Genomic DNA, 554,876 nt, shown 5'->3' on the forward strand with positions numbered 1-554,876 from the left:
TGTGTTCTTCTATCACGGTTTGGTTTGGGGCCGCCACAAAAAAGGACAAAATCCGACTTCAACGGACAGTTAGGACGGCGGAAAAAATCGTTGGCACCGCCCTACCCACTCTTGAGGACTTGCACACTGCAATAATCAAGACAAGGGCACGGAAAATCCTCCTGGATCCCCCGCACCCTGCCCACCACCTTTTCCAGCTACTCCCCTCAGGCAGACGCTACAGATCCATGCGCACCAAATCCAGTAGACACTTAAACAGCTTCTTCCCTCTAGCCATTAACTCCTTAAACAGTCACTGACGTAGTCACTCTTCTTGTACTACAAATACTGCTACTGGTTACTCTAAAATGGTTCAATGATTTGTTGTTTACGATGATACTAATGCAGCGTGTTATACCGGAGACAAATTCCTTGTGTGTTCTACATACTTGGCCAATAAAGATGATTCTGATTCTGATGATTCTGATTCTGATTCTGATTCTGATTTGCTGTTGTGTGTACGGGTGTCGGAATCGGAATACAAAAGAGGCCTTTTTTTTTTGCAATTCCAAGTCATTTCAAAAAACGCCAGGCTGTGGCCGCCAGCTATTAAATGCAGACATAATTAAGGATCAATTATTTCATATCTGGTAAGTTATTGTCTCCATTTGATTTAACTGAGCCTCTATGTCTCCAAATGTTGAGTAAAGAGTCAAGAATTGCGGAATACTGGCAAGGTTTTTGCTACTCGTGCTAGCTAGTAACTCGTAGCTAACTCATTCATTGTGACGAGCTTCGGTGAACGCGAGCCCCACGTAACTCAGGCTCTTAATTCTTTAGCATGATTGTGTGTCATGTTTACCTTAGCCGCCGAATCAGACCATTGCCCCGGCACAAAAATGACGATGTGCCCGTTTTTACGGCTAGCATAGAATACTTTATTTTGTGAGGCGTAACACGATCCAAACACATTCAACTGGCACAAAAACAAAGCTGTGCCCGTTTTATTTTTTTGTTTTGTTTTGCTGAACTCTTGGGCGCCAGTCTCCCAAATTAGGGCCCTAGAAGTCAACGCCAACATTATTGCAATTTTTTCTGTTCATCTGGCGGGGGGGTTCTCCTTATATTTTAATATTCCTTCATGTTGATGCATACTTGTTTAAAATTCATCATATTTTAAAGAAAATATTGTGTGCGTTTGCGTGAGTTGGTATGGCACTGGATGCCAGTCAAGCGAGGCCCGCCGCTGATTGCGAGGCAGACGTGCTCAGCACACGCTGCAACATTTTGCCCCCATGCTGACGGCATCATATAAAAATGCAACACAAATTGATTTCAGGTTTAAAGAAAAAACAATGTTATATTGGAAAAAAATTCAAGCCATCCTATTTGTACTCACAAAAGACAATGGGAGAAAACTCATTTGTCATTAATTAAAAACAGCCTGTTATAAACAATGCAATGCCTACCGCCCCCGACACAGCACATCTCAAACGAAAACAAAACAGGAAATGGTAAGTTGCTGCAACACAGTGCAAAATAAGCCATTTGATCATGAATTTACAGTAACAGGACAAACTACAATGTGCTCGAGTACACCCGCATGGAAACCGACCTCCTGCAAATTTGCAAATCATGTTACCAAACACGGATCAAAGTCATTTTTGACATTCAACAAGTGACAAAGAAACACAGAACCTGCAGCGTTTAAATACAAAGGTAAATAATTTGGGTCCGAGTCTCTATTTTTCCTCTTTGTTTGTTTTACAACTTGGTCTGTGTGGATTCTTCCTCCTCATCTGAGCTGGAATCGGACCACTTTTCTTCATTGCGGCGCTCAACTCTGTCCTTTCCGTCCATGTTCTTGCGCTTCTCGTTGGACTCCATCTCTCGGAAGTGAGCTTCGATCTTGCTCGGGTCGGTGTATGTGTAGAAATAGGCCATGATGGCAAAGCTGATGCACACCCCCACCAGCAAAGACGCAAAGAGAATGTACTCGGCCCACTGAGGAATACAATTATCACGATGATCAGTATTATAGTTATCGTCACAATTATTTCTCTTTCGTCGTTTACTTTCGAAAAGCACCCACCTGATCTTCAAGTGTCGCTGCCTCGGCAACAATGAGCACGATGATATTTCCGACAGCAACTGTTAACAGCCAACCGGCCTGCAGGACTGATTTCATGTTGCTGGGTGCCTGGGAAGAAGTTACAGTTTGGACATGCACTAACTTATTGGAACAATAAAGATACAGTGGTATCTCTACTTACGAACGTCTCTTCATACGACATTTTCAAGTTACGAAACGTCTCAACAGGAAAATATTGCCTCTTGTTACGAAAGAAATTTCAAGATACGAAAGGTAAAAATACAGTCTGGGCTGCTACTCGCAGCTCCGAGTTTCCTGAACGCAACATACTTATAGCTGCTCTGCCATTGGCTATTACCGAGCATCTTCCTGGAATCCCATTGGCTAAGAGGAACCTCTACCTTACGTGTTGTTGTGTGTAGCTCGATAGATATGTGTCGATGCAGCGTCCCCGTCATTCACCCTTCGGGCCATGAGGCGCTCCGATAATTTTACGTATCGTGCAATAATCTAATTCTAACACAATTTTGTTACATATTTTGGTTTCTTTTTTGCTTCATAAAACATTTATTCAGATTTTTTTGGGGGGACGGGGGCTTGGAACGGATTAGGGCATTTACATGGAAAACACGTCTCTACTTACAAAATTTTGTAGTTAAGAAATTTCTTCCAGAACACATTAATTTCGTAAGTAGAGGTACCACTGTACACAATCACCAATCCGTATAAAAGGTTGATTTAAAAAAAAAAAGTATATACTGCATATATATATATATATATATATATATATATACAGTATATATATATATATGTAATATAAATTACATGAGTACATTGTGAAACACTTCAATAAAATACAACCGAATTCAGTTTTGCTCCCGCTGCCGTATTTTTTTTAAGCTAGCGTACGTTTTACCGATAATGCGTCTGTTTGAGAGTGCTCTATAAATACAGTTGAGTTGAGTTGTGCATGTTTAATACAGAATCAGCACTCGTAACAAACACCACGCCTTTTAATACGGTGCGCCATAAAATGCGGCATTTAAAATCCAAAAGAATTGGAGATTGCCCGCTGTCGAATGCGTGCAAAGAATACCTGCGAGTAGGAGAATTCCAGGCCCGTCACAGAAAAGACCACTTCTCCTGCCGTGATGAGGAAGTACTGAGGTACCTGCCAGGCCATGTGGACCGAGTTTGGTCGGATGTCATTGACTTGACGGATATCCAGGTGACACTGGAGGAAACCGACAAATCACTATGATTGCACAGCCTCGGTGGAGAAGGGAGCGCTCCCGAGCGCACACGTGTCAGTAAACGTCTTCTTACATTTGGTCCAAATGTGAAAGTGGGCGGGATGACCAAGGTGTAAGAGCTGCCGAAGCCAAGTTGCTGGTTGTAGATGCACTGGCCTCCTGTGTTGTTCTCGATCAGGAACTGTGCACTGAATGTGTCAAGAATGCAAGAGTCAGAGCGTTTCTTGGTGGTGCTTATGAGCAGAAAAGAACGGAAGATAAAACTCGTCACGTACTTCCCGTGCGGTACTGCCAAATACTTTGACATGTTGAAAGCACCCACACCATTGAAGTCCAGATTACCAATTGTTATGTTCAAAGTCGAGCCGAGGCCGTTGAAAAATCTGCAGGAGAACAAATTAGTTACAACAAGACGATTACCGTATTTTCTGCACGATAAGGCACAATTAAAAACCTTAGATTTTCCCAAAAGCCGACAGTGCGCCCTATAATCCGAAGCGCCTTATATAGGATGTTAGTTACAGTCTCTTTATAGTCCCCCCATTGAGTTGTTCCCCTGTTAGCGTTCCTATGCCATCGAGTGGTGATTATTAGCAGGAACCAATTGTAACCTAAAAGGGTTTTGCCCGACAATAACTGGCATGTGCAGTCGCCAACGCACACTGCTACTTTGCGAGCTCTGTGCCGCAATTATGAAACGAAGACAACACTAAAAGGAAAGTTAACTATTGACTTAACGAAGGAAGAAGGAGACAAGCAAGACTTCTGAGGATATTTAGCCCTTTGCGGATGTGAGCCCATGAGGTTGGTGTGCCTTTTTGTTGAATCAGTTGTCTGCATAACTTTTGTCTTTCATTCATTGTTCTGTAATGCCATTTTTATGTTTCATGTCCATGTTTGTGACCAGTTCTCATGGTTTTGTTCCAGTTGCAGCGGTTCTGAAGGCTCTATATCAATAAAGCTGCATTGTATTGTATTCCCTTTAGCGTCGCTCTATCTAGTGGCTGCGTAGCGCAACTGCAGCCACTATTGTAGCTTCTATTCTATGCGCCCTATATAGGAAAACAGTTTTAAAATAGGCCATTCATTGAAGGTGCGCCTTAAAATCCGAAGTGCCTTATAGTGTATAAAAATACGGAATATTAATACTTCTAAATTGAAATGTTGAACTTACCTTATTGCATTGGCACCCTGTTCTGGCTTGGCTGTGATGTCATCAAACTGTAGTGGGAGAATTTTCAAGTTTGAGTTTCAAGTTCTAGATATGCTTCCTTGACCTCATCTGCTAGCCTTCCTTACCCCTACTGGTCTGGGCAAAGGCCCATCCTGAAGGATCACCAGAGTATTCCGAGACGCGTCACTCAAAGTGATGGGATAAACTGCGTCGGGGCCCAGTTCCAGAGAAAATGAGTCATCGAATGTCAGGTAGTCATTGTTGGCCTGTTGAAAGAAAATGAATCGGTCGGTCAGGTGACTCGCATTGAGTGGATCGTGTCGTCCGGGCTGCTGAATTACCGTGAAAGCATCCAACTTAAATGAGTGCGACCCAGCCGTGATGTCTAATGGCTTGTCGAGCATGTTGAGAACCTTCACTTGGCTCTGCGTGCTTAACGGAAAGGTGGGCAGGGTTTGCTGAAAGGAGAGTCAAACGAGGTGTGAAAAACGTCACAGCCTTCCTGTGTGTGCGAGCGAGTCACACTCACATCAATCTGGAGCTGAACCAGGCCTGCGGCAACAAACGCCAGAGCGGCGAGGAACATCCCCGTGGTCATCCTCTTCAACGGGCTGCAATACAGCATGCGTGCGCAAATGAATTGCATCCACTTTTCCTGTTCGTGGCCAACTGTTAATCAACTCGTGGGCCTACTTTGACACCATTTTTTTTGTGTCGTTGAGGTTTAAGAGTCACTGAGTTGATTTTAGTCCCTCTGCAAATATAAGGGGGCCCGCGGTTTATGAGAGTACCGCTACACAACGTTTCGAGGTTACAAATTGTGCACAGTGAACTGTGCTGCATTCAGATTAATATTGACTGTCAAAATAACTTTGCTACAGCCGTAGCGTCGATTAGTGACGGACAATTTTGGGCTACGTTATCGCTGTCTGAAAGGAATTCCTCTGTTCACCAAGGACCCCTCGGAGACTGCATTTGTCATCAAGGGGGACAGGAAAAAAGTGGAAGCCGTATGGCATCGGACATGACCGACTGCAACACTCACCTGAAGTTCAACTTGCACTTGGAGATGAGCGGGTAGACCAGACTATCCACAATCGGCACCAGAATCAGGATCAAGATGGGGTTGACCGTCTGGCGGGAAGCGATGTGACTTGCTCAGTTGGTCCCAAAAGATCCCGACCGTGATTATTTACAGAAGAGCTCACCTGCATCTGGTCGGGCTGGATTATGAGGATTCCCTGTTGAAAACAGAAGCGATTGTCAGCGTCGGTTTCTGGGAACTTTGCAGCAGGGATTCTGATCACTCACGACTTACAAAGTCACCGTCCATGGTCGTCGCCTGGAGGGTCCATCTTGATCCCTGTGGAGGAGACACAACTTTTCTTAAGGCAAAACTGCATTGGCTATGTTTGCTCCCTTAATACACGAAGAAAGAGAAGAAGATCATGAGGTGGGTTCGGTGGGCATTGGCGACTCACCTGCTGGTCAAAGAGAGCCCAGAACATTGGCAGGGGGATGTAGAGGAAGAGCACCTTGACCACCATCTTCACCTGGGCAATCAAAAGTTTCTACAACAACAAGCGGGAGAAATAATGTTATTCTTGCATGTCATGATATTAAAAAAAAAAAAAAAAAAAACAAGTCCGTGATAAACATTTTACAGTGAGCGCGATCATCGCCGCAGAAGCCCAAGCATGAATTAGTCAACCTGTTCGAGTCAGCTGATTTATTTTTTCCATCCAGTCAGATGGTAAATGGGCTCTTGAGTACAGTGCAGTGGTGCCTTGAGATGAGATTTCGATTCATTTCGTGAACATGCTCCTTAGAACTCATAAAATTTGTATCTCAAATCATCTTTGGCCACAGAAATGAACGTATAATTCCATTTATTTGCTGTTCCGTAATGATGGGAAAACGAAGCTTCATGAGGCACCTGTGATGATACTTTTTGACACCTTTAGATGGTGCTCTTGGTTTAAATATAAAGGTTAGTGCAATGGAAATGTCTTAAAATTCCACTGCATCTTTGAACCAAGATTGCCCTCTAGAGGACTCAAAAACTTACACAAGTGCTTCACGAAGCTTCACTTGTCCACCACCACTGTTCCGGCCTCCCCCAAAAAATTGCCAACAAAAACTGGTGAAAACATGTTTTTTTAAATAAATAAAAGATAGTAATCAATCAATAATGCTGTGCTTTATAAAAACATACAGTCATGACATCATCAAAATAAAAGAATTCAATAACTAACCAATAAAGAATGTCCCTCACTAGGTTTGTGGGTGAGCTGGAGCCTATCCCAGCTGACTTTTGGCGAGAGGTGGAGTCCCCCCACAACTTGTCATCACCCAAACACAGGGCACACGTAGACAGTTGTGAGTGTTCAATTCACCTACAGACTTACGGATATACATTTCTTCCGTAGGATGAAATGATACAAATTGGTCTTTGCCGAGGATAAAGACTATATACCTGTGGGTATCGTCTATTGCTTGTCTCCATATGTTGCTCCACAGTTTGCGTTCAAATATCAGCGGCTCGAGGGTTACGACACCGAAGACAGTGACGCTAACTTTTGTTAGCATCAAGCCAAGCAGACTTTGCAAAGGCGAAGCTGTTTATTTGGGAGTGACATTAAAAAGCGTGAAAGCCTCTTTTTGGGGGGAAAATTGCTCATTATCTGCCAAACTGCTGCTTTTGCATCATATCAAGATTATAAAGAGATTGCTACAATACATTTCCCCAGGAAAATAAAAAAATAAAAGCATGACTTGTAGTTTTTTGGGATAATGCAAGTTGGAACAACTTTAAAATATAATTTTTTTTTTTTAATGGACAACATTAGCACAGCACCACTTTCCGAGGATGAGCAGATCAGAGAATGGATGGAGGATTATCTTGACTTGGCTTTCAGAGACAATTTTGTCACAGTTTTGTGATTTCAGGTGTTTTGCGCGTGAATATTCTGAACTTACGTCATATCTTTCTTCAGCCCAGTCCATCCAGTGCTCTCTTTTCGGGTATGCCGGATGACGATGCCTGAAGCGGTTGCTGATTGCAAACTGCAGCAGAGGAAAACAATTACATGTCCATTTCAGATGAGATACATTTTTTTTTTTTCGTTGAACCACAGAAGTCAAAAGTGATGGCTGTAGGTGCACGTACCCCGATGCATTTGCAGACTTTCACCATGATGTTTCCCTGAGGAGCAGTCTTGTTGTACATTTGACTTCCCACAATGAACACAACTGCATATAGACACACACACACACACACACACAGAAATAAAAGAAACAAAAGAATTGGCGCCGAGTTACGCCTGAAAAGGTTTTACACAAAGTTTTTCTCCTATTGTGTCGGAAATTGTTCTACGGGTTCAACAAGGTCGAATGAAATATTTGCAGTTTGGAGGAGAAAATAAGTTGGAAATTGTCAGGTTGCCTTAACGCGGTTGGTAAACTAACTCAAGCAGAGCAAACGGGCGGGATTCTTACTCAGAGCGACCACCATGAGGGCTGCGGGGACACCAAAAGCCAGCGGGTAACATTTCTGCTGACTGTGGATCCCACACTCCTGGGCTGGAAGGCAACACACGCACCAAACACATGATTGCAGCTCGTCCTTCATTTGAACACGTCCTTTTTGATGCGGATGTCGAGGCATATACCTCTGAGGATGGGGGTGATGACGGTGGACAGCAGACTGCCTGCGTTGATGGACAGGTAGAAAATGGAAAAAAAAGTGCTCCTCTGCTTCTCCTATCGGAGACGAGATGTCGAAAAAATATGTCAAGAAGCCTTCTTATGCAACCCGCAGTAATCTTTGTACTTGGCCTTGGACAATGCTCTTGGGTGAAAATTGCTGAGAAGCATCAGATAAGTGTGTTCAGCAGATAATAGTCATACCTTGCCTTGGTCAAAACATGTGTACACGGCAGGAAATCTGTCATAGTTATGGTAACACGTGGCTGACTATTATTTTGCACTTGTTATCATTCGCGCTGCCTCATCTGAGGCCCCACTTCCAGAATGAAGAAAAACAGCCACGATGCAAAGGCCCCGTGCTTCACAGCAGGCACGTTGTTCTTTTTTGGTGATGAGCAGGCTTGTGTTTGTGCCAAATCTACATTTTTTGGAACAATGGCCAAAAATGTCAACCTTGGTTTTATCAGACCTGTAATAGGGTTCCCGCCGGTCCTTAAAGTTCATAAAAATCCATTTTATAAAAAGTAAAATTATGTTCTTAATTTTCAGGGAAAGCTTCTAAAATCAATAAAAATCCTTAAAAATATTTTTTTATTCGAAAATAAATGGACGTTTTATATTTTCTACATTTAAATTTTTCTTAGTGTATTTTATTTGAGAATGAATTCAAGTTTTACAATATATCAAATAAAGGGTTAGCTGATTGCCCCTAAAAATCAAGATTGGATTGGATAAACTTTATTGTCAAATGTACTGCATGTGTAACATACAGCACAGATGAAATTTCTTCCCTCTCAACATAAATCAAGAGGAGCCGCTGCGGGTGTCTGCGCCAAAAAGTTAACAAAAAAATTACAAAATAATACAAATACAAAAAAAATACAAATACAAAAAGATGTGCCCTTCCTTTGGCAGCAATGATTTGAACACCAGCTCAATGATATGTGGCTTTCTGTTCAGCCCGCGTATTGCCGAGCAGGCAATAAATCCACCGTGAATGGAGAAAAAGTCCTTAAAAATGGCTAAATTCGCCCTCAAAAGTCCTTAAAAGATCCATAAATAAAAAGCAAGTGGAAGAGTGGGAACCCTGTGTAACACATTTTCCCATTTGCGCTCGGGGGATTTCAAGTGTGGTTTTGCAAAATGTTGATCATTGACTTTTTTTTTAAATAAATGCCTATAAAATACATTAATTTACTTGATACAAAATAAGATAAAATTTCCTAAGCTAGCTTTACCTGAATTAATTGATTGGTTTCAACATGTTAAATGGTTGAGTGGTGAAGAGTCACGTCAAAGGCACCCTTGCATCCTTTGACTTTATGTAGAAAACCAATCACGTGTTCCAGCCTACCTGATGGTCTTCAAACTGGTCTCCACCAAAGGCCGCAACACAAGGTTTGATGCCTCCTGTTCCCAGGGCGATAAGAAGCAAACCCACCATGGACAGAGCTCTGCGGGAAGAAGGCTGCCAGTCAAGTTTCACAACTCGCGCAAGCTCGGCGCCTGAGCGCTTACACGTGGAAAACCATGTTGTCCGGGGTTCCGTCACGGTCGTTGTCTGTGATGTCATGAATGGCGCTGACTGCTAAGACCACCTGCCCCAAAGCGTACACAATGGACAGGTAAACGATAGTCCTGCACGGAGGGGAAAGAGCGAAGACGTTGATGGACGCGTGTGCTCCGACTGCGATCGGACAAAGTGAGTCGGTGCCGCGAGACCCACTTGAACTTGCCCAGCCAAGAGTCGGCCACGATGGCACCCAGGATCGGGGTCAGGTAGCAGAGGGCAACAAAGGTATGGTAGATGGTGGTGGCAAAATCATCGTCCCATCGCAGGAAGTACTTAAAGTAAAGCACCAGCACAGCTGCGAGGGAAAGGAGAGAAGGTTCAAAATGACGAGTCAGATCCGCAATTCGCAAGCTGCCGTCTGATCGTTCCTTGGACGGTGACGTTTGACTCAAATTAAGATTCATTCTCTGCGAGCAAGGGCACTCACCTCGCATGCCATAGTAGGAGAAGCGCTCGCAGAACTCGTTGACCACAATAAAAAAGATGCTAATTGGGTAGCCGCACACCAAAGCCTGGAAGACATTTTTATTCCTATTAGTCATTTGTACGGATGGTATACAAAACAAGTACTTGTTTGTCCTGTTGAGTAGAACAGATGAAGAATGTGCATTACCGGTCTGCATATTTTCACAATGTATCTTTTGTACATTTGGGGAAAAAAAAATACACACGGTACTTACACTTTTTGACTTGGGCTTGCCCAGTTCATCTTTTCCTGTCGACAATCATAATAAAGGTGGAAAAAACAGTTTTCAAGCAAAACATCAATGAGGATATTAATGGTACTCATTTAAAAACACTGATGATACACCTATGAGTATACATTTGAATTATTCATTGACTTACGAGGCGACCATCTAAATCAGACTCACCTGCCATGGCTGAATGTGTCCGCTGAGATCGTTTAGCCCGTCGCTGCTCAAGACCCTTAATAAGTCAAGTCTCAACTGGAATCGAGCAAGGTGAGCTTTTATAACCTCCCATCTGCCGATGCCCGGTACGCGAGTCACAGACTGAAAATGCACGTGGATGAGCCGTGTATGCTCGTTATCAAGGCTAAATGTGCAGATAAGGTCGGTTATATACTGGCCGATCATTCACAGTATAATTGTGCAAGGGCGTCATGTCTGCATATGTGGAAGCGTGCGCGGTCAATCAAATGGCGAGGAAGGGACTTTTACGATGACAAAGCAACATCATTTGGATTGTGAATGTCAGACGTAGAGTTTGTGGAAAGACAACGGGGATGCCGGTGCCCCGATGAAAGAATCCTTGAAAAAGAGCGGCAGCCGGACGCCAAGCCTTGCCCGGATGACCAAGCTTTTCATTCTCTCAAAAAGATACGCCGTGAAGAAAACTTATTTGTAGCTGTGATTTTTTTTGGGGGGGGGGGGGGGGGGGTCGTGACGCACAATTTCGTGAAATCAAGTTTCACCTTTGGGCTCAGACCAATTTAGTCTGCATTCATGCAGACCTGACAGTCTTCACTCTCTCAGTCATCAACAAGAGCGAAGGAGGCTTGCATTCTTCCAACTGGGGCAAAATCGTAACCCCGATCTGGAGAGGGCACCTCACCCTTTTTTAACTCGGGACCATAGTCTCCGATTTGGGAGGTGTTGATTGTCCGAGCCATCTGCTTCACACTCGGCTGTGAAGCGCTCCAATGAGAGTTGGAGTCGGGGCGCTAACGGTTGATCGCGGAAGGTTGCTTGGCTTGAAAAGGAGATCTTCGAGTGGGAACCCTTGGTCTCGATAAAAAGATAGCATGTAAATGGGGATTCAAACGAGAGAAGAGATCCTCTGGGTCTGGGACGGGAAGCGGGGGATTCTGGGGTCATGATGGGAAATGTATTTTTCGTAAACATCAAGAGGTAAAGGTCAAAAGAATCAGGCGCACAATTTCAGTATCACTGTCCCACCTGGACTGGATTTTTGCTTATTTTCAGTATGCTCTCATTATTAGGTCCACCGGTGGCTTGCCAGTCCTCGTGCATCTGCTCCTATTAAAGCCTTCAAATGAATTGAATCGTATTCACTTGAAAAACACTTTATTGGAAAATGCATTTTTCCCCCCCACATCATTTCACATATCATTAAAACTAAAGATATGTACATATGCCAAACATTTCTTGTTTGTCTGACACATATTATAAACGACATCATCAGCTCGATAGAAACTAACCTGCCCATGACAAGCTGCCACACTCAAAAAAAGTTCAATACGCAAAACAGGATATAGCGGCAGCTTGAGATACAAGTTTAATTTGTTCCGTGACCACATTGTACCTTAAAACGTTGACTGTTTTTTTTCTTTTCCTTTTTACAATTTTTGCTTGCTTTCACTTTGTCAATTTATTGATGTATTGTGTTTTATATGTTCAATAAAATAAACAAACAAACAAACAAAACACCAGTGCGATATGCTTTTGATCAGAAAAATAGCACGCTCTAATATTGTACCTTCAGTCCAGAATAAATTGTTTTGCGCCTGCTGCTGTGCCCACCTGGGGGCAGTGTAATACAGACATACGGATATAAGGGGAGACCGTCAAGAAGTAAATCGAGATAATATTAGTCGCAGAGGATAAAGAATATATGACTTTAAGTTAGTTTTATAATTGGTCTACTCGTTGCTCGCAAGTCAAAGCAAAAAAAAAAAAGCAGAAAAATGGATTCGATTTAAAAAAAAGAAAGAAAAAAGAAAAAAAGTCATTCGTATCTCAAGGCCTCACTGTATTTGTGTAGCTTGTGATCATTTCCTCAGCATTCGTCGAACACCGAGTAATAATTCTTTGAGGCTGGAAAAAGGCTGCAGTTGTTCCGTGCCAGACAGAGACAGCTCGGATATATACGCGAGATGAATACAGGCAAGAGGCTTCTGAAATGTGCGCTGTACACGATGATCTAGAATGAATGACACGAGGCTAAACTCTATGGCGGGCAGATGAAAGTTTCAAAACGCGAATGTCAATACCCATTCACTGCTGTCTCCAAGGGAAACAAGACAAGCAGCGACTGATCACAGCAGGCGAGTGCAATGGATAGAAATAAGAGCGGATGCTGGCTGAATGCGCCGGCCACTTGTTTAGCGACGTGAGTGGAGAGGTGGCCGAATGGCAACTGACAAAGATGTCAAAACCTTGGAGTTGAATGTGAAAAGATCCATGTTAGAATGTGGGAGCATTGTTGGGTGTGCCACTAATGGCATTGAAGATGCCCATTGAGTCGGACAAAGAGCCGCTGATGCCATCATTCACGGGGTTGATCTGGAAGAAATATTCAAGAGGAGGAAATGAGTTGGTTTATTTTTTTCAAGATGACTTCTATAGTTTCATTCGTTCCATGACCACACTGGTGCTGTTTTGGAGAATACAAGACTGGACACCAATATGGGAACACCAGATATTTGCTTAGTTTCCCGAAACATCAATGCCTCGAAATGGGCCGTCAGGAGATGCACTTTAACCATCGACCTTTTTTCAGTTGGCACAGACCGGCGAATCGTATGGCATTTTTCTGGATATGTTTGTCATGTGGACTTGAGAAGCACAAGAAGGTAAACTATTTAAGGAAAACATATGAGACAACAGGGGCGGCCCGGTAGTCCAGTGGTTAGCACGTCGGCTTCACAGTGCAAAGGTACCGGGTTCGATTCCAGCTCCGGCCTCCCTGTGTGGAGTTTGCATGTTCTCCCCGGGCCTGCGTGGGTTTTCTCCGGGTGCTCCGGTTTCCTCCCACATTCCAAAAACATGCATGGCAGGCTGATTGGACGCTCTAAATTGTCCCTAGGTGTGAGTGTGGGCGTGAATGGTTGTTCGTCTCTGTGTGCCCTGCGATTGGCTGGCAACTGATTCAGGGTGTCCCCCGCCTACTGCCCGGAGGCGGCTGGGATAGGCTCCAGCTCCCCCCGCGACCCTAGTGAGGATCAAGCGGTTCGGAAAATGGATGGATGAGACAACAAACAATGGAGCAGTCGAGGCTCGGGAGGTCGAGCGGGTCATCCAGTGACTGCCGGCGCCGCTGTTCGAACCTCGTTCTGTCCGCGGTTACACATCTTAGTGTACGGCCACCAGAGTTTGAGTGTGGCTCAGAAAAGCGGCAAAACCGAAATATGATGCATTATTATTATTATTATTATTGACTCATTCAGTACCAGCCAATTCTGGACCAAGTCTGAAAAGACGTTCAAAAACGTCTTTGGGAGTGAATGAGTTAAGATAAGATAAACTTTATTTGTCCCACACTGGGGAAATTTGCAGTTGCAGCAGCAAAATTGGGGGTGAGGGGGGAAGAAAAAAACAAAGTGTTTCGTTGCACAAAATAAATGTTTCAGAAAAGAACTCTACACAGTTCAATATAAGTGCAATATAAAATATAGCATTAGCAATATATTTGTAGAATAAATTAGCAATAGCATAGAAAACACAGCATAAGGTGGCTGTGCTATTTACAATGGTTACAGGTATTCACTACAGGTTTTTATTATTACCAAACAGGTTTATTTTCCAAACTGGTGTGTACTCTAGAAATACAACCACGCAGTTACCCTACTGTCATGTACTGTATATGATTTCAAAATACTGTGCGTACCGTGAAAATAAATAACAGTCGGTGCATTGTAAAATAAGACAAAATTACTGGCATCCCTGCGGCCAGTAATCGCCTGTTATTCTACCGACAGATTCTTGACGCTGTGCACTTCCTGTACTTCTTTGTTTTATGTTCACTTGGGTCGCTTGCACCGCGAGGCATCACAGTGCGGCATTGAGCATATTGACGTGAAGATCCAGCCCTACGCTGATGCGGAATAATTTTCAGGCAGTATCTATTGCGCTGTAAATAAATTAAAAGAACATGGCGTGGCATCACGTTATCGAAATGACTTTCCCCCGCCATTAGCATCCCGATTACCTGCTCGTGCATGATGTTTGACAGCTCCCGAGTCAGATCGCGGTAGTTGGCCTTCATTTCATCATGATACTCCTGCTGATCCTCTTTAATCAAGCGCTCGTTTACAGCAAGTGCCTGGCCGCAGGCCTCCGCGAAATGCCTGCCAAAGCACAGCCTCCGTTTTTAGTGCCGCAGTAAATCTATTCACAATGAAAAGACATAAAAGAAGGTCACGGCATATGGGAATGACGCCGCTTCTGTACTCACCTGAAGACCTCTTTGAGTTGCTTGACCTTATTGTCCGGGTATTTCTTGGCACTGGTGTCATCTAAGAAGGCTCTGGCATAAGCGAGAGGACCGGCGTTGACCTGGGGATGACGATTTGTTGATCAGCACATGACAATCATTTTTATGACTAAATTTCTGCTGATGATGTCAAGATATATTGACATCCCCCACACACCCCACAAGCACGCTTAGTCTTAGAAACGATGTTCTTTAACCCCTGCATACAGTTTGGGTCAAATTTGACCCATTTTGAGCCATATTATTTTTCACCCTGAAATTAGATGACGTTTCCAAAAGTGACCCAAAATAAATATATATTTTTTAAAAAAATAACTCCAGTGAAGTTGACACGTACTGTAAAAATATAAATAAAAACAGAATACAATGATTTGTAAATCATGTTCAACCTCTACTTAATTGAAATCACTACAAAGATACGAAAAGCGCTTTCAAATAAAATGTATTATAATAATTATTATTTCATGTTCAAACTGATAAATTTGTTGATGGTAAATAATCATTAACTCAATTTTATGACTGCAACACGTTCCAAACAAGCTGGGATAGGGTCACGTTTACCAGCTTGTTACATCACCCGTTCTTTTAACAACACTCAATAAATGTTTGTGAGCTGTGGACACTAATTGTTGGAAGCTTTGCAGGTGAAATCCTTTCCCATTCTTGCTTGATGGACAGCTTCATTGTTGTATTTCATGCTTCATAATGCGCCGCGTATATTCAATGGAAGGCAGGTCTGGACTGCAGGCAGGCCATTCAAGTACCCGCACTCTTCTACTGTGAAGCCACACTGTTGTAAAACGTGCCGGATGTGCTTTGGCATTTTTTTTGCTGAAATAAGCAAGGGTGTTCATGAAAAAGACGTTGCTTGGACGGCAGCATGTTTCTTCAAAACCTGTATGCACCTTCTGGCATGAATGAACAGCCCTGTACCATCAAGATGTTGACTTTTGAACTTTGCGTCCGTCACAGTCTGGATGGTTCTTTTGCTCTTTGGACATGACGTCCACAGTTTCCACATGCAATTTGAAATGTGGACTCGTCAGACCACAGAACACATTTCTCACTTTGCATCAGTCCATCTTAGATGAGCTCGGGCCGAGAGAAGCTGGCAGCGTTTCTGGGTGTTGTTGATGAATGGCTTTTGCTTTGCAAAGTGGGTTTTAAGTTGCACCTTAGGGATGCAGCGCCAAACTGCATCTACTGACATTGGTTTTCTGAAGTGTTCCTGAGCCCATGTGGTGAAATACTTTTGGCATTGATGTTGGGTTTTGATGCAGCGCCGCATTTGGACATCGAAGGTCACGGGCAATCAATGCCGGTTTTCAGCCTTGACGCTGACATCCGGTGATTTCTCCAGATTCTTTGGACATTGAGAACCGTTTTCCTTCCACAGTTTGGCTATTATTTCCTGCAGTTGTTCACAAAGAGGTGAACCTCACCCCATCCGGGCTTGTGAATAACTGCGCAATTCAGGGAAGCTGTTTTTATAAATCAATCGTGCCACCCACCTGTTCCCATTTAGCCCGTTCACCCGTGGGATGTTCCAAACATGTGTTTGATGTGCATTCCTCAACTGCAACAGCTTTTTGGAACGTGTTGTATCCATAACATTCTAGTTAATGATCATTTGCTAAAAACAACAGGGTTTATCAGTTAGAACATGGAATAGCTTGGCTTCCATCTCCTAAATATCACTCAAATGAAACCCTCTAGTGTCCAGTGTCGAAATGGTTAAAATTACTTTTGTATACTTGCGTCGCTTGTAAATGGGGGCAAGGGAAAGTACACGAAGTGTCGACTTCATGTTTTCTGCCAAAGGGATTGGGACTTGGAAAATCTTGACCAATATGTTCACTAATAATAGATTTGGTTTCCACCAAATCCTTTCATTATATTCAGTAAATTTAATCGGTCCAGTAAAACTCCTCTACAATGAAACCTACATGTGTGAAAATACCCCCTAGTGTGAAAAAATCTTCATGCATTAAAGCCATTCCGTCTTTTCTGCTTCCCCCTACAACGAAAAGCCCCCCTGTTGCGTAATACGAAATCCTTTTCTCCACCCTTGCCTCGCAATGAGGTTCACTACAACGAAAACAAGCCTTCCGCAAAAGTCTCATCCAACCCCAGCCTGCCACAGCGACTGCTACTGCTTCGTTAGGAAACGGCAACAGCAACCACCACACTGGTTTACACATGCGCAAGAGTACAGGGGGTATTTGTTATTGTTGGCACGTGGTGAGAAATGTCACTCGTAGTTTCCGACACAGCACAAACGTTGCATTGCTTGGTATAAAATGGTTACAAAACTGACCTTTGCAGATCAAGGATTTTTTTTTTTGACAAAATCACTGAGGGGAGGGGGTCCCCCAATGGAGAGAACATCAATCACAAATACAGTCTAGACTGAGCTTTTCTTTTGAACTGTGCTTTAATTTCAAAACTAAGGACACCAATAAGAGACCTCCAAATGATTATAACGTTGTGTTCTCATTCAAAACGTGAAATTGTCCTGGTGAGCACAAACAACAAAAATCAAATGCAAAACGAATTGCGCCTCCAAAAATCAATTTTTAAGATGGCGAGGTAATCGCCGCATGGATGCACGCACCTGAACACAGACGCTGCCTTGCAGTTTAAGCTGCAGCCGGATCATGTCCACCTCGGAGGCCGAGCACAGCAGTTGCAGTTCGGCCACTTTTGTGCTCATCTCGTCGATGGCGACCTCGATGGGGCTGAGGTCACTCTGATGTTGATACATGACGGCGATGCGCTTCTTCACGTAGGGGAAACAGTGGGTGGCTAAGAGGGAAAACAACAAAATCAGGTTAAATTCAATATGTATGGTGGGTTTAAACTTTTATTTTATTTATTTTTTCTTTCCGATCTATAGTGCTATTTTTCTGTTCCACGTAAAAGCCTCGCGGTGCATGTGAATCCATACTAAAGCAAACAGGACAATCATCAAGCGGCATGTGTTATCATGATTGAGTCAGAACTTCGGGATGAAGTCAACAGGGAGGGACTTTTTGATTTACTCCCTGGTAGTGACTGAAGGTGAATAGATGGCGCTCATTTTGACACATCAACACAAAGCCTTCTTTGTCCGTGGTTGTGTGCGGAGGCCCGTAGCGCTCAACCTACTGGTGAGAATGGTCCGTCGTTTACACTGCTCCTCCACGCCACCCTGCTTCTTGCCCGACACCGTAAAGGGCGTCTCAAACACAAAACGACGGATGTTGTGGCTTTGCTCAAAGTCAGTCTTCCTCTCCTCCGACTCCTTGTCATCGAGGTATGGCACGACGTGCGTCACTTGGACGTAGGCGTACTTGGAGTCCAGGTCCTTTGGGTTCACCTGCGGGTTTGGAATACTGTAGTAGTTAAGACTGACCAAAGTAAGAACCGAAGATTTTGGAACATCGGATTTGCCATACACTGAAGCTGGACCTGAGACAGGGCCTGGTTGATGGGCTTAAGATCTCCTCAATGATTCAAGCCCAAACTCATCAAGCCGTGCCTTTATGGGCTTTCCTATTTGCGCAAGGGTGCACTGGATCACAAAGGCCCCTTCCCAAAACGTTCCCCACAAAGTTGTAAGTGTGGAATTGTGTTTAAGGACAAACGCTTTTGTCCGTGAGTGTGCTTAACAGACACGGTGTCAGAACCTTACAACGGACCATGCGCTGCAATGCACTCGAACAGAAATCTTCAGCCAAAGTGACGAGCGCTAGGGCAACAACTATCATGGCAAGTCAACTCAAAGTCGCAAATGAATACGGGCTGAATTCCACCATACGCTCGCCAGAGACGATGACATGGCAGTAAGTAAGGCTCAGCTGTTTATTTGTGCAGCTCTGCAAATGTGTTCCCACCCTTCCTGACTCCTGGATGATCTTGACATTCTCTTGACCGAACTTGTACGAGTAGAGCTTCAAAAGCCTCTGCGAAATCTCAGCCAGGGGGGTGAACTTGGGCTCCTTGTAGATGTATTCTTTGCCATCTTCGTCCTCGAAAAAGCCCTACACACGAAAGTGAAAGGCGGTCAGAAAACGTTGGTTTTACAATTCCGTTTCGTGCCATTCAATTGTAAGCGTGCTGAATTGTCATACAAAAGACGTGACGCGCATGCCGACAAGCGCTGCAGGTTTCGAACAGAGTTGGAGCACCCCAGTGCCCTCGGTGCAGCGCATTACCTGTCCAAAAAAGGCCACTCTGAAGTATGTGCCCAGCAGACGTTTGCCGGTATGCATCACCTCCAAAACTTTCGTGTAGGCGCGGTGGAGCGTATCATACACGTGCGTCAGTTTCTGCAGCACCAAAACACAAACATCGAATTGCTTTAGTGTTGACATTCGCAGTACAGGTACACATTTTGGTCCTTTGGTGGTTCACATCATTTTGACTATTTTGAAATCTTTGGGTTAGCTTAATGAAGAGACTGCCGACTGGCAGTAATCAGACTTAGCTGAGCTGTCAAGAGCAGCAGCCATTTTTAAGACTGGTTTAAAATTCAGAGCTGGCAAGTACAACTTTGACTACCTCAGATATCTTACAATGGAGCTATCCATCGATTCTCTAGCTCACTTATTCTGTCCTGGGTAATAGACGAGTTGGGAGTGTGTCGCGACTGACCCTGGATTTATCATCAATCAATCACAGCGCTAACACACACACAGACGGACATCAGAGAGCAAGTACTAAACTGTACAAGGGATTATAACAAGTCCACACACCTCTGTTCAAATGCCAGGATTTTGACAAACCACTTCAAAAAAATGTCCACCTTTAACGTGACCTATAACTTGTACGACTCAATTGTGGGGGGGAGAAAAAAAAACTTGGCAAAAATTAACCAATCACAGTCAAACTCACACTGTTTATCACCAAAGGAACACGAGCTGTGGATGTTTGCTTAGCTCCCATTTTGAATGACTTTGAATGTGATTCGTTAATTCAGAACACAGCCACATCTTAGTTGAAAGGGTGTGCACACTTATGCATTTTTTTTTTTGTAGATTATTTACTTGACGCATTTTCTCAAAATTAAATTTAACTGTCCAGGTTAAAGCCCATGTTAATTGTGGGGGAAAAAAGTAATTTGAAATGATTCCTCTTGGACTTGATTTTTTTTCCTATCACAAACACTCATCTTTTAGTCAGTGTTGTGTAGATGTTAGAGGTGCAACGATTAATCGACAACTAATCCATTCATCCATCCATTTTCTGCTCCGCTGATCCTCACGAAGGTCGCAGGCCATCACACCTCGACACAATACGGAGGGTTCAATTAAGCTACCGGATACCGATTTTAGGATCTAACCACTCCTTCGGGTGTCATACTACATCCGTGGATAGTCGCTACTGAACAGTAATTCTTGACAGATATCGGGGGCTTTTGAGACTATTTCCTCCATGAAGGAGACTGCTGACCGGCAGAGTGCAACTCCTTTGTTGGCTCTTCATCGGGCTGAGGATCCTGACGTGATATTTGGAAATACATCTGTTTTTTTGAACTGTCCAAAATTGGGGGAGAGTAACAGTCCATGTATGTCCCTCCATGTACAATAGGGGTAAAATGACGATACCTCAAAGTCTCTACGTTTTTCATGAATGGGAATGATGAGCCTGTAGACATCAGCGATGAGCTCATAGCGCTCTGCATTCCAAAGACCATCGGCGCACTCCTCCAACAGCTCCATCAGTACCTCCTGTACAAACAGAATCATTGCAGGGACGTTTTATTGCCTTTTGATTTTCATCCACACACAAACACAAAATTGTTTTGTTTTTTGTTATTGTAAAGTGTCCTTGGGTGTCTTGAAAGGCGCTTATATATAAAATGTATTATTATTATTATTATTATTCTCATTCTTTGTCCGACTCGTCCGTCGATGGGTGGTTCATTGACACGGCGCCAGAAGTGTGCGCGGCAAAATATGGACCGCGCCCCGTGCCAAAGTCTGTTTTGAGTTCCCAGTAATAATTTCACAGAACAATTAACACTCTCGACAGAGATAAGGGCAATGGTACGCAGGCATTAGGTGACACGTGAGATAATGAAAAAGAAAAAAATGCTGCATCGGGGCTTTGGAGTGACATGGAATGGACGGACCTCGTTAAAATGCACATCCTGCATCCCGACGTCCTCCATCATGGCTGCTTCTTCATCAATGTTTGGAGTGATGACGCGAAAGGCCGAGCAGCCGTGGCTGAACATTCCTTCCAAATAAAGAGAGGGAAGCCAAACGTGAGGCCTGTTCCTTTCTGCGCTTGTGTAATCTACAGTCGTGTGGGATCATAAAAAACTGTTGGGAGCCAAGAGGCAACGGTGCGCTCACCTTTCCTCCACAAGTACTCAGCAACCAGAGCTGCGACGTGCACGTAGCAAATGGCTGCCTGCAAGTAAAGCAGATAAGATCCAGATTAAATCCAAAATGATGTTCTTAAGAACAGAAGCGTCAGTATGTGTTGTTTTTTGTCAAAGCACCTCTGAAAGGTCGCCATTCTTGTTGTGGATCCGGGCCATGCTGTCCAACCAGGTCTTGCGGAGCTCTGGCGTGCTGGTGTACGACTTGGCTAAACTGTACTGGAGGTCCACCAACATCTCCGGGTCATTCTCGTGCTCCTTCATTTGCTCGGTGGCCATGAGCACCGTTCGGATTCGTTTGGTCAGGTCCTTCACATCTGAGGGAAACGCAGTGTGCTGCAAAAACGCAGCGGTGCGCACTCAATTTACAGTCACGTGACCTTAAGCCTAACTTCAGGTCAGGAGCACAAGACACTTTTGTCCACTGAAGCGTCGGAAAAGTTCCGTTGAATCCATCGTGGAGTGAACGCAAGATAAGTGAAGCACACCAAACAATCTGAACTGAATGCAGTAAACTACCTTTAGGTGAACTGAAATGACCCGCATAGCGTGACGTCAGCTCATGTGAATTTAAGTTGTGTCAAGTGAGATGTGACACGCATGCATCTAAAGCCAATCGCGGGGTTTATGGCAATTCATGATGTGGAAAAAAAAAAGCCTGACGACCGTTGCGTTTAGGCACCAGGAGGGCTGTACAGCATGTACTTGATTAACCATTTGTTTTTATCCGCTGTTTGAATTGGTTGCTTTGTAAAGCCATAAAAAAAAAAAAAAAAAAAAAAAAAAACGAAGCTGATTTCATTTCAGTGTCAGACATCACTAACCCACTGCTGACCTTGATGCTTTGATCGCCGTTTGCACAGTTGTTAATGATAGACAGAGACTGCTGGAAACGCGTGCTCCCGATGCCGATCACATCGGCAATCAGTTGACTGACGGCGATGACCACCTGAGCGGAATGCAGAGCGAACCAATCTGAGAGACAAACACCGCGCGGAAAAAAACAAGAATCCTTTTCATCACAAAGAGGTACCTGCAGATGGGTTCTGACAAACGATTTGCGTCCGGTGTAGTCGAAGTTGCTCTTCATGAGGAGGTAAAGGAGATGGGCGGCGGCATTGCGGAGGGAGCTCAGCTTGGAGTTGCAACACTTCAAGATCTCGTAGCATAAGGAGGCGCACATGTCGGCCCGGCCGTCGAAGAACGTACAGGGGAACTGGAGGATACGTGGGCGAGAAAATCTGATTTCCCAGGACCCCGCAAAATACGGCGTGTCTCCGAAAAGTTCAATCTTTCATGGCACCAGTCCTGGAACCTTTCTGACACACTTTGTACAGACCTTCTAAATACAGGATAAGAAAAAAGGGCATACATGTGGGGACAGCAGGCCAACTACGGCAAGCTATTTTTCTATCTCCATCATAGTTCATCCCAAAAGTGTTTGAGATGCTTTAGGTCAAGGCTTTCAAGTTCTTTCCCACTAAATGAATTCAAGCACGCCTGTTATTGACCTTGCTTGACAGGGAAGTAAGAGGCCTGGCCCAAACAACGATTGATGTGCCAATCATTCATCCATTCATGAACGATGTATTTATGTCCACATACGCCACAGTGAGATATCAACAGGCGTCCTCATCAAGACGGGTTCACCTTGAAGATAAAAGTCCTCAGTGAGATGAAGACCTGCCTGAGAGCAGCCTCAGACTGAGGGATCTGCAGAAAACACAGATGCAGCTCAAATACTTTCTTCATCAGCGGGTTGTGGCCAAGATCTGAGATCAGCTGGCTCTGAGGGAGGAAGCGGTGCGTGTCAACATATTGGATGTGGAGTTCAGAAGGATTGCGCAATGCATAAGACAACAATGGTAATATAGTGTCACTGGTACAGCCATACCCTCTGATGTTGCTCTCAGGGGGTTACTTGAAGTGGAGGTTTGTTCCCCTCCCACAAAAGATGATTTATCTTCATTTTTTTTGTTTGTTTTAAAAGTCCCTTTAACTCATTCAGTACCAGCCAATTCTCGACCAAGTCTGAAAAGACGTTTAGAAACGTCTTTGGGAGTGAATGAGTTAAGGGGATGCTGAATGTCGATACCCATTCTTGTCAGGAAAAAGTGCATATTTTGTCTATAATGAACTTGATAACTTCATTATTTTTTGTGTGCAATTAACACCTTCCAAAAAAAAGGCATTTGGCCACTTGCTGTCGACTGAAAATGACATCACGCGTGCCAAGGGGTCAGGTAACAACCAGTCACGGCTCCTGTGATGATCGCAATGAGTACATGTGATGTCATTTTCAGTCGACAGCAAAATATTTTTGGTATCCCTTTGAAGAACTTGCATTCATTCAAATCATCGCTGGAAAAATCCCGTACCTTAAATCCCGTGATGAAAATGCTCAGTGTGTCGAGCACGGTCAGACACACCTCTGTGGACACGTTGGCCTCCAGCAAACATTGGCTGGTCACATCCGATTCTGTATGGGAGTAAACTGGCGGCAACAAAACATGGTCTGTGTCGATTTATGATAGCCACATCTCCGATACTTCCGGCGACATTGCTTGATTAATAAATGTTGCTTGGAGGAAGATAAGTGGTGTTATTGTCATTATTGCTAGCTACCATTGTTATTTTGATATCTTGTTTGATGAGAGAAATAACACAGGGTAAACGAGGCTCCAAATAAATGGTTTTGCATCGCAGTTTGGAAGTCAAAATTCGCATTTTGCGCCTCAATAAAGCATATTAAAATGAAAAACTGCAAATTTGTGTTTACGTGGGAAAACAAAGCTGCCAAATGTTGCGGAAATGTTGCACCCATAACACGTCATCATTATTCCAAATATTAAAAAAAATAAATAAAAAGGCAGCCGCTTTAGATTCCTGGAGGCGGGAAGCCCAAAACCCCCAATGGCTCCTCCTCGAAACCCATCAGGGAAAAGAGTCTCATTCGTTATGAGCCCGTCTTTGTTCCAAACTGAAGCACATGATCACGACGTATGTATTTGTCTGTTTGTTTTGTTTTCAGCTCCAACTGGAGTGAAGGGCGTTTCCCTCCACCAGGCGCACCCGTTCCGTGTTTCAATCAAGTCCGCCTTGTATTTAAGGACTGCCGAGCTGCCTTGTCTCTTGTACGATTATTGACCTCGCCGGAGTGCTTCAAGTGTTGTTTTCTAGACCTTCTCGATACTCCCCATTGTCGCTCTCGTTAGTATTTTTTTTTTTTATTGCTCTTGATCTTTGCCTTATTGGCTTCTTGACATTTCGTTCCTTGCCTTTTGCAAGCGCTTTTCTTGATACACTATTTCTCCTGGCTCCTTGTGACCAGCGATTTCTGTTTTTACTTTGTCGGTGCGCTTTTCTGTAAATAAATATTTTTGTTATCGCATTGAGCCTGCATTTCTGGAATCCAAAAACATTCAAATGTTCAGTTCATCAGCTAGCTCTGCAGAAGCCTGATAACAATCCTTATCATTTAAATCGGATGTGTTTAGATGAGGGAGTCATCGAAAACATGCAGGACCGGAGCTGGTGTCCCCTGTAAGAATCACGCTGTGGGTAGTGATGGGAAAACAAAGACATTTTTTGACTCCTCCAGATGGTGCTCTTGGTTTAAATATAAAGGTTAGTGCAAATTTCACTTCATCTTTAAACCAAGAGTGCCATCTAGAGGAGTCAAAAACTATCACAAGTGCTTCATGAAGCTTCATTTGCCCATCACTAGCTGTGGGTATGTCAGCTGTCTTGTGACATCACAGCTCAGGGCAGGGCCATCGTTAGTCAAAGCAAACAACAGCATTGCCCTCCATCGTCCCCCTCCCCCTCCCCAATTGTTAAAAGACTGTAGAATCTTACTGTTGTTGAGCGTATGCGAATTGTCCAATGTCCCGAGCTGTTGTAAGCGGGCGTGCAGGATCCCCGCCCTGTTACGAGACACAGGCAGAGTCAAGGACTTTCTGTCTGGACCCAGAGGCATTGCCACTTCATGACTCCTGTTGGCAGCAAAACAAATAGACGTCCCAAGTCAGTTTTGCTTTCACTGAAACCAGATGTGTAGTAGTAGAAAGAAATTATGTAATTTAAAAAAAAAAAAAGCGAGCTAAGTTAGTGGACTCTTACCGATGAAGGAGAGCGGTTAGGGGCCATAACATTCACTGTATCAAATAATTCGCCCAGCAGCAATTATGATGGCAGAGCAAGCAAAAAGGATTAAAGGACTCGAAGAAATCAAAAAAAAAAAAAAGCCGACATTTTAATTTCAAAAGCTATTGAAAGCAACATTTACTCCACCTGACAATGACTCGCTTCCCCATGTATCGGAACTGATGAAGGCAGACTCTGCAGATTGGACAAAATGAAATAAAAGTGAGCTCTGGGTAACCACTTGTACACAGTAATTGGATGCAATATCGCCACACTTACTCCAGCAGTGTAAAAAAGTCCCTTAGCTCTGAGGACGATGCTTTGCGCCAGTATGCATAAAGGGCATCTGAGGGTCATAAAAGTGAGCCGTTATATTCTTTCCGCTCTCTGTGCGTGAACGCTGAGACGGCCGTCCATTTGTGAACCTGCGGCTCCAAATCACAGAAGTGGCCGAACCCTATCGCCGACTTGGGGGGGATTACACTCTGAAGTGGTTGCCAATCGGTCACAATGTGGTTGTGATTGTATCAACGAAATGAAAATTAGATCTACAGTTTGAAACGATCTCACTGGCCGCGATGATTCATACGTAATGCTCCTGTTTACACCAATGGTTCTCAAACGGGGGTACACATATCCCTGGGGAGACATGAAGGCACTTCTGGAGACCCCCCAGCTACCAAGAATGGCCAACAAAGATCCTCAATGAAGCACAAGCCCAAACGTCTCACTAAAATGTCACACTCAATGCAAAACAAACAAACAAACAAAAAACCTCAGTTCAGGGCAACAACGCAAAATTTAGAGTTCATGATGGGTCATATTATTCCTTTTCGCTTTATGTTGCTATGTTATGTGTACAAATCTTTCTTTATGATTCATTATTTCTTTTTTTTTTCTTGGTTATATTTTCGAGGTAGCACAACAAATGGCGTTGCAAAGTTGCGTAAATCAAACACGGATGGCACAGCATGCAGTTTTCAAAAATGTGTGACACGTGAGAAGGAGCTGCGCGTGCAAATTTCATGTTGGGGACAGAAAATGTCCTCCGATTCTGGAATAACCCAAATGCCGCAACGCCGCCATTGGTTTCTGAGAGTTAAAATCTCAATAAAAATACAGTTCAAATGCTGTCGGTATGTCATCACACCAGTTATTTTTTTGTTGTTGATGTTTTTTTGTTTTTTTTTGTTTTGATCTCTGTGCACTGTTGCGATGTTACACGGCAAATTGCCCTTAAGGTCCAGTTATTGCTCGGCCATCTAGAGAGTGCTCAAAGCCCCGAGATGAGACACTATAAATCCAGCAGCTTCAGTTTCTTTCTTTCTTCAGCTCAGCAACAGCATTCACACACGATACCCTCCAAAATAGTATGCGGATGTTTTTAGTAAATGGTGATACGATCACACTACAAAGAAACGTACATACCTTCTGACATGCTTTTGAGGATATGCAGAAAGCACGTGAGCAGGTTTTTGCTCTCATCTCGGTCCATTTTGTCACAACGCAGCACAGCGCCGCGCAGATTAGAAGCACAGTGGTCCTAATACAAAAGAGAGTGAGAAACTCAAGTTAAACTCGTCGACAGTTTTGAGAAGGCGAGAAAATAGACTCTTAAAAATACAGTTTTACTCGAAAACGTACAAGCAATTGCTGGTGGTTGAACCAGAAGTGGTCAGAATATTTTTATGACCTCCACATGATTTCCAACCACCTGCAGCTTTAATGCTAATCTGGCCGTCGCACCGCTAATAGAAGGAGAAGAGAATTGAGAACTCCATGATGAAACATTTCAGTTGCCCTTAAAAGTAGAAACGAGTGTAACTCGAAACCTCTGTAACATGGCCACGCTATGAACACGGTGCTTAACTGTAGTAACATAAAAACGTACCTAAATATTGATGCAATTACTGTACAATGTTATTGCACGTAAAAGTTGAATAAAAAAAAAAAAAGAATCTGACTTTGGGCGAGAGGCGGGGTACACCCTGGATTGGTCACCAGCCTATTGCAGGGTGACAGAGTGCCTCCTCCTAAATGGCTCATTGTGGTGGCAAGACGTTGGAGAGAAAAGGCTACAGAGGCTTTATGTGCAAGGTGTATGGTAGTCAGACGTTATAATATATTTTGACCAAAAAAAGTAAAAAAATAAAAGCAATGTGGAATTCAGGTAATTGTCTACCTTCTCCAGGGCCTGTGCTCTGTCGCAATTCTTTTCCAGCAGGCTGCTCTCAGAGTCGGTGGAGACCAGCGAGCCTCGGGAGTCCGCAAGGCGAACTGAACCAACGTTGAGAGTGGAACTGTGAGGGGAGGCTGCAGTGACGGATCAGGGTTAGTGCACAACTTCATTAAAATCTGGATCAAGAATGATTGACACTCCCCACATGTCACATGGTGAAAAAGTTGTTTGACGGTATTTGGTGCTGAGCTGTAAGAGGGAACCTCCGAGGCAGCCCAGTAACCAAACATTGTGGCCTCAAAGACTGGAGATGTACTATTGTCTGTGAGTGTAATTATAAGAAGTAAAACAGGAGTCCAGTCGTTTTGTCTGAGGAAACTTCTCTAAAAGAACCTGGAACATAAATTTCGAAATACTAACAATAATAATAATTATTATAATACGAATATTTTTTATTTACAACACACTTTAAATTCAAGTCTCAAAGTGCGCTGATACTGTAGAGAGATAATGTAACTGGTTTCACCACTTAAGTTTTTCACATGTATTTTTTTTTGGGGGGGGGGCAGCAGGGGGGCTGTTCAGTAGCTGGTGGCAATAGTTGGTCGATGTCTGATCTTTGGTGATTTTGAGGCCTTATTTTATACACTTATACACCGATACACTTTATACACAAGGAGTAGTATGAGTTGAACGTCCTTCGGGGCAGCCATACCCAGGAGAAAATTAACCTTTGGTGAAATGCTGTTGAAGGAACTCACTTGCTGCAAGACCATCTTTGTGAAGAGCACCGTCAATGTACATGCTCTGCTTTTGGGGGGTCACCAGAGAGTTCAACGCCAGTGAGTCCTCTCGTGCTTTCTGGCAGCAAGACACAGCAAAATAGGGAAAACATTTTCAAAACATTCTGGGAAATATATTTGAAGAGCTCTTTTCCTAAATAGGATAAAAGCCAAATTTTGAAATGGTCACTCCGGCCTTTTCTTTACAAATTCCACGAACAGGCTCTATTAGAACTTTTGTTGCTTTAACAGGTTGATGAGCTTTTTTTCATGTATAGTTTGATGTAAATAAATGTCATTTTCCATAGGCGACGGGCTGGCAATTTATCCAGGGTGCACTTCTCGCTCAAAGTCAACTAGGGTAAGCTAAAGACCATTTGCGACCCAAGTGAGGACAAGCAGTGTGGAAAACGGCATGGATAATAAAAACGGATTGAGATCGGGGGTTTTTTTTGGGGGGGGGGGGGGGGGGGAGCTTTTTTTGCTCGCTGTCCTTCTAATTGCTGCAATTCTCTCTGATACCACCAGATGTCAGACTTACATTGTGCTGGTTTGGAAGAACAAATTCCTTGCTTTCAAGCCTGTGGGCGTTTTCTTGTAGTAGGCCAAACAAGGGCAGGTAGAGAGTGGCAAGTCTGGCCTGGTGGCTCTGGAATGGAGATTATCAGATGGGTCATTCCAGCGTTGGAGGACGGATTTTATCTCTGCCGTTATATTTGGAATAATCCATGCAAAAAATACAGAAACATGCACTTGTGGTGTCAATTATAACTGTCCTCAGACAAAATGGAGCTGCAGCTGGCGTAAAAGTGATTAGAAAATATTATTTAGAATACAGGTACCAAGAAGCTCTTGAGCACCACCTACTACAACGATGTTTTTCACCGCTTGTTGACCAATGTATTTATTAAATTCAACAGATCTTTTAGATCAGCTTTTTTTATGTTGATTATGTTGACCCCTTCCTAGAGATTGTTCAAACATTTTGTTTTAGAACAAACATATTTCAAATAGTAGCAACCATGCCCTGAAGTCTCTCAACATCCACGCAACCCTGTGACCAACATCTTTTTCGCCATATTGTATTGTACTGTATCGAAAGGAAGACTCGATCAGTTAGCATCGCGGCTAACATAGCTGGCTTGGACTGTTGAGCAAATATTCGAACATTAGCATTGATTTGCATCGCCATTACTAACCTACATGAAAAGCGTGTGAACGCATAGCATTGGTGATGGAAGTGGAACGTAACAAATAATCTGATGGTTTAGAACGTGCTTTTCTTTCTACTACATTTGAATAACATCCAAGACGGACACTCACTTTGGCGGCATAGCGATCATCAAATGCGTGTTTGACCATCAGTCGCTTCAGCACCTGGATGGCGATCTGCTGAATTTCTCGGATCTCCCATAAGGCGCTGCCCACCTCCCTCAGCAGCAGACCCACCAAGAAGTGGTTTCGACAGAAGTCATCAGTCAGTGAATAGTCCAGTTGAAGCTCTATGGACCGAAGTTCACGCAAACGAACTAAATAACAAAAACTACAAAATAAAAGCGAGGTGTCCCCCGCCTACTGCCCGATGACAGCTGGGATAGGCTCCGGCACCCCCCGCGACCCTCGTGAGGATAAAGCGGTTCGGATGATGATTGAATGAATGAATGTACCGCCATATAGAAGAAGGAAGGTCCAACAGTCGTTTGGGAATTGTAGTTGACTTTACCTTCATACAATACTTATTTTGGCTTTTTTTTTAATCTGGCACTCGACAAATACTTAATATATTTACAACAAAAGCAACAACAACAAAAAACAACCTAAAAGTAATCAAATCAAAAACAAAAAGCAATTTTCTAGAATTAAAAACTAATAAACCCGCTCTCAAAGCTAGTTAAAACGAATTTTAAAAAAACTCAAAACAAAATAAAAACAAACTTCAATGAAAAACTTCAAACTATTAAAACTGCTATGAACAACAATGGAACTCAACAGTGCTTGAGCACATCTGGATCTCGAGACTGACAATGAATCAAAATTACGGTACCTTGGAATCTGTGTATGCGTCCTTTTCCAAACGGCATGGGAAGATTGAGAGGAATGTAATGCTCGTGGTTGCACACGATCCTCAGGAACTCAAATTTAAACTCATACAAAGTCTGGAAGAAAAATATGAGACATTTTGCACCGTGTGGTTTGAAAGGGAGCTTATCACACAAAAATGTGAAAGAGCTATATTTCAAAACCTTGGAGTCGCCAGGTATAAAGCAATTCATGTAATTATTGATCTGCTTGAACACAAATCCACGGTCCATGAAGGTGAAGCAGCGCTGATGGGAGAATAGAAATAACAAAGACAATGTTGTCAACGATGAAACATTGACCCCAATGCAGTTGAGAATATCGAACAAGGGAGATACTGTAAATGGTTTAATGCCGATTCCAGCTGCAGACCAACCTTAATGAAAACCGCCAGGCTGTGATTAGCATTGCGCGCCGCATCCAGGTTGTCCTTGTATTTCTGGGTGATGTGAGGCATCAGCGTGTTGACCAAGATCTCAACAGCATGGTAGAAGGAGGCGGAAAAATGTTGGTTTCTTGACAGCTGTACCAAGGCAAGAAATGGAAGAAATAAGAGTTTAAATTTGAGATAAGGGTAATGGGGGCGGTGCTGTGACAACACGTGAAAAAATACTTACCTTGACTTGACCACTCTCTGTGAGATAATGAGCCATTGATTTGACCAACGCTTCAAAGAAGTACCAAGAATGCTGCAACGCAAAGTCAAATATGTTAAAAAAAAAAAGAACATCCCTGGAAAAAGCAAGCAAAAAAAAAACAAAAACAAACAAACAACCACAAACAGAGTAGCTAAACACATCAGCTCGGTTAATTTGCTTGTATTTGTATTCTACTATTTATTCATATTTACTTCAGTGACTTAAAAGTGAATACAGTCCACACCTGTAGAGAGAGCATATGCAGAATTAAGCATTTTTTTCCCCCAAAACACCGAATGTAAAAAATCTTAATGGAGCTTAATGTGAGAAAACTACAAGCAAACATGATCAAAATTCACATGCTCTACCTGTGCCCACTTCAACCTCTGAAAACGTCCAACCTAACGGCCATATATTTTGGCCGTTAAGTGTTTTCCTCTTCATTAATTTAAATTTTTTTTAAAAAAGGGAATGTGGTTTAATGTTAGAAAACAAAGTAATCACCATCCAAATTCATGTGCCAACAGGTGGTCGTAGTTTTCGAACATTGCGCCACATCAAGCTTTTTTTCCTCTTTCGTGAATGTCTACGTGCCCAACTCTTCGTGCCGATGAAATATTTTCAGAGGTTGAAGCTGGCGTAGGTGGAGAGGTTGAGTTTGAATTCCGGCGGCGACTGATCATGGTTTTCTAACATTGAAAAGAGATTATAAAAAGAATTCATGCCCTTTAAGCATTTTAAACTGTCCCCTTTAAAGTTGTCCATATAAATACCATTGTGTCTTTATCATTACATTCAATTTGGTTTCAGAACGTCAGAAACCTCACTTAACTTTTCGACGAAAATCCTCAGGAACGTATTGGTCAATCATACAATTGTTTTCCCACTTCCACATGTTTTAAGGATTTTACATTAGTTATTTTGACCCGTGGGAGTCTTACTGTCGACTTTTAAAAACAGTGCGAGCCACGAGCGCGGTTTACCTTTAGCAGCTTGTTGCTTGTTAGGAAATCAGTGGATGGCTTCAGAATTGCTGTCATGGCTTTTGTCAGCTCCTCATGAATGTTGCTTTCACCGTTGACGGAATAAGGCTCTGGTTTAAAGACAAACTGTGCAAAGGAAAAAAATATTTCCCGCTTTTTTATTGGGAAAAATAAGGAGCCATTGTTTATATTATATCCACGATACACATTGCAAACCTTGACATAAGACCTCAGGTAATGCTCAAGCCCCTCTTCGTGGCATTGCGCTACAATGTGCACCATTACCCTAAAGAGAAAGAGATAGCCATATCGTTCAAGAGGAAACAGAAGTGGAGTATAATAACCCATAGCGGCAGTAATTGTGGCCTCGCCTTGTCACATTGACAGCGACATCTTCATGCGAGGCCCCGGTGAGGACACAAAACAGCTGGTTGAGGATGGTGGGAAGAAAGTTCACCATGACGTGGCCTTCCATGGCGTGGAGACTCTGGCAAGGAAGGGAGTAGAAGGCATTCGGTAGGACGTGAACGCATGGCAAGTAGGGGGTTTTCCTTTAAAACATGAAATATGTCACCTTCAGGAATTTCACCAGCCCGCCCTCTGACGGTTGTTCTGACGCTTGGATGCTTTCACAATGGTGAAAGAAATTGTGCAAGTGTTGATCCTAAATGAATGAGGAATGATGATGTCAGAAACGGATCTCACAACCAGAGTGCAATTTCAGTGGAAATCGCCCGTGAATGGTGAAGAGCTGACGCCGGACTGAAATGTGACAGAATTAATTGAATTGTTGAAATGTAGAATGTGAGGCTGGGAGGATTTGAAACGGTCAAGAAATGAAATATCTCTCATGTGGGGATACAGAGAATGGCTGGTTGGATGGACAAAATGTGGCAATTTGGGCTCTTCAGCATTCACACAATTATATTGCACGGTGTAACGAGAGGTCCCCATGTGTTTATTTCAATGATACCTGAGTGTAAATTGTGGAAACGAGATGCGTTGAGACTTTGAACAGCGGCTTTCCTCCGTCAACCCACTTGATGTCCGAGCCAGATTGCTGTCATGACAAATGGTGGATTGCCATACATGACTTCTGTCAACACTCTAATTCCAATCCCAATGGGATCTTTCAAACAGAAATGTTCATCATAACAAATTTCCTTCACAAATGAGCTGCCGTTATCATTTTATTTTTACCTTCGTGACAGCATCTTGGCAACTGAGGTAGCCCGTGGGCAAATGAGCAGCCACGGGTAGCTGCTGCTCACTCATGTTGACCCGACCATCTCTTAGCAGAGGCCACCATGCTGAGCCCACTGTCGGAACACAGCACACATTTTTACCAGTCCCGGGTGACGGCTACCATGAAAGTAGAAGCACGGTAGCCACAAAGTGTGAAGAAAACATCACCTAACCCGGGTAATTTGTAGACAACTTATTCACTTTGATAGGAGGCTAATTTCGCTAACATAGATACAAATAACGTGTTGCCTTCAAAGTAGGGCTTTATAATTTTTTGCGGCTCCAGACATATTTGGTTTTTGTTTTCTTGGTCCAACATTTTGGGTTGCCGACCCCTGACCAGTTAACTATCTAGCAATGTACCATTGCTATTAACTTTCATTAATAGCAATGGTACAAGTTTATTGTCCTGGGCTATATTTTCATCAATATAGCACATTGTGCTCTAAGAGCAGCCTACCTGGGGTCTCCACCACATCTTTCTTTTTCTTGTTGTTGTCACAGCTAATGTGATAGAAGGTAAAAAGCAGGTGGTGCTTTTGGTGCAGTTGAGTTGGCAGTTCTATCTTTATCTGGGTTGCGGGAGAGATAAGAGATTCCTTCATGGTGGCTCCCATCATAGTGAAGAGTAGATTAGTAGCACTATTTTGTCACATGACCACAAAGATTATGAGAGGGATCAATTGTGGTGAGACGAAATGTAACCTCGTCGTAGAATTCAGGGTTCTGGTGGTGGTGCAAAACAGCTGCGTAAACTTGCTTGATGAATAGGGAACTTCCAGGATGGCCATAGATGCACTGCGGTTAATTTTTAAAAAGAAAAACAGAAAATAAACAGAACATGCTGGAATAAATAAAACCTCAAACTTAAACAAAAAAGGCAAAACTATTCACGTCGTCGATGATGAATAATGCAGCGAGATCCACTCATTTTTAATCTATCTCAGGGGGCGTCCATTTTGCCACTTGCGGTCAGCTGAAAATGACATCACAGTTGCTCAGGTAACAACAAATTAGGGCTCATCTTGTGAATATCACGTGACCAAACGCAGAAAACTCAGGTGAGCCTTGGTTGCTCGCCCCTGAGCAACTGTGATGTCATTTTCAGTTGACAGCATGCGAACTGAGAGCCCCCTGAGATGGATTCTAAAAAAATGTTTTTACCGGTAATTAAAATATCCAAGAGGTACACTGTTAATAAGAATGCTGTATTTAGACAAGCGGGGGTGCACAGATTTCTTTCTATTGTTTTGAAAATTTTTGAGTTATCTTCCTCTTTCTGTGTTTGCCGTGTGTTAATAATATACTGTTATGTTGCAACAACGTGAGATTGTATGACTTCACGTGGGATGATGCGACACTAACTTTAAACCAAGTAATGACTTGGCTTCGATTCAAGTCAGTTTTTTAGCAGTTGAGCAGGGACTCGACTTGCTAAATGTTTGCCACAGTAATTCGAGTCCTGCTTGAAACGAAGGTTACGACTGGGAAATCACCGGTGCTTATGACTTGCACGTACTAACTGGCTTACTCCTACCTCTGCTTAAAATACTTTTCCATGAAGTGTGTACATTTACCAGATCCCTAACGTATCCAACTGTGTCAAATGACTTCAAATTCTGAACTCGCACGTACGATATGCTGATGAATTCTCTTGATGCTTTTCTCTGACAACGACTGACCTGGCAGGCATATTACATCCGAAAAAAAACACATCGGAACATACCCTTAGTGGTTGAGCGCCCCCTTTGTCAGAATCCTTGAATTCAATGCAAACTGCAATATTTCTGGCCTGAGGAGACAAGAAGTACATTGGGGAAGGATGACTTCAACCCCCCCCCCCCCAATGAAAAAAAAAAACACATTCTACTCATACTGTGACATTGCAGAATCCTGTTGACAGCTAAAATAAACGGAAACAGATACTTCTAAGACAAGTGAAGGGAAAATATTTGGGAGACTGGAGGGGTGGGGGGGGGGGGGGGGAGGACACAGATGCACTGCTGCGTGCTTCAGTAAAAACAGGGCAACTAAGAAGGTACATGGACGGATGGAGAAAATGTGGCTCTTTGTAACAGGCTAACATTGTGAAAATGCAATTCATGACAAGCCCTGCCCAGTTTCTTAGCCGACGGGGCTGCCAGTTGATTTGCAACCTTAAAAGGAGTACAGGTGAATATCATCTAAAATATTTCCGATCAGGCAAATCATGCCGTTATACTGCACATACCTTAGCAAACGATTTCTGACCGTCATATTTGAGGTGCTTTGGATAGACATAAAGATGGTTTTTATAGACGGTGAAGGGTTGGGAGCACTTGGCAATGGAGGGTACAAATTCCTCCACCTCCAGAGCGGCGCCGCTTGATCCATTTACTTCAAAGTTCCTCAAAGGGATGTAGGAGGATGTGAGGCAATCTGCAGTAACGGGGACACAAGATGCTTTCACATTAATTTGCTTTTGGTTATTTTCTTTTGTGTGTCAATATCGAGGAGATTTACTGGTCACGTCCGGGGCCACGCAATCAAGAGTTACATCCAGATTCCCTAACAGCACAGGAAGTTTCGCCATTTTCTCTGGTCTGTTGGGAGGACAGAATAATGAATGGAAAACAGCTGGAAGAACAACTCGCAGGCTGATGAGAACCAAGGAAGGACGGGGTGGGGGGATTTACTTTCGAAAGTCAGTGAGAAGTTTGAACATGTCCTCATCGGACAACTTGCCGCTGTCCTGACGGTAAAGCGCGGGAAAGTGAGCATTTTTGTCCAAAGTTCCCGATGCATCTTTGAACACGGGCCTGTGGGAAAAAATAATGCCGCAGTGAAAATCACATTTCAATTTGGCATTACGGGTTTCACCATCAAGTATTTGGCTCCTCTTACATGCAAAAATTAAGTCAGCCAGATATTGTGAATCAATGTACAGTAATTGCGTTGATCTGATCAAGACGACCCTTGGCGCACACAAATTACATAATAATAATAATGAAAGAGCATGTTTGCAAGACAACAGCCTGATGTGTTAATACGGTCTACTTATAAGGAGTAAAGAATATTGGGATTTTGGACGAAACTTCAAGATGAACCTAAAATGCAAGACAATCTTCACAGGTAAACCAAAATTGGCCTTCTTTAACTTTTAACCCAGGGGTGCCCATTAGGTCGATCCTGATCTACCGGTAGATCTAAGACAGGTCCCAAGTAGATCCGAGGAGTGTCGAGGAGAAAAAAAACAAACAACCATTTGTGTGTCTTTGTACATGTCACTAATATATTTTTTTTGTGTTAATGTACGCTGCACCCTAATCATCCTATCAGTCTAATTTTCACAAAAAAAATATTTTAAAAATAAAATAAAGCAGGTAAATCTTGAATTTACGATGGCGCGTGATTACGTCACCGGAAGTTGTTCGCGCTCAGCAGTCTGCAATTGCAGCTTTTGATCAGAGCTGATGCGCTCTATCTTTTATCGTCATTATTCTCATTCAGAGTTTGCTTCGTGTACAATTCACAGAGGGCACGGTCAAAGAATAGGAATCTAGGAAGGTCCAGGGAAGCACTTTAAAACGGTACGTGTGAGCTACGATAGTTAACAGGCTGCAAAAGTGCATTGCATGCCTCAGTTTCAGGCTGTTTCTCATCATGGCGTGCGTGTGTGTGTGTGTGTGTGTGTGTGTGTGTGTGTGTGTGTGTGTGTGTGTGTGTGTGTGTGTGTGTGTGTGTGTGTGTGCGCGCGCGCGCGCGTGTCGGTAAGGGTAGATCCCGGGAGGTTAATTGATCGAAAAGTAGATCTTCGGTCCAAAAAGTGTGGGCACCCCTGTTTTAACCCTTTCAGGGACAGTCATACCTGTCAACTCATACGGTTTAGCCATAGTTCATACGGATTTTGTGGTGAATCTTACGTATATGGCCGTATCGCACAAATCATACGGATTCTGAAAATTTCCGGTTTTTGTTCCCCCCCCCCAACAGGTAGTTCCGTTTGCTTTTGCCCAGAATGGTGCTCGTCTACTCGAATGCTTTCATTTCCGGAATACAACTCTGAACACAGTAATGCCACTAAGTAGAATGATGATTAGACATTAACCAGACATTGTATTATGGAGATCTACAATAAATATCGTTGAAAATTTCGTGGGTTTTTTTCTGTGCCGTTATTTTGACATATAAAATGCTTTGGTATGTTATAAGGATTTTTTTGGTAGTTTATACAGGTTGGCGCTCCGAAAAGTTGACAGGTATGCAGGGACAGTGGTCACTACACTACAAGTTACAGGTTATCATTATTGGTGCATGAAAGGGTGAAATGCCCATGTGCAACCGCTCCATGTTCCATTTTTTTTTTTATTGTACAACTTACTGTTCTCTGATAAGAAAACCTTGAACAAACCCCGACGAGAACACATTGTCGCTGTCTTTGAAAACAGCTCGCCGCTCAAAGAAGTGCGAGGCTTTGGTTCGATCAGAATCAATGTTTAAACAGTCTCCTTCCTCATGCTGTTTACATTTGGATATCATGAGGAAAAGATGACAGCAGAACATTTGAGGTCTGTGACTATTGAATATTTTTTTAGAATAGAGCACGCAACTGATTATCCTTTGAATTAGTACTTTCAGGAACAACGGTTACTACATTGGACAGCTTATCATGCGATCAGGTTACAGGGTGCATGAAAGGGTTAAATGAGTGATTGGATAGAAAATAATTTTTTTCAGAAATCTCCTGGGAAGTGGCCACTGAGCTTCGGTTGTCACAGAGTGTTTACTCCGCAGGTTGCAAAAAGAATACCAAAAGCCGTAGATGTGGATGTCTTTTGAACTTTTGATGGATTAAACACCAATGGTGAATTTAGGTCCTTAGAAAAGAGCGAACTGTGGAAAAAAATAAATACTGAAACCGAAAAAAAAAAAATAGAGACGGTTGTAGCGCATGACACGTTCATGCAGAAATTTCTTCTGGCATCCGGATATCCCGAGTTTTATGGAGTAGTGTTAAGTAAAAGTGTTCAGAGCTCAGTGGGGGAAATAAAACACCTTGCAGACCAGGCGAACGGCATCCGGTACCGGCCCAATCTGCTGCAGGCCATCTTTGCGTTCTTCAGCACCCTTTGAGCCATCTAATCAGGATAGGAGAGCTTTTTTCAGAAACAGAATCAACAAAATTGACGACACAGTGTAGAGAACATGCTGCCATTGCCATGCCGGCACCTTTGTGGAGTCTGAGCTCTTCATGTAGGGTTCAGTACAATGAGTGATGCCCCCTTGGAGCACCTTTTCAATCCTCGCCACCAGGAAGATCTCAGGATGGGGGCAGGTGACTGAAAACACCCCCTGCGTGGGGTACTGGAGCGCTGTTTCTGGAAAACCGCTGGCCAGCCTTCGGCTACCAAAGGGACCCTCGCCCTTGCGATCGTTCTCGTGCAAGTCGTGGCCACAAGCAGAGCCCGGTGTCATTTGTCGGACCAAAGGGTGGTTGAGGTCCACGTGGAAATCCGCTGATATTTTCCTGCTGTTCTGAACGTCAAAGAGGGACAGAACCACATAGAAGGGTTCCACCTTTTCACGAAGGAGAGAAAGATGAATTTGAAAATGGACAGGAGCCTACAATGGACAAAAGGCTGATTTGTGACCTCGATAAGAGCACGTACGTTGGTTGTTGGGCCTTCTCCATCCTCCGCGATGCAGCACTGCAGGTTGAACAGCAAGTCGTGACAGCTGACCAAGAGCCTCTTGCCAAATTTCTCCTCAAACTGACGCACGTTTGGCTCATTGCGAGTGAAATCCAGTTTCTGTGAACGGAGGCACGTTTGCCGTAAAAGCTTGACAAGAACGGATCGTTTCGATTTGACATTACCTGGACATCAGGGTCCAGTGAAAACAACTTCAGCCTGGCTTCGCTCCTCGTTTTAAACTCCGCCCTCTAGAAAAAAAGCAAAAACACAGAGCTGGCCCAAAATTCAAATGCAAATAGCAGAAAAAAATGTGCGCGCTTCACTCATTTTGGTGCTTCCCTTTTCATTAGCATTGCTTCACTATTCTTGCAACGAGCATTTTTGGTTATCTTTCTAAATTGTTCTACCAAATAAGGTTGGTGTGCCTGGGGGAAGGTCTGAAGACGGCGTTGACAATAATTGCTTAAAGAAAAACTATCCACCTGAAAACTGTCCTGAAATGTTTCAGAGGAGAGGTCGGCTTTTCGGTCATCCTCATCTGTGGAAAAGATCAAGTTGAGTCTTTTGGTTGACGATATGATTTAAAACAGCGCGACTCAGCGAGTATTACAAGACAAACCACGTGATGAGATATTGAACTCATTGTTGGACATTGATGGCAGAGGTGGAATTCTTTTTGGATGGATGGATGGCATCATAATGATTTGTAGTCATATTGAACACAATTTCCGACAAATGTGCCAAAAAAAAAAAAACATACCATCTTGTAAGTCCTTGTGATGTTTCTCCTGTCCGGCCTGCTCGAAGTTGCTATGGAGGATTTTGTTGAGCGTACTGACCCATTCCTCCATCTCCAGTTCACTCTCTGCAGCCAGCAAGAAGGTGCTCTTTTCTTGCATCTTCAGCTCAAAGCCAAACCTCCTGACTTTATTGTTCTGCAAAGCCAAGACATGAACGAACAAACGGGGAGTTTTAAACTTTCCCCCCCAAAAAATAAGCAAACAGTTTTGTCATACAGTATGTGTGAAAACGGTCGTTGGGACTTGGCCGTGATAAATATGATCTGTGGAAAAAACAAGAAGCTGTTTTTGGGACCAATTATTTGTTGCACACTCGTAAGAACACTGATCTACCACACGGACAACACAAAAATGTGTCTTGTCGTAGCACCCGGTTGGGAATAAGCTGCTTTTCTCGGGTAAGAAGGTAACAGGTCCCCACAAGGCCTCAGGGGTGGGCCAACAAAGAGTGTGCCGGCCAGTGCGCAACAAACGATTGACACCTCACAAGTCAGGCCTTTTGTCTGTGATTGGTTGTTTTTCCACAGGCGCAGTGGTTTCTTGTACGTCGTTTCTCATTTAGGTTCCAGAAACACCGCCGGGGTAGAAGTAGTGACCATATACAGTACACTATGTATTCTATAATTTATGTATATTTGAAAGCTTCATGCATAATACCACGACAAAATGAGTGCATGTGAGGCTTGTTGTTATTGTTGTCCACTTGGGGCCGCCATTCTCACATTCTACACTGTAGTATCTGTGACTTTGAATGTGTGTGACTTTAAAAGGCGCAGCCTAGCTTGTTGAGCGACATGGCAGTAAGCGAATGAGAGTGTAGAGTTGCACCAGTATTTTTTTGTTGACCAAAACAGGGTTTTGTTTTCTATTTTGTTGTTTTTCTGGTTGCATAAGTGTGACGTTGGCCAAAATGCAGTCTTCACAAAATAGTTCAGTTTTGCTTGACGCCGTCGGAGTGGTATTTCCTGAACAATGTTTTCATGATGGTGATTTTAGTTTTTAGCTGTCTGTGCCACTGCACTGCATTATAGTGAGAAGTGTTTCCAATATTTTGTTCCTCTCATGCATCCTAATGAGGTTCCGAAAATATTACAGACAGGCAGCTCGGTCTTCAATTCTACACTTGTGCAAACTACATTGAAATCACGACAATAAATGTTGTTAATTTAGGTGTGGTTTTACTTTCACCTCTCACCTGAACAACCCCCATGCACGAATCAAGGAAGATGGTTCCCTTGGGTTCCTTGGAGGTGTTTTCGTCCTTGTAGAAATTGAGATTGTATGATCCATCTCCAAGCTGAGCCAGATGGAAGTATCTCCTTTTGAAGGACTATAGAATGACAATTAATGAGGCAGCTGGAAGAAAAGTCAAACAAATGCCCAAAAAAAAAACCCCCAACCTCGGCCTCATTAAGGAAAGTTAGCAATCTGAAAGCTACTATTCGTGTTGAGACAAACCCTTTCAAGCAAAGTTGCAGGCCAGGAAAAATATAAACAGCAGTTTTAAGAAGATGAAAAGAAAAGAACTGCCTGCACAGATTTTTAAGACCTGAATACCGACCATTGACCGACTCTGGAATGGGGCGTACAGAAGATAACAACGCTTGGGGTGGTTGTTTTGGTACTCACTCGCATCGTAACACTGATTGCGCTGTTGACGTTGCCCTTGTACAGCCAGCCGTGTTTCGACACTCCTCCCTTGTGAGATCCAAACGAGTCGGTGTCCTGCGGGAGAGAGTGGCGAGAAAACGCATGAAGGCAAAAAAAAAAAGGCCCAAAATATTGAGAAAACAATTCAAAGCAATAACGTATTCCATATTCTGTTTTGGAACGTAACACCCCCCCCCCCCCCACCCCCTGATAAACGAGGGATTACTGCATGTTCTCATTTTAAAAACGTCCAATTGCAAGTTTCAACGGGTGGTTCAAAAGGGGGGAGCATGATAAGTTTGTTACCTCGTCTTTTTCCACATCTTCATCCACCTCAAACAGATGAGTGACCAGCTTCTCAGGCCTTAACACCTTACTGCAGAGAAGAGGACATTTGACAATGGCAAGGCCATCTCAAGATTTGAAGACAAATAGAAGTATCTCAAAAGAAACTCTAAAATATACCAGGACCCAGTGAAGAGAAGCTAGAATTGGCGTTATGTGCTCCCTCTTACGAACTCCAGTCAGGAGGCCAGGAGCAGCTTTTTGGACCATCTGAAGACGCTTGAGGGAGGACTGTCTGACTCCAAAATAAAGTGCGTTACAGTAATCTAGCCGGGATGTAATTATTACTTTAATTAAGTGCTGGTGAGAAAGGATGTATCCGCAAGGGCTCCTGGGAGCCAACACCATAACATCCACTCTTTGACTTCCTCTCGACAGGACAAAAGTGGTCTCAAGTAGAACGCATCCTTTTTTTTTGCTCAGCGCGACATAGAGCTGACTGTCATCCGCATAAGTAGTGGAAGGAAATAGCGTCTTTTCTGAGGATGGAAGCTAAGGGCAGCGAATCCAGTGAAAGTTAGCCTCAGACTCACTTGGGAAGCTGTCGGAAGTCCCCAGAATATTCCTCATACTTGTAATTGACCACATGCCAGTCTGATTGATATGTTTTCATGCACTGCGGAGAGACAAAGTACAAATATGCATTGTCAAAGAAATACATCAATGCCAAAAAGGCCACTTCAAGAAAAAAGACTTTGATATCCATTCTGTTAATTCATAACATGTGGAGTGAGGCAAAACGTCTGGAATCTGGAATCGTTCCCGTTCGTCTCCTGCATCCCAGGTCATGATGTCATTTCTGGCACAAACTCAGGCAGAATGTGCTATACGCTTACAATCGGGCCGCACCCAAAGCAACTCTGGCACGCTTTGCTAAAACACGTGTAACATCAAAGACGACACCCAGATGCTGTGTATTTCATCGAGACTGGAAAAGTTCAATCTGGAGCTAACGTTTGCAAACATTTTCTGCATTGCCAAGGTTTTCTCTGATCCAGTCGACTCTTCTTCAGCCTTTGAAACCAAAATCAACGCCTTGGCAGAGTTCGTGTGGTGGTTTTACCTCTTGGACAAACAGCGAGCGTGCTTCTTGTTCTGCATTTTCTGGCACAGTGGAGAACACAGTCCGGCCCTGGCGCCTCAGAGTGCTGATCTGATGGGACGGGCACAAAATCAAACAGCCGAAATTAAGATCTTTCCTGGACAATTTTGCTCGGAATAAAAGGTATGGTCAATGTTTGAATGTAATGTAATATATGCCTGGTCCGTGGTTCAGGTGCTGTAGTCCCGCCTACTGATTTTGAGTAATTGTATGATTGAAAACCATCAACAGTATGTTTATTCCCTGCTATTTCACGGAATTTTTTTGGAACTGTACTTTTCTGAAGAGCTGTAAATGCATCACTTTGCTGTGAAGCGCATTGTAAGTCATCGCCACAGGGTTGCCCCATACTTGATCTCTAATATCAGATTTGCTTGAAGTGACCCGTGTGCTGATATAAAAGAACCACCTGCACAAAGTTTCAAGAAATCACATACAACTTGTACGGTTCACTGTCAATGGGTGGACAGGACTACCGGGATGGCATTTTAATTGTAGATTGGTGGAGAAATTCCTGTGATTCTCTGTTTTTCATTCGGATCATCAGTTCCGCCTCTGTTACGCCACCTGGTGCTAGATCAGCATCGCCATTAACTGATCAGCTTGACCAGCCAATCAACAAACAACTTCTCAACACTGAAACTAGTGCAAGTGGACTGCTCTAGTTGTCTTAGGGCACGGGTGTCAAACTCCGGTCCTCGGGGGCGGCTATCCTGCATTTTTTTAGATGTTTCTCTCTTCCAACACACCTGATTCAAATGATGAGGATCGTGATCCGGTTCCTGCAGGGCTGAGGAGCTGATCTGATTCTAAGAAAACCACAACAGTCTAGTCGCGAACGATTCAATGCCCCGAGAATGAAATCACCTGGCTGAATGCGGATATTCACAACTATATTCTCCACTCGTGCTTTTCATGCTCAGCGCTAGTATTACGAAACAGAATTACAGTATTAAAATGATGACTGTTCATGCTGGACTTGTTCCAAAAGGCATGGATGCGTGCGGGGATTGAAGCGTAAAAGAGGCGCATGATTTTGTGGCATCTTGTACAGCAGAACGAAGCAATGAATTCCACAGTCCGGCCACGATCTCTTGTATATACACTTCGTGCGCTCACATGCACTTGCGTGAGGGCGGAATGTGCGCGTGCAAACTCCACTGAAACTGCCAAGCTCACACCCCCTTCCTTCCCCTCTCCTCCTCTCCAGGGTGAGTGATGGAAAACATGTCGCAGGTTTAGACAGCAGAGCGAAATTGAATGTTATTTTTGGTGTTTTGGTCCACTTGCACTTGTGAGCACCAGCTCACCTGCCGGCACCAGCTCACCAGTGACCCGAATGAGGACAAATAAGTTGGATGGATACGTCTGACTTTCAGCAACCTCCGTAAGCCACTTAAATATTTGCCCCTGTCTCAACTTGCCTAATGGATGCCGAATGCTGCAGGATTTTTTCTTTTTACAATCAAAGGAACACTCATTCTCAGTCATGCTAGAATTGGTATGTCCCTTGACTTTGCACATGTAGAAAAAGGTGTCGGGGGCATTAGCGCTGTGCCCCATTGTGGAATGACTCCCGGCCAGTCATAGGGATCCCCTAATTTCCATTAAAGTCAGGGCGGTCTAAGCTGACACAGGGCTTGACGTTGCAGAAGCATATATAGACTCCCTGCGGTCCATGCATGACACTGGCAAACGTAAAGTGCGTTTACACAGGTAAACATTTTACATTGTATTTTCTTATTGTCTGTACAGTGTCCTTGGGTGGCATGAAAGGCGCTTTTAAATAAAATGCATTATTATATTATTATTATTATTAAACTGCAAGATCTCCCCTTGCGGTTGATGTGGTCGGGCACGCCTATGACATATTGTTATTGTAAAGAAAATTTTGGGGTTGAATTCACCTTTAGCAAAGCGTGTTTAAAAACAAATTTGGGTGTCTGGGTGGAGGGCCTGGAACGGATTATCACCCTTTCCATTCATTTCACTGGCAAAAGATGATTTGAGACGTGAGGGTTTTTAAAAAAACAAGCATGGTCAGGGAATGAATTAAATTGATATCTCAAGGCACCACTGTATCTCCCACTCATATGTAAAATATATATTTTTTTAAATCACTGACTAGGTAACATCCTTTGAAAAAATCAATCCGACAGGCATCTCATTTCCCCTCTCTTCTTGTATGACCACTCTGGTCAATTCCTTGATGAAGGTCACATTTCATCAACGGACGTTCCACAAATACACTTTTACCTGAAAGTCATCCAAAGGGAACTGCAGCATGTCCCGCAGACCATCGCTAATTATCTGCATTTTGCTTTGTGTGATCACACTCTCATAATCCAGAGGCTCGATGACCTTGGGCTTGACCTAGAAAAGCAAACGACAGCACGGCATCAAAATGGGACAAAAAAAAACTTGGGACCGGTAACTGTAAAACGTATCAGAGAACTTGTTGTCAAGAGGAGGGGGGGGGGGGGGGTGTTCAAACTGCGTGGACAAGTTGCCATTGTTCTTTGACAAGTGGTCATTAGTTGGAGCAGCTCGATAAGCGAAGGGAGCGATGGAGGGATGAGCGTGATGTGTGTGAGCGTGTGTATCACTGTACCAGTCACTATGTCATGACTTCAAATGCATAACTGGAATGACGTCGCGGTGATCAGTGGAGTCTTCTGCTCTTAATTATCCCCACTATAGTGATGGGAAATATAGTAGGCTCCAAATACTCAATTTCTGTACTTAAGTCAAGTTTACAGGTTTCTGCACTTAACTTGTGTCATTATTTTTCAGACAACTTTGTACTTGTACGCCCTAAATTTGCAAATAGTTCTGCTTTGTCGTCCTTACTTGGCTAAAAAAGATTTACGGTGCACATTCTGGCTCCTACTTGAGTAAAGGAATTGAATCACGACTTCTACTTTTATCAGTCTTTTTTTTTTTTTTTTTGCATAAGTATCATGAGCGAGGACTTTTTGCCATCTCTGCAATGGTCCCCCTTAAAAATCATCACTGTCTAATTTGTCTAAATTTAATTGTAATTCATCAGTTCTCGCTCGGTCAATGAACAACATAACGTGACTTGTTTACATTCTTGTGTTTTTTTTTCCACTTGAATTTGATGGACTGAATGTAATCTGTCCATCCGTGTCCTCTCTCGTATCAGCTACAGTGTATCCCAGGTGGCTTTCGGTGAGAGTGGGGTACACCTAAAAACAATTTGGAGTGATCAATTCACCGAACCTATATGTTTTTGGAGTGTGCGAAGAAGGCGGAGAACACGGCAAGAATCCACGTAGGCGTAGGCGGAATATCTAACCCCAAACTTCAAAAATGTGAAGTAGACATGGTAATCACGCGGTTATCCGGCTGCTCTGATTCTCTCACGGGGAAGTACAATTTTACACTGCGCTGTGTATTATTCAGAGAACTAGCATACGCGTGACACATACATGACAAGCAGAAGCAACGATAGATAAGTGAAGTTGCAAGTGAGGAGGTTTAGTGATTTGCTCAAAGGTACCTCGACAGTTGTCAGGAAGTACACTAACAACTTGCAAATAGCTACAGCGGTTGCCGTTGTGTATTTTTAATGGACCAACCAGTTGAACAGAACTTGTCAAGGTTTTACTGCATCTCTAAGTGTTCTATTTGTCCATTGTATGTGAACAACAAAATAAAACCTCCTAAATTTGCCAGGCGGAACGCCGCCAGCCATGATCTGGGTGATCACGCTCCTTTGCGCCGAAAAGCGATCATCGCTGTCCCAGATACTGGCGCCGACAATGCCGTGAGTCAATTTTTCTGGCAAAGCGACATCAGTGAGATCCGTCTGAAAGTGCGGGCAAATAAATGCCGGCTCAACAGATGAGCCAAATTTACCAAGAAGGCATTGAGCGAGTGGCCTGACTGCGATTTGCAATCTGTTGTCCAAAACTGGGCTGCGGATGGAGCTTTGCAACACATTGTTTCATCATCATCAGCACTGATACCTCCATGCAAGAACATTGTCAATGCAGCTCATCATTCGAGACACGTATCTGATGGTCGGTGAGTGTAGGCTGAATATTCTGATATTTCTGGCTTTTGTGTGTGTCCAAAACCTGTGTCAAATTTTCAAACTTCCAGAATGGGTGGCAGTGAAAGACTGAAGGAGCAAAGGGAACTCTCGTGCCTAAAAATAAGTATCAACATTCAACCCCCTTGGGAGGTAAACCCTGGAGCTGCTATTTCCCGTTTCCGTCCGGTCGCTTTTAAAAGGCATCTTCAAAGCTGCTCTTCAAATCCAACTGAGAAAGTAGCAGCGCATTTTAAAGAATCTGATCCGATCGCTTCTATTAATGATGGTATGATGGACTGACGCGGGTAACTTACCAATGTCACCTGTGAACCAGCTTCCACCTCTGCTTCAATCTCAGCCAAGCACTTGTACTTCTGTGGTGACTCTATCACCATCCCCCGTTTGGGGACTTTTCCTGCCCGGCCCTGCATGGCGCTCAGTGCCCGGTACTGCCAGCCTGTGATCGATCAGGTGTGAGCTTCACTGCGCTGTGAACGCTGTCATGTCGTTCAAGTGGACTGCAACAGCTCCGATGAACTTTCCCCTCCGTGCTAAATTACAACGGCTGCCTCTCGATCTCTCAGCAGAGGGCCCCTCCTACCTTTTCAGCTGGGATTGTGTGTGTGTGTGTGTGTTTGTGTGTGTGTGTGTGTGTGTGTGTGTGTGTGTGTGTGTGTGTGCGTGTGTGTGTGTGTGTGTGTGCGTGTGTGTGTGTGTGTGTGCGTGTGTGTGTAAGTAGGAGGGGCTGAAAAAAAACATGTCTTTCTTTCCTTCATTAAAACATGTTTATGGGCCAGCTCCACCGACGTACCTGACATATGATGAACTTTTACTTCAACAAAAAATTTGACTGCTTGCCGATTGGCTGGCAACCGGTTCAGGGTGTCCCCCGCCGACTGCTCGAAAACAGCTGGGTCAAGCTCCAGGACACCCGTGACCCTCGTGAAGAGAAGCGGTTTAGAAAATGGATGGATGGATGGATGGATGGATGGATGGATGGATGGATGGATGGGAAAAAAATGGACTTTTTCCTGCGAATGTTAAAGTCAATGGCCATAACATCCTTCGGACCTCAAGTGTTGTTTATTATACTGCTCACAGCCTCTGGCTCTTCGGACATATTTCCATGGTATCTGGGGAGAGATTTGATGCCCGGCGGCACAAAATAAAAGTGGATTTTTCTTTTTTCTACCCAGACCCCGGATGACTACTCTTGCATCATTGTCATATATACAACATGGACAAGTCTTATAAAAACTGGGTTGGTGTAAAGTTGTAATGACAATAAATTGTGTTTTCTGTTGAATATGATGCATCTTAAAATCGCAATTTTTTTCAACAGTAGAATAAAATAAAAGATAGTACAGTAATCCCTTGTTTATCGCGGTTAATGGGGACCAAAACCACCCGCGATAAACAAAAATCCGCGAAGTAGCGACCAATTAACATATATATAAAAAAATTGCCCCACGTGGGCCTTTGCGCTTGAGCAGAGCGCACTAACACACACACACACACACACACACACACACAGGCCAGCGATCTCGTGGGCGTGCAGCAGACGTGTTTATGATTAGTCAATTAAGGTTGCTTAAATAATTAAGGATGGAGAGACCTGTTTTTGTTCTTCTAAGTCTCTCTCTCTCTCTCTCTCTTTCTCTCAGCAACACACATACACTCACTTGCCTGCCCATGCGCGCACGCACACACACGTGCCCCACGTGGACCTTCCTCGCTTGAGCAGAGTGTGCACACACTAGCACGCATAGTAAACAACACTTAGACAGATTTTTGCGGACTTAAAAAAATAAATAAATAAAATTTATGAATGTTTGAAAAAATCCGCGATGCACCGAAGCTGCGATAAATACAGTACATACTGCTCGTTAACTACTGAAAAACAAATTAAATCAGAGCAGATTTCAGAAACCGACTCAAATAGTCGCTATTTAAAAACACTGACGTAAATAAATAAAATTGAGCTGAGAACTTTGAACCAACGACTCCTTCATCATCCTGACTGCTCGGTGTTGTTTTCTTTTTGCCAGATAGCAAATGATGTATGAGTCCAGTCTTGTCGAGCCTCAGTGATGGCATTGCCAGTTCTGCACGAGAAAACACTCTTGTCAAAAGGCCTCTGCTGCATGTCGTCACCCCTGCTACGTTCATCAACAGCTGCGCAGCACTATGAAACCTCCAAATATCATTGGTGCTCCTGTCACATGCAATTGCATATGCGAGCAGATAAGAAAGTGGAGTTTACATTCCTTCCGACAATGACGAGTCTTCCTTGGAAAAGCGGAGAAAGCAGGAAGTGGAGGGAGACGATCTCCATTAATTTAATTTTATTTTTTTGCGCAACTTGAAACCATTAGAAGTGTTAACTTTCCACACCCTTCCCAAGAGACTGTCTCGCTCACTCTCACGTGCAATGATGATGTTAAAGCTCGACACAGACAAACATGCACACGCCAACCTTATATGCTAGGTTGACGAAATGTTTGGGGAAACCGACCATCACGCCGATAGAAGAAACTACCAAGGTCTTGCCTGAGAAGTAATCAAAACTTCCTTCTTTGACTGCTGTACTTCCACGGTCAGAAATTCTGTCACAGCGGGTAGTGCACGACAAACATGTCGGACACGGTCAATGAAGTCATTTGAGAGGAGTGTTCCCGGCGTCTCGGTGATGTCGGCAGTCACAGTGGTGCTAACGTCCTTGATTTAGTGCCGCTTAAGAAAATGAAGAGCTGAGATTGATTCAACAAAATATTACAAAAAACACAGGCGTCCATTTCTACTTATGTGCGTAGAGCAGGGGTGTCAAACTCATTTTTGTCGCGGGCCACATTGTAGTTACGGTTTGCCTTGGAGGGCCGTTATGAATTTTGGGAAACCATATAAATGTTTAATCACCTCCCCATATAATCACATACACAGCATACAACAAATTGATGAATATCCAGTTTTAAAATCTGAAGTCAAGAATAATGACTGTCATTGTGGATTACATATGACAGTTTGAAATTTTGGTTCAGACTTTAGCAAGCATCATGGAACTCGACATGCTTGATTTGCTTTTGCGGGCCACATAAAATGATGTGGGGGCCAGATGTGGCCCCCGGGCCTTGACTTTGACACCTGTAGCGTAGAGTACGTTTTTTTTTTTTTTTTGCCACCCACTTTTTGTTGCCGTTAGCCATCCATCAAAAAAGGAATTGTGAAGAGGTGGGGCATATAGGAAAAGGAAAATTCTAAATTGCTCCACGATTTGTTTCCACTTGAGAGTCAGAAGGTTGTGGCAAGACAGAAACGCAAAAATCCGGGTGGAAGGCAGTTTCCAAGTGCCCACTTCACAGCTCCGTGCTCTCCCTGGCCAACTTTCCATCATCCACTCGTGGAGGTTTGCCTGCAGTTGCTTAGAGACGCACTTTGTATCATCTGTTTCGCCTTCCGTCCTGTCAAGGACTCTCGTGGACTCTCCCTCTCGTGACGCAATATTAAAGGGAGTGACGGCAACCACTTCAATTGGTGGCGAATAAATTCGGCAATATCAACACACTGACACGAAACGCCTGTTTTTAACTGTGCCAAGGCGTATGCGCTGGGTAAAATAACAACACGTGGTCCAGCCTGCCTCTGCGTAGATTTACACTGCGCTTCATGCTCGGCACTGGGCACGAAAATAAAGCCCTTTGAGATTTATGTGACAAGAATGATCATCTCCACTTTGGATGCTGCACAGGGGACACATTCTTTGAGTGAATGTGGGATTTATATACATTGAGGAAGAGGCCCTTATCCTCCGTGAGGTTTTTGAGAAGCTCCCTGCAGGCTGAGCGATTGCCCCTTTCATCAAAGCGCAGTTCCTCTGAAGGAAAGACTGCAGCCCCTCCAACAGATCTGCACTAGTAGTGCAGCCCAATGGGGCCAGCAAACACTGGCTGCCATCATGCAGGACAAGTATTCGAGCTGTCTGACTCCAGTGGTCTTTTAAAACCTATTCACAGGTTGAATGACTTGTCTGAAGGTCAGCGGCTGTTGCCTAGCACTTGGGACCATGAAAGATGTTGAAAGCCCCGGCGATGCCAGGCATTTGACTCAAATTGATAGTCATACTCCTGTGGGAATGGAGGCAAGATTGCCAGGACTGGAAATGCTGCGCTACTGAGCTGGGTGTTAACTTCCTTCTTCGTCCCATTCTCTGCTAGCGAGAGGGAGAGTGAGGATGCTACTTCATGCTCACGCGGTCACCGGCTTGTTTCTACTTTGCCATTCCTGGACTTTGCGGTGCCTTGTCAACAGCTGTCACACTCTCCTGAGAATAACAAAGGACGATGTACAATACATGCAGTGAATGGCGTCAAAATGAATACTTTCATTTTCCGTGGCGGTGAGTCCTAGGACAATCGAGGCATGAACAGGCTTTCCATCCTCAGAAAAGGAAATGGCTCCCCAATGGTGATGTTTGAGTCGTGAGTGACAAGCATTCATAGTCATTCCGAATGTCCAAAATACAATACCAAAAAAAAAAAACTGACCACTGACTATTACTACATAAACTATTTTTGTTTTGGTTTCAGATGCAGATACTCTAACCCTAAACACACACACACACACACACACACACACACACACACACACACACACACACACACATAGCTGTGTTGCGGCCAGGGGGATACTTTTACAAATATAATAAAGATGATAATAATATTGATGCATTGGGTTTGCCACACACTGTTGTCACTTATGAATGAAGTCCGGTGACATATCCACCCCACATATTAGCGGAGCTCAGAATCTGCCTGCCCAAACCTCAATCAGATCGACCAAAATCGCAATACTCTTACACCACAACTTAGACCTGCTTTTAGCTCATCTAAAGATGAGTCTACTTTCTGCCACCAAATTGTCCGGTGCACCAGAGGCATGTAAAAGTAAACGCCATTGGTCAGCCGGAACGAGCATGGTGCAGTGAGGTCGACCAAATTCCCAAACATGCAAAAGGAGACGCTCACCTGCACGGAAATTAAATACAGCCATTTTTACATCTGGGCGTAAATAGAGCCCTGAGTGTGTTTATGACAGTGTGGAGGCAGTAATGACGTAGGATGACTTACACACATTAGATTTTAATACAAGTCTGTGACATCGGTTATCTATGATCCTGTCTAATGACCCAGATACGCTGTGGCGTACTAATACTAAAATCTGCAAATCTGCAGATTATTCCTTCCAGTTATTTTATGCTCTGAGTAGGCCAAATCCTCTAGAGTGGAGCTATATTAGGATTTTGGGGCTGTTGCAAGTGGGAATTAAATAGAGGAAATGTGTGGGTATGGGTGGCATGTGATTGGGAGTATTGGCAGTCGGGAGGGATATGATCAAAAATATCAATCTAAAGAAAGGAAAACATCTACATTCTCAATCAAGGAGAATAGTTGAGAAAGTCAGTCAACAACAAGCGCAAAGTATTATGCTTATCACTGTCTTTAATCAATGATTACAATATTATGTAAACTTATACAACCTAATAAGATAAAGTTCTGGCGCTTTATCTAAAGATCTGCCCAGAGATTAGATACAGTTTTGGTTGACATTGTCAAAGAGGTTTGAAATTGAAAATCCAGTTAGAGTGGCGAATTATTTAGGACTGTAATATTGCACTGCGGGCGGCCCGGTGGTCCAGTGGTTAGCGCGTCAAACTCACTGTGCAGAGGTACCGGGTTCAATTCCAGTTCCGGCCTCCCTGTGTGGAGTTTGCATGTTCTCCCCAGGCCTGTGTGGGTTTTCTCCGGGTACTCCGGTTTCCTCCCACATTCCAAAAAACATGCATGGCAGGCTGGTTGAACACTCTAAATTGTCCCTAGGTGTGAGTGTGAGCGCGGAGTGGATGGTTGTTTGTCTCTGTGTGCCCTACAAGTGGCTGGCAACCGGTTCAGGGTGTCCCCCGCCTACTGCCCGGAGACAGCCGGGATAGGCTCCAGCACCCCCCGCAACCCTTGTGAGGATAAGCGGATCGGGAAATTGATGGATGGATGGATGGATATTGCACTGCATCATCCTAAAAGGTGTTGTCAAAAATGTCTCTCTTTTATGTACTGCAGCTAAATCCAGTGCGGTTGTGCACGTGTACCTCATAGAGGGCCCATTATATTTGTAGATGAGTTATTGGCTGGTTGCAAGTATTCATAATTCATGCACCCAGGAGCGCTTATAGTGTAACACCCAATGAAACGGAGCGCAGGTTTATAATAGCCTGAACACCTACCATGAATTTACCCATGATTGAATCTGACCCTGAGATATAATCCCACATGAATTGTGTCACTCAACACTTGCCCACTTGCACACATACTCGTGCTGTGTGGCGAAAACATAGCACTTTTGTTTTGTTTTTTGTTTTTTTTACTTGGCCACTTTTTCAATGTCGTTCATGCTTGGAGCCGTGAATATCACAGTGATACGAAGCAACAAAAATGTAGTGTTTGCATATTCACTATAAATAAGGTCACAAAAACACTAAAACAGCAAATGTTTACGGGTAGTAATGCATCCATATTCAAACAAAACTGTAAATTACTTGACAGATTTTATGAATGCATTCATGTCTTGAGTTGGTGATTGAGGTGCCTTATCTGAAGCTGGCATGTGCTCAATTCCTGCTCAATTTTCCAATTCACAATCACCATGCATGTACCCGAACAGACACAATTTGGATTCAAATCTGCTGCGTGCATTGTTTCATGCAGCTATCGTGCCTCTTGATTTCGACATCGGTTCCACCACCATTGACAGCAGACTACTGCTCCATTTGTGCATTACAATCTTACATTGCCACCTGCTGGAATATTTACATGGGTACCACATGGAGCCCCCAAACTTCAAAGTTTAAAGTGTAAACACTGAACATACCGTATACAAAATACACACACACACACAGGAAATGACTGTCAACACTGAGAGAGATAGAGAGACAGAGACAGATATATATATATATATATATATATAGAGAGAGAGAGAGAGAGAGAGAGAGAGAGAGAGAGAGAGAGAGAGAGAGAGAGAGAGAGAGAGAGGGTGTGTGTCACACATTGATGTTGGAAAATAAAACCAGGTTCCCCCTCTCATTCATCAGAAAGGTGTTCAGGACTCTGTTCAGGGCAAGACCAATAAGTTTATCCATGCCAAACTCGCATCCATTCAAACTGGTCCAGGAAGAACTGCTCTTACAAAGTTGGGAGCATGCAATTGTCCAAAATAGTGTCCCCTTAGCTCGGGGGTCGGCAATACGCGGCTCTTTAGCGACATCTAGTGGCTCCCTGGACTTTATAAAAAATGTTTGAAAATGGAAAAAGATTTTGATAGTAGGCTAGTATAGCTCAAATAGATATAGATACATGTTGCAGCTCCGAAAAAGGAGAGCTGTGGTGTTGTTGTTTTTTTTTAAACGTACACTTTATTTATGCTTTTAACAGTCTCGACAAACAGAGGCACATCTGCGTCCGACTCCGTGCCTTCTCTCTTCTCGTTCAACTCGAGAGGCGTTCAAAGCCAGCCTCCGTAAAACAGAAATTCATGATCACTTCACTGGCACTAAGAAAAGCGAAAATAATGCACCAAAACAAAAAAAAAAAATCAAGCGAGGAAATCACAAAATAAATTCTATGGGGGCGTTTGTGAACACACAACAAAGGAATGAATAACAAACAATTCTGAGACAGTCCAGTCTCCTACATTCATACAGCTTGTGTTTCCTTCATTGTAAGTGATAATTTAGGAGTTTTGGAGAACATTAAATTGTGTCAGGGAAGGTAACTGTAACCACCTGTGACTGGCCAATTGCATCTCTGACCTGATTGGCTAGCAGCTCAGGCGAATTCCTTTTAAAAAGGGATTGAGGAAGTAACTCAGGCCGGACAGCATTAATGCATGTGTACTCTAAACCTGGTTTTAGCTGTGTCCTACTGGAAAAACAAAACAAAACAAAACAAAAAAAAAAACCGGGAAAATCTCCTTCCTGGCAGAAGTGTTTTTTATTCTTTTTCCACACGGCCTGCTTTTTCGCCACATAATAGCTCCAATGAAAGGAACTCTGAATGGTTCCGTCATGCCAAAAGATTTTGGATACTGTAATTCCATGCTGCCAACTTTGTGGGAACAGCATTGGGACAGCCCCTCCATGTTCAAACAAGGTTGTTGTCAACCCTTTAGTCGGGAATTTCGTGGAGCTGTGGGGTCTGTAACGTTCCTTTCCCTTCCAGGGTGTTGTGCTCACCGTCTGCGGCACAGTGGCGCTGCGGTACCCGTGTTTGGCTCTCTCCGACTGCACTGTACTCCCCCCCCCCCCCCCCGCGCCCCCCCAGACGCCTACCCACAGCAACCCGATACCGGAGACGAGCGGTCCAAACAAGCCTGCAAATAAATGAGGCGTTCCCATCCGCCCACCCTGTCTGTCTGTCTGTCTGTCTGTCTGTCTGTCTGCCTAACGGAGCTCCAAAGCGTCTAGGACGAGCCCAGTCGACCGCCCCGAGGAAGATCAGCTCCAGAGATATACGTTGCCTCCCCCACCCGCCTGCTTGCAAGCTCCCGAGTGTTTTTTTCTCTCTCTCTCTCTCTCTCTCTCTCGTGTGCGGAAAGGCGGAAAACTCACTGCGTTTGGAAGCATTCCTCTCTTTAAGACCGAGAAATAAGCTGGGACGCCGAAGGGGAGGACGAACTCGCTAGCATTTGGCTAACGTCGGCGAGCTTCCATAGCGTTTAGCCATCTAGCCAAGCTAATTGGCTAACGTGTAATTACATGGGAACGTCCTGTTTGTAGAGTCGATGGGCACCCGAGAATGGTGTATGGATAATTCCGTGGAGTATGTGTCGTTTTAAGCGACATTTTTCGTCTTTAGACAAGTTTTTTCAGCGGGAGACTGGCGTCCGGCGGATAGCATGTCAGCTTGTAGAGATGGCTTGTTTCTGCAATCGCGCTTTATATACGCCAAACAACTTCATCGCATAGGTTTCATGCGGGAATCAAACACGGGACGGCGTTAACTTGTTTACTCCCCCTTGACGGTACAGCGAGCACCAAATGTATAGCTATGTGCGAGGAGGAGCATTTCGACTAATTGTGCTGAACCGAGGACCGAGGCAAGAAACATTTATGTGGTAACTGCAAAAAAAGGCGAGGACCCGAAAGTACATCAAGTGTGTGGATTAGCTCCAAGTGAAAGACCAAAGTCGATCTATACGATCATGCCCGTGGGCCGAACTACAACCATGCAGTGTCTAGCAAAATTTGGCTTTTGCCTGGCTCTTCTCCTTACTCCAGTGGCTGGTAAGTGGCTAAGTTGCGTATAGATTGTCTTGTAAATATTTAATGTATGTACTGTAGTGTGCACCAAACACCTCACTCGATATCACTTAAGTGTTGTTCCGGTTCTAAGTCTTCACGGTGGTGATTTTCTCAAATGCAGTATCCTCAAAACATCATCTTTTGCCCGCCCCCTTCGCTGTGCTCTATGGAGCTCATCTCATTGTTGTCCAGTAGCCTTCACAGATAACTCATCTTGAGCGCTCGAGCAAATACCCACACTGGCTCCTTTTTAATCATTCTGTGTACAAAGGCCTGGAAAAACACTGCCAAACATACTGCAGGCCTTGTCTGCCAAGTTGTGCCCCAACCCCCCCTTTTCCAGACTCTCTGTTGAGGCCAGGCTTCCGTGAGACCTTGAGCATGATAAGATACTCGCTTGGGCTGCGCTGAGATGGAGGAACAGTGAATGCAGGGAATGTTTGGGAAGATGGGAACAATATCTATATTTTTAACGACAGAGTCATTCCATGGCTTGGGCATTGGGGGGGGGGGCTGGAAACTAGGAGACATTCAGAAGTTTGCGCTGCCATTCCTGCATTTGTTACAGTAGAATAGAATAAAATCTGCCCTGTTGTAATTAATATCCACATGGTTTTGCCTGATGCACTTTAGCAGGTACGTGGTTATTCTCGCCAATAGAAATTAAAAGTAGTGTTTAAATATTTGTACAAGTGCCAGGATTCATTGTTGATTATCAAATGAATCGATAATTGTTATTGAGAACTGATTCATCCTTTTGCTAGATTTTTTTCTTAATTATCCAATTGCTTGGAACTTCAGCATCTCAACAGTACATATGAACTGATTTCTATAATTCTTCATGAAATCAGGCTGAATATCATTGTGTTGCATCAAAATAAAACATTTGCTTTTACTTTGGAAAACGATCAACATTTTTGCCTATTTTCTGACATGTGACAGACCCAACCAGGAACTGAATCACAATTAGTGTTTGTGCATTTTCTGCACTGCACTGTCAATTTGAAGTCATTATTTAACATAACAGCACAGTTACGTACAATATGAATTTGATTATTTTTAATTTATTGCTGACTTTTTTGTGTTGATGGCTGTCAGTAAGTTCTAAAAAAACAAAACACTAGACTTTCAACATCCTGTTGGATTGATATTTATTTTTTCCTTTTAACCCTGGAGAACCCACTGGGTCAAATTTGGCCCCTATAAATTCTGCTACTCAAATGCTACCCTTAAATCCCAAAGGGTCAAATTTGGCCCGAATCCTAAATTAGGATTAAAGCATTAAATATTTGAAAAAATATATATTTTGGTGTTCAGTGAACATATAGCAGTCATTTAATGTAAAATTCATCATTTTCCAAAGAAGAAACGGGTTCTTGGGTTCTCCAGGGTTAAACCAAATGCATATTTTCCCTGAACCCCAAGTAAGAACGTTATCAAGATATCTGTCAAAAATATTGTGATATTACATTTTGGCCACATTGCACAGCCCTACCAAGTACCAATACTTGATAATGCCATTATGTTTTGCAATTCTGATGAAAATGTATCTTATTGCAGTCGAATCAAATCAAAAACGCATCCTTTTCTTGAACATGGCATATTTTTCAGAGTGACATCTTATCATTACAACTTCACAACACTGCCCGAATAAATCCCGTGTGACCAAACAATCCATCCATCCATTTTCCGAACCGCTTGATCCTCACTAGGGTCGCGGGGGGTGCTGGAGCCTATCCCAGCCATCTTCGGGCAGTAGGCGGGGGACACCCTGAATCAGTTGCCAGCCAATCGCAGGGCTGACCAAACAATGTCGCCAAAATTAATCATTACAATGTACAGTGTATTATCCAAAACGTTCCAATACAAATGTGAATTACCCTCGTATTCTGCTTTATAATGATACACAAAAAGAAATGAACAAATTCCCTTTTGTTTACCTGAACGCAGCTCACACCACAGCTGCTATGTGACTTCCAGTGTCGACACAATGACACGAAACAGCAAGCCAGCATTAATTAGATAACAACTGTTGGGGGGGGGGGGACAAAATACAGCTAAAGTCAAACACATGTTTTGAGTTGGTTGCCAGCCAATCGTAGGGCACATAGAGACAAACAACCCATTCGCACTCAAAATCACACCTGCGGACCATTTAGAGCATTCAATCAACCTGCCTTGCATGTTTTTTGGAATGTGGGAGGAAACCGGAGTACCCGGAGAAAACCCACCCAGGCACTGGCAGAACATGCAAACTCCACACAGGAAAGCCGGGTTCGGATTCAAACTCACGACCTCTGCACTGTGAGGCGGATGTGCTACCGTGCCGCTTTCCTGCAAGTTTTAAATGTCTCCCTCCTCCAACAGACCTCAATTAAGTTATTAGCTCATCAGCAAGCTCTCCGGAAGCCCGATAAGGATCCTGTTCATCTGAATCAAGTGTGTTGGAGGAGGGAGACATCTAAAACATACAGGAAAGAAGCCTTCTAGGACAAGGTGGCAAAAACAGAACCCTTATGAATCTGCCAAAATGGGACCTTTAAAAAAGTCAGAGCTCACTTCCTGTACATCTCGGCATATGGCTGGAATGGACATTTTTGCACATTTGGGGATGCTGCACTTGCCTCCCAATTTTTGTAGCACTCAAACTCAACTGTATTTCGAGAGCACTTTAAAACAACCGCCGCTGTACATGGAGCAAAAATAATTCATACTACAACAAATTAATAACAAAGACAGTAGCAAGCAGAAAAACAGTAATACTAAAAATCAAGCCTCACGCGGAGTCAAAAGCCAAACAATAAAAATGAGTTTTAAGATTGAGTTTCAAAGATGGGCAGCGGTCAGTGGGAGGTCATTCCAAAGAGAGGCAGCGGCAACGGAAAAGTCTGATTCTCTCTGAGCCTCGCCTAGTGCTCGGTACCTCTTATAGCGTCTGGTCCACAGACCTGAGGCACCTGCCAGGTGCATATAGGGGCGGAAGAGCTCAGAGAAGTAAGATGCGGCCGGGCCTTTTCAAGATTTGAAAATAAATAATAGAATCTTCAAAAGAAATCTAAAATATGTCGCACTAGGCAATTTTCCCTTTTATCAAAGTAGAACACATTGAATAGGGTCGGCCTACCCTAGGTCACATGTACCGTGATTGGATTTTTTTCCCACTGTAGGTGGCGCTCTAGAGCAGAGGTCCCCATACCGGTCCGCGGGTTGGGGATCTCAGTATGGATGGGCCGACTTCACGTCGATACCGGTGCAGTTCGAGGATGAAGTCTGTGCTGTTGCACACGAGAGGGACCTGTTCATGTCTGTGTTGGCCGTTGCCATGTCAACATTATTGGCTGTTATCTGCTCGATATTTTCAGGGTCTGGTTAAAGTGTGTCGGTCAAAATCTGTTGAATTCATGAATACGTTTTGTGGTGTCTGTGGATGTAAGAAATAAAAATGTGATTGCATGTTGAAGTTGTGAACGGGTTGTCTTACATCGATGTCTGGTTGAACTCAGAGTGAATCATAAGCAGCATTCTTACCTATCCACTCCAGAGACTGCCAATCGGATTTGCTGTTTAAAAAACGACACGTGTACCCACTCAATTTACAGGTGGAACGGTGAGAAAGTCATTGACGTGTCTGCTGCTGAGAGGAAAAACAGTTTTGCTGGAAAAGAACTATTGTTTCGTCATCCTTATCGGATTATTGTTTTTTTTTTTTTTTTGCTCCCAAAAAATTCTCAATCGTTCGTATCATCGTTCAAACAATGAGTAAAATCGTTTCAAATTGGAATTATCGCTAATACCACATCTCTGAATTATATTCAGAAGACAGCTCTTATTTTATTTTATTTTTTGTGGTACAGCCTGTGATAGCTGTGCCGAGAGCGCCTGTCGCTCATCTTTCAGGGCTTTGCAAGTGGAGGGTCACGAGTCGTGCTGCGGACAAAAATCAAAACGATATCATCCAGTTGTTAGCAAGTCTGGTTAGCATTTTCCTACATACTCAGTATTTGCTGCCTCAACGCATTTGTCCTTGGCGTGTGTGTAAACTCATCTTGGTTGTTGCTGTTTCCTCGCTAATTATTTCATTTGAATTAATTCATGCTATTGCATCCGTCCATGCATTGTTTTTCATTCCAACAAAATCTTGCACATATTTATATTTTCCCTTGGCAGTATTGCGATAATATTGGATTGATAAAACCATGACATGAGCCATGCCCGCATCGAAAAGTCGTTGTTTTTAGATTCAATATTTGGGTTATATCAGCCAGCATGTTTTGGCTAAGCTTCTGTTTCCCCTCCAAGGGTTGTTTCATGCCAAATCAGCCAGCGGGTTGAACCAAGCAGATTTGGATTTTAATGAAACTTGGTGTAAGTTGTTGATAGTGATGGCAGAACAACTGGGGGCCTCTTGGAAAAGTCACATCTCCGAAACTTTATGCCACCTTTGCTTCACCTTTGTCGCGTGACGTCATCTGAGATTGACTTCAAGTTTGAGATTTAGTGTTGTGATGATGACGGGTGATATATATTTGCTCTCTTCCACCAAGTTGCAAAGCATGAAAATGATCACTACACTGTGAAGTGTAACAAACACTTTTTTGCTTTTGTTTTTTTACATTTTACATCGTAAAATGTATGGCGAAAGAGTTCGAACTGCAAAATGAAATGTTCAGGTGTACATCAAATCAAATATGAACCAAAAATGGATTAAAATCAGTCAAAAGTCAGCTCTCAAACAAATGACAGCGATGGAGTGCAATTACAGGCTCACCGGAAAATATCAAACAGTGCAAATAGCAATGAAAACAAAAATACATGTCAAAGGTCACGTCCCGTTATTTTGATGGAGTAAAGTTTTGAGGTAGACAGTTTTAATCCAGAGCAAGTCATATTTTGAGGCTCATCTCTTTCTTTTCTCGGGATGTACAAGTATGTACATTTCCGAGTACTCATTGATGCGAATTTGTGGCATTCGTGATGAAAAATCATGTTTTGTCTTCATCAAATACTGTATTGTTCGGAAACATAAAAACCTTTCCTGGACATGGCATTGCTTTCACTTCCTCTTTCGTGTTTTCTCATCTGTGTTTGCGTTGGAGCTACGTTAGTATTGTAGCCGTACTCAAAAGTCCACCGGCCCGGAAGCTATACAGTAAATGATTCTGGAGAAGTGGTACCAGCGCTGTTGTATTTTGCGAATACAAGTACAAGATGCAAAGCATGCTTCTTTTCAACGACAATAACTATTGGAGTGTCATCACGGGTTTTCCTCCTGCGGACAAGGCTTACAAAGAAATCTGCCCTTGCATAAATGGCACCTGATACAAATCTATGCGGGGGTGTCTGAACCAATTTTGCACGGGTATTTATTTTCTTACGACGGTATAGCATCTCTCAAATGAAGCGCTCCAGCGCATCGGAGTGTATTTCTATTTTCAAAGCCCCATAATCAACGTATCAATTGCTGTTGAATGTTTGGCATTTCAACGCCACGAGAGAACAAAATAGGGAAGGCGCTTTTACCACCCTCCTCTGCTGTGACGATTCTCACGATTTTTTGGACTTTTCCACACGCGCATGGTCGTCAATGTTACTAATTTGACCAGAAAAGCTCGACAGCGGCACCAAACGCAACATGTCACTGGATGCTGTCAGAGAGGGCCGCTCGGATTCAAACCGCCGTGCGACGAGAGAAGAGAGAGTGTGCTGTTAAACAAGTCGGCCGTTTGAACGGAAAGTTACCCAAGCAAAGGGGGAAGCGTATTGATATGCTTTGCCGTGACGACTTCCCGTTGCACGGCAAGTTAGAACGCCGCCGTCGTTGAGCAAAGGCAAAGCGAAGCGTGTAAGTTGTCAAAAGATGGCCGTGCTTTGAAAAGAGCCGACACCGTGTCAACAAAACTCATTTCAATCTGTACCCTGCGTCGAGATTAATTAGTCTACAGAAGACACAGACTCAGAAATTGCATTATTAATCAGCAAAATAAATGTACAACACAAATATTAAATATTTTGTGTGCGCCTATCGTACCGTATTTTGCGGACTATAAGGCGCACCTAAAAGCATTTCTCAAAAGCCGAGAGTGCGATTTATAATCCGATGCGCTTTACGCTAAGCAACGGAGGGGAATCCCGCGCCTTACATTTTGCTCATAAGCAAGTTCGTGGCGGCAGTTAGCTTCCCACAGTTCATTGTAACGAAGGCCTATTTTGTGGGGACACGAAATACGGGAAATCGGGACATTGAAATGTGGACGTTATAGGGGTGAAAACGTTGAAAAGAGTTTCAACTGGAGTAGTCTGTGCCCACAAAGTAGTTCCTCACGTGTACATAATAGTTATGTGTGCACAAATGATACATTTATTTTTATTGTCGTGTCATGTCCGGCGTTCTGTACAACCATGCAAGGCAAACTGATCTGTGAAATTTAGTGGAGAAAACGTTTGGCTTGTGCCGCCAAAGACGTGCTCACGAATCTTTTGTTGTAAAACACAGTAGGCACCAAACTGTCGGGGAGATCCCTTTACCATGCGGCAAGCTAATGACCCAAAACATAACTGCTGAAACAACAACGGACTTTGTCAGGCCAAGAAGTGGAAGGTTTTTGGTTGGCCAAATCAATCTTCTATCGTGCATGTCTTTTTTATTTATTTTTGCTTGCCCAAGCGGAGATTGAAGTGAAGTCACCACCTCAAAGTTAATCCCATCACATTGAGATTTCTAAAATGAGGCAAAATGATTTCAGGCTTGATCAGACATTTTGTCTTTCAAAGATGTTTTCATTTCAGCGGCATGTGGCAGTCATGTGCACTTGATGAGAGAGGTTACAAAACCGTGGCTCTCTCCCGTTAGCCTGACGACGCTTAACTTGGTTCATATTGAAACGTGATTACTGATACCGTATCACAAGATGGACCCAAGGCAGATTTTCAACAGCTGGCTTTTGAAGAATAGCATATTAGTCACGGCATGGATTGCGGTTGGAGACGTATAGCTCAGTTGTAAATGCACCGTGTTCACACTTAATTTGATTTGTCTGCTTCAAATAAAGCAGAACATGTCTGGGGTTACATGTGCCGTGCTGAATGTGTGTTTTGCGGCGCTCTTTTTCACCGTCAGCTCGCACTCGATACGAAACGACATTTGAGTGCCTTTACCAAGTACAATTTTTGTGTTTGTACGCGGTTTGTTTTTGTGTTCACTTTGCACGCCCGCGACCCTCGTGAGGTGAAGCGGTTCGGGTAATGGATGGATTTGCATTGTCCCGTATTGTGGCTTTACGTAACCGAATGTGAACAAACTGTAAATAGATCAGTTCAGTCATGCCAGATGAGTTTCGTTTTATTTAGTCAGTTGAGCCCAGTATTAACTTGAGCTTCGGTTTAGGCTTCATCAGAGAATTGCAACTTATCAATGTTACTGTTACTGCTGTTGACATATCCATTATTATTCATATTTTCCAACCAAAAATGATCAGGCTGAAGTGAGATGAACAAAAATAATTTGCTTTTTTGCGTCTACGCCGCCCATTGCGAATTTTTCCATTGTGAGACAAATAAAGGTTTTCTTATCTTATCTCTACTTACGAACGCCTCTTCATACAAAATTTTCAAGTTACGAAACGTCACAACAGGAAAATGTTGCCTCTTGTTACGAAAGAAATTTCAAATACGAAAGGTAAAAATACAGCGTGGGCTGCTACTCGCAGCTCCGAGTTTCCTGAATGCAACATACTTAGAGCTGTGCTGCCATTGGCTATTACCGAACATCATCCTGGCATCCCATTGGCTAAGAGGGACCTCTACCGTTGTCTATTTGAGTATGTAGATAGTTATGTGTTGAGGCAGCGTCCTCGTCATTCGCCCCTCGGGCCATGAGGCGTTCCGACAGTTTTACGTAAATGTGAATCACCCAGAGAAAGTGTTCACGAGTCGGGCGATCGCTCCCTATGATGATGTTTGCCTTGGACATTTTCGAGTGATTGTTAAATTACATATTTTGATGCATTTTTACGCTTTAGGAGACATTTCTGTCTGAATTTTGGAGGAGTTTGGAACGGATTAGGGCATTTACATGGAAAATTCATTCATTCATTCATTCATTTTCCGAACCGCTTGATCCTCACTAGGGTCGCGGGGGGTGCTGGAGCCAATCCCAGCTGTCTCCGGGCAGTAGGCGGGGGACACCCTGAACCGGTTGCCAGCCAATCGCAGGGTACATGGAAAATGTGTGTCTAATTACAAAATTTTCTAGTTCAGAAATTTCTTCCAGATCCAATTAATTTCGTAAGTCGAGGTACCACTGTAGTGCGGAAAATACACTATTCTAATCATGCTCATTCAAGGCGCCGAGTGCAGTGAGGCTCTATTAATCTGCAATTTGGGGATTATTTGTAGTACTAGTCCGATTCCGCCTCCTCCTCTTCTCTGCTTCGCCTAATTGCACAAGCATTGGCGGTGTCCGCAGTCTCGCTCACTTGCAGTCAGATGACCGCCACCAGAAAAAGTAGTCGCATGACACACAGTCGGGGGAGGCTTCACGCAAAAAATGTATCTTTGATCCAAGATTACATTTTAAAATGTTCTTTGCGAAACAAATCAAGACATACACGCGGCTCTCGCTTCATGCCACAACCTCACCTTATCACGCTCTGACCGCCTTCAAAGTTCTCGATATATTTTAAACCAAAGTCCCGCGACCATCAGTACAGTATAAGACTGGTGCACAACGTCAGCATCCCACTTTTGCTTCCTTCTGCCATGCAGGAGTTGCAGCTCATAAATACAAAAAATAAAGTTCTTCAAATAATTTTGAAAAGGTTCCAACGTAAGGATTTAGTTGTCCATTTTTTCCCCCCGATATATGCTTTGAAAGCAGCTAAAAATCAAGTTAAGTTAATGACTAAATGTTTGACATTCAAATCTCGTCTTTTTCCTGCAAGAGTGTTTGAAAATACTCGTATTGATGCTCAGTAAAAAGGAGCCGCGCATACTGCAACCTGCTGAGTGACAACAGATGTAAACGAGCCACAGGCTTTAATCTTTGTTTAGAATGTGAATGGTCATTAATATCCATTGCATATAAAATACAATTTCTTTTGAATAAAATCATAAAAAAATAAATACAATAAATAAACACATTATTTAAATAGACGTATTGCTGCATTTTGTGGCGGGATTGGTGACCGTTTTTTATTTTTATTTTTTTAACTGATCAGTTGATCATCCCCAAAAATCCTGATCCTGTAAATACGATGGATTTGTCATCTGTTTCTGTACCAGTCCTTCAAACTATGTCTTCACATAGTGGCACTAAAATGTCTGGGGAATGTTATTTTAAGTTAATAATAATCATCATCAACCTTGTGCTTTTGCATTGTTGGAATGTCAGTGTTTTAAGAGTTTTGTTAGGGACTTTTTCTTGAAGCACCAATTTTGGTATCTGATTCTGTGGTTTGGTGGAATAAAATTCGAAAACCGATTCCTTGAAAAAAAAAATATCGCTGGTGCCCTATTTTACAAAACCTTTTCCTTCGGTACTTGTTTAACTTGATATCCGAGAGAAAAACGTGCAAAAATCAACAGATATCTTTTTGTGGGGGCTGGGTTGAATGTCATTAACTTTGTCCTTATGCTGTCATGTGCGCGTGTTAAAATAAATAAATATACAAATCTGCATATTTTTGCCCATTTAAAAAAAATGTTAATTTTGTTCAACACACCATCCACCCCAAAAACTACAATCGAATATGGCTCACTCAACAACCCTTTATTTTGGGATAGACCATGCGCTTTGTTCATAAATCATTAGAGATTATCCCCAGGCCCCCTTGTTGTGTAACAGCGCTACATCACAGCACCTCATTCATCTGTTTTCATCACATATTTGGGAAAGTAAGGGTACGCAGGATGGCTGGGGAAGGGGGGTGGTGAGGGGGGGCTGGTAGAAGCCAGGTTGTGGTACAAAAGCATTGTGGTCAGTCGTTGTGGCTCTCTGATTTTAGGGCAGTGTCAACTCTGGGATTAGCATCACTCTGCCAGACCCAGACAGACAGACAGACTGAGTCGCGCTGGTGCTTTTAGGGGGTGGGCGTCGTTACGCAACAGATGGCACAGATTAAGAACGGACCTGCCCCCGCCTCGTCCCTCCCATCCTTACACAGGCTGGCAATATTGGGGGTGTCAGCAAAGGCCCCTGAATCCAACCCATCCCACCTCAGCAACGAGAATGCACCCAAACAACAGCTGTAGCAGGTAGATTAGGTTTGATAAATAGCTTGACTTTCCGCATTAATGGAAACTTCAGTCCTAAGTGGGGAGAGGAATAACCTTGTACAGTATTTCTCAACTCAACTGTATTTATAGAGCACTTTAAAACAACCACCGCTGTATACAAAGTGCTGCACATGGAGCAAATATCGCAAGGACTACCAGTTTCTTACCTTTTGATGTTATTATGAATTATATTCATTCATGTGAAGACATCAATCACGTGAAGAATTTCTCGCCATAATTACAGTCAAACCTTGCTTTTCGAACGTCTCGTCTCTGTTATCAGAAAATTTGAGATTTTTACGCCTCGGATTACCACCGAAAACCGTTTTTTTGACCAAACTGAGCAAACCCAAATACGCCACTCGACTCCTCTCGGCTTCCTTACACGAGGAAGTGACGCTTCGTCGTGTAACGTTCATTGTGAGCAGACGTGTTTGTTGCGATTTTCGCAAATCTGACTGGTTTTATGTTATTTCTGCATCGTGTATTATTAGCCCCTAATCACGGGCTAATCAAATAGTTTCGGATTTCGAACAAATCGCTTTTCGTACAGCCTTCTGGAACAGATTATGGTCGAAAATTGAGGTATGACTGTACAAAAAAAAACCTCTGAACCCTTTCACGCACAAATAATGATAACCTGATAAGCTGTCCACTGTAGTAACCGCTTACAAGATTCTGATAAAATCACAATGTCCCATGACTGTTGAGCCCTTTGTATAGCAGGCTCATGGGCTACTCACATGGACCTTGGGGGCTACCCGATGCCTTCGAGCACCATGTTAGTGACCCCTGGTGTAGGCGGTACCACAACGTGCATAACAGACGCAACCACGGGTTTGCATTTCTTCTCTAATTCTCACTGGCTTCCCGTCATCAGTGTAGAGTTTCCAACAACAACAAAAAATCTTTGATGGGTGACCACAACCCCATCAGTTTATTGAGTGGGAAGCTTCACAAATTCCTTCGATGTGATTTCCGACATTTGCGATGCCACGTTTGTTGGCGTTTTTGCAAGATTGATGTGAATGCGATACAATAAGTCCACATTGCCATCATTTGCCTGTGTGGAGTCTTCCAACTGCAGCGTCTTGCATGTCTCCGGTGGGCCGTGGCAATCGAGTCAGATTAGATCGGTTGTTTTTCAGCAACGAGGCTGAGCGGAAGGGGGTTGTTTGAGGGGGAGGGCGGGGGCACCGAGGGCCAGTTCTGGGGAGGCGGGTTACTGGGCTGGAGTCGGGGATAGATGGTGGAGCGGATGGAGGGGGGGGGGGGGGTATTAACAAATATCTGGGCCATGGGTAACCCACTAAGTGCCAGCCATCGTCCAATGAGCAAGCTTGCAAAGAGAGCTCGACCCGAGCCTTTCTCTCTCATGTGTCACGCTTCACCGGGTTTGCCCGCACACTCTAACCCACTATCCAGGACAGCGGACGGAGGCAGAGCTCAAGCTCTGCAAAACGGAACCAGGAGCAGGAGCAGAGTCGGCCACGGCCAATCGCAGTTGGCATCCGACCAGAAATGTTCCTAAGAGATTGAAAGAATTTAGTTTTAAAGAATCAACTTCGCTCAAGCAAAGCTTGAGGAAAAACACCGACACCCAGCTTTTTAGAAGTGCTCTCGTCGTTGAAATTGCATAGACGTAAAGCCTCGTTGCAGCCATGGGTTGAGCCCTGTTTATTCCCTCCGTGTTTTATTTAAGCCTGGCTTAAGGGCTTCATTTTTACTTTTGGTTTTTACATGCGCGTTACATGCATGCATGGACTTGCTGACTGCCATGGTACCGAGTGGCTATCCAGATCTGCCCAACAAATGCTGAGTGGGCTCTTCAGTTGGCTGTATTTAGATTGTTTCTTCAAAGGAGATAATAAAAGTTGGAAATAACGCCCCCTGCCTCCTTTGTTTCCTTGTTTAGCAAAGTAAAAGCATCTACCGGAATTGGCCCTAAAATGCAAAGGAAACTCCATCTTGTGCTCTCTTAGCCAAGATCAGCCATTGCGACACCCCACCGACTTGTAGTGAAACTGCAGCACATTTTCAAAACAATGCGCGGGTATCAAGGCAAAACTACGCGCGGCATTGCCACACTGACATACATCCTTTATACTTTATACTGCATGCAGAATGAAGTGTCAAGGAACTTTTAGTGTTCTCGGATTTCCATAATATTAGGCAGCCCATATGCAGCATTGTGAATTTTGACTCGTAAACCGCGATGCCAAGCCGCTTATTTCAAGCCTTGGATAACGGTACTGTACAGGAGAGTAGATTATGACTGCTGCGAGCTTCCAATTATGGCTGGACAGCCGATTCTTTTTTTTGGACATTGAAGTAAAGACAGGGGAAAGATAGTTGATACTTACGGATTCCTGTCTAACCATCAGCAGCCAACAAGGTTAGTCGGTTTGTTTTACCGTGTCGGGTGTTGTCACTGGTCACTGGCTGCGCACTTCCTTCTATTGTCCCAATATATTTCCTCCATTGCAGCATGTATCCTGATGTCCGCCGCCCCTCCCTCCAGCAGGACAATTCCAGTCATTTTCAAGCGTAGTCAGGGAAATGTATTCCTGGAAGAAAGCATTTTTGTCAAAGTTGTCGTACAAGGACTTGAGGCTTATAAGAAAGTGTCTGGACGTTATCAGTCGTTTGGGAATAAAGCTTCAGGCAGTTTTGAGTCGTAAATGAAACAAAAGATGAATTGTGGTAAATATAGACAGTGGTTAAAGTGATTTGTGGCATGACAATGACACTGTCAGAAAAGATGGCAATCAAGCCAATGAACGTAGGTGCAAAATACAGACCTGCATGACAACCTCTCTGAAAAAGAGATGATTTTAGTGTGCCGTCACTTATGTCATGACGTTGGATGTTCGATAAAAGCAGTGCTGTTTTTCATAGTACGGTGGACCCCTGGATTCACATGTTCAGATTTTTTTACGTCATTTTTTTCCCTCTTTAATATTGAGGGTTCGCTTTAATCGGGAGTTTTCGCCGCATTTTCCTTCTGTTTTTCGTGGAAAACATTTATTGAATGTTTATCAGCATTTTGAAAATGTTTACGTTTGTTAAATAAATAAATCCCCGTGCAACTCAATGGCCATCACTTTTATCAGTCGTAGTTGTTAGTATGGTGGAAAAAAAATCCCATAGAAAATTATGGAGATTTAAATTTGTCTTTTGCGTGGAACTTTTGCCGTCATAAAGTCTGATATAAGGCATCTCCCTGCAGTGTTTTCATCTTATTTAAATGGATTTTATATCATTGTAACCTACGTGGTTGTACAGTACAATATTGTGTCAAATGTAGGTCACTCGGCATCCATTGCATCCTGGTCATCCTGGAAGGGGGATTCTCCCATCTGCGGCCCCTTCTCAAGGTTTCTCATTTTTCCCCAGATGGGTGTTTTTGAGTCCCCCAGTCCCCACTCCCCACCCATTCTCCCGTCAGGGGATGTCGTGAATACTTGTCAACAGTGGGCATGTGAAGCCCTTTGAGACTTGTTTGTGATTAAGGGCTAAATAAATAATTGTGACTTGACCTAACGTTTCTCAATGGCGCCTACAAAAAAAAAAAAAAAAAAACACTAAACAGAGGTCGACTTTGGCCAATTTAGTGTCTTTACATGTGGATGGGATATGAGAGAAAAGTCTGTCTACCACTCTGCCAGCTACACACTCAGGCTAGCTTGACCTTGGGCGGAACACTTCCACCCTCGACGCCATATCAAGCGTCAGCCCCCCCAAACAGGAAAGGGAGGATCTGTTTATAGGACATACAATATAGTATATCGTGTTTCTTATCTCAGATTATCCGCGTACTGTACGCAAAGCCACACACTGACTTTGGCTCAAGCGCTTCCCCTCGGCCATCCATCACTTTGGCTCTGCTAAAAATGTGAACCGTTTTCTTTTGGGCACACTGTAGATATCGGAGCAGTGTTTGGATGGGCTGCACTAGGAGTGGGTCAAATGGGCACAAGTTAACCCTCAAAAACAAAGAAGCAAACAAAAAAAGAATGCTAATTTGTCAATATTCTTACCCCCCCCAAAAACTCCTGTCAATGTGGACTTGCTACACTAAACAATTATGGCAAGACAACATCTCTTGTTTATATTTTAAATTGCTTTATACAACGACATTCTACGGCAATATCTACCAGTAAAGAACTGCAAATGATGTCCAGGCTATTTAGGGAGTTTTCACGATTTTTGTGAATGTCAATTCAATTACTCTATCATGACAGATCTGATCACATTTAGTGCGGCAGTAAATACCTCTGCCAACTACTAGAGTGATCAGAATGTGAAAAGGTGGTTAAATCGATTTAGTGATCGGTGAATATTGCTGACAATTTATTGCAACCGGTTTCGCCATAATGACACAAATCTGCAAGGTTTGATGTGGAGTATGCAAAGGTCTACTATTTCCGGGTACGACAGCAGTCAGAATGGGGAAAAAAATTGTATGCTTTATATATCGTCGCAAATGTAGCTCTGATGTGGAGCATGAGCTTTTAAGAACGGAATCTTCCACGAATGCAAACTTTTAGCCGCTTTCATAAAGCAGTGAATGTGACGGCGGTGTTATCGTGGTTTCTCGCCAATGTTTACTTGCTTTTGTTCACGGTTACAGTGCATTTGCTCAACTTCATCTGTTCATCTGTAAATTATCGCTCACAAGCGCACTGGACTGTGATGTCCCTTCTGTCCGAGCCCTTTTGGATGGGTTCTGACCTTTTGGCTAGAATTCGACATTTTTATTAAGGTTTGGCTGAAAAGAGACAAGCATTGTTCCATTTTCAGGGGGCTGTGAGTCAAGCAAAAGCCAAGTAAAATGTCATTTTAAATAAATGAGTAACATTTATACATTGTTTCGTAACCCTGAAGACATGTATTTTTGTCTCATGGAAACAACTGTTTCCAGTATACTGACAAACTGATGCTAACATTTTAAAGGGTTCGAATAAAACTTGTTCTGGACTGAATGTGTTTTGCGGCGCTCACGGTGTTGTTTATTTTTGTCAACGAAAACGCAGAGGTGTGGGCGAAAGGTCGCAACACACCTCTGACTATTAGATGTTCGGCAAAAGCAGCACACTTTCGGATACGATGAATACTCAAGACCGCATCCTCTGTCTCTGTGTAGCGGCACAGGGCGAAGAGCGAGAGTGTGCCTTCACAGACCAGGAGCAGCAGTCGGAGGTGGAGCGAGTGGTGGGGGGCGAGGGCCGAGTCTCGCCAGAGAATACCACCATCCGATGTGCCAAGGGCAGCAACTGCTTCGGCTTGTGGGAGAAAAGTCCACCAGGCGAAGTCCGTCTGGTCAAACAAGGTAGGACACTGCACGCAAGTCTCAACGTCTAAATGCCACAATTGTAATCCCAAGCAACACACCCACTGGAAATGAAAACGACAGCCCATTCAAAGCTCTGAGCTATGCATGCCATGAAATTGGGCAAATGAGTAATAACAACATATTCATATTTTTGAACCTACCGTATTTTCCACACTAAAAGGCGCACTGGATTATGAGGCGCACCTTCAATGAATGGCCCATTTTGTAATTTTTTTTCATACGTTGGGCGCACCGCATTATAGGACACAATCTACAATGCATCCACTCGATGGAGCTATGCTCAAGGAAATGCCAACAGAACGATCAGATGTCAGTAAAACTTATTGAACAAAGCAGCGACACAGTTCACTTAACCAACAGCAAGTTAAAACATTGACTCGTTAACGTTGAACTCTCTTGCCGCTGCTCTATTTCCGTGTTCAACTGCGAAACCGATCGCCTTAAGTTTGAAATCTGCGTTCTAAGCATGTCTCTAGCAAGGAGCCATTTTGGCGTCAAAATATTACCGTAATGACCATACACAAGGCGCATCGAATTTTAAGGCGCGCTGTGAGCTTTTAAGAAAATGGAAGGCTTTTCGGTGCGCCTTTTAGTGCGGAAAATACGGTACTGGAATGTATTGTTATGTTTAATGAAATGTTTCTAATGCGTTGTTTAAAAAGCCGGAAAATGCATTTGACTACAGGGGGATTACTTTGAAGGGAAATTTTGTAGTTTATGGTTGGGGTATAAAATATTTATTTCGAGGCTCAAAAAAAGCCGTTTTGTGAGTCAAAATCTGCATTATACGCTTCAGCAAAACACGGTGATTAGCAAAACTCAGAAACAGATTTTGTGCTTTTGACGATAATTGACCCACCGAGATTGTCCTGAAAAGCTTCACTGGGCTGGTTGCCTTTGCGTTAAACGTGGAGCAACGCGTTCAAGTCACCTCCACGCGGAGAGTCGGGAAGTCGAGGCAAGCCCGGTGCTACAGTACTTACACCGCACAAGCTAGCTAGCTAGCAATGAGCGTCAGGCCGGTGAGCTAATGGTGCTAAACATGTGCGGAGTCGCTCCCAAGTCAGTAGAATGATCCCTCGCTTATCGCGGTTAATGGGGACCAGAACCCCCCCCCCGCGAAAGAGGAAAATCCGCGAAGTAGGTGATGTACAGGATTATGTACATGTGTATGAGTATACATAAAGGTTTTAAAGGTGGGCCGTCGTGGTGTTATAGATTCATGAAACGGAAAAGCCTGTCTATTTGGGCACGCACGACGTTGTGTCAGCAGCTCCCTCCCAATTACGAGGACAAAAAGGACAGATGAAATAATAAATATGGACGAAGACCCTCTGACATTTGATTTGCCTCTCACTCGGACTGTAATTAAAAAAGGTGACACCCCCCCGTCATACTGAAAACAAGCGACCACGAGAGAACACATTTTACCTGTGTTTTGAGCCGCGCAGCATCGGGCCTAAAGCTGCCAACGATGATAATTTTTAAGCGGCTGACTATAGAAATAATTTTATACATCTTTTCCCATTTATATGATTTGCATTATTCTATTTAAAGCCTAGTGGGCTGCAGTATTTCTCCTCGTAATTACACAAATGCGCATCAACATCTCTCTTTGTCTGGCCTCTTATTATGTGTTTCAGCGGAATTTTGTTGTGCAAATGCATTTATCATGCTCATAAAAATATGGAGATTATTTTAACCTTAAGAAATTTTGCATTTTTTTTCTGCGGGTGTTCAGCGGGGGACTGCGTCAGCCGCCTCACCCGGAGGCGCTCCACGGCGGCAGGGACGCAGAAGCAAACCCCCGCCTACTCATTGGCCAGCGGTTTATAGTACGGTGCGGCGCATATAATTACAAAATGGATTTTTCTTCATAAATCTGAGCATGCGGCTCTTAATCAGGTGCGGTCTGTAGCCCGGAATTTACGGTATATATTTTATATAATGAATATCTTTGAAAAATCTGCGATGCAATTAAACCGCGATAAGTGAACCGCGAAGTAGCGAGGAATCACTGTAATCGGTCATAGAGTTTGCTGCAATGAACAATGTCAAATTAAGAAATAAAAATAGCTGATTGAACTTAAAGGAAAAACCATGGTTCATTTGTATCGTCGGATTTGTGTTGTTGTCAACCCCATCCAGGTTGTTGGACCTACCCTAGCGACTACCAAAAATGTCGCGATGACCGCTGCGTGGTGAACAACCTGTCGCCTCAGACCCAGAACGGGACGTACCACTTCTGCTGTTGCGGAAGTGACATGTGCAATGTCAATTTCACAGAGGACTTCTCGCCTCCCAGCCCCGCCACTGCACAGCCCATCTGTATGTGCGCGCGCACACACACACACACCCACACACACACTGTACATGTACACTATGGCATCTAACTGGAATAAGCCCCACCCCAAATTCGTTTCACAAAATTTCGGGTCAATTTGGTAAGGGAGCCATGTATTACCCAGAACTTTTCTAGTTTCTGGTACATTCTTTCCTGGGACATCTTAAACGCCCTGGTTATGACCGACCCGGTTCTAGACCAGCTCCTCGTCCTTCGTGTTCGTGGTCCTGCCAAGTCAGACCCGGAGGGGTGCCCTTGTCTTAAGTTACTGTTACAAAGATTCGCCTTGCTGCTCACTTGCTTCCGTTCAGTCATCAACCGTGTTTCTTCGGGATTTTATCACATATGATTTTTGTGTGATAAATCTAGACCAGGGGTGTCAAACTCATTTCACATTGTGGGCCACATACAGACTCAGTAGATGTCAAGTGGGCCAGACCATTAACATTATACCATACTCTGCTATAAATAACCAAAATATCATGTCTTTCCTTTGTTTTGGTATAAAGAAGCATTGGCGCATTGATACCGTCTACTGTGTTGGGTCTGTCTTAGTGACAGATTGAGACTGCTGTTTTCTTCTCTGATCAAAACGGTTTCCCCCTAGCGGACAATCCACGAATTGCGTTTTATTAAAAATATTCATTTTGTGTCTTTAATGCATTTTTTCATGATTAAATTATCCTGCGGGCCAAATTGAACATCCTTGGGGGCCGGTTCCGGCCCGCGGGCCGTATGTTTGACACCCCTGATCTAGCCAAATATGCACTTAGCAGTTAACTGTCAGCAAATGATTTACACTTAAAGGGGAAGTCAACCAATAAATGTTCTTTGCTATGCAGCCCACCTCGTCTAAATGTTGATTGATATTGTGTATGCGGAACATGACTTAAGCAGCAAAATCCGCCCACTTTTGTCCATCTCAGGGGCCATTTTGCCACCTTCTGCCAACGGAAAACCAACCAATCATGGTCCAGCTCGAGACAATAGATTGGCCATAACTGGTCATTACCTGGCCCCTGAGCATTTTCATTTTCAGTTGACAGAACATGGAAAAATGGCCACCAACAGAGCTGAACAAAAAGAGGTGGATTTTGCTGCTTAACTCGTATTCCACAAGTGCAATATTACTCAAAATGCTGTGTTTAGACTAGTGGAGGCGCGAAGAGCGTATTACTGTGACAAATTTGGGGATGTTGAATTCCCCTTTCGCACACGTTGAAATGAATACGCGTTTTCAATAATGTGCCTTGCGCGGGCAAGAACAGTATTTTAGGATCGGCTTCGACAGCTCAGAAGTTGTCATCCGCGTCACACTTTGGAACGTCGTCAAGCAAAGCAAGCGCATCTACTGTCAATTGTTCTTTCCTCAAGGTTTAGCAGTGAATAAAATGCACTGAGTGTGTGTGTGTGTTCTCGGTGTCAGGGCGGGTGGCAGAACGCGCGCACACACACACACACTCACACACACTACCATTCATGTTGCCACTCCACATTCCTCGGAATGCAAGGCGTCTGTGTTATCAGTCTGCCTGCGGGTGGGTTGGTGACTGTTCTGCTTAGCCGCCAGGTGTCAAGACAAACGCGAGAGGAAGTCAGAAAGAAAGAAATAATGGTTTCAGTACGTTGGATGAAATGTGACATCTTGGAGTTATATTCTAATTTGTAGCCCGTTGCTTGTGCTCGCTTTCACTTGTCGATCGCCGACCTGTCTGGCAGCTCTCTTGCCACCATTGAGGTGACGGGTCCATTGTCTAAGTGGGAGTTGTCTGGGGCCAAAAGCATTCATGACATCAAATTCAGTTAGTTGTGGGAGCGTATTGAAACATGGCAAATGGATTGATTACACTGGTCAGCATAAGAAAAAATGAGCTGACAAAATTTCCTTGGGACATTTTGGATGTACACCAAATATCTCGTTTGTTTTTCTCAATACGCTCCTATTTGATGGTATACAGATTACAGACACCATCTCAAAGACATTGTCATACTGCGTGAGTGGGCCCATTGGTTCATCTTGGTCCCCGGGGTCGATTTCAAAACAGGCTTTATACGATTGTTTTCCGCTCAAGGTGATTTTGCGTCTTTGTTTAGGTACTGGATACTTTCCGAATGTATCGCAAAAGCAATCAGGGTGATGCTTGCTAGACTTTGTCATCCTGTACTTTGATCTGCAACAGCAAATAGCCGAGTATTTTGTCAAAACAGAGCTGGGAAAAAAAAAGATCACATGCCAGTAGCTGCATTCTGAAACCACGAATGTTTCTCATTTAAAACATGCCTTAAAATGACCGACTAAAACCTCAGAAACTCTCAGAGGTGTATAACAGATTGTACACTGAGCTTTGTTGAGGCTACAACCAGTAGAGGATAAGCTTACCTTTAGCTGGTCCTTGAAAGCTCCTGATAAACGTTCACCTGTTTCAATCCACTGGCTGTGACAAAAAGTGATTCTACCCCCCCACCAAAAAATCGACAAATTCCTTTGCAGCAAAGTGAGAGGAAATCTCAAAACAGTCAAGACAAAGTGTGCCGCTCTGTATTTCAGCCACAGGTCACGGTTCCTCCCAACAGGATAGTTAAACAAAGAAAACAAAGAGTTGAAAAGACATGAATTGCTGAAGAACAAATTCTCAGTGCTATTTGGTGGCTGACTATGAACCCTGATCTGAAAATCGCCTGTAAGAGCTGACGCATGTCGGCCGCAGAAGGCATTCTTCAAATCTGAGAGTCGGTCTCATTGCAGCATACCGAAATCGTTTTAGTGCATCAAGAATAACGACAACATTAATGGCACCATCTTTTTTATCCAGGCCATTTTAGTCGGATTGCTTTGAGTACCTTGAAGGTAGAAAAGTGCAATAATAGCAAAGGCCAATTTACCGTTTTACAATTATCTTCCCAGAAAACATAACCATCATCCGATAGGAATCACTAGTCGAAACGTAATTAATATTTCAGAAGTTCCTGGTATATTTCTTAAATTGTGTATGCCAATCACTTAGGTTGAGACCATTTGCCCTCGTATTTATTTGCTACATGCACATGTTTATTCTTTTTCATCTGTCATGCCTGCAGACCCTCACACTCTGCGCTATGAAGAGACAATAATCATCGCCCTGGCAACCGTCTCTGTGCTGGCCGTCATCGCGGTAGCTGCTTTCTTTGGTTACCGCATGATGCGTGGTGAGTTTCCATGGCGCCGCGCTGAGAGCAAAAACAGACCACATTCACTCATTGAGTTTGTTAAATGTTTTGATGGGGTCGTAATCAATGGGATCAGAGAGGATCTTCTTTCAATTATTTTAAATTCCTTTTTTTTTCTTTTTTTTTACAGGAGACAGTAAGCAAGGTCTTCACAATCTGAACATGATGGAAGCTGCTGGCTCTGAGAGCTCTTTGGACCTGGATAATCTCAAACTGCTCGAGGTCTGCTCCTGAAATAAGACCTTTTTTTTTGTTTGTTTGTTTATTTGTTTTTTTTTTCCTCCAGAGAAACTATACCACTTCTTCTTCTGCATCACACTCTAACCAAGTGGGACAACATGCAAGGCCGTTCACTTCCATTACTCAACCCCAAAAAGACAGAGGAACGCTGAAATTCAGCCTGTCTGATTTCAGGACAAGGCTAACCCAAATAAATAACAAAATGAATCAAGCTAATCAATGATCATCAAACTACAGCCAAAGATAGTGAACACATTTTAAGTCATGTATTAAAAAGTTGGATTCATATTGAAGATTTTTTTTTGTGGGGGGATAAAAGGCTTTGGTCAAAGTTTGCACTTTAGTCCTTTTCCATGAAAATCACCTGATCACAATCGGTTGCCGATCGATCGGCGCACCGTCACGTAGTACAGTTGCAATTGTTGTTTCAGTGTGACTTTCATCATCCACGTCGCGACAGCACACATGATACTCTGAGTGTTCCAAGGAATCGATTTCAGAACATGAAATTTTCTAGAAGCATGTCTGTTTCGGGTGTTTTTTTGCATTTTAATTCTCTTGAACTACAACCACCACCTTGAATGATAAAAACGCTTCCAAAACGGAAACTAGGACTCAATATTCAAGTGTCGCCATGCTGGTTAGCAAACTGATGAAAACGCAGCTGCGCAGTTTTTGTTGGCTTTCCTCATGGTTTATTTTTTTTAATTTATTTTATTTTTTTATGTTCTTCTGCTTCCATTTTTTTCTACTGGAAGCATTCCTGTCAGTATTTCTCTTAAACTTTCAATTGATTTTCTATCTTTATGATATTTGATGAATGTGCACTAGAAACACGGAATTACAAATATTGTATTCTTCCTAAATACGTACATGTAAGCACAAAGTTTAGCTTGAGTTTCTTTTCAGAATCACTATTTTCTATCGCCTATTATACCCAAATGTGTGCCAATGACATTTGGCAATGTGTACATGCAAGTCTTTTTTTCCCCCAAAACTGAAAATCTCGCAAAACTGACCAAGCACCAATATGTCGAGCCAATTTTAGATTTCAATAATGTAAAAATTCACCCATCAGAATTCCGAGAATTATTCTTGTGTTCACTTCACAAATGGACAATTTGCTTCTATTTGTACCCATTTATATTCTGTGAACTGAGTGAGAATTTTTTTTTTTCTGCTCTCCTACCATTTCCCTCTCCTTGTAGCTGATTGGCCGGGGTCGATACGGCGCCGTCTATTGCGGCTCCCTCGACGAGCGACCTGTCGCCGTCAAGGTTTTCACCGCCAGCAACCGCCAGAACTTCCTCAATGAATGCTCGATCTACCGGCTGCCACTACTGGAGCACGACAACATCGCCTGCTTTGTGGCTGCTGATGAGCGGACGGGCCCGGAGGGGCGTACCGAGTACCTGCTGGTCATGGATTACTACCCCCACGTTAGTTGAAGTGACTCCTTTTGGCAATTGGTGCGACATGCGCATCCAATGTTCCTTATTTTCCACACTTTAAGGCACACCTAAAAGCATTCAATTTTCTCTAAAGCCGACCGTGTGCTTTATAATCCGATGCACCTTATATATATACATATATATATATATATATGTATATATCGCATCTATCGACCCCCAAACTAGATGAGTGGTTGCAACAGATCCCGGGAACAACATCGGACATCTCAGTCCAGAAATGTGCAGTGCTGGGAACAGCAAGGATACTGCGCAGAACCCTCAAGCTTCCTGGCCTCTGGTAGAGGACCCGAGCTGAATGAGGGACGGACACCACCCGAGGGGGGGTGAGACGAGGAATTATATATATATATATATATATATATATATATGGATCAATAACAATATATATGGATCAATATTCTGACTTCTTGGACGTTCTGGTTCTGTAAAGCGCTTTGTTACAGCTGCAGCAGTTGCGAAAGCTGTATCTAAATGAAGCTATATCGTCTTGTATTGTATTCCTTTTGCAGATCTCCATCTAGTGGATGCATAACGCAATTGCAGCCACTATTGTAGCTTCTATTTTATGCGCTTTATAATGTGGTTTGTCCTACATATGAAAACAGTTATGAAATAGGCCATTCATTGAAGGTGCGCCTTATATTCCCACGCGCCTTATAGTGCTGAAAATACGCCAATTGAATATTTGCCTTTTGCTATGAAGACAGAGCAAAGTTACATCTTATACCTGGATGCGGTGCATGTGACCCAGTGAAATCAGCATCTCACTTGCCCTTTGTCAAGCAGTGGTGTGACGTGACAAAGACTCAGCATTTTTTCCCCCTCCCTCCACACACATCACTTCTCATTTTGTCAGACCCCAAGAGCGATGCTGACGATTGATTTGACTTTGCCGCCTCATCACCTTCACATCTCACGACGGTGCCTCTCTTTCTTGCCTCCTGTCTCAAACCCTAGGGCTCTCTGAGTCGCTACCTGAGCGTTCAGACCAACGACTGGGTCAACAGCTGTCGGCTTGCTCATTCTGTCACTCGGGGATTGGCGTACCTGCACACTGAACTCTTCAAAGGAGGTGAGCTGGCAAAAAATCACACGCATGTGTTTTTTTGGGGCCATGGAGCCTTCTTGGGCAAGAAAATTTGTTTTGTTTTTTGTTTGTTTTGTTTTAGTTAGTTTTGTTGGAATTATTTGGAATCCCTGTCTTCCAGCCAAGTGCTTTAGCTGCACTACAGCCAGCACAGTAGAACTCCGTGTGGGTCTTGGAGCACTTTGCGTCACTGCATTTGGACAAACCCACACTTGGGCCAGGCCTATTTATAGAGTGGCGTCTCGCCTGCATCCAAGTCATACAGAATTGGAAGGAAGGATGAAGTGAGCCGATCTGAATATTCCCGAGGCTTAGTGAAGTCATTCTTCTTAGGCAGAACTGACAGCTAAACAGAGCTGCAACTCCTTTGGCCCTCCTCATTCTTCTCAATCAGCAGGGGGACTCGTCACAGGAGTCAGCGAGGCTGACAAACAGGGTGGAAGAAAATGAAAGGCAGGTGAACAAGCGAGTGACAGGCGAAGAAGAGTCAAAAGGGAAAGAGGAGTGGCCTGCGGTACACGGAGCTACGATCAGGCGGATCTTTCTGGATTCGGTGGTTCTGGTCAGTCAGACTGCACAGGCAGAGGATATGAGGCCATTTGGTTATAATCTTATTTTTGGAGATTTGATAGCGGGGACAGAGTTTAGCAACCTGGTAATGGCGCATCCTGTTTTGGCAGAATGTCAAGAGGAGAACATGAAGCGGTGCAAGTGGATTTGCTTGATGTTGAATGATTCAGTACCAATATACAGTGCAATCTTGATTTACACATTGAATTTGTTCCGTGACTAACGGGTTGTATCTTTATTTCTTCCGACAGTGCACCCCCACTGTAGTTACAGGGGATAGGTACTGACCGGGCTGGCCCGCCAATACCAAAAATCTGCATATCATTGCAGGGTTCTCAAAGGTCCTCTAAAACAGTCACATTTCCTGGAAAATATATTTTTTCCTACCTCTGTGGGTGCACGCAAATGAATGAAACACATTTATGTGGGCAACATTGAGCTGTAATGCTTGTCAGCATCATCTCTGCTTCTAGCGCTTCACGTGAAGCTACTAACCAACCAAATTACATATTTCCTTAAAACGTTCTGCTGCCCAGTGTTTCCATATGCCTTTTTTTTTTTGCTAGATTTACTGACTTTTCAGAACCAAGTATGGATTTATCGTATTTTCCACACTAAAAGGTGCACCTAAAAGCCTTCCATTTTCATAAAAGCTCACAAGCGCGCCTTAAAATCCGATGCGCCTTGTATATGGTCATTACGGTAATATTCCGACCCCAAAATGGCTCCTTGCTCGAGACATGCTGACAACGCAGAGTTCAAATTTAAGGCGATCGGTTCCACAGTTGAACACGGAAATGGAGCAGTGGTAAGAGTTCAATATTAACGAGTCAGTGTTATAACTTGCTGTTGGTTAAGTGAACTGCGTCGCTGCTTCATTAAATACGTGTTTCAGACATCTGATTGTCCTGTTGGCATTTCCTGAGCGTAGCTCCATCTCGTGGAGGCATTGTAGATTGCGTCATATAATGCGGTGCCCCAATGTATGAAAAAAATGACAAAATAGGCCATTCATTGAAGGTGCGCCTCATAATCCGGTGCGCCTTTTAGTGTGGAAAATCCGGTATTTTCTCCAACCTCGCACCAAAAATGATGAAATACATCTGTGGTTTCGGCCGAGCCACAGCGACAAATCACAACGACTTTGAGATAACGACCGGTAACCGTCGTGTTACCGGGCCACGTTTCACGCCGTTTTTCACAGTTGCTCCATTGTCCTCCTTTTCGTTCCTTTCAAAGACATGTACAAGCCAGCGGTCTCCCACAGGGACCTGAACAGTCGGAATATTCTCGTCAAGGCCGATGGCACTTGTGTCATCATCGATTTCGGCCTGTCCATGAAGCTGACGGGCAACAGGCCGGCGCGCCACGGGGAGGAGGAAAATGCTGCTATCAGTGAGGTGAGAGCAGACCCTGAGTAACGGGTACCCGGAGGAGAACGTCGTCATCGGGATGCAGTCGTACCATGGCAATAAATATTCAAAATGTCATTTCATTTCCTGCCATGCTTTAACCTCTTTTGTAGGTGGGCACCATCCGCTACATGGCGCCAGAGGTGTTGGAGGGAGCCGTGAATCTGAGGGACTGTGAGTCGGCGCTGAAACAGGTGGACATGTATGCTCTGGGCCTGGTCTACTGGGAGACCTTCATGAGATGTACCGACCTTTTCCCCGGTAAGACTTCACTCATACACACACACACACACACACACACGTTTCTTTTTTTTAGAGTGAGCAGAAAAATACTGTCGTCCCGATTCAATTTCCCATTTCTCCTCCTCACTTGCGACCTGTAGGCGAATCCGTGCCAGAGTACCAGATGGCCTTCCAGGCGGAGGCCGGGAACCACCCGACGTTCGAGGACATGCAAGTGCTGGTGTCGAGGGAGAAACAGCGGCCCAAATTCCCAGAGGCCTGGAAAGAGAACAGCTTGGTACGTGTGTGGGGGAGGACGGAGTCAGAAGGGGAGCAACAGCAAGGCCCGAATGACAACATTTCTCGGAAATAAAATGCAAACGTTTGATGTCAGCGGGACACTGGTTTGATGCTTATGGAATGTTATTCGCAATCTATTTCAGCCTGTTTTGCTGCAGTTGTTCACTAAACGTGATGTTCCGTTATCAATATTAATACCGTATTGGCCCGAATATAAGACGGTGTTTTTTGCATTGAAATAAGACTAAAAAAGTGGGGGTCGTCTTATATTTGGGGTCTAGACATTATACCCATTTACGACGCTAGATGGCGTCAGATATCATTGAAGTGAGTGCGCGCATTTGAAAGCAAGGTGTTGGTAAGGGTAGAAGAGCACTTTGCATTTACTTGGCATAAAATCACGAAGATAACGGATCACTTTGATACGTGATGAAAGGGTGCACATGGACATTTACTCGCAATTTTTCACTGGTTTTCATGCACTTCATACATATGTGTAATATATATCCACGAATGCTCAGAAAGCAAGTAACAACGTCAACTACTACTGGAAATCTCATAATGTGTAAGAGAAAAAGTGGAGCATACGCGGCAAAATAAATGCCGCCGCTGTCCTCAGCGGGAAAAACTGATCTAGAGAATACGCATGTCATTCTTGTAATGAACACGCACACAGTCACTCATTGACCATATCAGCAAATCATATTATGGGCGCTTGTCTGTCATATCCGGAGCAATTTTTTTTTCTTTTTTTAAATTAAATCATCTGTCAGACATTTATTTTAACGGTAAGGTTGTAGGATGACTTGGAAGCTTTGGAGCACGCTTTGCGGCATATTTAGAGTTTTAAACTATTAATTGGGCAATTCTCGACATTTTAGGGAGGATGTCATTTACCCCAGTTTTTTTTTTTCTTTTCCACTCTTGGCGGCAGGGCTCGGTCCCGATACCCCGCAAATACGATATTTGCAAAATTTTCTGCGACCCCTCAAAAGATGGCTCCCCAGTTTGAGAACGGTGGCTGTCGATACGGCCGTTAACGACGCGTCTCTTATCCGGCAGGCGGTTCGCTCTCTAAAGGAGACAATGGAGGACTGCTGGGACCAGGATGCGGAGGCCCGCCTGACAGCCCAGTGCGCCGAGGAACGGCAGGCCGAGCTGCTCCTCATTTGGGACCGCTCCAAATCAGTCAGCCCCACGCTCAACCCCATGTCGACCACTCTGCACAACGAGAGGTAAAAAAAAAAAAAAAAAAACTTCACGTGGTTCTTCACTCGCTGAAATGCCCGCCTGCTTTTTCAAACCGGGAATACAGTAATCCCTCGTTTATCGAGGTTAATGGGGACCAAAACCACCCGCGATAAACAAAAATCCGCGAGGGAAATAGCGAGGGATCACTGTACTCTGCCCTGCTCTTTACCCTCAGAAACCGGGTGACCCCCAAGTCTGGCCCGTACGCTGAGCATTCCTCCACTTATATCGAAGAGCACGAGGGCATGGCCAAAAACACGCAGTCCGACACCACCAGCTCCGCAGGTGGCCGATTGGGGGCCGGGACCGGAGAGAGGAACAGGAACTCCATCAACCAAGAGCGCCAGCAGCAAGCGAACGCCCGGATGCCCAGCCCGGAGGGGAGCAGCACCAGCGGGGCTTGCTTGGGTCTCAGAGGGAGCCCCTCGGCCTCGACCACAACCACCACTATCATTTCGGAGTCCGAGGGGCCATTGGGCAGCGCCACGGTCCCCGTCTGCCTCCACCTAACCCAAGAAGACCTGGAGACCACCAAGCTGGACCCCAAAGAGGTGGACAAGAACCTGAAAGAGAGCTCAGACGAGAACCTGATGGAACACTCGCAAAAGCAGTTCTGCTCGCCAGACCCGCTGAGCCCTGGGAGCTCCAGCTTGCTGTACCCCCTCATCAAGATGGCGAGCGAAGCCTCGGGCGCCTCCGAACCGGCCCCCTCCATTCCTGCCGCTGTCTTTCCTCTGCCCAAGCAGCAGAACCTGCCCAAAAGGCCGTCGAGCTTGTCCCTGCGTAGCAAGCCGGCCAAGAAGGAGTCGTCGTCCTCTTCGCTCAGGTTCAAGTTCGGACGATCGGGGAAGTCCAACCTGCGGCAGGTGGAGGGAACCAAGATCAACGGCGGCGCGGTAACGGGCCCGAACGTGGATGCGGAAGCTCACCGAGGCGCGGGTATCAACAACATACCGGCCCAACGAGAGGCGCACGCCAACGGCCCCGTCAACGGTCACAACATCGGCACGGTCGCTTCCGCGCCCGTCGGCGGCGCGTCCGGCGTCATTGCCAATGGAAACGGAGCGTTGCGGTCCGACGACGGTCGCCTCAGCCTCGGCGTCATCACGGCCAGCCCGGACGAACACGAGCCACTGCTGAGCCGCGAGCCGCCGGATCCCGGGGACGCGTCTTCGAGCGTGGCGGCGCTGCGCTCGGCCCGACCCAACACCAACAACAACAACAGCAACACGGGCCGCGGCCGAGGCGACGGCGAGAGCGGAGGCGAGAGCGGAGGCGAGAGCGAAGGAGGCGGCGACAAGGATACGGGTACGGAAGGAGTTGGCGGGGCTACGACGGGGCCCCCGGGAGAAAGCGCCGGTGCCTCACACTCTCCGGTGACCGTCACCATGCGAGACGAGTCCCTGCTCAGGCAGCCCCGAGTCCGCAGACCAGAGAGACCAAACTCCTTGGACCTGTCCTTCACCACACAAGACTTGGCCTCGTTAGGTGAGACACCGGCCGACAATTCCAGTTTTTAGGCCGCGGTACCCTTAACTCATTCACTCCCAAAGACGTTTTTAGACGTCTTTTCAGACTTGGTCTAGAATTGGCTGGTACTGAATGAGTTAACAGCCTGACCGGTGCCTCGAGTTAAAGAGCTTTTCAAGTTACAAACCCGCGCTCTCAATTGTATTTCTTTATTCATTTATTTCTCCTGGCTTCATGTCGTGAGCGTTTATGAACCATCGAGGCACAAAGCGTCGAATTTCCGGCTGCAGCAATCGTACTTAAGTATCCGACTGCAAATTCGGTCAAATAATTGAGCATTCATAAAGATGGGTTGAAGATAAGATAAGATAAGAAATCCTTTATTAGTCTCGCAATGGAGGAATTCCCAATTCACAGCAGCAAGTTTTCGCTTGGTTCAGGAAACAAGTATGAATGCACAAAAGAACAGACCACATTTCACTTCATGAACGACCAATTGTTTTTGTCTTTTAAATAATCAAGATTTTTTTTTTCTTAAATTGAAAACGTGAATTTTCCTGTCCAGAAACATTTAGCAGACACCACCTACTTCACATCCAATGCCATCTTTTCATCGCAAACTCAATAATTAAGCCTCCAACAAATAAACCAACACCTTTTGGCATTTTGGTGCCTCTACCACCATTCTTACGACTGAATGAAATATTACCGACTGAGTTTTTTATTTTTTAAAAATTTAATTTTAAACAAGCATGGACAACAAAAGACAAGGACAATAAATCCTTACAATAAAAAGAAAAAACCCCCACTGCTATAATACACAAAACAATCGACATTACATATGTCGTTTACAAATGGCTCATTCAAGATCCGGGATCTTCATATTAGTGTTAATCTGGACCCAAACATTTATTTAGAACCTCCCATTTTCTTGACTAATGTCCAAATATTAAATATTTTTCCTTGCGGACATCCACAGCGACATTATGGATGAAGTCAAAAATCCTGTCCCAGGGTCACGGCCAATCAATCAAACACGTCATCCCATCTCCGGCATGCGTCAAGCCGGATTTTGTGTGATTCATTTTCAATCTATGAATCATTTTGATTCTCTTATTGGTGGATGGTAAACTAAAAATGTAGTTGTACCGTGGTCAATTTTCAGTTTCCAGTCTCCTCCTGAATGGTTTGAACAAACCGGGCCATATACGGCTCATACATTCAATCTAATCTTCTTTTGCCATTTTCACTCACGACGTCATTCATAAATGAGGGAGTTCCCACCCGAGCGACCCTCGTCTGCCAACAAAGACCTTTCTCCAATGCGTCTTCTCCACTGTTGCTTTGCATTGCAAAGGCGGGACACCATTTGCGGTCTGGACTTTCCTCCGATAATTTGGTTTCCGTGCCAACACTCAAGTTGCCGAAGCATGCTCAGATGACAGGCGAAACATCGTTCTAAGACAACCGAAATAATAATAATAATAATAATAATAATAATAATAATAATACATTTTATTTATAAGCGCCTTTCAAGACCCCCAAGGACACTTTACAATAACAAAAAACACAAAACAATACGGGTTGAATCAATCCAGTTGCAAACGAGTCAGTGCACCATTGAACAAAATGACCTGAATGAATGAAAATATTCATCGACGTGAGTAAATTTGTGGTCGTGGTGTTAGCTAGCATTCTGCGCGGGGATTCGCCTAATGTTGACTATATATATTTCTGGTGGATATGACCCAAGCCCCGCCGCGATAACTCACAAATAATTGACACCCGTGCGCTCGCTGGTATTTGAAATAGCTCATACGTAGATGCCGCAAAACTGCGAAAACCCACTTAGGACAGAGAAGATCATAAAGCATTAACACCATTCATCGAGCATGAACATAGTCATCAGCCCATGGTACATAAATACTGTAATTGCTATTCAGTCGTGAAATTATTCAACACCAACAAATCACCTTCACATGAGGCAAGTATAACCACCGTGAATTGCCGTTTGCAGGCGACAGCTTGGGGCACCCAGACAGCGCTTTGGGCACCGGCGATAAGATCAAGAAACGAGTCAAGACGCCATATTCGCTGAAGAAATGGCGGCCGACCACGTGGGTCATCTCAACAGATGCCAGGGGGCTCGAGGTCAACAACAATAACAACAGCGGGTCAGGCCGGGGCCAAGGCCGCAGCCACAACCGGCCCAAGTCCACTTCGGCCATCTACCTGCGGGGCGGAGACTTGGTCGGCGAGCGCGGCGACACGCATGTGTGAGCTTTCCCCGCACAAGAACTCAATTAGCCCACTGAGCTGTTTTTTGTTTGTTTTGTTTTTTGGGTGGGGGCTCAGCTCAGAATCAGCAAGAGGAAGCTATGGGGAATCGTGGCCTAAGAGTCGAATCCGATGTACAGTCCACTAATTAAGGTCTCCCTGCTGTCTGTCTTTTCTGATGACATAATTTGCTTTCGATGCAATCCAAGCTATGCAGCGTTCCCTCCCGCTCGTCCATTTCTTATTCTCTGTCCCTTTACGTTCGTTCCCCATAAAGCATCCACGTGTGAATTGTTTGGTTTTTTTTTTTTCTACGTGCACTTTGAGCCGATGAGATCGGCGTTTGGTCCCGCCCTGCCCGTCGTGACCACGGCGCCGCACGGATTTCAATCATGCGCTCTTGTTTGTTTTCATTCAAGCACACGACCCTGTTGAAAAGAAGAAACGGTCTTAAAAGATAGAACAAACTTTTTATTTGATTTTTGTATGCAAGAACTGTCGTTGTGGACTATCCATGTTTGGACTATCCATCATCACCTGAGTTTTAATTGTGCAATAGGATGTAGCTTTCAGATGCTTTTCATGTTTAATTGTTTCGACTTTGTTTTGTTGTTGTTTTTAACCTTCAATCATATTTTGAATATGTCAATCAATCTCCTTTGCACTTATGATTAATCACAATCTTCAACCTTGCCCCCCAACCCCAGCCTGAAGCGGAAAAACAAATGACAATCCTTCAGTTTCCGTCTCTGGGGAATCATCTTGAGTGGGGCACGAACAATCGAGCTCATCTGAGTGGTTGAAAATATTGCGACCCCCCCTTCACCTCCCCATCCTCTTTCCACACAATCGCACCATGAATTGTTTTTAAACTCAATCTAAGGCTCTTGTCTCAGTGTCACCTGACTTCATGTTTGACTTTATGTATATGACTGAATTATAACCAGAAGATGATGAAAAGGAAAAAAAAGTCCCATTTGTGCTTCTTGGAACTGCGCTGGAAATGAGAAGAAGAAAAAGAAAAAAAAGAAAATAAAGACAGACAGACACAAATAATACCAAACCCCCTTCCAAGGCACGCTGAATATTATTTGTGCTTCTACTGGTCGCATCGCTTAATGTTTGGATGGCTGGTTTGACAAGATGTTGGTTTGTTTGAAGTAAATTTTGTTTTGCTGGAGTCCAGCGCTGTACAGTCTCTGTATGTCGTACTCATTCTGTAGTCTCAGCGCCACTTCAGGATCGACGAAAAGAGATCTCATTTTATTATGTTTTTGTAATCTGTAATTTGTATTCAAGAAAAAAAAAGAAAACACTATTATTGCATTTATTTGTATATTTTTAATGGGATCCTGTGTTGCATTCAATGGACATGGAGGACCTTTGATTCCATCGCTTCACGTTTGCTTGATACAATTTCCCGAAACCTTTTCAAGACACTATGGAAGAAAAAAATCTCAATAAATGTATGAAAACTTGGCTTGTGTCTGTTTAGGTCCCTGGGGGCGAATGTCAGGTTTGACGTGTACTACTACAAATTGTATTTGATTATATTACACAGGTAGCCTGGTTGTTCGTCTCTTGTGTGCCCTGCGATTGGCCGTTCAGGCTGTCCCCCCGCCTACTGTCCGAAGATGGCTGGGATAGGCTCCAGCACGCCCCCGCGACCCTTGTGAGGATAAAGCGAATCGGAAAATGGATGGATGTTTTAGCAAATAATTTTTGGTGAACCACCGGGGTTTTGCTGTAGACGGTCCCTGTAAGCCAACGGTGGTTAAACTGCGGCCCGGGTGCTATTTGTGCCCCGCTCACCGTTTTTTAGAAGCTAGCAGCATGCTCTAAAAGTAACATTTGACACTGCAATTTAAAATAGGGGTTGGTTGCGTGGGCAGTGTGAGAAGTGGGGGCGATTTGAGTGAATGGGACTACCACTACTCGGGTCATTCCATAATTGGAGGAGGACAATTTACGTCCGCACATAAATTTTAATCAAACCGCATACAGAATACTAAAACATGTAGTTTCTATGTAAAGAACGCTTGAAGAAAATTTTTTTGAATACCAAATGGTTCTGGAGTACCAAATGTCAACGTCTCAATTACAGTACTCGTCATGTGCCCTTGAGCATCAATCACAGCTTGACGGCGACGTCTCACGCTGTTCACAAGTCGACTTGTTGTCTGCTGTGGACTGTGCCCGTGCAGGTCGTCCATAGCACGCAGACCACACTGCAGCAGTTAACAGCTAGCTAAAAAGCCAGCTAGCTTCTCCTCCTGAGAGAAAGCTAACATTCGTCCGCATTTGGAACCTGCAACCCTGTCACTGATTGCAGTGACACGAAATAAATGATGTCATAAAAATTATACTATTGATCCATGCTGAGCTAAACAAGCCTTTGATAATTTATCACCTATTATTGATAAATGTGTCGCAGAAAATCAGAAAAGTGAACGTTTATTTTTGTCATTTATTTTTGGGAATTCTGTCTTGATCCATCCACGATTCGTGGAATAATCATGAAGGTGGCCCCACGAGGGCGACATTTTCTTCGAACCCCACCCCCACCTCGATTTAAAAAAAAAAATGTTTTCGTCTCTGCTCTCTGCTCCTTCGCCCTAGCAACTGCAGCATCAGCACGAGCGACGAGCGTCGGTAAGCTACGTCAGCTCTCCATAGTCGCCATCAAAGTCACACACCTTCTGCTCACACGAACCGGAAACACATTTTCCCCCTTCAGAGTATCATTGACTAACCCAATGAGACAACTATATGCCAGCCACTGCAATTAAATGTGACCATCCGATCACCAGATGAATGTTGACTCACATTTAGTATTTTCTTTTAGAACGTTTGCTGTGTTAACTTGGGACAATCTGGAATTGGAGGAGAAATTAAGCATCAACATTTTTGACAACAGACTGTTTTATAATTACGTGTTATGATGTCAGGGGGAGAAAAAAAACGGGTAGACTGATGACCATGTAATTTGATTCATCCGGCTCAACCATCATTGCACACAGTTTTATGAGATGATTTGCCATATTGTAACGTAATAGCTACAGTATGCATAATGGAATTGTTTTTCTTACTCTCTTCCTCGCTGTGCAATGTTGTGTCCAGCAGTAACTTGCACACGTTGCATGTGGTTGGACTCCACGTGGACGTCACATACCCATCCATCCATTTTCCGAACCGCTTGATCCTCACTAGGGTCGCGGGGGGTGCTGGAGCCTATCCCAGCCGTCTTCGGGCAGTAGGCGGGGGACACCCTGAATCAGTTGCCAGCCAATCGCAGGGCACACAGAGACGAACAACCATCCACGCCCACACTCACACCTAGGGACAATTTAGAGCGTCCAATCAGCCTGCCATGGATGTTTTTGGAATGTGGGAGGTAACCGGAGCACCCGGAGAAAACCCACGCAGGCCCGGGGAGAACATGCAAACTCCACACAGGGAGGCCGAAGCTGGAATCGAACCCGGTACCTCTGCACTGTGCAGTCGACGTACTAACCACTGGACTACCGGGCCGCCCGACGTCACATACCCGTGTGTTAAAAATGCTGCCCTAAAAGTGAAATATATCAATATAGAAGTGTATTTTTCAGCTCTCTGTGTGTGTGAAACCCCATACCGGAAGTCGCGTGTAAATTCATGTAACTTCGCACTGGTCCTCCTCCCGTCGTGCCAAGCGAAGCTAGTTGAGCATCACCGCCTTCTTTCTATCCCTTGCCTTTTCTGTCTCTCCGTTGCATTTCTGCTTTTTCCTCCCCTCCCATACCTTCCGGGTTCCACTTGATGCTAAGATCGCCTTTCTTCCATTTCCCATAATTTCCTTTCGAGCGCAAAGCGTTTTAGTCTCTATTTTTGGGGGTTTTCTTAGCCGCCCGTAGCGCGACCAAAAAAAAAAAAAAAAACGTCCACCAAGCGTCGTCCATTGACACCATATGTGTCGCCAATTTCACCCACGTTCGCCTTCTACGTGTGCGTTGATGTCGGCGAATGCCGCCGTCGTTTTGTGTCTACCCTCGGTAGCATTTTAGGACGCGGCGAGCATCAGTCGGGTTGGACGACGAGCTCCCATGCTGCTTTGCGCACCGCGGGACAACAACTCACCTTTGCAGGTAAGTCGCGCACAGCAGCGTCGAAACGAAGCAGCACAAGGGTGTCGAACCGACAAAAGCAAACTTCAAGGTCCGTGTACCAGTGCGCTCTTCTAATAGGACACATGTATGCCGCTCGTACTACTCGTGTCGAGTTCTACTCGACCTGGTAGCACGCAGATGTCAACCAATGCACATTTTTGCTTCATGTTGTCCTACTATGTAGAATTGTGACACAATAGTGGAAGGCAGTAGTTGGGAAAAAAACGTTACTACTAAGACAAGAGTCGTGTACTTGTGTGCTGAAATGTCCTTACAAGTGTGGATAAATAACGAAACAATATATGATTTTCGACGACTTGTTTCCTCGTCATTTTACGAATGTTTTTGACTTGTCTTAAGAGTGTGGATAAAGAGAATACTACGAGTACGTGGACCTTAAGATGGATATCAAGACGATTTAAGTATACACGTAAGATAGAAGCGCGCTATATATTATAGTATATTATAATGACTGTTTCTTAGTTGTAATGTTTCGTTTGTTTGCTTTTAAGCGGGTTGATTCTATTGGAATCATTGGGATTACGCTTTGACTCGATCTGGCTCGGCTCAGTTTGAGAGGGTTTGATGCAGTGAGTTTTGTTTTCATTTTACCGTACCTACCAAGACAAAAATTGACAATAGAGTTGTATCCAATCCAATCCAAGATTAATTAACGTGTCAATGATGTCAATGTTGACACTTCCATATGTGTTTTAAATGGCATCAATTCATTTTGGTCTATTTCAATGCACTCTTGCATATTTTGAATCAAAACCAATACACACACATGTGTGTGTGTGTGTGTGTGTAATTGTTGATAGATCGTGATCGAGGCAGAAATTGTGTTTGGCCTTGTTCCCTAGCAACAGTTGCTGTACCGGTCAAAGACTCCGGCCAAATTTAGATGCAGAATCGGAACATGTGCTAGACGGATTTCTGCCGTTTTAAATGTTGATGCTAAAAGAGGGCGTCAGCAGTCCCCTATCGGGGTCAGCCGGGAATCATTTGCCCTGCTGTGTCTCCCCACTACTTACTCCCCCACCTTAAAATGTGTCAATGCCGGTCGGGATTAACATCAATCCTGTACCATGACACACAAGCCGACGTGCGAAACGGACTCATCCTGTCTTTTTTCCGTGTTGACATGTTTACATTTCCAGGACGGCCTTCCTATTCCTACTCTCCTTCCGCCTCCTCCTCAGAAAGTATCAGTGGCCTTAAACTGAATCACGCGTCGTCCCCTTCGGCCGCCCTCGGAGCCTCCCTCATTCTCCTGTCCGTCCCCCACCATCTCGCCCAGCTGTGGCCCTCGCAGTGCGCGACCGCTGGCACTCACCTGGAAGGTCCTTGGCCTCAGGACGACTGCCAGCAGCAGCACCTTTCCTACATGAGGGACAAGGCCACACAAGTAAGCCTTCCAGATAAAACTTGTAAGTCAAGGTCCCACTGTACTTGAGTGCCGACTGTGTTTTTGTGCGTCAGACCCCCAGGGCCTGGGCAGATGAGAGGAGGCGAGGCTCTCACAAGCGCTCGGCTTCCTGTGGGAGCACCGACCAGCTCAAGGAGGTTGTTACAGAAAAAAAAAAGTGTTTTATAAACTGTGGCATTAATTCTTTCTAGTGAAAAAGAAAACTAACTGTCTAGTTTATTTTCTAACGCACCACAAACACATTTTTAATTGAAAAAGAGTATTAAATTCAAAAACAGCCCACATGATTGAATTTTATTCAAGTATGCACCGATACTTTTCGTCTCCATCGTGCTTGTCATGTTGCGTGACGGTAGTGGAACCAAAATGTGTGTACTGAACATAATTTATGAACAAAAAACACTTCCAGGGGAACACTGGAAAACTTAAAGCCAAAACACAAAGGCCTGAAAATGCCAAGAAACCAAGACAGCCACAAAAAAAAAAAACCTTGACAGTAAAACAAAACAACGTGACAGAAACACAAACAAAACATGACAGTAGCACAAACAAAAAAATCCATGGCCGTAACACAACGATCCGACAACGACTGCTAGAAACCAAGGAACTAAATACAAGCAAACTGACGAGACAACACGGAACGCCTGGTCAAGAAACAAAAGATTGTGGGAGCTGATTGGTTGACACAAGGGAAACAAAACCTGAGAGGAAGATTTTTAAAAAAAAATGCAGATGAGGAAACAAAATCAAATGTAATCTAAACAAAAACAGAATCATCACCGTTCTGATACTATGCGACCATCTGTGGGCTCGAAAAATGCTCTGATACTATAAACACCGATACCACTTCACCAGTTTGACAGACCTTCCGGATGGAGCCGCATTAGCCATGTGAAGACAAGCATGACCGCAAGACGCAACTGACGACAAATCATGTTCTTCAAAACGAATAATAAATACCGCTCAGACAATAATGGAGGCAACAGCTCTCCTGCCAATTTCATTTTCAAACTAAAGCGCCTTGTGTTTCGACGCTACATTTAAGGTGAAACGTGTGGCAAGAATGGAAATCGTACAGACAAACGGCGCGCTCACATATGAAGTTACAAATGGCAAAATCGTCACTTTTGGTCATTGCCGATTGAAAATGGAACGAAGGAAGGTTCAACGGTTTAAAAAACACGCATGTGTCCAACATCTTTTCAGATCGCCAAGCTGCGGCAGCAACTCCAGCGCAGCAAGCGGAGCAGCCGTCATCGGAGGGACAAAGAGCGCAAGTCGCCCTTCAATGGCAGCCATGCCATCATGCAGTCGCAGGTGATCTATGTTGTAAAAATGAGTTTGAAACGCTATTAAGGTTTATAAGAATTAGGGTTGGGCAAATACCGATAGTGGCTCCGCCCTTATTTCAAGGTATCGGGTGGAGATGCCGATACCGGTCAGCGATACCCCCCAAAAAATCTGACGAGTCGGTTTTCCTCGGCAGTCGTTGACGTTATACTGCGGCAGTTTGTTTACATCGGCAAGCCTTCATTTTCATCATTGTATGAATTAAAATGGTATATCTCAAAAGTACTACAGGTATCGGTGAATATTCATACTGGTATCGCTCTGAAAAAAGTTGGTCTCAAAACATCCCTAATTAGGATCATAGCTTGAGCTGACTTCAGTTGAAACAATAATTTGAAAGATCGGTTGATCAAATTTTTTTTTGAAATATCCCCCGCAAACTTCCTTTCCGAAATGTCTTGTCCTTTCCGAAATGTTGCGCAGGTGGCCATGCCCAAGACCATCCTGATCCCCATCCCCATATCCAAGTCATCCGCTCCTCGTTTCCGCAACAGTGTGGAGGGTCTCAACCAGGAGATCGAACGCATCATCATCCGAGACACGCCCGAGAAGGATGAGACCATTGTGGTGGGTGACGACATCAGGATTCATAGCCAGGCCCCCCTTTTTTTTCCCCAAATTTTTCGAAAAAAAGGAAATATACTCGCTGAAATAACGGGAGCTCATTCAAAATATTTCTTGGACCCATTGAAAAGATGAAGAAAGATCCCAAATATTAATTTCAGAAAAAAAAAGCAAAATACTATTAAGACACTGGTGTCAAACTCAAGGCCCGGGGTTCATATCCGGCCTGTCAGGTCATTTTATGTGGCCCACGAAAGCAAATCATGTGTGACGACTTGCTAAAATCTGTACCGAAATATAAAATTGTCACGTGTAATAAATAACGTTGAGATTTTTTGCAATAATTTTGTTACCCAGTTCACATTCACTTGAACAATAATTGAACAAACTATTATAATTGACTTGACTGGTTTCAAAACTAATAATCTATTAATGCGAGCCGCATATTACTTCCGCACCGACGTAATGGAAGTTACGTCGTGAGCCTAAGTTTCCTCGCGCGACCGTTCTGGACACTGTGCCTTGTTTGCATTTTGCCCGACAGCCCCAAGACGTTCCCGACGGGCACCGGGCACCGCCGCCCGTCCCCCCGCAACGCAGCAGCAGCACCCGCAGCATCGACACGCAGACCCCGTCGGGGGGCGGCCTGAGCGGAAGCCACAGCCACAGCAACAACGGCAGCCGCCCCGACTCCATCTCGCCGTCCTACCTCACCGTCCTCAACGACGCGGTCGGCGGCAGCCCCTTTGACGACAAAGGTGATGACGCGCAGATGCAAAAGTACTCACACTTTGTGTACTTTAGTCGAAGTACAGGTACTTGTGTAAAAAGTCGCAGTAAAAGTACTCATTCAATTCCGGTACTGAAGTCACAGTAAAAGTTCCCATCATTCCCTTTTTCAGCTTGAGCCTTCTTAAATGTGTCTGTATGTCTTCAGAGCTGGGTCCCTGCTCGCCGCTGCCAAAATACGCCGCCTCTCCGCGGCCCAACAACAGTTATACGTTCAAGAGAGAACCTCCGGAGGGCTGCGAGAAAGTCAAAGTGTCTGAGGAGTCCATGTATGTACAAAACCTTTTTTTTTCTTCCCCTTTTATATTTCTGAGAGAGAGAGAACATGACATGGAGAAAAAAATGCAATTATGAACCCAATACATAATGTGGGTACACATTTCGTGGCCATGTAGCACAGTAGCTATAATGTATGTATCAAATAAAAATTGTGTCGTTCCTGGACAGTTGGGTAAACCTAGCACACATTCTCGAGAAATGCTAAGGTGGTATTTCCCTAACCTTTATCAAACAAAGACACTATTTAGAAAAATCTCACGGCCACCACCTAAAATAAAATAAATTTTTTTAAAGCCATTTTGGCTCAGCTAGCTTCATTCCAACACACAAAACGCTCTACTTGTGCGAACAATTAGCATCAATAGTCACGGCATGAAAACAATGGATATTTGAACACAAATGGTGGAGCAGCACGTATCGGCAGACATTACCCGCAGTCATGTATTCTTTATCATTTTGTGAATAACGACCTAAATAATTAATCCTGGTTCGTTGATTGGCTGGCGGGTTTAAATGGACGATAGTTCTTTTAAAATTGGCCTACAATTTTTTTTTCCCGTATCAACATAAGACGCAGATAATGACATTCAAACATCCCCTCCCAAAGAATGAGCCGATCTTTCTCTCTGCGAAGTTAAACAAATATATATGTATATATTTTTTTATTATTAATTGCCTGATGAATCAGTTCTCTGTATTTGATTCTGTCATATTCTGAAATCGGTCTAAAAAAAAACCATTGGGTCATAATAATTATTGCACCCTCGCCATATAAAGTGATTTGTAGTATTAAATCAAGATGCTGAAACAGATATATATTTTTTTTTGGAACAGCCTATTCATTTTTGTTATCACGATTTGTTTTTATCACTCTATTTCATGTCTGTGGTTATGTTTTTGTTTTTTTACTGACAAACATGCAATGAATCACGTGTACCTGAATGCGTGTTTGTTGCAGGCCCAAAAGCCTGCAGGAGGTGCCCCCATTCCTGTGTCCCGACCGCAACAAGGTCAACTTCATCCCCAACAGCGGTTCGGCCTTCTGCCTCGTCAGCATCCTCAAGCCCCTGCTCCCGGCCCCGGACCTTAACTTTCGCCCCGGGGTGGGCCTGCGCAGTCTGTCCCCGTCGCTGGTGCCTCTGTCCACCCAGCCCTGCCTCCTGGAGGAGCCGGAGAGCTTCTGACGAGCACCTTAAACACCTTCAAGCTCGAGAAAGGAGGAGAAGAAGAAGAAGAAGAAAGGGGGGAGAGAAAAAAAAAGGCCTTCAGCATGCTCGCTCTCTGATGTCTTTGTTCAAAAGACGCTTCCCACTGCCTCACCTTCTCATTGCTGTCTTTTTGTTTTGAAAGGAAAAGGGCAGAACCATTTTTTTTTTCACCGTGTGATACCATGACGCCTTTCCACAGACATATCTTTTTTTGTATCTCTCGTTCTTTCTATATGATATGCCTTCCACTACAAAAGGCCACGGTGCTGCCAGATTGTAGCAAAACTTGAAGGGGTAAAAGTTTAAAAAAAAACGGACAAAAAAAACACGCCTGATATTTTCGAGGACAATACTCCATTTCCCAAAACTGATGTAGCGCCTCCACCTTTTCCTTTCAAGAGACGAGGGGGTGCTGCCAAACAAATTTGTACATTTGTATTTAAAGGCCAAAGGTAACTCAAAGCTGTGCAACCCCTTCCTTATTTCACGTTTCTGGCTTGACAGTGGATGTAAAAAGTCGAGATACACACTGCTCAAAAGTAACAGTGACCCATAAGCCCATTCATTTGACCTATAACCTGTGCAACTCAATAGATTTTTTTTTTCTTCCCAAAGGCGGATTAAAAATAAAACTGAGACAATGTGGGTTGCAAAAGTGTGCACACCCCCATAACTGAAATATGGTTGTGTGTAGAATTGACCAATCGCGTTGGAGTCACTGCTCACTTCCCATCATTTCAAGTGCCTCTGATGAACCCCAAACAAATTACAGCTGTTCTAGTTGTAGAATAACCCTGACTGCTATTTTAAACCATACGCAAAAAAATATGTTTGGCTTACGCACATCATTGCTCATCACTAAAAGGACAGCACATTCACTGTGAAGAATCGCCATCATGCTTTGGACTATTTTTCTTCAGCTGGGAGTGTTAGCACAGAACCTCCAGGTGGCTCATAGAAAGCCAACTAGAACAGCTTCACTGTATTTGCGACACTTCAAATGCCGACGTGTGTGTTGACTCCCAATGAACAGGCATTTTAATGTTTTGAGTTGATTCTGAAATCAACTACATCCCCAGTTAGGACATGAGTTATTATACACTTGTGCAAACACATTTTAACTTGAAATTACACTCCCCAAAAATATTTTGATATCAATTGAGTTGTACAAGTTAAGGGGAGGTGGGTGGGGTTCCAAAATGGTTCTTTGTGATCTAATTTTGAACATCACCGAACGCTGGGTTTTGAACAGGGGTGTGTAGACTTTTGCTATAACTCTACTTTCCCTGCCTACCTCCAGCCCATTTCTCTCTGCTCGTGACATCCGAGTCCAAAGAGTCCACCCACACTGCATGATGGCAGTGGTTACCATGGCAACGACTCAATGAAATGATATTGACAGGATGTCTCCTGGGACGGTTGGCCATCATCAGCAAATGGCTGCAGCCCCCCCCCCCCCAAAAAAAAACCCCCGGCACAACACACAAAGAACCCAATATCCGATGATCTTACGATGCTATTTATAATGTTCCGAGAGCACCTGAGCCCTCCACGTGCCATCGGAATGAACCGGGATGTAAATATATGCCGCATTGTATGAGCTGACAAAGGACATGTATCAGACTGGAGTGAACAATTGTAAACGGCCACTCAAGACACAGATACAAATTCAACGCCGCTCGATATCTTAATTGCGCCACAGAGTACTGTGAATTACATGTTATCATTATGGTGAAGAGTAATGTATTTATTTATCAAACGGGGGTCAGATTAAGAATAGGCAATGTCATCGTCCATCTCAGGTTGTCGTGAACAGAAAGCGCGCCAAGCAACCAACCGCAACGCGTGCAGCCTTGCCGTCAACACTCAATGATGAGAACGAGTAGCGGACGAACTGTACCAAATGTTGAGCGACCTGATTTGGATTTTGTTTTTGTTTTTGCTGTTATTTTTTTTTTTTTAAATCAACCAAGAAATAAATTGTCTTGTTCCAAAAATGTTGAATGTTTCAGGGGGGGTTTTTCCCCACAACACTCATGTTTGGCCTCTTTTGACCAAAATATTATTGTTGCGATTAAATTAAGAGAAATTGGTGCCCATGACAATAATTTGACCATGAACAGTGTAAAAAAAAACCCAAAAACTGTCGTTACATGGTTACTTTGTAATTTAACAAGGAGGGGCAATTACTTTTGCACACGGGGGCAGGTGGATTGATTTTTTTTTGTGCCTTCATAAATTGAATTGTCATTTATAAACTGAATTTTGCATTTCCGCGGGCCGATGGACAAGTGGTTAGCACGTCGACTTCACAGTGCAGAGGTACCGGGTTCAATTCCAGCTCCGACCTCCCTGTGTGGAGTTTGCACGTTCTCCCCCGGGCCCGTGTGGGTTTTCTCCGGGTACTCCGGTTTCCTACCACATTCCAAAAAACATGCACGGCAGGTTCATGGAACACTCCAAAATTGTCTCGCGGTGTGATTGTGAGTGCGAATGGTTGTTCGTCTGTGTGTGTGCCCTGCGATTGGCTGGCAACCAGTTCAGGGTGTCCCCCGCTGACTGCCCAAAGACGGCTGGGATAGGCTCCGGCATCCCCCGTGACCCTTATGAGGATAAGCGAATCGGAAAATGGATGGATGGATGAATTTTGCATTTCCTTGAGTAGTCTGTGTGATGTTAAAATTGGTTTGATGAGCTGAAACCTTTACCGAAATCAGGGACGGGGCAAAAAAAAATTTCACAGCACACCAGTATATATAGATATATCTATACAGGTATATGCATAGGGCGGCCCGGTAGGCCAGTGGTTAGCACGTCGGCTTCACAGTGCAGAGGTACCGGGTTCGATTCCAGCTCTGGCCTCCCTGTGTGGGTTTTCTCCGGGTGCTCCGGTTTCCTCCCACAGGCTGATTGGATGCTCTCAATTGTCCCTAGGTGTGAGTGTGGGCGTGGATGGTTGTTCGTCTCTGTGTGCCCTGCAATTGGCTGGCAACTGATTCAGGGTGTCCCCCGCCTACTGCCCGGAGACGGCTGGGATAGGCTCCAGCACCCCCCGCGACCCTAGTGAGGATCAAGCGGTTCGGAAAATGGATGGATGGATGGTATATGCATAGTCGACAGGCCGGTGACCACACAGCAAGTTTTCGCACGACGGTTCGTATGATTGCCCGAAATAAACATAGTACGGCATGGCCGCCACGTTGCATGTGGCAAAAGGTAAAGGCAACACTTCCAATGACCAAAATCGTCAACTTCTTATCACAGAAGCACAAACTTTTTTGCTCCTCTTTATTGGTAACCCGATTCCGTTTGTAAATCCTTAAGTTAAATAAAATAAACGAAATGAAGCAATTGTGGTTCGATAAATACATTCTTCAAGAGTAAACGGTAGACAGCAAGTGACAGAGTAAATACTAAGTACGACTGTCAGTAAATAACTTTGAAACTCTTTAAAGCTCAAGATAAATAGAGTAAAAAGTAAAGTCCATGTATCACGCGAAAATTAATCAAAATACAGAAGTAACAACAGCAATTATAATAGACTACCGTATAAGACCCTTCACAACAGATGCACTCAGTCAGGAATACACATCTCAAAATAACTTTGCTGTCATATTTTTCCCTCCAAATTTTAAATTGTAATCTTGCCTGATTTTGTTTCTAATTTTGGAAAAAACATGTACAATATGCAAATGTTCTTTTACCACAATACAGTTCTATCACATCAGAATCTCAGCATTCAGAAAGTTCAGAAAGACAGCCGTTTTCATTCCATTCATTTCCATCTGCATTCAAAAAAAAAAAGAAAGGTTCAGTCCAAAGAAGTGGATTGCGGCTGTAGTGTGATGGCAAACCCTTCAAGCAAATCATCAAAGAAAAGGGTATAATCAGTACAGGAAAATATTCATGAAGCTATACATAGCGAAACATCTATTTTTGGCGCTCCTGGTGTCAACAACACTGGCCTGGAGTCCATGACCCACTGGCGCTAAATATTTTTGATTTATGTCAATCATTGGTTCAATGTTTAGCAGCAAGGATGATTCATTGAAAACGGCCATTAGTGGAGAACCATTAAAACCATATAAGGAGTCCACTTCCCGCTGGTTATTTTCTGGTTGGTGCAGAGTCGGATCAAATTTCTTCTGTTCTTATCAGTTTGTTACGAATCAATGGTGTGTTTTTAAACACACTCGGTCAATAAAGATGATTTTGAGATGCATTTCACATGATCCTGTGATGCAGATGCAGACTTGTATGGAGCTCCCAGCGGCTCTGGGAATGTGATCACCGACACATACTGTACATCCATTAAGCATACAACAAACAGAACAATGCACACATTGTTTGATGTAATAAAGTAACAAAGTCCTTCTTTGGAATGTGATAAAGCCCAAAATGCATCCAAGATGAAAGCAGCGCCCTGCAGACATCAGATGAAGAATGAATACTGAAACAAACACAACAGTGTCTGTGACATTAGCCCGGTTTACTATATATACTGTATAGATATATTTGGTCAATCCGAGTGAAATCATTCCTAAAGAATATTTCTAGTCTCCTGGTTCCATGAGACATGATTTTTCCCCATCAGCCGTTTACATGCTCTGCTCAGTTAAATCAGATCAGCCGCGTGACACGCGGAGAAGGATGTCAACGACGCGTGAGTTATCAAGACGGGGTTATTTCGTCTTTTTAGTCTAGTCGTCGTTTTTGGTTTTAACACTTTTAATCCAAGCAACATCTTGATTAAAAACAAGTTCTCATGACATTTGGTCATTTGGATACATTCTGATAGGATTACTGAATTCCATCGTTGGTCGCGGTGGTTACGTTCCAAAAAGAACGTGTGATAAGTGAAATCCGTCAAGTAGTCATCTTTATTTTTTACACTGCAGAACGTTTTGTGGGTTTTGTCATGGAGAAAATTTGGCAAGCTGTACAGCGATGAGGCTGTTGACATCGGCCTACGGTCCCTCAGGATGCAAAACACACTGCGCTGTTAAAAAAATAATAATAATAAAAAATGCACGAAAACATCCATGAACCAGCAGAGCCGTGAAAGATAAACCGTGTTATAGCGACGGATTACTGTACATGGCTCCATGTCAATTTGGCTATGATGTGCAGTGTGAGGGTGCAAAATTGCCCCCACCCCCCCCCCTCAAAAAAGAAAGAAATTAAAATCAGGAGTCTACAAACTCCAAGACTGTCTCTTCAATGGGAATTTAAATACAGTATATACCCAAGCAAAAACTGGAGTAAATCCACTAGATTTCATGCAAGTCGACGGGGTAACATCAGTTCAAAGTTTTCCAAGTTGTGAGTGATCGGAAACAAGTAGAACGATAATGCATGGATGATGGATTGTGGGAAAGCAAAATCCTTGATTATGACACATTTCCATGAAACTACCCCCAATTCCCATTAACGCTAATAATTCCCATGGCAGATTTAAAATATTCCCCAAACTCCCCACATTCATTTCTCGTGTACAATTACGAGACTTCCCAGAAATTGACTGGACGTTTTCCGCACCTCTGCAACTCCAGCGCGGTGTTGACAGTGTGTGTGTGTGTGTGTGTGTGTGTATATCGATGTTCTCGATATCATCCTACACAGTTTCAGGCGTTGAGGAGCTCGTCTGCGGAGCGTCCGATGGCGTCGGGGTTGGAGAGCGGGTCCAGGTCCGCGAACAGGTTGAACCAAGCAGACATATTTCTGGATCCACCTGCGGTAGCTACGGCCACGTTTACATTTGAAGAACAACTGACGAGTAGTACAAGAACAATAGGAATTACTCAAGTTTGCGGTTTACCATTGCCGCCAAAAGTCGGAGCCGGCGGGGCGGATTGGTTCTGTGTACGAGGCGGCTGAAGGGGCGGCGCTTGAAACATTGGCGGTGTAGACCATCCTGACGGACAAAACGCACGGCGATGAGGAGGAGGAGGAGCTGTTGGCCTTTCACCGGCAGGGAGAGACGCGGCTCACCTGCGGAACTCAGACTGTGATCCAGGAGCTGAGAAGGCAGGAAGCCGGTCGGGCTGGGGGAGGCGCACTGTGGCAGCGGGGCGACGTGGCCCGCCGGTGGCGCCGGCTCGGTTGTGGCGGCCGCGGCGGTGGGAGCGTCAAAGAGCCCGAAAGCGTCCTGCCACTCTCTGCTGAAGTCGTCAGTCACCCCCGGGCTGGGGCTGAGCAGGTCTTTGAGGAAGGCCATGTCACCCTGTTCCCCGTCTTCATCCTCCGGTGCCGATCCCGTGCCAGCGGGTTCCGGCAAAACACCTTTGAGAAGAAGCAGAAGTCGAGAAGTGGCGGCCGATGGCCACAACTAACAACGAGTCGCTCGACAGCCAGACTGGCAAGCGGCTTAGCCAGTTCACAGTCAGCCAACTCGACATTCTCATCCAATTTTGTGTTGTCGTGAACACGTAAAACTGCGAGGGAAAGCGTTGAGCACGTTAACAGCTCGAATTGAAGTCGATAAATTTTCATAATAATTCATGATTCCTCCAATGACAAACCCAAGGCCTGGGGGCCAAATTTGGCCCGCCACATCATTTCATGTGGCCCGCGAAAGCCAATGCAGCAGGTCAACTTCCATGATCCTTCCTAAAATCTGTAGCAAAATTCCAAATGATCATATGCAATAAATGAGAGCTGTTGTCAGCATTTTCTTGATACCAAACCCCTTATCACAGTCACTTCAATACTTATTATTCTTGACTTTTTTTATATGGTTTCACAGCCATAATGGCCCTCCAAGGGAAACGGCAACTAAAATGTGGCCCGCGACAGAAAATGAGTTTGACACTCCAATATTAGCCAAAGCCCAACCTAAGACCAACACATTTATGTGTAATACAGTGAATCTGAAGAGATTTCTTTCAAAATGCATTAATTTAAGATGTGTTGAGGAAAAAAATACGTGGGAGGAGGAGCTGGGAAAAAAAATATTACATTTTTAATTGCAATAGTCCCCCCTAGTAGTCATTTCAACAAATGTACTGAGCGATGGCATATTACAGAAACTGAATTAAGTTTACGTGGAGAGCGACAAGTGGATCTTAAGTGTGTTGCAATTCATGCTCTTCCGTACCTGTGTCCGCCGCACTTCCCGTTGCCTCGTCATCCAAGCACACCAGACTAGGGAGGAATAAACCAAAGGCTACTTTGAATAATAATCATGTCTTTTGGAACAACCAAAGTACAGAAACTTATCAGCAACTCCGAAAGAGATTTTTGCACGGTCGGCTGAAATATTTCTCATGTGAGATGCTTCTCAAACTGTAGTAAGCACAGATGGAAATGTGTCTTTTCGCTGCGACGGTCACGACTTTGTGCGCATCCGGCACAGTGAGATATGTTCAATATATTGAGATGTGCTCATAATGCTGAATCCTTGACCGCGACGAGAATAGCTTTCAGTGGATCAAAGACCCCCCCCCCCCCCCAAGGCTGTCAACAAATGTGGAGCACAGTATTTTGGATTGTGAGCCAGCTAGGCCTTATTACAAATTTGAGGAAATTTGCATCTTCCGCGCCATGCTGTTTCAAATTATGAAAATTGACGGGGGAAGGGTGTGAGGAATTCCGCAATCTGTACTGGCTATACCAGATTTGACTCATTTGAACTGCACACCGACCCACTCGAAGGTTTTGCTGAAATTGAATTTTCATTCCTGAAAGACATTTAATTTTCCTCACGCAACCGAACAAAACATCCATACGCCTATCTATTCACCGATAAATCTAACTCGAACCACTCGACTTGAGCGATTTGTGCTTGAGTCGAGTCATTTGGTTTCGCCCACCTGCCAGTGTTACCCTGTAGAACCTTGTCATCTGGCGCTCCTTGCTGCGCTGCGGTTATTTGCTCCAATGGGTCGCGCAGGTCCTGCCGGGGATTGGATAGGTCATAAAAAGACAGAGCTGAAAATCTTTGGCAGAGCATCGTCTACCCACCTTGAGTGTGGTGAACTGGTACGGCACGTGTCCCTGGAAGGCATCATGGATGCCAGACAAGGCTTGGGCCGTCTTTTCCCAGAAGTGAAGCAGGGTGGTCTGCGGGGACGGGGGAAGGTGCGTGAAATGCAGAAGAATGAAGCCCTGATTTTTATTGGACCTGCACTGTGAGGTTGACGCGTTAACCACCGGCGCAACTCTCGATCACTTGTTTTGGTGAATTGTGCACGAGATACTCTGCAAAAAGATTTCGCGGTAGGGCCAACCTGATAGTTGCAAAGTGAGTGTGACAGCATGTTGCAGCGGCTGGCACCTAGCATGTCCACCTTCTGGCACACATCGTTCTTTAACTTCTCAAACTGGCTCTTTGTCGCCCTCACCTGGCCTTGAACCTATCAAGAGATCGCATCGATCAGTGCAACCAAACCCCCCCGCCCCCTCCCACGGGAGTGGGCGACGTTAACCCTTGCCTTTCGGAACTTTTCCAGTTGTTTGTAAGTGTCCGGGTCGAGTTCTTGAGAGACGTCTTTCATCCAGAGCAAAGCTCCTCTGTACTCTGTGCGAGCCTTCTCCATGCGGCCGACAGTCAAGAGCGTGTCTGCGATGGCACGTCGTCGGAAAGTCTCGACTTCCTGGTGCAAACGTTTCAGCGGCGCACAGAGCGCCATCCTGCGAAGAGAAATCGAAATTCATTTCAACGTCGAGCGCCGGTGCGCCCTCAACCGCGCTGCCTCGTGCCTCTTCTTGGCAGAGGCGCAAAGGGCCTTGCTGGTGGCATCCATCATGTTGCCGGCCTTGGTGCGGTCGTGTTCCGCTTGGAAGCGGAGAAACAGGCCCAGCTCGTTCTCCTCTTGCGACAAACCTGCCGAGGACAAACAGTTTGGCAGCCTTTGCTGTGGTTAAATTTGGACGGGACTCACGTTTTGCCCACGGAGGGACTCTCGACTCACGTGTAATCCTATGCTGGTACTTCTCCATCACCTTGAGCAACTCGGTGCAGGTCGACTGGACTGAGCGGAAGAACTGCAGGAACCAAACAAGCAAGATGGCTGACGTGTGATAGTTTATGACTGCCGGCAAGTAGGTTAGCATTTTAATTGCCGTCAGCTAGACTGTTATACAGAAATGACTTGGCATTTTTGCTCCATGGTGCCATTCTGTCTATTCTGCCTGCTAATATAGCAGAACGGGAAGGCACCAAATGTTATAAATTCTATTATCAAGTTGGGTATGTTGTCGAATGGCAATGTTGACTTCATGTTGGGTTCCAAAAGGAACTACAAATGATTCAAATTTGTTGCACAAAGGAGTAAACCGACTGCGCAATAAAGGCCAATTATTTGCCATTCCCTCCCTCGTCATTCCTCATTCAAGCGCACACACGATTGAGGACACAAACTCTCGCCGCCCACTCTGTTTGATCCCACCAAAATAACGTGGATTTTTTTTTGTTTTGTTTTGTTTGACCGTGGCGGGTATTTTATTGGGGCGGCGCAGCGGTCGACTACTTAGCGCGGCCGTCTCACAGCGCAGAGGTCATGGGTTCGAATCCGGGCCACGGCCTTCCTGTGTGGAGTTTGTATGTTCTCCCCGTGCCAGTGTGGGTTTTCTCCGGGTATTCCGGTTTCCTCCCACATTCCCAAAACCTACGGTAGGTTAAGTGAACACTGTCAATTGTCCGTAGATGTGAGTGTGAGCGCGGATGGTTGTTTGTCGATGTGTGTCCTATGATTGTCTGGCAACCAGTTCAGCATGTACCTCGCCTACTGCCCGAAGACAGCTGGGATAAGATCCAGCACGTCCGCGGCACTCGTGAGGACAACAGCAACGGAACGCCGCCTGAGCACTCGCAATGCAGCAGGCGGTACTTAAGTCATAATAAAAGCATGAAACACACTTCTAGTCACTAAAATGTAAACATTCAAATGAAAACCAGTGATGACGGCAACTGGTTGTGCCTTCTTTTGCATCTCCAAATCTAAGAGGAGCTTTGCATCAATGTGTCAATTGTCGCAACGTTGCGAACCACTTTTATTGAAGTGAAGAAAGATTTATCGATTTTTTTTAAAAAAATATAGCCTGTGAAGACGCATGCAGACTGTCTCATATTTTGAAAGACCGTTTCAAATGAGTTTGACGTATTGCCAAAAGCATATGTCTAGCCATGAGTTGGAAATGCATTCCATGTGTCTACAGAGTAAATTACTGGCTAGACGAGAAGGAAGTAACTCTTTTTTTTATTGGTCGCTTTCCGAATATGTTACATGTGGTACACGTCTGTGCTGCATCAGGGAAGGGAGAAAAAAAAATCTGAATAGGAATACAACTCACGTCTTTACTACGGTTGCTGTCCGCGACCCACCCACCAGTTGAGAATCACCGTTTTACCGCCTATATTAAAATAGTGAATTACAACAACAGAATGGCCTCAATGTACCTCAAGCTTTGCATCCAGGTCGGCGTCAGAAGCCACCACATACTCGTCCTCCTTCTTGCCTGTGGCCTTGATGAGCACCTGCTTGGTCTTCCAGAACTTCTTCTGCATGCGTGCCACTACGGAGCTGTCTTCACCCAGCAGATCCCCAACAAACCTTCAGCGGGGGGAAAAAATGTCACTTATGATACGCTGTTGATGACTAAGTTGACTGTAGATGATGCATACATACCCGTCCATGATTGGGGATCGAGACTTTTCCACTCTGCAAGTACAAGAGGTATGACAGTTCATTAATTCAGTCTAATCAAGTCTCCTCGTGGTTTTGAAGTCGATGGAATCACAAAATAGTTAGCTATTCCTTTCTCTGTCCAATCACTTTCAGATTCTGAGAAGTGTTCTTGTAATAATTCATAGAGAGATTCGGCAATTCATTTTCCTCCATTTTCATGGTCACGGGTAAGTTACAGCTTCTCCCCTGCCAATCAGTCTCAGGTATGACAGTGAGGGAAAACCATTCATATTTTCACCTTCCTGGGAATTGATCCAATGTTCGAAAACAGCCTCAACTACATTGTGTACCATTGTAGTCCTAGTTTATGATTCGGCAAAGAAACCCGCCGTAGTCTCACTACAGCTCGTTATCTTCATCTCTCTTTAAACCGTACACACCAACATCAATAGCGTCAACAGTTTCCACTAATTTTGAGCTAATCTGTAGCATCTGCTACTCGGGCGCTGACAACAGCTGTCTGTCAAGGCAGGTGTTCACTTCCCAGACTCCGCGGTCGGGGACAACGTCGCCTTCCCGTCGTCTGTCGTTCGAGCACAATAAGGAGAGCCACGTCGACGGTTAATGATCGAAATTTAGTTCTCGACGCCTGCCCAAAAATCAAAAGAGATGGTGCGCTAATACGACGCCTAGCTGGTTAGCTACTATGCTGGTGTGTTACGTTCAGAAAACTTTGTTAACTTACGATGAACGCAGTCAAAAAAGAAAAAAAAACTAAACAAAAAACAAGTCTCCGTCCCTTATATATGAGTCATCGGTTTGCCGAGGCGATATGAAAGGTTACTCTAATGTTGAATTTGTCCTTTAGTGGCAGCATCTGATAGTAGCTCGCCTATAAGGTCCTCTCGCGATATGCATCATTGTGTGAGTCAGAGAAACAGGATATGCAAAGTAGCCGTGACGTGACGTGTTCAAATCTATGGCGTACCGCCGCAAGTGGACGCTAATTGTAAATTTGACACTTTCTGTCACCGAACGAATGGGAGTCTTTCGCTGTTCTGCCTGTTACTGAACGTCACGGACACAAATAGAGGAACAAAGATATATTTGTCATAGTGTTTTTTTTTTTCAGACAAACGAAATTCGACAGCCTCTCATGGCAAATATTGCACACCTGATATCGGACCAGAGTAATTGGGAAAAACAAGTCTCACAAAATGTATATCAATAGGAAATGGATCACAAAAGATGGATGCCAAACACAAACTTCCTTGTTCTTCAATGTGTGCCAGAAAAGCAGCAAAAAGATCCTCCAGCGTTTGCGTTGCTCAATGCGCGAGAAGAGGCGAAAGTTGTGGCAGTAAAATGCACCTATGCCAGGGTTATAATAGTTTAGTTTTTAATTTGTTTGAGTTTTGTTTTTTAATTTTTTTAGTTTGAATTAGTTTCTTAAAGCCAGTTTGTTAGTTTTTGTTTTCAAAACTGCTTGGTTTTAGCTAGTTACGAATTTGATTTTTGTATATGAAATATTTGTCAAATGCGAGGTTTAAAAAAAAAAAGGTCCTGAAGTGTTGTGTAGTAAAGACAAAAACTAAGGACATTTAAATGTAAACATAAAAGGTCATTTGTTGGTTTTCACACTCGTGTTTTTAATTTTTTCTGTTAATGAAAACTTCTTTTCTCCTCAATTTTAGTTGGTTATTTTCTCAATTTTCATTAACTGTAATAACCTTGATCTATGAAAAGAAGAGACAACATTTGGGAGATCAATTTATTTTTCAGGGAAGTTACATGGCAACAATCCCATTGGAAATGTGTAAAAAAAAATGAGACAAGAGTCACAAAAAGGATTTTGAACAGGATAAGATTCCATCGACACAATCTCTGTTGTGACTATGCTCCAGCGTCAGTCGGACAAGATGAATACTTGTAGGTGTACAATTTGTTATCAGCTCCCCCACTTAACATCAGCTGAAAGGAGAAACACACAAGTGGATCAAAACATAAAAATAATTAGCGGTACATTTTTCTCTCAATATACTGTACACATCATCAATCTTACCCCACTTTCTGTCCAGTCCACACAGAACACTTTATCTTTGTGCGCCGCTAGGTCATACAGAGGCGCTTTGCAGCTACAAGATAAAGTGGAAAGTTAAATCCACACGTGAATTCACCCTACACAGTATACAACCACATCTTCCAATGTCTTAAGTGTTTCATAAAAGAGAGGTTGGAATAACAACGCTAAATATGTAAAACACACCCAGTCTTTTTATTTTGTCCTGCCGCACACTAGCCAATGCGACTGAACGAGACTCAAGTGAACCAGCACCAAAAAAACAAAACAAAAAAACAATAACCTCAGAAAGTGCATATTCTTTGCGCACCACACAACTGAGCATTGTACATCTTCCGACGCACATTGGAAACTGCAGCCGTGTACCGGGCTTTGAGGCTTTGCAGACGTTATACTGCACTGTACATTAGTCAAAAGCTCATTTTAATAAGCGATTGCTTGATCGCTTGATCATCTTTATTAGCCAAGTGGAGAGAGAGAGAGATAGAGAGACTTTTTTAACCCCCCAAATAATCTAATAATAATAATTCCACTAATACAGACCTTCTGGTGTCCCACAGTTTGACCAGGTTGTCCAGGGATCCGGAAACCAACTGGTGCTCGTGCGACGGGGCCCACTTGACAGCGGTGACCCAGCCAGTGTGGGAGGTCAGCGACAGGAGCACCAGTGAGCCATCTGAAGGAGGCAAAGCGCAGAGGGAAGAGTTTCTACAGGATGTGGAGATTCTACTAACTTCCAACAAAAGGTGGGAATGAATACCTTTGGTGCGTGGGTCCCACAGCCTGATGTGTCTGTCAGTGCTGCCGGACGCCAGCCGACGACACAAAGGCGAGTAGGAAATGCTGTTGAACACTTTACTCCCCGTCTGTGAATTACGTCATTTCATTTCAAGGTTGTCTTAAAAATCGACTTCAATCGAAGGCGCAATAAAATCAAGCAGTACCTTTAACTTACAATGGGAAATTCCCCATTGAGAATTACAAGAAATACTACATGATAACATTTGACTTGTTTGGAGTTTAACATCTCAAATGTATTTTTTACCAGGGTTGTCTTCATCTCTCCCGTCTCCACGTCCCAGAAACGGATCGTGTGGTCCCATGATGCACTGCAAGCCTCGTCGTTGTCACACCACAGCACCGAAGAGATCGCCTCATTGTGCCCAGATAACGTCATAAGAGGAGTCTGCGCGCGAACGGGGAAATGTGTGAGGGCCACGTCGGCTTATGCAAAACAATGAGTCTCACCAAATTTTGATAATTTGCTACTTACCCTAGTAAGGCCCATCTGCTGGGTCTTCTGTTTCTTCCTCGGCCTGTCGGCGGGCTCCTCAACTTCATCTCCCTCATCAGAGGGAACTGGAAAAGCAAGCAAATCTTGCAGCATGAAATCTCTTTTCTGCGCCACTCAAGGTGATTTAGTCATCACTCTCGAGAGTAACAAACCTGCTGACCATATCTTCAACATTTTGTCCCAGGAGCCACTACAGAACTGAAAGAAAGAAGTATGAATTTTAAAACCCGCTTCTGCTTTTTCACACTCTTCTCGCAACCTGAGGCGTACCTTTGAACCGGTGGGTTCTGTAGCGACCGTGTCGACGCTCCCCGTGTGTCCCCGGCAACAGTGCCTGGCCACCACGTTGTTCTTCTCGGAGTTCCATTCCCACAAGAAGATGGTTTGGTCAAGCGAGGCGGTCAAAAGCAAAGAAGTCAGGCCGTCTGGCACAAACATTTTTTTCTCACTTAGCATGGACATTTGAAGACATGGAAACTTTATCAACAAAGCAACTGTTCTAAAGTGTTTCGCGTGAGTTTAATAAGGTAGACACCGGTAATACTTAAGTAAAAATATTTCGTTATTCCAACATGCCTGTTCATGAAATACAAAACAAATGGAAGCATTGGGGCCTGAGCCCTTGAGCTCCAGCATCCGCGAGTTTGCCCCCAAAAAATAAAAGCCAGCCTACTGATTCTTGTTCGAAATCAAAAATCTGAATCACGTGCTCCAAAATAACAAAAATAAGGTAATGCATACACATTGTGTGTGTGTGTGTATTTTGTGACTGTTCAATAAAGTCATTAAAAGTGCATTCATTGGTGGTTACGTCTATTTGTGGCAACTTGTGAGGGCATTAAAATAAATTCTACCTAGCGGTAATAGGCTACAATGTATTAGCTAACAATGTTTACGCTACCTTGTGTCGGCCATCGAGATGTGGTGTTGTCCAAGTTCTGCTTTACAGTCGACAAATTGCACACTATCTTTTCAAATGTGAAATTATTTCAAACGTTGGACATTCTTTGTCTTTTACAGACCGTTTCCTCCTGGCTTTCCACCACTGTGCAGTCCGCGTGAAAAAAAACGATCCCTGAAGCCTCAAGGAACAGAAGTCGCTATGACTTCAGTAATCGGAATTTGAATGAATTTTGAATCGTGAATTTCTCCATTGCGAGACTAATAAATGTTTTCTTATCTTATCTTAATTCGATTAATGGTTTCAGCCCTAAAATGATGTAGTAAGCCAATGCACGAGTCTCAAGAGAAAAATTCTACCCTCCTCACCCCTAGAGAAAAATTCTACCCTCCTCACCCCTCTTAACCCAGGCGACATCTTTGACCACATCTGTGTGTCCAACCACTTTTGTCATAGCTTTGCCCTCCAAGGACCAGATACTGGCGGTCTTGTCATAAGATCCGGTCAGGATCCTGCCAAAACAGAAGGCGAAACAAATCATTCTTTTACAGCGTTGTTGAAAAGCTGGGACTTGACCGCATCCATCATCTTACCACTCGGCATCTGCATCGACAGAACTAATCCAGTCATCGTGCATCATACACTCCTCGGGTTGTGGCGCTGTGATCCGCTCCACATACTCGATCTCCACAACTTCTTCCTGTAACACACACACACAGCTAAACATTAAGCCTTGACCTCAATGAATGACGTCCATATTAAGCACTGAGGCTGAGCCATACCGTTGAGATGCCTTCTGTTTCCATGTGATTGAGCAATGGCATTCGAAGGAATTGACCCCTGACCAGGAAGTCAAAGTCCACCTTGGTATGAGATGCTGTGGCGGAGACAACCAACATACAAATTTAAAACAATTGCAAAATATGCTACTGGGTAAGTATCACGAAAAACCTTTGCTCCCTACATCGGAATCACTCAGTCATCATGAAAATGGAGCAGAACAATTAAATTCCGAGGTGGTGTTATGAGGAGCCAACAGTCACACTTATATATTCGCGTGAAAAGGAGAGGTCCTTATGGCGAGACTTACGCTGCTGTTTAAATGACAAATGCAATCATGTATACCATCAAGAATTATCAAACCATGCTTGGCCTCCAGTAGCTTGTTGATGACATTGCTGAGATCATGGACCTCCGAACTGGCTGGAATGGAGAATGGCACATCATCTATTGTATACCTACAACGAGACATTTTGTTAGACCCAAAACAATAAAATAAAGCAGCAAGAGAAGCAGAAGCCGGGTGTTGTGGCGTTCGTACGGATTCCCCACCAATTTATTCATTTACTGGATTACATTACTGTAAGCTATACACATTTAGCTATCAAGCTAGACACGAGATTTGAATCGTATGTTTTGGTTTGTCCTCTTACCTTGGGTTTTCTGTGTAAAACCTCGCTTGTAACTGCGACATTATTATGACTTATGTGTATGGAACCCACTTAACGAACATAAACTAAAAAGACAAGACACCAAACGTGTTCGTCAATAACATTTTCCGGACCGAACGTGTCGCAGTCGTGCCATGTGGTAGCGACAAGGAAAAGCAACAGATCTCAGAGCTCCACCGGATTGCGCATCTACGTATGCGGTGGCCTCGAAATGCGTTGTGGGAAATTACAAGAGACCGGACACAAGTGATAAACGTCAGTCGGTAACATTTTTTGTCATGAAAAATACGTTTAATGTTTTAAAGTAATACATTTGATCATAGATTATAGTCTTCCTTGAACAACATGAACGTCTAGAAGCCCCCCCCCCTCGCAGTAATTAACATTTTTCTTTAATAGGGCCGATTTTCATTCTCAGGGAAACAATTTGCATTTCAAATGTTAATGAATACAAATACACCATTGTTGTTTGGACTGAATATAAGTACATTCAAATATATATATGGTTTTTATTTCGTTTTTTGTTTTTTAATGTGTCCCAAACACCCCACTCACTATAAAGTCTTGTTATGATATAGACCTGAATTGTGCTTTCTGCGACTCCCATTCTGAGACTGTGTCATATCTGGGGCACATCCTAGTTGTGGTTTCCTTCGGAGGGCTGTGGACCCCAACAAATCATCTTGTATCACACATGCACAACAAATTAATGTATAACTACCCTGAAAAAAGTTTTTGTTGAATTTACTCAATTGTATTTTGTCAAGTGGTTGTACATAAAATCTGGATCAAGACACCTATTTTTGAGGAGACAATACATTAACTTTAAAACGTACCGTATCTTGATTCAGATCAACCACGTCAAATAAAATTGAGTAAATACAACACATTTTTCACGTAGTTTTGAAATTATAGGCGAGGAAAAACTGCTTGTTCAAAAGTAATTACTTTAAAATGGGATCCGTAATAAATGGAGTAACAAAAATGCTTGCAATATCTGAACATTTTAAACATTTGAAATTTTGTAGTTTGTAGCATGAATTATAAATTGAGGCACAATCCACATAAAATGGTATGGTGGGCCAGATGTGACTCCCAGGTCTTGAGTTTGAGACCTATGTCAAGTGTGGCAAGACATTTGCTGCTTTATCTTGGACAACTTCTTCTGTATCCTTGAGCTTTAAAATTACAGAATACTTTTTTTGTTGCTGTTGTTGACACCTCACTTGAAAAATACCATTTAATCTGTGTGTTTTGATATCTGCTTTCTATTGTCTGGTGCATACAAAAACATTGTTTTTTTCCCCCCTCCGGTGTACATATGTAGATAGAATGTGACAGACTTATGCACATTACCTTGAACACAATAAACACTGTGAAACATTGCAGCATCAGATTGTGAGAAATGCTTTTCTTTCTACAGTAGAGACAGGAAAGCTGTGGTGTCCAATAACATAGCGTGACCATTTCTCACAACATTCATTTCCATGCATTGCACTAAAACGGAAGAAAACATGGCCATACTGCAATATATTTATTGCTTCTGCAGTCTTCAAGTTTGTGTCTTAGTCTGCACCGGAGCAGATTTGATACAGATGTTCAAATACTAACTTAAATCGTGGTCATTAAAAAGGTTCACATTTTACTTTTTCAGTCCGGGTAAACCTCTGTCAGAAAAACCATTTGAAGAAGTAGAAAAACTATAAATGAGACACAATGTTAACATTTGACCCCTTAGAGCATGGGTGTCAAACTCAGGTCCTGGAGGGCCACTGCCCTGCATGTTTTCCCAAGTCTCCCTGTTCCAACACACCTGATTCAAATGATCGGATCATCAGCAAGCTCTGCGGAAGCCTGACATTGAACCTGTTCATTTGAATCAGGTGTGTTGCAACAGGGAGACTTGGAAAACATGCAGGGCAGCGGCCCTCCAGGACCTGAGTTTGACACCTATGCCTTAGAGAAAAAGAAAACCGCATGACTGCAAAAAGACAAAACCAAAAAATATACATTGTTCTTTTCAGTCTTCCGCCTCCTTCTTTTTCTTCTTTTTCTTTTTCTCTGTTGGCTAGAGATAAAAAAAAAAGTCAGCATTACTAAACATCCATGCAAACAAATAAAAAAAAGCTGTGGTGCAAACAAGTTGTACCTCAGTCACCACAACACTCTCTTCCTCCACTTTTGGCACCTCAGCACCACTATCTTTCTTCTTTTTCTTCTTTTTCTTGGGGGTCTCTTCAGTGGCAGCAGCAGACGTTTCGTCTTCTTCCTCTGTTACACACAAGTGAAATTCAGATTTTAAAAAAACGTATTCAATCACACTACATTTAGCTCTTACACCACCCACCTGCTGCTGCTCTTTGTTCCTTTTTGGCCTTTTTGGCTTTCACCGGAGGCGTTGAAGCCTCTTCTTCCTCCTCCTCCTTAATCTCTTCAAACTTCCTCTTTTTTGAAGTGGAGGGGATCAAAGAATCCCCAGACGGGTCATATAGTCTCACTTCACTGTTTTATTATTTTTTGGAGGGGGGGGGGGGGGGGGGGTCAGAGGTTAATGCTGTTTATGGTCATATCATATGGAGAAAATGAGAAAAGTGTTGTTGACGATGACAGAATTTACCTCTTGTGCATATATTTGTCTGCCTGGGCCATGGCTTTGCCGGTTCCACTGATCCTTCGAATCTATAAAGAAGAACAGAGCCGTCGAAACATACCTTATATACGACATCAAAATTATGCGTCAAGGCTTAAACGTTTGGCACCAAGTCATTCACATCTGTTTTATCCCTACCCAAAATATATTCCATATCAGAGGGAACAAAATACAATAAGGTGCCCTGGAAACATAACAAGGACTAGATCTGATTGGATTTAAACAAGCTTATGTATAAAACATACTTTTACATTACACCTCAATGTAATTTAAAAAAAAAAGTTTTCATAAAATGCAAGAGCCGCAATTCTCAAAGTGTGATATCATTCATGTTAGAAGAATCACTGTTTGCAGTGAGTGCAGTACAAACCTTTTGTACTTAAAATTTTACTATATTTCCTATTAATCTTTATAAAGTGTTTTTAAATGTTAATGTGCGAATGAGGTAACATTATTTAACGTTGCTGCAGTCCATTTGAATTGAAAGATGATTTAAGCATTTTTTTCCCCGGTATGTGTTAATGGATAAACTGTGGATAATGTGACAGTGGTTTACATTGTGCTTTTTTCTCCACAAAGATGATGCTACAGTATTTTAACGTTAGTCACGAGGAGAGCAAAATATTTGTTAGGTGTTACTTGGTGTGAAAAGTTTGAGAACCTCTATTTCGGGGGATGCAAACAAAATAACTGAAAAAGCCGGACCTACAGAAACTAATGTTTCAACTTACTCCTTTCTCCTCTAAAAGCCGTAACCTGGCCTCCAGTTTGGCTCGGTTCTCCACACCCATTTCTGCATTTGTGTCCTCCCCGAGGGCATCATAGCGGATGGCAAGGGATGTTTTGGCCGCTAACATTCTGGAGATCTGGACGGGGGGGGATAATAAAATAAACATCACACTTGTTCCAAGCCGAAATAGTTCAATGGTCCTGGCTGGGAGTTCACTTGGACTGTACCTTGCCCTTGTTCTTGGCAGTGGTCTGGCCGACAAGAGAGGCGTGGTAGATGAGACCGTACTTTGGCGTGTCCTTGTGGGTCTTGAGTGCTCGGAAGAGTGCCTTTTCTGCCCCCAGAATCTGAACTGTGGAGGCTGGGTGCTTTGCCAGATTTAATAGCGAACCTGGGTCACAAAAAGAGGAAGTGAGCGAGCCGCCGGCCTCTTGGGTCGAACCTCTCAAGTCGGATCATCTTTGAAAGCTCAGAAGAGGTAGTGACTTAAAAACATCAGACATGTTTCAGTTCAAATCGACAAGAGTGTCGTGATCTTCAGCGCCCGAGCTTGCTACAGTGCCGAAATTCCGACATGACTCACCGGCATGCGAGATGAGACGGGCGCCAACCAACTCGCCCACCATCACCGTCAGATTGGGGGCGATCGCCATCATCCGGTTCTTCAGGTAGTCGTATAGCTGAGCGCGGTACTCCGAAATTTCTATCACCTGCACAAAAAGGGAGCCTTTCTCTTAGGAAAAGAAACTGGGAAGTGGCTGTCAAGAAGAGAGCCGAGGGACCGTTCAGATGAGGTAGTGACTGAAAAAAAACCCACATCATTGTTTCTGGAGGAAGACATTTGTCGTCATCATCACCAAGGTCACCGACACCTTTCCAACGAAACAATATTGCCGCGGAACACATACCTGCTCGCACAGGTGCCGAATGTTATTGATGTCCTGCTCAGAGACTTCGGTTCCCATGGAGATCTCAGCTGCCAGCTTCACTTCGGCCTCGGTTTCCTCAGGGAGCAGCTCCGACAGGTCGCTGCCGGCCACGTTGGTGCGGTCGCCAATTTTTAAGACCGTCTTGCAGTAGGCCAAGTTGTCGGTGATGACCTTCCCTATCTCGGGGAAGTGCCAGCCATACCACTCTCTGCAGCGCATGATGTAATTGTTCAACTCCTTGTCCAGGTCGTCCAACAGCGCTGCAGAGCAAAACAACATGACAACTTGTTGCCTCTAAAAGTCTGTTTCCACAGCAGTACATTTCAGTTCAAGCAATCCTATTACAAAGCTACCACTACATATTGCGTAACCTCAAAAGTGGAGCGTTCTTGGGATCATGCAATTTGGAATTTGCCAACTAAAATAACCAAAACAGCATCATGTAACCACACTTACATATAGCCTGCACGATCATGGTGTCCACTTTGTCAGGGCTGAACTTGAGCTTGTAACGGGACAGACTGGTGAAAACATACGCAAACAAACACATATAAATACCGGGGAGGGACACAGTACATGCCAAAACATAACTTTTGGATTTCCCATGAGGGAGACTGCCGCCTCAGTGGTAGTGACGAACGCTGAGGAAAATCTACAGGGCGTTTCAGACAGCAACGTGTAATCATAGACAGCGGTTCATCAGATGACGCAAAAAGCACATCGACGTTTACCTATGAGCCAAGCCGAGCGACATGGCGCTCATCTCCCGGGGTGGAAGTCCCGAGATGAGGCCCTCCATCTGGCTCCTGATGCACCTCATGAGTTCGGCGACAGCAGGGCTATGGATGCAACTAAGGTCCAGCTTTTCCTAAAAAAAAAAGAGGGAAATTTGATTCTTACCAACAATGCCGCAATTAAGGACGGGCATCAACACGGTGGTCGAGTCACCTACTTTGAGGACGCCACCGAGTTTTGCATCACTGATGGCCAGCTGTTCGTGAGCCTCCTTAGCCACCATCTTCTTCAGCACCTTCTTCAAACTTTTACTAATTTTACCCTCGACAAGGGCAGTGGCAGCTGAGTTGAGGAAGCAAACAAAACCGCATTAATGAAAAGAAGTAACAGGGTCTGGAAAATACACAACCAGTCTTATTGACGATACTCAGTGACATCACATGAAAAATGCCGTTTGTGGTCTCAGGGGTAGTGACGAGTACAATATACTTCACCATTAAGTCAGAAACATTAAATGCATCATAGACCATAAACCTGTATGTGACATGCTTTGGCTCTGGAGAACAGGGTGTGTCAATTACCTGCCAAAGCCTCAGTCGTGTCCTGGAACTTCTCAAAGTGCTTTAGTTTCACACTGAAAAACAATAACGGACTGTCAACAAAATGTTCATCTTAACCATGAAAAACAATAACTGATATAAAGTTTCCTAAAATAAGCTGTATTTCATTAGCCGAGTGATTCCCAACCACTGTGCAGCAGCAAATGAGTGTGCCATGAGAGATGATCAGGCGCGCTATAGGAATTTATACAATTTAACTTAAATAGAGCGATGGTGACCTACAAACTCAATTCAAACGAAGTTGGGAAGTTGTTTTAATCTATATAAAAGACGAATACAATGATTTGCAATTCATGTTCAAACTATATGTATTTGGATATACGTCAAAGACAAGGTATTTAATGGGGAAACGGACAAGAGTTTATCAAATTGTATCATGCCTGTGAGGTGTATTCAATCAAATATTGAACATGACTTGTAAATCATTGTTATCTGCTTTTATTTATGCTTAACATAATGGTGGAATTGGGTTTGGACTTACAACAACAAATGTATCTGTGCAACATGGAGAGCAATTAAATTCTCTTCCATTAGACGTCAGAAGGTACAAATATATAGTGACAGTGGTAGCTTGACTTATGAATCACCTGACTTTTGAGTTGCAAGCCCTCACTAAATAATTTTTTCACTCATTTTTATTTGGCGATGTGCCGTGAAATTTTAATGGATTATGTGCCTTGATTTAACAATGATTGGGAAACATTGCATTCGACTGGCCCAGCTAGCCCGTGCGGCATGTTTACTCACATTTTATTTGCCTTTTCAGGAGTCTCAAACTCCTTGTACAGACTGTCGATCTGCTGCAGTTTGGATTCATCAAGAACCTAGAGGGGAAAAAAGCTAACTTAACTCACACACGTGGTTGCAAGGCCGATCGACAGCATGTTGGAAACTTTTAACAAAACATATGTCATATATTAAAATACAGAAGGTGGATTGCAGTTGCACACTCTCCTACATTGGACTAAATATCGTATATCATCCTTCACATAGGGGTCCGTCGAAGGTACAAAGTATCTCGGCAGCTAGCAAATTTGCTAATGTAAGCTAACCCACGTTGCGACACTCCTGAAAATAGAAAAGACGGTTTTGATGACGTACTTTAAAAATGGCAAAACCTGCAGCGGTCTCAAACAAGACGAGCATTTTCGCAGCAGGCGTGGGTCGCTCCTTGTTGTTGTTTTTTTAACCTGGGTTATCTTTACGTTGTGCTCATCCGAGTTTAGTGTAGTTCCACACTAGCGGTCCTTCACTGTGAAACGCACACCACGCTTTGCTGCTTCTTCTTTGGGGGGAAAAAGACTGCACGCGTGGGGGAAATTCACTATGTTACTGCCCTCTATAGAACAATAATGTAACTGCATGACGTCAAAACCGTGTACGTTTGCCAACTCTGCTCTCGTAAAAATAGTTACAAGGCGTGTATAGTTACCACGACTGTTGCGATTTGTATAATAATAATAATAACAATAAAATTAATAAAATTAATAATAATAATAATAATAATAATTTGGTATCCCGAAGACAGCTGGGATAGGCTCCGGCACCCCTCCGCGACCCTTGTGAAGATAAAGTGGGTCGGAAAATGGATGGATGGATGGTATTACGGAAATACAAAATTGTCAGTGTTTCCAAATACTGTATTCCGAAAGAAATACTGTACGGTTTTGCAAAATAGGCAACCCTTCAAGTATTCCGTTTTTAAGCGCTAGGTGACGGTAGTGAAACTCAAAGCTTTTTGCAAACCCACACACACCAAGCAAAGGAGATTGAAGCAGCAAAAACAAGCACATGTGAGCGCTGGGCAAGACGTGGCCAGATACATCTTTTTCTTTTACTTCTGTCACTAAGACTTTGGGTGTGCAGTATGAATAATCTTGGCTCCTATCCTCCACCCAACTTTGACTGTCCTCCGAACACCATCCAACTGTCGCGACCTCAGCCGCCCAGCTCAAGAAGCAGCTTCCACGCCAGCATGTGGACTTGGAACGAGTCACCTACGGAACCTCAGCCCAACTGGGCTTACGGCGGCCAAGCGAACTGCAACTACCGACCAGTACCAGGAGCTGCTTCCCACTCAACAAACTATGGATCTCAATATTCATACGGTGAGCGCCGACGTTTATGAGCTGCTTTTCAGATGATAAAAACGTGTACGTTCGTGAAGAGGAACGGTGTTCTTCGTGCTCAAAAGACCCAACCATTCGGTGCATTTGAGACCGCTCAATTTCTCCTACTTTTTCCATAGAGTCCAGTAGACGCTGTTTGAAATAATTGCATATTGGTCAAGTTCCTAATCCCTCTCCCAACAAGCAAATGTGCAAATGATTCGCCGTGTATAATAAGACCTCATGGTTTATTTATTGTCTTACGTTTTCATGATGACTGAGTGATTGTCTCTCAAATTGGTCAGGCCGTGAATGGTATCACACTGGACAACAAAATTGGAGCAATTACGGACCAGGAGCCAACCGTGGGAAAAAGGTAAGTGTGATCGTCTTGTTTTTTTAATCCTTTGTCACTTTTTGTGGGGTCCAGTTACCCTTTCGAGTGGAGACAATTTTTCAAGGTCTCCTTGATAATCCAATTGCAAAATTCCATCTGCATGCTTGTTGCGAATCACTATATGGTCCTACAAAGTGCAGTATTTACAACATATTTTTTCCCCAAACCCATACTGTGTCCCTCCATTTCCAGGAGCATAGTTTGGGACTTGTTTTTTCTGCACTCCCTTCCTTTTGTTTCTTTTCTTCATCTCAGAAAATTTGACACCATCTGTCTTATTACAATTGCAACCCCAATGTGGACATGCTATCCACTGATCTGGGGACTCCAGCTTTCTGAAACTGCTTTATGCTAACCGGGCGCTGCCTTATATCTTTTAGCGTCAAAACAAGAAGGACCCCGATTTTATTCATTTTTGTGACACATGTGACCGAGGATTCAAGAACCAGGAGAAGTACGACGAGCATGTTGCTCAACATGTTAAGGTAATATTTTTATTTCAGTCCCAGATTTTGACTGCTTCAAACCAGCAGAATCCTGACTCTCCTACCCTATAGTGTTCCGTCCCAGACTGCAGCTTCGTAGCGCATGAAAAAATAGTCAGCATTCACTGGAAAAATGTAAGACACCAGAACACTTTATCCTCTGTTATGCTGTGCCATTTGCTAATAATATAGCTTGCTGTTTTGCAGACCCACGCACCCGGAATGAAGAGAATTAAGTTGGACACCGCAGAAGAGATTGCTAAATGGAGAGAGGAGAGGCGCAGGTCTGTATATCCCAAATGGATGCTGGCCAATCTTGAGGTGGTAGTCAACGACGTGAGCTTTGACTCCTCTTTCCAGGAACTATCCAACTTTACAGAATATTGAGAAAAAGAGAAAACTGATGCAGGAACGGGAGAAGACGGGAGCGGTTCTGGAGACGGCTCAGTTCGGGTAGGTTACTTGAAAACATCTTAACCAATTTCCGCATATTGCAACTCTGTGGGGGGAGGACATGGGCCAGTAAGTCCCCGGTTCAGTTTGCACTTGGAATTTAATGAAGATTGTGTGGCAGGGAATTTTTCAACAAATGAAAGGAGGTGGGTAACCTCTGGCCCTTTTCCACTGCGTTCGTCCTAGTACTAGTACTGGGCCAGTGTCCAGGTTAGCACCACTTCTTTCTTTTTTCATCCATACATCGATCCATCCATCCATTTTGTGATCCGCTTTATCCTCACAAGGGGCGCGGGGCATGCAGGAGCCTATCCCAGCTGTCTACCAGCAGTAGGCGGGGGACATCCTGAAACGGTTGCCAGCCAATCGCAGGGCACACTGAGACGAACAACCATTCGCGCTCACAATCACACCGCGGGACAATTTTGAGTGTTCAATCAGCCTGCCATGCATGTTTTTGGAATGAGGGAGGAAACCGGAATACCCGAAGAAAACCCACAGAGGCCCGGTGAGAACATGCAAACTCCACACAGGGAGTCCGCAGCCGGAATCAAACACACGACCTCTGCACTGTGAGGTCAACGTGCTAACTATTCGATCACCGGGTCGCTGATTGACTATTACGTAAAACTGTTGAGCGGTGAACTCCGGCACAATTGTGTCCCTCCATAAGAGCGATGGCGGATGTGCCCGGCTAGCATGCGATCTCCAACTCGCAACCAGCCTAATAATCTACAATGATTAAGAAAGATATAAGCGTTATTGCATTATTATTATTACTATTAATAGCACAGGCGCTCTTGGGCAAACGTCAACGTAAGCTGTGCCGTTTGGACGCTTTATGACGTAATGCCGTCGCTCCTACTTGGCTCTTTGCCGGTGGAAAACCAAACCGGTTCTTCGTAAGAACTTGTTAAGCACCAACTAAGCGCAGCACGGGGGGGATACTGTATATAGATATATTTTTTGGGGGGGTCAAAAAGAGGTATATGAAGCATTGTTTGCCTTTGGCTTAGTTATAAATGGCATGAGTCATTGTTGTTGACGGAGTTAAATTATTTGGGGGTTTTGAACATCTTTTATGCCATGTTGTATAGACGCATGAGAGGCAGAGGACGGCGTGGGAGAGGTCGTCAAAGGTTCCACGGGCCACGTCCTCAAGGTGTGCATCCATCTGACGCTGCCGCCGGAGCAGGGAGACCGCCACCCCTCACCCAGCCTGGCCAGAATGGTGATCCGCTGGGAGCGTTGGCCAAAAGTGACATTGGTGAGTGAGAGCAGGAATGCCACAAGATGTCTCAAACTGACTCTGCGTCTCGGGCTGAATAATGAAGCAGATTCAAATCCACATTGTAGTGTAGTAAAATGCAGTTTTCAAAGGCTGCAATCGATTTATTGTTTTGTTTAAAAAAACAAATACACGGGAAGATCTTGAAAAAAAATGATTGCATGTTAAATCACAATTGTAATATTGAGGGGGGCGGGGGAATCACAAGTTGCTTATTTTTCAAACTTGTTCTGACTTAAGTTATTTGATTTTTCCCACACCTTCCCGTTAAGAGTCCGATAAAGATGATGCGGACGCTGACTCCATGGCCGCTGGCCCTATTGTGGCGCCGAAACAGATGAGCGCCGCATTTGGGTCTCTTGTAGCCAATTATGGCTCCATGAGCGAGAGTGAAACTGATGAAGGAGCACAGGGTGGGCTTCACCTTTTGTCCTTTTTTTCTGCATTAGCATGATTTTGGTGTGCTTTCCTATTCAGTGTGATAATTTTATCATCCTTTGACATTTCAGACTCTACTATACAAAGAGCCAAAAAAATACTCCAAGAAAACCAGGATTTACTTGACCACAACAACAGACCTGTCACGGATGCCAAAACCTCCACACAGAACAGGCAAGCTTCCAACGGGTCATGTCCTTGGTCTGCCCCGAACACATCAAGCAACAAACAAAGAGGGCAAGGGAGACGAGGAGGAAGGCGTGGTCGGCGCGCATATCAAGATATGCCGCAGAAACGGCGGGCCACTCTGCTCGAGATGGTGAGGATTTGAGATCGATTGAACTGTTTGATATCTCTCCAGCCACAAGAGCGGGGGAATACTGTACATAGACTAGTGTGGTTGTAATGCAATGACTGAATTAAACATGTATAGTGACAGCGGCTTAAATAAGATTTTAATCTAGTACAGTACATTTGTGAAGTACAGTTCGTTTGTATTTCACTCTAAGTGCAACAGTTCGTTTGTATTTCACTCTAAGTGCAACACATTTGCATTTAGACTGGAGAAAAAAAACGCACAGTATGATATTTAGTTTTGGGAGAATGCTGAGCCTGATTTTGTTTGTTGTTTTGTTCAGCTACTTGCCCCCGATATCCGGCATGAGAGAAACATCCTCCTCCAGTGTGTTCGCTACGTGGTCCGAAATGACTTTTTTGGACTGGAGAGTAAAACCCAACTCCAGCTGGGGATCGAACGGACGCAAGCTGCTGGAAGTTCAGATCAGGAAGTCAGGAACGGATGCAGGACTTTGTCTGATTCTCTTTTTGGTCGCAAGAGATATTCTTTCGAGGGTGGGACTTCAACTCCCGAAGTCGCCATCAAGCCAGAGACACGCAAGGAGGAAAACGTGGACATTGGTCCAGCTAACGGGACAGTCAAGACCACAGTTGATCACTGCTCGACACAGAATAATAGTCTGGACCAGGGACCACTTGTTGACCAAGCTGGTTCCGGACAACTTGATGATAAAGCTCTACTTGGTTCATCAGACAACCAATCTGCTACAGCATCTGACCAAGCAAGATGCGGTTTATCATGTCCAGGAGCCGCCTGTCAAACAGCAGCTGATCAAGGTGTTGAGGCTATGCCACCAACTGATCACCTCAGTACACAAAAATCCAACAATGCCCATGTGGATTCTCTTGCTAATACAGAGCAGATTGTGGAGGATAAGGAAGAACCAGCAACCACTTACCACCGCCATGATTCAGTGGCACCTTGTGAAAGTAAATCTACTAATAACATTTATGATGATGAAATATGGGAAATGTCACATTGATTTTACATTGTTTAGAAAATCTCCATATTTTTCTTTTATTCTTGCTAAATTGATGTGATGGTACAACACAATTGCCCAGTACCTTGATCAAATATACTTTTCCTCTTGCAATAATGTTCAAAACGTTTTTTTCCTTCTGTTTTATATCTACTTTAAGTACACAAAGTATTTGTGCTTCCTTATTTCTCCAACATTGACTGCCTTTGATTTTGGTATAAATTTATGAAGTAACAACCACTGCTGTCTGCATTTCATTTCAGAAGTATCAAGTGGCAAAAAATTTGTACTTGGCCATTTCCCACCAACGGCTTCCTTTGGTTTTGGTGAATACTGTATAGGATATATTATTTGTTATCATACAATGCAGTAACATACCTGTCAACTTTTCGGAGCGCCAACCTGTATAAACTACCAAAAAAATCCTTATAAAGAGCAAAAAATCCTTATCCAAAGCATTTTATATGTCAAAATAACGGCAGGAAAAAAACCCACGAAATTTTCAATGATATTTATTGTAGATCTCCATAATACAATGTCTGGTTAATGTCTAATCATCATTCTACTTAGTGGCATTACTGTGTTCAGAGTTGTATTCCTGCGTTACTTTTTTCACCAACTCCAAATCATTTGGAGTTGGTGAAAAAAAACCCCGGAAATCTTCAGAATCCGTATGATTTGTGCGATACGGCCATATACGTAAGATTCACCATAAAATCCGTATGAACTATGGCTAAACCGTATGAGTTGACAGGTATGCAGTAAAAACATGTATTTATGGACAGTAATTAAGTGTTTGTACTTAGTACTTTACTTCCCATCACTGGTTGCCTTCAATTTTGGTACAAATGAACAAAAATGATCTACTCAAGTAGTGATGGGAATTCCGGCTCCTTTTCGAGAGCCGGCTCTTTTGGCCGGCTCCCTAAAAAGAGCTGTCTCTTTCGGCTCCCAAATGGCTCCTCAGTTTTTTTGTTGCTTAAATTAATTTACTACCAAAAATAACGTAATATTATGCATAAAATGAATTAGTAATGCAAAAAATAGACAGTATATCAAATATTATTTATATGGCTTTATGTATATTCTTCTGAACATACTCAACATGGAGTACAACATGGAGTGCTACAAAAATAAAAACAAAGTACAAAGACCCATCTCAAAACAAGGTCAACAAAAAGTTCCAATCTCTGAATGTGTATATTTATAAGCTTTTAACTATTTACAGTAAAACAACATAAATAAGCTTTGAATACCACACAACAAATTATAAGTTAAAATTTGTAAAACAAAAAGAAGAAAGCAGCACCCAGGTAAAAGTTTTAACTTGTCTTTCGCGAAGATTGGCATGAAGAAAAACCAAGTGCCTCAGCTTTGAGGGGTTGATTGTGTTTCTCCTCTCTGTTAATATTTGCCCTGTTTTGGAGAAGATTCTCTCAGATGTTGCGACAACACACAGCCAACACAAAATGGCTGAAAATCACTTGCAATAATTTTACCCAGTTCCTCGTCAATTGTGTTCTGTTTTGCTGGTTTATAGCTTTTTGCATAAAGTGGCTCATAGAGCTCTGGGTTGTACATCTAGGCAGTTGTGACATTGCAGCAGCAGCAACAGTTGCAGACACACTAGCACCTTCATTAATAGCTGGTTCCCTTGCTTGTCTTTTCTCTTCAAATTGTACTGATGGGTGGACTTTTCTGATGTGCCTGTGCAGGTTATTTGTGGAGCCTGATCGATGGGATATTTTAACCTTGCACAGTCTACACGCTGCCTTTGAACTATCAATTAAATTGAAATGAGTCCAAATTTCACTGCGTTTCCTATCCATTTTCTCACCTTTCCGCTTTCCACCGTGTTGTTTTTTTCGCTAACTAACTCTCGTCTCCTCGTTTGGCTTGTTTGCGTGCTGCTCAGTGTGCTGCTGTGTGTCTCTTCTCTAACCCCCCCCCCCCCTTCTCTAAACTGCAGCGTGTGCGTGTGTGTGTGTGTGTGTGTTGTAAAACCCTCCCCTTCCTCTTCTACCACGGATCTTGACCAATCACGTGCGGCTTTAACCGAAGGGGGGAAAAACAGGAGAGAAAAAAAAGTCGGCTCCTATTCGGACCGGCTCCCAATGAGGAGCCGGCTCCCATCGTTCACTTCAAAGAGCCGGCTCGTTCGCGAACGACACATCACTATACTCAAGTATATTATCGAAGTAATAACTAATAATTACTTCCTACCACGAGTTGTCTATTCATTGTGAAACAACGCGCCGTGTTTTATTGTACTGAAGCCGAGGGTTGCAAAATGTCGGCGAGTCGTTTCCACGGAAACAAGCGTAGCGTCGGACCTCTGTCAAGGTAACGACGACTTGGAAGATGCGTAAAGGAATGAAGCCGTATGCCAGTATGAGTTGAACATTTCGAGGCAACAATTTTTACTCACAACGAAACATTAAATTCCCATTTCAGAGACATCTTACACGTCACGCGCTTTACGTTGCCGCCGCGTACCAACATATTTAGTTGTCGATCAACGCGTGTACTATTTGATCATTTTTACGCGATTGATGTTACCTTAGCAATGGATACGTTGGACGGCGCCCCGACAAAAACACAAATAGAGAGTCGATATCTCGAAAAACACGAGTAACGTACAATAATTATCTTGGGCGCTTTAGAGAAGTAGTTAATAATGGCCAAGAATTGCATTCATGTTGACCCGCCGTTCGTCGAATTCAAGGACGTGCAACTGGGAAAGCTCTACAAGACTGTCATCACAGCCACCAATGTTGGCAGAATCACGAGGGAAATATTCTTTGAAAACCCCAAATTAAAGGTAAAGTACATCGCCATTTTCTAAAATCTCAGACTGTCTCAATTAACAGTTATCAATGCATTGCCATCATTAGCTTCCATTAGCACAAGCTATCAGTTTTCTTACCAATAACAAACTTCAGTTTGTCATGTGAAAAATTGTGCCTCAACACTCAGTTTTCTTAGCAATAACAAACTTCAAACTAACAATTCTGCAATAAGGCTATTGAGAGCCTTCTTTGGCAGAAGTAACGTCAACCACCTGGACTTCTGCTGCACTACAGTCAGGAGGAATTTTGTATCGTTAATCTCCCAACCATTTTAAGAGCAGCAATATTTTTCTTGAGGTCATGCCACAACATCTCAATCAAGTTATTGTCAGGAGGCCGACTGGGCCACTCCGAAGAGGCATTTTCTTTTTGTCCTTGAGTCTGTCCTGTTGCATCGCCCATTCTGGGCAACTCCATATGGGCAACCAACCTTCCATGAATGTTTTTGAAATGTGGGAGGAAACCGGAGTACCCTGAGAAAACCCACGCAGGCACGGGGAGAACATTCAAACTCCACGCAAACCCACGCAGGCACGGGGAGAACATGCAGCTGGAATCGAACCCTGCACCCTTGCACTGTGAAGCCGACACTCAAAGTCTTTGATGGGCAGCCCTCTTTAGGGGATGGAGAATCCTAGGGAGAGTAGCAGCAGTGACGAATATCAAGGTTTGAAGAGATACTTTGGCGACCTTTCCAGCTTCATGCAAGTTCAGTTTTTAATTGCAAATATTCGGAGAGTTCTTTTGTTGAAGAAATGGTTCTCATCGGGAAACGCCTACTCCTTCTTTTGAATAGAAAGCCATTTTTAAAGGGTTCTAATACCTTTTCTTTCAACTCTGTGTGATTGGGTGAACGGATTTTTATTTTCTCTTTTTTTTCCCTCCTCTCACAGGTGTTTAAATTCTCAGCACCCAGAATTGCTAAGAACGTGGCGCCTGGTTTGTCTGTGAGTGGCTTACTGGAGTTCATCCCAGAGGAAGAGGAGGCGCTCACAGACTACATTTATGTTCATGTAGATGCAGCGGAAGCCATTGAAGTCCCACTGCAGATGTATGAAGCGTTAAAATAGGAAGAAACACCTTTTTTCGTCAGGTTTAGTTGAGGTGTCTGACGATGTTGTGTTTGTTTAATTCCCTTTTGTGAATGTGTGAATGTAGTTCTCCTCGAGGTTGCTCACTATCCATGGACTCCGAATTGGACTTTGGCTTTATTCCTGCCAGCAGTCAGATCATCAGCAGATGTATTCCTATCACCAATCACGGATCAGCGTCAGGTAAGTCACGTTCATCAATGTCACTTCAGGGGTTTATTGCAGAACCTCTTTTATTTTTTATCTCTTGTTCGTGCGTGGTGTTTGAAGGTGTGTTCCAGGTGCTGCACATTGGAGATTCCTTGGTCCGACTTTCTCCTTCCAGTGGAGTTGTAGCGGCTGGCGCCACCAGACGGTTGACAGTTGAACTGCACGCTGACAAACCCAGAAAAGTTGATGAAAAGGCCATGTAAGCTTGTTTTCATTTGATTTTGAAACCGCATGCTATTGAAACTTGAACATATTTCTTTCTTTGGATCTGCACTGAAACCTTTAATGCAATTAATAGTATTCCGGAAATTTGTGTTGTAGTTTTTGCATTGTCTTGATGACTAAAAAGCAGTGATGGGAAAACAACCTCGGTAGAAGTAAAACATTTGACTAATTCCGCTTTGTGCATGTCTTGACTGCCTTCCAAGGGTCAGGCTTCAGAGTTGCTCCACTGTGGTTCTCCGGATCAGAGCTCACGTGGTTGAACAGCATCTTGAGATCTTGGACTTACAGGTAGTGCAGCCAATTACTGTCACCTATGTCCTACCCAACTCAATGTCTTGAAATGCTAATCATGTAAATATAAATTTGTGTGTAACCCTATTATCTTATCCAGGGGGCCCCCGTGTCCCGTCTGTGCTTCGGACCTGTCTACTTTGGGACATCCCGTGTGGAGCGTGTGGTCTTAACAAACAATGGGCCCCAAGCATGCGACTGGGTCTACTTACTTGAAGGTTCTGCTGCCGGGACCGAAAGTGTAAGTGATGCCCTTTGGAAATGACTGGATAACTGGAATCAATATTGCAATGAATGTTATGAAAATGATGCTGCTGTGTTAGGGAGCAAACCTCGACAACAGCACAGATGTCGCTGTGCTGGCCAAAATGCAGCGGTGCAGCCCAGCCCCCCGCTGCCCATGTCCGGTAGTGGAGTGCATTCCGAACCAAGGCCGACTGGGACCATATAAGAAAACTACTGTCGCAGTACGTTTCAGCCCTATTTTCCATAGGTAACCATCAAATTTTCATCCGTTCATCCAGTTTCTAATCCGCTTATTCTCACAAAGGTCGCGAGCATGTTGGAGCCTATCCCAGTGGACTTCTGTGTTAAAATTTATTTCGGGAGAAATATTAAAGCACAAATAGTGGAGCAACACATGTGCACAGATAATATAACAATGCAGGCCTAAATTGTTTTTCCTCCACAAAGACTGACTAATAGCACTCCAGTTTACTGCGCAATTGTGACCAACCATTTCATGTATAATTGGATGTTTGTGTTATACTGCCACCAGGTGGCCAATTTGCATACACCAGACGGGACACACAATGTCCATTGAACTGAGACCCCCAAAAAAATGGCAAAAACTGTTTATGTATTGACATTAAATTTAATTATGTCACAACTCTGTTTTTATAAAGTACAATTTAGCAGAGTGCTACTGCTGTTATTAAAATTAACTTAAAAAAAAGTTTTTGGGAGCTGAAACAGATTAACGGCATTGTCATTGATTGCAATGAGGAACGATGATTTGAGATACAATTGATTTTGCGCTACAAGCGTGTTCACGGAACAAATTAAATTTGTATCTCGAGGCACCGGTGTATTGTAACTCACAGAAATGGCTAAATTGTCACCCTCAGATTACAAGTGAAACCTCGATGCCAAGCCACTCGGCAGGACTATTGTCTTTTTCTGCACCTGGACTCAGTGAGAAGCAAACATGGCTTCACTCATCGAAATGGTATTCACAAGCACACATACTTTTTCCCTACATTTTCCTTAATTTCTGAGTGACAAAATTGCAGGCACCACTCGCAGTTGCAGACTGTAATTTATACAGATTCAAAGTTTGTTTTAAATCATTCTATTTTGTAATTGCTTGTGTCCAGAAAAGTATGTCATCATATTACCTAAACAGGAAAAAAAAATCATATTTGTATGATAAAAGAAAACACTTGTTTATTTCGTTAACATATTTTTAAGATTTTGTTTTAGTTTTTTTCTATGCCACAATTTTTGAGAGGTGGTATGGTGGAGAATGGTTCGCAGTGTGGCCTCATAGTTTTGAAGTTCCCGTTCAAATCTCTGTTATGGTTTTCTTCCCGTCCTTGTGTTGGTTGAAAATTAGGCTGAGATGAGTGAAATACTTCATAAATACAGGAATATTCGAATCACTTGTCTCTTTCCAGGCACGAGCACTGTCGAGTTGGCTGTTACGGGCACCGGCTTGCCTGTGGCTCTGCTTCCAAGTCCCTCCAATAGATTTGACTTTTCCACCTGTGATGTGGGTCAGCGTGGGGAACACCTTTGCGTGCTGCAGAATCTCTGTCCGCATCTTCCTATCCACTTCCGCTTCCGGAAGTTGGCACATTTTGGTGCTCAGCCCTCCTCCGGAACAATCGCCCCTGGACTGTGTCAGGTACGTACTCATTGTATTCAGTGTTTCCCAAACTTGAGATACCTTTTTCATAATGTTTGTAAATTATAGGCAGCGGGGTACTTTTACTCTTACGCTACACCACCAAAGCGGAAAATGTCACAATCGGTATATATGCTGAAATAATGACGTTCTTGTTTCAAATCACTCACAAATTGACTTAGTGTGAATTCAGGGCCGGTTTATTTGAACACAAAGTGGATACATAGACGTATTCTGTTATATTTGGCAACAAGTGGATAAACGGATTCATGCTGTGTATACTGCCATGTAGTGGAAGAGCCTTTCAATGTTCTTCCTGTCACTACAAGTCACGTGCATAAATAGAAGAAGAAAGATGCATCCATCCATCCATTATCTGATCTGCATAACATCACGAGAATCGCGGGCGTACCGAAGCCTATTGCAGCTGTTTTCAGGCAGTAGGCGGGGAACACCCTCAACAGGTTGCCAACCAATTGCCGGGCACACATAGACAAACAACTTTCATGTTCACAACCACGCCAAGGGACAACATAGAGTGTTCAATTAACCGACCATGCATGTTTTTGCAATGTGGGATGAAACCAGAGTGCCTGGTGAAAACTCACACAGGCACGGGGAGAACATGCAAACTCTCTGAGGCGGACGTGCTATCTGGTCATCCGCCGAGCCGCCTACAAAGATGCATTAGTTAAAAAAACAAAAAAACAAACAATTCTGAACAATTTTGTAAAATGTAACAATTTCCCTGTACATTGAAGCCCAGCAGTGCAATGCATTTGGACAATTGTGTTTTGTTTCAGGACGTAGTTTTGTATTTCAACGCACGGCAGCAGGGGAAGTTCCAAATGTGCCAGAAACTTGATGTTTTGGGCTACGTTGCTCGCCATAGGGCTAATAACACCACCGAGGATGACGCTGAACTAAGGCTCGGCAGCTTTTACACCATTTCACTACACCTCTCAGCCATCTGCAAAATTGAGATGACACCTCCTTCGCCGAAATTAAATCCTGGTAAATATCACCAACTCCTCGAATGCTTTGGATAAAGAGTTAATTTGAAAAAGGAAACAAGAGCATTCAGTGCAGTCCTTCGCTAAACCCAGAAATTTGCTGTGATAAGACAGTAGTTTTCAAACTAGGATCCATGACCCGCAACTTGAGAGATCATCAATAAATTATTATCCATCTAGCCACTGCAGCCATTTATTGTTTTATTTATTGTTATTGTTATTTATTCATATATTGGAGAGTTGTACATGAGAGGCAAAGCCACCTCAGCAAAATATTTGTGGCTTGGAAGTACATACCTCAGATTGAAAGTTTCCAACCTGAGGATAAATCATTGCTTCTGCAATTTCACTACAATTCACTCCCTGAGGGTCTTTTACGGTGTTCCTTTTTTGCCATACACAAAACAGTGTGATAATGATTCCTCTCGTGTGGTCTGTTTCAGATAAGGAATTAAACCAGCCGGTTTACTGTTTCAAAAAATCATTGCAATAGAGCTAGAAAAGTTGTTCTATATTGCGGGCAAATTGCTAAGTTGACATCACTGACTGCAAACCAGCTTTTCTCTCTTCGCAGCCATGTAAGCCAAATGAATTTGGTTGAGTTCCTTTCTATTAAGCAGGCCATGAGTACTTAGGGTGAAAAATTAAATAAATGTGATAGTTTTGATCAGAGCATCTAAACAAGTTTGGATTTTCTGTTTTCCAAGCAATCAATGCCAAATCAAATGATTACACTTGTTAACCTTCTCTTTGCAAACTTTGTCATTTGGCATTAATGTTTTTTTTTTCTTTCAGTCGAGTCCATTATAAATTCTATGGATCGTTTTCAGAATTTCACCATATTCACCAGAACTGTCAATAAAAACATAACCTCGGCACTTGGACTACCAGTCATTTGAGAAACTCACCTGCCAAAATCCCCCCAAAACAAAACATATTTGTATTTTATTTTATTTTTTTAGGTATTACACCAACAGTGAGCAATGCGACGGGCTTACGTCCTCACGTCGCATCCGGCCAGTTGGCCTGCTGCTATGGAATGGTGCGTGCGGCTGTAGTCAGCGCTCGTAAGACAACCTTCCACATGCATGACAGGAAGAATGGGCAAAGTTTAGCTGGTGAGGAATTTCTGGCTTTGCCGAATGACCGAGTCACCAGCGTCAGACCGGCCTCACGACACATGCAGTTTCGGTAAGGGTTGAAAGAAATTGAACAAACATCCCCCCCAAAAAGATGACAAGATGACCCGTGTTGACTTTTCTCAGGACCATCTTTACCGGAGTACAGCGATACACTTATGTGGATCCTGATTATGGCTTCACCAGGAAGGAGGCGGAGCACAGACGTCTACACAGACAAAGTTACACCGACTTCATCAGGCAGCTCAGAGAAACACGGCTGGAGAAAATCAAGACAAAGTATAAGAAAAATATCCTTACTCCTGGCAAGATTAAAATATTGGATGAAAAGGAATCTCTAATCTTTGCATCCTAGACTTGAAGCGCAAGGGGACAACTTTGGGATTATACCCGCTCAAGGCCTCGAGCCGCCTAAACTTGTCCTCCGTGACTCGAAGGCCAACCAGTCAAGCAGCAGGCGGTGCTATGCTTCCTGTGCCCCGCCCAAGGGTAAAGCCCCCAGTGCCAGGCAGGTCAGCGTGATCCACCAACCAGTCAATCAATGCCATACTGTCAACCTATGTTTAATTGAATACACGACAAAGACAAGATGTTTAAACGTTGAAAGTGATCAACTTTATTGCTTTCAGCAAATAATCATTCATTTAGAGTTTAAAAGCAGAATATGCAAACCACACGGGCTCAGGAACACTTCAGAAAAACACCCACCTCATTTTCAACACCGCTTAACCTGAACAGGATTGCGGGGAGTTGCTGGAGCCTATCCCAGCTGAGAAGGCGGACTACACCCTCAACTGGTTGCCAGTCAGTCGCAGGGCATAGTTCAGAAAAACAATGTCAATAAATACAGATCGGCGCCATATCCGTAAGTGCAACATAAAACTCTCCGATGCAAAGCAAAAGCCATCAACAACGCGCCAAGCTCATCAAAGATGCACTGATGCAAAATGGAAAATTGTTTTGTGGTCTGACGAGTCCACATTTCAAATAGATTTTGGAAATTGTGGACGTCATGTCCTTTGGGCCAAAGAGGAGAAGAGCCTTCCGGAATGTTATTGACGCAAAGTTCAAAAGCCAGCATCTGTGATGGTATGGGGCGGCGTTAGTGCCAACAGGATTGGTCACTTCCACATCTGTAAAGGCACCATTAATGCTGAAAGGTACAAACAGGTTTGGGAGAAACATGCGCTGCCATCCAAGCAACGTGTTTTTCATGTACGCCCTTGCTTATTTCAGCAAGACAATGCCAAACCACGTTCTGCCTGACTGCAGTCCAGACCTGTCTCCTTCTGAAAATGCGCGGCGCATTTTAAAGCATAAAATAGAACAATGAAGCCGTACATCAAGCAAGAATGGGAAAGAATTCTACCTACAAAGCTTCAATAATTAGTCTCCTCATTTCCCATTTACATTTATGGAATGTTGCTCAAAGAAAAGGTGATGTAACGCAGTGCTAAACATGACCCTCTCGCACATTTTTTTCTGGACAGTGTAGCAGTCACAAACTTCAGGATTATTTGCTACAAACAAAGTATCAATTTGAAGATTAAATATCTTGCCTTTGTAGAGTATTCAATTAAATATGGGTTGAATATGATTTGCAGTCGTCGTATTCTGTTGTTATTTATGTTTAACGCGATGGTTTAACACCATGTTCCAAATTCATTGGAATTCACTTTGTATTTTTACGCTAGGGCTCAGTGGAGTCGCATGCAGTTCCAACGACTCGCCAGGAGATGACAGACTGTGACAAGACTTTGACACCTAAGGAGCTTTATCAAGTTATCATCGGTCAGTTTTTCAATATACTGGTTGTCCATCTGTATTTCAATATTGATAGCAAATGCAGAAGATTTGATGCTTTGCCGGTTTGCCCAAAAGCCCCATCGTTCGTGGATTTTGGTGAGGTGTGTTTCCACTCGGTGTGCGAGCAGAAGGTGGATCTGATCAATCCCCTGCCAACGTTTGTGCGGGTGCAGTTTGAGGTGGACTGCTTTGAGCTGCAGGGCTCATCTCCCCTGTCTCACGTGCTGCCACCAGTTTCCCACAATTCGGTAAACCTGACCTTTCAAAGCAACAAGCTGGGTCAATTCTACAGGTTGGTTCAATTCTACACGTTGTATGTACTTTACTTCGAGCCACACCGGTCTGGTTTAAATCAATTTTTTTGATCCCCAGACCTGTGTCTTACACAGTGAATCAGCAGCATCCCGGACAGATTCTGGTCAAGGCTCAAGTTGTCCGAAATTACCTGGAATTGTCCACCCACGTGTTGATTCTTGGTCCCAATGCAAACCTGCTTGCCGCATCAGGCTACCGAAACTCAGTTACTCTTCGCAACCCGCGTAATCAGCCAGCAGAATTCACATGGCGGCCTATTGTTCCAGAGAGTGGCATCCTCTTCTCAATTCGACCAGCTACAGGTTCTGAGAGTGTCCAGATTGCAGTGGTCGTCTGTATTTTTGGTCCTAAGGCCTTTAGTGGCGTCATATCTGACTTGATCCACCTTGTTTTTGTTTTTTATCTTTTAATGCCAAGTGGCATGTCGCACTTGTAGAAACCAATACAAAAATATAACCAACTGCAGCTGTGCCACACACATCATTTGGAGAGGTTAAGAATTAAATAAATGTGCACAGTGTGCTGTAATCAAGTCTCTCTTCTGGGCTCAGCAGTATTCATGACACATTATGGAATGACTAAAGAAGACTTGGGAATACAATTTCATGGAACACATATCAGAATTTAGAATACAGTTGTAGGTCATTGCTTCTGATCGTGTTGACTCCATCAGAAAAGGCCTTGCTGGCCCTGACCGTTCAGCACTGTCATATTGGCTTCATGCAAATGTTTTGGGGATGATATTCCGTTGTTTTAAGTGGACTGGGTCCAATGTGTTCCTCTCCCTCAGGCACAGTGGAGCCATACAGCGAACTGGATTGTGAGGTGGTGTGGCATGCGTCTTTCTCATCCCCTCAAGAAGGAGACTTTGACCTCTATTGCTTTGATGGCAACATAGAACGCCTACACTGCATTGCTAAGGTGTCACATGACTACAATTGTGGTGTCTGTGGTGACGATCCTGCTTAAACTCAATGAAATGAAGACTTTTACTCAACTTCCAAGATATTTAACGAATTCTCTTTTGAATGCTACTCCGAAGTACAGTATAGCAGTTCTTTCTTTTCTTGTTGTAATGACACAATAATGCAAACACTCTATATTCTGAAATATACGTCAGTGGCTAGTACAAAAAAAAAATCCTGTTGGTAATTTCAATTTTAAGTTCTGAATGTCATTTGAAAAATCGCCCAAGTAATAGGAATTTAAGTGCAGTGCATTGGTGTCTTGAGACAAGGACTGACCCGATGTACTGATTTTTGGAACACGAGACATCGTTCGTTATTGCCAGCACTTTGTGGTCATCTCACCTAGCTTATTAACAAGCAGTTTGGCCAATAATGAACAATTCTTCAAAAAAAAAAAACAAGCCTACAAGCAATCCCAGGTGAAGTTTATTGTCAAACTAAACATAAAATTGTTTGTCAAACTAAACATAAAACATTAAATGCACAACTATAAGTTGTGCATATAAAACAAGCACATAACTTTGGCTTAAAGTCTGCACCCCAGAAACAGCTGCAATCAATTCATCATGATGAACAAAGTGTATTTTTTGCACTCAATTAAATTATGGTACTACAATCGATAAACAACCTCAACATGTGACATCATCCCAGTTGGAATGCTGTAAAATTGACCTTCGTTGTTTATGTCCCCTCAGGTTGGCTCCACTTGCATCCGACTAGCAGAGAACCGGCTGATGTTTGAGTCTGTGCCTCTCAACATGCCCTCTGTCAGAACTATAATATTACACAATAATGGCCAGAACCACGCTTACTATCGAGTAAACCCACCGTCATAGGTTTTGGCGTAGGTTACCGATCACACATTGAGAGAAGTAAATGATGTGTCTCCTTCAGGTGCTTGATGTATGCCCTCTGCCATGCATGGTGGTCATCCCGTGCGAGGGAGTGGTGCCCAGCCGAGGAAAGTCTGTCCTAAAGATCCACTTCAACCCTGACTCTGTCATGAAGTTTGACACCAGAGTTGCGGTAAGATGAAATCCGAGTGGTGAGCGGGACAAAACTGATGATTTGGTTGAAGTAAATAAGTGTTTAGCGGCCCGGTAGTCCAGTGGTTAGCACGTCGACCTCACAGTGCAGAGGTACTGGATTCAATTCCAGCTCCGGCCTCCCTGTGTGGAGTGTGCATGTTCTCCCCGGCGGGCCTGCGTGGGTTTTCTCCAGGTACTCCAGTTTCCTCCCACATTCCAAAAACATGCATGGCAGGCTGATTGAACACTCTAAATTGGTGGGTCCCAAGGTGGGTGTGAGTGGTGGCGTGGGTGGTTGTTCGTCTCTGCGATTGGCTGGCAACCGATTCAGGGTGTCCCCTGCATACTGCCCGAAGACAGCTGGGATAGGCTACCCACCCCGACCCTAGTGAGGACAAAACGGTTCGTAAAAAATGAATGAATAAATAAGTGTTTATTACAGATAGCTGTGAAGAACATGAAGCCCATCGAGGTTCGAGTCGGTGGATCGGTGGAGCCTCCTAACATTGATATCAGTGTGGTGAGTGTAGGGATGAGTTGAAGAAAATTCACTCTATGCATTAGTATGTTTGTAATGCTAGTCTCATTTCTGGAAGAAAAAGTTCAACAGTTGGTCGGAAAATTCACAAAACTTCGGCAAAACTTCGCCAAATGACTCCAGATGAAAGTCGTAGCTCCTGCTTGCTATACGTCGCTTGCACATAAAATAAAAGGACAATTTTCAAATCTCGCAATCTTTGAAAGGGAATGCAAAACTTTGCGAGGGAACGCAAAGTTGTTGTTTTTTTCTTGGAGAGACTGTAGGGCGGTACATGGATATTGTAGCCCTGTTAAAATAACAAATCTAATTGTTCCGAATCACTTTTGCATGGTATGGTACTGTATTGTGTGGCTTGAATAGTGTGTACCTTGGTTGACTCACTTCCCTCTGCTCAGTCCCACTTCCATTTCTGCGGCGTCCATATTGGTTCTGAGAGACTGGTACCCTTTGCAGTGATCAACCGCTCACCAGCTGCAGCTCGTCTCACCTTCAACCTGTCACAATATCCAAACTTCTCTCTGCAGCTTCCTCAGCCTGCTGCAAGTATACTAGCATCCACATGATTATATAATGGGTCATTATGTACATTTTTTCCCTCAATGTATTTACCAGTCTTTTATTTAATTTTTTATAAGAAGAGAATTATCCAGTTGTGAGGGTACTGGAGGTGCAGGGACACCAGACAGTCAACTGCTCTCTTGTCTTCTCCCCAACCGAGGTAAAAAGCTCAGAAAATGAACACCACAGTGGTGCCTTGAGATAAGAGTGAAAATGAACTGCACAGTGGTGCCTTGAGATATGAGTAATACATCATATGGCTGATTATTTAGGTACCGGTATTTATTTTACTTCGAGTTGCAAATGTAAACTTTCAGATATGATGGCACTATGCTAGCAGTGAACTCAAATCACATGACAACAAGCAGAGGTTTGGCAAAAAGAATTAGTGAGCAATTCTTCAAAAAAATAGGTTTCAAACTGTTTATTTCCATTCACAATTGAAGTTTACTGTACCACAAAACATAAAACAAAGAGAATTACATTTGTCAACCATTTAGCTGGATGGATTAAGGTGCCACCCAGCGGCCAAGGCAAGCACACCAAAAGTTCTAACATAATGTCTATTGAAATGAAGCAAAAAGTGTGACAAAAATGATTTAATTCTTTCTTTTCGATTATGGAATTACTGTATGTTTTTTTAAAGCACAATAATATGAAGTGTTATTTTTACTCATTGGAATACACATTACATTTTTGTGTTTTTAGGGGGCAGACTGGAAAAGATTAATGGCATTTTCATTCATTTCAATGAGGAAGGATAATTTGACATTCGGATATTTTGAGTCGTGCGCATTGATCATGCAACAAATTCAACTTGTATCTCAAAACACCACTTCATGCTATATGCTACATTTAGACAGGAAGACTTGTAATAAACCAGCGGAAGAAAATGTCTCTCTGCAGTCAGCCGACTACGTCTTTGACCTGCCGTTGATGGTTAACGGAATGAGATGGCCCGTTGCTTCTCCACCGCCCTCCCGCTCATCTAGCTCGCCCTTCTTTTCATCTGACAGCAAGTGTGTTATCAAAATGATTCCCTGGTCTATCAACATGGCAATGCAACAACCGCACGTACAAGCCACAGGTGGGCTCCCTCATGCAGCGATGATGAAGATGATGATGATGTCTTCGCACACACCTAATCAACTGCCTTTGCTGAAACAGTGCTGTGTGCCCCACTGGAAATGTCCCCACCAAGCCTACAGTTCCATGTAGAAGCTTTTGCACAACCTTCTCAGTCCTACACAAAGGTAATTTATTTCCCAGCTATTTTCATTGTCCTCGAGAAGGTAACATTTTCATTCCTAAACGGGCATGGGGCATTCATTTTATTTAATTTAACAACTCAACTCAACTGTATTTACAGAGCACTTTCAGACAGCCATCGCTGCATACAAAGTGCTGTACATGGAGCAACTAACATATACAACAACAAGCACCCCCCGCCCCCACCCACACACCCACACAAATGGTTGATAAACATTTCCCATGAAAAACAGGCAGTGGGGAAATATAATGTTGTTTAAACATTTTTTTTTTAATCTGTCAATATGCATACCCGCGAGTGGCAAACTGCAAAAATGTGGATATCAACTGAATTTATATACCGGTGTGTGTGTGTGTGTGTGTGTGTGTGTGTATATATATATTTGCTGTATATAACCTTGGATTACAGTACCTACTGTATTTATTAATGTATAGTTCACCATTCATAGACGCTTACGTAGTATTTATCGCCAAAGTACTGAAGTCAGCTACAATTCTGCTCATCGATTTTGAATGATGTTGTAAATATATAGAGTACTTTTTACATGCTCTCTCTCACGTCTATAAATGCTTACGGCGGTTCATCGTGATGACTTGTTTCCTTATTTACATCAGACACTGGAGCTCAAAGCAGCATGCGAGCAGAGCGTCTGCTGGCACGGCATCCGAGGGAAGAGCGTGCGCTGGCGGTTCAAGCGCAACGACACGACAGCGCCAGAGGGTAGAGGAGGGGGCGAGCTACATTTGTCTGTGTCTCCATCCTCCGGTTGTCTGGGGCCTGGTCAGTCCATCTGCTTGGCAATCAGCATCATGCCAGAGGCATTTGCAACTTGTGAGAAATGACAGGAAACACACATTCATCTCTAACAGGCAACCTGTTCTCGATTTTTATTGATTTATTTTTCCCCTATTCATTTTTCTTCCCAGTAGACACGGTGACCAGACTTTCCCTCTCGCTTTACCTGGGCGACAAAGAAGGGGGCAAGATGGGGCAGCCGTACAAAAAGCTGCCCATCACGGTTATCCACCAAGTGCCCGGCATAAGCATCAGCCCGCCTCATTTGCTCCTGACGCCAGTTGCCTTGGAAAGCAGCATAACAGCCAAACTTACCCTGCAGGCCTCAGGATACGCCAGGTTGGCTCACAAGCAGTTAGTGATAGGTGGATATTTATATCATGTTACAAGCCAGTACAGTGGATATATAAATCTACACGGGTTGAGTGAACGCTGGCGCGTTTTGGCTGCCGCTGCTCAACCCGTATTGTTTTGTGTTTTTTGTTATTGTAAAGTGTCCTTGGGTGTCTTGAAAGGCGCTTATAAATAAAATATATTATTATTATTATTACACCGCCCTGTTCAAATGCCAGGTTTTTGTGATATCAAAAAACGATATTGCGGAAAACCATTTCAAAAACATCTTAACCAAAGATAAACAACTGAAATAATGTGGTTGCACAAGTGTTCACATCCTCTTATAACTGGGCTGTGGCTAATAAGAAATGGACTAATCTCATTCGAATTGACAATAAATGGAAGACAGCACACACCTGCCGCCGTTTACAGCGGCCTGAACGGTTTTGTGCTAACAATGACGGCTAGATGGAATAGTTCGTAATTCCTTTCACTTTTGTAAGTTCCAGCTGAAGAAAAACAGCCTTGAAAATTCCTGTTGCCACCGTCATGCTTCACTGTAGGGTCTGACGAATTTCTGGTCATGAACAGTGTTGCGTTGGCACCAAACATACTTTCTCGCAATAGGGCCAAAAACGTCAACCTTGGTTTCTTCAGACTGTAAACACGTTTTCCCCATATATGTTTGATATGGGCCATGAAAAACTTCTGATCACAGCCGCATCTCGATTGTGCATACCTACCCTACCACATTATTTCAGTGTATTCTTTGCTTACCCTCTTGAAAAGAAAGGAAAACAATGGATTGCGGTGTGTACAGGTTATAGGTATCATTCCTGGTGGAAAAAGTTTTAAATTCATTTGACTTGGTTTTATTTTTTTTACATCACAAAAACCTTCCATTTGAACAGCGGTGTGTATAGAGTACTTTTTATATCCACTTTTTATATTGTGTCAGTGCATTGACGAACTGCACATTTCTCTTCATGATTATTGGGATCATGATGAGGACTCGTGTACAGCGTCTTTGCATAAATTTGGCACTACCCATTTGGATGCTATATACGCAATCATTACAATAATGTTAATTGATTGTTATGTTTTTATGGTTATGGTAATTTACCAGATGTACGGAGTTATTTGAATTTCAGAAACACACACACACACACACACACACACACACAGTTAGTCCTATTTTTATTTGTCGTAGACTTACTCATACATTCAAAGCATGAACCATTCCTTCTACTTTGCATGATAACACTGAGGCAAAATTAAAAGTCAGGCAAATAATTCCAAAACAATTTACACAACAATATAAAGTGGCAAGAACTGGCCAGTCCCGGATGCACTCCATCTTGCGCCTCAAAGTGAGCTCGGATAGGCTCTAGCTTACCCGTGAACCTAATGAGGATAAGCACTTTCATGGATGGAAAAATAACATTGTTTTAAAAACATTTCTTTGACACATGTGAAGTACAATGTTAATTTCCGCTCATGGCGACTTCATCAATGCTGTGCTGACATTTTTATTTTCTTCGCAGAGGAACCAGTTTAACAGCTGAGGTAGATGAGGTAGATTTGGACGATGGAACCAAAGTGCAGCCAATCTGTGTCACCTTCCCCGAGGGGAACACCATTCCCGCCCAAAATCAGGTAAGGTTTCGACTGATCACAAAGGACATTTTACACACTCTCCCTTCACTCCAGTCTGTCACACTTGAAATAATCAACTTGTTATTCATCCAAACCAGGCGGCCGGTGTGAACTCACTGATCTGCCGCGTGTCCTTTTTCTCCATGGTGACTCTGTCCATTCGCACAAGCATCACTTTCACTGACCACCTAAATAACAGGTAACACCAAAGTGAACATACCCTTCACATTTTTGTGAATATCACATCTTTCATGGGACAACACTGGACAAAAAACACTTCTGTTACAATGGTACATAAGTCAGTGTACAGCTTGTTAAACAAACTCTCTCATCAATATATCTCAACACACTGCCATGATATCCAAATTCCTGGAAGCGAAAACGAAGATACTCTGAAGTGAAAATGTCCAAATTGGGCACAAGGTGTCAATATTTTGTATGGCCACCATTGTTTTTTCTACGACTGCCTTAGCCCCTTGTAGCAAAGTGGCATTTCTTCTGTGTTGTCCCATGAAGATATGAGAATATTTTTTGAAAAATGAAGGATACACTACACTAACTTGTGAGATCCTCTTAACTGCCAATGCACGGTCAAAGTGATTTGAGATGACTGTCTACTTAGGTGGTTTGAAGACAATTTGGTAAATCAAAGAAAAACAAAAAAACATGTATTTGTTCGCGATCAAAAAGGTTCCGCGAAAGGAGGAGATGCCTTGTTGCCATAGCAACAACAGAAATGATATTTTGCTGAATCCAACCCAAGTCACAGTAAAAAAATCATTTTGGGCCTGTTATCTTGTGCTCAATTTACAATATTTTTTTTTGGGGGGGCGGGGGCTGTTGCAGATTTAAGGTCAGGATGTGTGCCACAAGTGACAACTGTTTGTTGACGGTGTGGCCCCAAATGGCTCTTGAACGCTCGAAGCAGCAAATAGTTCTCAGGGCTGGTACTGTATAACAGAGACACACTCACACAAACGCGCACGTTGAAATTCGTGAGTGGGTGCGCCATGCGTCGACTCACCCGAACTAATGCTATTTCTTTTTTTCTTTTTTGTATTTAGGGGCCACAGTTATTGAAACTATCACACATCACACACCAAGTCTTGCATCCGACCAAACGTCCTCCCCCTCCTTGTTTGAACCCATCAGCTCGACACCCAAGAACTCCTCATCAGGTCAGGGAAAACCCCGGTTAACTTCATGTTGTAAGTGTTGTTGTTGTTGATTGTCTTAACTCGGCAAGAATATTCGTGTTCAGACTCCTTTGCGCAAAGTGAGAGCGGGAGTCAGACCAGCAGCCAAAGTTTTCGCACCATCGACACCCCACAGACTGATATCGGCGTGCCGCTATTCCCCACTGCAACGTCAGTGGAAGGCCAATATTACCAGAGTGTTTTATTAGCATTGGAGAGGTGGTTCAGCTTCTTTGGATGGCTGACTGGGCCACACCCCATTACGATACCACACACGCTCAGAAGGTACGTTTGATATGGTCACACACACTTATTTTCTTTGAACTGCTGGTCAATTAAATACCTTGTTTCCTCCTTTAGGATTATTTCTGAAGATGCAGTAAACAATCCCAAGGGACAGGCACAGGGAGTCAGCCAAAAAAAAGACCCCAGGTGTGCAACCATGCACATTGATGCAAATGAATCAGGCTGAAGAATGCTTTGCCTGGTTGCGGATTTCAAACTTGTGTTTGTTTTTTTCCCCTTCCCTCTTTATTATTATTTTATTGTCTAGATCTGCAGTGGAGATGATTCATCATCTGGCGGGCAGACGGATTCCCAACATTTCTCACTGTCAGACCTTTTCCACAGATGTACACCAGCGGACGCTGCAGCTGCTCCAACAACATGAGGCCATTTTTGCTTTTCTCAGGTAAGCTCGTGTCACAACACTAGTTCTGCTAACATCACTGTACCACGTTCTCTACATTGTATCTTCAGACATGCTAGCCGTACAACTTTAAAGTGGGAAAACGTTCATGATTCAGTTCAAAGAAAATAAATTACTTCGGTATAAGGCATTGCTTTCTTGCCTTGAGGGATTCTTGGGTCTCTGGCCAAGCAGGAGCCTTAGCTGGTACCAAAGGTCAAAAACAGCACTTGTTTAAAAACCACAACTGTGACTTTATTTAATATTATTATGAAAATATTTATGGCAGTTGATTAAGGTATTATGGCATTTGGGTAAACCCTCAAGATGGCTCACGATTGAATGCACCAAGTTTTGTTTGGGAATCATTTGGGCCTTCATTTTTAATTCTGTGCTCAGAGTACAGGGAGCTTGTTTGAGTCACATCCGAGCCGAGTACCTCCTAGATGTGCTGGAGTTCAACCACTGGTGCACCCTGCAGGTATACTATAAACACCCTCACCCAACAATTTGCTCGTGCTGTGTCACTGAAAATAAACTCCTTGGATTACTTCAAAAAACATTGAAATTAAAAGTTATTAATTACGGGCGGCACGGTGAGGGACTGGTTAGCACGTCCGCCTCACAGTGCAGAGGTCCGGGGTTCGATTCTGGCTCCGACCTTCCTGTGTGGAGTCTGCATGTCCTCCCCATGCCTCCGGCTTTTCTCCGGGTATTCCTGTTTCCTCCCACATTCCAAAAACATGCATGGTAGGATCACTCCAAATTGTCCGCGGGTGTGATTGTGAGCGCGAATGGTTGTTCGTCTCTGTGTGCCCTGCGACTGGCTGGCAACCAGTTCAGGGTGTCCCCCGCCTACTGCCCGAAGACAGCTGGGATAGCCTCCAACATGCCCGCGACCCTCGTGAAGAGAAGCAGTTCAGACAATGGATGCGTGGATGGATGGATAAATACTTTTTGTTTGTGTGTGCGTGTGTGTGTGTGTGTGTTTTTCAGTCTGATGAGAACGATCCAGAAGTGGACTACAACAATGTCGACTACGAGTCCCTGAGCAAACGATGCTGGACTGATTTTCTCCTGCAAATATATAAGGTGGAAATGTTTTTCATATGCTTTCCATTTTGTTGACTTGTCAAGGTCAAGGGTCAAGGTCATCTTTATTGTCAAATATGCTTACATATGACATGCAGCATAGATTAAATCTCTCAATCCTCAGTGCAAATATGCATGCAAACATGTGCATTAAACACACAGCTAAGAAGATAGCAGCTGCACTGTATAAAAAGACATAATATGTATGTTGTCAAATATTTATAATTGTAAGATTTTTTTAGGAATACACACTATGTTCCAAATTATTCTGCATGATGAATTTTAATAAAATAAACATTTACAATATGATACAATACATCCTGATTTATATAGCGCTTTCACAACAACTCTAGCTGTTGTTGTTTACAAAACAGTTACCATAAAAAGATAAACACGACACATAACATCTCAAACGGACAACGTTTGAGATGTTGTTTTTCCGTAGAACATTTACCTTATGGTGCTTCTTCCATCTGATTAAATCATTTTCTGTACATCTCAGACAGGTTTTATCATTAGTTTAAGGGGAAAGTCATTTTGCAGTTTATTTCACCACATTAAGTTACATTTTTTATGCATATTGGCCAAAACGAAGGCTCTTTATGATGACTGTATATTAGGTGATGGTGGATATGGGACATAATACTGTCATACATCTTTATTTCCTAAAGATGCAAATTACACAATGTTAAAATGCAGTCAAATGTTCTCCAAAAGTTGTGTGAAGACAAAAATAGAATGCTGTCCTTCATGTGCCCTTAAAGTATGCTTTCACAAGGTAGTTACTTTTATGGGGCACAAGTGAGTTAAAAAAAAAAAGTCACCATTTCGCTTATCTTCATCCCCTGCTGCAGCCGAGTGAGTGTGGGCGGGGGAGAAGTGTGCTGCACCTTGCCAGTTTGTGTGTTTGTGCGTGAGGAGAGGGAGCCAGGCACTTTGGCAAGGACAATCTCCATGCAGCAAAAAAAAAAAAAGGGTCATACATCGGTTTCGTATTGATAGATATCCATTGGTCAGGCTCAAGACTGTAAGTCACATGGACTATTGTGAAAAATTAACAAAAATAGTCTCTTTGAACGTGATAGAAACCAGTTAGTGTCTCAAAAGTACTGACTGACTGATTTTTTGTCTTATTTTTTTCCTTTTTCTTTTTTGCATTTACCATAACCAGCGGGATTCTTCTTTTTCGAAGCATAACCACAATTTTGTTTTCCACACAGGTCTTGGTGTTGTCTCGCGTGTCAGAGTACAGTCCCAACCTAACTCGTGACAGATGTCAGGAAGATGAAGATGGAATCCTCAACATTCATTCACTGCCCAGTAACCTCTACTCTTGCCATGAGCTCCAGCTTCTCTCCTGGCTTAATTCACATTATCATCACATGAGGGAAACAGTGTGGGCTTCGGGTATTCAATGTCCTCACGGATTGATCGCATTTTTTGTCTGGATATGTTTTTATTGATCTTTGAGTTTCTTCTGATGTCAGGCACTGTCCCGCCGGTCCGTTGGATTGTCAATTTTGATTTGGATTTGATTGACGGACTAGTGCTGGCTGCATTGCTCGCTACCTATTGCCCATACCTGGTCAGTGTGTGTTGGTGTAATTATTATTATTATTTTTTAAGGCAGGAATGCCATATTGAGCGAAATTATTGACGGTTTATGTCACAGCTGCCCTAATGTAACAGAATTCAAAATTTCTAAAATATTCTTTTTGTGTTATTTATAATGCATTTAGGTCTCCAGCCATTTTCAGAGGATGTACACCACAACTCCCAGCCTGGAGCAGATTCTACACAACAACATCATTATTGTCCAGGCCTTAACCATACTTTCTCTCAATATGGACCTCCAGGTACAATTACCGAACTACGGCTCTTCCTCTTTGCTGTAATATCTAATCTCAAGAAGTGCTTCATACTGTACATTACAAGTGATAAATTTATTCTACATTTCACATGCCGTGGATATAAAAAATATACACACCCCTGTTCAAATGGCAAGTTCTTGTGATATATTATTTAAAAAAAAAAAAGGGAAGCAAAAATAAACAATGAGATGTTGTGCTTGCATAAATGTGCACATGCTCTTGGAGATGCTTCCACCCTCCACCACTGAAAGTGCCTCTGATTAACCCCAAGTAAAGTTTAGATGTTCTAGTAGGCTTTTCGCGAGATCTTCCCGGCAGATGTCTAGTTTTGGTGCTGACTTGTATTTGGAACAAAATTTCCTTTTACCTTGACTAGGGGCCCAGTTCGAGCTGAAGAAAAGCTGTACTGTAGATTATGGTGTTCTTTCGGTGAGGAACAGTGTTTAGTTAGCCCCAAACATATCTTTTGTAATTATGGCCCAAAAGAGTTTTCTTGGTTTCCTCGGATCGTAAAACAATTTAGACATTCTACCCCATTGTACAGATACATGAAAAATGCGGGAGATTGTTGTCCCTTCAAAACCCCTGCAGACTTGTTTTCCCCTCGTCTTTTCATCAACAGTAATGTCACTGCTGTGCCATATTTTCTTCACCGAATGATGACTGTCTTCACTGTTACCTGTCCACATAGCTTTGAACAATGAGATCCCTCGAATGCCATGAAAGCTCTCTGCTGACCGTGGCTGGTGCTGGTGGGTGTGAAAACAAAAATGACAGAAAAAGTAAAGAAGAGAACGTCTGAACTTTTACTTGGGGTTAATCATGGTACTTTAAATGGTGCCAGGCATGTACTGGTGCCCGATACACATGAGTTAGAATTTGATTGGTTGAGCCACATCCCCAGTCAGATGGTGTGCGCACACTTCAGTTTTATTTTTACTTCCACTCTTTAAAAACTTGTTTGTTTGTTTTTTTTAGTGCTGTCAAACGATTAAAATATTTAATTGCACTTAACTGTATAAATGACATAGTTAACTCATGATTAATTGCAATTAATCACACAGCTTTATTCTAAAATAATACATTAATCTCTCGATAAAAAAAAATCCTGTTAAAATTTATTTCAATTAATGCCGATAATAACCCGTTAAAGTGACAGCACTAGTTTTTTAAATCAGTTCTACCCGTTGTGGGTTACATCACTGGTTTTAAAGTGGTTTATCTATGTCTCTTTCTTTCTTTTTTTTTTTTTTTTTTCAATTACACAAACGGGGGTGTGCATGGCCCAACATGTAAGATCCGATATTATGTTCTAAGTTTGTGTATGCAGCCCACAGACTTGTCAGATCCCAACCCGGTGCAAATGTTGATGCTGTGTGTTCATTTATACGAGAGGCTTCCTCAGTACCAGCCCATAAACACCATCACTCTCTCTGGAAGCCTGCACAGAACTTTGAGCAAGCAGGTAACACACAATAATATGATACAGTAGCTGCTCGTTAAATTCTAGTACTGCGCAGTAATGCAAATGATTTGCTCAACAACTAGACACTAGTTAGTAGAGGGTACAAAAGTGGAACAGAAATGTCAAGGAAAGAAACGGATTTACTTGCTGAGGAGGAACAGCATGGCCAGCATTTCTGTGTGTGTCTTGTTTGTGTATTTCAGGTGCATTTGAAAAACCCATCCACTTGCCTCGTCAAATACCGGACCGTCCTTCTCGGACGGGATGCCTCTCTGTTCTCCCTGCCCGATGGCTCTGCTGTCACCATTCCTCCAACGTAAATACGAATCCAAAAGAATTCGGCGGTCGTAGCGCGAAACAATATTGATCTGTTGTCTTTTCCTGTGTCTAATTTTAAATTGTAAACTTCATCTTAACAACTATAACGTGCCATTCAAATTGTGTGTGAATGCTCAGCGATATCATAATAACACTGTATTACAAATTGTCTGACATACAGTATCCCGTTGTTGTTCCTTTAAATCACAGGGCTTGTTATCCGAGCGCTTTTTTTGTCTTCACAGAGCAAGCACTGATCTGACGGTGCAGTATTGCTGCTCATTCCTGCAGCCGAAGGAAGCTATCCTCCTGCTCATCTCTACTTCAGCTTCTGGCCTGCATGGCACCACTTTGACTTTCAAAGTGGACACCTGTGTTAGTCAGATCACACCCACAGTGAGTCGACCATCTCTGTTCGTGTAACTATACTGGCTCTATCCGGCCGTCTGGTTTTAGTTCAGACGCTCGATAATCAGTGTTTCTCAAGCTGGGGTCCAGTAGCTCAGGGGTACCTACAGATGTTTTTTTTTGTTTTTTTCGAGAAGAATTGGTACTTGTCCAAATATGTCTATCTCAACAATAACACATTTTACATGCTGTGGATATTAAAAAAAAAAAGAGTCTACACACCCCTGTTCAAATGGCAAGTTTTTGTGATATATAAAATGAGACCACCAGAAATCAACTATCGCTGTGACAGCTCAGCTAATGCAAAACACGTGGCATGACAAATACGTGGCAGGAAGGAGGGACGTCATTAGCAAGGCGAATAATCCAACATTGGGTTGTCGGCTTGGAAGTCCTTGAAAAGTCTGATGTTTGTGATGCGTGACAGGTGCGCCGCTGGAGGGACTGCCCTACAGTCTAGCTGGAACTGAGACACAAAACAGAACATGACAATAACGTCTTTGGAATTCACTTTACAGGCTCTTTAATAATAATAATAATAATAATAATAATGAAGCCATATTGTGTCTTTCATGAGGCTTATCAAATGTTTCACACATGACTCAGTCATGAAACACGGAGACCGCTGTGCCTTACTCGGGTATCCACCTCTCTTCTCAGAAAAGTGTCAAGTGCAAGACTCCATGCTATGTGCTAAAAGTGATTAAACTTCCAGTAACAAACACATTCAACGTGGAATCTAACTTCAGGTACGTGGTAGGGCTTCAGGAATCGGAATAAATTTGTCTCCCTGACGAATTCCTGCTGATTGTTGACCCAAGTGACAATGTCTGCCTATTCAGGGTGATCCTGGTCGAGTCGACAGTCAACCCGTTGGAATCAGAAAAGGAAACTGACAGCCTCATTCAGCAGGCATCCTTCAAGATCAAGTAATACCAGCACAATATTAATGCACACACTTCGGCTACGTTCACAGTGCAGGGCATAATGCCCAATTCCATTTTTTTTTTTGTTAAATCCAATTTTAAATACGGTAATAACCTCTGGAGGTCACAGTGTTGAGGTAATGTAAACTAAATAAAAATAAAACCTATTTCCATTTGAATTTTTTTTCCCCAGGAATGAAAAGAAGACTTCAGACAGGAGCTGTCACGAGGCGATGGCAGGAAAGGACTTGGATCATAGTTTGCTGTCACATAAAACAAAGAAGCGCACAAATACGCGTGAGTCCTTAAATGTGATGCATGTTTGTGTGTCTTTTGCAGACGGTGATGGCGGCGAGTTCATCAGCCCAGTGAGCAGTGTTAGTCTGAAGCCCGGCCAGTGCGACATACTCAACCTCCAATTCCTTCCCTTCTGTCCAGGAGCCAAGTATTGTGCTGTGTTGCTCATATGTCCCCAGGTCAGTGTTGTATTTATATATTGTCTGTCTCAACCGAAACTCCTCGATCTCATGTGATCCAAGTGTTGAAGGAGGGCAAAATTATGCAACTTTCCCAAAAGAACCTTGCCTTCACTAGCTCAACTCACACAATACACTAGCATGAGCTGCAACGGGTATAACGGGATAAATTGTCATGTGGTGGACACTATTTGACCTCAACCCTATTGAGAACCTGTGGAGTGTCCTAAAAAAGGAAGTTCTATGGGGGTTGACAGCAGTATACTTTTGATACAGCAGCAGGAAATTTGATATCCTCAAATGAGATGCTATAGAGAGAGTAACTAACTAACCAAGCTATTATAATTTCAAAGGATGAGAGAGTTGTTAATGACACAGTTCGGGAATGAAGTGAATGGCGATCGGATCCCTCAAACGAAAGTCCATACAAAAGTATTTATGTAATACAAAAAAACGCACCGATAAAGTGTGAACAGAAATCGCTGGTCAAAAGAACCAGAAGAATTAACAGGAAGCGCTTCCGAAGGCAAGAAACTTAGATATTAACGAAATGACAAATGTCCAATTTCAAAAACATAAATACTTACAAAAGCGATGGGCTCGAGCGCAAAAACGACTGCAATGAGATCGAGAGGTCAACAAAAGCAACACTTGAGCAAGAGCAGCAACAAGGTCAATAATCCGACAAGAGACATGATCTCTTGTCCACTGCCACCTGCTGGAGAAACACAAGAACAGGATCATGACAGTTAAGGTCATGCCCAAGCAGGACTTTTATTTGAACAAAACAATATATTCCCCATAGAGTGTATCGACTCTTGAGAAAAATGAGATGGGAGATTATTTTATTCATGAAATCTGCTCTGCTCAAAATGGATTTCCAGGTGGCAGGCAAGACAGGCAAATGTGTTGACAACAAGTGTATGTCTTTTTCCAGGTCGGCGATATGGTCTACATGGTGAAGGCAATTGCAGACTTGCCGCTACCTTCACCTTTCAGAGTTCGGCACAGCTCAAACATATTCACCATCCCCAGGAACGCTGGTAAAACACAGGAGAACTTTTCTGCTTGTGTTATCATTTTTGAAATTCCACAAACTAATTGAGCCACATTGTCTATTGATCGGTGCCAATTTGGAGCTTCTGAATGATGTAAGGGTTGACTTGAAGCCAGTTACCAGTAGGAGTCAAGCCATTTCACCAAAGAAAATACGGCATCAGCTGTTTTCCTTGCGACTGGGTTACAAGACTCGAATTCTTTTTGTTTTGTTTGAGGAGCAATTCCAGGATTTAGGTTGCCCAAGGTCAAAGGTCTAAGGCAGAGGTTCGTAACCTTGTTCGAGGTACTGAACCCAAACAGTTCATGTGCACATTCATCGAACCATTCATTCGTGAAAAATAAAAATGTTTTTTAAAAATAAATTCAACACATAAAAACATTTATTAAAAACTGAAAAAATAAAAATACAATTTCAAGACGTAAGTATACGTTTTTTAAATTGTGCATAAAATGAACCATGCATGACGTACTATCACGACAGTGGGGTCGAGTCGGGTGTGACTTAACCTCCGTGGCGGAGGCTCCGTCGAACCCCTGAGACCGATTCACCGAACCCCTCGGGGTTGATTGAACCCAGGTTAAGAACCACTGGTCTAAGGTCTAAGTCTACTTACTATCACCAAACTGTCAGGTGCACCCCCGCGCGGCATGTAATAAAAACGCTTGTGGCAACGCGTTCGGCATGGCGTTGCGCATCTACCATATTCCCAAAAAATGCAAAACTCACCTTGCCCTGGCATGAAAATCAAGATGCGCCAGTTTTTACTCCAAACACACCTTTGCCTGTGGACAAAAATGGAGTCCAATATAACGTTAATTGTTATGGTAAATCCCAGTGAAGTAAATCTTCCCTGTGACATAGTAAGAGCTGTTTTATTTTCACAGTGAGATAATCTCATCAGCGTGTTTCCCTCACCAGTGGGTTTGGGTGGCTGTGTGTCAGCGCTGCGCCTGCGCTGCACCGTCGGACAGACCTGCGAGGAGCTCATCCGCCTTCCCCTGATCAACTCGTCTTGGGAAAGCGCCCTTGCCATGTGGGCACAACACAGAATGACCGCCATTGAACTCCAGAGGCGGATGCTGACTTACACTTTGAATAGCAGCAGTGTGAGAGCAAGCATGGCGGCATGCATGCTTTCCAAAAAGCAGGTATACACGCGTAACCGTATTTACCCTTGAACAGTGGCGGGGCTTCAGTGGGCTCCTGACTTATACACCTTTAAATGCCAACTTTATCATCTTGCATTCATAGAACAAAATACTAAAGCAGTCCTAAGCAAAAAGGCAATATAACATCCCGCAAGTGTGCCACGTGCTTCACCTGCAGCAGTTCAGAATCAATTATTTGTGTTTGACAGGGGATGATGCAAGTTGACAGTATCGTACAATTTAGAAATCAGTTGAAGAAATGTCCTCAAACAAAACTGACAAAATGCGGAATGCCGTTTGTATCAGAACTGGGTTATTTATCACGCTATTTACTGGAGCAGGGTTCCCACGGGTCCTTAAAGTTCATAAAAATCCATAAAAAAGAAGTTTTAAAATTATGTGCTTAATTGTCCTTAATTTTTAGGAATTTTATTTATTTAAGATAAGATAAGATAAGAAAACCTTTATTAGTCTCGCAATGGAGAAATTCCCAATTCACAGCAGCAAAGTTATGAAAGGAAGAAGTAGAACAACAAAATATAGGAGCTGCTGGAAAGGCAGCCACTCTCGCGGCGCCATTTTGAAATAAAAAAAACAAAAATAACACAACACAACACGTAGGACACAGACAGTCGTGCAATCTCCACCAATTTTCTGCATACACTTTGTTGTCTGAAGCAGTTCTAGATGAAAGAGGAGAGGATCAAAGTGTCCTTTCACCAGTGGGTCAGAGACGTCATGCTGAAAATGTGCAGACGTCTGCTACAAGCTAGGTTTTGAAAGCAAACACGAAGCTGTAGCGTCCATTGACGAAAAGAGATTAGTTCACTTCTCCTGTCCCACATAATCCGCTTCAAACTCCAAGCCGCGACTCCCACTTCCAAATCCGCATCAACGCTCCACGCTAACGCTCCTTTCTTTTCATCGTCGGCTGCTCAAGCCTTACATCCATCCAGCTGCAGACCGTTCAACAGCACCGATCTCTTCGCTGAACAAAGCGGGGCTGTGAAAAATGCTGCCCATTACAGGCGCAAGACACAAGCGCCCCGGGACTGTCCAGCAACGACAGTCAAATGGCGCCGACATTCCTCCCAGTCAAAACAGTGCTGGTATACCCATGCTGCCGAGAAGGCGCAACCACCAAGCACAGAGTCTCCTCCTTGATGAATGTCGTGGCCAAAAAATGCTGAAAAAAGTCCACATCAGGTCCGCACGACGTAACAACAAACACAAAGTGACAAAACAAACACAAAAAAAGCAAGGCTCATGAGAGCACTTGCCGACGGCTGCCTACTCGGGCGCCATCTTGACTTCAAAGATTCAAAGAAAATTTATTTATTAGTTTTCTATTTTCTAAATTTACATTTTTCTTAGTGTCCTTTATTTGAAAATGAATTCAAGTTTTTTTCATTTTCCGACCTGTAATACAATACAATACTTTGTCAGCAACGATTTGAACATTAGCTCAGGGAGATGTGGCTTTCTGTTCAGCCCGCATATTGCCGAGCGGGCATTAAATCCACCGTGAATCCCATGCTGAATGGAGAAAAAGTCCTTAAAATGGCTAAATTAGCCCTCAACAGTCCTTAAGAGGTTCATAAATAAAAAGCAAGTGGAAGAGTGGGAACCCAGTGGAGGATGATGAAATATGATTGACAGGGCTATTATTTGCTTCTTGAGGTGCAGGGGAACCGTTTCACTCTACTGAATATCCGCCCGCTATCCTGATTAACCTCATGTCTAGAGCCAAATGAGAGGTGTTGACTACAAAAACGGGGTCGAGTACAGCGTGGAGGTTTCGTTGCCTCGATATTTTGCTGTACCCAGCACTGTGACGATGCCTCTAAAGAAAGACACCAACATATGGAAGAATCCTGCAGGTACGCACATTGCGCATACGGTGGATTGAACTGTGATCCTATCTGTTAGTTAACACCACTATGTAGTTGTTATTTTACACAGACATTTGATTTAAAACTTCCCTTGTCATAGTTGGGTTGAAAGATATATTTGTTTGAATAGATCACGATTGTGTGGAAATCCCCTTGCGGTTCACGGCGGACTCCGTGGGACAGTTCTCGTGTCAAATTATTCTGAGGTCCTGCTTTGATACCAGAGTCTACTTGATGGAGGCCCTGGTCACCTCACTGGTACGCACTGACGTAATCGGGGGCTGATGCAAATGTGTGAAAAGCATTGACATTTTAATGCTCTACTGTAGTATGACCAAGAACCCCCCCCCCCCCCCACCCCCCAAATAGCGAAAATCACGCTTGTCACCCTTGCAAAAAATGTTTCTAATTGCCAATACTAATAGTTTAAACCACAGGTGTCAAAGTCAAGGCCCGGGGGCCAGATTTGGCCCACCACGTCATTTTATGTGGCCCACCAGAACAAATCATCTGTTTCAACATCAATGATCCTTGCTTAAATCTGTACCGAAATCTCAAATTGCCATACATAAAAAATAACGGTGACATTTTGCAATCATTTTGTGAGTTTGTTCATACTTACTAAAATAATTGAACAAATAGTTAACAAATAGTTGACTAGTAATACAAAACTAGTAATCTGCCTTTTTTTTTAAAATTTGTGCAAGTAATAATACGATGTGATGATTAAACATTTATTCGGTTTCACTGTCGTAACGGCCCTCTGAGGGAAGACGTAACTCCAGAGTGGCCTGTGACAAAAATTTGTTTGACACCCTTGGTTTAAATCATAAATATACCCCCAAAACAGTGTCATTCCAAACTCATATTACCCTTTAAAAGGAACTGCTTACAGATTATTTGATTGCAGACAAATGCGCCAGAATTGCATGTGGACACACCCATGTGGCAAAGACTGTTTTACTGCCACTAACAACCCAGGCTCAGTTGACCTCCTCCCCGAGACATACAAAGCTTTTCATTCAGTCAAGATGCATCACTCCATCATAGTTCCTGAACACCAAATCCTTTTAAAGAAGTCCTTGGGGGCATCTTGTGGCACCTTAGAGCAATTCAGACCAAACAAAAAGCACACACAAAACGCAAGGAGGTGAGCGTTTCAGCAAATAGCTGGGGAAAGCTTCCAAAGATAGTTGAGCGATGACTGTACTTTAATTTTGATACAAGTTAATTGAAAAAAAAACATGTTTTATTTGTAATATTGGTTAGGGAGGATCTGTTCATTTGGACTTTAGTTCACCCGCTCAGCATTCTGTCACACAAGATATACCTCTGGTGAGTTGTTTATCCAGCACTCCTTTATTAAATCTTCATAATTGCAATGTATAATTCCAAGAAGAGAAAAAGTATGTTCCCATTTCTTGCAGCAAAATGAGACCCATCAAGACTGGACCTTGAAGGCTGAGTTGTGTGGCGACGGCTTCTATGGCCCGACCGTTTTGAATGTACCAGCCGGGACGAGAGCTTGTTACCCTCTCACTTTCCATCCCACTTCACAATGCGTTGTCATGGTTTGTCTTCTTATTTTTACCTCCCTCTTTGTGTACTTCAATATAAATATGTAAGCTTTTCACCATTTTGCACACTTTCCCATTAAGTATGAAAAGTTGTCTGTATGTGTTTGTGCCCTCTGATTGAGTGGCAACCAGGCTTAAGGCAGCGATTCCCAGAAATGCTCCAGGAAATAATCCAGTTCCACCTAGTGGGTCTGAAAATGCTGATATTTTTTATGATAAAGCATATTTGTTTTTCTATCTATGCTGGCGACATATAGTGACTGGTAGAAAAATAAAACTTGTTCCAAAACATGGCGCAGGTGACAAATCCACGTCCAGAGAGTAAACAAGCTCATTTACCTGCTGGTGGCATGCGTTGAAGCACCTGTGGCTGAAGCCAAACTGTGGCAGGGTTTTTACTTTCTGGAACACCTCTGGAAGAAAGTACATTCAACCTGCGTGTCCACCTTTTGCCATTCATATATCTTTCATAAACAAGCTCAGATTTAGTGAGTCATATAAAATTGTGCGTAAAAAGAAATACCTTTTTTAGTGTGATGTATATACTTTTTTCTGCCATTCTTTTTTTTTGTTGGTTTGGTTGTGCGCCGTAAAATATGGGACTTGACTCAGAATGCGACGTAGCAAATCACTTTCCATTTTAAAGGTGCATTTTCTTTGAATTGCCGATATGGATCACAGGACTTGTCCTAATGGCTACTCCTGACAGGGGAAGCTGTCTTTGCATAACAGCTACAATGGGGTAGAGCATGTCTTTACCATCCGAGGGGTGGGTGAGCGCCCCCTGCCTGTGGAGCATCTCGTACTACGCTGTCCCGTGGGCAAGACCACTAGCAGACAGCTGAATGTCCCGAACTACACTCAGAAGAACATCTCTCTTCAGGTTGGTTTGAATTCCACTCGTTCAATGCATTTCCAATAAGATGCTGCAGATTTTGAAATAAGGGCGCTTCATTCATTTCTGAACGTGTGTGTGTGTGTGCGTGTGTGTGTGTGTGTGTGTGTGTGTGCGTGTGTGTGTGTGTGTTCGTGTGTGTGCGTGTGTGTATTAAGGTGATGACTGACCTATCCATTATGAGCGGCAATTCATCCTTAAAAGTTCAACCCGGTCAAAGCGCTCTGTACACCCTGGCTGTGTTGCCACGGAAACGTGGGGAGCTATCAGGTGACTTTTACCTCGGCTACTTTTTCATGCAATTTGAATCGAAGTAGTTAAGGCGAGGGTGCAATGAATATTAAAATGTTTCTCACAGGTTATCTGTCATTTGATGAGACTGATCAGAGAGATGAGAGATGTGTTGACAAAGGTAATTTTTTTATTTACACACAGCAAAGTCGACTTCAGCACAAAGTGTGAATGAGTACTTTTGCCCCCTCTGAACTTCCCTTTCAGGTAATATTGTTGGATGCTACCAAGTGTTCTACACTCTGGAGATAATATGTGAACCAGGATCACCTGTGAACACCTTGAATGTGCAGTGCGCCGTTCAGGTAAGCTCAACAACGCTCTGTTCCAACACCTGAGTATTCGGGAAAAAAAATACGAATCAGGTTTCGTCTTTGCAATGTCTCCAGAGCTCCGTCGCCATCGAGATCCCCGTCAGTAATCCGGGAGGGGAGCTCCTCCTGCTCTACGTGGACCTGGAAGGGGATGACTTGTGTGGAGCGGACTGGGTTTTAATCCCCCCGCAGGAAACACTTACCTACAAGGTCACATTTTCTCCGGGAAAAATGGGGAAGAGCAGAGGCAGGTTAGAGCAGTCCTCTTTTGTTTTTCACACCTGTGCACTTGATCATTCACATACAACGCTGGAAAAAATTAAGGGACAATATGAGAAGGATTCGTGCACTGTGTGGTATGTTAATTAACCACTCCCAGCTATTGTCAAACCAAACATAAAACAAATAGAAGTGACATGTTTTGTATCCCAAACAGTATTTTAACAATTTATTTGGTGCCTTAATGCTTACAACAATACAGTCAGAACATGTGACTGTTTTACAAGATTTTGTCCTTGAGTAAATGTTTAACTTTGCAAAAATCAGCTGATCGTTTATTTTTTTTTTTTAGATGCGATGTTTGAATCTTTTTCTTACGTTTGTAATGAGTGTGGTCACGGAACAAATTAAATTTATATCTCAAGGCACCGCTGCATTGTCATTTCTTTTTGGTCTTGTGATTTTTTTTCCCTTTGCAGTTCAGTCGCACATGTTTACTGATTTATTTTATTTTATTTTTTTTCTGTCCCAGCGTGGTGTTCCAGTCTGAACGAGTCGGAGAGTTTTGGTACCAGCTGGAGCTTTATGCCATTCCCTCCGCTGTTGTGACACTACCACAGGCGTGCTGTCCATTGGGCAAGTAGGTAGCAACACAAGGAGCCACAATCGGTTATTGCAAAGTACGCAAAACTGTTCCCCATACTTCTGTCAATCTTACGAGCGATCGTGCATGAGAAAATTGTTTATCCTCCTCCCCCCAAAAAATGCCACTGAACCATTTAATTATTGCTCCACACTTTTTTTTTGTGGGGGGGGGGGGGGGGGGTGAAGAAAACACTGTCATGACGTGTACAGTCCCTAAAAATAAAACTTCCCGACCATGGGTTCAGATTGGCCCTATTCTACTCAAGTACGCAGTGCTGTAGTTTGCCATGATGTATGAATCAGTTTTACTGCCCTCACTCAATGATTTGGGGGGGGGGGGGTATTGAGGACTTTGCGTTAAAAAATGCAGTTGTAAAGGGTATTGTGGTTTTTGTATTCTCTGTGTTTTTTGTTTGTCTCAGGTGGACGAGACAGTCTATTGCAGTGGTCAACCCAACGGCAGATAGAGTGAAGGTGACCGTGTCCAACAGTAACCCCAGAAACTACACGCTGGAACTGGCTTCAGAAAGCACTGTTAGTATTTGTTTTTTCTTGACTAAATTCTGTGCCTATTGCTCACAATTCGCATTAGACAAAGTTGTAAGGATCGGGTCGTATTCACTTTGCGGATTCTCAGATTCAGCATGGGAAGATTATTGTTCTTGATATGGCTGTTATTTGTGCCCATTGTTGTGTCGTCCTTCCTCCGGCTGCTCAACCTCTCTATCTAACCTCTGTTCCTCTACTCTAAACTTAACTTAAACTCAACCCAAATAGCCAAGGCAGACATTCGCCCCATAGAGAATGGATTCTGTTTGAGGTTTCTTCGTATATGGGGAGTTTTGTTTGATCATGTGGGGTTGATCCTGCCTGGAGGAAATCAAGACCTCGGTGGCGCAAAATTTTTTGAACTTTAATGAAAACAAGACAAAAGTGATGGTGTTTGGTCCTAGTGGCGCCTGTACATCCCGTCCTGCGGACGTGGGCCCCCCGGCTCCTTATCTTAAGCTAACAGTCTCGGATTTGGGTCTTAAACTGGACAGTGATTTTAAATCGGACCGCAAATTGGTGCCACTTTTAAATCCAGCTTCTTTCATATTAGGCAGCTGGCTAAAATAAAGCCTCTCCTTTCTCAAATGAACTTTGAAACAGTCGTTCATGCCTTCTTCACATTCGTGTGCGTGTGTGTGTGTTTCAGTTTACTGTAGAGCCCCACTCCGCCACCCAACTGGGGGTCATCTTCACCCCATCATCTATTGGAGAGTGCAACCACGGAGCAAAAATCACTTTCACCTGCCCTCAGGTGACACACCCTTAAAACTTATGGATTGCTCCCTATTTTAAATACATTTCGCCTTCACTAATTTGGTTCAAGCAGTTGCCTTTTTTTTTTTTTTTGCTGTTTTAACCTTTTTTCCTCATTGTAGTTGCAACAATGGTGTGTGTTGTTGTTCGGGCGGGGTCTCATGCCCGGACGGGAGGAACCTTTAAGCATCTCCTGTGCAGTCGGCGCCAGCGAGTCCTTCATCATTCGCTTCAAAAATCCCACCGAGCACCCAGCCACACTTGGGCTCGCACTTACAGGTCACAGGGCAAATGTTGTCCTTTCATGACATTCATGTCCACACACACACGTACCGTACATAAAAATCTGACACCATCATCAGTTGTTTATTTTTATTTTTATTTTTTATATGTTTGTGTAACAGATAAAGATCCAAGTGCTGGCCCTAGCTTGGTTCCAATGACTCCTGACAAGGACGTGTTCTCTCTGTCTCTGAGCCAGTCGGAAGGTGTGTTTACTTATTCCATTATGCAGAGAAACAGTTTTTTGTTTTTTTTTTCAAACGAGCACGTTGAGAATGCAAGACGTCCATTTAGCATAGTGCTAACAAAAAATGCAAAACGCCACGGACGGGGTGTTCCTTCTAAACTTCAACTGGCTCGTTGTCTTTATGCTCCCAAGAGCATGAAGGAACGGTACATCGAATTGCGAGTCAAAATATAACAGGTTTAATGCCAAAAAATGCCGTGGAGACTTATCGGCCCTCCTGGGTGGAGAAGAAAGTCTGAACTCATTCCCTGTTCATATGCACTCTTAGTCAACAACCACACAGGGGGTGACACCACCAAACAAGGTCTCTAAGCTTGGTCTTAACTGGTTTTGACTGGTCTAAACTAAATGCGAGGAAGGGTGCAGAAGATAGCGAAGTGCAGCGCGTCAGCAAATAAAAGGTTACAGGAATAAATAACTGTAGCTCAAGTCCCACGATGTATTCTAACAAGGGTAACAAATAGCGTCACTGTTGCAGCGTTATAACCCGACAAGCAATGCCTATATCAACACAAACGGTGCAGCAACACATCCAAACAGACACTCTAAAAAGATTCTCAGGCAAATGAGATATCATTAAAAAGACAAATTTAACTGCAGCATACCAAGGGCCGTCTCCATGTATATGTCACTTTGTTTGTATCATACTGCTGCCAGGTGGCCAAAGCGCAAACGCCTGTAGACGCAGCCCATTGTCCATTGAATTGAAGCAAATACTGTGGCAGAAATATCTCAAGTACCGTATTTTCACGACTATAAGGCGCCATTAAAAGTCTAAAATTTTCTCCAAAATGGACAGGACGCCTTATGATGCGGAGCGTCTTGTCTATGCGCTGAGTTCCAAAACCTGACTGACAGCCGACACGCTGTTTATATAGAGAAAAGGCGGAAGTGACTGTGGACAGGCATGCGGCAAAGAAGTCGGCCAATCAGTGAAGGGTGGGCGTGTATATATACACATATGGAGAGCGAGAGAGAGAAAAGGCAGATGTGAGTGAGGACAGGCATGCGGGGAAGAAGTCCGCCAATGGGTGAAGGGTGGGCGTGTAAGTGGACGCTAAAGGTACGCCCCAAGCAGGTACCAACACCTGTATAGAGTGTGGCTATGTGCATTGTTGCAAAACAACTTCGGTTTTGGTTTCTAAGAACCCCCGAAAATAAATTCTACAAAGAGACACGCCTACGAAGCTCAGTTCAAACTTCAAGCCATCGGTTATGCTTTTGGCATGCGTGCCCATCTCACTGCAGCGGTGAAAAACCAAGTCAAGCAAATGAACTCTGAGCTTGCCGTTATTCCCGGAGGCTTGACTAAAGAACTCCAACCGCTGGACATCGGCATCAACCGGGCGTTCAAAGTAAAGTTGCGAGCGGCATGGGAACAATGAATGATCGATGGCAAACACAACTTTACAAAGAGTGAGAGGCAGCGCCGGGCGAGTTGCGCCACAATTTGCGAATGGATTGTGGCTGCTTGGACGAACGTGTCTGCTTGCACTGTTGTTCGAGTTTTTGGCAAAGCCGGCATCATTTCTGTGGAGCCACATGGCAATGAGAGTGACTGACAACGAGAGGGAACACGGCGTTTTTGATGGATTACCGGTACTTGCACAATTGTTCAGTTCTGATACAGAGGATGAGGACTTTGATGGATTTCTGGGTGATGATTGATCGAAAAACGTGAGTACATTGTACGATGGCTAAATAAAATACAACGGAACTCAGTTTTCCGTTGCCTTTTTAAAAACGTGTTTTTAGCTTGTATCTGTATGTCTTGGCATGCTACCGTATGCTTCAAGCTAACGTGTTTTTAGCGTGCGCGCATGCATGCCGTATGTTTAAGCTGGCGTATGTTTTACCACTTTAAAATTGCGCCCAATAATACAGTGCGTTTTGTCTATGTGTAAAATACAGAAATAGCACCCATTAATGAGACTGCGCCCAACCATACGGTGCGTCGAATGGTCGTGAAAATATGGTAATTAAATTCTATTGATTTATTCATTAACTGTATATGTTTTTTTTAAACTACAATTTATGGCACGTGTCAAAGTACAAAGTCCCGGGGTCCAGATCTGGCCCGCCACATCATTTTATGCGGCCCGCGAAAGCAAATCACGCATGTCAAGTTCCATGATGCTTGCTAGAGTCTGAAATCAAAATTTGAAATTGTCATATGTAATCCACAACCACAGTCATTATTCTTGACTTCTGATTTTAAAAGTAGTTATTCATCTATTTGTTGTATGCTGTGTATGTAATATGTGGAGGGGATTAAACATTTACTGTATATGGTTTCCCAAAATTCATAGCGGCCCTCCTGGGGAAACCGTAACTACAATGAGGCCCACGACAAAAATGAGTTTGACACCCCTGATTTATAGAGTGCTCTTTTTTTTTCTTAAAAACGCATTGCACATTTTTTTTGCGTTTATAGTTGTCACAAAATAAATTCAACTTGTATTTCAAGGCTCCCCTGGATTCATGGTGAGCACTCTCAGCACAGTTAATTTAGAGATGCAATCTGATCTGATATGAATTTGCATGTAAATGGGCAGCAAGAAGGTTCAAATAACAGCTTCTGTCCCTTTGGACACGTTGTCATTAAATATCAATGTCAAAGAGATTCAAATGAAATGTTTCTTCTTTTAATTAAGTTACAGCTCCTGTGCCGTTCTTCCTTCCCCCAGAGTTTTTTTCTCAGTCCTGTAATTTAATAGTGGCGTCAGCGTCCTTTGTTGATTGCTGCAGTGACTTTTCTGCGCAAATTGGAGCATTTCCAGTGTCTTTTTTCAATTAAACAAAATTATAGACCACAGTTTTGCTCTTGTCAATTTTGTGGAAGCCAACACACCAAATCTATTATAGTCTACATTAAACCTTTCAGGGACAGCGGCTACTACAGTGGACAGCAGCTCATGTTATCCGGTTACATGGTGCACGAAAGGGTTAAAAGTAGAACTGATCAATTGTTTGGCCGTAGTTAATAATGGAAAAATGATCTATTCTCGGGTTTCTGCTGCAGGTATACAGATAAACGAGGGTGGCAATTTGGATGTGCCGGTGGTGTTTGCACCCAGGTCTATGGACCCACAGCAGGCTTGGCTGTGCATCTCGATGAAGCCACTCAACACCGCCACGAGTGGAAAAAGGTGCGTCGTATTTTCATTCCAACAGAATTCTGCTCTGGGTGTAACGCATCACACAACAATAAAAATTCTCCAACTTGATATTTCAAGTGACAACATGATCGGAGCAATTAATAATTTTTCACACTTGATATTCAGTACAATAAGGTGAATAAGTTAAGAGTACTTAATAATATTTGAGAAATAAGTGAACACACATCATTTCAAATTACGCCATGCTTTTTGACCTTTTGTGCCCACTCAAAGGTTTTTATTATTTTATTTTATAAACTAGTCCCGATTGAACGAAACAAGCTATGAAAACGTTTTTCTTTTTAGTTGAAAATGGCTTACCTTAACTAGAATCCTGTGTCGCATTGAGGTCCAGAAGTAGAAGAATCTACTTTTTGTTGATTATTGCGCCTTTTAGGGCTGTAAATCCCTGTTGTGGCCCAATGAAGCCACATGGTTAACTAGCTAGGGCTGGGTATTGATTCCGATTTCCAAAATCGATTCAATTCACAATTCATTGATTCGATTCACGATGGCTCGATTCACGATCCACTTTGATTGTGTTTTCGATTCAGTTCAGGACTTCACAGAGTACCTATTTCATTTGATAAAAGACGTTCTCAGACGAAGCAATGCTGAAGCTAGCAGAAAGTTCTTGCTGGTGCAGCCGTAAAAAAATATGAATATTTACATGAAGAATTGAACCCAGGTCAGTAACATGCATCATGTATGTTTTCCTGAACATGTCCTGATTTAAACAATAAATAATCATTTCAATGAATTCCAACCACAGGGCAGGCTGTGTCAATAAAGTGGCCTATGGGCTCATGATTTGCTTCAATGGAGATGACTCTAGCGGTGGTTAAAGGCGCAGGCGGTACTTGTCGGTTTCAGAATTATTTCCTACGAGTTTGTTTGGTTTTGCGGTGTTCAGTAATGCAAAACCCAACAAGGCATGACGGGCAGTCTGCCAGTCGCCGTGGCTTTATTTTGGTCTCAATGCAGCTTGCCGGCTCGTGCGCTTGGACTCCTCTTATTATTTTTTACCTGCGACTCATGACAAATTGTGAAGCGTTCAGCATGCTCGACGTTCATAATTAAACAGGGCCAGGAAGAAGCTGTCGACCATCTGTTGGATCTACCCTCTCTGCGGGATTCCCCTGAGAGCGCCTGTTGATAATTCACCGCTCTGCCTGGTCCAGTGTGAAGCGGGCTGCCAGCTGGAGAAGAGACTTGATGTCCTGCTCACTGGATTTGTGCCAGGAGCTGAAATTAAACATGAAGGTGTGGCTTGCATGCATCGTTACCTTTTTTTTTTTTTTGTAATGGCGGAGTGCCTTGCTTACTCCCCGAAGACAGCTGGGATAGGCTCCAGCATGGCTGCGATGGGCGGATGGATGGATGGAGTGTCAGCGTGGTGCAAATTCATGTTTATGTTGTACTTAGACCAAGGAGGTAATTTTGTGATTGACGTCCGCAAATTCATGTTTATGTTGTACTTAGACCAAGGAGGTAATTTTGTGATTGACGTCCACTTTCAAATGATGGAGTCTCTTCAAGGTCAAACGAGCAGAACAGAATGCTGATTATGCGCTGAAAGTCAAACGACAATTTGCAACATATCGCATCATACAGTATCTTTAGAGTCTCGATAAAGGCTTTGCCGATCTTTCATTATTTTGACAACCAATTCTCAAAGGGTGACGCTACGGTGAAAAAGTGGCAAGCCAGGTTGAGATTTATTCGCATTTTGATATACTGTATCAACCTTCCTTTTTGGCACGTACATATTCATTCAATAATGTTCGCATCAAAAATGCATTGACTGAAATTTGCGTTGTGCATCTATCGTGAAGAAGCCGAGTAGATCCGGCCGGATTGCTTTTGGGGAGCTGTTTTTGCACCTCTATCCTTCTGCGGGTGTGCAGACCCGCTCAATCTGTCTCCGAATTTACTCTTCCAGTTCCCCACGTGTTTGTGGAAGACTTCCAATGTGAGGTGTGTTTCGAAAGTGAAACCGAGGACTGCCTCACTGCCTCCATCGAAGCCGGGAGGAGAGACCCCGAGACCGGCGTTGTGATGCTCACCATCAATCTGCTCCTCAGTCCGGTCAAGCAATGCAGGTGCCGTCACAAAAATCTCTGGGGTGTAAATAAAAGCTTGATGCACATTGACAGGAGCCATCCAAGCGCACATTTGATTGATGCAGACACGCACAAACTTGCAGTCTCATATTTCCTCACAGCTTGACATATTAGCGCTCATTTTCATATGGATCAACACCTCCCAATATGTGAAGAAAAATGTCAGATATTGCACCCCCGCTGTGAGCAAGCAAATATGAAGTCATAAAAAGACTGTCACGATCCAGACGCTCAACAGGGGGGGAGAGCGTTCAATCACTCTGTCCTGTTGCTCTGTGAATAACAGATGACATGCTGAGTAAACACTGCATTATTTTTGGGGGGGGGGGGGTTATCCCCCCCCCCCCCCATCTTTCTCGTCTGCATTAATTTGTAACAGCCTGCATGCGCTAAGCCTTGCATGGGTTCACTCTGGATCCTCCTGCTTCTTCCCACTATGGGAAATTATGAATTAGGCTTTATTGAAGACCCTCCTGATGCGTCTTTGGTCGCTAAGCTTAAAAAAATACAAAGCTTTTATTTTGGCCACAAGACACAACACCATAACAGTTCATTTGTGGCTTTAACTTATTTCATCCAAAATGCATTTATTGACCAAATAAACTTTTTTTTTCCAATTCTTTTCAGTGGGCCAGGCACTGAGGTTTAGCTTCTTCCATCATGTTATTCGCATCATATTCTGATGCACATAATTTATTGATGAGTCAAGAATTCAGGTGCGCTGAAAAGGTTTTGCATCGTGTCAACTCAGTTTAATTGAAAAAAGACTTTCAAAACAAGTGCAAAGCACAAGACAATTGAACATATTATTTATAATCAATGAAATAGGTAAGAAAGTTCAAAACACTCAAAACAAATAAGACACTAAAATAAGGGCTCTAGTCTCGTGCTGTGTTGAACGCCAAGGAATAAAACTGGGTTTTATAAATGGGCCGCACGGAGGTTAATTTGCACCGGGAGTTCATTCAATAGTTTGAAACCAGCGACAGGGAAAAGTTTGCACTTTCTTGCCCTTGCTTTTGCAATCTTGAAAACACAACCTTAAATTTCAAACATTGTTCTCAGGAACCAGCGGGTATCCCATCAGCGCATACTCAAAATCGTCTGTACGACGACGAGTTTTAAAGCAAAGGGTGTCTTCCACTGTAAACCCTTTCCGCATTTAACTGCAAATAACACTTTTACTGCCACAAATGTCCAATTCTTATTTGTCGGGTACATTGCATAAGGCTTCCTGTTGAGAGAATCGTTCGACATGCTCAGTTTAAAATCCGGGTGTCCGTCACTGTCAGCCTATGGTAAATCGATGGACCTTTGGACTTCTTTAGCCGTCAATGGCAGTGAATGCGTTAATGTGCCTGGCAGAGTTGCTGCCTTGCAGAGTTAGCACTCTCTGTGAGAAAAAGATGTGGCGGGGTGGGGGGGTCCACCACTGCCACCCACACACTAGCATCCTACAATTTCCAATGAACTTGAGATGAGCAGCTGAAGCATCATAAGCTGAAAGCCTTGAAAATTAAATTCAATTATCAATGGAAGATGTACGTGTGTGTGTGTGTGTGTGTTTGTGCGTGTGTGTGTGTGCGTGCGTGCGTAGGTGCTCAGCAATTCTAGTGGTGCAGCATGTGTCGGGACAAATCTGGGAGTTTCCACTGGATGTCATCGCCACGGAGGCCCAGGTCGATGATGTCATTGACACAGATGTCACAGAGTTTGGTCAAACATCCGCGCTGGGCTTCTGCTTGACCAGCACCACTCGGTGTGTATGTTTGCTTGATTGCATGTCGCTTGAAAGAAATGTTTGCCATCTCTGTTTTCAATTGCAGCTTTTTCAGTCACGTTGGTAGGGGGTGACGGAGAAAGGTGGGCATACTCGAGGGCAAACGGAAGCAGACTGAAGCGTCTCTCCAAACAGCGCGTTGCCATTTTTTTTTTTTGTCCACAGTGAGAGCCCGAATCCTTACCGGTGATCCAAGTCAAACTTTCCTTTTCCCCGTTTTCATTGCTTTGCCTGTCCAGTATTTGAACAAACCCACATGACCAATCAGTACAGCACATTAAGAAAGCAAATAATCACTTTTCAGGACCAGAGATACTGGAGATGCCCTTTCAGCTGTCCGCTACTTGAAGATTTTACAATCAGTGATCATTTATAACTCATTCATTCATTCATTTTCCGAACCGCTTTATCCTCACAAGGGTCGCGGGGGGCGCTGGAGCTTATCCCAGCTGTCTTCGGGCAGTAGGCGGGGGACACCCTGAACCGGTTGCCAGCCAATCGCAGGGCACACAGAAACGAACAACCATCCGCGCTCACTGCTAACCACTCGACTACCGGGCCGCCCCATTTTGACTTTGACTTTTGTTATTGTAGAATTCCAATAAGGGCGCACTCTTACACTCTACACAGATGAGATGAAAATAAATAGTCACTATTGTAATGATAATATTTCCTCATATTTCCTGCAATATTTCCAGGTATAAAAATAAGACAAAAAACACCAAAGCCAATGTCACCAAACCTTTGAGCTGTGATACTCTTGAAAATGACTTTTTCCCTGTTCCTTCTCGTGTTTAGCTTTTGTTTCTCTCGCCCATTTAGTCGAGGCCCATATTCTTCAAACGACACGATTTTTTATTTATTTTTATTTTTTGTAACTGCCCAAAAGAAATGCCAACTTTTTCGTGGTAGTTGTTCAAGAGTGGAGCAGGGGGTTACCAACATGGGGCCTACAAAAATCCCCAAGGATCACATGAGTAGCCCGTTGGGATGTTCTAAAAAATTCCTTCTTGGTGAGAGGTGATTTCCTGCGATTGTTGCAAAAGTGATCATTTGAACGATTTGAATATCTCTTTCACACCGCATTAAATCATGGTTGAGAATTATTGACGTGATCGGTGTGGGAATGTCATTTATTAGGAATATATTTTCGTCAAGGGTGGTCCAGTGGTTAGCGCGTTGACCTCACAGTGAAGAGGTCGTCGGTTCGATCCTGGCTCCGGCTTCCCTGTGTGGAGTTTGCATGTTCTGCGTGGGTTTTCTCCGGGTGCTGCGGTTTACTCCCACATTCCAAAAACATGTGTGGCAGGTGTGAGTGTGGCTGGTTGTTTGTCTCTGTGTGCCCTGCGATTGGCTGGCAACGCGTTCAGGGTGTCCCCCGTCTACTGCCCGAGGACAGCTGGGATAGGTTCCAGCATGCCCATGACCCTCCCGAGGATAAGCTGATTAGAAAATGGATGGATATTTTTTGTCATCAAAGTTAATTTGGGCAAATTTGTTCTTTCAGAAGCGCGTATGAAAGCGGTAGCCCAAGGTAAGCAAAGGTTGTTGATGCCTTATGGGAAGGAGGACCCCTGAGGTTCGGATGTACGATGCACCAAATGATACACCTTTTTTCACAAGTCGCTCCACGGTTCCACGCTGAGCTTGAAGCCTAGCCCAGCTAATCTCGGAAGAATAACCAGGTCCACTTGTTGGCGGCACATTTACAGGCAGAAGCTGGCAAGGCTCCCCAATTTGTCTTGTCCATCCGTCTAATTTCAAGGAATTCTATTTCAATTCTCAGGAGGCCGGAGCCTTTCACCGCAACTTTCCAACCGGGCAGCAGCAATGAGTTTGCCGTCAGTCCAGCTTCTGGAATGTTGCCCCCCGTCGATTCCAGCGGCGCCCTCATCAATGTGTTTTTCACCCCCACCGCCAAAAATCAGAGGCACAACGCAAGACTTACCATCAAGGTATTGCCCAAGCACGATATATTGAAGTTGCACGATGAACAGCCGGCCCCGATCCTTCCCGCAGGCGTCGGGCATGCAGTGGATTTATGACGTCAGAGGCGTAACCGGTCCTCTGTCTGCACCGTCGCCCAGCCACGGCGCCGCGCTCCTCGCCAGTGAACAGCAGCCCAACTTTGTCACGAGGAACCGGCGCATCCCAGCCCTGGCAAATTCAGCGCCGCTGAAATTCCGCAAATGACTCTTCATCTCTCTCTGTCGATTTCATGCAGAGGTGTCTCACACACACGCGCGACTAAATGGCCCTCCGGGACAGAGGCAGCCCAAGTGTGGCGGCCTCGGCGGGATTTTGATGGCGACACCCGCCATCAAAATCTCGCCGCTACACGACTGATGCGGCCACAACGGATGCTTCACACTGGATTTACTTTCTGTCGTTCTACCCTTCGATCTTTCTCTCTTTCTGTCCTTTGATCTTTCTTTTATTTACTTTCTCTACTTTCTTTCTGTCTTTCTCTCTTTCATTTTGCGTCCTGTTTTTCATTTTTAAGCCTTAGTTTGTGCTCGGCAATTTAGGTCTCCTTTCCTCCTTTCTTTACTTTCTTTTTACAACTTTCTTTTATTTACTTTGTGTCTCTTTCTTTCATTTTGCGTCTTCTTTTTCATTTTGTCTTTACTTTGTGCTCGACAGTTTAGGATTCCTTTTCTCCTTCCTTTCTTTTCTCTCTTTACTTTCTTTTTCTTTCATTTTGCCTCCTGTTTTTCATTTTATTCTTCCTCAACGCTCGGCGGTATAGGTTATTTTGTCGAATTAACAAAGTTCTGCAGGATCTCACGAATACATTTGCTCGTCGCCCAACAGAGCGAAGGAACAAATCATCCAAAGGAGAAGGGGGAAAGGGGGAGGGGGACTTAATTGGAATTTTCATTTGTGATCATTAAAATTGGGCCTTGGTTTAAGTTGTTTGAATATGCTACCCAACCCCCCCCCCCCCCCCCCTCATTTTAGTACTAATAGTAATAACTCGTTTTAATAGAATCACAGTCAGGTCCGTTTCGTAGGCATTTTAGCAATGAAACGTACGTGCTGCGTCTGAAACTAACAATAACAAATACTTCCTGGACTACTGCACATGTGTGAACCAGTGTGGTGGTTGCTGTTGCCGTTTCCGAACGAAGCAGCAGAGGTCGCTGTGGCATGCTGAGGTTGCATTAGACTTTTGCGGAAGGCTTGTGTTCGTTGTTGTGAATCTCGTTACGAGGCAAGAGCAGAGAAAAAGATTTTGTATAACGGAACAGGGGGACTTTTCGTTGTACGGGGAGCAGAAAAGTGGGAATGGCTTTCATGCATGAACATTTTTTCACACTAGGGGGTATTTTCGCCCATGTAGGTTTCATTGTCGAGGAGTTTCACTGTATTGCTGAGGTTAGGAGGTTCAAACCTGAGAAAATTGTGTAGCGATTGAGTTTAGCCACAAAGAACTTCGTCAGGTGCAATCTGATTTGGCATACGTATAACCTTTAAAAAATATTTTTTTAAAGTTTTTTTCTTATACTCAGCAGGTGATCAATTTCTCATCCAATTGAAATCATTCTCACTTAGTTTGTGTGGTTCAAAGTCAATTTTGAGTTTTATTATGGACTTATAGAAAATAAAAGCTCTGTTCTAATGACCTCTTAAAGCATAGGTGTCAAACTCAGGTCCTGGAGGGCTTTTCCAAGTCTCCCTGTTGCAACACAGCTGATTCAAATGAACAAGTTCAGTGTCAGGCTTCCGCAGAGCTTGCTGATGATCTGATCATTTGAATCAGGTGTGTTGCAACAGGGAGACTTGGAAAACATGCAGGACAGCAGCCCTCCAGGACCTGAGTTTGACACCCCTGTCTTAAAGTTTTGTGCTGCAGTGAAACAAAGGGGAAAAAACGCCAACTTGCTGTCATTTATATGCTACGATTTGACTGGTGCGGCTCACTTGACATCAAATTAGCCTGCGGCCCCTCAACTACACTCAGTTTGACACCCCTGCTTTTTTTGGAGCCCAGATTTCCACCTTGCACTTGTGTCATTTTGGTTCTGTCTTCTTCACTTTAACCTACCTTCAGATTAATCCCTTTATTAAGATTGCACCTAATTAGTAGCCATTTCAGGTTTTGCACAATCTGCCACGACGGACAGGGAATCAAAGAAATGACCAAGCAATGCCAGTTACTGCATTCGTTCAAATCAAATGTAACATCTTTTATTCTTTCTTTGTTAGGTAATAACAGAGTCATGGAGTTAACTTGCGTCATAAATCACGTCCCTTCAATTGAGGGCTTTTAAATTATATCCAGGACAATCTTGAGAAAGATTGAGACTGCGCTCTGAAAACATGTCTTCCATTAAATAAATCATCCTAGTTTTGTGTGTGTCTGTGTGCGTGTGCGTGTGTGTGTGTGTGTGTGTGTGTGAGAGAGAGAGAGAGAGAGGGGGTCGGGGGAATATTGCAGTGTGGCACCAATGGCTGAAGATGGACATTGTGACGTGCGCGCACTGGTTTCACCTCAGCTCTCTCGAGCCCTGAAAAAAATGTGTGATGTTCAATCCTCCTTAGTTGCGTTTAATGTTTTAGTCTTTTATCACTGGTGGGAAAACGGAAAAAGGAACGGCAACTTTCACCTCTGCCACCTTTCATCTTGTCTGTCGGGTGGGAGTGATACTATTAACTCTTTAATTCCAGAAGACAGGCCCCACCTACCAAGGACGTACTTGTACGTCTCAGTCTTCTTTTTGTGTCATAGAGAGGAGGAGGGTCTGATGCAATCTGTGAATGAGAATAAGCCGTTTGCATTGTAAATCATGTTAAAAAGCGACCAGTAGGTGGCAGTGGTGTCTCACGTGCTTGAAATGCATGCTTTTACGAAAAAGCTCCTTTTCTCCGTTTTTTTTGCCCAGGAATCGCCATTTTCATGAAACTGTCACGTTTCGGACGAACCGAATAATGTTTTGGATCCCAAAAATTGTAGACTCCAGACAAGGACTCCGTAACACAAATATTTAATATACAAAAATCGCACCAACAAAGTATTAACATAAAGTGCTGGTCAAAACAAGGATCAGGAAACACAAAAACTAAACGATAACCAAAAGCGCTTGCACAAAAAGCAAGGAAGGAAAACAAACCCGATACTACAAACGAAATGCAATTTATCCAATTCCTGCAAGCAAAACAAATTTTATTTTCTGCTGAAAGAAGAGAGTCCAAACTTTATTTTGGTTCCATGTTTTTATAGAATTAGAACTAAAATATTCTATGGGCCTTGCAGTATCCGTCAAAACCCAGTAAAACGCTGGGATTGAGGGGGTTGCTCCAGTGAAAATGGCTGCGATTGAATGAGTTAAAATACAGTAAAGCCACTACCTGAAAAAATACTCAAGTCTTGTACTGCATTACTGAGTTCACAATTACTTTCAAATGTAGACAGTAAAAGTAAAGAGTCGTCGGGGGGGAAATACTGAAGTAAAACGTGTACGTGTACCTGAAAAACGTAGGGACGTATTTGTACGTCGTTATCTCCCACCCGTAGGGAGGAGTGACGTCAGCGGCTCCAGGTTAGCCTATCAAGCCCCGTCGCTCGGCTCCAGCGATGCCCTCAAGGCACACGTCCCGTCCGGCGCGCGGGATCCACCCACGTAAAACAAGCGACTTCTCTTCTGCGGGGTTCTTTCCTTCGCACCACCCGCCTCCTGCTCGGATCCACGGCGCCCCCCCGCCATGTCGTCGGCTATCACCGAGACGGAGGAGTCGGCGCGAAGCTCCCCGCTCACACCGCTCAAGCTGGTCGGGCTGGTGTGCGTCTTCCTGGCGCTGTGCCTGGACGTGGGCGCCGTGATGAGCCCCGCGTGGGTGACGGCTGACGACCAGTATTACCTGTCCCTGTGGGAGTCCTGCTGGAAGCCGACGAGCATCGACAAGTGGCAGTGCAACACCACGTTGAGCTCAGGTGAGAGGAGGGCGTCCCCGCGGACGCTTCATTAGGCACACCGGGGATGTGCAGAGGGAGGGGGGGGGGGGGGGCATTGGTGCCGAGACACAAGCCGACGTTATCATTTTCTATTTATTGAAAAAACTGCATGGTTGTGTAGTTCTAAACTTCCTACGTCTTGCAGGCCAGCGCGCTGGTCTCAGGAAGGTTAGCGTTGGATGGAGCCAGTGGTGAATTGTTTTCCCGAGAGGCGGGATATACTGTACCCTGGATTGGTTGCCAGTCAATTACAATTTAGTCTTCACTGACCTGACCTGCGACCCGGTGGTCCAGTGGTTAGCGCGTCAACCACACAGTGCAGAGGTCGTGGGTTCGATTCCGGCCTCCCTGTGTGGAGTTTGCATGTTCTCCCTGGGCCAGCGTGGGTTTTCCATGGGTACTCCGGTTTCCTCCCACATTCCAAAAACAGGCTGATTGAATATTCTAAATTGCCCCTAGGCCTGAGCGCGGATGATTGTTCGTCTCTGTGTGCCCTGCCATTGACTGGCAACCGGTTCAGGGTGTCCCCCGCCTACTGCCCGAAGACGGCTCGGATAGGCTCCGGCAACCCCCCGACCCTTGTGAGGATAAAGCAGATGGAAAATGGATGGATGGATGAATGAACTTAATGTGCAGGGTTTGGGGGATTGTGGGAGTAAGTTTCGAGTACCCTGAAAACAAATTTTGAAAATATATTGAACATTCAATATTTATCTAATTTGTAGCCAAATTGTCCTTAGGCGTGATTGTGAGCGTTCATCTATGAGTGTCCTGTGATTGGCTTGCAACCAGTTCAAGGTGTACCCCACCTATTGCCTGAGGTTAGCTGGGTGGATGGATGTCTATGTAAGATGACCTGCACTGCTTCCACTAACAACATAGCGGCAAACACGAGGGTGTTTTCAAAAGCAGTGTTGCCACTCTTGTACTTCTGTTGCTATATTTCGCAGCTTTTCTGATCTCTCATTACCATTGTTCTTTTTAAAGGCAACTAATGAGTGTTATTCTTATGGCCTTGTTAAACTACACTTTTTTTTTTTGTCGTCCATGACAGTTGTGCTGTCAGACAACTAAATAAATCACCGATCCAGACCATGCCCAATCGTTGCGTCCGTCAGATCAATCCATCGGCACAGTTCCGTTGGGGAGGCGAGACAACAACTGTCAAGGTCACGTTGATGGAGGCGTTATGCGCATGTACATTTGGGGTTTTCTTTTGCTTAACTCATTCAGTACCAGCCAATTCTAGACCAAGTCTGAAAAGACGTTTAAAAACGTCTTTGGGAGTGAATGAGTTAATAAAAGGCAAAAAAAAAAAAAAAAAAAAAAAAGAAAGAAAAAGTTGAGACCTGTTCCTGGATGGTGGGGAGAGGTCCACATGGGCTATCTATTCTCTAAAAAGAACTTAAGGTAGCAAATTGGTTAAATGACACTGCGTTTGCTAATTGGCTACTAGCTTTGCAGCTAGCAAACGTAGCATGAGGTGAAATGCTATGTCTACTTTCCAATATTTCTCCTTTTGTTCAAGAGGGACGTATTCCTTCCGGACTATAAATTTGTATCTTGTAACGAACAAGGTAGGTTGTCTGATTTCTGATGTGTTGCCGTTGAGGCCTTGTTGCAAAATACGTCATGTCGTGTTACTTCGACTGCCGCTGCGTCTGCGTTCATAAACACAACATTCTGCGCGTGGTTGTGACTGACTTTGAGGGAGCGCTTGTTTGCTGTCAATCACGCACATACAAAAACTGCGTTTTGGTTGTTAACACACGACTTTGCTGACCTATTGCCTCCGTAATCCGTCGTTATTTGATGCTACAATATGTTCGCTACAGAAAAACAAAACGGCAAATAAATATATCTATAAATAAACAACACATCGACTATTGACTATTGTCAACAACTTTGATCATGGATCGTTGTCATGACTAGTCGACTAATCCTGGCATTTCTCCACTACACACAGAATGGAATTCAGCGCTTCAGTTTCAGTATTTTTGCGTACAAGCTAAGCAGAGTTAAGCATCTCAGGAATTTCTGTTACATTCAAAAAAAACCCCACCAAAATCGATTTGTGTTGAAATTAGCCGGGAATCATTTAGTTGACCTAAGGGCATACTTGCCTAAGTCATTTTTAACTTACTGTTTCAGTATTTTTTCCCAGAAAAAATAAGAAATCTTGCCGCGCCTATGCTAACGATTTCCCCATTGTATGTTTCATGAATCTCAACATGATGAGTTTGACTTTTTGTCTCCCTCATCCGAAATCAATCAACTTTTCGACAGGATTCGACTTTGTCATTTATTGCAATGCGCCTGTTTCATAAACATGACAGGTGTGGAGTTTGCGAGCCTTTTTTTTTAATTCGACAGAGCCGTCGATTTAAAATAACTCCACCAAGTTGGAGCCAACTGGTGCTAATTGAAAGAACGCCGGCATAAGGCTGCACACGACTCGACAGTTATTCTCCTTGGAGACGGCATTGATGTGCATTGTCTGCTTCTGGGATTGTGTGTGTGCGTGTGCGTGCGTGTGTGTGTGTGTGTGTGTGTGTGTGTGTGTGTGTGTGTGTGTGTGTGTGTGTGTGTGTGTGCGCGCGCTCAAGCCAATATTAGGCAACCATATTGAGCTAACCTATTTGTGGACAGCCTCCTGTGAGGGCGATGCTGAATATTTCATGTCACATTTTTGATTTCTCTGTCGGTGCAACCCCGCACCTCCTTTTCCTTTTGCAAGACTTCTTTCACATGTCGATTTTATTGAAGTTTCTCGCTGCCATTTGCCATCTCCCTCGGCGACTTAGCTGCCAGACAGTCTCTGCTCATTCTTTAATTGGCGCTGAGGGTATATTTTCTCGAGCTGCTACGCACGACAACGAAGTACCGTTGTTGGAGCAATCTCGGAAAAAAATTAAAAGCAGTCTTCTATTCCACTTCGGGTAACAGGAGACTTTCCCAGACGATTTTTGGGCGGGGGCAAGAAGCAATATATGTCCTCAACTGATTGCTCGGAGCTCAACAACTTCAGATTTAAATGAATGCTGTGATGATAGCCAAGTGAACAAAGAGTTATTGATTTTTTTTTTGTATCAACTTTGATATGTGCACCAATTAAATAAAAAAGAGAGATTTTGATTCAATTCGACTTTGGAAACACCCCTGCAGATTTCAAGTTCGTCGTTTGTGAATTTGTGTGTGTGTGTGTGTGTGGGGGGGGGTTGGGAACATACACACCTTTTTTTCATAAAAAACATGCTTTTTTTTTAACCAATTCACTGCATGTCTGGGGGCGGCCCGGTAGTCCAGTGGTTAGCACGTCGACTTCACAGTGCAGAGGTACCGGGTTCGATTCCAGCTCCGGCCTCCCTGTGTGGGGTTTGCATGTTCTCCCCGGGCCTGCGTGGGTTTTCTCCGGGTACTCCGGTTTCCTCCCACATTCCAAAAACATGCATGGCAGGCTGATTGAACGCTCTAAATTGTCCCTAGGTGTGAATGTGAGTGTGGATGGTTGTTCGTCTCTGTGTGCCCTGCGATTGGCTGGCAACCGATTCAGGGTGTCCCCGGCCTACTGCCCGAAGACAGCTGGGATAGGCTCCAGCACCCCCCGCGACCCTAGTGAGGATCAAGCGGTTCGGAAAATGGATGGATGGATGCATGTCTGTTTTTTTTAACCTGATCCCTGCCTTTACATCTTTTTTATTTTTTAAAGGATAAGCGATTCGGAAAATGAATGAATGGGAAAAAAAATAGTCACGATAAGTCACAAGTCACTCAACATACAGACTGGCTAATGGCCAGCCATTTTCAACAAATCTACACTCTCATTCTCCTGACGCCCACATCACTCACTGGGCCACGCCCAAGCTTTTAAAAGCCACACACTCAAAGTCACAGATACTGGACTAGGACGTTAGGCTGGCAACCACGAGTGGACAAAAATACTGCCTAATAATGGCCAGTAATGCGTTTTTATCGGATTATTTGATTCAAAGATGGGAGAATCAGTAGAATACGTAATTTAAAAAATATGAGATAGCTTCAGCCGTAATCGATTGCAATCTGCCTGTTTCTGAAAAGGAGCATCCGTTCTAAATTTCCACACCGCTGTCAGGTGATAGTTTGTCTGACTTGCATGAGATGCTAATTTCAGGAAGACAGAAAAAAAAATAATATATATACAGTATATATATATATATATATATATATGTGTACGTGTGTAGTGGAAAAAAATGCACCCTTTAAGGACTTTAGATCGTGACAAAAATACGGACAATTATAAGTGTCCATTCTCTGCAGAAAAATCTTGAAAAGGCGGAGAAATCCTGCGGCTGACTTCATTCCAAAGAAATGGAACTGTGGAGAAAAAAATGTTTGTTTTTTTATTCCCTTTTCCAAAGTCGCTTTTTTGCTTCTCTCCGGCTCGATAAAAGATGAAGGGCGCGGCGCAAACCGGAGCTTGACGCTGGCATGTGGAACAAGGTCTCGATGCTATTTAAGTGCACGTCAAGCTACCGCGCCCACTATATATAAATACGGCTCGAAAAGATTTTCCAGCGCAGGCTTTTTGTCAGCTTAAGTGAACTAAGTGCTCGCTCTCTTCATTACCTTTTTCCTTGTCTCCTTCCTCCACTCGTCGGCTCCTCCCGCCGTCTCTTTTCACGCTGCCCTCTCTCTGTCCTTGTCATGGCACCCCGCTTGTTTACCCCCCCCCCCCCCCCCCCCCCCCCATAGCTGCTACCTCCCCCCAAGCGCTTCATAGCCTCTCGTTTGTGCACATTTCTCTATTCAGGTGAATTCTGTCAAGGGCAGCCCGGTGGTCCAGTGGTTAGCGCGTCGACCTCGCAGTGCAGAGGTCGTGGGTTCCATCCCCATTCAGGCCTTCCTGTGTGGAGTTTGCATGTTCTCCCCGTGCCTGCGTGGGTTTTCTCCGGGTGTTCCGGTTTCCTCCCACATTCACAAAACATGCATGGCAGGCTGATTGGACACTCAAAATTGTCCTTTGGTGTGAATGCGAGCGCGGATGGTTGGTTTGTCCGTCTGTGTGTGCCCTGCGATTGGCTGACGACCGGTTCAGGGTGTCCCCCGCCTACTGCCCGAAGACGGCTGGGATAGTCCAGCACCCCCCGCGACCCTTGTGAGGATAAAGTGGATCAGAAAATGGATGGATGTTTCTTCCCAGCCTCTGGCTTTTTCTTCCTTTCCTTTTTTTCCTGTCCCTGCATCCGTCCCTCTTTTCCATCCAATCATCCCTTCCCTTGTCGAGCTTCCTCCTCTTCGCCCTCAAATAATTCTCGATTCCTTTTGTTCTGCCGCTCTTTCCTATCGTTTCCCCGCCTCCGTGTGCGCGTCTCGTCTTTTCCTGATGTGTTTCTGAACCTCCTGTCAAGACGAAAATAATTATAGCGGCTGATTTATCAAGAAACTGCAAAAGGCAGCATCAGCTCATCTTTTATTTCGTTGGCGGTTGGGTTCTTTCAGAGGCTAGACGGAGCCACCCACCGTCAATCGTACGGCCGACCTCGTTCTGACATCAGGTGTTAATACTGAACTCTGCACAGTATCCTCCCCAACCCCCACCCACCCACCCAATTTTTTTTTTTTATCTGACAACTTGTGACCTTCCTACATTCTCCAAAACTGTCAAATCAGACACTGGTACACCATAAGCAGGATTGAGGTCGAAAGTACAGTATGTCCTTGTTCATATCTCGGGCCAGTTACGCACTGCAAGAAATTAGTGGAGGCAAATTTGCCAATATTTTTGAGGACAGCACACGAATATTAACCCCCCCCCCCCACCCACTAAGAGGATATGATCATACTTATTGTGATGATGATACATGATTTTGGCAAGAAGATTAAAAAAGTGAGACAAAAAGCCCTTCTTGGTTTTGGGAGCTTCGTAAATGACTGCAACACGACACAGGGACGCACCGGCCGACTTCAAAGAGTGTGACTTCAAAAGCGGATGATCACAAATGGCTGCATTTGATTTACATTTTTGAATTTTAACAAAGCTTCTTGGTTGCATGGCGGTGAGACTTTCGAAGCCGCCACGGATCTTTTCCGGGAGCGCTATGTGATTCCGATTGAGAAATACATTTCATTGGACTTGACTTGTCTTTGATCTGCATCCACGGTGGCAATCTTTGCTTTTTTTTAAAAAAAATTATTCAATTCATGGTTATTCAAAAATCTTGTTTTGAATCTTCGTTCTTCTGTCTCCATCCTCCTTGCACCCCTTTTTGCAGACTGGCAGGTTGCCACACTGGCGCTGTTGCTAGGAGGCGGAGCCCTGGTGCTGACGTCATTCCTGGTGGCTCTGGTGGCCGTGTGCATCGGCACCAGACGGCGATTCTCCAGGCCTGTCGCTTTCATGCTTTTCGCTACAGGTGGGTTGGCACACATCCCAGCGACGAGGTCAAAGGTGGCCACGAGCCATCTGCGCCAGTTGACCAGGACAACCCGTCTCGACATAATTTTTGGTTACATGCAAAATTTGTGGAGACATTTCTCCCCCTGCATCTTAGTTGTCTGTCCTTCGTAGAAGCAAGCTATTAATTTGACATAGGACCGTGCTTCATGACTGACGTGGTGTGTATTTCATTACCGTGTCATATTTGGGATGGCATTATTTTATATTATCATTTGTAGAAATTGGCAAGGTTATAAAATTTGGGGATTTTTTTAATTAAAATGAGGTTTTCTTTCGTTTTGACCTTTTTGGGGCCTGTTGTAATTCTTTATTACAGCAGGTCTATGCGGGGTTTTTTTTTTAATGCTTTGTTTTTGTTTTTTAGTTTTAGTTTTTTGGGGGGGAATAATGCAGTATTTGTCAAGCGCAAGATTTTATTGTGTAATAAAGTGAACTGCAATTTCCAAACCCAGCTGTAGAGTAATACCAAAATAAACATATTTAAAAATAAACTCCTGCATGTTCATGCATGAAATGAAATAACAAAGATGAAAACAAAGGACATTTTTGCTAACTAATTAATTAACTAGCTAACTAATTAATCGTTAGTTTTAGTTCATTTTATGAACTTCAGTTTAATTTCAGGTGGTTAAAGATTTTTTTCAAGCACTCACATTTTTATTTCAATTCGTTCCATTATCGCTAATAAACTTGGTAATTGGGCATTGATTTACATTCAAATCGATTTGAGCTCTGGTTCAATGAATATCACATTTTTTCTCAATTTTCCCGATGGGTTACCGGCAGGCTCTGATTCCTCGTTTGATTGATCATTTCGACAGCTCTCATATCGTCTTTTTTTCTTTGTATCCCCCTCACTTTCTTTTCGCGCGTTTCTTTCCGTCTTATCCTTGCAGTATTTCCAGTTTTTCCGACCTTCTTTGATCCATTTTAATCTTGCGGTGATTTTATCTTCCTTCCCTTCTTTCTCCATACTTGCATCCTTCTCTCATCTTTCATTCTTTCCTCCGTCCGTTGTTTCTGTCCCTCCCGGCAGCCCACATCGATCGATGCTAATGACAAACGAAGATGTACCGCGCATTCTTATGAAACTGAACATTGACTAACATGTTTATTTTGTCCGCTCTAAATCCCTCCCGCGGGCCCCGGCCGCCATGACTTTGAAGGAACAATGAGCATCTCTTTTCTAGTGGTCCTGCAGGCCTGCTGTTTGGTGCTCTACCCCATCAAGTTCATCGAGAGCATCAACCTGAAGATTTACCACGAGTTCAACTGGGGCTACGGCCTGGCCTGGGGCGGGACCATCTTCGCTTTCGGCGGGGGCATCCTCTACTGCCTCAACCCCAAGAGCTACGAGGCGTACTACTAGCCCCCTCTCCCCCCTTCAGCCTTTTGAGAGAGGCCTTCAGGAGAGCGGGAGATGCAATGGGGGGGGGGGCATACGACTCACTCATTTGCCAAAAGCTCTTAGGGATTGTTGTGCACAAGTTTACACTGTAGCCTCCATTCTATCATGACATAAAAGTACGGTCGTGATGGCGCCGGTGGAGAGCCGAGCCTTCGGAAGGATGATAAGCACGCAACTTATCCTCCAACAAATCCTCTCGCTGACCTGGAATATAATCAACATCAGAAAAGGTCATACATAATTAATAATAATAATAATTAATACTCATCACTACATTCTCATCCTCGTCATCGTCATAAATGGACTCAAGACTTGCAGGAGATTCCTCTCGGCCAATCTGTTATCTCAACGATTGACTGGCGGTGCAGTCACTGGAGCGACCCTCTAGGCGAGGGGTGTCAAACAAATTTTTGTCGCGGGCCACTTTGGAATGACGTCTTCCTTCAGAGGGCCGGCAGTGAAACCACAAAAATGTCTCACTGCATTATTACTTGTACACAACAAATTGAATGGATTACTAGTTGTGAAATCATTCAACTATAATAGCTAGTCAATTATTGTTCAAGTGAGTGGAAACAGGGTAACACAATTATTGCAAAATCTCATCATTTATTATACATGACAATTAGACATTTTGGTACAGATTTTAACAAGGATCATGCAAGTTGACACACATGATTTTCTTTTGTGGGGGAGGCCACATTAAATGACGTGGCGGGCCGGATCTAGCCCCCGGGCCTCGACTTTGATCCCGTGCTTTCGGTTACCCCGCCAGAGTCGCTCTGAATGATTCGATGCCATCTTTGACGTGAGAGCGGACGCGCGCTCAACTTCCGCAGGGTCTGTCAGATTTCAAATTTGTCACCTTGTCGCCAAGCTGCAGTCCGAATGAGATCAGTAGCTGATGATAAAAATGCGTTTGTGTGTGTTCGAAAGCTGGTTTGCATTGATTCATTAGAGGCGTAATAAATGCAGGACTGGTACAAAATATGAAAGATAATCCTGCGGTTGACTGGCAACCAGTCCAAAGTGGACCTCGCGTCTTGCCCAAAGTCACCAAAGACAAGCCGTTGTGATTCTCAAATTGTGGCACAAGTACTGCAAATGATGCGTTTGCGCCCTCTGGTGGTTCGCAAAAGAATCAAGTAAATCCTTCAACACTGCATCATGTTACAGTGGCTTCAACTAAACAACCCCCCCAAAAAACATTTTTTTTGTTATGTATAGTTCAATTTTATTTAAGTTAAACATATTTTAGGTGCACTTTCTATGAAACTTTATATGAATTTTAACTTATTTAAGTGGAGCTTGGAGTTTTGAAACGACAATGAACATCATCGGTGTGATTTTTATTTTGTTTTGTTTTGTTTTGTTTTGTTTTGTTTTATGCAGCTGCTCAAGATGACAGTCATCCTCCATAAGTCATAGCTCATAGCATCACATTGTCCTCCTCATCTTAGCTTCATTATTTTCGAGAGATTCCACAGCTCAGTGGGTCACGGACAAAGAGGGGTACAGAATCACCTGACGTGAGGTGCCATTCCTGCCGCCGCTTGCGATACTCTTTGGCTACCTACGAACATTTCTTGTTTGTGCTTAGTGGTGCGCTAGACCAGGGGTCCCCAACCGCCGGGCCGCGGACCGGTACCGGTTCTCGGGGCATTTGGTACCGGGCCGCACAATAAGAACTTACATTAATTCCGTCGTATTTATTTTGGAATACGAAAGATATTTTATTTTGAAAAATTACCGGATTCTCCATTATATCCTCCGGCTGTGTCACTTGACACACGCCAAACCACGCTTCTCCGTCACGTGACTGATTACGCTAAAAACAAAACACCTGAGCTTGCTAAATGAGTAAAATAAACTGCTGGCGATCGCAAATGACGGCGGCCTCAAAAGTACGGTTCGAGACAACAACTCTGCCGGTGTTCTGGATTCAAGTTATGGCTGAACACTCTGAGATCGCCACAATAGCACTGTTGCCATTTCCGACATGCTACCTGTGTGAGGCGGGGGTTTTGTGCAGCAACGGCGACTAAAACAAAATGACGAAGTAAACTCGACATGAAGCACACACTTCAGGTGTCATTGTCTCCTATTACCCCGAGATGGGACCGCCCGCTTGCAGAAAATCAAGGTCGGCGCTCGCACTGATTCAGCATTGTGGTGAGTTGAGATTTTCATGCACTTTGAATTTGTGTTATATCGTATTTTGAAGGCATTAATCCGTAGCGATCAGAGTGTTGCGGCCAAATTGGACGCTCCTCGTGTTTATCTCGAAACCCCCCCAGTGTTCATGCAGCTCTTAGCATATTATTTTGTAGTATTTATCCGCCACACCTTAAATGCCGGTCCGTGAAAATATTGTCTGACATAAACCGGTCCGTGGGGCAAAAAAGGTCGGGGACCCCTGCGCTAGACCAGTCATCGATTCTTGCTCCAGTCTGTAGGGTCAGACACACGAGAACGGCTCCTGGATTTTCATGTGAAAACAGGACAATGGCATGTTGGTGTACAAAAAGAAGCTTGGCGGATGACTGACGTGTCTGTGTTACATCTCTGTCTGGAAATAAACCTTTGCAGAAATTTGGTTGTCGGACCTCTCTGTACACATCAACGTTGTCCAAAGGGTGTGGAAGTATATAATCCCGATACAAACCAAAAGTTGTAAAAATATCACGGTTAAGGGTAAAGTATGAGCCTTAATGGAGACTTCTTTCTTCTTACTTTTTTCCTTTCTGATTGATATAAAAATGATTTATTAGATACAATCACATAACGGGGTAGGACTAGATAAGTTTTTTACTTCTCCTACTCCCTTGAACATAATAACTGTTGAATGAAGATTGATTTCTTTCTTTTACTTTTTTTTATCTACCTTATTTTCTGTCAAATTATTACTGTATATATGTTTTATGTTCAATAAACAAACAAACAAAACAAATATCACTGGCGAGGCTGATCTTCTAATAGCAGTCGTCAAGGGCAAATTTTAATCAGAAATGTATCTCTAAATGTATGTTTAGAATTCTAACACATCAGGTTTTGGAGATTATAGATGATATTATAGTATTGTTATTTGATAATAGGAATGATTAATATTATTAAAACCTAATGTGCTTGAGAAAAAGTAAGGGACGATTTGGACTCGGCGCCCAAAATTGTACTGAGTCGCATTTAATGTGCAAGTATCTTTAAATATACTTAAAAAAATAACCAACAGCAGGATTAATGTACAGTAATTCGTTCAACTGTACTTCATCCTGCGGCTATGCTGCCGACTGCTGGATCGATTGAGCAAGTGCAATGGAACCCCCTTATTTCCCATAATTCAACGCAACAAAGCGGTTTTGACATTTTTATTAATTTTTAAAAATATTTTAGAGACATTTTTAACCTACCTAAATGCAATTGTGGGATAAGAATTCAATATTCACTCAAAAGTGAGCATGATGTACGGTATGCTGCCTGAATCGGATGGATGGTCTTAAATAATCTCTTCCAGTGTCAAATTTGCCATCATGAAATCTTTTTTATGATACGGGCAAACATTTTAATTTTGTTAATTGACGTGTAAGTGTAAAAATAAGATCATTCCTTTATGTTAAGATAATTCACCCTCAACTTGAATGGTAGATAAAGAATGGTGCAGTGCTCAACATGGAGAGGAGAATCTTCATGCTTGTGAAATGGGTCTCATGTAAGAATTTATGGATAGGAAGAAAAGCAGCATGGTGTTGGTGTTGAAGTGGTTTGAATATCTGCTTCATTGCCATGCATTCTGGCTTCAAAAGACATGCTTATTTTATTTTTTGGGGGGGAGGGGTGTGATTTGTCATTTTTCCCCCTCTGAATCTTGATCTGATCTTTCCCTAGCTGTAATTTAAGACCTATAAAAGTGTTTGACTGGGAGCTTAATATAAACATTACCTCAGTCGGCATGTAGACTATTCCTCTCTCGCTCTGACTCAAGTTTCAGTTGAAGTATCTTCCTGTCAGTTTAGTGTACCGTTCATTGTTTCAACCAACACCTTAGTGACAGACTACGGTGTTGCATGAAATGCATACATGCAAGTATTAAAATAGTAATAGAATGCATGCTCAGCTACTGCCAGCCCTTCTCTACAGTCAGTTCATGAATGCATCCATTATCTGAACTGTTTTCCATCCATTATCTGAGCTAAGGGTCACGCGCATGCTGGAGCCTCTCTCAGCTGTCTTTGGGCGCGAGGCAGGGTACACCCTGAACTGGTCGCCAGCCAATTGCAGGGCATAAATATATTTATGTACTGTATACACAAACACCATTCATGCTCATGTTGACGGCTATGGACAATTTTAGAATGTTCAATCATCTACCATGCATGTTTTTGGAATGTGGGAGGAAACTGGAGTACCTGGAGAAAAGCCACACAGGCATGGGGCAAACATGCAAACTCCACACAGGAAGGCCGGGGGCCTGCATACGAACCCACGACCTCCGAAGTATGAGACGCCCTGAACCGCTTTTCTTTCTTCTTTTTTTTTAAATGCATTTAATTTTTTAGGATTTTTGAGGTGGTCTGGTAAACCCGTTTTCTTTATGTGGCAGTATTTGTTTGTATGGTTTTTAGATTTTAAGGTTTAAAAAAAAATCTTTATGCATTTCAATGGGCGTCAATAATACAGACGTGGATTTTCAATATTTGTGGGCCGGTCCGGTCCCTATCCTCCGCGAATACCGGGGGTCCATTGCAAATGTTAATTAGAATTTTTTGTGTGTGTAATTTTTCGAAAAGAAATGTATGACATGGCACTGTTGTTAGAATGCTTCGAGCTTTTTCCACCCGGAAGTACCCGAGACTTCATAATGGAGACAAAAAAATGTCTACCGGATAATGTTTGGAATGTCAGTGAAATAATATTTTTATCAGCAAGTACCGCGTGGTGTCGGTTTTTACGCATGGCGTCTGCGAACGAAAACCGCCAGACAACGGACTATTTCGAGATGAGAATGTCGCGGCGACGACCCCACGCCACCCCACTCCCGAGTCCGCACACCTGCTTGGATCCATCTCGCTGGGCGAGACACATCTCAGCCGTCGTCGTCCCCTCTTGGCTGGAGTTTGGCTCCCGCGTCCAGTCTGTGGCTGCCGCTTCTGGAGACTTTGCTCCATCCAGCTCCCCTTTGGATTATCCGATCCTTTGACCCATAAGGTAGATTTTAGACCCGGTTTCCCAGTGGACACATGGCGGAGGCTGTTCGACCCGAGGACTATTGCGACGAGGCGCTGGAGGACGAATTTGGAGAAATCATCAAGTGTCGATCTGGTAGGACAAGATAACTTCGTGCGCGTCCGAGGGAAAATGCAAATCAAGTTTACCAGTTCACCCCCACAAAAAAACATACATTTCACATAATTTTTTTTGATATACCATTTTAATAAAATAACCAAAAGGGGAATGCTCATATGTGGGTTCCACCTGAGAGAAATCAGTGGTGGCTAAAGTTTTCCCACATTGCAGTTCGGCAGATGTACAGAAAACACTGCGGTCGAAGTAGAAGTGCTTATTCAACTTTTGCTGTAATTCGTAGTCAATAATAATAAAATAAATACAGACACTTTACTGAAGTACAAAGGTAAAAAAAAATACAATTTCATGTCAATTATAACCAAGTTTTGATCTCTTTATAATATGTCCTATGCGGCCCCACTCGTGTAAAACTTAAAAAAAAATGTTTATGGAATAAGAAGTAAGCAGCAAAATCCACCCTATTTTATCCATCTGGATTCTTGGGGGGGAGCTATTTTGCCACTTGCTGTCGACTGAAAATGACATCACAGCCTCAAGCACGGCATGTCAAAGTCACGTGACCAAACCCAGAAAAAAAAAACGGGCGACCCGTGATTGGTCGTTACAAGAGGTGGGCATTCCCTCAGTACCAACAGAAAGTCCGTCACTCCGTCACTGATGGTCGAGCCTTTTTCTCACGACAGAAATTTTGACCGCCGGTTGTGTCGAGGATTTATTTTGACCCAAAGTGTACCAAAATTGCAGATGTAATATCCTGCATGTACGGCGCTTGTTATCATTCCTTCGCCTTACTTTGTTCCCGTGTACAGTTGGTTGTGATGCGTTTTGAAAAAAAAAAACTGTTGATTTTGGTCAACTGAAGGAAGCTAGCAGCTTTCGACTGGTGCAATCGGGTTCTTTCGTCAAGACAGCATGACAGGCTGAGTTTACATTCATGTCTCCCCAGTGTTTGTACTCATTTGTAAACAAATCATTTTTGCGATATATTTAGCATCTAACCGCCACACAAGTCGGCCGCTCTGCGCCTTGGCGTCGGCAAAAGCTCCATTCAGCGGATGCTTTGGACTAGTGATCAAGCTTTGCATGTATTGACCGAAGGTTGCTTTGCCTCACGAGCTTCCGCTTGAAGGATGCGAACAACCTGAAGTCAGTCAATGTAAAGCTTTATCAAGCTTCGGAACATCTGCTTCATCGATTGTTTACTGGTTGCGAGTACAAGTGCATTCTTCCGGATCGACTCTCCCTGGCTTTTCATGGAGTTTGGTGTTTTCGTCGCTTGTGTCGCTAACGCCCAGCTGCTACGTGGTTTGTCATGAACAGATTCTGTTTCGAGAAACTTGCCTCGGATTGCGTGAATAGTACTACGCGCCGGAGAAGTGCGACAGTCATAAAGCTTCGCAAGCTGGCACCGAAGTGACTTCTTACCAGGCGGCAATTTTACAACGCTGATCCAATTGCTGCTCCATTGGCGCGTCGCGGGCAAGAGAACGAATATGCTCTCAAATACCGCACAGCCGAAGCCGTCACATGCTGAAGGTCTCAATTCTGCCTGAATGACACCTGAAACTAAACCAGGGGTGTCAAATCTACGGCCCGCGGGCCAGAACCGTCCCCCACAGAGGTTCGATCAGGCCCGCATGATCATTTAAAAGTAAAAACATGCATAAAAGACACGGAATGAATAGTTTTTATATGGTGCAATTCATGGATTATCCGCTAGGGGACACACTGTTTTGATCAGAGAAGAAGACAACAGCAGTCTCAGTCTGTCACTGAGACAGACCTAACACAGGAGACACTATCAAGGACATGTGAATACTTTCTTCTTTACACATTTAATAGCACTCTCCTTAGTTTGTAAAGTGTAGGCAGGGATTACGTTTAGATTTTATACGCACATGTGTAAAAGGTTTAAAAATTCCTTTCTTTATAAATCTCGTTAAATCCTAAAATGAATGACTATCTTTTTCAATACAATTTACTACGTTGCAATGCATGTATGTGAAGGTGTTTCATGAAATGTTAGGTAAATGATATGTTCATTAAATTTCAACATTTTCCCAATGTTCTCATGCTTCCTTAGACCAAAACAAAGGAAATACATATTATTTTGGTTCTTTCTAGCAGAGTATGGTATCATTTTAATGGTCGGGCCCACTTGACATCTACCAAGGCCGTATGTAGCCCACAATGTGAAATGAGTTTGACACCCCTGAACTAAACCGAAAAAAAAAAGTAAAATGAGTTTTCACACATTCTGTTTTGATCAACAATTGTTGCTTGGTTTTTGTAACCACTCCGAATTAGGCAAAAATCTCCACAAAATGGACTGGCTCCAAAACTTTGGCGGCGGCTGTGTAAGCAGAAGCCACGAACGGGAAAATTCTGGTGCAGATTCGGAGAAAGATCAGTTCGGACCAAAGAATTAATTTCTCGTACAGGACACTTTTCACTGGAGCCAAGTTGGGGGAAATGTCCCATCACATCCAGCTGATGGCGCTGTGTTTAGAAAAAAAAATTGCTTTGCGTGGAAGTTTGTCATGAGTTTCGGAACAGTATCATGTCATCATCAATCCAACGAGTCGCACGGACAGTATTTGGCGAATGTCTGCGCCACACCGACCCCCATTCACTTTTTTTTTTTCTAGAATAGCATTTCATTTGTTGTATATTGTTAAAAAAAAAACTTTTGTTAAGCAGATCAACTGGTGTGGGGATGTTTGAGTGGACACCGAATCCATCACATAGTGATGAGATGAGGCTTGAGGTCCTCTTTTAGAGCGTGTAAATACCGAATGTCCTTGAATGGTGTACTGATGGGCCAGCTCCAGGAAAGTCGACAGACTTTTTCTCTCTCTCTTTCCTTCTCACCCCCCCCTCCCCCCCGCCCCCCGTCAACCTCTACTTCCCAAGCTACAGCTGGCGGGTCATCTCATGCTGGAAATAGCAGTCAGCTGGCTTGTTGGACTGCCGGTGTGGGTGTCAGATATCTTCTTGGGCGGTTACCATGTTCTCTCTCTCTTCCCCTTTTTCAAGTCCCCAACTATCATCTTATTGACATTTCCAGTGCATCCCATTTCCTGCTCGCGATGGTTAGGTGGCTAATTGCCCATTGGCGATGAGAGAAGAAATCCAATGTCATTCTTTGCGTTGTTGCCTGCTCCTCCCCGATTCATCTTCGCCTGCCCGAGTGGGCACTCGGTTTGGATGGCAAGTTGTCCCTGCACTTGGCAAAGCCCAGTCCCGGGCAAGCTAGAACATTCCACATCGTGTGAGCTATCCAAAGTCAAATTGTTCTTTTGATGAATTGTAAATTGGATTTTTCATCAACTTTGTATTTTTAGCTTTGTCTCTGTTAAAACGGTGCACGTGATGTGTAATTTGACGACTACAAACACAACTGTCTTTGGTTTGACCTTATCCAAAGCACATGACTTGTTGGTTGGGCAAAATATCGTTATAGTGATTTATTGGCATGTGGTACTGATCAAGGTTGTAAGAGTTAATGAATACTAACGACATACCGTAACTAAAACAAAAATAAAAAAAATTAAAAATTCCAAATAAAATGAAAGGGAAAAAAAACCTGAAACTGCATCATACATTTAAAAAACTAAACTGACCTACAATTACAGTGAACATCTTGCTCTTTGTCTTTCATTGTCATGAATTTTCAGGGTTAATTTTGAGCCAGCAGATGGCAGCACAGTCCTTTGGCCAGCAACCACTGTCTTTTGTATGTGTTCCGAAGAAAAGTTTGAAAAGAATCCTGTAAATGCAGACAAACTTACAGATGGACCTAACCATACGTAGAGGTAAAACCTCAAAACGACAAAAAAACAAAACAAAAAACATTAGCTTGTGGGCGGCCCGCTGGTCCAGTGGTTAGCGCGTCGACCTCACAGTGGCGAGGTCGTGGGTTTCACCCCGGCTCCGGCCTTCCTGTGTGAAGTTTGCATGTTCTCCCCAGGCCTGCGTGGGTTTTCTACGGGTACTCCAGTTTCCTCCCACATTCCAAAAATATGCATGGCAGGCTGATTGAACACTCTAAATTGTCCCTCGGTGAAGTGTGAGCGCGGATCGTTTGGTGTCAGCCGCATTCGTTTCACGTGGCGAGTTCAAGTGACTTCATTTTCCGAACATTCATTTGCTACTCCTCCTCACCCTTCACTCATCTCGTGCCTCGGCCTCGCTTGCTTTCATATCAATTTGTATGTTTTATTGCTTCGAGCTCCTGCCCAGTTGTCCCGTTTTCATTCAGCTCTGCACGATCATCCGCATTGTGCTACCCAAACATTGTCAGCAAATGCTCGTTCCACTTAGAATGTGCGTCTCAATGCTGAAGAAAAAAAACCAGGCATGGAAGAGGAGCAATGGGTCCTAAGATGCAATTAAAGCGAGGGAAAGGTGGGATTGACGGAACGATTCTGAGAAATGAGACAGATGGCTGGTGGGGGGGGGGGCAGATGGAGGTGGAAGTTTGGAATGGCTGACGTGGAGACGGGGATGTTGTACTCGGCAAAAAGAACGAGCGGCTCACAGGGTTTTCTTCTCCAAGAAAAACTGGGCGGAGTGTCAGGTTTGACAATCATGGGGGCGGGGGAGGGGGTACTTAATAAACTGGACAGATTCGGAGCTACTTTCAGAGGCTTGTGTTTACATTTTATAAAATAGTCTATCAGTCCCTCCGCACCCCCTCTACCCTCTCCCGTCCTGAAAGTCCAAACACGAGCCAGTTTTAAAAGTCATCAATACAGGAACAAATGAAAGGGGCTGTCACAAAGATGACAGAGTCAGGGCTGAAAGACACAGAGGTGGGGTTGGGGTGGGGCTGGGGGGTGCTGGGTAAAGGGACAGGCTCAGATTGCAGTTAATTGCTGTTCACATGAAGTGGCAAGTCAAATGGTAATCACTCTCCAGCTCCAGTCTTCTCCTTCTCCCGCCGGCCTCTGGGTTTTTCGTTTTTGAGCTCAGAGGAGCGGCATTTAGCCCGACATTATAATTAGCATGTAGATTACATTTTCGGGCACAACCACTGCCGGCCGGCCTCCACAACTCCAATTTAGACGGGGACCCTCCTCGAGACAAGAAACCAGGACAAAAGATGACACCTTTTTTAAAAATAACTTTTCCAACTCTTTGGCGAGATTTTCCTGTTAAAAGAGGCATCTGGAGGTTGTCGGCGTGGCACGGGACTAAGGGGGACTTCTTCATCTTCTGTCTTGTCACGAACCTGACCTGATACTGCCAGAAATTGGGCTACAGCAAAAGTCCATTTTTGGTCCCTCAATAGGAAATATTGTCAGCGCGAGAAAAGAGCCCCCCCGTCAGGCTATTCGCAGTCTTCATTTTCCAATCAAAGTGGATGAAGCCACGAAGGAGGACAACTGCGATACGATGAAGTTGATGATTTTTACACTTTTGAAAACGAAGATGAAAACAATCACAATGCTTGATTTGCCCCCAAGGGAAAATTTATTTCTACCCTGGCATTCAAACTTCACTGAAACCTTTACAAACTGATGGGATTGCTTTCTCAGACGATTGTTACGGCAATTACACGTTACGCACTCTGCGACGAAACAAGGTGCCGCTTAACAGCCTATTAACTCTACATTCTTATTCGCTGGCACCCACATCACTCACCAGTCACACACACCCAAAGTCACAAATACAACAGTAGAACGTGAAGACAGTGACACCAAGTGGACAAAAACAATACCTCACATTCTCATGTTATTTGATTAAATCACGATAACAAAAAAAATATTATTTTTATATCCAATGACTCGATTCATCGATAGAATTCTCAATCTTCAAAATAATCAATCGCTGCAGCCCGAAAGCTTCCGCATAACTCAAACGCTGGGAATTGTTCACGCGCATCCGTATGCATCTGTATGCAGCCAATGTGTCTGCTGGTATCTGCCAAATAAGTTGGAGCAGACGAAAGCACCCAGTGATTCACGTCTGGTGGTTGTTACTTAATTAGATTTCATTTCACCCAGGCAAAGGTGTAACTCAATTAAAGCCAATTTTAATTAGCCGCCCCGGCTCCGCGCACTTTTCCTGTCACGTGGGCGAGAGTCGCCTTTTTGATGGCTTCTTTGTATGCCCCGAAGCAGAAATTAAATTAATGACGGCTCACATATCAATTGGCACCTCTGACAGTAAAAACGCAGGACGGTAGTTTTCCAAAGTTCTTCTTTCTGTAAAAATGGCTGCGGTGAAGGGTCGGGCGTAGTCAAAGTAACCAATTAACATCATCTGTTCTGCAACAGATTTTCAATCTGAGAACCTCTGGGTACACATGCTGTGTTTCTGATATATTTCACTTCTTTATATTTATTTATTGGTTTGTTTTGTCAGATGAATGCTCCTGTTTCGTCTTTCACTCAATGCTTTGTGTTATACCCGGACCTTAAGCGGTCCAAACCACTGCCCAGAAAGCTCAATATTTTACCTTACACAGTCTAAGATGATCAAAAAATTCAAGTGAAAAATTGTCTGTAACAGCCTGTCATTTCAAGTCATTTTCGAATGCGGGTGGGTGTGTCAGATGAACGCACTGAAACGGTGTCTGCTCTGTTGCCAGCTGCCAATCAAATACCAGTGCTACGACCTGAAAAAAAAAAAAATGCATGATACTTTGTCAAGTTGCCGTCTAATGCCACGTTTGAGGCACATATACTTAAAAGCACCGTGACGCATCCGTATGCCCGACCGGCAACGAAGCGCTCTAAAGTGGTCACGCCACCCCGACTATCTGAAGGGAAAATGTACGGGGTGTTGCTAGCTAGCTAGCTAAATGTCGATCAAATGCTGACAAACTATTTTTCAATTTATCTCCACGGTTGTGAACTACATCCTCCTCTGTGATGACATTTTTGGCAACATCTACAAACATTTCACATATTCAGAAACAAATCTCTGAATTGACTAGACAGACTCTGAAAAGCAACCGTAGGCCCCCCTGACTAATGTAAGTGACTTTTATGCCACTGCAGTGCTTACCAATTTCAAAATGTGGAGTTGTTCAAACACCACCTGTCATCGACTCTACGTACACTGTTCATCCAGTGTCTTCTCCTTTTGTCTAATTTTAAATGAGTCACACATCTTCACCTCTCAGTCATATTCCCACTGGTGGATGTTTTCATGTTTTTTTCTTGTTTTTGTATTTTTTTTAAGCATATTTTTAGATGAGTAGACATCTCCCAGTGTTCCCCAGGGTGTCTGTCATTGCTTTATTTTCAAATCACTCCACCGAGAGCCGGATCATTCCCCACGGGCAATGTGCTTTAACCACACGATAAAGATGGCTGAGCAACTTGAGCCAGGAATCAAGCTCAAGGTCCCCCGGCAACCTAGATAGCTCGCCCTAAAATGTCTGTTTTTACACATTAAAATACATTTAGCAATACTTTGGCAAATACAAATCCGATTTCCCAAAAAAATGCCTATATTGTATCATTATTTATTGAGCGGGCAAGGCCTGATTGATCATCAACAGACCCATCAGCCACGAATATCAAATAAGCTCCGTTTTATAATTTTTGCTCATTAAGAGCTGAGCCTCACCCTTTGATGTGACTCAATCAGTCGGCAGTTCAGTTCGGTTCAACTTTGTTTGATGCGCGATTGATGGCTGAATAAATCAAGGACCCGAAAGGGTAAACACCGTTGCCAAAGAATACTTTTCTAGCACACAAGTTCAAGCAGACATTGCTAGCATGAATCAGACGTTGCACGACAGCACGAATGAAGTGCGGACTAAAAGATTGTTTGCTGACCGTATTTTCTGCACTATAAGGCGCTTCGGATTATAAGGCACATCTTCAATGAATGGACTATTTTAAAATCGTTTTCATGTATAGGGCACACTGCATTATAAGGTGCATTGAATAGAAGAGAAGCTACAATAGTGGCTGCAGTTGCGCAATGCAGCCACTAGATAGAGCGATGCTAACGGGAATACAATACAACACAATACTGTACAGCTTTATTCATACCGAGTCTTCCCAAGTGCTACAGCTGTAACAAAGCACTTTACAGAGCTTTTATTAAAAAAAAAAAAAAAAGAATATTGATCCATATGCAGCTCCCTCAGGATGTAGCATGAAGCACGAAACAAAGTCCATAAAAATACAGTTGTTGTTGTTTTTTTTCATTGGCAAGCCGTGAGAACCGGTCACCTACACGGAGATGAAACATATAAATACAAATGGCATTACAAAACAATAAATGAAAGACAAACGTTCTGAAGACAATTGATTCAACAGAAAGGCACACAAACCTCGTGGGCTCACATTCGACTGCTCTCAGGCTGCTGAATAAACATCCTTGAAAACCTGCAAGCGTTGTAAATAGCACAGCCACCTTATGCTGTGTGTTCTATGCTATTTGCTAATTTATTATATTTATTCTACAAATATATTGCTCATGCTATATTTTATATTGCACTTATATTGAACTGTGTACAGTTTTTTTCTGAAACATTTATTTTGTGCAATGAAACACTTTTTTCTTCCCCCTCCACCCCCAGTTTTGCTGCTGTAGACTGCAAATTTCCCCAGGTTATCTTATCTTATCTTATCTTATTCACAAGGGGCTAAATATCCTCAGAAGTCTTACTTGTCTTCTTCTTCCTTCGTTAAGTCAATAGTTAACTGTGCTTTTGGTGTGATCTTCATTTCATAATGGCTGCGCAGCGCTTATAAAGTAGTTGTCCGTGTTGGTGAATGCACATGTTAGGTTACAATTGGTACAATTATAATCATCACTCGATGGCATAGGAACACTAACGGGGAAACAACTCACTGGGGACTATAGAGAGAGTTCGTCTCGTTATATTAGGCGCATCGGCTTGTAGGGCGCACTGTCGGCTTTTGAGGAAATTGAATGCTTTTAGGGCCTTATAGTACGGAAAATACGGTACTTAAGCTGTCACTCAATTGCGAATGGGGCGTGCAAAAGACTTTGCAGTGTGCGAACCACTCTGGTCAGCTTCTTTTTATGTGAAGTATCCATCCACCAAATTTCGACTGCATAGCCCAGTCGGGGAACCTCGCAGTTGCTTTTGGGCAAGAGGCGGCGTTCCGCCTGGACTGTTGCCAGTCAATAGCAGGGCGCATATACGTAATCCTTCACATGCACATTCATCCTGCTTGGCAATTTATAGTAATCAAAAAAACATCAATTCATCCTGCACACGCACGCGTGCCCACACACACACACACACACACACACACTTATAGGGACCCCATAGAAAACTGTCTCCTTAATGTCTGAGCTCCTGAGTCCCCAACTGTGATAAGTGAAGTTTAATTAAGGGAATATTGAGAATTGGAATAATTTATTGTAACGGCCTGAAAATTGCTTCGGTTTTCCATGGCAAGAACGGACGGGTAAGAGAGAGTGAACCAAAGCACGAGTGCGCGTGTGTGTGCGTGTCAAAGAAAAGGATAGTGTTTGTGCTGCAGTTGGCGTGTGATGCACGATTCTATTAGCGGCATATTTTCCTGTTTGCACTGAAGTAGCTTTAGTAGGCAGACGCTTGGTGTAAAAATTGCCGCCTCTTGAGTTTCACACACGGGGCAAGTCTAGTTGACCATATTTGGGAATTTGTCCAACTGCGCTGCGTCCTGCTCGGCGAGAGAGGGCGTTTTCTTTTACGGTTCCGCTCTATACGTTTTAATCAACACAACTAATAAAATTGCCACTGAGCATTATTATCTTTTCAAATCCCGAGCCTTTGTATTGAATCTCAGTCGTGTGCATGTGTACCGTATTTTCCACCCTATAAGGCGCACCGGATTATGAGGCGCACCTTCAATGAATGGCCTATTTTGTCTTTTTTTTTTCATATATTGGACGCACCGCATTATAAGACGCAATTTACAATGCATCCACTAGATGGAGCTACGTTCAAGGAAATGCCAACAGAGCAATCAGATGTCAGTAAAACAGATTGAATAAAGCAGCGACACAGTTCACTTAACCAACAGCAAGTTATAACATTGACTCGTGAACGTTGAACTCTCTTGCCGCTGCTGTATTTCCGTGTTCAACTGCGAAACCGATCGCTTTCACTTTGAACTCTGCGTTGTAAGCGTGTCTCGAACAAGGAGCCATTTTGGGGTCGACATATTACCATAATGACCATACACAATACACAACGAATTTTAGGGCGCGCTGTGAGCTTTTAAGAAAATGCAAGGCTTTTAGGTGCGACTTTTAGTGCGGAAAATTACGGTACGTTTCAATCAACACAACTAATAATATTGCAACTGAGCATTATTAACGTTTTAAATCACGAGCCTTTGTATTGAATCTTAATCGTGTGCACGTGTTGCTAATGAAGTGGCGTATCGTTGCTATTGCAATTTTTAAATATAAATGAAAAAGATGGCCTCTGTGTGTGTCAAGACCTTCTCATGAACACACATGAATGCGCGGGGAAAGGAAGCAATTCCAACTTCACAATGGTGGTCCCGGCATCTCAAAGCCAAAAAAGCGGGCAGGAAACCTTGGCGTTTCCAGCCCTTTGCTGACAAATAGAGGCTCTTTAACGACACTTGTGATCGCAGTGAATAATGACTTATGGTGCCTGGTGCCCGACGAGGCCAAGTGTGTCGTGCCAAAGTGAGGTTTACTCGGCTGCTGGGTATGACGGACCGGGCAGTGGCTTGTTGTTCTGCTTGCCTTGGCAAACAGGAAGTTGACGCAAGCACTTCCGAAGCAGTGTATAATCATAATGCACTAATGTCTCTGGAGGGGTCATTACGGCATATTAAAGCCCGAAAGACGGCTGCGCACTCAGGCTTGAGAGACTAAAGATTTTTTGATCATTGTTGTTGTTGTTTTTTTTTTTTTTTAATGGAGCTTGCCTTTGTGGCGCTGCCTTCTTTCCGAGCCACCACTCCTGTGCAATTGCCAGTGTGAATATTTTAAGTCCAAGCAGTCAACAACGCGCCCAGCCCCCTCAACCTATGAACTGCTTCTGCCATCGTAACAGAAATCAAGCGTTTGCGATAATTGCTGACGAGTCTTCGTTCAGAGGTTTGCCATTAATGTTCCAAGTTGTCGCCCTGCCGCATAACCAAGGAGAGCTCGAGTTTGAGGACACAAACTGATGGCGCAGACGTCGGCCCGCAAGATTTTCTGGACGACAGTCGCATTGATTGCGCCATTCATCACGGCAATGTCCGATCTTTGTGTTTACAGATAACCGATGCGTATCAGGAAGGAGACTACTTTCAGTCTGTGGACATACGATTCCATTTGTGTTTACCACCCCCCTCCCTACCCCTCGCTTTAAGACGTTATGACCCATATCCGTATGATTGAGCCACTTCAGAGCAAAAAAAAAACAAAAAAAACCACACACACACACAATTGGAATTGTGTCACCTCAAGCATGCAGTGTGAATCCATTGGATTGCATTATTGAACCTCTGAACTGATTTGAAAAGAATCCAATTCTGGTCTGGGTTTGGATGTAAGCGCACTGCAATCTAACTGCATCAGTCTGTAACAGGAAGAGCAAAAGGAGTCTTAAATGCCCGTTAAGTGCTTCTCCTTCCTGCTACTCCGATGGATGTTTGCCGACCGGCCAATTAACGTGGCATCGGATGACCCAGGAAATAAGCCGATGGAGCCAGCCGGTGATCGAGTCACCTCAGCTCTGATCCCCGCTCCCAACAACTGGCACTCATGGAAGTTTGCAATCCAGAAATCCAACAATGCTCGCCAGACTATCTCTTCCAATAAATAATCGCGAATGTTCAAAAGACCGCAAGTGTTGAGTAAGTTAACAATTCTAATTGAAGTGGATTTATTTCATATTAATCCATGGTTAATTTTAATGTGAGCCTCATAAGAAAAAAAGAAAACCTTTATTAGTCTCGCAATGGAGAAATTCTCAATTCACAGCAGCAAAGTTATGAAAGGAAGAAGTAGAACAACAAAATATAGGAGCTGCTGGAAAGGCAGCCACTCTTGCGGCGCCATTTTGAAGTCAAAATAACAAAAATAACACAACACAGGACACAGACAGTCGTGCAATCTTCACCACTTTTCTGCATACACTTTGTTGTCTGAAGCAGTTATAGATGAAAGAGGAGAGGATCAAAGTGTCCTTTCAACAGTGGATCAGAGACGTCATGCTGAAAATGTGCGCACGTCTGCTACAAGCTAAGTTTTGAAAGCAAACCCGAAGCTGTAGCTTCCATTGACAAAAAGAGATTAGTTCACTTCTCCTGTCCCACGTAATCCGCTTCAAACTCAGATAAAACTCATTTATCAACCACCATTTTTTGGGGGGGTATAATAAACCTGATATTGTATTTACAGATCAATTTATTGGTTGTGTTTGTTTAAAAAAATACATGGGAAGTGTACCTTGAAAAAAAAATGCATTTTAACCCTTTCATGGACAGCGGTTACTACAGTGGACAGTTTGTCATGTTATCAGGTCGGGGTGTCAAACTGATTTTTGTCATGGGCCACTTTGGCCGTTACAACAGTAAAACCGAATAAATGTTTAATCATCACATTGTATTATTACATGTACACACACACAAAAAAAAAGATGGGTTACTAGTTTTGAAATCAGTCAAGTATTTGTTCAATTATTGCTTAAGTGAGTGTAAACAGGGTAACAAACTTATTGAAAAATGTTACCGTGATTTATTACGTATGACAATTTGAGATTTTGGTACAGATTTAAGCAAGGATCATGGAAGTTGATTTGCTTTCGCGGGCCACATAAAATGACGTGGTGGGCCAGATCTGGCCCCCGGGCCTTAACTTTGACACCAGTGGGTTACAGGGTGCATGAAAGGGTTGAGTCGCAATTGCAATATTGCAGTGAACAATAATATCGCAATTAGATTCTTTTTCAAAATCGTTCAGCCCTTACTCTATTTTATGATATTGCATTTGAATTTTATGCAAATGTAACCCCCTTCAAACTTGGTCACTGGGAGGTTCGCGGTCTAAGGGGCCCTTAGTAAGGGCGAACCCGCTTTGCATTTTGGTGACGATTAATGCGACAGCTCGAGAAGCTTTTTCAGCGAAGAATGCCCGAATGCTCATGAATCCATTCCGGCCTATGCAGCAGGTGGGTGGGGAGTGCGTGGAGGTTAAGCAATTTATCGGTGCTGATCCAAAGTTGTTGGCCTCCTCGTGTGCGGGGGGGGGGGGGGGGTTCCGTTGGGACTCCCCTTTGGCCGCCACCCAATCAAATTGGAACTTGAAAGTGATGGAGAGCTCGTCTAATCCAAAGAAAAGAGAGAGAGGGGGAGGAGTCAGCGGCTCCGGGACTTCAGCGGGACTATTTGTGATTTGTGAGAACCCGAGTGGGCTGCTTGACTCCCACTTGTTCCTCTTCGGAACCTCGCGGACCTTGTGATGTGATGCTCGCGGAGCAGGAGCGGACGATCGGCATTTTCGGAACAGGCGCGCCGTTCGACGGGCAACAACAATCGGAGTACGCCCGGCGTTCACCTGTTCCTTTCTGTTAAGATCGGATTCAAGGCGGTCAACGTGCCGGGGCAGGCTCGAGCGGCGCGTTACTCAGGTACGACCTCTTTATGTTAAAAAAAAAAAAAGAAACAGAAACCAAAAAAAAAAATGGCTGATCGCGTATGTCATGATGAGTCAAGTCCGCTTGTGTCCCCCCCGACGTTCATTGCCGAAGCGAGCTCGAGTCGCTTCTTGACTAAAAGTCCATGTGCGGGCTGCGAGAAATTCCTCTGCGTGTGGCGCGCGCCCGGATCGCGCGTGCATGCGCGCCCGCCTTTGCAACAAGCGTGTGTGTGTGTGTGTGTGTGTGTGTGTGTGTGTGTGCATCTTTCCTCCGCTCCCTGGTTCTCATTGCTCTGGTTGAGCCTTTCCCTGAAGGAATGATGCGCTCGGGGCTTCCCTCTCTCCTCCTGCACTGAATACAGCGGTGCCTTGGTTTACGAGCTGAATTTGTTCCGCCGTGAAGCTTGGAACGCAAATGACTGGGATATCCAATCAATATTCCCCCTTTGAATTGCAGCCAAAGGCGCTGTATTGTACACGGCACACTGACATTCACGTATTGGCTGACTTTTTGAAATACTGTATCGTTTAAAGCACAGGTGTCAAAGTCAAGGCCCGGGGGCCAAATCTGGCCCCCCACATCATTTTATGTGGCCCGCAAAAGCAAATCAAGCATATCGAGTTCCATGATGCTTGCTGAAGTCTGAACCAAAATTTCAAATCGTCATATGTAATCCACAAAAAACAGACATTATTCTTGACTTCTGATTTTAAAACTAGTTATTCATCGATTTGTTGTGCACTGTGTATGTAATATGTGGACGGGATTAAACATTTATATGGTTTCGCCAAATTCATAATGGCCCTCCAAGGGAAACCGTAACTACAATGTGGCCCGTGACAAAAATGAGTTTGACCCCCCTGATTAAAAATATATAATTATTTTTATATATGATTTTTTTTTTTTTTCAATTGGGCAACCCCCAGTTTTTGTGGCGGCATATCCGTGTTTAGTCAAGATTCTGTTGGGATGGATTCTTCTTTAGGGAGTGCTTGAATAATGTGGACAAACATTGTGAAGTGTTAATGTGGAATGTCATAACAAAAAGTCATAACAATATAGATGATATAGAAAGTGATGGATTGAAAAAACATTGACTTTCTTGGAAGACAGTGCTGGACTGAATAGTTGATTTTGTGTGCCAGGCCTTGAAAGACCCAACTATTTGACTTACACACACACACACACAAAAGATTGCAAGCTTTTGAAAAAAATTGTCACCACTCGGAGGCATCCACACTCACTTGCATTGCATTAATGAAGCAAGACCGGATGCAACTTGAAAACTTGCAGATCGCCAGTTGACGATGCATATAACGAACAATAAAAACAAATATAAGGAGGTATGTAAAAGCAACTGCTTGTTAAATTCAGAGCAGATAAAGGAAAAAAAAATATTGGTTGTAGCTCTAACCACCGACATTATCCCAAGTGAATATTACCGAATATTGGGAAATTGGGAAATGGAAGGAAGAAGGAAAAAAGAAAAGAAAAAAAGAAATCCACTCGATATTCTGCGCGAGTGCTCCACATTGCAAAGTCATCATCCGGGTCTTGACAGCGTGAAAATGTGTGTTTACGCGGTGCGATGCGTCTCAGGCCACAGGTGCATGCCGGGATTTGTCACGCTGGCTCGGCTCAGGTCCGTCATGATCCTCTTTCAGACAAGTCCCCGCATAATCTCGGTCTTCTCTCCTCTCCAAGTCTTCTTCACTTAAGCCCCCCCACCCAGCCATGTGTCTACTGTATTTTTGTTTCTTTTTTGCCCAACGTAACCTCCGTCGCTCTGTCTGTCTCTGTCACATTTTGACGGAGTATCTCGGTCTAGAGAGAGCCCACTAGTCATGCCTTCTTTTGTGGGGTGATCCTAGCTCAGGGGTAGCAAGAGGCGGGGGCACAGTCCTGACTGGCTCAGCGCTAAATTGGTTTGGCACCGTACTTACTGCATCGCTTCATTATTTTGCATATCTATTTGTTGTCGATTACTCGAATGTTTAGCAGGTTGATAGTTCTGCCGGATCTCGCGTTCAAGTCATTTATTTTCATGGACGGTTATACTGAAGTATGGCCATGAGAACATGTTTGAAATGGACCATTGTGTTTTTTTAAACAAATATGTTTAAAAATTATATATGTGAGTAGTTCTATACCCGAGTGCATTAATTAATGTGACACGTTAAGTTTGTCCCTTCAAAATAGTTGGTGGGGAAACGACTCACCCCGGGCCGAGTTTGCCAAAAATAAAAAATCACGTATTTTGAAAATGTTTGTGTCAACGTGGCCTTTGTCAAGTAAGAATACACGACCTACACAACAATTTCGAAAGCTGTAACTTTCGGTCCCCGGGGAGACATTAAAAATAAAAGCCTGCCAAGCGTGAAGTTTGTTTTCAAAATTAAATCAGACACTAATTAACAAGCGCAACCTGTGCTGCTTAACGCCAACTGAAGTTGGCTTCGAAATGCAGTACAGTTCTTAGGTTCATGTTTGAATGACTATTTATAGTAAGACAAGAATTATATGGTTTCGTTGCCATAAAAGTATGTCAACAAAGCTATTTGCTGTTTTGTTTTTCCCTCCCTCGGGCCAAAGCCGCGTCTAATATAAAAATATCGTTTTGGCAATGCTGTTATGGAATCTTGGTGCCAAGAAACTACATTGAAATGAGGTTAGGAGCTTCATTTCATCAGGCGGTGGCATCGACAGCAACTCAAAATCGTTTTGGGGTGGGGCGTCAACTACTTGACTAGCAGGGGGGGCCCTTTATGTCCAGGTTGGTTCGAGAGCACTAAAATTGGGTGTCAAGTCCGGGTTCCTATCCTTTTTATTGCAAGAACATAGAATCGTACGGCTGCCTCCTTGCTATTTTATGACCGTCGTCCTACATTTTGTTGCTTTAGGCGCCTGAACAGTTTCAGGTGTGTGAGGACGATGGAGGAACTGAGTCTAGGCGGGGGAATCAATTTTTACAGCCCATGTCATAATGTTTACTTTATACGGCTGCTCTGGTGTGTGAGCGTGCGACTGTCTCAGACTGTAATCGACCAACAGTCGGTCTGCCGCCCTTCACGGCCAGCGTGCGCATGTGCCGGTGGGCCCTCGCTACCTCTTTAGCCGGCATCAGCATCAAATAGAAGACAGGGACTGAACTGGAAGATGGCTCGTCCTTTTTTTTTTTCTTGTTTCCCGTGATGTCATTGAGCTTCGAGCAGCGAGCCGTCACTTCCGCGCTAGAAGTGACAGCCTCGGTCGCGCTCGAGCCAACTTATTGCAAACTGTTGCCTCATTTTGTCATTTTGAGTCTCCTGTACGACACGACACCGCACCGCCCTCTTGCTGACACAAATCCACATTGGCCATATCGGAATATCATGTGGATGTGGGGAAGTCAAAGAGTAGGGGCATATAGATGCATGTACATAATATTTATAAGGCCAAATTTAATGGTATACATGCATGTAGAAATAAAATTTGAAGTCATTAACATGACTTAATGCTATACTAATAGATTCAAACATGTATAAGTTAGGTTAGTTTATGAATAACAAAATACAGTAAACATATTAAAAAAAATATATATATATTTTTTTTCAAGTCTGCAAAAAGTCCGCAAACGGTCCACAAGAAGCTGCGAAAGTCAGCAAAACAACAGCAAGTCACATAGAGCAACATATACAGAACTGTACTACATGTATGTGAAAATTAAAAAAAAAATGTTAATGAATATGTTTGAAAAAATCCGGGATGCACTGAAGCCGCGATAAACGAACCGTGAAATAGCGAGAGATCACTGTATTCATAGTTTAATGAGTATGATATATGATTATAATTTTAAACATATCTAAAATTGTCCTTAATTAAAAACGGGATGCATCCACGGGATTTCATGATGAAAATGCCCGAAATCAACAAACCACAAAGGCGAAATGATGTCTCTTTGTCGAGATGGAGCACTAATGCAGAAAAGTGGTGAAGATTGCACGACTGTCTGTGTCCTATGTGTTGTGTTGTGTTATTTTTGTTATTTTGACTTCAAAATGGCGCCGCGAGAGTGGCTGCCTTTCCAGCAGCTCCTATATTTTGTTGTTCTACTTCTTCCTTTGATAACTTTGCTGCTGTGAATTGGGAATTTTCTTATCTTATCTTAATTGCTTGACACCAATGACCACTTTTGTAATGGCCAGGGCTTTGGCGCCACCTCGTGGCACCTTAGGCAGTTACATAAAACGCACTACCCCCCCCCCCCCCCCACCTCAGAACAAAAGTGGTGATTTCATAAAGAGGGGGCAGCACTATCGATTAATTTGTGCTTCCCGTCCACTGCTGGACAGTTGAGATGTGATCGCCGTCAAGGAGTTGAAACGCAAAAGTGGTTCCAGCTTGCCTTGCTGCATACTCTGATGTCCTATCTGGCCTTGTTGGTCACCCACCGCCTGCCTGTTGCGCTTCGTGATTATGTGACAATCCACAAATTTGGGCACCTCCCTGTTTTCCTGTCTTGAGGAGCCCGATTTCCATTTCCTCTCCTTTGAATTTTAGCACTCATGTGAAGGGGCAAATTGAACTCCGATAATCATCTGTCAAGCCGGGCGACACTGTGCGCGACGGGTTAGCACGTCCGCCTCACAGCGTAGAGGTGCGAGGTTCGATTCCAGCTCCAGCCTTCCTGTGTGGAGTTTGCATGTTCTCCCCGGGTCTGTGTGGGTTTTCTCCGGGTACTCCGTTTTCCTCCCACATTCCATAAACATGCATGGCAGGTTGACTGAACACTCTTAAATTGTCCCAAGCTGTGATTGTGAGCGCGAATGGTTGGAACGGCGGTGCCGATGATTTTTATTTTTTTTTTCCCGCAGTCCTAACTGTCGTTTGCAGTCGGATTTTGTCCTTTTTTTTTTTTGGGGCGGTGTTAAACCAACGCTGTGTAGAACAGTCTCCGCAGCTGCCGTGGCAGGCCGTCCTCAGCAGCCTCAGGAAGAAACTTCCTCTGCTGGGCCTTTTTTAGGATGGAGTTAAGACGAGTGTTGTTTTGGGCTGCATTGGATGCGTTTGTTTTCGCAATGACTGCATGCACTGCATTCGTGTTCGTTGGATGAACTGGCATCCACTCGTCGCTTTGACGAGGAGGTACAATTTCGGGTGTTTGGCTAGCATTCATTTTGTTGAACATATGAGGAGCAAGTCATCCCCCACAATATCCCCCTTGCAGACTTTACGCCCCAACAGACGAGCGCATTTCTATTTTCTTCTAATTTTTTTTTACTTGCAGCATCGGAAGCCGAAGGATTGTGTTGATTGAATTGTATCGTTCAAAAGAGCCGTGAACACTCGGGGTGACGGAGTTCCATTCACTCGAGCCTTGAAAGACGCCGCCGGCACATGCAACAAAACAACTTCGCTTTTATGTTGGCTCGCTGAAGGTTCTGATATAAATCATGGCTTGGCTTCGCAGAAAAGTCCTGCAACGGGCAACTACGCGCGTGAGAACCTTGGGCCAAAAAGCAAGGTTGGACGTGGGTTGTAATTAGCATTTAATTTGCTTGGACATCTGGCTCCAGATCCGCTTTTAAAGAATTGATTGGATGATTTAAATGACTGCGGTGTTCATAAAGATTTATTGATCGCGTTGAGTCGAGTGGTGCCACCAAATGGCCGAGCATCTTGAAGCCAACACGTTGGGAAGTTAGGAGGGAGAAATGATGGAGATAAATCAGGCGGCTGGCGGCAGCGTGCGGATATTACATCACTTGCGCCGTTGTGACGTTCAAATCTCCGCTCCGGTTGTCCTGTGCGGAATTTTAAATGATGTCTGACATTCAGTCTGTCTTTGAAGCATTTGACCTCACTTGACATCTTCGTTTCGACTGCCACGAGCACTTCACCCTTTTTTTTTTTTTTTTTTTTTTTAAACGGCGTGTAATAGAACGCAGCGAGGTTGGCCACCTGCAAGTAGGTGTGACATCACTGAGAAAAGGTCTATTTTTATGTGATGTGATTATTAGTCTTTGTGGGCTCATATTTTTTTATGCAGCTGTTGTTTCAGATATCATTCGTGCCGGTGGCCTGATGTTGTGTCTGGTTGGTGTACACAGTCTGCCTCATCGTAGGATCTTGCCTTGAGCAGGACACTCACCGGTTTTGCCACCATCACTTTTTTTTTTCCTGCCCTATTTTATGTCTGGAACTGCAATTAACCAAAACCGAAGCAGCGGTGATGGCTGAAAGGTGGACCGTGGACAAGTTCCAGAGAGAGTAGGTGGCTGAATTAATGTGATGCGGGGAGATGGGAGTCTGTCTTTTTGTCGAGCTCCGCCCCTCCACAAATCCTCTTTGATCCCTCAAGCCAATTAGCGCTGTGGGAAGTAAAAATCAGGAAGCAAATTGCTCTTTCGGCGAAAGAAGAAAGGCTCAGCATGTGCCCGTTCAAAGGTGTCGGGATACTGCGCACAATCCTACTTAACGACATAACGAATCTGTCCGTTATAACGGGAGCTCGTTGGAAGCATTTCTAACAAATGGCTGCGCAATACACGATGAACGTTTACAGACGTAATACAGTATAAACATTCATTCGTTCATTCATTTTACGATCCGCTTTATCCTCACAAGGGTCGCGGCGGGTGCTGGATTCCATCCCAGGCCGTCTTCGGGCAGTAGGCGGGGGACACCCTGAACCGGTTGCCAGCCAATCGCAGGGCACACAGAGACCGACAACCATCCGCGCTCACACTCACACGCAGGGACAATTTGGAGTGTTCAATCAGCCTACCAGGCATGTTTTTGGAATGTGGGAGGAAACCGGAATACCCGGTGAAAACCCACGCAGGCCCAGGAGAACATGCAAACTCCACACAGGGAGGCCGGAGCTGGAATTGAACCTCTGCGCTGTGAGGTCGACGCGCTAACCGCTGGTCCACCGGGCCGCCCCATTATAAACATGTCAATTCTAAATATATTTATATCAAGAAAAAATATTTTTTGAGACACAGAAACAAACAACTGTAGCGCACCCCCCCCCCCCCCCCAGGCCAAACTATGAACATAACTGCAAGTTATAATCCGAAAAATACGATATAGATTTTTCATCTTCACAAGCATTTATCCTTTTGCATATAAACGTCTGATAGCTGTAGGATAAATCCTTATCGGAGGAATGCTCGGTGTTACAGTTTGAGGGAAGAAATAGGCAGAGCTGCGGATGGACGGTAAACAGATTTGAGAGCGGGGGGAGAAATTGGATGCCATAATTTGATCTGATTGAAGAGCTTGAAGATCCATTCCAGCTGCAGCGAGACAAACCTTTTAGCTGGGAAAAGCTATTTTGGTATGTGAAGTGAATTCTGACACTCTTGCCGATATGATGAGCCAGCGAAATGCATTGCTTCTCATCCTGTACTCATTGTGGTGTCAAATAGTTTGTGGAGCGCATGCTTACCTGGCTATTTTTTTTTTTCCTAAAATACACCGACCAAGATAGTGACTCTGTCATGAGATTATATTCATACATTGATTATCCAACAGTTACATTTCACATCGAATCACAACACATTGCTGAGTTAAGCTCTCATGGGCAAAAGAATTCAAATTGAATGAATGCCTAAAAAAATAAATAAATCTATCACGAAATAAGAACCCCTTTCTAACGCTTCCTCTCTGAGAAAGCACAGGAAGAGCAAGATGTGCTTGTTTCCCCAGGAGGTAATTAACGAAAAGTCAGATTTTATGAAGACGTAAACTGCTGAGAGAAAATGTTGGGAGGATATTGCATTGAGGGAGAGACGCCGTATATGGCTGGAAATGGACCTTGCAGATGTAAACGCTTTCACTCAACTCATTTCTGTGAGTCACAACTGGAAAATAGGATGTGGAATCAATGGACACAAAGACTGATTGTTGAAGTGGATTTCTGAGCAAAAAGTTCTTCAAAGTTGTGTATCTGCTCCAGATATACAGTACATCCCTCACAATAGCCCAAAATTTCAGTCTCTCATCTTATCTTCTGATGCCCAACCAAAAATATTTTTGACCTTTTGAGGTTACAATGAACAAGAACAAAGGTGTGTACTGTACTACCACCTTTCATATACAGACGACCCTCATACCCGACTTACAACATTTTTACCCCCCCACCCATAACGTTCCCATTTCAAAGTCCAATTTCACGTCATTTGTTTTCCATTTGCCGATTTTGCTCACAACGAGCACCTTTAGAATGCAAACTTCATTACGACCAGATTTTTCCCACAAAAGAGTGAAAACACCTTCGTGACAATGTACCGCGAGAAGCTAACTGCCGCCGCGACCTTGCTCAGGAACAGAACTTACTGCGCAGAATTCCCCTCCGTTGCTTAGCAACGCCGCTGATCGACTCTGGACATTGTTGTACTTCCTGACGTAACTCAAAAAAACATGTCTGGCGAGCGGAAGCAAATCTCGCAGTCTGTGAAGGCTGAAGTTGTCTCTCACTTTGGAAAAGGAGTCTCCCGGACGTCGGCGGCACTGGCAGTTGCCAATGCCGGCTAACATTTGATGAGTGAACGTTTTCAGAGATGAAGTGGGAACGCTGCAGTTGTTTGTTTCTTATCGAATAATTTTTTTCTCCATATACACATATTTGTAATCAACATGTTTATCCTGTATTAAACATATTAGTTGGCGGCCATTTTATAGGAAAAGGTTACAACGAGCTACCGTTATAACGTACAGATTCGTGATGTCCCTCGTGGTACGAAATTCGGTTGTGTACGATACACAGTGGGATAACAATGCAAGTTGTCTCAGGACATTTATGCGCATGTAACTTTGTGCCTGCGTGTGTTTGTGTCCACTGATTTGGCAGTGAGCTTCATCCCTGCAGGTGTGCTATGCTTAATCTGGAACAGGTGGAAGTGGGGAAAGCGGCTTAAGTAGCTCTATGTGGATGTGCATGTAATATTATGCTTTTGTTGTGTGCCTCCATGTTACATGTGTCTTTTAAACATGTATATTCCATGATATACAGCATTAATAGTTGCGGTATTAGAACCCTCTAGAACACAAACGGTGATGCAACATGCGTCGACAAATAAAATAATACTCATAAGCATCTTTTTTTTTGTCGTCCGTAAAAAACGACTAATACTACAGTATACGGAGTCCCTTAGTTGTGAAACTCTTCTTCGTTTGTGTCTGTCGCACTGTATTATACGCCCCCCAGTGGCCAAGGTGTGTACAGCAGAAGGAGCACAAGGGCATTTCCAGTCATTGAAATGGAGAAAAGTGATTTAAGTTACAAGCGTTTTGAGTTGCGAACTTCGTCACCAAACAAATTAAACCCTCAAGTTAAGGGGCCATTTTATTGTCCACATTGTGCTGCACCTCTGACATTATGTATTTACGTTTATGTGCCACGATCTGTTTCCAATCAGCACAACAATCCAAAAAAATGAATATCATCACTGTTGTTCGTACGTACAAAAAAAAAAACAGACGGTAAAAAGTAAATGAATTGACTTGTTCAAAAAATGAATCTTTACACTTCTAACTGGTCGTAAATGCCGGCACAGAAGTAGAGTTGTGCAGGCTGCTCGACCAGTATGACACACAAGGAATTATATCATTTAATATATTAATATATTCATTTCTTTCTTTTTTTTTTTAACATAGTAAGCGTAGTCTTGACAAAGCAAAAACGGACAACAGGAAACCAGAAACTCTGACCTGTGAACTAAGACTGCTGCGCATCTCCATTTTTCCTTTGCTCCAAAAATAAAGACAACCAAAGACAGTTAAAAAAATGTTATTGATAAAATTGTTGTCTGTGTCTCTGTTCGCAAGTAATTATTGATCCAAATTCGATTGTATAAACTCCCAATGAAGACTTCCCCGGGTTGCCACGTAACCCACATGCAACTTCCCAATAATGTCAAGAATGTTAAATTAAGGTGAAATGTATTCCGAATGCCGCTTTGAAATGTGTCTTCCACCCCAATTCCCCTGTTTCCTCTTCACTTCTCTGTCTCTCTCCCTTTCCCACCACTTCCACCTCCAGCACGTCTCTCGGTAACAATCCCATCTGATTGGATTTTGGTCTCATGATTTCCATCCGTGTCGTACGGCCGTGACCGTTGCCAGGCAACTGATGCCCAATCCGTGACAAACGTGACAGTTGCAGTGGGGCCACGAGGACCAAAGAGACGGATCTCTTGTTTGCCCTCACGGGACTTCTGCTTACACTTTGCCGAGCTCCATTAGGGTGGCGACAGGTTGTGCGAGACTGACTTGCGACAGACGGCAGACATCTAGTGACTGTATTCTGAAATTATGTTATATCTATCTATCTATCTATCTATCTATCTATCTATCTATATGAAATAAAAAAGTCACTTGGGATGGGCTCCCTTGGCCTATGACCTTTGACAGGTCAGGCGGTATCGAATATGAATGAATGGATGCTTGGAAATGGAAATGCAACGATAGTTTTTCTTTTTATAAAAAAAACAAAAACGTTTTTTTGTGGACTGCGAAAAACGTTTTTTGTAGACTGCGAATGTATTGATCTTTCAATGGTCACAATTGCAAGAACATATTCATAAGAGGACCATAGTTTGATGAGTCCTGCGTTGATGACACCGACGGGCAAAAATGATCATTAGCACTGTGATGATTGATGAGATGAGAATGCAATTAACCCGCAGCCTGATTGGAGAAGCCCGTCATGCCGAGCACAACTCTGTGTGCGCAAGTATCGTCCGCGCCGATATCCATGTATCTACAGTATTTCTAACTGCCTTATTACGATCCCCGCTGATTCTGTACTTGATTGTGTCTTTGTCACTGTCAGATGAAAGGGAAGATGTGCAGAAGAAGACGTTCACAAAATGGGTCAACTCACAGTTGTCTAAGGTAAGACAGATTAGGACTTAATGCTTCACCATTAAAGAATATAATGCAAAATAAATATCGTCATTCCAGCATACAAACTTGTCCAAATTGAATCTCCTGTGGTGCAAACGATGGCGTGGAGTGGAATCGCTATGAAGGGATATGATTGTTTCCCCACTCATTATTTCTGACTGTATCCTGCCTAGTGAGTTGTCAGCATGTTTCCAGTGCTTGGGCTGCAACGATTAGACAAATAACTTCTCAAATCTTCAAAGGAATACATTTTCCACCAAAAATGGTCAAGGATAGACACACCTTGCATATCCACCTACCTGTATGAGCTGCCGATGGTCTCAACCCACGCTGAGTCACTCAACAAGTAGACGGACTGACTGACGGGTTAGCCCGGGGGTCGGCAACCTGCGGCTCTGGAGCCGCATGTGGCTCTTTAGCGCCGCCATAGTGACTCCTGGCTTTTTCAAAAAATTCTTGAAAAAGGAAAAAGATGGGGGAGGGAAATATCTTTTAATATGGTTTCTGTAGGAGGACAAACATGATACAAACCTTCTTAACGTTTTCCAATGCTGTAAAAATGTGTAGAATAAATATTAAATTTCAACACTTCTGTCAATGAAGATTTGAGTGACAGCCTGCGACACACGTTTCTATTAGCAGGACGGGATGCCAGGCAAGTGGCTGTTGTTTAAAAAAAAAAAAAGGCGTTTTATGTCCAAATCACCGAGGGTACTGGCAAAGAATGGGAATCCGGAGGGACGAGAGAAGCGTTTTTAAACGGGAAAAATGCGTCCCATGCCTCGTTCATCTTAGCGGCCGTTATGGCTGTTGCTCATCTTGACATGCGGGTGTAAGTGCGAGCGTATGCGTGGGTGTGCGGTAACGGGTCGATCCCGGGAGGCTGGTTGATCGAAAAAAGGGAATTTCGTCACTTTGATAGTAGGCTAAGATAGCAAATATAGATACATACAACATGTGTTACCTTCATTATAAGGCTTTAAATTTTTTGCGGCTCCCGACATATTTGTTTTTGGGTCCAACATGACTCTTTCAACATTTTGGGATTCCGACTCCTGGGTTAGCCAGTTCACAGCCATCCAACTCCAGATTCTCATTTGCTGACGCCCATGTCGCTCATCAGGCCAGGCCACTCCTTTTAAACCACACTCACTCATCGTCATAGATACTACAGTGGAATAGGAGGATAACGACCTCGAGTTGGCCGATGTAATACCTGCACCTCACTCGCACACTATTGTGTTTAATCATGTGGAATCCATTTTACTGGGATTCATATTGAATAATTGATCGGGCCCACTCGATTCTAAAAATATTCGGTGGCTGCAGTTTGCTCAGGTAGTGCAGCGCATCTCGAATGCCACAACAGTGCCGTGGTCAGAAGGTGTCCGAGGGTACTCGCTCGCGCTGTCTCGCATCTGGAGGAGATGCCATGAGAGATGCAGCAGCCTGTGGGGGGGATTCCCACAGGAATCCTCAAATACTCAGATGTCATGGAGGGTGCATACAGGCGTGTGGCGCAGTCATCTTGAGGAAATGAACAGTTGGGTCGGCCTCGGTATATTCCATTTGTTTGTTCAAGATGCACATTAAAGGACGAGATGAAAGTCACCGTGCGAGGCCAATTAACTCTGAGTCTGGCAACACAGTAGTAAAAAAAGGAAGGTTTTAATCTCCGCTCTGCGTGGGTATACTCCAGGTACGACGGTTTGCTGCCACAGTACAAAAATATCTGTGGCGTCGTGCAAAATCATCCTACCTCTATATTCTTCATGGAAAACAAACCCCTGCATGTTTGTTCAATCATTAATTAACATTGCATCGTTTAAGAGGGCAAGCCATTCTCAACACTTTAGATTGATCAATAATTTGTTTAAAAAAAATGTTTAAAAAGTAAAAATAACACACTCACGCACGTGTGGACTGAACAATACGACCAAATCCTGAAAATGTATATAAATTACCAAATTATGACATAGGAGATTTTCGACCTGACACCAGTGATGCACATTTAATTTCGCTTTCATAAAAATACATTGAATAGCAACGTTTAGAATCACAGATTTTTTTTTTTTCCTGAAGCAGCCCCTGAAAGTTTCACTGGGCTGCACATACATCACCTACGTGTGGGCAATTGGAGTTTGAGCCAAACTCGGTGTTACTGACGCCGCATTAGCTAGCTAGCAACAAGCTACAGCTAACTACTCGTGCGGGTAAAGTTATTCCAGAGTTGGGGCACAATTGCTTCTGTGTCAGTAATCGTTGCCTCTGTGGCGGCGATTATGCTACACTTCTGACCCAGTGTCGTCATAAACAGTTGACAAGGAGTCTCGGAGAAATCATGCTAATGGCTAACCAGACTAAGCTTGGCATGTCATCGTCAAACACCCCAATTAAATGCCTGGGTGATCGAGTGCCCTTTTCACAGAAGTCTGGCTCCAACCGCGTTAAACCGGAGCGTCCACATCTTTGGACAGGAAAATAGCAGGCAATTTAAAAAGTGATTTATTCACTGCGATACAAAGCTGAATAGGACAGAAAGGGGAATTCATTATGTTATGGCGTACATCAGCCGGGAGAAGCAGCTTATAAGATTCAAAGTATTATTATAGTACAAACTATTTTTAAGATCAATAATGTTGTCTGTTTTCACAAGAGTCCTGATTGTGACTTTTGAGGTCCGCACAACAAATGTTCTCTCAATTACATGACAGTAGATCTGTTTTTTTTTTCCAATTTAGCTTTGCTAAAAGACCTTTCAACCCCATTGAGAAACACAAAATTTAAATCTGAAATTGCCCCCACTAAAAACATTTGCCGACAAGGAAATGCGGTTTTCAATATAATTCAAAATATTTCTTTCTATGGCTCTATGCCGTTGCATATATGCTTATATCTTATATTTATATTGCATTCTGTACTGTGTACAGTTCATTTTTAAAATGTATTTTGTGCATGCAAATACTTTGTTTTTCGAATTTCTTCCAAGATTTTGCTGCTGTAAATTGTGATTTTGTCCATTGTGAGGCAAAAAAAGGTTTTTCTTCTTTCACAACATTGACAGTTGTAACAATGCGCTTTTCATAACCTGAAACATTAACAATAATACAACAGAACACATAACTGGAAATGCTGATTTCAGAAATAATAAGAACTCATTCATTATATTGTCATATTATTTTTAATAAAACCCATAGGATTAACCTGCAAAAAATTGTTCTTCAAAACGGGAAGATTGCTCTTCAGATGACATCATCGATGAGCAAAACTGCTCTGCAAAGAAAAAAATTATTTTGAGCTTTGGGTTCGAATCAGGTGTTAAAAAAAAATAAAAGTCAGGTAGGTCGTCAGAGATCCTTGAGAGTAGAGTGGCACGAGTATGACTTCTGAGTCTGAAACGTCAAGGAGCGAGAAGGGTTGCAAATAGCGGACTTGAAATGCAACCCTGCTCTGGTGATGCCGGAGTTCACGAGCACTCGTTTATGAACAACGATGGTTCCTTCGTTTGGACTCATCCATGAATAGAAATGATCAAGATCATAAGTTTCTACACTCACACAGACGTAACACTATTTATCATCCAATTTTCCTTTTCAACTTAGCCAAGTCCAATCAAGTTCGAAATCACCAGAACCATGTCGTAAAGGCCTCATAGTTCTTTCATTTAACCGAATGTCACTGATCCCATGCGTGTTCCAGGCAGGGAAACCACCTGTGGAGGATCTCTTCTCGGACCTGTGCGACGGCCGACGCTTGTTAGAGCTGCTGCAGGGTCTCGTTGGAAATGAGCAGGTATCATTTCACACTGTAGAATCATCCCAACAAAATGCGGAGAATCGGTCAACGTGCGTTCACTGTGCTGGTGGCTCAAATCCGCTGTGTGCGTGTTTGCAGGTGAGGTTGGAAAAGGGCACCACACGCGTCCACTCGCTCAACAATGTCAACCGAGCTCTGCAGATCTTGCAGAAGAATAATGTAGGTGCTCAAATTCTTTGACTTGTGCCTCTCTGCAGTAGATGTTTTATTTTGTCCGCAGGGTTGTGAAAATAAATAGAATCATGGAGTGAAACATGACATTTTACTGTGGATTTTGGTGCGACAATTTGGACTCATACTCTTGGGTTGAACGGGGAATCAAATTCAAATCAATATCGCAGTGATGTAGAATGCAATTTTCAAATTGCACAGGCTGCAATTTAGATTAAAAAAACAAACAAAAACGGATTCATTTTGGTTGGTTGGTAGGCTTTTTTTTAATATGTCTATTATTATTGTGTATTTATTTATATAATGTGTCAAACTCAAGGCCCGGGGGCCAAATCTGGCCCGCGACATAATTTTATGTGGCCCGTGAAAGCCAATCAAGCATGTCAACTTCCATATATAAATCAGCATTTATTGTATTGTCTTGTATGATGCTTCCTAAAATCTGTACCAACATTTCAAATGATCATATGTAATAAATGCGAGCTGTTCATTAAGTGCAGTTTGAATATCGTTGTTTGATGAAACGTTGATGCGATAAAGTCAGATTTGTTTGCATTATTGTCATAATCTGATTTAAAATTCATGCCACATTTACAACAATGTAAAATAAAGACTGCAGTTCAAAATGTTTAGTTAGTTTAGAACTGCGCGAGAACTACAAATATATGTACTCTTTTATATTAATTAACGGTTCATTTGCCTTTATTTTAGTGTCAGCCTAACCCTTGTGAACAAAACATTTATGTATAATTAATCTGGCATTGTTTATTGTCATGGAGATTAAGTTATTGCTTGTGTTTGTTCAAAGATACATGGCAAGAGAACCGTGAAAAAAAAAAAAGAAATCACATTAAATTGCAATCACAATTCGACTTTATGCAATCAGGATTTTTGGGGTTAATCAGCAATCAGCGAGTTTGGAAAAAAATGGTAGTCGATGACTGATTCAATCAGAAGATGGGGCGATATCCCTATGAAGCACGTCATATATTTATTTGAAAATCGACCCCCCATAGTGAAAATGCATTGGAAAAAAACCCAAATGCACCAACATCAGTGAGTGGGCGGTTCAACAGCTGTAAACAAGTCTACACGTTTAGTTAGCAGCTATGCCAAGGAGCCTACGCCTGCTCCTTTTTGGCTCGTATTTGGAAGCTGGCGGTGTTGTACAAATTCAGCTGCCCACAGACCGCAAGGATTACTTGTTACCTGGCATGTATGTGCCGTAATAAGCAGATTCGCAAAGCCGTTTGGCTCCGGTGTAGCCGAAATCGCGTCGCAGGATCAGCTCCGTATCTCTCGTATCCTCATTGGAGCAAAAGTTTTGAGCGTCGGTCAACAACGGAGCTATTTCCGGGTTTGTTCCCTGGTTGCATCTGTAATTGGCCAAATGTGCATGGACAAAAGTCGAAAAAACATTCATTTTAAGTTAAGTGAAAACTGCTAATTGTCCTTAGTGCGTAGGAATGGTTGTTGATTGAAATCTGCTTTGCGATTCAAGTCATTATTTCACCTTTGCGTAGGTTGAGTTGGTGAACATTGGTGCGACGGATATCGTCGATGGCAATCACAAGCTCATTCTTGGCCTCATCTGGAGCATCATTCTCCACTGGCAGGTGTGTATGTGTGTGTTTGACAATTTGTTTCCTGCTTCAGTTATAAATGATGAATTATCTGTTCAGTATATTAACCTTGGTTGTCCACCTTTGATAATCTTTCCACGATCGCAGCAACTGTGTTTTATTAATAGTTCATTGGTAACTTGAGGGGGGGGGGGGGGGGGATGAAAGGAATGGCACTACCGTATAGCAGTGTTGTTTTTTTCAGCCATTTTAGTTTTGGTCTTAGTCTTTTGGAATGCTTATTAGTTGAATTTTAGTAATCGGTGATAGTTTTAGTCAGCGAAAATCTAAAAAGGTTGTCATGTAGTTTTAGTCAAATGCTCAAAAAGGTTTTAGTCTAGTTTTGATTTGAACATGCCAACCCAAAATACGATAGTGTGGCAGAAAGAAGGAACGCACGCTGCTGGCTGTAAGACACATCTTTATTCTCAGACTGGCAACAAGTAAGTTCTCAACAATCACAACACTGCGACAAAACATTCATCACAAAATGCTTGCTGAGCGAGCCGCTTAGTCCTCATGTCCGCGCACAACAACAACTCAAAATGGAAATCTTACTGAGGGCTTCACGACAGTCTGCAGCAGCGATTGCGTAGCCCAGGGTGCCCGGGTGAGATAGGAGTAGGAGAAAGACACTCAACAATGTCGCACGAAAGCGCGGCTGCTTGGAAGGACCACCACGGCAAGGGACCTGGGCGGGCAACGGCACCCCGCCCGCAACCAAGCCTATCCAATGAAACACACTCCTTAACACCCACCCATGTCAAGCGCAAAACCCTTAGCGGTGTGTTCAAGCATCAAGCACCCTAAACGGGTTGTCATACGGTGGTTGAAGCAGAGAATGTCGTGACACCAAAAAAATATATACCGTATTTTCCGCACTATCAGGCGCACCGAAAAGTCTTCCATTTCCTAAAAAACTCACGGAGCGCCTTAAAATCCGGTGCGCCTTGTGTATGGTCATTACGGTAATAGGTCGACCCCAAGATGGCTCCTTGCTGGAGAATTTATTTTGTGATTTCCTTGTTTGTGAATACATTACACAACGAAGGAATAAATAAACACTTCTGAGACAGTCCAGTCTCCTACAATTTTCTAACATCTGATTGTTCTATTGCAGCTATGCTCAAGGAAATGCCAAAATAAATTCTGTCGGGGGCTGTAGAATTTATTTTCTGTTTTGATGCATTACCGTATTTTTGTTGTTTCATTGAAGGAATCGTTAATTTACGTTTTTTGGGGGGGGGGGGGGCGGCGGTCATGAACGCCTCTCAAGTCGAACAGAAGAAGAGAAGGCACGGAGACGGACAAAAATGGACCTGTAGTGAATGCATTGTAGATTGCGCCATATAGTCCAGTGCATTCAATATATGAAAAAAAAATACAGATTTGGCCATCCATTGAAGGTACGCCTCATAATCCAGTGCGCCTTTTAGTGCAGAAAATACGTGAATAATAATCGGGCAGACATAAACGCCGACACTATGAGCACCTTCGAAGAAATATGATGAACGGGTGCAGGACTTAAAAAGGGTCAAAAGGACAATGGCCGCAGGTTAGACTGTGTGTGAGGAATAATTTTTGTGACTGTTTTATTGTCAATGTTTTATGCAATTTGTTTTGTCGCATTATTGGTATTTTATGTTAAATGTTCAGTAAAGTGCTTTGTTCCAGCTGCAGCTGTTGTCAAAGCGCCACATGTATACAGGTGTATAGTCTTGTATCGTAGTAAAACTGGAAGTGTTGATTTACAGCGCCACCTGCTGCTTTGGCATGCGCTTGTCTGCCCTAAAAATTCCATTTCAGTCTGTTCCGCGTGTCTCGGAGTTCGACAGCGTATACGCGATGGCAGCGTTTGTCAAAGCACCCTTCCTCTTAAAGTGGAAATGCATGCAGTGACCTACTCCGAAATGAGCACCCATTCCCCTTTCTTTTTTTTTTTTTTTGCCTTTCCAGTGCACGTTCATTGGAGAACGGTTAACAAACTGTGTGTGCACCCAATTGTGTTGGAGTGTGTCAGGGAGACAACCCTTGACTGAAAACTCTATTAATAGATTTAGTTGGTTGGGGTGCTGAGGGAATGAGGGAGGGGGCATACGGCGTAACATTGAGTAATAACATTTTTCTTTCCTGAGGAAAGATTGTGTAAAACCAACACACTTCTGGCCAGTGAAAAATGCAACACCTCCTCCTTGGTCCTCAACTAGTAACCCAAATATGTCACTTGCAGCAACCTAACCACACACATATTTAGAGTAGCTGCATGCACGCACAGATGACGGACACCGCGACAGTGTTTTATTTCCTTTACTTTTTGCACAAATAATGACATACATAAATGTAAACATACACGGTATTTTGTCAATGCCTTGACACTGTCTAAGAAGCGAATTTAAAACAAAAAAAGGTAAAAAAGAAGGTGGCAGGTGACTCATCTTACTTCATCACACCCTCGACAAACAATTAGTATCTGTGTGGCAGTGTTGTTATCCTTTCAGCAATGATTATCTGAACACAAAAGATAGAGCAACACATGTTGGAAGATAACACTGGTCAACAGCAAATTTGATGGTGGCTTTATGTGTCCCTAAAATGTATTTCTGGTGTTTTTACTTTTTTTCCCCCCTCCCAAATCAGGTTTTTAATTCTTTCTTTTTTCTTTAAGCTTGCACAATACAGATTTTACCATGCATGCAAATTTATGGCTATAACATTTCAGAAAAAAAAGATTTATTATGCTGATTAAGATTATATTTCAAATGATGAAAACCTAGTGTGCTTGAGGAAAAACGAGGGCAAAAGCTTTGTTGCATCTGTGGTGATAAAACATGGTTTTGAGTATCACAACACATATATTCTTTCTCTTCTGCAAAGAACAGCTGGTTGATACTGGCATACTTGAGCGAGGAGCTTTATTGCCCCCTAGTGGCCATGCAACACACACCAGAATGAACGCCCCAATGTGCATGAATGGAATGTGTGTGTTTGCGCAGGGCTTCTCCTGTGTATATGAGACCTCATCGACTGTTTAGTCATGAGTGCTTGAATTCACGCGTTACAGTGTCAACTTTTGACAACCTTTGATGCTAACGTGTTTTGACATCGTTCGGAATAGTTCGAAACGAAACATTTTTTCACTCAAATTATGGATCCTCCCGCGAAAGTAGTGAAGTAAAAAGGTTGTACGAGGCACAGCAATCAGCAGCCTCAGCAGAGAACTGATATTCCGAGTCCACGGCCCCCTTCAGGACAGATGCAAAGTTATGTTGGAGGTGTGGAGTTTGAAGACTCTGTAGGAAACACTGCCAGACGTTCCCGTTGCACCCCCTCACTTTGCTCTTGGGCCTGCCAGGTTTGTCTGGCATCCTCCCCCGCCGTCTAATCCGGCTCCAGAGTCAAGATGAGTTGAAACAGCATACCAGGGGTGGGCAATTAATTTTTCCAGCAGGCCATGTGAGAAACTGGAATGGTTGTCAAGGGCCGCGCCAACACGCACTCCTCAGTTGTGTTCGACGTTAAATGTATTTTCAGTAAATAAAGGGGGGAAAGTGCATTGTTTTGAATGGCTGCTTCTCGGGTCGATGTCGTTTTTGATGGTAGAAGTGAGAAATACGACGTTGTCATTGAAGTGCGGAACTATCAGAGGCGGCGGATGAGCCGTGCATTTGCAGTTCACGTTGAATTTTGGACCAAATGAATTGGCCGGTGAGTGTCTTTAACCCTTTCATTGTCTTTGTGCGTTTTTAGGTAAAGGATGTCATGAAGGAGGTGATGGCGGACCTACAGCAGACCAACAGTGAGAAGATTCTACTGAGCTGGGTTCGGCAGAACACAAGCCAGTACCCGCAGGTCAGTATCATTCAATCGCGCAGTTACGGCAGAATCGCGTATGCTTAGTTCTGCGAAAAAGCCAAAGGCTGCTAAATGTTTTCATCGGATTCCGAGGGTTCGAACTAAACTGGCGGTCATTCTTGTTTATTCTTTTATTCTTGTCGTGCTAATCTCAGATTTTATCAACAATGTCTTGCCCGTTCGTATTATTCAACAGTCACACGTTAATGAAACAAATTTGATCATGGACACCCCATTTGCTAATCAGCTCGCGTATTTTCCGCACTAAAAGGCGCATCTAAAAGCCATTTTCTTAAAAGCTCAAAGTGCGCCTTAAAATCCGATGCGCCTTGTGTATGGTCATTACGGTAACATTTCGACCCCCAAAATGGCTCCTTGCTAGAGACATGCTTAGAACGCAGAGTTCAAACTTAAGGTGATCGGGTTACGCGGTTGAACGCGGAAATAGAGCAGTTGCAACGTTAACGAGTCAATGTTATAACTTGCTGTTGGTTAAGTGAACTGTGTCACTGCTTTATTCAATCCGTTTTACTGTCATCCGATTGTTCTGTTGGCGTTTCCTTGAGCGTAGCTCCATCTAATGGATGCATTGCAGATTGCGTCTCATAATCCGGTGCGCCTTTTAGGGTGGAAAATACGGTACTCGCTTTGACAAATGTAACGAGCTGAAATGCAATGTACAGTATACTTTCCAATATTCCCCAATTCTTCAAATATATACATAAAGAAGTGAAGTGCGGAAACATGAACAGTCTCCTTAAATACAGTACAGGAAATTTTTGTATTCTGTCACAGTCCAAAAATGTGTATCGAAATAGTTGTGTGTCTGGAGTGACTGCCCCCTCCTTGTTTTGCGCCACTTGGCAAACTCGTCTCACAAATGAGGTGAGCTCCTCCTCATCCTCGTCCATTGCGTGTCCCCTCAGGTCAACGTGGTCAACTTCTCCAGTAGCTGGAATGACGGCCTGGCGTTCAATGCCCTCATCCACAGCCACAGGTACTGTCGAATGTCCGAGTTTGCACTTATTTTTAATGCACTCGCTTTTCAAATGAGCGGGTTTTATGTGCAGTTGTTTTGCATGTTAGACCCAGTACCGTGTACCTGTATTTCTGGGTCATCTTATTCAGTTCTGTCACACACTCACAATAGAATTCCTAAAACTAAAGCAGATGATTTTAAATAAAATATCATTACTCATTGTTTCCTCCCCCTCCAACTCAAGACCAGAACTGTTTGATTGGAGCTCTGTGGAGGCCAAGGAGTCAGCGATTGACAGACTGGAACATGCTTTTAGTAAGGCGGAGCAACATCTGGGCATCGACAGACTGCTGGACCCAGAAGGTAACTGGAACGACTGCAACCACGCACTGGCAATATTTCCTCAAATCGAGCAACATTGACTCGCTGCTGATTTTTCTTCTCTGGTCATTTTAACTTGAGTTTCCGCTCATGTCTTACACCTGTCACTCTGAAAACTGCTGGCTTAAAAAAAAAAAAAAATGGAGTGAAATAGCGAACCCACCGCTGGATCCAAAAGGCACTGTGCCAATGCTGGGTTATTTATCGGCAGTGCATTGGGTTGAAGATTTGACCCAGTGGGTTTGGGTCAACATTTTGACACAACAAGAGGTCAAAATTGTTTTCCCACTGCAAGTAACAATTGCCCCTTGACGTGAAAAAAAAAACCTTGTTTCCTTAACAAACAAGGTTTAAAATTGCATTCCCTCTCTGCGGCACCAGCGGCTTCCAACACTGATCATTTCTGATCACCACAGAGGAATTTGCCAACCGAGTGCGCAAACTTGTGTCATTTCAACAGACTAGCCAACAAACTGAATGGAATAGAAGGGGACAGAAATAGTAGAAAGAAAAGTCATAAACATGAGGGCCATGCTTCAAATCTTATCATTACACCAGAGTTTCCACTTTGTTTGATGATTTGCATTGAAACTGTGAAAAAAAAGACATCCCCAAAAAAAAAAAAAGGGCTGACCTTAAGTCAAGTCCACTCAAGTCAACTTTATTGTCAAAAATGCTCCATGTGCAACATCGAGCGCTTTGTTGTTTGAAGCGGTTCTGGCAATTAGGATACTCAAGTAAAGAACCGAAAAGCTTTCCGACAACAAATGCAATTTCAAATGGGAGTTAATGACACGTAGCGGCATGGTTGAGGACCCAAGTGCAAGGATGCAGGCAGGCCAGACAGGAGGGCAGGATGTATTTTTAAAAAAATACTCCATAATCTCATTGTCCTCTCACTTGTCATTATTCAGATGTGGCGGTGCCTCGTCCCGACAAGAAGAGCGTCATCATGTACGTGACGTCGCTCTTCCAGGTGCTCCCGCAGAGCGTTACCATGGAAGCCATCCAGGAAGTGGAGACGCTACCGCGGCCCGCTAGCGCTGCCAGCACTTCCCACGTCCTGACTGGGGATCACTACCAGATCCAGACCCAACAGCGCTTCTCCCAACAGGTCTAGCACGCACGCACGCGCACGCACACAGGCCCCCCCCCCCTCCTTTTGTTTGAGGATGTCCCACAAATGCTCAGAGGAGTTTAGGTCTGCATGCTTTGCCAGGCCATCACCTTTGTTCTCAGCTTATTTAGAAAGTCAGTCTGGAGTACCGTTTGCTGACTGAATATTTTCAGAGATGACGTAGGAACGTAACAGTTATTTGTTTCATGTCTTATCCAATCTTATTTTTCTTCATATACACTTAATTGTAGTTGATATGTTTAGACTGTATTACATGTTCATGTTTTTACATCTATCAATGTTCAGACGGTCATTTTACGTCGTATTTGGCGGCCGTTTTATTGGAAAGGGGCTCAACGAACTACCGTTACAACATTGACATAACCGATTCGTTCTGTCCCTCGACGCACGTTGAACACGTTTCGACTGTAACACAAGCTCTGCACTGACTACAAAAATTTGCGGGGCGGTGTGGCTCAGTGGTAGAGTGGATTGAACCCAGAGGTTGGGGGTTCAATCCCCGGCCATTGTGGGCTGGTCGATGTGTCCTTGAGCAAGGTACTGAACCCCGCTCCCAGTTGTTCCTGATTTTGCATCATCAGTAGGTGAAGCGCTTTGAGTACCAAGTACAGGTCTAAGCGACAGCCCATTTCCCATCTGTGCATTGTGTACCACATTATAGTTATGTCTGCGACAAAGTCAAACACAAACGTTTCTTGTCCTCTGTAAACAATGGACAACAATGTCAGAGCATTATGTGCTCTTCATGGCTTGTGGCTAATTATATTCGGAATGAAAAAAAGATTGATTTTTCTACTCTGTCGCAGAAAAATCAATCGGTATTCTTCCCGTTCTATTTCTATTGTTGCGGTTTTTTAAATATTATTTATGATAAGTCAATCACAATCAACAGTGTGTGTCTTGCTTTGCCCTTTGGGTATGGTGGTCCTGCATGTGTAAGCGTGCCAGAATAAGTGATATGGTATGGCAGAGTCAGCCAAAGATGTCCTCCCCAATTGGAACCAAATTGTACCGCTGTGGAAACTCTAACTTCAATGTACCATGTTCCTGTAAAAAGGGCGCAAAAGGGGCGTTGCGCTTCCAGCAGACGGTCTTATAGAAACAAAAAGCTTTTTAATTACGGTTTCAATGTTTTGGGACAGCTCTTTTGTCGCATGTTGCTCTGCAGTACAGCCAAATCATCAAGTAGAAGATGCGATTGTTTGTTTCTGTCTTTGAGCAGGATTAGACAAACTCATTTAGGCCAAGCGGGAGGCACGTTACATTTTCAAGGGGATCTTCTCCATTCACATTTTATTCACTCGGCGCGCTCATCAAGACCCTTGAAATTTGTCGGGGAATTTTTCAGACGAGGCGGGCGACGCAGCCCTCATGCAGATTGTCTCCTCCGGCCCGGATAGAAATCCAACTGTCAGCAGAGTGACAAGTGCGCAGCTCGCAAAAGACATCGAGCCTGATTTGGCCGTGAAGCTGATGAGAAAATTGATTGGGGGGATTAAAGGCGTGAGAGGAGCCCTCTTGTTGAGCTTTAATTAAGGCCTCAACTTAAAATAAAAATCTATCACCAATCACTGCATCTTTCCGCTCCCTTGCTGCAGTTATGCCATCTGAAGTCAAACATTTTCCAGTGAATTGTCTCTTAAAATTGTTTAGTGTCCCTTAAAGGGTGCAACGGGTTCTCGCTTGGATTCTCGAACGTATCTTCAACTGTTGAGACGTGCCCCTTAAGGTGAATAATGTTGACGTGGTGTTAAATCAATTGTAGGATGCTAGGTTTTTTTTTTTAAAGTATGAATAGGATATTTGAAAACTAAATGTACAATTGACCTGAACGTACACACATCAGCCGTTTGTAACAATTGGTCAATCTGATTGGCTGTTAGCTAGCGAATCAGTGCATGAGATTGAAGTCGACGATGTGATAGTACACAAAAGCAAAGGTATGCTCTGCAAAATGTTTTTTTTTAAACTTTGATTTGTTCCTGCTTGATTATGGGTGTGAATGGGCATTGTTCTGCATATGCATCAATTTTAGTTCATGAATATCTGACTGGATGGTATGATAAAGAATGACGGAGGCACCCATGGCTACCCCTCACTCAAGTGTTGAGTCTCCCTGGCGGCCACCCCACTGGAAGACTTGTGGCTACGCTCCGGGTCTCACATGTACAGTATCTCCTGAGCAATCCCAGCCCATTCTTCTTTGCAAACCTTTCAAGATCCGCCAGATTTGACAATCTTCTGCCACGGACCTTGGTCTTCAATTCTCCCGAAAGATTCTTGAGGGGATTCAAGTCAGATTCAAGTCAGTTACGTTCATTTTGGCCCTCTGGAGGTAGTTCTCTCACCAGTGTTATGGATCGTGATCATGTGGAAGGACAATCGAAAAGAAATGTTCTTACTCTGTAATGAGTACGAGTTTGGCGTGGCAGAATGCGATCGCCGCCGACAAAGCCCAGTAAGCATCTTTGCCATGAGCTAGACTGGAGGTGGTAAGTCAGGTCTTCTTTGGTCCGACATCAGTGACCTTTGACCTCGTGCATACTGGTAATGGAAGCCTTTCCCAGAAGAGTTTGTTGTGATGCAAAGCGGGGAACAATTCTACATCGTTTCACTTTTGGGACGTGGAATGATCAGGTGTCCAATGAGCGCTGAACATTAACTGCAAATTGAAACGGAATCTCCGAATGGAGACGCTGCCGTGAGGTGAGAACAGATTTCCACCGGCAAATTGGATTCACCGCCTGTGACCTTTACTGCTCGGTAATGCTGAGGTCAGTGTCCCACTATCACACTGAATCATGGCAGGATTTAGAGTAGTTCCTGGAAGTAATGGCTGGTAATACAAAATTATTAGTTCAGTTTAAAGGCTGCATCAGCCCTTTGCGCAGGCTCTTGCAGAGGGGGGGGGGGGGGGGGGGGGGTAAAAAGGTGTCAACTTCGAGAGCCTGTATGGTGAATTAAGATATCGAGTGCAGACATGAAGACTTGGCGCAGACAATTACTCAATAAAATTGTTGGCGAGGGAGGAGAAACCAAAAAAAACCCCAAAAAAACAAGGATTACTGTTATCTGCCTTCCCCCTCATATGTCATCATCAGAGCGAAGCTGTCACCGTCTCCTTGCATCAGCACCTAGGATGTGAACGGGACGTGGACTTCAGATTTTAAGGGTTGTACTAACTGCTTGGTCAGCCTTTCGTTTTGCAATACAGTGGTGCCTTGAGATAAGAGTGATTTTGACGCGAGCGTTGTATGGTGGAAATGAACTTAACTGGCTTCGCAACAAGCAGCCACTTCTCACAACGTCAACAATTATTCAAAAAAGAGGCTTCCATCCAGTCGGAGTTTACTGTCAGACGAAATATAAAACAAAGAGAATTCCACGTTTTATATTTAAAACAACCACAATCCATTGTCCGCTAGCATAATGCTAACACATTGTCCGCTAGCATAATGCTAACACATAATAGACTGACTTACCAATAGCATTGGTGCTGCGGCGTTTAAGCAACGGATATTTACGCACAATTTACAGACATATATTCTTTTTCCTCTGCAAAGAAAAACTAATATTATAGCGACTGACAGAGGAGCTGAGCCCGTGTCCTCATATTTGGATGTGTGTATTGTCCTGCCCCCAGGTGGCCAAGACACACACATCTCGAGCAACACAATGAATTGAATTCAAGCAAAACTGTCGGAAAAAAGACTGAATTTCTTTACATTTTATATGATCATGCCCTTACCTCCATGTATTCATAAAGTACAATTTTTTGAGGGTTGTTCTCCTTATTTAAAACTCAACAAACATGTTTTTTTCACAGGGTGGAACGGATTAATGGTATTCCCACTGATTTCAATGGAGAGAGAGAGGATTTGAGACACAAGCATTTTCAAGAGCATGGCCTCGGAACGAATCAAACTTGTATTTCAAGGTGCCACTATAACCTCTGCAGGTTACAACAATCAAGCGTTCTTTGCAGGTTAGCCAGGGGCAAACTTGAGGGTCTTGGTGGTTTATGGCAATAGAACAGAGACAGACTAAGTGTGGTAGGTGAAAAGGAAAGACAGCACGCAGGCGACAGTGTAGACAAGATTGGGGAGGTGAGTCATAACTCCAGAGGTGCAAACAGAGAGAGTGAAAAATAAAACGCTCACACGGGTCATCTGAAAACCTTGGTTGTGGAATACTGTCGACTGGTTAGTCGGCACCTGAACAAGCCAACACAATAGAAGTACTAAAGTTCTGAAAAAAGAAACCGTCTCAAAAAGCCAAAAGGAAAAGGCAAAACACACATGCAGAGTTAATCCATTAGTGCTGGCTGAAATAAGTTCAATTAAGCATAGCAAATTGCCTCTTCGCCTCAGCCTGGTCATTAACCGGCAGTGTATCATTATCTCAGCAATCTCCTTTCAAGACATTGACTGAATGTAGATATTTTCTTTCAGCATCTGTAATTAGTGATGAACTGGAACTTGGTTATGGTTTTGCCTCCTACTTTCCAAAGAACAGCAATAGCGCTATGGATGCTAGCAAAACAAGTTTGATGATAGCGTGACTAGCATGTGCTGCAATTCTGTGTGATGGGCTGATCCAATCTCGCCAGTCATCAAAATAACCAAATGGTTAAACGAGTTTACGGTTCGACTCCGGCTCCTTTCAAAATGAAGAGAGAGAAAAGCATGAGTGCTTTAACTGCCAAAAGAAAATGACTAAATGTAATACGAGGGATACTTTTACATTCCATAAAACGGTGAGTGGCTTAAATGGCCATTGCTGTGTCACTTTGCAACACATCACGTCATAGTAGCGAAATTAGCTTAAACTGTTTGCCTAACGTCTCCGTCATCCTCACCCATTGCAAACACAATTCTCAGTATCAAATTTGTTCTGCTGTTATCTCAGCTCAAGTGTATTTCTAGAGCACTTTAAAACAACCACCGGTGTATACAAAGCGCTGTACAAACGATAAAAAGATACAGTGATAACAAAGACATTAGAAAGCACAAAATCAGTTAAACTAAAAATCAAGTCTCATACTGAATTAAAAGCCAGAGAATAAAAATGAGTTTTAAAGATGGGCAGCGTTCAGTGGGAAGTCATTCCAAAGAGAGGGACCAGCGACGGAAAAGGCTCCATCCCATCTGAGCATAGACCTCGGTATCCCTAGTAGTGTCTGGTCCACAGACCTGAGGCACCAGACAGATGCAAGGGGCATTTAAAGATTTGAAAACAAATAATAGGAGCTTTAAAAAGAAATCTAAAATGTGGAGGGAGCCAGTGAAGGGATGCAAGATGTGCTCCCTCTTACGAGTACCAGTAAAGAGGCGAGCAGCGGCATTCTGGACCAACTGGAGACGCTTGATGGAGGATTGGCTGACTCCAAAGTAAAGTGCAATTCAGTAATCCAGCCGGGCTGTGACAAAGGCATGAATGACTGTTTGAAAGTGCTTTTGTGAACGGAGAGGCTTGACTTTCGCCAGCTGTACCACGGCCGTTTGAAAGGAACAACTACTCCAGCAAGAGAGAGAACAGGCCAACAAAAAAGAGCAATGACACCCGATAAAGGCCCTCAAAACTTACTTGAAAGTTACCACAGCCAGTCATTTGTGAAAAGTGCATCCAGTTCCAGAAGGGAGAAGAGCAAAGTGCATGAGAAAGAAAAGCGCTCGAGCCAGACGCAACAATATTGTCATTCCGTATGTGTCCGGTCTATGTGACAACCTCAAAAGGATTTTCAGCCAACACAATGCACTGATTTGTTTATTGGGGAAATGGAGCAAACGCTGAGCGGGACCAAAATGTGGATATTCAAGACAGAAGAACTGCCGCGCATGCTAACCGTGCTCTCATCAAAACTTGTTTCGTTCGCTTTCATAAGCGTCTTACGATAATGCGGAAAGTTAGAGGCAAAGACCGCTCCCAAATTCTTTTCACTACAAAACGGATCGACATTCAGATAAAATCAGAGCTGATGTCCTGATATTCGTTTTTCTTTTTTTTTCTGTTCTTTTCTCTTGTCTTTTGCGCACTTTTTTGTAACCCCCCCCCCTCCTTCCTCCAACGTGCCTTTTCGTGTTGTGCGTTCTTCCACCTCTCTGCCTTTACCGACCTGTATCCGTCCAACTGTGTCCTCTGTCTGGCTCTCAGATCACAGTGAGCGTGGCTCAGGGCCGAGTGCAGAGCCCCTCCGCTCAGCCTCGCTATAAAAGCTATGCCTACACGCAGGCGGCCTATGTCAAGTCTCCTGAGCAAAAGAGGAGGCGCTTTACTGATCAGGTCCGTGTCTCCACACGCTAACACCTCATACCGCATGTCCATCTGTCTGTGTTTTTTATTTGGTTGTGTTTAAAAACGTTCATCAGCAAAGTCGATGTCAAAACAGATTGTATATTTTTTTGCCGGGTGCAGTCATGCTAATAAGCAACTCCATGTACCGTATTTTCCGCACTAAAAGGTGCACTTAAAAGTCTTCCATTTTCTTAAACGCTCGCAGCGCGCCTTAAAATCCGGTGCGCCTTGTGTATGGTCATTACGGTAATATGTCGACCCCCAAAATGGCTCCTTGCTGGAGACATGCAATAGAACACGGAAATAGAATAGCGGCAAGAGAGTTCACCGTTAACAAGTCAATGTTATAACTTGCTGTTGGTTCAGTGAACTGTGTCGCTGCTTTATTAAATAAGCTCGGAAAAAAGGAGAGCTGTGGTGTTGGTTTTTGATGGTTGTTAATGGTTTTCACAATCTCAACAAATACAGGTACGTCTGATCCTTCTTTGCATTTCCTTGAGTGTAGCTCCATCTAGTGGATGCATTGTAGATTGCGTCTTATAACCCGGCGCGTCCAATATATGAAAAATAAAAAAGACAAAATTCATTGAAGATGCGCCTCATAATCCAGTGCTCCTTTTAGTGTGGAAAATACGGTAGTTAGTAGGTGTGTTCTTGACAGTCTCTGTTCTTTTCAGGTCTGTACGTTCAATAAGTGTCTGCTTATTTTTGGGCTTTTTTGTCTCAAAGGTCAAAACTCAAAGGGGACATCATGCAGTTACATTGTAATGATTTTTTTTTGGGGGGGGGGGGAATACCAAAGAAGCAGTTAGGATCTGAACATATTTGGGATCCGTAGTTTGTGCGCACCTTGCACCAAATCAGAAAAAAAAAAACGGTCTACATTTTTGGGGGATGTTACAGTAATTGGGCCTCACCGAACAATTAGAACATCATGACGTTTCGTCTTGTTTGCTCAACTAGAACTAACTTCTGACTGCACGGCAAGATTTAGTGATTTCAAAAAATATGTTTGTCGTTTTGGGAGGGAGCGAAGCACATTGTTTCGGAAAGTGTGTTGCCTAGCGCAGGGTTGATATTCGCTCTAGAAGTAACACGGTTGCTACGGCTACCAGAAAAGAATTTACCGTGCCCAAAGCGCCTCCTCACGTTTGTATTGCAGTTTGTAGTATTCACAAGAATGATGTTATACGTCACATCACAAATGTTTATTTTCAAAAGAAAAAGCAAATAGTAATGTCTTTGTGCACGTTATCAAGTGTTAAGCATTTCTGTTAAATCGCATTCTTGCGAATGCTTGATTTGTGTGGTAAATTGCTCACTCTCAAAGAAATTAACTGTCTCTAATGATCATGCTTGTATGTTGATTATGGTTGTAGACAGAATAACAGGTGACCCCCCCCCCCCAAAAAAAAAGCAATCTAGTTTAAGTGTTGCCAACTCAGCGAGTTGTTGCTATATTTCGTGACTATTTTTCAAGAAAGCAATCAGCGAGTTTAATTCCTGCTAAGAAATGGACGTGAGTGGAATAATTTTCTCCTGGTGCCCATTTTTTACGTTTCAAAGGCAAGGCGGTGATTTATCCACATTGTGCCGTCTTGAAGGCGGTATCGAAAGAGCATCGATTGCGGCACCGTTCCTTAACAGATTTTAACTTCAAAGAACAAAGTGCGTCTCATGCGTAATGTGCCGGCGATGACTGTCGCAGTCCAACTCTACACATGACTTTTCGTATTTCAGCCCAGCCCCTGCACGGCTTTGCATCCACAGGCAGCTTCTGAGTCAAACCCGATTTGGAATTCAACGCATCTCTTTTCTCTTTCCTGTTGTGTCCTGCTGTTTGTCTCTCCTTTTTATCTGCATCCGATCGTCTCCCTGTTATCCCTCGCCACCTTCTACCGCCTGCCCCGCACCGCCCTCCAGTTTCTGAGCCCCAGCCAAGAAGAGCTGCAGCGAGGCCTCAGTCCTCTGCCTCCCGGCTCTGCCAGTCTGGAGTCTTACCAAGCGGCTCTGGAGGAAGTACGTAGAATGAAAGTGACCGGCTTTGTTGTTTCAATGTTTTCTTTTCATGATTTTTTTTTGTCAAGGTTCTGACCTGGCTGCTCTCGGCTGAAGACGGACTCCAGTCCCAGCCCCCCATCTCAAACCATGTGGAGGAGGTCAAGGAGCAGTTCCACACTCATGAGGTGAGGATATGGATGTCGGTCTGTAGCTGGAAACTGAAAAAAAAAAAAGAAAACGTTTTTTTTTTGTTTTGTTTTTTGACGCTGGTTAAACATGCAAGTTGCGTCCTCTAGCTTTCATCAGCCATAGTCACTCCAGAGCATCCACTCTGCTGCCTGATTGCGTCATCGTTTGGGCTCAATAAACCATTTTGTAACATCGCTGCCATCCAATCCAGAATAACAAGATAAGTCACTTCCTGACCATATTTTACCTCCAGAACAGTTTTGTTGGACGTGACAAGGCTGGCTGCTCCTTTTTTTTTTTATATTCCAAACAGATTTACTGTCAAAACCTCTGTTTTTCGCACTAAATGCGTTCTAAAGTTCTTTCCTTCCAAAGTCTGACTAAAACCGACTTTGTGTATGGAAACTGAAGCATTGGGCTTGCTTTCACCCTTTAAGCAACAGGAACAGTACAGCAGCAGATGCGGATAGACATTTGAGCAATACTCTAGGGCACGGGTGTCAAAGTCAAGGCCCGGGGGCCAGATCTGGCCCACCACATCATTTTCTGTGGCCCGCGAAAGCAAATCACAGATGTCAACTTTCACGATGCTGGCTAAAATCTCTACCAAAATTTCCAGTTCTCATTTGTAATAAATAAGAGTGATACTGGAAGCATTTTCTTGTGACCAAACCGCCCATTACAGTAACTTCAACAATAGGTGAATAAACCGTTATCCTTGACTTCTTCATATGGTTTCAGTCATAAAAGCCCTCCAAGGGAAACTGTGACTAAAATCTGACAAGAAATGAGTTTGACACCCCTGCTCGAGGGCATAGATTCTTTATCCTCTTAAAAAAAAGACGAATATTTCAGCAGCTTACTGCGCAGTCGTGTCCATCTTTTTCGGGTCTAAACATGCATACGTTGGATGTCTACATTGTACTGTTCTTTGTTGGCCAAGGCACACCCATCACAAGGAGACAGACGGTGAATTAAAGCATGAAATCAGGATGCACATTTAACCATTTCTGTTATTACCGTATGTTTTAATTTAGCGCCATACTGTAGAGCAGAGGCGTGTCTGGCCAGCTTCAAGTATTCCACCAAAAAAGGTGTTCCAAAAAAGCGCAACTGATCCAATCCGATCAATCTTAATACCATAAACAGTTCAGAAAATGAACAGTTATTCAGAACATGAACAAGATTGGTGAGCCTGTCCTCACGCTCATCCATCTGGTACGTTGCATATTCATGAATGTCTAGTTGCCTAAAGACGTCTGGTTTCTTGAGCACCGCAACTTTCTCTGTGCATTCAAAACTTGTCGGGTTGCCCCTATGCTTACCCGAAAAAAAAATAAAATTATCCACTGCTTTTCTTGTAATTGTCTGCTTTTGCCAGCCACCGGCAGCTTTTGAAATAGACACGATTGGGACTAGCTGACAGGATATTTTTTCTTCTCACTTCAGAATGACATTTTGCTGAAAACCATCATGAGCCTGAGCTCCGGTAGCCCATAAGTGATTAAGGAAAAGAAAAAAAACCCCACCCAGGGCAACGACTACACGGCACAAACCGCGGCGGCTGCACAAACATTAAACTTTAAAGTCAAGTAAATATCATCCTGCAGACCGCAAATGGCCCTGGGCTGCGAGCTTGAGACGCTTGTCGAGTGATATTTTTGTGGTTATTAAAAACAGAACATTTTTGATAAATGTTTTGTGAAACTGACTCAGGGCATTGCCATTCATTTCAACTGGGTAAGATGATTTTTCTGGAATGGATTATGGTCCAAAACTGAGCTATGACTGTATTATGTTTTTAGATTTGACTATACAGTGCTATTTTTTTTTTTTTTTTTTTTAATGTTGGTGCTTTGGAATGTAAGTAGGAGACAGAGACAGAGAGGAGACAGAGAGGAAGGCCAAAGAGGAGATTCATGCATGCCCTGAGGGAAGACATGCAGGTAGTTGAAGTCAGAGTAGAGGATGCAGAGAACAAGGAAAGATGGAAATTAATGACTCGCTGTGGCAACCCCTGAAAAGGGACAAGTCGAAAGGAGAAGAAGTTGGTGCTTTGGGGGGGGGGGGGGGGGCTGGGATGACATTTCCATTCATTTCAATCGGGCAAGTTCGTGCGTGGGTTTTCTCCGGGTACTCCGATTTCCTCCCACGTTCCAAAAACATGCATAGAAAGGCTGATTGAACACTCCAAATTGTCCCTAGGTGTGAGTGTGAGCGTTGACGGTTGTTCGTCTCTGTGTGCCCTGCGATTGGCTGGCAACCGGTTCAGGGTGTCCCCAGCTGTCAGACATGCACGGGCAATGTTTAGCTGTTCAAATACACTTTTGTTCATCAACACTTTGAATCATCAAGCTCTCCAGATTCAACGACCCCTGACCGTTCAGCTCGCTGAAGATAATATGCAGTACTGTACGAGTCAAGTGCTCGAAAAGGAGACGGGGGCGCTTTCATCTATTATGAGGGCACTTCAAACAAATGGAGTCAGGCCATTTAGAGTGGAGTTGTCGGGGCGCCGCTATCAGTTAATTAGCTGTAACGAGCGGAACTTTTCCGCAATGGTGAAGTGTATTAATTAATTTATTTTTTATGCCTGTCCTCCTCGCAGGGCTATATGGTGGAGCTCACCGCGCACCAGGGCAGCGTGGGGCGCGTCCTCCGAGCCGGCGCAGCTTTACTGGCTGAGGGCAACCTGAGTGAGGAGGAGGACACCGAAGTCAGGGAACAGATGACCCTGCTGAACTCTCGATGGGAGCACCTCCGGGTGGCCAGCATGGAGAGGCAAAGCAGGTGCTCACATGCTCAAAACACACATTTTTCCGAAAACCTACAACAGTGCTGGTGTGGCCCGGTGTTTCGTTTGTCGTAGCCTAAAAAGCTTGAATTGGCTTCAGCTTTTGTAAAATGTGACATCAGTTGGGCTGTTTTCAAGAGGTTTTTGTGGGGTTTCTTTGTTTTGCATTGTAAGTTATAAGAGGAAGTACAAATATAGAAATACAATTAAGACTCTCTATATTAAGATACTCCCTATGCTTGTTTCTGATAGCGCTATGGCTAAATTTTTTTTATCCTTTAAATACACTTTTAAAATGATGAAAGCACATTTTTCTCATGTTTTCCCCCCCAAACTATCAAACATATCGAATCACAATATACAGCGATAATCATTCCCAAATATGTGCATTATAAAATGAACCGACAATTATTGGATTCTGTCGGTGTAAAAAGCAGGATTGAACAGCATTTGACGTGCAATCCAAGTTCAGCAAAAGCTCGACTGAGCCTGAAATAGGCCTACTGACTGATTTCCCTCTTCTTTTTTTTTTCAAATTTACCGTGTTTAACATGACACCGAACCACCATCTTGTGGCCAATTGTGGAGTTCTATCCCAAATAAACAAGAGGCAGAACAAGATTGAGTTCTAAAAAAAAATCAAGCAAAACTAGCAGGACCGTACACCTGAAACTTATGGTTTACCGGAGTTGTCTTTTCCTACACAATTATCTGTACTTCTGCTTAACGTTGTAAGTTGAGATGTGGTGAGTACATTTGGCACCTCTGATCAATGGTATGAAATTGCCCCACGGAGCCAGACTCCACCAGGTCCTCATGGACCTACAGCACAAGCAGCTGCAGCAGCTCACAGACTGGCTGGACGCAACGGAGGCGCGGGTGAACAAGATGGAGGCTCAGCCGCTTGGTCCTGACTTGGAGAACGTCAAGCGCCAAGTGGAAGAGCACAAGGTGGCGACCTGAAGTCATGATTTATTCATACATGTTGATTTTGTTTTGCTCGAGATCAGTTCAGTTCTTAAGAACTGCAGTCAGTCCACGTTCTTACGTATCAATGTTTCATGAAATATGAAAAGTTGAAGTGATTAAGGCACATATTTGTTTGCGGCTTTGCCGCACTTGTTTGGTCGAATTTTGCAAAGTTATCGTCGTGGACGCTGAAGCGTAGACTTTACGCAAATCTGATCAACTGGATGAAATCGGCATATTTTGTACTTTATGCAAAAGCCAATTGATCGGTGATGTTATTGATCGGATCTGCAAAATGCAACACGAGAGCAAACGCCACCTACAAATACGTTTCTCAGCATATACAGTTGGAATTTGTTTTATTCGAAAAAAAAAATTCAACATTTTGAAATAATGTTGGTTTTGGAGAATGAGGAGGTTGTCGGGTTTCACCCCCACATTTTCCGTGAATTGAATGTTTCTTAGCTTTTTGGGGAGGATTTTTAAGTTTGAATTGCTGTCAGTTTTCCCCAATGCATTTGATTGGCCATCAATTATACGTGAATTTGGGCTGTTGGTGGGCCAGGGTAGTCCCACGACTTAGTGGTACCTTGGTTCAGTAAAGTTTGGGAAATTCGGCCTCACACTGTCATGAAAGTGCTGGGAAAAAAGCTCAATCAATTGGCGTATTGTCTGCAGCTTTTGCAGGAGGACCTGGAGCAGGAGCAGGTACGGGTCAACTCGCTGACCCACATGGTGGTTGTGGTGGACGAGACCAGCGGGGACAGTGCCACTGCTGCCTTGGAGAGCAAACTTCAGGCAAGTTGGAGCAGCACGTCTTCACTACTGACTCGATAATTGTCCAGAAATTAAGAAAAAATATTCTCAAACCTAATTCAGGAACTATTTGGACTTCCTGACACTATAGTGATGCCGGTGTGGTTCATAATTCACTCACAAAAAAACAAAACAAAAAAAAAAGATAAAACAATTGAGAAGCGGCGCACGTGCCAGAGATGCTGCGTATAATCACACCCGCATATATTAAGTGCTGGTTCTTTGTTTCAAGTGCAGCTTTTGTTGCGTTACCACCTGCAGAGCAGTTTATTGCAGAATGGAGCATAAACCAGCTCAAGAGATTAGGAGACGAGGAACGGAAACATGCAAATGCAAGTTGACTTCTTCAGGTTTCCCCCCTGCTGCATTTTTGGGCCAAGATGATTCGACTCTTAAATCTCGGTTGTCTCATTTATGGCCTTGCGATTGTTTTTTTTTTTTTTTTTTTTTAACATCTTGATTTAGGGGCCATTTGCACAATCCATCTTTTCAACTGAAAAATGTATTCATGAGAATACAGCCGCAGGCTCATATCTTGATTATTTAACAGAGGACACGTTTGAGAGGATCACAACCAAAATCGAGTGAGAAAAGGGAGTGTCCAGACCAGACGAGTCGCACTCCTCATATTGCTCAGATGCTAAACATTGTCAACATGCACATACTGCGCAATGTTGAAACCTATTCAAAGGTGGGGTTGGCCGAATTGCTTCCAAAATGTCTTCTGAGTTTGTGACATTAGAATTTTAGAATACCGTATAAATTAAAGTATCACTCTCTGAATTGCAAAAAAATCGATAACATGATGTTCTGTAGCATTCTGTTTGATGAATATATTGCTGGTCTTCAAACAAAATGCCAAAGCAACAAATCACAAACGATGACTGATAACTGTTCAACTACTCATGAAACCAATCATTACTTTTGTAACACACTGTCAACATAAAAACACATTCGGTAACTTGTGCTGGCCCGGCATATCACATAGCATGTTGCAAAAATAGCATTTTACATATATTGCAGTGCGAAAGGTCTCCAAACTACGATTCGGGTGCCATTCGCGGCCCCCCGCCCATTTTGACTGGCCCCGGACTTGTACATGTACTTCTTACTTGCGACACTCGGAGACAAGGCAAACACAAAGAACACACATGACTTGAGTAGCAACAACATTTCTACTCCCAGTGCCCTGGTGGATATGGATGATTCAGTCAAAGCCAGTCGGGAGAATTGCAAATTTAGCGATTCCGCTTCCATTTATTGACAGTGCTGATCGATCCGATTCCTGAGTGATTCCCATTGAGTGGGGAAAAGAAATAACACAACTGCGTTTTGGGGGGTTTTTTGCTCTGTTTATTGTCATCCACTTTGAATCGATGATACAACATCATCAGCAAGCAAATCCTAATCTGTAACGTATCCTGAGGAGGAAGACAAAAAGTAGGCAAAGTAGGGGGGCCCTTATTTCTCAAAATATGTCAAGAGACCAGCAAGCTTAATGCAGTTTTTTTCCCCACATACCTTACAAAATATCATCGTGCCCGAGCAAATTGTCCAGTTCCACACTTCGCGGTATCGGTTGAAATATTCGTTGAAATATTCATGAATCTGGTTTTTAAAGTTTAAAACAACTGCAAACATGGCCACTGGGAACGGTCCAAGGAGAGCTTCTACCTCTCATCCTTCCTGCCAGGATATCAGCTCTCCATTATTCAAGCAAGTAGAGAATTTTTGCACTGGAAAACTTTCCTATTGTGTGACACGTTTGAGAATATTTACAGTGCTCCGGTTGCATTCTGCTTGATCCAAAACGAATTCATGCATAAAATCGAGCGAGCCGAGGGGAGCGTGACCGACCGTTCTCAACACTTTGAATTTTGTTTCCTCTCCGCTCTTTCGTCCTCCTTGCCAGGACGTGAGCCTAATCGCGGCCGGGAAGAAGGAATCTATAAGTGGACGCTTGTTACGTAAAGCGAACAAACAAACAATTAATGAAAACCATTGACAAGAACTTACTGGGTTTCTGATTCCCAACCCTCATTACAGAAGAAACGAGCATGAATTGCAATTGTTTGGTCCATTTCATCCTCGGTGTCTGTTATCTGATTCCCGATTGCCCTTGTTTTGGTCCACAATGTGGAGGTGTGATTCTGCCGCTGCTCAGTACAGGCGCAAATCTAGAGGAGTATCCCCCCTCCCCCCCAAAAAAGTATTAATGAATAATTTTATATACTGGTATGTATATACAGGTATATATGTACAGTGTATATATATATATATATAATCTCATTTAATATCTTTGTTACACCAATGGATTGTTTTTAGCGTGTTAAATAAATTCAAGGTAAAGATCGTTCAAGTGGATCGTTCGATCATCATTTTCATTTTTCTGTATGCAGCCCTCAGAAAGAAAAAAAAACGTTTTGGACACCCCCGGTTTTTAGCTGGTACCCAGCACAAGATCATGCTCCTTTTTGTCCCTTCAGGAAAGTGTTCACTGTCCACATTAGGCAGCTGGAAGAATTTAATTGGCACGTGACAAAATGAAACTACATGATGAGCCTTTTGGGGAGCCCGGATGGCAAAGTAGAATGTTTTAGCCTCTCCGATGACCTAATTTAAGAGGAAATGTGTGTGTGTGTGTGTGTGTGTGTGTGTGCGCGCATTTAGGTGCTCGGTGACCGCTGGGCAGCCATCTGTAGATGGACAGAAGAACGCTGGATTCTGCTCCAAGAGATTCTCTTGAAATGGCAACACTTCACAAATGAGCAAGTACGGCCTGCGTGCACGTCGCTCGGTTTTCTTCAATTGCGTGTCACCCGTTCGTGAATGGGGACCTCATCCGTGTGTAATATTGTTCCCAGGATATCGTATTTCTTTCTCGCCTAATATTTGTCATGATTCGGTTTGGGACCAACAGGTGGCACTGTAGGGCTTCCCCTGCAGCTGCACACCTGTTGGTCATTAGATAATTAGTGGCTTTAAAAGGACTCCCAGCCCGAGCACTCATTGTCGGGTCATTGTTTGCTTGCAACTGTCATGGTTCTGTTCCTGTCATGGTTCTGTTCCTGTTAGTTTTTTGCCACAGTCATGGTTTTGTTTTGCTACTTTGGATTAGTTTTGGTTGTTAGCACTTTGTTTGTTTTGGATTCAGTTTTCTCTGTTTAATACAATTCGTCAAGTACACCCTGCTCCTTCCTCCTGCCTGCTTTTTGGGGTCCACCACCACCTCGCAAATGTGACAATATTACAGTGAAAATAAAACTGCTGCCTTCTGTTGTTTCCCTTGTTTATTATTTTTTTCTTTCCGTTAGTCTTTAGTCGACTCGTGGCTGACTCAGAAGGAGGAATTGGTTCGTTCGATCAAAACCCCCAATGAAAAGGACCACGCCGCCACAATGGCTTGTCTGCGCCATCTTGCCGTGAGTCAATCAGAATCCTAAACCCTTAGCCTTATTAATTGTGTTCTATCAAAAATACAACTTCAACATTCTTCATAAGCCAAAGTGACTTAGAAAGAGAAGAATAGTGTCTCTGACGGCATAGGCCAGTGATTCCCAAAGTGTGTACATGCTCCCCCTAGTGGTATGGGGGGGAATCCCTTCATTAAATGGTCAACCTGTGCATAATGTTTTTAATCCAGTACAGTACATTAAAGGACAGTTCAGTTGTATTTAACTTTTCAGGACAACACATTTTTATTTGTTTTTTATTTATTATGTAAGTATTTTCTGTAGTCAACTTTTACTCTGAATCATTTTTTAAATGCATTGGACATTTTCCTCCATTTGAACGTTTATGTTCAAACTCTGCTTAATGTTACGGTGGCTTACGATAATATTACATGTGTTTGTCATTATGGTTTTACTCGGAAAGCTAACATTTTTTTTTTTTGGTTGTACTTGGTTTAAAAAGTTGTTGAGCACCACTGCCATTGATAGACCGAGTGTGTGTGAGGCATCTTGACTCTTTGTGGACAAGAACGGAAAGCTCTCATTAATTAATGATCGACCTTTCTGATGCATTGCAGTCAGCGGGTGTATTCATTTATTTTGTTTGTGCTCCACCAGATTGTCAAGACAGAGCTGGATGTGAAGCGCCCCACCATGGACAAGCTGTGCGCCATGAGTCAGGACCTGCTCTGCAGTGTCAAGAACAAGGAGGTGGCCAGCAAACTGGAGGCCAGGCTGGATACTTTGACTCAACGTTGGGATCGACTGGTGCAAAGTCTGGATCTCATCAGCGCCCAGGTACAATGTGCATGAATTTCCATAAGGAAAATTAGATGGTCTTTTATTTTCATTACCGTACTGAATTGGAGGACACTGTAGACACCAACATTTCTGAGCAACAGAGCATTTATTTAAATTTTTTGATCTATAAAACGCTGGAAAATTGAAGAAAGGACTTTCCTTCGGCCTACCCATCATCACAGCAACTAGCTTGATGTCATTTCTGCTGAGCCATATAGCTTGCTTCCCCCCCCCCCTTGTTTTCCAATCGCTGATTGACTTTAATGTCATCATTTGCCCGATCAGTCAATGACATCGTTGATGGGATCTGCGAAATCAGACAACCTCGTTCACTCAGGGGTCATTCGGCAGCGCCATCGTGTATATGTGAGCCTGAAAGCAAATCTATTTTTCGCCCTATCTCGTGCCATTCTGAGTGGATAGCCTTTGCGCTGGGAGGCGGAAATTTCGCCACCGCGCCCTCGATCATCCAATCACAAGTCAGAATGTTTATTATTATTAGTATTTTTTGACTGGTAAAAACTCTGAAAACCATTCAACCTAAGTTACGTGATCTTCTGGCCATGCACATTCAGCCAATCGCAGATGCAACCGGCAGGCAGGCATGTTGTCTGAACACAGATGTAGCGCCGTCGTTGACAGGACGACTGGTATTTTGTATTTTTTTTAAAAATTAACTTCAGAGGAGATGTTATAAACATTACACATTAATGTGTCAGCGTTTTTTTTTTTTAAAGAGGTTTTTGGGTTCCAAGTCCTTTTTTTACAATGCGTTCATGCAATGGCGGGTGTTGACTGTAAATATACAAGTGGTCTACATCAATATATATTCGATCTTCTGATCGAATCCGTGATCAAGTATCTTTTTTTTTTTTTTTTTTTTTTTAAACCTTGTAATTGCATAAAGCCTAATCGAGACAGCAGATGTTCTGGATCAGGGGATGTGCAGTGGATGTTAAAAAAAATAGTGTCCTTTAAAAAGCTGTAATGCCAAATCCCACACCCTCTTTGGCCATGCACACGTTCAGCTCTCACCGGTCGTCACCGCGGCATCCCCCGAGCCCGAAATGACCCACTCAGGCACGGCGAGTGTTACCAAGGTGACGAGGCAGAGTGTAGCGGCACTACGCCAAGCCCGAGAGTCCCCACCCCAGAAGAAGAGGCAGGTGGTCGTCGATTCGGAACTCAGGAAAAGGTTAGTACACTTCTGGGTGAACTTTGATCAATAACATTTCGCATCTATTTTCTAACTTCTGTGCATTATTCAGTTGCATGCACCCATTTCTGCTCACATACCTTAGCAGGTAGGTGTCCACTCTCATCAGATGTCAAGGATTTCTTTATGTGATCAAACCCAAAGATGCTTCACTCAAATTTTATGAATTGAATCATCTTTCCTTGTTCCAGCCTCACCAAGACAAGCAATAAGAATTGAAAAAAAAATTGTGACATGTTTTCATTCTTTTTCAAGTATTGCAATTTATAAAACCATATAGGAATTCTTCTGGAATGAATTTGAATACGACAGTCTCTTGCTTGAAGCTGCTTCAGCAGGCATGGCGATCACACGAGAAAGGAACAGTGTGGGAAAGTTAATAATTGGAGAGGGGAGGAGTTGGTGTCAGACGAAATATATCTTGGAAAAAAATGTGAACGTGTATGTAAAAATGAATACGATTTTAGAAATACGGTAATTGCCAATAGACTAGGAAGAAAAGCTGACAATGCCTTACAGGGCGAGCCGTTGTCAGCTTTTTTTTTCGTTTTTCTTATGAGCTCCCGTGAAGTGGAAGTCACTTTTCAATCATATAAATACTGATGTGTTTGGTCAGTGCATTTTTTATTTTTTTTTTACTCTTTAGTCATAACAGTTTGTTCATCCCTCAGATTTGATGTGGACTTCACAGAGCTTCACAGCTACATGACTCGAGGCGAGGCTATCCTGCACAGTCCGGAGTTCTCTGTGTCCCGCAAAGAAGGCAGCATTCAGGACCTGTATGACAAAGTGCAGGTAAAACTGTGCCTGCACGAAAAATGTCATGATCACGTGGTCGCGTGTGTTTTTATCGGAGTGCAGAAAAATGCAGTAGAACCGTACATTCATCTTAAGTTCCGTTCAAAGATGAACTGATGGTCAGAAAAGCCGTGTGGCGAGTACAAACATGACATTTTATCAAATAAAGGTCATCATTTTGGCATCTTCATGCAAAGATGGTTTATTTTAGGCCTCTCGCATACTGCGCGACTGAACTGGACAGTCGTGAACCAAAAATGATCCCCGCCGCAAATCGTGCCTAGAAACCAACATGCTTGCTCATGGGGAAACGTGTTGAGATGTTACGTATGCTGCATTCTTGCTTTGTACACGGAAGCACAGATTTGATTGCGAAACCTTGCTCGCGTTGAGTGACAGACACGTTTGTATCCGAACCACCACACATGGGGCGACAGTTCAGTTAGCTTGCCGAACTAATATTCGATAAAGACTGTGTCGAAATAGAAAATGTTCATTCTTTTTGTCTTATTCGACTTTTGTGATCAATCAAGTTTCTCTTTTCCTGCCATTCTTTCCTGCAGCTTATAGAACGCGAACGACCAGAAAAGTACCGGAAGCTTCAAGAAGCGACGCGCACAGCACAGACCCTTGTTGAGCAGGGTACCGTGTACACACGCGCGCACACACACACGCACACTGGCATTCACATGCATTCACACCTATTCAACGGGCACCCTGTCTGTCCCCATGGCAACGCCTCCACCTGTCCCACCCTCTCTCCTTGTCGCCATAGAAACCCTGATAGAGACTCTCCTCCGTCCTCTTCACTGCCCTTGTTGGGGCTGTGTAAAAACGCAGACTCATTCAACTTGTACTTTCTGTCTTTTATTGCCGCCAACCTGCTAGCCTTCAGGCAACAAAACGTCATCTTCCTCCAGCTATGCAGCACTTGAGCCTTGCAAGCAATTGATGTCTTTGCTTCCAAGCTCTTCAAAACATGGCATCATGGGTTCAGACAGACCAAGGCCTCTCACCTAAGTTTGCCTCTTGGAGCCACACCCATCACTCTTTTGCGACAGACATGACCTGGGTTTCTATCGTGTTGCCTTTTACGAGTCGATATCATCATATGGTGCCTTTGAGACCAAAAAATGTGGATTTCTTTTTTTCCATCCAACTACATATTTCTTGAATTAAGTAGCTGCTGTGCTGTAAGAAATGCTAATTGGCTGAAATTTTTGCTTCTAAATTGCACCGCGAGCAGACAATGTATACAAACAGCAAAGTAAATGTGAGCTTGCCGACAGGGTGGACGATTTTGGCTAACGGTGGCACTTAATTAGTCTGTGGTGGACCTTCACCTAGCAACATGGCATCGGCACTTTGTTCTTTCTGTATCGTAATTACCCTTACTTTCTGCATGAGAACATGTCAATTCCCTAGATAGTGACAATAAACATGTCATTTCCAATTGACACACAGCAGAGAAGAACGTGCCAGATTTGAATATGAAGTTTCAGAATTATGAAAATGTGGGCGTGTCCACAAAATATGTCGAGCAACTCTTTTATGCCTTTTATACACATCACTACATGTTTGAGCCGTGAAATTATATTTGCGTCAAGTCTACGGCAGCTGGAATGTAAACCACCAAGAGGCGCTAGCCGACAGCTAGCTTGGGAGCTAACAGCCTTCCGAGGCTCCTCTCAGCTGCTGTACGTACAGTCAATGGGTTCGTCCGCTGTGTTGCCCCTCGCTTGGCAATTTAAATGAAGACGCTAAGCCGTCCACGGAAGATGTATTGTGGTGATGGAAATGGCCCGAGTGATCAAAACGAAGTAACTCACAAGTGTGGCTGACAACCAACGATATGTGTTCAGAATAACAACAGCAAACAGCAATCAAAACAATACTCGACCTCTGGTGTTGCAATGCTCACAAGCTATCTTGCTGGCCTCATTCGGCTCAAGTCATTGGCGTGAATCTGTACTGTAGTATTAGCATAAAAAATGTCAACGTTGTCTGTTCTGTGTCAGCTAAAGAGCCTCCCAACTGTGTTTCTTCCCTTTTCTTATCATAACTGCCCCTTCGTTCCTGCCAGAGGGGACTCGGGCTGATGACATCGCCCAGGCTGCCGAGCAGCTGAACCAGCGCTGGGTCGGCTTTTGTGCTCTGTTGGCAGACAGGCTGGTATGGCTGGCCTACCAGACAAAGGTACCCATACACGCACTGCATACATTAGGATTTATTTCAAACCCCAGGAGTCTGAGCCAGCCAAGGCAGTTACATTTACAATTACAGTTCTTTTATCAATGCCCTGCCAAACCAATTTTTTTTTTTTTTTCCAACATCACATCTTGCATCAAAACGTGAGGGAAGTAGGCTCATTTAGAAATGGTCAAAGGTCAAAACGGACCCCGGTGCACAAGTAAGCTCTCTTAACCTGCAATTGGCTGGCAACCGTTTCAGGGTGTCCCCCGCCTACTGGCCGAAGACGGCTGGGATAGGCTCGCGACCCTTGTGAGAATAAGCGCATTCGATAATGGATTCTTCTCTTCACGCGAGTGTTTCTAACCAAGCCTTTCACACTGCCTTGAATTGATGAGGTCTGGTGTGACAAGACTCAATCTGAGGCCAATGCGGGTGGAGAATGAGTTCATTGCTGCTGACATATCAAGAAAATAGTTTGTGAGCCAAGACAGATGGAGCCCAGCTTTTTCTTGTCTCCTGAGAATTAAAGCGAGGCTTCCTTATTTGAACTTGTGTGTGTGTGTGTGTGTGTGTGTGTGTGTGTGTGTGTGTGCGCGCGCGTGCCTGTGTACAGGTGCTGGCATTCTACAGCTTGTACGAGCAGTGTGTGCAGGCAGTGGATTTCAGTGAGAACTGGCTCAAGGTTCAGCTGCCACCGTCACCAGAACCCGAGGCGCTCAGGGTGCAATTGGACCGATGCAGAGTGAGTCAGTGGTTCCCCATCCCCGCAACCATCATTGTCACACACGGTCACACTCATGCATGCATGCACATCTCATCGGTCAATCTGACAGTGTCACCAAGCTGCCTGAAAGGTCCTCGTGTAACGACACTGTTATTGGTGTTGTGTATTTTGTCAGGAAAAATGGCACTCTACAATGTTGTAACACGTTTCAATAGAATGTTAAGAATGAAATATATTCTGTTATATATGACTTGACCAACAAACAAACCAATTCTTTCACAACTACTAAGTGCCTCGGTAAACTGCCGAAATAGTACTCATTCTTTGCAGAGGATAAAGAATATATGCCTTTAAGTATTGTTATATTGTCCGTCGATGTGTTGATTTAAAACACCGCAACTATTGATGCTATAGCGTTTTGCATCATATGTTAGCATTCAGCTCGCGGATAGCAAATACAAAACATTTAATTTTCTGAACTGGGAGTGGCATGAGATAACTTGAAGCCTTTCTGCTGCTTTTGGTGAGTTCGCAGCCACCATACAATGCTCCTATTTTGCAAGAGCATAGCCACATTCCCATTGATGAGAGTGCGTGCACACATCATCTCAATTGTTTGTTTTTACCTCTCAAAAATATTTCACAACAGACATTATTGCACAACACTTTTCTCAATTGTGTTGTGCAGGCTATACGTCACATCGATGGTTCAAAAGGTTTTTTGAGGGGTCTCATTTTTTTTCTTTAGACGACAAAAACAGGGGTGTGTAGACTTTTCATGCACACTCTAGACATTTTTGACTGTGAGAATGACGTGCGATTCACATGCGCAACTGTGCCACTCCCCTATTTTCATTTGGCTTTTTCTTACTTGTCATATTTGAATTTCTTTTTCATTTCCTCCCCCTCCCATGCGTCAATGTGTCTCAGTACTTTTCTGTGAGTATGCCTGTTTCTTATTTTAATAAAGCGCACCTTCTGTGCCTCTGTTGCCATTGAATGGTTAGTTGTCATTTCCTTCCCCATTCAGTGATCCTTTCATGTTTAATTTTGTTTGGATGCCCTCCATATAACGGCTCTGCTTTTCTTTCTTTCCTTCTTTCTTTCTTCCATTCCACCTTTTTTATGCCTGTCTGTCTGTTTTTCTTTCTTTGCTCCCTTCCTTCCTTGCTTCCTTCCTTTGAATCTTTCCCTTCTTCCTTTCATTCTATCTTTCTTTCTTTCCTTTCTGATTACTTTCTTTTAATCTCTGTTTAGTTTAAGGTCCAGAAAACCTCTCAGAACGTTTTTTTTTTTGCACTCCAATTTCTTGCTTGGCTACCAGCTTATTAGCATCGGGGGCCTTTATTTAAACATTTCCACAAAAATGGATTTAACATAAAGCCAACTGAGTGGAACTCAGGAATCGAAAAGCCAATATACTTGCCGAGTAGCTAACCGTTGTCTCTCTATCGCACAGGAGGAAGTGGCCCGTCTGGCTTCTCTACAACCACAAGTGGAGCTTTTAGATAAACGTTTGAAGGAGCTGAAGAGGGAGAAAGATGGGGAGGAGGACGCGTCGGCCTTCCTGGATGCAGACATCACCGTCTTCAAAGAACACTACCGCAAGGTTCTGGAGGACCTGAGGGCGAGAGAGAGGCAGCTTCAGCTAAGTGAGACTTTTGCCCTCAACAAATATGTGTCATTCAGATGGACCCAAGTATTGCAAACTGTTTTGGATGTGTATTTTGGCCAAAAGCAACGAAAGCTTGATAAATGGTAAATTGAATTTTGTCGGTGGCGCAAATAATTTCGGGCTAAGCGTTATCTGTGGAGGAGTTTAGAAAAATCACAACGCACAATGAACATGTAAGGTTGTGGAGATCGTTTCATCATCAGAGAGAACTGCAGAATAACTGCTAGCATGCTACGTGTTTTCACATTTGTAAAATGTTCTGACAAGAAACCGAACCTTAAACCTAGCCTAGAACTACAGTTCATCAAATAAGATAAGATAAGATAACCTTTATTTGTCCCACACTGGGGAAATTTACCGTCTACAGCAGCAAGATTGTGGGTAGAAAGAAGAAATAAGAAAAATAAAGTGTTTGCATTCACAAAATAAATGTTAGAGTTATAATATATATATATGTATATACAGTATATATATATATAAAAAATAAATACCCAGTAGGATTTGTCGTAGTTCCAAGTGGGCAGCGGACGGTATCAGATTCTGACAGTAAAAATATTGCAGCTTCATGGTATCACGGTATTGCTGTTACAGCTGTAAAATATTTGTATGGAATGTTTCAGTTCACTCACTTTTTTTTTTTTCATAAACTGTGCTCCTTCGATGCATTCTTAAATGTAAAAAGTTTAGAAGACGTTGATTTTTGTTTTTCCTCACACAAAATGTAGTACAACAGCCAAAGCTTTAAGAACTGAAGTGAACTGATGTTAGCAATGCTAGTTAACTACTTGGCTGCAATGGTAGCGGTTCTACTTCACCAATTGTTGACATGCTAACTCTTGTAGCTGGTGGCAAATGTTCATTTCAAGATAACATTATTTCAATGTTACCTTGAATTTGTCGAAGAGTGATAGGGGGCACTCTCGTAAATATCAACGTCGCCTCCTATAGCAACACGTTTTGCATAGCTTCCCTCGTCTAAGCCGCGGGATACAAAGTTTCCAAACACTTGCCAAAGCACTCACCTTTGTCGACAAAGGAAAAAGATTTTCTACATTCTGAAGCTGGTTACCACTATCAAAATGTAGAAAATGCACTTCTCCCAGTCAGAGTTATGGCATACTGTGAATCTCCTCTGGAACGAAATCATATTTGCAGCAAAAAAAATTTCACAACAGGGGGCTTTTCACTGTAGCAAATTCTATCTCAGATGTGAACACACACACACACACACAAAACGTATGTTTGTACTCTTTATTTTTATTCCAATAGTGCATAAGTATGAGCATACACTTATTTGACACTCCATATAGCCAGTGTAGAAAAAAAAGGGAGAGAAATTGCGAAATTTACGATCAGCATTCACTTTCACTTACATCAATTTCTTGCGTAATGTCTTTTATTTTGCTTCCTCCATCTTTCATTTTTATTATCTTTATCCTGTCTTCAAGCAATAAACCTTTTCTTTTCTTAACTCCTTGGTATGCAAAGGTCCATTTTGTCACCATTTTAGCAATGTAACGTTCGTGCTGCGTCTGAAACAAATACTTCCTGTACTACTGCGCATGTGTGAACCAGTGTGGTGGTTGCTGTTGTCGTTTCCGAACGAAGCAGCAGAGGTCGCTGTGGCATGCTGAGGTTGGATTAGACTTTTGCGGAAGGCTTGTTTTCATTGTAGTGAATCTCGTTGTGAGGCAAGAGCAGAGAAAAAGATTTCGTACAAAGGAACAGGGGGACTTTTCTCCATGGGGGGAGCAGAAAAGTGGGAATGGCTTTCATGCATGAAACTTTTTTTCACACTAGGGGGTGTTTTCACCCGTGTAGGTTTTGTTGTAGAGGAGTTTCACTCTATCAAACAGTTTTCAGCAAAGAAGCATTTGTTGGCAGCAATATGTACGACTGTTAACAAATGGAAACTGCGCCATCCATCGCATGATCATGTTCTCTGGCCTGAAGCATTTGACTAAGCACACTTGGATGTCCCATTTGGCAGAGAAAGATTACATTTCATTGAGTCAGCACGTGGCAGAAACTCATCCGCTTGAGCATATTTATTGTCTGACTGCCTTCTCCTTTTTTTTTTTTGCTCATCCAGTTTTGGAGAGCTTGCCCCCGGCACGTTATAAGGAGACAATCTTCACGCTCTTAGCGTGGTTACAGGAATGTGAGGCCAAACTGGCGATTCCATCCACAGCTGTTACCGAGTATCCTATTATGGAGCAGAGATTGAAGGACATGGAGGTACGGTGATAGATTTCATGTATACAAATAATTCATTACAACCACCTTTCCTTTCTCAATTTCACTGAAGGTTGAGAGGATGTGGAAGGAAAGGCAAAATGTCATGACTTTGAGACATATAATGGGAGTGAATGCGAACTGATACTTTATCAGATTTACTGATGCCATGCCGATATGCCCATTAGAATGACATGATGACTGTATTTTGAATTTGAATTCATTTTTGAGTGCACACAACAGGATTAGAGTGAATCCTTGGCTCACCATCCATCCATCCATTCGTTTTCTACCACTGACACTTGTATGCGGGGTTACCCATCCCTGAACCTTAAGTCTGTCAGCTGACTTTACCCCAAATAGAAAAACAAACAACTTTCGGCAATTTAGAGTCTTTCATTAGCCGTACGTGTACAGTACATCTTCAGGGAAAACACACATCAACGGGAATTTGGGAGAAATGTTATTCATGGAATTATTTGTACCCATCAATTCAGGGAAAAAAAACAAAACAAAAGCCTTTGTATGAAAATACCGATCAGCAATTTTTACAAAACATTTCCCAACCACCCCAAATCAGCTTTTCATCTTGAAAGGGAACATACGATGGAATATTGACTTCTCCGAGCTTGAGTACAAGTAGCCGGGTCTCTGGAGTGCCCGCCCACCCGTCAAGTGTGAAATGAAACAACCGAGTGAATCTCGTATGCAGCAAAATCCACGCTTGGTTAGACAATATGCATAATACTGTATGTCTGCTTTAAGTGAAAATACATGTGAAAATCGGTGTAGCCGACTGTCTGCTCAACATGCGGCAAGCCGGCCGCCTCGCTTGTCTCGCTTTGTGTGTGTTGTCTGCAATGCTGTAATTACGAGAGGCGGATGAGCAAACTCCCGGCGGAACAAAACAGTCCCTGGTAATGATCACAATATCTGCTCTCTCCACTCCACTCTTCACATCAACAAGATGTCAGAACTATCAAGAAAACGACATGAGCTTTATTTGTACGTCGGATTGTGCAGCACTTTTCCACAATGTCGAAAAAGGGGAAAATATAAAGTATATACTATGTGCTAACGGAGCATTTTGGTAGGGCATCTTTAAATCTCTCCGCATTCACGTTCTCAAATTGTCTTTAGAGAAATGTCATTTTTACTCTGATGGACAGTAACCACTATTTGTAACAAGCACGAATTGATATGGTGTTGAGACAAAACGGTTTTCCTCCTCCATCTGGCTTCCCCAGGCACTGCAGGTGGCGCTGACTAGTCACCAGGGGCAAGTGGACTACCTGACATCTGCTGTGGAGCAGGTCTTCCAGAAAGCTCCGCCCGAAATCTGCCAGAAGTAAACGTTTCTCAGAGGAAATCTGTTTGGGTTTCCAAATGCCTCTAAAACCAAATGGACTGCAAAATACAGGATGTCAAATACAAATAAAACCTACCAATGTTTTTTTTTTTTTCCTCAGGTATCACGCTGAGATGGACAACATCATGGCACGCTGGAGGCGACTCGGCACCATGTTGACAGATAACAGCAAGACAATCAAAGAGCTCATGGCCAAACTCGTTCAGTTTGAGGTGAGACCGGAATACACATACCCAATCAGCGAAATTGTGTATTTCAAGCTAGCAGTCAGGGCAAAAGCTTGACATCCATATACCGTATTTTCTGGACTATAAGTCGCTCCTTAGTATAAGTCGCACCAGCCATAAAATGCATAGTAAAGAAGAAGAAAAAACATACATAAGTCGCACTGGAGTATAAGTCGCATTTTGGGGGGAAATTTATGTGATGAAATCCAATCCCAAGAACAGACATGTCATCTTGAAAGGCAAATAAAAATAAAAAGAGCGAACAACAGGCTGAATAAGTATGTTACAAGCTAACGTTACATGACGCATAAACAACCAACGTGCCTGGTCTGTTCACGTAACATATTGAGACTTGTTCAGATAACTATTGCATAAAGAACATGCTAACAAGTTTACCAAACCATCAGTGTCTCTCCAAATCACTAAATCCAATGAAATCTTCATCCTCGGTGTCTGTTTGAAACAAGTCTGCCAACTCTGGAGGTAGAAGATGTGGCGCTTCCAATTCTACATCGCTTACGTCACTCATTGTCGATTTATCAACACACGCCTAGAGCGCCCTCTTGTGGTTTAGTGTGAAAATAACATGTGAAATGATATAATAATGTGTTAATAATTTCACACATAAGTCGCACCACAGTACAAGTCGCACCCCCGGCCAAACTATGAAAAAAACTGTGATTAATAATCCGAAAAATACGGTATGTGCTACGATGACCACTACTGATGTGCTCAAAGTTAACTAGTAAAATTGTATGTCCCTCCAGGAGGGACAGTAGAATTTGATGATGTCACTCGCTGTACCCGTCGCAGGCGGTTGTCATGTTGTGCACACTTTTTGCCTTGCTAGTAACGTGTAGTCGTTTTGCTAGCGCGCTCCGATTGTTTGAGTCGAGCGCAAATTTGTCTGACGGTCGTCAACGACAGTCATGGGAGGAAAAAAACGCAATGCTAGTGAGATATAGTCATTCTATTTGTGCGATAAATAGTCTTACTAGTGAAAACAAAGAGCTTACTATTACCTCTGCTGATGTTGCGCAAACGTTTCAATTGCTTGCCAAGCCGCTATCTCATGAGTTGATTAAGGCCGCTTGGCTTTTTCCGCCTTCACATAACCAAGCCGTTTCCTTTAGAATGATGTGAAGACGTTAAAGAAGTGGATGGCAGATGTGGATGTCTTCCTGAATGAAGAATGGCCTGCTCTCGGAGACTCGGAAGCACTGGAGAAACAGCTGGAACAATGCACGGTGAGCAGCATTGCAGCCGCCCTTCGTGAATGATTCCGCTTAAACGCTGAGCAAAATTGTCACGACTGCTTGGCCAGGCCTTGGTGAAAGACATCCACACCATCCAGCCAAGCGTCAATGGAATCAACGAAGTGGGCCTGCAGCTGAAGAAGGAGGCGGAGCCCCCTTTTGCAATTCACATTCAGAAGGAGCTGGATGACCTGAATGCCCAGTGGGAGAACGTTTGCAAACAAGTGCGTACATCTTCCGTGCTTTCAACTCGCCGCTTTCGTTGGTCTTCATGCGATGTTCCCGTTAAAAGGCTTATGCGAAGAAGTCAGCTCTGAAAGGTGGCCTGGATAAGACCATGGCCCTCAGGAAGGAGATGCAGGAGATGCAGGAGTGGATCAACCAGGCTGAGGAGGACTACCTGGAGAGAGACTTCACTTACAAAACACCCGAAGAACTTCGCAAAGCTGTGGAAGAGCTCAAAGTATGTGGGACGACCTTTTGTGTAATACTATGAAGTCAAACCCATCAAAAGCCACCATGGTGGTCGACTGGTTAGCACGTCAGCCTCACCGTGCAGAGGCGCGGGGTTCAATTCCGTCTCCGGCTTTCCTGAGTGGAGTTTGCATGTTCTCCCCGTGCCTGCGTGGGTTTTCTCCGGGTATTCCGGTTTCCTCCCACATTCCAAAAACATGCATGGCTGAATAGAACATGCTAAATTGTCCCTAAGTTTGACTGTGAGTGTGCCCTGCGATTGGCTGGCAACCGGTTGAGGGCGACCCCGCCTACTGCCCGAAGACAGCTGGGATAGGCTCCAGCACCTTGACCCTTGTGAGGATAAATGGATCAGAAAATGGATGGATGGATAGATGGACCCCTGCATATTCGTGTTTGGGCAGTTGCAAATTCGACTTATTCGGGGAGGGAAAAAAAAAAGAATATTCACGATTTTCTATACCGTGGTAAAAAAAAAAAAAGTCAAGAAAATACTGTCGGTCCACATTTGGAGTAAAGTTTTTGAGAAGTTGCAATGGTGAAAATCTGCTGCATAAAGTCTCTTATGTTTATCTATGATGTCATGCAGTTGAGCGAATGCTATACCCTTTAGCGTTGATAACTGGTAGTGAGAATAACACTGAGCTCCCTTGATAGATAAAATGCTCTGCCCTTTACCATCACCACTTCATCGTGCGTTGAGCAGTATTTTATTCATTTTTCTCCCCACCGCCTGAAAGTCTTCTGTCTGCCCTCGGCTCATGTTGTTGTCGAGAAACCGGACGTTGGCTAGCAACAGGCTCATTAAGGGCATTGTGTCGCTTTAGCCTCTAGCTTAGCGTGTAATACGCCTCTCTTGCCACGTATCTGTCGCTTGGTTACATTGTCCAGCGGTTATTCTCAGGCTCAAATTATTTGGAGAGAACCCGCAGAAGAACAGACAGAACAATGAATCTAACATTTCAGAAAACCGAGAGGACTGACATGTCCCACTGAGAACGGATAAGTTCTGTCTTCGATAGAACTTGGCCGATGACTTCAATAAGCGAGTGATGAATGGCGTCCATCCTCTGCTACTGCAGCTGCGACAATCACCATTGACAAATATTAGTCCAACAGATTAATAGAACAAGTTTCGTTGTCTTGAGCTGGGACGTCTCTGTGACATCACATTTCTGCATATACAGTATGTGACGTGAAGTTCAACTCCACAGCATTCTGGGATGCAACATTTGGCCCGAGGAAAGATTCAAACCTCACACCTTCCTTCTCAACTACAGCCGAGCTATCCATTATTCCACCGTGCTGCCTTCTTCATGATCAATTGATATTGGCGTTCTAAAAAGCCGCCTGGTCGCCTAACGGCATCTCAAAGCTTCGTGCCTCCCTTTCTTACACCCTTCAGCGCATCCATTTTCCAGCCGCATTGTTTTACATCACATACATCATGTGGTGCACTTGTAATGTCGATTGTTGGCAGTGTTAGAGCTGCGCCGATCCCGTAAGGCTTCCCGTTCAGCTCCCTCCTCCTTGAAGAAGGTTCGCTGGAAAGAGTTGAAAGTGAAAAATTGATTTTTATTTTTTTTTTGTAATCTGGAGACTTCTCGTTCCTTCTCTTCTTTCTCCGTCTATGATCAGAGTTTTCCTCCTTTCGGGATGTGTGTGGGCGATACCGCTTCAGTCCCACGCAGCACACGAGGCTTTGTCAATTGCGATGTGTTTGATGGTGCATCCTTCGCTCTTCAGCTGACGCCGTCACATCTTTTGTTCCTCTCCTCCACTGTATACATCGCATCCTTTGACCAACTGCATTGTCTTCTCCGCCAGCGAGCCCAGGAGGAAGTCCACTCCAAGGAGCTCAAGGTTAAACTCTTGACTGACAGCGTGAATAGTTTCATCGCCAAGGCGCCGCCCACTGCTCATGACGCCCTGCGTTCGGAGCTTGATGTACTGAAGGTCAACTACCAGCGCCTCTGTAGCCGCCTGGACGGAAAGTGCAAAACTCTGGAGGTCATTTTTTTTTCTTCTTCTTTTAACTCTTCAAAGCAAAAAGTGAGAACAGATATGGCTGTTTGTCAACCACAAGTGCTGCCTGAAAAAAAGAAGAAAAATACTCTCCAGCAGGCCTAAATGCTCATCACAAACAAAAAAAGTACATTTGCTACCAATGTAAACCTGTGTAACTTTCTGCGTAGTTTGAACATTCACTGCGCCTCAATGTGAGAAAATGAGGGGGAAACCGTGTTAAAAGAATCCAATTCAAATGTATGGCGCATAAAAGTTGTACCTCATGAACGAAAAGGCTTTCGATGGAAATTGTGGTAGCGGGTGAAAATTTTTAAAAAAGCAGCATGTTTGAAGTGGAGATTACAAAGAAGACGCTTTGATTGCGTCCCCATCTGCATCATTTTTTTTTGTGTCCGTCAGCCTATTAACAGCATCTTTCTAACTTTGGCCCACGTGTGATGCAGGAGGTTTGGGCGTGTTGGTGCGAGTTGTTGTCCTATCTGAAGCAGGAGAACGCCTTCCTGGACCGGCTGGAGCGGAAACTCGATGAAATCGACAACCTCCAAGGAGGAGCAGAGGAGCTGCGGGAGGCGCTTGACGTGAGTGTGCAGAAAAAACAAAAAAAAGACAAAAAAAACCCAGCCTCCTTTGCGTGTTACGTGGTGCACTCCTTGTCTTGAGGTCACACCGAAGCAAGGGTAAGAGTTCCATACCGTGATATTGCAATAGAGGAATTGTTTTGTGGGAGAAGAGTTTGGATTTTATTGTCTTCATTATGGGAGCAAAGCAAAAAAATAAAAAAAAAATATACGTGGGGAAAAAAAAGCGGCTGTAGTTGGATCCCACAAGGCTTCTTGCCAAAGTGAGATGCAGCTCTGGCTCACAGGCAGCAAATTATCTCGTCCCGAATGAGGACAAAACAATTGCACTCCTCTTGTCTGCGCATGTATTGTCAAGGCTATGCATGACTTATTGAAGTGAACACTTTTTTGCACTGCCGGTCTTAAAATAGCGGCGACTGCGATAGGGATTCGAGTGGCTTGTTAGCCTCTCTCCCACCGCGCCATGCACGGAGTTTTTTTTTTTTTTTTTTTTTTTTTTTTTGTGAAATGGAGGACAGAAGCGCATTAAAAGGACGAGGATGGACAGGGTCAGGGGACGATTATTATTTTTAAGTTTTATTTCTCTGGCGATCCCAATGTGGCATACTGGCACAAAGAAGACGAACTCTCTAAAATAGAAATGTTTTTTCCAGACCTTGTATGTGTGCAAAGTCGCCCAGTTTTAGACCCAATGCATCAGAAACACTGCATGCCCACGGCGACAGCGTGTGATGAAATTAACTCCTTCAGTACCAGCCAATTCTAGACCAAGTCTGAAAAGACGTTTAAAAACGTCATTGGGAGTGAATGAGTTAAATGCTTCACGAACTTTTTGTCTTAAACATCTTTCGATGAAACGCTCAATGTTTGAAGACGATTGGATAAATTCTGTGGGAGGACTTTATTGAAATCTGACCAATATGAAAGATCACAAATGGCCCCTAATTCAAAAGTGAATCCAAATTAAAATCTCAATTTGAATTTCCTATCTCACGGTGGCATTTCGACAGGGCGCAGGTGGACCGAATAAAGTAGAGTGCAAGTATGATCACATTCCAGTAGAATGATTGATGAACTTTTTGAATGCCTTCTACCTGACTAATGATAGACCTGATGTTCAAAATAGTCTCAAGTCTACCGCTACGTGAATGCTGACTAAATGGCTTTGCTTAACAACATGCTTTGTTCTTTTCACCTCTCGTGTCAGTGAGATCATACACATATTTGCCCTAATGGTGTGTTGTTTGTGTGCGTTTACGTCGATGCACTTTGACAGGGACTCGAGGTTCTCCTGCAACACCCCGAGGACAACAGAAACCAGATTCGGGAACTGGCCCAAACTCTGATGGACGGCGGTGTTTTGGACGAGCTCATTATGCAAAAACTGGATGCCTTCAACGCACGATGGGACGCGCTCATGGCGAGGGTGAGACATAATGACCGTCCGTGTGTTGCAATCGCATATTCATGACATGGTTCCTTAGGGATGTCCAACTTGATAGCCCACATCACAGTTCAAGGGCGGTTGCGCTCAATGGGGCTGGTTAGAATCTGTCAACACAAAATGTCTGTACTGTTGCGCCTTGAGATACAAAATTAGTTTGCTTTGTGACCACACTTGCAACTCAAAAGCACCTCAGATCATCGTTCCCCATGGAAATGAATGGAGATGCTGCTAATCCGTCCCCCGTCCCCCCAAAATAACACAACAAAAACGTTTGCACTGGTTCTTAAAAATAATTGTTGTAATTAGATTAACTTGGGCTGAGAAGAAAAGTTGTCTGAGTCAGATGAATCGACTCCAAAGAAACATCACAGGCTCCATGTTGCGCAATCCACACAGACGTTTCCAGTCTACATAGGGCCCCATTGTACAGGCATGAAACATCTTAAAGCTTCTTTAAAGAAAGAATAAATTTAAAGAAATGTCAAAGCTGCTGCTGGATGTGAGGGCATTTGAGTTCATCACCATCATACAGCACTCTTGCAGCAATCTCAAATTCACATTGGATGCCGTAAGGCAACAAAACGCACAAAAAGCACTCATCTTAACGTGTAAACACAAATGTTTTTCATGACATTTAACAGGAAGCATTTTTCTCGAGAGGAAAGTGCAACTTCAGTGGTGTCTACTTTTCAGGAAAATTAGGATGTGGAAAAGTGGAACAGTCACCGTTTGGTCAGAACGATGATGCTATAAAAACCAACTAATGGCATTTGCGATTGCTTTGGTCCCATCTGAAGAGCCCGGGAGTGTGTACTGCGCCGGTATACAAATGGCTAGTCATGGCATCTGCTTACATTGCCCCCGGCGCTCACTTTGTTACCTCCTCTTTTCTATTCTTTGGTCTGTTTTTCGACCATTGCCACAGGCAGCGTTGCTTCGTCATCGGGTAGCAGATTAGTCATTCATACTTTTCAATACACTCACACACATTTGCCCGAAGACACTCAGACCCCCGCCGGGTTGATCCCCCCCCCCCCCCCCATCACAATAGAACTGGATTAATGTTCTCCCTGCGGGCTGATAAGCTTCCCTTTGTTTGTTAACCCGTTTGAGACTATTAGTGTGTGAGTGTGTGTGTGAATGTGTGCGCGCGTGCATCTTTTGTCACATTCTTGTATTTCTGACATTGAATGTGTGTATTGTCTAGGGAGCGCGTGTGTCAACATCCTCATTTGAAATGAGAACCGGCAGCTCCGAGTCACTTTCGTCTCTCGGCAATGAATGCAGCCCTCTCGTTTAATTAGGAGTGAAATATTTCAATGTTGAGTCTTGAAATGACAACAAGGTTATCTGTGAATATGTCGTGTTATTCACTTGGCTTAGTCAAGCCATATTTTTGTGGTTAGAGCCCTTTAAAACTGAAGTAAGTAATAATTGTGGTCTTTGCTCTGACTGTTTCATGTAAAATGGAACATAACGTCTTTTTGGGACTATAAATCACAATTGATTTTCGAATTTTGCTGATCCTGCGACTTATATTCAGGTGTGACTTGTATATATTAAAATTAGAACTTGGACTGGGCCCCCAAATCCATGTTCCCGAATCATGTTGACAGCAGCAACAAGTTCGGGTTGGATTCAAAAGGTCCGCTTTTCCTTTTTAGTTTAAAATAGCTTACCTTAAGGAGAATCTCGCGTCACCAGGGACGTATTTGGATTGAAATTTGGCCCAGCAATATTCATCGACCAAGGGGACACGGACGGCATGCGCTGAAATGTATTTATACAGTTCGTACGTCGGCAGCCAATGAGCGCTGAAACATGTTCGTTGATGTGCGGTTTTGGTGTGTTTTGGTGGGGGGGAATGGGTGGCCCGCCCTTGATGTGTGCGATGCGCTACACTAGTATTGCAGTAACATGCAACTATGAAAAAAAAAAATGGATGCGACGCGTAAATACAGAGTCTTTTTCTGGTGCCATTACAATGCGGAGAGTCATCAGAAAAAAATTATTTAACCACAAGTGCGGTCATTCGAATATAATGACAGTTGCGAAGTCGAATGAAAAGCCAATGCATGATATCAGTCTTTTTTTTTCACCTTTCTGATACAAGATAGAAGCAGCGCAAGTGGCAAATAACATCTCCTGCCGAGGTCCAGAATAAAGGCTGACGCAGTAGGATAAGTACATAATCCCATTATAACGAGGTCCTACATTTAAAACCCATGCAGAGATAATTCAACCCTTGCATACTCTAATATGCCCCCCCCCCCCCAACCCCACCCAATGTCGGCTACATGTTGTTCACATTCCAAATCGAAAAAGTGCTTAATCGCCCCCGTGCAGCAAAATACACAACGCACGGGCTACATAACTGAGAGTGTGTTTTTGGGAGCCAAAACGAAGTAGCGCGCTGCCACAGGGGATGCTTGTTATCAGTGGCTGTGTCAATCTTTCATATCTCTCAAGTTGTCCTTTCCTTTATTAGAAACTGAAACTGCTCAAATACGTGCGCGCGAGTGTATATATGTGAGGAGGGATGTGGAGGCTAAAGGCTGTACTTAGTCATGATCCTCCCGTTTGGGATTAGAATGCATCCAGCACACACATGACTTGAAACGGGTTGATGATGTCAATGGTCAGACTCTGGTAATCCCCAAAGCAAAGGCTCGGTCGGGAAGGGAAGCTGATTCTCTTCATGACGAGCGGGATCCGCGTTGAGACGCCTGCATGAGAGAGAGAGATGCCTCGGAGTCCATGCGGCAGGAGGGCGCACGCCGGGCGCGGGAGCATGCTGGCGGTGGTGGGTGTTTGCTTTAGTCGTGTGTGAGCGCGCCTTTGTAGCAAACAGGACTTGGGAAAAGCTTTTGCGCCTTCAGAAGTTGTCGGTCTCGTCATTCACACAATAACGTCTTTTGAATCCTGCACTGGATTGTAATAAAGAGAAGAGCATATTTGTTGTCATCATTGAGCACTTTTTTAAATTTATTTTTTTTAACTTTTCAATATCGCTGGTGCAGCCTGAACATGTTTTTGTGTTCGGCACTAGCCTCTGTACTGTCATCGGTGCGAGCACGTGTGAGGCATTATGCGTTACAACTGTGGGAGGAGTCAAGTGAGTGAAATTGGCACCCGTGTCAATGTTGTGGGCTGCTGATACGCTCCTTAAAAAAAGGGTTACAATATATGCTTTGAGGGGGAGATGTCGGTGTATATCGGAAAATAGAATTTGTTCTTTAAAAAAAATGATCATAAAGATTTCATGGGACAATCGAACTTGTGTTTTTATTCAGGCGTCTCTCAGGCAGAAGGAACTGGCCAAAAGTCTCCAGTGGGCCCAGGAGAATGACAAGACGCTCACGTCCATGCAGGAGTCGCTGGCCAACACTGACCGCCACCTGAGGGCATACTTGGCCGACAACATCGATGCTCACCAGATACCACAGGAGGCTCAGGTACTGTCGCCGTGGCGTTGCAGTTGCCATTGATTTCGTGCCCCGAGAATGCAGTGACCTGGATGAGGGAGAATTTTCACTCATGGTTAATTCATGGTTCATTTGCCTTTACTTTAGCATAGGACTGAACAATAAACTGTAGATGTCTGTGTGTAATAAATCTGATGTTGTTTATGGCAATACATAATAATTCATTGCTTCTCTTCGTTAAAAACAAAAACATGAGAGAATTTTGAAAAATAATGACATGTTCAATCACAGTTGCAATGTTAAGTGGGGGATTTTGGGGACAATCAGAATTAGATTATTTTTCAAAATTGTGCAATAGTCTTATTGTTGAGGAAATATTTGAAAAACAAACAAAAACATAATCTTCTTAACCAACGTAAAAAAAAAAATAAAAAAAAAGAGTTAAGCAAACAAACATTTTATTTTGAAGGTGCCTGATGCCGAGTGTAAATTAGATTATTTGTGCTCTTGCTACTCTCGACTCACTTCTCGTGGTCCAAACGGGGAACAACATCAATCGTGAAGAATCGTCTCCATCTTAAATCTTTCTGATGAAAAGCTGTCACTTTGAATGACTTTCTATGCAGAAGATCCAGTCAGACTTGAGTGGCCATGATGCATCCTTGGAGGAGATAAAGAGAAAGAATCAGGAAAAGGAACCGTCACAGAGGATGACTGGCCAGATCGAGTTGACACAGGTGCCCCTTTTCAAACCAAACACATAACACACGCTCAAGGCCAAGTACTCATGTACTCCAACCACTTCCGTCCAAAACTAGAAAATGCTGACCGACGTGTGGACCAGGTTCCGCCTCTTCCAGAAGCCGGCCAACTTTGAAGCTCGCCTGGCTGAGTGCGAACGCGTGCTAGCCGGGGTCAAAGGTCAGGTGGGGGTGCTGGACATTCGCAGCGTAGAGCAGGACGTGGTGCAGTCTCAGCTGGAGCAGTGCATGGTGCGTATCCCGAGCACGCGGTTCGGATCCGTCGACGGACAAAATGACGACGGCGTCCGCTCTCTTCGGTGTCTCAGAAGTTGTACAAGGTGCTGAGCGAGGTGAAAGGCGAGGTGGAGACGGTGATCAAAACGGGGAGGCAGATCGTGCAGAGGCAACAGACCGAGCATCCCAAAGAGCTGGACGGGCGCGTGACGGCGCTCAAACTGCTGTACAACCAGCTCGGAGCGCAGGTGTTAGCGCACACACACACACACATGCATCACGTTAACTCGACCTGGCAGTTGCCTTACAAGCTTCACGTGGAGACTGAGAGATGTTCCCATCCACGTGAAATGTTTTAAAACGTATAGGAAGTTCAAAAAAAATGTAACCATTTATTGCGACTGATCCTGATTAGCATTTCATGGCCACCGGGGCCATCCTTGCAGCCACAATCGCCGGAGACTTTCATAACATCTGTAAGTGACCCCGTAAATTGCAGTAATATTGTTGGCGGAGGGGGGGGGGGGGTCGCAGAGGATAACAAATATATGACATTTTTATTTAATCTGCGTTCATGTCTTAATGCACCGTTTGTATTCAAATGTCTGTTGCGTTCATGGTTATAAACCCCACGACCACTGTTAGCCTGCCGATGGTGTTTTGCATTGTGTGTTAGCACTAAGCTAGTGGATGTGGTACAGGTCATCAAAATTCGAAACATCCCCTCTTCAAATATTTTGCCGAAAGAGGTTCATCACGATAAAACAAAAATGCTAAAAAGTTGTTTTTTTTGTTTTTTGCTGATTAAGTCCTATTTTGTGAATAAATAATGCTGCTTTTATGCCTGATTGAAAACAATGCCAAAGGTTTATATCATTTTAGTCCCACAATGGCATGAGTCGAAATTGTCTTTCTTTTGTCTTCCTTTTTTTTTTTTTACAGATAACAGAGAGTAAATTGGAGCTAGAGAACAGTCTGAAGCTGTCCCGGAAGCTTCGCAAGGAGCTCAATGGACTGACAGAATGGCTTGCGGCCACTGATGCAGAACTGACAAGGCGTTCCGCTGTCGACGGTGTGCCCAGTGACCTGGAAGCTGAGGTGGCGTGGGCACAGGTACACTTGTTACAAAAACAAGATCAGGCTGCGTTCGCGCCGCAGGTCGTAATGCTCAATTTGGATGTTGGCGCGAAATCCGCTTTGTGTGAGTGTGCGTGTGCAGGTGAGTGTGTGTGTGTAAGCGTTCATATTTCAAACTAAATGCGACCGCAGCCTGTGTGGTGTGTGAACCAAATGCGTCCCAAAAGTGAGCCACATCCGCAGATGAAGAGACGACGTGACTCAAAATGTCGTGTTTACGGAAGGAAAGTGGTCCAGCGAGCCGGTTCTCATCTTTTTATCATCTCATGTCAACTGAGGAGCAATGCGAAAGGAGGTGTAAATATTTTGGAAAACAAGGCGAGTCTTTTTTTGATCTCCAAAGACATCTACTAAAGGCGACACCACGTCATTGCCGCGCTTAATTAATGACCCGCCTGTGTGGCTGAATGAGGACCATCACCATAAATGTCCACTTGATGATTCATGTTTCAAGTGGGACCGAATTCAAGTCAAATCTAAAGTCAATACTATTACTCAAAGCAACTTTGGGACAATTCAGTCTCCAACCGAAGCACTCCCTCCCGCACGGAGCTCATTTTGAGTTATGGGTGACGTATAGGTCGGATATATGCAACCCAGCCATTCAGACTGAGGTCACATTGCATCAAATTGTCGATGTATCCGATCTAGGAGCGCATATGAAAGTAATTCAGGTCGGATTTGAAAAAGATTGGAATTTAGCCGTTTCGATTGTCATAAAAGGATCACGTGGAGGCCGCTTCTGGGCAAAAAAAAAATAATCCAATCTGAACCAAGCCTTAACTGTTTAATCCATCATCTACTTTTCGCTCGAGGATTTTACCTTTTCAATTCCAGCTTTTGAGTTACAACATGTCAGAACCGAAATGAAACAAATGTAATGAAACGACGCATGTTTGTGCACAAGTAGGCAGCACACCAAAAACATTTAGTCACTGTATCATAAATGCTCCATTATAAATAAGTTGATTTCTGGGCTAACAATGTTCTACTGTCAAGCCATAAGGACTGTTTTAACAAATTCGACGAACATTTTTTTGTTTGTTCTTTTAAACTGCTCACTCCACCTTTAACTGCATCATAGCAACAATGACTTACTTGCCAATTTTTCCATCTTACCCAGTCCATCCATGCTGAGACAGAGAAGCGCCAGCCACAGCTGCAGGCCGTGGTGGATCTGGCCGAGGCCCTAAAAGTCGTTCTTCGGGTCCATGGCAGCCTGGTGGATGACAAAGTCAGCCTGCTGCACTGCAATTGGATTGCTGTCACATCCCGAGCGGAGGAATGGCTAAACTTGCTGCTGGTGGGACCGCGCTTCCCCCCTCCCCCCCAAATTTTTTAAAAATTTATATTGTCGGATCTAAAAATGACACAGATCATCTTGAAAATAGCATTGTTTGCACCAAAGTCCGTCACCTTGTCTTCAGGCCTACCAGCAGCAGATGAGGAAGTTAGATGGACAGATTGAGGAAGTGAACAGATGGATCGACGGAGCGAATAAAAAGATGGATGAGCTCGACGACCGGGGACCCAATGATGCTTCGATAAAGGTGGCAATATTTCTGTCCGTTATTTGTCAGCAATTATAAAAATACTAAATGGTTAAATATGATAATAAAGAAGAAGGACAAAGAGAGAAGAAGGTTGAAATCATCATTCAAGCTCTTTACCCTGTTTTGGGGTTTTTTTCTTCTTTTTTTTCACAGGTCCTGCGTGCCGAGCTGGAGCTGACGAGGAAAAAGATGGAGGAAGTGAAAACTTTGGCACAGGAGCTGATGACAACCAGGGGGGAGGATTGCCAGGCCCAGGTGGGGCCTAAAGTGGAGCTTTTGACCCAGAGATTTGACACGATTGCACAACGCATCGCCTCCGGACTGGTGGGACACGACAACAAGCAGCAATCTATTTTTTTTTTAAATCTATTTATGACAGCTTCATGACTGCTGTAGGATGCTGACAAAATCTTTCCTGACAAAAACACATTTCAGACGGCAGCATCGGCCAACGAACTGGAGCGGTATCACCGCGAAGCTCAGATCTGGTTGAATCTCCTGGAGGAGGAAGCAAAACAAGGGGAGAACCTCAAGGAAGACGACTTCAGGGAAAACAAGGTGACTGAAATAGCGAGAGCACCGCAACCATTTTTGTGACATTTGACCCACGAGTCCAAAGACTTGATGATTCATGTGTGTCGGCGGGTGTAGGACTGCGAGGAAGGTGCGGTGAAGGAGTTATTGTTGAGAGGAGAGAATCTGCAGAAGAGAGCCCCGGATCAGGACAAGAGAGAACAGATCAGACTGAAACAAAAGCAGCTCGGCAACAAGTACCAAACCGTCAAGGTAACGCGCACGTAACCATCAGCGGCTCATTTGAAAACTTGGCCTCATGTGCATGGTAAGATGAGATTGAAATGTTTTGGTATCATCTCTAGATACAGTTAGTACAAGGTATCCCAAAAATCCCTCTCCACTTCTTTTTTTTTTTTTTTTTTTTTTTTCTCTCATTTGGTCTGTTTGCGCTGTTCTGTTCTAATGCGTAGCGTGGCAAGTTTCTACTGCCATTGATGACGTTTTTCAAACTGCCCTTGAACTGCAGTCGGCCACAGAACAATTTCTTGACGGGTGACAATTTTGCAACACTGCATCAATCGCCGCCGGGTCAAAAGTAACGCGGATTGAGTGAAGTAGCCGACCCGGCGCTGGGTCCAAACGTGACCGAGGCGATGCCGGGTTAGCGGATTGGAATGAGGATTTGACCCAGCGTGTTGGGTCAAAAGCAAGGGGTAAAAACGAGCCACACGGAAAAAATAAGTTGCTACGGGTATCCCTATGGCTGGGCTGAAAAATAATACACGTTTTACTTACTCTTAGAAAAAGAAGAAGCACCACAGTGAGGCGCCCGCATGATATGTTTGACCCAGTTTTTACCGTGGCCGCCCCTGCTGACGCCAATGAGCAGGCCCTTCGCCCTGACCAGGATTTGAACCCTGATCTCGGTGTCCAAAGTCAGCCGCCAGCAACAACATCCAAGAACCTTAGAGTAAATCCACTTCAACTTCGGTCCACAAAAATTTCAAATTGTGACCACTTTTAGCGCTTCTACACACCCAAATCCAGTCTTCAACCCAATCTGCTGGGTTGCCCCCGCAGCCCCAAAGAATAACCCAACAATTAGTAAAAGTAACCCAGTCTGCTCAAAATCCACAGCGACCCAAGCGAGTGGGTTAGGAAAACAACATTTGCATTTTTTTTGTGTGTGATGTCAATTGGCGGAGCTGTGGGCGGGGGGAATCATACTGCAAAGCGAAGCCGTCAAATGCTAATGGCCTCACATCGGTCCAAAAATCACCCCCCGAAAAGCAACGTGCATGGGACTTTTGGGACGCCTTGTACAGGCAGCTATGAATATTTTCAGGGTGACGTCAGTTATTCGCCGCGCGGGGGGTTGCTCCCTCAATGGACGCCTCGCTGTTTCTCCATTGTTGTATTCAGTCGACGTGAAAGCCGCGTGTGCGTGTGCAGGACCTCCGCGTGCTCAGGAACAGGAAGGCGCTCGCCATTGCCCCTCAGTGGTACCAGTACCGAAGGAAGTCACATGACCTCCTGGCCTGGCTGGACGACATCCAGCGAAGTGTCGATCAGCTGCCCGACCCTGCGGAGGGCGAGAGGGTCAAGGTGACAACGCGCGCACACACACACACTTTCTACACGTAGCACACGGTTGATTTCTTTTTCTGTCACCGTGACCTGAAGGTGCAACTTGTTGATGTCACTGCTCCACACACTCGCTTTATTTTCTCTCTGTGGAAGCCCCCCCACGTGCCCCCTCCACCCCACACTGTTCTCCACCCCACCTTCTGACGTCACATGTTTGTCTTTCGCTTTCAGATGATCACTATGACATTTCGCTAAGTGGACATCATCCTTGCCTCTCAGTGCCATCACTGAAATTCCTCACTGCTTTGTCGTTTGTTTTTGTCCACATGCTTTCTCCAACACACACACGCACACACACACATTTGCGCATTCCAGTGATTGTACTCCTCATCAATGCTAATAAAGTCTCACTTAAGAATTGTCCCGGCCGTATTTGTCTCACTCTGCTTCCCCTTAGAAATCGCAGAAAAGCCCACCCCCGTGCGCGCGCACACACACAAACGCACGCACGCCAAATGACGCCCTCGGTTGGTTTTCGCCCACTAGGAAATTGTCTCACAGACGGCCCGGAAGAAGGAGGAGCTTAAGGAGGTGCAGGGCTTAGCCAATCAGCTCTCAGAGGCTGGAGCCGCCAGTCTAGTGGAGCCCCGGCAGCTCCAGCTCAACACACGCTGGGCCGAGGCGGAGGGCAAGCTCAAATCCTTTCAAAGGCAATGTGTGAGTTCCAGTAGGCACCACTTCTCCTCTACGCTAACAGACAACTTTTAAGCTTCGCAATAACACAAATTTTCAACCGCACCGTGTGAGTCACTAACTATTACTAACATTTGCCCGTCTGGGTGGTCAAACAGGTGCTATTCTAAAGTCCTGGCCCCGAAATGTTGGCGTGTGCATGGATACTGATGAAAACAAACTGTCATATTCAAAGTAAACAAACATGAGGTGCTGTCAATAGAATCTCGTTGTAATCACACCTGTTAAAAAAACAAAACAAGAACAATACAATATGTACCAAGTATAGAATCCTTCTCCCTCCAAAATCATCACTTTTTCAGGAAACCCTAAAAATGAGGACCAAATCTACCAAAAGAAAAAGCAGCCTCTCTTGTTTCACCAGAAAAAAAGTTGTTCTACCTCTTTCTGTTCTTTTGTAATGAGCAGCTCATCAAGGGCTAGTTTCACCAAAAAACGCCGGTTTCTCACCAAAAACCAAGAGAAAACAAGCTTCTTGTGAACAGAAACATGTCAAGCAGAACAGGGACTTTGACGCTCGTGTCGTTTTGCATTTGTGACACCTCAAACTATAATACAGCCAAAACAAGACTCAGAAACGGCTTTTGATGGGAATTTATTGACAGATAGACAACGATGACATCTTTTCTCCAGAATCTGACACACACTTTCTACTACCTACCGTGATGCATCGTCTTTTTATACCACACCTATACATGCTCTATTTGAGTGCAAGATGCCTAGACTTGTCCAACACGTTGGCATTTTTCTCCTTTATAATCGACGTGACAAACCGAGATTCACCGCCCGATCTTTACCGTCTACTCAAAAGCTGTGCTGATCTCAAATCCAAAGCGATACAACACCGCCACCTACAGGGTTCTATTTGGTGTTACAGTGGTTGACGCACCCTAATTTGACAGACAATCTGGTTCAGGCCGTCGTCCGCGTGCAACCTGTTGAAAATCGTACTACGATACGCCAGTGAAAGTAAGTGGTTGGATTGCAGTTGCAAAAAAGATGAACATCCACGGCAGCGAACGAGTTAATATTCACCCGTTACCCGAGCCTCCATACTCGTATTTAAGCTTATGGATCTGAATGGCTGAATTTTAATCACAGTTCCTGTTTTTAGTTTCTGCACCATGTGTTCGGTGTTACTTGAAAGAAAAGTCACGTCCGAATCTCATTGGTTTCTCCGTCTGGTTCTGTGTCACCGCATGCCAACCAATGACATGATGCAGTCTCCCGATGTGCCAATCACTGACAATGTATGTATGCCTCCATCTAATCATGAGCACCCACCGGCATCCACTTATTTTGATGAGCTTGGACAAAATGCGCATCTCATTTTTGTTTGAAGTGAGAGCTCAGAAGGGCCGCGTCGAGTGTTCTCAGATTAAACGTACGTTGTGAAGGCGGACGCTGCAACGTGCGTCTGAAGAACACCTCGTTGGTCAGCGAGACGTGTGCCGTTTGTTCCCTGCGCTCTTTCACTTTTATTCCAGCTTCTGTCGGGAATACAAACGCAGATGGGAATTTTGTCCAAGTCGGCGTAGTCATGGTGAAAGTGTTTTTGTCATACACTTGTGACCCGAGACTACCAATGCACTCGTCGCACCTGAGGGGGGGGGGGGGGGGGTCGTCGGTGAATGCTGAGAAGTGGGCATGTTTGCATGGTAACTGGGAACGGATTGGATTCACTTGGCTTCGTATTAACCGGCGCCATGTTAATTTGGTCAGCAACTCTCAGCGTTCACTACTTTTTAGTCCCGAAATTCGTCAACAGTCAATCTTTCCTGTCGATATCGCAATTCAGAAAAGTCTCTTAATTGCATGCAAAAATATGGATTCCAGAATTTTTTTTCGTTTGTGACTTGGCTCTGGTTTTGTGAATATGGTGCATGCTCATTTCGGTGTGTGTTTGTGTGTGCGTGCGTGCGTGCGCAGGATTACCTGGCGGAGCTGCAGGCGCTGCTAAATTCCGTGGCGGAGGCGGACTTCAAACTGAGCTCCCCGGAATACTGGCCCGCAGCTTATTACGACCTCCCTCAGCAGGAGCGCTGCCTGAAGGTCAGTGCCACTTGCCGTGTTCGAGTCGCAAAAACACCCCAAATGAACCAAACGCGTAAAGCCTCGTTTCAAAAAGGGAGATTGTGACCTCCAGTCATACGCACACAGGAAGTCAGAGCAATCATTGACAAACTGCGTGCTCCGGTGGAGGCGGCGCTGTCTCGCAGACAGGAAGTGGCAGCCGCCGCCCGACCTCTGGAGGGCCAGCGGATCCACCAAAGCGCCACCCTACTTGGAACCAACTGGGACAAACTGAACAAGCTGCACAAAGAGCGGCTCACGTAAGCGAGAAGAAAAACGTTGAAGGAGATGATGACGCGGCGGTTGGAAGAAAACTGAGCGCCGGGTGTGTTTGCGTGTGCCCTTTAAGGCTCTGGCAGGACTGCAACACCAAGTGGCACAAGTTTGTAGCAGACCAGAGGGCGTTCGAGGAATGGCTTCATGAAGCTGAGGGTGCCCTCAAGCTAGCCGAGAGCGAGCCGGCAGCACAAAGGCAGCACCTCAGGGTATCGCACACGCCCCCCCCCCCCCCCAAAAAATAAATTACCATTATTTGATGTGGAATACACAACGCTTGAAACTCTCACTCCGTATTGTTACCGTGCATAAACTGCAACATAGGAAGAAGGCAGCTTTGAGGTTCGGTATAAAAAGGGTGGAGATCTTCATCCATGACACCTTCGTGAATGTAAATTGGCTTTACAACAAGGTACATAATATTCATCCAAAGGAAAGCCAGATTAGATTTGGTCAGAATGCGATTTGGTCAGAATGCAAATGTTGGAGCATTTGAGTCTTTTGAATGGATAAATGCAGTGATGGCAAGAACAAAACAACAAAAAGAAATTGTCACGGGAGGGAACCGCCGTTCATTCCAAACGTAAACTCATCAAAGACATTCTTCTGACATGGTTGCCGCCACCATGAACGAAACAAATTGTAACCTGAATGTGGTGACCCTCGATGCCCGCAGCCATACAAACGCTACAAAAGTGAAAACTGATCAGATGGCCCTAAATGTCCGACTGTGCAATGTAAAAGAAAGTGAAAACGTCTTGAATTCAAGATGGCCAACTCCGTGGCTGCATAAAATCCGATGGGGCAGTGTGTCTCAAGTGGACTAGAAGTACCACGAATGCTTCAAGGGTTCCCTCTAGTGGTAGATGAAAGTATCATAGCCAAGATTGAACTTAGGAAACTTGTTTGGGTACGCTTTCACTGTCCAATGCGCAAGTCACAAATATTTAGTTGGGTACCGTTTTTATTTTTCTTACATTTAAACGCAGCGGCATGTTCATTGGCTTCCACTAATATTACATTTACTTTTTAGGAATGCAACCCGGTTTTCTCTTGTGCTGCTGTATTTTGATGTCGGTCACAACCGTGGCGCTTGGAGAGACGAGTATTTATTTTGTGGGGGTAGTTTAGTGAAAAAAAACTTTCAAGAAGCGCTTGCGACGGACCAACTCTGTCCTCGAGGGCCCCTAGCCTGCACGTCTTCGATGTTTCAATCCTCCAGCACACCTGATTTAAATGATCGCGATGGTTATCGGGCTTGCCGATGAGCTGATAATCGACACCAGTACCCCGTTGATTTTAAATGATACCCCGCATAAAATAGCCAAGCCGATGAAGTACACGCACTGCCGCGGCCACAGTTTGCAGCCCAAACTGTCAAGGAATGTAGTCCTCGAACAGAGTGAGCAACCCGAGGTTTCTGAAAGACACTCGGCCCAAGATGGCCAAGATAGCTGATGTCAGTGATCAAAAGAAATGTGTCCAGTCCAATTTGCAGGTATCTGTGATCAGCCCTCACACTCGTCACGCGCAGACAGCCATGCGAAGGAGACCATCTGCAAGTTGATACCCAATCTGCCCCTCCAACCTCTTTGAGTGCACGGCCTGCATATTCATTTCAAAGCTCTCCAAACATCTTTTGTCAACTATCTGAAGCGGCAACAATGTTCGGAGTGAGGCTAAACTCGCTCTTGATTTAGTTCTAGTGTCCGATTTAGGGCCTGATTTACTGAAAGTATATGCCATTCGTTTCATTTGGCACATTGTAGGAGGAGTAAATGCAAATCCAATTTAAAAGTGGCACACGCCGTGCGATTTATCAAACCTGGCTTTGATAAATTGCCCCGGCTGATTTGGCATGTGAAAGGCAGGTGCTTGCCCCCCCCCCCCCCCCCCCCCCGCTGTTTGACTGCGGTCACGTCGGCGAGGAATCGTCGCAGGAAAAAAAAATGGGAGGTGTCGCGGTTAGTCAAGTACAACTTTATTGTCAAATGCGCGCAACATACAGCACAGATGAAATTTCTTCCCTCTCAACCAGACAATAAGAGGAGCCGCTGCGGGTGCCCGCGCCGCCAACAAAAGAACAGTTAACGTAAAATGACAAAATAATACAACGCAACACAGAAGACACAGACAGTCGTGCAATCTTAACCACTTTTCCTGCATACACTTTGTTGTTTGAAACGGTGATAGATGAAAGAAAAGTGTCCTTTTCACCAGTGGATCAGAGACGTCATGCTGAAAATGTGCACACGTCTGCTACAAGCGAAGTTTGAAAGCAAACAAGAAGCTGTAGCGAAAAAGAGATTGGATCACATCTCCTGTCCCATGTAAATCCGCTTCAATTCCAAGCTGCGACCCCCAGTTCCACAAACGCATCGGCGCTCTGCGCTCCTTTAACGTAACATAACATATCTTTTACGCTCATGTAAATAATTTTAAAATGCCAGGGACAAAATCTAGCACAATATATCATCTATTCAGCAATGCAATTTGGGAGCTATTAAATCATCACAGAAGGAGTCATGTCACATCAGCGACGGCACAGCTCCATTCAACCCTGCATTCTGTGCGTTTGGGTCATTTCGGCGCCCTGTGAGAGTAGGTGCCGGCCTCTCCCAGTTTTTAACACCACATTACGCAGGATGTGCAGATATATTGAAGTCCCACTTACTTGGGATCAATTAAATCATCTTTTTTTTTTAAATGTTGTCTTTCCCAGAGTTATTGGAGTGATAAATGTCTTTTCTGTAACTCAGTAACATGTCTGCTCGCCTCTCCCGCTAACATGTCCAATTCCATCACTTCAAACTTCATTTTGCGCTCGCGCTGCTCTCCCAAACATTCCATGGTGAAAACCGTCTTCTTTTTTTCATCGGCGAGTGTGCGAACGCGTAATTTAATGCCTCAGTAAATCAGGCGCTTCGTGAGCAAGGAGTAGAAAATTCAAAAGTCTTTATTGGGTGTGCGTGTGCGCTTTTGCAGGACCTGACAGAAGAGATACCGCTGCAAGAAGCGGCGTTGAACAGAGTGACCTCTGCAGGCGAGGACATCAGCCGGATGAGTACGCCGGATGATGTCTCCCGCCTCCGAGCGCAACTCAAATTCCTAAATGCTCGCTGGGCGCATGTCTGCGAGCAGCTCAATGAGCGCAAGAGAAGGTGCGTGTGTTTGTATTTTTATTTATTTATTTTGGGGGAGAGACACATAAAGGCGGTCGGGATTTTGAGTCTCCGTTCACGCAATCATTGGGTGATTTATAGTCCATGTCCATATCAGTACAGCAAAACTCCTCTACAACGAAACCTACATGGGCGAAAATACCCCCTATGTGAAAAAATCATCATGCATTAACACCATTACCACTCTCCTGCCCCCCATACAACGAAAAAAAACCCTGTTGCGTTATACGAAATATTTTTTCTGCTCTTGCCTCGCGAAGAGATTCACTACAACGAAGTCTAATCCAACAGTGACCTCTACTGCTTCGTTCAGAAACAGCAACAGCAACCACCACACTGGTTCACACATGCGCAGTAGTACAGGAAGTATTTGTTTCAGACGCAGCACGAACGTTGCATTGCTAAAATGGCGACAAAATGGACCTTTGCATACCAAGGAGTTAAGAAAAGAAAAGCTTTAATGCTTGAAGACAGGATAAAGATAATAAAAATGAAAGATGGAGGAAGCAAAATAAAAGACATTACGCAAGAAATTGATGTAAGTGAAAGTGAATGCTGATTGTAAATTTTGCAATTTCTTTCCCTTTTTTTCTTTCTACGCTGACTATATGAAGTGTCAAATAAGTGTGTTCATACTTATGCACAATTGGAATAAAAATAAAGAGTACACATACGTGTGTGTGTGTGTGTGTGTTTACATCTGAGATCAAATTTACTACAGTGAAAACCCCCCTGTTGTGAAAAATTTCTTGCGCCAAACATGATTTCGTTGTAGAGGAGTTTAACTGTACTATTGATTGAGATGGGGCGATAGAAAGCGGAAAAGGAGAAGTTGGGCGACCAGCGGGAGGGACGAGAGAACGATTGGCACGACGACAGCCAGTGTCATTGAACATCATATTTCGTAAGCCCATCATGACAGCGACGTCCTGTCCTGCAGATCGGCCGAAGCGCGCACGACAGCGGCACATCTGCAGGAAACGGTGGGTTCCATGATGGGTTGGCTCAACAAGGCGGAGGGGCTTCTGGGCATCCCTCTGCAGCCTGCTGAGCCTCAACACATCAGAGACACGCTGGGCCAAGTGCAGGTACCCTCGACAAACACAGTCACAGGTCACCACCACTGTGTGAGCGTGTGTGTGTGTGTTGGGGAAAGCCTTTTGAGCATTTATTGTCTTGGATATCCATCTTAAGGTGCATCTACATGTATGTTCTTTGTCTTCAACTAGTCTGGCAATTTTGGCATACTAGTAGGACAACTACATGTGACTAGTGAGACAACGCTGCACAATTTGACTAATGCAGGCTACTCGCTGACTGGTGGCATTATAAAATTCTACTAGTTAACATCTAGACCTTGATGAATACTAGTAGCTCTGTACACCAGTGGTCCTCAACCTTTTTTGCCCCACGGATCGGTTTAATGTCAGACAATATTTTCTGGGACCGGCCTTTAAGGCTGGATAATTACAACAAAATATGATATGACCTGCATGAAAAGTGTGGTATTTTCGTAACATAATAATCAACACAAATCATCCTATCCTATCGGGCTGCAACACTCTCTGGTCGCTATGGTAACATTTAAACGTGCCTTCAAAATAAGATAAACCGCAAATACAAAGTGCATGGAAAAAATATGACTCACCATCGCCGACTATAATACAGAGTGGGAATCTCCCGTTGAGATGAAGCCGTATTGTAAGTCAGACTCCTGACACTGTCTATTAAATGTAGCCTTATTTTTTTTGGAAGTCGTCAGCTCCTCTTCTGTCTCCTGGTTGGGCCTTTTCCCATTCCCAAAGAAATTTTCCAAATATGTTTGTTTTTTTTACTCATTTTGCTAGCACCTGGGTTTCATTTTAGCGGTAACCTATCACCGACCGAGAAGCGCGCCTTCACCTGCATTAAGAGTGACATACTGTAGGCGGATGTAACAAAGAATAATAATAAATTTTCAAAATAAAACATCATTCAAATTCCGAAATGTATAAAATGGAAGTAATGTAAATAATTTTGCCAGTACCCATTTTGCCAAGCTACATCGCGTCAAGACAACTCTAAATCGGCGACGAGATGCTATAAGTCAGCACAAAATCGGGCTACATTCGTGTCATCTGACGTCACCGTTAATGTTACAAGTAAGATGGAGTCATTCTCGTAGCACACTCAACTGTCTTACCGGTAAGGACAAAGTCTGTACTATTACACAAACCTTAAATTGGATATCAAGGATATTGAACAACGCCTTAAAGGGCTTTCGATACATACTTTGTGAGTGTATACATGTACATGTCATCATCATCATCATCCCAAAATTTGCTCACTGTTCAGGTTTCACTAAAAAGGATTCTACTTTTGCACAAACATTAATGCACGCGGGCGTATTCTTTAATTTGTCAGGCTTGTGTGGAGGAACTTCCGCGCAAGAAAGCAGCGGTGGTGGAGCTGAACATGCGACAGATTCCCGCCGACAGACAAAAAGACATCCGGATCATCAACACTCGCTGGGAACAGGTTTGCATGCGGCACAATCAGAATTCTATGGCCAACAAATCAATGATCCGGCACTCTGTGGCTTCTATATACTGTGACTGTAATGTTTTAACTCATTCAATCCCAGCCATTTTCACTGGAGCAATGCCCTCAATCCCAGCGTTTTACTGGATTTTGACGGATCTTGCAAGGCCCACAGAATATTTGGTTCTAATGCTATATAAACATGGAGCCTACCAAAATAAAGTTTGACTCTCTTCTTTCAGCAGAAAAAATTGTTTCTTTTTCCATTCTTCAGCAATCGGCATTACAAAATGGCTAAGTTTCATGAAAATGGCGATTCCTGGGCAAAAAAAACTGAGGAAAAGCGCTTTTTGTAAAAGCATGCATTTCAAGCACGTGAGGCACCACTGCCACCTACTGGTCGCTTTTTTACGATTTACAATGCAAACGGCTTATTCTCATTCACAGATTGCATCAGACCCTCCTCCCCTCTATGACACAAAAAAAAAGTCTTAGACTTAGTACCTCCTTGGTAGGCGGGGCCTAATTTTAAAAAGACGTACAAGTACGTCTTGTGGAATGAAAGCGTTAAAAGGGTCGTTCAATTTGAAAGCGAGCTCGTCATCTAGGCCGACAGACAGAAATGCGATTCCCGTTATAACAAGATAGAGCAGCACTCAAACAATTTTGAACGTTATGGTCATGCAGTGGAGCGGTAACTTTCCATGCACCGCTTTGTCCTTCTTTAGGTGTCCAAGGCTCTGCCTGAACGACAGCTGGAGATTGAGAATCTGCTGAAGGAACTGGATGGGCTTCAGGTTCAGTTGGACTATCTGTCCAGCTGGGTGTTCAGAACCAGAACTCATCTGGAGCACAATCCAGAGGAACCCCCGCCTGGCGTACGACACACACACACACACACATTTGAGTATGTGTGTGTGTGGAGAGCTGCGTACATAACACATCCTGTCCATACATTATAGCAGCTCATCGAGGAAGTTGAAGCCAAACAGCCCGAAGTTGAGTCCATTCTTCATCGAGCAAATCACTTGTACAAAGACATCACTCCAAGCTCATCAGATAAGGTGCGCCAAACAAACACAACATACATACGAATTAAAACACACTGAATGTTTTACTCGGAAGCAGATGTATTAGTGTGTCTCGCGTTTTGATATTTTGGTGGCAACAGGCCAAGTACCTGAAGATGAGAGAAGACTGGACTATCATCATAGAGTTGTGGCGGCAGCATCAGGAGAGGAAAAACCTCCTTGTGGCCAAGAAAGCCAGTAAGTCTTCAAAAGAGAGAAGATGTCAACACCAGTGCTCGCTTTGCAACTCAGTTGTCGCTCATATGTGAGCAGTTTTGGCACTGATTGCGATTTCTTTCCTATGTCATTCAAAAGCATCTTAAATAATTTTGTTTGAAAATTTACTATTAAAGGAGACACTTTGTACTTTTTCCCACACTTGAAAACTTGCTGGCAAAAATGCAATGATGCAATGTGATCTGTAACCTTGTGTGGCGCCAGATGAAATGCTAACGGGGAGCGCCCAGGCCGATTCTGCCGCTCTGGCACAGTTCAACAAGTCATGGGCGGAGCTCACCGACTGGCTGACCATGCTGGACAACATGGTGCAGAACAAGCGCGTCGTCGTGGCGGACCTGGATGACATCAATGAAAATATTGGCCAGCTCAAGGTCACCACATCACAGTTCCTATTAATCAGTCCTTGCACATCATTCCAACCAGCCACTACCTTGGCATTTTCAAAAATACATTCACGGGGAATAAATATAGACCACCCCTGGTGTCAAGGTATGAAAAAAAACAATATTGATAATCTGTCGCCTTGTTTTGGTCATCTGTACACTCAGTTGACCCTCACTTCTAGATATGATAAAACGGAGGGTAGCGATTACAAAACTGAGGATACCGATTAGTAAATTGCTGCTTCAGATTACTAAACCGGGGGTGCATATTGTCAACAAATATCCTTTTTCTCATACCTGGCACCAGAGGTCTTCTGTTTTGACACGCAGAAATACCTAAAAGGTTGCTTGTGATGGGTCCAGGCATCCTTGCAGGAGCTAGAACAGCGACGCCCTCTGCTGGAGAGACAAGTCACTGCAGCCCAGAATCTCAAGAACAAAACCGGCAACCAGGAGACACGTAACGCCATCACCGAGCGCAGTAAGACGCATTCCCAATTTGTCAGAGGTGGCAAAGGTGCTCACGCTGTACTTCAATAGTCACTTACTTGGCATTACATAAAACAAATTCAGCATGGCATGAACCTACTTCACCCACGATACTGGATACGAATATCATCCTTATCGTTTTTACTGAAACAACATGCATTAGTAGACTTAACTTTTTGCGGGATCGTTTTAAATGTGAATGTTCTCATTTATCTGAAGACACTCTTCGGTAACCGATGAATACATTCTGAATTTGCTCATATGTGATTTTTGGTTTGGTAGTTGACCGGCTTCAGACACACTGGGAGGACTCGCTGCTTAAACTCTCAGGCAGAATCAAGCAGCTTCACAACATGCTGCAGGACTCCACGGAGTGGTTAAATTCCAAACAGAGGGTGGACGCTCTCATCAAGCGGGCCAGCGAGAGGCTGGAGTCCTGGCAAGAGGTCACCTACACGGTGGATGCTGTTGCAAGACAGAATGCTGAACTCAAGGTGTTTGATCACTCATACTTATGCCAGCTAATTCCTTCCCCAATTAGTGATTCGCTGTTGTTGTTGTGCCTTTCCTCCCCTCAGGGCTTCGCAAACGACCTACGACAGTGGCAGGGTCAAGTGGATGAAACCAACGTGTTGGCCGACAAACTGCTGACACGTTACGTCAACGACGACACACACAAAGTGACCCAAATTCATGGCCACATTGTGGCCACCTGGACACACATCAGCAAGCGGTGCGTGCACATTTTCCTTACGCTGTCACCCGGTGCCGTTATGCCCACGAGGCAAATAGCGGTAAATGCCAAAGCCACTTTAACGTCCACATTAAAAACAGTTCTAACTATTAACTCTGAAAATGGAAAGCTAGCATATTTCCATGTAAAGCAATTCTGAGTTAATATTACTACGAATGAGATGACCAAATAAGTCACCCGCCCGCTGCAGACATTTCGCACCACATCCTGATAAACTGAGCGTTTGCCTCCCAGTGGCTAGTAGCCTCAACAAGTAAATAACTAGTTTCATATTTAAGCAGAGGTGGGTAAAGTCACCAAAAATTATACTCAAATAAGAATACTATTATTTTGAATCATTAGGAGTTAAGGAAAAGTAAAAAGTAGTCATCCAAATAATTACTCGAGTAAAAGTCAATAAGTATTCAGTGAACTCAAGTACTGAGTAGCTGATGGGTGAGTCACTTTGGATGTTTTTTTTTTCATCAGAGCAAAATCTTGCCAGAGCAGGAAGTCTCGCAGAACCCACCCCCGCACCCCACAACAATACATCAATAAGCAATTAATTGATAAATAGATTAAAATCAAAGCACGAATAAAGTAGTAAAAGTTCCATTTCTTCTTTAACATACACTGTATATGCTCAAGTAAAAAGTATGTGACATGTATTCTCAAATAAAAAAGTACGCTGCGTCAAAACTACTCCAGCAAGTGCAATTTATTACAAAAATTAATTGAGTAAATGTAACATGTTAACTATAGCCCCTTAATACCCTTTCACAGGAAGCATCTTCAAGGTGTTTAGAGATCAAACCAACCCAGTCAGGGTCTCCATCGGCCTAATCTGCGCTTTTTTTTATTTATGTGCTTATATCTGGCTTGTGGACGTTTTCCCTGCTTTTAATTGTCAATCAAAATGCTCAAATCACAGTTTTGAAATTTTGATTTTTGGAATTTTGACCTTCATGACGTGTGTATTCGTTTTCACTGTAAAATGACTTGAGACCACATTCTAATATTTATTTATTTTTTTTTTACATCAGGAACTGTTAAGACAAATCCCGAAATCTTAGGTTCTGTATGTTTGTTCCCCTGCAGTGTTTCTGAGCGGGAGTCGGCTCTGGAAGTGGCTCTGAAGCTTCTGCAGCAGTTCCACCTCGATCTGGACAAGTTCCTCAACTGGCTGACGGAGGCTGAGACCACATGCAACGTTCTAATCGACGCCACCAATGAAGAGAAGCTGGCTGAGCAGCCTGAGGCGGCCCGGAATCTTCTGGCACAATGGAAGGTGAGACACATCGGACAACGAACGACCACCAAGCGGCGGTCACCATTCGCACAACTAAAAATACACGTTTGGGTTCATAAATGCAACACACTAAAGTGTATATATATGTCTATATATATATATATAGAGAGAGAGAGAGAGAGGTTATGCAGTTTTGTTGTTTTTTTTTTGTGAGTGTTTTTTGTTTTGTTTTGTTTTGTTTTCCTGTGGTACACTGAGGGGTTGCTGTCCCCTGGGTTTAAATTATTTTATGACAGTCAAATCCTCGTTAGAACGTACCTCCAGGGACATAACGAATCTGTACTTTACAATGCTAGTACGTTGTAACCATTTCCAATAAAATGGCTGCCTCCATTTCCAATAAAATGGCTGCCAACTGCCATGTATAATACAGTATGAACAGTTACAGATGTAAAAACATGAACATGTAACACAGTCTAAACATGTCAACTACAAATATGTATATATGGAGAAAAAATGATTTTATAAGACTTGAAACAAACAACTGTCGCGTTCCTATTTCATTTCTGAAAACATTCAGTCGGCAGATGTTAGCCGCCAAAGGCGACTGCCAGTGCCGCCACCGAAGCCAACTGTCGTCAATTTACGTAGTCTCGGCTGAGCTCCCTTTCGAAAGTTAGAGGCAAGTTCACGACAGTGAGCTGTGCGTCCGTTTACCAGACGGATTTTCAGAACATGTGCTCAATGACGGCGCCGCGCCCCCGCAAGCTACGGCAGAAAGTACAACAATGTAGTGAGTCGATGAGTAGCGCCGTACATTTTGTTGTTTGGCAGCAGTTAGCTTCCTACGGTTCGTTGTCACGAAGGCCTTTTCGCTATTTTGTGGGAAAAATCTGGGCGTTATGTTGAAGTTTACATCGTAAAGGTGTTCAGTGTTCTCAAAATCAGCAAATGGTAAATGAATGACGTGAAATCGGGACTTTGAAACAGAGACGTTGTAGGGGGGGGAAACGTTGTAAGTGGGGTACGTTGAAACGAGGTTCGACTGTAAAAAAAAAAATATATAACGTTTTTTCCGCACTAAAAGGCACACTGGATTATGAGGCGCACCTTCAATGATTGGCCTGTTTTGTAATTTTTTTCATATGTTGGACACACTGGATTATAAGGCGCAATCTACAATGCATCCACTGGATGGAGCTACGCTCCTTCCGTTCGACTCGAGAGGCGTTCATAACTGCCCCCGAAAAACGTAAATTAACAACTCCTTCAATGAAACGACGAAAATTGAAAATAACGCATCAAAACAGGAAATCAACCGAGGAAATCACAAAATAAATTCTATAGCCCCCTACAGAATTAATTTTGGCATTTCCTTGAGTGTAGCTCCAACAGAACAATCAGATGTCAGTAAACTACGAGACTGGACTGTCTACGTGTTTTGTTATTTATTCCTTTGTTGTGTACTGTCTTCACAAAGGAGGAAATCACAAAATAAATCATCATCATCATAAACATCATTGGACTGGTCATCCGTCAGTCGAAGGGCACGTCAAACTAATCTGCATTCGCGTGCTCATGCACACCTGCGGGTAATTGAGAGTCAAATTGTGACGTGGTCATTTGGGCTTGCAAAAATTAATTCAATCCCCAAGTCTCGATTTGCCACAATGGCTGGCGCGACAGGAATTCCGCCGTGACATCATGTTGAAATGTGATTGGTCAATGTCAGACAATCGGGTGGGAGGGGGGTGGGGAATAAAAAAAGAGAACCCACAGCTTTGTGGGCGTTAAAAAGTGAAAGCGCTGTTGTGCTCGAGAACAGATTTTGACCTTTGACCCTCCCACGCGCACATTCCGGCAGGCCGTCGCGCTGACGCGACAAGCATGCCGTTGTCACGCAGGCATATCAGCCTCTTTTGGGAAATTATTTTCCAATGCGCGCTGGTTAAAATTCATGCCTTTGCACACATCCTTCACGTCGCACTGGCAGCTCCTTGGGCACAACAGCAGCCCTGTATGCACTTGCTGAGATAGCCTTCTGTGCCCAATTAGAATGGCGGATTGCGCCACAGTCTCACTTCCAGGGAGGCTGTGGCGCACGCGCATGCACGCGCTTGCCTCTCTCCTGCAGGCAGATAACATTTAATTGGAAAAGGAGTGCTTGCATCCTTTCAAGTTCTGGACTCATCATTTCCTGACTCTATATCCCTTTTTTTTTGTTTCCCTTCATTTCTTTGTGCTGCTTCCTTGTCCTTATCTCTCTCTCCCTCTCTCACTGTCTCTCTCTCACACACACACACACACGCATGGAAACAGATGGCATTGTTTCACCCACTGAGAACTAATCTTCCTGAACGACAAGACGCAATAGATGGTGCAGCTCATTCCTTGTTTACATGCGGGACTCCTGACTTTTTTTTTTCACAGCATGTTGCGAAGAAAGGTCTACCAGGTTCAGGTTGGCAAAGACAATCAAACTCTTTTCTCCATGGCAGCGAGCTCATCGTGCAGTCCTCGTACTTTGTTTCTTGAGCTTTCCCTCAACTGCTGTTCTTCTTTCATCTTAAAAAAATATAGATAAGATTTTTTTTTCTCCTCGCTATAATCATAGTGGTTGTCATCTGGCTTTATGGAAGTGGAAAATGTCTAAAATGAAAACCATCAGGCTGCACCTCATCCATTTTTTTTCCCGAATGTGAACATTTTAACTAAGGGGTATTTTAATAATCGAGTAATTCCTTCGTAAATGATTTTGGAAAAAAAACAGGATTAATTTCCATTCCTTCTTTTGGAAAAAAACAAAAAACAGGATATTATTTTCATGGAGAGTGCATAAAATGCACGAAGCAGATTCAGTTATGGGTTTTGCCACCTCGGACCAAAATGCACCATCAAAAAAAAAGTTTTTTTCTTAAATGTTGAACGAACCGTCTCTTGTGTGTTGTCAGGACCTCGAGGCCGAGATCGATAGCCACACAGAGCTCTATCATTCACTTGATGAGAAGGGCCACAGGGTCCTGAGCTCACTGGAGGACTCGGAGGATGCGGCGCTCCTCCGCAGACGGTTGAACAACATGAACCAGCGCTGGAATGATTTGCGCGGCAAGACTCTCAGCATGAGGTGAATGGGGAAAAAAGGGGAGAGGGAGTCAACGCATGTGTGTAGGGGTGACTTGGTATCTGTTTGGGTTCAAAAGGGCTCACCTGGACTCGGAAATGGCACCTTGGAAGAGGCTGCATATGTCGCTGCAGGAGCTGCTAAACTGGTTGAAGCTGAAAGCTCAGCAGCTGGAGCGGGAGATGCCCATCGGAGGTGACGTCCCAGCTGTCCAGAACCAGTTGGACACTCAGCGGGTAGGTCGACCCGCATACACGTGCGCTTGGCAAAAAAATCTGACTTGGCTCATGGTGGTGGTGGTGGTGGAGCCGTTTGCAGAGCAACATTTGAACTCAAGCTAGGCAATGGCGTTTTGTTGTTTTAAATCATCACTCAAAATGACGTTTTAGAGAGAAAAAAAAAGGTGTGGGGGAAAAAAAGTCATTTTATTTATTAACAAATTATTTGGTTGGCTGTTATCATCACCTCAAAAAAAGAGGACATGAAGTAAAATTACATCTGAGCGGCTCGTCTCGTGCGCATTCGAAGGTGGGCGTGCTCACATTTGCGATATTTCCGTCTTTTGAAGTCAATCAAAATTCAAAAGTCTTTCATTTGGCCATTTCTGTAAAAACGTCATTTCCACCGCTGCAACTGGCGATTTTTGCACGTGATGTTCAAGTGCTGAGTCACCCGAATGTCGAGGTGTCATAAAAAGGCCAACATTTTGGCAGACGTCATCACAAAGCCGTTAATGCCTTCAAATGATATCAGTGGTTTGCTTGATGTGAGAGATTATTGATTTACATTTTGCTCATTGTGCACATTTTAAAGCGCACCGAAACAGTACAATAATGTGTATTTTTATCATGGCTTGTTTTCATGACATGAGGAAATGGAAAATGAAGTCCTGCCGGTTCAATTAAAATCACATTTGATGCAAATTCAGTTTTTTTCCTCCCCCTCCAAAAAAATATTTTGTAATGTAGATTAGCGCGCATATCTCGTTGCAGGGCTTCAGGCGGGACGTAAGAGCCAAAGAGCCTGTTGTGACCAGGGCGCTAGAGGACGTTGGCATCTTCCTCTCCCAAATGTCCCAAGAGCCTCCGTCACCTGAGCACCGAGGTAACCGACTCAAAAACTCATTTACCGCACGGACACCTTTCAGGCTGCATGACTTACTTTGATGTTTCTCACAAGAAAAATGATGTATTAATCATAGAGGGCATGATTGTGCAAGTTAAAAAGAAATAGCAAGGTGTTGTGAGCTGACTTTAAAACAGCAGCTTCCATTTTCGGCACAGTTTGCCCTCACTACTTTCGGTTTCTTTGCTCTCAGGCCAAAGCAACGGCGCCAGTTTGTGGTGTCTCGGGCCAACCGTATTGGCCCGAATATAAGACGGTGTTTTTTTGCATTGAAATTAGACTGAAAAAGTGGGGGGCGTCTTATATTCGGGGTCTATACGTGATACCCATTCACGACGCTAGATAGCGCCAGATATCATTGAAGCGAATGCTAAACTTGACTCCTCAGGCCAAAGTGAACCCCTGCCACGAAGAATAAAAATAAAAATAGCGATAGCACGAAGAAGAAAAATAAAAAATAGGGGTAAGAAAGAAAAGGGAAGAAAATAATAGAAGAGATAACAGAAAATGGAGAAACGTAGTGACAATCTGGAGAAAAGTGGCAGCTGAGGAGAGGTTATGATGTAATTTACATTTCAAAAACCAGAAGCCATTCATTTACGAATGTGATTGCACTTTAGTTTACATATGTAAATGTTCAGATATTAAGATTTGAATGAGGCAAAATAACATGCTTTTCCTCTCAAATATATTGTTAGAATCATTTGTTTCAGATGTACTGTAATTATTTTCTGCATAAAAATTAATTTGGTGTTCAAAAAGTCTTTTTTCAAACTTGAGTCTTGAAAAAGAGGGGGTCGTCTTATAATCAGGGCCGTCTTATATTCGAGCCAATACGGTACGAAGGGATGAATTGCAGCGCTTCATTGAAACAAAAGTACAGTGGTACCTCTACTTAGGAACGTCTCTTCATACGAAATTTTCGAGTTACGAAACGTCTCAACAGGAAAATATTGCCTCTTGTCACAAAAAAAAATTTCAAGATATGAAAGGAAAAATACAGTATGGGCTGCTAGTCGCAGCTCTGAGTTTCCTGAACGCAACATCCTTATAGCTGCTCTGCCATTGGCTATTACCGTCCTAGCATTTTCCTGGCATCCCATTGGCTAAGAGGGACCTCTACCGTATGTGTAGCTAGGTTAATAGATAGATATGTGTTTAGGCAGCGTCCTCGTCTTTTACATTACAGTTATTTCTCGATGGTTGTTTTCGGGTATTGTGTAAAAGCGGCCTCCTCATCTTTTAAGTGTTGGGCCCTGGCATTCACATAGCAATGGTCACATGTGGAGGCTATCAAACAAACTTTGTGGCACCATGGCAACAGCCCAGTTACTGCCAAGGTTTTATGAGCCACTGGACGTCATGGAACGAGGGAGGCCGGAATCCAGCTGTTAAGAACTGAAGGCGCAAGGCACTTTCCTCCTGCACTGAGAACGTTCACACATTATCTTTTGAGTCTGTGACATTTTATTCTGTGTAGCTACGGGACCTGTGTCTTCTTTATTTAGCCTGCTCAAAGTCAGCAGGTGTCTTTGGTGTTTTGTTGTGATGGCATCAAACAAGTCTCAACTTTTTTTTATTGAGAGAAAATATTCCGTCTTGAGCGATGTTGTTGTCCTGTCCTGGCAATCTGTGACAATGCTTTTGCTAGCTATGCGACAATGCTAACGTCTATAAATGAGGTACAAGGTGTCTCAAGTAGCTAAAATTATGTGTGACCGACTCTGTATTCACTGTAAAAGGCCATTTTGGCTGACACAATAGTCACAAAGAGTTCATTCTAAACATTTTTGTTAGTTTTTTTTCTAAAATCCTCTTGACAGAAGATAACTTCCCGAGCCCGTGTTTGACATTGAACTATAATGACATATTCCCGATTGTTTAGCATGACCTAAATCTGATTTGAGTCCCTGTTGGTACCTCAGACATAGGTTCCGTGGAGCGCGCCCAAAATGTCGGGCGACTCCTACGTAAGGAAGCAAATGACGTGACGACCAAATGGGAGCAGCTGAATAGCAACTCTGCCGATTGGCTGAGGAGGCTGGAGCTTGCTCTGCAGCGGCTGATGGAGCTCCTGGAGGTAGAGGACCTCGTGGATGGCCAGCTGAGACAGGCGGAGATGGTCAAGGACGCTTGGGAGCCTGTCGGGGACCTTCTCATTGACTCGCTGCCCGAGCACATCCGAAGAGTCAAGGTGCGCTTGTGTTTTGTCCACACAAAGCGTAGTTACCATGAACTGTATGTAACTTCCTTGGGTTGACATGTGTGTGGCAAAGGAGTTCCAGGAAGAGATCGCTCCCATACAGGAAGACGTAACGCACATGAACCAGTTGGCGTCCACTTTCACTCTGCCTGAAATCCAGCTGTCGCCCAGCAACCTGAAATGCATTGAGGATCTCAACACGCGCTGGAAATTGTTGCAGGTACTCGCCGGTGTTCTCAGAAGGGACTCTTCACCTAACTGTCATTTAAGTTTTTGTTTTTTTTAAATCCAAATATTAGTTTGTGCTCTGGCTATTGGCCCAAAGTCAGCTGGGATAAGTTCCAGCTCACCCTTGACCCTAATGAAGATAGCAATAACTAAAATGGATCGAGGGAGTGCCAAAAAAAAAAAGCGAAGATGAAGCCGAGAGCATTGATATTCTCTAGAGACTTTTGACAATGATTGCTCGCTCCATTCACCGACTGTCCCTGAGCATTTTGGCGGCGTCTCGTCGCGCTTTGCTTTACAGCACTGGTACATGTCAAGATATAAATATAGTCCCGTATGTCTGTAAAACGCAATGAATGTAAAGACATTTTTGAACTGGCTGTGATGATTCGGATTTTTAATTCCAGCAAAACCAGTGGCCAGTAGTCGGCGGAAACTATTTGCAACATTTGTGCAATATTTCGCTCAGTTTCCGCCCTGTTGCGCAATGTGGCCTCATTCAACAGGTGGCCCGTTGTCAACCAAATCAAGACAGACCTTCGGTAACGTGTGGAATATTTTTACGATGAAACTGAAAGTGGGCTAAATGTCACAGTTTGCATGATGGTGGTGTAGTCGAAGGACCCCAAAAAGCAGGGAGGCAGGGAGGATTGACCAAAATGTATTTAATAAAATGCTGAGAAAACTAAATCCAAAACAAACCAAGTCCTGAACACAAAAAGAGTCCAAAGTATCAAACAAAAACCATGGCTGAAGCAAAAAACTAACAGTAACAGACACAGCAACAGAAACCATGACAGAGACAAACAGAAACAACAATGACCCGACACAGAGCGGTCAGGCATCAAGTCTTTTCAAGTGACAACTAGCGACACAATGACCAACAGGTTCGCAGCTGCAGGTGCAGCCCTACAGTGCCACCTGTTGGTCACAAACAGATCCATGACACAAAAATTGTCAATAGAGTTCCTGACCGCTGTTTTTCTGGAGGGCGGCACGGTGGGCGACTGATTAGAATGTCCGCATCACAGTGCAGAGGTGCAGGGTTTAATTCCGGCTCCGGGTCGCTCTGTGCGGGGTTTGCACGTTCTTCTCGTGCCTGCGTGACTTTTCTCCAGATGGATGAGTGGATGGATGTTTTTTAGGGAACGAAGCAGCCCCCTGTGCCCAATATTGATTGATTGCTGATGATTGTCCATTAGCAGAAAAGAGTTAGGTCAGAATTACCTGGCAGCAGAAGCCGTTAAACAAGAAAATAGATTCCATTGTAAAATAGCAATGCATTGTCCCACGCTGAGGGCAACGGAACATTGAGACAAATAGCTTCCAATATACAGTATGTGCTTGCTTCACCGATGGCAAATACATCAAACCAAGCACATTTGCTTTCTTCTCAATGACCGTTTCCAAAATTAAAAATACGCCAGCAAGGATGAATCCAAAAGCAACTTGTAGCTGAGGACTGGCGTTCCCTCTTGTTGAGCACCAAAATGGCTTCTGGCATTACTCTGAAAAGGCACGCGGCAATAAAAATTGGGGCGCAAGCCAGTTTTTCAGTTCGCATCGGTGATGCTGAAATTGTGTTTTGCGAGATACTTGTCCGTCCAAATAATTCCTCCTGCTTCAGGTTGAGGCGGCTTTCATCGGACTCCCATATGCGCAGTAAAATAACATTTGAGTGATCATTCAACAGGCTCTTGAAACATTTAAAGTGGTCATATTGGTACGGGATTTTTTTTTTTTTTTTGTCAGCTCCCTACTTCAACTCTTACTCCAAAGTGCTATGATAGATTCAAAGAGGGGAGCAGCAGGTACATGCATGCCGAAGTCGCTTTACAGAAATCATCACGGTCTTTGCTCGGAACACCGCGAAGCGGTCTGGCCAGCGCGAGCACTCACTTACTGAGTAATTGCACCAAATTCCTTGCACTCCTTTTCATTTGTACTAACTAGGTTGTTATGGATACAGAGGGCAAAAACAACTGGCGCGCAAATGGCTTGAGTTGGGTTGGCATGAAGGTACCCCAAAAAAAAAAAAAAGCATGGGCTTGATGTTCCCATCTTCATCGGCTCCTCATCACACATTGACTCATCCCCTCTGCCAAGCGCGGCCTGCAGATTGTTGTAGAGGAAAGAGGCATCATTAGATGAGCGCTTCATTCTGGCTGGATTACATATTCGTTCTATTACGGAAATGCTGAGACACTTCTGATGATTCCCTTTTTTTTTTTTTTTTAATATGTCCTTGATCAAAAATAATCAGCTTCTGCTCCAACCCGGTGGGGGCCCTCATGCATGGGAACACTATTGGGATTAGTACAGCTTCCGTAAGATATTTTGCTGGCGCTTGCCGCAAGGAACCACGCCCCTGGTGCATCAGATGATTTTACGTCATCTCTCTTCTCATTTGAAAGGTTTACCGTATTGGCCCGAATATAAGACGGCCCTGATTATAAGACGACCCCCTCTTTTTCAAGACTCAAGTTTGAAAAAAGACTTTTTGAATACCAAATTTATAATGACAGTACATCTGAAACAAATGATTCTAACAATATATTTGAGAGAAAAAGCATGTTATTTTGCCTCATTCAAATCTAAAGTGCAATCACATTCGTAAATGAATGGCTTCTGGTTTTTAAAATGTAAATGACATCATAACTTCTCCTCAGCTACCGATCTTTGACCCACTTTTCTCTAGATTGTCACTATGTTTCTCCATTTTCTGTTATCTCTTCTATTATTTTCTTCTCTTTTCATTCTTACCGCTATTTTTTATTTTTCTCCTTCGTGCTACCGCTATTTTTATTCTTCGTGGCAGGGGTTCACTTTGGCCTGAGGAGTCAAGTTCGGCATTCGCTTCAATGATATCTGGCGCCATCTAGCGTCGTGAATGGGGATCACGTCTAGACCCCGAATATAAGACGACCCCCACTTTTTCAGTCTAATTTCAATGCAAAAAACACTGTCTTATATTCGGGCCAATACGGTAATTTCAGGAGAAATATTGTAACAATTGGGTGCCGCGGTCAGAGTGGGTGAATAATTTATGATTTTCTATGAATGCCAGCTCACTGTAGGACATACAGTAGGTCACAGAGGGTATCCTGCAGGATTCTGAAAACCAACAGAGACAACTCCATCTATCCATTTAAAATGTTTTTTTTTTTTAATGGGCTTGCAGGATTTTTGACTCAAATACAAATTGGCTTTTGTATTTGATCTCATGTGTTTTCTTTCCTTTTCGTCCCTCAGGTCTCAGTCAATGACCATCTAAAGCAGATGATGGATGCACACCGAGACTTTGGCCTCCTTCATGGTGAGTAAAACGCTCTTTCTCGTAACGGTCTACTCGTGAATTTCTTTTTTTCGTCGTGGCCGTAAATTCCAATCTGACCCTGGACTCTTGAATCGGGAGTGCCGTCAGGTATGATATGAGTTTTATATTGACTCGGAGAGGTGCGCAGGCGCTCTGAGCCATCTGTCAAATGCTACTCTTCAACTAACCAAATCTTGATCGATTGGTCACCAATTGTATTTAAAGATTAAGTGTCCACTCTTGCGTAAGGGCAAGTGAAGTATAGGAGTCGTGTGCTTCCTGCCGACTGGGACTGTCGCCTTCATTACCTTCACTGTGCTGAACTAACGTAGCTCGCGGGGGCTAATTATTGGACTCCACTCTCACTGTTGGCGGGTCCAACATTGTCCAGCGCAGGCGTCTCCGTGAATTGCCCGAGCGTAGCGAACCGAAGCAGAATGTATTTTCATGGGAACAACGTTAGGTAGGGCAGGCTCAGGTACACCTTGAAATGTATCAAATGCTAGCAACAAAAATGAGCGCACCCCAAGGTGAAAATGTCCAAATTGCGCCCAATGTCAAAATGCACCTTCCTATGTGTCACACACTTGTTTTTAGGCAGTATTTCCATCTTCTCGATACAACTATTTATGACATCCTCTCTTTTATCGTTCTCGCCCAAAGATTCCGCTGGATTCATTGTGATTTTATTTATTATTTTTTTGGGAAAGAAATCGTCAAACACCTCAAGTAATTGTGACTCGGAAGACAGCAAACAAACCCAAACCATGCAGACAAACAAAGCGACTTGAATGTTTGCGTGCCTGTTTGTGCATGTGCGTGTCATGTGGTGGTCTGGGTGGGCGCATGCGCCCGCGATGGCTTTCAACTGCAGGAATATTACCTGCGAGGCACAATCCCCGCTGACCTCAGCCCATTTTACCAACGCCGACACTTAAGCTTTACGAATCAGTTTATGGAGTCCACTGCACGCGTTTAGACTGAAAGCTTTGCACAGCGCATGCGACTGCACAAGTGGGTTCTTTTGAACAATTAAAAAAGCCAGCCCTCAACTCCTGTCTCTGCAGGATCTGTTGACAGCCCCTTCGAGCAGGGCGTCTCTCCAAACAACGTGCCCTACTACATTAAGTAAGTACATCGATACCAACAGCACAAAGCATACCTCGAAAGCAAAAAAATAAAATAAAGCATTGGGCAATTGAATCTAAATTTACCGTTGAATTACCAGCTTTGCTCGCTTCTTTGAATTGCGGAGAAAATCTGTGTGTGTGTGTTGTGACAGTTATTTCTGGCCAAAACCAATTGAGTGTGAAACAAGGTTTATGTGCGCAATGTAATTCATCAAATGTGCGATGAATTGCAGTGGCTGATTTGGCATCTGTAGATGCAGCGTCTAAAAGGGCAGGCGCAAACTGTCACACATGTGTGTCGCGATAAGCGCAGTTATTGTAGTGATGAGGAGGCATGAACGTAAAGATGAGAACAGATTTTTATTGCGTGCGTAAACGTATTTTTTTTAATGCCAGAATAAAAATCATCGTCATATAAAGTCTCTTCAGCGACGCAATTTTGGAGCTTCTGAATAGGGCCCGATTATGGTACTTCTTCGGCCAAATGGCGGATGTTTACGATTTTTTTTTTTTTTTTACCTTTATGTACTCTAACCTTTTACAGCACAGGTGTCAAAGTCAAGGCCCAGATCAGGCCCGCGAAAGCAAATCAAGTGTAACAAGTTCCATAATGCTTGCTAAAGTCTGAACCAAAGTTTCAAACTGTCATATGTAATCCACAATAACAGGCATTGTTCTTGACATCTGATTTTAAAACTAGTTATCTTATATTTGTTGTGCACCATGTATGTAATATGTGGATGTGATTAAACATTTATATGGTTTCCCCAAATTCATAACGGCCCTCTACGCCGTAGAGTCTACGGGGTGCATGAAAGGGTTAAATATTTATCAAATGAAATTTGTCGATGAGATCATTCTATGAAACTGTCATTCATAACAAAATCAATCTTAATTTTGACAGGCAATAAGATAAGATAAGATAATCTTTATTTGTCCCACACTGGGGAATTTTGCAGTTGCTTAGGTGAGCAGTCCAAGATGCGCAAGGAATTGACCTGGATGTCACGATTTTACACCCCACCTAAAGTCACGTTTTATTTGAAAAAAATAAAAACATAGTGCAACATAAATGTGTGGTGGACATTCCGCTACCGGTAACTCATGCCATATGTCTATATGGCAAAGATTAACATCCCCCCTAACTTGGTTAAGTGATTTTTCCTGCCAGTGGGTATTTGTTTTAGTTGTATTTCTTTGTTTATTTTCAGTCCATTTTATTGTGTATTCTACACAAATTACAGTATGCATTTCATGAATAAATGGAAAAAAAAGATCTAAAAAGATTAATTTCATGCAATTCTAAAGATAAATGCTATATTGGGACCATAAAGGAAGTTTTTGTTTTGTTTTTTTTGCATAATATATTTAGAGTTGACCCCTAATATTGTCGGGGAATAGGGACCAAAAAAAATAATAATCCATATCGGTCGGCACTGCTTCTGAATAAGCGCCAGTCACAAGAAGGAGTCATGCCGTATCACCAATGATTTAACTCTTTTCAACCCTCCGTGATTGTGTGCCTGGGTCATTTCAGCACACGGTGGCAAATGGGGTTAAGCGCGACCAACTTCGGCATTCGGCAAAACAGGATGAAGCATTTCCTTCCGGTTCAGGTCACTGACGACGCCCGGGGAAAAGAGCAGCTGGAGAGTTATTAAACAATACAATATCATTTGATTTACACAAGATGTCTTCAAGAGCTACCATTTCCGATGCGTAGGCTTGCTTTGTGTTTCGATCTATCGAATCAAAAAATAATTGATGTGCATGTATTTAACATTTGTCCAAATACACTAGTAATAATGAAAATATTATTCCAGCAAATTTGAGTTCAAATGACCATGTCGTCAGCCCGTACTTGTTACTGCGCGCCCAGGAAGTCAGCCAACTTGTTTTCTGATTTGGTCATGTGATTTTCTTGATCAGGCCCATTGGTGCTAGCAGTTTTCCAGATGTGCCGTCCCACCATTTCAAACACAGTGTTATGCAAGATAGGGACTGGGCAGATACATCCAGTTGCCACAAAACATGTTATTTGGTGCTTGCTGGTTTCTCCAAAAGTATCGGAGTTACAAATGTATTTCCTGTAACTCAGTAAAAAGTTGGTTTGCCTCTTTAGCTAACACTTCCAGTTCCATCACTTTCCACATTTCATGCACTTGAGGTGCTCTCCAAAATATTCCATCGTGATCACCTTCAGATCTACTGTACCTCACTAAAGTGAAAAGCTCACTTTTAAATATAGCAGTTACCCGTGTTGCCAACAGTGAGCGCAATTATTTCGAGTGAGTTTGTAAATAGTAAATTAGCGCCCTCTGTTGGGACTTTGGTAAATCAGGCCCCAAGTGTGAGTGAATTGGGGGGAATAGGTCGCCTTGCACGCCTGCATGCGTGTGGTCTGCTTTTCTGTGTGGTGTACAATGAAAAGCTATCCCAGAGTGTAAATTGAATTTTAATTTGGGTTGAGGCGTCCCCATGTCAAATATGAATGTCAACATCTCAATCTATATATACACCTATATTTTTCATCAGCCTTGCATTCATAACCCATCGTAAGTCCCGCTCAGGTCTGAAACGAAATCAGAACCCGGAAGCCGATGATGTCATTAGACATGAAAGTTTGAATGTGAGAGAATGCAGACAAGTCCAAAAAGCCCACTTGTCTCCATCTATCGACACGTCATAGACTGAAGTTGAAAAATTCTTCATCCTGGAAGGAGTTTCTCAAGGCTGCATTTTTTAGCCAAATTACAGTGAAAAATATGTTTTTTGAAAATATCTACCTTATTGTTGCAAAAGAAGAATCCAACCTCATAGCTAGGTGCTCTTCATTGTTCGTCCATTTTCTATATTTGTCTGGAGAGTCAGGGGAATACTGCAGCCTATCCCAGCTGAATTTTTTTGAGAGTTGAGAGACGGGCTACACCCTCAACTGGACAGTCGATTGCCAGGGAAGCAATTAAAATCTTTTCTTTAAAAAATAAGAATAAAATAATACACATCACAAATTTGGTCTGTTTAGATTTCACACTGATTTAAGTGTGTGACATTTGATTTGTCATCACTTAAATTGCTGCTGTTGTGGAATTTGGATCAGATATGTGAGCTTTTCAAACCCTCAATACACTTTTTTCCCCTAGATTAGGGTTTTCACACATCTGATTTTTAAAACGTCTGAAAGATATTTGTGCGGACTCAACGTGACTGATGAAAACAGAACATGCGTTGTACTCATGCATGTTTCCATGCTTTCTGTAGAATCACCTTATTAATGTCATTGCATGGTTCATGTTTTGTTTTTTTTGTTTTTTTCCCAAGACGTGATCCCAGAATACTTATCACCCCACTGACCCCCACCCCACCTCCCACTCTGAGCTCATTTCCTGTTTCTTTGGCAAATCAGACAAGCGCCGTGCCCCATGTCATCAGCTACTTGCATCTTTTCCATGTCTGGTTTAATTGATAGATGGCCGTGACTAATTCAACACTTGGGGAGAAAATCAAGGCTAAGGCGAAAAGTTTTATGGAGGAGGAAAAATGAAGTGACAGGGTTTTGTTTTGTTTTGTTTTATCTCCAAATACAGAGAAAAAGCCGGACCGGACCTGATGACCAAGACACTGTGAGTGTGATATTCCAACTCGACTCAACTGTATTTATAGAGCCCTTTAAAAAAAAAAAACTCGCTGTATACAAAGTGCTGTCCATGAAGCAAAACTAATTTATACGACAACAAACAATAATAACAAAGACAGTGTAAAGCACAAAACAGACAGTAAAACAAACAAAAAAAAAATCAAGTCTCATGCTGAGCCAAAAGCCGAAGAAAAAAATGAGTTTAAAAGATGGGCAGCGTTCAGCGGGAGGTCATTGCAAAGAGAGGGACCAGCAACAAAAAAGGCTGGATCGCCTTCTGAGCCTCCACTTAGACCTTGGCACCTCCAATAGTGCCTGGTCTGCAGACCTGAGGCCATTTCAAGATTTGAAAACAAATAATAGAAGCTTTGGAAGAACTCTAAAATATATCGGGAGCCAGTGAATGGAGTTATGTGCTCCCTCTTCCGAGTACCTGTCGAGAGGTGAGCAGCAGCATTTTGGACCAACTGGAGAGGCTTCATGGAGGATTGGCCGAGATGTGACGAGGAAAACACACAACACGGTGAAATTGATTCAGAAATACACTCCGATACATGTCTCATGCATACGAACACAACATAGAATGTTTTTTGCACCACAGCAGTACAGTATGTCGCTGGTCAAGTGGGCAGATTCTCCCATTTTCACAAGACACGAGAATTCCTTCGATGATCCATTTTGAAAATATGTCACATGGTGATTGTGACATTAACTTGCGTCATCGAGCCGGAATTTATCGCCAGCGACATGTGCGGCTCATCCACAGGCTGCTTGCAGGGAGCGTGTGTTTTTGCATGATAAATTGGTCATTCCAGAACCTTACCGGATTGACGACATGCTGTCCAATCTATTGGTTCATGTAACCAATATGAATTGAACCAACAAGATTGGTATTTTATATATATATATTTTTTAAACCAAACCATTTTTAAGGTGTACAATGTTGTTTGTGACCAGCACTTGAAATGCAAGTCCCATCAGCATGAAATGACTGAAAATGAAATAAAAGGAAATGCCCCATCACAGTGGAAGAAAAAAAAAATAAGTCCACCGGCGTTGATCCTATTTTAAAAATATGATGTAATGTCGATGTTCGGCCATCATTGTAATGGAGGGACACATATTACAGCCGTTGGGGAGTCAGCGAGCGGAGATTGGACAGATGCGCCACCCCTGCACCGTCCGCACCCCTGCCGGTCACAGTCATCGCTTGATGTCAGCGGCTATGGAATGACTCAAAATGTGCAATATGATATTTTGCCTTCGAGAGGCGCTCGACCTCGGTCGAGCCTCCGGAGACCAAAAGACGCTTTCGTCTGCTGGAAATTTGTTTGCGTCACACTCTGATGTCCACTGTCCTCACCCAGAATGTGCAGTGGGCACAAATAAGTCGATGGTAGAATCTGCGCCTTTTCTGACTTAAGAGAGAGAGGGAGACGATGCCTGTTAGTGAGCGGCTCTGAAAATGTCATTATGACATCATAGAACTATATCTGCAGTTAGCAGAATTCCATAAACGATACAAAGCCAACGTCCGCAAACACTGGTAGGGTTGGTACAAGGGCCAACAAAGTCCATGACAGTTTGGTGAGGATTTGGATGAAGATGAGACTTGAAAGGGTTCACCGAGCCTAGCTTCCTGGCCATTTGTTATCACAGTGGTACCTCAACGTACCAAATCAATTGGTTCTGGTAGGAAATTACTCACGAGAAAATTTTGTAGGTCAAGACGCATTTTCCATGTAAATGCCCTAATTCGTTCCAAACCCCCCAAAATTCAGACATAAATGTTTTCTAAAGTCAGCATCGTGAGCGATCGCCCGACTGGTGATTCACATTTATGTAAAACTATCGGAACACCTCAATGGCCCGAGGTGCGAATGACGAAGACGCTGCATAGACACATATCGATCTATTTTCACACACAGACTCATACCGTAGAGATCCCTCTTAGCCAATGGGATGCCAGGAAGATGCGAGGTAATAACCAATGGCAGAGCAGCTATAAGTATGTTGCGTTCAGGAAACTCGGAGCTGCGACTAGCGGCCCATACTGTATTTTTTACCTTTCGTATCTTGAAATTTCTATCGTAGCAAGAGGCAATAATTTCCTGTTGAGGAATTTCGTAACTTGATAATTTTGTATGAAGAGACGTTCGTAAGTAGAGCTACCACTGTTCGTCAATGTACGTCTCGCTCACATACACACTTTCCGAAGTAGGCATATCATGAAATCGTGACTTGGTTATTTAATGTCAAACTTGATGGGTGGGCAGGAAACGGAGCCATTTCTATGAGGTGTCCCTTTTAAATCGCTGCTGAGGAATTCATTGAAGCACGCACACACGCGCTGACAGGTAGAAACAGGCAACCGTTGTGAGGAGATCAAAGTTGATGCTTGGCAAATAAATAACAAGGAGAGTCACTTTGCGGGGGATTTTTTTTTTCCAAGGCGACACGGCAACAAAAGTTGTCCCCGAGCAAAACAGCTCCAATTCCTTTTCATTTCACTTTTGGGCTCTGTCCTATCTCTGTGCTTCCATACATTACTTTTCCTTCTCTTTTTCTCACGGCCTCCTCCATGTTATTGGATGTTGAAAAGCTGAGAGCTTCTTGTGAGCACCTCAGCTCCTTTCCTTTCACTGACACTGTGATGGGGGAAGGGGAGCCCCGCCAAGGCTGAGTGAAGCAGTGAGGGAAAAAGAGAGCTTGACCAGAAGTGGGATCTTGTTTTTCAAAATAAAGGCATCGTATTAGGGCTTGCTGCGGTAGGATGAAGTTGGTGATTGTATAAGTAGTCTACGGTGTTCGAATGGTCAGTCCAATTCACATCAAAAAATATTTCTGATGACTGATGACTCATCCTCTTGTATGAGTAAAATGAAATGCATTTTATTTGAATACAAATTTATTTTAGGGCTACTGTAATTGCATCCATTTTGTTTGACTAATTGCTAGCTATGTTGAATGTACTTTTTTTAAAACATGCATAACAGGGTTCCGTTGGAACTGGATATATTCACTTTTTTTCTCTCTCTTACTCAGAGTGGCTAAAATGGCTTTTGTAAGAGGGTTGCGGGTGTGTTGACAGGCGAGTATGTATTGTAGACAATCACAACTTAATATGCAAATTGTTCATTAAGAGGGAAGGACGGGAGAAAATGACATTTTGGAGGTTACTCTTTGGTTTTTAAAATAACATTGGTCAACATTTTTATTGTTTTTACTTTCTCAGTTAATCAGCGATGCAAGTAAACCTTTCTTGATGGATTGGTTGTGGTGATTCCGAATATTCTCTCATTCTTTCTCGAGCACGTCAGGTTTTCATAATAATATCCATCTATCCTCCGAACAGCTTATCCTCAATAGGCACACTTAGTAATGTTTATGAATTAGGGGTTAGGTGAATAGTTTTTCTGCTATGTAAATTACAATGCATGGTAATAAAAAAATGAGAATTCCTCAAAGAACATAAACAACAAGAAAATAAAGAAAATGTTTCAAAATCAGCATACTGTACATTTAGGGACACGTAAAGCCATCTCTGTTTAAAATCTGCTTTTGACCAGTGTTCGACTTTTGGACTCAGTTTTACTCTGGCTGCAATTACATTTCGTCCCTGTTGACACAACAAGTGTATGTTCATGTATTTGGCTCGTAGATTATTTCAGGTTTCCTCGGAAAATACAATAATTTCGCCGCTGGAAATGAGCACAGTCACACCTAATATGCCAACTGAAGATGCGCGTGAAATAAATGGCGACCGCCAAATGCAAAAACATGGACATTTATTTTGGAAAGAGTTGAGCGGAAGTGTGGCCCATTTGTGAAATGTTGCACCTTGGCGCGTTTCATTCGGGAATCAAGCAGCCTCCCTGCAAAGACACCACCAGGGCTCACACGCGGATAATCACAAGCACGGGCAAGCTCCGGCAAGGTTGTCCTGGTGCCGCTTAGACGCGGGGTCGAACCGAGGAAAGGGTTTGCGCCGATATTGGGGGGCGTCCTTGGGGGTGGGCTCTCTCTTGCCCAAATCGCCAGCGACAATGCGGGAGCAGCTTCGGAAGTGAGTACCGGTGACGGTTTTTATTCATTTGTTGTTCAATAATCGTATTTTTGCGTGTGTGTGTGTGTGTTTTACTCCGCTGACGTTGGCCGCGAGTTTTCGCGGTGAGCACGGAGGCGCTGAGCTGAGAAACGCGTATTATTGGAAAAAAATATCCGAGATTTGGCGTGTGAGTCATTTGGGAATGAAATACACAAGAGGCACCGACTTAACATTTGGAACGTACGTGGCGTCAAATTGATGGGTAACCCCCCTCTTTTAAATAATTGCACACCGGTGAATGGATCCAACGTCATTGGGGGAGAACACAATGCTTTTAACTTGTAATAGGCTAATAACTTCCGTCGCCGTGGTTCGGTCTTGCGGGTTTGGATACCTGGCTCGGGCATTCGCTCAGTCGGCGTCTTCCTCGTCGCGTTTATGGCCCATGTTCGTCTCTGAAGAGGGTCCATTGTGCTTAAAAGCAAACACACTGCAACCGGATCTCGAGGTGTGGGCGTGCGTTTTATTTGGTGGGGGGGATTCGTGTTGATTTGTGCACGCGCGTCGCATCGCCCTCTTCTGCAGGCTGATGCATCAGTGCGTTACATTCCTTTACATGCACGCAAGCGCCCTCCACCCCCACCGTGACAGTCAGCCTTTGGAAATGTTCGTACGTCGGCTCCAATTTTTAAGGTGGGATGAAACATGCTAAGGTTATCCGGCCGAAGACGGTGCGCGTCGTGGTGTGAGAGTGACGCTCAGCCGCAGTGTTGAGCCTCGCGCACTCCCACGGATCTCATTGTGACTAACACACGCACACACTCACACGCGCGCACACACACACACGCACACACACACTCAAACATGCACGCCCGCGCTTATTTATTTGTTGCAAATAAGGGTCCTTGATGCGGGATGGGTTGGTGGCGCAGATTGTTGGCACCAGGGTGCATTCGTTCTCGAGGAGTCCAAACACAGTTGACAATGATCTACTCACGCAGTTGAACCTGAGCACTTGCTTTTGTTCATGTTTTGAATCATTTACCCATGCACGATCTCTCTTTGCTCGCAAGCTTGTTAGGCCACCAAAAGTTGCTTGGTGGTGTGTTCAAAAGGTCACGTACACCAGTGTTTCCTCATCATTTATTGAGGCAAGGCACATAGATTTTAAGTTCAGGGGATACATCGGGATCTAGTGATACATCTAGTGCAGGTGCAGTTGCCGTATTTTCCGTATTATACGTCGCTTTGGACTAGAATTCAATTCATTCAATGAATGGCCTATTTTAAAACTGTTTTCATATATAGTTTTTTTTTCATTATAAGGCACATAGAATAGAAACTACAGTAGTGGCTGCGGTTGCGTTATGCACCCGCTAAATGAAGCTACGCTAAAGGAAATACATCTATCCATCCATTTTCTGATCCGCTTATCCTCACAAGGGTTGTGGGAGGTGCTGGAGCCTATCCCAGCCATCTCCGGTCGGTAGGCGGGGGGGCACCCTGAACCGGTTGCCAGCCAATCGCAGGGCACACAGAAACGAACGACCATCCGCACTCACAATCACACCTAGAGACAATTTAGAGTGTTCCATTAACCTGCCATGCATGTTTTTGGAATGTGGGAGGAACCCGGAGTACCCAGAGAAAACCCACGCAGGCTCGGGGAGAACATGCAAACTCCACACAGGAAGGCCGCACATGGAATCAAACCCGGTACCTCTGCACTGTGATGTCGACGTGCTAATCTCTCGATCACAACCTAAATTCACCTTTTTTCCCTCTGAGTCTGTATTTTGAAGAGTTAAAAAAATCATATTCACTACATATCAATATCAACTGATATGCAAGTTAAATCATGATACGCTTTTGAATCACATTTTTAATCACATCTTCCAGGCCTCCCGCGTATCATAATTGGGATTGGGAGACTCGGACAGAACTGAATTGGTTGCTAGCCAATCGTAGGACACGCAGGAATGTCTGAATACATTTTGGGGCCAATTGCCTGAAATTGAATGCATTTTCCACAGCACGGTTTCCGCTGGTAATACAAGTTGGTCCGTTATATTACGAGCTACTTGGATGCCATCGGACTCAAAAATAATCTGTCATCAAATGCTGCAAATATCAATGCAGACATGAAAATTGAAGGACTGGGCATTGGGCAATTCATGACTTCTCTTTTTAATAGCGCAGACGTGCCGTTTTGGCAGTAGAATAGATAGCCTGCTGTCGTCTCTTGGCAGGCAAACAATCTCGTTTTCGCAAATTTACTCCGATGCAACCCGACGGAAAATATTTCATACGGATCTGTGAGAAAATGCCTTCCACAAACCCGATGATGGATGTTTGGTTTGCAGTTTGTCCACTTAGAAGTGGCCACGACGTCTTGTAATCTGAATCAGGCCTCTTCTGTATGTGGATGAAGGTCTCGGTCTGGGTGTGCAGGCTGTTTCATGTGACTACAAAACGCATTTGTTTGGAAGCCGCAACAGCTAAATTTAGCCATGAAAACAAATTTGTACACACATTGGCCAATTCGTATTAATAGCTGCGAGTCTCCGCCCTACAACATGGGACATTGGCAAAGAAAGAGGACACACAGATGGACTTTTTGAAAACCTTATTTACCTTCAACACCAGTAGGTGCTTTTTTTTCCCGTCAAACAAGGCCAATTGTAGCGAGTTAATCAGATTTGTCCTAGAATGTTTCTCAGTCTCCCTTTGTCACAGATCTTCACCCTGCAGCAGTGCAAGCCTTTGGAAACCAGTTTGTTACATATTGGGGAGACGCAGAGGACACATGGACTTATTAAATACTGTATAGAAATCCGTGAAGTGATGTCACTCCATGGCCTGGACTTGCTGTCTTGTTGTCGATTGGCAGCGATGGTGGGAGTCAGTCGCCACGCTGCAGAGATGGCTGTATTTATGGCACTTGTTCCCTTAGGCTCATTTAATTCAATTCAGGATTCTTTTTTTTTTGTCTCTCAGTTGCTCCTTAAACAACCACGATGCATTAAAATTCCGTATTTCTCCCTTCAGGAAGCCTGACGCACGTGCAACTGGCTGATATGAATATTCAGTTTGAGGATGGACTAATTTCATTGGTCCACTGGTGCCCTGTTTGGTCATTTCATTGGTCAGACGTGACAAGACTTTGGGTAAATTGATTGGCGTCGTGAAGCTCGTCCGTGAAAGAGAATCATAAATTCACAAAAATGAACGCCGCAGTCTTTAAAGAGTGGGGGTGGAGTACTGGCTTGTGGTTCGAAAATTACAATACATGGGGGGGAAAAAGTAGGTTCCTGAATGGACATTAAATCAGAATTGAGCACTTGGACCTTTGCGCCTTAAAGTGTGAAGCAAACCTAATATCCATTCAAATCCTAAATAAGAAGTCCTGAGCTTCATACCCAGAAGCTTTTGGGTTTCTCTCAACTCATAATTGACGTCCATGAGTGAAGATGCCTTTGATTGAATCTTTTCACTCAGAGTCTGCTCCCTCTTGACATTCTTGTAATTTTTCTCCCTGTCACATGTAAGATGTAGAGCATGTTAATGTGCGTTTACATTTTCTTTGAGGTTATGGCCACATGTTTGGGACCATTTTTGACAGCAACATTTCCCCCACAGTGGACTCTTGGTTTGACTGAGTGTGAATGGTTGTTTTTCTTTGTGCCCCTGTCTTGTTTTTTGATGAACACTTAGGCCAATTACACTCTTGGTATTTTAATATTACTCATGGTAGTACTTAAAGTGCTCATTATTTTTAATTTTTAGGTAGCACTTGGTGTAAAAAGATTGAGAAACTCTGTAGTCTAAAAAAAAAAGGGGGGGGGGTTTGGGGGGGTAAGCTCTGGAACCCGGGAGAGCAAAGACATCCGTCAACGAAAATCATTTCTCACCTCAACTGGATGAGGACGTTGAAACCTCTTCTGCTGTCTTAAAATGTAGCGCCGACACATTGGGCTTGTCCTTGGACTGGAACACTCTTCTTTGAAATAGTGTCGACATTAAATTTTGTTTGTTTGTTTGTTTTTGTCTTCCCCGTGAAGAACCTGACTGAGACATCTGCTCGGGTGTGGCTGAACCGCAGGCAGCCATATTGCAACGGTGTTAGTCAGGTGTCCATGTAATGCGTCATAATTACACGTTGGGTGTTTCGCGCGAATCATGCGCGTGCATCATACCAATAATGAGCCATGTGCCTGAGCTATTTTTGCGCAGGTTGTGATTTTCAAGTACCCCAGGAGCCCTCTCCTCTTTGGTTGGAGTGCAGGCGGCATGCTGCAAAAGCAGGCATGCGTATGGATTATTATTTTGAAGTGCTCTCCTGACAAAGGTTAACCGCAGCCACGCTTGTGTGCGTCCGACTTCGACGTCGGCACTTTTAAAAGCTCCGCTGGAGATGTGACGATGGGGAGGCAAAGGAAATCGAGGCATCATCGTCTTTTTTTTTTTTTTTTTTTAATGGTGCGAAAGCAAAACTGTGGTAAATTAAGTTTTGTTACGTTGTCCCCTTCCAATTATGAGAATTCTCGACTCACGATTCCTAAGCAGTGTGCTGTAGCACAGTAGTATGCTGCGAGAGATAATTAGCTGAGCTGTGGGTGATGATCCAATTTCACTTAAATGGTCGAAAAAAACTGCGATTGGCTGGCAACCAGTTCAGGGTATCTCCCCACCTACTGCCCGAAGACCGCTAGGATAGGATCCAGCACCCCAACCCCCGCACCCCCCGCGACCCTTGTGATAAAGCGGATCGGGAAATGGATGGATGGATGGTCGAAAAAATATTTATTTACTGCAAACATGTATTTATTTGCTCCACTCGCTACGCCGGTGAAATACGGTGACAGGGCAATTACAAGGTCTTCCACTAGAGGGACACAAAGAAAATTGAGGCGCGGTTATTATTTCAGGATATTTACTTTTTGTGACCTTTTTGTTGTGCCATTGTTAAAAAAATATATTTAGTTTTTGTACGAGGACAACAGGGTAGACTTTGTTGTTTTCTTCCTGTCTGGAATGGTATTATCACTTTGCTCAAAGACGAATCAAGATGTCTGGTATGCTACAGATGACTTATTTTTCAACCTTTCACCCCGACGTTTTCTTTGATGTTATTAAACAGAGCTGTGTGATGGATTTTTAACAGCTTTAAGCGAGTAAGGCTGCTTAAAACCAGCAAATTCTCCTCAGACTGTAATGAAGAATCCTTCTTTTTTTTCTGTTGTGTTTCCCACTTTTCAAACAGCCACCAGACCCAGACAACATGCTGGGACCATCCCAAGATGGCGGAGCTTTATCAGTCGCTCTGTAAGATGCCTTTTCCTTTCTCATTTAGGGGGCTTTAATACGAATGTTTTTTTTAATTGGGGAAAATGTTTTGTTGTTTCAATCTTTTATTTTCATATTACACTTTGTATGCTGAAAATACAAACATTTGCTAATTTGTCATCTGGGGACGTTTTTTAAAATAACCGTACTTTTGTGGAAATGCTGAAATCTTTGAAAAAGGTTTGTGCAAGTCGGCGTGTTGTTGCTGAACTGATCATTCGAATCAAATATTCAAAAACAAGTCTTGTCATCCAGTATGCTCAAATGTAGCGTGTAACTTTTTCGTTATGTGGTGTCTCAGCCTGAACACTAGAGGGCACTATGTGAAACAAAACCATACAATAGATAAGGGACGAAGAAGAGTCTGGATGCTTTGTTTACCTCTGTGTATTAACTACAAAAAAAAAGGGGCAAAAACTAAGCACAGATGTCGCGGGCGGAGTTTTTATCATTTTGCACAGCGTAATTTGCACTCGGCTAACGGAGTGTTGTGATATTGTTATCAAAGTCTTCTCAGTATTATCAAAATCACAAAGAAAAATATCTGACTTATTTTCATGGAAATGTAGACTTTGCTTTATAAAAAGATGGCCTGTGTGAGCATTTTTTCCCCCCCAAATGGTGCAACGCTGTCTTTTCTGACTCATGTTTCTTTTTCAGCTGACCTGAACAATGTTCGATTCTCAGCCTACCGAACAGCCATGAAACTCAGACGCCTACAAAAGGCTTTGTGCTGTGAGTGCTCTTTTTTCCGCATATATCTCTTTTTTTTGGGACAGTTTGTCCTGGTCAAGGTCACGGTAGGTCAGGTGCCAACTCATTTTGGGTGAGTGGACGCCGGCGTTCTCACCGCCTTCTCTTTTCGTGTCAGTGGACCTGCTGAACATGCCAATGGCATGTGAAGTGTTCGACCAGCACGGCCTGAAGCAGAACGAGCAGCTACTGGACATCTCCCAGCTGGTGGCCTGTCTAACCAGCCTGTATCAGCGGCTGGAGCAGAGTCATGCACACCTGGTCAGTGTGCCTCTGTGCGTCGACATGTGCCTCAACTGGCTACTCAACGTCTACGACACGTAGGTGCACATGGAGTTGCTCGCTTCTTTGAAGCCGTGACAGACTTTTCAGTTTTCCCGCTTTTGTTCTTCAACAGAGGTCGCAGTGGAAAGATCCGCACCCTGTCCTTCAAAACTGGAATCATCTCGCTCTGCAAGGCCCACCTGGAAGATAAATACAGATGTAAGTCGAATTCACCCTCGAGTATCAGCACGAAAAATTGTTGGCTCTGAATCGCGTAGAAAGCTTGCAAATACTAAGTACCGTATTTTCCACACTACAAGGTGCACCGGATTATGAGGGGCACCTTCAATCAATGGCTTATTTTGTCATTTTTGTCATACATTGGGCGCACTGCATTAGAAGACGCAATCTACAATGCCTCCACTAGATGGAGCTATGCTCAAGAAATACCAACAAAACGATCAGATGTCAGTAAAATGTATTTAATAAAGCAGCGACACAGTTCAATTAACCAACAGCAAGTTATAACATTGACTCGTTAACGTCAACTCTTGCCGCTGCTCTATTTCCGTGTTCAACTGCGAAACCGATCGCCTTAATTAAGTTTGAACTCTGCATTGTCAGCATGTTTCGAGCTAGGAGCCATTTTGGGGTCAGAATATTACCATAATGACCATACACAAGGTGCATCTGATTTTAAGGCGCGCTGTGAGCTTTTAAGAAAATAGAAGGCTTTTAGTGCCAAAAATACGATAATGCCAAAAAAATAATAAAAAATTCTGAAAGCGAATCTTTTCTCCTCTATTGCCGTCACTAAAACATCGATATCGAAAAGATGTTGCACATCGTAAAACGCTTCCAAGGCAGACAGAATCCATTAAGTTGATTACAAATAAAAAAAAAAAAAGAATAGATATGGTGGAAACCCAACTACAGCAAACCTCATCATTGAGGGACTGGTAATTGATTGACTTTTTCCTCATCGTTTTAATGCTGAAACGACAAGCGCAATGTCGTCTTCTCGCAGGCAACACAACACGTGTCACCTGTGCTAGCACACGAGCAAAATGTCTGGGATGAAAAACTCACTGGCGTTGGTTTAGACTTGTACATCAAAGCATGTTACCGTAGTTTTGCCGACATTGAGAATTTATTGACTAAAAAAAGCTAAATATAACTGAAAAAATAAACAGGTCTCATAGGCCATGGATGTGCAAGATCTCGCTTCTTCAAATCTGTTGCATCGTCATTGTTAAGGCTGTCAAAAAAAACAAGGCTTTTAGTCCAGAGACAGAGTGTTTGTACTTTTTTTTTTACTTCCCACCATGGGGGAAGTAGACGCAAAATATTTGTTTGGCGAAGCCCTAAAATATAGCACAAGTACTGAATTGGTTCCCCCTTTGACAGTCTTGTTCAGGCAGGTTGCGAGTGCCACCGGTTTCTGTGATCAGCGTCGCCTCGGTCTTCTCCTCCACGACTCCATTCAGATCCCACGGCAACTTGGCGAGGTGGCCTCCTTTGGCGGCTCCAACATTGAGCCCTCTGTGCGAAGCTGCTTCCAGTTTGTAAGTGCCACCCATTTGCTGAGAGTTGCTACCGTTGGTTGCCTGTCTGCAGTATTTGGGCCACAAACCGCGGCAGCAAATGCAGTGCACTCGTTCTCGCCTGACCCACCTGTTGTATTTATATAAATACAGACAAACACACATTTCCTCTCAATGTCGATATTTTTCTAAATTATTTTTATATTTATTTAGTTTTTATTAATTTTATATATATATACAGTATATATATATATATATATATATATATATATATATATATTAAAAAATTGTGCCATCTCTTCTAATGTCATTCAGTATCCTCCAAATTCATTTCATATTATTCTTATCATTTAATTTCTTCTGTCAGGACTCATTTTGATTAACCCTTATAATATATGAGTTAACTTGCTTTTGTATTTGTTTCACATTCATATTCATTTGTTTTCAGTCACATAAACTCTCTCTGTCGTGCATTTTCAATCACAATATAAATCTCTTAAAGGTGATTTTCTGTCTCGAGGTCCTCCAGACTGCAATAAATATCGCAGGTTCCTGTTTCCTGCCAAAGCCACGTCATCAGCATGTCATCATCATCAGATGATACCGTAGACTCAAAATTCCTCCTTTGACCCCGTCCAGGCTAACAATAAGCCAGAACTGGAGGCTGCCATGTTCCTGGACTGGATGCGTTTGGAACCTCAGTCCATGGTCTGGCTGCCCGTGTTGCACCGCGTGGCTGCCGCCGAGACCGCCAAACACCAGGCCAAGTGCAACATCTGCAAGGAGTGTCCCATCATCGGCTTCAGGTCGGTACAATGTGTCTTGCGAACATGCGTGCGAGCGGACGTGGTGGCAAATTTTGGGGTGGCTCATCACTTTTGCTTCAAAAAGGGCAGTAAAGACATTTGAATGAAATTACCGGTCATTTAGTTTTCACTGAAGCCTAAATTGAAACAAAATGAGACTAATGCTCTTGTCTCTGTGTATGCTTGAGTACTGGGCGTGAAGCTGTAATAGCACCCGGTGGTCTCATCGCTACACTCTTCATCATGTGCCAGCTGCCCTGTTTTTTAAATGACCGAATGTATTCCTTTCATACCTCATTAATCTTTATTTCTGCAACAGTCAGATTAATGGTTGGAGAGAAAATGTCACCGGTCTCCCTGTTTTGTTTCCTTGTTCGATGTCATTTTAACTTTATTCCTTACACCAGTGGTCCCCAATCCCCGGGTCGCGGGCCGATACCGGTCCGCGGGTCATTTGGTTCCGGGCCGCACAGAAAGAATAAATAACTTGCATTACTTCCGTTTTATTTATATTGGAATATGAAAGATGTTTTATTTTGAAAATGTACCAGATTCTCTGTTACATACGTCTACAGTACAGTATGTCACTCTTAATCCAGGCGCGTTTCTCTGTCACGTGATTGGTTACCGCTAAAATGAAACCCAGGAGCTAGCAAAATGAGTAAAAAAAAAACCCAAACCAAACGTCTTTGGAAAGTTTCTTTGGGAAGGGGGAAAAGCCCAGCCAGGAGGCAGAAGCAAACGACTTCCAAGAAAAAGAATTTAAACGACAGTATCAGGAGTCCGACTTAAAATACGGATTGATCTCAACGGGAAATTCCCATGCACCAAGCCCACTATACATAATATGCAGCGATGGTGAGTCGTATTTTCCCTGCACTTTGTATTTGCCGTGTATCGTATTTTGAAGGCACGTTTAAATGTTACCATAGTGACCAGAGGGGGTTGCGGCCAGATAGGACATTCCTCCTCTCATGATTCGTGTTTATTATTATGTTTAGCAAATACCATGCAGGTCATATAATACCTTTTTGTTGAATTTATCCGTCCCTGAAAATACTGTCTTACGGTCCGTGGGGCAAAAAAGGTTGAGGACCGCTGCCTGACACCACCTACGCATTGGACACCAGTGATGTCGGTAACGCTTCACGAGCCAACACATTAGTCCAAACTGGACATTTTCCAGTCATGACCAATCCAAAGTGTGACTGTTTTCATGAAAACGAATCAGACTTCAGTGACTATGAAAATATCACAATTGGTTACTTCACAGAAGCTAACGTGAACTTGACTGTGCCGTCAGTATTTCAAAGAGTAGCCCCCCCCCTGCCCCCCCCCCCCCCCCCCCAGCCATGGTGACCTCTCGGCTGTATTGCGCATGCAACCAAGCTAAGAGTTTATGAATCCTAAAATACAGGAGGACATTTGATTCCTACCACCATTGTACTTCCCAAAAGCATTCAATAATTAAGTGTGCATGACGGAACACGTTAAGAAAGGGAAACTCTCGGATTTGCAGCTTGAATAGAGTTGAGGCATCGTGGCGGTCTTTAACTTCACATTCCCGTCACCGACGCATCGTGACACGTTTTCAGCCTTTGTGTCAGCTAAAAACAACAGCGCGCACTGTGCTGTCAACAGAGTCTTCAGCAACTCAATAACACGACACCCCCCCCCCCCCCTCCACCCCGCCACAGAATGCATTCAAGCTTCGGAGAACGTCCCAAAAGATTTTTTTTTAAATAGAAATACTTCTAAAAATCCAAAAGGTCATCTTTATTTTTAATAACATAATTTTTTTAATAATAATAATAATTTTATTTATAAGCGCCTTTCAAGACACTCAAGGACACTTTACAATAACAAAAAACACAAAACAATACGGGTTGAGCAGCGCGTTTTATTCGTAAATATCAGTTAAAAATGCACTTCCAGTCAAGTGGCGAAACTGTTCTCATTTTTATGTGAAGCAGGTTTGACAGTATTTGCTGTAACTATTGAAGTAACGTCAGCAATTTAACTTAGTTACTTTTAAAATCAAGTCATCGGTAAAGTAACTGTTACCTTTTCAAGGTAACTGCGGCAGCACTGGGGCACACACGTGCTAAAGTTAGCATGTCTGCATGCAAAGGCCAATTTAGCGCAGACATCTCTACTCTGTCACATTGCGATCGTACAAAAATTGTCTCTGAATTAAAAGGATCAGACAATTATGATTTTCACGACAAGAAGAAACACGAAGGGCACTTTTAATTCTTATTGGGCATTGACATTTGTTAGACCAGCTATTGGCTAATCAATGGACAAGGTTTAGATTTGGAGCCTGGCCATCGATTAACTAGTCGATGTAACTTGACCCTCACCATTTCAACCGTCTTAAGTCAATATATAACAAAGTCCTTTTCTGTTGTGACTGTCAGTTACTTTTAAAAGACATTTGAATGTTTGTAAGTCAAGTGAGCCAGCAACATTGTTTGTGCGTCCATTAGAATAACCGCAAAGCCATTTTTTATTCTTTGATCCAATGAAGTTGTGAGCCTGCTCTCCCATCTTTCCCGAATACATTTTCATCCATTTTAACGACGAGCTTAAAGGCCAGGGAATAAATTGCTCTCTGGGTTTTTGTTGGAAAATCTTGTAACGACTGCAGGGCCATACGTTTGCTTCTCGTCACCGGTTGAGTGTGTCTCTCTTGGTTGCTTATTGTTGTCCCCCATCTCCTACACATTTTAAATTTTAATTATTATTTTTTTTCCCCTCCCCCTTGGTTCTCTCCCAATGCAGATACCGCAGTCTGAAACACTTCAACTATGACATTTGCCAAAGCTGCTTCTTCTCCGGTCGCGTCGCCAAGGGACACAAGATGCAGTACCCGATGGTGGAGTACTGCACCCCGGTATGAGTGCATCTATATTCACTCTATGCAATTAAAACGTCATGCATACTGGGTGCCCGACTCTCTGAAAAATACGCCGCGCCGCTCGCTGTTCTGAAAATCCTCGTCCTACTCATGTGTGCAATTAGCAAGGCTCGGCTTTACTGATAGCACGATGCTATTCCTTGATAGCAACAGGATATTTTCTTCCACAGGCAAGCCTTGGAAACTGAAGTCTCCCTATAATTGTAGTTAATAGCCCAATTGAAAGCAACAACCTCATTAGGACGAAACAGTTTTCCCAAAATCTCTTCATTGCACCTTTGAAAGTTGTTTTTATTGAATGCATACTGAGAACCAAGTGTAGAAATGTAACGTAAGTCACTGAGCGCCCTTTTAGCCAGACCCCCAAAAATAGCAAAACTAAAATGGTGGAAAACAGTTTCATGCTGTATGTCCCCTAATGAGTTCGTGTGGAAGCTCACGACGTCTTTAGACTAAAGAAATAAATGGAGGAGAATAATGCTGGTTAATACTCTTGATTACAGTGTCAACTAAATCTGGATGACGTTGGGGCAATGTGGCGTGGCGCTTCGTAAGTGCCCCAATCTTCTCACGAAGGCTCTGTGACAGATGAGTCATTATTTTTCCATCCATGTTTGGGGATTTAATCCCCTTGCAGGAAAAAAAAATTCAATATTTCAAAAATGATAAGCATCCTAAGAAAATGAGTGGCTCATCCTTAGCCAGCCAGTCATTTATTTTGTTTGAGTATCTGGGAAATGAAAATGCCAATGCAATGACACACCACGTTGTTAATCATTGTTGAAAAAGATCCATTTTTTTTCTTCCCCTCCAGACGACATCCGGCGAGGACGTCAGGGATTTTGCCAAGGTGCTGAAGAACAAATTCAGAACAAAGCGCTACTTTACCAAACACCCCCGTATGGGCTACTTACCTGTCCAGACCATCCTGGAAGGTGACAACATGGAAACGTGAGTCTTTTGTTTTGAAAAAAAAAAAAGCCCAGCGCATTTTCCATTGTGACTGAATCTGTTTATCAAATTTCAGTGGTGCTACAAATACAAGTTCATTTTTTTTCCCCTCGTGACCACGCTCGTAACACACACCGAAAGTTTCTCTGCAAGTCATGAAGGGAGAAAAGAGGGGCAAAGTAAGAGCAGTGACGGAACTCTTAACAAGAAAAATAGCACTTTATTTTGTACTTTGTGAAAAAAAAAAAGACCCTTACATAATGTTTTTTTTTTTTAAATGCACACACACTGAAGTATGTCCCGGAGCAATTCAATCTCAACCGTGACCCTTTCCACCCCCCCCCCCCCCCAAAAATATAAATATATACCGGTATATATATATATATATTTTTTTTCCTGTTTTAATTTTATCTTTGAATTTTTTTGGGGGGGGGGGTAGGGGATGCTCCCGCCCCCATCAGTTTGTCATCCTCTTTTGAAGAATTTTGTTTTAAAAATGTTGACCTTTTTCCCCGCAATGCATTTCAATTCTACGTGGCTTTTCGCCTTTCCTGGGCCAGCCCAGTCTATTTCCCACGAAGAGCGGCGAGTAGCTGTTTTTCACTGAGGGATAGTGTATGCCAATGTCGTATTTTATGGCTCGCGCTGTGCTATAGAATCCGTTAAGCCTTTTTGTGTTGAAAAATCCCAAGTTCACAAGAAAATGCCGGCGTCCGGCTCGAGCTTTATTCCTTGAAAGAGTTCAAAGCCCGAAATAATCTTGCGAGAAAATTAGATTTCTCTCAGGCAATACACACTCCTTGAAACTCTTTAAGGCGGCGATGAACACGCCGAATATAAGCCAGTGTGGGCTTCTCCTCTCTGTGGTCACACTGACAGGTCTTTTAGCAAAAGAATCATATTGCATCGCTATCACTGCTCACATTTTTGGTCTTCTTTTAGAATAGTGTCACGTGTACCTGTACATCACCTGTGTGTTTTCCCGCATTCATCGAACAGGTCGTCTGGGAACTATATGGATAATGCTAATGGCTACTCACTTCCCCGTTGACTGTATTTGTGTTGCATTCTGAGTGAGGCACTACTTGTCGTCAAAGACCTGTTCATACTGGTGGTCCATCCTGGAGTGACTTATCAAAAATGCCCTAAACAGAGCAATAGAGATCTCTATCAAGTTGGGGGGGGGGAACTTTTCAGATGTCTATCTTAGGCGGCTGGTGAAAGTCAAGCCTCTTCTTTCTCAAGAGCACTTTGAAACAGTCATTCATGCCTTCGTCACGTCCCGCCTGGATTACTGTAATGTACTTAACTTTGGAGTCAGCCAGTCCTCCATGAAGCGTCTCCAGTTGGGCCAGAATGCTGCTGCTCACCTCTTGACTGGTACTCGTAAGAGGATCACATAACTTGTACTTTGGCCTCCCTTCACTGGCTCCCCAAACATTTTTGAGTTCTTTTTAAGATTTAGTATTTGTTTTTGAAACTTGAAATGGCCTCGCCCCACCTTACCTCACTCCGCTCCGATGCCCCTGCCCGGTGCCTCAGGTCTGCGGACCCGACACCATTAGTGGTGCGGAGGCTCAGAGGGGCTGGAGCCTTTTCCGTTGCCCGGCCCTCTCTTTGGAATGACCTCCCGCTGAACGTTTGGCAAGCCTCCTCGCTGCCCATTTTTAAAACTCATCTTAAAAGTCATTTTTATTGTTTGGCTTTTGACTCCGAATGAGACTTGTTGTGCTTTCTACTGTCTTCATTCTGAATGGTTTCTTGCTGTGGGAATTCTTTTTGCTCCATGTACAGCACTTTGTACACAGTGGTGGTTGTTTTCAAGAAATACACTTGAGTTGAGTTAGGTGTGCCCAGGGCAGGCTGCAGGATAGCTCGATATTATACAGAAGAAAAAGACACCGCACACGTTCCACCTTTTCATCCCACAAAATATTCTCAACCTTTTGTAATTTCGTCTTGGAGCAGCCTGATACCTGCCAACATTTTGATGAAGTGTGGCTGTCAAGTAATTCAGTCGTGATGCAAACCAGATGGTGACGCACACAGTGTCATTAACGTTGCATTGTCGTTTACGTTTTATAAAGATGACCGTAATCAAACCTGCAGCGGTACTAAAAGCGTTTTTCGATGAGGGGGCGTCCGTTCGCAATGACGGTGTCATTCCTTTGATGTTGACATGACTTGAATTTGTATGGAAGAGAGCCCGGGGCGGAGCCTCGATCATGAACCTACTCTCATGCAATATTAAACTCATAATTCCCATAAATATGTGCATGAAAAGCACGTCTAGGTCATGAATATAAAAAAAAGTAAAGATCTTACTTTTACATTTGGCTTGTACGTTGGGGATAGACTCCTTTCGCATCGTATATTAATTCTCGCAATGGCAAAAAGATCACATCTCTGTCCGTTGAAATACGGTTTCAACGCAGCTTATTGGTGGATTTGTCAGTCTGCTCCCATCATGCCTTGCTGGGCATGGCCTTCCACCGCCAGCTGTCATCTCATGATTTTGATTTTTTTTTTTTTTTCTGTGTTGCAGCCCCATCACATTGATCAACTTCTGGCCCGTGGACCATGCGTAAGTACCTTTTCTGGGTCTGAATCTGCCACCATAGTAGATTAGCTAGATCAGTGTTTCCCGGGCATCCTGAGCCGAGGCACAACGCCATTCATAGAACTTTAAAAATTGAAACAAAAAGTAAACTTACATGTTTAAATCCGCAGTCTGTAGTCTTGAAGCTGCTCGCAAGCTTTGAACAAAGCGCAAAGAAACGCCCCAAGCTCACAAAAGCGCGTGCACGGCGCTACGCTAAGGCAGCTACACTAAGAATCAGAATCAGAATCAGAATCATCTTTATTGGCCAAGTATGTAGAACACACAAGGAATTTGTCTCCGGTATAACACGCTGCATTAGTATCATCGTAAACAACAAATCATTGAACCATTTTAGAGTAACCAGTAGCAGTATTTGTAGTACAAGAAGGCAGCTACATCGCTAGCATAACTCATTTATGACGGAGTACAGTATTGTCAAAAATGAAGTGTTACCGGGTCGACATTGTGTTTTTGGAGGGGAATGTATAATCAGTTAAAAACAGAAGAGAGCAAATCAATTTACCTGATTACGTTAGCGCCGGTGATTGCAGCCAACAAACTCTAATCATCTCACACTGTACCAAGGAAGTAACTAATCCATATGAATTTGTTGTCATGAAAGGTCGTTTCGAGTGAGAGCTTAATTTTTCAAGGACAAAAAAAAGGGCTGCATCCTGGTTCCAAGTCCTCGGAGGAGGCTGACTCTTATTTTCCGCCGCGACGTGCCGAGGCTGCTCTTGTTTGAGCTCCCGCAGCGGATGGATTCATGAGTCTCCCGGTTGCATTTCACAATGCCCCTGTCTTCTCTGTTTTTAATTTTTCCGGCAGGCCCGGCACATCCCCTCAGCTCTCGCATGACGACACACACACTCGGATCGAGCACTACGCCAACCGGTAACACACACGCACACACAAACACATACGCAGTCAGAAATCTGCTGCTGCGCGCAGCCTTGTGAGTCTTGGCACAAAATGGCTCCTCCAGAGAGCTCTCCGAGACCCAGAAACATGTTGATTGATGTGGTTTGGAAGCATCATCATTTTGGAGAAATAATAAAGTGCTGCACACTTGTTCTTGCAAGGGGGATGCGCCTCCTTCCCCTCCCCCATCCCACCTATGTAGCACACATGGGATGAACTGCCCCGATTCTTCTGTGACGCAGTGCTTGTCCAAGTCGCAGTCCGCATCGTTTGACTTTGTGAATCTAAAAGTTGTGTCGAGGCACCTTTGAACGAGTTTTTCGGAGTTTAATTCATTCGTGGTCCCATTTGGCTGAGGGTTCTATCGGGTCATCGTGAGTCAGGATTTAACCTGACGCGCACACACACACAAAAAGCGCTCACAGCGCGGCAAAAAGGTCAGTGGTGACTGATCAGATTAAGTGGATATAATTTGAAATATTGAATATGAAAAAAAGCAAAAACATGTTGATTTCATCGTATTTAGGACATTTGTACCGGCCCGGTCTTAAAAGAACTTCAGGTGACTTGATACACTCATGTCGTGGACCCAGGCCACTGTAAATGCAGACCCCGTCAGTTCCTCTTCTCTGTACTTGATAGCCTTTTAAGAGTGACACCATCTTACATCGACCGCGATCAATACGTTACCAATGACTCATGGCTCGAGAAGTGCCGTCATCGTGCCGCCATGATCGATTCATTCCAAGATGGAGACTCGGGCCGCGGTGGTAAAAGCTGCTCGCCTCACGCTGGGTGTCAGCGTGGGCTCTTTCAGCCTTGGTCAATACGCCAACTCGGACAAATCCATTTATATTGTTGTCAAGTTCGGAGCCTTCTAAAGAGAGATTGGCAAGGCCCTGAGGAATATCCACTTTCGGGTCAAACAGCGGGCCGTTCGGCAAAGTCGCTGATCAGTGCGGACCGCCCGCTATTTGCCGGGTCGCGGCCACATGCCGCGTGTTGGATCCTCAACAAAGGGCTCTTGAGAAGCAGTTCTTGGTCACCACGGCTCGCAACCCGCCGTCTTCATACGCAAGCGAAACCATGGCAACTGTCACCGACGCAAATATCTTTTCATACCGGCTTCACCGGATGCGATGCATGCACGGAGGACGGCGGCTAGAAATGCTCAAAAGACGACGATGTGCAACCGCCGCAAACGCTTTGATCACATCGTGGTGGAGGAACGGTGAGCATCTTTAAGAACAATTTCAAATGTAAACGGTGCACATTCACCACATCGGCCACCAGCTTTGAAGCAACCTTCTTTGAAGTCGGTCGTGTTTTCCCGGTGCTCTGTGCTGTCATTTACCGTCCTCCTAAATACAACAAAGACTTTTTAAGCGACTTTTCAACCTTTCTTGCGGAAATCAGGCTGAGATATGATCATATCCTCCTAATGGGGGATTTTAATATCCATGTGTGCTGTCCGGAAAAAACGCTAGCAAAGGACTTCTTAAGACTTATCGACTCTTTTAATTTCGTGCAGTATGTGACCAGCCCGACACATGAACAAGGTCATATTTTAGACCTTGTCCTTGCTTATGGTCTACCGGTGTCAAATCTGGAAGTCCTTGAAAATGGGATTTCTGATCACATGGCAGTTTTATTTGACGTAGTCTTATCGCGTGCTGCTGTGAAATCTGCCGCTCCTAGTTTTAAACGCCGAATTTTTAACCCTCGCACTGCTGGTCGTTTCTCTGATGCCTTTAATAACCTTTGCGTATCCTCGTCTAACACAGAGGAACTCACCTCTTGGTTCAACTCATCATGCTGTGCCATCCTGGATTTGGTGGCTCCTTCAAAAACTGTGCTCCCAAAACCTAAACCCGAGCCATGGTTTAACGACATTACCCGCGCAGCTAGGCAGGAGTGTCGCAAAGCCGAACGCAAGTGGAAAAATGACAAATTGCATGTCTCTTATCAAATTTGGAAAGACTGCTGGCGTAACTACCAGCTCACAGTAAAAGAGGCCAAAAGAGAATATCTGTCGGACCTTATTCAAGCTAACCGTCACAACCCACGCGCACTATTTAAAACAATAGATTCTGTACTCAAACCCCCTCTGCCTACTTGCTCGGATTCTTCACCCGAGATGTGCAACAGATTCCTTCAGTTTTTCATTGGTAAGGTCTCTACAGCTAGGACTCCGGTCTCAAATACCGCATCTGACCCCTCTGTCCATGTTCCATGTTCAGCTGTGCTAAATTCTTTTGAAACTGTGTCCTTGGCGCTTTTGGAGGATGTAGTTCGCCAGACAAAGCCATCTGGCTCCCCTTGCGACTCTCTTCCCCCGCACTTCTTTCAGGAGGTTCTCCCGAGTGTTGGCGCATCAGTCTTGGATATCATCAACAGCAGCCTCTCTTCTGGTGTAGTTCCCCAACAGTTTAAACATGCTGTGGTCCAACCCTTGATCAAGAAAGCTGGCCTTGATCCAGATGTGCTGTCAAGTTTCAGGCCCATTTCCAAGCTGCCTTTCATTTCCAAAATTCTGGAAAAAGTCGTGCACATGCAGTTGAAAATTTTCTTGGATGAACGTAACATCTTGGAGGTCTTCCAGTCAGGTTTCAAGACGATGCATAGCACGGAGTCAGCCCTGTTACGCGTTTCTAATGACATCCTCCTGGCAAATGACTCTGGAGACCACGTGTGTCTAGTTTTATTGGACTTAACTGCAGCATTTGATACAGTGGATCACAGTATTCTGCTGTCTCGTTTGCAGCACTTGGTGGGCATTGGCGGCAGTGCTCTTGAGTGGTTTAGGTCCTATTTAGCTGATAGAACCTTCTGTGTCAGCCTTGGCTGCTCTGAGTCACGCACTGCTCCCCTGTCATGTGGTGTTCCACAGGGCTCAATTCTGGGGCCTCTGCTGTTCTCGCTGTATCTGCTCCCATTGGGTTCCATCTTAAGGAAACATGGTATTCCCTTCCACTGCTATGCAGATGACTGCCAGATCTATGTCCCACTGAGCAAGAAAGACGCCTTCTCATTAAGGCCACTCCTATCCTGTCTGGAAGAAATCAAAACCTGGATGGCACAAAATTTCTTGAGATTCAATGAAAAGAAGACAGAGGTGATATTGTTTGGTCCCAGTGGCCCTTGTACATTCCATCCTGTAGACTTGGGCCCCCTGTCTCCTTATCTTAAGTCAACAGTCTCAAACTTGGGCCTTAAACTGGACAGTGATTTCAAACTCGATCGGCAAATTGGTGCCGTTGTTAAATCCAGCTTCTTTCACCTTAGACAGCTGGCCAAAATAAAACCTCTCCTCTCACATGAACACTTTGAGATGGTAATTCATGCCTTTGTCACATCCCGGCTCGATTACTGCAATGCCCTTTACTTTGGAGTCAGCCAGTCCTCCATTAAGCGCCTTCAGCTGGTCCAGAATGCCGCCGCTCGCCTCTTGACTGGTACTCGTAAGAGGGAGCACATAACTCCTACTCTGGCATCCCTTCACTGGCTCCCCATTCATTTTAGAGTTATTTTCAAGATCCTCTTATTTGTTTTCAAATCTCTGAATAATCTCGCGCCACCTTACCTCTCTGAGCTCATCCGCCCCTACACACCTGCCCGGCGCCTCAGGTCTGTGGACCAGACTTTATTAGAAGTACCAAGAACTAAACTGAGGCTCAGAGGGGATCGAGCCTTTTCTGTTGCTGGTCCCTCTCTCTGGAATGACCTCCCACTAAACATTCGGCAAGCCTCCTCGCTGCCCATCTTCAAAACCCTCCTCAAAACTCACTTGTATTCTTTGGCATTCGACTCAGCATGACTTAGATTTGTTCTTGGTTTTACTGTTTGGTGCTTTCTACCGCCTTTATTACCGATTTGTCTTACTGTTTATTGTGCATGTTAAATTGCTCCATGTACAGCACTTTGTATGCAGCGATGGCTGTTTGAAAGTGCTCTATAAATACTGTTGACTTGACTTGACTTGACTTGACATCTTCCACAAGGAGAGCGCGTAAGAGTTGGATCAAACATTGACATTTACATCCCGTATTTTCCACACTAAAAAACGCACCGGATTATGAGGCGCACCTTCAATGAATGGCCTATTTTGTAATTTTTTTCCATACATTGGGTGCACCGCGTTATAAGACGCAATCTACAATGCCTCCACTAGATGGAGCTACGCTCAAGGAAACTCCAACACAACGATCAGATGTCAGTAAAACTTATTTAATAATTCTGTTGATCACCCCAATTCAAAAGCAGGTTACAGTTCCTTACATTTTTAGTCATTATTACTTTTGTCCAGTGCAAGTTATTTCTGTGGCCCGCTGTGGGTTTTTCTTTCACGAACTGAGGGGTACTGACGATTTTGTCCATGTGTAATTGATCGTAGTTTGTATTCGATTATACTGAGGTGAGAGTCAAAAAATGGAAAATAGCTTTCAAGTATGGTGACAATTGAATCACTTTCTAGTTTAGCAAAATATGAAACTCCAAATAGTAGCACTATCTTTTACGTCTTAAGAAAACAAATCCCGAATCCATTCAGGCTTTTTATTCTTTCCAACACGCTCCTTTTTGGCGTACGTTGCCGTTTTACTTTGTTTTCAGTACATCGTGGTTGTCAAGGGACACGTGAAAATACAACTTAATGGTCATGTTTGCAACTGACTGCTTTGTTTCTTCCACAGGTTAGCAGAAATGGAGAACCGTAATGGCTCTTATCTGAATGACAGTATCTCACCCAATGAGAGCATGTGAGAAACACTTTCTGTTTGCTTTGTTCTTTATTTTTGTCATCGCCCGCGGATCGGCTGGCTGCGCTTCCTCCTTTGCCCCGTCAGTTGGTTTTGGAACGACGGCCGTTCCTGCTTTAGCATCGTTTGCATGGTCCCCTCAATGCATGGGCATATTACAATTGATTTTCTTTGATGTCACTGATATTGTTTGTACGATGTGTATGAGCCAAAATTTATTCACATGACATCTGTCATTGCAATTTGCTTTATCGGCATTTGTTTGACTTCAGACATTTTTCTGTGAATTTTTTTAAAGTGTGAAATGTTTCAAATACCAGACACCAGACCTCTAGCTCATTACTCTTCTCCATTTCCCTTTTAATGACCTATTAACAAACGATTCATCGTTGAGTTCAATTTGAACTTTGTCCCATCCCCACTAGTGAAAAATGGGAACATGTGATTTTAAAAATACTAACATTTATAAATATATATATATATATATATTTTTTGTACAGAAAGTTGGAAAGATTTCCCCCCCTCCTCTACTCAGGGTATCTGAAAATGTGGCTCAGTTACCATAGCTCTGAAGCCTGAATGTGTTGACAAAGTGCTCTGCAGTCATCCAAATTGATGAGGGGTCCTCTTTTTTTAAATTTTTTTTTAGTCAAGCCCGTTTTGCTGCTTTGACGATCGCTTTATAGTTATTTTTGTGTGATTGCTGCGGATGTTTGTTTGCAGTGATGACGAGCACATGTTGATCCAACACTACTGCCAGTCTCTGAACCAAGGCTCTCCCCTCAGCCAACCCCGCAGCCCGGCCCAGATTCTCATCTCCATGGAAACAGAGGAGAAGGGAGAGTTGGAGCGGGTCCTCAATGACCTGGAGCAGGAAAACAGGTCAGCGGCACTCGCCTTTTCACCACGTCCACTTTTCCAAAAGCCCGTGGCTAACCGCCGCCAAATACCTCCCGTATCTTGGAATCGCGCCTTGTCGTCTCTCTGTCCATCTCCGTTGGACCGAGTGATCGCAATCCGAGATGACTAATGTTGTCATCGTTTCTGCCCGGGTGGCAGGAAGCTGCAAGCCGAATATGACCGTCTGAAGAAGGCGCACGACAGGAAGGGTCTCTCGCCGCTGCCGTCGCCTCCGGAAATGCTGCCGGTGTCGCCGCAGCGCGCGCGCGACGCCGAGCTCATTGCCGAGGCCAAGCTGCTGCGGCAGCACAAGGGGCGCCTGGAAGCCCGGATGCAGATCCTCGAGGACCACAACAAACAGCTGGAGTCTCAACTGCATCGATTGAGGCAGCTCCTGGAGCAGGTTCCTCACGCTCGCGCACGCGTCTCCCGCGGTCCTTGACGTGCGGTCTCCGTGCACGACTTCAAAGGGGAAGTCACCCCCCACAAATTTTCTTTGCAAGATTATGTTCTATGCACCTTCGCTCGTGGAAACACTGCATTCTGATTCATATTGCGCTTGTGGAATATGAGTTGAAGCAAAAAAAGTCCACCCCTCTTTAGCAATCTTGGGGTGCGGCCGTTTTACACTTTCTGTCGGCTGAAAATGACATCACAGTTGCTCAGGCAACGACCAACCACGGTTGACCTGTTTTTCTGAAGCTGAGCCATGATTGTCTGGAGGGGGAAAAAAAAAGAAACTCAAACCAGCTAGCTCAATGCTAACTGTGGGGGCGTGCCATAGACTGGCTAACAAAGCGGATCTGTGTCATTGTGTTGTAACCCTTGAAGCAATGGAGGTTTGAATACAAACGGTGGAGCAACACATGTAACCAGATACAGTACATTTATTATTTGTCCTCCGCGACGAACGACTCGTATTACTGAGGCCTCCCGAGGAGCTGAGAGACCCTCCATGTACACCATAGCTCTCACGAGTCCAAGGCAAGCACTTCAAAAGGAGCAGCACAATGTCCATTGAGTGGAAGCAAAAAATGTGCCCAATGTTTTCTTTTGGCTTTACTTAAATATAGTAAGAATACTTCACATTTTTGCGGGCGCGGGGAGGCAACTTTTTACCATGTTCCCGCACATTCTTCTATGATTTCATGCTTTACTTCAAGTCATACTGGCGTTTTTTTTTGGGGGGGGGGGGGGGGTTCTCAGCGCTTACTTATTTAGGACTGGAAAAAGGCACACTTCAAAAGACCTGCATTAAAAAAAATGGAAAATGCAAGCACAAAATACATCCTGTACTTTGTTCAAGCACCACTGCACTTTGCAACGCGCATTTTTATGTTTGGCCGTGTGTCTAACGCGTGTTTTGTCAACAGACGGATTCCAAGGTGAACGGCACCGCTTTGTCCTCCCCTTCCACCTCGTCTCAGCGCTCCGACTCCTCGCTGCCTCAGCTGCGCATGGCCGCCAGCCAGACCACTGACACGATGGGTGAGGAGACGCACGCTCCTGCTTGCGGCTTTTCCTTTCCAGGACGCGCCGGGATATTCAATTGTTTGTCGCTGAAATACTTTTTAACTTGGAACCTAAAAAGCACAACCCATACCACTGGACTGTCGGTTCAAACTAAAATCGGCCTGTACTTCATTTGTGGCCAAAGAATGTCATTTTTGGGGATGGCAAAGGATGTACCGTATTTTCTGCACTATAAGGCGCTACAGAATCTAACTCTACCATTTTTTTTCCCCCCTTCAAATTGTTCCTCAGTGTCGTGAATCTGATTTGAATCTTTTTTGTAATACGGATTCATTTTTTGCTTGCTTGTTAAAAGATACACCAGAAGAGGGCCTTGTTGAAAAAAGTCATTTGCATATGAAATCGCAATACAAATATTGAGCGGGAAAATGCTTCCATTTGATTATTTCTCCAAATCGTCAAGCCCCTGTCGTTTCACGATGCGCTATTATGCTTTTATGGCCGTTGGTAAAACGACAAATCAAATTCTGACTTTGTATGTACAAAAAAAAAGCTGAAAATGTCCTTCATGCACCCCCGTCGCTGTTTCAGGCGATGACGAGCTGTCCATTCCTTCCCAAGACACAAGTGGACTGGAGGAAGTGATGGAACAGCTCAACAACTCGTTTCCACACAGCCAAGGTGAAGAAGTCTGCTTTTTGCTCACTCGCAACGCTCGCTCCATTCCTGTCGAGCTTTCTCTTCAACTTTGTCTCTCTTCGTCCTTTCTGTGCCTGATACTGATTTTCCTCCTTCCTTCTCTTCCTTTCGTACTTTTCTTTGTGGGCCAGGAGGGAGAAGGGGAGCCCAATGAGAGGTTAGTCTTTTGACTCTCTTCACCGGCCTTTTTTGGCTGGCTTCGTACAACAAGATTCAAATTAAAAAAATTTTTTGGGGGGGGCACAATTTTTATCCAGTTTGTTGAGTAGAAGAATAAAGTGACAACAAAAAAATTATACAATTGTCAGATGATTGTGATCTCGAAATATTAAAATAAAATTATTTATATATTGTATTATTTTTCGTCACTCTAAATATCCGACAGCGCGGCAAAACCCCCGTACGTATATCCAGACTTTCGACCTCAGGTAGGCCAAAGATGAAGACATTTCCAAAATAAACACTTGTGCGTCGTTTCATATGTCAAAATGTGCTCGTGGTTCCCAGTGTTGTCTATTCCGTGGAAACTGGGTCAAAATGGCTCCTTAAGTAGAAAAGGTTGCCGGACCCTCGCATAGACCGTAACAAAAAAAAGTTCTGGAAAAATCCAGCTGAAGCTACAGCATTTTGGGTTAGCTTGAGTTCAGTCCATTATAAGCAGTATGTCAGGTATCATATTTGTTTTTTCTATTCGAGTGTCCAGTTCAGACTGTTTTAACAAGTATGACAAGCCCCTCTTTAATAATGTGACCTTAAGGGGAATGCCGGGGGTTTTTTGTTTTGTTTTGTTTGTTTTTGGCTTGACACCTCACATTGATTGAATCATAAAGTTCATTTATTTATTTATTTATTTTTCATTGCTTACAAATTGCCAATTTCAAAGCATTGGTACGGACAACAAAGAATTAAAGAGGAATTCAATATTTTATTTGCATAATTATTTTACAGCTTCCTCCTCCACGTCCCTCTGCGTTCTGAATAAGCAAAGTTACGGTGATTTTTATTTTATTTTTTTCCTCCGACTATGATCATTCTTCACTTTGTTTCCCCAACTCTCTCCCGCTCGGCAGGTCCGAGCATCGGAAGTCTGTTCCACATGGCTGACGATCTGGGCCGCGCTATGGAGTCCCTGGTCAACGTCATGACGGAGGAGCCGAGCGCCATCAAGGCGGCGCCCTTCTGACACTCCGCACACCACCTCTTCCTATTTCTTAGTCAGTACAGCTGAATTGGAGACAGACTTTACAAACACAGTATAAATCGTCTATTTTTGTGATGGATTGCAGTTCCAGCAATGAGTTAAAATCAAATAAAATAACTTGTACATTTGGTAGTTTCTTAAATGTCCCGAAGTTGTGTTATTTGGGCGGGGGTGGGGGGGGGGGCCTGGTTTTTAAACTTCTATGCAATTGTATAAAAAAAAAAAAATTAAAACACATGATTTTGGGGCGGGGCGGGCAACAAAGTAAAATACAAATAAGTGTTTCGTGTGGTAATATGTTTGCATCTTTGTAACTGGAAAATAAGCATTTCAGACATTTTTATTAAAAAAAAGAGGAAGAATGATTGTAATAATGAGGGTGTTTACTAAGAGGAAAATGTCTTCATATAACAACGTACAATACTGTTAAGGTAATGCAGGCATCCTGGAATTTTACAGTACGTTGTGTGTGTGCGTGTGTGTGTGTGTGCGCGCGTGTGTGTGTGTTGGTCCCGATGTAGTACTGTATTCACATTTTTGTTCACCGTCATCTATCTTAAATAAGCTTCTCAACATTTAATGTCCATATCCAATAACTGATTTTGTCATCCTTGGATGAACAAAAAAAAAGTGAAAATTGCATGTCATAGGGTAGAATCAGACACTGGATTGGATTGGACTATTTTCAAAACGCGGCTGTCTGTGTTAGTGGCGGCTTTGTTCATTTGTGGCTTTAACATGGCCAATTGGCCGCCCAAACATACTTGACGTTGCAATTTAGTGAAAGTGAAAGTTTTTGGGCAAGTTGAACTCCCGTTTTCATTTGTGTCATGGCATTTTGCTTGAGATTGTAAAAGAAATCAGACACTGGCACTGGCGTGTGTGACGTTTAAATGTAGTCACGGCTTCTTGGTTTCAAAACTGCACGCTGGCTTTTAGATTTCGAGTTCAATCTCTTCCTGTCTTCAGTACTTTAAGTTTGTTTTTTTTCCATTGAGGCTGCTAACTTTAACATGAGTCAAATTGATCACAAATTATTTAAGTTTCCAATATCACGGTCCTCATAATTCAAATGCAGAGGTTGTTGCTCTACTCTAGCCAAGTCCTTTAGCGACGCTTGAAAGGAGAATGTTTTGAATGCATTCACTGCGTTTGTCTTCTCTGTCGAGGCACTTCATTACTCACCAGCTACTACTACTACTGTCATACCTTGTTCATGGAGTACCTTGATATTATCTGTGTACAGGTATTCATTTTAATGGTGTTTGTCTTTCTTTTCAGTGTATTTTGTTTTGATGTTGTGGGGTTATTACTAAGCATGCATGAGTGGCAAAATGAAATCCATCTGTAATCGATGAAAGAGTGATACACACACACACACACATTCTGCCGCATGACCCAGCATCATTTTTGTTTTGATCAAGACACTGAATTGGTTTATCATTTCTAACTTTTGTGTGTGTCATTCTTGCAACGCAATACTTCACAGCATATCAGACTCCACCAAATCTATGCCTTACTACTACTGTATTATGAAACAAAATGCTTTACTGTACATCAATAAAGCACGCAGTTACGTTCATTTCACTTGTTCTTGTCTGGGTTAGGCTTTTGTTTCGCTTTGAAATACACTTAAGCGTGTCTTAAAATGGAATTTATCGTGATTGGTTCATTTCAATATTGGTCTTGAAAATGCGCACAGCGAGTTCCCCATCAAGCGGTCCGCGGCCAGTAACCGGGCCACGGCCCATTCGGGACGGGACCACGCAGACAAACCTGCGAGCTGTGAACAAATTTACTCAATCAGACGTGACGTGGAAATGTGCGCGACTCTAGCCAATCGGAGTTCTCCCTCCAACCTTGGTTTGCAAGTCGAAATAAACAGAATCCGCCAATAAACGAAAATAGAAGCGGTAAACAGAACGCAATAGTGGACAAATTGACCAAACTACAAGGAAACACGCAGCTGAAGGGCAGTCACGACTTCCAAAGATGAAACTATTTTGACAAGAGAAGTCCCTCCCTAGCGGTCTCGCCAGAGCGACGGGGAGGAGGAAGTTGTTGTGCTTGGTACAGTATGGCTAAAAAGACAAGGCAATACAAGAAACCCGTTGAATCTTTTGAACAAGTAGCACCCAAGTGATCAAGGGGGAAAGTATGAAAATGCGAGCAGAGTTTGCCTGCCCACGGAAACAGCAGTTTAGTCGAACGTTATTTAGCAAGTTTGATCACGACGTTGCCGTCGTTGGTGATGTTTCTATCTTTCACCACCAGAGGTCGCTGTTATATTGAGTCGCGTTTAACTGCATCGACCCGGAAAGCTTACAGTCACATGACTTTGTGCTCCCGGAAGCAAAATGAAAGTAAAGTAAGCGCGCTCCCCGATGTAAACGTGAAAGCGTTGATGGTGTTAGAATGTGATTTGATAGTTGTTTGGGTTGGCTGTGGAATAGCAGCCAAAGCAAAGCAAGATGTCAGGGTTCAGCGCTGAACTTATCGACTACCTAGAGGGGAGGATTACATTTGAGGAGTTTGACAGGAGGAGAGACGAGAGGAAAGCCAAAGTACGTCTGCTCCAATCTGGCTTCGAGCAACCCAAATGCAAATTTGAGCAAACCTGACATACTATTCAGTCAAATGAGATCCGTATAGACAATTTCCAGCATTATGAATCAACTAGATGCCGTCTAAACAATCGGAAATTTGCTTTCTTTTCCTAAAGTAACACAAAATTTGAATCTATTAAAGAATTACGTTTTGGTTCAGGTTCTACAAATTGCGTCACTTTTGACCCTTTTTAGATGAGATTAAATCAAGGAAAAGTGGATCGCGAGTAACTCACAAATTCTTGATTGTCTTTCAGGAGGCAGCAGCGTCAGTTGAAAATGAGGAGGTGGCGCAGCCTTCCACCTCGACAGACATCCATGTGAAAACTGGTAAATTGTAGCGCCACAACATTTTGCGTGTCTGTCCATACATGTCACTCTATGATGCATTTCGTCAGTGGCGTCAGCAAATAGGGCGAAAAGGTGTTGACGGTTTTTCAGAAGTTGCATATTAATAGTCAGTGAATTAAAAGTGCATGTTGTTAAGAGTGGCCTGAATGTTTTGTTTTTTTAAATAGTATTATAATTACATTTCAGTCGAGTTCAACAGAGATAATCTTGTTTATTTTTTAAACATTTATTTAGGTACAACTTTTACTTAAACTTTATTTTTTTAAGTACGGTACAGTTTATTAATTTATTACATTCATTTGCATTAAATGTATTATGTCAATAATTACGTGAAGCTGTGACAGTGGCTTGAAATATTAGAAGCGCTGTTGGAATGAAGTCAAAATTATTTCAGTCATACGACACCACGACATTTTAAAGGTTGCAATAGTGGTGTGGTACTCGGCTCGTTTTTTTAAAGGTGTTATTTGGTATAAAAAGTTTGAGAACGACTGAAGAAGAACATACAGTAATTTGAAATCATGTGACCCAAGGTGATAATTTTCCAGTTCTCTGGCGACAACCCTCAAGGCAGGTATCGGGTCCTTGAAGACGTTCTGATCTCTGTGATTAATTATTCAATATACTATCGTCTCTCAAAATTGGACCCAGGGATGCTGGTTGTGATTTTGCGCCCCAAAGAAGAAAAAAACAAAAACATCGCTGCGGGCCCCACCACTTCAGTTGTCGTCATGTTTGACTTTTTAAAAGTTGTTGATTCACCCCATTCCCTCCTTCACCTCCCCTCTTAGAAGAAGGAATCAGCCCTGATGTTCTGCAAGCCTTTGCCTCAATGCTTGGCGAGTCCACCGACCAAGTATTGTCGGATGAGGATAATGACAGCTTGGGCTATGTTGACGACAAGAATGACGACGATTTCGCAGTGGAGGAGGAAGAGGACGAAGAAGAGGAGGAGGACGATGACGACGACGACAAGCAAAAGGAAAAGTTGAAATTGAAAGTGAAGGGTAAGAAACCGAGAGTGAAGAAAAAGTTTGAAAGTGAAGACCAGGAACGTGAGGACATGACAGTCGGAGACGTGCTTGCGCTGGAGATGGAGCTGAACCGCGAAAACAAGAAAATGATGAAGGTGGGTTGGGTTTCAAAATTCCAACAATTTGGGAGCTTTTCCCGGGAATGAATCACTCAGACCCTCAATCTCATTTTCCTCTTGCCGTGGTTCCAGGAACGACGCAGCCGCAGTAAACTTCCCCGGGCGCTCAGAGGCCTGATGGGTGAGGCGAACATTCGCTACGCCAGAGGAGAGAAAGCCGATGCCATCGCCATGTGTATGGAGATCATACGACAAGGTGGGCACCTGTTTTATTTTTTGGGGTTTTTTTTTGCATTGTCTTATCATGATCCTATCCTCGTCTTCCCGGCACCTTCCAGCGCCGCTGGCTTACGATCCTTTCTCCACGCTGGCCATGATCTACGAGGACGAAGGCGACATGGACAAAGCGCTGCAGTTCAGCCTGATCGCCGCCCACTTGAACCCGTCCGACTGCGAGGAGTGGATCAGGCTTGCCGAGGTCTCGCTGGAACAGGACAACGTGCGCCAAGCTCTCGTCTGCTACAACAAAGGTCTGCCTGCCTGAACTGGTTGTCAGCCAATCACCGGGCACACAAAGACGAACAACCATTCGCGCTCACACTCACACCGAGAGTGGACAATTTCGAGTGTACAATCAGCCTGTCATGCATGTTTTTTGGAATATGGGAGGAAACCGGAGTACCCGGAGAAAACCCACGCAGGCACGGGAACAACATGCAAATTCCACACAGGGAGGCCAGAGCCGGAATTAAACCCACAACCTCTTCACTGTGAGGTCGACGTTGTGTTCAACCTAATTCAAAACAGAATGCAAATCATGTTCAACCTCGATTTCATTGAATATACGACAAAGACAAGATATTTCATGTTCAGACGATCAACTTTTTTTGCTTTTGAGGAAATAATCATCAACTTTTTTTTTTTTTTTGGTCAGGTAAAATAAGAATCTTGGCTCGGTAAAGGTTGTGAAATAATGGTAGAATAAAGTGCGTTGTTTTTGTGGGAACAGCTGTAAAATGGCCACTCCATCCCGCAGCCGTCAAGTACGCTCCCACAAACGTGCGCTACCTGTGGGACCGCTGCGGCCTCCTCATGCGTCTGGGGGAGCACAGGCAGTGCATGGATGGCTACCGCAGAATTCTCTCCCTGCTGCCGATGGAGGAGGCCGAGCACTTCATGCAGCTCTCCAAGGACATGGCCAAGTAGGCAACGCGCCCTGACGACGAGTGCACTTTACAACCATTTGATCGTCCGGCCGATATTTTGCATTGACTGCACATTTTGCCAGCACCCGTAATGTCTTTGAGTCACGTCACGGATGGTCTTTGAGGCATGCGAGTACTAATTTCTTTTGTGGTACAATGCTACAAATTTAGGGATAAGTGATCGGCCCCCCAAAAATTGCGTCAACCCTAGCACGCCCCATTTCGGAGGATTTCGCCCCGACAGCAAAGACGATATTTATCACTTGGAAAATTGCGCGTGGTTGTGAATGCGCGTCTTGTATGGCTTACCCGTCCGTGTCTTAAGATAAGATAAGATGAGAAAACCTTTATTTGTCTCACAATTGAGAAATTCAATCCACAGCAGCAAAATTTGGAGGGAAGAAAGTAGAAAAAAAAAGTATTTGCATGCACCAAAAAAAAAAAAAAAAAAGAATTGTCCACAGTACAGAATGCAATGCAATGTAAAATATAAAATACAATATATAACCAAACATGCAACGGCACATTTCATGTATATATATATATATATATATCTTCACTGTTTAGGAGTTATTACGAAAGTGGCGACCTGCCTTCGGCGCTCGGTGTAATTGAGGCAGCTTTGGCACGACACCCCAACCTGGTCAGCGATGACATCATCAACATGGCCGCTGAGCTCTACATCACCGACCATCAGTACGACAAGGCTTTGCAGGTTCTCAGGCACACCTTAGACCAGCTGCAGATAACGTTGGTTGTCAATGTCTCAGTACCCGTGTGTCCTCCTTCAGGTCTTGGTCCGTTTTGTGGGCGTGGTTCTAATCCGGGATGAAAGTCACTCGGAGACCCCCATTAAAGAGGAGAATACGTCAGAGAAGACATTGAAGAACGAAGAGGCGCAGCCTGCGACCGCAGCAGAAACGGAATCGGCGGACGCGTGTAAGTCGTACGCACGCTCAAACGGAGAGTTCCGTGACGAAAGGAAATGTCACGGACAGCAACGCTAGCGTCAAGCGACTCAAATAAGATGAAGCGGTCGACAAGAATCCGATCTGAAGAAAGGCGATTTGTATCAAAATAAATCAATAAACCGTTTGCCAAACGCCCTCAAAGATGAGTCAATCCAACTGAGGATGCGTTGTTGTTCTGCAGCCGAAATCAAGGATGTGCAGTTTCCGGACGGCATTCCGGTGGACCTGAAGGCCAAGCTGATTGTCTGCCTCATCCATAAGGGCATCTGCGCGCCCCTGGAGGTAGCGGACGACTTTACAAGCCTTCCATATTTCAGACAGGGGGAAATATTTCCATATTTCAAAACTTTTCCCTCTGGCTTTCACCACCCAGGCGCTGGTGTCCTCACTGATGGAGCAATGCGCAGAGGAGATCGGCGACTTATACCTGGACGTGGGGGAGGCCTACCTGGAGAAGGGAGCCTACCTGGCCGCTCTACCTTTGCTGTCTGCGCTCGTCATTTCGGAGAAATACAACCTGGCCGTCGTCTGGCTTCGACACGCAGGTAGGTTCGCGTCCACTTTTAGAGAGGTCTTGAGGGGGGGGGGGGGGCATCTGCCAATGACAGCACACAGACAAAAAAAAAAAAACGTTCACGCTCATCTACACCTGTTTTTGATTTCGAGTCTTTGTGAGGAAGGCGGCCTTGAATACTGGAATGCAAAGGGACTTTTCGAACGCGCTCTGCGTTGCCATTCCGTGATTTGAGATCAGCGAGGGAAAAATGATCACCTCTTAGCTTCATCTTCGACTTCACTCCGCACATGTCACCTGAGGCACCAGACAGGAGTGGAGGGACAGAGCGGCTCAGGAGACGTAAGGCAGGGAGAGAGCAATCGGGGATTGGAAAACAATTACCATATTTTCCACACTAAAAGGTGCACCTAAAATCTCTTCCATTTTCTTAAAAGCTCACGGTGCCTTAAAATCCGATGCGCCTTGTGTATGGTCATTACGGTAATATGTCAACTCCAAAATGGCTCCTTGCTCGAGACATGCTGACAACGCAGAGTTCAAACTAAAGGCGATCGGGCTACGCAGTTGAACGCGCAAATAGAGCAGCGGCAAGAGACGTTCAACGTTAACGAGTCAATGTTAGAACTTGCTGTCGGTTCAGTGAACTGTGGCGCTGCTTTATTAAATACGTTTTACTGACTTTTTATCGTTCTGAGCACATCACACTTGTAAATTGCGTCTTATAAAGCGGTGCGTCCAATATATGAAAAAAAATGACAAAATAGGCCATTCATTGAAGGTGCACCTCATAATCCAGTGCGCCTTTTAGTTTGGAAAATACGGTAGCAGAGTCCAACGTGTGTTCCGGTAAAGGGGCATTTTAAACCAAATAGCTCCCGTAATGTCCGGCCGGGCAATGAATTGAAATTGAAACTCAATTTAATTTGGGATTCTCACAATCACAGAAACATTGTCATTGAACAGCGGTGGGTGTGTGCGTGTGACATATTTCATTTGAGAAACATCGCGAGTGCTAATGCTAGCAGTCCATTTAAAATCCCTTTGACACGCTCATAGGAAACTTGCTTTTGAGCCCAAGAGTGACATTTCTTCAAATAACGAATAGCCACGCACAAACGTATGAGGCGTGGAGCCCAAGTTGTGGCGCGAGAATGTGTCCGATTCATGATAAGCAACCAGCGACCTGTCACTCCATTGCAGAGTGCCTGAAGGCATTGGGCGAAATGAACGCGGCGGCCGAGAGCTTCACAAAGGTGGTGGAGTTGGCGCCGCAACATCTCGAGGCGCGGCTGACGCTGGCCACCCTGCAGCAGCAGCTCGGTCGGCCAGAGTGTGCCCTCAAAGCGCTGGAGTCCATGTACGACAACGACACGCTTGCACAAGACTCGTCTGCGGCGCAGAAGGCACGTGATGCGTTTATTTATTTATTTTGGTTGTGCGACTCTTTCGCGAAGAAGCAGACACTCACTTCATCGGCGCGCGTCAAATGTGTGCAGGAACTCAAGCTGCTCCTGCATCGGTCCACGCTACTGAAAACGCAGGGACTCATCCAGCACTACTTGGATGCCGTCATCACGATGATGTCCATGCTGCTCAAGGTTGCACCGGGATTTTCTCGGGTCTTTCTCCTCCCCGTTCACCGCAGCGTGTAAAAATCGGTGCAACGTGTGTGTGTGTGTTTGCGCATCCAAGGTGGCCATGCAGCGCGCCAACGTGTGCGTGCGCTCTGTCGTCACGTCGGGAGAGACTCATCTGCGCTTGGTGAAGGTTGGGAACGTGTTGTCGGACATCGATGACCAGGAAGCGGCCTATTTGGAAATCACATGTACGTCAACTCTTGACCTTGTCGTTATTGTTTACCGTTAACAGGATATGCCAGTGTACCTCCGGGTTTTTCACTCAATTTTGGAATGACATTTGGTAACACCGAAGCAATGTTGTTCAGTGTACAAAGTATAAGGTGCTCAATTCTTGGTCATACTTTGATACCTGCAAAAGGTAAAACCAAAATCCTGTCCAAAGAGGACTGGTGGCAACTGCTGCTGAATTGCGTCCTGTCACTCTGCGACGTGCAACGCTACGAAGAGGCGGAGCTAATGGTCGAGTCCGCCATGGAGTTCTACTCTTTCTACGACATCAAACCCAGAAGGAAGGAGCTGGAGTTCCTCGGCCTGTCGGCCAGCATCCTGGACCGCGGCCATCACAAGGCCTACAACTACATCAGGTTTGAGAGGTGAATGATATCGTCTCTGCATCACTTTGCTCATCATGGTTTCCTCCTTTCCAACAGATTGATGCTGATGGATAATGTGGATCAGCCTCAGCTTTGGAATATATTTAACCAGGTAAAGAGACACAGCGCTTGATTTCAATCTCCTCTCAGCATTTAATGCAGCGATCCCCAACCACTGTGCCGCAGCACCTTAGCCTGACATGATGCAAGTTTGGGATTTATGGGATGCCAATCAATTCTCTCACTTTCATGGAAACAACACCTGCCGCCTTCCCCAAAAATAAATCTTCAAAAAGATTGTTTCTGCGAAATACGGCTGGACGATTAATCAAAAGTTGATTTACGGTCTCGATCCTTAGAACCTTACAATTGAAGAAGTACAATTAATGTGCCGAACTGCGTCGTGTGTGTGCAAGTTCCCGATGTTGTCGAAGGAACCTAAATGCACCATGTTGTTTACACAGCGTGTGTGATTCTGCCGTCCCTAAGCGTCTATTAAGTTGGTTCATGACGCCGCAGTTGGAGTTTACGATAAAACTTAACACGAAAGAAAAAGATTTACACTCATGATCTATTTAAATGTTTCGTTTAAAAAAAAATCATACCGTGCTAAAGCTACGGTCGGTGTAAAATACCTTTCCAAATGCTAGCAGGAAATTAGCATTGGCTTCTGGAGTGATATTCCTTCAAATAAATATTCACACACAAACGCTGTAGAAACAGATACACACAGGTAACATAAGAGCACCCAAAGGCACAAATTGTTCCCAGTCTGTGAAAAACAAGTTATATTATTCGAGTTCAATCGCAACTTTCTTTGGAGCTCATTGTAAAAGTGTGCTCCATGCATGCACAACAGCACTACGCTGCCCCCAAGAGGTCAACGTGCGCACCGCAGGAGCAGCCGGTATTTCCATCCATCCATTATCCGTATTGGTTTTTAGTTTAGTTTTGTTTTTGGTTTTATTGCTGTTATTTTAGTCTACTCTTGTTTTTTTATTATTAATTTCTCTTATCGTTGTCATTTCAACTTGCATTCAAAGTTGAGTTCTCAAGGAATCTTCCCTCAAAATTCAAGCATAAGGCCCAAAATATGATACTCGAGGTCCCAGGTTCTGCCAAGACTTGTGAAAGTAAAAATGTGATAGAGAGATATGGGATTCCCCTTTTAATAATAACAATAAGAATACACTATTTATTCATTCATAATCTTATACGGCAACATAAACCATGTTCTCCCCGTGTCACACGCGCCCATCCCGCTATTTCAGGAGGACTGAACTGGAGGCACGAGATGGGCCCAGAAACAGCTGTTTTCAAAGATCAGATCCATCATCTACTACTGTCAAGTCCTAATGAGCATTTTAACAAATACCGTATGACAAAAAAGTGATTATTTTTTCATAATTTCCCCATTCCTCTAATTAGACCTACAACTATTTATTTTGTCATTCATACAACAGAATAATGTCTTTGCGTTCAATGAAACGGTTCAGGATGTCACGCCAAATACTTTGGGGGACATTTTTGTTGGGTGCTGTGCAGTGGCAGCTTTTCTCATGTACAATGTGCGCCTTGGCACAATTAAGATTGGCAAACACTGAATAATGCGGCCATGTGCAGCAGGGCACTCACATCTGCGCTCCCTTTAGCTGACGATATCCTCCCACCACCAACGTCATCATCGCTTCTGCTTGCGTCTGCTTTTGAAACATCCCGAAAACCATGCCCTCTGCATCCTCTGCGGACACAACGCCATGGTGTCGGGCAGCTTTAAACACGCCCTGGGTAACACACACACACACACAGCATCCGTAATTAACTCTCATCCGGTTGCAAATGGAGCCATGTGCAGGTGACGTCGTCTTGTTTGTCTCCAGCCCAGTACGTCCAGGCCTTCCAGTCTCGGCCTGACGACCCGCTCCTCAACCTGTTTGTGGGCCTCACCTTTTTCCACATGGCGGCCCAGAAATTTGTGGCAAAGAGACACCCACTGGTTGTTCAGGTATGTTGTGTTTGACTGCGCTTTTGAGGACTTGGCTTCTCATGGGGTTTTTTTCTTTTGTTAGGGTTTCTCCTTCCTGTGGCGGTACGTGGAACTGCGTGGGGAGTGTCAGGAGAGCATGTATAACATGGGCAGGGCATTGCACCAGATGGGCCTTACACATTTAGCCATCCATTATTACCAGAAGACTCTTCGACTGCCTGTCCAGAAACTCGAGGTACTTTCCCATTAAATGGGAACAAAATAACCACAACAAAACAAAAACAACAACAACAAACAAACAAACCATTTGCTCACGAATTAGACTGCTTGTAATTCATTGGCAAGTCTTTGCAAGTACAGTTTATGTTGATAGAACTAACTCTCTTTTTTTTCAATGAATCTCATACCTTGTGCATGACCTAGCTTTTAAAAAAAAAATATTACTTTATTTGTATTTATTGTCATACTACAATACATCCACACAGAAGGAAGGTCAAGCAGTCTTAAGGACCTTTTTGTTTACTTGATGACTAAGACTCATAAAAACGAAAATACAACAGTGTTTTCAAAAACTCTCCTCCATCCACACCAACAGGGTATCGCCGATGACCAAGTGGATCTGAGGAGAGAGGCCGCCTTCAATCTCTCCCTCATCTACCAGGCCAGTGGCAACGTTGAGATGGCCCACCAACTCATCACCACCCACTGCGTCATCTGACCGCGGGCCAGCCAAGCCCGCAACTAAAAGCGTTCGTATCGGCAGTTTTGAATTACACCCGCAACATGAACTGTGATCAGGTCGGAGGCTGTATTATTTACATTTAAACATTTGAAGTACAAAAGTTTTAAATTTATTTAATCAAAGACTGAGTTTGGCAATCATTCAGCCATTTCCATTGTGCTTAGCTCCATGTTAGAATTTCTTTTATCGTGACAAAAAGATGGAAGGACAGACTTTTTATTTTTGTTACGAGGATTAAGGCGCTGGGGATTACTTGCCAAATCCCCGCATCTCGGTGATCCCATTCCCAACCTTCTGCTTGCTTCATCTTTCCTACACGGGTCACTGTACTGCATTTGGACCCTGGATGACCAGAGTTCTTTTTATTTTTTTTTATTTTATTTAAACCTGTCTCTTCACAAACACACACACACACACAGAATTTACACTGAAATGACAAAGATCACCTTCAGTAAATTTGATTTAATCAAGAGTAATTCCAGAGTTAAATCATTCCAGATTTGGGGTTCATTTTCTGTCGCACCATAAAACTGCAACTTATCCATACCCAAAATAGAGAGTGGTAATTGCAAGTATAACAGATCAGTAAGTTTCACATTTGCTTTATTTTGGGTATGATTTTGAAAGAAGGGGTTGGGGGGCGGGGGGGGGGGGGTCTGCCAATGGGACAACTATTAATCACACATTGCACAAATCTGGCCTTGATGGAACAGTGGTAAAAAGAAAGCCAATCCTCAAAGGCACGTTTAAAAAGTCCCGTTTGAAGTCTTGTCAAGCCACCAATAGACACAACAAACGTGGAAGAAGGTGCTCTCGTTAGATGAGACCAAAATTCAAGTTTTTGGGCTATTTGCAAAAAAAAAAAAAAAGGAACCCTATATAGGATAAGCAGTGATGAAGACGGTTGGGTGCAAGATAAGCGGTGATGAAGATGGATGGATGGATAGTTCCTGCCTGACCGTACATCAAATCTTTTATGTTGAAATCTATCCAACCACTTCCTGTCTGGCAGTGCATCTGCGCTGACAGTGCATGTCTGCAACTGGAGCTCAGATTTGTTGACATTATTGGCATACAACAATTAATTTAGAGCTGGTCGAATCACGTTCTTACCTGGTTTATTGGCCGTTATTTTGTGTGTGGGGGGGGGGGGCAATAAAATCAAATAACCGGTCCGGTCGAGTCAAATGTTGGCGCCATTACAAGAACTCAATTGTGGAATGACCCAGAAATGAATATGATTTGTGAACCCCCCTCCCCTCCAGTAACAGATTGGTGCTTTTCATCCCTAATCACGAACGGAATGTGACCCAGTGTAGCCTTTTAAAGGGGCCCGAACCACCGTCTCGACACGTGATGCACAAAGAGGAGGGGGGGGGGCGGTGTTATTTTGACGTTGAACAGGACCAGAACACACTCGCGCCCGGGCCCGAAAACATTCAAAGTTGGTCGTCCGCACTTATCGTCCCTGTAGAGGGGATAACATGGCTGTGCCGGGGACTTGTTTTCGCTTAACAAGCCGGGGAAGCGCAGCGGAAACGGGGTGCCGGATGTCGGGAGCTCCCGCCCCGTAAATAAGACATGAGCCTGGCTGGCTGCACCGCAGCGAGAGGGAGACAACCGGCCATGATGAGACGCTTCCGACCTGACATGTTTGCTCGCTTTTGGTGTGTGGCGAACCTGTAGGTTCCGACAGACTATCCCACTACAGCGAGGGGAGGCGACACCTCGGCCGGGTGCCGGCCGCTGACAGGTCGCTGAGCTCCGGGGCAGAGCGAGGCTCCGTCGTGTATCAGTGCGGGACATTTGCGGGTCGATTTCGTCTCGCGGATGGGGCGTTGAAATCACCGCAACAAAAGGTGAGCAGAAGTATTTTTTTTCTTCTTTCTTAATGGGCGTTTCATTGTCGACCTCATTGCTTGATGTAAAGCCATTGTTATTTTCTGGGCTGCTTGCTCGTGCAGCGACGGGCTCCCAATTCCAAGTCTCATCAAAGGCCTGTTGAGTGGCATTTATCAACCATGTTTCAAGAAAGAGAGGCCAACTTGATTTTTTTCCCCCTTTGTGTTCGTGTGCAAAGACGACAAGCGGCATTGTGTTTCTACTACCACATTGATTCCAGAATAACAACTGGGCGGCTCGCATTTCCTTCCTCAAAAGCCTCCTACTCATCATCATCATCTCCTGCGAGAACCCGATTGCTCTCAAATATTCCTTGGTATTTTATCTTACTTAGCAATTCAGTTCAAATGTTACTTTCCCCTTATTGCATTGAATCATCATATGTACATAAAAATATAGTAGTGTATGGCTACTATATTACAACGTGGCTTCATTTGTGAATTACAGTCCCCGGGGGTAAAATGACAAAAGTCACTTCAATTGTTTTTTAAGTGTGCTGAGATATTTATAAGAATATATGATGGGAGTCGTGTCTGCCATCCTTTTCTGCAAAGCAATACATCCTCTCAGAGTAAGACCTCCGCAACCTTTCTTGGGCCAAGGCAGATCACCAAACAAAAATGTCCCAAACAGTGGATACATCACGGAATGATGTACCTTGTTCCGTCTCGTAGAAGTCGATTTCATTGTCCTGCCTTATCACTCCAGTCGAACTTCGTGAGGGCGCACCTCGAGGGACAGAAGGAATCTAACGCTAGTCAATTGTAACCGTGTCCAATAAAATGGCCGCCAACTACAAAGTAGTTGGACAGTATGAATGTTTATCGATGTAAAAACATGAACCTGTAATACAGTCTAAACACGTCAATTACAAATACGTGTTTGCAAGATGTACGATAAACTATTTTATTTGACATGAAACAAACAAGTGTCGGATTCTTACGTCATCTCTGAAAACATTCAGTTAGCAAAAGCAAGTAAAAAAGTGCCTCTTCTCCATTTTAGGGTGCGCCGGGCCCCGAAGCCGTCGACGATCATCTTTCAATCTGTTGGCCTCGAACTCTGCCATGATTTTGTCGCCATTGCGGATGATTGTCAAAATGGTCGACTTTGCCTATTCGTAATTTCAGCTGAGCTTTGTCTGCTTTCGAAAGTGAGAGACAATGTCATCTTTGGCAGACAGCGAGATTTGTTTCCGTTTACCAGACGTGTTTTCCGACCGTGTGCTCGGGACCGCGCGGTGCCTCTGGAAGTACAACAAGGTACTCAGTTGATCAGTCGTGTTACAAAGCAACAGAGGGGAATCCCGCGCCATACATTTTGCCCATAAGCAAGGTCACGGCTGCAGTTAGCTCCCCGCGGTTCGTTGTCACCAAGGCGTTTTTGTGGGAAAAATCTGGTCGCTATCGACAAGTTAATGGTATAAAGGTGTTGGTTCTAAGCCAGGGGTGGGCAATTATTTTTTGCATAGGGCCACATGAGAACCAGAAAATATTATGGAGGGCCGGATCAAAAGGGTGAACTAAATTCGACATAATATTAATTGGATTTCTTTATTTAAAAAGCAGTATTTTGCATTTTTTGGCACGTTTTTCAGACTTTAAGAGTACATTATTCCGTCGTATCGAACGGGATTTGCTTGACTTGGCGCTACTGCGGGCTCCCGTATCGTTTCCCCCTTCCTCCCTATGCTCTGCAACTTCAAGTAACTGTGCCACCTGGCGTTGAAGTGCCTGTCATTACAAGTCCAAATGAAATGAATGCAATCATTGACATCGAACCTTAATTGTGTACCAACGTTCGGCGGGCCGGATTAAAAAGACCAACGGGCCGGATTTGGCCCGCGGGCCGTAGTTTGCCCCCCTCTGTTCTAAGCAAAATGGAAAAAGAATTGCGCAAAATCGGAACTTTGAAATGCGAGCGTGATGCGGGTGCAAACGCAGTAAACGGGCTCCGTTTGGTAAAGTATCACAGAGTTTGTTTCACATGTCAGACCGGCTGCAAACAGGGTTACGTCGCAGGCATTGCTTCATGAAGCGAGCCATATTTGTCAGTCATTTTATTTTTCCTTTTAAATGCATGTAAACTGGGACACTTTTATGATTCACTTTCGTAGCCCCCAACCATCCCTCGCCTGTAACTTGCTGAGAAGATGCAGAGTGTTTTTTAAGCTTTTGTATTTTTTTCCTATTGGAATCCAAAGGATAAAAAAAAAAAAAAATCTCCAGACCGCAAAAACATTTGTTTTGGCTTTTTTTTTTTTTCAATAGGAAACACATGCGCGTGTGTACGCGCGGTCGCGCATTCCCCAAGATGCCATACTAGACAACCACAAGCTTACCCTTCAAGTGAACATTGTTTTGCAAAATGTGCCTGGCTCGGTTTTGCACTTGTCTCTATTTTTAGTTGCAAAGTGGCACCATTTATAAATAACCCACAGACTTGATGCTGATGCCGCTCACGTGGTTGGAGTGCTCCCACAATCCGGCGCTCTGCATGTTTTCAAGTCACCGCGCTGTCATTTGTGCCACAAGCCAAGTTATTTGCTGCGACGATGCGGCGAAGACAGCAACGAAGTTCTGCACGCGTATCGCGAAACCTTTTTAAAATTCGATACGCGGAGGCAAGGATGCGGCGGCTCATTGTTCAATGACATACGTTATTTATTTCGGCCTATAAAATAGTTCGGGTTGGCCCTTGACTCTGTCATCAAACGTGACTTCTGCTTTATCAAATCCATTTTCCACCGCGCTCGTCTTCATTTGGGTTCAGCCGGAGTTGATGGCAGCTGACTTTGCGCGGGAGGCGGCGTACGTGCCGGACTGCTCGTCAGCCAATCACAGGGCACCTGCTGAGCAACAGATGACATTGGCATTCACAGTTAGGAACAATTTAGGCTCTCGAACCGAAGGAGAGCCACTCCAACTAGCATGCTGCCACTTCAGCTCGACACGTTTCAAAATAAAATTGAGAATAATTCGGGCTGCGATGACTCGTCCAATAAATTGAGTAAACCCATTTAAAATGTTTTTTTAAAAAGAGTAGAAATACTGAAAAAAAATCAAATGATAAATAAATAAATAATATGGAGACCCCTCTGTACTGCCCCCCCCCCCTAAATTTGCTGGCTTCCTTCATGACACTGGTCAACATTTTTGTTTCTTCCTTTTGGAATGCTCAAGATATTTGAATGGTTTCTGGGCTGCTGAGTCAGAAAATGACAAGCTGCCTTTGACAATGGCTCTGGTTTAGTTTCTGTTGATATTTATCGAAGATGCTTGTCGACTGTTAATATTGCTTCATTTTTCTCGTCCTCATGCCAATACTTGAGGTCTCCCATGGCATTTTTCAAATCGTGTTTTCCAAAATCTTGTTTTTGAGCTGTGCACCCATCGAGTAATTTTTCTCTGCTGCTTTTTAATCCTTGACTTTTAAATGCCTTCAGAACACTTTTGTTTTTTTTAAATGCTTTGAAATGTCCTTTCAAATTAGGACTGCAGCTACCCAGTATTTTGGTGCTCGGATATCCTGTGCCAAATTCTGTTGGAAGTTTTCTCCCACGCAGGGATCAGGATCATTGTCTTTATTGATTTAATTAAGGTTTGCATCCATGTGGTGAAATAGATCATTTCTGTGGTTCTTGACGCATCTGGAATGAACAGAGAACGATCCATGATAGAATCCAATTTGATTTGATGGACGGCGACATTTGAACAGAATTCAGGAAAATTCTTTTATCTTGCCCGCTTCTTTCCTGACAGGCCTCCGTCATCCCTTCACCTGCCCGCCTCTCCTGAGGTGAAGAGCGGCAATCGCCGCGGGACCTCACTTATCCCGCCCGTCTCATATGGGAGACTTTTGCAAGTTTGGAGAACCACGCGAAGACCAAAGACTGATCCCGACTCGCCGCGCGTGAACCTGCAATCACGCAACATGGAACCGAAGTATCGCAGCCAAAGAAATGCGGGGCGGGGATATGCAGAGATTTTCAAGTGCCTTGGACAGAGCGCTTCATTTTCCATCGTCCCCCGAGTCGTCATCGCCATCGGTTGTCCTTTTGGATTGTGATTTCCTTCCACCCGCTCTCCACCGTTAACCCCCCCGCCATCCCCCCCCACGCCCACCCGATCATCTGCTCCTTCCTCATCACTGCCATTTTCTTGACACTCAGCAGCAGGCCACGCTCACATGTGATGCTGTGGTAACTATGGCAACAGCCACCTCTTCCTCCTCCCCGCCGCCGTCCTCGCCGGGAACCAACGGCAGCGCCCGGGAACACTTGATGGCGGTGAGGCGCCGCAGCCCTCACGGCCGGCCGTACACCTTCGGGCCGGAAAATATCCGCAGCTTGTCCGGCTCTTCTTCGCCCGCGTCGCCAGTCTTGACGTCGGGGGGTCAGCCGGAAGCGGCGGGGGTGGGGCTGCAGCGGGCCAATAGCGACACCGATCTTGTCACGTCAGACAGCCGCTCCTCGCTCACGGCGTCGACGTACCAGCTCGTCCTTGGCCACGGGCGCCTGGTTATCTCCTGGGACATCAAAGAGGAGGTGGATGCCACCGACTGGATCGGACTGTACCACATAGGTGAGCGAATACGGAGAGCAAGTAACTTTAGCGGGGGCATCTTGAACTTTGAAAGGATCGGCGGTTCAGAAAATGAATCATTTACTTTGGCATTCACAAATTCGCCTGTTGACAAACGCACTAATTTGCAGTTTTCTACTCCGGCTGGTGGCATTAAGTGACTTGATGAGTCTGACAAATTCAACACAGTGGTCTAATCGTTTCATGAACCGATTCTATCTCACGAGCGGCATGGTGGATGACTGGTCAGCACGTCGGCCTCCCAGCGCAAAGGTGCGGGTGTTCGATTCCGACTTCGGGCTTCCTGTGTAGAGTTTGCATGTTGTCCTCGTGCCTGCGTACTCCAGTTTCTTCCCACATTCCAAAAACATGCATGGCCGCTGAATGGAACACTCTAAATTGTCCACCCTCGGTGTGAGTGTGAGCGTGAAGGGTTGCCCGTCAATGTGTGCCCTGCGATCGGTTGGCAACCGGTTCAGGGTGTCCCCTGCCTACTGCTCGAAGACTGCTGGGATAGGCTGTGGCACCCCTCGTGAGGATAGAGCAGATTACAAAATGGATGGATGGATTTTACACTATGAGGCAGTGGGATTCATTTGAGTCAGTGTTGCATGTTCACTGTCACTGTGACAGTGTGTGATAAAGTGTTAAAAATCAAGAAACATTTATTTTTCATTTGTGGAATGCCGAAGATGGCGTACTGTGGAGCTGCAAAGGAAAGTCACATGAGCTAAAATATCACGTTGGTCACAAGCCTATTCTCGAAACTGACTTTTCCAAATCCTGATCAAGTACCAATGTCACAAAGGCAAGAATGCTGCGCTCAGGTCAGCTTCATTCCACCACAGACTCCGGGCTCTTGGGTAGTATTGATCCAGACCATAAGAAACAGGAAGGGTTAATGTACTCCAGGGAATGAGGGCGTGGACGACTCGGCTTTCCCTCGATCCACACTATCATCCTGTCTGACTTGTGTGTTGTTCGCCACCGCGACAGCGGCACATTATGGCTGTCAGCTACAAAGCTCTTTATTGATGGTGACCTGACTGCGGTCAATAAAGGGACTGTGTGTGTGTGTGTGTGTGTGTCTGTATACAAGGGAGAGTTTTGATCGATCTGTCTGACACATTTGACCATTTGTTTCTCGATATCAAAATGATGCCAATTAATAAGATAATGAAAAACTTTGTGGGGTGCCGGCAAAAGTCAGAAAGTGAAACTGTACATTTTGCTTCTCAAATACTGAATTGCTATTAGTGCAAATCATTTGTAGGGCAGCTTTGTTTTAATTTCGAGGGGTCTTACTTAGTAGAATTCAACAGTTGATGACATGGGTGTTATTTTCATATATTATTTTGTTTACAGCTGTAATCCACTGTTCTGTGTGTGTGTGTATATTCTTGAATTCTATCTACCTAGCTAGCTTTCCATCTAGCTATCTATCTAGCTAGCTAGCTAGCTTTCTATCTATCTATCTATCTAGCTAGCTTTCTATCTATCTAGCTCACTAGCTTTCCATCTATCTATCCATCTATCCATCTATCCATCTATCTATACATACATACATACATACATACATCCTAAAATAATATAGTATAAGCGTTAAAAAAAAGAACTCAGTTACCACAATTGTATGTAGTTCCTGTGGCGGCCTGTAGCCTCTGCTCACGCATAAAGCCAAGCTTAGGAGAGTCACTGGAGTGAACATGAACACACACAAACTAAGGGGAGATATAGTTTTTAGTACTTGTTGGACACTTGTTTGGTAGATCTCAAGTCAAAAACCCAGAGGGCGCATTGTCCCAGACCGAGACAAGACAGAGTAAAAAGGCCTTAGATTCTGAGACGAGACCGAGACTCTTAAAAAGTGGTCTCGAGAACTTCACCCCTAATATTGAGCGTATCATCTCAGAGCAAAATTAAAAATCGAGCAGAGAGGTGACGTAAACCGTCTCATTGTTGACTGAAAAAAAAAAAACCTGCCATTGATCCAGTCGTTGATGTGTTCTTCAGACGAGACATGCGTCGCCAATGTGTGGGACTCCAAGAACCGCGGCGTGAACGGCACTCAGCGAGGACAGATTGTGTGGAAATTGGAGGCGGGGCCCTACTTCATGGACTGTGAGTACCGTGTAAAAAAAAATAAAAATAATAATAGCAAAATACGCTCAGACATTTGCTTAACCGAACTCTGTATGAGGCCACGTGCTGCGATTCCTTTTTGTATTTCACACTTATTTGGGTCCCACTTAAAATGTATTAATAAATAAATATTGTGGTGAGGGCTGTGTATCCATTCAGAGTTCCGAAATTGATTCGATTCACCAGGGCCCGATTTGATTCCATTCATGATTCACTTTGATTGTTTTTTTTAGTGAGGGGGCGGAGGGGGATTCCGCTAAGGAATGATTTCATGCAGTCCCACTTTTACTTTTGGATAACATTCTGAGAGGAAGCAAGGCTGCGAATCGAAACCCTGTGAATGATGCAGTCTTGTCTCTCTGCAGATGAGACGAAGATCTGCTTCAAATACTATCACGGTGTGAGCGGAGCCCTCAGAGCAACAACGCCTTGCATCACCGTCAAGAACCCTGGCGTGACGGTACAGTGGTTTTTACCTTCCTTTCTTCACTCATGTCCTTCTGATTGCGGAGGGTAGTGCTGGCACTTCTGCTCCATTCCCCGCTCCACACACCAAGATATTTTTTGCTTAGGGCAGGATCTGAATAAACAAACAATCCTGAATGGAAGCCGAATGAAGACACTTCTGACTTGAAGGTTTACAATACAATACAATACAATACATATTTATTTATATGGCGCTTTCACAACAGCTACAGCGGTAACAAAATGCTTTACAAGACAGTTAACAAAGTAAAATAATAAACAACACAAAACATAAAAACACGGACGGTCGTGCAATCTTAACCACTTTTCCCTCATGCACTTTGTTGTTTGAAGCGGTTCTGGATGAAAGAGGAGAGACTCAAAGTGTCCTTTCACCAGTGGGTCAGAGACGTCATGCTCAAAACGTGCACACGTCAGCTACAAGCTCAGTTTGAAAGGACACAAGGAGCTGTAGCATTGACGGAAACGAGATCGGTTCACTTCTCCTGTCCCACGTAAATCCGTTTCAATTCCAAGCCTGCGACTCTCTGTTCCAAATACGCATCCGCGCTCCGCCCTGACGCTCCTCTCTCCTCATCCTCAACTTCAGCAGCCATCCATGCACCCGCAACCAACACAGACTGTCCAACAGCGCCGACATCTCCGCTGAACAAAACAGCGCTGGGAAAAATGCTGCCCATTATAGGTGCAAAAAAACCCACAAGCGCTGTTCAGCACCGACAGTCAACTGGCGCGACATTCCTCCCAATCGAAATCGGTGCGTGCTGCCGAGACGGCACAACCACCAAGCGCAGATTCTTCTTCTTTGACGAATGTCGTGGCCAAAACAAAACCCCACTAAAAACAATCCACATCGGGTCCACACGACTTAGCAACAAACACCATGTGACAAAACAAAAGACAAAAACCTCAAAAAAACAAACAAAGAAAATAAGCAAGGCTCTTGAAGAGCGCTTGCCAACTACGGTGCTATCTTGGGGGGAAAAGAATGTTTAAAACCAAGGCCGCTGAGGGAGCCTTTCCTGTTCTTTCTCTCCCCCCAGGTGGGCAGCGAGGGTCAAATTGAAAGCCAGTCAGGGGGGGAGCACTGTCGCAAGCTGGTCAGCTTCACCCTCTCAGGTGAGAGGACGCATCTCAGGGGTGCAAAGACCCCTTTAAATACACCCCAATGTAACATGAACCAAGCGCGTGTTGTCCACTGCAGACATTCGAGCGGCGGGCCTAAAGAAGGGAATGTTTTTCAACCCGGACCCTTACTTGAAGATGTCCATTCAGCCCGGGAAAAGGACGGCCCTCCCCAAGTTCACCCACCACGGCCAGGAAAGACGGACTTCCATTATCGCCAATACCACCAACCCCGTGTGGCACGGCGAGGTCGGCAACGTGACGGGCCGTCGCTCCCGCAGGCCAATTTGAATGGCTCTTTGACGCTCCATTCCGCTGTTGTCCTGTAGAAATACACTTTTGTGGCCCTGATGAGTGACGTGATGGAGATCGAAGTGAAAGATAAGTTTGCCAAGAGCCGACCAATCATCAAGCGCTTTCTGGGTCAGCTGATCATACCCGTACAGAGACTTCTGGAGGGGCCCGCGGCCGAGTGAGTCGATTTGCATCGTGTGTGGAAACTCGAGGGTGTTCTCTGGCTTTTTTTTTTTTTTTTTTTAAAGGAAATCCCGCTCTTTGTGTTTCTACAGCCAACACCCGGTCAGCTACAGCTTATGTCGCCGCCTCCCGACAGATCACGTTAGCGGGCAGCTGCAGTTCCGGGTGGACATCACCTCTACTGGACATGAGGGTGTGTGTTGATTTCACATTTTGTCGTTATTAACAATCCATCTTGAAGATAAAATAAATAAATAAATAAAAGCGTGTCCTGAGTAAGTATTAAGAATGGCAGTGAAGCACAGACAACCGTCAAGGCCAAATAATGCTTATTTGGATGAGCAACTAGTTCGACTCGACTCAACTCAACTCATATTTCTAGAGCACTTGAAAACAACTGCCGCTGTGTACAAAGTGCCGTACATGGTGCAAAAATAATTCAGACAACAACAAAAAATAATATGAAAAGACAGGAGAAAGCACAAAAAGAGTCAAACTAAAAATCAAGTCTCATACTGAGTCATAAGTCAAAGAATAAAAATGAGTTTTAAGACGAGTTTTAAAGATGGCCATTGAGGGGGCTCGCCGAATGTTCAGTGGGAGGTCATTCCAAAGCAGTGGAAAAAGTAGAAGTGGGGGCGAGGCCATTTCAAGATTTGAAAACAAATAAGATCTTAAGAAGAACTCTAAAATGTTTTGGGAGTGAGTGAAGGGAGGCCAGAGTTCCCGCTTATGAGTAGCAGTCAAGTCAAGTCAACTTTATTTATAGAGCACTTTCAAACAGCCATCGCTGCATACGAAGTGCTGTACATGGAGCAATTTAACATGCACAATAAACAGTAAGACAAATCGGTAATAAAGGCGGTAGAAAGCACCAAACAGTAAAACCAAGAACAAAACTAAGTCATGCTGAGTCGACGCAAGCAGCAGCATTTTGGACCAACTGGAAACGCTTCATGGAGGATTGTCTGACTCCAAAGTAAAGTGCGTTACAGTCATCCAGCCGAGATGTGACGAAGGCATGGATGACTCTTTCAAAGTGCTCTTGAGAAAGGAGAGGCTTGACTTTCGCCATTTGGTGAATAGTTCGTGAATAGGTGAGTTTGTGAATAGTAAACGATGAATATGTGTGATGTACTTCCATTGCATCAAGTTTGATGAGAAAAAGGAGCGATTTTCTTTTTCACACAACTCTGCAAATAAAAGTTGCGCAATGAAAACATTGAATCTCTTTGGTGGAGGTAAAGGATCGAATGAGCCTGTGTTCCTCTCCAGATGCAACAGGAACCATCTTGGGCAGCGCCGTGAACAGCGACCCCGGGAGTCCCTCTGACGACGAGGACCTCCCGCACCATTCCTCATCTTCTCGCCTCGCATGCGGCGCCGCCCTCACAGGCTCGGAGGAAAGCCCCCTGTTAGTCAACGGTGCTTGTTACTATGGCAACAGCAGCGCCTGGCAGGAGGACACGGTTCTGGCGGCCCCGGGCGGCCACACCCACAGGCAAGTGTCCCTCAATGACTACTTGGATGCCATTGAGGCCTCCGGCATCCCCGTGGAGCGACTTCCCGCAGGGCCGTCGCCGAGGCTGCGCTCCAGCTTTCCCACGGACACGCGCCTCAACGCGATGCTCCACATCGACTCGGACGAGGACGAGGAGAGCGCGGGGCAGCGCGGTAGCCAGCAGGAGACGAGGTCGCAAAGGACCGCGGCCGCGGACGTCGCCGGTGGGAGCGAGGCCTCCAAATGTGAGCGCGCCGGATCAGAAGCGGACTCTCCTGTCGCTGAGTCGGCTCAGGTCGACGGTTCAGGGAGCGCGGCCAAGCTGCAAATGGAGGGGATGCCGATGATCAACAGTGCGGATGCGACCGGCGCATCGGCACGGGTTAGTGGAGAGATGGAAGCCAGCGGTTCTCCTCAGGCTTCGCAACTTGAGTCTGCAAGCGATTGCACATGCGGCGAGCAAAATTCGAGGATGAACACCAACCAGGCCTGCAGTTCTTCATATAGCGCTAGCTGCGGCCCACTTTCACCCATTCAGGTATGATGCTGTTGTGAGCAACATGGATTCAAATTGAGACAAATTTGTTGGTTCTGGTGCATCGGGGGAGTAGCCACCTTTTCAGAAGTGGGCATTGAACGAACCAAACTGTCCAACTCGGCTTGAGTCAAACCACAATGGCATGAGCTCACACTTCAAGCAGCCAGATCATTAAAAGGTCCGCGGGCAACGCAAAAAAATCTGTCAAACATCACTCCTGTCATCAAACTTGTACCCCTCCACATCGTAATCACCAGAGAAGTTGGATACTAAATATATAAATGTGTGCAGATGTGTCTTGAACTAATTAGAGGACAGAAAAAATACTGACGGTATTTTGGGCTAGCTAGCTAGCCCACTGATACCCCTTTTACACACAAAAAAGAAAAAAAAACCTTGGCGCTCGTTCGCCATCCCGCAAGCAGTACAGCCATGAGAAACGCCACAAAATGAAGAGAAGAGACGGTTGAGAATAAATGAATTCAATTTAATTGAACGGCTTTTAAAAGGTTGGCTGTAATTATAAAGAAGTGCTTCTGATGGTGTTTCGGCCAGAAGGGAAGGCCATTCCCCGACCTTCCGCCAGTGCGAAAAATCTGTCCAAATAGCACAAGCTAGTATCAAAGACAGAAAAAGAGTTGGATTTGCGCCGTCGATGAATCTTTGGATTGTTGATGTTTGATCCCATCGAGGATCTGCTTTTTGTCCCAGGAGGTGGATACGAGGACGGAAGTGGCTCCGAGGGCAGAGGAGGAAGGAGCAGAGTTATCTAGCAGCAACAGCTTAGCGACGACTGCTATGACAACGGGGAGCGACATTGGAACCTCTGATGCAGGTGGGCGGGAACCCGGCCAGTAATCAATTCACTCATCACCGAGACTTATCTTCATGAAGCTGACTTGAATTCCACTCGCATTTGTGTCTTCATGTTCAATGGTTCCCTACCGTTATTGATGTGCTGTCAAAGATCTTCGGGTGTGCTGTGGGAAATATGGGAAATTACGCGGTCGCCAAGTACTACCTCAAAAAAATAAAATCCTGTGAATGATACTGTAGTTTTTTTTTGGAGGGGGGGGCGCAAAAAAATAAATAAAGATTCCAAATCCTGGGTATGTATTATACTAATAAGAATAAAAAATGTTCCGATTAGTTAGACGTTTAGCAATTAACTAGGCACAACTCCATCTAGTGGTAGAATAACGCAACTATTGTTGCTTCTATTCTATGCGCCTTATAATGCGGTGCGCCCGACATATAAAGTCAGTTCTAAAATAGGCCATTCATCGAAGGTACGCCTTATAGTGCGGAAAATACGGGATTTACATCATGATTCGACTAAATTGCATCACAAAAGTCCAAGTAACATTTCACCTCAGTGTATGATGTAAAACTAAACAATTCTTACAGACTAAACAAAAATGTGGTGAATTCAATCATTACAATTGAACTGTGCTTAGGCTGGGGTTTTTTTGGGGTTTTTTTTGGGGGGGGGGGGGGGGTTTAACTAAACCGGCCCAGATTTCACATTGAGTAAGTCTGTGTGTGTTAGGAGCAGTGGTGCAGACAATAATCTCACTGGAAGGCTGCCCCATGTGCCCGTCTTTTGAATCCAGGAGATGCTGGGCTTCTTTTGAACTTAAGATAAACATAACGAAGACAACAAGTCTGTCCCACTTTGTCTGCCGCAGGGGCTGTTGGCCCAGAAGTGCAGGGAGAGGAGCAAGAGGAGGTGGATGAGCAAGCAGAGGTGTGGAAGAGACGCTCTTTGCGGGCCGCCGAAGTTGCTGCTGACAACCAGGTGGCGTGCCGGGCCAGAGATGGACTGAGCGCGGCGTTGTCAGATAGAGAACCCGGTGAGCCGACTTTGAAACCAAAGAGGGAGAGTGATAACATGGAGGAAAAATGAATCATTGATATCAAGCTCTTCCACTTTCCCCCCCAAAGCGCGACCTCAAAAAAGACTGAGTTCTCCAAGCGCCATCTTAATGACCAGCATTAAAATTCAGTCGCGCCGAGGCCCAAGTGGCAAGTAGTTTTATTCTTAAAAGGCCTGATGTGCAATTGAACGGTAACACTGCATATAAATATAGGAAAGCAAAAAACTCACATTAAAGTTAAAAACGATACCCAAATGAATTGTTTGAAACCGTACTGCTTCTCCACGGTCGTGTCGCGGAGGCAGCAGCTCCAATAGGGAATGCCAGACTTCCCTCTCCCTCTTTCAACTCTTGCGGGAGGATCATGTCCTGGGTCGTCCCCGGGGCCTCCTGCCGGCATGACGTGCCCGGAACACCTCACCAGGCAGGCGTCCGGGAGGCATTCTAATCAGATAGCCGAGCCATCTCGTCTGTTTCCTCTCAATGTGGAGGAGCAGCGGCTTGACTCTGAGTCCCTCCCCGGATGACCGAGGCTCTAAGCTCTCTCGGGGAGGTCTCAGATTCGAAGGTGCTGATTTTCATCCCAGCCGCTTCACACTCGGCCTCGAACCGCTCAGTGAAAGTTGGCTTCATATCCAACGACACGATTGCAAAGTCGATCATCAAAATGCAGTGTGCCCTGGTGCCAAGGATGGACACCCTTCTGTTTGAACGCGCTGTTCGTAGTGGACAATCCACGATGAGCACAAAAGTCCAGTAGCAGAACGCCACTTGAGTTCAAATCGCGGGAGGGGTCATTCCTCCCAATCGCACCTTTGAACCTCTTACCAATGTGAGCATTGAAGCTTTTTCGATACTGTAGTGTGAAATCATCAAACTGTGCGAAACACCTGTCATTGTGCAATTATACATCCTTGTTGAAATTATTTATGGCATTAAATGGATGTCCACCGTTATCTAAATTCCCAGTAGTGTTTCGCTAATATAAATGATGATTACTGTTATATTGTGTGTGTGTGTGCGTGCGTGCGTGCGTGCGTGCTTCCACAGCTCAGGTCAACGGCCACGTTTCTGTTCACACGCTGCCGTCCGTACGCCACGACATCAGTCGCTACCAGAGAGTGGACGAACCCCTCCCGCCGAGTGAGTGTTCTTCAGATTTTTTTTTTGTTGTCATTTTTCAGGTTGAAAAAATATACAGCGGTTGACCTCCAAGGTCAAACGCGGTTGGTTGCAGGATGTTGCTTGACCTCCAACTTGTTTGGATTCGGAAACGCTTGTCCCTCATAGGAAATGATGGAAATAGATCGCAATGTATGGTGACGGGCAAAACGCAACTCAACTTTATTTCTAGAGAACTGAAAAAACAAATAAAAAAAATAAAAACCATAGGTGCAGACAAAGTGCTGTACAGTGAAAATCAGACAAACACAAAGACGGTTAAATGCTCTTCCTCTAGAGAGCAAAAAAGAAACAACATTTGTATTGATCTGCGGCCATTTATACAACACTCAACTTACATCGAAAAAAGAAATTTAAATAGTAGTAAATTGGGGGTGAGATCATCATTTCAAGCGGCCCGGTAGTCCAGTGGTTAGCACGTCGGCGTCACAGTGCAGAGGTACCGGGTTCGATTCCAGCTCCGGCCTCCCTGTGTGGAGTTTGCATGTTCTCCCCGGGCCTGCGTGGGTTTTCTCCGGGTGCTCCGGTTTCCTCCCACATTCCAAAAACATGCATGGCAGGTTGATTGGACGCTCTAAATTGTCCCTAGGTGTGAGTGTGGGCGTGGATGGTTGTTCGTCTCTGTGTGCCCTGCGATTGGCTGGCAACTGATTCAGGGTGTCCCCCGCCTACTGCCCGAAGACGGCTGGGATAGGCTCCAGCACCCCCTGCAACCTTAGTGAGGATCAAGCGGTTCGGAAAATGGATGGATGGATGGATCATCATTTCAGTATCTATATTTTTGTTCACATTTTTGTTTGGTGGTGTGCTGCTTTGTTGTAATGGCACAATAAAGTTTGGGATGCAGTTGGCCCTGCACATTCCAAAGTTTAGAGGTCAAATAAAGTTCACTTGTAAAGGTTACAATGCATTTCAGGTTTTGTCTGTCAATAGTACCCGGTAGCCCAATATCCTTAACTTATTGCAACTGCCGTAGGGACCATATACAAACTCTTCTACAACGAAGTCATGTTTGCAGCAAAAAAAAATTTCACAACAGGGGACCTTTCACTGTCGCAAATTTGATCTCAGACGTAAACACGAACACACACAAAAAATGTATATGTGTACTTTTTATTTTTATTCCAAGAGTGCATAAGTATGAGCATACACTTATTTGACACTTCATATAGCCAGTGTAGAAAGGAAAACAAAACGGGAAAGGAATTGCGATATTTGCGATCATCATTCACTTTCACTTCCATCAATTTCTTGCATCATGTCTTTTGTTTTGTTTCCTCCATCTTTCATTTGTATTACCTTTATCCTGTCTTCAAGCGGTAAAACTTTTCTTTTCTTAACTCCTTGGTATGCAAAGGTCCGTTTTGTCGCCATTTTAGCAATGCAACATTCGTGCTGCGCCTGAAACAAATACTTCCTGTACTACTGCGCATGTGTAAACCAGTGTGGTGGTTGCTGTTGCCGTTTCTGAACGAAGCAGTAGCGGTCACTGTGGCATGCTGAGGTTGGATTAGACTTTTGCGGAAGGCTTGTTTTCGTTGTAGTGAATCTCGTTGCGAGCAGAGAAAAAGATTTCGTGTAACGGAACACGGGGACTTTTCGTTTGTAGGGGGAGCAGAAAAGTGTGAATGGCTTTCATGCATGAACATTTTTTCACGCTAGGGGGTATTTTCACCCGTGTAGGTTTCGTTGTAGAGGAGCTTCACTGTAGGATGATCTTAGCTGGTCACAAGAGGAATCAGAGCGCAGCTCAGTCTCCATAGTGCATGTGTTTGCATATTAGACTGGGAGGCGCGGATCGACAGCCACGGGAGGATCTTTTACGTGGACCACGTGAACAGAACCACCACCTGGCAACGTCCCACCGCCCCGGCTGCCCAGCAGACACTCCAGAGGTCCAGCTCCATCCAGCAGATGGAGCAGCTGAACCGCAGGTCGGGACCACTGAACACCTGAACGTCATTTGCGCAGAACGTGCAGACTGTAACCACGGCGATGAAAACACTCACCTTCAGGTATCAGAGCATTCGGAGGACGATAACCAATGACAGCAGAGCGGAGGAGGTGCCGGCCAATGAGCAGCCACCAGACGAGACTGATCTGCACCCCCCCTTCCCAGGTTCGCCCGAGGATAACTACTCACTAAAAATCACAATACCGTCAAAGCATTCCGATAAAGCAATGGATGTGCTCATGTTTTCGAAATGTGTGGCTCTTGTCTGTTTGCAGAGCTGCGTCGAGACAGCAGCGCAGCCCAGTCCTGTTCCAGATCCCGCCTCTACCTGCTGCTCCAGTCTCCCAGCGCCAGATTCCTCACCAGCCCCGACTTCTTCACTGTGCTGCATTCTAACCCCGTATGTGCAAAAAGAAATGGTTTCATTTTCGTTTGTAAAATGTATTGCAGTGTTGACCCAAATTTCACAGGAAATAAACATTTAGTTTTACTGTCAACTCTATACAATACAGTGGTACCTCTACGCACGAAATTAGTTTGTAAGCAGAGACGCGTTTTCCATATAAATGCCCTAATCCGTTCCAAGCCCACCAAAATTCAGACATAAATGTTTTATCAAGCATAAAAATGCATCACCATATGTAACAAATACATGTTGCAATTAGGTTCTTGCACAATAAATGAGAGTTGTGCATAATGTAAAAAATAAAGAATTATTTTGTAAAAAGACTGATCCAAGGACATTTGCTTTTGTTGGCTTTTAACAATCCTCCGAAAATGTCCAAGGCAAACATCAGCATAGTGAGCGATCGCCCGACTGGTGAACACTTTTTCTGGGTGATTCACATGCACGTAAAATGATCGGAATGCCTCATGGCCCGAGGGGCGAATGACGAGGACGCCGCCTAAACACATATCTATCCATCTACACACATAGACACATATGGTAGAGGTCCTTCTTAGCCAATGGCATGCCAGGAAGATCAGCTATAAGGATGTTGCCCTCAGGAAACTCGGAGCTGCGACTAGCGGCCCCTACTATATTTTTACCTTTGTATCTTGAAATGTCTTTCCTAACAAGAGGCAATAATTTCCTGTTGAGGCGTTTCGTAACTTGAATATTTAATATGAAGAAACTTTATAACTTTACAAAAAAAAAGTCGAGATGCAAGAAATTGAAAAACGACAACAAAGAACGGGTCCAGTAGCTGAGAAATCTACGACAGTACTTCCCACTGCTGCATAACACTCTGACTTCCTTCAATTCATATTCCGTAACGTTCATCCTCACTCGGATCGCAGGTGCGCTGGAGCCTAACCCAGCTAGCTACGCATCCCTTGACGATTTCGTCCAACTTGTCCTTTCGCTCTGCCCCCTTTCTGCTAGAGTGCCTATCGCATGTTTACCACCAACACGTGCTTGAAACACATGATCAGTAAGGTGCGCCGGGACACGCACCACTTTGAGCGCTACCAGCACAACCGGGACCTGGTGGCCTTTCTCAACATGTTTGCCAACAAACAGCTGGAGTTGCCTCGAGGCTGGGAGATGAAGCATGACCACACTGGCAAGGTGGGCCTTCCTCCTCCTCCTCCTCATCCTCATAATCACTTGCGTTGTCTTTATTGAGACGTAAACATGAGATGACCAGAACCGTGTTGTCCAACAGCCTTTCTTTGTGGACCACAATAGCCGTGCCACCACCTTCATTGACCCTCGGCTACCCCTGCAGAGCTGTCGACCACCGAGCCTCTTGACTCACCGCCAACATCTGACCCGCCAACGCAGCCATAGCGCTGGTGAAGTCAGCCCGCGGCGCCTGGTAAGTCCCGTCCGACAGCGGTCCGGGACTGTCGTCATCACCGCAGGACGTGTGTTGTCGCTAAATTGCTACCCTCTTTTCGTTGTAAGAACAATAAAGAAAAGGTACGTTCCAAAATTGCCTTTGAAAATATGTACTCGATCTTTATTAAATTCCTGACTTTGACTATACAGTATATATTAATATAATATATCAGTGCTGTCAAGAGATTAAAAAAATGGTGAGATTAATTAATTATGATTTGTAATTAATTGATCTAATAATCTATATATATATATATATGTGTGTGGTTAGCACGTCGGCTTCACAGTGCAGAGGTACCGGGTTCAATTCCAGCTCCGGCCTCCCTGTGTGGAGTTTGCATGTTCTCCCCGGGCCTGCGTGGGTTTTCTCCGGGTGCTCCGGTTTCCTCCCACATTCCAAAAAACATGCATGGCAGGCTGATTGGACGCTCTAAATTGTCCCTAGGTGTGAGTGTGGGCGTGAATGGTTGTTCGTCTCTGTGTGCCCTGCGATTGGCTGGCAACTGATTCAGGGTGTCCCCGCCTACTGCCCGAAGACGGCTGGGATAGGCTCCAGCACCCCCCGCGACCCTGGTGAGGATCAAGCGGTTTGGAAAATGGATGGATATATATGTGTGTGTGTGTGTGTGTGTGTGTGTATTTATTTATTTATTTAATTTAAAAAATTCACCTGGAAATGGTCACGGTTGAGTTTGAATTGACATACAACAGTATGTAAGGGTCAAAACCAAGTTGAAACTATCTGCAGGTAGGCGAAGAGTCACGTCATGCTGGGCCTCCCATCTTGCCGAGGCCCTCAAGCACCTTCACGTCCGCTAGTAGGGGCCAGGGGCCAGATGTTGTGCCAGTGGGTCAGTATGCATGCAAAGCAGTACAATTTAAAAAAAAAAAGCATTCGGTTTGTTTCAATAGACTGACGGTGTGCATTATTTTTGTTCTCCCTGTAGCATACAATGACAAGATTGTGGCATTTCTACGGCAACCCAACATCTTTGAGATTTTACAGGAGAGGCAACCAGATTTCCACCGGAACCATTCGCTCAGGTAAACCTACGCTCGTGTCGTAAGGCGAACGTATAGAAGCCACGGGCTCCAGTTTGTTCGTGTAGTGCAGTTTAATGTTGCCATGACAACAGGGAGAAGGTCCAGCTGATCCGTACGGACGGAGCGTCGGGTTTGGCGCGGCTCTCGGGAGACGCCGACCTCGTTATTTTGCTCAGGTGAGGCCACCCTTCATGTCATCCTTGTCCGTCTGCTTGTTGGCTTAGCGTCTTTCTCTCCTCCACAGTCTGTTTGAGGATGAAGTCATGTCCTACGTGCCTCCTCATGCCTTACTGCACCCCAGCTATTGCCAGTCGCCTCGGGGCTCTCCTGTCTCCTCCCCGCAAAACTCACCCGGTAACGTCATTTCTACATGCTGCCATTTTAGCGCATCCGGCGACTTGCGCAAGTACCGCATGCATCACTTAACACGCGACATTTGCAGCAATGCTAGCTCTGCTCAGTCTGCGTTCCTTATACCGTCTTGTCAAAAGATGAATATGAGACAAGGAATCGACATTCCATAAGAATGCATCGACATGCCGTATACCGCTTGAGAGGCTGTCCAAAATAATCAATTGCGAAGCTGCGATTAAAACGGAGAATCAATCAATTGCACAATTATTTGTCACAGCTGAGTTCGAGTGTCAATGAAACATGTCCAAGATACGGCAAAGATGCCAAAATGCCTCTTCTATGTCTTGTAGGCACTCAGAGAGCAAACGCCAGAGCTCCAGCGCCGTATAAGAGAGACTTTGAGGCCAAACTGCGCAACTTCTACAGAAAGCTGGAGACCAAAGGCTATGGCCAGGGACCAGGGAAGCTCAAGTAGGTGGCGCCTGCCTGCGAGTGGGTGAGTGTTCATGATTCACAAGATTTGTACGCACGTGTCAGGTTGATCATCCGCCGCGACCACCTGCTGGAAGATGCCTTCAATCAGATCACCTGCTACTCCCGCAAAGATCTGCAGCGCAGCAAGCTGTACGTCAGCTTTGTGGGCGAGGAGGGGTGAGTCGGTCGTGACACCAACAAGCATGTTCTAACAAATGGGTGGGTGGGTGGCATTCGCCATTTTAAATTGGCCACCAAAATCAAAAGAGGAAAAATTGGAAGCGAGCAGGCAAGTCCGGCATGATTGTGAACGGTTGGAGGCTGATGTTTGTCTTTTTTTTCCCCCAGATTGGACTATAGTGGACCTTCCCGAGAATTCTTCTTCCTGGTTTCAAGAGAATTGTTCAACCCTTACTATGGTCTCTTTGAATATTCTGCCAACGACACATACACAGTCCAGATCAGCCCCATGTCAGCCTTTGTGGACAATCACCATGAGTGGTGAGTGCTGCATTTTCATCTTTGGGGTGGGGGGTTGTTTTTTTTTTTTTTTACTTTTATTGAATTTCTATTAACATTTTATATGCAGTACATTTTAAATCGAATCAATATTTATGCAGTTATTTTTTTCCCATATTTAACTCATTCAATCCCCATGACACATAAATACGTCTTGGAAACCCGCTATGGCTCACTACCCATGACGTATTTGTACGTCTTTATTTATTATATATATATTTCTTTATTTTATTTTTTTAACATCATAGTGTGCTGAAGGTTCTGACAGAACCTCTGACTGAGTATCAGTCCTGTCTGCATTGGAAATCACCTAAAAGCTGTCCAGCAGGTGGCAGCATGTGTTCAGGGATCACCCAGGATCATGCTGCAGAATAAGTAGAAATGAAGATGTGGGGGGGGGGGGGGGGTGCATGGGCGGAGTTGTGTCATGTTTTTCCTACTACATAAACCATATTTAAACAAAAAATATATTTCCCTCCCCCAACTTTTTCCATTTTCAAACCTTTTTTGAAAAAGCTTCGGGAAGCCACTAAAGAACCGCATGCGGCTCTGGGGCCGCGGGTTGCCGACCCCCAGTCTTGATGAACACAAAGGCCTACTATGCAACTGTAATTTCATGTCGGTCACAATACTTGTATTTTTTTAGTTGGAGGTGTAAAACCGACTAACGTTTTCCCTGGGCCGTGTGTGCACTTTCAGGTTTCGCTTCAGCGGCCGCATCCTGGGTTTGGCTCTGATCCACCAGTACCTTCTGGACGCATTCTTCACCCGACCCTTTTATAAAGGATTATTGCGCATGTATGCAAGCGGAAAATGATGCAAGCATGCAACGAAACATTCCCGCACCGATGCCTGTTGTCTTGTTGTGTGTGTGTAGCCCGTGCGATCTGAGCGACCTGGAGTATCTAGATGAGGAATTTCACCAGTCGCTTCAGTGGATGAAGGACAATGACATTGAGGACATGCTGGACCTCACCTTCACTGTCAATGAAGAAGTCTTTGGCCAGGTCGCAACCCCCCCTCCCCCCAAAAAAAAACTAACAAACTAAAATGAACGACTAATAGTTAGTCAGTGGCATTTTAAAATGTATGTTAGCATTATCCCGCGGTGTGTCTTTGTGACGGCAGATCACAGAGCGCGAGCTGAAGGCTGGCGGGGCCAACATCCCCGTGACCGAGAAGAACAAGAAGGAGTACATTGAACGGATGGTGAAGTGGAGGATCGAACGCGGTGTCGTACAGCAGACTGAAAGCTTAGTCCGAGGCTTTTACGAGGTGTGAGAAAGTTCATTGGAGCTGAAAACCTTCATGGGCCGGCGTACAACTAAGTCCCATTTTGCCGTTGTTGCGCATGGGCAGGTGGTGGACGCACGCTCTGTGTCGGTGTTTGATGCCAGGGAGCTGGAGCTGGTGATGGCGGGAACGGCAGAAATTGACTTGTCCGATTGGAGGAACAACACAGAGTATAGAGGAGGTGTGTGTGTGTGTGTGTGTGTGTGTGTGTGTGTGTGTGTGTGTGTGTGTGTGTGTGTGTGTACATATTAGTGCTGTCAAGCGATTAAAACATTTAATCGCGCTTACACGTATATGCAGTCATAGTTAACTCATAATTAATCTCCCATTTTTATCTATTCTAAATTTCCTTTGATTTCTTTTTGTCCTATTTTTCCCATTTTAATACTCTCATCAACATGTAATCGTGGATCAGTTTGCTTTGTGCAAAATGCAAATATTTACTGAAACAACAATTTTGATTTTCAACTTTACATTAACATTTTTCACAAATGTCCTCCAAGTTATTCAAACTTGGAGCACATTTGATTATTTTAGAGCAACGCAACATCCGCTGTGACGTGATGCCGCATTAATCTCGCGATTAAAAAAAATTAATCCCGTTAAAATTGATTTAAATTAATGCCGATAATAATGCATTAAACTGACAGCACTGATATATACACTGAATGTGTGTGTGTGTGTGTGCGTCCATGTGAAAATGAAACTCCTCAACTTACTTCGGGATAGTTCCTTGGCACCAAGATGACACAAGTACAGACCAGGGGGTAGTAAAGTAGAACAGTACAGAGTTTGCATACCTATCGAGTTAATTGCATTCCTGTGCTTTCTTGGACGGCATTTAGGTTACCATGACAACCACATCGTGATCCGTTGGTTCTGGGCCGCGGTGGAGAGATTCAACAATGAGCAAAGACTTCGACTCCTGCAGGTAAGGAATGAACTTGCTCAGAACTGCTCCGTCGAGTTTGACTTTGATTAAATGACCTCCGCTTGCTTTTTCTTTGCTCCGGTATTTGAAGTTTGTGACTGGGACGTCAAGTATTCCCTACGAGGGCTTTGCGTCTCTGCGAGGAAGCAATGGACCTCGGCGATTCTGCGTGGAAAAGTGGGGCAAGGCCACGTCTCTGCCCAGGTATGTTTGAGTCGCTTTCGGGCAGGAACCTCGTGCGTCCAGATGCATCCCCTCCAGCATGAAAGCGATCGCAGGTTGCACGGCCCCGTTTTCAGCAAGAGCCCCACGATGCAATCTTTTCAGATTTCTCTGTCAAACATTAGAAAGTTGAGAAATTCCAGTTGGAATTGCTGAGAATTTATCTTAGTCCTTTGGGAAAATGCTTTTCATCACATGTTGCTCCGTGACAAAAATCAACGAAAGTAATCGGCTGCGGCCGCACACAAAACGAGGATAACTCCATCCTGCAGCTGCGTGTTTCAATTAAATTTGTCATTGCGTGTATGAAGCAACAAGGGGATGTCAGAGGATGGTGGGGTGGGGGGAAACAACAACAACCTTGTTGCTAGACGAACACTGAAAGGCCGCTTCTGATTGGTCAAAATCATGTCGCACGTGTCCACTTTGAAATTCATATGACACTTCCCACTACAAAATGGATTCTGAAATCATTTTAGAAAAATAATATGGAGATACTGATTCCCCCCCATTCTCTAGTGCCTTCATTTCTGTTCTTTAAATTGACATCACCAAATATGACCTAATTTCTGTCACCTGGACATCTTTGGAGAGCATTTTCATGCCCTTTCAGGAAATGCCAAATTGCATGTTGTCTCATTAAAAAAAAAAATGGACTCAAGTGATCTGTTCTGTGCTGCAGTGTCACATTCATATTTTTGCCCCAAATCTATTGGCCATCCGTTATTTTCATGCATTATTAACCAATTTTCAATGTTTCAAATAGCCCGAGAATAAATCGACTAACTCTTATGGGGACTGTGTGAGAAGTCAGTAAAAAGCCGCCTCTCCCTCACTCTGCGAGAGCCGCGCAGCTTTTGGTCGCCTCAAGATTTAAAGTCCGGATTTTTTATTTTTTGGAGAATATAACAAGCAAAAATTGTTCGGCTAGACCAAGGGTGTCAAACTCATTTTAGTTACAGTTTCCCTTGGTTATGACTGAAACCATATAAAAAAGTAAATAATAGCGGTTTATTCAACTATTATATAAGTGACTCTAAAGAGGGGTTTGTTAACTTATCACATATGAGAATTTTAAATTTTTGTAGAGATTTTAGTAAGCATCGTGGAAGTTGACATGTTTGATTTGCTTTCACGGGCCACATAAAATGATATGGCAGGCCAGATCCGGCCCCCGGGCCTTGAGTTTGACACCTGGGCTGGACGCATTCGAACGAAGTGGTCTGCCAGATGATGTCACTGCAGTTGTATTCGAAACGAGTCCGGTCGGTTGGGTTGGCGTGGCGCGATTCATCTTGGCTGAACTTCAAATTGGACAAATTTAGGGGCGCGTGTGGCCCGAGTCTCACACTTGTGTGTTCTCTTCAGAGCTCACACTTGTTTCAACCGCCTGGACCTGCCTCCCTACCCGTCGTTCTCTGTTCTGTATGAGAAGATGCAGACCGCCGTGGAGGAAACCAGCACTTTTGGACTGGAGTGAGAAGAATTTTTTTCGCCCCCCCATCACGTGAGATCATAACCGAGGACATATTCCAAAGGAACATCAGCTGACGATTCGGCTTTGGAGGTAGTGCGTCTTCACTGTGCGTTTTGGGCCGCGGCAGCGACGTGCAAACAAACGAAGGACCACGAAACATAGCGCCTTGCGGACCACAATCAGGGAGTATAAGCGGACTTATCGGGCGACCGCGGAACTTTGGAATCCATCCTTTGTACCCGTCCCCGAGGCGATCGGTCGTCGATTGCTGATGGAGGGTCATATGAAAGTTGTGATTTTAAAATATTTGTAGCTGTTGTGAATCACATGGCTTCATCAATTCTCTGCTGAATTTCACGATGGGCACAACACATCCCACGTGTTCGAATGTTTTTCAGTTCTTCAGGGGCCAGTGAAGAATTCACGTTGTTATAATTTGCGGTTGAAATATTTGTTGCCATCAGTATTCGGTCACTGCGATTGGCCCATCATCAATTCGTAATTTGGTGTCAATGTAAATGCTGTAAATGTTCTATTTATTTGTTTTAAGCCAGCGGGGCTATAAGAGTAGCGGCGTGCGCAAAAGTCAGCGGGCATTTCATGATTCCCTCTCGTCTTTCTACTTTTAGAGGTTGCCACACTAAACCTGACGACACCATGTCAGTGTTTTTTTCCACTTTTTTTCCCCCTCAAAAGACTGACTCGGACACTGTCACGGTTGTTACAAACGTCGTCCTTGTTCCCACACAGAAGACACTGCCTTCCCTCTGTCCATTTGACAAGAACCAACCAAAGTTGCGGGCACAACCTGAACCAAGCCTGTCTTTGTGGACACCGGACCTCACTTTTATATATGAATGTTGGCAGCACTGTCCTCAAATAAAATTCCATCTCTGTCTATGCAAAACTTACTTTGTTGTCTATGCTGTTCAGATGTTGCTATCAAGCGTGCAAACTCCCCTGGGTAAAATCATTTCTTTTTTAGCATCATTCATTTTGACCACGGGGAATGCTTTTTAACGTGGAAGATTTTGTAATCAAATGACAAATCAAACTCACGCGGGAAAATATTGTCAAATGCAAAGTACAATTATATATAACCACGTAGCCAGATTTTATGTCGAAGTGTTAAGACGAGACAAAAGCCAAACAACTTGCATATTGGTTTAATATGTCGAATTGTCTCCTTCTCATCTTTGATATGTACTTTACATCACAGTGCACATGATCACAGTTCCACAGAGGTCTCCGCGTGAAGCATGTCGCGCGTTATCGCTCGCTCACGGACGCGTTTCTTCTTTGGCTCATGATCAGGGCAGGAAACGTTGGCTATTTACTCGTGGTAAAAAGTACACCCGACGCAGAGGTCACTTCGATTGAGCGGGATGCGGCCTTTTCTTGGTTTTTGTGCGCTGCCCCTTTTGTTCAAAGGCCATGTCAAATGAGGTAGGGCACCTCCGTCGTTTCACCACTTCGACAAGTGGCTTGTAAATTGCCGAGTGATTCAAAAGGGTAAAACGTGGAGAGTGATAAGCGGTGAGGGGAACCGTCCAATTGACTGGTAGCGCTGATTTTTATTCACTCGTTCAAATCCCTCTTGAAGTTTTATCTGAAAGTGTTCATTAGCTAGAAAGACGACAAGCCGCTGTTCGAACACCAGTGATATTTAGAAAAAAAAAAAAAAAGGACCGCGATAAGGCATTTCAAAATTTTTTATCCACCACGAATGTGACCTATAACCCGTACACCTCAAGTGGAGGGGAAAAAAAAAGGCTTTTGAACAGGTGTGTCGACGTGTTCTATCCACTGTGGGCCTCATTCCTAATGGTAAGTAACACAAACAGCATCTCACACCCTTCACAACGCAAGCACTATTTCTAAAGAGTCACAAGAGCTACAGTACAGGATGTCTTTGTTCATTTACAACTGCCCCTATGTTTCCCTTTTCTGTTCCTTTAACACAGCAGATGAGGCCATTCGGTTGACTTAGGAGAAATCCCAGGACGGCTCGGCACAACCCGCCGTGACTGCCGTTGGAGAGTGGCAGGACGGGCTCGGGGGGTACGATGATAATAGCGCCACCTCGGAGCTACTGAGCGGCACCGCTGGGTACACGAGGCTGAGGAAGGAGTCTCTGGTGTGCCTCTTCACCTGTGCAAGCGCGACATTGTGTCAGGATCCCGCAGGTATCGGCAAATCTAATGGAATCGTTTTTAAAGGCAGGTTTTTTTTCCTTAGCTGTCAGTCGCTTAAAATTGTTCAATTTACCGCGTGGTTAGCGTGATTAGCATCATTAGCGTTTCACACGGTGGATATCGGTACAGTACTTATTTTTGTTCGTTTTTTTTTTTTTTTTCAAATTAAGAGCAAATTTATTGGAACATGAAGCGACTCGTGGACTAGTGCCCGTTTTGTTCATTGTACATTACATTTTAACCATTCCCCAGTCTCCACAAATGTAGATGTAATCTTAGCTTGACTTGGGAGTCACTTCCGAGTGAAAACCCGGCCAGACACTCGACTCTTGGCTGTCAAAGGGGTTGTGGTCTGGGAGTGCCCGCGCAAAGTCCTTTGAGAACTGTAGCAACCTAGCTCCACGCTAACTGCTAACCAGCAGCCAACCAACGGTGTCTTTATTTTGTTTCATGCTTCTGGACAATGTGTTAAAAAATACTTTTAATACCATTCAAGGCCTTAACTTTCGCCAAATCGTTTTCATGGCTTTTTAATGACCCGCGGTAAACATCTCCACTTAAAGACACAGAAAGGAGAAAAGGACTCCAGTTACTTTTCTCCTCCAGAGTTCCCCCAAACTTCTCCGATAAGACCCAAAGATTGAAGTCGAATAAATCAGATATGGTTCTTGTAATGCAGTGCTTATGTTTGTTAAAAACACATGTGAAGAGCATATTGCATATTAAAACCCATTCACTACCAAAGACGTTTTTAAACGTCTTTTCAGACTTGGTCCAGAATTGGCTGGTACTGAATGAGTTAAATTGCCGTCACAATCGAGTAATGAGGAAAAACAATCGCAATTTGATTGATTTTCATTTTGGCCCCTCTCCAGACAAAAGAACCCACCTGTTTGAAGAAGGTGTGGCTCATGAGGGCAGAGGCCGTCGGTCTGAAAGGAGCACAAAACCCTGAGGTGAGATTTAAAGTCGCCGATTCCCACAATTTCATTGAGTGTCAACGGATGAGCAAGACCTGCGCTCGGGCTGCTGCTGCAGACACAGTTGCACCAAATTGTGCAAGGTGGCAGAGTGGTTTTTGGGTCCGGGACTCCGAGGTCCTTCCGTGGCGGGTGGAGGAGCGCCGGTACTGTGAGTCGCGCTCTCTCCCATGCCGGAGTCCACCCCGGACCGGGACACCTTCAGTGCCCCCAGCTCGCCGAGTGGGAAGAGAGCCGTGTCGGTCAGGCAGCGGTGCAAACCGCGCAGCTTCAGGAGCAGAGTCTAAACCCGCCCCACACATTGAGCGAACGTGGTGACTGGCAGCCACAAATAACCCAAAACGTCACAAAAGCAGGACCGCGTACGCCACGAAGCGCGAGCGTAGCATTCGATGAATCCGTTTCAAAATCGGGTTATGGTTTATCACTGCGTTTCAAAGTTAGGGTCAGGGCTTTCAAGTGCAGGACTCCAGACGAGCCGCTTTCCGTCCGTCCATTACTGTTATTTAGTATTTCAGGCCGACCCACATGGGCCCAAGGCCGTACCTCGTCGGTGACAGCCGATCCTAATTTCCACCTCACACACAGGCGCCACACAAAGCCGACAAGTGGCTAAATAAAGAAAATAAATAAACACAACAGACACACACACACACACTGAGAGGTGTTTGGTGAAATCAAACCAATTTGGGACACGTGTCATTGAGGCGTGTATCCAACACGGTGTGATTTATGTCTTTGGTTGCGTGTCAGGTGTGCGGCACCTGCGCATGACGTGCTACCAATGAGTCCGTTCTCGACCCCGTTTGGCTGTCACTGATGAACGGACGGACTGGGCCCGCCTGAAATACTGACAGACTCGGCGGACTGACGATGCCCACCTCTGCGAGAGGAGCGCCCTCCACCTGAAAATTCAGTAAGTCCACTTGGAAAGTCATTATTCATACTCTTGACTGTGGCGTGTCAAATTTAGAAGACATTCCGTATTGGCCCGAATACAAGACGGCCCTGATTATAAGACGACACCCTCTTTTTCAAGACTCAAATTTGAAAAAGGACCTTTTGAACACCAAATTAATTTTTATACAGAAAATAATTACAGTATAACTGAAACAAATGATTATAACAATATATTTGAGAGAAAAAGCATCTTGAAGTTTACACCATAACTTCTCCTCAGCTGCCGGTTAACCTGGCCGATCTTCGACCCACTTTGACTTTTGTCGCTACGTTTTTCCTATTTTCTTCTCTTTTCTTTCTTACCGCTATTTTTTTTTCTTCGTGCTACTGCTATTTTTATTTTTATTCTTCGTGATGGGTTTGCTTTGGCCTGGGGAGACAAGTTCAGCATTCGATTCAATGATATCTGGCACCATCTAACGTCGTGGGTATAATGTCTCGACCCCGGATATAAGACAACCCCCACTTTTTCCAGTCTTATTTCAATGCAAAAAACACTGTCTTATATTCAGGCCAATACGGTATTCATTTTCACTTGACTGGGTGAAGGGGACTTAAGAGTAAGAGAGTGTAAGAATTTTTGCCACCTGATTTTACCTGAGTGGGTGCCATATCCTGGAAGGGCACCCTGCCGCTCACCAGCTCACAGGCGGCAATACCCAAACTGTAGATATCAGACTTGACTCCATAACCGTGGAGATCCTACCGAGGGACACAGCAAAAAGGTACAAAAACCCCCCCAAAAAAAGGCGGACCAATCAGCGAAGAACCCCGCCCTGTGGCAAGGCAAGAACTGACCTGCTGCAGTAGTTCGGGGCTCAACCAGGGCAGCAGGGCGGGACTGTGGTGGGGCATGTCGAACACCGCCCTCATCCTCTTCCCTTCACGCATCATACTGTAAACGCCGTGCAGTCCCGACAGGTAGACGCGGCCTTCTTCTGACAAGAGGATGTGACTGGCCTTCACACCCCTGATGCATCAAAGAGCATTTGGGGGGTGAGCGTTTGTGTGCTCAACCTTTGACCGTTCTTGAACGCAGGTTGGCCGGTCGCATTAGTTAACTGCTCACTCAAACTTTCAGTATCAACCACAACCTTTTGTGGAAAACACATACGAAGTTTATCAGCATTTAAAAAAAAAAAATCAGTGCCCCCCCCCCCCCCAAAAAAGCACTTGAATCGCGATCAATTGCATGTAGATTTTCACCATGCACAGGCTGGCTCGGTCCCCCCCCCCCCCCCCGAATATCAGTGGTTCGCTCTATAGTTTTATGTTGCAATATCATCTTTAACCACTAGATGGCAAATATTGCTGGTTAGGAAGTGAGTGGTTCTCTGTCACTCCCTAGAAGTGTTGAAGACTCATTGTTGCCCCCTCCAGCATTGAAGTGTCCCATCCCTGATGTAGTCCAGACACACAAAAACTGGAACCGAGTACAAACATGGAGGACTACTTATCGTTTAAATACTCACAGCAACAAAAACACGACCTGTCAATCGTCCCAAGTTTCCATACTTTTGCTGACAGGAAAATGGGTAGAATTGCCTGTCTTGTTTCTATTATGATGTGAACCCCCCCCAAACAAAAAAATGGACTTTAGGGCTGTCACTCATCAATCTGTTTCGTCAAATTCCCTATCAATGATTCCATTAAATAATGGAATGGATTCTATTCTAAACCTTGCGCATCGTGGTGCCGGCAAAGCCTCACGGGAAAAACGTGGCGTCAACATATTTTTGTTGTCGACTTATCGGACTTGGTTGACCCCCCATGCTCCCCACCGCCCCAGCCCGAATTGGCTGGGGGGACAGGTCTTGCGTTTTCAAATGAAAAAAAAGCCAACACCTACCTGTGAACGTAGCCCATGCAGTGCAGATAGTCCAACGCTTGCAAGACGCCATACAGGAGGTACGCGATTAAGGACTCGCTCATTCCATCAGGGAAATACGTTCTCATGAGAAAGTGTGCAGAGCCTGCGAGCGGGAGGGAAGGGGTGCACGAGCTCTCACCACAGATGCCTCGGCCGGGAGCTTTTGTGGATCGGTATGAACTGACCGTAGGCCATGAGCGGCGTAAGGACCCACAGCTGGCAGCAAGAGCTGAAGACCAGTCGGAACGTCAGCAGGTTTGGGTGACGGACCCGCCTGGACAGGAAAACCTCATTCTGGGGCGGGAAACCAGAAGGGGGGGACATCCAACGATAAGAATCCCAAATTTCACTTGCGGATCAACAAATGCCGGCCGTGATCCGAACCCCAAAGTGAACTCTGGGCTCACCAGCAGCTGTAGCAGCTCCTCCTCCGTGCACTCATCCAGGTTGGTTTGTTTTATCGCCACCAGTTGCCCAGTTGGAGTGTGACGGGCCATGCGCACCTGGCTCAGGTTGTTGAAACCCCACCCTGTCGCACACGTGACGGACCGATCACAACCTTGACATTGCATGACAGCTGCTCCACAACATCCCCCGCTCTGCCAAGCCAAGTTGATTTTAAAAGCTTCATTCGACGATCCGATCAACATCTTTCTGACTAGTAACGGTCCTAAATGCATTGTGAACTGTTGGAATTGGTCATTCAAGATACGTTCAATCAATCAAATTTGATTGAAATGGTGCGATTCGTGAATAGAAATGCAACTCACGTGCTGTGGAATAAAAACATCCACAATACGACGTAAAAAGAAAACCTGTACCTTCCCTCCTAACATACAGAGAGAGAGAGAATTGTTTTTTTATTAATCACGGTTAGCACTTGCGCCTCACAGTGCAGAGGTGCAGCGTTCGATTCCGGGTTCCGGCCTCCCTGTGTGGAGTTTACATGTTCACCCCCCCCCCCCCACCCCGTGCCTGCGTGGGTTTTCTCTGGGTATTCCGGCTTCCTCCCACATTCCAAAAAGATGCAGGGTAGGTTCAGTGATCACTCCAAATTGTCCCGAGCTGTGATTGCGAGTGTGAATGGTTGTTTGTCTCGGTGTGCCCCGCGATTAGCTGGCAACGGGTTCAGGGTGTCCCTCGTTTACTGCCCGAGGACAGCTGGCTCCAGCACACCCTCATGAGGATAAAGTCGTTTATATCATGGATGGATGGATGCATATGTCAGGCCTTTACTTTACAGGCCTTTACTTATAAGATCGAGTGGCCATGTATAAATTACATCAGAATTGTTTTTTTCCCTAAATAAAAGTACCGGGAATTGTTAAGTCGAAAAAGGTTGTCTTCAGTTTTGACTTAAGTACAAAAGAAACTTGATTCTTTAATGTCACAATTAAAAATGGAAGTATCCAATCGAATATTGGCAAAACTGGTTGCCAATGTTATGTTAAGCGGAGTTGTTGGCATCTATAAAGTCACTTTTCTAACGTGTTGCCTTTCAAATGAAGAAGTTATCAGTGACTCAGCTAAGTGACATTTCAAGTCAAGTATGACTTAAAGTAACTGGTTCAATAAAAGTAAAATAATAATAAAAATAATTCCATTGCCAGTTCTCTCACCAAGCTCAAGGAGGAACTGGTAATGGGCAGGCTCTGCTGACAATGGCGCCATGTTGCCATCGCCGCATCCCACCGTCGGGTGTGAAGGGGTGCTCCCGGAGCCCTGCGGTTCAACGGCACCATTCCGCAGTTGAGATCAAAATGAATGAAAACTGTGGGAAAAAAACACTCAAAGGGATTGAAGACTGTGTTTCTCACGCGACACAACGTCGTTTTAACCCCCATTTCTTGTGATTTGGCCACAGCCCACATTTTCCCGCATACATACGTGTCGAGACAAATCAAGAAAGACCGGCTACTACACCGGTACCGACATGAACTTGAGGCTTCGACGGGTCAGCTGTCTCAATTTGGATTACAGGAATGCAAAGTGAGCGGACGGGGTCAACAAGCCGCAAGGGTCCATCATGCGCCTTTCTGTCTGCCCGGTGCTACTGACCGAGCGATGCTGACCGGTGTCCTCGTAGCACTCCTCTATGTCCATGGGCTGGACCTGAGTGTGGGAGATGCAGGAGCAGTCCTGGTGAAGGAGGAGCAGGGGAGGCAAGCACAGGTGAGACACCCGCCAACGGGGAAGGGTGAACAAGGGGGCGGAGCCTGGGGGAGAAGGTGCCTGTCATGCGGGGGGGGGGGGGGGTAGCACAGTGCAGAAAAGCTTCCCTCGTGGGATACGAGCCATGTGGGGTGAGTGCTGAAAGTCACCAAAAAAAAAATGCGGAAGCATTCCCGTCTCAACCCACCGTCTATGTATATTTTGCCGTGAAAAGAACACTAACCAACGCGGCAATCGTCGCGATTCATGGTATTCGTTGACGTGATGACATTGATCATATGAATGATTTATCATCATGGATCGATAAATCATCTCCAGGAAATCCATCGTTGGTCGACCAATTGTGGGTTTTGTCATGGAGAAAAATTTGGCAAGCTGAATAGCAATGAGGCTGTCGACATTAGTCTACAGGCCCTGAGCCAATCAGAATGCAGACCACAAAAAACAAACAAAAAAAAATCTGTGTTACAGCGAGGGATTACTGTACATGCACAAATTGATATCTCTGAAAGTCGGCCAGCGTTCGCATTTTCAAGCGATCAGTACGACAATATTCCCGGGAAATCATCATTGTGCCATCATCGGTGAGATATTTTTGGAACAGGCCACGTTGATGACCTCTGCTTTCGAGAGTAGCTTGACAAGCAGTGAGCAACAAGATGACTGAATGCAACAATTATTCCACGTGAATATCGTCGCAGAAAAAAAAGGCCATTGCTCTCGCAGCGGTATTAAGGACTATTTTTGTGATGTATCGGTACTTGAGTCCAATCTGCATAGAAACTGACTTCCTATCTGATTTCATTTTCCAACAAATGAGTTGCAGATATCAAAGTTATGACGTATAAGTCTAGAATACAGTCCTGAATTTCAGAAGATCGATTTGATGAAGACGCAAACACGTGCGCATGCTCCGCAAAAGTCTTACCAAGAAAGACATGGAGTCTTTGAGGCGCCGCTCAAATCACAAGTCGTGGCGTTCATCCACCCGAGAGCTGCAGAAGACAGTTGGAAAGAGAGACACGCTCTTTGTTCGGCAGACGGAATGCATCCAACCTCAACCACTCCAGCTGTCAGGCCTCGCTAAATTTGAGTATCTTGACTGCAGAAAAGTGCGATCCAAGTGAAAGCCTAGTTGCCATTTCGTTCATGACAAAATGAAAGTGGGCAAGTGAGGAATGAAGCAAGAAGCTTTAGATTTTTTTTGGAACCGCATTTAAGGTCCAATGTGTTCTTGCTAGCATGTTTCTTCTTAAATGTGTTAGCTTCTCTCCACTGAAAACATCACGGCATGAAATGTAAAAACACCTCAAGAGACTTTTGAGAAATAAAATGTGTGTTGCTGGTTGCACCTAAACCTTTTTTATCTGTGAGTGTGCTTTGTATTATTGTTGCTCTTTTTCTGTATTGTGAATGACAACAGATGTATCACGTTAACCCACAAAAGTATTCATTTGACTTGACTGAAATTTCCACTTGTATAAATTCAAATGTTTCATCTTAAAGACAAATCACTTGCACTCTTAGCACGTCTGCCTGACAGTGCTGAGGTGCAGGGTTCGATTCCGGTTCCAGCCTTCCTGTGTGGAGTTTGCATGTTCTCCCCGTGCCTGCGTGGGTTTTCTTCGGGTACTCCCGTTTGCTCCCACATTCCAAAAACATGCATGGCAGGTTAATGGAACACTCTGAATTCTCCCTGGGTGTGATTGTGACTGTGAATGGCTGTTTGTCTTTGTGTGCCCAGTGATTTGCTGGCAACCAGTTCAGGGTGTACCCCGCCTACTGCCCGAAGACAGCTGAGATAGGCGCCAGCACATCCGCGACCATCGTGAGGATAAGCAGCTCGGATAATGGATGGATGAATGGATGTCCACAGTAGTATCCGGGTGAAGTATCCCAAAGTCACACTGGTTCAGTTTTGACAAAAACCCAAATTGTAAGAAATAATCACGTATACTCCGCTTCCAGTGTACTTGAATGTACAGTACCAGCCCAGTCAGCAAAGGCATCTGGCCCGGATTTGGCATGAAGCTGGCACAGCTGGCCTTGAGTCGGCACTGGCATAATGCATGTGGGCCGAACCCAGGAATGGCAAAGGCAAATGGCACTGGCTTGACTCTGGCAAACCAGATGAGGGCCAGTTGTGGAGTGAAGTATTTGGGCCAGAAATCAATTCACAACTCTGGCCCGTATATGGCCAGCCAGTATTGAGCCACCCTTAAATGCAGTTTCAGATTTATTTTTTCAACACACAGCCTTGTTTTACAATTGCACACCGATGCAGAATTCCATTCATCACACACACACACACACACACGCACACACGCGCGTGAGGTTCAATCAGGCCCGCAGGATAATTTAAAAATGAAAAAAATGCATAAAAGACACAGGATTAATATGTTTAATAAGGTGCAATTCATTGTGTATCCCCTAGGAGACACTGTTTTGACCAGAGAAGAAGAGAACAGCAGCCTCAGTCCGTCACTGAGACAGACCCATGTCAGCAGACGCTATCAATAGCACTCTCACATTTACACATTTAATAGCACTCTCCTTAGTTTGTAAGGTGTAGGCAGGGATTACATTTAGATTTTATATGCACGTGTAAATGGTTTAAAACTTCCTTTCTTTATAAATCTTGTTTAATCATAAAGTGCATTACTATATTTTTCAATACCAATTACTTGTTAAAGTTTGTACGATCAATGGGATCAGTTGCAATGCATATATGCATATATGTGAATGATAAAAGTAAATTGCACATTTGTTGAAGGAAATGTAAGGTGCTACATGAAATGTTTTGTAAAAGATATGTTCATTAAATTTCAACATTTTCCAAATGTTCTTGTGCTTCTTTATACCAAAACAAAGGAAAGACATATTGTTTTGGTTGTTTATAGCAAAGTATGGTATCATTTTAATGGTGCAGCCCACTTGACATCTACCGAGGCCGTATGTGGCCCACCATGTGAAATGAGTTTGACACTAGTGATGTATAGTAAGGCGTTTTTAGCCGAAAAAAACAACCCTGTACAGAAAAGCGTGTTTAGCCGAAAAAAACGACCATGTATAGTAAGGCGTTTTTAGCCGAATAAAATGACCATGTATATAGTAAGGCGTTTTTAGATGAAAAAAAACGACCATGTGTATGTAGTAAGGCGTTTTTAGCCGAAAAAAAACGAACATGTATAGTCAGGCGTTTTTAGAGGAAAAAAACGACAATGTATAGTAAGGTGTTTTTAGCCGAAAAAAACGACCATGTATATATAGTAAGGTGTTTTGAGCCGAAAAAAACGACCATGAATAGTCAGGCGTTTTAACAAAAAAAAAAAATAAACGACCATGTATAGTAAGGTGTTTTTAGCCGAAAAAAACGAACATGTATAGTAAGGCGTTTCTAGCCGAAAAAAAAACGACCCTGTACAGAAAAGCGTTTTTAGCCGAAAAAAACGACCATGTATAGTAAGGCGTTTTTAGCCGAATAAAAACGACCATGAAGAGTAAGGTGTTTTTGGACAAAATTTTTAGCCGGAAAAAAAGATCGTGTATAGTAAGGCGTTTTTAGCCAAAAAAAACGACCCTGTACAGAAAAGCGTTTTTAGCCGAAAAAAACGACCATGTATAGTAAGGCGTTTTTAGACGAAAAAACCCCCGACCATGTCGAGTAAGGTGTTTTTAGCTGAAAAAAAAACTACCATGTATATATAGCAAGGCGTTTTTAGACGAAAAAAAACGACCATTGGTCGTAAGACGTTTTTAGCCAAAAAAAACCCGACCATGTCGAGTAAGGTGTTTTTAGCCGAAAAAAAACCGACCATGTATAGTAAGCTGTTTTTTGCCGAAAAAAACCCCAACCATGTATATAGTAAGCCGTTTTTAGGTGAAAAAAAAACGACCATGTTTAGTAAGGCGTTTTTAGCTGAAAACCCCCAACAATGTATAGAAAGGCGTTTTTAGCCGAAATAAAGGACCACGTATAGTAAGGCATTTTTAGCCGAAAAAAATGACCATGTGTAGTAAGGCGTTTTTAGCCGAAAGAAACGACCATGTATAGTTAGGCGTTTTTAGCCGAAAAAAACGTCCATGTGTAGTAAGGCGTTTTTAGCCGAAAAAAAACGACCATGTATAGTAAGCCGTTTTTTGCCGAAAAAAACAACCATGTATAGTTCGGCGTTTTTAGCCCAAAAAAACGACATTGTATAGAAAGCTGTTTTTAGCCGGAAAAAAAAAACGACCATGTATAGTAAGGCGTTTTTAGCTGAAAAAACCCAACAATGTATAGAAAGGCGTTTTTTGCTGTAAAAAACGACCATGTATGGTAAGGCATTTTCAGCCGAAAAAAAACCGAGCATGTATAGTTAGGCGTTTTTAGCTGAAATAAATGACCATGTATGGTAAGGCGTTTTTAGCCGAAAAAAACGACCATGTATAGTAAGGCGTTTTTAGACAAAAAAAAAAACGACCATGTATCGTAAGGCGTTTTTAGACAAAAAACACCCATGTATAGTAAGGCGTTTTTAGCCGAAAAAAACGACCATGTATATAAGGCATTTTTAGACAAAAAAAACACCATGTATAGTAAAGCGTTTTTAGCTGAAAAACCCCGACAATGTATAGAAAGGTGTTTTTAGCTGGAAAAAAAATGACCATATATAGTAAGGCGTTTTTAGACGAAAAAAACCAGCACGTATAGTCAGGCGTTTTTAGACAAAAAAAACGACCATGTATAGTAAAGCATTTTTAGCTAAAAAAAACCCGACAATGTATAGAAAGGTGTTTTTAGCCGAAAAAAAATGACCATGTTTAGTAAGGTGTTTTTAGCCCCAAAAAAAACTACCATGTATAGAAAGGCGTTTTTCGACGAAAAAAACGACCATGTATAGTAAGGCGTTTTTAGACGAAAAAAACGACCATATACAGTATAGTAAGGCGTTTTCAGCGCAAAAAACAACCATGTATAGTAAGGGGTTTTTAGACGAAAAAAAAGACCATGAATAGTAAGGCGTTTTTAGCCGGAAAAAAACCGACCATGTATAGTAAGGCGTTTTTAGACGAAAAAAAACGAACATGTATAGTCAGGCGTTTTTAGCCGAAAAAAAAGGACCATAAATAGCAAGACGTTTTTAGCAGAAAAAAACGACAATGGTATAGTAAGGCGTTTTTAGAGGAAAAAAACGACAATGTATATATAGTAAGGTGTTTTGAGCCGAAAAAAACGACCATGTATATATAGTAAGGTGTTTTGAGCCGAAAAAAACGACCATGAATAGTCAGGCGTTTTAACTAAAAAAAAAAAAAAACGACCATGTATAGTAAGGTGTTTTTAGCCGAAAAAAACGAACATGTATAGTAAGGCGTTTTTAGCCGAATAAAAACGACCATGTATAGTAAGGCGTTTTTAGCCGTAAAAAAACAACCACGTATAGTAAGGTGTTTTTAGCCGAAAAAAACGACCATGAAGAGTAAGGTGTTTTTGGACAAAATTTTTAGCCGGAAAAAAAGACCCTGTACAGAAAAGCGTTTTTAGCCGAAAAAAACGACCATGTATAGTAAGGCGTTTTTAGACGAAAAAAACGACCATGTATAGTAAGGCGTTTTTAGCCGAATAAAAACGACCATGTATAGTAAGGCGTTTTTAGCCGTAAAAAAACAACCAAGTATAGTAAGGTGTTTTTAGCCGAAAAAAACGACCATGAAGAGTAAGGTGTTTTTGGACAAAATTTTTAGCCGGAAAAAAAAAATCGTGTATAGTAAGGCGTTTCTAGCCGAAAAAAACGACCCTGTACAGAAAAGCGTTTTTAGCCGAAAAAAACGACCATGTATAGTAAGGCGTTTTTAGACGAAAAAAACCCCGACCATGTCGAGTAAGGTGTTTTTAGCTGAAAAAAAAACTACCATGTATATATAGCAAGGCGTTTTTAGACGAAAAAAAACGACCATTGGTCGTAAGACGTTTTTAGCCAAAAAAAACCCGACCATGTCAAGTAAGGTGTTTTTAGCCGAAAAAAAAACCGACCATGTATAGTAAGCTGTTTTTTGCCGAAAAAAACCCCAACCATGTATAGTAAGCCGTTTTTAGGTGAAAAAAAAACGACCATGTTTAGTAAGGCGTTTTTAGCTGAAAACCCCCAACAATGTATAGAAAGGCGTTTTTAGCCGAAATAAAGGACCACGTATAGTAAGGCATTTTTAGCCGAAAAAAATGACCATGTGTAGTAAGGCGTTTTTAGCCGAAAGAAACGACCATGTATAGTTAGGCGTTTTTAGCCGAAAAAAACGTCCATGTGTAGTAAGGCGTTTTTAGCCGAAAAAAAAACGACCATGCATAGTAAGCCGTTTTTTGCCGAAAAAAACAACCATGTATAGTTCGGCGTTTTTAGCCCAAAAAAACGACATTGTATAGAAAGCTGTTTTTAGCCGGAAAAAAAAAACGACCATGTATAGTAAGGCGTTTTTAGCTGAAAAAACCCAACAATGTATAGAAAGGCGTTTTTTGCTGTAAAAAACGACCATGTATGGTAAGGCATTTTCAGCCGAAAAAAAAACGAGCGTGTATAGTTAGGCGTTTTTAGCTGAAATAAATGACCATGTATGGTAAGGCGTTTTAGCCGAAAAAAACGACCATGTATAGTAAGGCGTTTTTAGACAAAAAAAAACGACCATGTATCGTAAGGCGTTTTTAGACAAAAAACACCCATGTATAGTAAGGCGTTTTTAGCCGAAAAAAATGACCATGTATATAAGGCGTTTTTAGACAAAAAAAAACACCATGTATAGTAAAGCGTTTTTAGCTGAAAAAACCCGACAATGTATAGAAAGGTGTTTTTAGCTGGAAAAAAAATGACCATATATAGTAAGGCGTTTTTAGACGAAAAAAACCAGCACGTATAGTCAGGCGTTTTTAGACAAAAAAAACGACCATGTATAGTAAAGCATTTTTAGCTAAAAAAAACCGACAATGTATAGAAAGGTGTTTTTAGCCGAAAAAAATGACCATGTTTAGTAAGGTGTTTTTAGCCCCAAAAAAAAACTACCATGTATAGAAAGGCGTTTTTCGACGAAAAAAACGACCATGTATAGTAAGGCGTTTTTAGACGAAAAAAACGACCATATACAGTATAGTAAGGCGTTTTCAGCGCAAAAAACGACCATGTATAGTAAGGGGTTTTTAGACGAAAAAAAAGACCATGAATAGTAAGGCGTTTTTAGCCGGAAAAAAAACGACCATGTATAGTAAGGCGTTTTTAGACGAAAAAAACGACCATGTTTAGTAAGGTGTTTTTAGCCCCAAAAAAAACTACCATGTATAGAAAGGCGTTTTTCGACGAAAAAAACGACCATGTATAGTAAGGCGTTTTTAGACGAAAAAAACGACCACGTATAGTAAGGTGTTTTTAGCCGAAAAAAACGACCATGAAGAGTAAGGTGTTTTTGGACGAAAAAAAAGACCATGAATAGTAAGGCGTTTTTAGCCGGAAAAAAAACGACCATGTATAGTAAGGCGTTTTTAGACGAAAAAAACGACCATGTTTAGTAAGGTGTTTTTAGCCCCAAAAAAAACTACCATGTATAGAAAGGCGTTTTTCGACGAAAAAAACGACCATGTATAGTAAGGCGTTTTTAGACGAAAAAAACGACAATATACAGTATAGTAAGGCGTTTTCAGCGCAAAAAACGACCATGTATAGTAAGGGGTTTTTAGACGAAAAAAAAGACCATGAATAGTAAGGCGTTTTTAGCCGGAAAAAAAACGACCATGTATAGTAAGGCGTTTTTAGACGAAAAAAACGACCATGTTTAGTAAGGTGTTTTTAGCCCCAAAAAAAACTACCATGTATAGAAAGGCGTTTTTCCACGAAAAAAACGACCATGTATAGTAAGGCGTTTTTAGACGAAAAAAACGACCACGTATAGTAAGGTGTTTTTAGCCGAAAAAAAAGACCATGAAGAGTAAGGTGTTTTTGGACGAAAAAAAAGACCATGAATAGTAAGGCGTTTTTAGCCGGAAAAAAAACGACCATGTATAGTAAGGCGTTTTTAGACGAAAAAAACGACCATGTTTAGTAAGGTGTTTTTAGCCCCAAAAAAAACTACCATGTATAGAAAGGCGTTTTTCGACGAAAAAAACGACCATGTATAGTAAGGCGTTTTTAGACGAAAAAAACGACAATATACAGTATAGTAAGGCGTTTTCAGCGCAAAAAACGACCATGTATAGTAAGGGGTTTTTAGACGAAAAAAAAGACCATGAATAGTAAGGCGTTTTTAGACGAAAAAAACGACCATGTTTAGTAAGGTGTTTTTAGCCCCAAAAAAAACTACCATGTATAGAAAGGCGTTTTTCGACGAAAAAAACGACCATGTATAGAAAGGCGTTTTTCGACGAAAAAAACGACCATGTATAGTAAGGCGTTTTTAGACGAAAAAAACGACCACGTATAGTAAGGTGTTTTTAGCCGAAAAAAACGACCATGAAGAGTAAGGTGTTTTTGGACGAAAAAAAAGACCATGAATAGTAAGGCGTTTTTAGCCGGAAAAAAACGACCATGTATAGTAAGGCGTTTTTAGACGAAAAAAACGACCATGTTTAGTAAGGTGTTTTTAGCCCCAAAAAAAACTACCATGTATAGAAAGGCGTTTTTCGACGAAAAAAACGACCATGTATAGTAAGGCGTTTTTAGACGAAAAAAACGACAATATACAGTATAGTAAGGCGTTTTCAGCGCAAAAAACGACCATGTATAGTAAGGGGTTTTTAGACGAAAAAAAAGACCATGAATAGTAAGGCGTTTTTAGACGAAAAAAACGACCATGTTTAGTAAGGTGTTTTTAGCCCCAAAAAAAACTACCATGTATAGAAAGGCATTTTTCGACGAAAAAAACGACCATATACAGTATAGTAAGGCGTTTTCAGCGCAAAAAACGACCATGTATAGTAAGGCGTTTTTAGATGAAAAAAACGACCATGTATAGTAAGGCGTTTTTAGCCGAAAAAAAGGACCATGAACACTAAGGCGTTTTTAGCCGAAAAAAAAGACCATGTATAGTAAGGGGTTTTTAGACGAAAAAAAAGACCATGAATAGTAAGGCGTTTTTAGCCGGAAAAAAACGACCATGTATAGTAAGGCGTTTTTAGACGAAAAAAACGACCATGTTTAGTAAGGTGTTTTTAGCCCCAAAAAAAACTACCATGTATAGAAAGGCGTTTTTCGACGGAAAAAACGACCATGTATAGTAAGGCGTTTTTAGACGAAAAAAACGACAATATACAGTATAGTAAGGCGTTTTCAGCGCAAAAAACGACCATGTATAGTAAGGGGTTTTTAGACGAAAAAAAAGACCATGAATAGTAAGGCGTTTTTAGCCGGAAAAAAAACGACCATGTATAGTAAGGCGTTTTTAGACGAGAAAAACGACCATGTTTAGTAAGGTGTTTTTAGCCCCAAAAAAAACTACCATGTATAGAAAGGCGTTTTTCGACGAAAAAAACGACCATGTATAGTAAGGCGTTTTTAGACGAAAAAAACGACAATATACAGTATAGTAAGGCGTTTTCAGCGCAAAAAACGACCATGTATAGTAAGGGGTTTTTAGACGAAAAAAACGACCATGTTTAGTAAGGTGTTTTTAGCCCCAAAAAAACCTACCATGTATAGAAAGGCATTTTTCGACGAAAAAAACGACCATATACAGTATAGTAAGGCGTTTTCAGCGCAAAAAACGACCATGTATAGTAAGGCGTTTTTAGATGAAAAAAACGACCATGTATAGTAAGGCGTTTTTAGCCGAAAAAAAGGACCATGAACACTAAGGCGTTTTTAGCCGAAAAAAAAGACCATGAATAGTAAGGCGTTTTTAGCCGGAAAAAAAACGACCATGTATAGTAAGGCGTTTTTAGACGAAAAAAACGACCATGTTTAGTAAGGTGTTTTTAAGCCCCAAAAAAACCTACCATGTATAGAAAGGCATTTTTCGGCGAAAAAAAACGACCATGTATAGTAAGGCGTTTTTAGACGAAAAAAACGACCATATACAGTATAGTAAGGCGTTTTCAGCGCAAAAAACGACCATGTATAGTAAGGGGTTTTTAGACGAAAAAAAAGACCATGAATAGTAAGGCGTTTTAGCCGGAAAAAAAAACGACCATGTATAGTAAGGCGTTTTTAGCCGAAAAAAAGGACCATGAATACTAAGGCTTTTTTAGCCGAAAAAAAGGACCATGAACACTAAGGCGTTTTTAGCCGAAAAAAAAGACCATGTATAGTAAGGCGTTTTTAGCCGAAAAAAAGGACCATGAATAGTAAGGCGTTTTTAGCTGGAAAAAAAACGACCATGTTTAGTAAGGCATTTTTAGCCGAAAAAAAACGACCATGTGTAGTAAGGCGTTTTTAGCCGAAAAAAACCGACCATGTTCACATATTTTTATAACAGTTGTTTTTGAGAACTTTTTTTCATGTGGGTCAAATATGGCTCATGAAAGATGTGGCTTAGTTGAGGTTGAATTCAGGCTGATATCAGGAACCTGTTCTGGCCCAGCGTCGGGCCGGAGTAGGGCCAGATATGGTTTTACAATGCGGCTCAGATCTGGGCTGAATGCGCCCCACATCATGGATGCCAGCGTGGGCCACTGCAGGACCGTCATTCATTGAGGTATGTGGGCCGAGTGTACGTGCCGTGTCTGCCCCAGAGCTGGGCCAGACCAATTTTGCTGACTGGGAGCTGACCTGGAGGCACCGGTCAAGATGATCAACTCAGCAGCTTGGTAGACTGCGACATTATATGCAAATTTACATTGAGGTCTGTATCACTGTAGGATCAATTCAATTCCATGACATAACACATACAAAGTGATCTTGACAAAAAAAAAAAAGAACTTTGTTTCGAGTTATGTTGATACTAATCGACCACGTTTTGGGACGCGGCATCATGACAGTTTTTCTTAACACGCCTGCCTCAATGTATAATTGTTTCTGCCTTAAAACCCGTATCAGTATTTATATCACTGTTTAAATGCCCTTACCTTGATCCACAGCTGTGGGGGTTTTCGATGCATTTACGGAATAAAAGCTGTGCATAAAATGTGTTTCTGTCAACACATTTTCAAACTACATCGGTCATGTCGTGAACAACTTACAGACACAACATTTTCAGTCCAGATGAGGGTACATTGTGCAAGAAATTTAATTTAACACAGATGAGTGTCTGTCGCGTAGTGATGACATCATACTGTCCGCCGTCGTAGTTTGTTGTCGCCGTTTCTCTGCTCCGCCCCCACTTCCTCTCTTGGCGTTTGTCGACTTTTGAGAGAGATCTTCTTGGCAATCCTCAGGCGCGCCTCACGGAAATCCTCATGTTGTGGACTAATATTGATAAAGGGTAAGGCCGCTTTTAAACAATATTTATTCATTTGAGATGCTTGTTCTTCGAGCGGAAGTTGACATTTGCATGTGATAAATCGAACTGTCATCCTCGCCCATCCGAGCTAAATTATACTCTGAGGATTTCTCTTACATAAAAACGAGAATTGCATTCATTTGATGGGGGATTAACATTTTAGTATACAAGATAAATAGCATATCTGCACAGGGAAAGCGTAATAACGATTTCGTCATCCGTCAATGGTTTAGCGATGACAGTGGCTAACGAAGAGCTTGCATCATTGCGTTTTTTCTTTGGCATTCATGGTACTCTACTGGGTTATGTGCACTGCATTCTTCAACTAAAGGATTTGTTGTCGTAATTTCCGAGATCACTTCAAAATGCGTTTCCTGAGTTCCGCCTCTTACCCAAATTTAGAATTGAAGAATCGTGGCTACTTCCTCAACCCCAAAGAGAACTTCCAGCCCAAGGAGAAATGTTGGTTTTGATTACAGCCCAAATTGGAATCAACGTGGAAATCAAATGAAAATGGCTCCAGTTCAGCAAATGTCTGTATGAATATGACTCATGGAATGACTCCCACACTCAGACACTCGCTCAATCTCAACACTGTCGAAAAATTGAAATTGCTCAAACGACCTTTAGTTGTGTTTGTTATTAAAAAGCCCTTTGGAAAATTACTGAATTAGTCAATGATAGATGGTATAAGTTTGAACCCGCTATCTCTGCAAGTGTTTCTATTTCCAAATGACCATTTCTACAGGATTTATAGGAAATCACAATGTCCCATCACTGGCGTGCTATTTTTAGAACAGACCTGACCTTGGTGGCGGCCTGGTGCCCATGGGCAATATGTTGATGACCCCTGGTCAACAGTATGTTCCAACACAAATGTGCAATGAGTTTTTTTTTTGTGCGGGCTATTCACTAGTCAGTTTTGTGCGTGCTATTCACTACTCAGTCAAATTGCCAAATGCTATTATTGATGGGTCACAACTGTATACAGTAGTCGTGCACAACATGGCTGCAGTATTTCGCCTGTCACATCAATTTGCCCAACAGTTTCGGGCACGCTTCTCTTATGTAAGCAGAGGCTGAGCTTTTTCCAAGGATTCTCTCTCTCTCTCTCTCTCTCTCCACACGTGTTTGTGTGCTTGTGAGCATGCGTGTACACGCCTGGCCACAAGGTCAACAACACTGGCAGTCGTTTTGCTCGAAGGCTAGCATCTATTTGTGCCACTTTTACGTTCTTCTTCACGAGGGCATCATATATCATCACTTCAGTTGTCCTGTCACACTGCATAATTCACAGTTGAATGAAAGAAAGCTTTTCTTTTCTTCTTTAACATCTCTTCCTGAAGGTAATGGTGTGAGACTACCATCCACCACTGTGAGCACAGGATATGTGACCCCTACGCCACACTTCTCCTCCTAACATGTTTGAAGTCAAACCGCGAGCCGTGGAGAAGAAGGAGTCCAGCACAGAGACGGGTGCGTGTGTGGTACAATTTAATCTCACCAACACTGGGCGCTACAAGACAGTGTCGTAAGAAAGTAAAAGCAGGTCAAGTTACTCTTGCTGACATCATCATCTGACATCATCATGACTTGCGCCACACAGATGAGGGCCTGGGGAGCAGCAGCAGGCACTACGGCTCCGGCTCAGTGGGTTCTGCTTCGGTGGAATCGGGCTCGTTCTACTTGTCAGACAGCCAGGACTGGGTGGTTTCCCCAAGCTGCTCCCCCGATGAGGGTCCTGCCCAGCGCACCGCCATCTCCCCCATGTTGGCAGAGGAGACTTTCCGCTACATGGGTAAGCATGTTTGCGGTTCAAAAATCATTTCATCCATCCACCCGTTATCTCTGTAAGAGTGGAATGAATATTCATAAAAAAAAAAACAGCACTTGTGAAAAATGAAATGGATAGTACCGTGGTGCCTTAAATTTTGCTGTCCTTCTATCCACTTGGTCTCACACTTAAAACATGTTCCTTGAGAAAATATGTATATAAAATACCGGTACATACATGCAACTACCCGAGACAGTGAAATGTAACCCTGGCAGGCAGATGCAGCTAAAAATAAATCCTGACTGATACCTTAAACTCTATACTGTATCAGAGAAATGTGTATGTGAGTGCGCGTGTGCGTGTGTGTGTGCACGTGCACTTGTGTGTGTCCACTGGACACGTGAGGGCTCTCCTTTTTACTCGATCTACATCCTCTTTAATTCCCGTCACGGGGGATTACAGTAGCTCTGACACTGCACATGGTCATCACATGTTGGCCTTGACATGATCCCCTTTTACGTTGTAAAGCCGTTATTCTTTCTCAGCCCTTGTTTTTTATTTTTTATTTTTTACTTGCACGGAATGGGGAGATAAAGTCATCCCGCTGAGGTCCCTCCTTGGGTGACATATCGGGGCAAAGCCCGTTGTCTGCCCGCAGGAGACGGATCGAGGCAAAGTGGGGCGGGGGGAGGCCTCCAGTGACTCCATTTGCATCTCCAAGGGAGTCATGGGATTTGGTGTCATGTGTGTGGAGTTGATTCGATCATAGTCAGAGCCCTTAAAAAAAAACAAAAAACAGGAAATGCCTGCCTGTGTGAATGCTTATTTTCCCAGTCACAGACCCGTACATCCAAAGAAGACGCACGACAAGTAGGCGTGACTTCCTCCCTTTACAATGTCACATTTTTCCCTGTTGATGTCCTCCTTAAATTACCGTACTTAAAGTTTAACAAAACCCGCAGGTTAGATTGGTCTATAAATGATCTTCTCTCTGCCAGTGGGATACAACACGGGGCACAGTTCTGTCAGTTTTGACAAATATGGTCCTTCAAGACCATTTTTTAACCCCCAAGAAATAGTGAGATCGCTTCATTGACAATACAGTATCGTTTGGATCTGAGCTGCAGATCAAGGTCATGATTACTGTAACATGTATCCTGCAACAATGAATCACATCACTTGAAAAATTTGACGAAAATAAATAATAATAACCGAAGAAAAATCTCTACCTCAAAGCTTTGCAAGGCAAATTTTTCCACCTAGACTAAATATTACCGCAGTGGCCACTCTGTAGAAATAAGCTCATTCAGACATGCGCCACCTCCGACGGCCACAGGTCACTCACATTCACCCGTTGATGCACACATCTCTCACCAGGCCAAGCCCCGCCTTTTAAAGCCATACACACTCAAAGTCGCGGCTACTACAGCAGAACATGAGTATGGCGACCCCATGTGGGCAAAAATAATACCCGCACTGCACATTTGCATGTTATTGTGTTTAATAATGCAACCCCCACCCCCACACACACATTTTAACCAATTAATCAATTGGATAATAAGATAAGAAGACCTTTATTTGTTTCACAATGGAGAAATTCCCAATTTACAGCAGCAAAATTATGAAAGGGAGAAAGTAGAAGACACAAAGTGTATAAAATATAAATCTAAGCATATTAAAAATAGGTGGGTGGGGGTGAAACCAGGTTTTCAGGACCGTCTATTCAATAGCCTGATCTGAAGAATACTTGAGTCCACACCTTTTTGATCGCAGCAGCCCAAAAAAACGTGTCCATACTCGGCATGACCGCCCAGCCCCTCATCAGCGCTGATATTTTATTGACGTGTAAGAATGATGAACGATTGCATAGATAGCGATCGGAAGACGGTCTAGTTCCAGTCAAACTGTGCAGGAGCACGGAATCAAATGCATTCTAAATGCTGAAGTATCTTCTGCTTAGTTCCCACGATCAGAACATGCATGCAATGGTCTCCTGAATATTTTTAGTTCCTGGGGAAAGTTCTTGCAGTTGAAATGGAATATGATCAAACCCAGGGAAGAAAAAACAAAACAATTCACCTCAATCGAACAAGAAGATTATCACCGTGATCACGACACCAAGTTACTGAAGTCAAAGCAGTCGGTTCCGATAAGAGGAAGGAATGCCGTCATGTGCGACAAAGATGGAACCCAGTTATTTTTGCGCCGAGCCTGGTGGCACTTCAGTCGCAATGTTTACATCCGGAGGTCAGGATTGGCCTCGGATGACAACGCCATCTGCTTCGCTTGAAAAATGACTCGCTGTACTGATGTGAACAAATGTCAAGCGCATACGTTCAATAAGCTGGTCCATTTGCTCTCCTGGCGGACTGATTCGAGCGGCATTTTCTCTTCAAACAGGTAAAAGCCAGAACGCCACACGGCTGGTGACGTACACTCAGGTGCTCAACGTAGCCCTAACCAACCAATCAACACGTAGAACTAATTTGTTACTTGAATTGGTGGCGTTTCCGCTCTCTCTCTCTCTCTCTCTCTCTCCATTTCCTCTGCTCTGCTGCAATATTTTTAGCATTCTCGTCCCTCCCCGCCCCTTTTTTTTTTTTATCTCTCACTAGCCTACCTCTCTTTGGACCACCCCTCTCATACCTACTCTGCTTCCCGCAACCTGTCCAAAGGTATCTTTCTCGACCTATTTGCTTCGGGTTAGCAGCGTGGCTCCCGCATCTGCATTTCTAGTTGGTTCACAAGTAGTCCAATCAATCTGCTGCTGTCGTAGTAGTTCCGCGTAACGTGTCACAAGATGACCACGAGCAACTACTCTCCAGGTACGCGGCCATCTTTTAGAGGCGATCCTGCTATGCGTGGCTGTAGGAAGCAATTTCCTTCCTTGCTCATGAGGAAAATGATCACTTAATTGATTATTGATTGTATAAATACGATATTGGCTGGTTAAAATATTATTGCATCCAGCAGTGTTCCCCAACCACTGGGCCATTTGGTGCCGGGCTGCATAGAGTGATTGATTTTTTTTTGTTGTTGTTGTTTTTTTGGGGGCGGGGGAGCAGAGCGTAAATGTCGTCGTTGTTTTTTGGTGAGCACTCGCACTTGAGCTCTTGGTCCGACGGACGTGGCATTGGTGCCCCTCCCTAATTAATGGCAAATGATTTCTAGCTGCATTTTGCTGTCAAATGACTTTTTGGGGGCGTCAAGTCATTTATTCCGACCTTAGCTTGAACTCCTGTATTTGTTTTACTATCACTCCACTGCAAGAATTGTCGTAACACTGCATCACTCTTGGAACACGGGTGCGCGCACAACAATAAATTCTATGACACTCATTCACATTTAAAATAGTCATATACTTTTTTTTTCACACCTAGCTAATTCATGTTGCTTGTGGTCAAAAAAAAAGAAAATCTTCAAAGCTGACATGTTACACAAAATTTGTCGTCTGTTCAATCTTCTGGGATTTCCTGAATACTTCCATTTTGCATGCACGAGCTGCATGACTTGCGTCTGTGCCATTTCCTTGTACGTTCCTCTAAATGATCTTAACGTATTGTCAGTCCTCAGTTCCGATCGTATGGAGCAGATGACCAAGACGTACAATGACATCGAAGTGGTCACACACCTACTGGCTGAGGTTGGTATCGCGCCGCGCGCCGTCGTTATGGTTTCCCACTCGTGCCCGCATCGGATCGTTCCCTTGAGCCCCCCCCCCCCCCCCCCCCCCGTCTTTTGTCGTCGCCGGTCAGCGTGACAGAGACCTGGAGCTGGCGGCTCGGATCGGACAGTCGCTTCTGCAGAGGAACCACCTGCTGCAAGAGCGCAACGAGGCTGTGGAGGAGCAGCTGGCGCAGACCCTGGACCAGGTAGCTTCAAATGCCTCACCAAATGTTGTTCTACTTCTTCCTTTCATTACTTTGCTGCTGTGAATTGGGAATTTCTCCATTGCGAGACTAATAAAGGTTTTCTTATCTTCTTATCTTAATACAGTCCAGATTTCATTCCTGTCATTTGGATTTCTTAGTATTTCAAAACAAGTCACCAGTGACTCACTGTGAAGTCACTCGCTGAACAATTAATATACACCGGGACACATCACAATAAATGATCGTTTTGTCAAAGTACCTGATTTATATCAGGAACGAAAAAAAAATCAATCAAAATGACATTGGATATAAAAAGTCTACAAACAACAGTTCAGATGCCGTAGCCCCCCCCCCAAAAAAAAACATCACAATAAATCCACTAAAACCATTTTCCACAATTCATGTAAACTATATCCTTATAAATCATTTGAAAACTTTTTTTTTTGAGAGAGAGGAAGTGAAAATGAACAATTGTGGTTGCGCATCTTCTTGTAACCACAAGGCTCGAAATAAGCATTTTTTTTTTTTGCTTCGCTGTTTGCCGGTTCAAAATTCATATTTTACTCTTGATTATACATAGTGGCTGTCGCCGACGACTGAGACGGAACTGGGCCGGCCCGAAAAAAAAGAAAAGACCCAACAATGACTGACTGACCGGCGTGTCCACCACGACAAAATAGCAGCATATTTAATAAGTGTCTGGATTCTGTCGAGAAAATCGTACATGCTATATCGAACCGGAAATGAAGGAACAGTTCCGTTGTACGTCAAGGTGGAGGATGATTAACAACTGTTAAAAATAGCAAACACTGTCAGCACATGCCTCGACTGTCACTTTAGAATGCAAGAATTGCCGCCGAAGGAACTTTTTAGATTCTGGTTATGTCATTCAAGAAAATAAAGTTTGTATTTCATTTCATGAAGAGGGCTCATCGTTATTGCCGTTTCCTGTTACTTCAATCCTAAATTTGGAGCCGTGTCCAGCGTTGCCATTCCCCCCCCCCCCCCCCCACCTAATGCCCAACATGCTCTCTGAGCAGGTTCACCAGCTGCAGCATGAGCTCAGTAAGAAGGATGAGTTGCTGCGCATGGTGGCCAGCGCCTCCGAGGAGTGTGAGGGAGACTCCAGTGCATCAACCCCACCGACGCAGCCGCCGTTAGCCGGCGGAAGCGCCGCCGCCGCCGCACTCGGCCAGCTGGAGTCGATGCAGTGTAAGCTGCAGGAGCTGGAGGAGGAGAACTTGGCCCTGAGGTCTGAGGTAGGTGGTGAATTATGACATTCGGGTTGATCTGTGATGGAGGAATTGGCCAATTCTTGACATGATAACTGATCGCAGGCCTGCCAGCTGAAGAGGGACACCATCACCTATGAGGAGAAGGAACAGAAACTTGTGAGCGACTGTGTCAAGGAGCTCCGTGAGTCTGCTTTTTTTTTTTTTAAGTCTAAAAGTCTAAAAGTGGTACTTTTATCCTACCCGCCGCCTGTGTCATGAAATGAACATCTGATTAAAAACAAACCGTATTTAAAGATGAAATGCAATTGTTTTGAGCTTCAAACTTAAATCCAATCGGGCTGTACTTAGGCAGCGATTCTTTCTGGTACCACACGGGGGCGCCGGTGTTCCACTAGTTTCTACACGCAGTGCACTACACTGTGCTACTGTTGTTTCTTCACCCTTAGCCTTGAACAAGTACCGTAGATTGTTTCCATTTTTGTACAAATAACACAGTATTTACAAAATAAGAATGTCTTTAGACATTTAGTTGTCAGATCAAAAATGTTAATTCCCACAAATATTTGGAAAAGCTCATTCGGTTAAAAGGGTGGGGGTGTTTTTTTTTTTTCATTTTATGATCTTTTCTTTTCTCATCTTTGCAAATATACGGCCACCTTTCCTTTTCCAACTTGTTATGTTTTGGGCTCCCTCACCTCAGGTCAGTCCAACACTCAGATGGTGTCGATGACAAATGAACTGTCCCAGAAGAACGAGGAGCTGGTCAGGCACCAGGAGGAAATCGCTCAGTTGCTGTCGCAAATTGTAGAGTTGCAGCATCGGGTCAAGGAGGTGAGGAACCGCCTCCAAAAGTCTGTTATTAATTAAATTGTTTTTTTTTTCATTTAACTCATTCACTCCCAAAGACGTTTTTAAACGTCTTTTCAGACTTGGTCCAGAATTGGCTGGTACAGAATGAGTTAAGTTCCTCTTCCCGCGTGTTTCTACATTGCGATGTCGATTTGAATTGGATGATTTGCTCAGCCCCAGCGCATCCTGAACTGTTTCAAAAGGTCAGCCACTCACCGACGTTGTCGCTCTTGCTGTTAAGCTCGCCTTGGAGAAAGAAGAGCTGAGGATCCACTTACAGGCTTCCAAAGAGGCCCAGAGACAACTCACAGCAGAGGTACCGCGTCACGCGGCCGTACACGCGCTCCCCATTTTGAAGATCTCTTCATTGAGTGGCAAATCCCAAATTCCGTCCCGTTGTAGTTGAACGAGCTGGCCGAAAGGAACGCGGAGTGTGTCGAAATGCTCCACGAGTCGCAGGAGGAGATCAGGGAGCTCCGCAACAAAAACGCCTCCCCGTCTGGCATGCGACGGCATCTCTCCTATGGCCTCTACCCCATGGTAAGGAGGGCGGGGGGGCCTTTGAAGAACGGCCACTAGCCATTAACGTGATGCTCACCAAAGATGTGCATGCGCAGGATTCGCTGGCCGCAGAGATTGAAGGCACCATGAGGAGAGAGCTGTGTGCTGACGAAGAGACCACAGTTCAGGACCAAAGGTGAGAAAAATGGCGTCCAAGATATTTCCCGAGAAATTGGATAATAGTTTATCGTAATCGTCTGAGGAATTGCTGAGTGAGAACGTCGCCAAGTTGGGGGGAAAAAGTGTTCGTAAATGACGACATCACAGTTGAATCCTTTCAGGGACAGCTTATCATGTTAGCAGGTTCCAAGGTGCGTGAAAGGGTTTAATGTGATCCCGATTGTCTGGCAACTGGTTCAGGGTGTCCCCCCCCACCTACTGTCCGAAGACGGCTTAGGGCTCCGGAACCCCCCCCCCCCCCCCCCCCCCGCGACCCTTGAGAGAATAAAGTGGATCAGAAAATGGATGGATGGATGGATGATTGAAAGAAAAAAAAAACATTAATCATGATGCACAAAGATATGAATTCTTTACATTCCAATGATGTTATTATTATGGAATCTACAACACTATGGAGTGCTCTTTGTTCAAAAGAACTCCTCAAAAACACATGCAAACATCTCAAAGGAGCTTTATTAGCGGAGCACAATAAGCATGAATACATTTTTGAGTGAATCGCTGAGGATCGGTTCTACAAAAAAAAGAAAATGGGCAGGAGGTTGACTGGAACAGCAGGATTGTCTCATGAAGTTTTCTGGTCCCCGTCGTATCTAATGGACCTTCCGCCCCAGGATTTGCCAGAAGAGAGTCTTCCAGACGGTGCGCTCCGTCAACGCCTCAACATCACGGCCCCATTCGGCAACCCCGCCTATTCCCGGTTCTGGACGGAACTCTCTGGTGATGACAGCGCAGCCCTTCCCCTCTTCTCATGGGTCAGTCAAAAGCGTAAGTCGGGATAAGCCGAGAAGAGGAACGCCAACGGGTTTTCATTTTGGGTTTGAAGAGATGAGGTGCCACAGGGCCGGCCCGGTTTCCCGGGTGGGAACGACCTGACCAAAGCGCTGCATCGCCTGTCGCTACGACGGCAGAACTTCTTGTCGGAGCACCAGTTCTTCAAGGCGGAGCGAGAGAAAAAGCTGCAGAGCCTCGCCGGGGCCGACGCTCATGAGGCGGGAAGCGGCTGCGGCTGCGGCTCGCCGATGGGCAGCGCGTTCTCCTCCTTTTCCAATCTGTCAGAATTCTCCATCGGCTCCGGCGTCTTCAAGACTTTCCTGCCGGAGAAGCTTCAGATTGTCAAGCCCATGGAAGGTAATCACCCAAGACGCAACTTGGTTTGGTCCCCCCCCCCCCCCCCCCCGGTGTGACCCTCTCTGCCTTTTTTTTTTCTTCAGGCTCCCTGACGCTCCATCACTGGCAGCAGCTTGCCAAACCCCACCTGGCCACCATCCTGGACCCGCACCCTGGCGTCGTCACCAAGGGTTTCCGGCCGCTCGCCCAGGAGGCCGTTTACCGGCTGAACGACATGGAGGAAGATGAGGAGGATGAAGCGCGCCGACAGAGGGAGGCCGGCGTCTTGGAGAAAGGCGCGGCCGAGAGAGGGAAAGAGGAAGACGAGGAGGAAGTTGGCATTGTCTTCAAAGTGCGCTGCTCGTCGACGCCTGACCAAAAGAAAGACGGAAAGCTGTCGGGCGCGCCTCTTCCCGTTGCACCTCTCTCGCCATCCCGGCCGCTCTCCGCCGCCGCCGCCGCCGGACCATCGTCTCATCCTGCTCCAAATGTTTCAGTCCAGTCGAGCACATCGATCTCAGGTAAACAAATCAATCTTTTTGTAACATTTTTTTATTTTGGGGGGGGGGGGGGGGGGCGGGAGAGGGGCGCTTTGTATTTTTAACTTGAAAACATGGTTTATTGAAAGCTATGGCAGGGTGTTGGGATTTTATTTATTTATTATATTTCTTTATCCTCCCCCCACACACACACTTTTTAAAAAAATAAACATTTCAACACAAAGCGATATATCACTTATTTTTTGATTGATACAATTCAATACAATAAAAGTGATTTCGATACGATAACGGCTTAAATGTCCTTTTTTAAAAATACTTTAATACTGAAATTTTATTCCATTGAACACAGTCTGTTAAAAAAAAATTCACCATAATATTCAATACTGCTACATTAAAAGTGTATCGTGTTAAATATAAATAAATCTTTTCATTCTTCTGTTTTAATTCTCAGCAAGTCACAGTGATTGCGCTTCGCATGTTGACTTGGGGACAAACTGGCACCTACAAGTGCACTTTTTTTTTTTTTTTTAAACAATGCAAAGGCTCTGTGTCTTTCATTTAACCCACACTCATGGAGAAGGCAAAAAATACTGGTAATTGGAGGCATTGGGCTTCAAGGAGGCCACTTGTTTACTTATCTCTGCTAGCAGCCAATCATATTGCGCGCTGCTTAGGGGTCCCCTCAAAGAAACAAACAAAAAAAAAAAGGAGCGCCTTCCTGGTGACGGACATTATTAGCGGTCATTGAAGCCTTGACTTTTTAAAACCGCGGTAAATTGTCAAATCATTTACATGCCCACGCCTCCGATTGAAAATGTAAATCCTCGTCGGGCCGGAAAGAACGGAACTTTGCCTCCATCCATCCCAGCGACGTCGAGCTCTCTGTTGGATTTCATTTGAGTATCTTGTTTTGTGCGCAGTCCCAAATCCCGTCAAGTGTCAGAGCTCCACCTTCTCCACATACACGTTCACCACCTGCCGCATCTTGCACCCTTGTGATGTCACGCAAGTCACCCAAAGGTCAGTCCGCTTCGTCGCTTCCATGCACAGTATTTATTTGGACAGACCGGTTCCTCTCGAACTCTTATAGCGAGCAACACCAAGAAAAGAACTTGGCTCTCCAAGTACCGCCGTCATGGCTGACGATAAAATACCGTGACGGATGAGGACCAAGTGTTTTTCGATCTGGGGCTAAAACGATGAAGCCCGTAGCCCCTCCCTGGGTTTTGCCCGTGTTTGCAACGCTTTAGCGATTGTTGCGTTCTGGTCACGGTTCCTTCAAGGTCGCAAACATTCGTCTGTGCCTCTCTCACTCCCTTTTGGTGAACGTCTGGAGAACGTTGGCGACCTTGAACAGATCTCGACGTCCGCACGCCTTCGCTAACTCTCGCGAACGTTCGCCTCTCAGTGGAATACAGATTTTAATCGAATAACTCTCATGATTCTCTTCAAAGGTCAAAAGTGGCGCCGCTGCGGATGCACACGCCACTTGGTGTACAAAAAAAGTTTTAGCAATCAGATAATCGGCACCCGAGCGAGTTCCGGAAGTGCTCGGTGGCTGTTTTAAGCCGTGCGTGTGTTCTTCAAAATCGAGAGAACGGCTTTTTTTTCTAAAGTCGATTTCATATCCGACATGATGCAGAGTTTGAACACCACCTTCACTGTCGCAACATAAAAGAACTCCAATCACTGGAAAATCGATTGCGCATCAAAATCAAATTGGACTGGCAATAAAACCATTTGAACAAACCCGGAAAGATTCACTCTCAATGGACTGAAACACGAAACGAAATGGAGTTGTGCTTAAAAACAACAACAACAAAAAAGCTTCATTCTAACATGTTTGATTCGAGCTCATGTGTTGACAGAAGAAAAAAAAACGTGACACCCCCCCCCCCCCCCCCCCCGCTCTCTCTTTCTAGTTCACAGTCATCTGCCAATGGCAACACGCCGAGCTCCATGAGGACGGGACCCAGCACCCCTCTGACTCCCTGCCGACTCAGCCTGGGCGACACCTTTCCCGCCCGGCGCCCCCTCGTGGCCACCGGCGGGTTGGCCAAGCTGGTCCTGGAGAGAGGCATTTCTGCACAGGTCTCCGCGGAAACCCCCCCGTTGGGCGCAAGGCCCACGCCCCCGCAGCCCCTCCTCCGCCTTCTCCCGGGCACGCCCCCCAACTCGCCCTCGCACTCGCCCGGATCCGAGTGCCGCCAGCACTCGGCGGACAATTTTCTGGCCTCGAGGCCGGCCGAGTTGTTCCTGCGAGACGTTTACGGCTTGAACCTGGGCCGCTCGCCGCACCCCGACCTACCCAGCCCCTCCCGGGAGAACTCGGCCCGCGCGCCGCCCCCGGACCCTCTTAACGTGGGCCTTTTGGAGCGGCTTCGTCAGATGGGATTGACCAAGGCCCCCCAGGCGTCCGCCACCTTCGTGTCGGCGGGCGGCGGGAGCCTGCTGGACGGTCTGAGGCGCAACCACAGCCTTCCGGCCATGATCGGCGCCCGGGCGGGAAAGCCGGCGGGTCGGCCCTCGCCTCCCCCTCCCCCCACCTCCCTGGCGCTCCCCCCACCGCCTTGGGGCAACCTCAAGCAAAGATGCACAAAAGGCACCTCGAACACCCTGCCGCGTTCGGGGGAATCCTAAACGCCGTCGTTGCCCCTAAAAAGTCCCGCTTATGTGTCCTGTTCCAACCTCGCTTTTTAGGACTTGATTTTTAAAGCACAACAGATTTCAACGGAATTTTTAACTGCTTGCTACACCTTTGCCCTGATTCGAGTTTGATGGGCCTTAGCTTTTGTCTCAATGGACCTTGTTGAACGGCTCTGTGTGTTTTTTAAAAGGGGGAAGCTTTGACCACATGGACCAAAGTATCGAGACGGTGTGGATCAATCCCGCCTAACTTAAATGAGCAAAGGTTTTGTGGATGTGGAAGAGAAGGAAGGCGTTTCCGGTTGTGATGCTTTCAGAAAGGATGGTCTCTGTTACGTTTGTTCACGTTTGAATCCAGACTTGTTCCAAGGGCTTCTTTAGTCGTGGCCTCAATATGAATGTAGGAATTGAAGTGCGGGGATATTGTATTGACAGTCAAGAGAAATGTTCCTTTGCCGCCGTCATTTTAGTCATCCCCTGCGATTGACGTAACCTCATGTATAAAATTTCACAGGAGACCAGGTGTAGTCGAGTTCTCGGTCTTCGAGATCCGCTGTCCTGCGATCAGCTCATCCGCGAGCTCTGGAGAGGCTCGATAACTCACCTGATCATTTCAATCAGTTGTGTGAAGGAGGCAAACTTCAAAAACAGGCAGCCCAGCGGCTCTGTAGGATTGGACTTGCCGCGCCCCGCACGAGACAAAAAGTCCCCTCTGCAGCAGTTTTGGATGCCTACATGATATTCTTGCGTCCAAGTCTCCGGGTCCCAGCATGTTCATGGGACCCGGTTGAAGGCCCGAACCAGACCAGGAAAGTTGGATATTGTGTGTGGTGGATTATTACTATTTATTAGTTTTTTTTTTTTTTTTTTTAAATAAGCGGCCTTATGTAGAAGTGTTGCTCGCTTGCCTTTTCGCCACTCGCTGTGTATTATTTGCATGTTTTGTGTTTCGCTCCGTCCGCACTTCCACTTTGTTATTTGTATTTTCAAGTTTGGTTTTCTTACGCTAACCTATTGATGAAAACGATTCCAGTCACAATGTTGACTAAGACTGTGTCGCGGTCTGTTATTTTTGTCCAGATTTGGAAGATTACCAAAATCATGCCATTCTTTTATTTATTAATATTTTTTAATATACTGGCTTTTGTGTATTTTAGCTTACACATTTTTGTAATACACGTAAAATGTTTGCAAGACTGTTTTATATCTTTCAGCTTTATTGTAGTTGGATGTCACCCTGGTGACAGCTTCTCCTGGCATAAGATTCTCGAAGTAACTCATAGCTGTTAATTAGTCACTCCCATTTTTTTACAATAAAGCAATGGGGGGGGGAAAAACAACGCTTCATATGTGCTTGCTGGAAAGATTCACAACATGGAATTTGATAGGGGAAAAATATACAGTCATACCTTGGTTTTCGACCATAATCTGTTCCAGAAGGCTGTTCGAAACCCGATTTGTTCGAAAACCGAAACCACTGTTTAAAAAAAAAAATCTTTATTGAACACGTCTGCTCACAATGTAACGCTACACGAAGAAGTGTCACTTCCTCATGTAAGGAAGGCGAGAGGAGTCAAGTGACGCATTCAAGTGCGCTCAGTTTGTTTGAGAACCGAAATTCGGTCGTCATCCGAGGCATAAAAACCTCGAAATTTGTGGTTGAAACCCGATTTGGTCGAGAATAGAGACGTTTGAAAACCGAGGTTTGACTGTATATGGGAAGTGTTGAAGCCGACTTTAGCTTTAAGCAGTACAGCATATGAATAACAACATAACCAAATGCTGGGCTATGTATGAAATAACGACACCCTTGCTCAACACGATTGACAAAATAAATAGTTGAAAGTGTGTTTAATTAAAGACACAATAATGTAGAGCACATTTTACAAAAAAATCTCACATGGGACACAGCTTGATGCTGTCAGAGGTGGAACTGAACTGTCCACGTGCAAAATCCAAACCCACTCCGAGCCCAATCCCCACCCCAAAGACAGCATAGAGGGGCTGGGTAAAGTTTGCCCGGAACGTGTGGAGGGGCGTCAAGCTCTCGGCCACGCCGTAGAACGACAGTGTTCCTGTGGTCAAATCCACAAAGATGCCCAAACGGGGGGAGTAAGTGACGGGGATGTCCCGCTTCTGGTTGTCATGCAGCGCGGAACAGCACGAATCGGAGAGCTCCAGCGTCCACGACTGGGCGTTGTAGCCGAGTCCCGCCCTGGCGTCGGAGCCCTTCCTGCTCAGCGAGCCGTACGCCACGCCCACCGACGAACCTCTGCCTCGCCACTCCACCTCCCAGTAGGAACGTTGGGAATGCAGCGGGGTCCCGCACATCACCTGGGTCCAGCCGTCAAAACGTTGAGGGGTGTCCGCATAGGGCGCCATTTCTCCTTGCAGGGTCGCTTTGGTGTTGCCCTCGGAAAGAAGCAGGCGACGGTGGGCGCTGTTTGGATCAAGGGTGAAGTTGACAGAATCTATGAGAGAGAGAGAGAAAATCGATCATTCGCTTTCAGTTGCTCGTTCTTTGTCTGCAGAGTCCAGAAGGGGCTCGTTATCCATCCAGCCTTCTTCATTTATTTCGACTTGGTCATGCGGAACGGAGGACCCTTGTACCTTTTTTTTTTTATGCCTGATTTTTTTTCTGTGTAGCCCGAGAATGAACTGACTTGCTAGTTTTTCGAGATACGAGTGGATTTTTTTTTCCAGACTCATTAACTCATTCACTCCCAAAGACGTTTTTAAACGTCTTTTCAGACTTGGTCAGAATTGGCTGGTACTGAATGAGTTAAGTGGAAATACAAGCACTGTACGGCAGCAGCAAACGCTTCACTCAACTCGTTTCACACCAAGCATAAGTTTGGCAGATAACGTATTAAATATTAAATATTCTTCCCAAAAAAAAACAGGCTTGAAGCTGTTCGTTGCTACTCTCAGTTGAAGCTTCCTTTTCAACTAAACATAAAACAAAGAGCACATTGTGTATTTAAAAAATAAAATCAACGCCATAGCCTCCGCTAACTTACAATCTCAGCTCATCTTTATTATATTATATATTGGAAACACTTCAGCCACACGTGCTAACAATTAACATCTATGTGGCAATGTTGTTACCCTTAATCCACAAATATGTGCGTGCAAATGGCGAAGCAACAAATGGAGGCAGATAAGATAACAATACTCACAGGTGTACATTATTTATCCTCAGCGTAGAACAACTAATATGACTGCTATACGAGACGCTGAGAGAGGAGCTGAATTTCCACTACTGTACCATTTTTTTTCCCATTTTTATCAAGTATGATAAAAGAGTGCTATTTTTCCGTTTGATAATGTCATACAATTTGGTGGTGGTTTTTGTTTTGGGTTGGGATGGGGGGTGAACAGAAGAAAGGCTTTTCCGTTCACTTCAATACGGAAAAATGACTTGCGGTACGAATGTTGTGAATTATAAGTGTGGTCGCAGAACAAATTGAATTGATATCTCAAGGCGCCATTGTGTTTTCAACATAGTTGTATGCTTATGAAGGGAAAAAAAACATCTTGGTCAAATGTCAAAGCAACAATTGGAGTCAAGTCACACCAGTGATAGCTGCTGGACTTAGTGAAAGGAAGGAAGGTGCACTCTTTTCGACACTTGACCAACGACATGCAAACATGTCGAACGGAACGGTTGAAATTCTTCACCATGGCCAAAATCGGTTCAAAAAGTTCTTTTCTGTGACCGAATTGCAATGAAGGCCGATAAATTGACAAGATTTCTGCTACTTCTTCAAAATATCTGAGTTGTGGATATATTAGCAGGTACAAATGAGACTTACATTGCAGTAGGTCCTCTCTTGCCCTCGGTTCCGGAGCCTGGATGCTGTCAAGGCTGATTTCTCTTACTGATGTCAGAAAAAGAAAAGAGAGGTAAGCAGAAAATGCTCAACTGTGGCTGACCAGAAGGTAGCTAAACTCATTTTCGTAGTTACTGGAACAATCCTTCATTTATATGCGCTATACATTTATAGGTGAATCGTTATTTCTGTACATGTTGTATTTTCCTCTTGCGCAATGTGAATGGTTTGCAATCATATTCAAGTCAGTTGCTGTGTCATTTCACTCACGTGCAGGGAAAGCAGGCTGGTGATGGTTGGCAACGGGGGTGGGTGAGTCCAAGAACAGACCGGGGTTAACTGTCATGACAAAACAGGATTGCAGAGACGTCCCATTCAAGTGACCAAAGTGAATTTTGGCAAGCGACGGCATCTTACCTTCCACTGGTGATTCAGACACCGTCGACAGTCCCCCTGTTGAAGAGGAGCGTAACATCGCGTGATTTAAGAATGTGACAATGTTTGCATCGGCATGAACGAAATTAGAAGTTTGAGCTCACGTGCCTGCAAGCGGCGCGGGCGCTGCGGGTGTGTTGCCACGACGGGACCGGAAAATGCTGCTGATCGATGACATGCGACGAGAAGCTGATCAAACAAAGGGGAAAACGGGATTGTGTTCACTCTTGGGTACTTTTCGGGTCAAATTTGACTCGTGGGCGTGCTGGAGCCTATCCCAGCTGTCTTTGGGCAGTAGGCTGGGGACACCCTGAACCGGTTGCCAGCCCATTGTATGGCAGGCTGATTGGACGCTCGAAATTGTCCCTAGGTATGAGTTTGAGCGCGAATGGTTGTTCGTCTCTGTGTGCCCTGCGATTGGCTGGCCACCAGTTCAGGGTGTCCCCCGCCTACTGCCCGGGATAGGCTCCAGCGCCCCCCGCAACCATTGTGAGGATAAAGCGGCTCGGAAAATGGATGGATGGATGTTTCACAATTTCATAGAGAAGCTCTTCTTTCCCCATGTCAAAATTTGTCTGGAGTATCATGTGTGTGCAATATAAATGTCGATTATGTTTGGGTTACGGCGGCAACAAAAGACAATTTTTCTACCTCCGGTGGATGCTGGCACAGGAGCAAGAGTGGGAGTCGCAGGGACACTCTGACTCTGACTCTGACTGGACCTGCTCCAAAGAGACGGGGATTCTCTCCTGCTTGGAGTTGGGCTGGGGGTCGGGCTTGGTCTGGGGTTGGTCTCCCGTGCTGGAGACAAAGATGACAATGAACAAAAGTTTTGTTTTTTAAAAAATTTCTTACTAGATACCTTGAAATTCACGTGTGAAATGCTTCCCTTCAGTGGTGGCAAGTGACCACGTAAAAATACTTTGTTCACGTACATGTAGATTTTTTTTTAAAAAATTCGGTATCTGCTTTTGTTATGCTAGTTCTTGGCTTTTCGGCTGACATGAAAGTCCACCTTGTTTCCCAAAAGGTTGATGACCACCCTGGCAGAATGGGTATGTATAATTCCAGCTCCAAGCAAGGCCCTCACCTTTGTCGGAGTTTGTTCAAATTTGTCCAAAATGGCTGCTTCAAACCAAAAGCGTTCATGTTCAATTTCAAGCTTTGGTCCTTTCGTCTTTTGGGCATTTGGCATTTGTCCTGTCGTGACTGATGTGTCCACTAAAATCATCTTGATCCGTAAAACGGTTGACTGCTGCCTTTTTTTTAATTCACACAGGAGGGACACCTGGGTAAGTTTGAGGGTCATGTTTAGGCCCACTACAATTTTGTACTTGAACTTTCAATAGGTTAACTGACTTCAACCACCTCTAAATATCACATGGTCACAATCACGTTGTACAGCAGTCAAGAATCAATATTTACTCACCTGTACTTGACTCTCTTTCATCTCGCCGCCGCCTGTCCCAAGGCCTGGGTGACCTCTGCGCGACCTCTGCGACAGGAAGGAGGAATGATCCACCGCAGAGGCTGACAGAGAAACGTTTGCGTTTTGGAATCAACAACGCTCACCTCGTGACGAGTCTCTGCTGCGCACATCTTGACCTCGAAAGCCTGCAATGGAGATTGTTGGAGATTTGAAGGCTACGAAACACTTTTTGCCCCTCGTACACAAAGCGGATGTTTGCTGAATGTCATTACCGAGTCCTCGTCTGTCAGTACCTCGCGATGTAACTGAGAGACTTGATGTTGAGCCTGTAGCATCATTTCAGTGTTATGATGTGAATTCTGATGAACATGGAGAGGAACAGACCAGTGGCCTACCTATCGATCGGTTGTTTGGGTTTGAGTTGCGTGATCCCAGAGCAGAAAATACTGGAGATGGGAAAAAAAAGTTGATTTTGGTCATTGTAATGTTGTTGTTATTGTTGTTCTCGTTCCGAATGAATAACACAACTCACATTTGAAGAGGCCACCTCTCTGATTACGATTGGCTGCATAACAACAAAAAGCACCCAAAAAAATTACTTTGTAGTTCTCCTCTCCTATAACTGAACTTCAAATTCAAAAAATTATATTCTTACCAGCACCCAGCGTGAATAACGTCGTCTCATTGACTGTAAATAGACAAACACGGTGAAAAAGCCACAGATACTCTGGCTTCCTCTCATGTCCCAAAACCACCCATGGAAAAAAATGGATGGATGCCAATGAAACCAACAACTAAAACGTTAATTTTGATGAGCATTTTCGTTAAATAGTTCAAACTTTGAATGTCGCACATAGTGTGTGAAATAATTCCATGAATCCTCTCTCTCGAAAAATATAACATATACTTCATTCATTCAAATGTGTACTGATCGCAGACCTTTTTTGGTGATCTTGTCCAGTTCCAGGTTGCACAAATCCTCCACTCGCTCCCGTAGGTCGAGGATGGCATCCCGCACAGGTTCAAAAGAAGCATCATGGTTGACCTGCACAGCCGGAAGGTCTCCCGACTCAAGCGGACCACAGATGGTTTCATACATCTGAAAGGGATTGTATGACTTTGAATTCCATTTGGCCTTCCAAATCAGAGAGCGCCACCTTGGGCCTAGAGGGAGTCGATCTCAAACCTGCAGGTAGTAGATGTGGTCCTCGCTTTGAGCCAGGTCCTTCATCTGAGTCTCCCTCCTCTGTAGCTCCTTGATCTCTGCCTCCAGATTCTCAGTCACCTCCCGGGCCTGCTCCATCTTCTCCCGGCCGACCTCATCCAGCACCTCCTCCAACAGTTCCTGGAGTCTCTCCACCGAGTGCTGGAGATCCAACAGCACCTTCTCGGAGTCGCTGTGAACGCGGTCAGCTGAGCGCTGTGCAGGGAGCATGAGTCAGTCTCAGGAGAGGCGTGCCGGACGTCCCATCGCAGTCACCTTGGGGGCAACTATAGGGTCTCGAGGCTAGTGGTTCTCAAACTTTTAGACCAAGCGCCACAAAATCAACAAAAATATTTAGCTCAAAATAAATGTATAGTTGAAGCTTTCACACTACGCATGAATAAAGGAAAACAACCCCCCCCCCCCCCAAAAAACCCAAAGATACTCTAAAAATGATTCAATGAAAATGTGACCGCGAACTAACTTTTGAAAAGTAGCGTACGTCATAAATACAGTACTACTCTTTCGATTGTGGAGGTTACGGTTTAGACTACCCCGACATGAAATCCACAATATAGATATACGCCAATCAAATACCCGCTTGGCATGTTTTTATACTATTTCTGGCACTTGTCTTTTTAAAGGTCTTTATACATACCATACTTGAAAATGATACAAACACAATTTAAAACACAATTTTTTGGAGACAGCAAGAGTAATGGATAAGAAAAAATATTTACATCCCTATGTGTTTACAGTAACTTGTTTTTCTTTACCCCTTAACTTAAGAATCTGTCAATAATCATACTCAAAGATGTACATGAATCTACAGCCGTTGCTTTCCGTCGGCATAAAATGCAGGATGGAAGAGGATTGAAACATCCAATGATCTCTTTCTAAAATCTTCAGTCAAAGTGAGGCCGGGTTTGAAATACTTCCTTATTTCTCCCTTTTTCGTTCAAGTTTACAGTGAATTAACAATAGGGTGCCACCACCTAATGGCTGAAAGTGGAATTACACCCAAAATAAACAACAAAATGGAGTTCGAATTGGTCTAAATAAAATCTGCTTAATAGCTGGAACACGAACTCAGAACCCGCCATGGAGGAGATGTTACTATTGGAGAGTTTACCTTCATCCCGTCCATCATTTTCTTCATGTCCTTCAACTCCTGCTGTCTATCTTTGAGTCTCCTCTGGTTTTCCGCCTGCATCTCGGAAAGCCCTTTCTGCCGTCGAGCGAAGGGGCCAACCAGAGACATGAGTCAGACGCCGCAAGAAAACACCAGAAGAGGAGTGTGAGAAGTGAACCGGAATGTTGTTTGGAATGTGTGCCACCAGGCTGGTGTCTATGCAAAAGCGTGGGAGTACTTAATACAGTGGTTCTCAAAATAAAGTCCAAGAGCCATATCGCCTACAAATTTAAATGATGACATTTGAAAATTTGCCTAGCGACGGTTATGAGGAACCGCACGCCGGTAAAACAAAACGTACTAAACCAGTTGGTCCTCCCTATGCTGGCACTAACCAATTGAAGGCATTGCTACTGTATGTCTGTGACGTAGCATCAAACAAATCTGACATCCCTGGATGGGCAACAGGCGTTTACATTACAGGAAGAGATTCCCGTTTCTTTGTTGATGACAAAAAAAAAAAAAAAAGATTTTTCGGAATGAAAGGTGCAATGTCTATCAACTTGTCTTCCTGCCATTCACTTGTGTTATTTTCTTCACTGTGAAACTTTGACTTTGATATCATAATATCTTGATTTTATTTTGGTAAGATTTCCGCTTATTTTCCTAACAAATTACCACAATTTCCGGACTACATAGCGCACCTGATTATAAGATGCAACCACTACATTATTAAAGGAAAAAAACATTTTGGACACACACAAGCCGCACTTGTCAATAAGCCGCAGGTGCCCACATTGTAACATGAGATATTTACAAAGAAAGAGGCTACACAGAAAGCGTTTTCAAAGTTTTAAGAACATACTTTCTTTTCTTTCCAAAAAATCGTGCCTGTAACGTGGCAGCACCATGGCAGTAAAAAAGCACTAACAGGGCTGGTTTAAAAAAAAATTAAAAAGACACCGTTCCCTGTCAAGTTTTTTTTCTGTATGAAAACAAATCCTCGCTTGCCATAATACTCGGTCATGAGACTTTCAACTTCGCTTTCGTGCCAACTTTCACGACAATGTCTTTTGGAAGTTTTGTTTTTCTTTTTGCCGGAGCAATCCTTGGTGGATGCAGTGCAGCCCAAAAAACAGGTCAAATGTGCCCTCTCATGGCCGCTTGTTTTCAGTGTGACAGATGAGATAGCGTCTTCCTCGACATGTATAACTTGTCTCAATCTTAACTATTATGCTTGAGCGCTCCCTGGCGGCCATTAGAAAAAAAACGTTATATAGCCCGTTTCATTAAATAAGCGCCAGAGTTGAACGCTTGTGACAAAAGCCGCGGCTTATACTCCGGAAATTGCGGTCGTCGACCTTACATTTTTATTGTCGTAACATAACTTTTTTCCACTTGGCGATCTGACGATTATGAAGAAACAATTAAAACCACGAAACGTCACTCACGTTTTCAACGAATGCGGGCCTCACCTCTTTGTCCGTGCGTTCGGCCTTGGTGGACACGCTCTCGTGACCTTTGTGCTGGTTGCTTGTGCACAGCCAACAGATGAAGACCTTACACTGGCGACAGAAGAACTCCTGCAGGTACTTGTGTTGGCTGCAGATCTTGTCGGCCAAGTTGGCCGTCGGCACGATCAACTCGTGCTCTTTTAGGGCCTTGGTGGTCTGGTGAGGTTTCAGGTGGTTCTCGCAGTACGAACTCATACACACCAGGCAGGTCTTGACCGCCGCCTTCTGCTCTCCTTGGCACAAGTCGCACTGCACAGCCGAAGAGGGGAGTCTCTTTTGGGATTTCAATTTGATGCTCCTAGAGACCACCGATCTGGGGATTCCTCTGCGGAGCTGGTCCACCGCTTCGGCCAGCATGGTGTTTCTGGAAAGCGAGGGCCGAGGGCAGAAAGTCTGACGGCACTGGGGGCAACTGTAGACACCGTTGGGATCATCTTTGCTCCAGTAGTCTTTGATACAGGCCATGCAGTAGCTGTGCCCGCACGGGATGGTGACCGGATCGTTTGGGAGATCCAGACACACGGGGCAGTTGAACTGCTCCTCTGTCCACAGTTTATCGCTCATGGTCCCGCAGGCAAATAGAAAGGCGGAAAAACGCGGCGGTGGTGGACACGAGTGGAAATCGGGGTTGCTCGCGGTGACAGGAGGAAGTATCGAGTCAGTTAGAAAGGCGTGAGCGGGGAGGGGCCTGAGCCACCGGGCAGGTTGAGCGGGTATAAGCGGGTGTCGGTGGGAAAAAAAAAATGCCGCACAAAGGAAGAAGTTAATCTTTTTACTGTGTGTGACCCCGAGAGACATATTTGTGAAACTGCTTGGCTAAGCCATGAAAGCCAATATTTGGAAATCACCGTTGATCTTAAACATGAGTGAAATGGGAATTTCAGATTTAGATCCCTGGAAAGTGAATTCACAGATTTGCTTCTAAATGTTGTGGGACATGTTTGACTATAAATGCTGGAAACATTAAAAGACTGAGAACCATGTAGAACTTAATTATAGAGATAAAGCGTGAAACCGTTTTCCACCTGTTCAATTTTCCAGATTTCTCGGGTGCCCAGTCCGGCACAAATCACACCTTCCCGCTATTGAAAAAAAAAGTAGTGAGCCGCTTCGATCCAATCAACAGTCATCCAGACCAACTGTGATGTTAAGTTACAGTAGCTCGCTAGCTATGCCAAGGCCATGAAAATGCATCTTTCTGATGGATAGTCCAGTCCACTGGTGTGGCTGCTTTAGAGCGCGTCGTTGTGTGGGGCTTGATTTCAGCTCATCCAGGGGTCAACCACAGAAGAAGAGGAAAAGCATGGTTTGATTTTTCACTACTTTGAGTCATCATTTTTAAAACTTGATCATTTTTTATTCAGTTCTTTGGGCAATCACCGTATGAGGTAGATACACTGATATTTAACTGTACTCAATTTACAATTTTAATTAAATTGGATTTTATTTTTATCTGTTGGACTATAACACGTTTTGTTTTCCTTTGTTTTTTTGAAGAACCGGCGATTGAGGGCCTGGCAGACCGGTGAAATTTACTGACGTGCTAAAATAGCGGTGATCAACTGTGATGAACGAAGCGTGATTAAAATAAAAATTAATCACTGACATTTGCATTTTTCTCAGGTTGAAAAAATGATGGACTCTCGACAGGCCAAATTCACTTACACGCCTCTGATATATGTATATGGATATCAATATCTATATCTAGAAAGATATCGTAGTGGCATTTCTGTTTGTGGCCGATTCAATAAAGTTTGGGAAACACTGTAATAATGTTAACTCCGATTTTTACACGTTAAGAAAATTAACTAAAACGTGTTTCAGTGACATAAGAGCTTAGCAACACTCCAAAATGCACTGCATAAATTGTGAACAAAGAGGTGGTAAATTAACTATTTTAACCACTCACGATCAAATGTGTAGTCCACAGTAAGTCTGTCCATGATGCGTTTGTCGTTACGAGCAAAGCAGGAAGTCCTCAAGGAGAGTCCTCTTGCACTTCACGGGAGCTTCTCTCTGGGGGATCGTCTTGCGTTTACCACGTTTTTGTTTCCAAGTGTACGTTTTATTGCTCGACCAGATGTCAGATAGCGCAGCGAGGCGTCCCAAGGTTGGGGTAGGTGTACTGGTCACAGACTCGGCTCATCCAGGCTGTGTTCTCCTCGGGAAAAGGAAAAGTGAATTGGGAAATGGGAAGTATCAACTTCCGGGCGGCCATCTCGAGTTTGGGTACGTACTAGGAAGTGGGAAAATATCGCCTTGTACCGCTTTCATTCATGATAATTCCATTCATCGCAATCCATGGCACTTTTCCTCACGAGGGTCGGTCGTGGGCTGGCTGGACCCTATCCAAGTTCTCTTCTAGCAGTAGTGGCGGGTGCACCCTGAACTGGATGACAACCAACTCAAACGACGAACAAATAACCTGGACTGTCAATTGGCTCTCGCGGCTGAAGTGCAGACCTCTTGCGTTGTATCTTTGACTGACAACTGATTTTCGTTTGTTATACCTTTTAAATGTATGGCATGTTAGTGTGACCATATTTTGATTTCCAAAAAAGTGGACACTCGGCCCGGCCTCGAGACACTGAAATGATACTCAAATGTCTCATCCATTATTACATTTGATTGATATTGTGAAATTTCACATGTACCTAAAGAAATTACATTTTTATTATCTAAAGAAGAAACTTTTTTTTTCATGTGGGGGAAAAAAATGAATTTTTTCTTATTTAAACAAGAAGGTCTGCGGACTATACTGTACCTTCTTATTTAGAGGTACCAAGAACTAAGCGGAGACTCGGAAAGGATGGAGCCTTTTTCGCTGCCGGTCCCCCTCTTTGTGGAATGGCCTCCCACTGAACGTTCTGCAACCCTGCTCACTGCCCATCTTTAAAACTCGTCTTAAAACACATTTTTATTATTTCTCTTTTGCCTCTGCATGAGAGTTAAGTTTGAATTTTTTGTTTTATTGTTTAGTTCCTGTATGAATTATTTTTGCGTCACGTAGAGCACTTTGGATACAGCGGTGGTTGTTTTCAAGTGCTCTAGAAATACACTTGAGTTGAGCTATCGTCCTGGTTGCGCATTCCTGAAAATAAATACTGATGCCTTAACCTCTTGTCTCATATTTGAAGTGAAACCCAAAATGTCGTCCGTCTCACTGTTCCAATACTTTTGGAGGGGAGCATATACTGACACCGTAATGGTTGGATGAGGAGTGCACGGTTGCCCTCCACTGAAGTGACTGTGTTCTTGTACAGGGAGACGTGGGAGGAGTGTGCCCAGAGGGAGGTGTTAGAGGAAGCTGGCCTGCATTTGGTGAACATCCGCTTTGCTTCCGTGGTGAATTCCATCAGACTGGAGGAGCAGTATCACTACGTTGACATTATTATGCAAGGAGAATTGGACAAGGAGCGATCCAAAGAACCTCAGAACTTGGAACCGGAGAAAAATGAGGGTGTGTCATGGAATATTTACAAATAACAACCTCAAAATTTGATCCTCCGTTTGCCGTGTTAACCATAAGCCAATATGGCACAGAAGAGTCCCACAAAATTGGAAACCGGAGAGAATCAGTGGCTGCTTCTGGCATGTGCCATATGTGCGACCAAACAATGGAATGGAATACATCTTTCTGTATCGAGCCCTTTCACAACAGCTGCAACTGCAACAAAGCGCTTCACAGAACATTTTGACAGAAAATAATCAAAATTATACAACACATAACATAAAACATGGCCAAGAATACAATGGCAAGTATTCCTGCATGCGCCTTGCAGTATTTCTGCCAATCCGGCCCCTCAAAGATGCGATGTGAAATGGCTTTCTGTTGGCATCATAACATGTCAATCGTTGGCTTTTTGTCTGGGGAATTGGCAACCGGCTCAGCGCTTACTGCCCGAAGACGACTGGGATGGGCTCGGCGCGCCCGTGACCCTCCCGAGGATAAGATGATTAGAAAATGGATGGATGTCAACTGAAGAATTCAGATTCAGTGTCAATGCAACAATTTCGCCCAACTTCTGTTGACTGAATTAATCTCAGCACTTGTGTAGGTCAATTTCCCACGACAGCGGTAAACTGGAGTAATTTAGTCTTTCCATCTTATCCCAGGATGGACATGGACGCGGTGGGAGCAGTTTCCTCCAGAAGATCAGCTCTTTTTGCCCCTGGCGCATCTGCGAGAGCAACGATACCATCCCTTCACCAGCACAAAAGCCGAAACCTTGAAGTAACTCATGTTCCATATTTTCTCCAGCGTTGAACAATCCTTGTCCTTTCTGTAAATTTCCCCAGTGTGGGACAAATAAAGGATATCTCATCTTATCTTTGCAATGCAGCTTTGTGTTTTACTCTGTTGTCGCAAAGTGTCCCAAGGGTACATAAGAAGTTCGTCGTGAGATCTTTATTTTCATCCCGACACATGCTGACATTTTTTTATCTCATTTGACATGATGCTTTCACCAGGAGCGTGAGGAGCATTTATTTTCCGCAATTTTCCGCACTAACAGGCGCACCAAAAAGCCTTGCATTTTCTTAAAAGCTCACAGCGCGCCTTAAAATCCGATGCGCCTTGTACATGGTCATTACGGTAATATTTCGACCGCCAAAATGGCTCCTTGCTTGAGAGATGAGAGTTCAAACTTAAGGCGATCGGGTTACGCAATTGAACACGGAAATAGAGCAGCGGCAAGAGAGTACAACGTCAACGAGTTAATGTTCTAACTTGCTGTTGGTTAAGTGGACTGTGTCGCTGCTTTATTAAAAACGTTTTACTGACATCTGATCGTTCTATTGGCATTTCCTTGAGCGTAGCTCCATCTAGTGGAGGCATTGTAGATTGCATCTTATAATGCGATGTGTCCAATGTATGAAAAAAAAAAGATAAAATCGGCCATTCATTGAAGGTGCGCCTCATAATCCAGTGCGCCTTTTAGGGTGGAAAATACACTATGTACCCATAAAATACAATATAATAAAATCTTCCTACTTTTGTGTTCCAACATTCATATGCAAATCTCGGTCTGGGTCAGAACTTGTGCTTGGTGACCGGTAAAATGTAAACATTCACGTGAATGCTCCTGTGAGCCACTGGAAGTTGTTTTTCTTTCAGCGCGGTTCGCTCTCATGTTCTGGGGCAGTGAAATATAAATACGCATTCAGAGTGCGACATCCATTTATGAAGGTCACATGGTAGTTGCGACTCCTACCGCCACAAGCACAGTCCAAATCGTTGGGACGGTGGATGCCACGGCGCCGTTAAAGACCTTGTTGTGGGCGTAGGTGATGATGTGTAAGGCGCCGTCGTAGGCTTCCTCACAGGTGGGCCGGATCTGATCCTCGGGGAGCTCGAAGCCGTAACGGCCGTCATCTCTCAGCTCAAAGGTGTAGGAGTAGGGGATTCCTAGTAACCGAGCCCAATCTCGGGAGGAACCGGAATTGGGATCTAGCGAAGAGCACGTTGACCAACGTCATTTTCAGCAGCCATCGGTTTATCCTTCGTACGCGCACGCCTCAAAATCTTCAATCAACACGCACGAACATGGAGACTCCGCACAAAGACCCACATCCAGATACCAAGCGGACATTTCTTTTTCGTGAGGCAGCAGTGCTGATGTATGTCAACAACAGGTCAACGGTGATATGTCATGTGTTCACTTACATAATATATCTGGCGAGGTTCCCACTCTGTAGATCTTCCCGTGGACCTTCTTAATGGCCTCCGCCGCACCCATACCAACTTCCATCTAAAGAATCAGGACAGCACACTCTTTTTTTCTCCCCCCCAATTTGACTTCACATTAAATCACTGAAAGATATCCGTCAATGCGCATTTACATACGAGTTCCTTGTAGTTGGCGGCGGTGAAATTAGGGTGTCCGTAGGGAACCAGAAGCAGCTGGCCGTAGGAGTGGATGGTGAGGAAACACAGGAAGTCCTCTTTCCGGCTTCCCACAAAGTAGCTCACGGCCTGCGTCTCGGGCTCGGAATCGGCGCCTCTGCCGCAGTAAGTCGCGTGGCAGCAGTCAAATGACACCCCGATGGCTTTGAAGAAAATGAGAACCGTATAAATATGCCCGACCCTCAAACGCTTAACACATTTTGGGTGACATTGCCACTGAAATTGTTGCGAAGGAGAGAAACACTCACTGCCCCAATTGGCGTCGAAGTTGCGGTTCAGATCCGTCCCCGAGCAGTTGCAGCCTACGGGTTCTGGTGATCTGTTCTTCCTCCAGAGACGGGTCTAAAGGGGTCAGAGTCTACGGTTTTAGTAAGTCGCTTGCGGCGCGTTCTCGTGGCAACGCCAAGAATCAAGAGTTGATGGTTGGCAGGCTGGAGCCGATCCCAACGGACTTTGGGTGTCCATCCAGGATGAACCAAATATAAATGAATGAGACACGTGTACAAAACTACAGAAAGCAGGAAATGTTGTGGAAAGAGCGCCTGTAATTCCAGGAAGTGATTGACAGGTCGAAGTGCATAGCATGTAAGTTGAAGGGTTGGTTGTTTTTAGTGGATAGCTCTACTTTACGAACGGCAAAAGAACAGATGGAATACTTTAAATGCTGTTTTACTAAAGGGGGGGGGGGGAGACGTCTGCACCACAGCACGTACGAGAACACAACTCTCCTCGTAACTAAAATCACTTCCTGCTTCTCTTACTTCAACAGCCAATCAGAACCCATCAACATAAAAACATGTCTAAGCAATTATTAAACAACAGAATATAATTGAGGTATTCTTAACATGAAATAATATGATGCCCAAACATAAAATGTCAATAATTAATAATATAACATAAGCTTACAAGCACACGAAGTGCTGAAAAGACTTTTTAGGTAGCCGTATTAAACGTGTGCTAAACCACACAAATCCCGAGTGGACAGACGATCAGGTAATCGCTGTCAACAGATTTGGACGACGAACGAAATGTTTGGAGCAAATGACGGACAACGAAAGTGTCTTTTCACGGAACCGCGTCTGTCTGGTCTTTTGAGTGACACCTGGTGGCCATTTGTATAATACACATTTTCCGTTTTGTTGTCCTGCAAGTAAATCGACCGCAACATGATTTCAGTCACATATCACACTTTAGAAATACCGTTTCAAGAGCAGCAAGTAGTTAGTTAGAAAATTGAAATATTTCAGCAGGTTCAAGAGGCATCGATAAGCTTTCATCTCATCAAATAGTAGATCCTTAAATTGAATCATGCGATGGCGAGAGATGACCCTTTCTACATCCGCGGTCTCAGCAAAGTCATCTGAAAAGTTCAAAAAGCCAAAGGTGTTTGTTCCCATCCACGATTAAAATTCATCAACACAAGGGGTCAAACGAGTTCTTCCTTTGCATTTCATTTGGCGTTTGCACATTTTCGAAGACGCGATTCGGGCTAGTTTGTTAATGCGTTTGTTTCCCATTTGGAAAATGTCTTTGCGTTCATATAATTAATTTTCAAGTACTCGGCTCGGCCACTAACTAAACATAGAATGGGATTTGTTGTAATCATTTTTTTTCACGTTCCATTTCCCCAAATTTTCCATCTCATCTTTTAATTGTATTTGCCAGATGACCCAAAGATTGTTACGGTTTGACTCATCAGACAGTGAGCTCACAGGATTGCCAGAAACCGACCAAGGTCCAATTCGATTCTTCTGACGTCATCCCTTTATCGAGCTTCATGCTAATGCGATGCGCTACTTTGCTGTGATGTACTTAACAATATTCTTGTCCGCAATTTAGGAATAAGAGGTTGACTGTTAGTGTTTACAAGAGGTTGGTTTTCGACTTCATTCAGTGCCTTTCTGAGTCCTTGGGAAGGCAACGTGCTAATTGTCCCAAGAAATGGATCACTGACCGAGTTGTCCTTCCACGAATAGATGTAGCCGTCCATGTTGAGCACCGGGGTGACGTAAAAGTCCATGTTCCGAATCATCTCTCCCATTTTCGGGTCTGTCTTGTAGGTCCGCAAGATCTGAAATGAAAAGATCACGGTTCAGAGTCTTTGCTCATTGAATGTTCCGGTCCGTGCGCCGTCAATGCGGAACGTGGGACATGATTACCCGGCTGACAAAGTATTGACAGAAGGCCGGGGCGATCCACTCCCTGGCATGAATACCGCAGTCCATCCAGATGGCTTTCTTTTTCGCTCCGGTGTCTGCACCGATCTGCAAAGCAAAAAGAACTACCGTATTTTCCGCACGAAAAGGTGCACCTAAAAGCCTTCCATTTTTTTAAAAGCTCACAGCGCGCCTTATAATCCGGTGCGCCTTGTGTATGGTCATTACGGTAATATTTCGACCCCAAAATGGCTCCTTGCTCGAGACATGCGAGTTCAAACTTAAGGTGATGGGTTACGCAGTTGAACACGGAAATCGAGCAGCAGCAAGAGAGTTCAACGTTAACGAGTCAATGTTATAACTTGCTGTTGGTTAAGTGAACTGTGAATAAGTTTTACTGACATCTGATTGTTCTGTTGGTGTTTCCTTGAGCATAGCTCCATCTAGTGGATGCATTGTAGATTGCATCTTATAATGCGGTGTGCCCAATGTATGAAAAAAATTACAAAATAGGTCATTCATTGAAGGTGCGCCTCATAATCGAGTGCGCCTTTTAGTGCGGAAAATATGGTACGGTATTTCTATTTCGGGTCCTCAGGTGAAACATGCGGTTACCTTGAGCAAACTGATTGTCCGCAGCTCATAGGTTTTTCCGTAATCCATGACGGTCACAATATCAGGATAGGCCTTTGCAACCTGAGTCATCCATTCAGAGATCTGTTGGATAAAAAAAACAACAACTCTTAGACCTTGGTCAGACTGCAGGATGAATAAATAAATAAATAAATAAATAAACAAACAAATATATTTTTTTTTCTAATCAGTGCAGATGCAAGGTGGCCATGACAAAAATCATCTTTGCCTTCGAGTCTGTCAGTCTGTGTGTGTGTGTGTGTGAATCCTTACCTCTGACATGGGGTGGTATTTGTTGTAGTTGTACTCTGGTCTGTTACACACACCAGATAGGATCAGGAAAAATTAATTGACAAGATTTCGCTCCATTTTACGGAAACATACAAAATCTCCAAGATTTCAAGCCTCAGTGATACCGCTAGCAGTTGTGTATCTTGTGTGTGCGTGTGTGTATATACAATTTGACTTGCTTTCACAATAGCAATACAGCAAATTCATTGCAAAACACAAGTTGAGATGATACAAGTACTGGACCTTAATTCATTTAGTCCTGATAAAGTAAGTGTCTAAATCGACCATCCTCGCCTCAAAAATGTTCAATCCCATTCCGAGAAAAAAAAAAAAAAAAAAAAGCAAGCAAATGACTCACTTTACTAGCGTTGCAGCTGCTGCCACTGAGAGCAGAGCCGCAAGAGCGACTCCCACATCCCTGATTGCCGTCATTTCGAGAAGAGTTGTTTGCTCGCAAAGTTTCGAACCTGCGGTTCCTTTTATAGGAGCCGCGGCTCCTGTAGATAGCGTCAAATCAGATAAAGACGCACCTTTGCCTCATTGGCAGATGCGTTAGCGTTATGCTGATCACGTGTCCATCAACTTTATTGGCCAGTTAATTTGTAATCTCATTTGAAGGTTACGTGATCATCTTCCTGAAGAAACAACGATTTATGGTATGACAATAAAAGTAATCTGTTTAGGGATTAATTATATCTCGTGTTTGTCCTCATCACGGTTGTAGCTAAGCCGTCCGGCTACTTCAGCTGATTTTGGGCAAGAAGCAAGGTACAGACCGGACTGGTCGGCAGCCAATCTTGGGGCACGTATAAGCAACCGTGCGCTTCCACTCACCTCTATGGACAATTTCGACTCTTGTATGAACCTAGAATGCATGTTTTGAGCATGTCAGAGGAAGCTGTAGCACCTCATGTGTGCACTGTTTTAGTGCTCTTGATTCATTTCGTTTGGTTTTTTTACACACCTAGCGACATTAATCAGCCTGCCATGCATGTTTTTTGGAATGTGGGAGGAAACCGGAGTACCCGGAGAAAACCCACGCAGGCTGTGGTGTTCGCAGATGCTCGACACCCCTGATTTCCTTTCAGGGTGAAATTAAGATGGTATCAGCGACACATGATTTTATCCTGATAATTTGTACAAATTCACCTCAATCGAAAGTTGGTGAATCGAAAATAAAATATCGCATTTCAAATCAAAGCTTCATAAAGTATCCAAGACATCAGAGTGATTCCTCATCCTTTCATGCACCGTGTAACCCAGGGGTGTCAAACTCATTTTTGTCACGGGCCACATTTTAGTTACACTTTCCTTTGGAGGGTCGTTCTAAGTGAAACCATATAAAGAGGTCAAGACTAACGGTTTATTCAACTATTTAAGTTACTGTAATGAGAGGTTTGGTAACAAGAAAATGCTGACAGTATCACTCTTCTTTATTACAAATGAGGAAAAGAGGAATCACAAAGGACAATTTTCAAAAACAAAACCCATCTTTCGTATGTTGCTGAAAGAGTTGGGTATATTTTTGTTCGATATCTGGCTGTAAAAATAAGAAAGTTGTTAAAACCTTGAAATTGTGTTCCCCTTTCAATGCTTTCGATGTGTCACGCTGCGAGGTGGACCCCAAAAAGCAGGCAGGAGGGAGGAGCAGGGTGTATTTGAAGAATTGTATTTAAAACAAAGAAAACTAAATCCCAAACAAACAAAGTCCAAAGTATCAAACAAAACCATGACTAAAGCTAAAACATAACAATGAACTAAACATAAATGAAACTAAGAGCAAACAGCAACACACATGACAGTAGCAAGAAGCGACAATGACCCGACACTGAGTGTTCGGGCTGGGAGTCCTTTTAAAGCCCTAATTAGTTATGACCAACAGGTGTGCAGCTTCCGGGGGAGCCCTACAGTGCCACCTGTTGGTCCCTAAACCGAATCATGACACGATGTTTCTTTTTTTTTTTTTACTTAGGCCGGATGGCATTTATTTATTCTTATTTTCCTATTTATTATTTTTACATTTTAAAATACGTTTTTGCTTGATCTGATGTTGACATGTATTATTTTTTTCTCATATGTGACGTTGTAATGTTCAATCTGTTAACAAAGATTTTTAAAAAAAGTGTTCCGCTACCTAATCCGCCACCCAGTGCTTGTTTTTTTTCAAACGTTAATAGATTAACTAAAGCGCGCTATTTTTTTTTAATGAGCCGCGTTGCTAAAAAAATCAATAAACGCTGCTGCTATTAAGCACATTAAAAAAAAAAAAAGGTTCTCAAAAAATGGCTCTTGGAGAAAGTGGCTCTTGTGAGGAATTAAAAGGATCAAGTGGTTAAACTTGGCGCGCTGACTATAAAAGGAATGAAATCACGAATTTGGGGGAAAATTATGGAAACATATTGATCGTTTTCACCATTATATTTACCATATACATATACTATATATACATTTCAAGATCCAGATTTCACATCATTCATTTTCCATTTGGTGATTTTGCTGAGAACGAACATCTTTAGAAACGTAAACTACATTGCAACAAAATAGTGAAAAGGTCTTGGTTACAACAAAGCGTGCCACCGTGACCTTGCTTATGAACAAGATGTACAGCGCGGGGATTCCCCGCTGTTGCTTGGCAACGCTTCTGATCGAATCGTACATCGTTGCACTTTGGAGGCACGGCGCCGTCCTGGGCACATGCTCTGAAAACATGTCCGGTCAACGGAAGCCAATCTCGCAGTCTGTGAAGATTGTCTCTTACTTTCGAAAGAAGACGAAGCTCAGCCGAGACTTTGAATTGGCAAAGTCAACCATTTCGACAACAAAATCATGGCCCGGTTCGTCGAGGCCAACAGATTGAAAGATGATCGTAAACGGCTACCACACATCCTAAATTGACAAAGGTTGGCTTCGTCGATGGCACCGGCATATGCCGTTGGCGGCTAACATTTGCTGACTGAACGTTTTCAGAGATGACGTAGGAACGCTACATTTGTTTGTTTCATGTCTTATGAAATCATCTGTTTTCTCCATATACACGTATTGTTTCTTGACATGTTTATACTCTGTTATATGGTCCTGTTTTTCCATCTATAAATGCTCATACTGTATCATACATCATAGTTGGCGGCCATTTTAATGGAAATGGTTACATTGAACTACCATCGTAACGTACAGATTTGTGAAGTCCCTTTCGGTACGTTGCAAGCAGGTTCGACTGTGCTTCGAAGCATTTCAAAATGTCATCTGCTGTACTTTCCACTGTGCAGCAGGTGTCGGTCAAGAGCTCATGTCAATGAAGCATGGAGGCATGAAGCTGAAGCAACACCCCAGCGGTTCATGAGGCTTCATTTTCCCCTTCACTTGTCAGAAGTAACCTTTGCTAATGGTGATACCGTAGTTGGCCCGAATATAAGACGGTGTTTTTTGCATTGAAATAAGACTGAAAAAGTGGGGGTCGTCTTATATTCGGGGTCTAGACATTATACCCATTTATGACGCTAGATGGCGCCAGATATCATTGAAGCGAATGCTGAACTTGACTCCCCAGGCCAAAGTGAACCACTGTCATGAAGAATAAAGATAAAAATAGCGGTAGCACAAAGAAGAAAAATAAAAAATAGCGGTAAGAAAGAAAAGAGAAGAAAATAATAGAAGAGAGAACAGAAAATGGAGAAACGTGGCGACAATCTGGAGAAAAGCGGGTCAAAGATTGGCAGCTGAGAAGTTATGATGCCATTTACATTTCAAAAACCAGAAGCCATTCATTTACGAATGTGATTGCACTTTAGTCTACATATTTAAATGTTCAGATATAAAAATATGAATGAGGCAAAATAACATTCTTTTTCTCTCAAATATATTGTTAGAATCATTTGTTACAGCTGTACTATAAATATTTTCTGGATAAAAATTAATTTGGTGTTCAAAAAGTCTTTTTTCAAACTTGAGTCTTGAAAAAGAGGGTGTCGTCTTATAATCAGGGCCTTCTTACATTCGGTCAATACGGTATTAATAATTATCCCTTTCAGGCTCAAATTAAGTACGGTACTTGTAACAGGTAAAGTAAAGGTACTTGGTTGTTACAAGTCTGCAATACCTGCCCTGAGAGGGTTAACGTATCTGCGCACGTCTTTGGAATTGCAACAACCTACCCTTTCGAGTATCTCCGGGTTATCTCGCTTGGGATAGGATAGGAAAGGAAAGTTCCCGTGCAAAAGCACGGAGCTCTCGCCATCAGCATCATTACCTTCAGCAGGTGTTGCCTCATGATGCCGCTGATGGATGGCGCTCGTGATGCCGGCGAAGGGCTGCAACTTGGAAGCAGCACGCTGATTGGCTCCGATGCCGAGGGGAGAGAGAGCGGGAGCAAAAGAGCGAGCCGGAAAGCGCCAGCTTCATTCCTCTACAGTGGTGCCTCCGTCTCCGCAGTGCGCGTCGTACGTCACCGCTCCATCTCCACGCTCACGGCACAATCCCCATTTCTGCAAACAGTCTCTGTGTGTTTGTCTTCCTTTTTTTTTTTTTTTTTGGAAACTCTGCCTACCCGCCCAAGTTTCTCTCAACCTTGACTTGGATTCCCACAAGGACAACTGTGGCCCCTTGATCGCTCGTGCGTGCAGGCGCGAGCCCATGCAGACGGCGGAGAGAATGTCCCTGCAGGAGGGAAACGCCAGCGCGTCGGAGGCGTCCGGCTGCGTGGAGCTGTGGAATATCAGCGTGGAATTGACCGGCTTTAACGCGAGCTGCGCCAACCGATCCACAGTCCCGAAATCCACCAACAGACCCAAAGGTAAATGTCCAAAAAGGACGTTTTCTTCCCGCTGTTCCCTTTTTCCCCCTCGCCTCCAACGATTGGCGTCCCTTGACGGTGTTCAAGTGAGATTCAACTCAAAAGTTGTCCATCTCGTTCTCTTCACCAGCTCCGCGTTGTAAAGAAGATAAAAAAAACAACCCCTCCCTGCCATAATAGTGTTTAATTAATGCTCCCTCTGAATGCTTGTTCTTCCCCATTAATAGCAGATGCAGAAATTAGCTTTTTGTGATTATTTATTCATGTTCTTCCCAGCACACTTGTCGCAAATAAAAGGAACATAGACGGCACAAGAGCCGCCAAAAACTAACTTCTAACTCTGCAGGGTGTAGTCTTCAACTAAATTGTGTGCAAAGATAAATATTTTTAAAATATACCATCAATAAATTAAAATGCAGCTACTCCTTACCACAATTTCAATTCCGGGTTCGCGGGCATGCTATTTCGGAGAAATCTTTTGTACTATTCTGAACACCCATTTTATCCGAACGCAAACGTTATTTTGAGTGTAATTCCTCTGTCGACCACTCGAGGGCAGCACACTAGCAAAAGTGTGTAAAGAAACAATACTTTACTGCAGTATTTCAGTACAGCGAGTTGGTTGAAAATTGTTGACCGTCATCCTCTGTAATCCTGCTTCTTACACCTACTAAAAGCGATGGCCATAGGTTCATTTTGATAAACGCATGGCAGCACAAGTGCACTGTTTGTGCAATCATTTTGTTTTCGTTGCTCTTGCTCCCAATACATTGTTGACATGGTTTGCATTTTGAAGATTTAAAAATCGAACTGCGGTCGAAAAATTAATTCAGGTCATAATTTTAATGCTCTGTGGACTGGATTAAAGAATGAGCGGGCTGCAAGTTGCCCGCAAGCCATAGTTTTCCCACCGTTGGTTAGGAATTTGAGGAATGTGGCGCATTCGATTATTTCCTACATGGAAGGAGAAAACGGGCCAATTTCTACCTCTCTCGGCTTCTTATTGATTTTGTATCCGCCATCACGTCGTAATCATGCAACAGAGCCTCAACCTTGGCCCGTCTGATTCAACAAATCACAGAAATGCCGCGGGGGTCCGGGCATAAGATCTCCAGCGTTTATTTCACAGCCACGGCTGTAAATTATTCATGGCATTCCCTGGCATTTGCACACATACCGTAGTCGTCTCGGTCGAGGCAGACAGAAAAATGGCATCTTTGCGGATTGTACACTTGTTGCAAATGAAGTCATTCATTCTTGCTAATCACCGGCCGCCACCGACTGGAGCAATGCCCCACAAGGGCCAAGTGAATGTTTTCAACGGGAAGAAGACTTTTTTTTTTTAAACTTTGATTTGGGGGTGATGCGCCGAGCTTCAGAAAAATCAGCATCTTCAAAAATAGAACAAGCCGGATTCAACAAGGAGTCAGATTCGGGGAATTTGGAGAGCAACTTTTATTTCCTCAAAGTGACGCGTGGTACGCAAGACTGAATAAAATGGAACATTGTGAACTTGGCAAAGGGAGTCATTGGCAGTTTAAAATGATTGAAAAGCTGTTCAGAAGCCTGCAGATGTTTTATTATGATGATTATTTTTTTTAATCAACACTGATGCGAAAGGCAATGGGGCTTGTTCACCATGTGCCGTTTTAATTGGATGCGGTAAGAAATGAGGAGCTGCTGAAGGATTTGAGCACAGCGGCGGTCTAAGGCGATGGGGTTTTCCTGCTTGGAACGGAATCAAGTGAGTCGTCCGGGAGAGTTAATTACGAAGCGTCAATTGTCTTTGAGATGAAACGTCTTGGAAGCAATGCCATAATTCGGCGCGGAACCAGATTTGGCGTGTGGTATTTCAAATGTGTCGGCGCGTGAGGTCGCGCGGCGCTTTAAAATAAGATGAATTTGCTCTGCAAGCTGCGCTTGTCACTCAAATCTTTTCTCATGGGAATGATTGAAAATGGAATTATTCCGTTCCAGCCTGCGCCCCCAAAACAAATGGAGTGGTGTTCTTTTTGTTTGTAACTGCTCAGTGATTGTTAAATCGGCACGGCAAATTGGTGCTGTTGTTCAATCCAGCAACTTCGATTTTAGGCAGTTTACAAAAGTCGAGCCTCTGCTTTCTTAAGAGCACTTTGAAACAGTCATTCATGCCTTCGTCACGTCTCGGCTGGATTACTGTAATGTAAAGCCGCTATTATTTGTTTTCTAATCTTTAAATGGCCTCACCTGACCTCTCTGAGCTGACCGATCCTTTTCCGTTGCTCGTCCCTCTCTCTGGAATGACCTCCCACTGAACGTTTGGCAAGCCCATTTTTAAAACTTGTCTTAAAACTCATTTTTAATCTTTGGCTTTTGACTCAGCATGAGACTTGAGATTTATTTTTATTTTTTTAGTTTGACTGATTTTGTGCTTTCTAGCGTTTTCGTGATTCATTTATTGTTTTATTGTTTGTTGTTGTAAGAATAATTTTTCCTCCATGGATAGCACTTTGTCTACAGCGGAGGTTGTTTTGCAAGTGCTCTCGAAATACCGTTGAGTTGAGTTGATTCTTTTGTACCCATACATAAAAACATGGTGACGCCATAGAATGGGCAGGATGACTTCAGTTCGATCTGCTGCTCTTTCTGGTATGTGCGCCCCGGCCATCTGGGGGCCGTAAAATTTTGTCAGACGTACATGAGTTTCACAACTGACTCGGCAAGCTGCGCTCATAAGAGACTTTTTTTCTTCTTTTTCACAGAGGGGAAAGCATATCTTTGAATCATATTGTCATTCTACATGTGTTGCTACGGTTTTTGTGGTCAAATAGTTGCTTCAAGTGTTAACACCATAATCTAGATGGGGTAATGAATAGCATCTCTGGTGTTTCCTCACTGCGTTAACATTCAGCTAATGGACGTGACGGCGCAGTATGCAATTCTGTTATGTCAAGTTCAACGGTAAACTTTACTGGGCGTGACAAAAGTCAGCCTCTATTTTGGCATCGTCTGCTTGTTGTCACAAAACCTGAGTTTTCACTGCCAAAATAAAGCAAAAAAATGTCAAAAATCCAAATGTCTTGTATATCAAAATTTCCCCACCTACAGGATCAAAACTGTACCCTTTCAGAAATTATTATTTGTGGATAATATCAGACATTCTTGCAATTGTTTACCCATCCAAACTGTCACGGCATATTTCCTGAAATGTATTTGCTTTTGGAATACAATGGATTTTATGGCTGTAATACGCTGGCGGTGGAGACGGTTTACGTGGACGTGGTGGCCCTTAAAGCTCACATTTGTTGGTCGGAAGCATCGCGGACGCAGAATTGACGCTATGTGATTCTCCGGAGAAGCTGCAGTGCTGTAATTCAGCCTCCGCTTGTCTGTGTGAGGCTTCCCTTTAAATAGATGTGCGCTTAACGCCTACGGGACGTTTCTTGCTTTCCTTCTGTTTCCTAGTTAACAGCACCTCCAAAATTCTCACCTGGTGACAAATCACAGGAAATTCATATACAAATGATCAACAAACCCTCCCAACGAGGCCTCGGAACTAATTGGATGTGTGGCGATATTTGTTGGTTGGCTCTCGGGGAATTTCCACGCAACGGCCGATCAATGGATTTTTCCCCATGGGGCAGCACCGCGGAAGAACTAATTGAGTTGAATATTGCTGCATCGGTAAGTTGCCTTCCAGAAATGATTGCGGCCGGCACGCGAGTGCTGTCGAAGGACTCATTTGCAGGGAACTTTAATGAGAACCTACAAAAGCAGCGCGGCGCGAAGAAGAAGGTACGGAAAAGATTTCTTCGGTTCAAAACGGCCGCCTTTTTGGAAAGAGACGGAGAACCTGCATTCAGCCAATTCAAATTGGTGGAAATTTGGCATTCGTGGTCATGTGGATGGGGAAAACCAACAAAACTGGTTTTCCGTGTTTTTCATTCTTTCCTCCTCTCCAATTTTAGTCGCAAGTGCTTTATGGTGGCACTGAACAAGCAGCAGGTTGACCGACCACCAATAGTGGAGCAGCGCATGTCGACTGATAATACTCACAGGGATTCTTTATCATCTGCAAAGAATGAATGTGACTGCAGTTTACTGAGGGGCTGAAGCCATCGCGTAGAACCATAGAGAGTGCTATTTTTCTTTAAAAATACATAATAATCAAATTGGGAATTTTTTGGGGATGCTGAAACGGGTTACGAGGATCTCATTCATTGCCTGGGATAAGATTGTTGAGTCAAGAGAATGGTCATGGTAAGACACCCCTGTTACAAAAGAGGCTAAAGTAACAATTTATAATTATGAGGAGTCAAGAAAGTAAAGGTTTATGTCACAGCACATCAGAAGAGTCCAAATGTTGTTGTTTTTTTAATGTGCAAACAAGCCCTGGAGATTTGAATGTCACGTTGCATCTCTGCCTGTGATGTCAGTTTTTAGATTTCCAATTGGAACAAGTGGGCTATTGAATTATTGGCATGTAAATTAAGAACGGTTTGCGTCAAATTGATTTATCCCACATTGATGCAAAATGGGCCATTTGAAACAATTACAATTTATACAAAAAAAAGAAAAGAAAATGAATGCAACTTTTTACCGAATCATGACCGGGCAAACTTTGCAGAAGGTTATTTGCTCCAGTCAATCACGCCTCGGCAGTCTGCTGTGACGCGTCTCATCGCAGCCCAACCATAAAACCAAACGACACGAGGTGTTGAAACCTGAACGACTCCACCGTGAGGCAGCAGAATTACGGCGCAGCCGGCCATGATCCTCAGTCAGACACAAAGTGCATTTGTAAGCTTTGCCCCCCCTACCCCGCACCCTGTTTCATGTCAACACTTGGAAATGTGTCTTATGTAGACATTTTCGAAATGCGACGTGCAGTTGCTAGGCTTGAGTGAGTCAACGCAAATGAAGCGGACAGACCGGCAAGGCCTGGGGGGCTCGCGAATTGCTGGCGCTCAATAAAGATAAGCCAATTTTTCACTCCTCGCCGTCGCAAGATAGAGCGCCACTTGGGTGTGCTCCCATCTTGGACATCTGTGGAGCGGCGGGTCTCTTCATTTTTTTTCTTATGACTGCCAATTACATCGTCAGACGCGGGCCAGGCTTACTTTTAAACAGCCTTAGTGGAGGATGAAATGGGATTAAAATGCCCCCCCACGATGTGCTGCACAGGTGTCAAACTCAAGGCCACATGGGGGCCACATTTGGCCCGCCACATCAAATGATGTGGCCCGCGAAAGCGAATCAAATATGGCAACTTTCATGATGCTTGCTAAAATCTCGCCCAAAATTTCAAATTCTCATTTGTAATAAATAAGAGTGATACCAAAAGAACGAGATCCCGGGTAGAAGCGGCCGAAATGAGTTTTCTTCGCAAGGGTGTCCGGGCTCTCCCTTAGAGATAAGGTGAGAAGCTCGGTCATCCGGGAGGGGCTCAGAGTCGAGCCGCTTCTCCTCCACATCGAGAGGAGCCAGATGAGGTGGCTCGGGCATCTAATTAGGATGCCTCCTTGTGAGGTGTTCCGGGCATGTCCCACTGGCAGGAGACCCCGAGGACGAACCAGGACACGCTGGAGAGACTATGTCACCCAGCTGGCATGGGAACGCCTCGGGATCCGCCAGGAAGAGCTCGAAGAAGTGGCTGGGGAGAGGGAAGTCTAGGCTTCCCCTCCTAAAGTTGCTGCCCCCGTGACCCGACCCCGGATAAGCGGTGGAAAATGGATGGATGGATGGATGGATGGGATCTTCCCCCCCCCCCCCCCCAGAAGAAAAAAAACCCCTGCCCAAGTAGGTGCAGAACTGTCAGTCCGCGGGGTCGACTGTCGGGTAAAATTGGCGCTCGAGAGCGGCGGCTAACGAGGGCTGCTAATTTCGGCCTTGCTATTTAGACAAAGATCAGTTGAGTTGTTTGATTGCTTTTGGAATGACAGCAGTCGAGATGCTGCATTTTGTGAGCCCACCTGTCAACTTCCCTCATTCAGCTATGACACTTGTCAGCCTCAAAAGAATGGCAGTTATGCCGCGTGGAATGTACACTTGTACCTTGACTCGCAACTTGAAATCATCCCGTGACCGAGCTGCTGACGCCATCCGCCGCCCATGAAATCTTTTTTTCCCCCACTCTGAAATGAATCGGCTCCAAAAATAGTCTTGCATTTTTTTGATGAAGACAAATGGCACGCCATTGGAAAAAGTTTTCAATTTCTGCATGTGTGTGTTGTTGTTTTTTTCCCGTATTTTTGTTATACAAACACACACATCTTGTGAGTACAATGCCGATATTTCAGTCTTTGTGTTCATTTTAGTGTTTTTTTGTGACATCCAGTAAACGGTTGCAAGTGCATTGGCAGTCTTTGTTTTTTTTCCTTTCTTTGTGCCCCACTTGACTTGAATTGCGCTCTAAATCAAATTCACTCCATTCAAAATTCACCGCGCTCCGGCTCGTAAGTTTTCACGCCGTCCCACCACGGGAACGTTTCGGCCGTTTTTGCCTCTCATTTGCGTAACTGTTGGCTGCCCTCGTTGTGCCCATTGTTCGCTCGTCTCTCCCAGAGACACCCGACCCTCCCTCCTGTTTCTCTCTCCATCACCCTTCTGTCCTTCCACAGCGTTCTCAATCTTAAGCCAACCGGCCGAGGCGGACGCCCGACCCGCCGAGCTTGGGTTGCCTTTGAGGTTTCTCCCGCAGAGCGAGGTTTTCCTTTCCCACATGGCCATCTTCATGCTCATGCGGAGTTGTGTTCATTTTCTTATCGCGTAACGGGCTGATTCGGAACTTACTCGACATGTAAAATTCATACCTGTCAACTTTTCGGAGGGCCAACCTGTATAAACTACCAAAAAAATCCTTATAAAGAGCAAAAAATCCTTATAATATACCAAAGCATTTTATACTGTATGTCAAACTAACGGCAGAAAAAAAACCCACGAAATTTTCAATGATATTTATTGTAGATCTCCATATTACAATGTCTGGTTAATGTCTAATCATCATTCTACTTAGTGGCATTACTGTGTTCAGAGTTGTATTCCGGATATGAAAACATTCGAGTAGACGAGCACCATTCTGGGCAAAAGCAAACAAAAAAAAAAAGGGAAATTTTCAGAATCCGTATGATTTGTGCGATACGGCCATATACGTAAGATTCACCACAAAATCCGTATGAACTATGGCTAAACCGTATGAGTTGACAGGTATGAAAATTCCTTGAGATATTTTCATTGACAAATTGCAGCTATTAAAGTAAAACTGATCATCTGTTGTGATCTGCCAAAGCACATTCAGGGTTTTTATTTTTTTTTTGGGGGGGGGGGGGGGGGCTTGTTTTTCAGGACCGCTACGGATTTTTTGTGGTCACGGCGATGCATCTGCAAATGTTCTGCAAATGAAAGAGAAAATCCAAACTCCACCATTTCACTTCATGAATTGTATGAGTTAACAAAATATTCTTTCAGAGTTGCAACATGTGAAAAGTTTTCTTCACCAAGAGAGGAATTGTTTTAGAATTGAGCTAAAAGTGCAGGGAGGCTTCACACATCTTCAAAATTCACGATTTTTGTCGCACGCCTAATAAAAACCACAACGGTTGTACTGAGCAATGAAATTCTTGTTTTGCTGGGATTTCCCTATCAAGTCTTATCGCTAGTCCGATTTTAAGAAACGGACGATGCGTCCGATGGGCGAATCTCGGTCCCGATAATCGGCCCGGGCCGATAATCGGTCTCTCCCTACTGCCAACGCTGCCGCAGGAAATGGCTGGTCACGGAGGGAATGTTAGCACGATGGCAAATAAACACGAGTAGCAAATCTAAAAGAGGGTTAATGCTTAATCATCATTGGCTGGGATGAAACGCTGAGTGACTCGGCGTGCCAAAATGCGTCCGGAGGCCGCGCCGCGGACCTCGCGACTTGTGCCTCGTCACCATCGTTAATCAGAGCGCTCAGTCAGCGCAACGCTCGGCGGTTCTCGACCTCGTCCTGTCACATGCTCTCACTTTCAAAACGGACTGGCGCTGTCAGGCCGGGGCAAGCCGGAGGAGTGCCCCCCCCGGCCCCCCCCCACACTCGCCCCGAAAATGATCGACGACAATCCGCCGGTGGGAAAAAGCTCTCGCCGTGCGTTTCGGCGTCTTTTGGGGAAAGCCCCGTGCGCAAATATTGATTGACAGTGTGGAGGCGGATATTTATCTTCAGTCTCCCCTTTCCAGTTTGACAATGGCTTCCTCAAGCAGTCTGCTCCACCTTGTTTGTGGCTTCATCTTCAAGCTGGCAAATATTGACAGCAAGACACTAATCTGTTGATTTTGTGACTCAAGTCGTCAATGAACGGCAGAGCAACGAGCTCAAATGGCTTTCTGTCCTTTTTTTTTTTGTCTCGTACTTCCTCATTTTTGAGGTCGGCACGTGTCAGATGTTAACCCGCAAATGGAAGGCGTCGGCGTTTCGGTCAGCCGAGACGAATGTTCCAATTATCGTCTGACATTTTATTCGATTTTCATCTTTTCTCAGTGGAAAAACGAGCATGAGAAATAATTTTGACGAATGGACTCCTTTCTAATTGAGTGCGCAGTCTATCATCGCCGCGCTTTCTTTAAATGGCGGGAAAAGAAGATGCTGTAAATAAATCCCCTTTGGGGTTGTGCTCTCTTCCTCAGAGATGGACACTGTGCGCATCGTGCTCTACACGCTCATCTTCCTGCTCAGCGTCTTCGGCAACCTGCTCATCATCGTCGTGCTGATTCTCAACAAGCGCATGAGGACGGTCACCAACTCCTTCCTGCTGTCACTTGCGATCAGCGACCTGATGATGGCCATCTTCTGCATGCCCTTCACGCTCATCCCCAACATACTGGAGGACTTCATCTTCGGGGCCGCCATGTGCAAGACGGTGGCCTACTTCATGGGTGAGAACGCTACTTTCTGGCCTGATGATGGATTGCTGATGAGGACGGCATGGGAGGTGGGGGGGGGGATTTCCATTTCCTGAAAACTCCACGTTGGTGGCGTTGGTCGAGTTGCATCCTGCCATCGACTGGCTTCTCGCTCAGTTAGCCCTAATGAAGGCAAGCGTGATGCAAATTGGATAGGGGGCCTGGTTTCAAGAATAGCGAACCAGCTATTCTTAAAAAAATGTCAATGAACTAAATTTTAAAAAACGGTGGTCGACTGGTTAGCACGTCGACCTCACAGTGCAGAGGCGCAGGGTTCCATTCTGTCTCCGCCCTTCCTGTGTGGGGTGTGCATGTTCTCCCCGTGCCTGCGTGGGTTTTCTCTGGGTGTTCCGGCTTACTCCCAAACATGCAGGGCAGGTTAACGGAACATTCGAAATTGTCCCGCGGTGTGATTGTGAGCGTGGATGGTTGTTTGTCGATGTGTGCGCTGCGATTGGCTGGCGACCTGTTCAGGGTGTGCCCCACCTATTGCCCGGAGACGGCTGGGATAGGCTCCAGCACACCCGTGACCATCGTGAGGATAAGCGGATTAGAAAACGGATGGTTGGATGGATAAATCAAAAGTGCCACTTACTGGTGAGCTGCATTGACTTTTTACTGCTAAATTCGAACTCCCTGTGAGAAATCATGACCGTGATCAATGAGTGAATGAAAGTTAATAAGGAGGAAGGTCATTTGAGCGTTTTTTTCTTCCCCGATGCGTGTATCCAACTGGTCGTAGCTCGGGTTCATAAAAGGTTGGGGACTCCATGTCTTTTCTCTGAAATATCCATGAGTTTCCTATTGTGCTGGGTCCCAACGGACCAGAAACCAGTCAATCAAAAATATATAAATAAATACAATTGAAGGAACTTAAATGAGGTGATCAGTCACTTCTCTCCTCTTACTACTCACACTGAGCGGCTGCTTTGCATAGCTGAAAACAATGCGGCCATTACTGTAATCGGTAATTTCACCAAATGGCTCTTGAACCATTAGTTAAAAGGGAACATTAATTAGAAAGGGAATTTTATAATTGCTTGCATTTATGGAGTTGGGACTCTTGGGTGCCTGCCTGTGTAATTACACAACCACTTACTATGTTGCGCTTTTTTTGTGTGTGTGTGTGTGTGTGTGTTCCCCCCCATAAATCAAAGCCGGTGAGTTTTGCTGGATTGTAAGATCACAATGTTTGGCTCAGTCTATTGTTTTGACGAGGTCTTTCCAGAATTGGAGAACATTTTCCATCCCACACATCAAATTAAAAAAATTCCATGTACAAAATACTAAAACGCGCAGTAAATGTTCTTGTCCTGGGACCAAATCTAAAAAATAAAACGAGAAAAGAAAGTTTGAAAATAGTTGTGAAAATATCAAATAAGTCCACGGAATGCCGTGTTTCTCTTGTCCCACCCTCCCAAATTGAATCTCAAAAAAACAGTTAAAACGAAATATATACAGTATATTATATATATATGTATATAAAGATTTCGGCGAGAAGCCAAAATGTCCTCCCATTCTGGAACGAGAAGTTGATTTCTCAACGTCATGCTTGACGCAAGGAAGACTTGTTGTGGTCCTGATTCTATCTGCAGGCTATGGTCATGATGTCCAATACTGTCGCTGGCAACAGAACCACCAAAATGGATCATCGATGCGCTGATATGAACTACTCATCTCGACCTACAAATGAAAAAATTTGAGCCTGAATGTATTTTTTGTAAGGAGGGGAGGCTGGGCGTATTCTAACTAGCAAAGTGAGGACTCTTCCTGCAGCTGACGGCCCCTCAGAAAATGTGCTGTAGCTTGAAAATCCCTCTGACATGTTCTTGACATCTAACAAGAAGCCCGGCTCTCAAAAAGGCTTCACGGAGCTTGTCGGAGGCTAACGCCGGCGCTCCAAAAAAGCGCCGACGGCCACACGTCTTCGCAAGTGTGACTTGGCAACGACCTGTCAGCAGTCTGTCTCCCGTTCGACCGCAGTTGAGCCGGGATATCCTTGTCAGGCTTTTTAGTCCGAGTGAAGCAAAAGCGACGGTTGACTGGCAATACTTGACATCTTGGATCCGGCGTTTCAGCCTTGATGTCGACTTCAACAATCCCATTTTCAACGAGTATCTGAGAGAAAGCTCGCGTGGGACAGCGAGACTGATACGAAGTCATGAAAACGGCCATTCCCCGCTGGCTGCTTGCATTCTGGAATCGATATACAGCGAAGATCAACTATTAGGGCTCGTCTCGTTTGGCTTATGGCTTAACTGGGTGTTCTGCAACCCAACGCCGTTGCAAAGTCATGAGCGGGGCAAACCTGTTCTGCTGCTCGGTATGGAAATTAACGGAGTTGTTTTCAATGAGGCAACATTCAGAAGATCTTGCTCAGACACGGAGCCAACGATTTGTGGACCAAAAGACATTTTCCTTTTTTTGGTTTTGGTTTTTTTAAGAACTGAAACCAGGTGCTTGGCCATCATGACGACATTGCATCAGCGTTAAATGCGCCGGCGTTTCACCAAAACGACACCGAACTGGAATGAGTGAAGACCGCCTCGGCGATGCGAGACTTGAAAGGGGGACGTTCTCGGGAGGAGCCGCTGACATTCAGTGGCATCAGTAGGTTGCCACAGATTTTAGGGGCAGCATTCGGGTCCCAAAAGCATTGACGTGGAAATGTGTGGGTCCAAAAGTTGGCATTTCTGTTTTGTTTTGTTTGTTTGGTTTATTTTTTTTGCACCACTGCACAAAGCAAAGTTTCATTTGAATAAAATTAGGAAAGTGCTTGTTTTATTTAGATGTTTCTCCCCTCAAACAGACCAGATTCAAATGGTCATTATCATTATCTGGCTCCCCGAGGGATTGATGATCATTTGTATCCGGTGTGTTGGAGGGGAGGGAAGGAGGGGGGGGGTGATCTAAAACATGCGTTGCCCATCCCAATCATGCACGATGGTTTTTTTTTTTGCTGGTAAGCCGAGTGAACAAAACGTCATAGCCGTGAAAAGATTTTTTTGGATGACACGGCTGTTCGGCTGTAATATGTCAGTGAGCCTTCTCTTCAGACGAATAATCTTCCAGGACAATCTTATCAGACGCAAGCTTGCAGTTGAAACTACTTTTTGACAGAAATCTTTCCAGTTTTATGAATTCCTTGTGAGCGTTTTTTTTTAAGCCATGGTCTGAGCTTGACGGCCCAAAAATGAACACTGAGGCACTTAACCCTTTCATGCACCCTGTAACCTGCTAACATGATAAGATGTCCACTGTCGTAACCGCCGTCCCTGAAAGGGTTCAATTGTTGTTGTTTTTTTTTTGTCAACTCCATGTGTGAAGTGTGACTTACAAATGTTTTTTCCTGTGACTCCAACAATATGACTTCAGGGCAGGACGCACGATGAATGATCCAGGTGCAACGGTAGGGCGCGACTGGTCATTCCCTGCGGTCTCCCGTAGTGGTCCGGCTTATTCGGGTTATTTATCGCATCCTGCTTCATGGCTGTGAACCGTCTGAACTCTCTGGGCTGCTGCTCGCGTCTTCATCGAAATGCACGGTGGCTCGCAGTCATCCCTGTGGGAATTTCCTCTCGAAACGAGATAGGCGGACCCATCTTTTGGTTGATGATTTTAAGGCAGTGGTCCGCAACCTTTTTTTTGTGTGTGTGTGTGTGTGTCACGGACCAGTTGAGACAAGAACTTGCTGTTCGTGGACCGGCAACTATTTTTTTTCATTGCTTTTAAATAAAAAATGTAATTAATGCTGATTCATTTCAAACAGCGTTATTGTCCTGCACAACAAATGGAGACTAAAATAAAAATAAGATGGAGAACTACGAAGAAATGGACCAATCAGGATGAATAAATACGCCTTATAATGTAAACATCATCAGTTTGAAGTTATGATCCGACATACGGCGTTAGCATCATTGCTACTAGCTAATGGGGACTGATCCAAAGATGACGCGATTGATTGTTGCTCTCATCCGGTGGGTGCTGGCTAGTTATTTGCGACTCGCCTGCTAATGTTTACGTGGGCAGGCTTGTGCAAACGTGCTTTCCACTTGGGTGCTACTTCTTCAAATGATTCAAGAGGGTTTTCGTGTTGCCTTTTTTTTTTTTATGACATATGTCACTCTGGATATACTGCGAGGGGAGGAACTTCTCTAGTCAAAATAGCTTCGTCTTCGGAAGTCGCGGCCGCCCATCAGCTACGCGTTTGGAACGCCGCTTGTTACTATTATTTTCGGTTTACTGCTTCATTTATTGGCAGATTCAGTTTATTTCAACTCGCAAACCACGCTGAGAGACATAACATTGGGGAGGGACTTCTCTTGTCAAAATAATTTCATCTTCGGAAGTCACGGCTGGCCTTCAGCTGCGCGTTTCGACGTGCGTTTGGTCAATTTGTTGCTATTACTTTCTGTTTACCGCTTCTTCTTTCATTTATTGGCGGATTATGTTTATTTAAACTTGCAAACGAATGTTAGAAGGAGGATTCCGATTGGCTACAGTCACGCACTTTGCTACCACGCCTGACGGGGTTCGGCCCGGTTACCTTTTCTGATGTCGACCGTATGAGAGAAGTCGAGCAGTGATGCACGCTGTCGGGATTTGGGCCCCATGAAGCAAGCGTGTAAGGTCTTGCTTGTTTGTTTCCCGCAGGGCTCTCGGTCAGCATTTCCACCTTCAGTCTGGTGGCTATCGCCATCGAGCGATACAGTGCCATCTGCAACCCGCTGAAGTCCAGAGCGTGGCAGACGCGATCCCACGCATACCGCGTCATCGCCGCCACCTGGGTGCTCTCTCTGCTCATCATGATTCCCTATCCGGTGTTCAGCATCATCAAGACGTTCCCCAAGGCCAACGGCACCGTGGGCCACATGTGTCGCCTCACCTGGCCCAGTCACCACGCCGAGCAAAGTTGGTATGTATGCGGGGAAGTTCATCTTGAGTGCGTTCACTCGCGTAAAATATCCACCAAAGTTCGCCTGTGAAAAGACAAGAAAAGATCATCATCTGCCTGTGCTCTGGAGTGGCAGCCAAAATGCATTTTAATCACAGAGGTTGTTCAAGATGAAGAGCGTTTATAGACCCGATTGAGGATTAATTAATTGAGCTAGGGTGGCCCGGTGGTCCAGCGGTTAGCGCGTCGACCTCAACGGGTTCAATTCCAGCTGCGGCCTCCCTGTGTAGAGTTTGCATGTTCTCCACAGGCCTGTGTGGGTTTTCTCTGGGTATTCCGGTTTCCTCCCACATTCCAAAAACATGCATGGCAGGCTAATTGAACACTTGAAATTGTTGCTCGGTGTGAGTGTGAGCGCAGACGGTTGTTCGTCTGTGTGTGCCCTGCGATTGGCTGACGACCGGTTCAGGGTGTCCCCCTGCCTACTGCCTGAAGATGGCTGGAATAGGCTCCAGCACCCCCCCTCCACCCCACCCCACGTGACCCGTGTGAGGATAAAGCCGATCGGAAAATGGATGGATAGACAAAATGAGCTAGTGGCGTCAGATATGATGACATCTAAGACAGAAGCGCTCGGTTGTTTTCTGCGCAGGAGAAACTTTTAATTGCTCAGCGTCTGCAAAGCAATCCGTCCACCTGTCATGTTCGCGAAAGGTCTTTAAAAGGCACTACAAGAAGATAGAGACTGAGAAAATATTCTCTGGAATGGGCAAAGTGTGGCTCAGTAATGAGGGAGTGGGGGGGGGGGGCAATTTTCTGGCAGATATAAAAGGGCTCGCTTATCTGAAAGACAACGCTGTGAGAGGCTAGCGATGGAGGATGAGCGGGAACTGGTCACGTCCGTCGGCTCCGTGAACGGTCACGAACTCGGGCGTTCGCTTTGTTTTCGCCACGGAAAGGCATCGAACGTGATCGGAACCCGCTTTGAAGTCAGATCAAAGCTTTGCTCACCAATGGAAGCCCAATTTGGAACAGAAAAGCCCCGGTTCTGCTCCGTCGCCGCACAGCTGACCTCCCCTGATGCATTCAGTCATCCGATCCGGACAATGCGAGACATCGACCGGGGTTTGGGCCATTCTCAAAGTGCTAATATTCCTCTTGTGCGATCGCTTTCAAACGGCCAGATTGAAGCCCTCGGGTTCTTTGAAAAGGGGTTCGAGGTGTTCAAAGGGTGGCCCGGGAAGACATTAAAATATCAGAGGATGAACGCTCGGGCTCAATCTTTATGAATCCAATCATGAGCATCAAAGAGACACTTTGTTCATGTCAAGTTCACGTGCCACACGGGGAAGCTACAAGGAGCCCATGCGATGTCACGCAATCATTTATATCACGGATTGTCGGATGAAAGCCGTCCCCCCTTTTTGAAAAGCGTGAACTGCTTTCAACAAGATTTCTTTGAAAGCGCAACGCAAACGCTTCATGACTAAAAAGTATGTTCATTGTCATCGCAGTATGAACGGATGAAGCTTGGAGGAGCGCTCTACATTTTCTAATCTAACTTGGCGCTGTTTGTGGACAGTGTTCGGGCGTGTAAATCAGCATAAGGGAGTGTTTGGATCCCTTAAATGTTTCCAAACTGATTAGGAACAAATCCGTCCATCCATCCATTTTCTGCTTCTCCTCACAAGGGTGGCGGGTGTGCTGGAGCCTATCGCGGCTGTCTTTTGGGCAGTAGGCGGGGGGACACCCTGAACCGGTCGCCAGCCAATCGCAAGGCACACAGAGACAGAGAACCATTCACGCTCACAATCACACCTCGGGACAATTTCGAGTGTTCTATTCACCTGCCACGCATGTTTCTGGAATGTGGGAGGAAACCGGAATACCCGGAGAAAACCCACGCAGGCACGGGAAGAACACACAAACGGAGCCGGGATCGAACCCGGCACCTCTGCACTGTGAGGTCAACGCGCGAACCAGTCGCCCACCGTGCCGCCCGAGTAACGAATCTCGTGACTTATGCAGCTGCTATTGGAGAGACTTGAGACTCCCTACCCACTGGAAGTCCCAATACACCCCACCGCCCCAACCCAATGAAATGCAGCAGGTCGTCATCCAGTAAAATGTCGTTTAGCAGCTAAGGAAAAATGTTCCCAGGTCTGGCATGATTTTCCTGTTGTGTAACAAAGGGCCTCGTGAATGAACTTTTACGTGCAGAGTTTTCATTTGACTCCATTTGCGATTGTAACCAGTCGATGACCAATGACACAATCATGAGACAGAACCTGTTGGTTCCGTAGATATTCAAAATTCTGACCGTCGCCAGCTAAACAAGTCATTGTTTAGCTGTAAGTCAAGTGCTTTCTTTGGTTTGCTTCACAATTGTGATCTTGATTGAGGTCCTCTTTCCACTTGAGCAAATCAGTCTTGACCGCGTGCCGTCTTTCTCCCTGGCTTTGCAGGTACGTGCTTCTGCTGTTCATTTTGTTCTTCATCCCGGGAGTGGTGATGGCCGTAGCCTACGGGCTGATCTCCAGGGAGCTTTACCGGGGCATGCGCTTTGAAATGAAGCAGAACGAAGCAGAGACCACCGGTGAGATCCCGAATGCAAAGCGCTCTTCTTCCATTGGATTTTGTTTTCCATCTGGTTTGAAGCTCGCGCAGAAAAAGGAAAGGAGCCGCCCTCGCTTTATATGCTAATGTCTTTTTATGCCTGAGGCGGAGAATTCTTTATCTGCTGCCTTCGGGGTTTTTGCACCAGATTCCAAAATACCCTGGCACTTCCCTTTCTGTGCCTGATTGAAATTTACTCTCTCATTATCTCTCCCTACATAGCGCAGCGCGACAGGCCTGAATACGAATGCGCAGACTATGAAATCATCCATTCGGGTGACATTGGACTACGGTGTTCCCCCGACTGCGTGACACGTCATTGTTCGCGCCCTCGCTGTGCTGTAATTGTTTTTAATCGGTTTCGACTCGCTTCCTGTAACGCCCTCGCACGTGGGAAAAGAGAGTCACTGTCAGCCATTTGACGGCCGCTCGAACAGTTGACGACGCCGGTTTAGCAGGTTAGCCAGCGTCGCATCGGACAACAGCAGCATTTGTGCGCCTGCTATTAATATGAACTCATTCACTCCCAAAGACGTTTTTAAACGTCTTTTCAGACTTGGTCCAGAATTGGCTGGTACTGAATGAGTTTTAAATAGTTTTGTGTTTGTGCACACTGCGCCCTAAGCATCCTATCCGAGTTTCACTTTCACATAAGGCATTTAAAAAATTTAATTAAATGAAAAAGCAGGTCACCTTTCGCCTACGGTGGCCGTTGTTAGCCGTCAGCAGTCTGCAATTGCAGCTTGCGATCAATCTTTTGTTTTTTTGGTTTTGATGATTCTCATTCAAAGTTTGGTTCAAGTACAATTGATCAATGGCACTGGCAAAGAATGGCAATCTGGAGCGCCAGGAGAAACGTTTTAAAACGCTACACGTGCGTACGATCGTTTCCGCGCCTGCAAATGTGCGTCCCCGTGCCTCCGCGTCCGGTGTCCCACTAAGGTAGGCGGTGATTTCCTTTTCACAAACTCACAACCTTTCGTATCTACTTCATTTGTCTGTTTCGTTTGTGTTAGGGGCCGTTATGGCCTTTGCTCATCATGGCATGCGCGTATGCATGAACGTGCAGCAACGGGTCGATCGTGGGAGGTGGGTTGCTTGAAAAATAGATCCTCGGTCCAAAACAACAACAACAAAAAAAAGTTGGGCACCCCTGTTGAAGACTGTCGGCAAAAGTCCAGTCGTGCCAATTGCTCTACGCTTGCTAAAATACCAGGGCGAAAATGTTGCAATCATGCTCACGGTCCCAGCGTGACACGATAAAATAGTTGGGAAAGTAACAGCGCTGTTGTAAAAAAGGCTGCAGAATGTGACGTTCGGCCAAAGAATGTCACAGCCACAATCTTAAAACTCATTCACTCCCAAAGACGTTTTTAAACGTCTTTTCAGACTTGCTCCAGAATTGGCTGGTACTGAATGAGTTAAGCGGTCCAAACCGGTTAGCGCTCCTCAAAAGAAACACCAAAATGATAAAGAGGGCACGTAGCGGATGAGTCCGGAGCTTCTATACCCGGCGCCAAACGTCGCGCCCATAAAGTTGATTGTCGCCCGGCTCAATGTGGCGATCCGCCATCAAACGTGAGCTGTCCCCCGCAGAGCTGAGAAACGGCACCGTGGCCGAGTCAAACGACGAGGACGAGGACGACGACGACGACGACGCTTGCTACGTTCAGGTTCCCAAAAAGTCCTCCGCCGTGGAGCTGCCCACCCTCCCCAACTCAGCGTCGTCATCCTCCGCCGCTTCGGCGCCGCCCAAGACCGAGCGCGCGCGCAGCAACGCCTCCAATGCCAAGTTGCAGGCCAAAAAGCGGGTCATCCGCATGTTGCTGGTGATCGTGGCACTCTTCTTCGTCTGCTGGATGCCGCTGTACTGGGCCAACACCTGGAAGGCTTTTGACTTGAAGGCGGCCTCCAAAGCCCTGTCGGGGATCCCCATTTCCTTCATCCACCTGCTGTCGTACACCTCCGCCTGCGTCAATCCCGTCATCTACTGCTTCATGAACACCCGCTTCCGCAAAGCCCTGCTTGCCACCTTCGCCCGCTGCTGTCGCAACCGCCTGTGCCGCAAGTGCTGCCCGTCCCTGCTGGAGGCTGGAGAGGACGGCGCCACGGGCTATTCCATGGCCACCACCATGGCCACTTCCGTGTCAAAGTACAGCTACACGACCGTCGGCTCCACGCCCACCTGATGCGACGCCGGCGACCGCTGCGCCTGTTTGTGCTTTCTGTTCATTCATCGAGTTGTCTGCCGAGCAAGTTTTTTTTTTCTGTTCCTCATACCGAGAGCATGTTGTAGAATGTCAGACTGAATGCGCCTGTTGAATCGGCAGCAATTGCTTCGTCATCCTGAAGAAAAGTGCCTAACTTTATTTATTGTTTTTGTTTTTTTTTTGTTTGTCAAATGGATTCTTACACCAAACGATTCTCCTAGAAACACCAAAATGGATCAACCGAGGGCCCTCCGCTCCACGCATGTCTTGTATGCTATGATCGCTTTAGGTGGACTGGATCTTGTGGCGGGCAATGGGCACCCCCCCCCCCACCACCACCACCACCACTTGGGACTTTGGGCAAAAGGTAAAACCTCACACATGGCCCGGTTGCTTGTCATGAGGGAATCGATCCGTCACCAGCTGTACAAAAGTCGGCTATGTAAACCGCGATACTATCGAAAGCCGTCCGGTGTATCCGAATACTCAACATGTGCTCCTTTGCATGCTTGTTGTCTGTAAAGTCTGGACACAAAAAAAAGTGCAGCCTTAACCCGATTTCCGTCATTCGCAATGCTGATGCGTTTCGCAAAATATTTGTGACCTCGATGCAATAAATCCACACGGCCTACAATTTCGGTGCATCCAACTCCGTATTTGTTTGAGTCGATTAATTGTGAATTGAACCTTGGCGTCCATATCGTCTCTTTCTTCCTTTGACAAAGCCAAGCGTCATTTTTTTTTTTCAAAACCTCCATGGATCAACCTTTGAATTCAAGGAAAAATGATCTACTTTTGCTTCAGACTTTACCGACAACCTGTAGATCAGGTGTGTCAAACTCATTTTTTGTCGCGGGCCACTTCGGAGTTACGGCTTCACTCGGAGGGCCGGCACAAAATCTCAACGTTATTTATGACCCAAGAAAATTTGACATTTCAGCAAGAATCATGAAAGTTGACACACATGATTTGCTCCCGCGGGCCACATAAAATGACGCGGGGGGCCGTATCTGGCCCCCAGGCCTTGACTTTGACACCTGTGCTGTAGATTATGTGAAAGAAAAAAAAAGACTCAAAGCAGTTTTGCCTTATGACCTCGTATTTGTAAGAGGTTTGTTTTGAAAGGAGCCGCAGTCGCGTTGCTTCCTAACTCGGCTGAATTTCTGATGTTCTTCAACGCGTCGCCCGTCTGGGGAATGCAGCATCCGCAAAACTGCTTCAGTCAGCATGATGACTGAAGCATCACGTCTGTCCCTTTGTGACCCCTGGAGCTAAATGCGCTCGAATTTGCCCAAGTGCAACGATGCTTCATTCAACCGCTCTGGTTTCGGCTTGCCCAAGGCAAATCGCCGAAGCTTGATAACGACCCTTTTGGTGAGGAAATGTGAAAGTAAGATGAAAAGATGCTTCCTTTTTAAAGGTAGATTAAGGACGGCACTGTTGAAAAAATAATTCAGCACCACTTTTTTTTCTCTGACTGACACGATGACGCAACGGCAAGTATTGCTGACGCAAGCCTGTAACGTGGAACTGCGGTCAAACTTGCCGTTGCTTGACTACTGCTGCCAACAAGGATGAAAGGGGCACACGAAAACGGTTGCATGGGACTTGAACCACAAACCGCTCCAAAGACAAGTCCTTCCATGAGCCTTTTAGCTCTGAAACAGTACAAAATTGTCCGTAGCGACAACATCCATTTTCTCCACAAGCCAGACTTTAAAGTGATGAGCGGTCAATCACGGGGGATAATACTCGAGCGACAGACGGCCGTCGCCGAGCGGGCATTGAACCCACACTGCCCGCACGGAAGTTGCAAATGACCCGCTCCGCCAGCGCCGACCTTATTTAACTCTCCGGGGCAACACAAATCGATCCCAGTAACCTCCAGATGGGCAACAAGCTGCTAATTTAGGATTAGCAGGTACCACAAATTGAGAAAATGACATTTCAAAAGCAGTCACCCAATTTCAAAATGATTTGTTGTATTTGTTGTTGTTGTTGTTGAAATGTGTTAACGATGCATTCATTTCAAAGCAATTTGTTCTGTGGTGTTCAATACATTGGAAATCTAAGAAATGCAAGATAGTCGCAAAGCAAATGACAACACTGACAATGAGAGGTCGTCTATGAGTCATTATGGCCTGCTGGATGTTGCCGAATTGTTTTCGTTTTATTAGATTTTTTTTCTGTCATCAGTTGTGGATTACGATGTGGCTCGTGTTTGCATCTGGCAACATCTTGTGAAAAGTCAAACTAGATTTGGAGACAGAAAGAAAGGTTGGGAGGGGTTGCTGACCTCATCATTTTTTTTCTTTAATGTTGAATATTTGTTCATCTATGTACAGTATATGATAACCAAAGCTTTTATTTATATTTATTTGGACGAATTTTCCACATCCGGTGCCTGCTTGTGCCACGTCGCGATGGTGTACCATCTGGTCTCGTTGTTTCATGTGAACATGCTCTGTTGTAAATTGTGGGGTTGTTGACGTTGATCATGTTTATTGTGTTGACTGTTTGCCACGGTTTAGGCGACCGTCTCATTTGCGCTATGTGTAATAAAAAACGGGGAGATACATTTGTGTACGTGTGCATATGAAAGCAGCTGGTGAGTTTTTTTGAAAAGGGGATGGATGATATTTTTTGACTGAGCATCACATTCTTCTTTCCCTCCCGCTAATTAGTCTTGGGCGGCATGATGTGCATTAGCCACACGCCGTTAGGTTCCAATGTGGCAACAATCAAGGACGACGCACTCACTGACACATTTTTAGAAAGATGCAGATCATCCATCCATTATCTCGAGGGCTTAATCCTCACGGGGGTCGACTCGCGGGGTGTGCTGGTAGCTGACTTGGGGCAGTAGGCGGGGGACACCCTGAACCGGTCGCCAGCCAATCGCAGGGCACACACATAGACAAGCAACCATCCACGCTCACAATCACACGGCGGGACAATGTGAGAGCATTTAATCAACCTGCCGTGCGTGCTTTTGGAATGGGGAGGAGGGGGGGGGCAAACCGGAGTACCCGGAGAAAACCCGCGCAGGCACGGGGGGAGAAGATACAAACTCCACACAGGAAGGTGTGGAGGAATCGAACCCTGCGCCCCTGCGCTGCGAGCCCGACAATGGAAGATTTTTTTGGACTTGTGTAATTTGATACTTGATGGTCAGGGATGCGCTCAGGAGAGCCAACTCGTCATCCACAAGCATTTCAAAAGTAAAATTTCCAAACGATGTCCACTTTGGATTACTCAAGAGACATTGACTACATACTAAAATCCATAGTATGCCTGGAAAGGAGTCGCTGCCATAGCAACACCAAGTGCCGCATCATTAATCAGATGTGTTGGACCAGAAAACGGGAGGTGTGGGGGAGCTTTTTTTTTCCCCCCCTAGTTGTTCCTTCTTACCACAAATGAAAGAAGATGTCTTTGAATCAACATTGCTCAGATTTGATCAAAAACCATCACCAGGAACTGGTTGGAATGCCGTATTTCAGGCACCAGGAAAGAAAGGAGCGTGACTTGGTTGGCGATTCACACTTTTGGGTGAAGTTGGCTTTGGACTGAGTCGTGGAGGGGCAACATGCTTTTGTTTTGTCTTGTTTTTTTTATTTTTATTTTTTAAATTTTGTGCATGCAAATACTTTGCTTTTTTGTTTATTTTTTTTCTACTTTCTTCCCTCCAAATTTGGCTGCTCTAGATTGCGAATTTCTCCATTGTGAGACAATAAAGGTTTTCTTATCTTATCTTAAAGTGCGCCATTCTAGCGAGGCTTCAAAATTGCGACAAATCAAGCCATGAAACAATTTGTGGAATTGTCTGCTGAATGCCTGAAACAAAACAAAAAAAGGATGCTGTTTTGTCTGGCAAATTTCTTGAGCCTGTATGGTGTATGTCCAAACAAATAACCTTCTTTTGGTTTCAACCCTACTTTTAGATCGCAGTGTCGCAGGTGTTCGTGCTGAGAAGTCCCTTTTTCGCTACTCCGCTCGCTTCTACTTTTATGCAGATGACACATCCTTTAATTTCTCAATTCAACTTCCCGAAACAAAATCGCTTCATCGAACCTCAAGCGCGCCTTCCAGAAATCACGGAGGAGACGAGCGGCCTTTTCTTTCGATGCTAGCCAAATTTGCGGCTAGCATCTTTGATGACAATCGCTGCTCTTGATGGCTTGAGCCCGTGGCAATCCAGTGAAGAATCTTGACAATCAACTTTGATCAGAATGTAAGATTCGGCTCCCGTGTACAAGTGCCGAGGGCAGCCGGGATGTCGTCTGCACCGTCAAAAAAAAAAGTTCAATTTCTTGCCACGAGATGCTGAAAAAGGACTTGAAAAATGCTTTTGTGACCTCTCAACATGAAGATTGACTAGATTACCCTTTATTAAGCTAAATCTTGAAAAAAATCATTTTTAAAAACTATAAATAAGTATGTGGGATTGAATGTGTCTGAAAAGACAAATATGTCACGGCCCCCCCGTGTCTGGAGCGCCCTTCCTTCCTGAGCATCTGAGGAATCTTCAGCCTCTGGAGTCTTTAAAAAAGGCCTGAAGACTTTCTTTTTTTTTTTTTTTAATATTATTATATATTATATATGGCCATGTGCCTGGGGTTGAGCCCTCTCTCGGTACCCCCCGCCCCCCACACTTTTTTTCCCTCGCCGCCACGTTTTATTTCTTTCAAAAAAAAATTCTTCCTTTTTAGCGGTGCGTCCGTTTCCCGGTCACGTGCGTTTTTATCGCAGGGACGAGGACAGCGGCGTGAACTAGGCTTCATGCGCCGCTACCAAGGCCGACAAACTTGTCGGCCAGACAAACGCTTGTTAGAAAATTCACACTCTCTCGTGACCAAATTGTTCATTTTGTTTCGTTGCTTTTATTGCTTGATTTTATTTCATTCTATTTTATACTCCTTGTTTGCTACTCTTTCAACCGTGGTTCATTTTCATTATCAGCTACGATTTAGAGAGTAAATGTTCCCATCGTAAAACTTTATTGTGTACCGCGTGCGCGCTTAAGTAAAAGTAATTCATCGCTAACCTTCGCAAACAAACTCAAACTTCTTTAACAGCAGTTTCCTAATAAATGACGGGTGTCGGATGTTTTTCGTCTGTTTCAACCCTTAAAGTTAGGAGGGCCCGCCGAAGGGCCCTCCATCATCTGTCAAAACAAATGGCTGATGCACGTCGTCATGTGTGAACATGTTAAACATCTTTTAAAAGCTGAGTTTCTGGAGATTTGAATGGTACCCTACATGTTACAATTGTCAAATTTGAACCGGAACTTGGGGAGACCTCAAGCTTTGATCCTGTAGTGTTTTCAAATCCTAATCAATATTCTAAATCCATTTTCAAGGCAGATTTTGTGAAAAGAAATTAGACGAACATAAGATTCGCCTTTTTCCCCCCGTTTTTTAACATCCATAGTTCAGTGACAGGAACACTTACACAGATTCTTATTGTATGGGGGAAATATTCATTATGATAAAATTTTGAATATTTCAAAAAAGAGACCAAAACTGTGCTGATACTCCAAATGGTTCAAGAACCGCTACAAATTTACTTTGGGTGCACATTTCCACGGGCATTTTGGCAAAATTGCCCTCGGATTTAGGGGTTTTAAGCTTTTTGAATTTAAAAGAAATTGTTGCCCCTAGTGGTGGTTGGGTGCACTGCAGGCAGTAAACTCCAGCCACTGTTAATTCATGAAATAAATTCTTGGCAAAAAAAAATGGCAACAGTGTCAATGATTAATGAATGAATCAAAGGATTAATATTCATCACATTATATGCCCCCCCCCCCACAAAAAAATATTTAGTCATTCAACTCCTAATAGGCAACACAACAGAATGCCTCAAATCCTTCGGATACATGAAAAGAAGGACATTGAAAACATCGCAGTGAAAAGTTTGCACGCACTTTTCATGCTTCCAAAGAGAAGTGTTTCTGTGAAAACACTTGTTTGGGGGTGGAAATTTGCTTTTCACTGAAGTTTCCAACACTGACGGCAAACGCTGTCAATGAGCAAATCCCTCCGATTCCTCCGCCACGGCAGCACGTACCATGTAATGTACATCGCAAAGCCTCCGTCTCTACCAAGCAATTTGTCCAAACTGCCATCCGCAACCAAGTTGAGTAATGAAAGCAACGGCGGTGCATCTCGTAAATGGGCGCAACCTCTTAACCCCGCCCATTACCGCCCCCACACCCCACCACATCCCCATAGCCCCGCGGACAGCTCGTTTGTCTTCCTTCCGTCCCTCTTGCAGCAGTTCCTAATCATTTATTTACCCTCTCCCGCACGTTCCTCGACTTCCTCTGAGCCTCCTCTCGCCTTTGGATCACATACCAACACATTATTGTTAGCGAAGAAAAAAAAAAAAGAATGCATATATATTTCATCCTGTAATTCGTTGTGATGGGAAAGTGGGGGAGGGCAAAGGAGGGGGCGGGGCAAATGTTGCATAGCTGAGCTAGCACAGCATTTAGGGAACGTTTTGCATTTCTATTCTGATGGCTGGAACATAAATGTCATTTTCAACTCAGAGTGTTGGCGTGTTGATGAAGGAAGGCGCTCATAAAAGCCCGAAGGGCGTGAATAATAATGATTTTTGTCCCGGTGACAGTCATATGCCGGTGAAGATGCGACATTCAACACACCAACAGATCTGATGAACCAATACGAATGCAGCGGCCGCAAATAATCTTCAAGATGGGCACGAGCAGGAATGCTTTCTTGACGGCCAAATCTGTCGTTTGAATGATAGCTTCTCATCAAGCCCGCGACCTTTTTTTTTTTTCAACGATGATTGAAAATCAGAGCCGAAGCCAACGAACACCGAGTGCGTCGCCAGTCAATGGCAGGGCGGCCGGGGAACAATTCCCATTCCATATCCCGTTTAATCGCTTTGTAATCAGCGGCACGGCGTACGGTATTATACGTTCTGCTGGCGACCTGGCATCGGCTCAAGCGGTGCAGTAAACGGATACGAGGTCTTGGCAACGGCCAGATGGAGGCTCTAATCGGCAAAGTAATGTCCTTGGTGATATGCTGCTTGGGGAATATCATCCTTGCGTCCAGTTTGTGGACAAAATTGAGTTTTGTTTTTTTCACCCATGGAGCTCTCTGGTGTACGTTTCGTTACACCCACGGGTGTGAAAAAGGGGGGGGGGGGCACAGGGGCAGTGGCCCCAGTCATCCACGTGGGGTGGGTGTGGCCACAGCACCTCCTGGTGACGATCCTTGACGAAGGGCCGTTAAAAACGATCAATTGGCAATCACCTCTGATGTGCCGTTCGAAATTTTTACATTAACGCCACTTAGATTTTTGGGGGGGGGGGGGGGGGGTTATAAGTGCAGTCACGGGAATTAACTAAACTCGCATCTCAAGGCATCAATGTACCCCGAATAGCGTTCCACCATGTCACGTCATGTCTTTGCTTTGTCTAAAAAGACTCATGTGATGTTGTGATTCGTTTGTTTTTGAGCAGTCGTCAAGTCAATATTGAGGATGCCACTCGTGGCCTCGTTGGAGTCACACGGCAGGGCAGCTCGTTCGCTGTGCAAATGTTCACGATCCTTTCACCTCTCGGCGGTGTTTTGCCAAAGGGTAAGTATGAACTCACTATCATTTGACTTTACCTATCACTGTTTGAAGTCAATAAGCCTGGTTGGCTTCAAATATTTGTTTTACATTGCGCGTGTGTGCAAGCCCCGCAGCATGGAGTTTTTTTTCTCAGCTTTATTTGGAGAACACCTTTTTTTTTTTTTTGTGACACGAGCGCGATAAAAGCGGCGAAATTCTGTAACGAGATCATGGCTCGTACAGAAAAGAAAATGGTGTTGTCGTTTTTCGCAGAGGATAAAGACTATATGCCTGTGAGTACCGTGACACCGCCTACGCATGTTGCTCAAATATCTGTTGCTTCAAGGCTTACAACACCGTGGCCTTCGATGCCATTTTAGATTATTTGTTAGCATTAAGCTAGTGGACTCTGAGTCCAAGGTATATTAAACACACCATGTTTAATCCTCTCGTTTTTAGGTTTAGTTGGACTGAAAATTTCAACTGGGAGGAGCATTAAACAGCTTGTGGTCTTTTTTTTGTGGGTAAAGCTGGATGGAGATGAATGCTAATGTCATATATTATTAGTTTATGGAAAGGATGACGTGACAAATGTGTTTTATTTAGCTGGCAAGTTTCCCGGTGTACTGTACAGTCCTCCTCGGGAGGAAATGTACACTGTTTAAGGCCCCTGGATTGCGCTTCCGCGACAATAAAGACTACGAAGCAATTTTGTCACCCTCATTTTTGTGCTGGGATGAGAAGCTAAATGCTCCCGTATGAGTTGTCATCCCTTTCGGTGTTCAAAGCAATTTGAAAAATGGTTTAAAATTGCTGAGCCGGCCGGCATCCATGACAAATAATATGATCTGATGGCAGAATAAATAAGCAGCCTCTTTTGGAACACATGAAAGGAATTTGGCTTTCATCATAAAAAGCTCCTACGTTCAGCAACACCCCCCCCCCCCCCCCCCATCTCGACGGCTGGGAAAGGCCCCAGCACGCCGGCAACCCTGGTGAGGAGACGTCGCATCAGAGGCTCGGGTAATGGATGGCTGGATGCATGTGTCTGATTTCATGTTTTCATTTCATGCTATTATTATTATTACTTTTGTTATTTCGTCTTAAATCCAAAGGAAGAACAATACAACGGTCAGAAACATAAATCTAGGACGCCCTCCTCCAACCCCACTCCCACCAAAAAAAAAAGAAAAAAAAAATCAATCACGCGTTCATCATACGCCTTGTCATGACACAGGCCCTCCAAACTATGCTAGAAAATGATGATGGCAACTCGCAAATATTTCAGCGCCCCGAGGCGCTCCATGTCCCTTACGGATGTTAATAGTATGTCAACACTTGATGTTTGTTCTTTGGCGCAACACAAATCAACAAGAGAAACTTTTTTTTTCTTCTTCTTAAAGACAACTTTCACTCAAATGTTATGCTTATGTCTTTCATTGCGGACTTGGGATCACAAACACAGCACTCGACAATATGACCGTACAGTATTTCCAACGACCATAAAGTTTCCTCCCCGAAACATGATGTCTGGTGTAGTACTAAGACTGACCTGCGAGAGGTATCATGGTGCCACAGGAGACCCGAACTGTCAGAAAATACTGAGAAAATAATGCCCCCCTTCTCAAAGTAAAACAATACAATCAAATGACTCATTTTTGTTGCCAGAGGTTTTGACATTAACTGTGTGGAGTTATTTGGAAAGTAACCCCACCCCCTCCCCCGCCGCAATTCAAACTACACTCATGGCATTTATTTCAGTCCTTTTCTATTTGGACTACCATTCAGACTTCAGGCACAAAAAGTTTTTTTTTTTTTTGGTTTTTTTTAAGAGTATCCAATCAAGATGATGAGAGAGTGAGTTTTAATAGCTGGTGAATGGTGGGGGGAAAATGAAATGAACTTTGAGAGATAACGGTATTTCTGAGTTTGTACATTTAAATACTTCCAACCCAGACGGGTTTGACAAAACAAATTCCGTTGGCCTAAAGCAGGGGTGTCAAACTCATTTTTGTCGCGGGCCATTTTGTAATCACGGTTTCCCTTGGAGGGCCGTTATGAATTTGGGGAAACTGTATAAATGTTTAATCACCTCCACATAATACATACACGGCACACAACAAATTGATGGATCACTAGTTTTAAAATCAGAAGTCAGGAATAATGACTGTGATTGTGGATTACATATGACAATTTGAAATGTTGGTTCGGACTTTAGCAAGTATCATGGAACTTGACATGCTTGATTTGCTTTCGCGGGCCACATAAAATGGTGTTGTGGGCCAGATCTGGCCCCCAGGCCGTGGCTTTGACACCCTGGCCTAAAGTAAAAAAGAGGAAAGCATCTTTGTTTCGTCGTGAATGTCTTCTTACTATCAATAAAGAATTGTTGTATAGACGTAGTCGTAATGTCTCCTTCCTATAAATAAAGAATTACTGTCTTGGCGTATTGTCTTCTTCTTCGAGTCGAGACACCGACGTGTTTGTGAGTTATATAGATGCCATGATGTACACTCGCTAGAGAGGAGAGTGAGCAGGAAGACGCGTGGGTGGGGTGTTAGCATCTCATTTAGAGCATGAGCACACTGTAAGACTTCAGTCGGCACTAGTTTCATTTAAGTACTGTGAGCACACAAACACAAGGAAGGAAAAAGCTTTTGAGACACCAGTGCATGGCCTGGGTCCAATAAAAAAAAATTGTATCAATAAGACGTTGGACTATCAGTGAATAATTGATTACCTCCAAGGAAAGGAATATGTACTTGCGTATAACTGCCAAAAGATAGCAAGTAAAGCACTTCAAACTCCAAGGATCATAAAGCATCAACTTCATGCGTCCAGTATGTATACAATCATATTAACGAAACAACTGTTTTCAGTAGGTAAATTATGGAACAAAAACAAACCACCTTCACATGAGGCTCATTAGCTAGCATACTCGCCGAAGCAACGCGTTAGCACAAGACATCACACATGGGGTAAAATAATATATGCCACTATCAATTTAGTAGCATATATTACAGGCATCTAGCATGTACACATCCATGAACCAACAATACATAAATTGTATGTGGGTGAATTACTCAAACAAAACAAACAACCTTTACATGAGGCTAATCAATATTATTATCTAGGATACTAGCCCAAAAGAAACATGCAAATATGCTAAAACAATACTGTACTTTCATTGCTTAAGCATCAACTTCAGGCCTCAAGCATGTACACATTCACAAATCAATGTTACATAAACTGTTTGGAGGTAAATTATTCAACACAAACAAACCACCTTTACATGAGGCTAGTCAATTCGATTTGCTAGGAGACTACCGGTAGCCTAAAAGAATCAAGCTAGTATGCTAAAATAATACTTTTGTTGCTTTGCCCTGACAGCAAGAAATACAGTAAACAATCAGCAAATAATGAATGGTATAACATATAGAACTATATTATGTTTTTTTTTCTTGAAAATAAATACTGCAAAAAAAGTTAATCAATGGGCCGTTGTTAAAATGTTGGCACATATTGTCCTCCAATTCTCGAATGAACATTTTATGCCTTCATAAAGATAATAATTATCTTTTGTAATGATGTGGCTACTTCTTTAACAATATGTGTGACATCCTTGTCATTTTTAAACATTTACATCAGCAACTAAATTTATCGTGTTTAAAACGTATTTGATATATCGTGTCTAAATGTGTCACTCGAAGATAAGATGTTATGTGGGGTGATATTTCGTAATAAATGACATTTCAACAAATACGTTAGTTCAACATTCAACGTGGGGGAAATGGAGACATAATTAAAGTGATCATTAGGGGACAAGCTCATTCGTTGACTGTTCCGTGGCACGGATTAATGACACAGCCATGCTCTTGTGACGTTTCAATTGAGAGTGCGACGTCGTCCGTCTACTTACCAGCGGGTTAGCTGTTCTGTTTTACTTCAAGGCACAGGTTAGAAACTGAGTGAATAAAGGTGTGAGTAATTTTAGGCAAAATAGTCATTCATGTCAGCGTTGGCTCATATCGTGACTTTTCTGTTGGGTGGTGTCGGGTGGGATTTTCTCCAACGTGAATGGGCGCTTTGGTTCAAAACAGGTTTGAAACGCGTCCTATTGAATGTTAGCCATTCCTCGGGCGCCATCTGCTGCTTAAAAGTCGGTAGTGCGAACAATAAACCACAAAGGTGTCAATTGGTGTCGGCAGTGTTATCAAAATCTCCCCGAAGATGGGGGCTCGACAAAAGTGATCAGAATGTTTACAGAGGTGCTCCTGATTCAAAATTACCCCCCCCCCTTATCACTTAGTAAGGGTTACAATATGTGTGTTTTATAAATCCAATCCACTCCTCTTTTGCAGCAAAACGTAACTTTTTTAAAAATATCAGATTAGGTGGTACAGTCACATATTTTTTTCCAAATGTGCTATGCTTCATTTTCAAAATCAAACGTGCAGTCCTGGCATCGCTTTCCCGTAATCAGCCACTCACAAAAAAAGACAACAAAAATAATGTGTAACATAATTTATATTTATTTTTTTATTTCGAACAAAATGTTAATAAATACATTTTTTTCACGTCCATAAAAGATCATGACTTGAGGGACGCATTGTTATAAATAATTTCATTTCATCAAGTCTTTTGTAGAAAAGAAAGGAAAATAGCAAACTAAAGCATCTCTAGTATGACAATATGATCATGTTATCTTTTTTTTTGTCTGTATTCGAACCCTTTTCATAATTCAAGTGTTGTTTTTTTGTAGTTTTTTTTGTGTTTTTTCCCCCCACGACCTCTGTATCGCATCTTTTTAAACATCCAACTCAGTCCTACTCATCAAGTCACACCACTGCAGTAGGCAACGTAAAAATGCGGCAAGAACAATCTCCGAAAGCAGACGAAAACGGAGGAGGCAAACAGAAATCACAGTGAGATTCAAACAGAGGGTTTGAGGAGGGCAGGCTGTGAGTCTTCAGAGGGTAACGGGAGGCCATTTTTGCAGGGGGGCGGGATATTTACAACAGAAAGCATCGTCCGCATAGATGCACACAATGCGAATGGGCCGAGACCAGGGGAACGAATATGCTGTCTTCCGGGGAATGTTTTCATTATTCAGGCAAAGGGGATGGGGGGGGGGGGGGGTGCAAGGGTCAGGAGGTTAAAAGTCTATGAATGGATTTAATAGACATGATGATCATTGCTTTTGGGAGATGAATTGAATGAGCAAAGATGTCGCGCGGGAGTCGGCTGGTTGCATCTAAGAAACCAAAAGGAAAGAAACGGCAAACGTGTTGCAAGACGATTTTGCGGATATGAATTCGTGTGCGAATGTTTTGGGTGTCACAATGAAAAGCAAAAAAAAAAAAAAAAAAAAACCTAAAAAAAAACACTGACCGAGGAATGTCGTATAATAAGGAAGCGAGTCAATCAGTGTTTCTCCAAATTTAGAACGTGGGCTTCCCCTCAGGGGACTGAATTATCTGTGCATAATCTCAGTGCTTTCTTTTATTTTTATTTTTTTATTTAGTCCAGTGCAGTACTTTTCATTGAATTCAGTTCGGTTGTATTTAACTTTTAAGTAGAGGACATTATGTGCATTCGTCCTTATTTAAGTACAGTTGTTAGTTTTTTTAAATTCTCCTAATTTTGAAACAAGAGTATAAAACTGTGCAAAATGCTACAGTGGTTTACAATGGTATGAAATAAATACATTTCTCAGGAATAAAACCTCCGCCTTGTTTGTTTTGTGACATTGTGATTTGTCTCCTTGAAGGATAACTCTATTCGTCTCATAAAACAAGGTTTTTGGGGTGGGGATGGGGGTGATTGCTCTCTATTGGTAAGTGGGATTGAAACAAAACTATACAATCGATCATCAAGAAAGTTTTGGGAGGGAGTGGCAGGATCACAGTTTCGGTGCGTCTCCAAAATGTACGGTGCAGACCGAAGAAACATTTTGCAAAGCCAATTTGCGACCAGATCCAACAGATAAGAGCTGCACCTACAGGACCGAAATTGACATCCGTCTCAAACCTTCATCTTATATTTCCCTTCATTCTTTTCAGCGTCGCCCTCCAACTCCTTTCACATCTCCATATGGTTGACGTTAGCAAATTGCGGTCGGGTCAGTCCTTCGCCAGCCTAATCTGAGAGCGCTTCTCACTTCAAAGGATGCGAACTGATGATGTCACGATTCCAAACTCGGACTCCATTGTGCACTTATAACACACATCAGATGGCCACAAGTAAAAATAAGAATAAAAAAAACACACGCGCACACACTCAGAAGCACGGATGGGATGGGTCTAGCCCTTGAATTCTCCTCACATGTCGATGCGAATGGAGCCCTTTGCTTGGCCGGGTCATCAGTTTGTTAAGGGTGGCATAAAGGTCGCAAAAGACGCACCTTTCTCGATATCGTTTAGAAATCAATATCATATTGCTCCATTGCCAGTGCTGGCTCGACTCGGGTGTACGGCAAAGAGGCACTCAATACGCGGGGGTCTCAATCATCAACCTGAGTGGAGAAGAACAAAAAGGTTTTGAAGCGGGAACGCGGAGATTCGAAAATGTTTCATGTCGGGGTGAATAGAAACATTCATGGCATGACCAGAAATCCGCCGCCATCGGATTTTTCTGAAGGTTCAAGAATATTCGTCAGCTCAATTGAGTTCCGCGCTGCCTTCCGATACGATCCGAATCCGTGGAGTGACCGTGCCGCTTCATAAAAGGATATCGTGATCACCTCATTAAAGAGAAGGGAAACAATAAACAGGGTGCGTCACGATTCATTCTTTGTGGTTCCGGCCGGTGTGCGCAATATGGCCACCGGGGTGAATGAATTTTGCACCGCTTCACAATGGTGTCCCACTTGGTGTTGATTTTTCACAACAAATTCCAATTTTACATCGATATGTTTGCTGCCTAAAACGTTGGCAAAAGGTAAAAAACTTCAAGGGGGCAGAATCCTTTGGCAAGTCCCTGTATGCGCCTGTGAGTTTGCCTAGATGTGTTGCTGCACCATTTGTGTTCAAATCGCCGTTCCTTAAGTCGTTAAAACCCTGCCACGTCGATTCCATTCGTTAGTCCGTCTATGACTGTCTATTTCGTCTATTTCCCCCAACTTAAAGGCAAAGTGATGTGGTTGCTTTAAGTGTACAATGTGTAATTCTCTTTGTTTTATGTTTAGTTTGACAGTAAACTTTGAGTGGCAATAAACAGCTTGAAGACGACGAAGAAGAATTGTTGATTGTCTGCCAAACTACTACTTGTTGTGAAGTAAGCTGTCAACTTCACTGCGGCCATCCAGCACTAGTATCGCCTTTTTTTTTTTTTTTTGCAGGCAAGTTATAATTTAAAAAAAAAAATTTTTTTTTAAATACATCAACACAATGGCCGATATCTGGAAAAATAAATTGGGTCATTCGCATTGCAAGGCACAACTGTATTTTTGTATTTGTTTGAAATGTAACACACTCCCATTGGGAGAAAAACAATTTATTTATTTTTTAAAGGAAAACGTTTAACCTAAGCAGTTTGAGATGGCTGTAAAATGTTACGATTTTGTGGCCAAACATGATTTGGGATTACGCTTAAATGACGGGAAAGGTTCTCCGCTGTTAAGCTCTTTATTATACCTTGTTCAAATACATGATTGTAAATACTGCTCGTGTAAAAGTGCAAAGGAGGCAAAATAAGAGCAATGCGCAGTAGCAAGAAGAGCGAGAATTATAAACCCACACACGTGAATAAGGATTGATTTTGTGTGTGATGGAAATGGCTCAACAAATACTTGGTGTGTATGCCTTGTTGATAAATGAGGCCCCCGGGGTTTTGGTTTCAACCCCTTTCCAGTTTTCAGCCCCCCCCCCCCTTTTTTTTCATTCCGACAATGTCGACGGATGACAAGTTCATGAAGCGCTTTTGTCACTTGAGTGCCACCACTGCCATCCGTGAGGTAAATTTAACACTGCCGGGGCGCGCACTGCCTGGTGCCGTTATCTTAAATCTGAGTGCACTCTAGGGGCCAAACTGTCTAGGCATGTAGGGAGGGGAAGAGTTGAGGAAAATATAGACGAGCTGAATTTTTTTGAAAGACCCACGCGAGTGAGTGATGAGTTATTGGAAGGTCGAAAGGAAGAGGAAGGGGAAACGAGGCGGATTCATCAAAAGAAAGGATCAAAAAGTGGAATGTAGAGACAAGCAGGGGCGCGCACCCTCATATCGCTGTCCATTTCCACGTGCAATCCAGACACAGAAACACAGAAAAAAAAAAAAACAAACGGAAGGAGGGGAGAGGTGGAGGCACAAGATGCTCCGAAACATATGACTGGAATAGAAACAATGAGCAGGTTTTTAAGTGGTAAGAGGTCACTTCTTTAAGTGGGCGGTCCAGTCCACTCCGAGCTTCAATAAAAGCCCTCCCGCATCCTGTGCTGGGTGTTTTTGTTTTTTGGGGGGTTGGGGGCGATCCCGGCCATATCCCCGACCGTGACATTTGCAAAAGCAATAAACCCCTTAAGCCTCGGCCAATGCCGATATTCAATCCTCGCTCTTCTCCGGTGACAAGGTGACGGCCGCGCCCGCCAAAGTGGAGTTATGGGAGGCCGAGATGATGATGACGGTGTGCAGGAGGACGAGCGCCAGCAAGCAGATCTTCAGCCGCCCGCTGCACAGTCTCGGGGTTGCGGTGGAGGTGACCGAGGCCCCCTTGGGCCGGCAGGAGGAGGCAGTCCTTTTTAGCGTCTCGCCCGAGGGGCCGTCCATGTTGGAGTCCCATCGGACGTCGCAGCACTCCGCCTTGCTCTCTGATGGATGCGCTCTCAAGAGTCCTGAAACGGGAGTGACGCCGACCAGAAAAACACATTTTAGGCATCTTTTGACGTTGAAAACACGACAGCGGATTACCACGTTGAATTGGCGAATAATGGCTGAACCGATTAATCGACGCAATCGACGATTACCCGATTAATCGACGAAAATTAGTCGACCCTACTGGTGCTCATTGAGTTTTCATCGCCATTCTACACAGGACTTTCGACCCGCCCAGTCTGCTGCCCTTGCCAGACTCGAACGGTTGGTGGGGCAGCAAAATGTCTGCCCGACAAGATGACAGTCTTCATAGCAGGGCTGCAACTAACGCTGATTTGAATCATCGATTAATCGGTTGTCAATTAAGCGATAGATCGGATTGAAAAAAAAAACAAACCTTTTTGTAAAACGGGACATGATTTCATACTGAAAGAGCAGAAACTGCAATATCATACATAATATTCGGTTACTGGTTTGGTCTGTAACACGTCAGAAAATAGGCAAGAGTGTCTTATTTTGAAAGGACACAAAGACAATCAGTCCGCTTGTATGGACTTTGACAGAAATCCGAAAATATTTTTCTGTTAGGAGGCTGAAATTCCAAGGATTTGGACAATTTAAAATTTAACAAGGTTATCTTAACGATTAATCGACCCGCGATTAATTGGGTCATCTATTTAGTTCTCAATTAATCGACTAGTCGCTTCACCTCTACTTCATACATCGACAAAGTACACAAAAAAAAAAAGATTGTGGATGAGAGTGGAGACGAGCCTCACTAGCCTCGGCACTCCGATCACTATACATTGAAAAAATGGAAAAATACCTCAACCCTTTGCAGTACTTTTTTCCATTATTAATAAGTTTTAAAAAATTATTCAGTGTACATAATAATTTTTTTTAATCTATATTTTTTAAAAATGATTCTTAAATAAGTTTTTATTAATTGACCCGAAATTGATAAGTTCGAGTTAACGGTGAGCATAGCTCAACGTAATTTCAGTGCAAATACTTTTTGTGAAATATTTGCCTGGTGGTGTGCCACGAGAATGGGGTTTTTTTTCCGAATGTAAAACATTCGTGCTCTGGCTCGTGCTCTGGCTCAGTAAAGGTTGGCAAACACTCCAAAATACGATCTCGAATATTATATCCTACAATTAAAAAAAAAAAAAAAAAAAGCAAAAGACCGCAATAGCCAGACAGAGTGGACAGTAACCCGTGCAGATGAAACTGGGGCTGCCGCCGTGGATCAAGTCGTCGTTGTCCGGCAGGATGAACGGGCAGCTCTGCTGGACCTCCAAGCAGTACTGGTGGCACGATACCTTTCTTTGACACGACTGCTGCATGGTGGGGAAATACTGAGCACACAGCCACGGTTTGTAGGCCGTCTGGAAGGGACAGAGAAGAAGTCGTGATTAGAGGGTGAAAAACATGCTGGTTTATGATACAATCTCGGAGCGGTACGCCCGCAGAAAATCAAAGTCCCCGGTCGCCCCCCTGCTCGTATCGGCAGACTTTCTGTTAGAATTTGGGGGTATGCTGTGTCCATTCATCCAGAAGAGCCTCAATAGTGTTGGAAGAGGAAGAAAGAGAGAGAGAGAGAGAGAGACTCAACATCTCCGTTCTTCGCAAATGTGTTGGACAAGCTCATTCACCTCAGTTTGCTGTTCACATAACCCAGGGGTGCCCAAACCTTTTTTGACCGAAGATCTACTTTTCGATCAACCAACCTCCCGCGATCGACCCGTAACGGCGCACGCGCGCATATATACACATGCATGCCGAGATGAGCAACAGCCTGATGCGGAGGCATGCGACTCACTTTTGCAGCCTATTAACTATTGTAGCTCACGCGTACAGTTTTAAAACGCTTCTTTCGGCCCTCCAGATTCCTATTCTTTGCGAGTGCCATCGGTGAATTGTACATGCAATTGCCCGATGATGATAATAATAATAAAAATGGCGGCGGCCCGGTGAGCCAGTGGTTAGCACGTCGACCTCAAAGTGCAGAGGCACCGGGTTCAATTCCAGCTCCGACCTCCCTGTGTGGAGTTTGCATGCTCTCCTTGGGCCTGCGTGGTTTCCTCCCACATTCCAAAAACATTCATGGCAAGATGATTGAACACTCAAAATTTTCCCGCGTTGTGGGTGTGAGCATGGATGGTTGTTGGTCTCTGTGTGCCCTGCGATTGGCTGGCAACCGGTTCAGGGTGTCCTCCGCCTCTTGCCCGAAGATGGCTGTGATAGGCTCCAGCACCCACCGTGATACAGGATAAATATCGAACTGACATTGGGGGAGTGGGGTGGGGGAATGACTTCACTTCATCAAAAAAATTGGCTGATTTTGAAAGCCGCCTCAAATACACGAATGTCGGGCTAGTTACTGTCACTTTAATTAAGAATCCGAGCCTAAGCATATACTGTACATTTCCCCGCTAACCTACAATTGCAACCAAATCTTAAATTCAATCGCGTTAACACGCATGCTGCTCAGCTTTATTAGTGGTCGTAAACTGCCAAAGTCAGAATATGGATCAAGATCCCGACCCAAAAATAATCAATAAATGAGACACCTCAACGGCTGCATCATATTTCGGGAGTTTGAGCCGCTCCTCGGCATCCCTCTGAGGATCCAGTCGCGGCATCATTCCTGACAGCGAGAGGTGAGATCATAAGTCCAGGGATGCCACGGCGATGGAAATAGAACCAAAACAATACGAGTCAGACAGAAAAATCTGGGTCCTCCTGAAAATGTATGCCAGCAGTTACCAAGGTAACGCCGGTCTCTGCTTTTCATCAGCGCTCAATAGGTGCTGCCCCACTCGCCGCTGTTTTTTTTTTTTTCTGCTCGTGTGCGCAAGTGCAACTGTGCAAAAGTGTACACGTGCGTGTGCGCGTGCGGCGTGAAAAGGGAAGCGTATGAGAGCAAATCGAGTTAGTCAGGAAGCAGGCCTGCGGTCTGATTTGATCAGTCTAATGTGTGATCATTGTGAATGGGGACCTGGCACTCAGAAATCCTCTGTCACCTTGGAGCTTGGTGGGCCGCCAGCCCCATCGGCGAAGACACCGAACTGCTTCAGATGCGATGCCCCGGCGCGAAAATGATGCCACAGAGCCCTGAAAGTTTGATTGACCGTGATTAATTTGTCCCATTACTTTTGGTCCCTTAAAAAGTGGCAAACGCGCACACTCTATTGGCTGTGGTTGATCAAGTCACTCATACTCCACCCCCGAAAAAAAAAAAGAAAATCGCACAAGAACTGATTTCGATAAATGCAATGAAATTGTTTGTACAGTACACATCCGGAGTCATGAAGCCGCGTTACACAACAACTGTTAGTCAGTAGTTAAATTATTCAACACATACAAACCACCTTCGAATGAGGTGCGCAGGAGTTTTAGCTCGCGTACGGGTCTGAACAACCTACGAGCACAAAATGATGTGACGTTATTACATGGGGGCAAACAAGTAGGGACACTTGACACCAGGGGTGTCAAACTCATTTTTTGTCGCGGGCCACATTGTCGTTACGGTTTTCCCTTGGAGGGCCGTTATGACTGAATTTTGTGAAAGGATATCAATGTTGAATCACCTCCACCAGCCATCTCGTTACCTCTGCGTCTTGCGTCCTAGACGAATAATTTTCCCGCGGGATGCACAGTTCCAAATAATGTGCGTTTTTGGGACGCAAGGAAATTTCTCAGTCAAAAAAAAAAAAAAAACTACAATACATCTTTTTTTTCCAGCAACGATCGCGGTTTGACAATCGCCACCTTTGTTGTTTTGATCTCGCGTGATAAGATTTCCGTTCTCGCGAGACGAGATTGGCGAGATCGGCAGACCATTGCCAAGTTGTGTAACGTTACAACAAGTGTTGCGAACGTTTATTGCGGAGATATCACAGAGGAAGCAGCTCAAGTTGGATAGTTTTTTGCGATAATAAGCAGAGTAAAGACAGGAGAATTTATGAACACAGACTGAACCATGGGATGAAATACTGTAAGAACCTATTTCTCAGCAAATCTTGTATGCCTGAATTATTTACATTTTTGCAGCATTTGTTTTGTAAGAAATAAACCTATTATCAATGTACAGTATATTGTTGTTGTTTGTGTTATTATCATATGCAATTGAATAAGTAGACCATTTCAGAATTCGAAATTTGGGACTCTCTAAATGCATAATGGGACTCATACTTTTCTGATCAGCGAGTCCCTGGGCTCAAACTGTCAAATGATCACTGCTCCACATATTACATACAAAGCACACAACAAACTGATGGATACCTAGTACTGAAATCAGAAGTCAAGGATAATGACTTGTTTCAACTTTGTTTACGTTCATGTAAGAAGGGGTTTGGAAACGGGAAAATGCTTGCAATATCTCCACGTCATCATGGATTACATATGACAATTTGACATTCTGGTTCAAACTTTAGCAAGCATCGTGGAAGTTGACATGCTTGATTTGGTTTCACGGGACACATCAAATGATGTGGCGGGCCAGATCTGGCCCCCCGGGCCTTTACTTTGACACCTGTGCATTACACAATCAATATTAAATCATTCAGGGCCAGTCATTTTCAGACCCTTTTTTTTAACTAATAAATATAAATAGGTACCTGGGATTGAACGTGTGGAGTCTGAAGAGACTCAAGTCTCTGGCATTTACACACGACATGTTGTGAGAGCAAAGTAGACGAAGATCAGCTTTGAGAAGCTACGTCGGCAGGGAAGCAGAAAGACTTTCACGTGCATTTTTGAGGGTGCACGAGGCGTCATCAAGGACTGCCAAGAAAACAGGACATCTCAAAACGAGACAAAAACACTATCAATGAATTAAACGCAACAATACTGCCAGGTATACACCAGATGACGCCAAAGTACTTACTTGCATTGCTTTGGCGTATGCACACGTAAAGCGACTAGACAAGATTTTCAGTGAATAATATATACACATTCACCGGACACTTTATTAGGTACACCGTGCTAGTAATGGGGTTGGACCCCCTTTTGCCTTCAGAACTGCCTCAATTCACACACACACACACACACACACACACACACACACGCACACACACTCAGGTCAAAATGGTATCAGGAACAAAAGGAGCTGCTTAAAAAAATTAGCAATATATAAACAAATGAGTGTTTTGCCTTCGGTGCCAAGAGCTTTGCAAGCAAGCGTCTCCGCTTCAGCCTGACAGAGGGTGACAGTGACACACACACACACACACACACACACACACACACACACACACACACACACACACACACACACACACACACACACACACACACACACACACACACACACACAGAGTCAAATCAAGTGTGGGTTTCAACCTACTTTAGCCACGGTGAAGCCACGCACTTCCCGGATGCTCGTCAATAGTTGTATCTCGTTATATTAAGTACAAAGTTGTCGATTGAAGAGTAACTTTTTTTTACCAAGCATGCTGCCAAGTGTGTGACTTCGCCATCGCTACGGCCATGTTGCGGGCAGCTCCTGTGACGGAGCACCATAATCAATCAATAGGAACTCTATTTAGTGAACTCACGGTGACGGCCAATTTCACCGCTGTCCACTGACCTTTTTTTTTTTTTGATCAATAGGGCGGAAATCGTTTCCGGTTGAGCACAAAAAAAGGGGATAAAACTTCAAGTGGTTACAATCACAGTTTCTTATTCTAATTCTCGGTAATTCTGTATTTTGTGTAAAATGCCGTCTCACATGCGTGCTCACAATCAATAGCGTGACGCAGTGCTGCCAATTCGTGACTCGGAACAGATCTCGCGACTTTTTCCTGAGTGGACGACGACTGACGACAAAGTTGTTTAGGGTAACGGTTGATTTGATTTTCGTTTCATCCCACCTGAAACATCAAGCATCAAGGGGACATTTGCGGTGGGAGTCGTCGTTCATCCGCACGGACGCTTCATTTGTCAGGCGCCGCAATGACTGACATCTTGAGGAGACGTGAAACGAGCCCTCGAGGACAGACGCAGATCGGTTTATTTGGATGGATTTAGAATAGCGCCACTATCAATGATATCATGAACAGCGGCACTATCAATGATATCATCGGCCTTTCGTCACTGCTGTGGGGAACTGAAAGCATGAAATTCACTCGAGTTGTTGGTGTTTTCATTTTCTAATGTCCAAGAGTACATTGGGATGCGGATTTCAGTTTTGCATTCAAAATCAAACGTAACCAATGTCCAATATGGTGCACTTTGTCAGCACGCGATGGGCCTGTCAGTTCGATACACACTTCCGATATATTGATTCATTCATTTTCCGATCTGCTTAATCCTCACAAGGGTCGCGGGGGGCTGCTGGAGCCTATCCCAGCTGTCTTCGGGCAGTAGGCGGGGGACACCCTGAACCGGTTGCCAGCCGATCGAACAACCATCCGCTCACAATCATGCCTCGGGACAATTTTTTGAGCGTTCAATCAGCCTGCCATGCAAGTTTTTTGGAATGCGGGAGGAAATCGGAGTATCCGGAGAAAACTCACGCAGGCACGGGGGGGATATGCAAACCCCACACACGGAGGCCGGAGCCGGGATCGAACCCACGACCTCTGCATTGTGAGGTCGACGTGCTAACCACTGGAGAAACGGGCTGCCCACGTCTGATATACTGTATATATTTTTTAAATGCTCAAATATCATCATTTCCAATTTATATCAAAGGAAAAATGGCTTCAAAAAACACTGGGAAAAAATATTTTTTAAGAATGGAACTTCAAACTAAATTGAATGAATGAATAGCTCACTGCTGAGTTCCTTTTAGAGGGCACCATCAATAGAGGCAATTTTAAAGAAGCCAGCTCCACTTTTTAATACGTCCCCATTCTTTTGTCTTGACTCTCAGCCAGGTCCGCTTTCTGTAGCAACCTGCGTCCACCTTGACGATTAAAAAAAAAAAAAAGCAACACGGTTCAACACTTTGCACGATGAGCCCGAGAACGCGATACAAGCGCGCACGATTCACATTGCAAGTAATCCTTATGCTAAATCGCCCGATGTGCGTGGGTGGGTGGCCAACTGTCAATTTTTTTGGGGGGTGATGGTCGCGTCCTCGCTGGATGCGGAAGCATCAAGCGGTGTGCCGGCGGCCCTAAAACATCTGCGCCCATTTTTTGTGACCTTGAAGGAAAAAATAATAATAATAACTCCTTGACGCAGCTCAGGACAAACGAAGCTTTGGTACTTTACGTGCATGAAGTGATTTGTGATTTTTTTAAAATTTTTTTAAATCGGTCCGCATGAAGGGAAAACCCGCATTGTACCTTTTGGGATGGCGAAAGCGATCGACTTGAATACACAATGAGATGATGACATGGCATCTACTTCAAGGTTCTATCGACGCATGACTCAAGAAAGACAACGCAAGCGTCGAAGGATTGACGGAGAGAGAGAGAGACGAAGTTGCAGTTCACAAGAGCATGCGGTGTGGGCATCCAAACGCGTTTGGGTTCGTGTTTTTTTTTTACAGGCAAGCAGATGGCTTTGTGGGATTTTTGATCTGTATGTGCCGCCTCCCTGTCAGTGTTTGGGTGAATAGAGGCCATCTGGGATTGGCTGGGGCTTCTGTGAATGGAGTCTGGCATCACCATTCACCAACGACGACAGCTCCGCTCAGTTACTCAGCTCTTGACTCCCTCCGGGTGGGAAGGTGTGAGAGAAATCTACGAGCAAAATGGTATCATGTTGAAAGTTTCATTTAATTTGGGCATGTCTAGACGTTTGGGTGCGTATTCAATGCCCCCAAACGCCTGCGCGTAAAGGTGTCGGCCGTTTGGGCGGAGGGCTTTTGAAGTCCAGAGTGATCGCGTCGAAGCGAGGGGGCGAACAGATGGAAGAAGGCTTGACTCGGTCACAAAGTGGGAATAAACAATTTGAGAACGAAAAACATCAAAAGACGGTTTGGGAATGGGTATCGCGCCCAGGCGGACATTTGTCATCTGCGAAGTCTGATTTGTTGTAGACCAGACTGAAAGGTGTCGACGTATCTGTGGTTCAAAGCATAAACCAAGGTAATCAGTAGTGGTGGACAAGTGAAGCTCCGTGAAGCACTTGTGTACCTTTTTGACTCCTCTAGAGGGCACTCTTGGTTTAAAGATGCAGTGGAATTTTAATACATTTCCATTGCACTAACCTTTATATTTCAACCAAGAGCACCATCTCGAGGTGTCAAAAAGTATCACGGGTGCTTCATGAAGCTTCGTTTTCCCATCATTAGTAATCAGATCACTACTGAGGGGCCGAACCGGGGGCGTGGTATGCAAATATCGGGGGCAGTATTTTTCTTGTATTTCGCATATGTAAACAATAAAAGTCCGACTGGAGTACAAGGAACTCTAAGAGTGACCACGGAGCAACAACCGTCATTTGCCCTCAGAGATCCTCTTCCGTCGTCAAAAGACAATCTTCCGTGTGTCGAGTCATTTGTTTAACTTTGTCCGAGAAAAAACCCTGACAGAAAGGGAGAAAAAAAAAAAAAGCTGGGAGTACCATGTTTTTTGATACGTTGGGAACAGATGCACAACCATCAATATGGAGTACACGCAACGTTCAAAGCGAAGCGCGCGAAGCCAATTCTGTATTGACACTCACTTCTACTGTACACCGCGCGCACGTGTGCGGCAGTTTGAAGTCGGAGCCCCCTCAAGCGTATTCTAAAACGCGGCCAGCGATCAAATGGAGCCGGTCGAGAGCCTTTTTAGTGCGTCTGGCTACGATGAGCAAACAAGAGCCTTCCGCCACATTAGGCCGCCAAACCACCTCTTGACTTCAATGACTCATTCTCCATGTGGAGAGGCGCGGGCCAGGCAAACACCTGGCGGTGGCCAATGCGCTTGATCAGTCCAACAATGCGGCTTTCGGGCGCTCAAAGTGGTTCACACAAAACGGTGCAACGTCATCGTGCCGTTTGCAATCAAACCGCAAACGGAGGGAATAGTTACTCCGCGTTTAAGGAATACCTGCTATGTTTCTGTATTCAAATGGCGGTCAGTATGTTGGTACTTGGAGACCAAAGTATTTTTGGAAGTGATACCTCTTGTATCAAGTATGGATGTTCAATACCACTTATTTTCCAGCCAACACTGGTACGAGTATTCATCCTTGCGTACTCAGCCGATACAGAGTACCGATACCACTTTATTTGACAATAAAGTTGTACTTGACTTGACTTGTACCTTTGACACATCACATTTGAATGAACACTATGATAGATAATTGCCAACAAAGACCCTTCTTTCTTTCTGACGCAGACGATCATTCACCGATGTGGTAATCTGCCGCAGTGTAGCGCCCCTACTGGAGGAGGACTTACTCAATGTCGTTTTTGTTTTTTTTGTCTTATTTAGTAGCTTCTATCAGCAGCTTTCAGGAGTAGCCAATGGCTTGGAATAAAGCCAGTATCAATACTTGGTATCGGTGCTTGCCAGTGCCGTGTAAAAAGTTTGAGAACCACCATACCAATCCACAAGTGGGGGTATGAATGATTCAAATCACATGAAGGAATACATAACAAATCATCTTGTCACTTTTTTTGGTTTTTCCAAGTTGGGTAGATACAGTAGTGGCGAGTACAACCACCTCACAGTTTTGAGGTTGGGGGTGGGGGGGTTGAATCTGGACTGTGATTTTGCTCGCCCATTCCGAAAGCAGGCATTTGACATTCATTGGAGACTCGAAATTGGCCACGGGAATGTGGGTGCGAATGATTGTTTGTCTATAGAGCACGGTGATGCCATGAGAGAAATGTCAAATTCAATTCGACTCATTGTGCCTTGGCCACGGGGCTTCCAGGAACAGTCATACAGACATAAACAAAGAGTTCATCACAACTCTCTGTACTTCAGCAAGGTGCAATCAGAGTTCAAAGGATAAACAATATATCCCAGTGAGTATTGTGATATACGATATGACGTGTAGCTCCGCCGTTGGTGTTCAAATATCTGACGCTTACAGGATTATAAATCGGCAACAGGTGTGCAAATGGTCAGTCAGCCTGCGGTGGTCTCGATGATGAGTTAGCATTAACCGAGCGGGGAGGGGGGGGGGCGTGCCTCAGACAACGTTATTTGAAGTGACCAATTTGTAAGTCGCATTGTTTTCCGTTTAATTTGGTGATGCATTTCACATCTTGAAGCCTCTTTTTGAAGAATTCTTTAATCTGTGCCAAAGTGCAGATTATTGTGTTGAATTGAGTTTGCTGCCACCATCCAGCACTCGATGTTTCAAGTCTGCGCTTGCAAGTCAAAGTAAGAAACTGATCATGCAACGATTCATATCTCGAGAAAACTCACGAGCTCGGGTCACTCGTCACTCGCGAAACTACTGTACATGCCCCATTGATTAGCTGATTGATTTGATGATTTTGCAAATGCTAATGTAAAAAAAGAAAAACGGAACGCACGAACGATTCACGGATAGGAGGTGTCGTGTAGTAGGGCCTCCATGTGCACGTTAGCATGGAGCCAACAGGCAGCTACATGAATGAACATGAGGCCGGTCCATCTCCTTGAATCTGTCACCATGGCGACAGGAGGAGGAGGGGGACCACAAAGCTGGCGTCTATCCGGGTCCAAATCAACAGATGGCCACCATATCACCCTCGCCGTCACACGAAGACCACAAGGGCACCCCCCACCCCACACACCAGAAATCCCCCCTCGCCTACCTTGCACTGCTCCATGCACGTCCGTACAGAATACTCGGTCGGCTCGTATTTCCTCGTGAGGAGCTCAAAGTCGTCGTACTTCTCCTGGGCGTGCTGGTCGTAGCGCTGGTACGCCTGCACGCACAGGCTGCATCGGGTCGCGTCGCCGTCGCCGAGCACGTCCAGGCTGCAGTTCAAATTGTCCGGACTGGTCGAGCCGCCGAACAAATCCAGCAGCGAGTAGGAGTTACAAAAGGAGAGGTACAAATCGCTCATGTTGACCGCCGGTGTGCCCTCCTTACCGGAGAGGCCCCTGCACAAATGGTCGGCGTCGGCGAAAGTCAAGCAGGTGTTTGACAAAGTGTCCGTGTGGCAAGTTTCCAGCCGCCACAAATGTTTGCTCGAGTTTCCTACAAAAATAGCGAGTGGGTTTTCTCTGAGGCTGCTATGTGCTGAATGGGTCCGGGGGTAGAGGAGGCGGGAGGATCCCAACTTGTCCCGGGTCCTGGCCAGTTTGGCCTCGGCGCAGAACCACAGGTGATCAGAGAGGAGGATGGTGAGAAACAAGAGGGATGCCAAGGACAGTCGCCATCTCTGCGCCCTCTCGGAGTCGGTGAATGGCTTTTGGTTGTCGCGTGGGGGTTCTAGCCAGATTTGGAAGCCGCCATCGTCGTCATCTTGGTGCCAACACGTCCCAGCACCCCTGGTCATATTTTGGGAACCGGCCGACTCCACCGTGGCGGCTCCTCTGCCGCAGCAGTCATTGACGTGGGGTCCGCTTCGCGTTCCTCCCCCTTCAGGTGTCGGCTGGTGGCTTGTCCCGGCTTGCCTTGGCCTCCGCGGCTAATTCCCATCCGACTGAGCGTGGGCCGGGTAGCAAATTAGACGCTGGCAAGCCTGGGCCGAATCCTCCATGGCTGACCGACCGGGGGAAGCCGCCGCTGTGCTAGCCCCGCGCCGAGCCGAGACGAGACGAGCCGCACACCGCTGCGCTCCTCCTCTCCCTCTTGCCGGGCCTCGCGAAGGCGTCTATAGTTATCCACACGCTCACCGACACCTCGGTCGCGCTACGCTGCGGCAGCTGTCGTCTTCCAACATGGTCTGGGCTCGGTGTCGACGGATAGGCCCACAGCCTGTGACGGACCTCTTTGCTTTATCAAGCCCTCACCCTCTTCATTCCGCTGCCGTCGTCAAGTCGCCGCCATATTGGCCAAGGAACTGTGCGTGTTCGCTGGAAGCTCTCGCGCTGGCCGTAATACGGCTCGCAGGTTCCGGTTCTATTTTCTACAAAATAAAAGCTCCCCTCGGTTCGAAATTTGTAATTGAAGAGGCGGTTTTATACATTTCGGGAGACATCGAAATGCGTTTACTTTTTCTCTACCACAACGTCTTTTTTTAGATATTTTCATTTGTTTGTTTTTAATTTTGACCAAAGTTTGACTACTAACTTTTAGCCCAACGCTAACCCAGCCGCTTGCCTCATACGATTTTGCCATTTGTTGTAATGAACAGCAATGACTTCTCACTTAAAAATTCGACCTGGCACTGAACCTAACACTTAATTCATAAATTATATATTAGTAGTAGTCATCGTTGGAGTGGTAGTAAAACCTGATACTGAATACATATATATATTTTTTGCTTTGACTTGCAAGTGAGATATTAGCTCTGTGTGGTGGGTGACACGTGTCTGACAAAAATAGTTAGCTACTCATGAAAAAAGAGACTTCAAGCTGTTTAGTACCACTCCCAGTTCAGGTTTACTGTCATAATAAATAAACATCAAATACAAAGAATTACACTTTGTGCATTTACATTGTAAAGCAACCACTTTGTTTTAGCCTTTAGTGCTTTAACGCTAACATGGACAATGATTTGCCTCTGTGTGTATGTGCTATAGGTAAGCAACGAACATTTGAACACAAATGGCACAGTAGCACACGGAAAAACCCAATTTAACTGCAGTCACAGTCATATACTGCGTTCTTTATGCTCTGTGAAGTATACTTTCTGTTGCTCTTCACGCATACTAGAACCAGATAACACACATGTAGGCAGCAAAAAAAAGAGTGTTGCACCACTTGAACGGTTAGGGAGGATGTCTCATTCAAGGGCATCCTGATAGGACCCAAGCAAGCATTACTTGTTAGAGAAATTATGATTATTTTTTTTTTTTTTTGCCAAGGGGGACTTGAACCACGGTCAATGATTTCAAAGCCTGAGACCGAGCTACCGCTCCTAAAGATCTTCCCCATGTTGTCATCGTGTTTACATGACAACCGGAAATTCACTTTACATCGAAGGCGAAGGGCTGCGCGGATGGGTTCGATTACATTGAAAAGCCACTCGCACTCGCATCCGGTGGTGACGCTCCTCATTCTTGCGCAATTGATAAGACATCTCCAGCTCTGACGTTATGCCGCGCACCGCAGTCGCCGCATCCCTCACCTCCACTTGAGGTGAGTCAAGTCCAAAACAGACAATTTGCACTGAAATGTGAAGATTGAGATGTCAAATTTGCAATTAACACGGTCAACTTTATAGGCATACATTGAGTGTGCACCGAGGAAATTATGAGGAGCCTAATAATAATCATGACACTGAAACAATGCACAGAAAGTAGACTGGTTGACGAATATCAACCGGGTGTCTTCAATTTGTTTGCTGTTTGAGGGGTTTTCATGTTACTTTCAGATACAATGGAACAACAAAAGCCGATGACGAGGCATTTCACCAACGTTTACCAGAAGAAAGCTACAAACTCTTGAGAGAATAAGTGATGGTAAACACAATGAGGTGAAGCAATCCTAATGAAGATCCCAGACTACAATAATAACAGTGGTGAACAGCAAATTTTAATCAGAGATGGTTCAATGTGTTCCCGAATTTTTGACATTGATTTTTTTTCTACCACGCCAGGTGTTAATGTTGCTGTTATTGTTTTTCTTCATTATTATTATTATTATGAAACCTGCTGTGCTAGAGAAAAACGAGGGCAGATTCGGAATCAGCACAAACAAAATCATCTAGAAAAGTTACCTGCATCTCTGATTAAAAAAAAACTGTAACATTTGTGGGGGCGGCAATTGTAATTAAGAAGGCGCAGCATCCGAAAGATTCACGAGAATGCTTGTTGCAGTCCACTGGATCTTCAGGAGTCATCTATTCATGTCTGCTCCCTCCCAACTCAACTGAATTTGAACAGCTCAGAGAGGAAACCAACAAATGATTGAAAAACAAAAAAGTGGAATTCTAAAATAACAATGATCCTAAATTAGTTTAGAGCACTTTCAGATGAGTAAAATTAAGTACAAATAGTGACAAGTGAAAGCACCTACAAAGTCCAAAAAGAGGAAGGGCTGGCTGACTCTAAAGTAAAATACATTGAAGTAATCCATCTGAGATGTTATAAAGGGCAACGGATGACTGTTTTCAAAAATGCTGCTGTGTCAGAAAAAGGCTTTGCCACCTGTCGGATGTGAAAAAAGCTCAACTCAACTGCTGCACCAGAAGCGGACTACGCCCTGGATTGGTCGTCATATATATATATATATATAATTATTTCTTTTTAAAAAAATTTTGGGAGGGTGGGGTGTTTTAGCTGTTTTGGCGCCCTGCTGCTCCTGTGCAGATTTCCTTCGTGGCAACACTCCCAACAGAATTACCATCTTTTCCGCTGCTTCTTCCCAGTGATTTTCAAAAGAGCAGAAATTGAGCTTTAGGCTCAACACTGTGCTTCACACAAACACACACACACACGTATACGCCTCACATACACACTCACACACACACACACACACACACACACACACACACACACACACACACACACACGCACGCACGCACATAAATGCCCTGCAGGAGTAAATACTAGTTCAGTACCTCTAATTAAAGCCTGACAGTCATACTAAATTCTAGAATACCTGGAAATAGTCCAGTGTGGGAGAAGCATTTCTGTGTTGTGCTCATACTATCGCACAATGTACTGTTAGCTGTGAGAACTATTCAAATGAAGAAGGCATTCTTCTCACAATTGTTACATTCCTGTCCAACAGAAATTCCTTTTCCATGCTAAAATGTTTGGAACGGAAGCAAAATGTGTTTTGTAATCCCACAAGGTAATCGATACTTCTCGGTTGAAAATGAAAATTGCAAAGTTTTGCAAACGTTTGCTTCAAGGCATGACAATTTGTTTTCATGTATTGTACTTTCAGGTTAGTTTGGCAACTGTATCCTCTATGATATGTTTTGTAAAACAAATGTGCGTCTGTTTGAGAATCAGTAAACAACAGCGCAGTCATTCACGGAGGAGCACCTCGAACGGTTCCTGCCATCAAATTTGGTGGGGTATTGCCTTTTGGGAACAATTTTTGAACAGTGTGAAGGGGAAACGGTGAGTTCCAAGCCTGAGGGGAGATTTCATTGAGGCAAAACTAGAAGTTCACAGTGGATCGGGACTGGGCCAGCCCACCAAAAATGAAAAAAAAATCTGTGTATAATGCATACCTAAAACAAATGCATTCAAATGGATGAAAAAAATATAACAAAATGTCAACCCTTTTTAAAAGAAAATGTGGATGGACCGCCAATATACAATTTGCCATGAAAGACTGGGGTTGGCTCCACAAAAACTCAACCTACCAAACAAAACAAATTAGAAAAATAAAGTGAATAAAAATATTCAAAATATTGGATGCGGGGATCTCCTGTTTAGGGCAATGCTAAGACAGACATGGCCTTTAGAGGGCGCTACAAACTCTGGAAGAAAATGACCTTTAATATACAGTAATTATATTAAAACTGCTTTTTTAGTAACGACTCCTCCGAAAGTTGAAATCTAATATGAATCATTTGCAGAAGTTAAGTACTCAATCGGTGTCTGACATTGGCCTAATCTACGCTTGAATTTGTTGAACAATATTTATAGCTGGCTCACCGATGTTTTTCACAGTCAATCAAACTTCTAATCCCTTTTGGATGGGCTCCATAATTTAGCATTTCGACATTTAAATTTAAATGGCTATTTATTGCTTCTTTCCATCTGGTCATCAACATTTGACTTTTTCGAGTCACGACAATGATGGTCTTTCGAAAGAATACTTCCCACCTACGACATTGCGTCGTCGACGAGGCTTCCGAGTTAGCCGGCAAACACGACATTGACGCTCTTGATGTTGACATCCTGATGACATCATTTCTCAACTACCTTCCTCTCATAAAAACAGTTGAGTCTTGACTTTCAGGGCATAATGGAGGAAAGTGATGAAGAGGACTTGCTTGACATCTTTACAAGGATGGGTTTCCACTTTTTTTTTTAACCTCCCGAGAATAGCAAAGCATCTTGCCATTGAAACAAAAGCTCACGAAGCCCAAATATATAGTTGATTGCCTTTTGTCACCCATGGTACCTGTAAAGGAGAAACTGCCAGATGAGGAAAGTGTCCTGTAACTGGATGACTCCAAGAAAGCCACAGGCAGAAGAGTGTTGTTGCAGCTGTCCGGAACAACAACGATGGTCCTGTCTCAGGGGAGCAGGTAAACTTGAACTCTCTCATCATGATGTGAAAAATGCCGACCCGGGCCAAAGATGAAAAATCTTGCCTTTCTGGACTGGTTCATCCAGATGTGTAAACTGGATTGAACCAAATGAATGCAGCTCATACCTGTCCCAGCCATGCTTAGCCCCCTGATTAGTAATAGAGAATATCCAAAGTTTGGGATCATCTTTCAGTTAATAAAAACATTAAATAAAAAATCAAGAAGGTAAAGTGCAAGAAGTTGCACAACTGCATATCCACCGTAAAGTATACATTGTGAGCTCATTTAATATAGCCCACCACTGGTTGTTTGAATGGATTACAATCCCTCCACCTGCGGAAGGAAAGACGCAGTCTTTGGCCGATGTTCAATTGCTTTATTGAACAAATGCAATCAACGCGTCACAAGCACATTCATGCAATAAGCAGCACGGCTGCGACTGACGCCGAGTCACTCAACCAAGCAATCTGAGTCAAGGTTTAGCCAGTTAGCCTGCACTCTCATCTCAGCTAATACCATGTCCGTCAGGGAGACAGGGCCCTGCCTTTTAAGTCACAGGCCTTCAGTCACGGGCACAGATACTACAGTACATTAGAATGCGATGATGGCGACCCCGAGTGAACAAAAATAATACTTGCACCTCATACTGTATAATTGGTTATTCATTCATTCATTTATTTTCCGATCCGCTTAATCCTCACTAGGGTCCCCCCCCCCACCACCACAACCATGTCACCTTAAAGACTCAGTAGATACCATCGCTCATTTCCCCCCCAAAATTATTTTCGATCCAACAATGCCCAGACACCACGGGTAGCACCCTGGAGTGTGACGAAATGAAGGTTATAACATATCAATGAGTCCCAAGACACGCTGGTGACATTTCGGAAGGCAGAAAATACCAGGTTGTCTTTGCTGTGAGGGGCTTTGCCAGTTTTAAACACCTCATGTGACATACAGCCCACTGTCGGACAGATGAGTGGGATGCTGAAAAGAGGAAAAAGGGGGGGAAAAAACAAGGATCAATTATTTGCCATGTTTATTTTCTTTAAAAAATAATTCAATCAAAAATGCCGCCATTACATGCATTGGAAAAGAATTCATTTTACAAATTCAAATTTCCCCACGCGACAAAAAGCGTGTGGACTACATGAATCTGGAGGGAGATGACCAAAAAAGATGATTAAAAACCAAGTGAGCTACATGCGATGAGCTATGACAATTGCATGATGGGAAATATCAGAAAGTCCAGAATCTCAGCAGTGCACGAATTGCATTCGGGATTTTGTAATAAAATGAAACACGACTCTAAAAACCAAGGCACGAAACCCCTGGAAAGTCATCAAACTCTCATGTATGATGTCGAGGTTCCTCGAAAGTAAGACTAATTTCATTTTTTTTAAAAATACTTTGACATGATTTGACTCGCCGAACAATGCATTGATTCTGAATTATTCGATTTTTGTGCAAGACAAAAAAAAACACGCACAGGCAGACAAGCGACGAGGTGGAAATGACGTCATGACAATTTTCCACAAACTTGCTGAGCTAAAAAGTCCAATCGGGATAATTGGCGGCACGGTCCTCAATTTCTGTCCATCCCGCGACACTGGACGACAAATAAATCCGCGTTCACAAGGCGGCCGCCAGCGCGCCGAGGACGGAATTCCAAGGCCGCGTATCCCAGGGAGGCTTTTCAGACTAAATAGTCGTCGTCGTTCATCAAGCGTCCCGCTTGGATCGAGTCCGTCACCCAGGAATCTCTGACGATTTTGAACTTCTTTCGAAAGCCGCGCCTCAATCCCCTCAAACGCTCGAGTCTGCTTTCGGCCATAACGACGACGTGCGACACGCCTTCCTCCAACTTCTCGACCACCGCGCCTCCGTGGTAACGAAACTCCAGGGCCCTGATATCCAAACCGCTTGCGGAAATGACGCTGGCGGGGTCGTTGACGTCGGCGTAGTCGTCCATGTAAACCCTGAAAGGTCTGAACATACTGGTGGGAAGGTCGCCCCAGCCGTAACGCTCCTCCACTCGGCCCACGTCGACGGCCGCCGAGCCGTCCGCCCCTCCCGCGCGGCCGAACGCTTCCCGCAGCCGCTGTTCGTCCGTGTCCAGGAAGTAGCTGTCGCCGTAGCCGTCGTAGGCCTCGGCGAAGCGTTCCTTGGTGGAGGGCGACATGTGGATCATGTGGCGCGGCTGCCACGCGACCACCCGCTTCTGCTCCAGACACTCCACCAGCCAGGGGGCCCGCACCACGTCGTGCCGGTCGGACAAAATCAGATTCTTCACGCGCACGTTCTCCAGTCCGGCTATGACGCAGTAGGTTTCCGGCCCCGGGTTCTGAACGACGAAACCGCCGCACCTGAAGTCGACGCAACGCAGAGCGGTCATTGTTTCGCCACGGCGACGCGCGAACGAGCGATTTACCTGGCCACGGCTTTCTCCAACTCGGCCTTGGGGTGATCGGCGGTCCCGTTGAGGATGCAGAACTCCACGTCCTCAAAGATGTCCGTCTCCTTGGCGACCCCGGAGAGATCCTGCGGCTTGTAGAGGTCACCGAGCGCCTTCTTGGATCTGGCGGGCATCTTCGGTCTTTTTCTCCGCGGCTCATCGGCGGCGTGGATGCAAAGGTGGCGCGAGGCCAGTTTGCCCGACGCCTTGCCGCGGAGCCGCTCCAGCTCGGTGAGGGTGATGCACTGGTGCCACTCCTTGTCGTCGCGGATCTTCTCGATCCTCGGGAAGCGCAGGGTGCAGTTGGTTTTGTACATGTCGCTGCCGACGATCTCGGCCGCCTTCACCTGAAGGATGACCGAGTTGCAAGGCTCGATGTACACCTCGGGCTTCTCGGTGGCGCACAGGATGTTGGCCGGCGGGTCGTTTTTGCGGTAGACCTTCCAGTGCTTTGCGAGCTTCAAGCCGAGGTCGTACAGCTCCTTCATGGTGTAGCCGGAGCCGATGCGACAGAGCGTGTGGAAAACCGAAGGTCTGTCGCCGACCGTCGGAGCTTCCGCAATGGCGCACAGGAAATGGGACATCATGCCGGCCCTCCTCCCTCTCCCCCAGTAGCCGCCGACAATCAGAACGTCCAGCTCATCCATCAGGCCGCCCACGTATTCCGGCTTGATCTTCAGCCAGCCTTCGCCTCGCTTGTCCGGTTTGTAGACGGAGAGAGGATCCTTCACCATGATGCCCTCTTCTCGGTGGTCGATGGCGTCGTTGAGGGAATTCACCACGTCCAGCGCGGTCCGGGCCTCCGTTTTCAGCACCAAGTGGATGCGGCCGGTCACCGGAGTGAAAACCGTCTGCAGGATCTCGTAGCGCTTCTTCAGCGTTTCCTTGCCGAGCTTCTGGGAGTTGACCAAGAGCACGTCAAAGACGCAGAAGCAAGTCTGCAACTCGGAATCGTCCATGAGTCTCTTGATGTCGAATTTGCTCCCTTTCTGCATGAAAGTCTTTGCGGTCGGGTTGTAAGCCATCATCTCCCCGTCGAGGATGCAATTGACGACGTGGCTTTGGAAGACTTTGTGGATGTGCGGCGTCAGCGAACCCTCGCGGGGCGAGCCGCCAAACTGCTGCGTGTAGTCAAAGGCATTCCGACTGAAGTACTTGTACACGTCGCCGTCTTTATGGAGTTGTATGCGCTCCCCGTCCAGCTTGGTTTCAATGTAAAAAGGGCTGTTTCCCATCTGCTTCTCAACGCCGCCGATGTTCGCGACGGCGGCCAACATGGGTTTGAAGGCGGAGAAAAGTCCGATGGAAACTTCGCTCAGAGACACCGAGGGGTCGTGGAGCTGCTGGCACACTTTGTCCAAATCCGTGGTCACGTTGTAGAGGTCGGCGGCATCCGGGTGGAAGACTTGAAGGACCGTTTCCTTGCTCACGCCGAGCTTCATGTCCTTCAGGATCATTCTGATGAGCCATTTTTGCTCAAGGGCGGAGCTCTGCGTGATGAGGTGCAGCAGGCTGGTTTTCACAAGGTCTTTCTTCTTGCTCGCATTGTTGAGTGCGACCGAGTCAAGAAAATCGTTGACTTCCTTGATGCTGAGCTTTCCCTGGCCGGTGCAGCGCTTCTTGAGCACAAAGTACGCCATGCCGGCAAAGTCTCCGGATTCTCCTTGAGACGCGGTCGGTGTGCGGTAGTTCAATAGCTTGTTGGCTTCGGGACCGTTTTTCGGGAGGCATAAAACGTCGATGTAGAGTTTAGCGAGCATGTTTTCTTTGATGCCGTAAGCCATTCGCTCACGCTCGAATGAGGGAACAATGAGACGCATCGCCGGGAAGAAAGAGTCGGTTGTTTTGGGCTCATCCTTATGCAGGGCAGTGTGGAACGTTCTCCATGACGCGATAAAATCCCCGAGGGTCTTGGACTTTTCTGGGCGGAGTTTCAATTTCTGGATTTTTTCTAAAGTATTACACAGGTGAAGGAAGGGGACTTGAGCGGCGACGATCGACGGTTGATCGCCCGCGGTGCTTTTCGACGTCCCCTCCATTTATTCTGAAATAAATGAAAACTTTTATCAATCAGTCTATATCCTGGCAAATAATGTAACTCGATCTCAATATGAGTGAAATGTAACTACATTTTGAGCATTTAGTTTGAAACATGTCTGTTGCACTCTCGAAGCGCAACGTGGTGCTCTGTTTGACAAGAAATATTGTCTTCTCCCTTGTTCAATATTACAGAGCCCCGGACATGGCGTGGGGGGTGGGGGTGATCCTCACAATACACAATGTAAGCACCAAATTCAAATTTGTGGCAGTGAAATTGGTAAAGTTGCATACAAATCACTAATGTGTGGGTTTAACATCATTATCATGAAAATTAAATGATAATTTTCCTGTCCAATGCGCAGCGATTGCCCCGGCCTCTGACTCGATCTGAATATTTTCATAGAAAGCTATTTCACAGCTATTTCATGGCCACAAACTAATACACGTATTTTGTGTACATGTGATAGATCAATTGATAAATCCAATTCAAATTCAATTATCCCTTGAGGCAAATTAGATTGTCACAACTAACATATTCACAATGACACCATCATAGGAGAAACCAACCATTTCAGGGTGCACTCGGCCTTCTGCCCGGTAGTCAGCTGGGAGTTCCGTGAAAGTAAAACCCCAATCTCATCCATTTTTCTACCTGCGTTTACAGAGGACGTGACGCCATTCCACTGTCCTCGGGAACATATTTCACACATTTCTAGGTCGTAATTTGATCGCACAAACTCACCTGGCGTTAAAAAAAAAGTCGAATCATAAGGTTGTAATTTAATTTGGCCCTTCAATGTATGGTTAAGATATATAGACTTAATTTTTTTTAAGTACTGCTGGTGTGAGAGAATGTACTGTATTTGTTTACCTTGTGAGTGGAGCTGTCCGGTTACTTTCCCCAAGCAAAAGCGTACATTTTCAGTTGGTATTTCTTTTAAATCTGTACGGGCTCAAAATTGCGACAGTAACAGTACATGCAACGATACAGTGCATAGCCAAAGAACATTTTTCTAATATCTTTTATCTGTACTCTGTGATTTTTAATCTTAGATACATCGTCGAGTGAATAAAAACACTTCCTGGTTGAGCTAGCTGGAGCCAGACAAAAATGTTCCCCTGGAAACAAAGGCGGAACCAATGTGGTATTATACTGTATGTCAAGAAACAGTAGAATAATACAAATATAAAAAAATATAATGAAATCCACAAACGAAAATTCACAAACATTTACGAAAATATACTGTCCGTGCACAATGAAATATGTCCTGAAAAATAACTACTGGATGTGTGTGCATGTGTTTTGTGTGTGTGCGCGCGCGCTCGCGCGCGAGCATTGGCATATTTGGGGGGAGGGAGCGTCCTGTTGTTTTGTTGTCATTTTGATTCTATTTTTAACTGCACAGCGCTTTGCGTTTTATGAAAAATTCTATATGAATAAAGTTTAATTGATTAATCGATGTGTGTTATGAATTTTAATTTTAATTATATATATATATATATATATATATGTATACTATATATATATATATATATATATATATATATATATATATAGTGTATACATACTGTTTGTGTGTGTGTGTGTGTGTGTGTATACGCACACGCTGCGTATACACAGGTATATAAAATTACCAGCCAACAGGGGGCGACCACTGCTCGTACAAGGGAACGTGGGAAACGCTTGAGCTGCCAGGGTTGTTTACTCGGCTGTTTCGGTGCTTGCTGGAAAAGGTGCGTGTGTGTGCGTGCGCGCGCGCGCGTGCGCGTGGGACTGTCACATGGAACTAGGACGTGCGCTTTGATGTGCTTTCACATGCACAAACCTCAGTGCAGCGGGGAGGAAAAACACTTGCGTCCATTGAGCTGTGCTCGTCGTGGGCGTGCGTGCGCGTGTGCGTGTCTCTAAGAGATTGGGTGACTCGGTGCCGGGGTGCCTCTGCAGCAAAGTGCCTCCTCCTGTCATGCTGGCCTGCAGCGTGCGCGGGGTTTTAGTTACGTAAATCCTGTCGGACTGCAACCAGCCACAAGATAGTAAACAGTTGACGTCACTGCCAAGGAGCAGGGTGGAGGGGTGGGGGATGAGATGCATGCTTGTTTATGGAGCTTGATCCTTCAATCATGGGCTGAAGTGTTAGGTAACGAAGTGAAGAGACTTTGTTCCTGTACCTTATTGATTTATTTGTCAATTTTGTTGATGTGGTATGGACATCACAAAAACATTGGAAAACTTTGCCTTAGAAATGCAACCCTCTAGCTTAATGCTAACATGTAATAGAAACTGCCATAAACATGCTAACATGTAGCATTGATAGATACAGCAATATAATCCCTTTAACTGCAATTTGCACATAAACAATGAAGCAGCACATGAAGACAGATAATATTACAGATAATGCTCACAGGCATATATTATTTATCATCTGAGAAAAATGACAAAATTTTTTTCACTGAATGTGGCGGTGATGTTTGTTTGCCTGGATGACTGCAGTAACCGTGTAACGCGGTGTTCCTCAAGGCATGGATTGTGTGATCGTCATCTTCTCTGTCTCTCTCTCCTTCTCCACAACAGGAGTTTTTGATCAGAATTTACACATGATGAACAGACAATATTTTTGGATTTTTGGGGCAAAGCCATTTTAAACTCGATGAACCTTTTTTTTTTCTTTTGGGTTGGGAAGTAATGACCTTCAGTCAACTAATGCAGCTATCAGCATCCCATTCAGAAGCTCAACACAGATCAACAGCCGCGTGGAAAACAACAATGCTGCTTCTTATGCAACCTTATCACTTGCCCCTTTAAGATGCGCTGCTCCTCGCTGAGCAAAACTCGTGCCATTATATAACATTTAAATGTGATTTAGGTAAAGTAGCGATGTTGTGCTCAATGGGACTTTGCTCTCGCAAGACAGTTTAACTCCCTTTATCTCGCTCGTGTCACTATCATTTGAACCTAATACACACCGCTGCTGATATTACAACAATCAGGAACGATCATTAATGCTTCGTTGAGATGTCAACAACTTCTGTTTGGTGACTTCAGGGTGTGTGGCGAGATGCAAAGTCTTCACGGAGAGCTTACCTTGCCTATAATTCAGGATATACCGTTTGATTGTCTGATGTTAATTTCTATTTGTTATGGTTTTGTAAAACTCAAAACATCATCCACTGAAGTTGGATTGGAAAAGACACAAGGATTCAAAGAGTCTACAATAGGTCTCCTCGACTTACATTACTACCGATACGTCGATCGCGATTAACCTGTTGCCTGACATGTCCCAAGTCGATTGCAAGGGGTGTCAAAAAATTTGTGAGTCTGTGTGCGGGTTATTCATATTCTATATTAATATTATTTTTTTTGTATGTTAGTACATCAGTTTCACTTTCACACACACAAAAAAAAAGTATTTCAGAAATAAAATTACCAAGCGTTCACGGGAAGTTGTTAGCGCTGCATTAGCCGTCTGCAATTGCGGCTTACGATCAGAGCTGTTGCGGTGTATCTTTTTTCATTATTATTATTCTCGTTCAAAGTTTGTTTAATCTGCCATTCGCCGATGGCACTGGCAAAGAATGAGAAAAACCTTTTAAAACCGTACATGTATGTACGATAGTTTCTGCACTTAGGATGATGCAAAAGTCACTTCCTGTCGCCTGTTTCCTCACCCGAATCTGAAAATCAACTCAATCTAACAATGCTATTGATACAGTGGGGAGCAACACACGACATTTATTTTGTTACATTGGAGTATTGGGGGCAACACACATTTTACTCGTGGTTATTTTGATAAGCATCTCTGCTCCATTATATTGAGCTACTGCACTTTCACAACGTTTTTTTTTTCTTTGTAGTATTTCTTGCGCAATTGTTTTGTTTTGGTTTGCCGGAGAGACTTGTCACATGAGTCGGTTCCTCGCCAAGCGAGTGTTACCACTCGCCACGTTTGACTCCACTTCACCAATTAAATTCAGGATCTGAATTTGCACATTCGCATTTCATATTCAGGGCGGACCGATGCGGCAGTGGTTAGCACATCGACCTCACAATGCAAAGGTTCGATTCCAGCGCCGGCCTTCCTGTCTGGAGTTTGCATGTTCTCCCCGTGCCTTCGTGGGTTTTCTCCGGGTACTCCGGATTCCTCCCACATTCCAAAAACATGCATGACAGGCTGACCGAACACTCTAAATTGTCCCTGGGTGTGAGAGTGAGTGCAGATGGTTGTTCGTCTCTGTCTGAGTCTTCTCTCTTTCTGAGAAGCTGACTTGGGTCTTGACTTGCCTTCATAACTACTGTATTATTATTATTATTATTATAATAATACCAAAATATGATTGCTCCTCCCTAAGCTGTCATCAGAAGTATCCAATTAGCAAGACAGAATGACTGCCTATCGCAATCTTACTCAGCAGTACGTGTGCACCAGCGGGATCAAAGTCACACGGGGGCCATGTTTGCGTGCGTGCGTGTCCGCCAAACGCGCCAGTGCCAAGGCTAAAGCTAAAACACACACCAACGCGCACACTCGTACACGCACACTTGGAGGGGCTTAATGGGGACCGCGTGAACATTGAGATGTTGGCCTAAAAAACATCAGGAAACTGGGCCGTCTGTAAGCAAAACGACAAAGGAAAAAAAAAATGTCGTAAAACCGAGATAACATGCTGGCAACAAGAGGCTGACCTTTCGTGTGGCTCATACTTACACAACCGCAGCCCACACGACGGCGTGTTGTTTTGCAGTCTTGGTCCAAAGTCTTGTTGTTGACGTGATTTTCATGTCATTTGCATTTTGTGAAAAGACGTTCGGGTGGCTCAAAGGTAAAAGGGCGCCAACTGGAAGTTGCATGAATCACTCAAAAGTTGAACGTTCCATGCATAAAGGTGGGTAAAAAGGACACTCAAGTAAGAGTACGATTACTTTGGAATAATGTGACTCAAGTGAAAGTCAAAAGTAGCCCTCGGAATAATTACTGGAGAACGTATGTAGTCGCTGAGTGAACTACTCAAGTACTCCAGTAAATTGTGAGTAATTTACCGTTCATTATTTTTTCTTCTCAGAGCATGAACATCGAATATGAAATGCCATTCATCCATCCATCCATTTTCCGAACCGCTTCATCCTCACGAGGGTCGCGGGGGGTGCTGGAGCCTATCCCAGTAGTCTTCGGGCAGTTGGCGAGGAATACCCTGAATCGGTTGCCAGCCAATTGCAGGGCACACACAGACGAACGACCATTCGCACTCACGCTCACACTGAGGGACAATTTAGAGTGTCCAATCAGCTTGCCGTGCATGTTGTTGGAATGTGGGAGGAAACAGTAGTACCCGGAGAAAACCCACACATGCAAACTCCACACAGGGAGGCCGGAGCTGGAATTGAACACGGTAACTCTGCACTGTGAGGTCGATGCGCTAACCGCTGGACCACTAGTCTGCCAAAACTCACACAAGCTAGCCAGGAGTCGAACCTAGCACCTCCTGAGGTGTAGTCCAATGCATTATCCATTGCGCCAATAGTTTCGCCCTGAAATAAAATAATAATAATAATCATGTCGCAGTTGTGCATCAACCACAACAATGGACCCTTACGTGTGTTGCCATCCACTACCATTATTTTTTTTTCCATGCCGAAAGACTAATAAAAACACTATACAATAAATTGATGGCGGCTCGGGCACCCGCGGCGGCTCCTCTCTCTCCTGTGGTTAAGAGGAAAGACATTTCATGTGTGCTTTATATTGCACATACAGCAGATTTGAGAATAAAGTTGACTTGAAGTTGAATTTATCTGTGCATGAAAGGTTTAAAAAAAAAAGTCACTCAGTATCGTGTAATAAAGTAAACTACAATTCCCGAACGACTGTTCAAACTTTCTTCTGTACGGCCGTACAAAAAAAAAGTCATTTCAGTATTATAATTCATTTTATAAGCACAGAACAACAGTTTCAGTTAGTTAGCATTTTTTTTCTCTCCAATTTTAGTTGTTATTTCATTATTTGACTCCACTCATCTTGACTGGAAGCAATGCAACCATAAGAAACGCTCTCATCTAATTAGTTTTACCCGGCGACTGAGAACTGGGGTATTAATAATTCAAACCCCTGGACTGTATTGGGCTTATTGTGGAGAAGGATTTGCAGGACTGCCACGGTGGGACCCCGGCAGATCAATGGAGTGCCACGCATTCATTGCGGGGGGATATAAAAGTCAGCATGTGATGGAAAGGCAGAGCGGCCCTTTTGAGAAAGTGGGTCACGGAGTTCATTGAGGCGGGCTGAAAGCCTCCTTAGGCTGATTCGGGGAGAAATAATGGGGCCAGCCACTTTCAATCCCCTCCAGAGCGGCAGCAGGCTGGCAGGGAGGCCGAGGCCGAGGCCAGCGGTTGGGTTGCGCTTGCCAAAGGAGCAACTCGTCGACCTCCGAAGAGCCTCTTACCTCTTAAAGGCTTGTAATCCGCGGCGTTTGGCACAGCCATCTTCTCTGCCCAGAGATGTTAAATAATTTTTTTTTAAAAAGTCGGAACTACCATTGTCATTTACGAGGGTGGGTGGGGGGAGGGCTCTTTCAGTCCACCATCGCGCTCTCCTTTAAATATTCATCCAATGGGAGATTCATGACTGGAATGTAATGTCGTCATTCTTACTCCGATTGAATGCCCACCTGCCGTCACGAAATGGATGCTAAGATGCCGAGAACACAACACCGCTCGTCACCGTAGTTACACGGTGGTGGCAGAATCACACTTTTGGCGGCTGTTTTTTCAGATGCGACGGTGGCCGTCATCAAGGTGGAGGGAATTGGGAAACACTTCCAACTACGAGTCGGTGGTAACGGCTTCTGGAAAGCAAAAAATAATAATATGTCGGGGAAAAGCCGACTCGATCAGCTCAACTTTACTTGGCGGGTGATCTGAGGCACTTCAAAGGGTGGCGACGCAAGCGCATGCCGAGTCCCGTTGAAGTCAAGTTTGAAGGGGATCGTTTCATTCTGTAGACAGCAACATAAGAAGGTATGACGGTTATCACGCTTGTGTCACCACAGTACCTCAGTAACCTGCATTTTAAAAAAAAACATTTTTAATTCAATGCTCATTGTGAGGTGAAAAGTCACATTCATGATGGGACACTTTCGACAAGCTTGATCGCCGTTTCATCTTTTCCAGGGGTGTGTAGACTTTTTATATCCAGTTGTATGAGAAAAGCTCAAAGTGAAGATTGACCCGACTTTGTTTATAATGAGGAGTGATGTTTACGGAATATTGAAGTTATTGAGATGCACCTGCAGCGTTATGAATCGAACATTCGCGACATGATTCACGACACAGACCTCATTATTGGAGTTAGGGGGGGGAGCATAAAAAAAACAAACAATGGAAGCAGTCAAAGCGGTTTAAATAAATGATTTATTGAGGTCACTCTGCACCATCTATACAGATCAAAACAATAAATGAACACCAGATTCCATAAATCGTTAGAACAATTTTTCGTGTGACAATAGAGAGCATCGCGTTCTATGTACAACGATAGACATTGACACCAAAGGAAAATGTTTTTTTTTTTTTGTTTTTTTTTTTACAAGGAACAGCAACAAACCAAAACAAAAGAGACAAGCATGGGAAACGTTGGGTTACATTTGGTTTCACCGTTAGAAACTCGATCGTCTCACTCTTGCGTCACATGCCATGAGGTGAAGTCTGTCCACGAGGTAATTCATTTTTTTTTATCATCAAATATTTTGCTTTTAGACCGCCAAGGAGAAAGCATACCATTACACTGTAAAACCTGAAAGCAATAAGAAGGGTAGCTAAAATAGTTTGACAGAAATACTTTATATAGATATAGAGATATACTGTATATGTTTATGCAACACGGGTAAAATCTAGATTTAGGAATTCTCTGTACTCTCAGTAGAAGCGCTTTCACGCCAACTCTTTGTCTATTTACATCATATTCACATCCAGGTAGTTCATAAATACAAACATCAGGACCAGCGTGGCAAACAGCTCGCATGTCACGAAACTGTTCGGCCGGTTGCCAGCTCGGTGATATTTTGGGACTTGGTACGAAGGTTCTGCAAACTCGATAGTACCCTGAAAGTGTGGAGGTGGATTCGGCACGCGTTTTGACACACACCATGGAGACTTTTAATATTTTCTGCTATTAGACTGGAAGGGGGCATGGTGGGGGGGGGGGGGGGTGACTGGATCTGATGAATGGAGGGCTTAAGGCAGGGGTGTCAAACTCATTTTTGTCGCGGGCCACATTTTGGTTACTGTTTCCCTTGCAGGGCTGTTATGACTGAAACCATATTAAAAAAGTCAAGAAAAATGTTTCATTCAACGATTGTTTAAAGTACTCTCATGAGGGGTCTGCTAACAAGAAAATGCTTACAGTAACACTCTTCTTTATTACAAATGAGAATTTCAATTTTGGTAGCGATTTTAGCAAGCGTCATGAAAGTTGTCATTTTGGATTTGCTTTCGCGGGCCACATCGAATGAGGAGGCGGGCCAGATCTGGCCCCCGGGGCCTTGAGTTTGACACCTGTGGCTTAAGCTGTCCTTCAGTTTTTAAGCCAACGCGACCATCGTGTCAGCCGCTCAAGCGGCTGACAAACGCTAACACAACAAGGGCGATGGGAGTCCGCGGCGTGGACACACTAGCTTTAGCTGCCGGATTTAAATGATGCATCATCACAATGATAGATTTTTTTCCGAAGCTAATGTCGGGAGGCGTAATCGGTATACGATGTTTGTTGCATTGGCGTGTCCCCATTGCTAGGTTTGCGCTTTGTCGCCGATTACGACGTCATGTATCGGAAAGAATTTTGCCGCCGAGGCCAGTCGGGAGAACCCCCCGCTTCACTTCCTTTAAAGTTCCACGCAGCAGACTCCCCCGAGAGTTTCCATGGTGGTGCCAGATGTTTCCGCCTTTCGAGTACAGCCCCACTTAGACATCGCACACTCTTGTAACGTTCAGCGGCATCGTCGCAGGACGGCGCCCCCGCACGCGCGGACGCAAACATCGGGCCCGCGGGCTCACGGGGACCCAAAGGAAAAAGGTCGGAAGGGCAGTGCATTGCAACGCCTGGTTGTCACGGAGCTCAGATAGAACTTTGTATATTTAGAAATATATTTCCTTAACTTTGGATAAAAAAAATAATCTAGTGAGAATAAATAGCAAATTAAGAAAATACTTTGAATGTACTTTTCTGTAAATAATACTACTCTCCCAAGTGAATAACGACATCGAAGTTCAGACAGACATACGGCAAGAGCATATTTCCTTCTGCTTCGCTGAACAGAGAGAGAATTTATCGGCGTGTTAAGGCATCGGGTGGGACCAATTCGACATTCGTCCTCGGGAAATAAATAAACTCATCCAAGATAGTTCTGTACTCTGTGTACGTCTCACACTCCCGCTAGTCACGTTTCAAAGTAACAGTGTTCACTGATCAAAGTAACAGTGTTCACTGACAGTGAACACTGAGTTGTTGCTCAATTACGCACGCCGCACACACACGCACACACACACTTCATACCTCAAGCTAACTCCCAACATGCATAAATGGAGGCGTCCCGTGGCCTATAGATGTGCGTGCGTGTGTGTTTTGTGTGTGTGTGTGTGCATGTGTATGCGTTTTCATGAAGCGCTGAGGTTTGCATGCCGTCCCTTGGGGTCGCAGAGGTAAAAGGGGTCACGATCACGAGGTCAGTTGACTGCTTCAATCTGGAAGAAACAAGAGATAAAAAACACATTTTACACACAATTGACACAAAAGCATTCAATGAAAAAAAAAAATCAAGACATTTTATACCATCATCTGTACTTAGGATAGGTTTGATTTTTGTTGAGGCAAGCATCACGTCCGCTGACGTTACACATGGGACGTGACAAGTCGCCGTGACCCATCAGTGGTGAGGGAAAGCACGCAAAAGGATAGCAAGCGGGGAGGAGGAGCTCGGAAAGCAGGTCGGCAACGGTCATAATTACATAATCCGGGATGGATAGCGATGGGGGAAGGGCAGGGGGGGTGGGGGGATCTTGCCGGAACGTTGCGTTGCTATGGCCTCTAACCGAGCAGAGAACCACTACCGGAAGGAGATGGTGGTACCAGATGAAATATTTTTGAATTACGATGTGGAACATAATATCCACCAACAAGGGAAGACGTATTGCAAGTCCACCCCCCACCCCCACCCATCCCTTATCATTCACAGAGGTGATGCAAAAATAGAAATAGAAATAATGTGGTTGCACAAGTGTACACACCCTCTCATAAGTGGGTGGGGATGTGACAAATGATCACATTTGGTGTATGGAGGTCAGGACACACTCGACATTTTAAGTGGCTCCGATTATCCATCCGTGTATTTCGTCATCAGGATTCTTCTAACGGGGGTCGCGGGCACGCTGGAGGACACCCTGAACTGGTTGCCAGGCAATCGTGGGGGGGAGGGGGACACGCATAGATAAACAACCACTGCGCGCGCACAATCGCACCTAGAGACCATTTCGAGTTGGCGCCAATTAACCCCAAATAAACTTCGGATATCCTAAAAGGATTTGGCTGACTTTTTTTTTTTTGCTTCCTAACCTAAGCCTCCATTATTATTTTTTTTCGTGAATCCGTTCATAATTCCCTCCACCTTGTCTAAGGTCCCGCCAAATTAAAAGGGCATGACGCCGAGGCCACCGTACTGTTCTTCTGGTGACGTGCGATGGCGTGTTTGCGCCAAACACAACTTTTGGCCAAAAGCTTCAAACTTGGTTTCATCAGAACATGACATTTTCTACTTAAAATAAAGTACAACTGAACCGTACTTTCCGCATTCGATTGGATCGTTGAACCATTCTCGTTGTTCCCATGACGATCGGCACGTTTATCATTCACAACGACGTTGACGTTATAAACAAGTTTGTATCCACCAGACGTGCTTTGATTCCATAGTAGGCAGCGGCTGATCGCGGTCTGCCGTCTAATCTGTCCTACAGAGGATGTAATCTCATCTGGAGCCGAGGCTGGCACGACGCTGGCCATGCACTAATCGAGCAGCTAACGCGTCTATCTGGAACATCCCAGCCTACTTTATCCTGCTACGCGCGCACACACACACGCGCCTATATGCACAGAGACTGGAAAATGTGACACACTTTGCCTGCTGTGTTACATTACACGCATGGTTGTTTCCTACGGCATCCAGTATCAGGTGACGTGGCCCGAATGCAAACCATTTCTTTTCTTAATAAGTTTAGAGCTAAGTCAAGGTAAGAGATTTTTTTTTACCGTTTACGGGAACAAAACATTGGTCTGAAAAACCATAATAACATGTTAACTTAGCTCTGAAGCCTGCTTGTTTTTTTTTCTCTCACTTGGCTAGTTGCCAGGGATTGGTAGCCAGCTGCTCTCAAACTTTTAGTACCACCCCCCAAAAAATCTTACCTCTCTCCAAGTATCATTAAATCACCATCTTAAAATACATAATCTAAGAGGGTTTAAGTGTTCATCTAAAACAAGGCAAAGGGTTTATCCCTAAACAAGTAGATATTATTTTATGTCACTGATACAATATGCACAGCTTGAACATGAACCCTACACCTATACATGAGAAACAAAATCATTGTACAAAGATTGTGATTCCCAGGGGTGGGCATCCCGCCAGTCCGTCACAGACGGTCTCCCGTTTTGCAGAAACTCTCCCTCACTCGTTTATGTTTGTTGGCGGAGGTTTCTGCATCGACTACATAAGTGTGGGAGTAAGCGATCTCGATTGCAATAGGATCTCTGCGGGGCGGAGGGACTGCGATGGATAGCCGTGATTGGCTAAGGAGGCGGAAAAGGATGACGTCACATCACTTCACGGATTGACCAATGGACTGGTGAACCGGTTGAGTTTACCGACGGAAACACGGATAAATAACGTGACTGTTTTGCTTTGGCTGGGGGGCTCATGATGACGGACGAGTAACCAGGCCGCTGACGGATGACGAATAATGGACCGGCAACATTTTTGTAAAATGCCCACCTTTGATTATTCCATTAAAATGTATTGCCTATGAATTGAACAATTATGCCTCCATCAATGTTTCAAGATAAATTTCAATCTGAACCTATTTTACTGAAAAGCTAAATGCAACTGAACTGTACTTAACGCCTACAGAGAAATTGATTCGAAAAATCCAATATATGACATGTGTACATTTATGTACAGTTTAAACATTTAATTCATTAACCCCCCACCCCTCTACATAACTCTAGAATTACTGTCTGAATATGATTGAGAAAACACCACTTTGTGTGGATTTGTGCATAAATCGCTTATCCCTCGCTAATCTGTACAGCAAAACTTGTTTACATTCTTGCGATCAATTAGAGAAAACTTGTGTGTACACATTCCGGCCCACAGATTATTATCATTATTTTTTATTTTTTCAAACCATCAGCTGAGAGGACCAACTGCAGATGTAGAGGAACCCTTGGAGTGATTTGCGCTTGTTATGCTGAGTCTGGTCACAAAAAATTGATGTGATTGCTTTGCTGGTGCGTGTGTGAAAAGGGAAATTTTGCACCGAGAGCTGGTCTCAATCCACTTGCAAACTCGGCGCGGCGGACCGCTCAAATGTGAACGCGAAACGGACCAGCGTCAAAACCTTAAATTGAGCCATCTCGTCGGGTGAACGGCGTTGAAAGAGAAGGCGGATTTACAAGATGGACACGAATGTTGTTAATCTTCCAGATGAATTCCACAGTGCGGGTGGTCATGCTCTCTTTGGCCTGTAGGCGCACCAGATGGCCTGCCCGTCACGAGCCGAGCGGATCGCTTCAAAGGCCAGTGTTTAAAGTGAGCAGGCCGACGGTTGCGATATTCGAAGGGAGTCTGAAGGTAAAAGCACCGGTGGAGGTGTTTAAGCCCCGACTCCTGCCCCACTGCAGCTTTGGCGATCTGCCACGAGCGCATCTCATCACGATTCCACAAAATGGACCGCATTCCTTCATGTCAACAATTGATTGACGCTTGGTGTTAATCACTTTATATAAGATGATTTTTTTTCCATTGTCTTAATATTTTATTTCTCTTTCAGTGATGCTTTAGCATGTTTTTACGTAAAGCACTTGGAACCGTCTTGTGAAACAAAAAGTGCCGTAGAAATAAACTTGCCTTGCCTAATCGTCAGGTTACTCGGCAGAATACTCTGTTCCAAAAGTACCGTATTTCCACACTAAAAGGCGCACCGGATTATGAGGCACACCTTCAATGAATTTTGTCATTTTTTTCATACATTGGGCGCACCGCATTATAAGACGCAATCTACAATGCATCCATTAGATGGAGCTACGCTCAAGGAAACACCAACAGAACGATCAGATGTCAGTAAAACGTATTGAATAAAGCAGCGACACAGTTCAGTTAACCAACAGCAAGATAGAACATTGACTCGTTGACGTGGAACTCTCTTGCCGCTGCTCTATTTCCGTGTTCAACCGCGTAACCCGATCGACTTATGTTTGAACTCTGCGTTGTCAGCATGTCTCGAGCAAGGAGCCATTTTGGGGTTGAAATATTACCGTAATGACCATACACAAGGCGCATCGGATTTTAAGGTACGCTGTGAGCTTTTAAGAAAATGGAAGGCTTTTAGGTGCGCCTTTTAGTGCGGAAAATACGGTAATCAGTGTCCGCGCCCACACGAAAGTTACCACGCCACCGCATCATTTCAATCCGCACTAATCATCAGCAGAGATGCTTGATGGTGCCCGAGTCCAATGTGAGGTCTGGAACCTGGCTCCATTTTTACGCAGCAGTAGGATGGACTCTTCGGTAAACACGCCACAAAGTCTGCCATCCCACTGAGCGTGTTCGTGGCAAGAGAGCAACCGTTCATTCTTGTCGTCTTTCCGCAAGCCATACAACACTCGGGGGCGGCCCCCGCCCCCCTTCCACCTCCGCGCGTCTTACTTCTGCTAAGAGAAGAACCTAATGAGGCAGAAGGGCAGGGTTTTGCACGCATCTTCTTGTCCCATTATGCGTGCATTCATTCGCTCTTGCGTCACGTCAACCGAGCAGCAAAACAAGCTCCTCTCTGAACGCCGCAGACATCAATAGAAAAATAAAAGTGCTTCAACGTGCTCAAAAAGTGAAACGTTAGCCCTTGTTTTGTTCTCGCGACGAGTAGATTCATTGAGCGGGGGAATTTATTCGGAATCACTGAAAGATGGAACATCATGTCCGTTTACCTTAACGTTTTTATCATCACGGTTATGCTGCATTAAGTCTCGACGCCGCGTACTTTCGTCACCGGGGGAAGGCACAATAGATTCAAATCCAGCTAATTTGCAAACTAATCAAATAAAACCAGGGCAGGAAATAAATCACACGACTTTGGAATCCCGCTCTGTGAATCTGAACCGCCGCCGATTCGCAATGAGCTATTCGCAAACACGTTCTCGGGCTAGTTACTGAAAAAGTCAACTCTCGGCAAGTGTTGTCCGTCATGCCCGAAAGTGCGACAAGATGGCGCCCGAGCCCTGGCGAAAGTGGAAAGTGGTCGTTGGTATCAGGAAGTATGTTGACATTATAGATCTATCAAGACAATAAACAAACAAATGAACAAATACATAAAATATCTACATGTGGTAACGTGTACACTTTTTCTGTATTGTGCATTTACTAAAGTGTTATCATTTGTCAGATTTGGCAAGCAGATTGAAGTTTGGAATCCAAAATATGCATGTTCACATTTCAGGTTGCGGTTCTTGACATTTGCATTCAGCTGGATAATATTTTGCAGAAGCTGTTTGGTGTTACTGGTTCTTAGCTCAAGATTAAAACAGCTAACTCGATTTTTTTTCCCAAACACTGGCCTTTTATGGCTGTTTATTTTGGTTGTGCTGTGTGTTTTTCCATCCTGATTTGTCCCGGTGAAGGAAAACCGATTACGACCCACTATTTTGGCTCGAAGAGACTCCATCATCATAGAATGACTATTTCTTGATACTTTCCGACTCATATTGATGTGCAGCCACATATTCGTCATCAATTGGGTTTTCCGAGACGCAAAAAGGCTCCAGGGAGTTTGCTACCGTTTCCAGAACGTCTTGTACTGCTTCGGCCTGATCGGTCCAACCGTTGACGGTTCTATTATTCCGTAGAAGCAGACAACGTCAGTTTCAATGAATAAATCACGACTAAATCAGCCGTCCATTTTCCAACACCACTCATCCTGAAGAGGATTCGCGGGAGCCAGCCGACTTCGGGCAGATTGCAGACTGCACCCTGAACTGGTCGCCAGCCAATCGCAGGGCATATAGAGAGACAAATAACATCCGCACCATCACTGGGTGGGAACCGATCCCACGCTGCCCGCAGACAAGACCGGTGTGTCCCACTACGCCAAGGGGTGTCAAAGTCATTTTTGTTGCGGGCCACATTGGAGTCACCATTTCCCTTGGAGGGCCATTATGACTGTCAAAACCATATCAAGAAGTCAAGAATAATGGTTTATTCAACGATTGTTGAAGTGACTGTGATGAGGACTCTGGTCACAAGAAAAAGCTTCAAATATGTTATTTATGACATATGAGAAATTTTGCAAGATTTTAGCAAGCATCAATCATGGAAGTTGACATGATTGATTTGCTTTCGCGGGCCACGTAAAATGATGTGGCGGGCCAGATCTGGCCCCCGGGCCTTGACTTTGACACCAGTGCACTACGCCATCGGCGACAAGACAAAACCAGGCAGGGGGCAAATTGTGAGTCACGTCTAACTTCAGCCAGATTAGTTTCACTTCTCTCACTCTGGTCTGATTCATGTTCAATCACTCCACCAATCTCAACTCGTCACGGCTGCGATGCTCAAGTCTGATGACATCTTGTCGTTTAATGACTTAAAAAAATATAACGGCCATGCTACCCACCTGAGAACTGAAATACAATTCATTTTCTGCTTCAGTGCCCCCGCCCCTCCGACCCCCCACTGCTCGTGTTTCTTGCTCAGAATGCAATAAGGAAATATTAGGACATCCATGACAGCGGCATAGCAACACAAGCACTTTGTTGTTTCCCCTTCTTGCCTTCAAGGACAGTCATTCACTTGTGCCACATCTCACATGTTTGCTCTCCAAAGCGCCGCGCGCTGTCGCCTACCTTTTGAGTGCGCACAGTAAAACATGTGAGCTCAGTGCGCACGGAGCTCCAATTTCACGACAAAACATTCGGCCCTCTCCGTTTCCGATGGACGCTGGGCCCGTTTTGTCCGCTGGGATATATTTTGATCATATGGCGAGGAGTCCATAGAGGTCACACCGACGAGCAAAACGTATCCTTTAATGCCGAGCTCGCTGATAAAACAAAAAAAAAACAACAATAATCTTGAAACTACCTAGAAAGTCTTCTATCAGCGAGTTATTCTTCATGATTTTAAATCACAAATCAGAGAAACGGGCGACAGTTAAAACCACTTTGCCATGTTAAAGGGAAGTATTTGCTGCATGAAGTCAAATAACGGATTTATTTGCAAAAACAACTGTCACCTTTGGAGGAAAAAAAAAAAGTTCATCCTTTGAAATGAACAAACTGTACTGCAAGTGAAAGCGTTTGCAGGCTACGTGCGCAGTAGCGTCACGCTCACTCAGAGGGTTGTTTACTTCAATGTTCTCGGCCTGGTCACGTTTCACGGAGCCTCCCTCGCCTTGCCTTGCCTTCACCTCCCCGGGGAGGGGGGTGTTAGGATTGAACCGCACGTTTTACATGGTTTGTAATTGAGGAGAAAACACAAACAAACAAAAAAACCTCAACACTGAGCAGAAACTGCAATCGCATGCCTCGTGTTTTGTCATTCAACCCCGATTTAATTTGAACATACTCTAACCAAAACAAAAAAAAAAACAGGAAGACAAATGCACAAATTGAATGCAGCACACAAGGATATCCAAATGTTAACTAGCTCAAAAAGAGGTTTAAAAAAAAAAAGGGTAATTTTCACAAGCCATTCACCCCGAATATGCAATAAAAGATTCGGTACGTATCTTGATGCAAAGGGGGCACGAAATGATTCAAGTGCGGTTCGATTTTAAAGTAGAACGACTTGGTTGGATTCAGTGGGATTCTCATTGTGATTCGACAGGCTCCGACTCGGCGCAAGACGGAATGACGCACTGAGTTTCTTGTCGTCATTTTACGTCCATGTGAATGAAGTTGTCAGTGCTGCAAAAGTGGCGTTTCGTTCGAAGATGCTGTCTCGCTCTCTCCAATCAAGGACAATTGGATACGCATCTGTTAAAAATGGAACGATTTCAGTACGTTGGATTGGAGACATTTGCATCTTCTAAATCAGAACCGACTTCCTGATTCAAAACAGTTTTTGTTCAATCTCTATGAGTCAAGGTGCCAAACTATGACCAGGTTTTAATTCAGGATTGTTTTTTGTTTTTTAAAAAATAAAAATAGATAAACCGGCCTGGTGGTTAGCACGTCGACTTCACAGTACGGAGGTACCGGCTTCAATTCCAGCTCCGGCCTCCCTGTGTGGAGTTTGCATGTGTGGGTTTTCTCCGGGTACTCCGGTTTCCTCCCACATTCCGAAAACATGCATGGCAGGTGAATGGAGCACTCTAAATTGTCCCGGGGCGTCAGTGTGAACGCAGATGGTTGTTTGTCTCTGTGTGCCCTGCGATTGGCTAGCAACCGGTTCAGGGTGTCCCCCGCCTGCCGCCAGAAGACACCCGGGACAGGCACCAACACGCCCGCGACCCGTGCGAGGAAAAAGCGGATCGCAAAATAAGATGGATGGAAAAATAAATAAGTAAAATAAAGCCTCACCTGTGGCAGTAGTTGCAGACTCCTTGAAGCCCAAGCAAACATATGGCGTGCTGTGCAATCCACCGATACCCTGTTTGCAGCTGCTAACCGGTTTGAAGCCGACCAGCTCATCACATTTGTTGTCCAGCAGGTTCAAGGCAATGTAGTTGAGTCCGTTCGGGTAAGCGGCCGAGCCGCGTTGGCTCAGGGGGCTGCCGCACTCCTCGTCGGAGCCCTCGCTGCTCCGCGAGGAGACGTTCTCCACGGAGCTGTGCCTCTTCCCCGTCTCCCCGCGGGCAAACGAAGGGAAGACGGGCGTCACGGTCGCCATGGTGGAGAAGGTTTCCGAGCTGTGGCGTCTTCGTCCTTGCGGGTTGGCGCGGATCACCTTGGCGGAGCAGTCGGGGTCCAGTATGGATGACGAGGCGGCCCCGAGGAGGAAGACGCCGATTTCTTCTGGCACGGCCGCCTCCTCCAGTGAATGCCTTCTCCCTCTGCTGCTCTGACTGCGAGAGAAGACCGTTCCAAAACGATACGCGTTAAAAGGCGAAATTCAAAGATTCCTCTGCAAAGGACGAGACACAAGTACCGTATTTTCCGCACTAAAAGGCGCACCTTCAATGAATGGCCTATTTTGTCAATTTTTTTTCATATATTGGACACACTGGATTAGAAGGTGCAATCTACAATGCATCCACGAGATAGAGCTACTACGCTCCTTCTGCTCGACTCGAGAGGCGTTCATGACCGCCTCCGAAAAACGTAAATGAAGGATTCCTTCAATGAAACGACAAACATTGAAAATAACGCATCAAAACAGAAAATCAAGCGAGGAAATCACAAAATAAATTCTTATAGCCCCCTACAGAATTTAATTTGTGAATTCCTCGTTTGTGAATACAGTACACAACAAAGGAATTAATAACAAACATTTCTGAGACAGTCCAGTCGCCTCCATTTTACTGACATCGGATCGTTCTGTTGGAGCTAAAATAAAGCCAAAATAAATTCTACAGGCGGGCTATGGAATTTATTTTGTGATTTCCTCGCTTGATTTTCTGTTTTGATGCATTATTTTCAATGTTTGTAGTTTCACTGAAGCAATCGTTAATATACGTTTTTCGGAGGCGGTCATGAACGCCTCTCGAGTCGCACGGAAGAAGAGAAGGCACGGAAACGGACAAAGACGCACCTGTATTTGTTGAGACTGAAACCATTAATAAAGTGTGTGTTTTAACAACACCACAGCGCTCCTTTTTTTGGAGCTGCAACAAAAACCTATTGCATAAAGCAGCGACACAGTTCACTGAACCAACAGCAAGTTATAACATTGGAAGCATGTCTCCAGCAAGGAGCCATCTTGGGGGGGGGGGTCGACATATTACCGTAATGACCATACACAAGGCGCACCGGATTTTTAGGCGCGCTGGGAGCTTTTAAGACTTTTCGGTGCGCCTTATAGTACAGAAAATACGGTATCTGTGTTTATGATTGGGCACCAATTGATGGTTCGCATTCTACTGAGTGGCATTTTAGTATAAACAGCCACAAGGCATGAAATTCACGACTTCCTCTCTTGATGATCAGTCGCTTCCCCTAAAATGTTGAACTTCCTTGATCGTGTGGTTGTAAATCAATCAACTACAATTCATGGTTTAAAAAAAAAATAATAATAATAAGAATCCAAAACACACATACCCCGTTGTTACTTGAGGAACGAGCTGAGGGGGTGAGCTGGTCATCCCAAACGTCATCTGCGCGTAGTCATTTTGGCCCGCTTTGCCTTCTCTCGGCTCTTTGTGCGCATCCAAACGGTACACCCCATCCTCCTCCGAGCCGGGCCGCGAGGAGAGATCCGGGAGCACCTTCGGGTGTTCTGCGGCAAGAGCGTCAGCCTCCTCGTTGGGCCGGTGCAAGGCCATCTCAAGTTTGATGTAAGACGTCAGACAGGGCCTCCTGGAACCCTCGTCGCAAGAGCTCAGCGATGACGACTGGCTCCCCGCCGACTCGGTCGAAGGCGGAGAGATTCGGGTGCCGCCGAAATCAATGTCGATGTATTCTCCCGGGAGCTCTGCGGGCAGGGGATACTCATGCATGCTGGGCAGGGTCCTGAGCGTTTCCAGGGACAGCCTGTTGGGCCTGCCGAGCCTCCCCCTGTGGGTCAGGTTGGAGGGCCGGCCGCGTCTCGCCGGGGAAGCGGTCGGAGGGCTCGGCGCCGAGTCCTGAGCTGCGGCGGGTTGCATCACCGAATAGTAGTCCGCGTCCGCTGCCCTCTGCCTCGAACTTTGCGGGCTCATCAACACATACTGGTTGTCGTCGTCATTCTCGGAGGCTTGGACTTTAGCCGGGAGCGAGAGGTGGCCGGGCGGGTACGCCGGCCGCGCCGATGTCGCTTCTCCCGCCATTAAACCCGTGTAGTAGTCAGGGGGGGTCTGGAGTGCAGGTGGGTTTCCGGGTGACATGTTCATGTATTCCCCGTGCCTGTCTGGGCTCTCCACAGACGACTTGGAGCCGCACCACATTCGCACGTAGCCGTTGTTGTCCTCCAGCGAGATGCTGGAGGGGGAGCCGCTTTTGTAGCCCCGGCTGGTCGCCCCGTGAGGGTACACTCTGGGGTTCACAATCTGCTTTGGTGCCGAGACGCACATGGGGCTCATGGCCACGTAGTTGTCGAGCTTGCCGGAGTGCGGCGCCACGCCCGGCGTCATGGGCATGTAGCCGTCGTCGCCGAGGTTGCTGCTCGAGCTTCTGGATGAGCCGATCTCGATGTCTCCGTAGTCTTCCGGATAGCAGACTTTCGGTGAGGCGGAATGAGAGTTGTGTCCGTCACGGGCCCGGATGAGGGTGTACTCATCCAGGGAGGCGGAAGACAGCGGAGTCACTGCTTTCTGCTGACGCGGCGTGGTGAGGGAGTGCGTTCGCTTCCTGTAAGCTTTATCCATCGCCGCCCCTTCGCCGCCCGCCCCGGACTTGGCGGCCAGCATCAGCATGTAGCCGCAAGGGTCACTCGTGTCACGGGATGAAGGGGTACTTGACAGGGAGTCGGGGGTGTCGCTGCGGGTCAGGGGGGGGAACTTGGCTTCAACTGGACTGCAACTGTAATCGTCGCATAGCAAGAAGCCAGCGTCGCCGAGGGACCCGCTGCAACTGTAGGCTTGCCCGGCCCGGTTGGGAGTGGAGAGATCATGTCCGGGTGACATGCTGATGGGGCTGGGGGCGGCGGGAGGGGAACTCGGCATGGACAGGCTTTGATGCAGGTTGGAGGTCGCTTCAAGCATCCTGCAGGTGCGCCCATCACTCAGCGCGCTGGACCTGCCGAGTTGAGTGCCGGCATTCGGACTGGCGGCTCTTCCGTTCGCGGCGGGCATCGTCACGGACACGGGCCGCGGCGCGCTTCCGTCGCCCTCGCTGGAGGTTCTCACCCGGCAGGATGTAAACTTCCTCACTGGAGATGTGGCGGCCGCGCTGGCTGTTCTGGATCTCCTCACCAGGCCCGTCTGACTTGGGGGCAAGTTACCGAGGTTGCGTCTTGTGGGCACCGAGATGGGGGTGGTGCTGGCTGACTGGCTTTTGCTCCTGGGCCTGAACTCGGAGAGCTCCTTCATGGCCTTCATGGCTTCCAAGATGGTCTCGTGGATGTTCTGGGCCACCACCGAATCCTCCGCCTGCATCCAGAACTCCCCGGCCCCGGTGACTGCCGATCGGCCGACTTCGATGAAGAAGAAGCTGTCCGAGTGGCCGCATCTCCTGATGTTCATGAGCTGTAAACACACCGCGGCCGTCTCGGAGTTCAGCTTCACAAAACTGATGGTTCGGCTGGACAAACAAAGCCTATAAACTCCCGTGAGGTTCTTCACCTGACCCAGACCTTTGGATTTTAAATTGACCTGCCAGACCTCTTTGTACGCCGCCGTCGCTGGGGTCACGATTCCATAGTTGGCCTCTTCAAAGCCGACGAGGGAGGAGGTGGAAGCGGGGCTGTCGTACACCCTGCCTTCGGCGAGGAGATCGGTCAGAACCACGTACCAGTTCTCCTGGTCCTGCTCACTGTCCGCGGCCACGGCGAAGTATTCGTCCTTGGTGTAGAGGGCGATCAGGTGTTTGTGTTTGGCGTCCGCCCGCTTGTTGACGCAGAGGCAGGAGTCCAAACTTATCACTCGTTTGGCGGCGCCCTTGTTCCGCCATTTCTTCTCACTCTCGTAGTACTCCAGCCGAGCCGGCGAGCGGTCGGCGGGCTCCCTCAGCACGAAAAAGCGCCTGTGTCCGTGTTTCTGCTTCCTCAAGTAGCCGCACTTCTTTACCCCATTGACGCCATTAGATAACAGGTGTCCCGTCGCCCCCGGAGGACTTGCCATCTCTTGTCACCGAGCACCACAATGCGCTCAATTCGAAAAAGCCACGTCAATGATATGACGACGCCACTTTCATTTAATCCATGGCAGGCGAGTCCGCTGTCTTCAAAGGATATAAAAATAAAGAAAAGAAAAGAAAAGGTGCAGGCAAGAGAAGCGTAGGACTGATCCTGTTGTGGAGAAAAACAACATGTGACGCGCCGCTCTAAAACCACAGGAGAACACTGAGTCATAGGGGGGCGTGCCTGTCCATCTTCCAGCTACTCGGCAGCCTATTGGCTTTCTTGATAATTCAAACATGGGAAGCCCCGCCCCTTCTACTTACCTCTTATTACGGACACAAACAAGATACGTCGACGGCCATTGAAACATCGACTTCATCAAAACAGTGCAAGGTCTGCCACGTGATAGCTACCTACACCGAAAAGCATTTATAGATGTGCAGAATTCTATTGAGATATTGATTAGTGTGGATTTGCAACATTAACTCTGGCTTGTCAGTGTGCATTTAGCATGGTGCCACAGACCACTTGTAAACAAACAACCCTGACGTCCCAATTGTTATATAAGCGTAGTCGTGGTATATTTTTAACCCAGTGATTCTTTCATCTCGTTTTAGTGCAACGCACGACCGGGCAACAGACGGTTTATCGGGTTATCAGTGACTGCATTTGAAGGCATATTCATGCAAACCAAAAGACGAACAAGCGTAGAATAGTTCGAAACGTTTATAAAAACGCCACTTCACAAGAGTAAATAGTTCTGTTCTTGCGTATCATGCGTCATAAACGCTAGTACTGGACAAAACAACCTTACATCAGAGGGGAGGAGGGCGGATGACTTCAGCAAACGTGTCAAAGGGTTCAGTGTACTGTACTGAAACCAGCAATGTGCAGAAATGAGGCCATCTTCTGGCCTTTTAGCTCCACTGCCTAAGCGAGGAACACTAAAGCAGGGGTGTCAAACTCATTTGACATTGTGGGCCACATACGGCCTCGGTAGACGTCCAAGTGGGCCGGACCATTAAAATTATACCATACTCTGCTATAAATAACCAAAATACAGTATCATGTATTTCCTTTGTTGGCAAAAGCTTGTCGCTTCTTGGCACATACAAGTTCAGCTTTGATGCTAATGCTATTTTGCCAGCAATTAGGTAGCTGGCTTTTACTGCTGTGTCGGGTCTGTCTCAGTGACCGACTGAGACTGCTGTTGTCTTCTACTCTGATCAAAACAGTGTTCCGCCTAGCGGATGATAGTGAATTGCAGCTTATTAAAATTTTCATTCCGTGTCTTTTATGTATTTTTTCACTTTTAAAATATCCTGCGGGCCTGATCGAACCTCCTTGGGGGCCGTATGTTTGACGCAACTGCCCTAAAGAGAATACTGTATTAGATATCATCTTAAAACAGAAAGAATTAACAATTGTCTTCTATGCACGAATATTATGGTATAATATGATACTACAGACTGTCACAAACAGAATTGAAAGATATATTCAACTTATTCAAATAACAAAATACACGTCTCCTTAGGGGCATTGTTACCATTATGTGTGAAACCTTCCGACGGAGACATCAATTTGTAGAGTGACGCCAGAAAAACAATTGGCAAGTGTATAAGACTTCAAGGAATTCGAACACAGATGTCTCAACCACACGTGTATGTGAATTGGGCAGAGATTTACATCTGCAGTATTACTCCTGGAAAAATGAACCTATAGTAAGCAACACAATTCAACAATGATGTTTTCCATCTTTAAAAAATCTCGCTATTCGTTTGTGTCCTTTATTTTTCTGCATGAAAAACTTTTATAAAAACCAGAATGGAGGTGTTAGTGTTTGCTCATGTTAAGATTATTCGAGGCAGCTAATGCTGAATAATTGCTGCAAAAGTCTATTTGCGTCTGAGATGGCAAAAGTACTCACACTAAGTACACTTGCAGATACATGTGTAATTTTTTTTTTCAAACGTTCTGTCGTAAAACGTCAACCGAATGAAAATTAAGAAGTGATGCATTGCCTTTGATGGCAACGTTGCCCCCTCCAATAATGACGGTTTTGAAATTATTTTTATGTCTCTTTCGTGCTTTCAATCCATTTGTTATTACGCCAAACACAGTCCAGAGCGCGATTATTTACGTAATTTTCGCCGCCATGTTGATTGTGTCAAAGTGGCGTGAAGATACCTCATTCAATGGCATCTTAAAAGACGTATCAATCGTTTTACAGCCCAAGTCAGTTAACATAGAGGGGGAGTTAATATTAATTTGGATTATATTCATCCACTATCTTGATACAATTCTGAATAAAATTGAATGCCTTTGTGTCTGATAATATAACGCCCCATATGTACATCAGACTGAGTTTCTACGGGGCTGTGTAAGCAGTGGGGAACACAAGACGCAAGATAACGGAAGGGAAATCTTTAATTTGAGCTGCTTCGTCTAAATGTGTATTGTGGATCACTTAATGAAAAGTCCACAAATTTCAGGTTGAAAGAATGACATTTTTCATAAATGCAAAAACGAAGGCAAATTGACCTGACACTATTTCAGGATTAAATGTAGACGCTCTTTATCAGAAAACTCACGTGACATCGTCATTTCAGGATCTTGCTTTTTCTGATGTGTGCGTGATTGTTGCGAGGTCCACAACACTGTTACTCAAATGAGGTATATTGAAATCCACACGTGTGCAAACACTTTGTAATAATCAGATTAAAAATTGCATTCTGTGTTTATGGTGCCTACGTGCTTATTATGCAAATATTACTGTGTGCGCGAAAGCGAGACTCGTCATCTGACACATCTAATATGGTAGACACGCTCTCACGCATTCAAGCAGCCTTGATGACGCATTCTATGTAAATAATATCCATGCGCGTTCGTGTGTATGGCTCCGTCTACGTCACCTGACCAACGGCGATCTGCTGCTTGGCTAAGGCTGCTTTAGTTCGCCGAAGTAAAGCTCAGCTTTACCGACTTTGTCATGCTCCCTCGATTTCTGCTTCTTTTGGCGGTGAACGCGCTCTGCGGGAAAGGCACAGCGGAGAGAAAACTGGAATATGTAACCGTGGTGAGTATATGTGGTCCTCTGTGTTGCAATTATTGTTACGTTCCAAGTAGACTCGTTCGGCCAAGCGGATTCCAAAACTCATTCCAATACTGTATTGATATAATACTGTGTGCCTGAGCCCCAGGCATGAACTATATCAGTATTGCGATAATTTAAACGCAACGTGCGCATAAAATGCTAATTTGTAATCACTGTCCAGTAGTTAGTCTGGGAAAATCAATAACGTGCACCTAAACGCACAAGCGATTCATTTGTGGCCATGAAGTAAATGTAACGTTTGCACGAAACAACTCATTTGTGACTTAGTTTTGTCATTCCTACGTCATTCCTTTGAGTGCCTGCGTAAACAAATGGAGCCCACCTTCGTGAGAAACTTCAATGCGCCATGTCCTTAGTAACATGACTTTTTTTTAATGTTTCAGACGTGTCTGGAACAAAAACGAAACGCACTGATTTTTTTTTTTTTACATTTTCCCAAGTATGGAACATTTGGCTCATCCTGCACATTGAGGCCACAAAAAAAAAATCCCCATGTCATGTCTGAATACTGTACATTGATCTAATCATGTACGCAATTCACTGCACAGCAATACATTGATAATGCCTTCACCATCGTGACCGCCCCCTCTCCCCTTCGTTGTCCTTTAAAATTGGACAATTTTACATTTTGTACTTGCAACATGAGTGCATGCTTCGGTGATGAATTGACCCTACAGTCCAATTAAGTGGCCAGCGCTTTACATTTTAATGTCATTCAACTTGGCTGCCCTTCTTCATATGTGTGTGGGTTATTTAACGCTTCATAGCATTGGTAATTACACTTGATGATGCGCTGCCAATGCGTTGGTATATTGTAGTAACTTAAGCGACGTAGAATCTGTCATGTATGTGACAATTGAAATTGTTTTGGGGCCAGTCATAATTTGCCTTGTGGCAGTAAACTTTTGACATGTCACAGTGTTACAACAGAAGGCCCACTCAGTACAACGTAGAGCTAGAGGTCTTAGCATTGATGTTTCCTCCCGCTTCGAACAAGTTGTTTCGTTGGCCATTGTTCTGGCGAAGAATTGAACTGATTTTGAAGTCACATGTTTTTATTGATCTTTGATCTTACTCTGGCGAACACGGAGAAGGTCAAAGATCAGATAAGCGCAGCAGTAGCATACACACTATTTGGACTGTTTTCGACGGTGGGGTCAGTAATCTGTGATTGGTACTTACAAGGGATGCATTGATAATGTACTTATTTAAAGTACCGGTACTGCACCGATACTACACAGCGATCCAACCTCACTTGTCACTCCTGTGGAGATATTTTAAGGTCAACGCTGGCGACAGCACTTTTCGCGGCAAGCATCCACTTTGGAGCACAGTCTCCGTTTTTAATCACTTCATTTTTGTGGTTAGCACACAAAGGTAACGTGCTATCCATGTTCATGCTCGTTTGTCAGTCTGCGTTTTTAATGCCTTCATTTTTGTGGTTAGCACACAAAGGTAGCGTGCTATCCATGTTCATGCTCATTTGTTCTTGCGAGTGATCTATCACACTGTGTAAGTAAGCGGCTTGGCCGATGAATATTCAATTCTCTGCACCTTCATCCCCCGCCGGGATCATTATTAAAAGGCCAAGTCATGTTTGACTCCACTTATTGTGCCTAATGGGCCTCTCCTATACTAACTGGTTCATAATTAATTTTTTTTGAATGACAGACGGCAGTACCAGGCTACGCCAAAACTTGGCTGGTGACTGAATGAATGAGGAAATAAACTCGAATGCGCAGCTCTGAAGGAGAGCAGAGAGAGCGAGAAACTCGAGGCTCATTGATTAAAATCCAGTCCCGACCAGGTTAGCTTCATCGAATCGGTTAATGCGGTAACCGACCAAGAGCTTAAGTTAACTCTCGCTGAAACAGGCTTGAGTGACCACTCTTTCCATGTCCCACTGCACTTGTTGGAATACATTCGGCCACGGCTCCGAGGTGTGCAGGACAGTATTTTGGTCAGTGAAAATGTCTTGATGTACACCTGTCACTAAATCAACTTAATCGTTTGCTGAGGGGAAAAAAATGGACACGGTGGGTTTTTTTTGGGGGGGGGCAGGGGGCATGATAAAAGGTCATTTGCATGCATATGTGTTTGCATACGTCAACATTCACTTACGCTGTTTCTTATAAGCGCACACGCACACACTCTTCTGCAGTTCTCTTTTTGGACCGGTTGATTGCTTTTGTTGACTTTTGATAAAGTCAATAGATGTAAAACACAAATGAGGGTGGTGATTAAAAAAACAACAACCTCTGACCGATTTTCTTAGTAGATAGCCATCAAAGCTTTTAAGATTGCTCAAAAATAGTTGAGAAAGTAGCAAAACATGCCACTACGTTGTCGCTGACTTTTTTTTCTCACATCATCCTCCGATGCCACTACATGAAGAGGGAGGATTGAATGTTTTATTGGACAGATGCTGTCTTGTACAAATATGTTTTGCTCTGAGCCATTCTCATTTTAGTCAATATTTGTGTTGGTGACGCACGACAGGAGTAAAACATGAGATTATACTGAAGACTGCTGATTATAAATACCGTATTTTCCGGACTGCAAGTCACCCTTTTTTTTTTTAATACGTTCGCTAGTCCTGCAATTTATATTCTGGTGTGTCTTATACAGGGTGACCCAAAAAGATGCGTACCCATGAAAATTTCAATTGTGAGTTTGATTAGAAAGCTATTTATTTCAAATTACAACCACACATTATTCAGTTTATGGAAGACCATTCACCAGAGTTTCAGCTATTTCTGTCAATTTTTAGTCAATTTATGGCTTTCCCAAGATGTGTCCTAGGGCTGCGTTCTATTGAGTCCCTCACTGCAGCAATGTTTTCTTCTGTCCTTGCACTCTTTTTCCTGCCTGAATAAGTTCCCCCTGTGGCTTTAGAACATAAGTTCACTACAGTCCCATGCTCTTTGAACTTCGTAACCCAACTAACAATCGTTGATTTTGGTGGAAAGTTGCGACAATGGAAAAGTTTTCGAAACTGAATCTGTACACTCTGGTATGATTTTGTTGCAAAATAGATCTCCAGGGAGAATATCTTCTGCTGATTTGTCCAAGACATTTTTGGGGCAACTATAGCTAAAAACGATCATCCATAGGTTCACCTTTCACGTCCTGCAACAGAAAAGACATTCGTTAAAAAATGGATTTTTTATCGAATAAAATATGGGTACGCATCTTTTTGGGTCACCCTGTACATGAAAAAAATATATACTGGTTAAAAAAAATAAAGGGTACAGTCAGACAGTACAATGTTACTCCAGGCGTTCCCTTTATTATTTTTTTGAGAGTTTATGTGAGGGGAGTTTGCGAGTCATGAATTAAAGACGAAGTAAAATATGGTTCTTTATGTTGTAGTTATGGTAAAAATGTTTATGTTACATGAACACTGGACAACTTTTCTCTTCATGTACATTTTTAGTGGAGCCGAATAACCTTCATTCCGTCGGCATGTTCATCCATCCGTCCATCCATCCATTTTCTGACCCAACTTATCCTCACAAGGGTCGCGTGAGAGCGGATGCTTGTTTGTCTCTGTGCGCCCTGCGATGGGCTGGCGACCGGTTCAGGGTGTCCCCCGCCTACTGCCCGAAGACGGCTGGGATGGGCTCCAGCATGCTCCGCGACCCTTGTGAGGATAAACCGCTTCAGAAAATGGAAAATGGATGTTTTTGTGCTTTCTACCGTCTTTGTTATTCTTTTTTTTAACGTGTGGCTTTTTGTCGTGCAGTTGTTTCGACATGGGGACAGATCACCTGTCAAAGCCTATCCCACCGACCCATACCAAGAGAGCGCCTGGCCTCAAGGCTTCGGACAGCTATCACAGGTACAGTACCATCAACATCCGTTGGGAAAACATGACATGACCACTTGTTTTCTCTCTTCTGTAGGCAGAATGATTCCTTTTGTGACATCTTTTTCGGTCATTTTTAATTGTCACTTTTAACTCATTCAATCCCCGCCATTTTCACTGGAGCAACGCCCTCAATCCCAGCATTTTACTGGATTTTGACTGATCCTGCAAGGCCCACAAAAAATTTGGTTCTAATGCTATATAAACATGTAGCCTACCAAAATAAAGTTTGGACTCTCTTCTTTCAGCAGAAAAAAATGTTTGATTCTTTTTCCATTATTCAGCAATCGGCATTACTAAACGGTACAAAAAGTTTCATGAAAATGGGGATTCCTGGGCAAAAAACGTAGAAAAAGCTTTTTGTAAAAGCATGCATTTAAAGCACGTGAGGCACCACTGCCACCTACTGGTCGCTTTTTTGCATGATTTACAATGCAAACGGCTTATTCTCATTCACAGATTGCATCAGACCATCCTCCTCTCTATGACGCAATAAAAAGACTTAGACGTACAAGTACATCCTTGGTAGGCGGGGCCTAATTTTAAAAAGACGTACAAGTACGTCTTGTGGAGTTAAAGAGTTAAGAGACTGTGCACAGGAAGCAATAGGTTAGATACAGATCTGAGATGCTGTGAAAATATTTGATAATGCAAATCAAATGATTTTGATCCGAGTCGCATTAACTATTTGTGATGGCGCGCCGCATGGTTTTGTTTGTTCTTTAGGAAGGGATGCGGCAGCACCTGGAGCTGGGCCAGTTTCTCAGGAAGCGATATGACGGCTTTCTTAATCAGAGCTATCACAGACACGAGGTAAATGTTGGCACCTTTTCATCATGTCTGTCAATAGGCGCCAGGGTTTTTTTTGTGATCACATGTTTTTCAGCCATTTCGGTTGAAGAAGATCAAAAATCCTTTGGTTCCAAGGTACTGCCAAAGGGAACAGTGATAGCTTAGTTTTCCGTAACACAATGCGATGCTTCGGTTTCATGACACAATGCAGAAAACCACGTCCATAAGAATGTTGATATTCCACAATATAGTTCACAAATATATTGTCATCGTTGAAGCTGCAACATTGATCAGACCGCTTGCATCCGACTTGCTTATCCATGTGCGGTTTGCATTTCCAGCGGTGCCAAGTGAGGTCGCGCTGTCGCTCGCCGCCCACAAGTACTCTCAAAAAGGTCTCTTGGTGTTACATGACCTGCAATAATGTTTTTTTCCCCCAGTACAGTGGTACCTCAACTTACAAACATCTCTTCATACGAAATTTTCAAGTTACGAAATGTCTCAACAGGAAAATATCGCCTCTTGTTATGAAAGAAATTTCAAAATGCAGTGTGGCCTGCTAGTCGCAGCTCCGAGTTTCTTGAACGCAACATACTTATAGCTGCTCTGCCATCGGCTATTACTTAGCATCATCCTGTCATCCCATTGGCTAAGATGGACCTCGACCGTACGTGTCTTATTTGTGTAGGTAGATAGCAATGCGTTGAGGCAGCGTCTTCATCATCCGCCCCTCGGGCCATGAGGCGTTCCGATAGTTTTACGTAAATGCGAATCACCCAGAGAAAGTGTTTGCCATGGACATTTTCAAAGGATTGTTAAAAGCCGGCAAAAGCAAACGTCCTCGGATCAGTTCTTGACAAAACGCCAGACAAAAACTACCAAGAGAGAACGTGAACTAAAAGGGGAAAAAACCCAATGAGGACGCAGTTAAAAGTTAAATGACCATCATTTCATACTTTACTTGATTCTTTGTTTTTTTACATTATGCACAACTCTCATTTATTGTGCAATAATCTTAATTGTAACATGTATTTGTTACATATTTTGAGGCATTTGTGTGTTTTAGAAAACATTTGTGTCTGAATTTTGGGGGGCTTGAAACGGAATAAGGCATTTACATGGAAAACGCGTCTCGACTGACAAAATTTTCTCTTGAAACAAAACATACTCATTTCGTAAGTAGAGGTACCACTGTACTGATGAATAAGTTTGGGAGGTGTTCAGTTGTTCGGCCCGTCTCATGACTCCACGCAAGAAAAGTCAATTCCAACCTTCAACTGCAACCTCCGTGTCCTCAGATCACCGTTCGCAGCACCGACTACGATCGAACCCTGATGAGCGCAGAGGCCAACCTTGCAGGTGACGCCACCCATTTCTTCTTCCCGTTCTTGGCCTTAATTCCCCCCCGAAAGTGCTTCAGATTAAACGGTGACTCCCCCTTGCAGGTCTTTACCCCCCCAATGGTGAGCAGGTTTTCTCACCAAACATCATGTGGCAGCCCATCCCCGTGCACACAGTTCCGCAAAGTGAAGAGAAGGTAGCTGGGCAGCAGGATATCGCAACTCTTTGTGCGCTTTCGGCGATTCTTGACTTCTGCGAACATCTCTGTACGTTTTTCAGCTGCTGTCCTTCCCTCAGCGAGATTGCCCTCGCTTCGAAGAGCTCATGAATGAGACTGAGCAAACGGAAGAATACCGGAACGTCACAGCCGCTAACCAGGTTACCCCCCCCCCCCCCACCCCACCCCAGCCCTCTCCTTTTTCGCTGCATTTGTCACATCATGAGACTAACTACACTGAAACTCCTTTACAACGAAACCGACATGGGCGAAAATCCCCCCTAATGTGAAACAATTTTCACGCATGAAAGCAATTCCCACTTTTCTGCTCCCGCTACAACAAAAAAAAAATCCCCGTTTCATTAGACGAAATCTTTTTCTCTGCTCTTGCCTCGCGACGAGATTCACTACAACGAAAAAACGAGCCTTCCGCAAAAGTCTAATCCAACAGCGACCTCTACTGCTTCGTTTGGAAACGGCAACAGAAACCACCACACTAGTTTACACATGTGCAGTAGTTCAGGAAGTATTTGTCATTGTTAGTTTCAAGAACGTTGCATTGCCAAAATGGCTACAATACGGACCTTTGGATGTCAAGCAGCGAAGACTAGAAGAGCTCTGACGCTGGAACAGAGGGTAAAAGTGATCAAAATGAAAGACGGAGGAAGCAAAATAAAAGACGTTATCCAAGAAATTGAGAAGTGTTGGGAAGCAAAAGAGTATCAATGACTTTTTAAAACCAACAGACAAAATGGAGTGATTAATATAAAACAATTGTATGTTAATGTTAAACTATCAAATAAGTGTATGCTCATATTTATGCACTATTTACAGTATTCGAATAAAAATAAAGAGTAGACATACGTTTTGGTGTGTGTGTGTGTTTACATCTGAGATTAAATTTGCTACAGTGAAAACCCCCCTGTTGTGAAAAATTTCTTGCTGCAAACATGATTTCGTTGTAGAGGAGTTTCACTGTAATTGAAAGAGCATCTTTGTTTGGCAGGAGTGGGATTAAACAGACTCTTTCACCCTAGGACGTATTGGATCTGGTGGTGAATAAAACGGGACTGAAGACGATGAGTGTGGAATCTGCCTGGAGTGTGTACGACACCCTCTTCTGCGAGGTGAAGACGTCACATTTTCCTCTTTGGTTGTGTCGTCTTTGCAATGGCTTTCCCACTATTTAAAAAAATATAAAAATGGTGTGTGGATTAAAAAAATGTTTTTTTTTTAGTTACGTCATAACAAGTCAGCTCCCGATTGGGTGACTCCTTCTGTCTGGGAAAGGCTTCACTTTCTGAAAGACTTTGGATTCCAGGTAGAAACTCTTTCTCTATTTTCTTGGATTTCAAACTGCGGCGCCCAAAACTGTCAGTCATCCAAGTGTGCTCCGATCTTCCTAGGTTTTATTTGGTGTCTACAAACAGCAGGAGAAGAGTCGGCTGCAGGGAGGTGTGTTTTCAGCCTGGTTCACGAAAAAAAGTTTTTAAAAAAAATGTCTTACAAATATTTTTTAAAATATGAGACTCACACAAAAAATGTTAGTCTGACCTGATCGGTTTGTGTTACGCCCAGTCGAGATGGCAGACAACACATCACACAATAAACGTGAGGCTCGGAGTCGTCACTCGTGACTGCCCGGCAGCCAGAATGCCTGAAAATACAAGGGTACCTTGACTTCAGAGTTATTGACACTTGTAGTTGAAGTATACTGCCAAGGTAAACATACAACAAAGAGAATGAATTACACAGTGTGTTTAAAACAAGCTCAAGTGTGACATGTTATGCAAATCCTCAACAAAACCAGTTGCTCCTTAAGTTGTCCGGCAACAGCGCCAGTTTCAGGTCGCAGCATTGACTAGAATTGACGACAGTTGGGTCTCATGTCACAGTCGCGGAGGCCTTGGCTCGCCCGATCTCTGTTTTGATATTTGTTACTGTATTTTTTTGAGTGCAGTACTGTCTTGATTCAGGAAAATGGACTTTGACCTTGTCTGTTTCTCTCTTTCAGGGATCCTGTTGGGTGAAATAGTGAAGAATCTTTCCCGGGTGGCTTTATCGAAGGCAAGGCAGCGTTTGAAAATGATGATGCTTTCTGCGGTGAGATACAGCAGCTGCAACGTATACTAAATACTGCACTTTGAGAGTTGACTGCTGTAATTACATTGGCGCACGTGTGTGTGTTGTGTGTGTGTGTGTGTGTGTGTGTGTGTGTGTGCGCGCGCGCGCTCGTTGGACAGCATGACACCACTGTGGCAGCTCTGCAGGTCAGCTTGAATGTTTTCAACGGCAGACAACCACCGTATGCCTCCTGTCACATGATTGAGCTGTATTCAGATGACAATGGGTACACACACACACACACACACACACACACACACACAAACGGGAAGGAAGCACGCATGTACAAAGCAGGTGCCTCGTTGTCAGGCGGTGTTTTGCAATATTGAGCAGTGCCCAGGGCTCCAGACTTCACTTTTTTTGATGAAAAGCATAATCTCCCCTCGCTCAAGTGTGGAAATAATTCATAGTATGATGAGGCAAGTGTCTCCTTGAATCGATCAACAAGTCGTAACACTGATAACAATTGATTAAGTGACGACATGAGCACAAAACTCGCCCCAGACCAGTGCTATCAAAGACTGACCCCTGAACAGCATTTTCATCAACTGAACTTTCCAACTGCCAACGAAAGAGCTTCTCGAGCCAAAGACCACGATGATGCGCATTTAGCATGCTCCCACAAATCAAAGTGAGATTATACAAGAGCGAACAAACATGCAAACTAACACGTTCCATCGACGTGATCATGTCAGCAGTCTCACCGGGAACAGAATCTCAGCGGACAGTGCATTTCAGGCCTGCCAAAATCCGCTTCCTATTTTCTCAAATCCAGATGGGGTGGGGAAATAGTATCCATAACTGAAAGGCAATGACGTGAAGCGCCATGTCATCTATCAACTTTCTCCCTCTAGTGGTTGGCCCAAAAAACACATTCGCGTTCACTCTTCCAAGTACAATACTGTTCTTCGACCACTCGCCCAAAGCTGATATAATTACAGAAACTGAAAAAGCGACACCGTATGATTGGAAACACGGCCTACGGTGACACGGCAAAGCACGAACAACTGACTGGCGCTTTGTGTGCTCCCAGGTCTCTGACGGTGTCCATGTTTTACCGGAACGACAGCACTGTTGAGCCTTATGCACTTCAGCTGCCAGGCTGCTCCCTGGACTGCCCCTTGGAGGAATTTGTGAAAATTACAAAGCTGTCGATTTCTGAGGACAGACAGAAGGAGTGCCAGTTGCCTTCAAGTGGGAGGAATCAAGGTGATCGTTGAACTCTCCAACACGACAATAACACCGGTAACGAAGGCACCGGCGTCAAATATCAGTTGTTCACGCCTCACGCGGTTTGGCTCATGTTCGCTTTTCTTTGGTTGCCTTTTGCTGAACCAAAACCGCCTTCAGACATTGACGTGCTTGTTTTCTCAACTGAAATCGATGAGCTGCAGTCTTGACATCGCTCCACTTTGGGGTTTTTTTGTCATTAAGATCTTTTCCATGTGGCATTTTGTTTGTTAGATAATTAATCAGAGCGACCTGGTCGACTGCGACAGAACTGGACCGTATACGATCGACGACTTACACCAGTACACCTGCCGGACAACCCTCGTGTGCGCACACTAACTCGCTGCAACATCAAACGTGCGACACTTATCGGCATTATCGGGAAAACACTTTGAGGCACCACACACACAGTAATGCTCTTTTCTTCTCCCCCATTGATCCACAAACAAAATAGCACAATGGAAACAAGAAGCTGTGATAGCTAATTTAAAAAAAATATTTTTACTTTATTTTCCAGCACAAAATGTTGTGGAGATATTTTCCTTTTTAAGTTTGCTCAAGAAAAGCTTGCGCAATACGGACTTTACCATGTGTTGTAATTTATAGCTATGACGTTTCAGGAAAAAAAGCCACATGTTGCTGAACCGAATTCAGAAATATTACCAAACATTACATATTATGTCATTGTACAGTAATCCCTCGTTTATCGCGGTTAATAGGGACCAAAACCACCCGCGATAAACGAAAATCCGTGAAGTAGCGACAAATAAACGTACATTCATTCATTTTTAAAAAAGCCCCACGTGGGCCTTTGCGCTTGAGCAGAGCGCACAAACACACACACACACGCACACACAGGCCAGCAATCCCAAGGCGTGCAGCAGACGTGTTTATGATTAGTCAGTTAAGGATGATTCGACAATTAAGGGTGGAAGAGACCTGCTTTTGTTCTTATAAGCCTTCTCTCTCTCTCTCTCTTAGCCACACACACAGACACGCACACGCAACAACACTTAGATACTGATTGAAGATCAAAGAGTCACCCACATGATAAGACAGAAAGAAGATGCACAGCCAATCAACATGGCTTTACATCTTCTCAGCCGCCCCCTCACCTCACATGTACTGTATATGTTGCTCTATGTGACTCACTTGTTTTGCTGACTTTCACTGCTTCTCGCGGACCGTTTGCGGACTTTAAACCCCCCCCCCCCTTTTTTTTTTTAATTTTTTTTAATGAATATGCTTGAAAATTCCGCGATGCACCGAAGCCGTGATAAACGAACCGCGAAATAGCGAGGGATCACTGTACTATGATGAAAATCTGGAGGGAAAAAAACTGATTCAAAATCTGCACCAAAAAAAACATTTATCTTGTAAAGTTGACTGACTTAGACAGGGATGAAAAATGTTTTCAACCCTGCCTAAGAGAGCAGAAGGGAAAGTAGAAGGGAAAACACAGTGCAGCAACACACGAAGACCAACAATAGAAACAACACTCGCATGAATATATTCTTTATCCTCTGCGCTTACTGTGGTTGTCTTATTCATTTATCGGCTGGGACAGATTAATGTGCGCGTCCATTCTTTTCGACAAGGGAAGATTTGAGATATGATTGTTTTGCATTACAAGTGCCACACAAAATAATTCCCATCCTGATGATGTGTCGATGTTTTTTTTTTTTTTTTGTTCCCGCCCCTCAGAGGTGATCATCACTCTGGCAGTGTTTGGCTGCCTGTTGCTGGTCCTCATCGTGGTCCTCTTCCTGGCCATGATTCGCCACAAGGAGCCATTGGGCAGCCAGGGATATCGCCAGATCAGCCGCGAGGGGGCCGACGAGTCCTGACAGAAGTGCAAGGCCCTCCTTTGCAGACTACCCAGCAGCTCCTCGTCGCTGGACAGGAGCCAAGACGATGCCGCTGATGAACTTTGACCTTTTCTGGAGCTTCATCAAATCTGGTTTTTAAATCACTGTCAGGTTTTACCTCCCCCTACCCCCCCTCCCTTTTTTTTTTTTAAATGAGTACCGAGTTTGGCGCTAGAGAAAGTTTTACAAATGTTTCAAAGCTGTCATGATGACAAAAACATGGAGCGACATGAACAGATTTTTAGCATGTAAACACTTCTTTTTTTATGCCTGTGTTTTTTTTATTTCATCAGTGTTATGAGTCTATTTGGTGCAATTATTTGAACATCAAGAATGTTGAGCTGTTTTGTTTGTTTGTTTGTTTTTATCTAGAGGTTACGTTTGCTTTGCAACTGGGTTGTTTGAATTTTGTGAATCGTTATGTCGTCGGTCAAATTGGGCCAAACAACCATCATGCCTTCTTCAATTTGTTCTTTTTCAAATCTGAGGCTGTGCTTATTTCTAAGCCGCGCATGACCAAGTTTGCGATTGTGACTTAACTTTTCCACTTCCTCAAATGATTTGATTTCATCAGCAAAGTCACCGACTTGTTTTTCACGAGTCAGATGAAAGTGGTTTGGTTTGAAATTGCGAGTGACCCCGTGCGAGACCGCAAAGTCTTTCAATGCTGACTCCCAAGATTAGTTTTGTTTACACTATTGCGCTCGGTACGGTTTGAATGATTTTTAATTCCAAGCTCCATGACGAACAATGAGGACGAGCCACACCGGGAAAATATTTCTATGCCGACGTCATGAATGTTTTGTTTACAGTACTGCAGTTGGCGCAGTTTTGTTTTGTTAAGCTCAAGCTCCCAAGTACACGTTCACGATGAACGAGTTTTGTTTGGTGGTTTGTTTTCAAGCAGATGAATAAATGACTCGGTACTTTTGTCTCTGTACGCTTGTCACTTTTTTTTTTTTGCTGGAGTCTGAGGATATGAAAAAATGATGGAGACAAACCCGACTTTTCTCAGAAACAGTGCAGGAAGCCTTTATTCAAACATTTATTTGATTTTCATGACATTAGTGATTTGTCACAAAAAAAGGTTACATTCAGTATGGTCCTGGTTATATGACAACTTTTCTTGAAGGATCGGATCACAGAACGTCAAGTTGATTTGTTGCATTTGGATGCAGCGCCGCACAAGCTGCTTTGCACATGTCAAATGGAACCGAGAACTTCCTTCTATGAACGACAACGATTTTGCAAACTGACCAGATTTCAAGAATGCGCACGCAGCGACTTCCGCGGGAGTTTTTGAGTTTCAACTTGCGGGACCGGTATTTGCTACTTGGAATTTCCCTTGGGGATCACCTTTCAGAAAAGAAAGGCTGTGATTGAAACCTCAAGCTATTTATTTATTGTAGTTTATGTCTTCATTGCGGGGGTGGGGGGACAAGAACATGAGATTTTTGGCCTTCTGCCCATTCGCCTGTGCTGTTTATCAAGCACGTCGAGGCGAATCCCATCGAATTCACTTCGAGATTTAACACGCAAACATGTTAACTTGCTTTCAGAAACTCGGTCGGACACCAAACACAAAAATGCAATTTGCAAAACCAACAAATGTGTTAAATCAGTAAAGCTATGGTGAATATTTTGTTTTAAAAAAAAGCATATAAAAGCATTTCATCTCATTTAGATCACAAACATACCGACTTTCACCCGAAAACATGCAAATGACTCCATACATTTATGATGGCAAAACGAAGCTTCATGAAGCACCTGTGATATTTTTTGACACCTTTAGATGGTGCTCTTGGTTTAAATATAAAGGTTCGTGATATGGAAATGTATTAAAATTCCACTGCATCTTTAAACCAAGAGCGCCCTCTAGAGGAGTCAAAACTTACACAAGTGCTTCACTTGTCCACCACTACCATACATACATCATCACTTGACGATATTGTGTGCAAACGTTTTCCGTAAGGAATGAGAAGTATGAGATTTGACGTGACGTCTCCTCCCTCTTTCAGAGGATAAACAATCCAAGTGCAAAAGGTTGCAGCAAAGCTTATAAAAGAGTTTTTGGGTGGGGCCAAACTGTCCTTCCCGTGGACCACAACAATCTTATTCTGGATTACTGCGACATCTACAATGAGATGGTGCAAATAGACTTAAGTAGTACTGTGTTGATATTTGCGACGATGAATCGGCTGCAGATCACATTCAGTCACGATGCGTTGCGGGGGAAACTCGATTCGGTTCTTCTATTGGTTCCAAAACGAAAGGGCTTTTAGTTCCGTTCGGTTTCAGTTCTGAGGGGTGGAGTGATAATAACCGTGATGGTGTTGGTTACTTTGCGGAGTGGAGTAGTAGTTGTGGTGGTGGTGCTGGGCGCTCTGGATGTTTCCGTAAGCGAACAGGAGGGGGGCGGTGGAGGAAGGCTGAGTCGATGCGAGGGTCCCGTTACACTGGATGGAGCCGTACCAACCGGACACGCAGCTGGGCTGCGCCGTGGAGGACGGCAGGCTGAAAAAAAAGACAAAGGAGAAAGATGGGAGTGCGCAATTCCGACTTTACAAATGTGACTCTAGATTTACGATCAACAACGGCGTATTCCGATGTATCTTGTATTGACTAGTCTTTTTTTTTTGGGCCCAAAATAAAAATCGGGGATCGCTGCACTGACATCAGTGACGTCAAGGAGTAACTGAATTTGACTCGACTTTCTGTGTGTGTGTGTGCGCGCGCGTGTGTGTGTGTGTACACGCACGTCGGTTCGCACCTGGCCCGATCGCCCCTGTTGCTTCTGGACAGGTCGTCATCGCTGTCGTATCGTCTTGGGTTGTCAAAAAAAGAATCCCTGGAGCCGAACGTGTGGCTGTTGAGGATTCCTGTGGGGAGCTGGCACACGTTCAAAGCTTTGTTAAAACGTGTTGTACCATTTTGTCTTTTGTAACGGAAAGGTACTGTGAGGTCCATTCCTTTATTTTTGTTGGAGACTAAAAACAAAACAGGAAAGTATGCCAAGAATCACGGTTTGCAATTGTACTGTACATATCTTAATACAAGTAATGCGTCTATGACGAAGACATCCAGTGACAGATTAAAACAAATTATCTTTTCACTAAACTGTGTATCCACCTGTAGTTCATGTTAATGGTTATTTTGAATTTTACCAGGTTCTGTTTGGGCTTCTGGACTCGGAAGAAAAGCACCATCAAGGTGGTAGGCAGCAGCTCCCAAAAGAATAAAATAATCCCATAAACCATGTAGGCCTCATCGCTGAACTTCAGAACATCAGCCTGCAACACAAGCACACACAATTAAAATATTTTATACGGGACGTGCAGTCAGGGCAGGCGGGCCTCTCTGTCCCCTCCACTGCATGCGAAGAATTAATTAAAAGAAAAACGAATAGTAAATACATTTTATAACTTTACATTTGAGTTCTGTGGTCCGTCCTTTACATTGATTTTTTTTTTAAATCAATGTAATGTCAAGGATTTCATCATTAGAATAAATAAAATGAGCGTATTTCCTTTTCAAACACACGGATAAGAAAGGGAAGAGCGGCTGAGACAAGTCAGCGTCTTGCGTGGCTCGTCACCAATATCATATTCATGTTTTTTTTTTAAATGACATTTTTATTTGTGTTTTTTTGGTCATATTATGAGATGAGATTTTGGCGTGCTCTACGTGGAACAGCTGCATGCTGTTGTACTGGATTTTTGTATTGTGTTGATGAGACCATCTCTATTAGGAACTGTTGATTTGATTTTATCATTCTTTTTGTTGACCCCCATTATATTACAATGGGTAAAAAAAAAAAAAAATAACGCAGCAAAATAAACACAAAATTTTACTGACACCCCTCCCTAAATTGAGCAATGACCATTCACCTGATCTGAACCACTGTACCAGCTGTAGTTGCACAAATCAGGTCTGCCCAGTGGAGACAGCGCCACCACCAGGTTGTAACAAGCTCTCGATGTATAGAGGAGAATCACCAATGCTCCTACAGCTGTCGCCTGACACACTGATGTCCCCTGCAGAAAAACAGACCGTAAATGAAAACAGCATATTCAAGTCTGTTGGAACATCTCTTCAACACATGCCACTCATTTATTTTCTGTAACAGCTTATGCTGTTGAGGGTCAAGTGTGAGCTGGAGCCTATCCCAGCTGACTTCCCGCGAGAGACGCGGCAACACCTACAACTGGTTGGCAGCCAAACACGTGTGTAGCACAGACAGTAAAGGCAAACAACCGTTCATTTTTAATATATGAGAGGAAGCTGGAAAACCCGGACAAAATGTAAAAGACCTTAACTGAGATTCCAACTGGGAACCGGTCACTATATGAGGAAAGTCTGCCAACTAACCACATGCTGTACAGCAGTGATTTTCAAAGGCGTTACCTCTAGTGCAGGGTGAGCAACAAATTTTTCATCAGCGCTCCCACACACATCTACCGGATCCGGATTTTATTTTAAAAAAAAAACCCCCCACAAAAACACAATACTATGATCCCCCCCCCCCCCAATGTACAGGGCTTTTGTGCATACAAATTTTGTGCAATTTTTACCCCCATAAGTAAATAAAATAAATTAAAAAATGTTTATATTATTGATTTATGTAGTATATTTGTCCTGCATGTCAATCCAAATCCACAAAAATTATTCGGCCCTCTCACGCTGTAGTACAGTGCCGTGAAAAAGGATTTGCTCCCTTCCCGATTTGTGTGTTCTTTGTATATTTATCGCACATAGGTTTCAGTTTATCAAATCAATTTTAATATCACACAGGGACAACCCAAGGATTGTCTGGTAGATAGCAGAATTTATTGTCCCATTAATCACAGCAAGTTGTCCTGGTCCTGAGGTAGCAAAGCAGCCACAGATCATCACACTGCCACCACCACGTTTCCTGGTTGGCATGTTCTTTTTATTAAATGCTGTTTTTTAAACCCAGAAGTAATGGGCCGGACATCTACTAAAAAGTTCAAATTATGACTCATCAGACCACAGAATGATGTCTTTTGGCAAATGTGAGATGAGCCTTTGTGTCCTTTTTCGACAGTGGTGGTTTTCACCAGGGAACTCTCCCACGGATGCCGTTTTTGGCCAGTGTCTTTCTTATGGTAGACTCGTGAACACTGACCTGAACTGAGGCCAGCGAGGTCTGGAGTCCTTTGGGTGTTGTTCTAGGTTCTTTTGTAATGATGTACTCATAATTTTGTATATCGAAGACATAAAATGTCAAAGACTGTTCTGTGATCGTGAGCTACCATCTGTGTACGAAGGAAATTTTTCACTTTCCCTTACCTTGGATTGGAGGAAAACATTGGCGGAGGACATCTTGGCAATGCGGAAGATGCAGACTGCCAAAGACACGGCACACAGGACAAAAAGACTGTCGTTGATCAGGACGCGGGCCAGGACAGCATGTCTCACACTCCTGTCACTTGACACATCACAGAGCACTTGTTAAAACATGGCAGTCATTTTCCTCCCGGGCATCCAGTTTAGTGTTATGGGTGAAATGTGGTGGCCTACTAAATTCTCTTGGTGTCTCCGCTTGACTTGAGTATTTAAAATTCGGACAACAGGTTTTTGAAAGTATGAACATTCAGATACATTTTTTTCAGGAAATGATTCATTTCTATTGATCGGCACCTTTGTGATTGTGAGGCAGTCAAAACGTTTGGTGCAATTATGCTATTCGGCTAACAATATGCGGTATGTCCTTATTGTAATTATTCACTTGTTCCAACAGGATCTCTAACCCTTACCTTGGCAATTCTGAACGCTCCAAAGCTCCTTGCACCAACAATGCGCACGTTAAATTCACCACAAGGAAACATATACAGAGGGACAGCAAGAACACTGAGAGGGCAATCCTGGGGAGAAAGACAAACAAAAGCTGTATCGCAGAGCATTCGCAAGTTTCATGCGACACACTTACTGGACACTTCATTAGGTACAAATGCACCATCTACAACAGGGGTGTCAAACTCATTTTTCTCGCGGGCCACTTTGGAGTTACGTGTTCCTTCGGAGGACCGTTACGGCCAAAGAAATGTTTAATCATCGCATCGTATTATGACTTGTACACACACACACACAGACACACAAAAAGACTGATTACGAGTTTTGATATCAGTCAACTATTTGTTTGTTGTTTCTTCGATTATTGTTCAAGGGAGTGTAAACCGGTTAACAAAATTTTTTCGGTACAGATTTTAGCAAGTATCATGGAAGTTGACACGTTTGATTTGCTTTCACGGGCCACATAAGATGATGTGGCAGGCCAGATCTGGCCCCCGGGCCTTGACTTTGACACCTGTGATCTACAGTATCCATCCATTTTCTAAACCGCTTTTATCCTCATAAAAGGGTTGCGGGGGGTGCTGGAGCATGGACAAAAATACAACCCTTAACTTTTCCGACATGCAACTTGTTGTTCCATGTGGTTATGAATTTAATTTAATCCAAGTTGCGAAAAAAAAAGAAAAAAAGAAACCACAATAGTGATGATTGTGGCGGTGGATGCTGGCGGTGTACAATCAGAGCCCTTTTCATTTCCCCATTTTCAAATGTGTTATGCTGTCACTGCAAAATGAACACGAGACACACGACGACTGCACTGCAAACTACAACCACAGCATACACAATGGCAGATTAATATCTCTTAAAGTTTTTGTATTTCAACAAACTGTACTTACCTGTATTTTGTGAGCTCTGGGGAATATTTGGCTTTTGCCTTAAACACCACCTAAGAAATACACAATAAAACAAAGAGTATGAATGTCAAAAGGCATGACGCATGATACAAGTGATGGGAAGTGTTGAGTAAGAGAAGGTCAGAAGAGGAGCAAAATGATCTTCTTTTCATAGAGCCGTGTGAACTTGACAGAGTCTCAAGACATTCCCGTGTAATTAATTGAACACAAACACTCACCCATACCCCCCTCAACCCCGCCCTCCGACAAAAATTTAATTCTGTCTTTGCGGTGTACATCAATTGGATTTACAACATGCTCACACAGCCCCGAATTTGACAACTGTAAGATAGCAGGCATGTGTTACACTTCATAAAGTGAAATAATCTCACTGCTTCAATCGTACAGCGCGGGGGTCGGCAACCCGCGCCTCTGGAGCCTCATGTGGCTCTTTAGCGCCGCCCTAGTGGCTCCCTGGAGCTTTTTCAAAAATGTAAAAAGCTGGGGGAGGGAAATCTATCTTTTGTTTTGCTCTATGTACAGCACTTTGTATGCAGCCATGGCTGTTTGAAAGTGCTCTATAAATACAGTTGAGTTGTTTTCATATGGTTTCTGGAGGAGGACAAACACGACACAAACATTCTTCTTGAGGCGTTTAATCGACTTGACCACGTACGTCGCAATTACGGCTGCACTTCTAATAACGGAAATACAAACCACGTTGTTGCTGCGACGAGCTCCGGTTGTTTTAAGTACACATCGAATTCTCCGTCTTACGTGTAGTTTTATGTTAATCTCTACCCGAGAGTGGCAGTTATCGTCTCGAAGCCGCTTGTTCACCATTTGCTTGGGACGCAACGAAGATGGAGCGATATATCTACTTCAACAACTTGTATGTTTGTTGGACAGTTGACCCCCTGCCATAGCCAAAATAAGAATTATTTAAGCCCCCCACCCCCCAAAAAAAAACAAATCAGGTGTGCAAGGTGGCTCCTCTCTATACGGGATAAAAATGACTTTGGTTAAAAAAAAAAAGACTTTATATGACCCTAAAGAAAAAAATCTATTAAAAACCAAAACCTTGCTAAACATTAGCTGGAACATGAAAAGCTGGCGTGTTTGCAGAGTGCAAGAGAGCATTTTGAACTTGCTGAATGTTTCTTTCAATGAGACCTAACCCGAAGATAATCATCTTTGTCATTCTTATCTCGACTGGGTTCCACGACGATTACGGTCCCATTTTTTGTGGCGAGCTCACTCAACCTCGTTCGTCTCTCTGCTGACTTTTCAAGTTGCATAACTGCATGTGTGTCAACAATCTGCCTTTTGTGTCAGAATGGAGGTCAGAAGGCAACCTCGAAAGGCGGCGACTGCGCCAGGAACATGAAACTGTGGGATGGCAAATATGGTAATTAACATCATTACGAGTCCAAGAGTATATAAGGAAGTGCTCAAAGGTAAGGAGAGCAACTAAAATCACAGGCCTGGCTCTTTAGTCTGCGTGTATACTGCAAGTAGCGACAGTATGTTCACTAGTTTGCAGCTTGAGGCTTTTAGTGCTTGCCTCTGGTGTGGGAATGCAGAATGTGTCTTCAAAAGTCCACGTCGCAGTGCAACCGGAGCTCTGCGCCGTTTCCTTTTTGCACTTTTAGCATTTGGAGCAACGGGGAAGAGACCAAGTGTGATACATTTTGGGTCTTGCTCCGATTGATCGGCCAGGATTGTTCTCGACAGTTTGTTTTGCTTTGTATTTACATTGCACATAGCGTGTGAGAAGAGTTACATTTTTTTGGGTGGGGGTGGGGACACAGTTGTTTCCTGCTCCTAAAAAACATAAAGAGCCATTCTGATGTAAAGTTGTCAACGTTGAAAATCTCATGAATTAAATTAAGTTTTGTATTTTTGATGTTTTTTTTTAAAAATAAGTTTCCCCTTCATTAGTTACAACCCCCAAAAATTGGCTCATGTCCATACCTGTCAACCTCGTCTAATAGCTGCACTCATAAATGATTACGATTCCCCTTACAAAGCAACAAAAAACCTTACAACGTCTTACCGCGCATGCGCACATCATGCTTTATCAATCCTACCGTACGCAGCAATGAAAAAAAAAATACACGATTGAGGATTACTTTTGCTGGTTTGCCATGACAATAGTAGCGATCGACGACGGCATTGTCGTTGGCTACCAGCAGGTGACACGATCTGGATTTGAGCCAAAATGGTCTTTGTGAGATCGGTTCACAATTTTTTTTCCCCGTATAAAAGTTGTAATACGCCGTACATGATTTGAAATGATAAAAAAAAAAAAAAAACATAAAATACGGGGAAAACGTACAAGTTGACAGGTATGCATGTCTGTCTGTATGGCGTACAATTTGACTTATTTTGGTGGTAAACTTTTTCTGTGGTACCTCTCCTTACGAAATTAATTGGTTCTGGAAGAAATTTCTTAACTCGAAAATTTTGTAAGTAAAGACGCGTTTTCCATGTAAAAGTAATTGTAAACTAACTAATTCGTACCAAGCCCCCCAAAATTCAGACATAAATGTTTTATGAAGCATAAAAACGCATCAAAATATGTATATATGTACAGTATATGTTATTGCACAATAAATGAGAGTTGTGCATCATGTAAAAAACAAAGATAGAGTAAAGAGTAAAATGCCGGTCATTGAACTTTTAACAGTGTCCTCATCGTTTTTTGCCCCCTTTCGTTCATGTTCTCTCTTAGAAGTGGTTTTTGCCTGCCGTTTTGTAAAGAACTGATTCAGGGGCGTTTGCTTTTTTTCGGCTTTTAACAATCATTCAAAAATGTTCAAGGCAAACATCAGCAGAGCGAGCGATCGCCGGACTGGTGAACACTTTTTCGGGGTGATTCACATTTACGTAAAACAATCGGAACGCCTCGTGGCCCGAGGGGCGAATGACGAGGACACTGCATCGACACCTAACTATCTATGGACACACATGGTAGAGTTCGCTCTTAGTCAGCGGGATGCCAGGATGATGCTCGGTAATAGCCAATGGCAGCGCACCTCTAAGTATGTTGCGTTCGGGAAACTCGGAGCTGCGACTAGCGGCCCATACTGTATTTTGACGTTTCACATCTTGAAATTTCGTCCGTAACAACAGGCAATATTTTCCTGTTGAGGCGTTTCACAACTTGAAAATTTCGTATGAAGAAACGTTCGTAAGTCGAGGTACCACTCTGTGTGCCCCATCATTGACTGGCGACCGGTCGAGGGTGTCCCGCGCCTCTTGGCCAAAGTCAAGTCAACATTATTGTCGAATGTGCTGTGTGTGCAACATACAGCACAGATGGAATTTCTTTCCTCTCAACCACAAGAGAGAGAGGTTGGGTAATACTCCAGCTCACCCGTGTTGCTAATCAGCACAAGCTGAGGACGGTTAAATATAGCGGCATTATTGCAACGATACTCAATGACGAGCGACTACTTCACGGTTCCCTTGACAAGTGCGTGTCACATGTCCAGGAAGCAAATGCAGTATCTACTCTGCATTTCGCTACATTTTGGTGTGCGCAGCCCAGGACAAAATCTTTTCGCATACAAGTGCAAAAGTGTAGCCCGACGACATCACCTGATGTACAAGGTCACAGAGGGATGACATTCAAACCAAAGGCTGCAGTTGAAATGGTAAATGCGAAACCACTTAAAATGTTCAGAGTTTATAATATGCTAAAATGATTCCTGCCAGACAATTGTTCACGTGAGACAACTTGCTTGAAGTCGCTAATATGTCAAAAGACCTGAGAGACATCGGTGATTTAAGCAGCAGGGAATTCGGCTCAGTAAAATTGATATATGCTTGCAGCAGATGGTCATGCGGTCCTGACGTATGCGTTATGTCGACAGAGGGCCAATATCTCTTTCTGGTGTAACCAGGTAACAAAAAAAAAAAAAAAAAGCAATAAAGTTCCAGTCAAAGTCTTCAATTTCCTTCTTGTAAGCACAAATTATCTGATGGGCCACGGTGTTTGATCAGATGTCATGTGGCCAGTCGGAACAGCCTCATTCCTTCTTTATTTTATTCACTTTATTCCTTCAGCTGCAGATTTCGTCGTGTTAGTGTGGAGGTGTTGTGCAGACACACACAAGCTGCTCTTTGCAGTCTGGGTTCATTATACACATTTTTGTTTTTGTATAAAAAAAAAGAGGGGGTAAGGATACTTTAAATCCTTATTGCAGCTAAACAAAAGCATTTTACACCTCTGAAACGTTTAAAATGTTTTAGACATCACATGAGGGATTCCATTTCATGACAAATGTTAGGTCATGTCAACTTCAAGGTCAAATTATAGGTCAGAAGGGCAAGTTACTACACGCGCCGAAAAGATGGCGGCTCACGGCATTTTTTGTTTGCTAGATGTTCAGCGCCAAGTTCAGCTTTTTAAGTCATTTGAAAGATACCTTCAACTCTGCAATTTTTATTTATTTCTTTTGGGGGGGGGTTCAAATGTGTTCATTTAATGAATAAAATTCGATTTTCTGAAACATGGATGACAAAAAAGTGTCTGGTTCCCAGTGTTGTCTTTTCCATGGAAACTGGGTAAAAAAAATGGCTCTGAGTGGAAAAGTTTCCCAACCCCTGGGTTAGTGCGACTACATTTCCCATGATTCATAGATACAGAAACAGGAAGTAGATCTCATTCCTGCTTGTATGACAAAACAATGGACACCTGTTCACGATTTGATGTGTGAAAGTAGGTGGGGAAAAAATTTTGGATCAAAGACAACAAACTGAAAAGTCGACATCTACACGTAAGGCGCATCGGATAACAAGACGCGCTGTCAATTTTTTGAGAAAGTTAAAGGATTTTAATTGTGCCTTATGATCCTCCAAAAAATCCAGTAGATGAAAGAAATGCTCGTGGACTAAAAACTCATTAGGGCTTTGAGGTCAGACTCGGGTCAATGAATGAAGCCCACAATTGAAAGCAAAAATGGTGACGCAGCATTTAGCCGTTATGCTGCACACAAATGGAATTGGATGCCAACAAAAGTGAAGTCAGTCCCAAGTGTTGTGTTGTGTTGTGTTGTGTTTTTTAATCCTGGTTAAAAACGAGGCTTCTTTCTCACCCCCCCCCCCCCCACCCCCATGCCTATGACTGACCAATTTCTTTTTTTTTCTATTTTTTGCACTGTACATTCTTTTTGTCATGATAGTAGGCTATCTTTCATTTCTGTGCTTTCCGTTTTTCAATGTCTTTAGTTCTTTAGTGTTTAAATGCTTTAAAATGTTGGACATGTAAGCATGTGAAGCACACCGAGCTACCTTTTGTATGAAATATGCTATGTAAATTAAGCTAGCTTGCCTGGATGCCCCTTAAAAAATGAATGCGTGTCCATCTTGAATGTCCCATACTATAGGGGTGAAAAGGGGGAATTGGGGGCTTTGGGGGGGAAGGGGCGAGGTGTGGTTGTTGGATGGAAGACTTTGCTGGCTGATACACAGGACTCTGGTGCATTGCCCAGCCAAAGATGTTAGGGTGCCAATTCAATTTTTGGGGGGGCCATGGGTGGGGGCTGTGTGCCCCTTGCTGCCCAGCCCTCTGCACACCCCTAGTGCTCTTTCTTGACTAACAAGGTAACAGGTTTTCCTCGGGTTTCTGTGATTGCATGTCAAATGAGAGGCAGGTGTGACCACAGAAGGCTGATTTTTCTCACCAATCATAAAATTAGCCAGTAGTACCGTCAACTGCTTTACCCAAAAAACTCATTTTGTGTGCGTTTAAGCACAATAAAGTTGATGGAGGTACAACAATGCCTTTTGTTTGCCCGACTGCCCGAATGATTGCGATAACAAACGAAATACCCCCGCCATTGCCATTTCGGAGTTCTTACCTGCCAGAAGTAGAGGTTGAGCAGGCAGAGGGTGAAAAACTGGAGGCACACCGGGCAGCAGTAAAGCAGCCAGTAGGCCAGCGGCTGCAGCTGCATGGCCTGCGCCGCATTTTCAAAGTAGAAGGAGAAGAGGGTCGTCCGGAGCGCTGCCCACAGTAAACACAGAAACAAGAACGCACTCTGGTAGCTGAAGCGCTTGTATCCGTAGTGCAGAATGAGCCACAGCTGCAGGTAGACGAAGCCGAAGAGGAGCAAGTACAGGACGGTGTACGCGGTGGTGAGACTCAGCTCCAAGGCGGGGGAGATGGCATCTCCTTCGGGGTCCTCCTGCACGGGGCTCAACAAGCTCGAAGTGACCTCCTCACTGGTAGAAAACATCTCCGCTGGTAACTAACACAAGCAAAGCCGCGAACGGCAAAACTGGGTCAAAGCTGACTCGAATTCACAAAAGATTCCTTTGAAATGTGCGGTCAAAGCATTATTCCTTAAAATAAGGGGCATCGTGGAACTGCGCGCGGCCGTATGAACTAAAATGATGGCGTGAAGAAGAAAGCCACTCTAATTGTTGAACGCTCAAACAAGGTAAAATGAAAAATAAGAAGGAAATTCTCCAGCGACTCGCATGCAAAAAAAAACAACTAGGGGGAGGGGGGGTTCCTCCAGATCAGCTGTGATGCAATTAGAGACCCGCCCCCAAGCTCTAGTTTTAAACAAGAAAACGCTCCGTCACCGCCATCTTGGCTCAATGGTCGGCCCGCTTCAATGAGGTACAGATGACTCAGGAGCCAACAGGTCTAGATAGTTTCCTAGCAAAAGTGACCACGTGGGAGTCACGCCCACTCAGCCAGTGAGACATTTTATTGGCTGAGCGTGGACCCGAGCCTCCACAATTTGCTTATTGCATTGGTCTATGATGACGTGACCTGACAGACTGCCCTCCTTTTATCTGCGGCGATTGGCCAGTCTTCCTAAACCTTTCGACGACCCGATTGGTTTAGGAAAAACATGTGGTTATATGAGCCAAACAGTTAATGGTGCTACAGGAGAAAAAACCTGCATAATAAAATCCAATGAAAGTGGTGCAACACGTTTGTACAATTTCAAACACCGACTCATATTAATATATTATATTAGATATTTATTTTTCTCAATTTGTTTATTTTGTGCATTTTTTCAGGTTTTGTACGTGCATATATGGGCACTTAAATAATATTATTTTGAAAAGTACTCAGGGAAGTTATTAATAACATGTGTAACTTGTATTCGTGTCCCATATTCAAAACAACAATGTTTGAGTTTACTTTCACAATGCGCTTCCCGATGAACAATAATGCAGCATATCAAACTAGCTTTTCCACGGATTTATGGTTTAACGCTTTTTCAGACTGTCTTCCTGGTCTCAAATGAAAAACAACAAAAACAAAAGAGAACCCGTTGGAACTAAGCGGTAGCTAGCACACCATGCTAATACTGTACACTGGTCACTCGTTCTTGTTTTAACCCGAGGCACAATTTTGGCACGGTTCATCCTGTTTTACACCACGAGGAATGAGGTCGCCGACGTCGCGATGCTTTCGGCATTACATGATTCACATTAACTGAGGGTTATTGCTATTTTTTCCACTCTGAAAAATAAAAGTTTTTCAGGTAGGCTATCCACCAGCTTCCTTTGTCATCATACTATCGAATCATTTTACATTTTGCACTTTTACATGATACGGATTAACATTACTCTTTATTTATATGTATGTATATATTATATTTATATGTTTTTACATTTTTGTTCTTTTATCATTTACATTTTTCACCCATCTTGACCTTTCCCTTTCTGACCTTCTTTCTGATAACCTTTTTTATTTCTGCCTTCCTTCCCCTACACCTGCTATTTATTCATACATCCTTCTTTGCGTCCTTCCTTCTTGCCTTCCTTCCTTCCTTGCTAGGTTCCTTCCTGCGTTCCTTTCTGCCTTCATTCATCCTTCGTTCCCATCTTCCTGTCTTCCCTTGGACACACTTCATTTAACGCCCTCCTCCTTTTGCTGAAAACTACTTTTCTGTCTTCTATCCTTTGGCACCTGCCCAAAGCTGCTTTGGAAACCATTTTCTTTTTTATACCCACTAATCAAAAGCTGCTTTGGTAACCATTTTCTTTTTTATACCCACTAATCAATCACTCAATAAAAACGCCCAGTAAATATATGTAGTATACAGTAAATAGCGGTACAATTTAAGTAACAATTCAAACGCCAAACACTAGTACAGTACTCTCAAATCTTTTTCCCTTCAGTTTTTCCTGCGGAGGCCAAGTCAGCCTTGCTTGTCCATGATGTGGCTGCGTGTGACTTTCTTGCTGCTGTGCACAAGTGACGGATGCACAGACACGTTCAATGCATCAGGACTGCTGCTCGAATTTACGGCTGTGGACTTTGATGACAAAATCAATTCTGGGAAGATGGTCTTCATCTATTTTGAGAGTCAAGGTATTGCGGTGCCGCACTGACCACTTCGCTTGCTCCCGACTGCCGAGAATGAATCATTTCTTCCTGTTCTCCTCTGTCGTCAGTCTCCCAAACCGTCTCTCTCTTCTTGGGGGAATTGAAAAAGTCTGCAGATGTTCTGAAAGATTATGGAGTACTCGTGGGCAAGGTAATACGTAATGTCATGAGTCTTAACGATCAAGGATGAGTTTAAATAGTTCATTGTTGATATCTAAAAGGGCTACCAATATGACATTATCGATTGATTATTATTATCATTATTATTATTTTGTAGATCAACTGCAAAAAGGAGAGGGTTCCCTCATACTGCACGAAAGAAATGGTGCAGCAGACTGCTTTTCTTTTCAGGTATGTGGAGTGTAAGTATAATACCCAGTACGTAGTTTAGACTTGTAAAGTCTGACTAGTTACTCCTAAAATAGCCTAAGTCTGTCTTTCCGGGTATAAAGTTGTCCCATTGAATGGCATAAAGATTGAGAGAGAGCCACAGGTAGGTTAGCAAACATATTTGTTGACAAGCAAGCTTGTTCACCACTGGTTGCAGTCAACGAGGTCGTAAATCAAATTTTGTGTTTGTTTGTTGTTGTTGAACTCCAAATATCTGTTTTTGAAGGGATGGCAAGGAGTTCTTGAGCTTTGATTTGGACACCGTGTTTGACGTCAACTCCATTGTCTCTGAAGTCTTGTTGTAAGTAAGCAAACAGTCCCTCAGGCTAATCACAAGTACGTATTCAAAAATGTTTCATTGCTGTTGTCTTTGTTGGAGTGCTTTATTTGTTCAGCCTGATTACTCTTTTTCCTCTTTGTTGATCATCATCCCTAACACCCTTGTTGTTGTTGTTTCAGTTGTGATGAAAATCAGTTTGATATATTTATCGATGAACATTCAACTGCATGTTCGTAAAACCAAACGCAGTCTCTCATGTTCCCCCTTCAGCGCCATTTTGCGTGACGAGGTCAAGTACGTGCATTCGGACGCCGACCTCTTGGTCATGGAGAAGTCCGTCAGAGGAAAGAAGGACATCGTGCTGGCTTATGTCAGCAGTCTTGGCACACAAGGTACGGACGTCGCTGATCAAACGTACACGGCGCTGTAGCGGTTCACATTGCTGACTTCATACGCTACATTGCCGCGTACATGAGAGCGCCACTGCCTACGTTCGTCTCAAGACACCCCCCCCCCCCCCCCCCCAGCCCTCAGTGACTGGGATGTGTAATAATAATAATAATACATTTTGGTGGTCCAGTGGTTCGCACATTCTGGCTCTGACCTCCCTGTGTGGAGTTTGCATGTTCTCCTGGGCCTGCGTGGGTTTTCTCCGGGTACTCCGGTTTCCTCTCACATTCCAAAAACATGTATGGCAGGCTGATTGAACGCTCCAAATTGTCCCTTGTGTAAGTTTTTGACTCCTCTAGAGGGCACTCTTGGTTTAAATCTGCATTGGCATTTTAATACATTTCCATTGCACTAACCTTTATATTTAAACCAAGAGCACCATCTAAAGGTGTCAAAAAGTATCACAGGTGCTTCATGAAGCTTCGTTTTTCCCATCATTACCAGTAAGCTGTTGCGTCTGTGTTACTTTAGAACACAGATCCGTCATGGAGACGGCTTATGTGTACGGATCAAAACACCAGTTCATCCTCATAACTGGAGGCCCTGTCTTGAAGCACTTGGGGTATGTTTGTCTTCTCATCCGATCTCGTTGCCAAGGAAATGAATTTAAAGGCTTTTCCTTTCAGCGTTCACAGATCCTCTCCGTTGTCTCGCGTGTGGTTCCTCCACTGCGCGGCCCCCAACTCCGAGCGCTGCCCGTTGACACCGATGAGGACGCCGCTGTCCACGCTCAGCCTGCACGCCTTCCTGCAACTGATGGAGGCGCCGCTGTTGGTAACCAGGCTCCTTTGCTTTCTTACAAACGGCAAAGGGAAAGCAACACATCGTTTACAGCGCCGCGATTCATTTTGTGCGCTTTTCTGCTCCGTCGTTCCGTGTCGCCAGTCGGAAGTATACAAAGACCCCGCCGCTGTTCCGAGCCCACTCTTCCCCTACCGCCAGACCCCCCAGGTCTTTCTGTTCTCGCATTCCGAAACAGAGCGACTGGATCGCGACACGGCCGAGGCGCTGGCCTGGAGGCTCCGGGGCGTTGCCCTGATGACGCTCGTGCACAGGTAAGATACAAGGTAAATCAACAAGTCGTCTTGCACGTTCTTTTCTGGTCATCAGACCATCGGAATGGATTCGATCTTTGTGTTATCAAGGAAGAGCCCTGCGGTGAAAACGCCGGTTGAATATAACGCTGCTTACAGGCTGCCGGATGAGGTTTGGTGATGATTTACAATATTTCCGTAAACAGCGGTGCCTTGATTACGAGTGAGGCGATTTACAAAGAAATCATTTGGGTGATTTATTAATTTTGTTTTCCCATGAATTCGTGAGCAAAAATTGGAGATATGCACGCTGAATGGCGGCAGTGAACTCAACTCATTTCAACCCCCTTTATAACAAGCGAGCTCTGCATGGCCACTCCCGGTTGAAGTTTGTTGTCAAACTAAGCATACCAAGGAAAACAAAGAGAATTACACGTACCGGTAATTTAGCCAGTCAGTCTAATGCAAATGCAAAACCCCACAAACGGGCTAAATTTGCACCGCTACTGCGGTGCCAGAGCCCTTTGAGCAAGGGATTTTCGAACACAAACTGGGCAGCAACACAAGTAGACAGCCAATATTAAAACACTTACAAGCATGTATTCTTTATCCTCTGCGAAAAAGTGACCGATATTAACGCATCTTTCTCATTCAGTTGTGAAGCGTGTATATCTGTATTTCACTGCCCCCAGGTGGCAAAGGTGCGCACATCAGAAGGAGGAGAATAATGCCCATTTCATTGCAGCAAAAAAAAAAAAAAAAAAAAGTCACAGAAACTGTTTGCTCTTTATATTCTCTTTAATTATGTCACTACTGTATAAAGTACAATATTGTCCAATTTGTTTCACTAAAATGATTACAAACATTTTATTGAGGTTTTTTTTCCTCAGGAGGCTGGAACAGATTATTGGTATTTCAATCGGTATTTCAATTCATTTCAAATACGTTTTTCAAGTTACGACCATGGTCACCCAACGATTTAAACTCGTCTCTCAAGGCCCCGCCGTGTTTTCAGTTTTGTTGATTTTGTCGCCTGTGTCAACCTTACTTCTAGGGGCCTGAGGTCAGGTATTTGACCTTAGACAACCCGGACGAGCTCCTGGAGCTCTTCCTTCATCGTGAGGGAGATGAAATGCAAAGTGAGGAGTTGGAAGGGGAAGAGTGTAATATTGAGGACGACGTGTCGAATGGTAAAGTTGAGAAATTGAGAACGAATGCCCCAGGAGCCATGGAAGGATGATGAGTACGCTTTCATTTTTGTTCTCCAGGGGAATTGGAAGACGAAATTGTGGCATCCGTCTATGTGAATCGAGGCCACATGGTGCACACGGACTCCATTACCCAACTGACGTCAGACGACTTCCCCGATGCAGTAGCTCAAAGCGGCCTCACGGTGGTGGTCTTCTACCTCAAATGTATGTCGCTCTCTTATGCTTTCGTCCTTGAACGTTTCACTATGTGTGACGTCATAGAAGGAACTCTTTTTTTTTTTTCCTGTCAAGAAGAGTGACAAAAACACACAGTAGGATGAGAAAGAGGCCGCCACTAGCTTTGTTTCTGTGATGTACCTTTTCCATCGAATTCATCTCGTCCTGTAAACCTGTAACGTTGGGCAGATGGGTTGAGCGTCGTGACGCGGACACAACAAAATCAAATATGACAAGAACTTTGTTGATGGGAAGTACTGCACATGACAGAAGGAAAAAATGTGGCGTGGTATGGGTAAAGGAGTAAAGAACATCAATCATTTTTACCATTGGTCTCTTGATCTTGAGACTTAAACAAATGAATCCTGGGACACGCAATCGCAAAGGTGGCCCTCGGTTATTTAGTTATTTATTTGTTTTGTCGCTTATATTAACAGTTGAACCCTGGCGGGAGGGTACAGTATGGAGTCAACTGAGTGACATTGTAGTTACGTAAGATTGTTAATGGCACACACAGCAAATCTAATGGCGAACGAAAACGTTTGCATTGTCCTGTCGAGACATGAAAACAAGAACGGGCCACAAAGTCACAACGGCACCTGAAATGTTGTTCTCATAGGGAATTTAACCAAGGGTGGAATGTGGCCTCTTAAGTATCAGTTAAAACATTTCACACATTTGAAATTGCCCTGAAAAAAAGAACCACAAAGACGAAAGTGTCAGAAAATGTTCAAGACTTATAATCTAAAATTGTGTCACTTGCGACATGGCAGTCAAATGTCATGAAGAGTAACTTAATTTGACCCTATAGATGTGTTACGATTTGAAAGCGATTTGATTGTTTTTGTTTTTTTAAGGCAACAGGCAGATTACCCTTGATTGGTCACCAGTCAGTCACAAACAAACAAGCATTCACATTCAAATGCGCACTTCCAGCTTTCGTAACAAGAGACAATATTTTCCTGTTCAGGCGTTTCATAACTTGAAAATTTCGTATGAAGAGACTTTCTTAAGTAGAGGTACCACTGCATGTCCATTTTATTCACTGTAGTTTCTAATGCTACCACCAGGGGACGCTGTTTCAATGGCCTTCCTCAGCTTGTTTACAGAAGTGGCCCAGAGGCTTGCAGGTAATCACTACTTGCTGACAGTATGCCATTTTATTTTTAAACTCTCTTCTACGTAAATGGGAGTGGACTTATCGACTCATGTCGACGCTTTTTTTTTTATTGCCGCATTTCCAGATGCTGGCGTCGTTGACGTTCACCTGAGCGCAGTGGATTGCGGCGAATGGACCGACCTCTGCGCTGCTCGGCCAGTCGGCTCCCGCCCCATCTCGTTCCAGCCAATCACTGCCTTTCCAAGTGTCCTGCTACTCCGCCCTCACGAGCCCATTCAGGTGTACCGAGGAATGTTGGGATGTGAGCCACTGCTTCGCTTTATTTTACTGTGAGATTCTACTCTTTGACCTTTCTTCGTTTGTATGCTGAATGAAAGGGGATGGTGAAAAGACAGTTTGAAATTTCATCGACTTTGCCTTTGGGGAAAAATATGGGACACCCCTGCTCTCATGTCACGTTTGACAAACTTCGATGAAAGCTCTGAAAATAGAGTTTAAATGTTGCTGAAATGATTCCAAGTTTATTATTCATCCTCTGGAAAACGATGAATATTACAGCATCGGATTTAGTAGTTTTTTTCCCTTTTGTCAGCATTATGTTGAGAGGGAAGAAATTTCATCTGTGCTGTATGTTACACATACAGTACATTTGACAATAAAGTTGAATCCAATCCAATAACTGTCGTTTACTGCCTCCTAGTGGCCAAGGCAGGTACAGCAACGGGAACTGCACAACGAATTGGACTGCAGCATAAATTCATGATGCGCAAACTGTTTCATTCTTAGCAGGAAGGAGACACGCCGTTTGCTTTCATCGACCACCTCAAAAAGATTTTGCGGTCTGGACCTGGTTCCCGAGCCTTGAGTTTGGCACGTGTGCTCGGAAGCCCATAAAAATATGATCAACATTAAAAACTTCACGTTAGCGGATGTCATTCGCAGATGAAGCAAAAATTATCACGTTCTCGGGAGCTTTTGATGGGATGAAGAAAAGTGGAGGGAAAAACAACATCTCAAAGGAATGTTAGTCTTGGCCACTATTGCAGCTGTGATAAAGCCCCACGCAGGAGGAGACTCCACAAAATGCGTGTGCGTGATGAGGACCATGAAAGATATCTTCACCACCCCAAATAAACACACGCAGGAAAGACATTCTGAGCTGAGCTGTGTGTAAACATGCAAAAACGGACAAGTGGGGTGGGTGGGCGGGGGGTTGGTTTGAGAGAAAACACCGGTGTCCACACGGGGGGTCGTACCCGCTCACTTCCTGCACTATGCTATCAATACGGGTCCATCTTGAGCTTTTTTTTTAAATTGTCTTTGCCAAGGGATGTCATTTGAGAAAAGCGATGACGTTTTTCAGGCCCCGAGAAATGTCATCTTGTCAATTTGTGTTATGGAAACGGTGAGGCCCAAAGTACCGGTAATCAACCTTTCACAGGCTCCAAATCCTTGACGCCCCCCCACCCCCATCCCCTTTGTGTCTGTGTGTGCATTGTCCTTCATCCAGGAGCCGTCCGGCCTCTCCCCAGGTTCTGTCGACTCAGCAGGAAGTGACATCATTTCTTCACGGGACGCCTCATCCTGAGCTAGCGGGCTACATCCCTGACAAAATAGTCGGACTGTTTGGGATGCGGACACTTTCGGGTAATAGATGAATTGCGTACGCCGTCGGATCCATTTTGGAAAATTCAGTTCTAAAAGTCTGACTGAAATGTGAGAGAGCGAAAGATGGGTTGATGAGTTTGTGTGAAGCGATGGCCGTTTCTGCGGTTTTGTTGGCAGATGTGTCCGTTTTTAATGAAGCGGCAAAGTCGTTGCGAGGGAGGGTGCTGAGTGCCCTGCTGACAGACGTGCTGGCACAGGAATGGTAGGCACTGAGAAGTATTCCTCCTTACCAAGGTTGTCGCTGACCATTAAATTCCGCTGCCTCTTTTTCTTTGAGTACGCCGCCATCACATAGACATCGACAAGAAAATAGTCAGTGTACGGGAACAACAATTTAAAAGTCCTCTTCAAAATACCTCAAAGGTCTGTGGAAAGTGCTGGCACCAAAAGTGAGCGCCAAGTGTGAATATTTTTTGAAGCCACCAAGAGTTATTTTCCGGCACCTTCCTTAACTCAGCCGGACATTGAGTTCACCAGAGGTCACTAGTTTGCCATTTCCACGCCCCCACGATGACATCACAGAGCTGGTGGACGTTCGACATCTTGCGCTTTTCTATCTAAGGCTTCTTCAAAGCAAGGCAATGGTCGTCGCCGGGCCACGACACGATCTGAACGAAATCCATTTGTCTTGGGCTCATCAAACCATAAGTTGTGGTTGCAGTAATCCGTCTCCGTTGTGTGATTGTCTTCAAAATCTGTTCAGCAACTTTAGAAGAGTCTTCCTTACGGAATGACACCCATCTGACCTCGACAGCAATGGTGGCGGCATTCATATGTCTGGACCTGCGAGACCGTAGAACACTAGTCACGTGACACCGGGGGGGGGGGGGGGGGAATGGCTAATTGGCCCCAATTAGGACATTTTCACTTCGGGGTATACTCACTTTTGTTGCCAGAAATTCAGACAGTGTAACTGATGGTTGAGGTATTTTGAGGAAACTGTGAATTTACATTGTTAGATAAGCTCTACTTTATTTTATATTTGTAAAGTTGTTTAAGCAGTCAGTATCTCAGAAAATGGGTGGAGTCACTTTTGTGAAATACTGTATATTTTGTGTGTGTGCTCTCCAAATGTGCTTTTTAGGGCTGCCGACCTCTCTGTCAGCCTCCCTGCAGTTTTAGTGTTTCCGTCTTGGAAGCGACACGCCCCGCCCTCCGCGTTGTCACAGTTCACCTCTGCAGATGAGTTGGTTTCCCACGTTGATGCGGCGCTGCTACATCCTTTGGTAAGTTTAAGTTCCAACGTTGTGCTCATATCTTTATGAAGAACGTTTGAAGCTCTTTGGGAGTGATGGGCTCATATTAAACCATAGCCTCGCTATGATAGTACCTCATCAGGGCCTTAACTCACTCAATCGCAGCCATTTTCACTGGATTTTGACTGATCTTGCACGGCCCACAGAATATTTGGTTCTAATGCTATATAAACATGGGGCCTACCAAAATAAAGTTTGGACTCTCTTCTTTCAGCAGAAAAAAAAATTCAAATTTTTTCCATTACAAAATGGCTAAGTTTCATAAAAATGGCGATTCCTGGGCAAAAAACTGAGAAAAAGAGCTTTTTGTAAAAGCATGCATTTCAAGCACGTGAGGCACCACTGCCACCTGCTGGTCACTTTTTTACATGATTTACAATGCAAACGGCTTATTCTCATTCACAGATTGCATCAGACCCTCCTCTCTGACACAAAAAAAAAAGACTTAGACGTACAAGTACGTCCTTGGTAGGCGTGGCCTAATTTTAAAAAGACATACAAGTACGTCTTGTAGAATTAAAGAGTTAATAGTAAATCTGGTATCAAGCTCCCTTTTTTTTTTTTTGTTGGCACGGCACCCGATATTGCAGCTATTGTAGCCCCTTTCACACCGTCAGCAAAATCTTTTCGCTGCTCTGATGAAGTGGCAATATTCCGCTTGTGGTCAGTTTGTCACAAAGGCAGGATGCCACCTGTGAAAAGCCGTCGTTTGCAATGTCAGGATCGGTGTCCGCGAGATATAAAATACACAGAACATTTGTTGCAGAAGAGACATGTGCAGCATTGCAACTTTTTGGAAGCGAGTTAGTTGCGCTATGAGCTCCAAGCCACAGATACAAACACCATTTGTGGAAACACGGTTATGACGACATGAATCATTTCATTGAATTTTTCATTTGTTTGTCCCGCATTCACGTGACAGTTTTTTTTCCCCCCCCTTCTGTTGTATCGTCAGCCTGAACTGACAGTGGAAAACCTGCCGTCCTTCCTCAGCCTGGGAAAAGCTCTTCTCCTGTTGTTTGTTGGAGAAGAGGAGGACGAGCTCGGGCTGAGGCAGAACACGCTGCTGCTGGAGGAGATGAAAAGGCTGCTGGAATCGGGAGGCGAGAGGATGGAGCCCTACTTGACCTGCTGGATCCACCTGTATGCCGTATTTACACCAAACATTCTGGATTATTTATTGACCGACACTTTGCTAATTGTGTTTGTTAGTGTGCGTGCCTATTGGACCTTAATCTTTAAAATTTTCATCCGAACCCCTGCTAATATTTTTTTTACGCATAACTAAACCTTTAAAATAAAAAAATAAAAATAGCAGGCCCTCCAAATAGCAGCATCGCGTCCAACATTCAAATTTGCCGTCTACGGAGCAGGCTGAAGTGTTGATCGAAATCCAGGCAGAGGTTTCATTCAATTTTAAGTTATTGCAAACGACTTTAACATGATGTAGAATTTGAAAATTAGCGGCTTGGAGAATGGATGGATGGACACTGTCCTTCAACATAAGAAAATAAAAACGACTTAAATACTTTTTGAATTAAAATGCTTCGCGCATAAATACGATGTTGTACCAATAGAAATGTTTTGAAACCATCCATCCATCCATTTTCCGATCCTCTTTATCCTCACAAGGGTGGCGGGGGTTGCTGCAGCCTATCTCAGCCGTCTTCGGGCAGTAGGCGGAGGACACCCTGAACCGGTTGCCAGCCAATCGCAGGACACACAGAGACCAACAACCATCCACGCTCACACTCACACCTCAGGACAATTTAGAGCGTTCAGTTACCCTACCAAGCATGTTTTTTTTGGAATGTGGGAGGAAACCGGACTACCCGGAGAAAACCCACGCATGCACAGGGAGAACATGCAAACTCCACACAGGGAGGAGGCCAGAGCCTGGGATCGAACACACGACCTCTGCACTGTGAGGCTGATGTGCTAACTGCTCGGCCACCGGGCCGCCATTTCAAAACCAATCGTTCTGAAAGATGAGAATTAAATGCATTGAAACTAAAAGTTAAATGCAACTGAACTGTACTTAGGACGGGATTCTTTTGCGTACCACTTGAAGGACTGCTACACTCTAACCCTCCTATTACCTTTGGGGCCAATTAGACCCCATTCAATGTTTATTATGCCAAAAAAAATAGTTGCCTTTTTTTTTTTGCGCTCTATATTTCATGACTTTTCCTCATTTGATGGGGCAACCGATTAAGCATCAAATGTCCCAATAATCCCACATTGTGGTCTCTGTAGACTGCAATGTGCATGCTTTCTCATGTGGAAATCTCCTCTGGGAAAAGGTTTACTTTTCTAACTTAACATTAGCCCCCTCGGAGGACTTGGTCTCTGTTCATTTCGACTACGGCTGAATTTATGGCTTGTTATTACCAAGGTGACAAATATGGTGTCTGCCCGCGACCTTAATTGCTGGATTAGCACAGCCAGTGTAGTGTCCTCCGTGTGGCGATATTTTTCGTAGGGTTTTGGTGAAGTCCGATGAAGGAAATATGTGTTTCCTTTCAAGGTGTCTTTAGTTCTCGAGGTGTCTTCCTTTAGTTTGAACGAGAGAAAAAAGGAGAAACTCATTGTGTCAAAAAATAATAGCGGCCATGTCATTAGACCGTGACGATATTTAATTTTTCCATTGTTGCATCCAGTAAATTAGAACATTGTTGAACAGTTCATTCAATTCAGTAGTTCACTTTAAAAAAAATCGAACGTCATATTATTCAGATTCATTCAACACAGGAAAAATACTTTTTAGTCTGCCAACTCCTATTGAACGGCTCCTTTATGAAACAAACTAAAAGTGGTGACAACAATACTTCCCACTTGGAGAGAGATTACTAAAAAGCGAGTCAGGCACAAAATTCGTCTTTTGTTGTTGCTTTGAATCCAACACATTTCTATTGCAGTGGTCACACTCCAGCTGGTATGTCAGTCCTGGGCTCCTATCTGGGTTCTCTGCCCCCCCTTCCTGCACTGATTCTCACTCATTTGCCCTCTGGACGTGAAGTTTATGAGTACCCACCCAACACACCCATCACAGCCCAGTCTGTCTTGCAGTGGCTGCAAAGAGTGGAGGATGCCAAAGAATCTCCTGCAGGTAAGGATCCCGACGTCCCAAACGATGCGAGACAATCCATTCCGCAAGGAGAAGATTCTCGAAGCGAAAGTGCATTTTAAAAGCTTGTTGAAGGAAAAGATGTCATGCTGAGTTTGCTATTACAACCAAATACAGCATTCAATGAACTTACACCACATGATTCTATTGCTGTTTCGCATTTTCACATATGGTCACTCATTCATACAGTTTCTTTCAATCAATCGTTATCCACAGAAGATGTATTACGCTTGTGAAATACATTATTGTTGACACTTTCTCCAGTTTGAAAAGACCTCTCTGAAGTTACAGGACAGGTGCTTTAGAAGTGGGGTTTAAACCTAAAGACACGATGATTATGTCCTTTTCAGTTTTGAACAAATACATTTATTTACATTTGTATTCAACATAAGGAAATTCATACTTTATCTATCTATCTATCTATCTATCTATCCATCCATCTATCTCGCCAGCCATCCAGCTAGCCACCTAGCTGTGGTAGCTTTCTCTCTAGCTAGCCAGCTTGCTTTCTATCTAGCCTAGCTAGCTAGCTGCCATGGTTGTCTCAATAGGAAATATATCTAATAATGTATACACAGCAAAACATTATCCTCCTAATGTGTACTATTATAATGATAATAGATGGTATTTTGCAAGTCAAAATCTCTCTCATTACCATCTCAAGACAAATAGAATTCAGAAAAGCTGACCTCATTTAGCTCCTTTGCATGTTGCAATGTTTCGGAAATGTTTTTCAGAGCCATTAAAGTAAAACCGTAGTTGTGCCTGCTGTGAGTTTGAGCTCAGCTCTTAAGGGCAACGTGGGGTAATGTGTTGTTAATAGCGTAATGAACATAATGTGTGGCAACGCATTCCTTGTATCGTGCTCCCCGCCGTACTATCCAGTTTCGTATTACTTAGAAAGCCATGTGGATGTTGTTCTCTGGCACTTTTAAACTTTCTCATTTCCATTACATTCTCCAAGGGCTACCATTTGGAATAGAAATGCAAACTCAGGACTGTCTATTTTGAATATGATTTTGGCTTACTGTGGCACCAATTTTTGAATGATCTCCTACTTTAGATTCAATTGAGTCATTGGTCTCGGTTTATAGGCATGTTGGGGAATGATGACTGGCCTCCCTCTGTCGAGTTGTATGACTTTCTGAAAATCATGGATGAGGAGGAGCCCGGCTTTGCCAAGCAGCGCGTTCCTCAAGAGGACGACGACGGAGAAGAGGAGGTGGATGAGGCAGAGTCGACCACGGAGGAAGCAACGGCAGATTCCTCTTACCGCACACCGCATCACTCAGAATTATGACAAATGATTTTTTGAATCGTAACATGGGTCATTTGGTAGTGCAGTGGCTGCCACACAATTGGACCGCGGTCGAATTGCACTGAAGTTAGCAATCGAAGGTGCACCCAGTCTCTCCACCCTAAGTCTGATTGTCTATTGTACTTAAAAGTTAAATACCACTGAACTGTACTTAACAAATATGTTTTACTGGATTAAAAAAAAAACAAGCTAATGAAACATAATGCACAGTTTGTACATATTATATTTGCTTTCAAAACTTAGCTTGTAGCAGACGCGTGCACATTTTCAGCATGACGTCTCTGATCCACTGGTGAAAGGACACTTTGATCCTCTCCTCTTTCATCTAGAACTGCTTCAGACAACAAAGTGTATGCAGAAAATACGTGAAGATTGCATGACTGTCTGTGTCCTATGTGTTGTGTTGTGTTATTTTTGTTATTTTGACTTCAAAATGGCGCCGCGAGAGTGGCTGCCTTTCCAGCAGCTCCTATATTTTGTTGTTCTACTTCTTCCTTTCATAACTTTGCTGCTGTGAAATGGGAATTTCTCCTATGCGAGACTAATAAAGGTTTTCTTATCTTATTGAATTTTTTTTTAATTGTACCTCTAGTGGGAGCCTGCGTGCTTAACTTTATGAATCACAAGGAAAGGCAGTACAAAAGACAAATGGTGACTGGATTTTAATCACCAGTGATGCCTGAAACGTATTTTCCTGATGCTGTTATTATTTTTGACAGATTTGAAGTGAAGCAGTCCTAAATGAGATTTCTCCTTAATGATGTCAGGGTTCAAGCTCGCTGGCTCACGCTCAAGTTCAGTGAGTGCTGAGGGTCGGATGAGAACACTCTCTGGCCACACCATTAAAAACGCTTGCACAATCGAATATATGAGCTGTACAAAAGTCTCCACGTTTATGCTCGATTTTGTCACCATATGTTTCCTGTTGTGGAGTGGGCCACAGCTGCCCTTAAAACTTAAGTGTCAGTCTCGAGGCAGATTTTTCCATTGTGCAGGTGGGCCAGTTCTTGGGCAGGGTGCTATTTGCTCTGGGTTTTGTTACAAGAGAGGGATTAAATTCTGAGTTGCGATTCTCACAATTTGTGCTTGTCGTCTATGGCAGTGCCACAGTCAGCCCAGAGAGACTGAAATTAGAAACGTGCATTGACCCGGTATGTCTGCCTCTGACTGAAAGTTTTATGTGAGGCAGACCCGTGCAATTACCCAAATCACCTTGTGTGCAGCTGCAGGCACTTGGAGAAATGGTCATTAATAAAACGTCCCTAAATATAGCCACGACGTCACTAACAATAGAGCAGAGAAACTCGCTACTTTGTATGCTAATAAACCGGACCGCTACAATGGGGCGGAAATTCCAAACGGCTCATTCGCACACACATTTTTACATATAGGCAGGTAAAATATTTACTTGATTGAATACACAATTAATAGGTGGACAGGCTAATTTTCTGTCTTCTTTGATAAGTCATACGTTTGAAAATTAAAATGGCTGGCCTTGAAAAGTGCCACTGGGGAAGGCTCGTCCCAAATGGCAGCCCTGAATGGATTCTGTCATTTCCCAGTGAGATCTCGCACCTCTGAACAAGCCCGCGGCTGCCACGTTGGAAGTCGACGCGCTATTTTCCAGCTTTTTGTGAGTATGTGAACAGAATTTGATTGCAAGACGACTTCATATAATGCTGACTTACCGGGCAGCACCAGCCCAACTCGGGAACGACCTCCAAGCGGTGTTGGGCGTGCCTTCGGGCTACGAACAGTTCCCTGTCAACGGCCGACAACTGGGTCTGCAGGTGCCCGGGTCGCTGCGGCTTTAGGAGCCGCTTTGGGACCCAGTTGGTGGTCACTCAACAGCAACAACAACGGCAGCACCAATTTGGAATCGGGGCCAAAAGACTGAACATTTGTCAAGGAAAGATGAAGGTTGTGGCATTCACAAAGTTCCGTTGCCTTCAGTAAGTGATGAAACATTTCCTTTTGATGGTAACGTTTCCCACTTGAATGGTAAAACATGGGAAGCAAATCTTCCCAGAAAAAGGATTTGACTGTTTGCTGGCATCTTGGTTTTGCTAGCATGAGCCGACTTCCTCTCCCTTTTACTTACTCCTGCGGTATGCCCGCTGGGAATGGTTAAAAACGACTATTATTACACCGTGTGTGGCGACTAAACAATACTCAGTGAGTGACTCAGTAAACCAGAGGCGCCTGCTGTCCCTTTGCCTTCGCAACATTAGCATGCTAGCGGAACAACCTTGACGCCAACAACAAAACGCAGTGATAGGTCAACGGTGGCTCACACTTCACTGCCACAAATGTCATTTCTGTTGAATAAACTTAACATGTTGTCAAGTTTGGTTAACATTTGTCCAGGCACTTCGTTTAATAGCTGCTAAACGTTCTAGCTATAGCAAAACGATCAATATATTTGTCGTTGTATCGTATCCTGGCCGCCGCATCCAAAATTTCTCCATCCTCTATCAACTTTAGCAGTCATCGCAGCACATCTGGCTCGTATGTAAAATTGATACAACAGCTGATCTTAACTGATTACACGGGACATCTTCTGGGAAGAGCGTTGGATCCATCCGCTAACTTTGATGATGGAATTTCCTGTAAAAAAGATTGCTTTCCCAGTCCGATTGAGGTTTCCCTGATGCTTAGTAAGTTTGCTGGTAAAAATAGAATGACCGTGCAGCATGGGTTGAAGATGTTTTTTATTGAATACTACATAAAAACTTTTTTTTTTTTTTAAAGAAAACAAGCAGAACAGGGGATGAGCCAGAAAGAGGAAGAGCAAAGGTCAGCATTCCTGCTGCTCTTTGGAGACTCGAAAGCACAAGATGGGACACCCTGCATTAGCCGTGAAGTCAGACGGCGTGAGGAAAACAAACCAATTCTTGCACAAATTAAAACTTAACTGTGATTTGTATTTATAACTCGACAGCAGTGTCTCCGACTAGCACCTGCTTGGTTCGCTCATGTCTCCGAACGGCTCGATCCTGCGGTGTCGAGCCGTTCATCAGTCCGACTTTTCCCCCAGGCACGGCGTGTTTATTCATTTTGGAGCAATCAGAGCAGGCCGTGGCATCAATCAAGATGTTACGCATCGAATTATCCGTAATGATAATTCCGATAATAACCGTCGTCATCAGCCACTGGGACACGGAACTCTCATCGAGCAATTGGATCTCCATACGGAGCAGCGCTCACCATGCAGTTGTGTGCTCACGCTAATGACACAAAGGCATTTGGGAGTCAAACCATAGCATGTGCGTAATGCTCAAGTCCCATGGCGATGATATTTCCGGGACTCAAATGGCGCAATTTGTCTAGCCGGATCTTCACTTACTTATTAAGGAAAAGAGAGACAGCTCAGAGGTTCATGCATTATGTATTGCGTTAAAAAGTCAAGTACAACTGAGCTGCACGTAAAAGGAAGTTCTGTGCTGGATTGAATTCATTTTAAACGATATTTGTTTTGACTCCCATTTTCCGGCATCTCGGCCAAATGTTGTTCACCAAGCCCCCCCCCCCCCAACCCCCCATTCTTAGTGAGATAATAATACGGCCACCTTACAGATGTGGGATATCCAGATGCTGACTAACACGACATCATGATTGCACAGGTGAGCCTTCGGCTGCCCACAATGAACAGCCAGACTCTTAAAATGTGCAGTTGCGCTCACAGCAACGTTTCCTTGGATCACCGCTTGGACTTTCCTATGAGAAGTTTGCACACTGGCTCCTTGTGCTTACGTGGGGACTCTCTCAGAAGGTCCTCCAATCAGATTGTGATGGCATGTCGGGGCCGGCGTGTGTACATGAAAGTGTATATATTTCCTTTTATGAGGTCGCAGGATGGAAAACTTCCTCCTCTCTGTGCCTCCCTTTGTCTTCTCATGTACGATTTGGTCAGCAACCTCCTTTTTCCGGGGATGGAATTCAGGGTTACCTCTCACACAGGCACAACTGAGAAATTCGCCGACGTACCGCTGAAAGTCTTCCACGCACGACTGAAAACGCTCTCAGACGTGACTGAAGCGGTCTCAACCTCACACCTGAAATGCTGTCACACAGACTTCTGAAAAGTTCTCATACACACCAGGGAAACACTCTCATGCACAATACTGAACACTAACACACACGAATGAAACCGTCACGCTCACGACCAAAATGCTCTCATCTGTGTTGATGTGTGGCCAGCACTGATGTAATCAAGTCCAACGCCGATTAATGGCGGCGGATCGTAGGGCGGACACATCGATACATCGATAAAATAAATGTCTCGTCACACCCCTCTTTGCAGTGCTAATGAGGCCAATTCATCCCCAAAATTGGGGTGTAGATCTTTTGAAACTCGCAGGTCTGGCCATGAGTCATAGGCGGAGAGCTTGATTGCTCGAGGCTGTCCCGGGGTGACTTACAACCAGTTCTGACAGGACTTCCACGAGCACACGCCCACATGCGCTAAAGAATGTGCAACCAGGTAGCAACACGACACTTCATTGCAGCATTTTGGAGAAAGTTTTGGAGCAGGTTTTGGATGATTATTTTTTTTCCCCGTTAGCTTCTCTTCATCTGTCAATGCCAGTAACATAAGGGTGGCAGGAAGAAGAATTTAATGCTCTTCCATTAGAAGGCAGATGGGACAGTTAACCTGTGTATCCACCTGTTGCCATCAAATCATTTTATTTTTCGACAAGATCATCATGATTTCCTTATTATCAAGCTATCAAGATGTAAACTTGTATGTATATGTATATATATATATATATATATATATATATATATATATATATATATATATATATATATATATACACAGTATGTATCGTTTTCGTTTTTTTCTCCCCACCCAATTTTGATTAGACTGCAAATTTCCCCAGTGTGGGACTAATAAAGGTTATCTTATGTGTGCACCCATTTTTGGGTGTCCTGTCGGATTTTTGATCAAAAACAATTTTAAAAATGTTTATGATTTTTTTTTTTTAATGTGTGATTTTTCTCATTTGAAAAAAACTGTCAATAAATAGAGAAGTTTGGGAAACAGTAATTGAAAGTGCAACTCGGGTCACTTGTTATTACCCAAGACATTGGTGACTCACCAAAGTATTTCTTCGGAGTTAAAACCTAGTCTGGGATTTTTTAAAAATGTTTTTGTCTTCTCGCATCGTGTGAGTCAGACATGTCACTGAGGTGGAGATTTGCGCTCAACTGCTGTCATATTTTCAGACCAGATCTGCAGGAGCCACGTCCCTGCTGGAATACAACTCCTCAAAGGATACGAATGGCTGCTCGGAACCAATCGTAGCTCACTGATTTATTCACATTGTGAGCACACATTTTCTCCCAAAACACATCATACAAAGTCTCATTCTCGTCATGTTGCTCAAACAAAATTTGGCACACTTTTTTTTCCGAGACTTTTTTGTGCATATATATGCTATTGATAAAACAACAATTATTTTAAGAGCGGATTTGAAAACACAGAAATGCCGTGTTTGCGTTTCGCCACCTGCGCGTCGGCTAGAATTGGGTCGCTTTTGTCCAAGTCTTTGGAACAAGTGCACGTTGAGCCATTTCCGTTTGTTTTGCCCACATGCTTTCAAAAAGACAGTTCACCGTCCCGCCAGCTGGGAAAGCCCTGCAACACTGTCGTTGGCGTTTTTTGCTCATCAAGCGAGCGGAGGATGATGCCACTCTCCATCCCACGAATAAGATGATCCATTTCGGAAATTTCAACACCGCCTTGGTTTGATTTCGATCATATAAACAAGCTACGCAGAGCGAGTTCAGCAGGTCAAGGGAGAAGAACCCCCCCCCCCCCCCCCCTCAGCAAAACCGCAGCGCAAATGGAACTTGTTGCTCTTCCCCCACAGCCATGTTTTTTTCCTCCGTGCAAGACGACCCCGCGACCCATGAATGATGGCCTGTTTAGTTTAACCTTTGACCCGCTCAAGTATCTGTCCAAAACACATTTACTCTACTACAGCCTGGAGAAAGCAGAATACCAAACGCGTCGTCTCCTTCCTTCCGCTGATTTCGGAGATGATCCAATTAAAGCGACAATACAAATTAATCAGCAAATCAATTGTGTTCCATAAACTCAATTAGGTGTGTCATGTTTCTGGTTCCCGGCTGCTTTGGTGGATGCTAATTATTTATCAGTGCGACAGAGACATGATGATTCGATGGGGGGGAAAGAGGGGCAACATTACTCATTTAACAACAAACATTTCATCACATTCTATCTACAGTGGTACCTTGTTTTAAGAAATTAATGTGTTCTAGAATAAATTTCTGAACTAGAAAATTTTGTAAATCGAGACGCGTTTTGCATGTAAATGCCCTAATCCGTTCCAATTCCTCCATAATTCAGACATAAATGTTTTCTAAAGCATAAAAAAAGCACTGAAATATGTAACAAATACATGTTACAATTAAGATTATTGCACAATAAATGAGAGTTGTGCAAAAAACAAAGAATAAAGTAAAGAATAATTTTGTTCAGAACTGATTCTTTTGTCGGCCTTTAAGTCCTTTTGCTTTTGTCGGCTTTTAACAATCCTTTGAAAATGTCCAAGGCAAACATCAGCAGAGTGAGCGATCGCCCGACTGGTGAACACTTTTTCTGGGTGATTCACATTTACGTAAAACGATCGGAACGCCTCACGGCCCAAGAGGCAAATGACAAGTCAAGTCAAGTCAAGTCAACAGTATTTATAGAGCACTTTCAAACAGCCATCGCTGCATACAAAGTGCTGTACATGGAGCAATTTAACATGCACAATAAACAGTAAGACAAATCGGTAATAAAGGCGGTAGAAAGCACCAAACAGTAAAACCAAGAACAAATCTAAGTCATGCTGAGTCGAATGCCAAAGAATACAAGTGAGTTTTGAGGAGGGTTTTGAAGATGGGCAGCGAGGAGGCTTGCCGATATGTTCAGTGGGAGGTCATTCCAGAGAGAGGGACCAGCAACAGAAAAGGCTCGATCCCCTCTGAGCCTCAGTTTAGTTCTTGGTACTTCTAATAAGGTCTGGTCCACAGACCTGAGGCGCCGGGCAGGTGTGTAGGGGCGGATGAGCTCAGAGAGGTAAGGTGGCGCGAGATTATTCAGAGATTTGAAAACAAATAAGAGGATCTTGAAAATAACTCTAAAATGAATGGGGAGCCAGTGAAGGGATGCCAGAGTAGGAGTTATGTGCTCCCTCTTACGAGTACCAGTCAAGAGGCGAGCGGCGGCATTCTGGACCAGCTGAAGGCGCTTAATGGAGGACTGGCTGACTCCAAAGTAAAGGGCATTGCAGTAATCGAGCCGGGATGTGACAAAGGCATGAATTACCGTCTCAAAGTGTTCATGTGAGAGGAGAGGTTTTATTTTTTATTTATTACAAGGACGCTGCTTCGACATCTAACTATCTACCGACACACAGACACATCCGGTAGAGGTCCGTCTTAGCCAATGGGATGCCAGGAAGATGCTCGGTAATAGCCAATGGCAGAGCAGCTATAAGTATGTTGCGTTCAGGAAACTCAGAGCTGCGAATGCCAGCCCATACTGTATTTTTAGCTTTCGTATTTTGAAATTTCTTTGGTAACAACATGCAATATTTTCCTGTTGGGACGTTTCATAACTTGAAAATTTCGAATGAAGAGACGTTGGTAAGTAGAGATACCACTGTGTCGTGATCAGCTCCCGTGGTTGCCACTGTTGAGCAGAAACAAATGGCAGCATTTGCGTAGTGCATGCATATCTTTGTTGACACCGTGTCGTTTGTTGCCAAGAGTTGCACTTTGCTTAATTACAAGATGAAAAGAGCACATTGAAGTGCACCAAAAGGGGAGGACGGCGGGGAGGGTGTTCTATAAGGGCGAGAAATGTGCATGCAAATCAGTCACGGCACTCAACATCTCCACTGTGGGATCATAACTCTTGATTAACGGCATTATCTCACATTGGCTGGCTCAGGAAGATGAAGGAGGGAAAGAGCGAGCGAGGAGAGGAGTGAGATCTTAGGGCGGAAATAGAATCCGTCATCTGATAAATGTCAAAGAAACGATGATTGCGACGCAGCAATGACACTAGCCCTACATTATAGCCAGGAGTCAACACTGTGCGTTATGTGAAACCCCCCAAAATAGGCTGCTAGGTGTCCACTTTAGAGCGCCTCGTTGTCAGCCGTGAGGGCGCAAATGAGAGAAGGCGGAAAAGCGAAGGGGGGGTTAAAAAAAAGTGTCTTCACAGCCAGCAGGTCGACAAAAACGTTGCACGAATGTGATCGATTTAGAGCGCGTCGTCGTTGCGGCGACCTGCTCGGACATATTCTATCCACCGGAGGCTTTGAGAGGATATATTTTTGCATCTTGAATATCATTTATGATCTGAGGACAGATGCTAGACAAAGTAGCATTCGTTTTGTTATTCGGTTGTAGACGCTGTTACTTGACTGACAATCAAGTGGGACGTGGTTTCCGCGCATTCGGCGGACACGTCTGCGGCATTTAAGAACTGAGAGAACAATTTTTTTTGTTCTGGATTTTGAAGCTACATTTTAGATCCGGGACCATTTTTAGAATCATTCAAATTTGGCAGAGTTGAGTTCAGAACATTCTTGAAATAAAACCCTCTCGTTGTCCAGAGACTTGGGGAAATAATCAAATTCACACATGCGGGATTGTGGACACTTCCGCTGTAATCTCCACAATGTGGAATCAATTTGAGTGCGTCAGTGGGTGTGTGTGAGAGAGAGAGAGAGAGAGAAAGGCAAGAAAGCAGGTTGGACCAATTATTTACTGGATGAAACACAGGCACATTCAGTGAGCTCACTTTCATCGACATCGAGTAGTTACGGCGTTACAGGGCACGAGACTTCCACGTTACGTCAACATCTCAATAGCATTCCGTTCAAGCATTTTTTTTTTCCATTTCATATCTGAAATGTCGATTTCCTAAAAAGCACATTCATGATCACAACAACGCAACCCTGCCAGACTGTCACAATCAATATTTGTCGTATTCATATCATCATTTGGATATTTATCCTATTCTAATACAAACTTGCAATTTAGAATAAGAGAAAATATGTATTTTGTGGGTGGGGTGGAGCATTTCTTGCTTCGAAATGGTAGCAGTGTCGGACTTAGAGAGAACATAGTGACAAAGTAGTAACACACACACATACACGCACACACTTCTCGAACACGTACATCACAGGCACAGGAAGGCGGTGAGCAATGTTCTGCCAGTAATTCAGACGGTACCTTTATTCTTGTAAGCTTTCAGGCAGCGGTCCCCAACCTTTTTTGTCCCACGGACCGTTTTAATGTCAGACAATATTTTCAGGGACGGATGAATACAACAAAATGTTTATGATATGACCTGCATGAAAAGTGTGGTATTTTCGTAACATAATAATAATAAGCACAAACGTCCTATCGGGCCGCAACACTCTCCGATCGCTATGGCAACGTTTAAACGTGCCTTCAAAATAAGATACACCACAAATAAAAAGTGCATGAAAAATACAACTCACCATCGCCGCCTATTATGCAGAGTGGGCTTGGTGCGTGGGAATCTCCCGTTGAGGTAAATCCGTACTTTAAGTAGGACACCTGATACTGTCGTTTAAATGTAGCCTTCTTTTTCTTGGAAGTCGTAGGCTCCTCTTCTGTCTCATGGTTGGGCCTTTTCCCCCTTCCCAAACAAACTTTCCAAAGATGTTTGTTTTCCCCCCCTCATTTTGCTAGCTCCTGGCTTTCATTTTAGCGGTAACCTATCACGTGACCAAGAAGCACGCCTTCACCTGCGTCAAGAGTGGCATATTGTAAGAGATGTAAGAGAGAATCCTGAAATTTTTCAAAATAAACCATTTTAGATTCCCAAATAAATAAAACTGAAGTAATGCAAGTTATTTATTCTTTCTCTGCGGCTGCGTAACCAAATGACCCGCGGACCGGCAACCCAGGGGGTGGGGACCGCTGCTTTAAGGGACCAAAATATTAATATACATTTCTCAATTATGAATTAATTAGTTGGTTATCGAAATATGATTCTACCAAATGTCAGCCTCGGAAAAAAAAAAAGCTATATTGATTGGGCCCTGCTGCACACAAGCCGTAGCCACTTAGCCTTTAAAAAATAAAAAAAAACCCTCACGTATTTAAAACACTTAACTTGACAGAATTCACACACGCACGAACATATCTGAGCTACAAGTCATTGAAACAACCCGGACATGATAAGGAAGTGCCAGCAGCTGATAAAACTGGAACTGCCCCAAAAAATAGATAAACAAAACGTTCAAAACTTGTGTGCCTCGTGTGATTAGCAGGGTGATCCAACCCTGTGACCCTTTGACAGCTAAAATAAATACAACGATTAAATCACAAAAAAAGAGGAAAAGAAATCCTAGTCATACATTTGATGGAAAAGACTCCGTGTATTCCAGTTCCGGGCACGACAGCTCGACATTAGCCGGAGGCTCTTTGAACGTTGATGAGTTGAGCCGAGAAGTCTTTAAAGTTCTTTGGGGGAGTCTACAAATGGAGACGTAGCAAAAGTGCACCACGCCGGGAGAGAGCAGGATGAAGACCCAGGGGTCGATGATGGAGTTGACCGAGATGAAACGGAGGGCAATCAGGTCCAGGGGGTGGGACTCGATGCGAACCCCAACCGAATTGATGTACACGCGAATCTGGAACGACAAAGAAATGAGGATCTTGCATCAGCTTGGCCGGACATCCGATTTTTTTGGACGACGTATCTCGATGGACGCATTATTGCGCCGTGAAAAATCGATGGCGGATGGTTGAACAAAACCCGTTGCCATCCATGAAACGGAATGATAACTTTGCGATTTTGAATTAATGAAGAGATTGTGACTGATGACGTGAATGAATACATTTGTGAATTCATTGGGGAAAGATGATTATTATTTCAATGTATATGCTTTTTGGGTGGGGATTTTCTTTCATGCTGAGAATTTTCATTTTGCAAGAGCAAAGGTCTGTTTTTACAATAAATGACATAAAATTATAAATATGAGATTACAATCAGAGGTCATAATTTTTACATATTATAAAGTGTTGTATTTTTTAGGATGTGACATGCCGTTTTTTTTGTATGACTGAATGATTAAAAATATCAAAGATGTGATCTTCCCAAATTAAAAGTGCATATTTTTGAGGGGAAAAGAATGATTTCCTCTATTTCTACTCCTTTGTATTATCACTCCCGCGACGGCGCAAATGTCCGCTTCTAACAGCGCAAAGAATGAAAACTCCACCCATGCGCACACTTCGACCAGCCTCTGTCTTGCTGTTTACAGAGTTTCCTATTTTTGGAAAGGAGAGGAAAACGTGTGATTGCACAGACTAAAAATCGGACCAAGACACCTTTTTTTTTTTTTTGTTCCAATAGAGCTCCCACTGGAGTGTGAATTCACAGTAGTGAAGTGCTAGACAACCATTCACACATTGTCACTGAGAGGGAACTAAACCCTGGCTCAGACGAGTGAACCACTACATCAGGGGTGTTCATAAAGGAATCGCATGAGCGACCAGTACGTCGCCAATGGAACGTCAGTAGCGCTCATGGCATGAACTCAATCACTGCCAGCACTTCCAGTTTTGTGTTATTGACACAGCTGCCCACCATCGGCAATGAATGACTTAAAAAAAAAAAAAAGAAAAAAAAGTACACTCCAGTCTTCGTTTGTTGTGAAATTTGTCACTTGATTGACATACCGCGTCGCCAGACATAAGCCTGTTGCATACCTCGCCGATACGGGTTCACGCAGTTATGCAAGCTAGGCCAATATAGAGTGTAAATGGAACGTATATTTCAAAAGAATCAATAAAGTAGGTCGATCATTTGGACTACCGTATTTTCCGCACGAAAAGGCGCACCTAAAAGCCTTCCATTTTCTTAAAAGCTCACAGCGCACCTTAAAATCCGATGCGCTTTGTGTATGGGCGTTATGGTAATATGTCGACCCCCAAAATGGCTCCTTGCTCGAGACATGCTGACAACGCAGAGTTCAAATTTAAGGCGATCGGTTTGGCAGTTGAACACGGAAATAGAGCGGCGGCAAGAGAGTTCAACGTTAACGAGTTAATGTTAGAACTTGCTGTTGGTTCAGTGAACTGTGTCGCTGCTTGATTCAATACGTGTTACTGACATCTGATCGTTCTGTTGGCGTTTCCTTGAGCATAGCTCTGTCTAGTGGATGCATTGTAGATTGCGTCTTATAATTCAATGTATGAAAAAAAACCTATAAAATAGGCCATTCATTGAAGGTGGGCCTCATCATCCAGTGCGCCTCTTGGTGTGGAAAATACGGTACTTCATTTTCAAAGTAGCTCGCACGCTGACAGATTGCGGGCGCCCCTTGCACTACATGGTCAGTGACTCCCACCCAAAGCATATCATTTCGATAGTCTGGACCTCAGAACAGGTGCCCGAAAGTTCATCACTTATTTATTCAAAACCGGCGTGGACCAAACAAACCAAACCTGCTTGATGGAAAATAACATCCAAGTGAATGTGTGCATTGAACAATAAAACAACTTTCTCAAGGGGCATGCCGTGAATTTGCGCAGGTCACCGCGAGGTATTGTATTATGAAGCCGCACACTTAATGACAGATACATATTCAGTGGCATTGTGTCATACGGCCCGAGGGTGTCTGGACCAAACTCCTTCGATTATCAGGTGAATACAATCCAGGGAAGTCGTGACGAGTTCACAAGTTTTGAAATTGCTGCCGCTGATCTCTCCGGGGGAGTTGCAGGGGAACAATGGTCAGCAACTTTTAGTCAGCGAACAATACTTTGTCCTCATTCCATTCGCGCACAAAACCCTTTCGATCCAGGCTAATAGAGAAACATAGATCGAGGGTCACCAATGTGGTGCTCGTGGGCACCAGGTAGCCCCAAGGACCACATGAGTAGCCCCGCGGGCCTGTTCTAAAAAAAAAAAGAAGTGATGAGACATTGTGATTTGCTTGGAAAGTTGCCGAAGCGATCAATGTGAAAATGTAAACAATGGCAGAAATGGATAGAAATAAATGATTCTGACACTTCAAGCACCTCTAACTTTTGAATAATTGACCCGTCTTGTGGAATTGTGCTTCAGATTAAGAGCTTTATGGTGACCGGGTGGTTGGATAAGCATTTAGCGGTCAATATTCCCACCCCAGCTTTGAGATTGGCTGAAAAGGGCAATCTGATCCTGCGGGATCAGACTTATCTGCAGTATCGTATTGCTCCAGCCATCAGTCCCGAAAAAGCTCCTGATGAATTATACATTTCCAGTCGTGTGCCATATTGTTATGAAATGTCATTGCAACGTCTGTCTGGGTCGCTCTTTATGAACAATTCAGTCACTTTCAATAGGAGCTCTGAATAAAGTTTCCTGGAATCTTCCTCTATATATATATATATATATATATATATATATATATATATATAGTATACTGTATATATACTGTATATATTGTATATAAAAACGACTACTTTTTACTTTTACTTCTGTCATATTCTACAGCACTCCTACTTGAGTCCCCTCCTCTCCGGACCCGAAATGGGTTTTTACGGCTCAAGCAAGTGTGTCCGTCGCTCCGCTCTTACCACAAGGGGCAGCGTGCAGATGATGAAGATGATAGTCATAAAGACCAGTAGGATGAGATGGTCCACCTCCTCCACCATGGGTGCGGGCCTGCGCTCGCCGTTGCAGTGTGCGCTCGCTGTGACGGAGCCTCCGTTCCTCCTCCGGCGCTGGTACATGCGCAGCAACTGGTAACCCACAAAGGCGTTGCACGCCACTATGGCCAGCACCAGGACTAACATCACCGTGGCGTACAGGTTGGCGTAGACCCGGTCTTTCTTCCCCTCTGGATTCATGTCAATGAAGCACCAAGTGCCGGGGCAATATTGCACATATTTCCCGAATCCCACAAAAGGGAGGAGACAGAATAGAATGGAGACCAAAAACACCACGGGAATTGTGACGTAGGCTAATTTTTTGGTGACGTGCCGAGTGTAGAGGTAGGGGTAGCCGATCGCCAGGCATCTTTCCAGCGCCATCATGAGGAGAAGAGACATGGTCGCCAAGCTGAAGAAGGTCATGCTGAATCCAAAGTAGGCGCACACCCCGTGAGTGTCGGGTGACATTCCCTCCAAGGTGATGTTGCGCGAGTACGACAGCTGGACAAGCGGACTGACCAGACAGGTCCCGCCCAAGTCCGTGACCACCAGCGACGTGATGAGGACGTGGAAGAGCGCGCGTCGCCGACTGTCCGCGGCCTTGGCGTCCCGCCGGCGCCGGATCTCCAAGATCACCAGGGCGGCCACGTTGCCCAGGAGGCCCGCGGCGAACATGACGGCGCTGATCACGGGACTCTTCCTGGAATCGACGTGGTGCTTGCTGTGGCAGGGGTCGGGTAACTCCATTCCGTTTGAAAACTGTGCCACCGTCATCACGAAATATGTCTCTCCCCTTCCGAAATGGTGTCGACAACATTTCACTTATTCGTCTCGAGCGGCCATCCTGTCTGAACACAAATTTGACCTCGTGAGCGAGATAGTACCCGGACGTGATGTCGCATTTATCTCTGACGGTGTCAAGGCAAGTTACGACTCGAGTTGCGCTCACTCGAACAGCGTTTCCCAACCTTTTTGAAAATATCTCAAGGCACATCACCACACAAAAATGTCACCCAAAATCAAGAGGCTTAGGACCAAAAATTAGGGAAAGCAAACTGGTGAAAAACAGTATATCACAACAATTTTCTGCCTTCCCACATGTTTTCAGCAATTACTTTCTGACATTTGTCATGTATTAAGAAACAAATCTGTGATTTCAATTTTCAGAGTATTTTATGATGACAACAGTTGGATTAATTAAATGGCTACATCTAGTTGTCAATTCGAAAAACGGATTCTCAATTCAAATAAGGCAGAGGTCAACTAGCTTCTTTAAATCGTGTTTTTGACGATCACAAAGCGTTTGCTGTTCTCGGTAAAGGGATGGATAAACGCATTCTAAATGCAAAAAGCACTTGACACTCATGACATTGTTCATCCGTTTTATGTTTTGTTTCCAAACCACTTCATCAGAACTGCACTTTTCGCCGAAACTGTTTGATGCTTGTCTAAATCGATCAACGGCCTTTCATTTCAAATCACAATACTCGACACAAAATAAATAGCAACAGCAACAACAAAAATCACGTATACATGCGCAGGAAAACACCGCGGCAACGAGATAACAACCTTTCGCATGTTGAAAATTAGGAACGGCAGTAACCAAAAATCAACGCAACGCCCCCCACAAAATGAACTTAAAAATCACTCCGAACACAAAATCGCATCAACTCTCGTCTCCATTCATCCCACTGTGAGCCTTTCGTTTGACTCGTTCCATTTGAGCACAGGTGGGGCACTCAATGGACGCAGAACCGAGAGACGTGCCCTTTTGACGGTCGACGGACGCCAGACAGCCTGGAGCTCCGATAAAAGCTGTCTGTCTCCAAAGAAATAAAGGTGCTCGCAAAACCGAGAACCACTTGTCCAATAGAGCAACATTGTACACTATTTCTGGTTCTTTCGAGGTTCGTTATTGGTTCTCTAGAAAGGTATAGTCTGTGTAAGAACCATTCGGTTCAAATTTGGTGCTATATTCTTCATTTCGTTTCCCAAAAAATTAAGACATCCAAAATGACACACGTCGCTCCAAATTGTGTCTTTCCAATTGCAAATGCCTCCAATAGTTTATCCAAACAGTGGGACTGGAGTTACTGTATATTTTGCGCCACTACATGCGAGGACATTTATTTTTACCTTCAAAAAACGAGTTCAAAACAATTGATCAAATGTCTGTCCAGTTGAGTGGTACTGTGCTTAAGTGCGCAAAATGTCCCGAAGTGTGATGGGTGAATATACGCAATCAAATGTGAAATGCTGATTTAGAATATATAATTAAAAGAACGAGTTGTAGCGAGTAAGATGTGATTAAATTTTTTTTCTGTATTCCTTCCCTGCAAGTCGCGTCAAATGAGAGACAAGTACCCAACCAAAACAGCATCCAAATTTAACAACAACAAAGTTCTCACCTATCGCACGGGATTGATCCTCTTCGTCATGTTTCCAGTCCTCGGTGTGTGTGTGTGTGTGGGGCCGGGGGATGAAAAACGTAGCTCCAAGATCCGAGCGCGTATGAAGATGCAGAGAAATGGGGAAGCAACTGACAGAAGCGGACCCGGGCGAGTTGGAGCGTTTCGGTGACGTCACGCGGTTTGTCCACGCCCACCGCTGCAAAAGCTGCACAGCTTGAAAAGTGAAGGCTGCACAATAAAAGTCAAACCGCAACAGACGGGATTGTCGTCATTGGACTTCTAAAAAGTGACAGCGGCCACAGTCATTGTTGGAAAACAACACAATGACAAGCGATTGTTTTGAACAATTCTATTTTGAGTGTCAATTGATAAATATGGCCTCCGTCATATATTGTGATACAGAGATACACTTGTATTAAACGGAGGCGGCAAAATATTCACACTCTTGGGCAAATGTACCTGGAAAAAGTAGTAGCACTGATTTCACTCCTTTGTTTTGGTAAAAGTAAAAAAGAAAAGCAAGGAAACTAAAGGGGGGCGGGGGGGACACCCTGGAACGTTTTTTTCTTTTACTGTGAATTAGACAACACCTGTTTTTCATTTTTTTCAGTGAGGGTGAAAAAAAGTGTATTCTGACAAATTCAGGAGTTGAAAGTACAGATTTCTGTGTTCAAAAGCGGGGAGTAAAAGTATAAAGTAATCGGAAAAATAGACACTTAAATTACATCTAATTTAGTGGTATGTAGCATTGAGGAAATATTGCAGTTCTTTGAATATAATCCAAACCAAAAAACAAACATGCACATGGTAAGTCATGAATATATTCTAATAATGCTACAGTAATATTTGCACAGTTAGTACAAAGTGGCAAGCACACGGTGTCCCAATTGTTGCCGTGTACTTCCTTTTTTCGACTCCGGGTTTCATTTGGGCAAATGTGAGGAAGTCCGCATTTGACAGTTCATTTAGCAGTTTTTGCAAGTACAGGTATCACATTCATTCCCTTTGCCCATGGCCCGGTCTCAGGAGTTCGACGTAGCTTCTCCCACGGAGGATAGGCACATCCGACTCAACGTATCAATGCACGCCCGCTTGTCCACGCTGGCTGCAGATGATCACATGACATGGCTTGTCCAATCAGTGCTGCGGGAAATTTAGTTCACTCAGTCGTCAAAGTGTGACTGTCGTGATCGTACGTCATACAATTAA

The 554,876-nt window shown here is 44.1% G+C and overlaps 26 protein-coding genes, 3 long non-coding RNA genes and 1 other non-coding gene across 57 annotated transcripts; 14 read left to right on the plus strand and 16 right to left on the minus strand.

Moving 5' to 3' along the window:
• Window positions 1-1,743: 1,743 nt before the first annotated feature.
• On the minus strand, window positions 1,744-10,321 carry slc15a1b (solute carrier family 15 member 1b). 2 transcript variants are annotated; one of them, XM_086111169.1, is made up of 21 exons: window positions 10,207-10,321; window positions 9,933-10,074; window positions 9,725-9,844; window positions 9,561-9,660; window positions 8,170-8,260; window positions 7,997-8,080; window positions 7,668-7,750; window positions 7,478-7,564; window positions 5,980-6,069; window positions 5,817-5,861; window positions 5,707-5,739; window positions 5,544-5,632; window positions 5,028-5,109; window positions 4,840-4,956; window positions 4,630-4,764; window positions 4,499-4,545; window positions 3,600-3,707; window positions 3,398-3,512; window positions 3,168-3,305; window positions 2,072-2,179; window positions 1,744-1,983 (listed from the first exon to the last, which is right to left on the minus strand). In XM_086111169.1, exons 1-21 carry the CDS (start codon window positions 10,319-10,321, stop codon window positions 1,744-1,746), a joined length of 2,169 nt encoding a protein of 722 aa, XP_085967295.1. The 2 variants fall into 2 exon arrangements, with proteins under 2 accessions (XP_085967295.1, XP_085967286.1); XM_086111160.1 differs by having other exon boundaries at window positions 4,624-4,764.
• A 1,489-nt stretch (window positions 10,322-11,810) lies between these two features.
• Window positions 11,811-47,622, minus strand: LOC147210472 (dedicator of cytokinesis protein 9-like). Of its 3 annotated transcripts, XM_086111146.1 has the most exons (52): window positions 47,341-47,622; window positions 45,223-45,339; window positions 42,928-43,017; window positions 42,398-42,480; window positions 41,826-41,895; window positions 41,499-41,594; window positions 41,065-41,199; window positions 39,830-40,004; window positions 39,552-39,607; window positions 39,252-39,317; window positions 39,046-39,186; window positions 38,606-38,953; window positions 38,432-38,514; window positions 36,073-36,195; window positions 35,900-35,979; window positions 35,628-35,815; window positions 35,124-35,189; window positions 34,103-34,195; window positions 33,858-33,969; window positions 33,353-33,471; window positions 33,126-33,212; window positions 32,727-32,816; window positions 32,524-32,639; window positions 32,369-32,438; window positions 32,153-32,278; window positions 31,149-31,220; window positions 30,908-31,054; window positions 30,696-30,779; window positions 30,497-30,608; window positions 29,776-29,954; window positions 28,994-29,101; window positions 28,432-28,531; window positions 27,674-27,804; window positions 26,920-27,034; window positions 25,771-25,837; window positions 25,639-25,686; window positions 25,204-25,340; window positions 23,724-23,839; window positions 22,996-23,133; window positions 22,379-22,561; window positions 22,181-22,294; window positions 21,466-21,681; window positions 21,317-21,374; window positions 21,091-21,197; window positions 20,564-20,686; window positions 19,172-19,285; window positions 18,851-18,997; window positions 18,123-18,333; window positions 17,590-17,780; window positions 14,937-15,037; window positions 14,691-14,829; window positions 11,811-13,045 (listed from the first exon to the last, which is right to left on the minus strand). In XM_086111146.1, exons 1-52 carry the CDS (start codon window positions 47,455-47,457, stop codon window positions 12,947-12,949), a joined length of 6,204 nt encoding a protein of 2,067 aa, XP_085967272.1. In that variant the 5' UTR covers window positions 47,458-47,622; the 3' UTR covers window positions 11,811-12,946. The 3 variants fall into 3 exon arrangements, 2 of the variants coding, with proteins under 2 accessions (XP_085967272.1, XP_085967264.1); XR_015100913.1 differs by having other exon boundaries at window positions 14,691-14,869; window positions 22,181-22,561; XM_086111138.1 differs by having other exon boundaries at window positions 22,181-22,561.
• A 7,809-nt stretch (window positions 47,623-55,431) lies between these two features.
• On the plus strand, window positions 55,432-89,331 carry LOC147210473 (bone morphogenetic protein receptor type-2-like). Its single transcript, XM_086111181.1, has 13 exons — window positions 55,432-56,354; window positions 71,791-71,976; window positions 74,149-74,328; window positions 77,423-77,530; window positions 77,682-77,773; window positions 79,000-79,230; window positions 80,221-80,335; window positions 82,160-82,320; window positions 82,446-82,593; window positions 82,716-82,852; window positions 83,917-84,089; window positions 84,281-85,593; window positions 87,593-89,331. Exons 1-13 carry the CDS (start codon window positions 56,273-56,275, stop codon window positions 87,853-87,855), a joined length of 3,189 nt encoding a protein of 1,062 aa, XP_085967307.1. The 5' UTR covers window positions 55,432-56,272; the 3' UTR covers window positions 87,856-89,331.
• A 2,203-nt stretch (window positions 89,332-91,534) lies between these two features.
• On the plus strand, window positions 91,535-99,615 carry fam117ba (family with sequence similarity 117 member Ba). Of its 3 annotated transcripts, none has more exons than XM_086111213.1 (8): window positions 91,535-91,976; window positions 93,158-93,405; window positions 93,480-93,563; window positions 94,633-94,743; window positions 95,200-95,343; window positions 95,885-96,098; window positions 96,278-96,398; window positions 97,367-99,615. In XM_086111213.1, the coding sequence occupies exons 2-8, from the start codon at window positions 93,385-93,387 to the stop codon at window positions 97,590-97,592; spliced, it is 921 nt and encodes a 306-aa protein (XP_085967339.1). In that variant the 5' UTR covers window positions 91,535-91,976; window positions 93,158-93,384; the 3' UTR covers window positions 97,593-99,615. The 3 variants fall into 3 exon arrangements, with proteins under 3 accessions (XP_085967339.1, XP_085967347.1, XP_085967330.1); XM_086111221.1 differs by having other exon boundaries at window positions 93,200-93,405; XM_086111204.1 differs by lacking the exon at window positions 91,535-91,976 and having other exon boundaries at window positions 91,995-93,405.
• A 1,253-nt stretch (window positions 99,616-100,868) lies between these two features.
• ical1 (islet cell autoantigen 1-like) lies at window positions 100,869-109,185 on the minus strand. The gene is made up of 13 exons (XM_086111192.1): window positions 108,990-109,185; window positions 108,245-108,277; window positions 108,016-108,169; window positions 106,529-106,601; window positions 106,317-106,440; window positions 106,049-106,247; window positions 105,845-105,970; window positions 105,579-105,677; window positions 105,428-105,510; window positions 104,713-104,759; window positions 103,608-103,898; window positions 103,435-103,530; window positions 100,869-103,356 (listed from the first exon to the last, which is right to left on the minus strand). The coding sequence occupies exons 2-13, from the start codon at window positions 108,250-108,252 to the stop codon at window positions 103,241-103,243; spliced, it is 1,416 nt and encodes a 471-aa protein (XP_085967318.1). The 5' UTR covers window positions 108,253-108,277; window positions 108,990-109,185; the 3' UTR covers window positions 100,869-103,240.
• An 816-nt stretch (window positions 109,186-110,001) lies between these two features.
• wdr12 (WD repeat domain 12) lies at window positions 110,002-114,122 on the minus strand. The gene is made up of 13 exons (XM_086111235.1): window positions 113,953-114,122; window positions 113,663-113,757; window positions 113,302-113,396; window positions 113,113-113,219; window positions 112,916-113,031; window positions 111,889-112,043; window positions 111,771-111,816; window positions 111,598-111,683; window positions 111,370-111,510; window positions 111,085-111,190; window positions 110,868-111,000; window positions 110,307-110,379; window positions 110,002-110,215 (listed from the first exon to the last, which is right to left on the minus strand). The coding sequence occupies exons 1-13, from the start codon at window positions 113,991-113,993 to the stop codon at window positions 110,138-110,140; spliced, it is 1,272 nt and encodes a 423-aa protein (XP_085967361.1). The 5' UTR covers window positions 113,994-114,122; the 3' UTR covers window positions 110,002-110,137.
• A 1,367-nt stretch (window positions 114,123-115,489) lies between these two features.
• On the minus strand, window positions 115,490-120,911 carry nop58 (NOP58 ribonucleoprotein homolog (yeast)). Its single transcript, XM_086111248.1, has 14 exons — window positions 120,736-120,911; window positions 120,382-120,458; window positions 119,596-119,648; window positions 119,232-119,356; window positions 119,011-119,147; window positions 118,736-118,800; window positions 118,259-118,539; window positions 117,934-118,060; window positions 117,578-117,741; window positions 117,352-117,486; window positions 116,588-116,649; window positions 116,318-116,472; window positions 116,120-116,241; window positions 115,490-116,038 (listed from the first exon to the last, which is right to left on the minus strand). Exons 1-14 carry the CDS (start codon window positions 120,778-120,780, stop codon window positions 115,991-115,993), a joined length of 1,596 nt encoding a protein of 531 aa, XP_085967374.1. The 5' UTR covers window positions 120,781-120,911; the 3' UTR covers window positions 115,490-115,990.
• Window positions 118,129-118,215, minus strand: LOC147210478 (small nucleolar RNA SNORD11B). The gene has a single exon (XR_015103045.1). It is a non-coding gene; the product is annotated as a small nucleolar RNA SNORD11B (small nucleolar RNA).
• Window positions 120,912-121,401: 490 nt separating the features above from the next.
• Window positions 121,402-126,378, plus strand: nufip1 (nuclear FMR1 interacting protein 1). 2 transcript variants are annotated; one of them, XM_086111262.1, is made up of 10 exons: window positions 121,402-121,742; window positions 122,048-122,118; window positions 122,520-122,624; window positions 122,697-122,759; window positions 122,832-122,908; window positions 122,985-123,077; window positions 124,175-124,344; window positions 124,638-124,778; window positions 124,875-125,122; window positions 125,442-126,378. In XM_086111262.1, exons 1-10 carry the CDS (start codon window positions 121,502-121,504, stop codon window positions 126,141-126,143), a joined length of 1,911 nt encoding a protein of 636 aa, XP_085967388.1. In that variant the 5' UTR covers window positions 121,402-121,501; the 3' UTR covers window positions 126,144-126,378. The 2 variants fall into 2 exon arrangements, with proteins under 2 accessions (XP_085967388.1, XP_085967397.1); XM_086111271.1 differs by lacking the exon at window positions 122,697-122,759.
• Window positions 126,379-128,817: 2,439 nt separating this feature from the next.
• Window positions 128,818-172,427, plus strand: LOC147210480 (cilia- and flagella-associated protein 47-like). Of its 3 annotated transcripts, XM_086130360.1 has the most exons (67): window positions 128,818-128,961; window positions 129,883-130,040; window positions 130,148-130,263; window positions 130,351-130,489; window positions 130,719-130,803; window positions 130,907-131,047; window positions 131,130-131,299; window positions 131,934-132,034; window positions 132,483-132,712; window positions 133,516-133,726; window positions 134,688-134,916; window positions 134,991-135,143; window positions 135,220-135,376; window positions 136,559-136,655; window positions 136,746-136,962; window positions 137,043-137,287; window positions 137,776-137,906; window positions 138,649-138,771; window positions 138,848-138,979; window positions 139,424-139,501; window positions 139,918-140,065; window positions 140,158-140,240; window positions 140,987-141,167; window positions 141,248-141,333; window positions 141,965-142,181; window positions 142,280-142,484; window positions 144,026-144,137; window positions 144,236-144,336; window positions 144,984-145,084; window positions 145,202-145,315; window positions 145,399-145,618; window positions 145,694-145,765; window positions 145,887-146,024; window positions 146,421-146,502; window positions 147,018-147,113; window positions 148,334-148,520; window positions 148,601-148,698; window positions 148,853-148,969; window positions 150,315-150,449; window positions 150,653-150,765; window positions 151,013-151,163; window positions 151,836-151,924; window positions 152,018-152,104; window positions 152,295-152,337; window positions 152,437-152,577; window positions 153,515-153,620; window positions 154,556-154,785; window positions 156,530-156,665; window positions 156,808-156,935; window positions 157,947-158,012; window positions 158,105-158,248; window positions 158,964-159,137; window positions 159,308-159,419; window positions 159,508-159,561; window positions 159,648-159,745; window positions 159,830-160,005; window positions 160,506-160,613; window positions 161,041-161,152; window positions 161,817-161,921; window positions 162,046-162,202; window positions 162,328-162,411; window positions 165,475-165,601; window positions 166,695-166,873; window positions 167,553-167,712; window positions 169,331-169,492; window positions 171,300-171,468; window positions 171,533-172,427. In XM_086130360.1, the coding sequence occupies exons 1-67, from the start codon at window positions 128,818-128,820 to the stop codon at window positions 171,704-171,706; spliced, it is 9,135 nt and encodes a 3,044-aa protein (XP_085986486.1). In that variant the 3' UTR covers window positions 171,707-172,427. The 3 variants fall into 3 exon arrangements, with proteins under 3 accessions (XP_085986486.1, XP_085986469.1, XP_085986478.1); XM_086130343.1 differs by having other exon boundaries at window positions 142,277-142,484; window positions 152,295-152,577; XM_086130352.1 differs by having other exon boundaries at window positions 152,295-152,577.
• Window positions 172,428-173,682: 1,255 nt separating this feature from the next.
• On the minus strand, window positions 173,683-175,452 carry LOC147210481 (uncharacterized). Its single transcript, XR_015100921.1, has 2 exons — window positions 174,984-175,452; window positions 173,683-174,268 (listed from the first exon to the last, which is right to left on the minus strand). It is a non-coding gene; the product is annotated as an uncharacterized LOC147210481 (long non-coding RNA).
• On the plus strand, window positions 175,019-185,905 carry LOC147210482 (transmembrane protein 47-like). Its single transcript, XM_086111283.1, has 3 exons — window positions 175,019-175,448; window positions 181,721-181,861; window positions 183,096-185,905. The coding sequence occupies exons 1-3, from the start codon at window positions 175,220-175,222 to the stop codon at window positions 183,272-183,274; spliced, it is 549 nt and encodes a 182-aa protein (XP_085967409.1). The 5' UTR covers window positions 175,019-175,219; the 3' UTR covers window positions 183,275-185,905.
• A 2,576-nt stretch (window positions 185,906-188,481) lies between these two features.
• On the plus strand, window positions 188,482-326,286 carry dmd (dystrophin). 3 transcript variants are annotated; one of them, XM_086111300.1, is made up of 85 exons: window positions 188,482-188,629; window positions 213,025-213,086; window positions 216,798-216,890; window positions 216,993-217,073; window positions 218,609-218,701; window positions 222,455-222,556; window positions 223,486-223,556; window positions 223,783-223,901; window positions 224,834-225,033; window positions 231,211-231,339; window positions 233,275-233,370; window positions 233,439-233,537; window positions 236,150-236,331; window positions 237,136-237,286; window positions 237,983-238,102; window positions 240,791-240,892; window positions 241,435-241,542; window positions 242,191-242,370; window positions 243,402-243,568; window positions 243,642-243,677; window positions 244,261-244,384; window positions 244,951-245,029; window positions 246,471-246,583; window positions 247,194-247,322; window positions 248,764-248,956; window positions 251,072-251,217; window positions 252,462-252,562; window positions 252,684-252,795; window positions 253,944-254,057; window positions 254,135-254,290; window positions 254,359-254,529; window positions 256,368-256,550; window positions 257,012-257,146; window positions 258,426-258,575; window positions 261,890-262,051; window positions 262,648-262,758; window positions 262,840-263,013; window positions 263,091-263,246; window positions 263,941-264,111; window positions 265,259-265,438; window positions 265,563-265,685; window positions 265,842-266,012; window positions 266,124-266,246; window positions 266,340-266,474; window positions 267,657-267,809; window positions 268,338-268,508; window positions 269,768-269,794; window positions 270,474-270,596; window positions 270,705-270,877; window positions 270,967-271,102; window positions 273,879-274,054; window positions 275,016-275,163; window positions 276,479-276,592; window positions 277,324-277,473; window positions 277,558-277,659; window positions 277,767-277,863; window positions 278,107-278,276; window positions 278,652-278,769; window positions 279,060-279,271; window positions 279,356-279,510; window positions 280,609-280,798; window positions 283,711-283,883; window positions 283,960-284,116; window positions 284,873-284,984; window positions 286,931-287,199; window positions 287,282-287,428; window positions 290,689-290,752; window positions 291,820-291,880; window positions 295,470-295,505; window positions 304,831-304,892; window positions 305,574-305,648; window positions 305,785-305,986; window positions 306,064-306,149; window positions 307,338-307,495; window positions 308,114-308,280; window positions 311,065-311,176; window positions 312,015-312,151; window positions 314,697-314,735; window positions 315,582-315,647; window positions 320,366-320,431; window positions 321,155-321,313; window positions 321,491-321,734; window positions 322,705-322,819; window positions 323,396-323,485; window positions 324,574-326,286. In XM_086111300.1, exons 1-85 carry the CDS (start codon window positions 188,548-188,550, stop codon window positions 324,684-324,686), a joined length of 11,010 nt encoding a protein of 3,669 aa, XP_085967426.1. In that variant the 5' UTR covers window positions 188,482-188,547; the 3' UTR covers window positions 324,687-326,286. The 3 variants fall into 3 exon arrangements, with proteins under 3 accessions (XP_085967426.1, XP_085967444.1, XP_085967434.1); XM_086111308.1 differs by lacking the exons at window positions 243,642-243,677; window positions 269,768-269,794 and having other exon boundaries at window positions 188,483-188,629; window positions 277,561-277,659; XM_086111318.1 differs by lacking the exons at window positions 243,642-243,677; window positions 269,768-269,794; window positions 295,470-295,505 and having other exon boundaries at window positions 277,561-277,659.
• Window positions 261,855-270,621, minus strand: LOC147210484 (uncharacterized). 2 transcript variants are annotated; one of them, XR_015100934.1, is made up of 8 exons: window positions 270,480-270,621; window positions 269,933-270,034; window positions 266,275-267,786; window positions 265,806-266,186; window positions 265,255-265,354; window positions 262,851-263,105; window positions 262,547-262,682; window positions 261,855-262,109 (listed from the first exon to the last, which is right to left on the minus strand). It is a non-coding gene; the product is annotated as an uncharacterized LOC147210484 (long non-coding RNA). The 2 variants fall into 2 exon arrangements; XR_015100932.1 differs by lacking the exon at window positions 269,933-270,034 and having other exon boundaries at window positions 270,480-270,619.
• Window positions 326,287-327,069: 783 nt separating the features above from the next.
• Window positions 327,070-338,237, plus strand: gtf3c3 (general transcription factor IIIC, polypeptide 3). 2 transcript variants are annotated; one of them, XM_086111383.1, is made up of 20 exons: window positions 327,070-327,268; window positions 327,568-327,640; window positions 328,453-328,790; window positions 328,887-329,010; window positions 329,093-329,284; window positions 329,791-329,956; window positions 330,527-330,674; window positions 330,751-330,898; window positions 331,112-331,212; window positions 331,304-331,475; window positions 332,648-332,850; window positions 332,944-333,045; window positions 333,140-333,272; window positions 333,446-333,671; window positions 333,738-333,792; window positions 335,333-335,468; window positions 335,561-335,685; window positions 335,750-335,902; window positions 336,263-336,416; window positions 338,096-338,237. In XM_086111383.1, the coding sequence occupies exons 1-19, from the start codon at window positions 327,176-327,178 to the stop codon at window positions 336,383-336,385; spliced, it is 2,811 nt and encodes a 936-aa protein (XP_085967509.1). In that variant the 5' UTR covers window positions 327,070-327,175; the 3' UTR covers window positions 336,386-336,416; window positions 338,096-338,237. The 2 variants fall into 2 exon arrangements, with proteins under 2 accessions (XP_085967509.1, XP_085967518.1); XM_086111392.1 differs by lacking the exon at window positions 338,096-338,237 and having other exon boundaries at window positions 336,263-336,881.
• hecw2b (HECT, C2 and WW domain containing E3 ubiquitin protein ligase 2b) lies at window positions 338,129-363,247 on the plus strand. 4 transcript variants are annotated; one of them, XM_086111361.1, is made up of 30 exons: window positions 338,129-338,268; window positions 344,908-345,015; window positions 345,402-345,496; window positions 346,566-346,641; window positions 346,727-346,896; window positions 346,977-347,119; window positions 347,217-347,317; window positions 348,400-349,163; window positions 349,875-349,998; window positions 350,852-351,016; window positions 352,091-352,183; window positions 354,006-354,156; window positions 354,238-354,341; window positions 354,452-354,576; window positions 355,564-355,749; window positions 355,847-355,999; window positions 356,771-356,873; window positions 356,970-357,066; window positions 357,159-357,242; window positions 357,311-357,420; window positions 357,771-357,891; window positions 357,958-358,071; window positions 358,243-358,395; window positions 359,113-359,211; window positions 359,291-359,420; window positions 359,542-359,688; window positions 359,773-359,887; window positions 360,552-360,637; window positions 360,729-360,841; window positions 362,228-363,247. In XM_086111361.1, exons 2-30 carry the CDS (start codon window positions 345,009-345,011, stop codon window positions 362,337-362,339), a joined length of 4,041 nt encoding a protein of 1,346 aa, XP_085967487.1. In that variant the 5' UTR covers window positions 338,129-338,268; window positions 344,908-345,008; the 3' UTR covers window positions 362,340-363,247. The 4 variants fall into 4 exon arrangements, with proteins under 4 accessions (XP_085967487.1, XP_085967468.1, XP_085967478.1 ...); XM_086111342.1 differs by lacking the exon at window positions 338,129-338,268 and adding an exon at window positions 342,502-342,894; XM_086111352.1 differs by lacking the exon at window positions 338,129-338,268 and adding an exon at window positions 342,502-342,894 and having other exon boundaries at window positions 348,400-349,007.
• A 239-nt stretch (window positions 363,248-363,486) lies between these two features.
• On the minus strand, window positions 363,487-381,740 carry stradb (STE20 related adaptor beta). Its single transcript, XM_086111404.1, has 12 exons — window positions 381,534-381,740; window positions 371,442-371,508; window positions 370,400-370,480; window positions 369,961-370,063; window positions 368,749-368,870; window positions 368,527-368,635; window positions 368,321-368,444; window positions 367,270-367,441; window positions 367,069-367,173; window positions 365,547-365,794; window positions 365,421-365,463; window positions 363,487-364,487 (listed from the first exon to the last, which is right to left on the minus strand). Exons 2-12 carry the CDS (start codon window positions 371,451-371,453, stop codon window positions 364,323-364,325), a joined length of 1,284 nt encoding a protein of 427 aa, XP_085967530.1. The 5' UTR covers window positions 371,454-371,508; window positions 381,534-381,740; the 3' UTR covers window positions 363,487-364,322.
• On the plus strand, window positions 364,375-373,290 carry LOC147210488 (uncharacterized). Its single transcript, XR_015100937.1, has 5 exons — window positions 364,375-364,522; window positions 365,407-365,487; window positions 366,265-366,427; window positions 370,322-370,513; window positions 372,258-373,290. It is a non-coding gene; the product is annotated as an uncharacterized LOC147210488 (long non-coding RNA).
• Window positions 381,741-381,766: 26 nt separating the features above from the next.
• On the plus strand, window positions 381,767-395,825 carry trak2 (trafficking protein, kinesin binding 2). Of its 4 annotated transcripts, XM_086111425.1 has the most exons (17): window positions 381,767-381,889; window positions 383,254-383,383; window positions 383,514-383,705; window positions 386,297-386,356; window positions 387,248-387,324; window positions 387,437-387,553; window positions 388,594-388,812; window positions 388,891-388,969; window positions 389,489-389,619; window positions 389,879-389,953; window positions 390,040-390,177; window positions 390,255-390,334; window positions 390,990-391,130; window positions 391,202-391,506; window positions 391,590-392,006; window positions 392,906-393,005; window positions 393,908-395,825. In XM_086111425.1, the coding sequence occupies exons 2-17, from the start codon at window positions 383,329-383,331 to the stop codon at window positions 394,623-394,625; spliced, it is 2,904 nt and encodes a 967-aa protein (XP_085967551.1). In that variant the 5' UTR covers window positions 381,767-381,889; window positions 383,254-383,328; the 3' UTR covers window positions 394,626-395,825. The 4 variants fall into 4 exon arrangements, with proteins under 4 accessions (XP_085967551.1, XP_085967560.1, XP_085967570.1 ...); XM_086111434.1 differs by lacking the exon at window positions 386,297-386,356; XM_086111444.1 differs by lacking the exons at window positions 381,767-381,889; window positions 383,254-383,383 and adding an exon at window positions 386,082-386,122 and having other exon boundaries at window positions 383,561-383,705.
• A 642-nt stretch (window positions 395,826-396,467) lies between these two features.
• Window positions 396,468-404,783, minus strand: trim25l (tripartite motif containing 25, like). The gene is made up of 16 exons (XM_086111467.1): window positions 404,140-404,783; window positions 402,665-402,760; window positions 401,515-401,748; window positions 401,268-401,427; window positions 400,984-401,016; window positions 400,861-400,893; window positions 400,724-400,774; window positions 400,601-400,654; window positions 400,472-400,513; window positions 400,329-400,394; window positions 399,551-399,700; window positions 399,008-399,088; window positions 398,882-398,917; window positions 398,735-398,803; window positions 398,447-398,512; window positions 396,468-397,102 (listed from the first exon to the last, which is right to left on the minus strand). The coding sequence occupies exons 1-16, from the start codon at window positions 404,740-404,742 to the stop codon at window positions 396,528-396,530; spliced, it is 2,349 nt and encodes a 782-aa protein (XP_085967593.1). The 5' UTR covers window positions 404,743-404,783; the 3' UTR covers window positions 396,468-396,527.
• Window positions 404,784-406,151: 1,368 nt separating this feature from the next.
• nudt15 (nudix (nucleoside diphosphate linked moiety X)-type motif 15) lies at window positions 406,152-408,507 on the plus strand. The gene is made up of 3 exons (XM_086111481.1): window positions 406,152-406,407; window positions 407,442-407,638; window positions 408,295-408,507. Exons 1-3 carry the CDS (start codon window positions 406,259-406,261, stop codon window positions 408,414-408,416), a joined length of 468 nt encoding a protein of 155 aa, XP_085967607.1. The 5' UTR covers window positions 406,152-406,258; the 3' UTR covers window positions 408,417-408,507.
• On the minus strand, window positions 408,486-413,595 carry cpo (carboxypeptidase O). The gene is made up of 9 exons (XM_086111492.1): window positions 413,522-413,595; window positions 413,146-413,185; window positions 412,855-412,956; window positions 412,243-412,347; window positions 412,038-412,154; window positions 410,332-410,425; window positions 410,024-410,226; window positions 409,844-409,928; window positions 408,486-409,627 (listed from the first exon to the last, which is right to left on the minus strand). Exons 1-9 carry the CDS (start codon window positions 413,593-413,595, stop codon window positions 409,368-409,370), a joined length of 1,080 nt encoding a protein of 359 aa, XP_085967618.1. The 3' UTR covers window positions 408,486-409,367.
• A 4,009-nt stretch (window positions 413,596-417,604) lies between these two features.
• Window positions 417,605-439,170, plus strand: LOC147210493 (cholecystokinin receptor-like). The gene is made up of 5 exons (XM_086111505.1): window positions 417,605-417,952; window positions 426,599-426,847; window positions 431,528-431,789; window positions 434,234-434,364; window positions 435,981-439,170. Exons 1-5 carry the CDS (start codon window positions 417,793-417,795, stop codon window positions 436,571-436,573), a joined length of 1,395 nt encoding a protein of 464 aa, XP_085967631.1. The 5' UTR covers window positions 417,605-417,792; the 3' UTR covers window positions 436,574-439,170.
• A 9,526-nt stretch (window positions 439,171-448,696) lies between these two features.
• On the minus strand, window positions 448,697-464,914 carry nalf1a (NALCN channel auxiliary factor 1a). The gene is made up of 3 exons (XM_086111518.1): window positions 463,695-464,914; window positions 454,212-454,383; window positions 448,697-453,015 (listed from the first exon to the last, which is right to left on the minus strand). The coding sequence occupies exons 1-3, from the start codon at window positions 464,382-464,384 to the stop codon at window positions 452,726-452,728; spliced, it is 1,152 nt and encodes a 383-aa protein (XP_085967644.1). The 5' UTR covers window positions 464,385-464,914; the 3' UTR covers window positions 448,697-452,725.
• Window positions 464,915-470,233: 5,319 nt separating this feature from the next.
• Window positions 470,234-474,797, minus strand: lig4 (ligase IV, DNA, ATP-dependent). Of its 2 annotated transcripts, none has more exons than XM_086111531.1 (3): window positions 474,578-474,797; window positions 471,643-473,710; window positions 470,234-471,577 (listed from the first exon to the last, which is right to left on the minus strand). In XM_086111531.1, exons 2-3 carry the CDS (start codon window positions 473,703-473,705, stop codon window positions 470,908-470,910), a joined length of 2,733 nt encoding a protein of 910 aa, XP_085967657.1. In that variant the 5' UTR covers window positions 473,706-473,710; window positions 474,578-474,797; the 3' UTR covers window positions 470,234-470,907. The 2 variants fall into 2 exon arrangements, with proteins under 2 accessions (XP_085967657.1, XP_085967668.1); XM_086111542.1 differs by lacking the exon at window positions 474,578-474,797 and adding an exon at window positions 474,274-474,438.
• Window positions 474,798-481,090: 6,293 nt separating this feature from the next.
• Window positions 481,091-496,079, minus strand: LOC147210496 (insulin receptor substrate 2-like). 2 transcript variants are annotated; one of them, XR_015100939.1, is made up of 4 exons: window positions 493,203-496,079; window positions 491,526-492,010; window positions 483,522-490,979; window positions 481,091-483,433 (listed from the first exon to the last, which is right to left on the minus strand). XR_015100939.1 is itself a non-coding variant. In XM_086111560.1 (3 exons), the coding sequence occupies exons 1-3, from the start codon at window positions 495,857-495,859 to the stop codon at window positions 483,429-483,431; spliced, it is 3,147 nt and encodes a 1,048-aa protein (XP_085967686.1). In that variant the 5' UTR covers window positions 495,860-496,077; the 3' UTR covers window positions 481,091-483,428. The 2 variants fall into 2 exon arrangements, 1 of the variants encoding a protein (XP_085967686.1); XM_086111560.1 differs by lacking the exon at window positions 483,522-490,979 and having other exon boundaries at window positions 493,203-496,077.
• Window positions 496,080-498,754: 2,675 nt separating this feature from the next.
• acp2 (acid phosphatase 2, lysosomal) lies at window positions 498,755-511,353 on the plus strand. 3 transcript variants are annotated; one of them, XM_086111647.1, is made up of 13 exons: window positions 498,755-498,934; window positions 502,719-502,814; window positions 503,568-503,654; window positions 504,932-504,992; window positions 505,079-505,170; window positions 505,254-505,352; window positions 506,229-506,318; window positions 506,429-506,512; window positions 506,598-506,646; window positions 507,206-507,294; window positions 507,435-507,541; window positions 508,349-508,560; window positions 510,250-510,394. In XM_086111647.1, exons 1-12 carry the CDS (start codon window positions 498,848-498,850, stop codon window positions 508,533-508,535), a joined length of 1,128 nt encoding a protein of 375 aa, XP_085967773.1. In that variant the 5' UTR covers window positions 498,755-498,847; the 3' UTR covers window positions 508,536-508,560; window positions 510,250-510,394. The 3 variants fall into 3 exon arrangements, with proteins under 3 accessions (XP_085967773.1, XP_085967764.1, XP_085967755.1); XM_086111629.1 differs by having other exon boundaries at window positions 498,756-498,934; window positions 508,349-508,524; window positions 510,250-511,353; XM_086111638.1 differs by lacking the exon at window positions 508,349-508,560 and having other exon boundaries at window positions 510,250-511,353.
• Window positions 511,354-511,419: 66 nt separating this feature from the next.
• gpr137c (G protein-coupled receptor 137c) lies at window positions 511,420-523,781 on the minus strand. Of its 4 annotated transcripts, none has more exons than XM_086111619.1 (8): window positions 522,988-523,781; window positions 517,124-517,173; window positions 516,191-516,298; window positions 515,724-515,856; window positions 514,301-514,447; window positions 513,578-513,703; window positions 513,184-513,302; window positions 511,420-512,927 (listed from the first exon to the last, which is right to left on the minus strand). In XM_086111619.1, the coding sequence occupies exons 1-8, from the start codon at window positions 523,363-523,365 to the stop codon at window positions 512,708-512,710; spliced, it is 1,281 nt and encodes a 426-aa protein (XP_085967745.1). In that variant the 5' UTR covers window positions 523,366-523,781; the 3' UTR covers window positions 511,420-512,707. The 4 variants fall into 4 exon arrangements, with proteins under 4 accessions (XP_085967745.1, XP_085967727.1, XP_085967736.1 ...); XM_086111601.1 differs by having other exon boundaries at window positions 513,172-513,302; XM_086111610.1 differs by having other exon boundaries at window positions 515,724-515,862.
• A 474-nt stretch (window positions 523,782-524,255) lies between these two features.
• txndc16 (thioredoxin domain containing 16) lies at window positions 524,256-538,116 on the plus strand. Of its 2 annotated transcripts, XM_086111573.1 has the most exons (20): window positions 524,256-524,634; window positions 525,275-525,467; window positions 525,551-525,633; window positions 525,760-525,833; window positions 526,099-526,173; window positions 526,423-526,544; window positions 527,074-527,164; window positions 527,229-527,376; window positions 527,488-527,657; window positions 527,748-527,808; window positions 528,691-528,826; window positions 528,905-529,051; window positions 530,134-530,193; window positions 530,308-530,512; window positions 531,694-531,830; window positions 531,969-532,053; window positions 532,936-533,077; window positions 534,063-534,250; window positions 536,026-536,216; window positions 537,329-538,116. In XM_086111573.1, exons 2-20 carry the CDS (start codon window positions 525,311-525,313, stop codon window positions 537,532-537,534), a joined length of 2,478 nt encoding a protein of 825 aa, XP_085967699.1. In that variant the 5' UTR covers window positions 524,256-524,634; window positions 525,275-525,310; the 3' UTR covers window positions 537,535-538,116. The 2 variants fall into 2 exon arrangements, with proteins under 2 accessions (XP_085967699.1, XP_085967708.1); XM_086111582.1 differs by lacking the exons at window positions 524,256-524,634; window positions 525,275-525,467; window positions 525,551-525,633; window positions 525,760-525,833 and having other exon boundaries at window positions 526,104-526,177.
• Window positions 538,117-546,325: 8,209 nt separating this feature from the next.
• On the minus strand, window positions 546,326-553,780 carry ptger2a (prostaglandin E receptor 2a (subtype EP2)). Of its 2 annotated transcripts, none has more exons than XM_086111660.1 (3): window positions 553,665-553,780; window positions 551,182-552,104; window positions 546,326-548,246 (listed from the first exon to the last, which is right to left on the minus strand). In XM_086111660.1, exons 2-3 carry the CDS (start codon window positions 552,028-552,030, stop codon window positions 547,965-547,967), a joined length of 1,131 nt encoding a protein of 376 aa, XP_085967786.1. In that variant the 5' UTR covers window positions 552,031-552,104; window positions 553,665-553,780; the 3' UTR covers window positions 546,326-547,964. The 2 variants fall into 2 exon arrangements, with proteins under 2 accessions (XP_085967786.1, XP_085967793.1); XM_086111667.1 differs by having other exon boundaries at window positions 551,182-552,100; window positions 553,665-553,770.
• Between the last annotated feature and the right edge of the window lie 1,096 nt (window positions 553,781-554,876).

Source organism: Hippocampus guttulatus, chromosome 1, assembly GCF_054856545.1.
Source record: "Hippocampus guttulatus isolate MCC_2025c chromosome 1, RoL_Hgut_1.0, whole genome shotgun sequence".
NCBI lineage: Eukaryota > Metazoa > Chordata > Actinopteri > Syngnathiformes > Syngnathidae > Hippocampus > Hippocampus guttulatus.

Coding starts and splice junctions, on each gene's coding strand:
- slc15a1b (XM_086111160.1), bottom strand. CDS start 10,321: ATGACTAATAGGAATAAAAATGTCTTCCAGGCTTTGGTGTGCGGCTAC. Junction 8,081..8,169: donor CATCACCCCCATCCTCAGAG/GTATATGCCTCG, acceptor GTTGCCTTCCAG/CCCAGGAGTGTGGGATCCAC. Junction 4,546..4,623: donor CTTTGCCCAGACCAGTAGGG/GTAAGGAAGGCT, acceptor CTCCCACTACAG/TTTGATGACATCACAGCCAA.
- LOC147210472 (XM_086111138.1), bottom strand. CDS start 47,457: ATGCAGGGCCGGGCAGGAAAAGTCCCCAAACGGGGGATGGTGATAGAG. Junction 39,318..39,551: donor CATTTCAGGACAGTTTTCAG/GTGGATAGTTTT, acceptor CTTTTTTTCTAG/AGGGCGGAGTTTAAAACGAG. Junction 27,805..28,431: donor CAAAGATGGTCTTGCAGCAA/GTGAGTTCCTTC, acceptor CCGTCACTGCAG/CCTCCCCTCACAGTTCCACT.
- LOC147210473 (XM_086111181.1), top strand. CDS start 56,273: ATGCCCGTGGGCCGAACTACAACCATGCAGTGTCTAGCAAAATTTGGC. Junction 71,977..74,148: donor AGTCCGTCTGGTCAAACAAG/GTAGGACACTGC, acceptor AACCCCATCCAG/GTTGTTGGACCTACCCTAGC. Junction 82,853..83,916: donor CCTGGAAAGAGAACAGCTTG/GTACGTGTGTGG, acceptor CTTATCCGGCAG/GCGGTTCGCTCTCTAAAGGA.
- fam117ba (XM_086111204.1), top strand. CDS start 93,046: ATGTGTCAATGCCGGTCGGGATTAACATCAATCCTGTACCATGACACA. Junction 93,406..93,479: donor TGAGGGACAAGGCCACACAA/GTAAGCCTTCCA, acceptor TTTGTGCGTCAG/ACCCCCAGGGCCTGGGCAGA. Junction 96,099..96,277: donor CAGCCCCTTTGACGACAAAG/GTGATGACGCGC, acceptor GTATGTCTTCAG/AGCTGGGTCCCTGCTCGCCG.
- ical1 (XM_086111192.1), bottom strand. Junction 105,678..105,844: donor ACTCACTTTGCAACTATCAG/GTTGGCCCTACC, acceptor CCGTCCCCGCAG/ACCACCCTGCTTCACTTCTG. Junction 104,760..105,427: donor CTACAGGGTAACACTGGCAG/GTGGGCGAAACC, acceptor ATTCCTCCCTAG/TCTGGTGTGCTTGGATGACG.
- wdr12 (XM_086111235.1), bottom strand. CDS start 113,993: ATGTCGCAGTTACAAGCGAGGTTTTACACAGAAAACCCAAG. Junction 113,220..113,301: donor AAACAGAAGGCATCTCAACG/GTATGGCTCAGC, acceptor TGTGTGTTACAG/GAAGAAGTTGTGGAGATCGA. Junction 113,032..113,112: donor GTCGATGCAGATGCCGAGTG/GTAAGATGATGG, acceptor CTGTTTTGGCAG/GATCCTGACCGGATCTTATG.
- nop58 (XM_086111248.1), bottom strand. CDS start 120,780: ATGCTCGTCTTGTTTGAGACCGCTGCAGGTTTTGCCATTTTTAAA. Junction 117,487..117,577: donor CTGCCAAGAACAAGGGCAAG/GTACAGTCCAAG, acceptor CCCCCCGTCCAG/ATCTCCAGAATGTTAGCGGC. Junction 116,242..116,317: donor GGAACAAAGAGCAGCAGCAG/GTGGGTGGTGTA, acceptor TGTGTGTAACAG/AGGAAGAAGACGAAACGTCT.
- nufip1 (XM_086111262.1), top strand. CDS start 121,502: ATGAATAATCTTGGCTCCTATCCTCCACCCAACTTTGACTGTCCTCCG. Junction 122,119..122,519: donor GAGCCAACCGTGGGAAAAAG/GTAAGTGTGATC, acceptor TATATCTTTTAG/CGTCAAAACAAGAAGGACCC. Junction 122,760..122,831: donor TCAGCATTCACTGGAAAAAT/GTAAGACACCAG, acceptor GCTGTTTTGCAG/ACCCACGCACCCGGAATGAA.
- LOC147210480 (XM_086130343.1), top strand. CDS start 128,818: ATGGCCAAGAATTGCATTCATGTTGACCCGCCGTTCGTCGAATTCAAG. Junction 151,164..151,835: donor TTAGTCAGATCACACCCACA/GTGAGTCGACCA, acceptor CTCTCTTCTCAG/AAAAGTGTCAAGTGCAAGAC. Junction 159,746..159,829: donor ATGTGCAGTGCGCCGTTCAG/GTAAGCTCAACA, acceptor CAATGTCTCCAG/AGCTCCGTCGCCATCGAGAT.
- LOC147210482 (XM_086111283.1), top strand. CDS start 175,220: ATGTCGTCGGCTATCACCGAGACGGAGGAGTCGGCGCGAAGCTCCCCG. Junction 175,449..181,720: donor CAACACCACGTTGAGCTCAG/GTGAGAGGAGGG, acceptor CCCTTTTTGCAG/ACTGGCAGGTTGCCACACTG. Junction 181,862..183,095: donor TTTCATGCTTTTCGCTACAG/GTGGGTTGGCAC, acceptor TCTCTTTTCTAG/TGGTCCTGCAGGCCTGCTGT.
- dmd (XM_086111300.1), top strand. CDS start 188,548: ATGGCGGAGGCTGTTCGACCCGAGGACTATTGCGACGAGGCGCTGGAG. Junction 245,030..246,470: donor ACAGACCCTTGTTGAGCAGG/GTACCGTGTACA, acceptor CGTTCCTGCCAG/AGGGGACTCGGGCTGATGAC. Junction 305,649..305,784: donor CCTACAAAAGGCTTTGTGCT/GTGAGTGCTCTT, acceptor TTTTCGTGTCAG/TGGACCTGCTGAACATGCCA.
- gtf3c3 (XM_086111383.1), top strand. CDS start 327,176: ATGTCAGGGTTCAGCGCTGAACTTATCGACTACCTAGAGGGGAGGATT. Junction 330,675..330,750: donor AGTACGACAAGGCTTTGCAG/GTTCTCAGGCAC, acceptor GTCCTCCTTCAG/GTCTTGGTCCGTTTTGTGGG. Junction 333,672..333,737: donor AAGGCCTACAACTACATCAG/GTTTGAGAGGTG, acceptor CCTTTCCAACAG/ATTGATGCTGATGGATAATG.
- hecw2b (XM_086111342.1), top strand. CDS start 342,519: ATGGCAACAGCCACCTCTTCCTCCTCCCCGCCGCCGTCCTCGCCGGGA. Junction 346,897..346,976: donor ACCCCGTGTGGCACGGCGAG/GTCGGCAACGTG, acceptor GTTGTCCTGTAG/AAATACACTTTTGTGGCCCT. Junction 359,689..359,772: donor TAGTCCGAGGCTTTTACGAG/GTGTGAGAAAGT, acceptor GCGCATGGGCAG/GTGGTGGACGCACGCTCTGT.
- stradb (XM_086111404.1), bottom strand. Junction 367,174..367,269: donor GCCCCGAACTACTGCAGCAG/GTCAGTTCTTGC, acceptor GTCCCTCGGTAG/GATCTCCACGGTTATGGAGT. Junction 365,795..367,068: donor AGGATATGGCACCCACTCAG/GTAAAATCAGGT, acceptor GGGCGGGTTTAG/ACTCTGCTCCTGAAGCTGCG.
- trak2 (XM_086111425.1), top strand. CDS start 383,329: ATGTTTGAAGTCAAACCGCGAGCCGTGGAGAAGAAGGAGTCCAGCACA. Junction 387,554..388,593: donor TGGCGCAGACCCTGGACCAG/GTAGCTTCAAAT, acceptor CTCTCTGAGCAG/GTTCACCAGCTGCAGCATGA. Junction 393,006..393,907: donor GTCACGCAAGTCACCCAAAG/GTCAGTCCGCTT, acceptor CTCTCTTTCTAG/TTCACAGTCATCTGCCAATG.
- trim25l (XM_086111467.1), bottom strand. CDS start 404,742: ATGAGCGATAAACTGTGGACAGAGGAGCAGTTCAACTGCCCCGTGTGT. Junction 400,894..400,983: donor GTTATTCACGCTGGGTGCTG/GTAAGAATATAA, acceptor GTTGTTATGCAG/CCAATCGTAATCAGAGAGGT. Junction 398,804..398,881: donor GTCTGAATCACCAGTGGAAG/GTAAGATGCCGT, acceptor TTGTCATGACAG/TTAACCCCGGTCTGTTCTTG.
- nudt15 (XM_086111481.1), top strand. CDS start 406,259: ATGTCAGATAGCGCAGCGAGGCGTCCCAAGGTTGGGGTAGGTGTACTG. Junction 406,408..407,441: donor GGCGGCCATCTCGAGTTTGG/GTACGTACTAGG, acceptor GTTCTTGTACAG/GGAGACGTGGGAGGAGTGTG. Junction 407,639..408,294: donor GGAACCGGAGAAAAATGAGG/GTGTGTCATGGA, acceptor ATCTTATCCCAG/GATGGACATGGACGCGGTGG.
- cpo (XM_086111492.1), bottom strand. CDS start 413,595: ATGACGGCAATCAGGGATGTGGGAGTCGCTCTTGCGGCTCTGCTCTCA. Junction 412,348..412,854: donor GGACAATCAGTTTGCTCAAG/GTAACCGCATGT, acceptor TTTGCTTTGCAG/ATCGGTGCAGACACCGGAGC. Junction 409,628..409,843: donor AACCTCGCCAGATATATTAT/GTAAGTGAACAC, acceptor GCTCTTCGCTAG/ATCCCAATTCCGGTTCCTCC.
- LOC147210493 (XM_086111505.1), top strand. CDS start 417,793: ATGCAGACGGCGGAGAGAATGTCCCTGCAGGAGGGAAACGCCAGCGCG. Junction 417,953..426,598: donor ATCCACCAACAGACCCAAAG/GTAAATGTCCAA, acceptor TCTCTTCCTCAG/AGATGGACACTGTGCGCATC. Junction 431,790..434,233: donor CACCACGCCGAGCAAAGTTG/GTATGTATGCGG, acceptor CTGGCTTTGCAG/GTACGTGCTTCTGCTGTTCA.
- nalf1a (XM_086111518.1), bottom strand. CDS start 464,384: ATGACCAGGGGTGCTGGGACGTGTTGGCACCAAGATGACGACGATGGC. Junction 454,384..463,694: donor CGTGCATGGAGCAGTGCAAG/GTAGGCGAGGGG, acceptor TGTCCCTTCCAG/ACGGCCTACAAACCGTGGCT. Junction 453,016..454,211: donor CCCCAGTTTCATCTGCACGG/GTTACTGTCCAC, acceptor CTCCCGTTTCAG/GACTCTTGAGAGCGCATCCA.
- lig4 (XM_086111531.1), bottom strand. CDS start 473,705: ATGGAGGGGACGTCGAAAAGCACCGCGGGCGATCAACCGTCGATCGTC. Junction 471,578..471,642: donor TTGGAGAAAGCCGTGGCCAG/GTAAATCGCTCG, acceptor CGTCGACTTCAG/GTGCGGCGGTTTCGTCGTTC.
- LOC147210496 (XM_086111560.1), bottom strand. CDS start 495,859: ATGGCAAGTCCTCCGGGGGCGACGGGACACCTGTTATCTAATGGCGTC. Junction 492,011..493,202: donor GTTCCTCAAGTAACAACGGG/GTATGTGTGTTT, acceptor CTTCTCTCGCAG/TCAGAGCAGCAGAGGGAGAA.
- acp2 (XM_086111629.1), top strand. CDS start 498,848: ATGCTCCCTCGATTTCTGCTTCTTTTGGCGGTGAACGCGCTCTGCGGG. Junction 502,815..503,567: donor GCTTCGGACAGCTATCACAG/GTACAGTACCAT, acceptor TTTGTTCTTTAG/GAAGGGATGCGGCAGCACCT. Junction 507,295..507,434: donor AAATGATGATGCTTTCTGCG/GTGAGATACAGC, acceptor CTCGTTGGACAG/CATGACACCACTGTGGCAGC.
- gpr137c (XM_086111594.1), bottom strand. CDS start 523,365: ATGTTTTCTACCAGTGAGGAGGTCACTTCGAGCTTGTTGAGCCCCGTG. Junction 515,863..516,190: donor GAGCGTTCAGAATTGCCAAG/GTAAGGGTTAGA, acceptor TGATGTGTCAAG/TGACAGGAGTGTGAGACATG. Junction 512,928..513,171: donor CGGGCCAGGTGCGAACCGAC/GTGCGTGTACAC, acceptor CTTTTTTTTCAG/CCTGCCGTCCTCCACGGCGC.
- txndc16 (XM_086111573.1), top strand. CDS start 525,311: ATGATGTGGCTGCGTGTGACTTTCTTGCTGCTGTGCACAAGTGACGGA. Junction 526,174..526,422: donor ATTGTCTCTGAAGTCTTGTT/GTAAGTAAGCAA, acceptor TTCCCCCTTCAG/CGCCATTTTGCGTGACGAGG. Junction 530,194..530,307: donor AGTGGCCCAGAGGCTTGCAG/GTAATCACTACT, acceptor CCGCATTTCCAG/ATGCTGGCGTCGTTGACGTT.
- ptger2a (XM_086111660.1), bottom strand. CDS start 552,030: ATGACGGTGGCACAGTTTTCAAACGGAATGGAGTTACCCGACCCCTGC. Junction 548,247..551,181: donor TCTGCACGCTGCCCCTTGTG/GTAAGAGCGGAG, acceptor TTGTCGTTCCAG/ATTCGCGTGTACATCAATTC.